The sequence below is a fragment of the Coturnix japonica genome, chromosome 1, assembly GCF_054131305.1.
Source record: "Coturnix japonica strain WE chromosome 1, WE-NBRP24, whole genome shotgun sequence".
Taxonomy (NCBI): Eukaryota; Metazoa; Chordata; class Aves; order Galliformes; family Phasianidae; genus Coturnix; species Coturnix japonica.
Window position 1 is genome coordinate 44,763,575 of NC_140663.1, and position 505,156 is coordinate 45,268,730.

The following is a 505,156-nucleotide window of genomic DNA, read 5'->3' on the forward strand; positions in this document are numbered from 1 at the left end:
AGTTGGAGCCTTTACAGGAACCAGAGCTGCAACGATTCACTGAAACCAAGCTGGAAGGAATCTAAAATAATGTTTAATGCCTTCTTGGGAGGACTTGGATATGATCCAGAGCAGTCATAAAATCCACTTGGAAATAAAAATCTCCTGGGTCAGAAGCTATAAAGTGCCTAAGTGGATTCTGAAAGCTGTGTACAAAATGTTTACGAGCTCTATCCTGCAAAAGCCATGAGAGCCCGATGCCATGGATGTGTTAGAGCTGAAGGAAGGGGAGAAAGATTTGGAAATCTTGGCTAATTTAGAATTTGTGAAGCAGGAATGACCTGCAGCAGGACTGTAAAGCGTGGAGATTGTATCAAGAAGGAAATCAGCAGCCTACAAACAGCTTGGGCATTGGATGAGGAAATGAACTAATGGGAGTTTGGGTAAAGCAGCTCATTTTCCAAATGTTCCTATGGGTGATCTCTAAAAGAAGAGAAACTAACACCGGCTTACTAGGAAACATAGGTGATGGTTCAGCAGCGTTTCCAGAGTGAGTAGTAGTTGTTTAAAAATGAACATTTTGATGACTAACTGGAGTAAACCAGCACTGCTGAATGTGGTCAAAGAAAAGGATGTGGGATTTTTTGTGGTGTTTTTGGTTTGTTTTTTGTTGGTTTTTTGGTTTTTTTTGGTTTTTTTTGTTGTTGTTGTTTGTTGGTTTTTTTTTGTGTGTGTGTGGGGGGGGGGGGGGGGGGGTTCCTAAAAGGATGTGCAACAGATGAAATATGCAAAGGATGTCTATAAATATAAGCTGATGAGGGTTCAGCTGGAGGCCAGAAGGATTAAATTCCTGCAGGGATTGACGGTCGATCTGGGATACATACAGCACGCATATTGTGATACCAGGATCTGCTGATTGATTTATTCATCATGGACTCTTAAAGTACAACATCTACAACTGGAAATCCAAGGCTAATGTGGAGTTTACAATGAGACGGTGCACCACAGGAGGAAGGCTGCAGTAGGTGATGGTCATCTCTGCTCAGAGGAGTACAGTGACATAATACAATGACTGGGGATTATATCTGGGTTTGTGATGCTCTTGAACCTTCAAATAGGAACACACTGGTGATGTGTAATGGCACCGAGATAAAAAAAATACTCAAGGGCCAAAGAATATATGTAGTTCATGGTGTTCAGCTAACACCAAGCTCAAGAACTGCACTTTCAGTGGGACATGAGAGAGGGTGGGAAAAGGGCTGCCAAGGTAATGGGTAACTAAATGACAGCTCCAGTATTATGACTTATTAATGCACTGTACAAATTGTAATCATAGAATCATTAAGTCAGGAAAAGACCACAAAGATCATTTAGTCCAATCATTGATCCGTTGTTACCGTGCCCACTAGATGTACATAATGAAACATACATAACTAATGTGCATAACTGTAGAGGCAGCATATATGAAGAAAGATCATGTGTGTAAACTGGTGCTGGTAGGGGGTTTAGTTATAGGTCTAGAAAGGACCAGGGTATGGCTAATTCTTTGTGGTTCTGCTGACTTTCCTGCGAGAAGCTGAAAGTTACGATCTGAGGGTTGGGGTAGAATCCTCTACATTGTGAAACATGGTGAAATTCTTGTGAGGCTGCAATAATCTTGTAACAAATATCTTGGTTTGGTTTTGTTTTAGAGCTACTACAGTGTATTGTGAATAATTCAGTCAGTTAAGCAGAAGGCAGAAGTAACTCCTGGAATGTTGCAGGAGACCAGCAGCTCATAGGCACTTTCTGTGCCAGTTTGATGCACATCACTGAAGAATTGCTTCCATACTGTCAAGGTTCTACTTACAGCCTAAAGATCAGTGAAACAATTGTAGACAGTGCAGTTGTACACAAATGTTTATTTCTCTGCCTGTAGATTTGGTCAGATGTAAAAGTTTCACTTCGCTGTCCTACTGACCAGGTGGCTAGTTACAGTCTTGTTGTGGGATTTCATTTCTTAAGTGGGACCCACATGCCAGTTTGCACTTCCACTGGAAAAGGCCTGAATTGGAGGGAAGCATTGCTTGTCTTCTCACTTTTTTCACAAGGCCATGTTCGGAGCTGAGATTGCTTCCCTAGTCTTTCTTGATCTTAGAGGTTTCTTGTAGTTCACTGCTTAACTCAGTTTCACTTGGTGTGATTTCAAGATTTTGGCCTTGTCTAGCTTCAGAAATGCTAATGCTGCTGCACAGCCACAGAGAAGATTAGTAAGAAGAAAAACGTACTCTTTAGCCCATAGCAAACCTCCTGTGGCAGAAATCTTCCATTCTAGCTGGGGGATCAGGACTCAAACTGGAGACAGACTCATCTGCTTGACAAAACCCATGTACACTTACTACTGAACTGTACGTGAATATATCCAGTTTATCTGGCAGTGCTGCATGCAGTCCATCACTGGTTTTTGGCTTCTAACTATATCTGCTAAAAACCAAACCTGGAGATTGAGATCAGGGGATCTGTGCTCTCTGGCTGTGAGGCGAATCGTTGATGGTGGTTCCCTGAATTTTATTGAAATGACTTCAATCTCACATCTTTCAGTGGGGAGCAGCAAAAATGGCCAGGACATCTGAGAGGGAGTTGGGAGCATTATGCTAGAGAGAAGCACAGTGTTGTACAGATATGTCTGCACTGCATAGCAACTAGATTCCCCTGGGTCGACCCTAATTTATCAAAGAAGTGTCACCACATTGAGAGGTTTTATTAAAAAAGGGTAAGTCCTTATGTACACTTCATAGCATTCATAGTAGGAAAACATGACTGGACTTCCATCTAAACCCCTGCACCAGGAATATATTTCTGTCTCTAGAGCAGTCACATCATTGGATTCTTACAGATGATAGCATATTTTGAGGACATTTTGGGGGACCCGTTGGCATTACCATGAATAGCTATATTAAGCTGGCTCTGGGTCATATGACTGTCCTCCCATTCGTAGTCAGGAAGAAGAAACAGGAGAAAGCAGACTGTTATCTGTTTCTCAGTGTTGTATGAGGAAACTAGGAATGGCAAGTGGAAATGGATCTAAAAAAGAGTCGAGACTGTACAAGCAGAAAAGAAAGTGTAATTTAACATGAGCCTTCTTTGTGTAATGTCTTGGCTGCATTGGAGGTGGCTGTATGAAATGGGCATTAAGATCTGGCTGCTCAGCAGGTGTCCTGTTTTGGCTAAAACTGGGGAGAAACTGCCAGGTGTACAGGTGATAAATGGTGAAACCGTATCCAACAATTTGGAAAAGACACCAGAGGGCAGCACTCCGCAGGAAAATAAGCACGGCTGATGGAGGCATGTCCAGTAACAAGGAGCAGAGGGCAAACAGAATGAACCAATTTTGCATACTCTAACCTGTTTGCCAGGGCTGTATGTGGTTCTCTTCCAATTATGCAACATTCCTGGCTTCATTGGCTAGGAAGACACTGTGAGAGGAACCAGTTCCCACAGTTGTGAGACTGCAGCTGCAGTCTTGAAAAGGGCACTGATGGCTACTGCCACCACGGCCTACTGTTGCTACTATGGGACTCCTTTTTCTGAAGGCAGGAGCAGTGTGTTGCCACAGGAGCCAGGAGGACTTGAAAAATGTGCTGCTACAGCTGATAAATGAGCTTTCCTTATCACAAGTATGAAAGACTGGTTTAGAAAAATCAAGTTTGTGGTTTGGTGCTTTGGAGGAAGACGCATCTTCTGTGCAGAGTTGCTGCAGTCTAGATGAATGAATTATAAAGGGAAATGGCTAAAAAGAATCCCAATCCTGAGTGATCCGTAGCAGTGACTGTATCCTGCTGGTTAATGGAAAGGCTCCTGCTTCACAAGCATCCATCTGCAGTACAGTCTGTTTGCCTCAGGTGGGACTGAACACTGGGATGGATGCCACCTGCCTGAGGGCCACAGTCCTGCTCACAGTGACAGGGAGGTGAGGCCCCTGTTTCCACAGGGCCTGATGGTGGGGAAGAGCCATGGAGAAACATCAGGTCAGTAGAGGGAATACTGGGAGGTTTGTGTGTGGGACTGAGGAGGCCTGAGAGCACTGGAGGGGCATGTGGAGGCCTGGGCTCCCACTGGCTGCCTCTGGGGTCTGAAGGTCTGTCTGTTAGATTTGGGAGAAGCGCCCATGTAGGCACTGTGCCAACTTCATTCAGACAGGCCCCAAAATCAGTTCTTCAATGCAAGTTAGTCATTTCCCATCCAAATGGTAGTTCTGAACAGAGGGTGGATTTTGTTTTTCTTAGAAAGGCACTTCTGTCATCCACGTTTGTTTGCCCCTCTTCAAAGCACAGATGCGTTATCTTTCTTTTATGAAACCAGTTGATAGCAACCCACAGTCAGTGCGGATAAGGAAGGCTGCTCCCACATCTGCAGAGTTCAAGGTCTGTACTGAGCTCTGCAGTGGGGCACTGAGGTGGGCACAGGAAAACTGATGAAATGTGTGCCTCTGTGGGGCCACTGAATCCATGTGCTGTTCCAGTGAGAAGTGTTAGGCTTCCAGAGCTCTGTGTAAGCTTATTAACAGGGCTGATTGTGCTGGGGGGGACACACAAATTCTGTGCAGTCTCTGAATACCAATTCTGGAGAAAGAGAGATTAGCCCCTTAATTCTTTTCATCAGTTATTGGAGTTGCTTGGGATGTGAGAGTATCTGATCAAAATCAAGAGCAAACAAAAACTCTTCCTAAGCTGTAGTCAAGTGCTTAATGAAGTGCCTGGGAGAGTTCTCTTTTATAGTCCTTCAGGATGCAAAACAAAGGAGCAGTTGGGCTGTTTTGAACAGCATCTTCATCTAGCAATTTGCCACAGCCTTCTAACGTTCATCTTTCTTCACTGAGCACATCAAGGAAATACAGCTTCACTTTTTAAGAATACATGAATTCCTAATGTGTGAGTTTATACCTCCATCTGTAAGTATATCAGCATAGGTGCTCAATAGCTGGGGAAAAATGAGTCATGTTTGTGCTGACTGACCAGCCTGTGTGGATGCTAAGAGTCTATTTGAATGGGTTAAAATGCAGCTCAGACCTGTAGTGAGCACAGGGGACACATGGATGACTTGAATGCTGCCTTTCAAGGTTTCCCACGAGGCACCATGCCTCTGCACAACAAAACAGACAGAGACTGTGCATGAAAAAAACTCTTCCTTGCAATCAGAAGTCTCTATTTTCAACCCACAACATCCTGAGCACCAGGCCTTGAAATAAGCTTTGAGTAGCTGCACAGCACAAGGCACCTTAAAGAGGAGAGAAGCAATCATCCCTCATATTTCCCTTTGTTTTCCTTGCTGCACTGACAGTAACTGTCAGGATTTGTATCTCCGCCTTCAGGGCTCACGCTGCTGTAATTGTCAGAGGACACGGGGATTCCTGGGGATTTGGAAAATCCCAGGAGACTGCGACTCAAAAGGCATAGAAGAGTTCCCAAAAGGTGTAAGCAGACTGAGTCATTATTATCCTTTCCGCTGATAATGGAGTCCCCAGAGGACAGCATTGCTGCATTTCCCAACCTTCCATTACTTTCAGGTAATCTGTTCATTGCACACCCGTGTTGCTTGAGGCTGTCATATCCTATTGTTCAGAATTCATTTCTGAGGCACTCAAGTGATGTGTTCTGAAGCTGTAGCCCAAAGGATTTGGGATACAGGAGCTCATTTCCCAGCTCTCCCTCCCACCCTTAAATTCCCTGCACCTCCAGGTTTACCAGCACTTACCATTCCTGGTGACTGCTGGCTACGCAAGCATTGTAATGCTTCAGCAACTTCAGTAGTTGGGTTTTTGGCCTATCAGCTGTTTGTCTGTTCTCAATACTCAGTAGTATCAGTACTCCAAGTCTGGAGTTCTGGAGTTCTTTTGTTGTTGTTGTTGCTTTTTCCCCCATATTGAGGAAAATCTCCATTATCTCCATCCACGTATATCCAGCTCATCCAGAGTGGAATTCCAGCATGCAACTCGCTAAGCGGTTCCTATTAAGAAGTTCCATGTATTTTTGCCGTTTCTAATTTCCCTTTCACTCCACATGCTCCTACAGGAATTAATCCAACTGTGAGCATTGCTGAGCTAACATTTCAAACCCAAACAAGTATTTATGGTTTTCCTGTTGATAAATAAATGTACATTCTGATTTCCAGTGCATATTTGGATCTGTGAAGCATAAACATCATCACTGGAGGCATCAAACACAAGCAACCTGTTTTGCTATGGTTGTAAAAAACAATAATCTTCTGTGTTTCCAGTGCACTGATAAATGCTCCTAAATGCTTGCTTCTGTTGAAGCCATTGTTTTGCTGACATCATTTTTAAAAGTGCAGATAAAAACATGAAAAAATCACTAACGAGTTTGACACTGTTACTCATGAAAATAACATGCTAACAAACTCTGTACTCTAATGCTGAGCACTCGGTGCTTTTGGGAACGATTATCATGGGCTACAGACCACCAAAATTGTGTTAGTGTATTTTAATTTTCAGCGTTCATAATCATTTTGACAAAAAGAGCTGGGAAAAATGAAGGCTTCAGTTTCACTGTTGAAGTGCTACATTATTTATGGTGTGCTCTCAGAATCAATACCAGTTCTTCAGATCATCTTCTGCTTATTCAGTGGGTCCCCAACACCTGGGAACTGTGGCACTGCCTTGAAAGGTTCCCTGTACCAAAAAGAAGAAATCAGATCAGATGTCTCCTGCAATAATCAGCTCTTTGCGTGAACATTCATCTCTTCTAAACTCTGTTCTGGGTTGTTTGCCATCCTGCCTCTTTCCAGTGCAATCATGATGGTATCTTTTCTCGTGACTGTACTTTGCACCTAGATTTGCGGCTGCTTTATCACTGCAGGGCCAATGGCCCCACTGAATACATTTTATAAGAGGGAGAACTGAGATGCCAAAGTGCTGCTTGCTTGCCTCCAAGTCACGGCTCAAATCGATGCTGAATCTAAATCATGGTTCTTCCGTCTCTTCAACTCTCAAACCCATATTTAATCACCTCATTATTTTCAGAGGCTTCCCACTGATCTCACACTTTAGGAAAGCAGGATGAGTTTTCCCATATGGATACGAATGGTTTGCTTACAAGAAAATTAATAACAGGATTTCAGCCAGTAACTCTGTCCAAAATTCCCCTGGATGCTTCTGTATGGCTGAGAAAAACCACACAGCCCCAGCACTAACCCAAATATGAAAAGAAGTGCAATATATCCACTATCCATGGGAATCTTAAGGAGAAGAAGCCCAAACCAGCAGCTGGGACGGAGGCATGGCCGTTGGGCCTGAGATAAATCAGGGCGATTCTGCCTTTCCTTCCCTGAGGATGGGCAGCAGAAGCAGAGCACCACCAGGACTTCCTTATTTGTGGTTACAGATGAGCTGCTGGGATGGGTGCAGGGAATAGCCACAGGGAATTTAAAGAGCCTGAAGAACAGATTACTGTGCAATGTGGGAAGGCTGGCAGTAAGTCATAGTAACAGTAACTATGAAAGACTTGGCTCTGTCAGGCTTGCTGCCTGCTTTCTTACAAACAAGCTGTTTGTTCAACCCATCTTAAGGCTGTACAAATACTCCCAATGTACAAAGTACAACCTGAAGTCCAAGAATGTCACAATCAAGCAACTGAGACTAAAACTTCCCAAGCAGGGGCTGTGCTTTGGGCTACATTTGTTTGGGAACATACAGCCAAAATTTGTTCATCTGTTCCTAACGGCTGAAACCATCCTTAGGAACCCATTGTTTATCTGACCTTCCCCTGACCCATTAGAAAATCTTCTGGCAACATTTTCCTTTCTTGGTTTAACACTTTGAAGCGTTGCGCTTGAATCTTGGCAAGAGGCAGCTTTTTGTTAGGAGCACATTGCACCCGCTCCCTAAAACTGAGCTCAAGTTTGGCCACGTTACAAGCACTTGAAAACCCCAATCTACATGGGCTTGATGGAGATCTCAGCTTTTCAGTTCGTACTCCTTGGACCAGACTGCAGGGGGCTGGCAATGGCAGGGACAAGTGCAAAGTTGCCCTCCAGTGCACTCCTCTTGCCCCATCCAGCACATGTATGCTGCTTGTGTGAGGGAGCACACAGCAGGCAAGAGACACATTGGGCTGTGAAAAGAAGGTGGAAGGAGGACCCAAAGGAGTGATGGCCCTCTGGCAAGAAAGCAGAGGACGAGTTTGTTGGTTCTCCACAGTCCCAGATCTGTGGTACCTTGGGAGGTAGTCGGGCAAATGGTTGTTTTGGTTCCCTTCTCTCTTGGCTCTTACAAGAGGCTTAGTTGCTCCAGAACTGTACAGTGCTGAGGTTTAGATCCTCCTAATGGTGTTGGGGGTAGAGAAGCCCCTGGCATTTGAATGAACCATTTCTGAGAGCTGAAGGAAATATTCCTACTGTGTAAGCTGGCTTGCTCCAGTGCTGAAGCTCCTAACTGCTGGCAGCTGCTCAGGAGGTGGGACTTTCACCTGGGAAATAAGCTGTATAATTATGCAAGCTGCAGTTTTCATAACAGACCAATCACACCCTGTCAAATCTGTGCCAAATCTGTGATCCAGCCAGGAGCTGGGCACGGGGTGTGCAGCTGTTAAGGGCAGAGGGAGCCCTCTGACTCTGCTGCTAGACTTTTCTTGTTAGGCCCCAGCACTTAGATGGTCATCTTGAATTGCTTTCCTTTTTGTCCTTTGGTGGTGCCTCAGAGGGATGCTCAGAATACTAAAGATCGCCTGCTCCATACAGACACTGATGACATCTGTGAAAAAGCCCAGCAAAAGCAGAGTGTGAGCAGCAGGCAGCAAAACAGGTTTTGAATCCAGATACCATAAAACGGGATTACTATCTTATGAACAAAGAGGAGGTCTTTCAGGATGTAGAAGCAGTACAGGACTGTAGTTAGCAACCGTCTAGCAGTGTATACAGACAAAAAGGTGCAATTAACGTTGTGCAACCAATACTAATCTTTGCAATCCTTGCATTACATTACTTCTGGATGCTTCATTCTGCAAGATTATAAGCTTTTTATCTTCTTTTCTTCTCTTCTCTTCTCTTTTCTTCTCTTCTCTTTTCTTCTCTTCTCTTCTCTTTTCTTTTCTTTTCTTTTCTTTTCTTTTCTTTTCTTTTCTTTTCTTTTCTTTTCTTTCCTTTTCTTTCCTTTTCTTTCCTTTTCTTTTCTTTTCTTTTCTTTTCTTTTCTTTTCTTTTCTTTTCTTTTCTTCTCTTTTCTTCTCTTTTCTTCTCTTTTCTTCTCTTTTCTTTTCTTCTCTTTTCTTTTCTTCTCTTTTCTTCTCTTTTCTTCTCTTTTCTCTTCTCTTCTCTTTTCTCTTCTCTTCTCTTTTCTTCTCTTCTCTTCCCTTCTCTTCCCTTTCCTTTCCTTTCCTTTCCTTTCCTTTCCTTTCCTTTCCTTTCCTTTCCTTTCCTTTCCTTTCCTTTCCTTTCCTTTCCTTTCCTTTCCTTTCCTTTCCTTTCCTTTCCTTTCCTTTCCTTTCCTTTCCTTTCCTTTCCTTTCCTTTCCTTTCCTTTCCTTTCCCTTTCCTTTCCCTTTCCTTTCCCTTTCCTTTCCCTTTCCTTTCCCTTTCCTTTCCCTTTCCTTTTCCTTTCCTTTTCCTTTCCTTTTCTTTTCTCCTCTTTTCTTTTCCTTTTCTTTTCCTTTTCTTCTCTTTTCTCCTCTTTTCTCTTCTCTTCTTTTCTCTTCTCTTCTTTTCTCTTCTTTTCTCTTCTTTTCTCTTCTCTTCTCTTTTCTTTTCTCTTCTCTTTTCTCTTCTCTTTTCTTCTCTTTTCTCTTTTCTTTTCTTCTCTTTTCTTCTCTTTTCTTTTCTCTTTTCTTTTCTTCTTTTCTTTTCTTTTCTTTTCTTTTCTTTTCTTTTCTTTTCTTTTCTTTTCTTTTCTTTTCTTTTCTTTTCTTTTCTTTTCTTTTCTTTTCTTTTCTTTTCTTTTCTTTTCTTTTCCTTTCTTTTCCTTTCTTTTCTTTTCTTTTCTTTTCTTTTCTTTTCTTTTCTTTTCTTTTCTTTTCTTTTCTTTTCTTTTCTTTTTTCTTTTGTTTTCTTTTCTTTTTCTTCCCTTCCCTTCAAACACAACTTTGTTCCATCATTCAGGACATTAATAAATATGTTAAACTTTAACAGCAGCAGCATGGATATCTTAACAGATGTCACTCGTGATCAGCAAGCAGCAGAACTCTGTGCTACTGATACCAGCTCTTTGAAATCCACAGACCAAATGGTCTTTCACCCACCTTATCTACCTTGTCAGTCTTTATCACACTGATAGCTACGAGGGTACTGCAGGAGATGGTATCAAAGGTTTTGCCCAAGTCAAACACGTCCAACTCACAGCCAGTGGGCTACATGCAGCCCAGCAGGATTCACAAGGCAGCCCTCTCCCTCCCTGACATGTAAAGGTGGTGGCTCTTCCATGTGCACTGCCCTGGGCACACACCCACAGCTCAGCAACACTAAAGCCATCAGTGTGCTATAAATGCCGTGTCAACTGGAAGCAGGGCACAGGGAGAGGCGGTGCTGTGCAGTGATGACTCAAGTGCCAAATAATTTTGTGCACCTTGACCCACTTAGCTTTGTTGACCCTCATGAGATTCTGAGCAAAGTTTCATCAAAACTCGGCCATGAATACCTCGAGTGACAGTGGGTCATCTTTGCTGGGAAACGTTGTTATGAGCACAACGTGCAGTCTCTTGTTCATTGCTGGTGAAAGTACACAGCTAACGGTTGTCACTATGTTGAAAAATGGTGTTTTGTACCTGGGAATTTCTCTATCAAATAGTGTAATTGTGCTCTCTTTCTACCTGTTGTTGTTTCCACAGAAATAATAGGAGGCATTACTTTCAGAGCTTTTCCAGACCATACAGTCCTTTGTGTTGAAGCACACCTGGAAGCCTTCAGCCGTAGACTGATATGAAATGGCACCACTGACTTTTTCTCCTTGACCAGGTCATGTCCCAGTGTAAAGCTCTCTGAATCCTCTGCATGAAGCACTTCCTCTGCTCACCCCATCCAGCCTCTTCTTCCTGAAGGGCCTCTCTGTCCATCTATGGCAGCTCTCATTCACATGAATTACTCCACCAATACTCTAATCCAAAAGAAATTATAAATGTGCAGTTGTGTGATTCCTCTTGTTTGGTGCCCCATCTGTCTATTGTTCCCAGGTGCCTGAGGTAATGTTGAGTCACAGTGCTGTCACAAGGGACATGCTGGAGTTCCCCTGCTCATGCAGTGCAGACTGTATAGGATACTCTTTGAGGAACAGGCTCTTTGTGGCCTTGACTGCATACAAGTGACCACTGCAGAGTCTTTGCAGGTGTATCATTTTGTGAGCTCTCCTATGCTTTTTCTGGAACTGCTCCATGAGGTGCCTTTCTTTGAACATGTGGAGATCACAAATCAAACAGTGATGGGCTGATTGCTTCTTTTTAGCCAGAGCTAATTGTCATAATGGAGAGCTTCATTGATCTCCAATAGCAGTGATGCCAGGAGAGAAGAGCTGTGCTGTTTCAGGAAATAGGTTGACTATCTCCATATTTGTGCTTGGATTACTGCTGGCCCAGTGGAACAAATCCTCAGCCCTGCAAGCAGAAATCTGAACAGCCTGCATTTAGGAGCTGCGCCTCCCCTGACTTGTCTGTACGAACAATAATGCAACAGGCTTCAACTCTTTCCAAACCTCCCATGTGTATGCAACAGGACTGGACTGCTTTGTGCATTTCAGCTCCACCTCAGCTGTGGAACAGGGCAAGCCAGCACCTGGACATCAGGACATCGCCCAGCCCTACCCCACAGACAGCACAGCTGCCTGTGCTGCCGCAGTGACAGGGACAAGGAGGCATCTGACCTCTAAGTCTGGCAAAAAGGTGGAGGAGGAAAGGGAGGGCCCTCAACAGCACTCCCCCAACACTGAGCTGAGTGGAGGAGGAGCTCTGGGTCCAAGCCAAATTCCATGCTTAAAAGTCAGCAACCAGTCGAGCGAAGCAGGAGGCAGAAAAAGAGAGTGTGAGGAAGAATAGAAAAGAGGAGGGCAGCTGCCTGGGGAGGAGAGCAGGAGAAAGGAGGCAGAAGTGAAGGACAGAAACAGCGCTGGGTCAAAACAGCAAGACCGAGTAGACAGGCTACAAAATGACCCTGCTCCTGTGGCTGTCATCTTGGAACAACATTTCTGTGCTGGGGATTTTTCTTACCGTCTTTACCATACTTGTTGATTTCATGAAGCGCAGAAAGAATTGGAGCCGTTACCCCCCAGGCCCAGTGTCACTGCCATTTGTTGGGACCATGCCATTCGTTAACTACAACAACCCGCATCTCTCCTTTGAGAAGGTGAGTAGTGCACCCTGCCAACACGCAGGCCCCTCCTCTAAGACAAAACTGGTTAACTGTCCAAAACCTGCCAAATGGAAAAACTAAATACAGCATTAGTAATGTTTGCCTGCATCGTGTTCAGAAGATTACCATTTTCAAATCATATCAAATCAGGGTCATTCTCTCTGCACTGATTACTGGTTACTTGACCACTAATTGCTTTTATGATATATTTCTAGTGTCACTGAAGTACTAATACCCTTTCAAATTCCACTGGAAAAAATAAATAAATAAATAAATAAAGGATGAAAAGAAGGGGAAAAGGGGGGGGGGGAAGGAGCAGGGGGAGGAGGGAAACATGGGAGGAAACAGGGGAAGGGGAAGAGAGAGGAGAAAAGGGGAGAAGAGGGAAAGGAGAGGGAAAAGGGGAGGGGAGGAGAGGGGAGGGGAGGGGAAGAAGAAAAAAGACAGTGAAAGAAAAAGACATAAAGAGAGAAAGAGAGGGAAAGAACAAAATGGAGAGAGGGAGGGAGGGAGGGAGGGAGGGAGGGAGAGAGGGAGAGAGGGAGAGAGGGAGAGAGGGAGAGAGGGAGGAAGGGAAGGTGGAAGGGAGACAGTAAGGAAGGCAGGAAGGAAGGAAGGAGGGGGGAAGAGGAGGAGGGGGGAAGATGAGGAAGAGGAGGGAGGAAGACAAAGAACATACAGCTGATAAACTCATCTCTGCAATCACCCTTTGTCAGCAACATGTTTTTTACAGATCACCAGAGATGTAGGATACATGCCAGTTACTTTCTAGGAGAGTACAGTCCCCCTGGGCAGAAGGCTGACCTGGAACTCACTCCAGCGTGGAGCTACTTTTTCCAAGCATGCTTCTGGGAACTGGGCTTTGGGCAGAAAAAGAAATGACATACCACTTTATAATCAATATTTCTATATTGCAGAAATTAAAACTACCTCAAAAATTAATTAAGTTTTCAAATGAAATTACAAGTATTGGGAAATAATGGGTTCCTGAGTAAAAAACTCCAAAATGGTTCTTGAGCTGGTGTTGGCAGACAAAATGCAAAGTACCCACAGAATGCTCTGGACAAGTTTCATCAGAATAGTTGTATATTAAATCTTGCCAGTTGCAGTGCATTGCTCCCTGCTCCGTGTAGTGGCTGACACTGCTCTGAGCTGTTGCACAGCAGAGAAAATGAACGGTCCAAGGTCAGCTGGAAGGTCTCCTAATAAAATAGTACTAACCACTGAACAGTCTGCCCTAAGAAAAGATAGAGGGATATGCTGTTGTCATTACATTCCTACACTATTGCATGTCAGTTTATTTTCAGGGCCACATTTATTTATTTATTTGTTTGTTTGTTTTATCTGGGCAGTTTCGCAAGAAGTTTGGAAACATCTTCAGCCTCCAGAACTGCTGGACCAACGTGGTAGTGCTGAATGGGTACAAAACTGTGAAGGAAGCCCTGGTCAACAAATCGGAGGACTTTGCTGACCGGCCATACTTACCAATATATGAACATCTGGGCTACGGACATAAGTCTGAAGGCAAGTCCTTTGCAAAGGCACATTTCTTGCAGGAACCAGCACAAGGAGGACTGTGTAGATAATGACAGAAGATTTTCCCCGTGTAAAGCCAGCTTCTCATGTGCCTCCAGCCAATATCCTTGTACATCTGCCACTCTTCTGTGGTCACAGAATCAGATGATCTACCAGCTCTAATAAGTGGCTGTAGTACAGCTCCAGGCACTAGCACACATCTCTCCAGCAGTGTGAGAATACGATCAGTGGTACAACTTGTTTGCCAGGGTGAGAGATGATAGCTCCCTCTGCCCAGTACCCATTGCTACCCTAAGAGCACATCCTTGCCATCACAAGAAATAGCAGCTTTCTTCCAAGAAGTCAGAAGAATGCATCCCTCCCCATCATATCCTCTGCAAAAGCTGCTCCTCAGTTCATACAAGCTGAGGACATAATGCTGAATAATTTGGAGGAATGTTTCCTTCCTATGTTCTCCGTCACTTCCCCTTTTCCACCTCTGCTCAGTACTTACCTGCATTAGAAGGCGCAGTAGTAAGTTTTTAGAATGGTTGTATGAACAAGCCATACACAGTCTTACCCTTTTTTTTTTTTTTTTTTTTTTTTCTGGTACCTCACTATGAATGTGAACCTCCAAACTCACATTTGCTCTTTTCTAGCAAACCCTACATGGTGTATAGCTCAGAGCTCCTGACATTTCTTGATCACTCTTATTTTCAGGGGTTATTATAGCAAGATATGGACGTGCCTGGAAGGAGCTAAGGAAATTCTCGCTCACTACCCTGAGGAACTTTGGGATGGGAAAGAAGTCATTGGAAGAGCGAGTGTCTGAGGAAGCAGGATTTCTGTGCTCTGCAATCAGTTCTGAAGGAGGTTTGTCAAATACAGCACGATGGAGAAAATGTTCTGATTTAAAAAACCCCAAACAACCAAACAGAAAAGGGCAATAGAGTGATACAGCCTCTCCTGTTTGCATGCTGTGTTTCAGGTCCATCAGAATAATGGTTACTGAACCTGTTGTGCTGTAAAACACTTCTACCTTACACACTGGGGCTACTGTAAGGCTAAACAATTTGAAGCAGGAAATAAATACAAATAAGCACAGTGCTAGAACAATTTCCAGGGCTGAGTAACTATTAGCTGCATGAAGTTAGTTGTAACAGCAGAACATGGTAAACCCATTGGTAGAGGTAGTTGTCTCCCTCTACGCTGCCCTCCTGTGGCCCCATCTGGAGTACTGCATCCAGGGCTGGGGCTCCCAGCACAAGACAGAGATGTTGGAGTGGGTCCAAAGGAAGCCTACTATGAAGTATTCCTGCTTTCAGCACTTAGGGGACTTTTTCTCTTGAAAGCAACACAGAAGTATGTGCACATTCTTGTTGCTGGAAGCTGCAGTACCACAATGTGATGTTGCTTAGCCTCTTTGCTTGATACCCATTTCCATTTGTAGATCGTCCTTTCAATCCACGTATTCTTGTAAATAATGCCGTCTGCAATGTGATCTGCAACATCACCTATGGAGAGCGTTTTGACTATGGTGATGAGACATTCAAGAAGCTGTTAACTTTGTTTGAAAACTCTCTACATGAAGAAGTTGGATTCCTGCCTCAGGTAACACAGAAGCATATTATGTTCTAAAAGGCTGTCACTTGAGAGCACTGTGTTTCCATTATTTTAATTTTTACGTAAAGTATCAGATAACATCTTGTTTCTTTCTGTATGGTTCTGGCCCTCCAGCTTCTTAATGTGGTGCCCATTTTGTTGCGCATCCCTGGACTGCCACAGAAGATCTTTCGATGCCAAAAGGAATACATAAATTTCGTAGAAAAGCTCGTATATATGCACAAGAAGACCTGGAACCCTGCTTACACCCGAGACTTCACCGATGCATTTTTAAAGGAAATGGCAAAGGTAGGGAGAGACCAGCAGAACCTCAGAGTCCTGAGGCAATTCCTCTACTTCTTGTTGATAGAAGCCGGCTTCACTTATAAAGTTCTATAAAGACTGTTACAAATTTCCAACCTCTTCATTCTATGTCATGCTTGACAAGTGAGGTGTTCAGTTCATGCTGTGCTCTCCTTGATTATCCTCAGAGATTATATAATCTGCCGTTCCTGTCCCCATCTTCCACCCTTTTTCCTCTCGGTGTCTGGCAGCTCTCTTTTCAGCCTACATCACTTTGCAGGCATTTAAGGGGTGGATCTCAGCCCAACCACATTCCCTCTTGTTACATCTCTGCTGCTTACCTGAAGTCCCCTAAAAAGCCAGGCTGAAAAATCCCTCAGCTGGTGCTAATTTTGGTCAGGCCAGTCCCACTGCTCCCTTGCCAGAGATCTTTTGTTTGAATCAAAGTTGAGTCAGAAGTGCCTCATTAATTGCTATCCAGAGTAAGGCAGCATCAAAATATGCAGAATAAGATAGCAGACGTTAGTCCCTAGGAAAGAAAAGTATAAAAGGGATTAGAAAAGACAAGCAGATGAACTCATGCAGAGAGCTTGTCAGATCTCATATGCTAGCAAATCTGAGCTCAATTAGTATTTGGATGAGAGAACAGTTTTGCAGAAAATGGTGTCGCAGATGTAATAGGTGGCAATTATACTGATACTTTTTTTTTTTTTTCCCCACAATTGCAACAAAATACCAGGCAAAACAGTGAGAATCTGTAATGCATAGATTGATAGATTCTGTGATTCTGTGATAGCCCCCTCAAAATACTGCTGGTTTGAATTTGCCACATCAGCGCAGCCTCCTCTCTGCTGTGTGGGTTTTCTGATCTGTTCAGCCTGTGTAGTAGAGTTCCACCTTTGGCGGAGGATGTTACAGAGGAGAGCATAAGACATTCACTATGAAGGCAGGTGTAACTTTCCCCTCTCAAGATATAGGAGTACAGTGGTAATGGTGTGATTTAAGCGCATCAGTCATACACAGATTACTGCTTGTGTTGTGTTCTATTCTGCCAATGAACTTCCAGGTCAGCAAAAATATATCTACTGCTTCTCAGTACTCCTTTGAAAGAAAGTCTTCTCACTCAAGAAAGCGTCTTTGCTCCTGTCACACGCTTGTTTGTTCTCTGCAGGGTAAGGAGGCTGAAGAGAATGGTTTCAATAAAAGCAACCTTACTCTGGTGACCTCAGATTTGCTTGTAGCTGGTTCTGAGACCACATCCACCACCCTCCGATGGGCGTTACTGTTCATGCTTTTGTACCCAGAAATACAGAGTAAGTGAGCAAACAAGTAGAGGTGTGGTATGTTCCTCTGGACACTCATTTCACAGCAGGGACACTGCACATCTCTCCATACTTTGGGCTTTCTGCAAAAAGAAACAGCTTTGAGAATTGTTGGTCTGGGAGAATCCAGGTAAAACGCTTCCCCATACATAGCTATTCTGGCACAGCTTAGTGGGAGCAGTGGGGAATCTGATGAAAAGACTGAAGTTGGAAGGCCATGTTCAGGTTCCCTCTCACTGAAGGCTGCTGGGGGACTTTCAGTTGTCACGGTGCCCTCCAGATTCCTGTATTTGGAACAGACACTAAACTGTTTTAATTCTCAAATGCTGCATGCACAAGTACACTTTCAGTCCCATTGAGGAGGGGTAAGGTAGCACATCAAATGAATTTTATTAAAGGCACTGTACAAAGCTAATAATTACTGAGATCTTTCTGAGCAACTGAAAAAGTGTATTCCCATTAGTTTCTGCCCCTTTCTATAATTGCTTGTCTTGCTCTCGCCCAGTGCCTGCTGAGCTCACGCTGCCAGCTTTCCTATACCTTGTACCAGCCCCTGTGCTTATCTAAGGAAGCTCTAATTCCTAAGCTGTGTTGCTTTCAGGTAAAGTCCACAAAGAGATTGATAAAGTGATTGGAAGAAACCGACCGCCCACCATGGCAGACCAAGTGAACATGCCCTACACCAATGCCGTCATCCATGAAGTACAACGCTGTGGAGACATTGTTCCTATGGGGGTGCCCCACATGACACACCGGGACACTGAGCTTCAAGGTTTCTTCATTCCCAAGGTGAGTGTGCTCAGACAGCCAATGCAGCGTCATTGCTCTGGGAAGAGGCCAAGCCTGGAGTGAACCCACACAACTCTGCAGCTTTGTCCCTCCTGCCCCCAAAGCACAGTGGTGGTGAACACCGACATAGGAAATTTGAAATCCTAAGATCACACAAGTGGTTGCACTTGTGCTCTGGTTTACACTGCTTATACGTGAACCAACTGCAGTGGCATCTCAGGAGCACTCTCCCCTGGCAGTGCTGGCTGCAATGTAAGCCTGAGATGTTTTTTAAGCCATGCAATGACTCCCCAGAGTTTAAAACATAAGCTTTGAGGTTTTCCATGTCCCATGCAAGGATTGGGCTTTGAAATCTGCTAGCTTTTTCTTTCCAGCTATAAAAGAAGTCCAGGGAGATCTGAGAAGCAGAGGGTGTTTGCACTGTCTAACCATAATATTGGCATTTGCAAGGAGTGGCCTTTGTAAGAATACAACATTTCCAGTGCTGTGTGAGCACAGGGCAGGCAGTATGTGCTACTGGGAAAGTGTGCCTGCTTTACCACTGTTTTCAGTTAAGAAGAGCTTGTTGCCTTATTCTGAAGCACCCAACATGACTCCATTAAGTGGGAAAGACTGACTAAAGAGGGACCAGCACTGATCTGTCCTGCTAAGATAATTCTGTAGTTCTCATTTAAGTTGCTTTCTCTTGTGAACGAGTGCAGGGGACGACAATCATCACCAACTTGACTTCAGTGCTGAAGGATGAGACAGTCTGGAAGAAGCCAAAGGAATTTTACCCTGAACATTTCCTGAATGAGAATGGGCAATTTGTGAGACCAGAGGCCTTCCTGCCCTTCTCTGCAGGTAAATCTAAGGGGAGGATCTAGCTGCAAGTCCGGTACACAGCAGGTGTGGTGATCTGCCTTCTGGGAAGTCCAAGGGTTGTCCTTTTCCTTATCTCTGCAGTCGAGCAGGTGATAAGACTTGCAAGGGGACCCTTTCAACCTTAACTGTTCTGTGACTTTGTGCCTGACAGACAAGATGCACCATCTAACTAAATAGCTGTGAGCGTCTCAGCCTTTTTGACACTGTTAACAAAGCAGTCTCACTTTCTTCCTTCTCTCCATCCAGAGCAAGGAGGCTTTTGAATTGTCTTGCTCCATCCTTTGTCTGCATACAAAGGGTGCTCATCCCACAGTGATTTCAGTGGGATTCAATGTCTTCTCATGGACATTCCTTCTTGCAGGTCGACGTGCTTGCCTGGGGGAACAGCTGGCCAAGATGGAGCTCTTCATCTTCTTCACCACTCTCATGCAGAAGTTCACCTTTGTGATCCCTGAAGGTCAGCCCAGGCCACGGGAGGACAGTTACTTTGCTTTTACAAACAGCCCACACCCATATCAGTTGCGAGCTGTCCCAAGATAAGTGTGCACTGCTTCACTCAGAAACCACCACAAACACTGTCAGAAATGTTGCAGGGCTATGCAGACCATGCCAGGTTCTAGGCATCCTAAATCCATCCAGATGTCCCCAGCTGTTTAAAGTAAGAATGTGGCCCAGCGTCCTTAACGTAGCTTAATTTCAATGTTACTCCTCAATTCCTGTGTATTGAAACACAAGGGTATCCAGGGTATGAGATAACGTGCTGATTCTAAGAGCAAAAAACCTTGGAAAAAATGGTAAAGTGCTGCTGGACACCTCCCTTCCCTGCTGGCTGCTCTCTGCCTCCGGTGCTCCTCCTCTGCCTGCCCTCCAGGTGCCCAGGAGGGCTCTGGCTTGACTCCTGCATAAACAAGGCTCACAGTGTCAAGTGATCTAGCACGTGCTGGTGGTGGGCAGGGTGAGAGCTTAAGCACATACAAAGTCACATTTCCTGGCAAGACTACACATATCTTCAGATCAGTGCCCCTGATCGTGCAATAAACGCAGACTCCATACATTACTTCATGTCTACTGCGTACTGCCATTTATTGCATACATCAGGCATTACCTTCATTTACAACCCTAAAGAAAGCACAATGCCGGCCAACTAGGACTCCAGCAGGAGGAGCTACCAAGGAGCACCTAAATAATCAATACAACTTTTCAGCTCCAGAAGCAGGTATTTTCTGAAATGCATACATTCCTACAAATGTATTTGAAGAGGAATTCCGATGCTTCCATTACTATCTCTATCCACCTAGCTCTCCAAAACTGGTTTTTACCCAAGGTCAGGAAAGGTTTGAAACTCATACGGCTACACCACTTGAATGAGCGAGCTGCAGGTGTCACAGGAGGCTTTCTTTTTCTTCCTGCAACATTGCTGACCAGTTGCTTTGCAAGGTGTTAATGTTGTTGCTCATGCTGGTAGGAAATATAGCACAAATGCATAACCGCAACAAGAAAGCCTCTGACACAGTGCACACATGCTTACGTTTCTCTTTCTCAAACTAATTTTGGGACCTTTGGAAGCTCCTGCATTATGTATATGACTACCCTTACTACTGTTAAGGTTTCAGCTTCAGCGGAACCGCACACTGATGGTTTTCATCTGCAAACTAACCTGACAAAATAAAAGTGATGTGGAAGGGCTGTCCTGCCATCCCCACTCTGTGCTTTTCTGACCGTCCTGCTGCATTACCTGCTGCAGGACCTTGTGTACTCATGTGCCATTGCACTCCTCATAGCCACCTCCCACAGAGCATTAGTCCATCGGCCTGTGGAAACAGCAGCTGGTGGCGTTTCTGAAGCAAAGGGAGCAGACAGGTCACTCGAATGACAGAACGGCTGTAGAGCCCAGGTTGCGGCGCCACAGAATCACAGAATCACAGAATGACCCGGGTTGAAAGGGACCTCAAGGATCATGTAGTTCCAACCCCTCTGCCTGGCAGGGCCACCAAACATACACCTTTACTAGATCAGGTTGCCCAAGGCCCTGTCCAACCTGATCTTGAACACCTCCAAGGATGGTGCTTCACAACCTCCCTGGGCAGCCTGTTCCAGGGCCTAACCACTCTCCTAGTGAAGAACTTCCCCCGAACATCCAACCTAAATCTAACATCTTTTAACTTAAGAACATTTCCCCGTGTCCTGCTGTTGTCAGCCCTTTTGAAGAGTTTACTCCCCTCCAGGGAGTAAGTTCCCTTCAGGTATTGAAAGGCTGCAATGAGGTCACCCCGCAACCTTCTCTTCTCTAGGCTGAACAAACCCAACTCCCTCAGCCTGTCCTCATAGGGGAGGTGCTCCAGCCCCCTGATCATTTTTGTGGCCCTCCTCTGGACCCTTTCCAAAATCTCCATGTCTTTTTGTACTGAGGGCTCCACACCTGGACACAGTACTCCAGATGGGGCCTCACAAGAGCAGAGTAGAGAGGGACAATCACCTCCCTATCCCTGCTGACCACCCCTCTCCTGATGGAGCCCAGGATCCCATTTGCTTTCCGGGCTGCCAGAGCGCACTGCTGGCTCATGTTGAGTGTTTCGTCCATCAGGACCCCCAGGTCCTTCTCTGCCGAGCTGCTCTCAAGGACCACTCCTCCCAGCCTGTACAGGTGCCTGGGGTTCTTCCGGCCCAAGTGCAAAACCTTGCACTTTGCCGTGTTGAACCTCATTAGGTTCACCCGAGCCCAGCTTTCCAGCCTGTCAAGGTCCCTCTGAATGGCATCTGTTCCCTCCACCGTATCAACCGCACCACTCAGCTTGGTGTCATCAGCAAACCTGCTGAGGGTGCACTCCATTCCCTCATCGATGTCATTAATAAAGATGTTAAAGAGCACCGGTCCCAAGACAGACCCTTGAGGGACGCCGCTCGTTACCGGCCTCCACCTGGACATAGAGCCATTGACCACCACCCAGCGTCCCCGCTCATTGGGGCACCGAGTCCAAACCCTGCCTCCATCTGGCACGAAAGCCAAACAGACGGTGCTGCTGAGCACTGCCCAGCACCGGGCAGGAGGAACGGGCCGTGACACCGCCCTCCTCTGGAGGCCTCACGTAGGCCTACAAGGGCCGCCCCGCTCTGCGCCCCCTCCTGCCCCGGGACGGGCCCAACCGCCAGGAGCAGCTGACGGCTGACTAGGCCCCGCCCACCCTCTATTCCTCCTCCCGCACTGCCGGCGCTGATTGGTCATCTCCCCACCAGTCAGGACGTGCAAGATGGAGTGGCAGCGCAGCAGGCCAATAGGAAGGCGAGCCAGTTGCCAGGACGGCGGAGGCGGGCCGGCCGCGGTGCCGGACGGGCGGCCGCGGCAAGATGGCGGTGGCGGGCAGAGGGTCTGCGGCCGTGAAACCCATCTTCAGCCGGGACCTGAGCGAGGCCAAGCGGCGCGTGAGGGAGCTGTACCGCGCCTGGTACCGTGAGGTGCCCAACGCGGGTGAGGACCCGGCGCCGGCCGCGTGTGCACAGGGGGGGCCGCGAGCTCAAGGTCGTAACTGCCGACCCGCAGCCCTTGGGGCTGAGCAGCGCTCCGGGGCCGCCGCCGCTCTCCGCTGTGGCGCTGCGCCGCCGGGATGACCCGTCTGCAGGGGTCGGGTCCTCTCCTGAGCGCCAAGCAGCGCTGCTGGGGCTGCGGCTGTCAGTGGCGAGGCGGTCTCAGGCGCTGTACTCTGTTTCCCCAGTGCACCTGTACCAGCTGGACATCACAGCCAAGCAGGGCCGGAACAAGGTGCGGGAGATGTTCATGAAGAACGCCCATGTGACGGATCCGCGGGTGATCGACATGCTGGTGATTAAGGTACAGTCGAGCCATTCCTGCCCGGGAACGAGGCGGGCTCTGGGCTTTGTTTGGCAGTTCCCCTGGCTCACTAACACATACACTGTGTGTCCTAGGCTGCAACCTGTCTGCTTCAGAAGGTTGATTGTGCACCAGGTGTAAGGTTCTGAAAGAGGCCTCCATGGCAATAACGGATCTTTGCTGTTGTAGTGCACGGGAAACCTTTCAACTAGGAATTGCTGTGCCCATCTGTTGGATTTCCTGCATTCTGAGACAACTACCATATCTTGAAATGATTAACTAAAATAGTCTGCAAACACAGTCCTGAATGATACAGTGGGTGAAGCTTAAAGGCACTCAAAATATCACATGATTTCCAGGGCAGGTTCCCATAGTAGGTCACACAGGAAAGCACAGAGGCAGATCTTGAATATCTCTGGAGAATCTCCACAACCTCCTTGGGCAGCTTGTTCTAATGCTCTGTCACTGTCACAGTAAAGATGTTCTTCATCATGTCCATATGGAACTTCCCACGTTCCAGTTTGTGCCTGTGGCTCTTGTCCTGTCATTTCATACCGCTGACAATAACTGGGCATCGTCCTCATTAGGAGAACATAATTGTGGATACAGCCATTTAAAGGGTTTTCCTGTGTGCATTTCACTACACTCTGCAGTGCTGTATAATTAGAATTGAGCTACACCTGAGAATCAGCCTAAAGTTCTTTTGTCTCTGCACAGGGGAAAATGGAGCTCCAAGAAACCATAAACGTCTGGAAGCAGAGGACTCACGTCATGAGGTATTTTCATGAGACAGAAACCCCACGACCTAAAGACTTTCTGTCCAAATTCTATGAAGGCCACGATCCATGAAACAGATCCTGTGTTTTCCTGTCTTGTATTACAAATAAAGTTCTACATAGTACAATAAAAATATCTGTACAGAGAGATGGCATAGCAGCCTAGGAGCCTATTGAATCAATCTGAATGTGGTATTGCATGCAAGCAGTTAGGACATCTATGGGAAGTTGATTCCTGGTTTCTAGGAGCAGCGTGTATTTCCAGTGAGTGGAATTTGTCCTGGAATACTTGAATAACCACAGCAGCCAAGTTGTGGAGCTCAGCAGCTCCTTAGAAGAGAACAGACAAGAGCAGGCCTTCGGAGAGCTGCTGTAGCTATTGAAGTGTTGTATCTGAGACCTGCTCATATTCATGTCATGCGTTTGGTTGCCTTGTGTTTGATGCTGTTCTCTGTTTACTTCCTAGCAGAGAAAGTCTCGAAATCCATTAGGCCAGTAAAGCCCTCTGTACCCTAACAAGATCAGTAGATTCCATTTCCCTACTGTAAACTTTAGTTACATGGGGCTGAAGAAATAGAGCCAGGAAAGACAGCAGGGAAATGCAGCAGTGAGGTGGCTGGCAGTACAGAAAACAGTCACAATTGGCTCCCAAGACCAAGTGAACTGAGTATGGGAGAGCACAGCTCAGATACTGAATGACTCAAGACCTGCCAGCTGCCTTCAGCCGCAGCTGTTGGGGTTACTCAGATAACGGGCCCCTCCCTCCTGTCACTGAGCTGGAGAGTTAAGCAGCAAATACACACTGCCAAATTACAAGTGCTGAGGTTAAGAAACAAAATTGCTTCACTTTGAACTTTCAAGGTATTTGAACAAACAGGTGGTATGCAACTTGCCTGAAGTGACTGAAGGTACCAGCAACAGAGAAGCACTTAAGTGTTGTGTAATGGTTTAATTGCAGTAGTAAATGCTTAAGAAAAGAAGGGGGCTTGAACTTTACAGACACCGGGACTAAGACGGAAGTAATGAATTAACTTGGCATTACAAGGTACCTGGAGCCAGAGCATTCACTTTCACCTTCCATATGTTAAATGCTATAAAACACATGATTCCTAACCTTTTATGTTACCAAACCTACTCAAAGCTGTGCTGATAATGCTGTACTGAATTCAATAATGCAGTTTATCAGACATATCTGCATAGTGCTATGTTGTATGTTGTTTCAACAGCTCTTCTAACAAGGCCGTGCTTTGGGGCTGCTGCTTTCCTTAGGATTTCTGTTATAAACTAATGCTGAATTACAGAAAGGAACACCAGAGAGGAAATAAATATGAAGAGAGGCTGCTCACTTGTGGAGGTAGAAAGGTTGAGATAAAACTTGTAGGTCATAGCCAATAATCTATAAAAACACACCAAAAAAACCCTCGGATGTCTCGTTCTTTAATTAAATGTTTCCCATATTGCGAATATAAGGAATCTCACTCAGTTCTTTATGAGGTTGGAGTGTGTACGCATACGTGCAAGGATGCAGAGCTTACGAAGTGCTTATTTCAACCCTGATTCTTCTTATACATACAAGTGCAGGACAATCACTGGCAAAGGGGATGTCACACCTCCCCGTCCCCTTGAGGAAGGACAAGACATAGATGGCAGATGCTGGCACTATGGCTGTCAATGGCTTCCTCCTATTCTTCCAATTGCAGTTCTGCAAACAGAGTAAAAAGACATTACTCTTCAGACACATGGCAAAGCAACCTGCACTAATGCTCCTTCCCACAAGCAAGGTGGCAGCTGCCAAGTATAGAAGAACCAAAAAGCTCATAGCCAGAGGCAGCACAGCTGCTCATGTCCTCATCTTTAACCACAGCTGGTGGTTCATTGGAGCGGCTGCTCCTATAGGGCTGTGTCCCAGCAAACAGAAGCACTAGGAGCGGCACTGCCGGAGATGGTCACGCCATTCCCGTACCCTTTAGTCATCGTCGTCGTCATCCTCCGGGACAAAGATGTCGTGTTCTTCCAGCAGAGCCGCGAAGTTCTTGCTGATCTGCGTCCCGACGTACAGGAACGGGATCACGACGCTGAACACCCTCAGGAGGCCGAAGGGCGTCTGCAAGGATCGGACCGAGACACGATGCGTTCCTTCCCCCGCTGTCACGCCGCTCCCGGCCGCACCCCGCCCACCCCGCGCCGTCATTGGCCCAACGCCTGACACTCAAACCCCTTTCCCCGCCCACACCGGGAGCTCCCGCCCTGATTGGCCACCGCCGGCTCTACGACGCCCCCGCCGCTCTCGCCCCCTCGCTCACCTTAACCGGCTTAGGCAAAATGGCGCCGCTGCGGGTGACCGTGGCGCTCCGGGTCGGCACCGGAGGCGCGGCCGTAGCCCGGCGCAACCCTCCGCACAGCGCCCGCCCCGCGCCCGCCACCAGGAGCCGCCCGCCCAGCGCCGCCATCGTCCCTCGCTGCCGGGGCCGGGCCGGGTATCGCGGCTCTCGCGAGATTCGAGCTGAGGGTGGGAGGCGGTGCCACGCAGCCGTGGGCGCGGCTTTCCCGCTCAGCCCTCAGCTCTGTGGTAACGCCCGGCCGCGGGTGTGGGAGTTGTGGTGACAAGGCATTACGAATAGTAAATTGTTTATTCAGCCAGATAGCATAAAATACAAACGGTAACTGAAATGTATCATAACACACACGAGTTCTGCAGGTAAAATAAGGCTTGCGCAAACCTGCCCCTTGGAAAGAACGCGGACTATAGTTAAAATAGAAGCACCTCAAGAGAGGGGCGTTCAGGTGAACTGCCTGTAGTGTTACCTGGAGCCTGTGAAGTGACGCTGGGCCTACACAGGGACCCCGGCGCCCACCAGCACAGGGCTCCTCTCAGCTCCCTGGGCTGAGGCAGCCCCTTCTATTACACAGTGTGGTACCAAGAGGGGGTTGGCCAGCCCAAAACAGCGCCTGGGAGGTGGGTCAGCCTCACCTCTGGGGCCTGACTTCAGAGCAAAGAGAAAGCATCACAGTGGCTGCTGTATGAAGCATAAATGTGCACACAGTGATAGGATGTGGGCCCGAGCTGAAATCCTGAACCCAGAAAGCTGCAAGGATTGCATCCCTGTTTGGTTTGACAGGTTGGGCTCCATTACTGGCAAAGCACAGTGTCAGAACCACAACCTCGCTCCTGCTTCTGGTCTTTAAATTGCTTTAAATTAAAGCACTCCAATTCAAGCATTTGTTTTCTTCCCCATCACTTTAAAGAAAACCCTCCAAAATCCCTTCAGGACTAGAAAAAGAGCAGCCTTGCAGCTTTAAAACACTCCATCTCCTTTTGCTAAGGATCCTTCTGGCCACACATTTTCTATTAAAAATAATAATAATAAGAGAAGGTAGGAAGCTCTTTCTAGCCCCAAAAGAGCAGTCCTTGCCTTGCTATGGGGCTGAGAGGTAGCCCTAAGTGCACCCAGAGCCCCACAGCACTTTTGGATGAGCCCTGCTGGGCTGCACACAGATATTTGGCATGATTCTGCTGTTTTCCTCTCAGTGCTGCAGAATAAAAAGCAGCATGACTCCAAATGCAGTCAGACAGGAAGGAGAGCCCATCTCCTCATTTGCAGGATTTAGGATTTAGCTGGAATATTTGCTAAAGCAAAGCCAGGTGATGTGGATATTGTCTGGTTTGAACGGGGCAGATTGGGCATTAAATATAAGCTCCTTAGGAGTGTTACTGGCACAATCCTGGCTCATTAAAACCAACTATGCTTCTTTAAAAAGTGAAACCGCCTGTATATGAATAATGCTGTTTCAGGTCCGGTTCAGACTGAACTGGCTCTGTTCATCTATTTTCTCCTTCAAGTCTCTCCTGATTCTTGAGTCTCACGTAGGGAGTCCCGGTACATTTTGATTTATTTTGGAAGGTAGATCTTTGCCATCAAACTGTCTTATGCGAGTCTGAAACATCAGGAAGATTCTCTCTGTATTGCATTAAAAAAGAAGAAAGAGGCAATCCACATCTGACCCAGCCCTAAGAACCCACAGTGGGGAGGTAGCACCATTCCTAATGCTGCTGTTAGGAATCCTGACAGCTCCTGATGGGACACAGACCCACAATTGGCCCTCCTGATCCTATTCTCTCATTACTGTTTTCTCTTAGGCAACAACAACAAAACCCTCCCAACCTTTAAGTTCTCTGCTACAGAAAAATGCAAACATGATGTAGAGATTATTGGATTGCACCACTTGTTTGTCGAGGTTACATTCCTACTGCCCAAAGTCAGACCTGACTTGAGGTCTGATTTATGCTAACACACCATGGCTAGGCAGGAAGATTGTCATCTAGAACTACTAGAGAGATCTTCAAAGGCACCAGAAGATAATGGAAGCCATTTGATTTTTGCCCCTGACAACCTCTAGCAGTTATAGCAGAATGTAAGGCTGAGTACATTCAGCTCCAGAAAGGTAAATGGGTACCCATGTCATGCTATGGCACAGCCTGCTGCTTCCCTAGCATCACTCCTTAACAGAACAGGGCAATAAAAACAGGCTTAATGCTGTTAGAGAGGAAACACAAGGCTGTTTTGTGCGTTTTTCTGCTTTGAAAAGCAGCCCTGGCCAAGATGAGGAAAGATATTTATAAACATTCACTAGAGAGGATTCTAGTCCTCGGGCTACTGCACTCAGCACTGCGTAATGTACCATTGGCCTTTGGTTAAGGGCTCTGACTAGCAGGTAACTATATGGGATGTGCTCCTGCAGTCAGCCCCATGATGCTGACAGAGAGCTGGAGGGAAGCCCAGCAGGACAAGATCTGGCTTTGGTAGGAGATTATATGGCTTTTAGAGCAAGGCAAGTACAAACACTGCTGGCACACAGGGCTGGGAAGCCACAGTAACTCACTCCTTTGCCTCTGATGTTCCTAGGGCCAGCTGCTCCACGGGAGCATACTTGATGTCCCTCCTCTCCTCCAACTGCGTGGCTCTACCCAGCTCCCCCACAGTGCCTCAAACACATCATCGTGATCACATCAAAAAGGGCCTCACAGCTCTGCACTCCATCTCCTGCATCTGACCAGCAGCCAGAGCCCTATATGGCACTGTCTGTGCTATGTGCAGAGGCTGATAAATTCACTCTATGAAGGCAGGCAGCCTTTACCGTTCCTCTTTTAACAGGGAAGACTTGAGCCAGAGGAATGCACAGGCTTGGCTGCAGCTAGGTACTCAATGCCTCAAGGAGCCTGTGATCCTTGCCGTTATTCAGATCAAAGCCCAGCTTTCCTCCTGCCCTCCCCATAAGCCTTACTTACAGACACTCCAAGGGACACAGCAGGGACGAGGCATGAGGGCAGCTGAAAGTTAAAAAAAGATGATGTTTGCAAACACAGCTGTGCTGTGGCTCTGTACACTGCCCTGTTCCCCACCCTGCTGCTCAGGGAGCTTTGCAGAGCTCTGGCACTCAACCAGAAGCCCCAGGAAGAGCAGCCTGTGCCGGCAGCACAGTCAGATCAAATGGGAACTCATCATGATGAGCCACGGCTCCTGGGCCAGCCAAAGCCATGGCATCTTTGTCCTCCCAAAGCTCACAAGCAGCTAACCAGGCATCAGGCTGTAGGAGTGCTGTGGCCAGCAGCCCATTGGAGGCATTTCACAAGAGTCAATCTTTTCTGCAGCCAAAGAACAAAGGCAGAAGGGCTTCAGCGCAACGTCACAGACTATAATAAATGCTGACCTGTGCAAACTTCCACACTGAGAAACAAAACCAAAGTGAATGATGAAACACCCAGAGCATCCACCACGTAAGGACAGCAGGGCACTGAGCCCAGCCATACCCACGGAAAGAGGATGATGCCTGTTGGTACACTGAGTCCTAGGGAGCACAAAGGCCCCCCTGCATGGAGGCAGCTGGTGAGGGAAGGGGAAAGCAGCGTGCCTCGCTCAGCTCCGGCTCTGTGTCCCCACCTCATGGATGTACCCTCTTCTGCCTCTCCTGCCACTCCTGCCTCAGCACCGCGATCTCCTGACCGTACCAGTAGTGCAGCTTAGCAAAGCAGGTTGTCTCTGGAGACACCGGGCTCTCCTGCAAGGCAGGGACCGAGGACCCCACGGCTGAGCGTCGGCGTGGAGGCAGGGGTGGGGGTTTTGCGTGCCCTCCGTCGCGGTCAGGGCTGCTGCCCCACGTGGAGTACCCGTTCTCCAGGACGTGCTGTTTCTCCTGGACAGGCGGCAGGGCAGGGTTGGAGAGGTGACGCCTCCTGCCTGAAGAGGACTTCCGCGGTGACTTGCGGCACGCAGCCAAGCTGCTGCAGGCCTCCTCCAGCTGTTTCTCCAGCTCCCGCACCACCAGCCGCATGTAGTCGAAGCTGGCCCGTGACAGCGCCTTCACCCAGGCCTCCATGGCGGCCTGCCCGTCGGCCACCAGCACGTAGGCCTTGGCGCCGGCATCGTCAAAGCGGATGGCAAAGGCAAACTCCTCGGCGGCCTCGCAGAGCTCCACAGTGCAGCCCTCCAGCACCACCAGCCCCACGGGCTCCCGGCTGTCGCGCTCCTCGAAGTAGAAGAGGAGGTTGCCCTTGAGGACAAACCATCGGCGCTGGTAGGAGGTGCCGTGGTGGCCGTGGTGGTGGTGCCGCTCCACACGCTTGCGCAGGAAGCCGGCGTGGTCAGTGGGCGAGTCACAGGTGGCGTAATGGGCCACGCTGCGCTCATTCAGCTTCATGGCCACGGAGCAGCGGTCAGCTCAGTGCTGTGTGCTGTCCATCCAACTGGTACAGCACCTGCGGGGACAACCTCCAGGACACCACTACAACACTGCCTCCTGCAGAGACGCTGCTTTGCTTCTTCCTCTGCCAGTGACCTACTTTGCAGGTTTTTTATGGAGCACATTGAAGAAACAGCAAGCACTCATCTTGCTTTCTCTTCTGTCGTAAAACATGGAGAAGAGGGCATTTGCAGATGCCCTGAGACCTCATTTTGAGCATCCTCTCCACATCCATGCTCAGGACCGTGCAGCCCCACGGGCCATTCCCCAGCACTGCAGCCAGCACTGCCCTAAGCCATGCTGGCTTGGTGGGTCAGACCGCGGCCCCTCCACATCTTCCTTGGGCCGGCTGCTTTCTTGCTTAGTAGCTCCACGGCTCCACTGCACAGAGCTCCATACCTGTTATAAGGGAAGGCAGGGGAGAGTCAGAACGAGAGCAAGGAGCTGCACAAGGACTGTAAGAGCAAAGCACCGCGTGGTTCCCACTACTACGTATTAGCGAGGAGCACAGCACAGGACACTTGCACGGGCTCCAACGCGGAGCCCAGTCCCAGCTCCGGACCTCGCTCAGCCCCTTTCCCGGACCCCTCCCTCCCTCCGCGCCCGCCGCAGGGCTGAGAACACGCGGACACAGCCCCGGCCCCTCCCGTCTCACCTCCGGCCGCTCCTCGCGGCAGCCCTCCCGGCGCCGTGCAGCGCGGCAGCTCCCGGTCCGCCCCGCCGCGCTCGGGGGCCGGGCGGGGGGCGGAGCGGGCGGTCAGGTGATGCGGTGTCACGTGAGCGGCCCGGGGCGGGGAGGGCCGTGTCCGTGGCCCGGAGGCAGCGCGGGGATGGCGGTGCCGGTGGTGCTGGAGGTGCTGGCCGCGCTGTTGGTGCTGCCCGCCCGCGGGCTGGAGAACGGGCTGGCGCGCACCCCGCCCATGGGCTGGCTGTCCTGGGAGCGGTTCCGCTGCAACGTCAACTGCCGGGAGGAGCCCCGACAGTGCATCAGGTAACGGGGAGCGCCGTGTCTGGGTCACTGCGCCGTGACTGCCAGCGCCCCAGCCGGCCCCTGAGGCACTGCGGTGGCTGGGGTTCCACCGGGCACGTCTCCTGTCCCGCAGTGAGATGCTCTTCATGGAGATGGCGGACCGCATAGCAGAGGACGGCTGGCGGGAGCTGGGCTACCAGTACATTAACATCGATGACTGCTGGGCTGCCAAGCAGCGTGATGCTGAGGGCCGGCTGCTGCCTGACCCCGAGAGGTTCCCCCGGGGCATTAAGGCCTTGGCTGACTACGTGAGTGCCCTCCACATCCCTGCCTTGTTGCAATGGACAGAGCTCGGTCCCTGGGATCCCCTCATCCCCATCTCTCCTCACAGGTCCATGCCCGAGGCTTGAAGCTGGGCATTTATGGTGACCTGGGCACGCTCACCTGCGGGGGATACCCGGGCACTACACTGGACCATGTGGTGCAGGATGCACAGACCTTCGCTGAGTGGGGTGTGGACATGCTGAAGCTGGATGGGTGCTACTCATCAGGGAAGGCGCAGGCACAGGGTAACAGCTTTGCGGTTGGCTGACAGTTGTGCACTCACTGCTTGACTCACGAGTAGCCACCCATCTACTGGAAACTTGACTTCTCTTACTCCCTCACACGCCTACTTGTGTGACCTGGTATAGGGAACCTGCTCTGGCAGGGGGGTTGGACTTGATGATCTCTAGAGGTCCCTTCCAACCCCTACAATTCTGTGATCCTGTGATCTCTTCTGTCATCCATCTCCTTCACCAGTTTCCTTCTCTCCCAAAGGCTACCCAGAAATGGCAAGGGCCTTGAATGCTACTGGCCGCCCCATCGTCTACTCCTGCAGCTGGCCGGCCTACCAAGGGGGGCTGCCTCCCAAGGTGAGCACTGTCCCACTTTCTGTTGTCCAGCCTGTGTCCTGCGTCCCTCTTACTGCCCCACTTCTAGTGGGACATGGCCTTCTGCCAGGCATCCTTGACCATACAGGGTTCCCGATACAGCTGGCTGATGGAAGTTTGGAGAAGGCCATGGGACAATGCTCAGTTTGAGTGGCATTGATCCTGACAGCCTGTTCTGCTAAGACTGGTCCTTTCCGGCTTGAATGCTTGAAATTACACTTCTGGTCCTCCCCAGTGGGTGTTTCTCTTTGTGATGCTTTTTGAGAGCTGAGTGCACTGGCTTTTTATCCCCTTGCACTTTCTGAATCTATCCCAAGTTGCTCATGTTCCCTTCTTGCAGCTGATCCTATAGACTCATAGCCTCTGTGGTTGTTTTGCCAGATGTTCTGTCATACTGGGATGAGTCCAGTTGTACTGGGATATGACTCTGTCCTCCTTAATCACAAGACGTTGCCCTCCTCCAGATCCTTCTGGCTTGCAAACACCCTCTAGGTGCTGCACATCCCAACAAGTCCTCATGCCCCTTCTCCCTGCCTCCACCCATGGTGTCCAGTGCCCCCACACGCAGCCTCCATCCCCTCTGACTCTGTGCTCCCCTCTAGGTGAACTACACTCTCCTGGGTGAGATCTGCAACCTGTGGCGGAACTACGATGACATCGAGGACTCATGGGTCAGCGTGCTTTCCATCGTGGACTGGTTCTTCACAAACCAGGATGTGCTGCAGCCGGCAGCTGGCCCTGGCCACTGGAATGACCCAGACATGGTATGGCAGTGCACCTGTAACCCCCAGACTATGCCTGTCCTATAGCACAGGTGTCATTGCCTGAGTGGAAGGGAGTGCTGAATCGAAGGGGCATCAGCAAGTGTTTTTGTGTGTGGGCCAATTTCTTAGTGCCTAGCAGAGGTGGATGTCCTGGCTGTGGGGAAGCAGGACACACAGAAATGCTTTTCACTTTTTTTACAACCTTTGCCTCCTCCCCCCTGCAGCTCATCATTGGAAACTTTGGTCTCAGCTATGAGCAGTCACGCTCCCAAATGGCCTTGTGGACCATCATGGCAGCTCCACTCCTCATGTCCACTGACCTGCGCACTATTTCGCCAAGTGCCAAGGAGATCCTGCAGAACCGCCTGATGATCCAGATAAACCAGGACCCCCTAGGAATCCAGGGGCGCAGGATCATCAAGGTTAGGGGGAGAGCGTATGTGTGTGGGAGGATGTATGCAGAACATGAAGAGTGCTGTGGGCATTAGGCTGTCTCACCTGTCTGTCCTCACCATAGGAGAAATCCCACATTGAGGTGTTCCTGCGCCCGCTGTCACAGGGCGCCAGCGCCCTGGTCTTCTTCAGCCGGAGGACAGACATGCCCTTCCGCTACACCACCAGTCTGGTCAAGCTTGACTTCCCCAAGGGAGCTGCATATGAGGTGAGCCCTGAGGGCATCCTGTGCCTGCACCCCTCCTTCCAGCTCCCCACTGCTGCCACCACTGCATTTTGGGAAGGTTGTGCCAGGGAAGTTCAGGTTGGATACAATCAACAATTTCTAATCCAGAAGAGTGGTGCTGTGCTGGAACAGGCTGCTCAGGAAGGTGATGGAGTCACCATCCCTGAAGGCATTCAGAGTTGTGTATGTGGCACTGAGAGACATGGTTAGTGGGCATGGCGTGATGGGTTGGTGGTTGGATCTCAGCAGTCTATTCCAACCTCAATGATTCTATGACCTGACCGTGGCAAAACCTCAAGGTGTATGTCTGTGCCATTCTAACAGCTTCCTGTTGTCTCTTCCAGGTGCAAGATGTGTACAGTGGGGAGATCATCAGTGACCTGAAGACACAAGACAACTTCACAGTGATCATCAACCCCTCAGGGGTGGTGATGTGGTACCTGCATCCCAAAGCACTGCTCATCCAGCAGCAAGCCCCTGGGGGGGCGTCCCGCCTGCCCCTTCTGTGAGGCCCACGGCCATCGGGAGCCCCAGGATACATCTCACCACCGCTCAAGTGCCTTCTTCTGGCGTGGATGGAGGAGGACATGCAGCTTGCACACCTGGCACCCCCTGATGATTTCTACTCATTCCATGTGAAGCAGGACTTCTTGTTACTCCCTCCCGCGGGCATTCAAAGCACTCTGAGGTCCTCCTACAGAAGAGGAGTATCCCCAGAGACCGTCCTTCAGGACCACACATGGTTGCCTTTTTTCCTTTGCTTGGCTTAGGACAAAGGGCTGCCCACAGGGCTGCACTCCTCTGCCCAGGCACCATCCCCACACACAATCCCAGTAGCTTCACTATGGTGTTAGCATGAAAAGTTGCAGAGCTGTAGTGCATTGTGCACAGGTGGTGTCTGGAAGGTGCTGATGCTTATTTTTGGTGGTCTTAAGCTGGGAGATGCTCATGGGTGCTGGCCAAGTTGCATCTCAGTCTTGTGAGGCTGAACCCTCCAGCATTTCTCAGGGAAAGGCTCCTCCTTTAAAGGCAGCCTGCACAAATAGAATGGGCTCAGGTGGGCTGTGGCCTCCCCTGACCACCTGAGGAGGGGTGCAACCCTCACCAAAATCACCCCTTGCAAGGACAGGGCAGCCCAGGGAGACCCACACAAGGTGAAACCTCAAAGCAGGAACTCACCTTACTTTAAATTACTGAGAAAATGAACTTCCTCTTTCTATTCAGATAAAGACTAGAAGCCCACTCCCCTTCTTAAAGGGCCACATGGCTAATTCCTGCCCCTTGCAGAGACTTTATGGTGCAGTAGCAAGATGCTGAATGCGATGCTTTGTAGTGCTAGAAAGAAATGAATAAATGATGTGTCTGTTTCACATCTGTGCAGGAGCTGACTTTGTTTTTGTGATTTTGGCAATGTAACTGAAATAAAAGGGAAGCAGGGTGCTGGCTGTTTCAGATTTACGCATTTAATCAAAAGGGGATTTTAGGGCGAATTCCTCAGAACTAAACAAACTACACTGAAATACAAGTATTGGCTTCCTGTTGGACCGGGTTTGCAGTGAGTAGGAAGGAGCTTCCTAGTAGTTACATTGTGCTCAGGTACTGGCTTTCCTCCGCACAAGGAGAAACTCATGTGTCACAGTCCACCACCAGCTACCATTTTCCTATGTATTTATCCTGTATTAGAGGAAACTGCAGCAGCGCGGTGCCTGCCCTAGGACACCATTATGTACCAGTTCTGGACAAGAACAATGCCATGTGTCAGCCTTGTCCCATCCAAAGATGAGCTGAAACCAATGTTTCTGTCCCACTGAATTACTTGGCTCCAGCTTCAGTGTAGCTGTAAACATTGGAGCAACCTGAGAACAGCCACAGCAATCCCTATTTGTTACAGCTTCCTGGGCACTAGGCGGAATCAATGACAGTCAACACAATGCACACACACAACAGGAAACAGGCAGTTACAGGTATCAACTCTTCTGTATTAAAGTGCAATTCGGAAGTTACAAACTTGTTAAAATACAGAGTCATCTGAACACCTCTAACTCAAGTTTCAGAGGTGTTTTTAAAGGAAATTCACCTTCCTCCCCATACAGGACTGCTTTAAAAATTGAAAGATTTAAGTCACACGAGCCTGACTTACAGGAAGGTCCTGACACACGCACAGGTTAAAAGGAAAAAGAGCCCTTCCCCTTCACTGTGAAAGTAGAAAGGCTGTGAAAAGAAGTACAATTAACCCATATATAAAGGATCACACAGGTCTCCACCAGACTAGAGGGGCTCTTGGCAGAGCAGGTTTAATGGCACTATGTCCTAGAGAGGAAGAAAAGGCTGCAGCTGAGCAGCCACAGCCCTTGCAAGGGACCCACACGTTAGTAACACCACACCTGAGCACTGCAGCCGTGAGCAACCAAACTCCACTTCTGCAGCACCTACCCTTGCTGCTCAGGTGTAGGCACATGCACCCTGGCTGCAGTGGCCCAAGGAAGAGACTTCTTCCTCATTGTGCACAATGAGTGGCACAAGCTTCCTCAGCAGAGGGAGCCAGTGTTGTGAGATCTGTCTCCTGACAAGGCCAGTGCCAAGTTATCTTCGTAATGTAACACATTTTGCTCTGAGGCAGCAGGTTCCTGCTCAGTTAGACTCCATTGTGCAAGAACAGCTACATGACACAGGATTATTGCACAGATAACGGACTTGCTTCCAGGAGTGAAAGGAATACCAGTTTGCACACCTGTAGAGCTCAACTTGCAGCTCTGCAGCACATCACTGCTGTTCTATTCAAGGTCTACACAGGCAGACTGATTTTATGGGGTCACTCCTCTGGCTATCAAGAGTGCAGTAGGATTGTCCCTTCCAGACCTAGTGCTGAGCTGGGGTCCATCTCCAGTTCACACCTCCAAATGCTTCAGCGTCTCTCAGGATGCATTTCCCAAGTGTCTCACCCCAGGACTGTTAGCCCACGACAGGACAAGAAACAACACAGGATTTCCAGAGTCCCATCTTATGCTGAGCTGTGCTGCAGTTTAAGGAAACTTTTTTTTTTTTTTTAATACCTTTTCAGTTTTTGCAAAGAAACTTCATAGCTTTCTCTATTTTCTTCTTTGATGGTGCTTCAGAAGAGGTTACAAGTTTGGCATTCCAAGTAGTTTTACTCGAAGATGCCACAGCTTTCGTGTTTTACTCAAGGATTAGTGATGTGATCTACTGGTTTAAGAAGTCCATCTCTCTCCTCAAGCCAAAGGCAGAGCAAAAGGTTAGTGCTTCGACCCCATGAGATAAAGCAAAGGAGCAGGAAAGTGCTATTGTTCTGCCTTGTATTGCCAGTGACTTAACGTTAAGGAGGGCAGGTGCCCGGTGCTATGCACATTGTATCTACACAGAGAAACACAGAGATATGTTAACCCAACGGGTAGTGACAGCCAAGTCGTCTTCCAGGGGAGAGAGAGAGTGTGGGAGGCTGGCTGCAATTTCCGTCTGTTAGTTGTTCTTCTTGTCTTCAGGAGGTGCATAAGGAGGTGGCTGATCCTGGAAGGAGATAAGACTAGTCAGCAGCCCTGCCTGCTTAGTGAAGAGCTCTTCCCAGAAATTCTCAGGCTTGGCTTACAAGCAGTTACTGCCAGAGCTGAATGCTGTTTTTTAAGCTGTTATTGTACCGCATCATCCCTCTCCAGCATCAGTTCATGCTCCAGGATATATGCTACCTGCCATATAATTGCCATTGAACATCTCCTCGAAAATAGATAACAAAAGCTCTGTTTTAAATCCGTATCTTCACTACCAGAGCTTCATGCATGTAAGAATAAGACGAGTACTGAGCTGCCGCTGCTGGATGAATCTCCTCCTTTCTAGATCAAGGATTTAACAAACTTTCTTCATGGCACTGTCATCCACACCTCCCCCCAGGAAAGTGTGTATTTTCTGTGCTTTTTCAAAACTAAGGTGCTCTAAAATTTACTAGGAAAGCAAACTTCTGTCTCTCTAAGCAAAGGAAAAGCAGACACACATGGAGCACAGCACTTACCATGGGCATGTACACATTGTGTGGGTTAGCAGGGTTATAATACGCACTGGAAGTGGCTTCCATGGCTTTACTGTTCCCTAGAAAGGAAAGAGAAGGAGCAAGCATAAGGCATGCCCATTACTTACACAGCCACCCCACCCCTGAACCTCCGGCCCAGCCACAGCACTTCTGAAGAGTCAACAAATGTCCCAAGAGACAGAAGCTACCACAGCAAGTTTGTCTTGAATTCATAGCACTTCAGGAAGCCTGCAAACCAGCTAAAGATGACTACAAGCTGTATAACACAGAGCTGACTGCCTACCAAGACCCATAATCTCAAATAACAGATCAAGGTAACAGCTCCTGCAACAGCAGCAGCTGTGTGTGCCTAGTGTCACCCACTGCCCCAACCCCTGAGCAGCCTTTTGTATCAGACCTATTTACCTGGCATACCCGAATCCACCCAAGGTGTGGAAGTTGATGGGGCTGAGGGTCCCGCAGGAGATGGCCCAGAGTAGGGGGGAGGAGGTGGTATCCCATTAGTGGAGTTCATGTTGGGCAGCGGTGGGTAAATACCTAAAAAAAAAGATGACACCAGACCGATACTTTGGACTATGGTGACCAATGAGCTCCAAAGAGACAGCAAGCTCCCAGGCCCAGAGGGAAGATCAGTGAGAGAAGCTCAGTGGAGATGCAGGCAGCTGCAGTTTTACATCTTGCTAATGCCTGCCAGGCCAGCAGGCAACAACTCTCTGTCAAGAAGCAGCACAATTTACATACTGCATTTCTACCTCCCACCCGCTATTCAGCCACAACTACAGAGATATACAGGTGTAACCAAGACCATGACAGACTTTGCAAGGAGAAGGACCCTCGATAGACATAAAACTACAATAACCCACATCACAGCATCAACATTTTTACAACTAATACTTAACAAACCAACTGCACATCATCACACCACTTCCATACCTGGATTTGGGGCGTATGGATACCCCATGGGCTGGGGAGCAGGTCCATAGGCATTCATTGGAGGTGGTGCATAAGGGTAAGGACCATTTGGAGGTGGTGGAGGAGGAGCATAGCCCCCTGGAGCAGGTGCATAGCCCCCAGGAACAGGTGCATAGCCGCCTGGAGCAGGTGGGACAGGTGCATAGCCTCCAGGTATAGGTGTGTATCCATAGACAGGGGGCTGGAGAGGAACTCCGCTGGAAGCTGAACAGCACATATTTATTAAGTCAGACATCTTTTTGCTGTAACTGAACATATGGAACTAAAGCAAAATAGTGCCATTTATATGGACCGATTTTCCATCCCCTAAATTCTAGAGATGCCCACTCTATGCAGTCGCAACAAAGGACTGCGCTTAAAAAGGATTCACCTGTACTTTCCTTGCTGTAAATTCACATGGTACTAAAGGAAGCCAGCTGCAAAAAAGCTATCAAGTGACAGCTCAAACACATGGCTCTCACAGCTAGAATAAAGGACTGTTTTAACTAAGTACCAATAGTGTTTTTTAATGTTCTTATCAGAATAGATTGTAGATCTATTTCCTTTCAGAAGTCTTACACATGAATGTTTCTTTCTTTTTCCTTCCTGCAAAAGTGGACATGTTAAATCCCCCCCATCTCACTCCGCTATTAGAGAACTGGGTTGAGGGAAAGTACAGGGAACAGTTTTTCCACCATCACATGTTTCAATTTGTTTTCCCCGCCAAGGAGAAATCAGGCTCCATAGAAAAAGGAAAGCCACCTCAGCAGCCAAACTCCAGGATGTTCTGATTGCATAAAGCATTCAGTCAAAAGGAAGAAAAAAGATTGGAAAGAAAAACAAAAGTCCCCTGTAAAACAAACAAACCATTGATGTGTAAACACTCCCCTCCTCCCCCTCATACACACCCTCCAGGAACTTGAAGAGCACTTCTCCCTAACAAGCTCAATCAATCATAGGGGAACTGCAGGCCCTGAAGATCTCTTACCACTAGAGGCAGCTTTGAACATCAGCTGTCCAAACTCAATGGCTCCTCCACTGTTGAAAGTCAGTTTAAACGTTCCCTGCCCTTCCCAGCCACCTAGGGGTGAGAATTAGAATTGAAACAGATTATTGACGACCTCAGTAGCAGTCAAGACAGCAAAACAGATAATGTTCAACTTATTTTTATTCTTCCTCATTTTAGAATTATTTTAAAACCACTGTCTTAAAGATTTCAGCCTGAGAAAGCGGGCTTATGGCAATCCAGACAACCCAGTCACAAAGCATTGTTCAGAACAGGAATCCATAGCATGGGCCAGACGCCATCACAATACATATAAACTAATTCCAAGGCTGAAGACAGAACAAATTTGAACCAGAAGCCTTGGTCTGAATATCTGCCTTGCCTTCTGCAGCTCCCCATGTCTAATCATGACTGTGACTTTAAGTCTCAACACGGTTACATCATCAAATAGGGAAGAAAGCAACATTGGTGACACACAGCAGCATTCCAGATGCATGTAAACGCATCCAGGCTGCTAAGTTACATTAGCATAGACGTGAACTGTGCTGCTGTAGCTGCACCATCCACCTGCCCTGTGTACGGAGCACATTCATCAGAAAAGGACTGATGACACCTGGGAAGAGTTCAGCCTATGAAGCACAAGCACATACCTCCCGCCTCAGCCTGAATCTGCCCTTTGATGTAATTAGCAGAGAAAACAGGCTGCTCAATCGAGCATCCTTTCACCAAATAAAATGGCATCATAAAAGACTGCATAGGATCCTTGCCCTTTGACACGAAGATCATCTGCAAGACAGGAAGGAACACTCTGGAATTAGTCAACAAAGTGTGGCTATGGAGTTCTAGTAGCAGCAGCATCCAAAAAAAAAGATAGTTTAACCCCTAAGACCAGAATGTATTGTGTTGTGTCACAGCATTCATGCAATGGGATGCAAACAGATCCAATGGCACGACTTACTCACACGAACAATGCAGGTTCCAAACCAGCTTACTGCAAGGGCACACACAGACATTTAGTTCTATTATTCTCATTTTTAAGAATAAGTTACAACAGTTTTCCAATAAACTAATTACCTATGGATACAATACATTAAATCACAACATGGTGACTGGGACAGACTGTCCTATTTCCACCAGGCTTTCTCCTACCTAGGACTTGCAGTGGTTCCAATCGTAACAAAAAATCACTTCTCCTCCCTCCAGCTGTGTTTGCTGTCTAAAGCCTATGAGACCCCCTGGAGAAAGGGGTAGTATTGTTGGCATCAGACTTACCCTGTATGGGGTGAGATACAGCATTCCCTTCTTGGTGCCTTTGAAGGCTTCAGGCTTGCCTGTCACGTCACTGAAGGAGAGCTCCACATCTTTACACTGCTTGAGAACGCTACAGGAGGAAATGAGACCAATTGGAGACAACCTCAGCTCTAATGCACACACAGCTGTCACATGAATCCTAAACATTACCCCAACATACTCAATTCTGACACAGGGTCTACAGCTTTTCTTTTGGATACACAAGGTTAACTCATGCAGAGTGGAAGAATTCATCCTCTCACCTTTGACAAGGGAAACTTTACAAAGGGAAAGTTTAAATAACAGGAAGAAAAGCTGCCTCCAGAACAGGCTAAAGGAATTGCTCTCTTTGCATGTCAGTAGCCCAAGTCTAAGCCTGGCAGGGCACAGAACAGGATGAGATTTCTGATACCCTCTTCTGAAGTCAAGGTATGACCTCAGAGAAAACCCTTCTCCATGTCCACATCCGGGACCGGACACCAAAGGGGAAAACAAAACTACTTGAATGCCACACCCACTGTGTAAGCTGAGGAAGTTGCTTCACAGTGTCCTCGCTGCTGACCCTCCTTCATGTGATTTAAGCAACTATTTGTGACATGGAGTGCTGTGCTAGGTAAAAAAACTAGCTTTAATAGGAGGGGAAAAAGTGCTGTCCAAAAGACTGCAGGAACTTTAGCTAGATGCATATCTTCACATTGCCTGGGAGTGACAGACACAGCAGAGATCTTCCTACTTCCAAGTTACAAAGGAGGAATATTCTCCCAAAATAAGCAAATGTATCTCCTCATCACTCAGAACCTTATCCTGAACCATTTAATGAAGCAGAATTTCAGGTTTGTTTGCTTCAGTGGAAAGAATTCATGTGGTCACTTAATGCTTACTTCTGCCCAAGCACTCACGTAAACAAATAGCAAGGCTGCCACCGGGGCGTGATGATGCTGCCGAGCTGGTCTGCACCCACTTGTGGCTGTCACAAGGCTGGACAGTGCCTTGGAGAACAGCTCGGGCTCAGAGACTCGAGCTCCACACGGTCACTTGCTGGACCACCCAAGAATCAGACCACATGTCTGAGAGCACTGACCAGAAGCCCCTTGTACTCTGGCAGCTCGGGGCTGGGCCCACCGCCCTGTGGTGCAGCCCCTGCCCCTCACCCCCTGGCACAGCTCCATGCCGTTCCCTCGGGCCCTGTCGCTGTCACACAGAGCAGAGCTCGGCGCTGCCCCTCCGCTCCCTGTGAGGAGCTGCAGCCGCCATCAGGCCTCCATCAGCTCCTCTGCTCTGTGCTGCGCCATCCAGGGCTGCTCAGCCACTCTCCACACGCCTCGCAGTGCAGGCCCTTCGCCACCTTCACAGCCCCCACCTACGCCAAGGCGAGGCCCCAGCGTCCCCAGAGCAGCCCAGCAACAACCCGAGCCCTTCCCCGCCCTCAGTCCCGGCGCGGGGCTCCCCGCGGGGCCGCCGGTACCTCTCGGCGTTGGGGACGACGACACCGCCTTCATTCGAGTGGTGCCTATTGAGCGCCATGGCTTCCGCCGCCCGACCCCCGTGTGACGCCACATCCGGGTGTCGCTTCCTCCGCGTTGCTGTGTGCCGTCACGCCCGGCCGCCGTGGGCGGTGCGGTTCGGTTTTGGGGGCACGGTTCCAGCAATCAGCTCCTTGTGGGGTTTTTCGTGTGTTTTTATGCTTTTTTCGTGTTTTTTTCTCCTTCTGCAGAGCGGGCCCCTCGTCACGGAGCACACGGGCCACTGTAGGCTCTGAATAGGCCAGACTTGTAGGCCTTCGTGCAGCCATCTCCCCACACCCTGTGCTGCCCCACGCAGGGAGGTTGTGTGTGTGCAGGGTTTGCGGTGGCACTGAAGGACACCAGGCTTGCTTTTCTCAATGGGCCTTTATGCATCCTTTAGAAACAGTCCACTGTAGGAAATCACAGAGCAGAGCATCAAAACCACTTTGTTACAACTAATCCCCCTCTTCCCCCCCCTCCCCCCCCCCCCCCGAATCTTACACATACAGAGCAAAAAGTGCAGTCTTCACCCCACAGCCCGAGGTTCGGTCCAAGAAGCCCTTCCAGCTTTGCTGCCGGCGGTGCCAGCTCTCTGCCATGCCCTGGCTGGGCCGGGCGTCATGGCGTGGTCACACAGGAACATCCCTTGTCTGGTGACTGTCACGCTCCAGTGATACATTGAGCAGAGCTGAAGAGACCAGCTTGTGGATGCGAGCTGGGAGGAGGCTCCTACCAATGTGTCTGTAGCAGTTTGACCTCTGCAAGGTACTCTGTGTGGTGGCTGCAGACAGCAGTGAGGAGCAAAGTTCTTGTCGAGGCTGAAGAAGCCTGGTGCTGAGGTGGGGTGGTAGTAGGAGGCTGCGTGAAGCACTGGAATCTATGAACACGGTGAGGATGAGAAAGGCTGGGAGGACCTTCATGTACTGGCAGTGCTGAGAAGAGTTGATGTGTGTGGATAGATGGCAATAGGATGGTAGAGACATTTGCTTTACGAAGACATCACCACAGAAAGCCACAATATGAACACAAGCTTATAGATGGTTCTGCAAAGCTTGGATCATCCCGTACTGGCCCTGAACATCTCTGTCCACAAACCTCAGGCTTTACTTCAGTCATTCCAGCCTTTCTAGCCCCATCCCAACCCAGCATACTTCCCTGTTCTTGCAGCACTATGGTCCCACACCATGACCTTCTGCATGTGCACTGCTAATGCAACCAGATGTTCTTCTGGGGTTCAGCCCCTGGCAGCTGGGTGACTTGCTTCTTCCATGTGATGGGCAGACTGGAACACCCAGGGCAGTTGTGAGCCCTCTCAGAGTCATCGTCCCTGGAGTTGTTCCAGAATCACGTGGATGAGACACATATGGACATGGTTAGTGGGCATGGTGGTGGCGGGTTGATGGCTGGACTAAGTGATCTTAGAAGTCTTTGCCAACTGTAATGATTCTATGAATCTATTCTTTAGCCTCCAGTTAAACTGTGCATATTTCTCCTCGTGGGTTTTTACCTTCTCTCCCCGCTTCCTCCAAGTGAAGGTGAAACAGCAGCTTTTCAATATGACACAACAAAAGCACACTGATAAGGAAGAGGTGAATGTGGAGAAGGAGGAAAGGACTCACAGAAAGGGAAGATTTTGAAGGAAACGAGGGAGAGACAGAAAGAGCTGGGAGAAGAGAAAGTGAGATAAGGAGAGAAAGGAAGGAAGCTACAGAGGGTTAAAAGGGAGTGAAGACAAAAGTAAAGGAGAGGATGTGGAAGGCAGGAGAGCTGTATGAGGGGCAGGGGATTAGCACAGGCTGGGGCTGCTGGAGTGGCAAACACAGATATTTTGGTGAGGAGAAGGTATTTCTTGTGTTCCCATCACCAGTGGACGGCAAGGAAGGCATCTTGGTGTTCTTTTATTCTTTAATTCTGGAAAATATGGCTCTTTCCCCAAATACTTTGATGTTTCTAAGATTGATTGCAATCTGTCTTATTCTACCACTCACTTTTCCTGAACCACAAACTCTGTCAATCTGTCACTTCTCCCATCTATCCACTTCCAAGCTGCCATTTCACTTTGGGAAGCCACAGCAAAAAAAAAAAAATCGATATAAAATCCTGGGCCACCATCCTTGCTGAGCAGTCAGCTCTCTTCCTACCCACCAAGAGCTTCACCGTCTGCCCCGGAGCCTCTCTGTGCCACCTCCCCAAGGAATTAAAACAGGACCCCAACATACCCCACACCTCCCACTTCCAAAGCCCTCTTGCCCTCATAAGTTATTCCCCCACCCCGATCCCCCCAGACAATACACACAGCTGAGACACAGCAACAAGAGAAAGGAAGGTGACAGACAGTCCACTGTGCAAAATACAAACCGAGAATGAGGACAGTTTGGGAAGGGCAGAGAAGATGCCTTGGGTCCCTCTCTGGCACACAGGCAGGCACACATGTTCACACACACACACACACACACACACACACACACACACACACACACCCTCTCACACAGAGGATGCTCCACATGCTTCAGAAACAGGCTCATGGTAGAGCCAGGGATAGCAGGGGTGGGTTGTCATATCCAGAGACACCAGGTGATGTCAAGGGTGTCATTCACAGGTTACTTTCATGGTTTTCCTCTGTTTCAGAGGTCATGGGGGGCAGCCCTCCATTGTCATTCAGCCTCTTGGCCCTATAGGTCTCATAGTGGATGTTGTGGGTCACTTCTTTCAGGTCCTGAAGGTGAGTCCTGTGTGAGACAAAGTGAAAGGGGATATGATAACCAGCATCAGCGCTATCAGTGTTAGCTTTCTGTCTATCATTTTATTCCTCAAGATAAATGGAAGAATTCTCCAGTCAATCTGGTTAATAAAGTTACCCTCTTCCTATACAGGTGCCATAGTGCAACAGAGAGATGGAATATCTGCATGCAAGAGGACACGTAGGCAGGATGCAGAATATAGACTGCAGTCTCTCTCAGTGCTGTGCCCCCTACCCTGTCACTGGACAGCACCACCGAAAAGATGGTCTAGGATAGGGCAGTGGATTCTTTATCACTGACTTCAATCCAAACCTATGTCAGCAACAACTAGAAGTTGTTGGAATCTAACACAATAGGATTAAACAAGGGTGCTATTACCCTGTGTTTCTTGATGTGTCCGGATCATACATGAAAGCCAGCACCTACTTGACATAGCAGATAAGAGAGGCACTAGAGTGCGTACTCCTAAACTCAGTCCAACACTACCCCACATAAGCTTTTACTGCCTGAAGAAGTGCTTTGTATTTCCTCCCATAAGGGCTATTGCAATTGAAGAGGGTCTCAGGAAGATTCCCTTTTCATCAAAAGATGAGAATCATGGGAATGACTGCGGCCTTACCTAATGACAAAATCTCGAAGCAGGGCAAATTCACAGTGAGTGAGGTTTTCCACTGAAAAGAAAGCAAGGAAATGTTATGTGTGGTTTTTCAGCAACCTGCTGGTCGTTACAGAGCAGGGGATGGTCATTGCTATGGGGCATGCATGTTTCAGGTGGCATGCTTCAGAAAGAATGGACAGTTGTGTGAACAGCAGATAAGCTCTCAGGCATTGAGCAGATATGCTGAGTGGTCACAGGTGGATTTTCATTGGAAAACCAAGGAGCTCAGCTTCACACACCCCATGGTGTTGAGAATGGTTCTGCTAGTTAGCAATAGTAGTACCGCACTGACAATGGCAACTCTCTCCAAGCAGAGCTATTTGAGAGTTCTTGCTTGGCTTCAAACAAAACAAAACAAACTAATACAAAAACTCCAAAAAACCCACAAAGGCAAAGGCATGGGAAAGTAGCAATGGGACATGTTATCAGGACCCTGTCATCATCTCCCAAAAGCAAGAATTCCCTTACCTTCAATGATTCCCCAAGGTGTTTTCCTGCCCAGGACTCTTTTGCCATTCACTTGGTACTCCTTGTCACTGCCCACTACTGCGAAGGGCATGCTTTCCTGCTAGGGAAAGACAGGTGGAGAGACCTATCAAACCTGTTCCAGAGAGCAGCTCCATCACTGTTCCTTAGCCACCTCTCCTCCTTGCAACTCACCAAATGCAAAGCCTTCTGCAAGGGAGGAGATTCTGCAGAGCAAAACTTCACTCATCGTTGCTACCAATAGCATTTTGGGCTCTTGTTTCACCAGTGTCCTTGCACCCCCTGGACTTGGTGTGTACCTTACATCAATGCCAAAAACTCCAGAGAAAGGAGTAAAGCTTTTCTGCACACACCTCCAGCATTTCTGATGGGCAAGGTGACCAGAGAGGAAGCGCTTTGACATACCAGGTGAGTGTCATCCTGGGGCTCCTCACAGGAATAGTTTGCTGAGAGTATTTCTCATCAAATTTGCAGGTTTTTGCTAGAAAATTTCACAATAATCCCCTCAACAGAACATTCAAAGATCAGTTACTGAAATGGTTGCACTGAGGAAAGCCAGAAGACCCTGGGAAGTGGGACAGTAGGTGAGACTATTGTGGATCAAGGTAGCTTTACACACAGGGAGAAAATTCATGCTTCCAGAGAACAGGGTGCATGAGTTACTACTATCCATAAGGCTGTCTGGTTATTCGTAGATTTATCCTGGTTTGTAGACTTCCCTAGGAAGGGATTGCAATTACCACAGGAATGGGATATTTTGTTCTTTGTTATTATTTACTCTATTATTTTGTTTATTTCTTACATGTGAGACTGCCAAACCCAGGGCAATTAGGCTGAAGCGCAGAACAAATTGTGGTGCCTTCCTCACAAACAGTAGCAGTTTGGAGGAGAAGCAAAACCCATCTGGTCTCCCCCAGAGAGTGTGATGTGTTGCCAAATGGGAAATGATTAATGAATCCGGGGGAGGTGGGAATCTCTGCTGGGGCTATGACAGCTAGGGAGCTTGAAAGAGCAAGTGTCAGGCTGCCAGGCAGTTAGTTACTGCTAGAGTTTCCTGGCAACTACCACAGAAGACAATATTTCTGTGAATAGTTAAGCCCTAAAATTAAAGAGTGGGCTAACTAAAAGCAGAAGTGTCACAAAGCCAGGAGGAGTTGTCTGTACAGAGGCAGACTGGGTTATTATCCAGAAAGATCTATGTAAGTCTGAGGTACGGAGAGCAGCTTTTAGGGAACAACACCAAGAAGTTCTGCTATGACTTTTGAGTTTGTGCACAAGAAATGACTGAAGGAGGGGAAGGACCCCATGTGCCAGTCAGTCACAGGATGACCATGCGTCACCAGTGTGATGTGATTGCTCAGAGAGCACATGTGGTCCAAGGGCTTAGCAGTTCAGACCTCAGAAAAGACAGGAGTATTGGGTACCCACACCAGTGCCAGAAAATCAAATCAAACTAGAACAGGCACATAATAAAGTAATAATGGAATAGAGGAAAATGGGAAGCTCAGCCAAAGGAGCTTGTCTCATTTAGCTGACCAGAATAAGGCCAGCACAGGATAAGACTGATCTCTAGTTGATGGGACCAGTAGGTAGGAGAAATGTTCAGGTCAGCGTTGGCACAAGGACACATATAATCTTGGGTACAACCTGACCATGAACAAACACAAGTTGGAAATTGGATGGTTTATACCTCTCTGAGGTAGAAAGAATGAGACACCCCTTCTCAAAGGAATTGGCAGGACAATGCTCTGGACTGCTTTTCAGGTAGAGTTTGGCCTGAGCTCAGGAGATGATTGTTTGGGACAGGGGTGAACTTGGCCCTTTTGTCCTTAGCAGAGGCCAAACAACATTCAGCAAGAGGAGGTGAAGTACAGTCCTTCCTCACTCAGCCTTCCTAGCACCCTCTGGAGATGACAGGGACAAATTAAACTAGGAAGGATGAATGGCATTCTCTTGTGTCCACTGCACCTTTTGCTCAGGGAGCATGAAGCACTTAAAACCTAGTGACACATGTCTGTTTTACTCATTAAATCTGACCAACCCTCAATCACCCTTCCCCTCCCACAATAAAATGTTTCCTACCCTGATTTTGTCGTTTTCTGTTTTATCCTCCAAGTCCTCATCAAATTCTTTCTGAGGGTAAAACTCGATCCCATTCACTTCTAGTTCTTTGCGCACCTGGACAGAGATAAATTTTGGAGCACAAAGCAACATAAACCTGAAGGGAAGGCAGGCAGGATGGTTGGGCAGACATATCTGGGACATCCTTCCAGTGGGGAAAGGCTAGAAGGACTGTCCCCATTGAGGTGTGAAGCAAAGTGAGGACACACAGTAACAGTAACAAGTCTTTCTTCCCTATCCCAATCTACTTATTTGGCTCTGTAATTCCCATGACCGAACATATCATGGAATGTCACAGGGATGCCTGCTGTTCTTCCCCCTCTAATAGATGTGATCTCAGAGCCATGGACAGCTGCATCTTCAGGGCAGTGCCAGGACTTACCCACCAATCCAATGCTGGACTCTAACTGCCCTGTGGACTGAATTGCATTCCCAGCAGAAAGGATATGGCTCATTTCTCCAATCTCCCAGCCAGGGAAGGGAGGGATCCCATGCAGAAGGAGAGATACTCACTCTTTGTTTGAATTCAGTCTTCTCCTCCAAGGTCATGGTGTCAGCCTTGGCAATAACCGGGATGATGTTCACTACCTTGCTGAGATGTTTCATGAACTCCAGGTCCAAGGGCCGCAGGCTGCAGCCCAAGAAGGAACAACATGGAAGGGGTCACTTTACCCTCCTTGCCCTTCTAGTGACTGTCCCAGCATCAGGGCATCAGCGAGACCTCCATGTTCCCATCCATCCTGCCCACTCCCAAAGAAAACACAATTGTGTTTCTCCTGCCTTTGTCATCCAGACCCTTTCAAGCCCTGCAATGCCTGAAGTTAAGCTAATAGCATCCAGCCCTGCTGGAAGGAATCCTGGTCCCGTGGCTGAGACTGAGCAGTACAGGGTGTATATCTGCCATATGAAGTGGCATGAAGGAGATCAGGAAGAACAGGGAACTGCATACGTACGAGTGGCCCGTGGGGGAGATGAAGTAGAGGCAGCAGTGCACTCGCGTGTCTGGAATTCGTTTCTTCCTTGCAATATTCACCTCCTCTTTCAAAAATTTTTCGTATTGCTCGTTGATGTATTTCTCAATAGGCTCCCAGCTGTTAAGGTGGGAGAGAGAGATGAATCGACAGGTACAAATCTCCTCATATTCCTGCCCACAGTGTTCCCAGCTCTGACAGCAGTTAGGCAGATTCTGGCATTAAATAAATAAATAAATGAAAAACCAACCCACCACCAGCAGAGATGTTTAGGAGTTTTCCAACTGAGCAAACTGCTATGGAAGTCAGCAGTTAAATCGGTGGAAGAGGGAAGAAAAGACCCGATGGTGCCATGGCAAGGGGCTGCTGGGGAGCGGACTCTGTGGGAAATCTTGGGAAAAAACTGAATTGCCTGATTCTGGGCAGAACAGCTCAATTTTCAGCTAAAGGAGCATGTGTAGAATTCAGTGGAACTGAGTCTGAGAAGGGAATTACAGCTTTTTTGCCTGGTTTCCTGGCAGCGAGTTGGACTGGCTGCATGGCTGCATTTTATCTGTATTGGGGGTGAAGGGTTGAGAACAAACTGAGGGCAGGTGTTTCCTAGTGTTTGAGTGGGGCAAGGTTTTTAAGGCAGAGAAATAGGCACTCACTATTGAATGTGTACATACCTCTGAACACACACATATACCCATGGTGCTCAAAATTCTGCATCCCAATTTCTGACCCCTGAGTGCAACAGGCTCCCAGTCACTTTCCAAGATAAGTAAGTGAGCAATACTCCATGTATCAACGTAACTGCAGCCCTTTATGGGACATAAAGGTCTCTATGAGGTAAAACTTACCAGTTCTCGTTGTTGATCTGGTCTCCAAATCCCGGGGTGTCAATCACTGTCAGCTTCATTTTGACCCCACCTTCTTCAATAACTGAGAAAGAAATTGCAAATTGGCATATGGCTCCCTGGGAACCTTCTCCATCATGAGTCCCCATGTCTTACAAGAGAACAAGTGTATCCTGCCCTCATCTCTGTCCACCAAGCACAACCATGTCAGGCTTCGTCATGTCTCAACTCTTGTGACCCCTCTTGAGTTCCTGACTCTGAATATCGGTAACCTCTGCATTAAAGCTACCTGATATCACTCTTCAGTAGGAAAATGGATTTGTGCTTATTATGTTGCCCACCTAACTTACACAGCTTGTCCTCTCCTCCACATATCATATTGAAATTGAGATGATGATCATTGCTCCTCACTGTTTAAAAGCTAAGCTGATGTTTTGCCATGAGAAGATGTGCTCTGCCAGGTTTCAAATAGGACCCAACAGTTGGTATAGAGCACTGAATGTCTGCAGATAGGAATCACAATGGTTAATCCACACACACAGACCAATGTCTTGGCAGGGGAAATACCTCTAACATTTTTTCTGCCTCTTGCTTTTGTCTATGACATCAGTGGAATGGACCACTGCTTAAGAAAAGCACTGGCTACATCTTAGGTCACCTAAACCTGGCACTCCTCCTTTAGCTTCCCATGGAGAAAGGGCTGCCTTACAGCAAAGTACGGGGTTCTTCTGCAGAACCAGGCAGAAGCATCAGCCTTGCCTGCATCCCAGCAGCCTGGCTCTTACCATGTCCAATGGCTTTGATCTCCACTGTCTTGGGGATCTTCTCCTCCCGGTTCCAGCCTGAAGATTTGCGGCTCACTTGGGATTTGAAGAGGGTGTTCACCAGCGTCGATTTTCCCAGCCCACTCTGACCTGAGAATTGCAAAGAGGAAGCTTATGACATCTGCCACAGCCCAGCAATGGCAGCAGACTCAGAGAACAGAGCCAGAATGAAGTGTTGTAGGTATCTCCCTGTCTTGTACAAGGTGACATTTCAGATTGGATAACAGGATTTTTTTTTCTCTGAAAGAGTGGTGATGCATTGAAACAGGCTGCCCAAGGAGGTGGTGGAGTCACCATCCCTGGAAGTGTTCAAGAGCTGTATTGGATGTGGCACTCAGGGACGTGGTTAGTGGGCATGGTGGGGATGGGCTGGTGGTTGGACGGGGTGATCTTAGTGGTCTTTTCCAACCTTAGAGTGAGCGAGCGCTCTCTGATCCTTCATGCCCTCCCTTCAGGGCTTGCTCTCCCACCTGGCCTCATGGGAGAGCATCCAGCCACGGTTCCCATTTCCTCCACCGATCCCTGCCTACCTACAACCATAATGTTGAAGTCGAAGCCTGTCTTCATGGTCTTCTTGCGCATCTGCTCAATGATGGTATCGATACCAATGTAGCCCAGTAAGTTGGCATTGATGCCCATGGGTTTCATTGGCACAACTGGTTTTTGTCGCGACTCTGGCACTAGCTCAGACATGGCTGCTTCGTTTTTGTTCTCCACTGGTCCTGCACAGGGAGAAAGATTGAGAAATCATCACTCTGGTGTGATATAGACCTCCCTGCTGCCCTGTAGAAGGCAGTTTTAAGTGTCCATTTCAAGGGCTGCTGAGCATGACAAGACAGCAAGATTTTAGCAGTAAGGCTCTTCATGGAGAAACATCCACTTGAGTTTCCAGCATACTCTTCTATATATTACTGTGGATGAGGAGTTGGACAAGCATTTCTCCTTGAGCACAGAACGTGTTGATCGCTATCTCCAAACAGCAGCAGCACACCTAGTAAAGTTGGCTGGGCTCCTAATCAGGGACCAGAACACCAGTGTGTGTCTCCTGCTTGATTTGCCTCCCAGTTCTCATCAGGATCCACAACCTCCACGCTTGCCTCCTGACCGCAGATCAGCGCAGTTTGTCATGCCTTCCCATGTGTTTTGTCCTCCCTCCCCTCCCTGCTTCTTCCATGCAAAACAAACCAGTAGAGAGAAAGGACCTGAGGGCTTCCTAGTCTCCCTGACTCTTTTTCGGGTGATGGCACACACAGCCTGGGGCAGGCCTTGGACATTCATCTCCATCTCTTGCCTCATTAGTGAGCAGCTCCCACTCACCACAGAAGGAAGCTGGAGGCTGGGAGAGGACAAGGCACAAAGGGAAGCTGTTATTGGTGGAAAAGGGAGGCACGAGGGCTGGATCTGGACAAAAAGATGAAAGGGGGATGGGAATCAAGTACCCTTCATATACAACCAGCTGCAAACTGGAGCCTCTCCCACTCTAATTACTATGCTTTGTCTCATTAAATGGCTATTTTTCCAGGACAAAGACGGCATGCTCTTTTGCTTGGTAAGCACTCCTCTTATTTTGAACGCTACTTCCATACAAGTATCTCACACTAAATGATCCCTTTCCAGCATTTCTGCATGGTTTGTTTTTGCTCCTCTCAGCAGATCCCCCTGGCTGCAGAAGAGCAAGTGAATTTCCAGGCAGGTGACTGGGGGGGACACAGGGGCTGGGGTCGCTGACAGCACTAGGGAGAGCTCAGATAGAACAGGCCACAGGCTGGGGAGATTAGGGAGATTTTGTTCATGGATCAGTGGTCCTGAAGGTCTCAGCTCTGAGCCAACTCTGATGGAGGATGCCCCTGCCTCTCCTCCCCATGGAGCAGTGCCTGGGGGGACCAGGGCACAAAAGAGAGTGCTGGTCAAGCCAGGCTGGAGGTTGGGAACACTCCGCGCTGCTGGCAGAGGTGGTCTGCCTATCTGAGCACTTCTCACCATCCTCTCCTCCAGCCATCACAGCTCACCTGTGCTCTCCTGCTGACAGAGCCTCCCCTCAGGCTCCCCGTGTCTTTTTCCAGCTCTCTCAAAGCTGCTGCCAGCCGGAAAAGCCTACTGCATGGAGAGACGAGTCAGCCAGCTCTTCTCTACCCTGCCCTTCGCTTGTCCTCTCCTTCCTGTCCTGTGCCACCTGTACTATCATCACATGGCTGAGCCATGTCCCAAATCTTGCAGTACCCCCACACAGCCCTGCTCAGTATCTTTCCAATGCTGGGATAACTATGGAGAGGACTGAAGGCAGAGGGTAAGCAGAACCATCACTTTTTGTACCTGGCCACAAGCTGCCAATATCTGCCAGAGCAGCCTGCGCTGGGGTCCCACCTACCCGACTGTGGGAGAAGGCAGAGCAGGACGAGATGGAAGGAGGGAGCTGGCATCCACCCTCAGGGCTCATTATAAGGCTGATAACGCATCCCTTGGTCCTGCTGCACTGAGGGACACTTAGCTCACAGCTGCTGCTGACTGCTGTGGATGCTGCAATACTCGGCCATCCCCAGGCAGCCTTCACTATGGCTGAAGCACATATTTCCAAGTCAGGTCTCAACAGTCTGAGCACCTATAAAAAGCCCCGAGAGCAGGGGAAAGAAAAGAAGCTCAAGAAGTCTTCTTAAATAATTCCTGGACTGTTTGGGTCTGGGAGTTCTGATTTCAGGGTCAGAAGGTCTCAGGGTAGAGAACACCTCTTTTTTCTCAGTCACTTGCCTTCCCCTCCATGTAGGATGCTTCCCACACAGGCTCTAAATAGGAACCCGCATTTTACAACTGGATATCTGAGGGCTCTGTGCTATGATTTTCCATCTCTTGGCTCCTACAGAGGAAACCAAGGAGACTGAGGGCCAGCCAACAGGAGGTGAGGGTGTGCAGGACTAGAGCCAGAGCTATGGGGCACCTTGAGCCACAAAACACGCCTGCCTTGTCCTTTGGGGATGACTCTACTTTAGGGGCTGTGATGCTAATGCTGCTGGTAAGCCTCATTACAGCTCTGACTGAATGGTCAAGGGTAGCATTTTGCATCCCAGGCACATCCCATAGTCCCACTGACCATTCCCTCCAATGTATCCATTGATAGAGAGCTATGGTCAGTGCAGCTGTGATGAAAAGAGGGTTAGCCAAGGTTAACCACTCGCATCCGCTTTTGGCGTTACCACCCATTTCCCTGCTGCTTTGTTCTGTGTGCTAAGCAGAGCTGATTTAAGAGGCTGACTGTGGTGATGGGCTCCCTGACTGCAGGCAGAACTGTGCACCTGGGGCCAGGGCTTGCACAGAAAATAGCTGCTGCGGGTGCCCAGGGAGGCCCCAGTTGGCTCTGCCGACCCAGCCCAAAACATCTCCCTGAAGGCCTTAGCCAACAATGGGCACCACTGCTGCACCGCATCCATGACAGAGATGGCCCTGCAGACCAGCTGTGGGCTCAGACACAGGGACCTCTATCAATGCCGTCCTGGGGTAGGGCAGCCCCGATAACCTACATACAGCCTTATCCCCTCCCCCTGCCTTCCCTTCCTTTGTCTGAGTGGCATGTGGGGGGGGTGCTGCAAACAGGCGGCCACCACCACAAGCCAGCACCCAGCTCCGGAAAGCTGCTTCACTCCCACACAACACGGCCTCGCTGCAGCTCTCCTGCCCTAACTGGAGGCACTGACCCTTGAGTGTCACACTCCTTTTCTACCCATATGGCTCCATAGCTGCATCCCTGCTCCCCAGACTGAGCACCGCAGGGTATTTCAAGCTGGGCACGGAACCCTATCCCAGCCTTTTGGGCTGCCGCAGCCTTGCTGGCAGCAGCCTTCCTCCATGTGCCCTCACCACTCTGCAGAGAGCTTTGGCTGCAGCCAAATCTAGGGCAGTATGTGCTGAAGCCTCTCCGGAGGTGCAGGAGCTGGCACGAGCTGGCACATCCTCAGCTGTACCCCAAGGCGAGGGAATGCTGAGCATCCCAGGACCGGGGCATCCACCCCAACAGAGCTGCCTGTCCCCAGCCTACCCGCCAGCTCCCACGCAGGCAACTGGGGAGCAGCACAGAGCATCCCCACTGCCCCGGCGACAAGGGACAAGGCAGTGGCAGAGCAGCTCGTGGGCTTTCCCGATCCTGGACCAGCTGGGATTATCTCCGTCCTTCAGAGCAGCCCCTGGCGACAGCTACTCTGCATCAGCACCACAACCGCCAACCCCGCTCCTGCTCCTTCGCTGCTACCATTGAAAGATGAGAAGGAAAAACACGAAGCCGATTCCCCCCTCTGCCCTCAGGAGATACCGACTCCCAGCAGCGTGGGGTCACAAGAAGCCCGGGAGTCCCTCCGGCATCGCCCATCCCCGCCAGCCCGCAGCTCCCTACCTTTGAACATGAAGCTTCCTTTGTCTGTGCTCACTCCCGAGGGGGCGGCTTTGCCCCCGCTGGTCCTAAGCTCTCTGGCGCAGCGCGGTGGGCTACAACCCTCCGCTTTTACCTCTCTCTTTCTTTCCTGTCCTCTTCTACCCCCTGTCCTTCCCCTCCTTCTCCAGCGGCTATTTCAGCCGAGCTGAGATGCTGGTGCTGCTCCTGCTGCCACTGTCATGTGACCTGAATATTAAACATCACTGCAAAATCCCCCCCCGCCCGCGCTCCCTCCCCAGCTCCATCCCCGCTCCCCACGGGTGGGCACGGAGGCGGGGATGGAGGAGCACCACGGATGGGCTCCACGCACCGTGAGGGGGCCTTTGCACAGCCACCCACCCTCCAACCCCCACACATCACCTTCTCCCTTCTGAGCATCCCTGGTTTAGCTGCCTGTTTGCAGAGGGGGTATTTAACCATTTGTGGCTGAGAAACCATATCCCCCCTCCTGGAGATTGCTTTATTTTAGGGGGTGACGAGGCCTCACAGAGAGGGGAAGCTGGGAATTTGTGAGCAGCTCTTTAAGACCCATTTGCCCTTCAGCTCTGCTTGCGGAGGCGTGAGAAACCTCTCCTCCCTTGGCACTGCAACTGCTGGCTGCCTGCCCCCAGTGCAGAGACACAGCCGTCCCCTGTGCAAGTGTGTGTGTGCATGTACATATAGCACACACACAAGGTGCTGCTGGTTGTGTCTGGGAGCCCTGTGGGTCACCCATCTGGTTTAGAGCAGGATGCCTTTTCCCTCTGTGTTTCCTCCTCCAAGGTCCCCACTGCATGCTGCGGCCACCCCAGCTCTGAGGGGTTAGTGGCTTCCCCCACAAGCGTGCCCAGTACATCTGCCTTGGGATGGACGCACAGACAGACAGACAAGGTTCCCCTCCAGACATCCCCCTCACCTGCCCCTCAACTCTGTCAGAGTGAGGGGGAAACCCCCCAAGTCCCTGCACTACCCCACACAGCATCCCTGTTGCCCCCCAGCCCACCTCACGGCACACACCCACCTGTGTGTGGATCTCCAGTGCTGGACATCTTCTCCACCGGTGCAACCCCAGCCCCTCCATGTCCTGACATGAGCCGTGGGCACGGGGCCACAGAGGTGATGGGGGCCGGGGCTCGTGGCCGATGCCAGGGAGCCCCCCCAGCCCCCTGCCGCAGAGTGACCCAGAGGCAGCTCCGCTGGGTGGGAGCACCAGGAGGGCCGACCCGCCGTGGCACGGGGCCTGGGATGCGGCTGGGGCCAGACAGCCTGGAGGCAGGAGGGTAGAGGGCTGGGGTGATGTCCTCCTCCATGTTGGGCTGTAGGCAGAGGCGTGAAGGCGTGGGTCAGCTGGGCCCAGCAGGGTGAGGCAGCTGGGGGGCCCAGCCCTGACCCGCCACAGGGCTGAGGGCTGCCGAGCCCTCTCCAGGGAGTAGCTGCTGTCCTCCCGGGCGGCCTGAGCACCCGCCTCCAGCCACCACAATGGACCGCTTGTGGCCTGCCCGAGGTGCCCCCACACAGCTGCCCGGCTGCTCCCACCCCCACCATTCCCAGAGGCGCTGCAGTCAGGTTGTGCTATGGGGCAGCCCCACACACAGCCCCACGTCCTCCTTGGTGGTCCCTCTGTGCTTGTGAGCCCACTGGTGGCAGGTTGGCTCTCAAGCAAAGCGAGCAGAGTTTCCAAAAGATAGCAAAACACTTGGGATTTTTGAAATGTTTTCCCTTTGTATCTCTCTCTTTTTCTTTTTCTTTTTTAATTTTCAAATGGCAAATTCCTTGTTCACAATGTCTGCCCTCAGCAAGGAAGGAAATGGTGCTCAAATGCTCCACTGCCTTCACATGGCCTTGGCCAAAGACATGGATGGATGGATGGGGTTGGTGGTGTCCCCGTAGCAGGAATTGAAGGATGGGGCTGAGGCTAAGAGGCACCATCACCCCAGGGGAAGGCAGTGCAATCTGTGACTACATGAAAGCCTCTATACAACAGCCCGAAAGGAGGCTGTGGTGAGGTGGGGGTTGGCCTCTTCTCCCAGGTAACAGCAATAGGAAGAGAGATGATGGTCTCAAGTTGTGCCAGGAGAAACTTGGGTTGGGTATGAGGAAGAGCTTCCCAGAAGGAGCGGTGCTGCAGTGGCACAGGCTGCCCAGGGAGGTGGTGCAGTCACCGTCCCTGGAGGTGTTCCAGAACCGTGTGGATGTGGCATTGAGAGACACTGGTGGTGGGGATGGGCACTTAATAATCTTAGAAATCTTTTCCAACCTTAATGATTCTATGATTTCTATACATGGTGCAGGAAAAGGGAATGAAATGTGTGAGAAGTGCAACTTAATTCTGCCCAGTGTTTTCCAGCTCTGTCTTCTCCAGTGCTTTATGCATCTTAATTCAGTATCTGAGACTTCCCCTCTGCCTCAGATTCTCTGCACAGCTCTCACCAAGCAGACAGTCTCAGCTTTCAGCCAGCATTTGCCTTTGACTTAATTGTTCCCAGACACCCCTCCTGCATGCCCAGTGCAGAAACCTTGCCAATAGAGAGCTCTCAAAGACCCAAATTGAGTGCTCCTGGCTAGAGGCAGCTCCGGGGGGGAACAGCAGGGAAACAACACAGCGGGCACATGATTTGCACGCACCTTTATTCTGCTGTGGACTATAGACAGTAGTATTTAGTGAGCCTTGGAGAGATCATGGCACGGAGCAGGGCAGAGGGCTGGGGCAGCAATGTGGTCAATAAAGGTGAGGGTGGCATTTGCAGCACAGTTCTTTTCCCAGCCCCAAGCAACCAAGGCACAACAAACATGGAATGCTCCTGTGTGAGGCTGCACCTGTGTTTTAAGCCTTTGCTTGGCACAGTGAGCACAAATTTTGGCACAAATAAACCTGCTGGCTCCATTTCCCTGCTGAGAGAAGATACCCAGCCAGGGGACTCACATCAAGACCCCCAATGTTTGTCTAAATGGAATGGGTCTCAAGCTTCCCTGGCCTGGAACAGAGACTGACAGCTCCTGCCAGGGCACCCAGTGTTGGTGGGGAAGGTAATAGTGGTACTGCTGCAGTCTGGGAGGATGAAATGTGCCAGAATAACCTCAGATATTTACAGGATGCTGTGACCCATTCCTTCCTGAGCCAAAACCCTCAGAGCTAAACATTGCCTTTACCCTCAGAGAATTACCAAGGGCGTATTGCTCACTTACACCAGCCCAATGCTTGAGACCTGTGTTAGTTCAAGGAACCACATGGAAGGGCAGTGTGTTGTCCCTTCTCAGAGACTTGAGGGTAGAGGGATGGCGCAGAGCTTGTGCTGAAGTGACAGCCAAGCGACAGCAGCACAGAGCTGGAGCCTATCCACACTGAAGGATGCAGCTCACAGGGATGTGTCCTGTCTCATGCAGTGGCAGAGAGCAGAAGGGTGGACAACTGGGAGAAGTCTGCATGACAGATCTGGAGAGCTGCAGAGCAGCACTGCATGATGCAGGACTTGGACAGACTTCTTCAGTAATGATGTTCAGTGCAAAGGCAGAGATCCTGAAAACACCAGACTGTGAGCACCAGGCTCTGAAGTTCTCCATCTCCAAAACCCCAACAGAAAAGCAGAGCTTCTTCAGTAGGGTTGGTCTCAGGATCTTGCTGATCCTTTGTTTGGTGGAGCGTCACCTGTCCTGTTACCCATGCAGAGACCTTCTGGGGTGGTTCCAAGAAGCCAGGCTGCTCCAGCTCAGGTGACAAACACGGGACCATTTGTATGAATGGCTTCAAGAGGTGACATCATCCCTGGGGAGGAGCAAAGACTCTTGGCTGGAGGATGGCCTGCAAGCTCATGAATAGCTCTGAGCCTGCTGTGCTCTACAGACCTGAGGAGCATAGGGCCAGAGGGTGAGTGGCAAACAGGAGACCCACATCAGCAGAGTATAAATGCCGTCTCACCACCTCTGGCCTTTCATCCACCTGGTGGGCACATTAGACCTCAGGCACCCCAAAGGCCAGGTTGTCCCGAATCATCAGCGTCTTCCGAAGGTCTCGTTCCATGATGGGTCTCTGCGTTCGCCACTTGTGGGCTTCCTGGAGGCCAGGCTCAAAGTAGTAAATGCAGGCTCCAAAACCCACCAGGATGAGGATGGAGATCATCAGGTACACAGGCACAAACCAGTCCAAGAAGTGCGGCATGGCTGCTGGAGAAAAGGGAAGACAGCTTGTGCAGCACCCAGAAAGCAGCTCCGCAACAAGCGACGGGTCCCACCACACCTCCTACCTCCCACCTCCTTCTACCTTCATGCTCCATGAGATGCTGCAACAGATTGCCCAGGGAAGCTGTGAATGAAAGGGCTTGGGACAGGATGGGCTTCGAGCTCCCTTCCAGCCCAAACCTTTCTATGGTTCTATGATTCTATGATTCCATCCTGGGCCTGAGCTCCATTTTGGTTCCCTCAGGACCTTCTGTTTGTGGGATTTATTTTTTTATTTTTAATACCATAGCAATCAATGGATTGAACTGCACCCAGAAGCATTCATATGCTGAGTGGCATTGGCAGCAAAATCCCCATCCCTGCTCCCAAGCTCCCAACAGGAAGCATGCGAATGTGACTTCTATTCCTGCCCTTGGATGAACATTTCTGTGGCACGGGGTTAGAGCTGAAATGAGCTGCAATTCTTGCTAACATAAGCAAGAAATTGCTAGCATCAGAGAGGAAGAAAAAATCTATTCCCTCCCACCTACTGGCATAGATTCTGGATATGTATTTGTTCTGCTATGATAGGAGAGGAGAGCTTAGCAGGTTTTGGTTCCTCATATCATGCTCTTTTGCTTTCAGAGCCTTTTGCTTTGCCCCCCATTTTGCTGCCAGTGTCATCTCTGAGACCTTGAGCGTTTATCCCAATTTCCTTCCACGGTCTCCTGCTTTCAAGTGCTGAAAAGAGGGACTTTCATTTGAGATGTCACCTTTCTGGAGCAGCTCTGCGGATTTTAAGTGTGTTTTAACCCTCGCAGGACCGGTGCATCTTAGCATCCCTGTGGGGCACCCGCAGCCTCTCAAAGACACAGCGCCGCAGCTGCCATAGCCCTGGGGGGCTCGCTGCACGCAGTGGCATGGAAATGGATCTGCAAGAGATGGGACACGCAGCGGCGCCGAAGCGATGCCCAGGGAGACGCGATGTGACTGCCTGCACGCAGGCAATGGGGGCACAAATGGGCAGCAGCGGGCTCACCCCTTTGCTTCACCTCCCCAGTCCAGAGGTGGGCACCCCGTCCCCATGCATCGCCCCTTACCTCCTTCCTCGCCGCGGGCGGCGGGATGGGGCCGCTGCCACCGGGATGAACGGGGCCGCTCCGCGCTGCCTCTGCCGGTGCCGGTGCTAAGCGGAGCGCGGGGCGGCAGCGAGCGGCGGAGGGAGGCGGGGACACAAGCAGCCTCCTCCCGCGGGGCAACCGGGGCTCCACCAGAGCCCCCCAAATCCGGAGGAGGGACCAATTGCATCCAGCACCGGGCTGGGTGCAGCCCCGCTGCAGGCGGTGCTGGGATACTGGCAGAAGCGGTTCTGAGAGTGCATGAATCCATTCCCAGCCTGGCAGTAGCTCGGATGGAGATGGGAACAACACATGTGCTTGCCTTCTCTTCGTTTTTGTTGTTATTATTGTTTTCCCAGCCCTGCTGCGCTCTGCAGCGGGGTCTGCAGGGTGTTGCATGGCTTCCTTCCCATCCCTCTCCCGCTGCAGCCCCACGCAGCCAGTGTCGGCCATGCCTCAGGTGCCCTGGCAACAGCTCTGCGTGTGACCGTCTCCCAGGTGCTGTCATATCAGTGGCTTATCAGCAAGCGAGCACTGACGTGCCACGTGCAGCTCAGCCGCATGGAAACGCTGCAGCTGCAGCTCAGCTCTCGCTGTGAGTCCAGCTGCTACACGCCACTCGGCATCTCCCAGCCGTATCTACACACAGACTGTCCTGCTCCGGGCCCGCAGCAGCAGCTCCAGGCAGGAATCCCTGCGCATGGATCTGCTCGAGCAGCCCAGCAGTACACGAGTGGCTGTGCAGCCTGGAACTATGCCCTCTAGGGGAACTGAGCAGGTTATAACACCACTGAATCTTTAAGGTTGGAAAAGACCTCTGAGATCATCTAGTCCTACTGTCAGCCCACCCCACCATGCCCACTAACCGTGTCCCTCAGTGCCACATCCACACAGTTATTGACATCCAGTGATGGTGACTCCACCACCTCCCTGGTTGCCATTGGAGCCCCTCCAGGCTCCTCAGCGGAGGATAAAACCCCAGCGAGAGGCACAGACCCCCAACTCTGGCTGCCACTGGGGCTTTGGGTCAAGAAACGGCTACGAGCCAGAAATATCCGCCGTCACTTCTGCTTCACCTGCCACGGCGCCGGCGACGAGCGGAGCCGCCTGCCCGTGTCAGGATCAAAGCGGGCGCCATGTCAGTCATCCCTTATCGCGCCCCCCGCTCCGCCCCCACCGTGACGTCATCGAGGCGGCCATTTTCAAACCCCAGCAGTGAGGATGGCGGTGCTGCGGCCCTTCGATAAGCTGCCGGACCTCAACAGCGCCACTATACTGGTAGGTCTGCGGTTCCCCGGGAGCCCCCGGCCCTATAGCCCCTCCCCGGCCCGGTTCGGATCCTTTCGGCCTGGATCCGCTGATCCAGCGCTCAGGCTGCAACGGCTGTGGCGGCCTCTCCCCTCCGTACCCCACCCCCCCCACCACCACTGTATGCAGATGTGGCCCCGCTGCCCCCGTGTGACCGCTGCCTGTCGCCCCACAGCTGGTGGGCACGGAGAGCGGCGTGCAGCGGCAGCTCGCCGAGGCCTTACTGCGGGAGAAGAAGGACTTCTGCATCAACATGTGAGTGAATGAGGGGGGGGGGGTGTTTGGAGGCTCCTGACATTTCTTCTTCCCCAGATATCGCCGTCAGTGTGTAATGCTGTTTGTATTACAGCTAAGCCTTTTAGTCATGCTTGGCTCATATCTGGTGCTATTTTGGAATGCTTCTGTTGAGTGTTTCCTTCCTTGTTTATAGGAAACAAAACACCTTCGTTCAGAGGCTGGCAGACAAAGCTACAAACTGTGCGTGGATGAAAGAAAGCTGGGACAAACGATGCAGTCTCCAGGGCTAATTGCTACAAGTGGCATTCCACGAGACCAAAAGCAGTGTTGCTCTTTTGGCTTCTGGAGTGCACTGAGGAAGAGATAGAATTTGGGGAGTTTGGTGCTTCCAGTCTGTCTTTTTTTGATCTTCCAAACTAAAACGTGGTGCTGTTAGTACTCTTCCCTGATCCCTTCTGACCTCATCTGTTCTGTGATTCTCTGTGTGCTACAGATGCCTTTGGAAGGGATGCAGGCCCTTTGCTTCCTCCCATAGCTGTATCAGCAGCTGAACTATCCTTGTAATGTCTGAGGCAATGAAAGGAAGAGTAATGGTATCACAGGAGCACCAAGCTCTCCCCAAGTTGTACTTCCCCTTTCAAGCTATACAAGCAATAGATGTCTGATTTCTCACCAGAGAGAGCAGTGAGTGAAGCAAAAGATACTCATGCAGCATCAGAGCTGGCTTTATTGGAAAGGTCTATTAAGAGTTAAATGCTGTGACTGCCATGCACATCTATAAGGAGAATTTATTTTTTTCTTCCTAGGAGTCTTGTTATTCTCTGTTAAGCCTCCCATTATTAACATGTGAGATTAGTAAGTGTGTGACTGCCAGCAGCTCAGAATAGGCTTAAGAGAGAGATGAGAATCCAAAAGAATCTCCCTATCTCCTTGGTGCCTAATTATTTTACAGTTAGCTAGCTACCTGGTTATGTGGTGAGCTGCAATGGCTGTGTGGTTGTGATTAAGTGGATGCTGCCTCGCCAAGATATTTGTTAAATTGGTAAATTTATTTCCTTTCAGCCACCTTGCATCGTCCCTCCCCTTACCTTCAGAGAGGGATCACCTTCGGCCCAGGATAGATATGATTGCATTTGTTATTGACATCAAGAGCAAACGCAGGTAAAAGAAGGGCATAAATACAGGGGAGCAAACTGATATTCTTTCTTAATTCATGCCAAATCTGCATTTTTCTTGTGTTGGAATCACTGGATTTTAAACCCAAGACTTGCTGTGGTAGAACGCCTCTACCTAATCAGTGCCCATGTTCCCATTTCACTGGTACTGCTGGCCACGTGGCAGCAGCACTGTGTAAGTCTCCAGTCAGAAAGGAAAGGTCTGCAGGGGCTTTGTCTTATCTTTGTAGAAATCACATTAGTGTCCCCAGGCCATGAGCAAAGATTTGCTAGATCACAAAAGTCAGCATCTTTGTACTTGTGGCTGATGATCCTGGGCTCTCATTTACCAAAATGACAGGCCCAGCTGCATGCTTACAGCGCAGATGGTGCTGCAGAAATGTGTGGGTTTGCTTTTCTGAAAGAGCCTAAGGAGTGCTGAAGTCTCATTGGATGTTAATGAGTTTGGACGCTTAGCGTTTGCAAACCTTTTAGGATGCCGTTCAAACTATGCCTAACTGTTGAGTCTTGAGGAGAAAGGACATTTTATGGATTATTAAACAGCTGTGGGTAGTCCAGAGGTCCCTGATGCCACGCTCTTAGCATAATTCTGCTGGCTCACAAATCAGCAGATGTTAACATCAGGGGTTTTCCAACTGTGCTTCTGAAAGTTATTCCCTTTGTCCTCATGATGTGCTGGTTTTACCTCCCTGTCTGACTGGGTTGTCTGTGCTTTTCTGACAGCTTGAAGACTGTTCAAGCTTCACTCGCTTATGTGGATGTCAGATTCTTCCTGGGAAAAGTGTGCTTCCTTGTCACTGGGGGTACGTATGGCATCTTCCCCCTCCCTCCCCTGGAGCAGAACAGCTCACTATCGCTTTCTTTAAAGCAGAGCAATGGCTTAATTTGAAACAGAACAAAAGTGGACAGTGGATTTATCAAAGCTTTGTTTAAATATTTGTGCTCATTTGTGTATTCATTTCCCCTGGATAGAACATGGTTCTCTTCTCTCATGCTCACTCACCCTTTCCCTTTTGCTTTTGCCACTCAGATCTCCTTTCCCTCGTTCTGGAATACAAATGGTGTTATTAATTTATAACTATTTTTCTGTGCCATTCCAGAATGCTGTTGTATCTGTTCTGGCAGATCAGTCTTAACAATAGTCTCAATTAGTAGTGAGTAGCATATGATACTGTGGTAATAAAATGAATTTAAGTGGATGAGCTACTAAACTATTAAGTATAGTTTTAGTACAAGACTGTGATCCCTGTTGTGTGCTGTCTGGCCCCATTGTGTCTCATATAATTCTCTTTGTCTCTCTGTCTCTCCCCCTCTCTCTCTCCTAAGTGAAGAGGGCACTTCCCACATCACTTCTCTGAGAGGGCCAGCGCATCTTACTGGGTGCTGTAAAAGAAGTGCTGTGTTCATGGAATTTGGCGTTCAGAAGGCTTAACTGAGGGGTGAGAAAGAGCCTTAGAGCTATGGCTAGAGAAAGAGACCTATGCTATGGCTCTCCTGATGGAGCGAGACCCTTGGAGATGTTGAATACTCTTATCAGGGCTTCTGATTAACAAGTGGAAGATTCTGTCCTGCTGATAGAGTGCTGTCTGATCCTTTATCTCAAATGTTAATGTTGCAGCACTCAGTAATGTGGCAATACTATTCCTGCTGTCAGTATTATGGAATACTTCAGTGCTAATTCCACTGTGCATCTTGTACCGTTCTGTTTGTACTGCTCACTGATGCTTTACCTTCCATGATGCTGTCAGTCATTGGAATCATTGCTGTGGATCATTTTTGCACGTGCAGAATTCTTTGGTACTTTTCCTTACTGGATGTTAACAACAGGGCTTGTAAAACAGAAAACTTCTGTAGTTGGCAGGGTGAAGAGCTGCAGCATAGATATGAACGCCATCTCGAAACTGGGAGATGTCTACTGCAGTCCTGTGATATACTGTGAGCTGGAGGTGAGGTGCTTCTTTGGTGTCTGAAGGGATTTGGGAATTCCACTGCTCTCTGATCTTCAGTAACATCATTACATTAGCAATAAATATACATACATATGCCATAGCCACACGAAAGTGGTGTCAGAGACCAGACTTTTTGCATGAATAGCTACAAGAGTATAACTGTCCTTGAAATGAGTCTTGCTGATTCCCTGCACCTCCTGGTGCTACTTCAAAGCCTCAGAAAACCAAGCCAAAGTTATGAAAAGCTTCTCTGATGTGCAAAGCCTCGATACATTTGTTCCTCAAAGCATTTTCTCTTTCTGGGAGCCCTGGAGCTGCTTGCTGTGTGTCCTTGCCCACACAATGCTCCTGTTAGCCAGGCTTTGTTGTTTCACATGCTGTTTTATAGTATGAGTTGCCACTCTTTCTAGTTATCCACTTGGTCTGAAAAGCTGACAGGAGTTGGCATGCAGCAGTGGCACCCTTTCCTTTTCCATTTAATAATCATTCCTTCATCAGGGATTGCTTCCTTATCAGCAGATAATATTTGTGCCTTTGGCAGTCCTTCTGTTTGCCACTGCTTCTCTCAGCAAATCAGAATCAGTGAGTTTGGGCACTTGAAGCTTTCTTAGGGTTTTCAGCTGGCATAACTGCCCCTCCTCTAGCATTCAGAGAGTAAATGAATCTCATGGGTGTTTTCTGTAACTAGCAGCTCTGAATCATACTTAGAGCTGGTTCCAGTTCTTTTATCACAGTTAATCACTGCATTTCTTTTTTTTTTCCCTATTGATTAAGTAACTTCTCCGTTCTGGTTCCAGCTGGAGAGGATACGAGTTGCCACCGCTCAGCGACTTCTCCGGATATTACAGATCTGTTCTGGTCGTGTAGCAGGAGTTACTCCCTTGTACTTCAGCTTGCTGATGAGGAGCAATGCTGGTGATTAGCCTCTTGATGTGAGAATTTATCCAGATTCATCATTATTTTTTTTACTTCTAAGCATTTAAGCTGCTGCAGTTGGAATCACATTGGGAAGCTTTCTTGCCAGATTTGCCACTCATCCAGAGCTGTTTGTAGTTGCTAGTCTATAAAAAAAAATATAAATCTTGGTTCCCTTTGAGTGAATAAGGTATAGGTGAGGAGAGGGTAGTTTGAAATAGTGATCCCTATCTGTTGTTACATTTGAATGCTATTGTGTGATGGATTTTTGGGTTTCAGCCACTTTGCTGGTGGCCAGGAGCTACATATTCTGATACTCTCTCAGTAAAACAGGCCACTATCCCAGATGCTGCTTATTGTGGTTGAGTGTCTTAATTTCTGTAGGCAGCAGGGGAGGCAGGAGGCTTGTACTTCCTTAACAGAAATATAGCACCTTAGACTAATGCAGAACCTCACTGCAAATTTTGCTTCCCCTCCAAGAGAGTGACAAGGAGAAAGGCAGTCCTTTGGCTTCAAGATATCCTGCAATTGGCAGTTAATGATCCAGCTGTGTGAGCATCTGCCCACTGAAGGGCTCAGCATTTCCATGCCCGGCACATAACTAGAGAGGAAGGGACTGAAGAAGATAATCTAACACTTTAGCTTTCTTTGAAATCTTGAGAGGAAAAAGAGGCTTTATCTCTTAAGCCCAGAATAATGTGATTTCAGCATCTGTCGAGTGTGCTACTGCAAGTTGGCTACTGGGAACCAAGGACAGATTTTTCTGAAGATGTCAAACTTTCAATGAGTTAAGAAATGAGGAGGGCTGTAATAGAGTGTGGCAGTCCTTGGGTTACAGCCCTTACAGGCAGGCCACAGTGGGAGAAACGTGCAGCTGCTAGTGAAAATCAGCCCTGCCCCCAGATAGAAAAGGCACAGGATTGTTTTGTTTTTTTCCCTCTCTCATGCTTCCAGAGAATCAAATCTGAGAATAATGGAAGTTGCTGGCTTCCAGCAAACCTCTACAAATTGGGCAGTTCAGCTTCAGAAAGCTGCAGGACTGCACTCGTCCTTCCAGCATCTGTATGGCTGAGCCACTGCACTCTGTGGCTGACCAGAGATGAAAGCCAACTGGATTATAGCAGTGTACTGAAAACACACGGTGACTCCTGCAAGTTGGGCATGTGATATGTACAATTACTTAACTAATAGCTTCCTAGCAGCAGTAATTTGTGTTTATTCTGCCAGTTAATAGTGTGTTTTGGAGTTTTAAATTAATAAAATATATAATGTTGATCTGTATGCTTTCTTGGTTTGGTTTGTGGACTGTAAAACCTTTGAATGCTTTTCCCAATTAGACCTGGCAGTGGAACTGGTCCTTGCTGGCATTTTGAACGTATTGTAAATTCAGTGACTTGGTGGGTTGCAGTTGCTGCTTCCACCACGTGGTGGTGGCAAAACCTTTCCAAATACGATGCTTCCGTAAGCTGAATTGAGCCACCTTACAGAATAGATTGTTTCTTGAAATATGGGGCTGTTTCTTATCCAGAATTGCATGCCAGGTAGAAATTAAGTCCTGACAGAATCTGTTAAGCTCTTCTCCTGTTTAACTTAATCCCTCATAGTCTGCTTTAACATTCCGAGGTGCGGAGCTGTAGCTGCATGCGCTGTTTTGCTTAGCTTGTTTCTGACATCTGTCTGTGAGAAGGAGAAAGCAGCACTGCAGGCTTAATCAACTGTGAGTGTTGGCAGTCCTTGCAAAGACAGCTCAGCAAGACACAAAGCCTGTATCCTTGCTCAGAGGACACACAAATCCCAGCTCCAGTTGTATTGTTGCTGGCAGGGGAGAGATAGGTTGTTTGTCAGCTGGAACAAAGGAGCTAAACCGCTCAGCTGTGTTATGGTGTCCAAAAGGGCTGGACTATGGCTAAAACCCAGAGGAGAAAGATGTGCAAAGTCTCATGGCCATGTAAGAAGGATGGGGAGCTTAATGGGCTTGCCCTACTTTCTGCTTGCTTTGCGATCCTGCCAGTGCCTGCAAGGACTTTACCACCAGAGACTGAAACACCAGTTTCTCTGTTGGTTATGCTGGCTGAACTTCACTCTGATTTTGGGTTCCTCTGAATAAATGAGACCGTGGTTCAGAATAGACTGGTTTCGATTCACTCTCAGTGTGCAGGTGCAGTCTAGGGGAGGGGAGGAAGGCCTGTGGCACCAAATGAAAAGAGTGATTCTTGTGTGTCCCCTGCAACTGCTGTAAGGTGAGGGGACTTTCATTGACTTTGCTGCTCTTTCACCTGGAAACTTCTGGGTTTGGGTAAAATCCATATTTTAACTGGTGAAAATGAAAATGTCTTTGATTCACCCCTGGAACAATCCCCATGTATTGCTGTCCAGTACCTTCAAACATAGCGGATCACACACGGTATTTCTTTCCTTCTACCGCTTCCAAAGGAGAAAGGTACTGCTGGTACTGCCCACAGGTGGCTGAGTCCTAGCTGGTACAAAATAAAATCTAGTTCCTTAAGAGCCACATCTTCACCTAGGGGCAAATATTTTTCTTACTCTTAGGAAAAAGTCTTTAATAGAGCTGGCAGGGGAAGTGGAGCGTATCTAAGAATATGACACTGTGTCTCAGGTCCATCATGTTTTACAACTGGAAGTAGTTGGGACACATCTAAAGCTACAGCTACAACTGTGTAAATACCTCTAGGAACTGTCAGCTATTAGTTCAGGCAGGACATAACAATGCTGAGCAGATGAGGCAGCTGAGGGTACCCTTCATCTAGATGGAGTAGCCAGTGTTAATATCTGATAATGACCTTGTAAAAGTAGCACTTGGATTCAGAACAGAGATTTGGAGGGCCTAGAGTTGAGTTAAGGCTACTCACTCAGCTTCTGCCATCTTTTAATATCACAGGAGAGCTTGTCAGGCCAGCTGAGAATTTAAACTAATAGAAATATTACGGATTATTTATATGTTTCTGTGCCTCAATTCCCTATTTCTTTGGGGGTCTACAGTGAGAAATCCTCCTCTCTCTAGCAAAAGCACCTGTGAGCTTTGCCACTTTGGCTACTTTACTTCTTGGACATGTTTTTGTCAGCTGTATGCCGGCAAAATTAGTGTAAAAGCAGTTTGGTTAGCATAGAAGAGCTTACACCAGTTGCACCAAAGTGAGCTTTGGTCACGCAGCACTGAGTGAGGCTGTAATGAGGACTTGCCTGCTGCTGCAGTATGACCCACGGGAGGAAGATTTTGTGTCCTCACCCGGCAGGCTGAGCTGCTTGTGGAGGTGCTCTGTAAGAGATTTTAGCACAAATGGGCACAGTTAGCATTAGCTGCTTGGATTATAGCTCTCTGTTGGCCCAGGTTTTCCAAGAGAAGCTTTTTTTTCTGCTAGCTTTGCAACAGCATTAGTTAAATCGGACCAATTTTTAGGCATAATAAGACACATGGTATGCTAAGTCTGTGCTGCCAGGGGAAAAAGACTGTGTACTGTTATGGGGCCTGGAGTAAATGATCTCTGTCCTGCAACAGCAATCAGAGATAAACCCAGCACAGGCAATTTGCCTGCCCTCCAAACCTTGAAACTGATGGTAGAGATTTAGATTCAGGGCCAGCTCTAGTATTAGCTTTGGGCATCATTGGTTAAGCCCAGATGTCTCTACTTGACAAGATCTGCAGTTGGCAGGGGTTTGGCTGGGATAGGGGGGCAAGGAAAGATTCTGCTGTGCTGCCCTGAGTTGCAGAGCCATGGTAGAGGTGTCTGGTCTGCTGCATGCCTTGTGAAGAACCTGAAAGCAGAGGAGGTGTTCCCTTCTGTGGGGTTTCTTACCTTTCTTGGCTCTATAGAAGCTGTGTAGGGCTCTGCTCAGGTCAGACCCCAGCTGCTCTGTCTCTCACCTGGCAGCTCCCCCTGCTCACTGAGCCTTCTCTGCTTCCCACCCTGAGCTGATGTGCTGTGTCGCTGCTGGCTGTTGAACAACTGCCACTTTCTACTTGCTGACCAGCTGTCCTTCACTGGTGGGGAAAAAGGATTTATATGCAAGAGAGCTGGCGCAGCCCAGAGCTGGAGCCAGAATTGCTGGGCTCGCTTGGTCTCCATCGCTGATCTCTTGCATGACTCTGGACACGTGTGTTAAAATTCACTGTGCCTTGCTGTCACTGCATGTGAAACAGGAGCTGTCTGCGGTGGGAGTGAGCTGACATTGGCGCTGTGTTTTGGTGTCCTTGGGGCTGCAAATCTGGGCGGGCATTGTCCTCATGAGTGGAGCCTGATGTTTGCCATTGTTCTAGGGGAAGGTAAAGGAGTGTGTCTGTGCTGCTCAGTGTCTGTCCCTGTGGCAAGGGGGCTAAAACCAGGCTCCTGCCCTTCTCATGCAGTGCTGAGTTAGTCCTTCTCCTGGGGCATTGTGACACGGTTGAGTTCTGTTGTGAACTGGGCCGAACCCACCTTCTGAATCACTGAAATTCCCTGTACCGCAGTTGTCCTTGAGCTGGCTGGTGGGAGAAATCAAAGTCTCTGGCTCTCTCTCCCTCACCGTTAAATATTAATACAGCGCGGAGATGCAAGGCAGGATGGATCCCCTCAGGCTGGCTTGGATGTGACAAGCTGGAGCACAGGAGCAGTGGCATGCGGGAGGCTTGGGGGGTGACATGCCTTGCTCAGAGCCCCCTCAAATCAGCAGCTCCTGGCCCACGGGCTCCGGAAGGGGCTGACGTGTGCTGCGGTGCCAAGGTCCCCTTTGGGCTCATTGTGTCACGAGGGGGGCCGTATGGCACGTCTGACTCTGCAGGCAGCCATGGAAGCTGTGGCCGTCCTCCTCACTGTGTCCTTGGCAAGAGGAAGTCAGCGGTGTGTGAAAGAGCCTGTGCTTTACATACATGTCCCCGCTGGGCCAGGTGCAGCTGCGGGCTGGGTGCGAGAGCCCTGGGGGCTCTGCACGTCACAGGAAGGAGCGCTGAGGTGGGGTGAGGATGAAAACAAAGAGAGAAGGCACCTCCCCCTGGGAAAGCTGGCCCCCGTGCGTGGGCTGCTGTGTCCTCTGTCCCCCCGCATCCTGTGCTGTGGTGAGCTGTGCACCCGGCAGCTGAAGCATCGCTCTCAAGGGCAGGTGATCTGTGTGCAGGAACCAGTCAGGGACATCACAGTGAGTGAAGGCAATACATAAAACAGCCCAGATAAATGCTAAAGAGACATACTCTGCCACGTTGGGTTCTGTGCTCTGGGGCTCATGGTGTGCCCCCCAAGCTGTTCTGGAGGCTGAGGGGCCTGTGAGATGCTGCTGTTATTGGCAATGGTCAGCTCAGAGCTCTCCCTCGCCTCTGTGCTGGCTGCTTGCCTCCATTTGACAGCAGTGTTGGCATCACCCCAGCGTGAGCACACATGGCTTTTTTCCCCTACTCTGCTCCCTCTTTAGCTCAGCAGAGCTGACAGATGTGGAGCCCGAGCCATGTTCAGCTGGGTGCTGTCTGTAGCTACCTGTGGCTCTCTGTGCAGCCATGGGCCAGCACAGCTTGATTAAACCTCATCACCCTGTGACTCAGGGGCTCTGTGCTCATCAGAGGTGGTGGAGCTGGGAAAGCCCTGAGCAGTGCTGAGGTGAAGGGCAGGGGAGGGAGTCTTGGGCACTGCGGACACAAAAGTGCTGCATCTCTGCCTGTCTCTCCTCCCTCCCAGGCTTCAGAAGCCCCAGTGAACAGCACACACAGCCATGCAAGCAGAGAATCCTAAAATCACAGTGTCATTTGAGTTGGAAGGACCTTTAAAGGCCATCTGGTCCCACTCCCCTGCAATGAACAGGGACACCCACAGCTCAGTCAGGGTGCTCAGAGCTCCTTCAGCCTGACTTTGAATTTCTTGGAGATCCACCACCTTTCTGGGCAACCTGCCCCAGTGCCTCACCACCCTGAGTAAAAAAACCTTTTTTCCCTACATCCAGCCTAAATCTCCCCTCTTTTAGCTTGAAACCATCTCCTCTTGTCCTATCCTGACAGACCCTGTTAAATAGTCTGTTCCCTTCTTTCTCATAGCCCCCCTTTAGATACTGAAAGGAGCGAAGCACAGCAAAGCCTGGTGCCTTGCCTCACAGCACCCCAGCATCCATCCTGCTGCTGCGTGCGAGCTGCTCCTGGGGAAACGCTGAGGAGCTGCTTGTGTGCAGATGTTGCATAATGCTGACCTACTTTGTATACAAGTTGGTGGGCTGAGTGGCATTTGCCCCAATCCTGGTAACCCCCCTCCAGGGTGGGGGCTGTAGCATTCTGTCCTCTTCCCCATGTCATGGAGGTAAGCAGGTGGGAGACTTCCCCCTGCCCACATACCCAGTGCACATGGGCTCTCACCTGCACCAGGCTGCTGCTAGCACGCTGAGCTTTGGCATGGCTTTGCTCAGCCACTGTATGGGACTAATATATAGTGATGGTGTCCTATAAATTATATAGGCGGTACATTCACCATCTGCTCTGCATTGAAAGCCAAGTGTGATTGAGACATTCTCCTTCCCCAAAGCTCAACTTGATTACGGGTGTGTGGATCTCCTGTAAGTGGTTCTGATTTAATCAGGTAAGGAGGGAAGTTTGTAACCAGGTTGTGATGTTCCTGCACCTGATGTAAGAGCTGAAGCACCATCCAGCAATCTTTCGCCAAGAGGATGTGAGTAAAAAGTGAATCTGATTTCATGCTAATGAGGCTCTAAATTGAGCGAGTATTGATTGCGGTGGTCATATCAAAAAATCAAAATAGCAGTGCAAAGAGCAAAGGAAACCCCAGAGTGATTCATATGAGAAGGGGAAATAAAGAGAGCCATGGGGGAAGAAGGAGTGTGAGGGGGACTAAATTGGTCTGCCTACCCAAAAGCAGAGGGGATTTGAATCAGATTATCCTCATTAGATGTCTCTTTAAAGCATCATCAAGCAAAATGAATGGTCCGGGGGAGAGCTCGCAGGCATGGTGTCTGTGATTATCACCAGGGATTTGCAGTCCTAGTTAGCTAGCTCAGAGACAAGATGGTTTAGGGACTTAAAAACTGCACTGCCCTCATCCTCTGCATTTTTCAGTGGGGTGATGGGGGACGCTGCATGGCTGCGCAGCTCCTCAACGCTGCAACCTGTGGCGGCCCATCCCTCTGTGTTCTGCGGGTACTTGGAGGGAATGTTGCCAGCAGAGCCTGGGGCCAGCTGCATGGTGGTGCTGAGCTCATTGCTGCAGGGTCCTTCGAGCTCAGCAACCACTTGCTCCCCCACCCCATCCCAGCCTGGGGTCATGCTCATGCCCAGCCATGTGCAGCTCGCTCCTCTTGCTACTGCCCACATTGGTGCTGCAGGGCTGCAACCAGCTTTAGGTTGGCATCCAACCATCCCTGCAGCCAAACCTGCCACACAGCATTGGCTCAAGCAGCCCAAGGTGCAACCAAAATCTAAAAATCAAAGTACTGGCAAGGGTTGGAAGGTCATCTTCTCACCTACCCCATATGCAGGTGGCTGCGGCCAATGGGACAAACGTGAGCTGCACATGTTAGAAGTTTGTCCCAAGGTCAGTGGGTCTGCCAGATAAACACCTCTGTAACTAACACGCTGTTGGGTTTCCGGTGCACGCGAGCACAAGGTGTACTTTTGGTGGATATTTTCTGACACAGACAGCCCCGAGAGCATATGTGAGTCACTGCACCCGCTGTGGGGCCGCAGGAACCGCTCACGCAGGAATGGGGCTGAGGGCCGGCCCTGCTCCTGGGCTGGGGCACACGGTGTGGAAATGGAGCCCTCTCCAGCTCCAGGACTGAGCCATGATTTTTAAATAGCTCTTTTTATTTATTTATTTATTTATTTGCTGGTTTATTTGTTTAATAAAACCACTTGGTTAGCAAGGCTTCCCAGCTCCCGGGGCACTCATTTCTCTGTGAAGATAAGAAAAGCGCATTTCCTTATCCAGTGAGTCATTTTTTCTGCTCTTTAATTATGCATTTATGCTATTATCAAGCGCCCCTAGATGCGAGCAGCCCGTCACCACTAACCAGCCACCAGGTCCTCACTGTCCCCACTCCTAAAGCTGCCACGAGGGCCGGAGAGGCAGAGGCTGGAGCCCTGGGCGCACGGCTCACACGTGAGCGCTGCCAGGGAAGTCAGCGGTGATTTTCTCCATGAGTAAGCCCTGCAATGTGCGAGTCAAAACATCGTTTTCCTGGCCCGGGCATGAGCAGACGTGCATGGAAGGGAATTGGAATGAGTGGTGGGTGACAGGAGAGGGGCAGAAGATGGGGGATAGGGAGATTTAGATTGGTGATATAAGGAAAACACTTTTTACTACATAAGGAGAGTGAGGCACTGGCACAGGTTGCACAGAGAGGTGGTGGATTCCTAACCCTTACAGACATCCAAGGTCAGCTGGAGAGGCTCTGAGCACCCTGATCGAGCTGTAAGTGTCCCTGTTCATTGCAGGGGGGGCCTTTAAGAGACCCTCCCAACTCAAACGACTCTGTGACTCTATAGGAGAAAACAGCTGGCAGCAGGCACAAAGCTGTTGGCTGGGTGGAGAAGCAGCACCTACGGGTACCTGAGGCAATGCAGAGGGTGCTGAGTTCACCACTGGGCCCTGAAGCAAGAGAGAGAGAAGTGCAGGGTGTGCTCGGGGAGTTTGTGTTTGAGTCAGGCAGAAGTGGAAGAACTGAGTCACCAGGCCGGGGCTGGTGCTGCTATGGGGGAGAGCGGAGCCATGAGGGCACTGGGCATGGGCAGCAAGCGGCCGCTGGGCTCTGAGGTGGAAGGGGAAGTGAAAAATCACCTTGGGTGTGGAGCTGGTGGGCAGCAAACAGTTTTGGTCACAACTTTCACTCGCCCAGCCAACCTGGCCGGGGAGGAAGAGGCTGTGCTGGGAGGAGCCCGTGGGCTGCGGTAGGCAACAGGCAGGCCTGCTTCAGCAGGGAGACCAGCAGTGGCTGGGTCCTTCCTGTGGGATGAAGGAGAAAGAGACACCATGCTTGTTCAGTTTAGGCGTTGAGGGAAGAATTTTCACTGAGTGGGCACTGCTACTGCCTCAGTAGCACAGGCTGCCCAAGTTGCCGTGGGTGCCCCATCCCTGTAGGTACAAGGCCAGGTTGGTTGGCGCCCTGGGCAGCCTGAGCTGGGGGGTGGCAGCCCTGCCCACAGCATGGGATAAGACTGGGTGGGCTCTGAAGTCACTGAAGTCTGACCTAAAATATTCTGTGATGGAGAAGAGCCACCTGTAAAGCAGAAATCCAACCCTTACATACTTCAGGTTTCAAACACCAGGATTTGACATATGGGTGTCAGTGGCAGGGATTCTCTTGCTCACGACGAGGCCTTGAGGCCTTTCATGGTGCATTTAGTCCCCTCTGAGGGTAGTGGGGCCAGACTTGTTCCCAGTTACTATGAGCAGAGACAGCTCCAAACCCCTGAAGAATAGGAGACATGGCACTAAGGGGCTTCAACACTCCTTGCCAAGGGCCTAAGCTGCAAAATGAAGGGTGTAGCAGGCAGGTTCAGCCCTTTTGTGTCGGTCTTGGAGTGAAGCAGAGCACCCGGCCCTGTGATTTCTGTCCCACAGCCTATGTGGATATACGGCCCGCCATGGGGCTTCTGCAAGGGGATGCCAGCAAATATCCTGATGGTGAAGGCTGGGGTAGATCTTGGACACTCAGGGGCTGGGGGTGACGTCAGCTGGGGAGGTGAGCCAGGCGGGCCTGGGTGGGACACATTTTAGCATCACGTTTTTGAGCAGAGGGGCTGTCAGTGGGTGCGTTGTTGGCTTCCTCCTCCTGGGCGAAGATCCGCCCCGGGGGAAGTGCAGCACCCGGAGCCCCAGGGGAGCTGAGGCAGCTCGACAGACTGCATCTCCCTCTGCCACCCGCCCCAGGGCTCTGCGATTTCACACTCGGGCGGCCGCTCTGCGCCGAGCCATGCAGGAGCGCTCGGCCATGGCCTCTCTGGGAAAAGCAGACGGTGGTGCCTCCTGCCTCTCCTCCCAGTGCTTCGACCCCCTCACTAGGTCCTGCGTGATGTGCTCTGAGCTGTTTGGGGACAACACAAGTAAGTGCGGACAGGGCTGGGTGGTGAAGGGGGCCAGAGGATGCTGTGGGGTGGGCTTGGAGGAGAACTTCTGTGGGTTGTGGTGGGAGTGGCGATGGAGATGGGATGGAGCTCCATCACTGCAGCCCCAGTGCTGGGAGACCTTGGTAATGCCGTTTTGCCCCTTCTGACCCTGCTGGCATTTTGCACCACAGCAGAACCCGCCCCTGGAGTGCCCAGCTCAGACACACTGCCCACTGTCCCCTCCACGGACCTGCCCAGCAGCCTCCTGATCTTCGGGGTCCCTGCGCTGGTGGGGCTCCTCCTGGCCCTGGCAGCTCTCTGGGGCTTCCTTGCCTGCAAGTTGGGGAAGCAGAGGAGGAAGAGGAGGAAGACAGAGCGGGAGGTTGAAGGTAGGAGACTTTGTGCTCACCTTGTTGGCTTCTTGGTGAAGCTCAGATTTTCTACATCTTCCTTGGGGTGCCCCAGAGATCACCTCTCTCTCCATTAGGCACAGGGCAATGTGAAAAGAACTTGATATGCGGTGGGAGTCATATGAATTGGGATACCATGCTGAGCACCCCACACAGTGTTCCCAGCACCCTCTGACACTTGCGTGCCACTGCCACCCCGAAGAGGTGACAGTGTCAGAGCCAGCCCTTATCAGCAGGACACAGAGCACCAAGCATCTTATGGGGTCATCCCCAAAGACACCATTGTTGGGGCAAGAGGTAGAGTTGTGCCTCTCCCCCCAGGGCATTTCCAGGAGGTGAAGTCACTGTGCCCACCGGGGACCCCCAGGAACAGTACTGAAAACAAAAGAGGGAGAAATCCCATGACAGCAAGTGTGGGGAGGCACGTGGCCATTGCTGCTTGTAAACAAGTCTATTTTTAAGTGGGAAGCGATCATGCCGGGTGCTTGCTGCTAGCACGGGCTCACGGGAGGCTCGAGGCACAAGTGCACGGCTGATCTTCCCCGATTACACTTTCGGGGGAAAAATGTGCTACAAAGCATTGTGGTGGGGAGATCCGTGTCTCAGGATTTGCTTCACAGCCCCTGACCCCATTTCTCACCCTCTCTCAGAAAACCTGGGTGATGCCGGCCTCCTGCCCAGCTCCAGCTGCTTGGATGTCAGTACTACAGAGGGTAGTGCTGACCCAGCACAAATCCCCTGCCCACACCGCAACGGAGGTCTGAGGACACCCAGAAGGGATGGAGCGAAGCGGCGGCCATGCTGCCAGGGTGATACCAAGGGTGACGTGGTGCTGCTGGCCACAACCTGGCCCCACCATAAGGAGCACGGCCACAGCTTCCCGCTGCCAGCCACCGAGCTAGGAGCCACTGCCTTGGTCACCACCAAAACCACCCAGGAGTGTGTGGGTGAAGAAAGACTGTGATGGCCAGGAAACGGGGCTGGGGCTCTCCCTACAAGCAGCCAGAGCCCTTCCCTAGCGGGTAAAGCATTGCATGGACATGAGCTGCATCAGAAACGGATTTTACATTTTATGTTTCCCCATTTTGTGGAGTCCCAGCCACACCTGCAGTTACTGGAGGAAACCCTAGGATTCATGCTGCGTTACCGATAGCTGCTGAGCTATGGAACTGGGGATTCCAGATGGGTCTGCTGCTGAATAGGGCACTTTTAGGGACATGGGGCTGGAAGACCAGCAAGAGGAGAAGCAGGGAGTTCCTTTAGGATCAAACCCCATCACCATTAGTTCAATTATTGCTACTGACCAACGGCTTGGGGCCTCATGGAGAAAAGCTCATCCAGCATCTGCTCTGCGCACAGTCCTGCTTCTCCTGTCCCCTGCATGCTGTGACATCCACTTCCCTGCTCCCTTTGGGCATTGTTGTTTGGTTGCAGGCACCCATGGACAGCCATGGGAACTCCCTCTGTATCTTGAATGCCCAGGGAATGGAAAACAATTTGCCTTTTTGAGCAGGAAGCAAGAGAAAGAATCGGGGAAATCTGTCTTTGCTCTGAGCTACGGTAACTGAAGTCAGTGAGAACCAGAGGCAGGCAATGGAGTCTGCTGGTCGGGAGGAGCACTGGCTGCAGGAGCTTGTCATGATGGCCCCAGACAACCATCGCTTCAGCTCACGGTGGCTGCAAAAATACTGCATGTCACTTGTGGTGACAGGACTCACAGTGATGGATGTACCCGTGCTGCACACAACCAGGCAGGGAGTGATGCCGAGCGTGGGAGGGATGACTTAATTTATGTGTGTGGCTTCAGGGAGTTGCTGTGCGTGAGAATTGACCAGCAGCGCCAGTCCAAGGCAGCTTGATGGCCATGCTCACCCACAAGCTGATAGCTCACCTGTACAGGAAGCTTTGGGAATGAAGCCATTAGTGAAGATTGTGCTCCCTCCTGATATCCCAGCTCTGCTCCTCATCTACCACTTATTCTGGCTTCCTATGTCACCACCACCAATGTCAGCGCCACCCCCCAGCTAGTATTCTCATCCCTATCGTGGCCTTCAGAAGATGGAGGACCCTGCAATGTTTACTCAATAGCCATGGAGGTCCAAGGATTGTCGTAAGATTGACCAGTGACATTGCGTCTGGTGGCGTTGCCTCTGCAGGACCATGCAGTCCTGTTAGAGGGTGATGCCTCCTTCCTCCCCTTGCCATGGATGCCGAGCTGGCTTTGCTGCCTTCTCTTCAACAGTGAACCATTTGGGCATAGGAGCCTATGTTCATCACCACACTTCCTCTTTCGCCTTGCTCCAGATAGCGCCTAACTCAGCTCAAGACACAATGTGTCCCCATTGCTGGAGATGTAGTCTCTGCACATCTTATCAGGTGGAAGTGCTTTGACATCAAGACCAGCCCTGGGGACATTCAGAACACCTCTGGGGACGATGACTCCACCACTTCCCCGGTTGTAATAGAAGAACCTCTGGGAGGCAGGACAACCTGCTTCATGGACAGCGGGACTGGGAGGTGAAGCTACCAATGCTGCTGCATCTCACCTTCTATGGCTGTGACATGTGGGTGTGGTGCAGACCCCACACCAGAAAATAAACTCCTTTAATAACCCTGCTGGAAGAAAAAAAAACACTTTCTGCTCAGGTGAGGGCTATGGCTCTTATTTCTTCAGGTGTTTCTGCTTTGCAGGATGCCATGGTGAAGGGCTGGCATGGGCTGCCAAGGGAAGTGGTGAAGTCACTGTCCCTGGAGGTGTTCCAGAACTGTGTGGATGTGGCACTGAGGGACGTGGTTTGTGGGCATGATGGGGATGGGCTGACAATAAGATTAGGTGATGTTAGAGGTCTTTTCCAGTCTTGATTCTTAAATTCTATGGGCAAAAAGGGGGAAAACACAGTCAGGCTGTGAGGGGGACTTGTCTGCTGCTTGTTCACCTATGGGTGCAGCTGCACCTATTGGAGACACCACAGTGTCCCCACCCAACCCAAGAGCTCTGCACCTCTGTTGGAGAAGGATTGCCCCCCCTACCCACCAAACTGGAAAAGGCCCCCATCCAATTTTGTCTCTTCTCCAAAGTGGCTGAGGAAGGAACGCTGCCCAGCTCCGTGCACAGTCTGTCTGGGGACACAGCCTTCCTTGTGCTGCTCATCAGCTTCCGTAGTCCATAGTCACTACTACTGTGTAATGACAGTCATTAGGGAGAGCGAAGCTGCCTGGGGACTGGAAGCGCTGACGGAGTTTGGGAGCCAGATGGTGTTCGCACTTAAGGAAAAAAATGCCAACACAAAAACACACATCAAAAACCACTCCACTCCAGTCAGCCTCCATTTCCTTTTCTTAGTGTCAGGATCATTCTGGTCCCACACATCTTCTGAAGGGGCACACTGGAAGATGCTGAATGCGGTACCTGTGCTGGTTTCAGGGGCTCCCCTTGGGGTGCCACCTGCCCCAGTGACACCTGGGGAGACACGGATGGGCTGTGGGCATCTAAACTGAAGCAGCACATTCAGGAGGAAATCCTCCCTCTGGCCCCGAGAAAAGCCACCTCGGGTTGGATGAAAGCAATGCACACAGAGCTGGGCTCCTTGGGGCAGGTGGAGGGGCTGCCATGGGGCCACATGGCATGGGGGTGGGAAGCAGGGGGTGGAAAAGGGATGCTGCAGCCCCAGGGGGTCTGTGAGAGTGAATGGGGAAATGGGGGTGGCAATGAGGATGGGTTGGGATGGGATGAGATAAGAATGGGGATGGGATGGGGATGGGGAACTGAAAAGAAATGGGAAAGAAAATGGGAAGGAGATGTCAATGGGATGGAAACGGGAATGGGAATTTAGATGAAATAGGAATGCAATGGAAACAGGAATGGGGAATAGAGAGGAAATAGGAATGGAGGAGGAATGGGAAATTGGAAGAAAATAGAAATGGAAAACTGAGTGAAAATGGAGAGGAAATGGAAATGGAGTCGAAGGGGAAGTGGAAAGGAAGTGGAATGGAAATGGAAGTTGAAATGGAAGTGGAGCAGAAGTGGAGTGGATTGGAAGTGGATTTGGTTCCACCAGCCCCCCCGAAGGCACCAGCTCCAAGGCAGCACACTCAGTGCCAGCAACACCTCCTGTTCTGAGGCTGTTCCTCCCTCTCCCACCCTCCTTACTCCATTTCCCCTTTCTCCTCCATCTCCACTGGGGCCGCAGGGCAAGGAGGGGGCACCGGCCGTGTCCTTCCAGCAGCACTGCGGCGTCGGCCGGCTGCTGGCAGCAGCTATTCTGGGCCCAGATCGATGGTGGCGGCGGCACTGGGAGGGGGAGAGTGGGGCTGGGGGACCCCGGGGAAAAACCCCGGGGCTGTGGCTGAGCCCAGTGCTCTCAGCCCTATTTACAAGCAGGGGCCACCTGCGGTCAGGGATGAGTGCATGGGATTTTTTCTGGAGTTTCCTCCGTCCCTTCCTGCTCCCCAGAGGGTTTCAGTGCAGCCACCGCCACCATCAGTGCCAACAGATGTGATGCTGAAGGCCACAGCAATGGCATATCCCAGCTGCGGGCAATGTGGGCACAGAGGGGCAGGAGTGGCATGTGGGGTGGGCAGGGTGAGGTGTGCCCCACGGCATCTCCCCAGGAGCACTCCTTATTTGCACTCCAGCTCCTCAATTATTCATCTCGGCTGAAACAAACTCAACCAAGCAAACTTCATGCCCCGTAGTGACACTGCCAGTTATTAAAAATAAAATAATAAAAATTCCCCAATGAGTCACTTAAGATGTACATAATCAGCTCCAGCTACAGCGGTAGTGATGCTCATGAGTTGCTGCTGATTGCGGGGAGGGGTGGTGGGGAGGAAGGGCCGGGGCTGCATCCCCCCACTACATTTCCCTTAAATGAGTACACGAGGAAGGGCAAACCCTGAGCTCTCCCATTGACAGGTGGGGGTGATTGTAACATGCACTTGGGGAGCAGCAGAAATCAGCAGGAGAACATGATGAGATGTGGGGGGATACAGGGGATGCTGAGATGCAAGGGGTATAGAGAGGATGCAATGGGATGCTGGGGGTGACAGCATGCAGGGAGATTTTTGAGGATGCAGGGGGATGCAGTGGGCTCCAGGGGCTGTGTGCAGGTGGGGGGCTGCAGGAAGCCCACCCGTGGGCTCGGCCCTCACCCCGCTAACATGTGGCCCCATGCAGCCATTCTCCGCTCGCTGCCAGCACGGCAGGCTGTGCTTCTTCTCAAGTGCTGGGAAAGCAAAGGGCATAATTTTAGGAGAAGCGTGTGAAATCTGTTCTGGCAGATCATCCAGAGAGCTTTCCAGTGAAAAGAAAGCATTAACATTTTCTAAAGGTCCTTGCAACAAAGAGAGCGGCTCCCGGCAGGCAAACCCCGCAGTGGCCTGGGGTTTGAGTGCTGTTGACCAGGAGCACTCAGGGTGGAGAGGTGCAAAACCCCTCGGGGTGTGAACGGGGACAGGTGGCTGCGGACCAGCAGTGCTCTGGGGATGCTCCGGGAGTGCCCTGGGGTTTGGATGGCGCTTTGGCATATCACAGCAGTGCAGGGGAGGGGAGCAGGAGGGCTCACAACCAGGAGGTGGCACTGACATGGGGCTGTGTCCCCACCGTGTCCCAGCCCCCACCATCCCACTCCCCCAGGATGGATTTAGGGGGAAGGAGGGGCAAAACCCGCAGCTCATGATTCATCCCTACTATATTCGCGCTTATTATTAGAATGATGAAAATACAGCCAGAGCTGGAATCGCAGATGTAGGAAGCAGGGCTGCCGCTCTGGGCAGCGCAGTCGATAGTTCGGATGCTGTGGGATTCCACCTGGAGAGCAGCAGGACCGCGCAGGTGGTTGCATGGGGTCCTGCAGGGACAGCAGCATTGGGTGTTTGCTCTGCAGGACGTGGGGCTCAAACCCCACACCTGTGGTCTTGGTGCTGCGGGAAGCCCGGAGTGATATGCAGCACACATAGCATCAGTCCTTTGGGACTGTGAAACAGTGGGTGACCCCCCCAGTCCCAGGAGAGGTGACGGCACCCCTATTTCCGTCACTGGCCTCGCAGGGAACATGTGGGAGGTATTTTTATCCCACTGCCAGCTCCCTTAGTCACCGATACTTGCTTTAAATGGGTCAAGAGGGAATAAAGCTGCTGCAGCCCCGGCCTGTCTGGGAGCACAGGCACCCGCAGCAGCCCCACGGAGCCAGGAGAGCTCTGCCCCGCTTGTGCAGCGTCAGCCCCAATTAACATCTCATTAAAGTCCAGCAGGGGAAGAGGGGTGACACATGTTGAGGGTGCGGGACTGCCACATACACACTGGACCAGAGGGACACTGTGGGATCAAGCCAGGTGGGCAGGAAGAGCCCACGGGTTCACATCTGTTGCCAGCATGAGCGCAACAAGGCACGACAGCATTTGACATCAGTGACCCCAAAATGGCAGTAATACTTCAGGGATGTGGGAAGACGTCACCATGAACTGGTGACACTGACACGGTGACAGCCTGGTGGGGATGTTCATCCCACTGGGAGGGCAGGAAGCGGGCAGGGAGCAGGGCCATGGCATCGTGCCCTGAGGGGAAGCAGCAGGAAATATCTCCTGATGTGGAAGATGGTGGAAGGGCTGTTCAGGTGTTGCTAATTCTCCAGACCTCGTGGAGCAAAGCAGTGCTTCAGGGCAGAGCTGACTTGCCACATGGGGTTACCAAAGGCCAGCAAGTAGCTGGCTAAGGGTTGGAGGTAGAAAAGGTAGGAAAAAACCTCTAAGATCACCCAGTCCAACCGCCAGCCCATCCCCACCATGCCCACTGACCACATCCCTCAGTGCCACATCCACGCGGTTCTGGAACACCTCCAGGGACGGTGACTGCACCACCTCCCTGGGCAGCCTGTGCCACCACAGCACCGCTCCTTCTAAGAAGGTTTTCCTAATATCCAACCTGAAATTCCCTGGCACAACTTGAGGCTCTTGTCCCATTGCTGTAACCTGGGAGCAGAGGCCAACCCCCACCTCACCGCAGCCTCCCTTCAGGTCATTGTAGAGAACAATAAGGTCTCCCCTGAATTCTCCCCCAGCCTGACCAACCCCATTTCCCTCAGCCGCTCCCCATCACACTTGTGCTCCAGACCCCTCACAGCTCCGCTGCCCTTCTCTGGACACGCTCCAGGGCCTCCATGTCTTTCTGGCAGTGAGGGGCCCAGAACTGAACACAGCACTGGAGGAGATCAGACAGGGCTGCACACAGGCATCTCCCCACACTGCCCTGGCACGGCTGCGGTGCCTGCGGAGCTCTGCCGGTCTGCCACGGAGCCGGCACACCACACGCTGTTCATGGCCATATGGCTCCAACCTGAGCCCATTGAGCGCAGGCGGATGGGATTGCTCTGCTGCCCTCCTGCATCCCCAGTGCAGGAACGTCGCTCTGTGTGAGGATGCTGGGGTGGCCCCTGGAGGATCTGTGGGGTCAACACCAGGGGGGCATATGGGGTCTGTGCCCCCCCATGATGCAGACAGGCTTAGTCCTAAATGCTGAGTCCCTAATGTAGCCCACGCTGTATGCATGTCTTTTCTGGGCTTTTTTTGTGTGTTTTTTCTTTCCTTTTTTTTTTTTTTTTTAAAAAAAAGCTCTCTCTTTGAACCAATTCCCTCCCGATCCCTCAAGAAACTGGTTGAGTTTGAACCCGACACCGTTGGGAAGCGGGGAGTTTGCACATCTCAACTTCAGAATGTTTGCAATTATCATTTTAATGGCAAACGCACATATGCTCCCGCAGCGTATATAGGGCACTGCGCGGCGCGGTTCCCCGCAGCCCATTCCCAGCCACGGCACCGAGCGCAGGCGGGGGAATAGTACCCATCTGCGTGCGTAGGGCTGGGAACGGGGCTGCCATCCCAATCATTTGCCCAAGTCCAAGAGGTGACATCGAGGACGCCGTGCCATGGCTCTGCGTATTGACGCCCCTCGGACGAGGAGCCCGATGGAGCCCCAACCACCGTGATTTCGGGCCGCAGTCCCCATGGGGATGCTCGCAGGGGCCGGCACCGCGGCTCCGCCCTTCCCCGGCGGTGCGGCTCTCCCCGCGGCCCCGCTCCCCTCGTCCCCCCGGGGGGTTCAGGCGCTGCGCGGAGCGGGAGGGGCGCGGGGCGGTCCCCACTCGACGGGGCGGGCCGGCTCGGTGCCGCCCGGCGGGGCGGGCGAGCGGGCTACGAAGCGCTGCTGCAGGAGCTTCTCCGGTTTCCCCGCCGAGCCGTGCCTCGCTGCCTCCCTCCTCCCTCCCTCCCTTCCCGGCGCCGAGGGGTTTTCGCTCCTTCGCTCTTATTTTTTCTTTTCTTCTCCCTTTCTTCCCTCCCTCTCTCGGTGCCGACAGCGCGGCGGGGATGGGGCGACCGAGGGTCACCGCTGTTCCGGACTGCTGCCCGCATCCCCGCCCCGGCCGGGGGCTCTGCCTCAGCCCTGAGCCCCGAACCCCGAACCCCTGAACCCCCGAACTCCCGAACCTCTGCATCCCGCACCTCAAAACCCCATCGGCTGCTTCTGGGGGAGCAGAGACGGAGGTGCACTTTTTTTTTCCCTCACTTTTTAATTTATTTCCCTTTTTTTCTCCCCTTTTGCATCCCCTCCTCAGGGCTCCCCCCCTCCCCGGCCATGGGGCTGCTCCGGGGGGGCCCTCTCCGGGCAGGCAAGCGGCTGTAACCCTCCCCACTGTGCACGGACGAAGAGGGGGGAGTCCTCCAGTGGAGCAGTGCTCGGTTCTTTGGGGGAGGCCATGGCCCCCCGGAGCCGCGGGCGGATGGAGCGGAGCTACGTGGTAGGCATCTGCTGCCTGGTGCTGCTAGAGCGGAGCTGGGGTGCCGAGCCCGGCACCGGGGACGGCGGTAACAGCAGCCGGGCACCGGCGGTGGAGGACACAGCCCCCGCACCTACTGAGCCCACCCCAGGAGGGGACCGTTGCCGCGGGTATTACGACGTGATGGGGCAGTGGGACCCTCCGTTCAACTGCAACGCCGGCATCTACCAGTACTGCTGTGGGACCTGTGGGTATCGCTTCTGCTGCCAGTTCAAGGCCAGGCGCCTGGACCAGAGCGGCTGCTCCAACTACGACACCCCCAACTGGGTGAACACGGGGCAGCCGCCCGCCCGCGTGGATGAGAGCCCTGAGGGCCCCACCCGTGACAAGACCAACATGATCGTCTACATCATCTGCGGCGTGGTGGCCATCATGGTGCTGGTGGGCATCTTCACCAAGCTGGGCCTGGAGAAGGCGCAGGGCCCCCAAACCGATATGACTGTCTCCAGGTAAATGGGTCCCTCCCACCTCCCCTGGTCCCATGCACAGGGTGAGCCCCAGTGTCACCCCACCCCCAAGGGGAAGAGAGAGTCCCCAGACCCTGGCATGCAGAGGGGTGGTGGTGGCAGCTATGTGACACTCATCTTCCCCATCCCTCATTCCCTCTGTCCTCACCTTCCCCATCTCTCCACCCCTCTGTCCCTCATCTCCTCTGTCTCTCATCCCCTTTATCAATCATCCCCTCCCCGTCCTTCATCCGTTCCCATCCTCATCCTCCCTGTCTCTCGTCCCTTCCATCCCTCATCCCCTCTGTCTCTCATCCCTTCTGCTTCTGTCCCTCATTCCCTCTATCCCTTATCCCCTCTATCCTTCATCCCCTCCTTTCCTTGTCCCCTGCATCTGACATCCCCTCCATCCCTCATCCCCTCCATCCCTTGTCCCCTTCATCCCTGGCTCAAGACTGTCTCTCTATCCCCAGCAGCTGATGATGTGTGCAGAGCGCTTGTTGTTGGAAGTACCTTTTTGCCTGTGTGTGTGCCTTGTACCTTGGTGGGATGTCACTGCCAGGGAGGGGACCCAAGCTGCACACCACTGGGACACCACAGGGATGTGGGGCAGCCTCCCCTGGCTGCCAGCCCCTCGCTTCTGTGAGCATCTGCTCTAGACAAACGATTCTTGTCCTGTGTCTTCCCCAGATCATGGTTTTGGGCAGCTGTTGGGGAGAGATGGGGGCAGGGAGAAGGATAGGGACAGGGAGGGTTGGTGGCTGCAGTCCCCTTGCTCCTTCCTTGCCTTACATTCCTCCACTCAGGTTGGTGTTTCTTTTCCTCTTTTTCCTTTCTTTTTTTCCCCCTTTCTCTCTTCTCCCCCGATGATCACATTCAATGAGTTTAACACTTCTCAGCAGCTGACGGCAGCCACTGCCCCCCCGGGTCCAGCCCTACCCCTGCGGCTCTGACTCAGAGCTGCCCTCTTTGTCCCCCCCCCCCCCCCGGCACACGTGCACACACATAAACATCTTCCTGGGCTTTTATGCTGTTTTATTCTGTAAATTTATCATGGCAAGGAAATCATTTCACTGTAACGATGCTCTGGTTGCATTCACCACCTCAGAGACCTGCATGGGGACCTACCTGGGGGCATCAAGCCCTGGCTCTATTCCCATCCCTTCTCACTCCATCAGGTGCTGTGGAATTTTCTTTCATCTCCCCCAGCTCTGTGCCCCCCCTCCCAGTGATGTGCCTTGGTTCCTGTCAGCATGCTTCAGCACGGGGAACATGCGGCTCATTGCCCAGCAGATCCTTTTTTCCCCGAGGCTACTGATTTTTTTGGACACCGCCATATGGAGTGGGAGCAGGCGAGCTTCCCTTGGGTGCCTCTTAGGGACAAATCCAGGAGCCTGCCACTGTCCTGGCACGCACTGGGGTCTTGTGCATCTGTGGCTGAAGGTCCCAGCCAGGTGCCACCATCTCCTCTGTCCCAGTATGAGATATCTCATTTGGGCACCAGCTCTCCATCTGCCTCTCCCCGCGCATGGGCACTGCGACCTCGCGTCCCGCCTGATGCCGCAGGTTGCAGCTTCTCATTTGCTCCTCAGGAGCTGCAGCGTGGCCTCGGGCCAGCTCCCTGTTGCATGACCTCGCTGGTTCCCGTTCCCATCCACCCATCCTTCCACCCGTCCATCCATCCTTCCGCTCATACACCCATCCATCCGTTTTGCCACTGTTTCTCTACTCCTGGTGCTGTTCACATTCTTTGTGGTCCACCCTGAACACAGCTACATCAGGTTCAGGCACCTAAAGCACTGCATCCCCCCATGTCCCCATGCCTCTGCAGGTCCGTATGGCGGCTCCACCAGGCTCGCTCCTTCCTACTCAACTAGCACTTGGCACCGTCCCTGTGCTCGCTCGGCGTGCCCAAGGCTCTGTGAGTCAGGAACACCTGCCCATGTTTTTCTTGAGGCTGCCGATGTTGGGGTCCTTTCAGGGCAGGGGGATCTGCTTGTGTCTACCGTATGGGGACATCCTCATACAGACCTACAGAAGGCCCACGGAAAGGGGCCTGGGGGCTCTGCAGAAAAGCCAAAGAACAGGCTGGGTCTCTCTGTGCTTTCTAGGGTCCCAACCCTGCCAGTATTCCTGGTATGACCCCAGCCCCCATCTCCAGGGATACCCAAACAAGCCCCCATGGTGCAGTCCCCTGATCTCACCTCTATTTTTTGTGGCTCAGGGACACCAGTGGCATTCCAGCTCAAGGGATGGAGATGTTGCCATGTTCTCACCTTCCTCCCTGCTCCAGAACTTTCCTCCCTGCTCACTCCTGGAGCTCACACTGGGATGGTTTTGGAGCTGCCGGTTGTGTCCATTGGTCAGGTCTTCCAGGTTACCCAGGGGCCACCCTGCACCATGGCCAGCACTCATGGCCATGGTGTTGGATGGAGACCTCACTGGACTCACCGGTACTTTTCTGCAGATAGGAAGATGAGCTGATGTGCCCCACATTCCCCACCTTGAGCTGCAGTTGAAGGCTATCTCAGACCTTTGGGTGAGCTAAGTCAGTGTGACTTGAGCTTCCCCAAGCCCCCAGAATAGGGTCAGTGTGCCCCAAAATGACAATAAGGAAAGGAGTCCTCCAGGGCCACCTCTTGTGCTTGAGGCTTGTGGATGGTGATGGAGCTGCTCTTACTGTTATTGTCCGGACAGTTGGGGCCAGGGACAGGTTTGTGGAAATGAACACTGATGGATTTATCTGGAGAGGAAAAGTCTCAGCTAAAGCACTGCTTGAGCTTGGTAAATAGACCCAAGGGAAAAAAGCGGGGGAAAAAAATAATAAGAAAAAAAGAAATAGGTCAAATCGCATCGGACCTCCCAGTGAAACAAGCCTGGGTGAGTGCTGGGCCCTGGGGACATGCAGGGGAGGCAGCAGCTGACAGCGCGGCAGCTCCCGCAGTGACAGCCACAGCCCCGCGAGCTGCTGGCCCTGGAAGCTGCCTGGCATCAGCCCCAGGCTGCTGGGCCACGCTGGTACAGCCCCACGGGCTGGGAGTGCTGGTGGGGAGAGGGCTGGGCTGCAGGAGGCTGATGGATCTTTAGGAGGAGATGGTTTATGGGGTAGAGACACCTCTGTGCAAAGTCCAGCGCTGATGGAGGCTCAGGTGATGGGCTGAGGTGGGCAGGGAGCTCCGGGTCTGTCTGCTCCCAGCAGTGTGCCCAGGTGGCTGTTGGAGATCTGCAGGAGACAGCTCTCCAAGTGCTGAGAGTGGAAGGACCACCTCCCTCCACCCGATGGCATCTCTCAGCCTAATGCAGCCCATCAACATTCACTGTGACGAAGGCAGGAGCCCAGCGTCCCACCCCAGGACCAGGCCTAAAGGCCACACTGCTGTGTGTGCCCTGCTGTGGGATAGCCACTGTGTCACGGCAGTGCTGCAGCATCCCCAGGCATGAATAGTAAATGGCAGGGTGCTGTGTCTTACGTAATGGTGTTTAATGTTTAATGCTATCGCTTACCGGGAGGACGCAGTGAATGGCAACACCAGAGGCCACTGGCGCAGCCTCCTTGCTACAGAGGGGTGCCCCTCTTCCCTCATCGCTTCCCTGGGGCCTTCTCTGCTCCCAAATGGCTCCAGTGAGGGGGCTGCCCCTTCTCCCCAGAGCTTGTGGTGTGGGGAAATAGGGACACCTGGGATGGGATGGGAAGGGGGATGTAGGCACTGCCTGATGGCCCTGTGTTCCTGTGCCCCTCCCCAGGACGCTCACAGATCTGCTGAAGCAGCCGGGCCACGGCCCCTCCGAGCACATTGATGGCCTGATGGGTAGCATGCAGGTGCAACTGAGTGAAGGGCTGCCCCGAGGGCCCCCAAGGAACAGCACAGGTAAGGCACAGGTTCCCCAGTCCCTTCTTAGAGCCTCTCCAAGGTGCCAGTGTGCTGCTGGGCATGCTGCTGCCCATGGGGGACAAAGGCAGAGCCAGGTAAGAGGGTTCTGCACTGCCCTGAGCCCTCACCTCTGCCCCCAGACAAGTTGCCCCTGAACAACGCGGTGGACAACACCAGTGTCACCCCGCTGGGGCGGCCTCACGGCCACAGCAAGCATCCACCTCTGGGCAGCAGCCTGAGCCCACCAGCCCCCAGCTACACTGCCTACACTGCGCTCACGGCTGGAGGTGAGCGGGGAGTGGGAGGGCACAGGGGCATGGCGGGGAGGGGGCAGTAAACGGAATCCTCCCATGGACCCCCAGCACTGCCCAGACAATTAGTGTCCAGGTTCTCCCCTGTGGACCCACTGCCAGCCAATCAGTGCCCATAATTCCCCTCATCGACCCACTGCCCAGTCAATTGGTGCCCAAGATCCACCCTCCGTAGACCAACTGTCTGGCCAAACAGTGCCCAGCATCCCCCATGGACCCACTGCCCAGCCAATCAGTGTCCAGAACCCCTCTCCATGCATGCACTGTGTTCCCCAGCCAATCACCATGCAGACTCCTGCCCAGACCTGCAGCATCACCCAACCTGACAGCAGGACCCCCTATGGACATTCTGCACTGCTCAGCCAATCGATGCCCAGAATCCCTCTCTACACTTCTCACCAATCGGCAGATAGGATCCACGCCCTTCCCAGCCAATCAGCACCCAGAAGGCCCCCTATGCCCCCCAGCCCCCCAACTCCATCTCCCAGCCAATCTCCCCCTGCCAGAGGACGGGGTGCCCCATGGGGGTGACACCTGTGTCCCTGTCCCTGCAGAGAGCATTCCTGAGGACCTCTACATGCGTTTTGGGGGGCCAGAAGTGGCCCCCACCAGCACTCTGCCCTTCCCAACCACTGAGGGGCCCGAGGGCTGCCCCCCACCAGGGGTCACCAAGGCCAAGGGCCTCCCCAAAGCACCAGGGGGCTCTGCCTTCCCAGGGGGCTGGGAGGGAGGCCTCCCCCGGGCCCTACGCCGGCCTGGGCCCACGGCACCGCTGTATGGCCAGTCCCACCGGCACCTGGCCACCAATAGCAAGACTGAGGTCACCGTCTGACACCAGGACCAGCGAGGTGCCATCACCATGGGACAGGCAACGAGTTGTGGCTGTTCTCAGCTCACTCCATGGATGGGCAATGGACTTAAGCAGCAGCCTGGCTGCACAGCGTGTGCCCCCTTCCCCACCACCCAGCTTCCTCCTTGTTAATAAACACATGGAAGTGTATGGCCTCGTGTAGCTGCACAATGAGGACGGAGAAGAGGAGGAGGGCACATGGGACACGGCGGTGACACCACCTTTATTGGGTGAGGGAAGCAGGCTGTCGACAACAGCTCCCTTCCACCTAAACCAACAAAAAAGTTACAGTATATACACACACATATAAAAACCTGTAGGGATAGATGGGCACAGAGGGTGGGAAGAGTAGAAAAAGGGAGCAAAGAGCCCCCAGAGGAGGAAAAGCACTGGGCAGCCTCAGCCCCTCATATAAGGGATGAGAGGAAGGCTGAGGGCCCCAAGATCTTCCTTCCCATTTACTGAAGTACAAAACTGATCCCTGGGGCAATAGGAAATAACTGGGAGGTTGCAACAGGTCAGAGCTGCTGTATTTTAGTAAAGGAAGCAGATAGGATGTGGAGGACAATGTGACTCCTGACAGGAGCACAGGTAAGCCAGGAGCCCTGTGCTTTGTGGGGGATAGGGGTGCCCCTGTGAAGGGGGAGGGAGGGCATCACGGGGTGTTATGGAGGTGATAGCACTTCTCCCATGTTAGGACCCCAAAGCCACATCCTGTGCGAAAGGACAAGGGCTATGAACTGCTTGCCAGGCCCCAGGGGTGCAGGGACTGGGGGGCAGGCTTAGTTCTGGGATCGGGAACCGAATCAAATAAACCATTCCTAACAGCTGCACCTGCACCAACATGAAGGCACCAGAGCCAGCAGCCTCTACCCCCACCACCCGTGGGGACTGGCCACAACCCCACCTCGCTGAAATGAGGAGGAAGATGAAGAAGAGGGGGGCTGCTGTGTCAGTCCCTACATTTGGTAAAGCCACAAACACTCCTATTAAAAAACAGCGGTATAAAAATGGTACAGAAAACCAACACTGGCCCCAGGTGATGATCCCAGTAGGGTCAGTCCAAAGGGCATCAGCACCAGGTCCCTATGGGCAACTCCAGCACAGCCACTGGGTGTCCCTACTATAGTGCCCCCCAAAACTGCAGGGGCAATAAAGCCACACCTGGGGCAAGATAAAAACAAAACACCCTCCCACCCCCACCCCAGCATGATCCCACTGGCATGGCCCTAACCTACAGCACTGAGGGTTTCTTTATTATTTCTTTCCCCTCCCTCTCCTTTTTCCTTGCATTTTTCCCCCCACCTCCCCCCCCCCGCCCATCCTTCCTTTTTCAACACGAAGGAAGTCCAGGCTGGGGGCTGGCAAGGTGTTAGGAGGCAGCGATGGCTGTGCCCCCACTCAGCTTGACGATCATCTGTTGGCAGTCGTTGCATGATCGCTTGTCCCCCACCTTCTCCAGCGTGCGTGCAGCCTCAGCCAGCAGGACGGCACGCTGGCTGGGAGAGGACAGGAAGGAGAGTGGGAGGTGGCGGCAGGCCAACAGGATGGCGGTGGCTCGCTCCCTCTGCCCTGGCAGTGTGTCCAGCTCCCCTGCAACCAGAAGAGAAAAGAGCTATGGGAGCTGCTCACCCCAGGGAACTCCTTTTGCAGTGTATCAGCTATGGGTGTGATCACAGAATCATTAACATTGCAAAAGGGTGATAATATCATATAGGCCAGCCATCCAGTTACCACCAATGCTGCCCACTAAACCATGTCCTCAGCGCCACATCTACCCTTTCCTTGATCACCTCCAGGGATGGTGACTCCACTAACTCCCTGGGCAGCCTATGCCACTGCAGCACTATTCTTTGGAAGAAAATACTGTTCCCAATATCCAACCTGAACCTCACTTGGCATCACTTGAAGCCATTCCCTCTTGTCTTATTGCTGTTACCTGAGAGTAGAGGCTGACCCCCATCTCACCACAACCTCCTATATCAATAAAGATACTAAACAGGATGGGCCCCAGTACCAACCCCTAGTCCTGGCTCTACACAGCACCCAATAGCCATGGCCAAATGCAGCTCCCCATGCTGACCTTGCTTGCTGCTCTGGGTTGTGCGGCGTCTGAGGCTGTGCTCCAGCAGCTGGTGGGTGCGGGTAGGGCTGGCCCCCGCCATCAGGCGCACGGTGGCCTCGTGAAGGAAAACCTGGAGGGACAGCGGGGTGGGTGGTGAGGGGTGGGCTGGAGGCAGCCCTCAGCTGTGTCAGCAGCACAGTGCTGACACCCTGACAACAAGCAGAGCCCACATCCACCTGCCTGCAGTTTGCAGGTCAGGGCAAGGGGGAGGAAAGAGAGAAAAAGTTTATAAAAAAAAAAGCAAAAAAAAAAAAGCACAAATTGCTTTTGACGTGTAACAGAACAACCTGGAAAGGGAGAAGGCTGAACCGCCTGAAAGAGGGCAGAAAATAGAAGAGCAGATGCAGGTGGTGCTCCGCTCTTCCCTTCCCCACTCCTCTGCCAGGAGCAAGGGACAAAGCTCACCTTGCGGTATGCAGGTCTGAAGCCATGGGCCAGCTTGCGTAGGCTGCCGAGGTCACGCTGGAAGCCGGTGAGCTCAGGGGGTGAGGCATGGTAGGTCTCACCCAGCGCCTGGCTGCTGCTCGCCTGCTTCTGCCACAGGCTGGTGCGGAGGGACAGCAGCAGGTCACAGGCCAACAGCTGGATCACCTGCGGGAGCCACAGAGCAGACACGGCTCAGCACCAGGCGAGGAGCGTGGCAGCGCTGCACAGCTCGCCAAATCCCTTTTCCCCATCTGCTGCTGCCCCCTAGCAATGCTTGCTGTTCCAGCTGCCCTTCGGAGAGTACCTGCTCTGTCGAACGGAAAGCGCCTCTGTACTGCACTGCAGGAACATTGCACAGTTACTGCCAGCACATGCAATGCAACTACAATGCACTACAGCTGCCACCCAGGAGCGACAGGGACGTGAGCTGTCCCCGTACGCTGTGCAGGGAAGCTCCAGCTTGAGGTGATCCTGGAGAGAAGAGAAACAAGCAACACACGTCCTCAGGAATAGCACAGCAGAGTCCCACTTTTGCAGGAGAGGGTTCTGATGCTGCCTGAAATGGAGTGGCCCTGACATAATGAGGTCCCTTCTCACCAGTGGCAGCAGCTGCCCCTGGTTGGACAGAGATGGAGGTTTTTCTGCAGGCCAAAGCGGTCAAAAAATGAAACGCAGCAGAGAAGAGGTGGCAGGTACTGGAAGGAAAATGACACAGCACCTGCAGCACTGCTTCTCCATACAGCAGGGACAGAAAAATACATCACTGCCCTTTAGAAAGAAAGGGTGAAAGCATCCCATATATTCCTATCAGACCTGGGATGAATGGAGAAAACAGACACAACCAGGCCACAGACGGAGCACACACTGCCTGCGGTGCACAGCCCTTACGTTGCTGAGGGGAGTGCTGGAGGCTCCACTGCTCATGTTGAGGCTGTTCCACAGGTGGTTGCTGGCCCTCTCACAGTGACCCAGCGAGCTCTGCTGCCCATCCGCCTTCGACGACAGTGAGGCCTGCATGGCTTTGCACAGGTGGAAGGTGGCTTTCACCAGGGCGTTCCTGGAAGAGAAAGAGCCCTGCCTTCAAGTACTATGTTGGTGTCACCCACTCCACTCTATAATGAGGAATCTCCTCCTTATATCTCACCTAACTCCACCCTCCTTCAGTTTGAAGCCATTATCCCGTGTCCTATCACTACATATCCCTATAAAAAAATCTCCCTCTGTCTTTCTTAGAAGCCTGCCCTCAGCACACAGGGAGCCCACAGCTGCGCAGCACAGGCTGCAGCCTAGAGAAGGAAGGGGGGGGGGAGTTTAGGAGCAGTACTACGCACTCAGACATCTCCAGGGACTTCGGCAGGCGCTCCACTTCGCTGTAACGTGACCTCACAGCTGTGTCATCCCCTCTAAGCCAACCGATGGCCATAGCGACTGCTGCTGACCACCACCTGCACACCACATCTGGGCCTACAAGAACAGAGTCACAGGTTAGAAACACAGAACCATTAAGGAGCTCCTCCCCTCACTGCACATCAGGGACTGCTGCTCCACAGACAAGCCTCCCTCCACCACCAAGGACTGCGTTTTGGTCAGGCCTGGAGCTTCAAAGCTGGGGAGACACGTGGCAGCAGCACTTCCTGCAGGTAGAGGAGCTTTTGCTCAGCCAGACTTACCCAGGGCTGATTTCAGCATAGAACTGCTGGCAAAGGGCGGTGCTCCGCTTCCCATTGAGTCCAGGAAAGAGTTGAGCAATTTCAGGTACTCCATCGCACTGGAGAACTCGCTGAAACAAGAAGCGAGGCAGAGCTTCACTATGCCATCAAGCAGGAAGCACCAAGACCTGGAGGCATTTCTGATCAGTCGTGACATGTCTTTTAACAAGGCTGACCCACTAAGGCTGCAGGTGGAGGCAAAAACTTCAGGCTCTACCGGTATCACAACACTGCCAGACCTGAAGAGACCTCCTGAGAGTGGGAGTGTATGGACCAGTTTGAGGAGTACCACCACATCTGCCTGCGTGCATGTTCCAGGACCTGCACTGCAGCTACAATGAATCTCTGACAGAGTCTTTGCTCCCTAGTTAAGGGTCAGGGGAGCTGTGCCCAAGTCCTTCACAAAAGCTGGCACCACTCTCCAGGGTGGGACCAGTCTGCAGACACCACGAAGCAGATTTAACTCATGTAATACCCGTCTCAAGTGAAAGATGATTCACGTTAGCACTTAAGTCAGCACCCTGCATTCTACAGACACTGAACAGAAGCCGCCAGCATCCCCTTCAGTGCCTTGAATCTGCTGATGGACATGACATATGTTATGAGTTGATTACAGGCTCCTTTTCAATCACTGCCTCCAGAAGAAGCAGAAGAATGTTTTTGCAAGTGACTATTTGCATATATGCAAATATATATGAATGCAAGTGACAATGTGGCAATGATCTAATTTCCTCGGACATGCTACCAAGGAGGATCTCGAGCTACTACCCCTAGAGGGAGAAAAAACAGCTCCCTGCACTAGGAAAGCTGGTCCTTCCAGCTAGGAGATACCACTAAGGAACCTTCCCACCTCAGGCATTTACCTGCACTATTTTGGACACACGGTGCAATACGTGGATTTTCACTGACAGTGCCTGCAATGCTTTGCTTGGTAACAAGAATGCATAACACAGGGAGGCAGCTGGGTCACTCTGCAACATGCCAAGGCCTTCTGACCCTGCACACGCTTTGGCCAACTGAAGCAATTGTGGCACACTAATTTTAGTGTTCCTGAACATTGCATTGTCAGCAAAGAACGTGCCAACCTGTTTAAGAAACGATGGGTACTACACCAGCTGGCACCAGAAATGCCCACTACATCTGACAACAGCCAGAACTGCACCTGAGACTTCAGAGGTCATCATATGAAAAGGCAAAGCTCATGCTGCCAACATGCTGTGGTGGTCAGCCCTGTGTGGCTGTTCCAAGTCCTAGTTAAAGACTAACCCATGCATTTGCTCAGAGCACTCAGTGACTATCAGCTCAGCTTCAGAATCTACAGCTACCCCCAGCACTGGAACTTACCACGGTTCATCCTCCTCTTGTCCCACCACCTCTTTTCTAGTCTGAGGCTTCACAAGGGAATCCACTGCTTTCTCCAGCAGGTTCTCACAAAATGCCTGATGAACCTGTGCTATGGGATCCGCTACAGAGAAAAGAACAAATCCAATTTATACATTTTCTTATCTACAGTGTTAGCCCCCTCCTGATACAGACAAGAAAATCTGAATTTTAAGAGTGAGAGGAAAAGCAGCAGAGGGAAACTTGTGAGGAATTACTGCTAAATCTTCTGAAGACAAAGTTTTCAGAGCCTTTTCAATCACCGTTCTTACTAATAATCAGCTGTATACAGCTGCAGTCCAAGGCTTAAAAACCCTGAGACACTTCAACCAACCAGTAGAACATAAAGGATGCTGCTCTGAGGAGTCTATGCTCCATTAGCCCCCCAGCTCACCCCACATGAGAACAGACGAAATATGCAGGGCAGAGCCAGCTCCTGCCTGGAGGCACCATCCAACCACCCAATGAGACCACATGCAGGGTGAAGATGCAGGAGGACGCTCTCCAAGACATCAGTTTTGGTGCAAGAAAGCAGGGAGGTGGAGGCTCTCAGGGCAAAGTGCAGGCAGCCCCACACTCAGAGCACAAGCAGCGCTCACCAGGGTTCCTCTGGGTGCAGTACAGGCTCTCCTTGGCAGCAGATTTCACTGTCCAGCTTCGCTCCACAAAGAACTTCTGTCCCAGAGGGTGGCACAGCCAACGCAGCGAGTCAGGGATGGCACTGCGCTCCGAGCTGCACAGGCTCTGCGCCTGGCTTAGGAAGTAGCTCTGGGGAAAGGAGAAGCACCCAGGGGAAGTCAGACCACCACACACCATAACTACAGACCCCAGAACTGCCAAGCTTGCAGCCTTTCCCAGAGCTCTGCATGGAGCCGCAGTGGCAGAGAACACTGTGACTCACCGCCAGGAAGCCCAGCTTGCCCCCACAGCGGGTCTTTAAGCCAACCGCGGCCGTCAGGTGGATTTCAGCCATTGTGCTGGGCGGGATCTTTTCTTCAGCACACTCTGCCAGATTGACAGCACACAGGGCCATGTGCAAACCAGAGTAAGCAGAGCTGGAAGGGAGTTTACCTGCACCAACAGGAGAGAAGGGTTAACCTGAGACAAGGCAGCACCTGCTACTCTGTAATAACATGACTTGCTGGGGAACTGTCCTAGGCAGGCACCCTGAGCTAAGATGGCGTAACTACAATTCACACAGTAAAATTAGGCAGAAGGAAGTTGAGCTTGGATTTCTGATATACTTGTAGCCTATTAAAATTGCAAATTAGTTTGCCAAGGAGGCAGCAAAAACAACCGTTCACAAGGAACATTCAAGCACTTCCTCAGTACACGTGCACATGCCGAGGTTCTCAAAGCACATCAACACCAACTGGCCATCTGTGCTTCACATGGCTTCAGAAATTTGATTTTTCTCCAACAATTAACCCTGGCCTCTGCTTCCACATTGCATTCCCAAGCAACAGAAAAGAAACAAGAAACAGCAGTGAAAAATGACTGGATTCTATCAAAGGCTGATTGGAACAGCCTCTAAGCCACCTCTGCAGACTCATGAACATGTAAGGGGACAATGCAGGAGAATGGTTGGGTTGGAAGGGACCTCAGAGCCCACCCCATGCTGTGGGCAGGGCTGCCACCCACCAGCTCAGGCTGCCCAGTGCCCCATCCAACTTGGCCTCAAACCTTCAGGGATGGGACACCCACAGCTCTCCTTGGGCAGCTGTGCCAGCACCTTATCTCTCTCTGAGTAAATTATTTCTCTCTAACATCTAACATAAATCACCCCTCTTTTAGTTTAAAACCATTCCCCCTTATCCTATTACAACTTATGTAAAAAGTCAGTCTCCTGCTTATGAACTCCTCTCAAGTACAGGAAGGCTGCAATGAGGTCTCCTCACAGCTGAACAAGCCCAGCTCCCTCAGCTGGTCTTTGTAGGAGAGGTGCCTGAGCCCTATGAGCATCTGCATGGCCTCATCTGGATATGCTCCAGCAGCTCTGTATCTTCCCCAGGCTGAGGCCCCAGGCCTCAGTGAGGCCTCACAAAGGCAGAGCAGAGGGGGACAATCCCCTCCCTCACCCCACAGACCACCCCTCTTTTGATGCAGCCCGGGATACTGGTGAACTTCTGGGCTGCAAGCACACACTGCTGGCTCACACTGAGCTTTTCATTCACCAGAGCCCCCCAAAACCTTCTCTGCAGGGCTGCTCTCAATGAATTCTTCTCCCAGTCTGCACTCGTGTCTGGAGCTGCCTTACCTGTGATGTGGAGCTGATGGAGCTTGTGGTAGGCCAGAGCTGCATCCCGAGCGCTGGTCTTGGCCTCATCCTCAGATCCTGCAGTGGCTTCTCTGGCCCTCCACTGGTGCGAGGTCCTCTTCAGCAGCCACCGCACCAGCGCCAGCTTCTGCAGGCTGTAGCGGATGACGTTCCAGGAGAGGCTGCAGGCCAGGTCCAGGCGGGAGGCTGGCAGTGCTCGGCCCAAGACCGACAGGCAGGTCTGCAGGTTTGATGCCGCTGCAGCAAAATCCCCCTGCAAACATTGTGGCAAAAGGTTACACAACAAAACGCAAAGCCAGAGAGACAGTTGGGGAGCTCCTCACCACTGGGAGCAAGACAAAGCAATACGTGACCTATGGTAAGAGCTTCAGCTGAGGAGAGTCAGTAATTTAGGGCACTCAGTCCGAATCTGGCCCAGCACATCTCATTTGACACAGCCTGGTCCTGCAATGGCTGCAACAGCTGGGGGACACACTGGCACCACCTGAAAGCAGCTCCCTACACCTTCTCAGACAAAGCAGAAGCTTTAGGGTGCCCAGGTCAGAAATGAATGCTGCCTCAATAATGGAAAAGAGCTGGAGGACAAGGGGATGCAGTGAACACCCATTCCGGTTAGACTTGTTTAGCTTGGAGAAGAGAAAGCTCCAGGGAGACCTCACTGCAGCCTTCTGGTGCTTGAGATTATAAACACGAGGGAGAGCTACGCAGCCTAAGAGTGACAGAGTAGGTGGGAGTGGCCTTAGACCAAAAGAGGGGACGTTCAGGTTAGGCGCTAGGGAGAAATTATTTACTCAGAGGGTGATGAGGCACTAGCACAGGCTGTCCAGAGAGCTATGGGTGCCCCATCCCTGGAGGCTCAAGGGCACGTTGGATGGGACCCTGGGTACCCTGAGCTGGTAGGCAGCAGCTGTGCCCGTGGCAAGGGGTAGGACTTGAGGGTCACCCCACAAGGGGTGGGCTATGAGGTGCCTTTCAACCCAATTATTCTGTGGCTCTAAGATTCTACCAGGCAGTCACCAGGATGACTGTAGTGAAACCTGTAACAGCAAGCAGCTGGTCGCTTCCGCTGAGCTACCTTCAGGACAAGCTCATGTTACAAAAAGACACCCTTGAGCACTGTTTGCCAGCAGCAGAGGCCAGGACTGGGACACAAAACAAGCCCCCACTTCCAAGGACTGCTGCAAGATGCAACAGCGAGGAACAAGGACAGAGCTAGGAGGCTGTGCCTCACTAATTCAGGCTGAGGGAGGACAGCAATCTGCTCAAGACAAACCAGAACCACCAACTTCTCAGCAAATCAGACTGGATACAATCCAGAAACACCACACTCTTGCCAAGGCACCATCTCATTAGGCCACTTTTCCTCCACCTCCTCCTCCAAGACGCATGTGATGCACAGCAAGGAGGCAGCCCTACCCGTGCCAGATCCAGGTCTGCCTGCTTGCGGTGCCTCCAGAACGCGACCGACGACCTTGAGTGCAGCCGGGTCACTGGCTCTCCATGCACCAGGAGCTTCACAAACACGCTGAGGACGATCACACCATTCACGAGCCACAGGATCAGCGTGGGCATCATCCAACCAAACCATCCACCTGTGTCTGCAACAGACACCCCAAAGGGAAAGGGAGAAGTTGATCCTGACACTAAGAACGCTGCAATAGGATGAGCCCAGACCGACAAGGATGTGCGGCTCTGACACTTGTAGTATCAAGTTTTGCAAGGGCTGCATTTTACTGGGAAATAGCTCTTGCTTCAACTGCTCTTCCTCAAGGCCAAGCCACAACATTCCCAACCTGACTGAAATAGTTGTTTTCACAAGGCTGATTTACAAAACCTGAGTCAGTGCTTCTAAAATAATCTTAATGCAAGATGTTCTAGGAAAGCTATCGGATACACCCATTGGTATTCAATACCTCAGGGTCATTTTCCAGTCTTAATCAGGTGTACAAAGCAACAGTGAGGAAGTACGTTGACCAGCTGGCTAAGTGACACCACACCTACAGAATCCCCTGAGCTCATCTTCAGCTGAGCTGTCCTCTAAACTACTGTCAGTACAGAATAAGTACATTAAGTGAGATAGTTTAAACCTATAGCAGCAATGTTTCTGAAGCAATTCTTCATCTGCAGCTTAATAAGCTACAAAAATCAGTTAAGCTGCCATAAAACAAACTAAAGGTGAAGATTATAGAATCCTTTAAGTTGGGAGGGACTTCTGAAGGCCATCTAGTTCAATTCTCCTGCAATGATGCCTCAAAGAGGTCTCAACTCACAGCACCCCAGCTCTTTACCTGATTCAATGGTCAGCATGTTCCTGCCAGAGCCGTGACGTGTGAGGCTGTCAGACTCTGGGCTGCCCCGGGCATCCAGAAGGGATGTCAAAGGGTTGAAGGAGAGGCACAGGAATGTCAGGGCACACAGGAGGATTCGGGAGCGGTCCACCATGCCAAGAGCCACAGGAGGAGAGTCAGGTTCATCCTTAACCTTCAAAGGATTTGGAGTGGAGAGAAGAAAAACACAAAGGCTGCTTAACATTCCTTAAAGCAAAAAATGCTTGTACAGGAGAAGAGAAGGAAAGAGACAGAGCAAGTTATAAAATTTAAGATCAAGATCAGTAAGAACTCCAGTGGAGCTTTCCCTCACTTAGTAAGGTCAGGCTGAAGTACTCGAGTGCCTTCACCTTCATCCTGCTCCCAGTCACGTTCAGTTACCACTGACTGGAACCCTGCTTTATTCCAGGACTAACTTCTTCCCTGAGGGCCTCCAAGAGAGCTCGTTTCTTCCAAACCCACCAGCTAAAGGCAACTAGCAGATTGCTGCAACTGCAGCTGCTTACAGTCTCGCTACCCACAGCTGAGATTGTCATCCTTTTCCAAGCTCTCCTGCTTTATTCATAGGACATATCTATCCCTTGAAAGCTGTGGAATCTTTGAGTTGTGAACATGCACCACGAGAATCATAAAATCGTTTGAGTTGGAAGGGACCCTTAAAGGCCATCTGGTCCAACTCCCCTGCAATGAACAGGGACACCTACAGCTCAATCAGGGTGCTCAGAGCCCCTCCAGCTTGACCTTGAGTGTCTCCAGGGACAGGGCATCCACCACCTCTCTGGGCAATAAGACGATAGAGAATCTACTGGTGTTGAAGTTTAAGCACAGTTCCAGCAGCTAAGGCATGGCTCAGATAATACAGCTCAGGAAGTAGTCTTAATCATTAAAAATAAGTAAACAAAGCACTCCCATGCACCTTCCTCATCCTTACAACATATGACTGATCCCTATAGCTTTGCTTGCCAGATGTCTGCTAGCCCCACTCTCGAGAATTACCAGAACATAAACCCGAAACCTGACAAGTCAAGTCAGAAATACCTTTGCATCATCAAGGAGTGGGCTTCCTGGCTCTGAATCAATGGAATAGGGGGAGAAGCCAGCCTGTGATCCCGAATCAGAGGCAGGAGGAGACATCAGAAGAACATTCTGGTTGAAGTCATCTATCTTCAGGTCTGCATCATTGTCAACCAGACTGCTCAGGTCAATGCCCTTCAACAGTTCTGCAAGAATCAGTACACATCATGTACACATCTCTCAATCCTACACCCATCCTGCTCAGAACACAGGCCACCACTGATGCAGCGTGCACCTGTCTACCTCTGCCAATGACAAAGACCTTCATCCATGCAGACTACCTCCTTCCTGCACAGACTCCACAACTTACTGTTTTTCTGGTTAGCTAGCTTCAGAACCATGTTCTCCTGTCTCAGCTTATGGTTGGCCTGCTGCAGGTATTTGATGTAATCAATGGCTTTTCTCAGCACTCCAGACTTGTGCATCTGCAAGGAATTAAAATGCAAAGAAAGCGGTTTGTACTACATGCTTCCAGGGTTGCTTTTGCTCAAAGGGGTACCATAACTCTATGTATCACAGGGGGGGATACAGACAGAAGGGTATAGAGGGGCCACCGGGCAGCAGCAAAAGGAAATGAATAGTAGGACATGATCTGGGCCAAGGTATCCCACTTTGGAAGGTACGTAAGGACTGGTCAACAGGGCTTGAGTCCTTGTATCTGAGATCTCTCAGTGCTTTTATACAAATCATACAATGAAAAGAGTTTAACGTCCCAATTACAAGAGTTTATGTCTTGGCTTCAGTCAGAAATAGTCTTTGCAAAGTATCATAGTTTTGAAATTAAGTGAATGGCTCTTTTCTAGGAGGATGGAGCTGCTGTCAGTTATCCAGGGTTCACCATTCAATTGATATAAGTGGTTCTCTTCCCATTCTCAGTCCCTCCTCCACCCCCACGAAAATACACGCTCCCAGCAAAGGCTGCCAGCATGACATAAAGCAAACTGCACAGGTCAAACATGGTCCAAGGTGGTTTCAATACATCTCAGTATCTACTGGAATCGAACTGGAAAGCTCTGTGCAAGAAGACAGTGTTTTAAATTTCATCTGACCACAACACGCACGTGCATACTTCTAACAGCAGTCTGTACCCATCTGCTCCATTGAATACAGCAATGAGCACCTGAGGACACAATGAGCACCTGACACCACGCTTGCTCTCATTGCACATCTTTTACCTTGGCATCTGTCCCCATGATGAGGTCCTTCAGCTCAATGATCTTGTCATTTATAGAGGACCGGTAACGCTTCTCAATGATGTTGTGAGTTGTTCTCCTTTCTCCTTCCTTAGGTGGGTCTGGTTGCTTGACACCTCCGGGAACTTGTTTGATAGGCACCTTTTCTTGTCCCATCATCACTGGCATTGTGGTCAGAATGGTTCCATTGCTCCCAACAAGGGTCTACAGAGACCACACACAGCAAGTGTCACCAGCAGTCAGCCAATATAGACAAGATTATGGTGCCCAGAGCAAACAGAGTAAACAAAAGCAGAATCAAGAGAAGCCCACAGAGCTCAAAAAGGAAGAGTTATCCCATGTCTTCCCATGTTCCTTAGCTGGCACAAGCATGGGAACAGCAGCATAAGAAAAAACATCCACACTGCTTCCCATAGTAAAAAGATCTCTTTTCTCCACGAGTATCATCACCCCAACACCCTTTCACTAATACCACGCTCTGATCATCCACAATTTAAAGAGAGACATGGACCAAAGCTCCTTCCTGCCTTTAGAGTCCTTCTACCCCACATCTCCAAATGCACAAAGAAAGTCACTGGACCAACAACAGGTAATGCAGCTTGTGAACCTGTAATATTAGAGATGTTCTGACTGCGTAAAGACAAACTCTGGCTTGGATTTGAATTAGATTGCACAGGGGAAGAAACAGATCCCTAACTACTTTAAGCTATAAAATATCTTCATATGAGGTATTAAGGCAGACTGATGCACACTGATGTGAAGAGCTTGGGCTTCTATTACTCTCTGCGATGGCCTGAAAGGAGGTTGTAGCATGGTGGGTTGGCATATTCTCCCAGGAAACAGTAATAAGATGGGACGGACTGGAGCTGGTGGAGTCACCAGCCCTGAAGGGATTCCAGAACCGTGTGGATGTGGCACTGAGGACATGGTCAGTGGGCATGGTGGGGATGGGCTGTCAGATGGACAAGGTGATTCTAGAGGTCTCTTCAACCTTAATGATTCTATGGTTTAAATTTAAATAAACCATCTCCCCCTGGCCAAAGCAGCACGTGCTATAGGAGAAAAGATGGTGAATCCCACCAGGACGGTTGCACAGAGGGGCTTCTAGGACAGTCAGACCAAAGGAAACCATTTAGATCACTCCAACCAGTAAGGTAAGATTGGGAAAGGTACAACTGGTCTCTGAAGCACACTCAGAATCAGAGAAGTTGTTATGGAAAAGCAGTTATTTATACCAGAAATCAAACCGATGTAGGCGAGATTAATTTAGCCCCAAGCAAATTAAGAATCAACTTTTATTCTGAAATAGTTATTGAACTGGGATAGGAATGAACACAGGTTCGCTTAAAGCTTTTGGCAAAAAAGTGAGTTAAAGTATTCTGTCTTTCCTCAGTTAATTTCCAGCATATTTCAATGCATTCAGAGTGCTTTGTGGGTTGTGTATTTGCCAGGCACAATCACATGAGCCTCACCTCCATGACAAAGTGAGACCTAACAGCAAGTAAACTGAAAACTTTGGTCTGGCTGCTACCTAGGGCACAGGAACCCCATTGTGCTATGCAGACAGAAGTTAAGTCCAGGCTTGCAAGCTTATCTCCAGCAGCAAGTATGAGAACAGAAGGACCTTTGCAGAATGCAGAAGGCTGTGATAAAAGCCTCTTTAGCGCACAAGCATCTCCAAGCTGATAAGTCATGGCCCAGAAGCACTGCTGCCATCTTGAATGATGATCCCAACCCCTTGCAGCACATGCCCTCTGAGGAGCAGTTTAATTAGTTTTTACATCTAATGTTTTGCCATTGGATTCTATGGAGGGAGAAAGGAAAATCCAAAGCCACCCCGAGTCAGTTGGCTTTAAGCATCTCTCACAGAGGTTAAAAACCACATGGAATTCTTTGGTCATACTCCTCTCCTACTAATGCCAGGAAAAGGTAAACAGGAACGTGCCCTTGCTCTGTGTTTACCGGCCAGAGGAGGCTGCCAAAAACACACAGTCTGTGCTCTCAGCCTCAGCAGAAGTGGCACATTACTCACGTTGGACACATTCAGAACAGCATTTGGAACCCCTCCCATCCACACCACTGGAGAACTCCGAACACCAAACCTCCTTGTATTAGGAAATAACGTGACCGAGGGGAGGAAGAAGAGTATTAACAGTGTTACCTGCAGAGCTGTGGTCTGGATAGGAGTGGTGAGCGCAGTGAGCGCTGGGTTCTGCACCGCAGCCATAACAGGATTGCCGTCTGCCTTCAGCGTGGTCAGCACGAGGGAGTCCGTCTTGATGATCTGAGGCTGGACCAGAACCTGCATGGGGAACAGCCAGAGGTGAGGGGATAAGTGGGCACACACTGCTCTGTTCCTCTCAGTGGTCAGAGGCAGTGACAACCCATGGTGCTGACATCAGAGACCAGTAGTAACCCAGTACTCAAAACCACCAAGGAGCTGATGAAAGGGTTCCTCTGCCCTCGCCTGTAACAAGTTCCCTGTGTTAGCTGGGGGAACCCTGAGGGTACAACACATGGGTGAGGTACAGGACGGGAGGGAATGGCCTCAAGTTGTGCCAGGGGAGGTTCAAGTTGGATGTTAGGAAAAATTTCTTCTCCAAAGGAGCAGTGCTGCAGTGGCACAGGCTGCACAGGGGGGTGGAGGAGTCACCAGCCCCAGAGGTGCTCCAGAACCATGTGGATGTGGCACTGAGGACACGGTCAGTGGGCATGGTGGGGGTGGGCTGGCGATTGGATCCTAGTGATCTTTTCCACCCTTGAGCTATGTGGATGGACCAGGCTCTTTCACATCCACTTACCGGCACCTGCTGGACCTGCGGTGCTGCCACCGTCTGGACTGTGGCAGGTGCCAGTGCCTGGATGGTGCCGCCGGCAGCCTGCGTCAGTACACGTGGGGCCGGCACCGCCTGCACCTGCTGCTGGATGGTGACTGGCTGCACCTGGGGGGACGTCACCAGGCTCTGCACCTGAGGCTGGAGAACTGCAAAGAGGGAGAGACGTCAGGGATGGCACCACGCTGAGGCCTTCTACGCTTTCTGCCATGGATACGACCGACCCCAACGCTACCTTGGAAGCTCGTGGCCGCGTTCTGGTATAGGACGGGCTGCTGGATGATCCTGGTCTGGGGCGCAGAGCTGAACGTGGGGGTGATCATCACCGTCTGCTGCTGGAGCTGGGGCTGGAGCCGAGGCTGGAGCAGCGGGGCAGAGCGCTGCGGGGTCGGGGGCACCTTCACTGGGACGCTCTGCAGCTGTGGGGAGGCAGCGGGCGGAGGGAAGGGCTGCGGGGCCTGGCCATAAGGCCGCGTGGCATCCAGGGCCCCACTGCCTGTGCCACCACCACCGCCACCACTCTGGAAGGTGCCACACAGAGGGTCCGAAAACAGGTCTGGGAAGTCCCCTGCCTGGTTGCTGACGAACTGCAACATCTCTGCAAGGAGGAAAAGGAACGTTTGGGGCGGGTTGGTTCCATGGACACGGGGTCAGGACTCAGAGGCCAGCAGTGAGCACAGGAGGAAGCGGCAGCTTCAGAAGCCCCAGAGGTAGCCAGTAATTCAGTGTCAAAACACTCCCAGAGCTCGAGATCCAACATTTTCAGCTGGTTGCCATTTGTCCAATCCCCATCCCAGCTTCACGCTCGGAGGAGGAGGATGAGCAGCCCCATGACTTCAGTAGGAGCCGTCCTCCCACCCGGGGCTGCCACACACAACGCCCATCCTCTGCCCACGGAGCCCCACAGGGACACGCGGGTGGTGACTCACCCCGACTTGGGGTAATTTCAGGTATACAGGGAAACAGGGGAAACAGGCTAAAGGAAACGGCGCTGTGCAGAACTGGAGCTGAGAAATGCACGGGTACGTCTAAGGAGATCCCACGGCCAAAGCTTCCCTCCAGCCACCTCCACTGACCACCTGAGCTCCCCCTGAGCCCATCCCAACACCAGGCGCACAGGACCCCACGCGGCACAGATACCCCAGGGGCTGTACATGGGTACGGAAGCAGCAGTGTGGTTTATGGCAGCACACCGGCAGTAGGGCTGTCCCTACACCGCCCCACGCCGCACCCACGCCGCACGACACGGCACTTTCCCACTCGATACACTGCCATTTTGCGAGCAGGTGGCCCCACGCAGGTAAGGGACGGACACAACGCGTTGGATGCGCTCCAGCGCACTCCGTGCTTGGACACAGGGCCCCCCCGGGGCACTCGTTAGGATCGGCGCTAATTACCGCTTCGTCCCCCGCTGCCCTCTGACGTCACGCTGCTCGCCGTGACGTCACGCGTATGACTCAAACCCGCCGACCCACGCCGCGGGGGCTCCCCCGCACCCCCACGCAGCCCACCCGCGGCACAGCGCCGAGCCCCGCGCCCCCGCCCGGCCCCGCGCTCACCGTCAATGTCGCCCAGCGTCAGCTCGTCGCCCAGCTCGGTCAGGGTCTCCATGCCCTCGGCGCCCAGCTCGCCGCTCTCCATGTCGCTCAGCCCCGCTCCGCTCCCCGCCCGCTCTAAGCGGAGGAAGCAGCCCGGCGCCGCCGGCCCCGCGCCATCTTGCGCCGCCCCGGCCCCGCCCCCACCTGCCCGGCCCCGCCCCCACCGCGCTCCGTCACTGGGACCAGGCCGGCGGTAGCCAATAGGAGCGCGCAGCGCCGCGTGGCGTGATGGCGCGTCGGCGATCAGCAGCTGCGATTTGCATGCGAGACCACGCCCCCTGCCTTCCGCGCTGCATATTCATGAGGGGGCGTGGCCGAGCCCACGAGCGTGAGCCCCGCGCCCCGCCCCGCGCCCTCTCCATGGCAGCGAGCAAGAAGCCTCGGCGTAGAAAAAATAAGAACCGTTCTGCTTTATTCCAGAAAAACAACGCACGCCCCGTCCCCAACGCACGGCCCTGCTCCCAGCTGACGGCTGCTGCCCCAGCGCCCGCCGCTCGGGGACGGCCCCACTTTGGGGCCGTGGGACCACTGGGCCGCACCGGCTGGAAAACAAAAATCCACCCCAAAACTCACAGGAGAGGCTGACGGGGCATCCCCGGCCCCGCCGTGGGGGGGAGCGGCCGCATCGGTGCAGGTCCCGGCCCACCCGGGCCTTTACAGCTCAGACTGCGAGCGGGAGATGCGCGGCCCCTTGCGGATCTCCTTGCGCTTCTCCTCCTTCCGGCGCCGCTTCTCCTCCTCGCGAAGCGCCTTCTGGAAGGTGTCGGCGCTGGGGAAGAACTGGGGTGGGAGTTAGAAGTACAAAGGAAATGATAAATTTAGTGTTTTGAGGGAGAGTGGAAGTGGAGCACGGCATCTCCTGTGGAGCACCAACCAAAAACCCACCAGAACCCAACAAAACCCCTTCAAAACCCAACAGAAACCCAGTAAAAATCCAACCAGAACACAGCAAAACGCCCAACAAAACAACTGAAACCCAATCAGAACACAACCAAAACCCTCCAAAGCCCAACAAAAAAGCTGTACAACCCAACCAGAGCCCGACAAAAACCCAGTAAAAACACAAGCAGAACACAATAAAAACCCTTCGAAGCCCATCCAAAACCCAGTGGAATCACAGAAGAGGACTATGTGGCTCAGCCACCCTACCTCAGAGTGATCAGCTTTGAAGGGGTTGCGGTAATTGGGGGACTTCTCACTGATGCCCAGCTCCTGAGCCATCTGTGAAGCAAAGCAAATCCCCCGTGGGAGACCATCACCACCGCCTCCTCCCACCCCTCATCCCTCAGACACTTCAGTCCCCACCAGCCCCAAATCCTCTGCCTGCCCACAACCCCCTGCAGACCCCCATTAGTGGCCTCAAGGCCGTACCAGCCCCAGGAGCTGGGAGTGGGGGCCCTGATCAAAGACGCCCGTCAGGTTGCAGAAGCTGATGCCCCAACGGATCAGGTTGTTCCAGTTGGAGTTGCGGTCGAAGTAGTGGTGCACAATCTTGGGGAAGCGCAGCACGACGTCCCCAAAGAAGGCCGTATTCTCCACCACATGGGAGTAGGCTGAGGACGAGAGGAACCAGCCCCATCAGCAGCACATCCCACACGCCCCAAATGCCAGCTTCGGGGCATCACCAGCCATGGGACACCAAGGGTGGACGTGGGACAATCCCCAGGGGCAGGAGTGGGAGAGAAGACAGGCTGTGACATCTTAGCTAAGGGGGTTAAGCAATATGGAGCACTCACCATCCTTCAGCTTCTCATCCTGGGGGAAAGGCCCATCCGGAGGCACGTCTGCAGCTATGAGTACAGCCCGGGAGTCTTCCAGCACCTACAAGAGTCCTTGGGGTCACTGCCCTCTCAACCTATGGGGTGCCCCGCTGTGTTCCTCCCTTCCCCTTCCTGCTCATCTATGTGCCCTACTTCTTCTGCCCACTCTCCCCAAACCCATCCCCTGCACCACAGCACCCTGAGCCCATCCCACACTCACTTTGAAGAGTCCCTTGAGCATGATGTCAATGATTTTATACTGTTGGTTGATGTCATTGAGCTCAATGAGGTTCTTCAAGGCATTCATCTGGTCCTTGCGCTTCACCTCGAACAGCTTCTTATCTGCAGTGTTGTCAAGGGCACTGTGGGGCTCTGAGCGAGTTCACAGGCTGCTCCCAGAAAGACAGCCCAGTTCTGAGAGTGGGGTATCGGGGCCAAGAGGTGGGTTTCCAGATACCCCACCAGGGTGCTTGCTAACACCCAGCACACTGGGGCAGAAAGAAGAGCTCTGCATGAGGACAACATCAGACACCACCTGAAAAACTCACTTCACTACAGGCCCTGACATCTCATTAGCAACTCCCTCCTACAGAAGGGTGATGAGGAAAGTGCTCAGCAGTGCTGGTTGATGCTGGGGCAACATTTGAACACAGATGTTGCTTTGTATTGCCCAAGAACTAACAGGTGGCAATATGGGGCAATATGGCATGCAGTGCCAGCCCTGCTCCAGGCAGGACCAAAGCCACATCAGGTTGCTCAAGGTCATGCCCAGCAGCCATGTGACACTTAGCTCAGCTTGTTCCCGTGTTGCTAGCAATAAGCATAGCCTTAGGGCCCTCCCCTCCTCTCTCTTCCATCCCCTTTGTGCCATCTCCTCACATTCAAGTGTTCCACAGCCTCCTCAGGTGTGAGTGTGACAGAGGCTTGGCACTATGGGAAAGGATACAGATCTCCAATCCAGAGCCCATCTTCTGCTTCTCCAGGTCTGCCAGGCTGCCTTTGGGCAGCACCACTGCCAACAGGATGAGGCAGATCCAGAAGAAATCCATCTTGGAGGCCACAGCCTGGAACAAAACAGACAAAACCAGTGACAATGAAGAGACGTTCCCCACAGGAGACCTGTCAGCCCACCAGGTCCAAAACTGGTGACAAAGCAGCCACTGCCAGTTCAGAGCCAAGGTTCCCATGTCGTCACTGCACACCCATCGCCATCCCCTGCTCACACAAAGCACCAAGGCAATGTGCTGGGATCACCAAGTTGAATCATCAACCTGACCAAGTCCTATCAATAAACCACATCCATCAGTGCCACATCCACACATCCCCAGGGATGGGGACTCCACCACTGCTGAGCAGCCCCCTCCAGTGTTTCTCATGCCAAAAGCAGCCTGGTGTGTTCCTGAACCACCCGACCCCATCAGCTCACACACCATATGCACACTCCAGCCCAGACTACACCACAGAACTGAGGAATACCTGCCTGACTCTTCCCTAATGTAAGCAATCTGAACACAGGCTGTGGCTCAACCATGAGGTCACGACCCAAATGACGACCCTCCCTTTCCCTAAGCCAGGCTGCCTAAGCACAGGGATGCAAAACCCTCTATGCAGATGTTCCTCCACACTCTCCAAGAGCCCTTCCTTCTGTCTTCACACCCAGAAACTCTGCAGAGCTGCTCCCCTCTTTGTAAAAGCAAGAACCTGTCTGCCCTGTGCAGCAGCAGATGGGGAGCAGTTCCCCTGTGATCCCCAGCAGCCCCAGCTGCTTGCTGCACAAAAGAGCCCACCTGTCAGCCTCGCTGTCTCCCATAATTTAGGTGTGCTTTTCCAAAGGCACAACAGACACTGTGTTATAGATATAGATATCTATACAGTCAGTGATTCCCATTAACGTGTTTTTAATGACTTTATAGGTTCTCCCGAGGGAGCTGTATCCAAACCGAGCATCTCAGTTACCGGCACAGCCCCCCTTCCCCTCCTCGATGCAGAATCACACGGCGGGGTAACGACGGGCCATTGCACCGCCGGGACTCCATCTCGGCACCGCCAAACAGACGTGTCTCAATCTCATATCACAGCCCGAACCGAAAGCGTCACAAGTTTAAGGGGGTGTTACAACAGCGGGGTATGGGGCTGCTCCCGCGCCATTCCTCCGCGCGGCTCGGCAAAGATGCTCGAGCAGAACAGCGGCAGCACGGCCACATCTGCTCGCCAACGAAACCCTCACGCCGAACTCAGACACGTATAGCGGGGACACCACCGGCACAGCGACAGAGCTGCCCGCGGAGCGCTCGGCGGCACCCCGTGGCTCCGCACGGCTGCGTGCTCATGGAGATGGGGATTCTCTTCCAAGCACCGCTTGGACAGGGCTGAGCGCTCCGGGAAGCGCCCAACGCGTGGCCGTGCTGGACAGCTCACGGCAGCAGCTTAGGGCAGCACCCGCGGCTCAACGCCGGCACCCGGCCCCGCGGAGCAGCCGCCCCACGTTGTCCCGCCCCACGTTGACCCGCCCGGCCCGCGCCGCCCCGACCCGCCCGGCGCCGAGCCCCGAGCCCCGAGCCCCGAGCCCCTACCTGCGGGCCGGGAGCGGGGCCGGGAGCGGCGCTCAGCAGCACCGCGCTGCCATGCCGCCACCGCCTCCCGCCCCGCCCCCAAGAGTCACTTCCTGAGCTCCCGCCCCGCCCCGACGGACCGCGGCCGGTGCGTGTGTGTTGTGCGCTGCGGAGCTGTGGCCTGACGGGCGGTGCTGAGCGCAGCACGGACGGGAAGCCGCAGCACGGACATGGCTCGTTCCTCAGCCCCCTGCTGGCCCGTGGGAAGGGCAGAACAAGGATGGCAGAAGTGACAGCTGAGCGACGTCCCACACAGGACACAACAAGAGGAACTGTTTAAGAAGCTGTGCTTTATGAATGATATTCAACAAGAATCCAACAACAAACTCACTCCCTTTGTCTGCTTCGTCTCTACAACTTGGAGGAAATCAATGGCTGGATGCCATCTCCCGTTCTGTTCTCTCATCACTCTGTTGTGTTCACCTTCTCGTTTCAGTCTTCACAGTGACAGGGCTATCGCCACACTGCCCACACATCTGTCATTGATGGCATGAGTGGAAACCAAAGGGAAGGCACAGCTGAAACGCCAGCATGACACTGCAACCCCCACATCTGACACGGTGCTGACAGGAGGTGGAATCATAGGATATCCCAAGTTGGAAGGGACACATAAGTATCATTGTGTCAGTATTAAAATACCCGTCTCCCAAACCCATGGGGAATGTTCACGTGGGTGAGCCTGAATAAAGCTACAACAGAGGTGTCCAAACTACTCCAGCAATGGAACAAGACTTCCGCCCACCCTCCCACACCCCTATACAGACCAGCAAAGAGGAACTTGATGGGGCTTACGTGGTCTTGACCATGAGAACTTCCACCCCAAGCTTCCCACTGCAGAGAAGCAGAGTCACACAAGGACTAGGCACGAGAACAAGCCAGGGCTCACAGATAATACACACCTCACCTGCCACACACGCTGCCCATGGCTGAGGACAACGTCACCCCACAGACACAGGGCAGGGAGTCCCCCACCCAATAGGAAATCATCGCTGGGGCCCATTCTGTATCTGCTACCTATTTGATGTAACATGACACGATGATAACAGGAAGGCAGTTTCAGAACTAAACAGCACTGAATTTAGCATGGGCATCAGGTTCCCTCTTTCCCCCTACGAAATCTGGGAGCTGCTCCTCCCTCCCATCCATGCAGAAGGAGAGGATTTAGTTCTCAGCAGGGGACTCTGCTGCTCAGATGGAGCAAATAGAAATTCAGTAACTCCGCTCAGCAGTTTCTGAACACTTGCTGTACTTGAAAAGTGTTGGAGTTACCTTTGGGTCGCCACAACTTCACATGCCTAATGGTGCTAGTTAGCTCACAGACAGAGGTTAAGCGGCTGCTCAGCCCCCAGGGAAATCAATTTGGGAATCGCTTCTGCTTTGAAGTCAGCGGGCGCCCCAGCCTGCCCCTCTTTCATTACACCATCTCTGCCTTACAGATGAATGCAATCCCAGCACAGACAGCCATCTTTCATCCCAAATATCTCTTCATTTCCCAGACACCTTCTTGAGTTTGAGAACATTGAGGTATTTCATCTCAAAGTTAGCCAACTTTTTGCACTGTTTGCCTTTGGCTCAAATGGTCAGGAGCAGCAGATTAAGTACTTCTGTTACAGCTCCTGCCCTCACTTCTCTTATCAAAGGCATTTGTCCAGCAAAAGGATACACAATGTCCTGATGTTTTGCATAAGTGCTCGTCTGTTGTGGAAGGTGCTCCAGCAAGGTCTGAATGGTCCGTGCCTGCACTGGCTCCACGTGGCAATGGCTGCTCTGAATCTGAGCAGTCAGGAGAAGGAATGGTTTCCACATGAACAGCAAACTGTTGTTCTTTCACACTTCCCTCCTGCATCTCCAGCCACAGCAATGAGACCTCTAAACTTTGACTAAGGGGCCCATGACGATACTGACAACACAGTTTAGGCAGCTGCTGGCATCAGTCACGTTCTCCTTTCACCACTCAAGGCCAAGCAAGCAGCTGCAGGATTCCTCATCATCTCACTATAGCCTCAAAGGAAGTTTACAGCTCCCCATCAAAGGCTGAAGCAACCCCTTAGGGAAATCCCTTCTCATTTTCCTAGGCAGTCACTGCTTTCTTACCTGGCAGAGGAAGAGGTGAAGAGCCTGAGATGTGGCCTCTGGTAGCTCTAATAAATTGGCTTCTGCCACTTCCTGGAGAATCTGGCCAATTTCTTTTTGAGAAATGATATTGCTGCTCTGATATTTCAGAAACTTGAACAAAGAAAATGAGAGGCATTAATTAGTGAATGACCCACAGACTCCCATAGCGATTCATCACCTGAAAAGACCTCTTCTATGTTAAAGGATGTTGCAGCATGTTAAATAATTGCAGTGCAAATACCCATGTTGGTGGTGCTCTGACTTGTAACTTGTTTTGGTTTACGTCAGGCAAGAATCAAAATGAACCAAGTATCCCTTTAAAGCACATCAAGAATAGCAAAGATTGACAGACACACCATCTCTTTGGAGAAAGTAGGTTCACATAAATAACCTCTTCCTCTCATCTACTGCTATGAAAGCCTTATCACCTGCTGGGTAGGAGCACGCTCCCTCTCCTGCTCATAGGCCCCAGATACACTGGGGTCATACACCACAGCAGTTCCCTGTCCTGAAAAGTCAGATCTGTAAGGGCAAAGACAGGGAGAGAAGCTGTGATGCCATGCAAAGCCCTGCCCTCCAAAAAGCCACAGCACACTCTCACGCTGACAACAGCAGCTGCACATTCTCTGTAGCCTTCCCCTCTCCTCCCCAGGGGTCCAAGGTGATGCAAATCAATGCTACAAACACCAGAAGAACAGGATGTGCTCAATAAGAGCACTCAGTTTCTGCACAGTGTGGAAAGGAAGTTCACTTCAAAGTATAATTATTATAGGATACAAACGTAGTGACAGACAAAACCACAGCAGTGTCCAAGATTGTGTATGTGCAGGAAGTAAGTTCCAGAAACCAACTCAGATGCACTGTACCAACATACAAGAAAAAACAGAACAGCCTATGCTTCCCTCACTCACCAAAGTCATGAGCCTGAGAATTTCTGGCTGCAGAATGGACTTCTGGCTCCCACTGAGCAACGTCAGGAGCAGGAATCGGTGCCAGGGCTGCGAAGCAACATGTAGTGCTGGGCAAGAAGGAGAAGCCACTGAAAGACAGCTTTAAAATCTGACAAGTGACAGGCTGGACCTGGAAAAGGAGTCTTTAACTCTGACCTTGTATTTTCACTTCTAGACCCCAAGCTGTGAAACACTAAGAGGGTTTTTTGCTCTGTACTTACTTGCTTTAAAACCTGTCACTCGTTGGGCAGGAGTTTAGTTATGAGGACAAAAGCTTAATAGCTTTTGAAAACACAAAATACATTTTGTCCACCTTTGTGCTTGTACAGGAAGAGAAACTTCTCCTGGGGTTCATGTCATAAAATAGCGAGGGGATATCTTTAGCCCAAGGTTTTAAAAATATTACCCTCTGGTTTCAATATGAGGACAAGGTTCCTGACCAAGGGTTTTATTTAGCTGCATAATACTCCTTGGGTAATGAAAGAAGACCTATAACATAAGCTGCAAAAGCTGAGCCTGGATCTGCATCAGAGAGCATACTACAGGGACCAGCCAGGCTGATGGCAGCAATGCGAGCAATCAGTAGGGAAAATGTTTCTAATCAGAAATGTATATGATAAACAGAGGTTAGACTCAAGGTCATGATATGTGACAGTATGAAATCTCTCATTGAACTCTAGCATTAAGTTGTATCACCTTGTATTTATTGCTGGTTGAAATCACTCCATTCCCCTCATTCTCTGTGTTTACATGACTGATTTGAACAGATCAGAGTACAGAGAACTAACTTGCTGTTTAATGGACACAGCCAGCATCTCTACTTGGTGACAGGAGGCTGACAATGAGCAGAAGGGTCTTCTCTTCCCCCAGCATTACAACGCTGTCTCATGTCATACTGCTGATATGTTATACATTTGGTCTGACATGGACTCCTGGAACCAAGGTCTGTATTTGCCCCTGGAAATATAGAATTTCCAGCTTCCATTCTCTGAGGCTGTTTACTACTCTCTTCTCCCAGTCACATCCCTTAGGGACAAACTGTGGCCAACATCTCTGTGTGGAAGATGCATCATATTCAGATCCTCCCTCCCATACATTTATGGTCTAAATGTTTGCTAAATTTGCTTGGAAGTGAAAGACTAATGACTCATATTGCTTCATTTCCTAAATCTTTCAATTCTATCATATTAGGGCATTGGGTGGTAGTGACTACTTTCTTCTGGAGAACATCTTGGTATTCACAGCCCAAGTGAGGGCTGACTCCTACAGGGGAACCAGGCACTGTGATTTCATCCCACAAAGCACGTGATTAACTTTGATCACATACATAATTTTTCTTACTGGACATAAACTCATCGGGCATATGCTCCAAGGCATTACAGGATGGAGATCAAAGAGCCCAAAATCACTGCGAGAGGGAAACCCAGTAGAAGGAAAGTTGGGAAGACTTTACCAACATCCTGGTTCCTCACATATAGGTATTCCAGTAACGTTTCCAGGCAGGCAACCACAGCTTGAGAAAGCAGCAAGTCTTTCTGGAATTCCAAGAGGGGAGAAAATAGAAGAAAAATCAAGCAGTCAACAGCTACCGCAAGAGGAAAATTCATAAAGTGGCAGGCTCTGAAGAGCATGCATAGCAGGAAAATAACAGCCTTCACCTCCTTCACAGGATGTAACGTACTGCAAATTATCTGTCATGTCAAGGAGCCAGACAAAGGCACGAGTGCTTATTCTGAGATGAAAAAATTAAGTAGCTGTCTCCAAAGAATAAAGAGTGGAGCTCAATGTTGCTTAAGAGAGTTAAATGTAAACTGATGTACTATCCCCTGGAGCCCAACATCACTTGAGTGACTAAATGTTAGCTGATGTACTTTTCCCCCAAAGTACCTTGCCAGGGCTGTAGAGGAGGGACTGAGATTTGATATATTTTTCCCACCTCTGTGAGCCCCCACAGAGTAGGAGATGGGTAACAGATTGCCATCAGTACGCAAAATTTAAGCTCTCCAGTTCAGCAGCAGGGAGTTCTACATAGCTTGATTTACGTTCTTTCACACTACACCATGCCCTGCATACTGCAGCAAGAGCATTTTCCCTCCTCCTCATCACATATCTATAAGGGGTGGAAAATGCAGGCAGAAGGAAAGAAAAGGCAGACCCTTTTCATTCTGCAATCGGGTGATTTCTCCTCGCGTTAGTTTAAGTGAGTTGTTCCAAAATTGGTGTTTTATATACCTGCAAGTAGACATGCACCAAAAGGTTCTGCAGGCTGACGACAAGGGAGAAGACCTGCTGCGTGGTGAGGGGGTGCAAGGCAGCATCCTCCAGTGATGATGGCTGTGGTTGCGTAGCACCTTGGGCTGTGTTTTGTACTACAGTCACCAGTGGGGAGGAGAAGTTCTGTTGCATGATGGCTCTCAGGAACTGCACGATGCTCACTAGACAGGGAGCCACAATGATGTGTCAGTGCTTTCCTCTCCCCTGCCCTGTGTGTTGGTGACCGTGCAATAGCATGGGAGAGGTGAGGAGAGAAAATTTGGACTTAAGGGCCCAGTGGAATTGCCCAGCACCTGCTCACAACAGCAGGCAGGAATGGCAGCAAGTTCCCTTGTTCACCTCCACCACACATGACACTGTCCCAGTTCACACTCAGTTCCAGATGTCACTGTCTGGACAGTTGTCCAAACAGACGGCAGAACTCCAGACTCCCTTTGCACCTTCTCACAATCTGTTATCTAGTCTCAAAGCTTCCAGATTACCAACAGCTGCACCTTCCCATCTCACAGTCACCAGATCTCCCTTCTTGCCTGTAACACTGAATAAGCAGCTGCTCCCAGTTAAGTCCCTGCAACAGAGATAAAATACCTAGCAGCAGGACTGGCTTCTTGTTCCTGAAGATGACTGTATTCAGGACTTGTCTTAGGTCTAACGAGAGTGTCTGGTGAACCTGCAAGAGAATGAAATGAAGAAAAATGGCAACAGCCATCATCAAACTTGGCTGTCCCTTAGTCACTAAGCCGGGCAGCCAAAAGCCAGCAGTGACAACAAGGCTCTGGTCCTGCCTGCTCAGCATGGGAAGCCTGCAGAGGCTAAGAACCTCCTTACAGATGAATACATGAAGGCATACATAAAGAAAGCAGAGGAGGAACTTGGGAACAAGGAAATACAGGAAAGGTGCGCTTGAGAGGGAAGTCTGCAAATACCCTGTAACCCTCACAGAGCAGCCATCCAAGCAGTGATGGTATGAAGGATCACAGAGCCCCAGAGGGGTTCAAACTTGCTCTCTTCAGCAAGAAGAGAGGTGGCATAGGACCATGGGCATCAGAACCACAGAGCTGATTCTTTCCAGCTGTCTTTGTGAAAAGAGGAATGTACAAAACAAGAGCTAGGATTACCTGCTATAGCAAAGTGGCTCTTGCTACTTGTTCAAGCACTGACAAGAGAAAGTCTTTAGTAGCCTACCACCTATGACCCACGTTTACCCACAGGCTTCTGCTAAAGTCACTAGCAGTAACGCAGCTAAGACACAAACTTGCTACGGCCAGGCAAGTCCTCGTTATTAATGCACACCTGAGGTAAATGTGGGCAACTCACATTTTTGGAGCCATGAATTTCATGCTGAGAAATACAGCCTGGCCACGTTCGCAACCACAAGGGCTCTCTACAGAGGCCCCCAGGTAGCTCTGCTGTAGCTTTAGCAACACTGAGCAGTAGAAAGCAGCAAAGTGACTCCTCCTATCCTCTTTTCTTCCTGTCAGCAGATTACAAACACTGAAGCTCAGAAGTGCTGAAGATTAGAAACACTCAAACGTCCTTGAACCACTTCAATTTGTCATCTGTATCTGTAATCTGTTCAAGGAGGATTCTGGATTGCAGATCATAGCATATCGAGCCAGTAAGGCACTGATGAAATCAAACAAGTTTATAAGCCACTAAATGATTGCACTTCAAGGATCAATATGAGCTGAGAGTCAATCCCAGAAGATGAAACTCAGCACTAGTCTCCTGAACAAAGTCTCCTTTGGGACTGGCACAACACTGACTATTCAGACACAACCCTGACTGAGAACGTAAATTGTGTTTGGTAGTTAATAAAGCAGAGACAGGAAGATCTTCCCATACATTCACACAGCTGATGGTCCCTACAAGTCCAATGAGACACTTAACCAGAGGCAGCACAGCCATCAAATAACAGGTACAGACTTGGCCTAGTTTGGTCTCTTCATAAGTCTTCCCTCAACATTAAAACCCAATCTTTGCCTACCTGTGCTTATGTACACATGCCCTTAATGTGACTTTATCATCCATCAGCAGATGCACCAAAGAATATACCCTATACTAGGCATAACCACAGAAGTGGAGTTCAAAACTCATGACATGCTATTTAACTCCAGCTCAAGAGAGGGAAGACAGGCCTGGGTAGATACTTCAGAAGGAAGTGTTATTGCCTTGTGTGGGCATTAAAAAACATTCTATTGCCTCTAACCTGTAGTTCCAACAGCAGCTGACAACTCCAGCCTAGCTCTCTTGTTGGACTGCAAAGCATCAAATACAATGACAGCTGCCTAAATTCACATGATCTTGCTAACACTAAGTACTTATTTGACAATAAGAGGTTTGGACTGTGATTACTGATCATTTTACCACCAAAAAAAAAGAATAACAAGCATGGGAGCTGCTCCTCCTACACCTAGTTTTCCCTTGACAAAGACTTTAAAATGTATTTTAAATGTATTGTGAAGAAGAAAGTGGTTTGGACCTGGAGGGCTGGGTATGGTGTTTCCCCACCCACCTCCCCAAACCCCAGCATTTCTGCCCATCTCTAACTGCAATGATTTGTGTCTCACTCTTCAGCAATATACTAGCTTCCAGTCCAGCCAGAGAAACACGGTATGGAATAACTTGCAGACAATAATAGAAAAGCAACAAGGACAAGCAGATTCCAGGCCAAAACAAACCACTTTCCCCTGCTAAGGAACAGTTATTTTTTAAAGTTTCCACAAGTCCATGGATCTGAATGCTAGAATGGCTCTAACCTCAGTGTTGTAACGATGCTGATAAATTAAAAGGGAAGCAGCCAGCAGCCATCCTGAGCTCTGCAGAGCATTCCCAGATGACAAGTAAGTAGGTTCAGAGGGAAAAGACCACATCCAGGTGCACTCCAAAACCTTCTGGAGGAGCTCAAGCAAGGACACATTGGAGAGCAGCACTGCCACTGCTGTATGGGAGAAACAGAATGATAATCATAGAATCATAGAATGGCTTGGGTTGTAAGGGACTTCAATGATCATTAAACTCCAACCTCCCTGCCATGGGCAGGGCTGCCAGCCAATAGATCACATACTAAGTCAGGCTGCCTATGGCCCCATCCAAGCTGACCTTGGACACCTACAGGGACAGGGAATCTACAACTCTCTGTGGGATACCTGTTCAAGCACCTCACCACACTCTTGCTGAAAAACTTCCCCCTGATTTTTAACCTAAATCTTCCCTCCTGCACAGGAAATTGAGCCAATTTGCAGAAGTGAAGGCCATCCAGCTGGTTTAAGATATTGCTGAACAAGAGAAGTGGCCAGTGCTCTACTTCTACACTGACTCCTGGATGGTGGCACGTGGCCAGTCAGAATGGTTACAGCAGTGGAAGCAACACAAAGGCATACCTATCTGGGCTGCTGCACTATGAATCAAAGAGGTTGACGGGATGCAGAGTATACCCCTTTGCTGGGTGTCCAGGCTGTCCAGCTATACCACTATTTATCTCCCACAGCACAAGTGACTTCTCAGCTGCTAATAAAATGAGCGGCCTTCAGGCAACACAGCTAGGAGGTTGGTTATTGCTGCCTCTATTATTGTTTAATTTTTTGAACCATGGCAATTACCAGAACAATTCAACAAGGCACCAAAGCCCCACTGCTGTGTTTTATGAAGAAAAAAAATACAGTGGTTCTGCCTTTCAGCAGCCAACCCCTGAATCATTAGAAGGCAGCAAAAACAAATCCAAAGCCTCAATGTAAAAAGAAAAAATCATCCCAAACACAAATTGTTGTTTGTTAACCACAACGCTGCATCAGAAAGGGGAAAAATCCACCTTTCCTGCTGAGACAGTTAGAATATGGCCAAGCCACAACCCTGCAGAGATTAGTTCACTGATCAATACCATCTTGCCTCACCTCTCTGTTGACTACAAGGTGTTGTCTGATGAAGGCAACAGTACAGAAAATTCAAGGCTGGCTGCAGGAGGTCTGTGTCTTTCGGCCTGCATTTCCCACAGAGGTTACTGACTGGAAACAAAAGAACACATTTAACACAGACACCAACATCATGCAGCACCTCAGCACAAGAAAGAAGTCAGTCAGTGGGGAGTGAATTCAGACAAGAACAACACAACCCAAAACAAAATTAAACAGAGCATGGTACAGACAAAGCAACAGGCCCTATAGAGTCTGCTTTAGACCAGGCAGTGCATTGGAGGATGATAATAGGTGTGTGTGTGGGGAGGGCGAACAAAAACAAAACAAAACAAACAAAAAAACAACAAAAACAGCAGAGAAGTGAATATTAAAGGCACACACCACAATGGGCAGTAATGAATCCAAGAACTACAGACTATTAGATTAGTTACCCATTTCCATTGAGCAAATTTGATCCTAATACTGGGTAGACCGTAAAAAGCCAAGTGCCCATTTCACATGGAATGAAGGGGTGGCTGGGGCAGAGTGAGAGTTGTGTTGCAAAAAAACACAAACAACAGAAAGAAAAAGCAGAAGGAGCCTGTGACTTCTGTGAGCAGCTCTGAAATTACAGAGGATAAGAAGAGCTGGTATAAAAAAGGCATGATTCTTCCACATTCCCAGTTCCCTTGGCTAATGAATGTCTGAGAAACACCACTTCCTTACAAGGACAACACAAGGCAGCCTTGAGACATGGAACATTTCTAATTCAAAGCGATAGCCCTTCAAAGTCTTCTGTAGAAATCAATTTGACAGAGCAGAAAGAGGTGAGAGAATAGATCGGCTGAACACTCTTCTAGTATCCTTCATTGATGGCCTATACAAATCTCCAATTGCCAGGTAAGAGGGGAGAAGTCATCTGGATTCAGACCCCAGGGGAAGTCTGGGTACATTAGACTGCTGGTCCCTGCTGGCTGGTTCACAGGACACCTCTGGGGCCAGGATCTCAGTGCCGTGCTAGCAAGTGTCCTGGTTTCATCCAGAACAGCGGAGCCAAGACAGCTTGCCTGAATTAGGCACAGGGCTGGTTCATACCACGTAACATCATGTGGAAAGCTGTAAAGCTGTGGGGAGTTGGCTGGGGGCAGCTTCTGATCAGGGGTTGTTGCACATCAGTCAGGTGGGCGGTGAGACTGTGCTGGTAACGGGGTGTCAGTTGACAGGTGATGAGTAATTGCACTGAGGGTAATATATACATTGTTATCATTGCATATTTATTTCCACTTTCCTCTTCTGTCTCAGTAAATAGTTTTTATCTCAAGCCATGGGTTCTATTTTGCTTCCAGTATCTCCCTCATCCCACTTGGAGGGGGGTGTGAGCATAGATAGGGAAGGATGATACGCAGAGCACATCAGCACGTCATGCATCACATCGACAACAGTCACAGGCTCTGAAATCAAGTCATGGCCATAAGAATACTTCAGCCTCCTTCTGAGGTTTTCAAACAAAAAGTGTATTGTGAAAGCAAGATGTAGAAAAGATGTATTTTGTTGCCTCAACTGGTAACAAGAGTTCTTTGCAACACTTCAGCTATGAAAGTATCTTAAAACAAAAGTAAATGTAATGTAAAGCACACCTCTCAAAAGATGAAGAGCCAGCCCCTAATCATCTTACGTACTAACTACTGAAACAGATCAAAGTCCCCTGGGAGAAGACAGATGCACACAAACTCACCCTGGTGAAGCAGCTTGAAGTCTGTGCTGTCCAGCTCCCTCATGCCTTTGCTCCGCAGCTGCACCAGGAATAGGAGGCTCAGCAAAATGGGCAGGTTCCTGTTAGCTATGAAGGATACTGACAGTTCAATTTGTCAGTGAACTTTAACATTCTGCCTCTAAGTGTGCCAAGAATTGTTAACTTTGTGGCTCAGGAAGGAGAATGAGTTAAGGAGCAAATATGCTCCCTCCACACCAACACACACCCATATCATCCCAACCTCATTCTCATCTCTGCAGTCCCTTTGGACCAGGCTCCCTTTCTAGAATTGTGGGTTGGTCTGAATTACATGCTGGATCCTGCCAGTACCACTCTAGGAATAACTGGAAAAGAGGTTGAAAGAAGGCTATGGTCATTATTTACACCCTTAATGAACCATGTAAGGGGCATGGTCACTACACATTCAAATTCACATATTTCATAATCTAGAATCACCAGCCAATTCCAGACAACCCTCTTCCCATCTACTTGATCATCATTGGCAGCCTATGCTTTGATAGTAGCCCAGAAGCCCAGAATACTTGGCTGTGCAACATTTGTTCTGCATCTTGCAAGGCTGGAAAATTGCCATCCCACTAGACAGAACCGAGACGTGAGAGGTTAGAGGCCAACATGGGAGGTCTGTATGCAAGAATGGGGCTGTTCAGACCACCAGCTTCCCAGGGCAAACACATCCCTCCCTCGTATATTCACTCCTCTTCAGCAGGTAAGGATTCTGTACTGAACAGAGCCATACCTACAGCAAATAATACTCATTTCCAGAAAATGGCTCCACAAAGGCTCAGGAGTTTTCAGTTTTGACAACTGAATATTTGCAGGTACCTTAAACATTACTGTGTACTTGATGGAATTTGCCTTTCTGGATGAGGCTGCCAGTAACCTTGCTAATTAATTCGTGATGTGCTCAATTCCAAAAAAGACAGATCTAGCAAATGCCAACATTGCCTTCTTTATGCACATCTCACAGCATTAGACTCTATCATGCTCCTACTTTTAACATCCCCTTTTCTCCAGCCTACCAGCCTTTCCTCAAGCTAGGGCAAAACAACTGCCCCTTTCAAGCTTCCATACCGACTTTGGGCAATGGAAATGCCCAAACAGAGCACTCAGTAGTGCTAGTGCTCCCCTCAAGGACAATCAAAAGCTGCTCTGGACTCCTATCCTAGAAGAGCCAAGGACATCCTAGCTCTGCTCCCTCTTTCAGTTCAGGCTCACAGACAACTTTGCTGAGCACCTTAGTGATTGGATAACAGGCCCCACTCCACTGCCAGGGCTAGTGAGAAAAACAGAGACTTCTTCCAATCACAGCCCTGCTAAAAGTTTGAAAGAATTAACATAACTGTGAAATCTGATAATATCACAGATCCTGTTTGGGGATCAATATCATGAATGATTCAAACGATGTCTGTGCCCAACCTCTGCACCCTGGAAACCATCTGAATTCAGGCACACCCAACTGTTTTGCACAGAGAGGAAGCAGAAAGGATTATGTACCAAAGCTACACCAGCAGCTCAAAAACACTTTATGATACTATGACACTTTATGACTGTATGATTCCAGCCACCTTCCTGGTTAGTTGATCACACAGCAAGACCCGAGTCAAAGAGGGGAGTCACCTTGTAATGAGGCTGAGCTACTCTCTACCAGTAGCTGCTGCAGAATCTGTAGGAACTGATTCCGGAGGAGGTCACAGACAAATACATCATCATTTATTTCCAGAAAGGTCCTTAGAGCCATCAACACCTTCTGAGCCACCTCCACAGAACTTGAGCAGACCAGGTCCTGGAAGGGAAGAAACACACACATTATCCTTCTGCCCCGATAAGGGAAAAATCACCTCTATTCAATACCATTATGCTAATATGGTGTCTTGGGAAACATTCTAATAAAGCACTGTTCAGATTGACTATGTCCTGATTAAATGAAGTACTGGATAAAAGAGGAGGCCTCTCTTCCGATAGGCATCGCTGACTAATATCCTGTTTAAAGAATGTACTTGGCTATGGAACTCCCCCCATCCAGCACAGAAGGGTAGAGGAAACATTTTTTAAGGTCAAGGCTTTAGAAAAATGATTTTACAAAGCCAGGGCCCTGTTTCCAAGAACGCAGAGCCTCTGGCACTTCTGCTCTCCTAGTTGTTTTGAAAAATCAGGCTGCATATTAAGATTCTTGCCTAAAATCAAGCTTGTGAGTCAGTTCATAATTAGTCATTTTCAGAAGACTGAGGCTGGCAGCCTACTATCTACAATAGCAACACAACAGCTAAACTGTGTGAAATGTACATAAACCAGACAAGCAATCACTCAGTCACTGAAAATGGAAGAGTCGTGTATACAGCATTCAGCCCACAAGCCTTCCGGAATACAGAGCTCTGTCTGGAGTCTCTGAGCTAAATCCCAGAGCCAGAAGCCTTAATTTGGGCATTTGCTTGTTGTTAAGGTGTTTAATATTAAATTTACCTGCACAGCCTGTATAGATGCAGTTCCATAAAGACAAGGCAGGAAATGTCCCATAGTGCTGACATAATGAGATAGTCAACATAAATTACATCAGCACAGCCATTTCTCTCCCGGTAGTCTTGGCTACTGCATTGCAAATGGTACAGCAGAATGAGGTAAGCAGGAACTAAAACTGGTCTGAGCAATGTTACCAACCCTAGAGCCTGCCCTAAGCCTTTTCCTGCTACCTTCCCCTATCACACAGTCATACAATCAGATCAGGATGATGGATAGAAAAGGACTTTGGGAACTTCTACTCAAGAAAAGAAGTTAAGGTAAGAATAGGCTGCTTCTGCCAGAAACAACATCAGAAAAGCCTTTAGCTTGCCTAATTCTTGCCCAAATCTGAGATATTCAGGAATAAAGGCCCGAGAGTTGTCTGCACAACCTGTTCCACTTGCATGTATCTACTCCATATGATGTTCAACAATGTAATCTGCTATCAGTGTCCTGTAACCACTCCAGAGAGATCAGCTCAGATCTGGAATATGGAGAAGACAAGTGGACCAGTGTGTGATCACCACCATATTCATCCCCAGGTGAACACACAGAGCACAAAATAGTGCTAACCGAGGGCCACAGCCTTCCTGGTGCTGGTAAATGCATCACTGTGTTAACATTTTCCTCCCTACTCAGGAGCTCAAGGTCTCAGATGAAGCCACCAACCATCTGTTCTATATAATCCAGACTTTCATTAAAAGCAGAAAGCAAATAAATCATCCTTGGAAGGGCATTCATTTTTGTTTCACCCCACCATGCAGAGGCCTTTCCATTTTACTAGTGGATTCTCAAGCTGAGGTTACTCACCTCATAAGTTTTGTTTATATCTGACAGTATATTTATTTCAGGACATTGCACTGTTTTATTAGGCCATCTAAATTCAGATTGATTATGCTCTTCCCTAGCTTAGAGGTAGACTGTCAAAGCCTGTGATTTATTACAACTCACTTTAAAGACTGGGACAGAGCTAAATTAATTTATTTCTGCACAAGTACATGGCAGGACAGGAAAGGGGAAAGCAGGAATGCTGCATGATTCAGGGAAAGAGCCATCATTTCCCTTTTGTGTAGTGATAGATCTGTGGTGCATAGTTTTAGTTTGTGGAGTGATAGGTTCCAGAACAACTGCCAAAGGTAATAGGGTAGACAAGTATCTTGGGACACTTTGTGTTAATTTGCACTGATTTGCCAACTCATTGATCACTTTTACTATGGCTTTGGCAATGCTATAAAATGCTATAAAACGATACTGTTACCTACTCTGTAATATCTCCCTAACTGTTAAAGAACTGCCTGAGGGAAAAGCCCTTCTGTCAGTCATTTCCATAATATGGGATATAAAAATTTACTTTGTAGTATCTAAGGTTAGAACAAACACATGCCAGCTTGTAACACCACAAGGGTGCCCACTCAGAATCAAACCTGGCTTCAAACATGGATTGTCAGCAAATGCCTGTTTGCTGACACTGGTTTCCATTCTTGATGATAGATCAAACATATGTAGAATCTAAAAAATTCCTACTGCAACAGGCTGGAGAAAAAACATCACAACTGTTAGCTTCTGGCATAGATGTAAATCTTGCATTCTTGTGTGGAAATATCAACAAAGAATTACCTATGCAACTGGCTAGGCAGTCATGGGACAAGTGGCCACCAATGCAGGGGTGACGGGGCAGGTGGGAGAGGTGGAAGTGAGTGAAGACCTCTGAGTTTTGTATTTTAACTTTTAAGAGCAATGCAATGTGCCTCTTGCAGTCCTGAACACTCCAAGCAGTGCAAAAATCTCTGACAAGGCTCTCCAGTTAAAAACAAACAAAAGAACAAACCCAAGCAATCAGAAATCCGTGCCCTCAAGACCTGCTCACTGCATGACGCTTTTGAAAGTTCTTTGTTCCTCATATCCTTCTCATCTATTAGTAGAATATCATCGCTTCTAAATTAGCAAAGCAACTTCTTAAAAGGCTGCCCCAAAAGAATTTAGACTATCCAGCTGTGTGTCTGGATAGAAAAAGGGAAAAGCCCGTGATTTCTTTGCATGGTAGACATCAGCAGCACCATTCAGATCCCTTCCTAGCCCATCTCAAAATTCCCTTTCTGTCACAGTGAATGGATGACAGAGAAAGAGGTAGTACATACTCACAATCCTATTTGCTATTATCAGGCTTGATGCAAGGTGGAAGCCTGTGTATGGGCCCTTCTAGCAGAATCTTTGGCCTCAGAACATCAGCACTAAGTGCTTTAATAACCAAAAAGCCCTAAGTGGTGCCCCTAAGTTACAGTCAGGATAGCAGTCTGTCCTTGTGAATCACATACCAGTAAAATAAGTAAAATGCTGGAATTGCTCTTCAGAATGGGAAGTAAAGGGCTAGCACTGTTCAGTTGATCAGATGTGCCAAAAGCAGTTTCTTCAGTCTCCATACGATTGCAGTCTTCCCAGGAAAACCAGAGCTGCAGGATCTGGTGTCCAAATCTGCCCATAAGTTCAGGGTAGTGCAGGAAGAATTTCAGCAGCAATGGACAATGAATGTAGACCAAGCTCAGATCTGGGAGATTATCCAGGATCCTCTTTATGGTACACAATAACCTCTGCTAAGTGTGTGGGAGGGAAACGGGGAGGTGGGGAGACAACAAAATAACCGCCAGATAGTGAATATACAAAAGCCAAAGCAGTGAGACTTTACTGTGAAAAACAATCACGTTGCCTTTTAACTAGACAATCAAACATATCAGTTAAACATCATTTTTTGAAGCCCATTTGCATCACAAAGGCTAAGAAACTTGTAGGCTTTATGCAGTGCTCAAAGCTGTGCAGCAGCAAAGGCCCATATGGGAACATTAGAAAGGCTGCTGCAGAGGCTGTGAATGTGTTCAGGAGACCGAAGCTATGAAATTTATAATATTCTGTATGCGAATTCACAGCCCATCCAACGCATTTATGCTTCCCACGCAGACACAAGTTTATTCAATCAAATGTATATCCCCTAGTGGCTTTTCACAGCTAAATTTCCAGAGTGTATATGCATCACACACTCCTCACTCATTCATCACTGACTGCATGTATCAAATTACTTTCTGCAAGAGGGTTGATGAGAGCATAGAGAAACTTTAACAAAAAAGGTTCAAGTGTTAAGAAAGAAATCTTTCACCGAGTCCAGGGCTTTGCCTTTGTCCTGACAGACAGCAAGAAGGTAAAGCACAGCTCTGAGTACGTATGGAGGGGAGCAGTCTCGATGGTCCTGTGCTAGCAGGAGAAAATTTCTTATGGCTAAAAACAGTTCGGCTTCTGGGACAAACCTGCATTCAAGGAGATTGGAGCAGAAACAAATCAGACATGCCTTACCTACTGATATATGTGTGTAATGGCCACATAACCACTTGCCTTGTATGCTTTTGGCTCACCTGTCTCCAAGGGTATAGGCAAAGTATAAGAGGAGTATGAAGCAGTGTTGGTGGTTGCAAAGAGACTGATCCAAGGAGAGAGGTTCAGGATCTTCAGCCAGGAGGAGAAGGCTTTCTGCAACTGTGTAGTTTAATTGAGGCAGACTCTTCTGCAGGAGCTCAGACATCTCTTGCTCTAGAAATAAAACTAACATGAGCAGACGGGAAGACGAACAGGGGAGTCTCAGGCACCTGTCTGCCTATAACTCAAGCATAACAAATCAGCGAAGCTCCTGATATAAGAAATACCAAAGCCAACTTACTACCTCACAGTCTGCAAACAGTACACAAAACAGCAAGTGATTTGGTGTGAATACAGGTATAAGATCTGATATAATAGAACTAGCCTTGAGGATGAAAAGAAACTTCTGTTTGAGGTTCTCAGTTCTTTGTTGATGCAGACTATACAATGACCAACTGCTGCCAGTAGAAAAGTGGATTTTGTGATGTGAAAATTTCCATTTTACTTGTCTGGGACTTACCTATAGTGCAAAGCCACAGAATAGACAGGAAAAATAGACTATGCCAGAGGGAAAAAAGGACTTAAATTCCCAGATAAGGGTGATTCTATGCCAACTAATATTATTGCAATCAATCCATGCACAGTTATGTGTAATAAATGTCACCATGTAAACAAAACCATAGGCACACATTCATTCAAGTAAAGTTGAACTATTTTGAAGGCATTCTCTGACCTTTATATCGATTGAGCCATTTTTAAAAGCTAGAAAGAGATCTCTAAATAGAACTCATAGGTGTCCCTGTGTCACATCCCTTCCCTCATCTTCTCTTTCTCTTTTTTCTATTTTTCTTTTTCGTTGTTTTTTTTTTTTTTAATTTCCTTAAATAGGGGCTGGCAACTAAACCCCAAACTTGCCTTCCTGAGAAGATGTTCTCTCCTTTTCTGTGGCAGAATAAAGGCTCAGGCACAAGTTGCAGAGGAAGCTGGAACAGGCCTGATTCAAGGCAGGATTACTGTAAAGAAGAGCAGAAGGATACAGTGAAGAAGGCTAGGAACACCCTGTTTACACTTCTAGTGTCACAAACTGTCGCCAGAGCTTTAGTTTACTCGCTGATCATATTCAAGCACCTGCCCTGTCACAACAGGACTTCAGGAGCCAAGCTGGGCTTCCAGAATAATCAAGAGTTCCAGAGAACAGTCAGCTCTCAGATGTGGCAGATACAAATAGTGATGACATCAGTGATTACAGATGCCTTGGGATGACATGAATACAGAGGGACACTCTCACAAACCTCAAATCCTGTATTAACAGGAATTCTTGAAAGTGGAAGGCCCTGAACTGTGCAGAGAAGGCTGTATGAGGGTGGCTCCCAACAACTGATTCCAAGGGCAAACACCACTGAAGAGTTTGCCACTGCAAATCTTTTTGACACAATGGTATTTACAGGGAAGAACAAGGAAGAATACCAAGACTAAAGGGGTGAGAACAGCTCTATTTCTAGGTATTTCTCTTTGTCCAGTTATTCCAACAGCGCATAATTAAACAACTTTGTAATGTACCATAGCATCCTTATATTGTACACTGTGTTTAGAAACCTAGATCACCCCCACACACGCACAAGTATCCCCAAACTGGTAACCTGGATGAGGGTGCTGCGTACTTTGTTAACTCTTTAATTAGATGCAGTCTAAGTAAAGAGGAGGAAAAACATCTCTGCAGACAAAAGGGAGTATCCACCAGTCCTCCTCAACCTAGAAATCATAACCTCTGCTAAACAACATTCTTTGCAATGCGTCCTGCTGAAGTCTTCCTTCTCCATTCCCTTTCTTACATATTACAATAGAAAAGGGAACAAAAGTAGTGGTAATACACATCTTGGAAGCCAGGGTTCAGATGGAACTCATGATACTGTTACTTCATTACAAAACACCCACCAACTTCACTGTTTAAAAGTCAGGCTGCTTTATCTCTGTATGCACAGCTCACAGTGGAGCACAGGATTGTCACAAAGCTGTGAAAATTTACCCTCGCCCTTCCTGACTGCTTCTCCCTTCTCACACATCCAGCTTTTCCACAGTCTGTTACTGTTTACATTTTGTTGTGAGACAGAGAAGCTCTTGAGTCTTATAGCCTCCGTTGTTTAATTCCTATGAATTAAATAAGTTATGATCTGGTTTTCTATCTGGAAATCTTTTGCTTGCTCACAATACACATACCACAGTACCTTTGTACAGAGCAAAATCTGGCTTTCAGCTCCAGTGTCAGTCGGATGAAGAAGGAAGATGCTATAGAGAAAGCAAGATACAAATGTCAAAGGAGCACATAATTGTTGTATTAGGCGAAATCGGACCCTCGGGATGTAACGTGATAGGCCCTCCCCTGCTGGGTCATGCATATGTAGAAAAGTGTAGATGAAACAGGATACCTATACAAGAGACCCTCACATTCCAATAAACGCCATTTTACCGCTCACCATATTGGTGTAATGAACAGCTGTAATTTGGTCAGGGCTGTCGAGACACATTCACAGAGGGACTTAACTTCCCAGGTTACCAGATCGAGGTAACACACAATATGTATCATAAGTGAAAACAGTAGACTGGCCCTCTAATCAACTCTACACAAATCTGCCCTATGGCAGGCCATCTCAGTAGGAATACGTTTTAGGCCTCCTCCCCCAGAGTAAACTATTTCAGGTTTGGTTTGGAGGGGACTCTGAGCTTTGTTTGTCTTCTCAGAAAGAGAAAGGAAGATCTACAAGTTTAGAATGGAGGAATTCTGCATCATCTCTCTGATGCACGAAAAGCAAAAAATACACAGAGTGAATAGGAATTCTACATGATGAAAGCCCACCAGCAATTCCAGCGTAATCTCCATCCACAGGAACAACCAGTTCTGAATGTTCCAGGGGAAAAGATGAAGGTGATATGGTTTAATTATCAAAAATAAAATTTATCCAGTCACCATTGCTAGACCAAATAACCCTTTCATCTTACTGAACATGACTGTGCACTCATTTCTTACTCATACAAACATGTCATATAATCCTCCACAAACACTCTGGTTAAGCTCACTGCCTCTGCAGTATGCTGCTGCAGGAAGTTCCAACAGTTAACAGCACAGAGAGCATAATTCCACACCATCCCCATACCCAGCTTTTTGGAGAACTTATCTCGCATGTTTGGCACCACTGTAAAGAGGGTATTAAGTGCTGAGATGAAAACCTCCATCACTGAGGGGTTGACAGCTCTTTCCAGGTAGTTCTGCAGAAAGAAGAAAGGAACAGATGAGCAAAACACAGTACATGCTGAAAGCAGCAGCTTGCATCCTTCCTCCTGCCTCCTGCCCTCCCAGAAAGTTAGAGTCCCTCCTAAGTCCAAACAAATGGAGGAACAGTTCTTCTACCAAAATATCTGGCAGCAACTAACATTACTGCCCTTATAACCCTGGACATAACTGCCCTTGCAGATCCAAGGGCTAACTCTGACACAGCATACAACACAGGACATACACTGAAGTGCAGTTGATTTCAGTAGCACTCAATACTTGTGCTTCACAGTTTTATTGGGCAGTGGCGAACACAAGCATTTAAGTCCAGCACAAAAATGCTTAGAGCAGAACGACTCAGCTCACCCTTGCTGAAGGTTGCTGGGCAATTTTGCCACAGTTCATTAATTTTTACCCAAATTCAAAGAGCAAGAAACAGCACTATGAATTTCTACACCCTCTGAGACAATATATTCTCATTTGCATGAACTACAAAATAAATACCAAAGTTAGCTCTGGAGAGATGGCAAATGCCCCTGCCATTCTAGGTTCACTCTACAAGCTCTCTTCCCAAAAAGACTCATGCCACCTACTGCTGGAGCTTGAAAGCACCTTCCAGGTACTCAAGGAACAGACCAAGTCCAGAAGAAATCCTACCATGACCATGGGGATGCAGAGACTGTCACAGATCCTTAACAGGAACTCAGAAAAGTTGTTCAGTGTCTCCTTGCTCTCTGAGCAGGGAGCAGTGAAAGCGTTCTCCTGGGCCATGGGGTCACTCTGTAATTCCACTGCTAACCTACAAACACACAGAAGGTACCAGAGAAGGGAGAAACACTCATACCTTACCAACAGTTTTGTCTTATTTTCAAGCAGTTCTTCAGTGATCAAAGACATGAGAGAATCTGATAGGTCTGAATCACATTTCTAAGGGGACACAAACGGGTGTGACAAAATTTTCACTATCACTGCATATTTATCCTTCTACTGTTTAGCTGACAAGTGCCATGCATTGAACCCACCTGTGATATTTCAGTGGTGTGGTTTGACAAAGGCATTCAGTCACAAGGACAGATGGACACACACACACACAGTATCCATCCATACCCCTTCCTTGTCCTCACCTGCAAGCATTTCTGAAACTTTCCAGAGTGTTGAGTAATAGCTGTCCATGTTTCCAAGAAACTCTACTCTGTGACATCGATAACAGAAGATCACCCTGTTAAAGGACAGAAGTCTTCAAAATGTTGTATTCACTGTCAGAAAAAAGAAAGACTGATTTCCTCTTTGATACCAGCAGTAGGAGGAACAACATACTTCAATCACTTCTTTTGCACCAATGTTTTTTATTATTATGCTCTCCCTAGGGAAAACAGAGTTAAAAGATTTACACTGCTCTTTGTATGGAAGAGAGAATTACGAATCCATCAGTTCTGCCCCGCTCTGTCCCTTGGGCAGTATAGTCTGTAATGCCATGGTTCAGTCTAATCTGGGTTTTAAGCAGCTCAGTTTCAAACCCTTCTGGGAAAACTTGGGTGTTTGTTTTTTTAATTTTGTTCCTTCCATTCACTCTTCACACAACACTGAACAGTTCTTCTCCCTGCTCAGAAGTCACTACTTAGGCTCAGATTTGTGAGAAATTATCTACATACTGACCCTTGTTCTAACACAGCATCGTACTGAGTTCAGCCAGAAGCCAACTTCCAGGACAGAGTTTGTCACCTGCACAAACTGTGAACAAACCACCTGGAACTCAAAGTCTGCCCTTAAACCTTAAAAAGCTGTGGTGGTCTTCTCTGAATACTACCAGAGGAGGACACGGCAATGCATTGGTGCCTGACAGTTCAGAACTCCTTATATTTGCCCACTTGATACTGTGACACTTTATCACAGCTACAATCATTTCCCCTTTACTCTCACTAAACACAAACTGGACGTCATTACCATTTTGCCTAATTTTCTTTCTGTAAAGCTTTTTATCCTGAAAGGGACACAAAGCTCTGTGTGCACAGACTGACCAACATACACCTATGGGGCAGAAAGTTCTCCTGTTTTCTCCAGGCAGAGAAGACAGGCAGTAGATAAGAAACAATGCAGACCTAAGGACAGTTCAGCAAGCATTTGGAGTTCTGGTACCCCCACAAGATGTTCTTGCCACTTCAGACATGCAATCTAAACTTACGTGGCCCTAAGCACAAAGCAAGAAGATTCAGCCCTTGTCATGTCACCGGCCATCAGTTATAAGAGCTCTCCTGACAGGTGCCCAGGTCCCAGCAGCACAAAGCATTAACTGCGTATTCCAGGAACAGTAAAGAATTTGCAGTTCAAGTAGCAGCTACCAATTCCCCTTGTGAGGAATCACTGTGCATACAACATGACTGACTTGGTTTGAAGGCACAGTAAGAGATGTTCATTGCCAAAAAATAGATTGACTAACACAGCCTACAAGGCGGGGGCCTAAAGAAGGGTAGGTTCAAATTACCTTGCAGCACTGAACATATAAAGAGAGCAGCATACTAAAATGGTGTCCCACATATTTTCACTGATTTAGAAAAAGCATTCACCAGCATCCATCTTCATAGACAAAGACTGTTACCATCTCAAGCCACAAGGTTCAGAAGAAACACCAGAGACTACAACAGTCACAGGCAAGGAGATGGAAAAAACCATGCAACTTCCACATGCTGTGCTAGGAGGATCATCCCTGTCCTGCTTGGTACTACCAAAGAGCACACTATCTCTTGACTTACTTCATGCTTGTTGCTACTGTGTGGTGGGGAAAGGTCGACACATCGCTTCAGCACTGCCTCCAGCAGTTCCTGCAGCTTCTCGTATGGGACTGGAGGGGAGCTCAGATGATCCTTCCTGAACAAGCAGAATGACAGTGAACATGTTCTCTGCTGGGGACATTCTGCATGTGATGAATAACTCCATAACTCCACTTTGGAATGCAGTATGCCACTGCCATCTCTCTCCAGCATAGCACACAAAAGTCAGGACGTCTGAATAGTGCCTTCTCCAGATGTGAACCCAAACACACCCTCACTGCATTCAGCTTCACAAATTCCCACTATAATCAAGAACTATACAGGTGTGCACAGTCTTATTCTTGCTCTTATCTGTTTGGATGGGTCACAATGTATCAAAGTCACAGCAGCTACAGAACGAGCTAACAGAGATGCTCGGTCCTTGCTGCAGCAGCCAGCTGCCTACCACAGCTTCATCACCCTGGCAGCCCTGGCAGGTGGGTGGGAAGCTAGCTCTGCTGTACCCATGCCTATCTCAGCCAGAATTCCCACTGCAGAGCACACTCACCCACACAGACACAGGGGAGCTGCAGAGACCAACATTTCTTCAGATCTATCTGAAGAAAAGCCTGTAAATACTTTCCTGCCTACCTCAGAAAAGCTGCCACAGCTTTTACAGCCTCCACTACCACCTCCAGCACTGGGCAGTCCACTGCCTTCATCAAAACATCAATGGCATTTACACATACACCTCGGTTTGTGAATAATTTAATTTCCACAGGTTGCCTGCAAAGAGGAAACTGAGTAAGCAAGGAGAATATTGTCAGGTTAAGTAACCATATTGCCCTCTCATTATTTGACCAAATGGATTGCAGAGCCATGTGGTTCCAGCCATGATTTTTAGTATTCAGAGCCAGCTGCTCACAAGGATGCAGACTCAAATTTGAGTAGATGGAGGGTTTTCTGCAAAGAGTGAACTTCAGGAGGTCTGGAGTCCTACTATGATGAAAAGAACCCACAGCCTTGATGACTTTGTACTGCGCTTGCACATACTGACATGAAAAACATGAATAAAGAGGCTCTGCAAAACACAGTCCCTGTATAGGACTTTATGCTGAGGCCATCTGCTCTGGCATTTGTAGGTTCATCCAAGCAATTCATATTTCTAAGTAAACAAGAGAACACTACCATCCTAGAAGAGGAGGGACAATGCCAAGAGAATAGCTTCTCTAAGAGTCCTGCAGTGATTCTACTGCCAGATGCTGCCAGAAGGACAGGGACTTCCAAGAACTTGAAAAGTAAACAGGTAAAAAAAACCAAAACCAACCATAATTCAATTGTTTTGACATTTTTTCTTGATAGTGACCACTTTGGTCATCTGATCACTTTGTGACTCAACGCCTTTGAGCATACAGCATGAGAGCATGGAGGGACGATAAGCTGTTAATCCTATTACTGGGCAAAGATGTACAAATGGCAGACTGTGCTCATCTGACTCCTGGAAAGTCAGGTACAGTCACAATGGAGAGAAGGTAAGCAGCTACATGTGGAAAAGAGGCATTAACGGTCTGCCAAAAAGAATATCCAAAAGCAAAGCATGAAAAGAAGAAGAGCATGACAGAGGACAGACTTGGAAGCCAGCGTATTCCCCATTACTCCATTTTCATAGGCATGACAGACTAAGGCAAGCCAGGAGCACGTGCGCCCATGCACAAATGGGAGAGAAGAATCAACTGCAGTAGAAATTAAATTAGTAGCTCAGCTGCAGGGCAAAAAGTGAACAGAGGCAGAGTCACTCTTTAGCCACTCAGTGGGATCAAATCCAGCTTGGCAGTCACTTCACGTTCCACTGTGAGAAAAAGCGGAGAGGTGGGCAAGGCAGGGACAAGGCCAGGGAACACAGGCACCAGGACCAGCCTCTGGCCCAAGCCATATGTGCTGAACTTCAAGTTATTTCTACTAACACTCTAATTTTATTAATCCCTTCTATTTCCTTCCTTTAATCACTGACCCTCTGAAGTAAAACACATCAGGAAAAAACTCTTCACTGACTCATGCAGGGAAGAAAGGATGGAGGAGTACTGCTGACTCACCCAAGAGGCACAAACCCACTTGCAATATGGTGTACTATGATGTCTGCAGGGATAAGGAAACAAATGCATTAAATACAGCAATCCTGCACCTTCCTGCAGCCCCTTGTCCTTGGATTCTAAACTCCATGTGCTTGCTCTGGTTGTGCTGGAAGAGAAAAGGAGCACTCCACGGAGAGCTACCCACCATTCCTGGCACTTCTGACAGTGCCAACAGTGGCAGTACATCTTGTCTGGGTAACATCAGAGCGTGGGGGTCAATTACAGAGTAAGAGAACCCAGCTGCAAGGAAAACCAAGAAGAGATGTTCCAGCATGAGACCATTTTCTCCATATGATGCAGTTTAAAATAAAATGACATTTAAAATGTAAGCCTCTGAGAAACATGATGTGTGTGCTAGAAAATGAGAGCAATTGAACAGAGCATTCGCTTTGTTTTACAAGTGTAAATGCTGTAATTAGTGTTTCCCACAGTTTGGTTTCTCTATTTGACAGATCCCACACTGGTCTCATCACACTGTTCTTTCTCCTTTTTACCCTACCACTTGGTACTAAAATTGACTGACATTTCCAAAATTCAGCTCCAGGGCTCTCTTGGGGGACCTAAAGTGGCAAAAACAAGATTCTGTCACTAGCACGACACGACAAGAACAAGATCATACAGGCAGGAACAGGAAGCACAGAAGAAAAACAAGCCAGAGTATGTTATTCCTTAGCAGAAAACAAGGGGAGAAAATGACAGAATGCATTAATAGTTCGGCCTGGAATTTGTTTTTGCTGTTTGAATTTAGCACAGATGAAGACAGAGGACTAGAAGCCATGGAATTTATATGCTCTGCTTTGTCACTTAGCAGGAGCCAGCTGGCTCACATACACCTGGACTTTCCTAGGCTTTGCCTCCTTTTATGCCTACGGCTGAAAGGAGAATTCACTCCCCAGACTGCCAAGGAAGCAGGGAGAGGCAGATGTACTGAAGGAAGTGTGCACAAAGAAGGCAAGCTGGGAGATTTGGAAACGGCCATCAGGCCCTTCTTCACAGGACTAAACACAAAGGCTCAAGAGGTGAAGATATTTGGCCTTGGAAAAAGAGCTCAAAAGCACAACAGTTTCCATTTTAGGGTGCCAAACTCTGTGTCTGGGAGCCTGACAGGGACAACCCCTTACCGTTTCACTATTTCAGTGAAGAGCAGGAGCCCTTGCTTGTGTAATTCCACATTGTTCAACTGCAGGACATCTTGGAGACTCCTCACCAAAGATTCTATGCCTGCAATGTTCAAGAGAAGTTACAGAGAAGGATTTTAACACTTCCACCCCCCACCCCCCAAATACCATGATGGGAGAAAATAAAATATTTGAAAGGAAGGAGGAGTTGAACAATCATTTTTCTGAGCCACTGGCAGAAACAACTACCCAAACCATCACATTTACTTAGCTCCCTGATAACAGGCATGAGCTCCCACTGCTGAAGGGAAGTCCAGAAGAACGGAAGTAATTTGGCCTTTCTTCCTAAATCCACCTTTGACATCTCCACAGAAACACCTACTAGTAACTCCTGATAACTGGCTATTCCTAGCAGTCACGTTATAATAACAGTCACAACAACTGGTTATTACAGTGGATACATGCTCATCAGAAACTCATTAGGACAGTGACACTGTAAATTCGAGCTGCAGCAGACAGCACAAATGCATCTGATAGGTACTCATTTTCAGTCCTTTATCCATCTTGACTAGGAACTGTGATTGTGTGTAAAGCACTGAAATTCAGCTAGAGGCACAACAAATGCCAGCAATATTACTCGCGGTTACTGTCAGAAAGGCTGATGACTCACCATATACTGTGTGACACTTGGAGAAGAAAAGGCGCTCTTCAGCTAGGAGAAGCAGCGAGCAATACACTGACCAGATGAGAATTTCACTGTTGCACATGAGGCACTCAAACAGGAATTCTGTGAGAACACGCATACAAATAAGGTCACCCTGGCTCACAGAGTGGCACAGTTGCTTCTAGAATAGAGCAGACGAAGGAGGAAGAAATCAGGAATCATGGTGACAGCCAGAGGGAGAATGGATGTATTATGAAATGGAAGGAGTGGAGGATGGAGCGGATACTCAGAGGCATGCTAGCCTTCAAAACACGGTGACTAGAGAGCAGAGTCCCCCAGGCAGGCTTCTTCCCAGCACAAACTTAACAGGCAGGAGCTGAATTGTGGCTCTAGCCTCTGGCATAAATGAAGTCACAAAGCAAGCTTTAACACGGATGCAGTGATTTTTTTTTTCCCCTAAGAACTTTCATATTTCACAAAGATTTTGCAAAATCAAAGCACTTCTGTCTTCTGGGAGTAGAGTGAACAACAAACCATCTCCTAAAGCTATATTCCAAAGCCAGATCTACTAGATCAAATTCTATGAAAATTCACAATATTTAGTAAGATAAGATGGAAACCCAGCCAGTTTAGACTTTGCACCTGTACTTCAAGAGGTTCCTTGACCAAATTCTTGCTGAGGAAGTCCCATTTTGCCCGTTGGCAGCTACTTCTATACCTTCAATTGAAAACTCATTCTTCACTACTGTTTCTAAAATCACATTAGACATTTCTACTGATACTAAAAGGTCATTGCATAGATTATGTCATCCATGGATTGCTTGGAGCCAGACTGCTTCCTAGAACAAAAAGCCAGGGAGATGGACAATACAATGTTATTGCACTTCTTCACCTGGGACATCAGCATGGATAAAGGCAGGAGCGTATCTGCTGGGAGAGTGAACCAGCACTGCAGCCATACAGTGAGAGCTTGCTGCCTGTAACATCTCATCTCTAGTCAACAACAACTGTTGTGAAACAAAAACAAAAAGGAGGGAGAAAGTCAACAGTGCAGGTATGAGTAGTAACAGTTTTCTCTAACCCTAAAAATTTTAAACATAAATGAAGGTCTCTCTTTTAAACTGCATTTCACTGGTTAAACTTGGCAAGACGAGATTAAATGCACTCAAAAATACAGTGTGAGAACCAAAATAAATAAGACTATGAATAGGAATAGCTCCACCTCAATATTTAGTCATGTTGGCACTACCAGAGCTGCATCAGAACTTAAATGTCAGTGAGTTAAACCAGCTGAGGACACAAGGAAAACTCCAGGACACAGGAATGAACATTAAGGAGATCTGTGGTGGTGTCCACATTTTTCACTGAAGTCTCTATTGCTGGTGAGTGTTGGCAACGGCACCCAAATGCCTCTAATAAAAATTCAATACAGGCTATCAAACTCTTACATCTACTAACAATTCAACTCAGAACAAGGGATAATGTGTTAAAAAGTCATAGGTTGCATGCTGTAAGACTATTTAATCAATCACCTTTTTAAGAATGAGTGGAAGTGGATTTTCCCCTTCTAACAAATCAGAGTTTTCAGATTCTTCTTCTGGTTTTGAATTATTCATAAGAATGGCAACAAAACGGTCAGATTTCAGCAGCTCCTTCAACAAACCTGCAAAAAGGGGAGCAAAAGTGAGCATCATAATGGACATGGGATTCATTCAGAAGTACTTACAGTCAAAGACTTGTCTGCTTCCTTCTCTTTCCAGCATTCCGAGCAAAGACCCTAACTTCGAGTTGAGCAAGCTTATTCTGACTTACATAAACAGAAAGTGTCATGAGCCATGCATCTTGCAACCCCTTGTTACTGGTTCCTTTTGACAGGTCTGATTGCTCCCCATTCCTGAGAGATCTGTATGTGGAGTAGTAAATGACCCCTCAAGCTTTCCTCTTTCATTATCTTCTGTGCTCCAGTACTTTCCCCTTAAATTGTTTCTTTAGAGAGCTCTTGATTTGCATTTTTCTCCACACTACAGCCAAACAGTTAACTAGATATTTTTCCCTGGAATACTTCCTAGAGCCGTGGCATTTATCTTCCCTTTCTATTTTCACAGGCTCTTGCTGAAAAGGCTGCATTTCGTTAAAGGACATCCACACACATAGAAAAAAAATACTCTTCAGTATGAAAGTATAGAGCACTGCTACAGGTATTGATGCAAATCATCTGTACACATTGGCACAGATTCACAAGGGATAAAGTGTGAGATCAACTTTCAAAGAAATCATCATTCCCTTCCGTATGTTATTTTGTCCTGATGCTACAGAACCCACCTGTCTGTGCCCTGTGTTTGCATTCAGGTAGTTTGAGTCTGGTAGCATCATATTCAGACAAGTCAAATCACAGTGCAAACCCTGAGGAAACTCTGAAGATTAATCAGTGCTAGGCAACCATGGGACTTTAGGGACAACAGAAGCTGGGGAAGCGCAACAGCATTTCTGGGTTATTTCACTGTTGTCTAGTAACAGAAAGGATCGATTGCTTCAAACAAGCAGAAAAGCAGCTCCTCTAGAGCCCGACCCACATCAGGGTATCTAAATCATCCAAGGATTTCTTCTTTGCTCTAAACCTTCCCTTGCACCTTGCAGTTTCTCTCAGCAGTGTCTTACCCAAACAATTAATCTGCAGCTCCTTTGTCTGTGCGTGGCCAAAAGTATTCAAGAAGAGGCCACACAGCCTTTCTTCAAAGTGTGCTGAGAGCTTTTCTGTGCCAACAGGAGAGGAGTACAGCTTGCCATACAAGTAGCAGACAGCAGCCTTTACACCTTCATTTGGGTACACCAAGCCCACCAGCAGATGATCCACTAAATTACCTAGTGTGAGGAACAGAAATGGCAAACATTCATACCGATGAACTGACTTGTGAACTGACTTTTTTAAAGCATCAGCCTAATTCCCTCTTGTGCTGTGTTTTAAATCCAGCAGGCAGCCAAGCACCACACAGCCACTCACTATATGGTCTCCCAGTCAAAACCAGCACAACTTGCACGAGCCCACTGCACAGACTGGTGTACATAGATTAACAAATACTGGTGGATGTTGTACTACCTCACCGCTGTTTCTACCTCTGATCCAGACAAACATTTATGGACACTGGGAATGCTTCTAAGAGTCTCTGAGCAGAGGTACAGTAAAGAATGGCCTAAGGAGAAAACTGTTCACCATATGGATTTCCACCACGACCGCCTCAACAAAGAGCTAAGTATGCTCACCAGACCCAAAGGCTGAACCAAGGAGAGGAAAACAATGCATATTGCCCACAAGGCATACCTACAAACACAACTCTCAGAGGCTGTTTTTGTCAGGATGACTAAGAGCACAATGCCAACAACTACTACTGAGGTACTGACCAGCAACCCAAGAGGTCTGTGTGCCTCTTCATCTTCAGGGACAGGATTCTTGTGCAACCTTTGTAAATGCACATAGCAGGGGAAGGACAGTGCATGCATGCTTGTGTGTGCTAGGGCTGTGACTACAACCCTTCAGTGGAGCGTGACAGGATACTCACTGTGCTCGACCACCAGTATGTCAGCAAAGACTGGGACAGCATCTGCCAGCTTGCCCAAGAGGGTGAACGTAGGCAGGCTGCCTCTCCTGGTAGTTGCTTTGCACAGCTGTAGAGGAGACAGAGGAAGGGAATGTTTTACAGCTGAGAACACAGTACACAGTTAGAGAGACACAAAAACAAGTAAGCTCTCTGTAATGCACAACACTCCAAAGCAGGATCTTCACCTAAATCGGGTCCTTTTCACCATTTAGGGTAAATCAGAAGAAAACTCTGAACACACCTATTAAGTCCCCAAAATGCAGCAGTGTTTCTTTAATTTATCCAATAAATCTCTTTTTTGTTGCCCCTTTCCTCTCCAGCTCCTACAAGAGCAGATGAACCTGCTGTTGCTGTTCCTCAGTTTTTTGTACCTCACAGGACCACCACAGACTTAGGAATAAAGACAGCAGAAGGCTGTGAAAGCTCCTCATTTCACTGACACAGGAAAGGAAGAAGAATCTGAAGAAGGCATTTTCATGAAAGCATTCTGAAGCCATAAAGCTACAGCATGCCATGGGAGCAATAGGAAAACTCCAGAAGAGACACTAATGCCAAAATCACAGCAGGGGAACTGGCATTAGGACATCCCACTACAGTAGAAGCTGCATTCCAATGCAGTAGCTGCAGTCTCACAGGGCCTCTCATTCTCATCAATTCAACCTCTGGAGAACTGAAGGGAAGGGTAAGGAATTCATCTTCACTGACCTCTTTTTGGCTTTCATCCAGAATGCAGCGCAAGTACTGCTCTGACTTCAGCTCCACTATAAGCTGCACAAGAACTAGGCAGAAGAAATGGGATCAGTAATTCACTTCCAAGAGCACTCACAATCCATCCTCCATGGGGCTTTAGCAGGCCAGTGAGCAAAGAGCTTAGCCATTAAATGAGCGTGGGGCTGCTGAGAGAGCCGGGTAACAGCAGAGCCCCAATGCTATTACTTCTGATAGCCCAGCTGAGGCTCTCTGCAGCAACATTATAGCAGCAATCCTGTTCTAGCAGCATCACAACCCATGCACGGAAATGACAAAGGGTGTATCAGGACATCAAATAAACATAAAGAAGGGAAGGAAACAAAGCCCAAGCTTGAAACCATGAATAAATATGATAATTGAATAGAGTAGAGCGGGCATCCTACAGTATGAAAACAGGCCTTTAAAAACAGCCTTGCAGTGAAGGTAACATTACAGTCTACCAGACATATATACACAGGTATCCCCTATACTTTTCCATAAAATGAGGTCCTGCTTATCCTTGTGACTCTCAACTGAGACGCAGTAAAGAATATAACTCCATACAGTTTGATAAAGCTGGTTTGGATATATCTTCTTGTCATGGCATGACTCATTTCAAACAGGGCACGCTGTACTCTAACACATTCTTTTTATTCGTATTCTAAAAAAGCATTAAAAAAAATAATACCAGAGACTTGTAGGTGCACCATCTCTTGATATATCCAGGGCAATACCATGAGTTTATCTAGGAGACCTACTTTAGATGAAGAGCCAAGTTTCTGAGCAGAGGCGTATCTTGAGGCAGATGATATATAGGTGATGTAATGGCCCTTTCCTGCCTGGAACTCTCAGAATTTCCAAGAACATTCTATTTCTAAGAACATTCAATAATTGGGTACCATTAAGTTAAAATTCCTCTGTTTGAAATCATCCATCTCTCAGCAGAACCGCAGCATGACAGAAAGATTGCTCACCTTTGCAACACATTTCAAGCACGTGTCTGAAAACCGATACCTCTCTGAAAGGAGCTGGTCACATCTCCTTTCATCTCTCATGGCTGGACAGGAGGAAATCACTGCTCTGTGAATATCACAAGACTCAGCAGAGACGCCCAAGGTTAATAGGACTGCAGACATCCCTTCTCAGCCCTGCAGGCGCTTCCTCCAGATTACAAATGAAGGACTGCTCAGAGAGAGGAATCTAGAAGCTGTGTGTCGCAAATATTGTTTGTACTGAGGAGAAAGCACTAGATTCCAAAGCTCAGTGAAACCAATATGAAGATTTCCATTTGGTCAGGTCCAAAGATGGGGCTTTATTTACCGGTGCTACCCACCTGATAGCACACACAAAACCTGAGGGAGAAATGCTAACATTTATATGCACACACACTTCACGCACATGCACCCCAAAATATTGGAATGGTCTGCTTATCATTTTTGCAACTGATAGAAAATAGAAGCTCTTCCCAATTCAAGCTATGCAGAAGCTGAGCACCTCACTACCACTATCAGACAAACGGATGCTTCTCACAAACTGCCACCGACTGGCACACAGCATCTGCACCTCACCTTCGCCAAACTGGTCCTGAGTATCACTGTCTTCCACAGCATGACACAACCCTGAAAGATAAAGCACAATCAATTGCAGAACTCATTTTTGCTTGTGATCATGGGTCTTCTTGTAAAAATAGCTTCACATTATTTCGGTACCAGTTTGTTACCCCTGCTTCACATGAAGCCAATCCAACTCTGTCAGAAGAGGGGGGATTCTGCAAAAGGTGCCCTCATAACCAGCAAAAAGGGGCACAAGGTGTTCTGTTCTCTCACAGTTTTTTGTGTGTTTTGTAGTTGAAGTCAGTGGCTCCACCTATGTAGGTAAACATGAAACTGTGAAGATCACTGCATGGCCCAGCATCATACATCTGAATTACAACACTACAGAATGACACGAGTCAGAGCCCAGTTGTGAGATGTCCTTCCTATCTTACCTGTATTCGTACTCATCACCACATCTTCTCCTTCTACAGTACTGAAAATGTCAATCAATTACAGCAAAGTCACAAAGCTGTCCTAAAAAATGAACTGTGTATCTTTTCAGAGAGGCACACAGACTGATTGCTTAAAAGCAGAGCACTGAAATACAAGTACAGCTCTGTCTACTGGGGTATGTGGTTTAGGATCCTACAGTGAAGCAGTGAACTGGCCGTAAGCACTATTCCCTCCACATCTGTATAGGGTTGCATGCAGACAGTGCTCAATAAAAATCTGTGTGACCAAGAGAAAGCAACCTGCACAACATTCTAACAAAGCTGTTTTCAATGTGCAAAGCACAGTTTGTGCTGGGAAACCAGCTGGGAAACACAGCTTGAATTATTCAGTGTTGTGGCAAGGGAAGGGGCTTGTAAGTCACCTCGCGCAAAGCACGTATCTGTGATGTGCAAATGAGGCTGTGGACTTCAAGAAACCCAGTATAATTGCTCTTTGAAAGCATTTGCATTCATAACCTCCACCTTTTTCTTCCTGCCTGACTGTTCCCTCATTTACACCATTATTTCTCTTCTGACAGGATTTTAGAGATTTCAAAGACCTTGTCCACAGTGCTGCTGTGCAGAGACAGTGAGAGATGACCGAGATCGGAAGGACCACTATTGGAAAGGCACTTTCTAACATCTCTTTGCTCTGCTAGGAGGCTGACCCACCAGGAAGAAACAGGTGTCATAGTCCTATGGCTAGAAGGATTTCAGCTAATATAAAGTGACAGTGGGAGAAAGAAATACCATACTATTTGATAGTAAATCCTGTAGCGCACTTTTTAAGTTCACACTTCCATTTCTGTGTGGATCTTAGTATAGATGAGAAAGCACTGAGGCATGAGACCAGAACAGAGGGTGTTCTGGGAAGAGCCATAAGCCAGAGCGCTCAGTTCTCCATGAAGGTTAAAGATCTGTGAAGATGCTCAGGAAAGCTGTGGGAGCTTTATTAACATGCCAGTTCTGCTCCTTGGGGGAGAGGGAAATTAATTACCCTATTCTAGTTGGAATGAGAGGCCCTTTTCTGTGGGGAATAGCAAGATGTAATGGAGAACATTGGCAGGAGCATGGAATCGGGTATTCCAGTGGTCTACTGCCATTTTGTTGGGGGAGCTGAATGTGGAGAAGCCTGGGTCAGGGAAATCCCAGATTCTTCGAGGTCCCTTCCAACCCAACCCTACAAAAAGGGAATTCCTTGGTGCTGTTAGGCCGTGTGGGAGCTCTTACCGAAGAGCGTTCCTATCAGACAGAGGCAGCCCCTCTCGTCTGGAGCCAGCAGCTGGACGACCGGCAGCGCCTGCCAGGCCAGGGCATCGCGCAGCCGGGACAGCGCGTGTTTCTTCCGCACCAGCTGCGGGTGGGAGACAACCGTCAGCATCCAGGCCTGCCCGAACGGCACTAAAAGCGTCACCCCGCGTTCCGTGCCCCTGCCTCAAGGCAGCAGCGGGCTGCGGGGTACCGAGGCCTACAAGGAAGGGGAAGCCGCACCGAGGCGCCGCCATCGCCCAGCGTCTCCACAGCGCAGGCGAGGCACAGCGGCGGTCGGAGCGGCAGGTTCCACCTCGCACCGTGCCGATCACGCACGCTCTCACAGCCCGCCGCCATCGCCTCACGGCCGCTAGGGCGCGCCATGGGCAGGCTCCCGGCGAGGCACGGCCCGCCTCTTCCCTCCGCCGTTCCCTCAGTTCCGGCGGCGTGCGGCCCGCTGCGCGCACGAGCCTTGGGCCCCGAGTGTCCGAGAGCTGCACCGCGCCGCCGCCATGGTGAGCGGGGTCGGGGGGGAGGCGGGATGCGCCGGGCAGGGTCCGCTTCCCTGCACATCGAGGCGGCGGGCGGGCAGCGGGGAGCACGTGGGGGCCGCGCTGCGTGGGGCTGTGCCGAAGGGCGTCCGTGGGTGGGTTGTGGGCTGGTACACGTGATACACGCATTCATAGGTGCATGAGGGGAGGTTGTGGCGAGGTGGGGGCAGCCTCTTCTCCCCGGTAGGAGCTGTAGGATGAGAGGTGATGGCCTCAAGTTGCGCCAAGGGACGTTCAGGTTGGATATCAGGAAGCGTTTCTCAGTAGGAGCGGTGCTGCGGTGGCACGGGCTGCACAAGGAGGTGGTGCAGTCACCATCCCTGGAGGTGTTCCAGAGCCGTGTGGATGTGGCACTGAGGGATGTGGGCAGTGGGCATGGTGGGGGTGGGCTAAAGGTTGGACTGAGTGATGCTGGTGCTCTTTTTCAACCTTAGTGATTCGGTAATGGACTACACGTGGTAGACATGCTGCCTCTCTAATGCCCCTCGGAACAAACTCTTTTGCCCCTGCTGTACCACTCTCCCATCTTTCCCTTTCTCCTGTTTCTAGAGTGAGGCAGAGGTGAACCCCAAAGCTTACCCACTGGCTGACGCGCAGCTCACCAAGACGCTGCTGGACCTTGTGCAGCAGTCCTGCAACTACAAGCAGCTACGCAAAGGAGCCAATGAAGGTGGGAATACTGTGTGAAGCTGTGGCTGGAGATTGTATTTTCTTCTCCAGCTGTGGGCCGTGAATATTATATAGCTCTGTCTGGCACGAGTGACCCTTTCCTTCCTCCTCTTAGATGCTCAAAGTGTGTTCCTGGTGCATATACTGTGATCATATATGATGCGGCACTGAGATGACCAGGTGTCTTGCCAGCTTAAAATCATAAGATAACTGGGAGTTGAGGGGAGCTCTGTAGTTCAGACAGCTCAGAGAATGTCCCTTCACAGCTTGACTGAGCTGCTCAAGGCCATATCTGGTTAAGCTTCATCTGAACAAAATAAAAGTCCTTAAGCGTGGAAACTCCACAGTCTCCTATGGCTTAAACTGCTCTTCTGCCAGGATTTTTTTTCTCCTCATATCTCCAGAGTTTCCCCAAGGCAGCAGTCAGAGTCTGCAGTCACAGTCCTTTAAGCTGTGCATTCATGGGGATAACCTAGCTCCATCCTCGCTGCAGTCTCCTTGGAGTGGCAGAAGGCAGCAGTCACTCTCCTCCATCCCACCTTGGCTGGTTCTTCTCCAGTCTGCACAGATCCAGCTCCCTTGGTCTCTCATCTGCAGAGTGCCCCAGCTGCTCTCCCTGTGCTGGCCTCACTCCTTTGTGAAGGATGCAGTAGCTCAGATGTGACCCTATGAATAATCCCTCCCTGGGACCTGCTATGGGTTTTCCAAGGGTCAATCTCCTTCTTCTCATGGGTGCACTGCTGACCACAAACTGTTCATTCTGGACTTGGAGCTGTGCTATTACATGGCCCTGTAGCTGATGGTTTTCTTTGGCCTGCCCTCTTGCTGCCCCTTCTTGCTCGTGCTGACATCAGCATCTCCTAGTGTTGTTCACAAGATGTGCTTCACAGAACCTAGACTTACTTTCAGTTTCTTTTTACAGCCACCAAAACACTGAACCGAGGAATAGCAGAGTTCATAGTGATGGCTGCCGATGCTGAACCCTTGGAGATCATCCTGCACCTACCTCTTCTCTGCGAGGACAAGAATGTTCCTTATGTGTTCGTGCGCTCCAAGCAGGCCCTAGGCCGGGCGTGTGGGGTTTCCCGGCCTGTCATCGCCTGCTCCATCACTATCAAGGAGGGATCGCAGCTAAAACCTCAGATCCAGTCTGTACAGCAAGCTATAGAGAGACTGTTGGTCTGAGCGCCCTTGAGCTTGAGTGTGTGTGGAATGGGTAAAGGTGAAGTCAGGGGGAATTAATGTCTAGCTTTAGTTAATGACGTTATAGTTTTGATATCAGTGTTCCATTTCAAAAATCACATCTTTGTTTAATAGTGGCTTAATTCTTCAAGTGTCTCTGCCTCTTCTCCCCTCCCTTTCTCTATTATTCCACTCCAACTCTCATTCTCGTTGTATTACTTCTTGAAAAGCGATTGTACAACTGTATTTACTGTTTGACGTTCAAAGGAAAAAAAAATCCCCTCCAATCTCCATATCTGCCTGCTCAGGGCTTTTGTAATCTACCCATTAGCTTCCTAATGCTTCAGCCTCTTACAGGTGTATCTTTGTTTCAGAATGGTTTATTCTATGGGGGAGTAAGGCGTGTTGGTTCCGCAGCACAGTGCGTGTATTTGGGCTGCCAGAGTTGTTGCTTTGAAGCGAAGCAGCATAGACTAAAGTGTAGGACTGTGGCTACTGTGTAGCAAGCAGCTGGTGGAGCCAGGATCAGTACACATAGCACAACCCTGCCTTCAGATCAGGCAAGAGGCTTCTCTAAGAGGGTGTATGGGGAGCTGACATCGTACGGCAGTGCACAAGGGGAAATCTCTAATTTCACTTATTTTTAAATGCTGTTTTTTTAAAAAGAAAATAAAATTACTGACAAATCTAAATACAGGAACGGCCAGAATTGTTATTCTCAGTTTTCTTTGCATGGATTGCAACAGTGATCTGCAAAGCTTGGGCTTCCTAAGACATTTCAATACAAAAGTTATTCTTGGGTAGAGAGCAGCTTGCTGTGTCTGTACATGTACATCTGGCCAATAACTATAAAAACGATCTCATGCTTTTAGAGAAGCTACAGCACTATAGTAACATGACAGATGATTTTAAGTCATGGCCAGGACAACAGTGGACAAAGAGACTTCTCAGATAAAACAACCTGTGACTCAAGAAGATGACACACAATTTCATCATCTCGAAAAGCGTGAATGTATCACCAGCATTCTGGATCTGGGGTGGTTTAATGGAGCTAGCTGTGGTTCAGTGCATGTTGTGTTATAAATCCCATTTCTGTTTTGAACAGAAATGTAATCCTCTGCATTGGAGTGGATCACACCAAAACAGCTGGAAGCATTTTGTCTCCTTGTGTGGCTGCCCAGCTCAGCCGTGCTTCTCACCTTTCCAAAGCAGAAAGGAAAAATCAGAGTGGAAAGACCAATAGGTACAACAGCAGAAGGGAAAATAAGTTGTGTAACGTTCTCACAGTGGTACCAGCTGCATACCTTTAATAAGTATAACCCAAGCAGATGAAAGCGGCTCACACAAGACTTAAGACAAATGGTATCTTCTTGTAAAGGGCTGATAAATTCATCTTAGCAAGAATATTACTGTCGTGTATACGAAGATCTCAGAGCCCTGTTGTTAGACAGCTAATGTTTTCAAAGCACATATGAAATAGAAATAAAGGATTCGCGAGCAAATAAAGCTAATTTTCTGCTCTGAAGCCTTCCATTGCCATCCCTGGTAAACTTATGCCTGCCTTAAAATAGAAGAAAAGGAGATGTAATGACCTAGGAGAAACGTGCCATAATTATCTAAAGCCTGGAACATACCATGCCTGGGGGTTTGCAAGCCAAGACAGAAGTTAGCAAGGGCATCCAGGACAGGAAAATTCACAAAATTGAGGTAGTCTCATTATTATATTGCACTCAATTCGGGCCTTGCCAAGACAGACGTTTGCAGAAACTTCAACTAAGGGCAAATGTAGACATTCTTTATTAATACCTACCATAATGCAAGCAGATTGAAATTAAGACACGAGTTTCAATCTGCAGGGCTCAGTATGTTAGCTGCACTTTTGAGGCACTGTGCAGGTGGAAGTGGGCAGTGTGGTGGAACAGATAGGGTGCTCAAGGTTCCCAGGCTGTTTTCAGCCGGCTCCCAATACATATCCTGCACTCACAGCACAGCCATGGCCTTAATATACAATTTAACTCTTCAGTAAGTTGCCTAATGGAGTGTGTCAAACAGGAGTCTGCTGAAGTAGTTGTGGAGAGCAGCAAAGTAAACTGTGTTTACATCCTCTGTTGGCAGGCAGACTTGATCTGCTGCATGTATTCACGTGGTGTCACACAAATCATTTGCTTTCTTATTTCTGTTTAAGTGAGTTCTGCTACCTCCAAGGTGAAAAGATGGTACAGCTGGTGTTGCAAAGTAAAAAGTCCAAAATAACTTTATTAAGAAACCAGGAAGGCACAACCATGTTCTGTGAGCAACCCGAGTTAGCAGGACATTTAATTCTGCTACTGTGAACAGTACCTGAGTTTGCAGAAATGCTTAGAAACTACAAGTCAAACGTTTCTCCAGTGGTAGATTCAGCAACCATTGGTCTTCTCCTCCATGGCAACATTAAGCAAGCTCAGAATTCAAGTATGACAACTGTAACTTGAAGCAAGTGGAAGTCAACCACAGCCTCCATCCCTGCTTAGCGCCCACTGAAGTGTTCAGTCAGTGCATCTATGAGCTCCTGCTTCTTCCCCCCACTCCTCAGCCTGTATTGCCTGCACACATCCTTCAGAGCAGAGACCGTGAGCTTGCCCAGAGTGCCACTCTGCACATAACTCCTCAGTGAATCTTCCGAGATTTCTATCTTGGGCTTCTTTTCTGCTTGACCATCACCAGCTGGAAAGAGAAATTTTATATCCTCAAGATTCTTAAAATATTCACAATTGAAAGACATCAGCATTCCTAATACATAGAGTGGCGCAGTGGTAGGAATGCTGCCTTGCAACACTGGGGCCCGGGGTTCGAATCCCCCCTGTGGCACAAGTGGTAGAAGTGCCGCTCTGCTACACAGAGGCTCGAATCCCGTGGGTTGGACTCGATGATCTCTAAGGTCCCTTCCAACCCGCAGGAGACTATGATACTATGATATGATACCAAGTTAACAGCCATTAGAACAGTATCTTAAAGGCCATCTACATACCCAGTGAAGGAGGTGTCAGTACATAAACTATATGGAATTTCACTGACAGCAGTGACCTCAAACTCAAGTACAGAACTCTGTGTTCACATAGGGAATTCAGCTGACACTCCTGTTTTATGCACACTTTTGCATGTTCCCAAGCCACAGTGGGACCTGAGCCTTACTTTGACACTTATTCCCCTAAATGCTCATCTTGGACTTGCAAAATTGTCCATGCATAAAAGCATGCTTCCTCACCCAGCATACAGACAGAAGGCATGAATTCCTTTTATACCACTCTGGGTTTTCACTAGGCAGTTTCCCATTCTAGCAGTTCTCCAGCTGGATACCACAATATCCTCTGCTCCCTGTGAATCACCGAAAACTGAAAATGCAGAAGCCTCAACTGAAAAGAACACAGACACCATGTTGTGCCTCTGCACTGCCATTACTTGCCTTGTTTTCTTTTTGCAGCCTTCCCTTCGGGATTGTAGTCAGGAGGATAAACCAGCTGCTTGAACTCCTCTACCAGGTTGCCCAGCCTGCGGCTCATCTCTTCAGTCTTTGGCACTGAGCAAAAGAGAAAGATTTGTCCCCTCCAGAAAAGCAAATTGCCCGATACAAGTTTGCTTCTATTAAAGCTACCACACCAGCATCTTGCAAGCATGCTAAATGCAAAGAGCTATGTTATGATAATCACAAATGAGAAATTCACAGCTCTTGATAATGTCAAGGATTTGTGTTGTACATATGCACATGTCCCTAAACTGTAAATATATACATGGAACAAAACTTAGATGGTATAAGTGATAGAGAAGATCTCCTAGTTGGTGGCACTGATACCCAGGTCTAATCTTGAACATTTAAAATGCAACAGTTTATGACCTAAGGTCACAAGTATTTTAAGGCAGAACTTGTTTCTGTCATGTATTTGTAAAGTATCTAGTGGAGGGTCCCAGACTATTGGTTCGATATCACTTCCTATGAAACAAATAGCTTCTCTATCACTATTCCTAGAGCAGAACAAAATTTAACACCAAACCAAATAACACGTTTCATTCAGAAGGTTTGTAGCCTTTGATAGGTGCTCTCAGAAACTGTCACAGCCACCAGGTGGCAACACTGCCTCCTGGCTGAATAATTCTGTAAGGAGCTCCATCACTTCATCAGACTTTCTCCTTTTTGCTGACAGTGTAAGAAACTAAGGTTTCTCTATTTCAGAATGGAAACATCCTTAACTCTGCATCATGGAACAGTACACCACTAAAACATCCTTTTAAAAGACATTTGGTTTTGTAGCACCAAAACTCTGACTTAGAAGAGCCAAAGTCAGGAGCCCTCAAACCCACCTCCCCTCACATCCACCAGTAATTCTCACTTGTAAGGTCCTCAGCTTGTTCTGGTTCCAGCATATCCAGCGCTAAAGCCTCCAGATTCCTGAAGTGCTGCTGCAAAACTGGGTTCTCAAAGCTGTCAGTCCTGTCAAGAATCCCCCAGATTTTCAGTGCATGCTGGCAGGAAGCCAGCTAAGACATAAGATCTGCCAACAGTCTATTTCAAAGTCAAACTTTCCTCTTTCCCACAAATCAATCCATCTCACCAGAAGAATCCCTTGTCCTCTTTTCAGTGTACCTGCTGAGTCACCATCCCGTCATGTACAAAATGTGTTAGGTAGCTGTAGGAGACTTAGAAGGCTGTGTGAGATAGAGAGACTGGCATTCTGCACTAATACCAACTGTGCTACTTTCTATACACCATTTTTTTAATGTCCCACTTATTTTAAAGTCCCATAAAAGTCCCTTTCTTGAAATTTATCCTGGTTATGATAAAAAGGCCCAACTATTCTCTCTAGCACACGCTCATTTGAAAGCTCCAGGCCTGATCTGCAGTAGATTGGCACAATAAAATGTGATATCTGCAACAAATTACAACAACCCAGAGAGAACAAGAGCAATACTATTAAGAACTCCAGAACAAAATGTGTGTAGTAAAGAAAGCAATAATGTTGAACATTCTTCCCCATGTGCACCCCACACACTGTTTATCTCCACCTACCTGTATCTGAAGCGGAGTTTTTGAATGATCTCCTTCATTTTGTCCACCTGTTCTCGATTGGCTGGTACCTTTTCTGTAAAATCAACGTTCCGTTTATCATCTGCATATGGTAGGAAAACGATGTGGAAACCTACACAGAAGAGAGAGAGCAAGAGAACAATTACACAGAACCACAGCCTCAAAATCAGAATTTAGGAGAAAATGATGACTCTCCCAAACCAGCTTCCTATTTTGCCCTAGGCATCAGCAATCAGTAACACCTGCCAGCACCTACAGTGTGACAGTATTTGCACACAGCAAATGTGATGCTGACTGCACCCAACAGAGCAGAGAAAGGCAACACCTCTTCCCATACCTGGAGGAGCTATCTGCACTTTCTGTTCATCCACCTCTTCCTCCTGAGGAACCAGGGCCACAAAGCGAGGGGGAGTGTTCCGGCGGGCAATGTATCTGCACAGTGCCATCACCTCTTTCTCCAAGCACTTCATCAATAAGGCATTAAACAGAGTTGTACTGCCTGCAAAGTAAAGACTGCACCAGTCAATACTTTATGAATCAGATGGTTAACCTAACGCAAGGTGTGAATCTTCCCTTGCTACCTTTCCTTACCAGTTACGAGGGACTCTTCAGGATACATGAACTGGGAGGGCCTGATATGGTGGTGCTGTTTTAGCATTGCAAGTGGTTTGAAACCAATCAGATACAAGCCTGGAGAATCAAACCGTTTCACTTCTTCGGTTTCCTCTTTCTCCATCACGATCTGGCGGTTTCCATATGTCTAAATTAGAGAAGAACAGACAGTACTGATGCTTGCAGAAGAAAAGCTGGATGAGACAGGTAAAGAAGAAGGTGCAATTGCTGTCTTCCACTACTGTAAAGGGGGTTATAGACAAGACAAGGCAAATTCTCCTCATCAGGGCACACTTAAAATTGTTGGTCATAGTTTGCAACCACCGTCTGAAGGGAAATTTGGGCTGAATATTAAAAAAATGCAATTTCCCAAGCCAGTGGATAAGCCCTGGCACAGAGAGATGGTCACATCTCATCCTTGCAGTTACTCAGAGCTGGCCCAAACAAGCCCTGAATGACCTGATGCAGTTTTGTGAGTCTTGCTCTGCACTGTGTTGGAGCAGATACTTCCAGATACCCCTCTGTGATTTACACTGGCACATTTAATAAAGTGGTCAAAATTTGCTCCTAATGACTCAAGAGATAGTACCCGCAGTGTAGTACAAGGCCATACAAGGTTAAGCTCTGACAACCCAGTTCTGCCTTACAGCAAGAAATGACTTGTGCTCCTGAACACACTGCCACCAGCAGCTCTGCTTTCCCTTGAGCTTCACACCAGAGAAACAACCCACTCTCTCTGCACAGCTTACAAAATGACTGCACTAGCCCAAAGAGCATACAGATGTAAATACTTCCCTATCTCACCCTGAAAGTGAAACGCAACCAGGAGCATAAAAGGCTGAGCATCCCCCCACCACCACCACCCCAAAATCAGAGTGAGAAGGTGCACAACCAGCACATTACCTGAGCCCTTTTTGTATCACTGGGCAGCAGCAAACTGCCTGTTTTTCCATTGAACACCCTTGTTTTTGTTTTAACAGGCTCATTAGTTTCCCGATAAAGTTTCACTGGATATGGCTTGTAAGCTTTTTGAACAAGGTTGTAAACACCAACAGAGAAAGACAGATCTTTGTTCAAATACAAATTTATCCTGTGTAAAAAGAAGCAGAATGCAGACTTGAGACCACATCAATCTGTTAAGAATTCAGCTGGTGAAAAGCAACTGTTATCAAGTAGGTGGTTCCAAAAATACTTTCTATCTGCTTAGTCAAGATCCCTTTAATCTCTCTGTGAGCATTTCTAATCTTTCAGTAGGAGATCAGAAGTATCGAGGCTGTGTGAATCCATACCAAGTGCACAGACATACTGGCCACACACATCTATTAAGTAATAGGACAAAATATCTACCAGTCACACCAAGATTTAGCTTTTTCTAAGTTAACATTAGTAAGCAAAGCCTCTTTTCAAGCAGGTTGCACTATGAACTGCACATTTTACACTGTAGGTCGCAGACATTTTTGCAGGTATTTTAACTTTGGCAATGGTGTCAGATGTCACACAGTGCAAAAAAAGAGGTCTATCTTCACTCTCAATTTGTCATTCACCAAGGCCAAACATCCTTGGAAGCTAAGGAAGAAACATCAACTCAAACTGAGGAATTAACACTGAAAAGTTGAAGCACTGGTGCCAATCATTCCAGAAGAAGAAGGTGAGATGCAGTCTAAAGATAACATCCAGTTGCCTCCATTGAATGGCGTACAATAAAAATTCACACACCTTACTAAAACTCTTTTCCTTGTCTCCTTTGCTCGTACTTTCTTCATGAGATGCTCCAGTTTTCCTGACTCATCAGGCTGGATCCCAAGGTCCTCATCCTCTGCTGTGTTGATGATGTCCCTGTAGAACAAAGAGATATCGAACCCTCCCGGCTTCTTCAAGTGCATCAAGTCCAGGATAATACCTAGAATGAAGCAAAAGGCAGGAGGGAGATCACTTAAGCTGCTTTTTTCTTACCTTGGCACATTCCTCACACTTCTCTGCCTGACTAAAAGTAAGCTCCAAACTGCCACATCTGCACCAGATGGGGAAGTTCAAGGGAAAGAAGCAAAAGACTTTCTTCAGCTTCAGTCAAAGCAATGTGGCATGGAAAATGTTCCCTCCCTAATTAAGAATCAGGGCAATTTTATGCAGGAAACAGCTCTGACAAGCTCCTATAAAACACACCCCTGCTTCAGGCAGAGAGAGAAGAAATGACTTCAGCAATTCCCTTTTCCCAATTTTAAGGTCTTACAAATCAAGGATGCCTCACAGCTTCCATTTCTAGCACATATGCTGAACTCCAAAAACACTGGTTCTCTCAGCTGCATAGTTGAACCAATGAAGCGTTTGCTCTCCAGTCTCTGAGCTCGGGTTGCTGCTCTTCAGCTAATTCAAAGTGCAGTCATTAAAGTGATCTTCCTCTTGCACTGACTTGATGCTGTGTTTCCTATCCCAAAAGTCTCCCATCCCAAAAGACTGCACAACACTTCACCTGTTTGAGGCTGTGTCTCAAACTTTTCCTTCCATGCTGAATTCACATGCTGCCACTCCACAGACTGCCTTTTTGACTCCAGCTTGTAGTGATGACACCACATCTTGACATCAATAGTGATGCAGCACTGGAAACTGTTACCTTCAGCCTCTACTGGTTCAATTGGTACTGATACATTCTTTTACATTCTTTTCCCACCACAATCTTGCAATGCAGTTAATAACCACTGCAAGGACGCATCACTTTTAAGCTGCCTGACATTAGAAGTTTAAATTAAAGAATACTGACCTGTGTCTCTCAGATCACCAGCTCTGGTCCTGGCCAGCTTGGCCTTAGCACTATCATTGGCGTGAGGGTTATCCTCGTTGGTGAAAAGCATGATCCTTTTGTGGCTCAGTCTGACTCGGACATCGCTGAAGAGATTAGAGCAGGCCCAGAGTGCTTCACCCAGTGAATAGTCAGCGTTGTGGCCAAAGGTCTCACGGAAAAGTACTTGTCCTTCATCTCCCTTGTATTGGTCCAGCTCCAGAATACGCTTTGCGCCTATGGGAAACAACAGCATTTGCAAACATCAGAAATTCTGAAAGAAGTATTGCAAGTGCTTCTAAAGAAGCACTGAAGGTTTCCTGCAGCTGATATCTGATAAATATACTTTAGCAGCTCTGTTGTTGTGCCTTTCCACTGCTTGTCTGAGAAAACTGTTTTGAGACATCCTTACACTTTCAACATTGTAAGCTGGTTACAAAGCACCTGCAAGGGCCAAGAGAATGCAAAGTGCCCCAGCATAAATGTGGGGCATCTTCTGTTGCATGACACAGGCAGGGATGAAAGTATCATGCACCCTCTGCATTGAAAGAATAACGTCTTATTAGGAAATGCAGTAATTGCACCCACTGCAGAGGAATGTGGAGAAGGGAAAAGGATGAGTGGGAAGCCTAAGGCACTACTAAAGAAGAAAGAAGACCCTAGGGCAGTCACTACACAGATTTCCTCATACAAACCCCCACACCCCTTTACTGCTCTACCTGGGTTGTCCAGCTCCTGAAGGACATAGACATGCTTGAAGTCAGCAGAGTTCTTGTTGTTCTCCGTGCCGTAGAACACAACACTTAACAGATCCTTGTCACTGCTAATGATTTTGCTGGTGTACACGTTGCGGATGCACTGAAAACAAACGCAAGGATGTCAAAACATGAAGAAAATGAGTTTCAGCAACAGCAGTTCTAACTAACGCTGAGGGCAGGCGGCCCTCGGAGGTCCATAATTGCCCTGCGTTGCTCACCTGCATGGTCATGTCAAAGGGTGTGGCCGCCTCCTCGTTGCCGTAGGGCTCGAACATGGCCTTGGAGCCGTCGACCAAGAAAATCAAGCTGTCCCGGCCCGAGAACCTGTGGTCCGCTACGCAGAGGAAGAAAGGCAGATGTATCGACAGCCGGGTAAAGAGCCCACTGAGGGACTGCAGCACCAAGCCGCCCTAGGCCGAGGGGAAGGTACCTTACCGACAGTCTCCGGCCCCTCCTCCTCCTGTTGCTCTCCGTCCTCCTCCTCGTCCGGCCCGTCGCCACGATAATAGGACACCCAGTCCGCCATGGCTGCTGCCGACAGAACTCAGCGCTCCCTCAGCCACCTCCTTAACCACGCGCCGCTGGCCGCCAACCGTCACTCATCTGAAATCCCCGCCTCCCTGCGCCACTCTGACCAATGACAAGGCAGGAAGGGCTCCTCTCCCCGCCCCCCACGCGTAGCCACGCCCTATCTCGACGCTGATTGGTCGCGGGAAGGAAAACAGAGCGGGAGCGCTCCGCCCGCCTCCATGCCGACTCCGGAAGAAGCGTCGACTCTCAGCCAATGAGCGAGGGCCGTTCCGAAAGTCCCGCCCACTCCGCTCTGTCCCCGCCCCGCCGGAAGCGCGGTGCCGCATAACGGCGCAGTGAGGGGGCGGTTTGTGGTGCGCATGCGTGGAGGTGTCGCTCCGCCCTCCGCCCGTACCGCCGGTTCAGTACCGGTGTTCGGTGCCGTTCCTCTGCCCCTTCCCCTCCGCCCCCATGGAGGAGCCGCCGGCGCTGCACCCTGTGAAGCTGTACGTGTACGACCTGTCCAAGGGCATGGCCCGCCGCCTCAGCCCTCTCATGCTGGGTAAGCACCCGACGGGGCGGGGCCGGGCTGCGGGGCCTGGGTCGGTGGAGCGGCTGCACCTGCGGCCAGGCCCGTGTCTGGGCGGGGGTAGGCCCGGGGTGGACTGTGGGCTCCAGGAAGCACCAACTGAAAAGCAGCCCTTGTGGGTGGCTGGGTGCTTCTCTCAGTCTGCTGGTTCACGATAGCTGTGCTTCATCCTCGGCTAAGAGTGTTACAAGAGTGTTACGGACTCAATGTGTCTGCCTGCTTTAATGGTTTGAACTAAGATTGAGCAGACTTGTTTCAGAGTGTTGGCCCAGGCATAGACTTGTACAGAAATCAGTTGTCAATGTCATTGCGCAAATCTTCCTATAAATTGGGTTGTGATGGCTTTGTGGCTTTCCTAGGGGTCTGGTAGCTTTCTGATTTCATGAAAGCCAGCAGCACATGACTTCATTGCTGGTGTGTTTTATGCTGTCTAAACAACTTTAAGTTTGTAACTTTGTGCTTGAGACAACTCGATGCTGAATATGTAGGAGTCAAGTCATGAAAAGGAAAGCCTTAAAGTCTTTATGCATCTCTTATCAGTGTGGGAAGTGTTGTGTGCTGGTCCTGCCCAGGAACTCGAGGCCTGTCAGTGGAACAGGGCCAGCACGGCCTGCCTGCTCACAGTGACAAGGCAGAGTGCACAGTGCTTGGGGTTACGTGGATCCCGTGACTGGGTTGTCCACGACACAAACAGGAGTTGGGTTTTGTTTCTTTGTTTGCTTCCCTCCCTTTCAAGTGAACTGTCTTCACTCAGGCTTAGCAGACTTCCAGATTATTTTTAGAAGCCTTCCAAAGAGAGAATGATGGGTTTGTCTCATGCACCCAACTACTGATTTTATTTTCCTTTACTTAAACGATAACAGAAACTGCTGCTACTTTAACTTTCAAATGGTCAATAGCTACTTTCTTTTTTTTCCACTTGTCAGTGATGTTCATACGCTGTACATCACAGAAGCATTGAATGGCCTGGGTTGAAAAGGGCCACAATGATCATCCAATTTCAACCCCCATGCTATGTGCAGTGTTGCCAGCCACCAGACCAGGCTGCCCAGAGCCACATTCAGCCTGGCCTTGAAGCCTCCAGGAATCCACAGCCTCCTTGGGCAACCTGTTCACTCCATGTTTAAAATGCACAGGACTATGTTACATCACATGGGCCACATTAACAGATCAACTCTGCCAGTAAAATAGGTTGGCAAGCATCTAATCTTCCTCTTGCTTGGCCTTACAGATAAACCCAAGCATGGAAGTAATCTGACTTGATTGTATTCTAAAATTATTCGGGCTTGTGTTCTTCTTTCATAATGCCCTCTTATCCTCACGAGTGCCATCTCCTAAATCAGTAGCACAAAAAGGTGGTGGGTGCAACCAGAGCAAAGTAATGTGACTTGCATTAGCTTGTAATAGCAGCAGCTGAAATCAAATTGAGTTTCGTCACACTTACTGCTGGCTGAGCTTACACACAGACAACTGCTGCCAGACAGCTGATTCCTGGTAACTTGATTTAACGCACTGATTGTTGCGTGATTAAGGGCCTACATCTAAATTTGCAATACTTTTTCCTGCTCCACAGGTAGAGGTCCCCTGAAATATGTGGCTCTCTCTAAGCAGCTTGCAGTTATCTTGTTTTACCTGGCTGGGCATAGATGTGTGTCACACCTTCAGAAGCTGTGGGTGATATATTTTGTGTATCATGGACAATGTCTAGTAGCATGCAAGGCATAACTCATTGTATCGGGCTGTCCTGATTGCTTTGCTTCCATTTCTTACGAGTGGGAGTGATTGTGAGCTGTTACCTGGTCTGTGCAAGGGCTGGGCTTGAGAGAAGAGTGCACAGCAAGATCAGCAGCCGAGGCAAAGCTTCAGGAGGAGGGTGATGTTCTTCATTGAGGTCTGTGTAGAATCTCTTGTATGATACGACAGATAAATGCCATTGGGATTCCTCTTGAATGACAAGAGAGGGTGTTGCTCAAGTTGCTTAGGTTCCTCAGAAGCTGGTGGCCTTTGGTTCCACTGTCTCTTGGTTTGGAGTTGAGGTGACCACAGCCAGCAATGCAGCATGGAAAGCTGCAGCAGCACACTGACAGTCCTTGGTCTCTGGGAGGAATGGTTAGTAATGGCAGGTTTCTCAGGTGTGGGGCTGACCAGCTGTGTTGGCACTGGAGAGATTTGTGTGGTGTTCAGGTGTGATCTGTCTGGCCAAGCACAGTCCACTGGTGGCAGAAAGGGATTATGTGTTGTCTGCAACAGATTGCACAGCTGCCATGGATGCAGCACTGCACATCCGGCACGTGTTCTCCACTGTGCCAGCTTGGCTAGTGTCTTACAGGAGCTGCATGCAAGCAGGAAGACAGCAGGTCCATTCAGAGCAACAACCAGTCCTTGGCACGGCCTGACCTCACAGAACAGCCTTGGGCAGAGCTGCCAAGAGCTGTTCTGCTGTTGTCCTGGCAGCTGCTGCCTGTTGTTGACCACAAATGTGGTGTATAACTGCCAGAGAGGAGCCCTTAGCACTGCAGTACAGCCTGTTGCAAAGTTCCTTCTCTGAATCCTGTTTCTCTTTGCACGGTCAAAAAGCTGTGCTGATGGAGAGGGATCTCTAGAGGTCCTGTCCAGGGCAGATGTGGTGAGAGCAGCTTTCTCAGGGCACACAGAACCCCAGCACAAAGTGCTGGCTCTGTAGAAAGCCTTTTGTTATTGCTTGCTGAAAGCGTGTGCATTCGTGCGTGAAAGTAAATATTAAGTCTTTTCCATTTAGCAAACAAAAGCACGGATGCAGTACTGGTTTGCGCTGCCTTTGAAACAGCTTGCTTCTCTGCCCTGGAGGGTGTACCCTACCCAGATGATATTAGTGATGAGCCAGTGGTGGCATCACTTCTTTCTGGCAGCTCCAGAACACGAGATGAAGGTGGTCATGGAGATGGTGTGGAAGGCTGGAGAATCTCGCTTAGTTGGGTGGGATGCTAAAGAAGCAGTAAATCCTCCTGAGGTATCGCAACACACTGCCCCACTTGTCTCATTGCTGCTACTGTCTTTTGGCCTTCAGCCAGCTCTGTGCCCACATTTCTCTGCAACAGGTTAATGGTGAAACCTGCTTGCTGCTCGGCTGTGATCCATAGCACTGGCAGCTTCAGCCCACCTCCTTCAGAACTGGGTGTGCTCACTTTGATTGATGTCTCTATTGTTCCAGCAGCCTTTTCCCTGCCTCCTCTCTCATGCGACCCTCATCTAAAACAGGTACCTATTTCTGTCCCTGTTTTGCTTCAAGGATAAGCAAGGAGATTACAGCAGTGACTTTTTCTTACTTGGATGCACAAGCTTCCCTTTCTTGAAGCTCCTGGAAGACTACCTTCTGTTTCCTTTGCTTCACCCAGTTGTGATGGTAATAAAGATTTTCTTGATCATTACCCGAGAGGAAGAACTTGTGAAGAACCACAGCTGTTAGATGTGCTCGGATTTGCAGACCACAGCAGCTGTGACAGAGGAGCAGGAGAGGGAGTGCCTCTGCTTCCTGTGGCCACTGATCTGAGTAGGGACAGGCAGGGAATGGATTCCTGCAAGACAAGGAACAAGGACGACACATCCTGTTGCTGCTACAATGCCTGACAGTGGAATAGTTGATTGTTATTCTAAGCATCTGATTCCAGCCTTTTGAAAGTGGCCACAATGTGCTTCTCAGCAACATAAGCTGTGGGAATGCAATTGCAGTAAGTGATGGTGTTGTTTTAGGGATGAGCAAAGTTGACAGTGCTCTGTGAAACTGTGGGATCAGAGCAGAACTCTGAACTCCTCTGGAAAGGTTTGTTTTCTCTGTAGGCAGAAGCAGAAGGAAGCTGAGCATTGGCAGGATAAAGCAGCACTGACAGATCTGCTTGCAGGAGGGAAAAAGTCAGGCACTGGTGTTGACAAAGGAGTTTATTTGAAAGAAAGACATCCTGTTGCTTTAGAAGCAGCTCTGGGGTGAAAGTCCTGTCTTTGGGCTTGCTGACAAGGTGGAATAATAGGTGAAGGTCTTTTGTGACTGACAGGAAATAGGTTGAAAGATGGAAAATATGTTACTAATAGCTTCTTTTTTTTCTGCACACAGGGAAACAGCTGGATGGCATCTGGTAAGTGACTAGATTTGAATTGCATAATGCGTGGTGTAGGAAGCATTATCAATATGAGATCATGTGTGCTTCGGATCTTAAGAGCGCTTTTGTGATGAAGAGGGACCAGTGCACTTTCTGTTCCTGAATACGGACTGCCAGTAAGATGCAGTATTGTCATGTGCTGGTTAAACCTCTAGAATAAAAGTGAGGGACAGAGCTGCTTTCTCTGCAACTTCACCCTTGACCCTTTGGCAGACAGGCTGCTGGAGGTCTTGTACTGGTGTGGAAGTCCCTGTCTTCATGTTGTGCTTGGGCACCTAGCTATGCCTCTCATTTCCCAACCACCTGTGTGTTACAGTAGCCTTGATAATTATTGCTTTCATTTCTATTCACGTCCCAGCAGCTACAGTTCCTAGTCACAGAAGCACACTGACTTTTTAGGTTATTTACTTCACCATGTCCTTGACCACATGAATTTACTGTTGATTTTATGTGTTAGGTTAATTATCTTCTTTACCTTACCTATTGTTTCTATTCTTCATGGCAGGCATACCTCCATAATAGTCCATAAGGATGAGTTCTACTACGGTGCTGGGGGAATCTCCAGCTGTGCACCTGTAAGTTAAAACTTACTTTTCTGTTAACTTTGTGGTAGAATTCCATCATCAGATTTGCTCGTGTCCTTTAGAAAAGCAGCTGTGTTCTGAGTTCAGCCAGATATGGCTGCTTCCTGTGGTTACCCTGTCCATCTGAGGAAAAGAATGTGGGCAGTGGGTTCAAGCTCAGACAAATACAGGCTATAGGGTTTCTTCCACTGGTGGTGACCTGGGTAGACAGACTCTTTCTGCAGCTGCTTTGTCAGTGATGCTTTATGTGCGTGGTCTTTGCATGAAGGCTTAGCAACTCAAAGCATCCTTTTCAAGTTTAAAGAAAAAATCCATGATGCTTCAACAGACCTTTCTGTTCTTGGGGAGGTGAAAGTGATGGGTTGTTCTTCTGAAGCAGAATTTTGTCAGAGCTTAGAGCTTTCAGCACGTTGCCTCTCAGTCTCCGTGTGGAGAGTGGAAGGCCAGTAAGGCCCTTTCCTTGATAAACGTACTTGAAGTTCTTCCTTCTGTGCCTGTATAAGTCATGAGGGCTCAATTCCTTAGAGCCAAAATGAATTCAGCGTGATGATTTGAACAGTCTCTTGGATGTTAATTCCTACAGGGAGGGACCCTTCTTGGCCCCCCAGACTCAGTTATTGACTTGGGGAACACTGAAGTTACAGAAGAAATCTTTCTGGAATATCTTTCTTCCCTGGGGGAGTCTATGTTCCGGTAAGTAGCACCTATTACTGCCTAATCTGAGTACCGAGAAAAGGCTTTTAAGGAGAGGGATGCAGAAAGGAGAAAAGTATTATGAACCCAGTCCCTTTCTCAGAGCTTTGTCTGCCTGTTGTATTACTTAGCAGTCTCCAGAGATGAGGCTGGAACTGATCCACAGCTAGACAACACTGTGGTGTGCCAGGCATGAGCCAGGCTGGGAAAGCATTCTGCCAGGAAGTCTTTCTCACTTCTTTTTTTTTGTAAAATGGAATAATGGCTGAAATCTCTTAGAGGGGATCAGCAGGGAGAATGAAGGCACTGTATGAAAGATCTCAGAAGATAATGCCCCGTGAGCCGGAGGTGAGATGTAGTAAAGCTGCCAACTTTCAGCTGAGTAAAAGCAAAGTCTTGACTGCTAAAACATCACGTCTATTTCTCACAACACAAAATGGTGGCATTTACTATTCTGGCTGGATTTAAGTGCCAACAATTCCTATGATTTCTTTTTATTCCTTCTGTGGTTTTACATGAAGAAACTTGACCTCACTTAACCTTCAAAAACAAAAACACTGTATAGAATCAGTAATACAGAGAGATGTCATTTTTCCACTCTGAAACATCAGTTCACCTGCTAATTGAAATGAATGTGTTTTACCTATTTGCCTTAGAATCCTTGTTGGGGAGGGGAGAAAAGTGCTAATGTCAAAAGATGCTTCTCAGTAGCGATTTAAGTTTTACTGCTTGTTAGATTTATTGCTGAGTCTCTTATTTCAATCCCTTTCCTGTGGCACAGAAGTGAGTCTTACCACTTCTTTGAACGTAACTGCAACACCTTCAGTAATGAAGTGGCACAGTTCCTGACAGGAAGAAAAATCCCTTCCTACATCACTGACCTTCCATCCGAAGTTCTTGCCACGTGAGTATGCGTTCTGCTCCTCTCTGTACTGTATTGCTTCAGGCTTAAATATTGGATGGAGACAGCAGTACCAGTTTGTGCTGCCTTTCTGTGAGAAGCAGAGTGAGATTAGGGAAAGGATGCTGTTTACTTTAACACAATACTATACAACAGGTACTAACTGGCACTGGTATTACTGAGAAGGGGGAAGGAAAGCTGAAGAAGAGTGGGAAGAGAGGAAATAAAGGCAGGTCAGCTCGACCATTTTGTGTGCCCTGGTGGCGCAGTGGTAGGAATGCTGCCTTGCAACACCAGGGCCTGAGGTTCGAATCCCCCCTGTGGCGCAAGTGGTAGAAGTGCCGCTCTGCTACACAGGAGACTCGAATCCCAGGGGTTGGACTCGATGATCTCTAAGGTCCCTTCCAACCCGCACGAAACTATGAGACTATGAGACCATTTTTGCTGTGCTCTGAGCTAGCAAGGATCCTGGTGGGATGATTTGGGCTTCATTTGGGTCTTATAAGTGATGTACTGCATCATTTGGGAGATGCATCTTCTACTCTGGGCTCTCATTTCCTAAGATCTTCCATATAGTCTGTAGCAGTGAGTCATACCTAAAGGCAAACTAGCAGCTACGGATTGCAACAGAAATTACTCTGTGTGTTGAACCACTGTCTTATAAAGGGACTAGATCTGTTCTTCTAGCCGAGCCTTTAATATTGATGTGATACTTAATGGAGAACTGCAGTTGCATAACATGGATTTCAGACTCTTGCTTAAGTAGTGTGAGTTACTGAAGCCAGTTTCAGACACACTATTACCACATTATCTGTGGGCATGTTAGGACTCAGAATTACGTGTAAGAAACTTAAATCTGTTTTTTATTTAGTATTGGAACAGTAAATTCTCTTTAATAGGTTAAATGTGCTTTGCTTGTAGTGAAAGAGTGTAGAATCAAACCAGTGTTGTAGAGGAAAGTTGATGAACAGGCTAAGAAAGCTGTAAATGAGGGAAAAATATTGAAGAAAACTATTTAAAGCATTAATTTCATTGTCTTTTCAGACCTTTTGGACAAGCTTTACGGCCCTTCCTGAGCACTACCCAGTTCCAGCCACCTGGAGGAAATACCTTCAACAGGGATAACGGACAGAGCTAACAGGAGTGCCCTGCTGTGCCCAGCCTCACCAGGCCTCTTCCTTTTTAAGCACGAATCTTCCAGATTTCTATTTTATAATTTCCCATCTGAATTAACTCTATGGAAATTACGAGACCACTTTTAAAATTTCTTAGGGAGAGGATTTATCAGGGTGCGTGCAAGGCAAGGCTACCAAAAAGGTTGCCATAATTTCTAATAGTATTATACTAATTTATAAAGGCTGTCTTGCCTGAAGTTAGGCTGATACTTTCTAAGTAATTCCTCTGCTGGGAAGTGGGAATTCATTCCATGAGCGTTCGAGCCCATTATGTATTTTGAAGTAAAGGGCGTGTCATAGCCATCCCTTGCATACTCTTTCTCTTGTCGCTGTCAATACTATGGGGCTAATCTCTAGCAAGGGAGGTACCTGTAGCTGAGGAAGTAGAGGTGTCCCAGTACTCGTCTTGTGCATATTTCATTAATGTTGTGTTGTTTGCTCAGGGGAAAAGCTGAACTCGTTTGGTAGGAGTATTTACAATGGCACAGCAGTGGGAAAGGTGGCCCAGCTGAACCTGGCGGTGTCACTTTGAAGGCTGAAGCTCTCAGCATGTGTGTGGGAGGGAGGCTGTGTCTGAAAAGTACCATGAGCTTGGGGAGATCCAAGTGTTATGGGAGAGAACAGCTCAAAGAACAAAATCGTGCGATGGAAGCAACGGATAGAATCTTGTTAACTTGTTTGCCTTTGCATAGGAACTGGTTTTTCCTCACTAAGCAAGATTTACAACGTGGCAGATGACATGATGTAGACCAGTTCTGCCTTCATTCTATTGTTGCAGATACAGTAGAGCTCCCAGCTGTTTCTGATACTGCTGTTCTTTCTAAAGCAGCCAAGTACATCACAGAGGGCTGCATGAGGAAAAGCAGGTGGTAGGGCTCCCTAAATTTAAAGAAAACAAGGAAGAGTGAAATTAAGCTTTCCCGTGGAACAATTGAGTTGATTGGGATACATGGAGAGGCAGCCCTATCCTTAGATTGGCATTAGCTTGTGCCAATGCTGCATCTTCTAATGTAAGATCCTTACAGCTTTGCAGTTATTCACAGCAGAAAAAGATCACAGGAAGAGAAGAGCAGGCGCACTGATTTCTTATTGTGCATGTGTATACACTACTTTCCTGAACAATTATGTAGCAAATATGCTTAGGATGGAACACAACAACATCAGAAAACCCCCAAAACGTTGCCCTGCAAGTGGGCATTGCACATCTCAGATACTGCAGAAAAAAAGCGTCTATGCAAATATACAGTCCTGTGTGCAGTGCTTTGTTGTGACATCTGCTTCTCCTGGGGTCTCTGCTTGTGCCATCAGCTTCTCCTGGAGTGTTTCATTTGGGCTGGACTAGGAGGTGGCTGGAGCAGTTGGTGTAGATGCAACAGCTTCCAGCAAAAGCTTTTGGTCTTTCCCCAGCAAAACGTGCTGTTTGCAGAAGGCATTCTGTAGTAAATCATTTACCATACAGCACCTTCTGGTGTTCTGGGGAACAACTGTTAGGTTTGCTTTCTGCTGAGCCATAGAAACCATAGCTTAGTTTTTCTGCTGTCTATGTATATCAACTCTGAACTCTCTTGATGCCTGTTTTGTGAAGAGGAATTGGTCTCTCATCTCCCTGCAGACATGACTATACCACAAAATGCAGAAGCACATCAGGCATCTTGGAGCTTCCCCAGACCATTGGGTAGGAAACCCATTTTCTCCAAAGATGGTTAGCTGTAACTGCACAAGCCATTCCTCACAGCCATATAAACTACAGTGAGACATGTATGTACATATATTGGGGTGGCGAACCTCAGCCAGCTCATTGACAAAGGGGCAGGGCAGCTGCACTGCTGAACGGGGGCAGAATCCTTTGCTTGTGCTTCCTGATCTGTTGTGTATTTCTGGGGTTCCCCCCATGCCATTAAAATGAAGTTAATTAATAACATCTTTAGACAGAAAGCGATGGTTTGCATTTTTTTTTCCTGTGACAATTAAAACAATCCTGTTTGTACATATCTTTCCACGTGCCAACCCATGTCTTTCTAGCAGTGAGGGGCCCAGAACTGAGCACAGCACTGGAGGTGCGGCCTCACCAGAGCTGAGTAGAGAGCCTCATCAGCGTAAGGAGCTGCAGGAGGCAGGTCCTTAAAAGTGGGGGGGTACTTAAATGCGGTTGGTCCTTGAATGGGGGGGAGGCTTTAAATGGTGGGGTCCTTTAAATGGGTGTTCCATGGCCATAAAACACTTGGAGAGGGACATAATGGGGGCGGGGTGGGGGGGGTTCCTAAAATGGGGGTGTTGCCTAAAATAGGGGGGGGGGGGGGGTCCTTAATGGAGGGTGGTTCCTAAAATGGGGGTGAGGGTCTCCTTTCTTCAGAGGAAAAAGCTTATCCCCGCAGCCCAGAAAGCAGCGATTGGATAAGTATTGAGATTCATTCTTCGAATAATTGTCAGAAATTGCTGTATCTGTTGGATATGTCTTTAATTGGTAGAGGAAGATAGGTAATCTGGAAACAATGAGTCATATTTTGATAGAAAGCATTATTTTGTAGTGAAAATGCCTTCTTTTTGGACAATATCTACTTTTTGTGTAGAAAATGCTATTTGTAAGGATGAAATGTTTTGTCTCTAAAAATTCGAGGGGGGGGGGTATTTAAATGGGGGGTCTTTAAATGGGGGGGTCCTTAAAATGGGGAAACTTAAATGGGGTTCATTGGCCATAAATGACCTGGAGGTGCATCAGCGTCAGGAGCTGCAGGAGGCAGGTCCTAAAAAGGGGGAGGGGGGTACTTAAATGCAGTGAGTCCTTAAATTGGGGGGGAGCTTTAAATGTGGGGGGTCATTTAAATGGGTGTTCCATGACCATAAAGGTCTTCAATGGGGGTGAGGGTATGGGGGGGGGGGGGTTAAAAAGGGGGGACCCTATAATGGAGATGATTGTTAAAATGAGGAGTGTCCATGAAATGTGGGGTGTCCTTAAATTGGGGAGGGCCTGTGAAAAGGGAGTCAATGGCCATAAAGGACCTGGAGGAGGCAGGTTGGGGAGGGCGGTTATTAAATCGGGGGGGTCCTTAAATGGGGGGGCGGTCCATAAGATGGGGGGTATTTCTTAAATATAGGGGGAACAAATAATGGGTGGGGGGGGGTTAAAATGGGGAGTCCTTTAAATTGGGGGGATCCATATAAATGGGTAGTGGTCCACCCATGTGGGGGGGACCATAAAATGGGGGGGTTTAAAATGGGAGGAGTCCTTTAAATGGGGGGGGTCTCGTTAAATGGGGGGACCCTATAAGTTGTGGGGGGGGTTAAAATGTGATGGTCCTTTAAATAGGGAAGGGGTCAGAAATTTGTGGGGGGTCCTTAAATGAGAGGGACCCTATAATGAGAGGGGGTGTTAAAATTGGGGTTCTTTAAATTGAGGGGGTCCTTAAAATGGGGGGACTTAAATGGGGTTCATTGTCCATAAATGACCTGGAGGTGCGTCAGCGTCAGGAGCTGCAGGAGGCAGGTCCTTAAAAGGCGGGGGTAGTTAAATGCGGTGGGGCGTTAAATGCTGTAGAAGCTTTAAATGGTGGGGGGGTCCTTTAAATTGTGGGGAGACTTTAAATGGGTGGGGTCTTAATTGGGGTTTCCAGGTCCATAAAGGCCTTGGAGAGGGACATAATTGGGGTGAGGTGGGGGTGTTGCCTTAAATGGGGGGTGGTTCCTAAAATGGGGGTGAGGGACGTTAAAATGGGGAGGGGTCTATAATGGGGGTGAGGGTCCTTAAATAAGGACGGGGAGTTAAAATATCGGACCCTATAATGGTGGGGATTGTTAAAATGGGGGGGGGGGGTACATAAAATGTGGGGGGTCATTAAATTGGGGGAGCCTGTAAATGGGGAGTCAATGGCCATAAAGGACCTGGAGGAGTCAGGTTGGGGAGGGTGCTCCTTAAATAAGGGGGGGTCCTTAAATGGGGGGGCGGTCCATAAAATGGGGGGTAGTCCTGAAAATGAGGGGGAACCAATAATAGAGGGGGGGGTGGTTAGAATAGGCGGGTCATTTAAAAAGGGGGGTCATTTAAATGTGGGGGTTCTTAAATGGAGGTCACCTCCCTGCTCCTGCTGGCTGCACTATTGCTATACAAGCCAGGATGCCATTGGCCTTATTGGCCACCTGGGCACACTGCTAGCTCATAGTCAGCTAAGAACCGGCCAACAGCCCCAGATCTCTCTGCTGAGGGCTGGTGCAGTTTGGGATGAGCTGAATGAAGGTCAGACAGTGGGGTTTGTAGAAGGGGCTGCTCACACCTCTGTTGGTGGGCTGATAATCACAGAGCCATAGAATCGTACAAACTGAAAAAGGCGCCTGGGATCTTCGAGTCCAATGGCAGCCCATCCCCACCATGCCCACTGACCACGGCCCTCAGTTCCACATCCACACGGTTGTGAAACACCTCCGGGCACGGTGACTGCACCACCTCCCTGGGCATCCTGTGCCACTGCAGCACCGCTCTTACTGAATAGAATAGAAGCCCCTCCCGACGCCCAGGCTGACTTAGTGCCCCGACACGGCAGAGCTGCTCCCACACGCAGCTGTGCCGGTCCCGGTGCTGCGCCCCCAGCTCCGACCTGCCCGCGGATGCCGGGCGCCTCCCGGAGCGGCGGCCGCACGATGGCGCCGCAGCGCAGTCCCGCCCCCGGGCCGCCCCCGCGCTCCGGCAGAGGCTGCGGGATGGCGGCGGCGCGGGGTCGGGTGCTGTGCCTCTTCGACGTGGACGGGACGCTGACGCCGGCCCGGCAGGTAGCGGAGCCGGGCGGAGCGGGAGGAGGAGAGGCGGGGGGCCGCGTGCCGGGCTCGGCCCCGCTCATCCGTCCTTCCGCTCCCGCAGAAAATCGAGCCGGAGGTGGACCGCTTCCTGCAGGAGCTGCGCGGCAGGGTGCAGATCGGCGTGGTGGGGGGCTCCGACTACTCCAAGATCGCCGAGCAGCTGGGAGAGGGCGACGAAGGTGCGCGGCGCGGACGGGCGGGGGGCGAGCGGGGAGACGCGGCGCCGTCAGGGCAGCCCCCCGCCGTGCGCCTCGATTTCCTTCCCGAGATCCGTGTCCGGCGCACGGCGAGTCCCGAGGTCTCCCTTCCGCCTCGTTAGCTCGGAGGGCTGAGTCAGCGGCGCCGTGTTTGCACGGGGGCTGCGTTAGGTAACGCGTCGCCGCGCCGCGGGGCTCGGCGGCGGGGATGGAGCGATGGGTGCACGTGGCCGAGCGCATGACGTGCCGTGCGCTTATCTGGTCCGGGGCCGTGACTCCGTCGGGTCGCTGCCGGTCTGCGTCAGCCGCCCACCTGCCCGCCGCAGATAGCGGCTCGCCCACAGCGAGACGTGCGGCCTGCGGGGTGTCCCCAATGCACCTCTTGTCCTGGCTGATGGCCCGAGCGGTACGTGTGGTTTCTCTTCTGCCTCCTCCCTTTCAGTGGTCGATAAGTTTGACTACGTCTTCGCAGAGAATGGCACCGTGCAGTACAAGAATGGGCGGCTGGTGGCCAAGCAGGTGGGTCAGCACCGAGTGCGGGCGGCCCCAGCATGCCCCATCCCTGGCCGGGTGGACGGGGCCCTGGGCAGCCTGATCTGGTGGGTGACAACCACAGCACAGGGTAGGACTGGGTGGGCTTTGAGTTCCCCTCCAACCCAACCATACTGTGACTGTATGAGGACTGCTGCTCTATGGTCCCCTCACTGCTTCCTCCTCAACCCTTCTCCTCCCGTAGGCCATTCAGGACCACCTGGGAGAGGAGCTGCTGCAGGACCTCATCAACTTCTGCCTCAACTACATGGCGCTGCTGAAGCTGCCCAAGAAACGGTAAAGGACATAAAGCTATTAGATGTGTCCAGAGGAGGGCTACAAATGGAGAGGGGTCTGAAGGGCGAGGTGTGTGAGGAGCAGCTGAGCTCCCCTGGTTGGCTCAGCACAGAGCAGAGGAGCTGAGGGGGGGCCTGATGGCAGCTGCAGCTCCTCACAGGAGCAGCACAGCCCCTGTGACAGCACAGGTTGTCCAGAGAAGCTCTGAGAAATCTCCTAGGCCTGAATCCACACAGGCACTCAGGAGCTGGAACCTCACTGAGTTGAGCAACCAAGCAGCAGCGAGGCAGTCAAACAGCCCTGACAGCTCTGGGCCCAGCCCTTGGTTTTGGGGACGCCTTTGGCCAGTGCTGCTGTCCGACATCAGCCGTGGTTGCACTGACCTCAGAAGGGCTGTTTTTCTCTCCCTGCCCTTGGAAAGGCCCCAGTAACCTTGTGCCCTTGCCCACACAGAGGAACCTTCATTGAGTTTCGCAATGGGATGTTGAACATCTCCCCCATTGGGAGGAGCTGCACGCTGGAGGAACGGATCGAATTCTCTGAGCTGGACAAGGTGTGTGGGTCGGGTTTAAGCTCGCTGTGCCCTTTGCAGCTCTCACATGGTCTCAGATCTTGAGTCTTGTCCACTTTCCCCACTCCCCAAGGACATGGGAGCCTGGCTCCAAGCTGTGTGCCTTGGCTTGGAGATTCCTGGGGGTGATGAGTTGATGGTTAGACCTGATTACCTTAGATGTCCTTTCCAACCTTATTGAGCCCGTGATTCAGACCCTTTTCCCTTCTCCTCCATAGAAAGAGCGGATCCGGGAGAAGTTTGTGGCAGCCTTACAGAGGGAGTTTGCTGGCAAAGGGCTGCGTTTCTCTCGAGGTGAGCACAGAGGGGGCTTTGCCACGGCCTCTTCATTGCATTCCCCCTAAAATCCTGGGGTGGGGAGTGGAAACGCGGCCGATGCCTGTGGGGATCCAGCTGGATGAAGGCTGTGCTCTCTGGGAAGACCTCAGGGACTGCTCAGCGAGGGGGGATCATGCTTGCATTTGCGGCAGGTCAATGGCAGGGTGGTGATGGCTCGATTGTTGATGATCTGAGGTGATCTTAGAGGTCTTTTCCAACCTTAATGAGTCTATGATTCTATGAATAAACTGTGCCGTAGGTTTTTCCTCTGAGTGTCAGCCAAGCCAGCTGCTTTCTGTCCCATGATGCTATCAGTGCCTGTTAGCTCTGCTGAGCCCACCCCTGTGTAGCAGCTCTGCTCTGGCTCAAGCATAGCAGCAGGGCTGCCAGCAGAGCTCTGGGCACATTCAGTCCTCTGCAGGGCTCCTCCAGGAATGCGGTGGTGTGAGAGGATGGGGCCTCGTGTTCTCAGCTCAGGGTTTTGTTTGGAGGGCTGGCTGCTAGGGAAACATCCTTCTCCTTGGAAGAAGAGCTGGCACTGCATGTTGTGGGCTTTTGGAGGGCTGTTTCTGGGGGTGGAGGTGCTTTGCAGCCAAGGCAGGGAGCTAAGGAGGGGCTACAGCAATCTTGGGAACCTGGGCAGTATTGGGCAAGAAATGAGGTTATCTAAGGGACAGGGCTGAAGCCAGAAAGAGACCTTGTGCCAAACTTTGTGTAACATAAGAAGGTGGAAATCTGGACAAAGGGCAGAGGGGCAGGGACACGTGGAAATGCGGCTGGTGGGACAAGCTGGCTCTGAGAGCCTCATCCCAGGCCGCATAAGTTGGGAAGTGATGGGAAGCCTCACTGCAGCTTCGTGCTGTGCCCAGGCGAGGGGCAGTGCTTGGTGTCCTCAGCATCTTGCTTCCCCCTACTCCGACTGGCTCCCTGCCCCTTCCAGCTGGCACCAGGAGCCCCTCTTGCTGCCCAGCTCCCGTGAAAGGGCAGAACACAATACAGTGCAGCACTTTATTTCAGTTATTTCCAAAGCAGGAGAGTGTGATGTCTGTGCAGGAGCCTGGGAGAGTTCTCAGTGCCAGTAGCTGACAACATGTGCTTTGTCTCCTGCTGCCCTGCTTTGGGACACAGCACACACTGATGCTACCCGCAAGGTGTAGCCCCAAACCTTTTCCAGCACACAGATGTCTGGTGCCTCCCTGCCAGCTCCCTCTGCCGCCCGCTTCTGCCTGCTTGCATGTGTGGCATGGAGCCCTACTGATGTCACCCGGCCCTGCTGATGTCACTCAGCCTGTTGTCATAGGAACAGCATCTGCCACCTCCTAATATCACATGCTGGAGAGCCACGGGGCACAGCTGTGTGGGGAGGACTGCAGGGTTGGGGGCAGGTGGACACCCCACCACCTCGAGGCCACTCTGCAAACACTCTCCCTTCTGCCGACAGGTGGCATGATCAGCTTCGACGTCTTCCCCGAGGGCTGGGACAAGCGCTACTGCCTCAACGTGCTGGATGATGAGAGGTTTGACACCATCCACTTCTTCGGGAACGAGACCACCCCGGTGAGTACACCCTGCTGGCCCTCACGTGGCTGATTTCTCCATGCTCAGTGCTGCTCCAGCGGCCACCATGGACCTCTAGTGGTGTGCAAGTCAGGGATGCTCTCCCTGCGTTTGCAGCAGCAAATGGAGGCTCCTTGCAGGATGTGGATCCTCCAAGGAGACTCTGCTCATGCTTTCCCTGTTCTCTGCTCCCCTGGCAGGGAGGGAATGATTATGAAATCTACGATGATCCCCGGACAGTGGGGCACAGCGTCCAGTCCCCACAGGACACAGTGCAGCGGTGCCGTGAAATCTTCTTTCCAGAGAGAGCGAATGAGTGCTAACCGTGAGGGCCCCACAGCCCTCCTCCCTTCTCTCCCCCACGAAGAAAAGCACCTTCGTTTGAGGAATCTGCTCAGGGTAGACTGAAAAACACTTGCTGGTGCTGGTCAGGAGCTGTTGTGTGAGTGCAGGGGGTGTGCAGAAGGGGGCTGCTGTTGGTCAGCCCTTTGGTACTCCCAGTTTGTGGCTGAGGTCTGTGGGATCAGGCAGTCCTTCCTCCAGCAGAGCTCTTCTGCCAGCTGGGGCCTCAGCGGGCAGTGATACATTCCTGCCTTCTGGACCCAAATGCCAGGACCAGATTTAACCACGTCTGTCTATGTGTGTGTGTGTCTGTCCATCCTTCCCTTGCGCCCTTCTCTGTTGCTGTGTTGCTCTCCAACACCTCTGCATAAGGGAATATTTGCACATATTTGCAGCATGGCTGAGGCACCTTTGGGTCCATCTGGCCCAACCCCTGCACACAGAGCAGGGTGCCCAGGCGGCTTCTAAAGATCTCCAAGGAGACTCCACAGCTTCTCTGGGCAGACTTTGCCAGTGCTCAGTCTTCCCGTCCACATGTCCATCAAGTGTCACAGTTGCATTGCTATAAAGCCTTACCCAAGGCATTCATGGCAGGCTGAGTCCCCTTCCTTCCTGGTGCACAGCTCTCCTGCTTCCTCCTGCTGTTCTTGCACTGTGGTTGCCCATCCCTGTGGCCCCACCTTAGAGCTGGGCTCGGAGAGGTTTCCCAGTGGCTGCCACCCTTTAACCATGGGACCAAAGCAAAAGCTGGTGCTTCTGGGCCTGGGGCAGCTTTTCACAGTCCCTGGTAGGACTCTGGTCCCACTGCCTGGCCCTGCTTGCACTACAGTGGTGTGTGACCAGCACTGGTGTGTGCTTTCTTCTCCATGTGACGGTACCTCTTCAACACATCAGTCTGTAACTTGTCCAGTTTGCATGAGTGCAGTGGCCTGGCATCCAGAAATCTCCAACAGATGCACAAATACCTCTCTGTACCCAGACGAAATCTCTGTGGGAGGGGAGGACGTGTTGGAGAAGCCTGAATGCGGAGTGCCCTCTTCACAGTCTGCCATTTTGACCCTCCACTTCAACCCTCATGGAGGAACCTTGTGTTTTGTGGTTGCTTCTGTTTCACTGAGGATCAGGCTGTGGTTTATTTTTCCTGTGAATCTGTTCCAAGTCAGCAGGATTCCTGTGTTGTTTGGCAATGAGGCTTGCAAGGCACTGTGGTGGCTCTAGGTGCTGAGGTGATGTTTGCTCCCTGTGCTGTCTGTAGGGCCACCTGTGCTGTGAGTGAGGGGACGACCTGTCCTGCCATAGCTCTGGCTGCAGCCTGGCTGGGTTCTTCATAGTTTCTCAGAGGTAGGGAGGCTTCCCTTTGCCTGCCTGCAATGGGCTTCTCCCAATGGGTGTGTGAGTGAGTGGATGTGGTGGGCCCTGTGGCGAGGACCGTATGGTTCTGTATCTGTGTGAGATGGGTAGCTCCTGTCTGACTGGTACCAACTGTTAGACTAGAAATAAATTTAAAGAAATAAATATATATATGTGTATACAAATCCTATTAAAGCCAGTGTGCAGTTGTCAGCGTGCTTGCCGTCTGCAGGCTCTGCTCTGCCCTCAAGTGTTGGGTGCAGGCAATGCAGGACCAGGGAATCAATCACAGAATGGTTGGGTTGGAAGGGAGCTCAAAGCCCACCCAGTCCCACCCCGCTCTGTGGGCAGAGCTGCCACACAGCAGCTCAGCTGCCCAGGGCCCCATCCAACCTGGCCTTGAACCTCCAGGGATGGGGCACCCACAGCTCTCTGGGCAGCTGTGCCAGCGCCTCACTGCCCTCTGAAAAATGTATTTCTCTCTAACGTCTGACCTCAATCTGCCAGCTTTTACTCTAAAGCCATTCCCACATCCTATCACCATTAGCCTGTGTACAAAGTTTATCCTTTGTATAAGCTCTCTTTACATACTGGAAGACTGCAGTGAGGTCTCCTCGCAGCCTTCTCCATGCTGAACAACACACAAAAAGGCAGGATGGGCTCATGGGAAAGTCACTTTTAATGGTTTATTGCCAATGTTACAAAGGTCGACACAAGGTCAGACAGGCAGGAACCACACCAGAGTTGTAAAAACACCAACAATTCTAGGATTTTAGTTTATTTCCCCCCCAAAAAAAATTAATAAAAAATAAAAAGAAAATAAAAAATCCAACAGTTTGTCTTGGCCAGCTGACTGCCTGGGGCATGGCATGGGGCCATCCCTACATCCACATCCCACAACCCCCACATGCCCCTTCCTCGTCCCCAAGGCCGCAGGAGCCCACCTGGCCAGGATATGGCGGAGAGGACTGAGAACAAATTTGTGCTTTATATACGAGACCCTGTCTACACCGAAGGGGCGGGAGGTGTCGGTGTGGATCATGAGCAGAGGGAGATCACCAAACCCTTCAGCCCCACGGTGACCTACGGATATACACGCACACATACAGGCACACAGGGGATGGGGCTCCAGGGGGGCTGGGGTGATGGGGGCGGAAGGGGCTGAGCTGTCCCCTCCCAGCACAGTGATTTGCCCATCTGGCCTCAGCAGGGCTGGGGAGGCCGGGACAAGCCCCCCCATAGTCCCCAGGCTGCAGTGGGATGGGGGCAGGATCAGTCCTCCTGCTCCCCTTGGGCTCAAAGACATGGGACTCAGTGCTACCCCAGGAGCTGGGGGGTCAGTGGGGAGGACTCTGCTTTCCCCATCCCCCTCGAAAGACAGGTACAAACACACACAGAAAAAGGAAACTGTAACCTTAGAAAAGACACCGAACGGGAACATCTGCGTGCTGGGGGGTGGCCCCAGCCTCTTCGCCAGCCCGGCCTTCCCCAAGCTTTCTGCGAGCGGCCATCAGGCCCCCCAGGCACCTAGGAGCCGATGATCTGCCCAGACCACGTCTCATGCTTCGTATGGGGTGCCAGGTTGGTGAGCACCACCTCCACTGCCTGGAACTTCTGGTTCTTGGGAGGGATGGGGCAGACCTTGTACGTCACCTCATCTCCCTCTACCGGGACATACTCCCCCTCGATGCTGTGGATGAGGAGAGGGGAGGCGATGGGACCATGGTGCCAAGCGATGGAGCCCCCCAGAACCAAGGAAGGCACCCAGCACCATGGGGGAAAACCCACCTGCAGTGGGATTATAGATATATGGAGATGGACCATCACCTATGGATGCACCATCACCCATGGACACAGCATCACCCCAGCCCACAGGTCACCCCACAAACCCAGTGCTGTGCGGACTTACTCAGACACATGGACAAAAATGTCTTCTGTGCCGTTCTCTGGAGTGATGAACCCATGGCCCTGTGAGCGGGAGAACTGCTTGCAGACACCCTTGTAGATGGGCCCAGCAGAAGCACGTGCCGTCCTGCAGGAGGGAATGGATGGAGAAGTCTGTATGTGCAGCCAGAAGGGCATTTCCAGCCATCCCCTGTGGACCAGCGGGTACTTACGCAGAGTAGGTCCTGGTCCTCTTAGTGGGCAGTGGGCTGGGCAGGTCCCGCAGCAGGAGGTTGCCCCGCTCCCAGACACGGCTGCCCTCGCGCTGGAAGGGGAAGGTGGGCCAGACCGGGGACTTGGGAGAGTGCAGAGGTGGCACTGCCGGCGGGGCGCCAGGCTCCGATGACATGGTGGGGTCTGTGGGGTCCTCCGTCTCGGGGCCGGGCGTGGGGTGCAGCAGGCAGGAGGGGGGCTGTTTCACCAAGCTGCAGGGAGAGGGGGGAGTGGTTATGGGTCGGCTGTAGCCATAGACCTCAGGCTGTCCTAATTGATGACATTTGTAGGGTTTTGTGTGTTTTTAAGCCTCCTGGCTCCAGAGCTGCTCAGAAACCCCTCACCCTGTGGATTTCTTTCCCCCTCAGTGGCTTCATCCAACACAATGTGCCCCTCAGCCCCCTAGGCCCATGTGGTGTATTTGGGATTGCATGCCAGGAAACCCAAAGAGCCTTTAATTTGCTTTCTGACTCACACTGAGAGGTGAGAGCCTTGGGGGAACGTGCAGAAGGGGGTCACCTCTGCTCCGAAATTAGTAAGCACCAAGGACATGGGAAAAGATTTCTGGAGCAGAAGGCACGGATGGGAGGGAGCATGCCCATTCCCCTCGCCCACCACCCATGGCCATCTTGGCACCACGATCCCACACAGTGAGACAGGAGCACGCTTAGAGGCAAAACTGACAGCAGAGAAGGGGCTCACGGGGCCCACCTCCCTTGGGGCACTGATTCCCACCTCAGCTGAGTCCCCGCAGCAAACAAAGGGATGGGGGAAAACACAGAGGGGAGCTGTGGGCACGTCCTCCCTGTGCCCACCCCGTGCTCAGCCACATGGAGGGGATGAAATCCAGGGCAGCTGGGGCTGCTGCAGGCTGGAGACCAGCAAACCTCGGCACAGCCATGGTTTCTCCTCCCTATTTCTGTGAGAGAAAGTCTCCACGCAGAGCTGCCAGCAGGCGGGCGCACCAACCCCGTGCCAATTAGGACAGACAGGCAGGAGACATGTCGGCTTTTATCTGCAGATCCAAGAGCCTCGCTCATCACGATGCAGCTCATCAAACAAAGTCGCTGTCTGCCCCACTCCTCGTAAACACATACCCTCGGGTGGGGGCCGGCGTGACCCCGTTTAACTCCACAGCCCCACAGAGAGGCAATGGCCCAGAAGCTCCGGCCGCTGTCACTCCCTGGTCATTAGCAGCAGCAACACGAAGCCCTCACACGTCACACGCAATCCATAATTAATTGGTGTCATCGCCCACAGCCCCACAGCCCTCCCATGCAGCTCCTCTTTGTGCTCCTTCCCCAGGCTAGGATGCCTTTGCCTTCACCCAGCCCTGGGGTCCTGGGCCTCCCACCGCCCCAGGGGGCTGTAACCCTGAGCCATCCCTTTGGGTATCAGAGCATGGCCCAGGAGCAGGGTGTGAAACTGTGGGTTTTAGCTTTTGGACCCAGAAAGGGGCTGTTGTAACAGGAGGGGGCAGCCGGGAAGCAAACGTTCAGCCATCCTCTGTCCGTGCAGCCCCGGAATCTCTCAGGTTTTCTAAATGCCGTCTCTGTCCAATGCTAATGAAAGCCCCTTAGCCCCCTCCCTCTTTTTTTTTGGTTACTAGATCGTGCCATTAAGAGCTAAAGAAGAGTGGAACAATTTCCTCCACGTATCCTGCATGCTAAAAACCCCTCAGCTGAAATGAATCGCCATACAAAAGATAAGCCAGCTTTCATTGGGAACACACACTTCAAGCTTCCCCTCCCCATCTAAGCCAATCACACTCACAACTCCAAGCATCTTGGCTGAGATCGTCTCGCCTACGATACAGCCTAGTTAGCGCTAAAATATGAATGTCACCTTTATGGATTGATTATAAAAAGCTCCCTCCGTCGGTGCCGCTGGATTCTTGGGGAGGCTGTGGGGAGAGCAGCCACAAGCCAAGGGAAGCCAGAGGAGAAGCCATCATGGAGGCTTGGTTTACCTTTGGAGTATGCATAAAGCATTGCTCCCCAACGACCAGGTCTGGGGCATCTGCCTGGTTGAGGTTGGTTGTGATTTTAAATCAAGAGTAATTGTCGGCTCAGAGACGTCGCACAAATGTCCTCATCCACATCCTTTCAACCTTTCTCTCTCCTTTGTGATCTAACTTACTGTCTGCAGGAATGAATAGCACAGCCAACCCCAAAGAAACATTCATTCAAGCTCCCACCTCTCCCAGGACAGGTTTTCACGCGCCGCTTTCTCCTGCTGTCGGTGAATGGAGAGCTGGTGCCAGCTGAGCCCCCAGCAACAGTGGCCATGCAGCACCGCCTGCCCGGAGGAGGCATTGTCTGGGAGCTGCTGGGGAATCAGCGATAAGCACAACAGAGGAAGGATGCCACGCTTCACCCTCACACCTCTCTCAAAACAAAAAGCAGCCCCGTAAGCAAACGCCGTGCATGAAGCTGAGCCTTTGGCTACAATAGCCGATGGCCGTCGTGCCTGCCCTTACCTCCTTAGCAATGAGGGGCTCCCTGGAGCTGCGGCTCGCAGAGCATCAGCGCACGGTGGGGACGGAGGAGCGCTCCTCTGCTGCCCGGCGAGGAGCAGAGCTCTCGCATGTAGCCCGGCTCCGGGGGCTTCTCCACTGCAGGCTGCCGGCTGCCTCCCGATGTCTCTGCGGTGCCTGATGTGTGTATGATGTGCAGCCTGCACACACGCATCCGCACGCCTTCCCTGACGTCAGGGCCAGGCCAGGGGGAGCAGGCAGGTGGGAGGGATCAGGCTGGTCATCGCCGTTCCGGGCTTAAAGGAGTGTTTGGAGGGGGAGGGGGACGGAGGGGCTGCATCGTTCTGCTCGAGCACCGTGACGCGTGCTCACGTCGGTGGCACGGCCCGACACGGCACGAGGCAGGGGACAAAGTGGTGGAGGACACGTGTACCCAGCCAGGGGTTCCAGCCTCGCCCTGCATCTCCTCACGCCCTGCTGGAGTTCCCGCAGCTCTCCCCAGCTCCTGCAGCCCCTACAGCGCACGGCCACTCCATGGCACGGTCAGGGGCTTGGGCAGCAAAGAGAGGGGCAGAGGACATGGGGACACCAGCCCAACATGACTCCTCACATGGTGCTGCTGCATCCCGTGCTGGTGCAGGTCTGGCTTCTCCCTGTGAAGCATGTACAGTCAGGAGGGGAATTCTGCTTTTTGAGCATCACATCCTGAGAGCTGCCATCCCGTCCTGGTGACGGCTCACCCCCAGCAGCCCAGCAGGGCACAGGGCTGGATTTATGCTGGGAATGTGCAGCATGGGCACGGCCTCCTCTTCCCCCGGTGTTCATTTAATTGCTGTACATTGAACATCATCAATACCTGTTCTTCCTCTGTGCAGTCAGTGGACTGAAGGGAACTTGAGGTGCGTTAGACTGGTGGGCGGCTCTGGGCATGCGTTGCAGTGAAGGAGGCAGAGAGTCCAAAGCGTGTAGCAATGATAAAAGGAGAAGAGGGGAAGCTTTGATCAGAGTTGGGAGTGGGGGTGCTAGAGATGCCTGTGGAGACAGAAGCAAAGACAGGAGCGTGGAGGACTTTGTACAGAGAAGATACGCAAATCCTTTGGAGTCAATCAAAGCAGGGCTCAGCAACCTAGATGCAAATCATCACTCACCTACAACATCCCCGAGCCAGTTTTCCTCCAAAGCCCAAGGAATGTGGAGGCAGAGGAGATCACAAGAAAAACAATTTGGGGGGGTTCTTTCATTTTCCTCTATTTCTGAGCCTTCACGTAACTTCAGATTGTGTTTTCAAGTTTTCTGCAGTCATGAGGATGAGACATGCCTGGGGTTTTCTCTGAGCAGCAGAAGAACAGCAGCAGAGAACCATGCCCCCATATGCTGGCAAAGCCTCCCTGCTCTCAGCACTACTGAGAGACTCTGGAGACGTTACAGTTACGAAGATGCGTGCTTAGCCTCTGTGAATTTGTGGCTATGTCATGTGTCAGTACCATAGGGGCACAAGGAAAGCACTCAGTGAGATGGGGTTGTTCCCACAGTTTCCAGCATCAGAATGCTTGAGCTGCAGTGTGAAATACAGTGTGCTGCTGGGTGCTAACTACAGCAGAGTTGAGGCAGCTACAGCGACCTGCAAAACCTGCAGCTAAAGGTCAGCCCCAGCATCGTCTGACCTGCATGGAGCAAGGACAGAACAGCAAGGGATGCAGCGAGCAGAACTGTGCTATACTCAGATTAGCACAGCCACCACCATGGAGAAGGGAAAGGTTCTTTGTACAGCTCCTGAAATAGGCTGGGGTGGATTTGGGGTGAGGTGTCCCAACAGTGGTGTGTGCAGAGCTCATCACTGAGACTAATGCTACTCTTCCGAGGGACCTGGGAAGGAAAACTGGATCCTCCAACTCCTTCTTAATGCCAACACACCAAACATGTGCAGAGCAGCCATTTAATAATCACAAAAACACCCTGGTGTAGCAGGAATAATTTCAAACAGATCAGGAACTCCTTAGCCACGACAGATCTCTGGTTAATGAGGCCGAGGTGCGGTATCTGTGGCCTTGTTTTCCCCTTCCTGCTCCAAGACAGCTCAACATCTAATGATTTCTTATCCCAAGCACTCATTACCGCCCGCTACACACTGCCACAGGGTGCGGGGGGTGACACCCGTCGTGCTGGCATCAAAGCCGCGGTGCTGACAGCACAGTTTTGCCTGTCAGCCTCAGACACGTTGGTTTTCCTCAGTCTTTTTTTCAGCACACTGCAGGCAGCTCTTCCATATCTCGGGGAACGTCTCAGGCACGGAACAGCCACTTGTTTTCCATAATTCCTATAACGAGGAGAGCAGCTGCGGAGAACTGTGCGCGGATTTACGTTTTACTTAACGAAAGTAGGCCCTGAAAGGAGCACCTCAGTGACAGCCACTACCTACCTCACAGGAAGACAAAATGGCCGCCCCCGCGTGAGGCGGGCCTGGCGCCGGCGCTAGGGGCGGGGCCTCCGCACGGCACATACCGTGCGGTAGGTCCGGCTACACGTCAATCAGAATCCATCTCCCCGCCCCCCGAAGGCGATTGGCTCCGACACCGGAAGTCGCCGTGAGGACGTGCAGCGCGGGGCGGCGTGCGGTGTGTGTGTCAGGTGGGTTTGAGGCTCCCGGGGGTCGGTGCTGCCTCTTCGCTCCTGGTGCTGTGAGCTCCGGGCTCACCCGGTCACGGGCCCGCTCTGGTCTCACTGTGGGCTCGTGGGGAGGCCGAGCGCTGCACAGCTGGTCTCTAACCCCACTCGTTCCCCTTGCTCCTCACAGTCCCCAGAGGACGCAGAGTGCTGCCCCGCCGCGCCCCCGGCAAGGCCTGGGCTGAATGCTCGTTACTGAGGCGGCCCCTGTACGGTAATGCTCTCGCCCTGTCTCCCCAGAGGCCGCCATGTTTGTCCTGGTGGAGATGACTGACACGGTGAGGATTCCTCCCTGGCAGTTTGAGAGGAAACTGAATGAGTCCATTGCAGAGGAGCTAAACAAGAAATTGGCCAATAAGGTAATGTATAGGGTGGTGTAAGTGTTGTAGCGTCACCATATAGCGGAGTGTTTCTGCGTTTGTGCCTAATGGCATACATCAGAACAGCTTAGATATGAAGGCTGACTCCAAACAAAATGGAAAAAAAAGAGAGAGCTGTGTACCATCCCATAGGGGTCTTCTATTCTTCGTGCTGTAGGGAATGTGCTGAGGGGCATGGAAAAAGAGTTGCTGCCACCTTATGTGTAGGGCAGCAGTACAAAGTGCCGTATGAAGAAATGCAAACCAGGTCAGTGTAAATACAACAAAAATACTGAAAGAGAAATGGAAGTGGTGCTATCTGACTTGCTTTGTGCTGAGTACAGTATGCTGGCATAGTCTTCCCCTTTAGTGTGGGGCATATGAAAGTGTTGTGTCACAGCGTCCATGTGCAGCCCATGAGGCTGATGGGCACACAACTTTCAGGGGATACAGAGCTTAGAGTGCAGCTTGGCAATGTGAAGGGGGCTCTGGAGAGCAGCCTGAAGTGACTGAGGAAGCAGAATATATGGGCAGCTGAGGAAAAAAAACCACAACAATCTTATCCACTGACTATATGGGTAGGTGCCACAGATTCTGTGAAGTGGCAGAGAAACTGGGAGTTCTGATCTCTGCCCACAGCTATTAGAGTTTCAGACAAAGACAAGCTTAGAAACTTGTGAGGATGGTGGCAGGATCTTGGCCTTTGGACAAGATATGGGTCTGCTGAATTGGTACGTGTTCTTTCACAACTTTACTATTGTGACAGGATTTCTGTTTACAGCAGTGCTCCTTCTAGTCCCAGTAAGAACACACACTCACATAACACTTGAGTTATGAGGTTAGGGGTACCTCTGAAATGCAGTGTGCTTAGTGCTGGGGCCATTGGAGGAGTGCACATAAACAACCTCCCTCCCATCTTGCCACCTTCTGTTGCCTTCTTTCTAAAAGCTGTGCACGTTGTATAAACTTGAAGGGAGTCAACCTGCTAATTGATTTACTGCCTTTTCTATTACTTTTTCATTTGAACAGGTTGTATACAACGTTGGTCTCTGCATCTGCCTGTATGATATTACCAAACTGGAAGATTCATACATATTCCCTGGGGATGGTGCATCACATACCAAAGGTATGTTCAGAGCTATGGCTGTTGCAGGTTAGAGGTCTGCAAGTGTTGACTGAGATCCCATGGTTAGGTAAATTAAGTTTAAAGGGACTTGCTGAAGTTAGCAGCCTTCACTGTTCCCTTCAGGAGAGAGAGAGGATCGTGGCGGAAGTCTCTTTCCATTGCACTGCTGTGGTTAGAAATACATATTTAAGTATGTGGTCCTATCTTCCTTCTCTAGCAGTTTATCTCTGCCCTATAGTTATAGCCATAGATCTTGGGTAAAGAAGGGGTTAATTTAACTTAGAAAGCTCAGAAATCTCCAAATAGAAAGTAATTTATACTAATGGTTCTGTGTTTGTCCATTATCATCATTGTTATTTTCTTTTTGAAGCTTATTTTGCCTGCCTGGAATGTTGAAACATTTCTAAATATAACATTCACACAACAGTTGATGCTGTTTTCTTAGCTGGAAGCTTTGCGGCATCTGTCTTTGAGACTCAGACAGATCTGGTTCAGCATATATTGTTGGGATTTAGATGTCTTTTATGGGGGAGGGAATAAGAAATTATTCATTACTTTTGAGCTTTGGCAGATCTGAACAAAAGCTGTAAATAAATGCAGAAACACTCGAGCAAAGGAAGTAACCCTGTTAGAAGGAGACTGGACTGACTGCACGTGGCACCCCAGACATCATTTTTAATGCCAATAGCGCTAATTCCCTACAAATAAAAGCTTCTTTAATACTGAAGAGGATGGCAGGCTTTCCTGCTCCTTTTAGTCTCCATTTGCTTCCTTAACTTCGAACTTCCTTGAACTGAAACAAGTTCATATATTCCCTGAGTTTGCAGAGAAACCTCCTGTTTTCAGAAGCTGGGATAGCGCTTGCTCCCAGGCAGCAGGATTTATTGCTCCTCCTCCAATCTAGTGCTTGGTTTTATATAGAAGAACAGCACTGGGTATGTACAGTTAAAATGATGTTAAGCAGCTTTTAAACCTTATTTTGCTGGGGTTGTCTTAGTATGGCTTCCTTATGAATGCAAAATTCTTAGTTAGCAACGTAAGTAGAGTTTTCATTTGGGTTAAATAAGATTATGGCAGAGAATCTTACTTTGATACTATTGTTTACCATGTAATTTCATTTGAAGAAAATACATCTTTGCCATCAAAGATAAAAGGAGCAGAAGTATGGCAGGAAAACAACATTTCAGCTGACATTCTTGGTGTCCAAGGATGCTTTCTAACAGAATCAGAGGCCCTGCTTGTTTTATGGTTTCATCCCATGAACTTCAATTCTTGCAGCGTTGAAGAGCAGAGAACGGGAAAGTGCTGCCATAATTCATACAAAACAGGAATCAGAACTCTGATTTCTGTTTTCCTGACATCACCAGTACCTGTAAGGAAGCTGTAAAGCATGCAGGATTCAGCGTTTTAGAGGGCAATATAGGATGTGGGATTTTGCTTTAGTGGCTGCCACCCTGTGGAAGGAGTGTGGTTCACTCACACAAACGTAACATTAACGATGTGCTTTCTTTCAAGTGCATTTCCGCTACGTGGTCTTCCATCCCTTCCTGGACGAGATTCTGGTTGGAGAGATTAAAAGCTGCAGTCAGGATGGCGTTCATGGTAAACTGCATCTCCTAACATTAGAGACGCAAGAGCTGCAGTGCCCTTGGTGATACTGTGGTTTCAGGCACTGTCATGCTGTGTGTGAGCTGCTGGAAGGCTGGTACTGCCTCCAGCCCTGCTCCAGCCTCAGGCTGATTGGTGGCTTGGGCCTGGCAGCTTCCCCTGCACTCCATGGTTTTGTCTGTGCTCCCCTCTCTGTCACTCATGTGCATGCCCAAGAAGAATAGGCTAAGCCCATCTGGAGCTGGACTGACTTTATTTTCTCACTTCAGTTGACAGAACTTTTGGTGGTTTTCTTTTAAGGTGGCAGTATCAGATTCTGTTGGTCTGATATATATCGCTGTAGTTTCTTGAAGATTTGCGATTAATTCCTGTATCCGAAGACATGGCAGGGAAACATCTTTCATAAGAAAGATGATGAACTACTTATTTAATGAAGTACATAGCTCATAGGTTGCTTTTTGTTACTGTAGGAGTATTCCATGCAGACGATCTCCTGGGGATCCCAGGGATATATTTGTTGCTGAATTTAGGCTCATGAAATTCAGCATCATGAAATCTAAAGGAGGACGTGGGGGTTGGTCTATGATTTCTAAGCTCTTTCTTGTCACAGACCCCTCTATAGCATCTGACTCATTTACTGGAACGCCAGCACTTCCAGTCCTGCTCCAAGCAGCCTTTTCCTTGCCCTGTGGACATGAAGGGTGCCCTCTGTTGCTGTTTGTACTCCAGCTGGGTGGTTGCTTTGCTGCCAGCTGAAACGGAGCATTGTGGCTCAAAGAATAATTCCTGCTTAATCTCGGACATCCTTCCTGAAAGAGGAAGGAAAATGAATCTGGGATTGCACTGTAGGAATTGCTGTGGTACATCATTTGTGAAGAGTGGTTCCAGTCTCAATCAGATTCTTTTCTCCACAGTTTCCATTGGATTCTTTGATGATATTGTCATCCCACCAGAATCCCTGCAGCAGCCAGCAAAGTTGTATCCTTTGATCACCTTTGATAACTTTAATGCTTCATTTCAAAAGATTGTGCAGTGCTGGCCCAGCAGGCATTTAGTGCTGCAACAACGGAGGTGCTCAGTGGCAGAAGCGAAGCTGTTGTGTCGGGCAAGTCCCACAGACTGTTATCACAGTTGGGCAGGCCTCACGCTTATTAGGTTTTGCAGGATCATTGTGACGGCTGATGGAAATGAATAGCAGCGTCCCTCAAACAGCCGCACTGTTAATCCCTGCCTCTAGACTTGGGTGCTGCTAGAGATAGAATGTGGGGTTTGCTGTATGTGTAGCTATGTAAATGGTGTGTCTGATACTTGTGGGAGCTTGAGGGGTTGCTTTGTTTTGGATGGGGGGGGGGGGGGGGGCGGCAGGTAACAACATATACCTGTAAGTGGGAAAGTCAGAAACAACGCCATGGAATTTGCAGACAGTGATGTAGGGCAGTATGTTGGAGTCTGATGATGGTGAAAAGGCTTTGAACCAAGAGCATTCTCAGAAGTGTCAGAAAGTGATGTGCCTGGTGAAATGCCATTTCCTTCCTTAGCCCTTGGCGTGACCAGCGATGAAGCAGAGCAGGTCTGGGTATGGGAATATGAGACAGAAGAAGGGGCCCATGACCTCTACATGGACATCGGGGAGGAGATCCGCTTCCGAGTTGTGGACGAAACTTTTGTTGACACATCACCGACAGGTCCAAGTTCTGCAGAGGCCTCCACTTCAAATGCCACAGAAGAAGCCCAGAAGAAAGAAGCACCCTACACTCTTGTGGTAACTGTGTGCATAATTCCTATAGTCTTGCAAAGCCTGTGGTTAATTTTATTCTTAAGATAGCATCCCTTTCCCAAGGAGTTGGTTGCTTTAAGCTGACCATGAAACACAGTCACAAAATCAAAGGAGAGCAAACGGGGAAGAAAGATATGGTTCTTGTGGTTGCTCTGTGTTTGCTGTAGTTCTGCTAGAACACATTGTGGCTGGTGGAGTTCCCATCTGGCAGGCTGAATGAGAACAGACTGGAGATGCAAGACCTGCAGATAGGAATGAGCATACAAGGAATACAGAGCTGGGAAGCCCACACTAAGGTTTAGGCAGCAGCACGGCGGTCTTTCCCATGCCGTATTTTGGCAGAAGACCTCCCTGAGTACAATGCCATAGAAAGATGGATCCAAACCAATACAAGCCGTTTCCTCACAGCAGGAGAAGGTTGGGGCGGTCAGCACAGTTGGGATGGTGTGGGCAACAGGCTGATTTTTCAAGAGTTGGGGGTTTGATTTAGTGCAGACAAGATATTAAGTAGTTTGGGCTGGGATCAGGCAGGAAAAAGAGGGGATGCCTCTCATCTGTAACACAAGGAGGAGAGACTTGATTTTTTTTTTTGCTTTAATTCCTGCGTTCTCTATGCAGTTTACAATTGCACGCTCTCTTTTTCTGCGTGAGCAGGGATCAATCAGTGAACCAGGCCTGGGACTCCTGTCGTGGTGGACGAACAGCTAGCTGCAATCAGTGCCAGCTCCGCACAAAGTCTTTCCAGTGGATGTTTGGGGGATTACGGGATCCTGCTGGTACTCATTGCTCCCTTGAAGCTGAATGAGAAATTAGACCTGCCATTCTCTGTTTCCCCTTCAGCTTCCAACCTGCCAGATCAAGACAGTTGATGTCTTTGCTGATCTGTAGAAGTGAATTTACAGAGACAAAAAGCCTTGAACCCAGCAGCAACAAATCCAGCTGGAGCTTTTGTCTCCTGCCCTGGAGGGAAAACTGGGGAGGTCTTCACTCGCCTGAATTAAGAAGGGAGTTGATTTCAAGTGAGTGAAAGTGGGAGAGAATGCCTGTCTAGATGTATTGTTTCCTTGGGCTGACAGCTTGATTTTAGAGGGGCGGAAACCTGCGGTTCTGACGAGACCTGGAGAAGAAACAGCAAAAGACTGGAGCTGAGAGGTGGAAAATCCTTCTGCTGGATAGGGCAAGTGGTAACGTTCTGCTGAGAATGGGAACTTAATGTGTGGATGGAAACAGACCAAGAGAACTGGAACGAAAGTTGTTTACTCACAAGTAACGGGCTCTGTGCAGATGATGGCCGTGGAAAATGAAGGGCTGCTTATTGCAGTGAGCAGAAATACTGCGCTAGGTGGGCTGTATTTATTGAGAATGGGCTAAACTTTGCTGGAGCTTGACTGGAAATACATAATTAAGAACTGAAACGGACCTGTGTTTGAGCAAGTTAATTATGTCTGTGGGAGCGTGTTAATACTAGAATTGGAATAAACAGCAAAAGCCACACAGCCTGCCTTCCTGCACCATTTCTACAGAAACGAAGAGCTTCCTGCCTCACAGGAAGACAAAAAGCTGCCTCCTGCAGTCTGGCTACTTGTATTTCAAGGCAGACACTGTTGAGTGTCGAGACTTAACGCTTTGCTCTGCTCTAACAGCCAATAGCAAACAATTGCCATCACCCTCTCTGACAGCAATGAAAGGAAAGAGGGGAACAAAACAGCAAGTAAAATCTATGCAGGGCCCAATGCCAAGAGGGTGATGTTGCACATAATTACAAAGCCAGCCACGTTTGGCAGGAAGGGACTGTAATTCCCTGGGATAGTGGAGCTGCTAAACTCCAACTGTGAAAACAAAGCCTGAGTCACCAGCACCCTCCCTGCGGTGCAGTTATAGCCCCTTAATTCTGAACTGTTATTCCTGGTGCATTGCTCTAATTAAAAGGGAGCCCAGAATTGTGTAGGTTCACATAGTAACTGAGGTCCATCTGCTCAGTCAGTCAGCTTCCCGGATGCTGGCCGGGCAGCAGTGGTGCTCAGACGTGCAGTCTGCTGGATATGAGGGAAAATCCCTGTCAGTTTCTAAGAGGTCGGAATTTGGGTGATACAGGTTAGAATCTCAACAGCAAAAGAGGTTTCCACACTGGTTAAAGAGAAAAGCAGCCCAGGTAGCTGTTGTGCTCAGCTCACGTTTCAGCAGCTCAGAGCTCCCAGCAGTGCACCAAGGAGTAGCTTCATTGCTTCACAGAGTGTTCTCCTGAAATCATCCCCAGCATCACTCGCTGTGGAGGGGGTGAGCTGTGTGAGAGGATGCATAAGCAAGTTAGTTCTTAGTGTAAAAACCAAACCAAACCATGGTCTTTGCATAACGCCACCAAGCAGGCAGGTAGCGTGTTTATCCAAGTTATTTCCCACCCCTCCCAGAAACAGTGAGGGGAAAAGGGTTGAAAAGCAGGGTTATGAATACAAGTAACATGAGGCAGAAGAGATGGTCACAGTCTTTATTTCCACTTTAAGTCTTTAGCCATCAGTAAAGTGAATGGGCAAAAAAAAACAACAACCAAAACAACCAACCGAGCAGACAAACCCACTTTAGCTGGTTATTTCCAAATATAAATAACTGTGGGACAACTGAAATCGAGCCAAAATAGAAAAAGGGAGCTGGGGGAATTTAAAAGACAAAAGTAAGCCTAGCTGCACTGCCTTTTCATAGTGTCAGTGAAGAGGAAGTGCCATAACAAAAAGGAAGCTATGGTTACATTTGATCAGACGTTTATTCTGACATAGGCATGGAATTGCACTTTCATGAAGATGCCAGAGCTGAATGGAGTCCAGTGCACTGGGGGCATTGTGCGCACTTAGCTTAGCTTGATTTCTGCTGCAGTTCCTTCATTCTGTTCAGGGCGCTGCCAGCCTGGAACCACTCGATCTGCGACTCGTTGAAGGTGTGGTTCAACATGATTGTTTCTTGGCTCCCGTTGGGATGCTTGATGATGCATTTCAGAGGCTAAGGGAAAAAAAAAGACGGTTCTTATTTTCCCCCTTCTTTGTCAAAGGAACAAGTTCACTCAAGCTTCTCACAGGAAAATCCCTGTACGTTTCTAAGGAGCTGAAAACAAGGGTGGTCTTAACATAGAAGTGTGGCGGGAGTTACTTCCAGGGAGCGCTCCCGCCTAAGGCAGCAAGTCTGAACTGAAAATATCCTCAAGGGGTTTCTCATAACAGCTCAGGGTAATGTGATCTGGCTCCCCCCAGCTCTCTGGCCCCCATTGCTGGTGTCCAGCATTCCCTCTGGCTGAAGGTTGCGGGGCCATCACTGCCTGTTCTGCCTCAGGCCCTCGCACACAGCTCCACGCTGTTACCCACCAGGGTTCATCCCTGACCCCGAGTGCAATGCCAAGACCAGCAGGTACCTTTCCAGGAGCAAAGTCCGCCAGCCCCACAATGCTCAGCTTGTCCACAGGATGAATCTTGTTGTAGTCTGCTGGATCCGCAAAAGTAAGAGGCAGCAGACCTTGCTTCTTCAGGTTGGTTTCTGCAGAGAACAATCCACTGAATCAGCTCAGTGCAGGGGATCAGGATTACTTCATGGCTGCTCAGTGCTTCTCCGAGGAGTTCATCAGTAATTACCACCCCAGGAGCAAATTGAGCATATCCACTGCTTGTGCCATATCTAACTACATACGTAACATCATTCCTGACGTGAGACCATGCAATCTGTCAGCAGATAGAGTTCCTTTCCATAGGCATTGAGCCCTGAGGCAAGGTAAACATCTCTTCCACCCAAACCAAACATCCTGTTTATATACACTACAGGGGAAGCGCAGCTTACCGTGGATCCTGGCAAAGCTCTTGGTGATGATGACCCTGCCCCCTAAGTGACGTGGCTCCAAGGCTGCGTGCTCTCGGCTTGATCCCTCACCATAGTTTTCATCTCCAATAACCGCCCATTTGACACCCATTTTCTGTGATAAAAGAAAAAGATTTAGAATTCTGCAGCCACTCCAATGAGGAATTTACAGTAAGTACAACCCCAATATATCTAATTTCAGTGCAACACTACCAACACTGCTGTGCTATAATACATTCTACCAAAAGGCTCCCTTTGGTTCTAAGGATAGAAATAGAGAAACTAAAAGCTTCAGAGCAGTTAGGCACTGCTGTCCTTGGCTAACAAGGACTGAAGAAAATTGCTTCTAGGATCGAAAGCAAATCCTTGTTGCCACGTTTCTTTACACAGTTTTGTGCTGGGGCAGCACTCACACTGGTTGTGACCCCTACTCTACTTTTTGGAAGACATACTTCCAAACTTGAACTTCAGTCTACCAGAGGATCCCACTTGAGATCACTGCCAAGCTGATCAGAGAGTGAAAGGCCATTTCTAGAAGTTCCAACCCAAGTTTTAAAGAACAAAGGGGTCAATATATTTATTTCAACGTTAACTAGTCAGTCAGGGATTAATTCTTTAGATTCACACAGTAACTGTGCTCCATCTGCTTAGATAAGAAGGTGGGATTTAGTTGCAGTCTGCTGACACAAACACCTGCAAATTGTGAGTGCCTGTAAGTGTTCTTCCCCTTTCACCTCCCCTTTCATATAGAGTTTCTGGTCCCATCTGTGTCACAAGACCCTCCTCCCTCAGGCTCATGGCAGGCAGGGAAAGAATCTCCTACAAGAACTGCCACAATCAGAGTAAGTCCCAAGAAAAATCCTGAACACTGAGTGAATTCACAACTGCTGCTACTTGAGCGGCAGGGAGAGGTCCTTGGTCTTGGCACAGACCACACTGAGCGCAAACATCCTCTTAAAACATATGCATCAGGAGAGAGTCCCACCTTATAATAACGGGCTGTGTCAGGGACAGGCCCGAACTCCTGAGTTAGTGCATTCCTCACAGAGTTGGCTTTGCCATTTTCAATGTTGATAGCGCCAATGAGCAGGTTGTTGGAGATGTTGTCCAGATGGCCACGGAATTTAAGCCATGGTCCAGCAGCAGAAATATGATCAGTGGTGCATTTCCCTTTTACCTAAGGGGTAGTAGAAGGGATGAATGTATTAGGATGGGTCAGGACTTGATGCTTCCTCGCGCTTTTTACTCTGAAGAATCTTCACATCTTGTTTTAAAAGCACAAACTCAAGACAGCTGCATCTGTTACACAATCAAGGCACACTGAGGCAGAATGCAGTGGTCATTCTGCATGCTTTGATTAGAAACAAGATCCTTGTTGCTAAGGGCAGAAGTACAGAAATGAGGTTAGCCACGACATCTTGTGCCATGTCCTCACTTCCCTCAGCAGCCTGTTCAAATGGCAAAAACAATTAAGTTCTTCCCGTTACAGCTCAGCCTCTCTGCTGGAAAAGCTCAGCAAGACACCGAGTGTTCCCTCTGAGTTTCCAGTGTGGATACAGGCCACCTCAGCCTGCTGGAGCAGAATTCCCAACAGAGAGGACAGCTTTCCTACTGGTAGTCCCACAGTGTTTCTAAAGGAATTGTGTGGGTCAAACAAGCACAGCTCAGCATGGAAGCACGGCTCTTGAGAATACCTGAAGCTCTGCCACTGAGAACCAACAATGTACCTGAAGGACAAATCCCACAGCACTGTATTTCTGCACCTATCACTGTGTTAACTGAAACTACTGAACTGAACTCACCACAGAGAGGGAGGAGAAACTCATGTCTTCCCTAAGAGACTGAAATGTAATGTTTAATTATTATGAAATAAGAGTTTCTCTTCCTGTAAGACAACACAACTACTGATGGATGAGAAGATTCTAACAACCTGATTTCAGACAAAATGGCTTTTAGAACTGTCAGATATTAGAGATGCTAGTGTATGGTTCTAACTGGGAAAAATTCTCCAGACTTCATGGCATGGGTGGGATCACATTCCACAGCATAACGAACTTTGTTTTTCATGATATTAGCTAACAACTAGCATCGAGCAGAAAAGTCTCTTAGTTACATTGCAGTATTGCAAAGAAACATGAGCACAAGAGAAGGAAGACCCTTGTTTCACTTCCCGTAATAATGCAGCTGTAGGGGAAGAATCTCAAGACAGCTCAAGGCACACTCCAAAGCTTCTTGTAACTGATGTGCAAATCCCTGTTCAGCAGCCCTGCCACAGCTGGTGTTCCCCTCTTTGCTCCTGACCTTGATGAGGATCAGCATGTCTTCTAGATCCTTGCCATCCCACTTATCAAAGGGCTCAAGAAGCTGGAGGCGCTGGCTGGTGGGGCTCACATCCACATGCTGCCCGCTGCCATCCTTGGGAGGGTACTGATATGTGTCCTGGCCTGGGTCAAAATCCTTCCAAAAACAAAAGGAAAAACATCAGTCTCAGCCAACCCTAACATCTCTTGAGGAGAACAAGACAATAAGGGCAACTGCACCAATTACAGCCTTAACATTAAGGAAGAGGTCACTGCGTGAAAGCTCCCCTACTACACATAAAGAACAAACAGTGACAGGCCTTCCCTTCCCCAGACCAAGCAGTTACCAGCCTAGGCAGCTCATCTGCATCAGGTGCTTCTAGTTTAAACTTCTTCCCATCTGCTCCTGTCAGGAAATCCGTCTCAGGGTTAAATTTTAGAGTGCCAGCAATGGACAGAGCTGTGACAATCTGAAAGAAAAATGACAATTTAAAAGAATAGTCTTCCTCTCATCATTTCACTTGAAAATCCTATGCCTAAATTAGACAGCGGTCAGAAAGCTCTCACAACTACACACCAAACTACACTGTGTCTCCTTCCTAAGGGAGTAGAATGAGCTCCTAAGACAACAAACTATCCCACAGGCTCCCTGTGGCTGTCCCTTACCTCTGGCGAGGTCACAAACGCGTGAGTCTCTGGGTTGGCATCATTGCGACCTGTGAAATTCCTGTTGTAAGACGTAACTATTGTGTTTTTCTCTCCTTTCTTTATGTCCTTCCTGTAAAAGAAAGAAACACGCTCCTCAGATCCAAAGGGAAGATTACTTCTAGATGTCCTGCTGTTAAAACCCCCAGTCTTGACTTTGGTATCGGTCATTGTCTTTGGGAAATGTTTAGTGAGCGCCCAGGCATGTTTTCCTCCCTTAAGTACAGACTCAAAACCAAGGGCAGTGAAAAGTCAAGTAGGACACTGATTCCTAGAGTAGTTTTCATAGACCATGTTGCGCACTGTTGAACTGTCTGAACAATTATCTACTAGAGTATGTACCTTTGGACACATCATCACTAGCAAGGACAAGGAGTGTGTCTCCCATCCCTCTTATCAGGAATTTTCCTCCCTGCCACTCCATTGATTGAAGACCAGTAGCTTATCCTATTTTAAAAGAACCAAGCAAACTCCAGCCCATCTTCTCAAGGATGACTAATCTCTCTCTCCATTTTTGTCTGCTATCAAAAAACCTACAGATGTGGCCACATGTGTGGACTTTTTGCAGCTTCATTTGTCTAAATGCTCAGCTTAAATCTGCAGTTTTCTGCATCATTTCTCCCCCTCCAATGCACATCACACAGCTGTGTCCAATGGCTAGGGTGTGTTTAATTCCTAGTGTGTGGAATTTACAATCAAAAACAAAGCTAGAAAGAAGCCCATCTTTCCCCTCACCTGTCCCACTGGCCAATGCATGGCCCACAAGCGTTGGCAAGAATCAGCCCTCCAACATCTCGCAGGATTTGTGCCTGGGGACAGACAACAATTTCGTTACTAGGAAGAAGTCCAGAATACATTTCTGGTGTTGCTCTTTCAGAAAAAGAGGACACTCACAAAGCACCAAACCAAGAACGTTTCTCTCCTTGTTTCACTCCCAAGTTTTGAGTCTCTTATGAATACACGGGGTCTGATCCCAGTAAACTCTGAGTTAACACTCGGAAAAGCACAGGAAGACTTTACCACTGAGTTTCCAATCTCTACCTATTTTAAATGGAATGATCCAGCTTCTCAGATATTTGACTGAGAGCAGCGGCTGGTCTGATTAATTTTCTGCATAATTCCTGTCAGCGTAAGGATTGGTTTGGTAAAAGTGCAGGCAAGAATGAGCCTACTCAGTGCACTCAGAACAGGAATCAATTAAAAGGGCAGCTTTTGAAGAAGTCCACGTAAGGACTCGCATAGTTGGTCTCCAAGCTGTGACAGCATCCAGCATTTACTAAATATAAGAACCAATTAACACACTGTTATATTTTTCTCCCCATGCCAAACTGTTCTTAAATGAGAAAATAGATCAACATATCCAGTCAAAACACTGTCTAGGTAATGGCAGGACCTGGGGGCATAGCAGCACAAGGCTACTGTACCTCTAGTGATAAGTGATGACAAAGTTTAAAAGGTTTCCATAAACCACTCTAGACTCCTGAGCATTGTCTGGAAAAGTTGAACGTGTATTGTCTGGAAGTATAAAGAGTGGTCATACTCACGTAACCGTCCCTTTCAATGGTGGCACGGATCTGCTCTGAGCCTGGAGTGATTGTGAACTTTGATTTGCACTTCAACCCATGTGCCAGTGCCTGCTTTGCCACTGCTGCAGAGCGCCCCATGTCCTCATAGCTGGAGTTGGTGCAGCTGCCAATCAGGCCTATGGGGTTTGAAAGAGAGACAGGAAGGTGGTTACTGCAGCCATGGTTATGGGATGCTCCTCCCTGACCACCTCTCAGCAGAAAACAAGGGACAACCTATTCCACCAACGAGGAATCCAAAACAGTTTCACGTGCTAACACTGCCAAACCTCCCAAGCAAGATCCTGTTGTCACAAGCAATCCTTTGCCAGGTTGTGGAGCTGCTAAGTCAGAACACACTGCCTGGCCACTAGTCTACTTATTGTTTCACAAGGTCAGAGTGGCACCTACTTGCGCTTTGGTTAGGCAGAGAGGTATTCATTCAGAGATACAGAAAGGGCTACAAATCAAGATGAAAAGAAACTGAAGAAATGATAAAAAGAGGTGGGTGCCTCACTATTCAAATTGAATTTGAAGTTTTCTAGCCCTCTCAGCATGCACATTTGACATTCTTTTTTTTTTTCCTTCCGAGAAACTTACACACCCAACTAGCTCACCTCAGTTTTCTTGGCTAGACCCCATTGTACCATTCAGTTTTGGTACAGACATTCTGTAGTCCTTGGATAAAGCATCCTTTGTTACGGTACAAACACCACATGAGGACACACTGTGCTGCACTGACAGTACTCTAGTGCTAACCAGTAGAGAGTAACTCTTCAAGTTACTTCAGGTTATTTGTAACAGCAACGAATAACAAGTTTCCCACCTGCAGTGTGGCCTTTACAATGAATTTGCATTCTTTTCATTCCCACCTGGAACAACAAGAGAAGCCAGCCAATGGCTTCCGTCCTACAAACATGCAGGTATCCAAGCCTGCTCTTTAGAACAACAATCATGTTCCTGACAGATCTTCATTCAAAGCCTGTTGCACGGATTTGACCAAAAGTGCTATTCTACAAGTAACACTACTGCCTACCCAAGTGTTTCAAAGTTCCCAGCAAGGGGAAAAACTTGCCTGCTTCTTGAGATTCTCTCTAGCCATCCCAGATCCAGGCCACACATATAAGATGAGAAGAGACTACACTTCTCAGAAAGTTCATATACCTATGAAGAAATGACACTAACCCAAAATTCAAAGGAGCAGTAACTAGTGAGCATTAAAGGACTGGATCTCAAGCTACACAACCAACCACTTATCCCACAACAGCAACATTCATGCCACAAAGATGTAGACGAAAGAACAAATACTACCCACCAACTCTGATATCAACAGGCCAGCCCTCCTTTTCTGCCACAGCACCAACATCTGACACAGGGTGCGCCAGGTCTGGTGTGAAAGGTCCATTGATATGTGGCTTCAGCTTTAAGAAACAGCAACAAAGTCAGAAATTACAGTAGCCAAGAAAAAAACCTCAGTCAGCAGCAAATAAATTCCTTTCGTAGCCCTGTACAGAAGCTGTTTAGGATTCACCTACACAAACACCTGAGCAGAAGCTGCCAGTAGAGCAGGACTGAGTGTTGATCTAGAATAGCCAGGGGTGCTGCATCCAACTCCCAGTATAGTCCTCATTCACACAAATAGTCACATCACAACATCCACAATGGCTAGCAGAAAGCAAGCCTTACCTCACTGAGGTTGATTTCTATCACCTGGTCATACTGACAACCAGGATCTGGCACCAAGTATTGCTGGAACTCATCTGCTAGTGCAGCTATGTCTGGAATGAGAAAGAAGGGAGATCTGAAAAACTGCAGCAAATGCAAGGTAAAAGAAGACTGGAACAACTGAACACAGGGTCTGCAAAATATCTACCCAGGCACTTAATCTACAGACCCTATTCCTGTATATGCAAGGTCAGAAGTAACAGCAGATGAAACTGCAGGAAGATGCTGCTCCCGGAATACACCTCTCAAATCCATGCTTCTACCCACTTCAACCCTCAAGCTCTCTTACCAGCTCGCCCTGTCTTGCCCAGGTATTTCTTCATCCGTGAGTTGTAAGGGAAGACTGAGGTGGTAGCTCCAATTTCAGCCCCCATGTTACAGATAGTTGCCATTCCTAGAAAAAGAATGGGAGAAAAGATCATGAGGTCAATGACCCAAGTCCAAGACTATCCCATTCTTCAAAGGTCAAACCACAGAAAAGACAGCAAAGCCAAGAGAGATCAGGTTCATCAGGCCTAAAAAACCTAACTCCACCGCAGACAGGATGCATTGACTACATAATGGCTGCTTCAGTCCCTAATGTTTCTGATCAATACTATGTCTGCAGCCAGACTTTGGTACAAGGAAGGAGTTGAAAGCCACAGTAATTCTTGATTATGGAAGGTCTAATAGGGACTCCTCCCCATCTGCACTGAGCACTGAATATACTTACAGCAGTGACAAGTGTCTATGCTACCCACAATGAGTGTCTGGTCTCTTCCTAGTATCTTATTTATCTTTATAGGAAGAGCCAGAATGCATTTATCTACATGAGAAATCTGAAGAGCTGAGTAAAAGTTTCTGGTGATTGAGTACAATAAAAAAAACATTTACTCGTGGCATTGGGACCACCCAGTGCCTTTCAAGGACACAGCAATGAAGCAGTAGCAGATGCTGTTTTATATTTAGCAGGCTAAATACCACAGTTCAGCTACCCATGATTCAAGAGAACAAAAATCTTAAATTGCTCTCAAGCTATCCAAATTGTAGCCAAGCCATATGAACACAGAGAAGACCAGCACCTCCAACAACACCCAGCTCCAGATAAGAGATTCTTGCTGTCTTACCAGTGCAAGAGATTGAATCCACACCAGGCCCGTGGTACTCGATGATGGCCCCTGTTCCACCCTTTACAGTGAGGATGCCAGCCACTTTCAGGATCACATCTTTAGGAGAACTCCAGCCAGAAAGCTTGCCAGTTAGTTTTACACCAATAACCTGAGTAACATTAAAAAGTATATATATATATTATACTGTCATCATTTCCCTTCAGCAGCCAAAATAATTCCTCATACTTCTCAGAATGTGGGTAGTCACAACACCACAAGGGGGAAAAATCCTGAAATACCACAACATGTGCACAGGGGCTGAACTCAATGACAGGGCCAACTGAAGAGATATCACTACTTGCCTGCTTCTATCCACCTCTGAATAAAAAGGCTGGAAATGGAAACTCAGAGCTGCCTATGAATCACAGACAGGCTGTTCGAACCAGTGTGTGATTACAAGTAAAAATGTTGATTGTATATAGTGCCTAATGTAGGTTTCTTATGTATCTTAAATCTCACCTGCAACACAGAGGATTAGTATTCCTTTTGCTCTTACCTTTGGGCATTTGAGCTCCCAAGGGATTCCTGCCATGACATCTACAGCATCAGCTCCACCCACACCGATGCAGATTCCCCCCAGGCCACCTCCGTTGGGGGTGTGTGAGTCTGTGCCAATCAACATAACCCCGGGGTAGGAATAGTTCTCCAGAATGATCTGAAAATAAAAATGGATCGTTTGCTTGCTTGTTTGTTGGGAAAGGAGGGGGGGGGGCACCAAGGAAAACAACAAGAACAAGAATCTAGATTAGTTTTTATTTGCAGATTTCAGTAGCAAGAAAGTAATTTAATTTGCTTTGGATTGTAAGTTCAGCTGTATTTCAAATTCCTTTCAGAGGAATGACAGAACAAGGTACCAAGTCTTGGCCTGAGGGTCCTTGCTCATCCCAAGATAATATAAAAACTGAAATTGTGATTTTCCATTTTCCACTGGAAGATGAATTCTTTCCAGTAACCTTTGTTGGAGCTCAGGGATCTGTTCCTCAGCCTCCAACCCCCTTTGACTCAACTGCTGAACGAGCCAATTCACCTGTCCAGAGCTAGCGAGATCTTTTGCAGACCTCATGGTCCCACAGCAGCAGAATACCAACAGGCCCCTCCAATCCGTGCTGCAGGCCAAAGCCTAATCACATGGAGGAATAACTCACAAATATACCAGGAGGCTGCCTTTTCCTCACTGCTGATTCCAGAACAGCCTCAGCAGAACTCATTTAGCCCTTTATCAAGAAAGCTAAAACTTTGCCTCTAATACTTCTAGACTTATATACATGTACAAGAAAGGTCATTTCCAAGGCCTCACTTTGGCACTGGATTCTGAAGCTATAAAGCACGTCCAGTTTTCTCCAACCAGGGAAACTAAATCATAAATAAGCTGGCAGCAACAGTAGGTAGCTATGTTGCCACATGACAAACATTATGAGTGGTTTCAGAGCAGAAGTGACCTGAAGTGCTCCCATGAGCTTTTGGAGAGTTCACCTGTTCTATTGCCTTCCCATGCTGTGTCACACTGAGTTAAAATAAGCCATTCCATAGCTAAGAACAGAGAGGACTTGATGGCACCTGGTCACAAGCTCCTTCCTGAGAGGATGTTTAACAGTAGTCATCCACACCCCTCTCCATTCCTTCTGCCTGTGTTGCACTTCAGTTTGTCCTACCTGCATCTCAGGAATAATGCAAAATGTCTAGTAAACATACACAGGGAATCAACCAAGACCAAGACAGGGAAATCTGGCTAGAGGCATTGATTTTAAAAATCAAAAAGCCTCATTAAGTGATAAGTTATCTTGGGATGGTCACCTTCTTTTGAGGTGCAAGTGCTACAACTAGATCATCTCAGACCTGAAAACTACTGAAAACTGTTCTGTATTTTATCCAGTTCAGATAGCAATTAGTTATGTGGTATTGTTGAGTACTTAAACTTAAAAGTCAGCTGCTCTAACTGGTGTCCTCATAGACTTTCTTGGTTCACTATGGAACAAAATGTACATAAAACAGCCCCCCAAAAGGCATGTTCCTAAAGCCTCTTTTCTTAACACTAAAAGGAATGCATATTAGCCTTATGTAGCTACTTCATGGCACCACTTTACCATCCAACCATATCAAAATGAGCCAGCACCAAAGGAGTAAAGGTTCTCTGATTCACGTGGCCTGCTGCTGGCACTCACTAATCACGCATCAGGTTACAGTTTGACAAAAATAGCCTCTGAGTAAAAACACTATCGTTGAGATAACTGAAAGGGAGAAAGCAAGAAAGATCTCTTGCCTCAAAGAGAGTTGCTCCTTTGAACTGGTGAAATTTCTAAGGGTTTGTGCTCTCCCTTCACCATGAGGTAAAAGAGCCACTGGATGTTCAAAAGAATTCAAATACATACGTTACCTGGTGAATGATTCCTGATCCAGGTTTCCAGAATCCCACTCCATACTTGGCACCAGCCGTCGACAGAAAGTTGTACACCTCCTGGTTTATGTCCTAGTCACACAGGAAAACACACAATATTAATAACGTTCTTCTGTAGACCATGAGCTTGAACACATTCCTATCTACTCAAGCCTGTCCGTAGGTTGTTCCATGGCTTTGGAACAGCTGGGTGGTGCACATCACTCCCAAAACCAAAAGGGATCAGTGCTAGTCTGTCATCACAGGCCACTTAATTTCACTCAGTTTCATCCTACTTGAAGCTCTACTAATGCATCTTCTTTTGTTTCAATTCCAAATAGCACAATTAAAGGAAAACCCTGCCATTAAGGTATTTGAGAATGCTCTGGTTATTTCTTGTATTCTCACAAGGTACTTTAACCTGTTTTTCACTTCCTCTGACCCCCCCTTCCTTCTCTGCCAGCTGTCTCCTTTGTTTTACACATGCTTTGCAGACATTTCTAATCTCTCATATTAGCATTCTGGCTTTACTTTCACAGATGAAGAAATACAATTGGAAGTCGGTGGGTGCCATTTCTCATTCTGTTGAGTCGCCTGCTAAGGACTCGCACAATGCTGCCTTTCTTGCTGCACTACCACCATTACTTGCAGAGGTCATACTGTGAAAATTGCTTGTGAGAATAACCATGGTTGCCAAGGAAGTACAACGATACGTATGTTCTGATAACTCTTGGCAGAAGAGTGGCAGAGTAAATAAGATAAGCGCTAGCAGAAGAGAGTTTCTTAAAGACTGTTCTCAGGCAGCTATGCTTCAAAATAAAGAGGAAACTAGGATAATGGAAGAACTGTCTCAGCACACACTTGCTGAGGTTTCCCATGAGGCAGCAACAGTTCCTTAAGCGCTGTTTTCCACAGGGAGTCAGGTCACTTTACTCTGTTTGTGCATCTCTCCCCAGTAAAGTATGATGATGAGCCAGGAGCAAATTCAAACCACCCTCCGGTCTGCCAGCATTCATTGTATGCCAGCTGGCAGCTTCAGAAGCAGAACACAGTCAGAAGAAGGCAAGACCTTTACTTGGTCTGCTCAGAGCAGCTGGCAGAGGAGGGACTCTGCCCTGCTCAGCAGCAGAATACCACGGGCATTACAAAGAACAAATACAGGAATAAGGGAGAGAAGAAGACAGCTTCAGGAGTTTCTGAGAACAATCTTAAAATCCACCTGAACACCCACAAAAGGTTTGACAGATTCTTCTGTTTTGGTACCAGGATCCAAGTCACAGAGTCTTCTGGCTATGACAATGGACTCATGCTATGCCCACATGGGGGCTTCCTCCATCTCCCTGCTATACTAACAGGATGTCCTTCCGTGGCAGATTTGCTGCGGTATGTAGAACAGAGGAGCATGGATCTCATGCATCTCTATTTGACAGAAATCTCTGAGGAGGAATAAGCAGTAACAAAGCGATGGGGAAAATTAAAAAGAAAAACAACCCTTAGTGAAGAAGTTGGACAAACAATATTGGAATTCTCACATAAAGCACAATATCCTTCATGTCTACTTAAACATCTATACCTGTCCTTGCTGGTCCTGAATGCTGCACATGCTTCAGTGAGCATTCAGCTAATCACATGCAAGTGGTCTGGGAATCAGAAGTAGTTATTTGCTCCCCATTCACAGTGTAAGTCAGTGTGATACAAACACATGTTCAGGATGCTTTTCATAGTGTATGATCTATTCTTTCATTGATAGCAGATTAGGTCTAACTCTTCCCATACTTAGGGTTAAGCCATATAATGGAAGAACTTCAGGTGAAAAACTCCCAAAGTCCTGCCTGCTCAGTTTCTTCACTGCATCGGACATACCTACAGAGTTGACCACACAGGCAATCTGGTGCCATGTCTGATTTCATGGCTCTTCTGGAAAAAAAAAATAAAAGAAACTCTTCCCAGGGTGGAAAGAGGCTTTCAAACAGTCTGAATTTAAGTCTCTGCATTAGTCACCTTGGCTCTTCGAAGATCCTTGTCACCACCTGACTGCGCTTCTATGAGGTGATCACAATGGATGGTGGAAGGCACGGCCACTTTTGGCAGCCCGCTGCTGATGAACTGCAACATTGCCATCTGAGCAGTGGCATCCTGCATGGCCACGCGGTCAGGCCGTAGGCGCAAATAGGTCTTGCCTCTCTCAATCTCCTGTTTTGCTGGGTCATCCAGGTGTCCATATACAATCTTCTCGGATAAGGTCAGGGGACGGTCAAGCCTGGGGAGACAAAGGAATTTTGTATCTGCATGTTGTCTAGTTTAACATTAGCCTGTTTTAAGGATGTAACTGAATAAAGATACTCTCTGCTTCCTTTTACCACTCAAGCTGCTGAGACATGAACACAGACACCTGCATGCTCATCTTACAGAACTAACATATCAACTGGTAGCTCACTGAAACAGATGCTTGGCCCAGAAAGTCCGAAAGGATACAGACTGATGTCACTTTTGCTTTCTCATGTAATCTCTCTATACAGTAAAGCAATGAGTACTCATTTCCCAAGGTTAGACTTGGGAAAAGCCAGAGAATGATGAAGTGAGACAGAGGTCAGACTCAATTCACAAGTACCAGATCAAGGACAAGTAAGGAGAGTTTCACGACCACAGACCTTCTAGGTGCTGTAGAGTTCTACTGGCTGTCTCAGTTGAGGAGCCTATTTATGTCAGTGGTGAGATCTTGTTAGAAGGAGCTAAGCAGATGCTATGACATGAAATGAGAGTTACCACAACTAACAAAGGATGCAAAGACCAAAGGACACATCTTACAAACCACTGACAAGGTAAGTAGAGCAGGAATGACAACTCAACAGGCAGACAAGCCTCTATCAGCAGATTAAGGTCACCGTGTTTACATACATTACAAACTCCTAGCCCATCTTTTTGTGCCTAACGCCTACAGCGGAATACAGGAGAACACTCACTGTCAAAACAAAGTGTAAAGGAGCATTAGCCTACAATGACCACTACCCACGCACTGCTTCCCCAGAAAGGTGTGAGGGCCAATACAAATGCTCCAGAAGGAAGGTGTTAATAAAAGAGGACAGAGCCCTTTCTAGCACCTCCTCTGCACTGACCTACATGTCAGTGTTCATCATAACCTTCAACCCCTCCCACAATGCCCCACTGCCACATGGAGACATTACAACCCATTTTTCACTATATCTGCAACTGCCACAGCCCAAAGCACCTAACAAACACACTCTTTGCCAGAGCCCTGGGATGGTTTTCCTTCCTTTCCCATCACTGCAGAGCTAAATTCTGCACAATGGCCTTACCCTTTCCCTCTTCAGTCCTCCACTCTTACCTCTTACGGACGATGTTGATGTTCTTCTCCAGCTTTTCATAGTTGATGTATTCATTAGGCTCAAAGTGGCTCATGGCCACCTTGGCCCGCTGGCACAGAACAGATGCAACATGGTAGCGCCGTATCCCACCATTCAGTGCATGCTGGAAGAAGGAGAGTGTTAGTGCTGGAACCCAGAACTGGTATCACTTGGAATCACTTGTTGGTATTGAGTTGACACTGTTGGATGAGCAAACAACACTGAATGGGACCAAGCAGATACCTTTCTGCTCCACCACCACATATCAAGATCTCAGTGCAAGGTACTGGATTTAAAATATTGCTTAAAATTATCAAGACCAAAAAATGTCACCAATATTTTTATCCAAATCTCTTGTTTTATTGTATTTTTAATAATGCTTGTTAATATTTTCCATAATGAAAAGTCCAGGAAATCTAGGAGAGAGCATAGCAGACAGCACACTAGCAATAAGGGTGTTGGTTGTTTTCCTACCAAACAATCCTATGCTATTAGATACACATCTCTCAGTAGGAGCAAAACACATCTGCAGCGTTTTAGCGGCCACGCACCATTCCAGTCCAAGTAAATCTGAAATAAAGTTGGTGGTACAGGGGAGAGCATTGCTGTAACAGAAGGACAAATGAAAGGCAGTCATCAGATTTCAGCCTGCTGCACTTTAAGCTCACAACTTCCAGAATATACCACAAATGTCAGAGGTTAGATGATGACTTCTCCCACTGGAGAACCAACCACCACCAACCAACCACCACTTCAAAATCTGAAGCAGGGCTCTCCAAAGATCTGAAGAGAGGTGTACCCCTATCAGATAAAAGTCAGATAGTATCTTCTCAACTCCTGCATACACATCTGTAAACCTTTTTACTTCATGAAATAGCTCAGTGAAATGTGGTAGTCATTAGAATACCACACATTCAAATGGTAATCACAGTAATAGCAATACAAAGTAGTTGACTTCTGTTTGATCCTCACCACAGCTCCACATGCCAGATATGGAAGAGAAACGAGCCTGAACCTGGAGTTTCAGAAACAGGAGGGATATGAGGACTGCTCTGAAAATAATGCCTCCTATTTTATTACATTGGCTTGTGATGGCACAGGCAGATGTTAGTGGTATGGTAGTAGTGGTAGAACCTTCCCACCAACATTCGGTTACATTCTGTTGCTGTGTGACAGAAGGCAGCAGAGTGGCAGCCTGAAAGAATGGTGTCTGCCACGGAAGCATGTATGAACCAAAGGTGTATCACTGAATTCCTCCATGAAAAAAAAAAAAAAATGGCACCTGCTGACATTCATTAATGATTGGTGAACATTAACAGAGACCAAACTGTGCATGTGAGCACAGTGAGCTGGTAGTGGGTGGTGCATTTCAGCAGTGGTGACAGTGACATGAAAGACAGGCCATGTTCTGGTCAGCCATGCAGACTTTCACGGGCACAGCATGCAGGTTCTTGTTCATCACTGTTTAAAACACATAGCTAATGGTGGTGCCTATGCTGAAAAACTGTTTTGTAGCTGAGAACTTGCTCCATCAGACAGTGCTATTGTGCTCTTTATATCCACTGGAGTTTCCATGGAGGCATTACTTTTGGAGCAACCCCCATAAAACTACAAGATTAAGTCACAAAACTGAGTTTCCTGTTTCATTTTCTCCCACTTTTTCCTAAAACAAAACGTGCTCCAGTGGGTTTCTTTGGTATCTTTTGCTTGTTTTTGCTGAGTAGTGACAACAGCCACGGGAAGTACGTAGTCAGCATCATTAGGTTCTGGGCTGAGCACCCAGCAAACAGCTGCCCAGCGGGCTCTTCTCATCTGCCACTGAATTTGTTTACCCTGCACCTGAGTGTTCTTTACTCAGAAAGAAAAAGAAACCACTGCAGGGCACCTGAGTCTGTCAGTATTTTGGTAGGTGAAAAGCTTCCCCTACCAAATTAATTGATAAAAGACACCTTACTAAATGTGTCGTTATCTTTGAATCCTCCTTAAGGAAGCCTACTCTTATCTATGTGGACTTTGAAAGCTCATCTGAAACAGCCAGCTGTCTCGTAGTCAGCTCACAGCAGTAAATGCCCAGATATAAATCTGAATTCTTGAAACTCACATTTTGGCATCAGACATGGTAGGTACATCCAGTAAGCATAAAGCCTGTAGTCAAAAGACTAGAAGCTTTGCCACATGCCCTCCTATCCCAGAAAGCACTCCTAGAAATTCTAACTGAAACCCAAAATATCATTTTTCCTCCTCCTCCCTGATCTAAGAACACTGGCCAAGTTTCCAATGCTGACCATAATTCAGCCTAAAAAAAGCAATAAGGTATAATCAACATGTAAATGCAAGCTGTTTTCCCAGACCCACTTCCAAGGAGCAACCAAAATTAGCCTTCTGAAGGTGGGTTTAACTCTAGCCAATATGGTTTTCTTGCCAACATACACAAAGCTCACAAAATGCAACTGCTTTGTATGTACTCACAAGACCTTCAGCAAACCCCTGACACTTCAGTTGGTTTCACAGTGCTGTTCTTTCTGTCATTCCTTAGCCAACGTGGCCTGAGAAACAAAATGGCTCCCAAAAGCATCTTTCAGAATGGCATGAAAAAGACCTCTGTCCTATAAGGCTTTTATAGGAACCATACTATAAATAGGACTGTCAGCCTTAACTGGGCTAATTCCAATTTATTTCTCTTTAAGATAAGCTTAATACCAGCTTCCAACTCCAAAAGCCTGTTCTAGGAGAGGAGATGAGCAGAACCAGCATTAATAGCACATGCCACATTCAGTGCTGGCACTACTGCAGCAACTAGCAAGATGAGTCACGTTATCATTACATCTCTAGACTGCTACATATGAGAAAAGCTATTATTTGCTTCCTATAGCAACCAGCCAGAATGATTGGTAAAAGTCCCTTAAACTGAAAAAAAAGCCTACTTTGAATCTAATAATATAATACTCCCAAAGGTCTAAACTTCATGCATTTGCTGTGCTGACACATATCCACTTAAGTACACACCCACTTGACCTGACGTGACTGCACATACCATAAAAGGAGAAACAACCCATTATCCTAATAAAATATTTGCTTATGTTTTATCAGTAGTTGTTTCTCTTCAAAGTGCAAAGTAGCAATTATTTAACAGTCAATGATGAATACACCGAGATAACTGCAATGATGCCACGCTGTAAGTTTTACTTTAAAAAACAGTCCTTTTCTAAGACATCTGCACCGAGAGCAACAAAGTAATAACATAAAATGTGAGTAAGAACCATAGAATCACTGAATATCTTGAGTAGAAAGGGATCCATAATGATCATCAAACCCAACTCCTGGCTCCACGTGGTACCACCCAAAAAGCCGGCCCTATGTGTGACAGCATTGTCCAAACACTTCTTGAACTCTGGCAAGTTTGGTATTACGCCCACTGCCTTCTTCACAAAGTGCTTTCAAGGCACCTCACTCAACGATTCTTCACGTGTCCCTTCCAAGCTGAGCTATTCTGTGACTCTCTGATAAGGTTATTGCTGCAGCTCCCTGGGTAGAGGGAACACCCTCCCCAAGGTCACAGCTGGCAAATGGAGCAGTCCGAGCTCTCAGCTTCACCATGTGGCACGTACTGAGGGCAGCACAGCAAGCAGCACTACATGAGAAAATGGCATTCTATCTGCCTTCTAGGCTTTAAAAAACAATCAAGTGTTTATTAGTGAGTAGATACTAAACAGGATAATGCCCTTAGTACTGTAGTGCCTGTGATGGGCACAAGCAGACGTGGGTTTTAGAGGTCACAATGGAGAAGACTGGGAGAGTCACTATGAAGGCAGATTCAAGCCATTTGGAAAATAAAATAATAATAATAAAAAGATAATTGATGTGGCCGCCTGGCCTTGCACGGCCCCTTTAACAAACAGATCTAGGAACTCCCATCCACATGAAAGGCCGCAGTCCTGGAGCCGGGCAGCCAAGGGCACAGGCTGCTAACGGCACGAGATGAGGAGGAGCCCGCGGAAGGAGGAAGCACGGCCCCAGGCGCGATATCTCGGCCTACCCGGGCGCGGTCACCTTGCGCTCACCTTGAGGCTCAGCAGTGCCCGGAGGCGGCGGGACCCGCCCGACACCGAGGCCCATCAGGCGGCCGAGCCGCCTCCGCCGGTGCGGCCCCGCCATCGCCATGGAAACGGGCGTCGGGCCGCGCCGGGGACGCGCTGACCTACACGCGCAGACAGCGGAGACCCGGCCCCACGCCTCCGCCCGCCGCCCCGCGCTCCCTCTGCCCTCCGTCCAGGATTGCAGCGGCCCTCACCCCACCGCCCAGCCCGGCCTCGCCCGGCCCCGCCCGTCCCGCGGCGCTCACCCGCAGCCGAGCCGCCAGGACGCAGTACGGCGCCATTTTGTGCACTGACAAAGATGAAGTCGCGCCCCGATGGCGTCAGTCCGCCCTTTTGATACCTCCGGCGCGGGAGGAGGCGGAGGGGGGCGGGGTCCAGCGGGTCCTGGCAGGGAGGTACCGGAGGAGAGAGCGGCGTTCCCATGGCGGGGGTACGGGCGTTCCCCGCGTTGAAGGGAGCAGCGAGGCGGATTGGGTTTGAAGCACCATGCGGAGCTCGGTTACGGGTCGGTGTCCCCTCCCGGAGCGCCGCTTTGTCGGACGCTCTCCACACCCCTGACAGGACCGGGACACGGCGGCAGAGCACCGAGAAGTGTCGCCGGCGCCATGGCCAAGCACCATCCGGATCTCATCTTCTGCCGCAAGCAGGCGGGCGTCGGTGAGTACCGGCGCGGTCGTGGCCCTCCGCACCTTGACGGTGGGCTCGGGCGGTAGTTCGAGCCCGTTAGGTGCCCGTTAGGTGCCCGTTAGGTGCCCATCAGGCCCCTCGCGCAGCTCCTCGTTCTTCCCTCGGCCCTCTGAGCTCGGGGTTCGTGGCCGCAGGGATGTGGTTGGGGATCGCGATGCGGCGCTGAGTGCGGGTTTCCTTATGGCCGGTGGGAGCCGATGGCCGGACGCCGTGCGGAGGGACTGTGGGCCGGGTGGGTGTGCCCTGAGGACAGGCGTCGCTTGTATTCGTGTTCTAAATGTAGCCTCAAGTAATATGTGTTTTTTCACATTCTTTTTCCCCTTACAGCAATTGGAAGGCTTTGTGAGAAATGTAAGTACATCTTCTGCGTGTAGTTGTTTGAGAACCCAACTCTGTGGTAAGTGCCTGCAGCTCGGTTTCTCTTTTTGCTCTGCTGCTGACTTGGGGTCACAACCAAATAGAAATAGCAGGTAACTGCAGCTTGGGGTGGGAGGAGTGACCTGTGTGTTGGCCTGAGTGTATGGAGCAAGTGCGAGAAAAAGACTGCACAGCTTCCCTTCAGCATCTGTTAGAATGGGAAATGGATGGAAAAAAGTGCTACAGCAGATGAATATGCCAAAACAAATGTCTATGCAACCTACTGCAGGGAACCTGCTTTGGCTAAAGTGTTGGACTTGATTCCCGGAGATCCCTACCAACCCCTATAATTCTGTGCTCGTGCTCACCTATAGCAGAAAAGAATGAGCACAATTGGTCATTAGATCCTTGCAGGAGCTCAGTACAAGTAAGCCAGCTATTTCTAGGCTCCAAAAAATGTTAAAAACAAGCGAAGTGAGGAGAAGCACAGTCTGAAGCAACTGAACTGTTTTCAGAAGTACACAGAAGTTAAACAGATTCCCAGTGGTAGTAGCTGAGGGCAGTTGGGACTGAGATTGAAGAGCAGGTTAAATGAGCTGTTTGTGAGAGTCAGGATTAAATACCTTGGGAACTGGTAATAAGATCTGAAGCCTTTCATCTGGAGGTCAGAGTTTTGGATCGGGGCCCGCGGAGCAGAGACTGTCCATGGCATCTGATGGCTGTTTGCCTGTATGATAAGAGCACTTGTATTTCTCTCAGTCCCTTGCGAGAAAGCAAGAGCAACTCTGTGAAGTGGCAATTTATGCCGGTTTGCCCTTTTTTTGGCCTTGGATATGGCAGGCTGTTGGCCCTCGTTCCTCTGAAGTCTGTGTAAATATAAAGTTGCACCTTGTGCCTGTAAGCTAAAGTTCTGCAGTCTAACTGCGTTGTCTTTGAGCATACAGGCAAGTTCTTTGTCCAGCAGGCTTTTCCTCTTTTATGTGGGGTGGAGAAAAGGACGTTCTGTAACCAAAGACTGCTGTACTTGCAGGTGATGGCAAATGTGTGATCTGTGACTCGTACGTGCGGCCCTGCACCCTGGTGCGCATATGTGATGAGTGTAACTACGGCTCGTACCAAGGGCGCTGCGTCATCTGCGGGGGCCCAGGGGTGTCTGATGCCTACTACTGCAAGGAGTGCACCATCCAGGAAAAAGATGTACGTTGTCATCCAGTCTCCTGTAGAATTGCTTATGTCTTTGTTTAATAGCTATGCTTATCTTTAAAGGGACTTAGAGCAAGTGATATTAATGTTAGGACATTGGATGCTTGGGTTCCTCTCCCAGAACTGGCACTGGTTTTCATTTCCTTGCATGTTTCTTTTTCTGTTGGTGGTTCCCAGTGTTTGTGGAGCACTTTGAGGTAGCGAGCAGTGCCTCGATTCTGTATCCCACAGTATCCTTGTGTGCTTTACGATGCATACTCACAGTTCACTTCCTCCACGCTCTGCTTGTTACCACTTTCAGCTGTTATCTTACTAAATCTCTCAGCCAAAGTTTTATCAGCCGCTGAGACACTTTAGACGTTGCAAAGGCAGTGGCAGGATCAGCTTCTTACTGTGTCCGTGATCATACCATACATGGTATGATCATGCCACTGGCATATATGGTACCATAAGGCCTACAGAATCACCACCCATGTTTACTTTTGTGTTACAGTAAAATTAGCCCTTAGTGTCCTTTGTCCTTTGACAAGGCAGATGCTCGCTCTCTAGGTATTCAATAATATCCATCATAGTGAGGGCAAGTCATGAAGAACTGCCAATGAAGTAGTAGAAAGACTGTAGGGAAATGCAAGAACGTGATGCTTGCGGTTGCAGTGTGTCAGAGTATGGACCCAATGGAGAGTATCGGCTGTGTGGTTTTTGGGCTGGATCCTTTGCAAACACCATCTCCAGCACACCCTGATGTCAGCAGAGTGTGCTGACAAACAGCTCTGGTTTAGAGGAATGTACTTAGCTGACTGAGCTGCTGCTTTAATTTTCTGCAGCACCCATATTTTCTCTAGAGGTCTTGCAGGGCAAGCCCGTGTCTGAATTTAGTCAGTAGATCTGGCGGGAGCACCATCTTTCTTAGTATCTAAGTATTATATGTGGATAGAAATGCTGTTGGTGGTACTGCCTTCTACATCTAGAAGTGCTGTGACAAGCAGTAGTTTTGTTGTCTTATCTGTGGGACCAAAGAACTTGTTTGGCAGTTTATCAGTTAAATAGACCAATTCATATTGATTCCTAATAGGTATTTTTCGTGCTCTAGTCTCATCTGTAGGTTCAGATGTAGAGCAGCTCGCTGCTCTGGAAGGGAGGGTTATAGAGAATATAGAGCTGGAGGAGCAGATAGCAAGTCAGAATTGAGGTATTTTGATAGCTGGATGAAACCTGCTATAGAAGACCATTGATGTGTACCAGCAAACTTGCATATTAGGAACTATTGCAAATGTGAATTTGCAGATCTAAAAGAGCAAGAACGCTCAGAGTAAGAACAGCCAAAGGTGGTACACATCACAATTACGATAGCTGGTGCTGACCTAAATAGAACAGGAAAAGCAGACAGACACAGCTCTGCGCCTGAACCTCTACCAACCTGAGGCTCCAGTCATAGCACTCATCTTCCTTCATCCTCAGAGGAAGACTGAAAAGAATCAGGAAGGAAGAAATCAGATCCTTAAATGATGGAGGTGGATGCTTTTAGGCACAATGTAGAGGGCCTGGTTAGCATTAGCCTTGGTTTGTGCCTCCCTGGAGAGAGGGACTGAGGTATCATTTCACCTCAGTTCTGTCTGTGGGTAAGATCCAAGATCTGCCTTGTCATCCAGGACAGATCTGAGTTACAAGATATCATCCTTTCTTGGGCGACAGGAGCATGCTTATGTTCTACCTCCTTGTGAGAGGGTGGAAGAATAAGCAGAGCCCTGCAATAATGCTGTCAAGATTGTCACAGGCGCCCTGGTTTGTGGAAGGCAAAGCTTGGAAGAGTCCTGCTGCTGAGGTTCCAAGTTGACTAACAAGACAGTAGCTAGAGATGGGTTGTGGCAGGTGATTTACCCCCTTTCCTCTTTTCTTGTTACTTTTACTATGCAGACGCTCCCCAGCAGGTCACTTCTCCCATGCAGGAGCCAGTACTAGTGGCACAGCTTGAGTGCAGTTTCTGCAGTGGCTGACATCTGCCCAGAGGCTTTCTAAATCTAATCCGCTCAGTCTTATGCAACAGTCAAGGACACGTGTTCCTCTGCCTGTTGGGCACCTCAGCTGCTGTTGCTAGCCACATCATTTTGCCCTCAAGAGTTATGCAGATGCTGAGCTCAGGTGGCTCATTGACAAATGTTCTGTGGTTTGCAGAGAGGTGCATGTCTCCCATTTGTGTTTGCAGCTATGCCTCTGAAATGGGGCTCTCCTGCTCCCCTTCTTGCATTTGTTTTGTTGGTTTTTGTTGCTGCTGTTGGTTATTTTGCATGCTTTCTACTGAAATTCAGGCACAAGGTCTTAATCCACATATCTGCTCTGAATAGCTGTCCTCTCCCAAGAAGACCATGTAGTCTCTGAAGTAATCAATCCAACCTACAGGAAATCTGAGATTCGCTTTTGCTGTCACAGCTGAGAGAGATCTCTAAACACAAGAATGGCTTAGTGAGATCTAAAGCAACAAGATTCTTTGGGGCTAAGGAGGGGAAAGGTTATTCCTTCGAGCCTCGTAAATCCTCTGTATCCTAATTTAGAAAGAATCCAGTCTTGAGGCACTGAGCATCCTTTTCATTAAACTGTTATACGAGCTGTTTTCCATGTTCACCCCAGCGAGGAGAGTGTCCTAGAGTAATGTTAAAAAGGAATCCACCCTTTTTCTTGCTGATAGTAACCAGAATATGAGGGTAGTTTGCCTACACGGGTGTTTGAAATGTGTGTTGAGGACAGGGTGGGGAGAGAGGGACCTGGGATGAGCCTCTTGGAGCTGTGTATGTGATGATAGTGTTCTGTTTGCTCAACTCTCACTTCACATTCTCTTTTCTTTTTGCAGAGAGATGGTTGCCCTAAGATTGTCAACCTGGGCAGTTCCAAGACAGATCTCTTCTATGAAAGGAAAAAGTATGGATTCAAGAAGAGGTGATCCTATGTGTTCACAGCTATACCTCCTGTCAGGTTGGCAAGAGGGTCTTGGAGCATCTCTGGACTTTACTATTATTGAAAGCCAGCTATGTTTTCTAAAGCAGTACAAATTCAGTAGTATACTTGGGGCTGAGAGGGGACTGAAACCTGATTGGAACTGACCATCGGAAAGAATAAATGTGGACTGGCTCTTGTTTTTTCAGTAGCTTTGCTAGTAGCTGTCAACTAGTAACTACCACAGCTAAAAAATATCCTGGTGGGCAATCATTTGCATTAGGAGGAGACTGGCTCAGTAAAAACCAAGTGCTGTTGCTGGTGTGGAGAAATGCTCTGCTTCCCTTCTTGCCAGGTATCTTAGCTGTTAGAAATCACCCCACACATTGGTACAGAAGCATAGAGAGCCAGTCCTGTGTGTCTGCTCCCCATCCCTTCCTCCAGTATATTTCCACGCTGCCCTGTTTTGTGAAAAAGCAATCACCATTCGTGGCTGGTGCTTTCCTAGGGAGAGCACAGCTGTTCCATGTTTTCTTTGACAGATTAATCCAAGGCCCTTTCTGTAACCACTCCTGTAGGATGCATACCAATAAAGCTTCTCTGGTTTTTTATGTTTTGTGTAACAGAAGGATTTTTCTCTGGTTCATTCTGTGCCTGGCCTCTTTGGAGCTTTCTGGGGACACAGAGGATTAGCCCAGCTAGAACTGTACAATGGGTTATCAGGTTTCCGACAGTGTCTGCTTATGGCCATGTGACCTTGCTGCAAGGAGCTTCAGGGAATGGCTATTGCTTTTGTGCATGTGTGATCCCAGCCGCTGATCATTTTGTCCTGTAGCATGAAGATCGCTGAGCTTGTAACCCTTATCCTAGCTAAAACGACTGTGGATGTTGTTTCACCATGCAAACATCCAATCCCTTTCTAAAACCTACTAAGCTATTTGACTCGCTGTCCTGTTCTTGTGAATAAGTTAAAGCCTTCCCTGCTGTAACTGGAAACCAACTATTGTGTGATAGGCTATTAGCTGTATGCATGCTGAAAACCAGGGGCTGCTTGTTTGTCAAATACCAGTGCAGGCTAAAAGCGGTCTGTTTGCTCAGCAGAGATCTGGAAACGGGTGCCTTTACGCAGAGGGATAACTGCGTGTGTACCCCAGAGGGTTAAATTAGGGCTGTACCTCATGGTCCTTAAGGTCTTCATAGAGCACAGTGTGTGCTGCAGTTAGGGTAGTCACTCTCTGTATACAGCAGCTTCTGGGATTTCAGTTATTCCTCTGAAGCTAGTACTGGTTCCTCTAGCTCCTCTCTGACTTAAACGTCTCTTCTGCCCGTTGTAGCCATTTAGGTATTTCAGCTAAGAGAAAACAAGCAGACAAATTGTGATCTCCTTTCCCATAAAAGTCATTTCCTCCTGCTGTAGCTGGCTCTAGCTATGAGTGGTCCTACAGCTATCCCAGCTGTTCCTCCCTCCCCCCTATTTTTCTCTTTTTTCTCTTATATTTTCCTCTTCCAAGCCTTTTGCAATCTCAAGAACATCCACGTCTTCTTCCCTGCACCTTCGTTCCCTTGCACAGCTTCTGGTTAGCTTGTACTAATGTGGATGCCATTTGCTAATATACTCAGAGCAAACTAGTTCTCTGATTCCAGCAAACCCACTCTTTGAGTGTTTCTGCCTCAGTAAGTGGCTGGGAAGCTCATGTCCAAGCTGTTATCAGCTGCGTTAAATTCTGTATTTCTTTAAAATCAGAACATGACATGCAGATTTTTTTTTTGTACCTGGAACTTTATCACTTCAACCAGAATTTATCAGTTACTCTCAGTCAGGCTGCCTGGGTTATCATATAAGGAGTGCAGAAGGTTGGTACTTATCTTTTCTGCTTTCTTTTCTTTCCCTGAAGTTTTTTAGATGAGAAATGTCATTCAGTGAAGCCAGTGGGAAATGAAGTTTGAATTTCTTTTTTTCTCAGAGTTACTGCCTCTGGTGCAGGGTACCTTAGAAGATCTAATTTTGGAGCTGCCCTTGTTCCTGACCATTTAACCAGGGGTTGCTGTAGAGACCTGAGAGCCCTCATCCCTTCCCCCACCCCAAAAAGGGCTGAGCACACTTACTTCCTTGGCATTCCTGCTGCCCTCGCTCTGCCGGGTGTATAGGTCTGCATTTGGCAGCAGCAAGAGTAAAGCTGCCATTTCTAGTTGTTCTGAGTCACTGGGCAGGTGGAGAGAGGGAGGGACGGGTGCTTTTCCCTTTGCCTTGTTTGCTCAGAGAGCTCTGGGGAGCATGCCAAATGCCTGTGCTGCTCACATCGGTTCAGTGCCGCTGCCTTTCTGGTACTTTCAGAGCACGGATGGGACATTGGCCCAGAGCTGCTTATTCAGACAAGGGTAACGGATACAGTTGGGTAGCCCAGAAAAACTCAGCCTTTGCTTGCGTGGTGATGATTTCTGTTTGCCAGTGAGTGATACCCGTGTGGGGGCCACCAAGAAAATGAAGTGTTTGTTACATAAAGTGATCAAGAAAACAAAATTCATTGAAATCACTCTTCTCCAGTAGATTTCCTGTCAGTACTGCATCCCAGAGCGCATAGTAAAAAGGGGTGGTAAAGGAGGGAATGAGACAAGGAGCGTTCTGCTGTGTGCTGTTAGGCCCTGGAGAGGCGTCACCTCCTGGTGCAGGTGATTCAGGGGCTCCCTGGTTGCAGGCGGAGGAGCAAGGACAGCTGGAAGGGATGCTGCCTTTCCCATGGGGCTGAACCCCCATGGTACTGGCTGCAAATCCTGAGTGCATGGAGCTAAGCTATTACTTTTCTAGGCGAAGCTAGTGCTTTCCCCCCCAGCCCCCCCCCCAATCAAAAGGATGTTATGTAATAAGTAAAAAATCCTTTTATTTTAAATGTTTACACAGAGGGGGAGGAGAAACATGGGAACTCTTGGCCTATTAGGTAATTGCTCTCTGTTGCCAGTACTAACAAGGCATCGCTGCCTTGTGAAACAGGGATGTTCCCTACACACCCCTTCTGACCAAAGGCCAGCCACCGTGTCACAGCTCAGCTCTGAGCTCAGCAGTAGCTCTCCAACGCACCTCCCATCATTGAATCGTCATTGAATTGTCTCATTGAGGGCATCAGCAAAGCCCTTGAGCCTGAAACATGACCTTTAAGAAATGCTGAGGGCTGGCAGATGCCTTGAACCTACCTCTGAGCTTTCCCAGTACATAGGTGAAATCCTGCTTTCAGAAACCTTGCCTGCAGAGGAGATGTTGCTTTCTCGTTATGGAGATCAGCAGGAGATGTTCTGCCTGTTTCAACAGCAGGAAAAAGAAATCCATTTCCTTGAGGTTGTCTTGTGACTTGGATGTGAAGAGGATTCAGGGTACGGCGGTGTTAATTATGCTGATTACAACCTTCCTGCCCTTCCTCAGCATCCATGAGCCTGGCAGGCCTTACCCTGCGGCTGGGCCATTCCTGTCCTGTGTGTGTGTGTCTTGGTGGCTGTGCTTTGTGGTAACACCACACCGGGAATGCAGGAGCGGATACAGGGACAGGATTCCTCCACACGCACATGGAATTACGGCTGGGTAATTACAGCAGTGTGGTCAAGATGCAAATATCTTAAGGAGTCCTAATGTGTAAACAGCCTCTTAGTAACACCTTATTAAAACGACAATAGGATTTTAGCGATGTAATTGCCATTTTTTCTTCACGATGCTAAAAATAGTGACATCGTTTGAATTTCCTGATCACTGGTTGACAGTGTGACTTTGTTTGCAGCCAAGCAAGGGATTGTCAGGGAGTTCTTTAGTAGCTGAGTTCCTGTTGAACTCCACGGGCTGAGTTCAGGTTGGATGTGAGGAAGAATTACAAGAGAAACGCCACTAATCTATGGAACGTTCCCCGGGCGTTCTTTAGAACGAAGGCCCGGCGCTGGAACTACAACCCCCAGCAGAACCCGCGCCCAGCCTGGCCCCGCCCCGTGCACACACCCCCTTATGCTCATTGGCTGAGACGACGCACCAATCCGGACGCGCCGCCGGGCCCGGCCGGCCAATGGGGAGGCTGTTGCTAACACGCCTCGGTTATTTTTAGCACTCTGCCGTCGGCGCACCTTGCGGCTCGCCTCCGCCGTGGCCGGGCCGGCTCTACTCGCGGCGGCGGAAGCGCACAGGCGCACCGTGAACAAATAGTCCGCGAGCGGCGGGGCGGGGGCTGCTCCCCGCGCGGGGTCCTGCCAGGAGATCGGCGGCCACGGGCCGGGGGGAGATCCCTGGGGCCGCGGGACTCATTCATAGGGGTGAATTCATTCAGTAGGTGCGTGAGACAGCGCCAGGCCGCGCGTGCCCCTCCGTGAAGCAGCGGGGCGGGGGGTCCCCTCCTCAGGTCAGCCACTTGATCCCCGCTAAGCCCCCCGCCCGTCTTCCCTAGTGCTGCTGGACCCCCCGCGCGGGGTGGAAAAGAGCAAAAAGAAAAAACAAAAGCAAAAAGTACAAAAAGCCAAAAGGAATCGAGCTCGTTCCCCTCCCCCGCGGGCCCAGCGCGCCGGGCGGCGCTGAGGGGAGGGGAAGTAGTCCCGGCCCGCCCCTCCGCGGCCGCATCACGCGGGGCGGGAGCGCGGATCCGTGCGCGGGGTTGCTAAGGGTGAAAGTTTGCCGTGAGTTGGCTCACTCGGGGCCAGGGCGCGGGCGGCTCCAGGCCGGCGGGGCTGAGGCGGCGGCTGTGCTCGAACGGACTGCTCCGGGCGTCCTTCCACACCTTCGGCCCTACAGCCGCGACGCCACCCACGGGCCCGCCCCGCGGAGGGAGCGCAGCTCTTGACGGAGAGAGAGAAGCGAGGGACGGGGCGGAGAGCGGCACGCAGCGCCCGGGCTCTCCCGGCCCCCTCAGAGCCTGGAACTGAGAGAACGGTGAGCGGGGCGGAGGGCTCGGGCGGGCCGCGGGCGGCGTCCCTGGGCTTTACGGGGCTGAGAGGCTGCGCCCGGCCGCGCTCAACAAAGCCTTCGCCGGCTCTGTGAGGGGGAGGGGACCGGCAGGGCCTCCTCAGGCGGCCAGGGGTGCCCTTCGCTGCCGGGGGTGGAGGTCAGACCCGGCTCTGTTCTTGTGGAGCCGCATCGGGTCTGTCGGCCTGAGGGGGGCCGCCTCATACTGCTCCCCCCCACACACGCCCCCCCCGCCTCCCCGCTTCGCTGACAGGGAGAGGGAGGAGGAGGAGGCGAAGGAGGGAGGGGGGCGGCTGCCCGGCGGTCGCCGGCTTCGGGGCGTTGCTCCGGGGCGGGCGATGGCTCACGGCGCATGTGCCGTGGAAAATTTTTCGGCCTGCCCGGCCGAGGCAGCGCTGGGGCGGCGGGCGGGGCGGCGCGCGGGGCATGACGGGCCGCGGAGTTCGGAGGGGAAGCGGGGCACGGGGAGCGGGGCGGCGCGGGGGGGAGCGCGGACTGCAGCTCCCAGAGTGCCGCGCGGCGGGAGGCGGCCCGGAGCCGGGAGGTAATGGCGGCCGTGGCGCCGGGACAGCCGGGCCTGGGGGAGCCGCACGGGGGGTGGGGCGGCGCGGCACCGTGCGGCTGGACCGCGGGCTTTGCTTTGCCTTTCGCTATGTGAATGTGTTTTGGAGGGAGCTCGAGGGGTCCTCGGGAACGGGTCCCCCCCCCTCGTTAGCAGGCTGAGACGGGAACGGTGGCTCTCGGCCTTGTGAAGTGTCCCTGTGAGCCTTGGGGGTTTAACACCCCGTCTCTTTCATGGGAGGGTTCGGAGTGCGCCCCTCCATAAAGAGGGGACTCGGTGAAAGAAAAAAGGGTCCTGCAGGCGGCTGGTGGGGGGGGACCCTCCATTCCCTGCACATAACCTCGTGTCTCTTACTGTTGTTGGGTCTGGGTTACTGTTTAGCACATGGGGTGTGAAGATTTACCAAGTAGCCGCTTTTTTTTTCCTACTGAATTTGTGGGGGTCTCAAATTTCCTACTCCTCTGGGGCCTCATAGCAGGCAGGCTTTCATAGAACCACCCCTTGGGGTAGCACAGGGCTTTGTGAGCCCTCTCTGGGAGGTCAGTGTATTCCTCTGGGGCTCTGCCCAGTGCCCATCTCTCTGTACAGGGCTCTGTCTCAGCCCTGAGGCTTCTGCCTTCTGGAAATGGTTCCTCCTTTCTTCCTGCTGGAAGCTCTGCTTTCTCATTTCTTCTTTGGTGTTCCTCCATTCTTGGTCAGTCCCTGGTCTCATTCCTGTGGTTTCTCATGTTACCGAGTTAAACCTGAAGGGGATTCCTCCAGCACTGGCCTTGCTGTTGGCAGGCTTGGGCTGTGGGATTTGTTGGTTCTTCAAACTGAGCCTTCTTTAACTCTGTCTCGCTCCAATTTAGGAATGAGGCAAGGTTCTTTTGATATGTTATGCCTGGCGTGAAATTAAGAAGAAAAACATTCAAATGTTGATCCGACCAGTTTATTAGAAATGATAGACAACTGAAGGGATGAGGAAGGGAGAGCAGCGAATATCAAAATTGGGGTGATGGGGACAGGAAAGTGGGCGATAGAAAAGGTAGATAAGAGCAAGAATTACGTTAAAGCGGGGATAGTCACCTCCTGGATGCAGCAGCGATGCAGCACGTTGTTGTGTTGGTCCGGGGCAAAATAAAGAGTAGAGGAGAGCAGCAGCAGAGTGGCAGGCTGCAAGCAGCAGATCGGTGCAGCGCAGAGCAGGTGGTCAGAGTAGCGAGGTCTCACGGAGCAGAGTCTCGAGCAGCAAGCCCAGGAGAAACAGTTGGCAGCAGTCGGACGACGGTGGAGGAATCTGAGGTCAGAAAACCTAAAAGGTTCTTCAGCATGCAGGCATCTTCTTCAGCATGCAGGCATTCACGTAGAGAGGCATCTGATGACAGAAAACCTCCTTGTTTCTGTAGTGAGGCATCTGGTGTCAAAAAACCTAAATTCGGGGTTTGTCCGTGCCCTTTTTATCCTTCTTCTTCCCAGCCTTCGAGACATTTTTGGAAGGCTCGGGTCAGAGTCATGTGAATTCCTCAGAGATGGCCATCTTCCTTGAGATAGGCCAACACAAAAAGACCACTTTAGGGCCATTAATCTGCATCTTATCTCCCTTTCAGTAGCTCCCGGACTTGTCCATCTCTTAAACAAAGGGATTTCTCGAACCTTGGTTCCTGTGAGTCTCAGACAAAGGGAGTTCTGGAACCTTGGCCAGGACTTGCCTGAACTTGTCCATTTCAGCAAACTTTTGAGACAATAGTGTAAAAAGCATGGCCTCTTACAAACTAACTCCAATTCATGCAGTAAGAAAATGTAAAATCTACCTGTTTGTTTTCTTAGTAATAAAGCTTAAAAATAGTTGAGGGTTTTCTTAAAATGTGCTTATTTAATTCCACTTGTCCACTCAGCCAGCTCAAGCCTACAAGTCCGGGCAGTTCCTCCTAACCTGGGTGTGGGGCTTTGCTGCTGGCCTCCTGCTTTTTTGGGGGAATGCTGACAGCTGAGCTTTGTGCTCCATCCCCGCCCCCAGATAATTGGCACAGGTCGTAAACACCGCTGGGCACTGCATGAGAGCATCCCCGCAGCCCATGTTAGGAAGGCAGCGTAGCATGGTGTGGCTTCTTGAGCAAGGTGAAGGTAGCTGAAGGCTGAGCAGCCTCTGATGAAGCTGCCAATTAAAAACTGGATCTTCTGCTTGCCTGCAGAGAGGCGTGTAGGCTTCTGGAAGTGCGCTTCCTCATCAGATATCTGTGGGATGTGTTTGCTCTGGGTGGGTGACAACGCACGGTGCAGACCTACCGGGGGGTTGTACACAGGTAAACACTAAATCTGAGTGTCATGGGTGAGCTGAGTGGTGTGGTTTCACACGGAGCTTTTGTGGGTTCTCTCAATTTCCAAGACTTCCTTGGGCAGGTGAGAGGGGAGAAAGGATTACTTCAGTCTCTGGCAAACAGTTCCAGTTTATATTCAGTACCTGGCCCTGGCAGTGCTCACCTCTCCACACAGGGAGAGGGATGTGAGCAGTGCTGGACAGGCTGGTGGCACGTGTGTGTCTTGTGACCCTGCACACATTTCCTGCCCCCATCTGAATTAAGCTGGGATTTCAGGCTTGTGGCTAGACTGAGCCTCAACTGGGTACTCTTAATAAGATATCTACGTGCCTACTCCTGTCAAGGGAGTGTAAACATGATCTGGCATCTGGTGCTCCCACACCCTCCCTTGTTCTTTATCCCCCTGCCTGTGCCGGTAGGACATGGTGCTCCTGGTCTCCCAAGGAGAGCCATCTCCAGACAGGTCCCTGCAGAGCTGCCGAGAGAGTCACGAGGCTTCCAGGTGGTGCTCGTGTGCTTGGAGAGGCGGCTGCAGGGAGCTGTGCTGGGAGCAACCGGATGCCAGGGCGTAGTGAGGCGTGTTGGCTGAAATAGCTCTGCCACAGCAGGCAGTTGGCCTGCCTGCTTTTGGCAGCGAGATGGGTACACGACACGTAGCTGTGTGCGGGGAGCAGCTATGCTCCTGCTTCTTCTGCGCAGGACCAGGGAGGCTGTTCCCCAGCAGCACCAGGAAATCTGGGCTGACGCCTAGTGAGCATCATTGCTTGTTCTGCTTCTGTTAATGAAACAGTGTTGCCGTTTATCTCAGTAGGTGGAGAGCTGCTGTATTTTTCTCATTTTCATCCATCCTTTTCTCTCTTTTTTTTCTAGGTCTGCTTGGAGCCGAATCTTGTCTATGTGTGTGTCATTTTGTCTCTTTTAATACACTGCCCTGACTTGCTTGCTGTGAAGGGAGTATGCATCTGGAGATTAAAGTTGCTCTTAACTTCATCATCTCATACCTGTACAACAAGCTTCCTCGGAGGCGGGCGGACCTGTTTGGTGAGGAGCTAGAGCGCCTGCTGAAGAAGAAATATGAGGGTCACTGGTACCCGGAGAAGCCTCTGAAGGGCTCAGGCTACCGCTGTGTTCATATTGGGGAGACGGTGGACCCAGTAGTGGAGCTGGCGGCCAAGCGGAGCGGGCTGACTGTGGAGGATGTACGTGCCAATGTGCCGGAAGAACTGAGTGTCTGGATTGATCCCTTTGAGGTCTCCTACCAGATCGGTGAGAAGGGCTCTGTTAAGGTCCTCTATCTGGATGACAGCGAGGGCTGCAGCGCTGCTGAGCTGGACAAAGAAATCAAGAGCAGCTTCAACCCTGATGCCCAGGTATTCGTCCCCATTGGCAGCCAGGACAACTCGCTGTCCAACTCTCCATCCCCCTCTTTTGGCCAGTCACCGAGTCCCACCTTCATCCCTCGCTCTGCCCAGCCCATCACTTTCACCACTGCCACGTTTGCTGCCACTAAATTCGGCTCCACCAAGATGAAGAAGGGTGGGGGGGCCGGAGCAGGGGGTGGTGGTGCAGGGGCTGTGCAACAGCCACGGATGGTCAGGTCGCCCACTACCAACCTGCTGAAGCACAAGGGCCTCTCCCTGTCCATGCACTCTCTGAACTTCATCGGGGGTGCTGGGAGCCAAGCCCCGCAGTCGCAGCTCTCCCCCAATGCCAAGGAGTTCGTTTACAGTGGTGGCTCACCAGGGGCCAGCAGCCTGTTCTTTGATGGTGTTGCCAGTGAGAGCCAGGCCAGCAGCATCCCTCCGGCATCACAGTTCAACGCTGGCACGGGCAGCACCTTTGACATGGCTCAGGTCTTTGGCGGCAGCACCAACAGCCTCTTCTTGGAGAAGTCTCCCTTTGTGGAAGGACTCAGCTACAACCTGAACGCCATGCAGTATCCCAGCCAGTCCTTCCAGCCCGTCGTCCTGGCCAACTGAACGCAGGGAAGGAGAGTATTGGGGGCACGGGAGGGAGGGGGGGAACAACAACAACAAAACACACGGGGAGAAAAAACAGAAATATACAGAAAATATTCAAATCTTATAAATATAACTTCTTGGAAAAAGAAAGAGCCCAGTGTTGTTGCGCTGTGCTGGCAACGCTCCTGAAGCACTGACTTGTTTTTTTTAACTCAGTCCCTGTGCTTTTTCTCCTACTCACTTTTTTACTCTTTAAACGAGTCTCTGGTCTTTTGGGTTGTGTTCCCCCTTCCCCATCCCCAAGTGGGCACAGATGTGGGTCACAGTGCTCCCTCTCCCCTCCCACCTGGCTGTAGGAGGGGCAGGCAGAATGAGGTGGGCTTGCTTTGCTGTTACTGCTGTGTATGTGGGAGGAGAGCATCTCATGTGCCTGGAGGTTCACGCTACTGCTGTTGTTGCTCCAGGCTGGTGAGGCCAGTCTAGCATCCAGTTGTGTCTTTGGTGAGAAGCACCTGCTGCCACCTCTCATCTCCAGCTGTAGAAGGGCAGCACTGCTTTCAGTCCCTCTTGTGCACCAGCCAAGGGGCTGTTCTGTGCCCTTTTGGGGTTGGCTCGGAGGGCAGCCCTGCAGCGTAGGAACGCTGTGGGTCTGTCCCTGTGTGAGGAGGTGGTGCTGAGCTGTTGGATCCTGTCCCCTCCTGGTGGACACCCTACCTGCAGGGCTGAGCATTCACTTGTGATCCTTTGGTCCTAGGTTTGAGCTCTTGTTGCTGGCTGTGGATTTATCTTCATCTTAGAGAGGGAATTTTTTCTGTAGTTAGAGGCAGAATTATTTTGAGGAGAAGGAAGGGCTATGTTGTTGAAGCTTCTGTCTTGAGCAATGGTAAGTAGTCCCCGGGTGGAGCTGGAGGACCCCTGGGTGTGAAGGAGCCTCCTTGGAGGCTATGGTGGGAGCATGGAAGATTGCAGAGAGAAACAGTGATGAGACTCTAATTTTTGAAGTTTAAAAGAAAAATGAGCTTTTTGTTGCCTGGCTCAGGGTTTAGTTCTCTTGAAACAATGTCTCTGGAGCACCCTCCGAAACCCGCTTCTGTGGTTGTTGTACCAATGTGCTCCTTCAGGACATCTCTGTACAGTGAGGTGGTCCGCAGCTTGTGCTTTTTCCCTCTCCTTGATCTGAGATGAAGGCATCAGCCCTCCTGTTGTTGCCGGTGAGCCTTGGCAGAGGCAACGGGATGGGAGTGGAGGGTCATTGCTGCCACAGTGTTGAGGAGCATTTCCATCCTGGCGGGGCAGGCCCCCAGCAGGCTGCTTGCTGCCCTCGGGCTATGACCGGCACGGCGGGCTGGCTCACTTGGCTTCTCCCAAAATGGCGTCCGTAGCCTCAGCCCTGTGGGTTTCCAGGCTGGAGCAAGCTGCTCAGGAACAGCTGAGCCATCTGCATCTTTCTTTTCCTATTCTGTTTGGTTTTTAACCTACTTACGGATGTTACCACTGCCACCCTCTCCCTGGGAGCACACTACTGACTGCCAGGGCCCCGCTCCTGGGACCCGGCTGTCCCTGGTGCTGGCAGTGCCACCTGCCAGTCGCTGCTGTGGGACAGCAGACCCCTTTGGCACCTTTGGGGAGAGGCAGGGAGCCCCAACCCTGTGCATGTGAAGCTTCGATGCCACTTTGCCCCCAGAGCCACGTTGGGAACTGTGGTGCAAGGGGAGGGAGGGACCAAGCTCTGCTCTATCAAACAAGTGTGCTTCAGAAGCGTTCAGGAGCTTCAGGCGGCCATGGAAATTTAGCAGCCTTTTCAGGGCTTTTCTAGTCTTGGATGTAGGCGTTCAGCTTCAGTTTTATTTTTTAAAACCTGCACTAATTTACCTGGTTTCTTAGGGAGAGAAGAGAGACTTTTTGCTTTGGTTTTTGGTTTTGTTTTGTTTTTCTTTTTTTAACTTTTTATTTTTTATGGGTTTGTGTTCTTTTCGTTGACGTCTGTTTGTATTGAATAATTTGCTACATTTGTAAGATGCAAGAGGTCTATATAATATATGTATATTTCTAACGTAAAAGAAAAAAAAAAAAAGAAAAAACTGTAATTTTTTTCTTTTCGAGATTTTTTCTTAAAAAGAGGAGAGAGAAAAAATATTTTTTCAGGAAAAAAAAAACCTTAAAAAACAAACAAACAACACAAAAAAATACAAAAAAAAAAAAAAAAGGCAGTGAAGATTCCTTTCTCCCCTTCTCAGCCTCCTCCTGCCCTGCAGCCTTGTGGAGAAGGAATGGATGCAAGAGATCCGTGCTGCTCCGGGTGGAGGATCTGTGTGTGCTTTGGTGGCTGCATTCTGATTCAGGAGGGCTCTGAGGGGGGAGATCCGGGGGACTGATGGCTTTTTTTTTTCCTTTTATTTTATTTTTTTTCATTTTATTTCTTTTAATTTCTTTTTTTTTTCCCTTGTTGTGTAGCGAAGGAGGAATACAATCAGAGTTTTGTATTCAGAATGTTGTGCAATATTTTGGGACGGGATATTGGTGTGTCTTAGAAATTTAGTTAAAAAACATGCAAACAACAACAACAACAAAAAAAAAAAGGTTGATTAAATCTGTACAGTTTCTATTGTTCCAGATTTTTTTAAGTTTGTATTAAAAGCATGGTATAATAATTGCTGGTTGTGTCTTGCTGTACCCTGGGATGTGCTCATGGAGCTGCTCATGGTGGTGGGCAGCCACAGCCCTCAGGTCTGAATTTCTTCCTGGAGAAGCTGGTGTTGCTTTGCCCTTGGGTTTGTGAGCCCTGGGAGCCAGGCACACTGCACTCCATGTGACTGTCACGCTGTGCTAAGCAACAACGCTATTTTTTTTTCCCTTTTGTATCTCAACCCCCTTGTAATCATTTATCTGAAGTGTGCACCAGCTCTTGCCCTTCTGGAAACACGAAAGGGCAGCTGTGCCTGCCTGCTCCTTACCTTGCTTTTGCCTGGCTCTGATGCAGGCCCTTTTGTGCAGAGGGACTGTGCCTGCAGTTAGTTCAGAGCTGATAGCTAAGCCGGGTATTAAGGTGACAGCTTGGCATCACCTTGTTTTTGCTGTTGCCCCTCTCCACGAGCAGGGAGTGTGAGGGTTGGCTGTGAGCATCATACCAGGCTGGGGTGCTGAGCAGGTCAGTTCCCAAATGGGCTGCAATATGTGGCAGCGAGATGGGGCTCATCTGCTGCAGCCAGGGGGTGGTTTCAGCAAGGTGAGGGTGTGGGGATGTCGTTCAGATGCTCATTGTGGGAAGCTCTGTTGCTATGGAGGAAAACTTGCTACTTGAGTCACCAGGCAGTCAACTCTAAGGAGGAGACAGTTTGGGCAGGGAGTGCCATGCTTACCCCTGCGTGTTCAGCCTGTGACAGCAGCAGACACAGCACTGCTGCCTTATGCAAGCATGGAAAGCCCACTGTAAGACAGCTGTATACTGGCCTGTGTTCTAAATACAGGCCCAGCAAGAGCAATCCAAGTCTGCTCTGGCAGGTGAGCACTTCCCACTGCCCCAGAGCCTTCGGGCCCATGGCGTAGCTGGGGACAAACACTGCTTTGCACAGGAGCCTCGCTGTGCCCTGGCTCTTGTGCTAGGCCAGAAGCAGGACATGGAAAAACACTGCAAGCCCCTGCTAGTGTGAATGCTGCTTCCTATCTGTACTGCTTGGGGACAGCCAATTTGTGTGACAGCCAATCCATGTGTCCACAGCCAACAGCGAGAGTGATTCCAGCCTGGCAAGCGCGTGCTGAGAGGGACATGGGAGGTTTTCCCATCGCCATGCAGGGAGTGTGGGCAATGAGACCTCTGCAAGGAAATCCATGTCCACATTTTGCCTGTAGGAGGGCCTGGGAGAACCTCACCTTCCTCATCAAACACTGAGGAAGCCACTGTGGACGCTCAGTGTTTTTCTTCCCACTTGATTTTGTTGACTTAGCACACTCACTGCATCTCATTGTCGTCTTATTCATAGACTGTCCTGTCCCATGGCCAAGTGGAAGATGGGAAAACCCCAGTGGCAGCATGCTGACCTTGGTCTGGGTGTTCAGTGCCCTGCAGTGCTTGGGAACAAAGTGCTGCCTGCCCTGGGGACACAGCACAGGTGCCACGTGTCCCCAGCGGCTGAACACCACTCAACTTTCCTGGAAAGCAGGAGTAACTCGTTATGCTGGGTCGCTTAGGGACCACAGCGGTCACCTGTAAAGCTTCCTGGTGCAGTGTGGACTGGACCCTTCCCTTGCCTGTCCAGTACAGCTGCATAGCCAAGAACCAGTCAGAGCTGGACACCATCATCTAGAACACAGCAGTGGCCCCTGAAGTTACACAACTGCCTTCCCCCAGGCTAGCGTCTCACACGTAGGACTGGTGGCAGTTGCCCATCATTACTGCAGAGCCACAAAGGCAGGAATAAGGTGTCTTGATGGAGGAGTTCCTGAATGCTGGCTTGATCAATCCAGTCTTTACCTCCCTCTGGAAATTGTCTTGGATGAGGATACGTCACTGATTTTGTCTCCTGAAGTACAAGGAATCATAGAATCATAAAATCACAGGATGGTTGAGTCAGAAGGGACCTCAGAGCCCACCCAGTCCACCCTGTGCTGTGGGCAGGGCTGCCATCCCGTAGCTCAGGCTCCCCGGGGCCCCATCCGACATCTCCACATCCCTCTTGTACCCAGGCCTGGATGCAAGGAGCCTTGTCCAGCTGGAGAGCCAGGCTTCCTGCTTTTGGGGGATAATGCTGTCACTTGGTGGATCTCACTCAGCAAGGCAGGCTGCAGGGCCTCCCAGAGCTTCCTGCCCTTGGGCACAGCCTGCTCTGCTCCTGCCTGGAGCATCTCCTGCTGCTGATGCTCTTAACCAGGCAGGCCATAAAAAGGGAAGTGAAGGGATGCATCTGCATCTCCATCTGTTTGCCACTGCATGTACTTGCTGCCAGGGCCCATGAGAAGACCCCAGGAGTGCAGCAAGGTTTCTTGGCTCTCTGGCTATGAGAGCAGGTAAAGCTACCACAGGTACCAGCATTCACCAGATGGGAACATGTCCACCAGGACACTTAGGAAGTTGGCCACAGTCACCTGCATGCAGCAATGCGGTGTTTCTATCAATGCCAGCATGGCACACAGCTGCGGGAGCTCAGGCTGTGCTGCAGCACATGGCTGGCACAAGCTCCCTGGTGCTGCTGCAATAGCCCCATTAGTTGCTCAGGTGTTGCCACAGCCACTGGCAGTAGCCCAGGAGCTAATGACAGAGCAGGTGGCAGAGGATTGCACGGCTGGGGATGAGGGGAGCTGGATGGACGGCTTGTTCAGACCGGCCTCCTCTCACCGCCGGGACAATGGGTTTTGCAAGGTGGATTCTTGCTTTGTTGGAAGTCTCCAAAACACCCTTCTGCCTTTGAAGGGTGCTGCATTTGGCTCTGCCACCCCTCCCAGGATGTCCAAAATTACCCTGGGATTACGGGGGTGACTGTACCTGTGACCACTGGGTTAGAGGAGGAGGAAATTTCATTGAAGTCCAGAGGGGGTTAATCAGAAGCCAATTGACAATGGGGCATTGACACATCATGGATGCTGATGCAATGTGATGACAGAGGGGCATCGAGGGCACTCAATGGTGGAAGAGGCCTTGCCAAATTCCTTCCCTGTACCTGTGCCACAGATGTCCTCCTCCTGGGCCTGTGCCTCTTTTGTGCTCAATATCAAACTGAGCTGTGAAAAAAAGGGGCAAAAGGGTTATTTCATTGATTAGTGGAATCACTGAGGTTGGAAAAAACCACTAAGATCATCTAGTCCAACTGCCCATCATCTTCACCAGTATTGCCCACTAAGCCACGTCCCTAAGTACCACATCTACCCTTTCCTTATACACCTGCAGGGACAGTGACTCCACCACCTCCCTGGGCAGCCTGTTCGAACCAGCATCACTCTTTCTGAGAAGATATGCTTCCTAATCTCCAATGTGAAACTCCCCTGGCTCAACTTGAGGCCATTCCCTGTCCCATTGCTGGTAGCTGGGAGCAGAGGCCAACCCCCACCTCACCACAGCCTCCTTTCAGGTCATTGTAGAGAGCAATAAGGTCTCCCTTGTGCCTCCTCTTCTCCAGCCTGACCAACCCCATTTCCCTCAGCCGCTCCCCATCACACTTGTACTCCAGACCCCTCACAGCTCCGCTGCCCTTCTCTGGACACGCTCCAGGGCCTCCATGTCTTTCTGGCAGTGAGGGGCCCAGATCTGAACACAGCACTGGAAGTGTGGCCTCACCAGAGCTGAGTACAGAGGGATGATTTCTAGCTCTGTTTCTACTGCGTTGGTGTTTTTTCTTCCAATGGCTTCAAAAATGCCTTGGAGATTATTACCCCGTGCCTCAGAAACACAGCCCCATCTTGAAAAGAGCCATGTGGGTGTGGGCGCGAGGGCAGCCATTTTGTGCTAATAACAATAATTTAGTACTTATAGCGTGTCGCGGGAGGGAAGACAGAAATGACTAATTAAAACGTTGGGGAGATAGTCAAGTCATGAGAGCATTACTCAAGCGCAATTTAGCCGGGAAGCTGCGATTCACAGCTCTGCTATTACAAAAATACCACAGGGCTTAATCCTCCCGACACCACCACCAAGGTGTCAGGTTGTCACTGTACCTGAGCACAGCACAAGGCTGCCCGCCACCCACTTCTGGGCTTTGTTGCAGAGCATTCCCTCTCTTCAGGCTGCCCAGGGCCACATCCAATGCAGCCTTGAGCAGCTCTATAATGGATGGGGCACTGGGTGACAGCAGGGGGTTGGAAATGGATGGGTTTTAAGGTCCCTTCCAGCTCCAACCCATTCTATGATTCTTCGTGCCCTAAATCATTCTCCAACTGTTGCTCGCTGTCCAGAGCTCTCTCTGGATGATGGAGTGAAGGTGATGAGTGAGCATCTCAGTGTCTGTTTGCTGAGACCAGGCTCAGCATGGACTGCACCGCCCCGAGCATGTCCATCACTGCAGCAAAGGTCCCGAGGCTCACATGGACTTCTGGCAGCAGACAGCAGATCCAATAAACAGCAGCTGCCGAGGGCCTGGAGCAGATTAAGCTGGAGCACAAAGCCTGTGTTTGGAGCAGCGCCGATCCCTCCCCAGCTCTGTCAGCCCCTGCTCCTACAGCTGTAGCAACAAGGAGCAGAGGTCTCGTGCATCAGAACGGCATAGGAGGGCTGAGAGGAGGGAGGTTGGAGCTGCAGATGGGCTCAGAGCCCAAGGCCTGGGGTGGAAGTGGTGTTTGGGGCTGTAATGTGGTTGGTGGGAGTGGGAGGGATGGCTTTTTCTGGAGATGCTTAATGAGCAATTAGCACCAATATCTTCCCTGACACCTTTGTGATGCTTTCAATGGTACATGTGACACTGAGGGACTTGGTCTAGAGCAATCACCAGCACGGGCTGATTGTTGGACTGGATGACCTTTATAGTCTTTTCCAACCTTAACAATTCTGCGATTCTATGGAATGCTGTATGATAACAATGAGAAAAGCCATGCTATGTAGGCTCAAGGGGTGAGGACATCCCCATGGAGGTGCAGGGCCACATCTATACAACAGCACCATGAGCAGTCCCAGAGACTGAAGGTCCCACCACCTCTCAGCAGGGCAAGGTCCAGCCTTAACCCCAGCATCTGCTGAACCCCACGTCCCTGTGGTGCCAGCAGGGAGAGCTTCCTCCACAGGCCAGGCTACACTGCGGGCCAAGCGGAGTGATGCTGCTCCAAGAAGGGCATTGGCTGTGGCTTACTCATCACTCTGGGATGTCAGCCCTAATGGAAAACATCAGGGAGTAGTTAGAATATGCCATAAATATTTACGAGCGAGAACATCCATTTCCTAACTGCTTGTTGGAAGCCCACAGCTGCCTCAGGCTTCGGGCTGAGGTTCTGGCTCCCATTCCAGCACTGGGAGAAGCACAGCCCCGCTCGGTGCCAGCGGCCAGTGGACCGTGTACAGTGGGCAGTGGTGGGCAGTAACACGGCCACCTCCTGCGCTGAGTTTGAGGGTTTGGACACAGTTATTGCGGCCATCCCTGGGGCTTTCTGCTCCTCCTGCGCAACGCAGGCACGTGGCTGGCACTCGGAGGACAGCCTTTAAATAACCGCACCGCAATGAGTCACTCGTCACCCCAGGCAGTCTGGCTGCCGGCTTACATAGCGTGAAAGCCGGTGATCTCTGGAAGAGGAGAGGATCCTACAGCGAGCAGACATATGGCTCAGTTCCTGGCCAGAAGGTGGGAGGAAGGGACGTGTTCGGGGATGAGATAGGCTGGGAGGCTCCGTCCTCCCGACCTGCCTGCACATGCCACGTTGGCTCAGGAATTGCCCCGAGTCAGCACTATCTGTGGCTCTGTGCTGCTCGGAGGCAGAGATGGGGCACACGGCGCCGTGCCCGGGCACAGCGTGGCAAGCAACGGGGCTCCGGAGCGCCGCTTTGCCCTCTGAAGCCCCCAGCCCCTCCCGCAGCCCTTCCCCGCAGCAGCACGGCCGGCTCGGCGACTCCTGGCTGCGGCAGCGCTGGGGGCGGGCCGTGCCGGGTAAATGTCACGGCTGTCCCGCCTGGTCCGGCCCATCTCCCATGTAACCTCACTAAGGTCACTCCCTCCTCCTCCAGCCGGATGGTTACCGCCGCTCCTCCAGGCACAGCGTGACCTCCAGGGGGCGCTCAGGGCTCCCTGGCCACGCACAGGGGAAGCGCCCCTGCTCAGCACTGCGCGCTGCCGCAGCGCCACCTGGCGGCAGGACGCCGCCATGACATCGCCGCGCCGCCATTTGGCAGCACTGCCGGGCCCGGCCCAGGCCCTGCGCCCACAGCCCGGCGCTGAGGGAGCCGACCTCCGGCCCTCTGCTGCATTCCAGTTGCTGCTTCAGAGCAGCAGAAACCAGGAGGCAGATCCTTTCCCTGCCGTTCTGCAGACCAGAGGAGAAAAGAGGAAAATGGAATGCAGTTCGAGGCCTGAAGTCAGCAGATCCCCGCAGTGTGTAACAGGAAGGAGGCTGATTAAGAGGCTGCCTTTTGTTCCATTGCCAGCTTTCAGATCACCAATGGCTACAAGTAGGAGAAAGCACTCCCATTTCCTGAAAGGAACTGAGCGTATAAATGGCATCTCTTACCACTCGAAGAATGGTAAAGCCATCAGCTCTTCAGCATCTACCCACTTCAGTGCATGTTGCAGGTGTGGTGCTGGTGGTTGATGCGTACCAGCACACGGGTGGCTACTTGGAGAACAAAACTACCAAATCTCTGCGTAGTGGAATATGCTTTTTATTTATTTCTGAAAAAGGAAGGCTACTAACAGGATTGAATACAGTCAAAATGTTACATTTTAAACAAAAGCTTTTATTCTTCTTAAAAACCAGCTCTGAGCAGAGAGGTGAGAGGATTGAAACCGCTCACGACATCCAAGCTGAAGACTTTGAGAATTCAAATCCGTGGTTTATACAATTTAAAAAGTGTCACAAATGGAAATATAAAATAACACCAACTCGAAATGCCCTTTCTTCATTTGATTGCTGTTTAAAGCACCTTTATTTTCCCCTATCAGCTGCCAAGAATGTGTAGGTTTATGTACAACATAAGTAGTTTGGGACAAAAGATTGGTATATAAATTAAAACCACTGATGGCCACCCAGCTTAACGCAGCCACTGTACAACCTTTATTATTTCTTTCATTCCTATAGAATCCCTCAGACAGAATGATCTCAAATGCACTTTGTGGGCAGCTCTGAAAAGCAGCCACGTTGACAGGGATTATTTAGACAACGTCTAGGAGCGGGCATCCAAGACATTCGACTACTCAACACGTGGTAAAACTAAGGTTCATCTGTCTGTCATATAAATACTGCGCAGATTTATCACCCATCCCAAGGAACGGCTGGGATAGATCAGTGCCACGTCTGAAGCCAAATAAAATATTCTTATCCAAGAGGAAACAGAACTTGAGGCCAAATATAGCGGATAGGAGATCCCTCTGACTATTCAGTTCAGACTGCACGTCTTTGAAGAAGCCTTACAGGAACAGAATTTACCCTGCACATATGCTTAGCTATTTTATAGCCTAGAGACACGGGTTGGCGGGGAGGAAGAGATCATCCGTGCTCACTGCAAATGATGCTGTAGCTTTGTTGTTTATGGAACACCACAGAAGCAGCTGATAAAGATTTTTTCCCAGTACAGCATCGAAGACGAAGAAGTGATGTTATGGCTGGAGAGGCTGTTGTCACAGGCTCATCTCCTGGCTGAAGACCGACAGACCGGTCTCCACACCTCCTCACAGCGTTGGTGTTTCCTAACGGGCTGCCTGTGGTTTGAATAGTTAAGGTTGAAAGGGAGCTGTCAAATCACCTAGTCTAACCATCAACCCAGCTTGCTCCACTGTTCCTCTTTTAACACAAGATAGAACAAGCTGTGAAAGCTGATGAGAGTTCCAGCCGTGCAGCATCCAGCAAAACCTCAACTCATTAATTACTTTCCCTCTCCAAAACCAGGACAAGGGACCTGTGTCATCTATATACATAACGTATCTAATAGAGATGTAGGCTATCTAGGTTACAAATGAGCTTCGGTAACAACAGCTCACTGTGCAGCCTGGCTGAAGAGTGGAGGCAGACCTGTTCCAAGCCAAAAGAGAGAACAGTTAAAACAAAAAGCCCCAAACCCAAACCCTTTCGGTTTTCTCCATCGCTAATCATTTAACACGGCCACCTTCCCAACGCTACTCACACACAAGATTAATTGCTCGGCTAATGGGGTAGGAGGAACGCAGTTATCGGTGCCATGGGTGACTACCCTTAAAGAAAGACTGGAAGAGAATCAGTTCCCTCAAATTCTCAGTTTCTCTGCTTATGTATCTCATTGGTTTAGTTTTTAACACATTTTGTCTTGATAGAAATCATCACAACTAGACTAGAACTCCACGACATCAATCTTGCTTTTGATTTCGGTAGTTCTTTAGGAAAAAAATAACAAAATAGTCCCAAATCAAGCTACATGAAGCATTAACAATACCCAGGAATTACAATGGAAGCACTTATTTATTACTTCATAGAACAGATCAGTTTTAAAAGTGTATTTACACGTTCTAAGTCATACAAAATACAGTATTTCAATAGTCATGTTAATCACCATATTTGAGACAACTTCACATCAAAGTGCAGAGGATGCATCCTTCCACAGTCCTGGCCAGCAGCAAGCGGTCACCTGCAGCGTGACAGATAAGAGCTGCTGTTGTGCTCCCCAGGGAAAACAAATGCTGCCGTACCTTCTCACCGAGACACAGCTGCAGATCTAAGGAAACATTCAGACAGGTACACGAGCAAAGTTTGTTGAGACCCACAGACCAAAAATCACATGCCTTAATTTACTAGATGGATGTGAAGTACATTTTGTTTTCGTTTACAGGTGTTGTACAGCAAAGGGCTTCTGCTCATGCCTTGGGTGGGAAAATGATGTAACAAGGGTTTTGGCTATGTAACAGGCACCCAAATGACACTGAATATGAACAGCCTCATAGCTACAGCTGACGGTGTTAAGGACACAATTCTGCAGCTGACTGCCTGGGCAGAGCTTCACATTCCAAAATAGATCCTGTGAAGTCCACGTGGCTCTCTACAGATACAGGGCTCATCCCATGCAGAACTGAGGTCTTACAACATTGGGGCCTCAGATAGTAACTTCTTCACAGCGCTATCAGTTCACGTGGGCAGGTCAAGTCCTGGCACAACAGCACACCCCGTTCAAGCGATGGCTATTTGTTTGTGCCTTTCTGCAGTAGCTCTCCACCCCCATCTCTATATTCCTTTCACTTTGTTCTGAACTGCGGACGTGAGATCAAGAAAAGGAGATTCCCAAACCTAAACAAGTTTCTTAAAGCCTAAACAATATTCTATAGGACGGGGATCCAAACTGCTGTCGAATTTAAACAGTGAGGCTTTGGTTTCAGCAGCCTAATTTGGGTCAGTACTGTGTGGTACTCCGTTTTCCCCACTTTCTGCTTTACTTGACAAGTATTTTTATGTTTACCTACATATATATCTTCCTCAAAGCATTCCCTTTTCCCCGTAGTTGCTTGAGTTTGAAGTCTGCATTCCAGAAGGGCCTTCCTAGGGGACAGCACACTCTCAAGCTAAAAATGAACCTTCTGCATGACAAATCTGCCTTATTGACAATTAAATCATTGCAGTCTCTCAATTAGCGCTATGTGAGCATTCCCACAGAAGTCAGGCTTACTGTTTCTACCTTCTTCCCATTCTTGTGTTGTGAATTAATCCATCTCCACCCCGTTACAGTGGCAGCTATACAGATCAGAGTAATCAGCTGAAAATCTAGAAAGCTGGCCAGTATCTTCCAGTACTGCAAAGGCAAAACAACAGCACCGACAGATTTATTGTGCTGCTTTTGGATTTAGATGTAGATTACTTATATTAAAAAAAAAGATTTATGCATTAAGGTAAGTTTGCATTTCTCATCTCCTGCTTATCAGCTAAAACAGTAAGGGCAAATGAAAGTCTGTCTGGGTTTTAAAGGGCATGAGATAGCTTCACTCTCACTAAAAATGAAGGCATCTGATCACAAGAAGCAGAGCCACGTTATCCTGAAGAGGTTTACAAGGCTGAGGCAGCGATATTCTCTTCTGATTCTGAAATATCTCATGGTACTAAACCAGCAAAACAGCAAAAATTATATTTTTGCAGGGGGGGTGTGAAAAATTCCCCACACAAGAATGGTTTATTGAGCTGCTATTGCTGGCCTTCCACTACGCCCCTCAACCTGAAATACAGTTGTTAAAATCAGTAGCAATCCTGCAGCTAACACTGAAAGTGATTCTGACAGCTGTAATACTTTGGGCTTTCAAAAAGCACAGCAGGGAAAAGGAACATTGTCAGAAATGACATAAAATGTTACCAAAAGAGCTGTAAAAAGCCACATCACGTTCTTTTTAAGAAAAGAAACAACCAAACAAGAAAAAGCCACAACAAAAATCATTCCCTCTCCCAGCACAAGTTTATAGCACGTTTTTATACCCTGTCCGGGCAGAGGTGGGGAGGAAGGGAAAGGATTTCAGACTGTCTGAGCATCAAAATAGTGTGAACAAATCAGTGAAGGATCAGTTTATGAACATGACATTTGCAATCAGGGATACATCCACCTGATCCCAGCACAGAGCGCTCCGGAGTAACACCAATACACCCAACCCAGGGCTTGCTTAAAGCTTGATGCTCAACTCACCAAAACAAAGACTTTTTCCTATGGAAGTTAATGAGATCTTTGTTAGTGGCTTCACCGGGAACAGATCTTGGCATCAGGTGAAAGGATAAAGTTCTAGGGACTTTTTAAGTACCAAGGTGCATTACTGCATGGAAACAAAACTGTGTGGATTAGAAGGCCATGTACAAAAGAAGTACTGCAGTAAGTTTTGTGCATCACTTATTCACTGTCCATTTTTTCTGTAGAATAAGACAACAGTCAATTGCCAATATCAACAGTTTATGCACTTTGAAAGCAAGTGCTGTTTGATTTCAATCAATTTCTTAATGAATGTAGGGCTGTCAAAAACAGCTCCCTTTAACGGCAATCCCTGCAGCGATGCTCCAAGATACATTCCCCTTATTCCCTTCCCTTGGAGATGGTCCCTTTGTGGATGCAATTGGGGTATATTGGCATTAGACACACTTACGGCCTCTATGTAGCATGTTCCAAGGACAGAGAACTTCAGACACCAACAGTGTCAGTTCAGCATCGTTTAACACATAGACTGAGCTAAAACAATACTGGTCTTACGATCCCTATGGAAAATGTATTCAAGCTATCGCTTACAACAAATAGGATGGTCATCCTCGTCAAAGAAGCAAGACTAAGTGGATCTTTCTGAAGGGAGCAGAGCGCTCTGAAGCAGTAAGCTCAACTTCCCAAGACTGCAAAAGCTGAGAAAGGAAATCAGCACTACACATCACTTAGCCATGTGGCAATGCTCATGCTCCTTTCGTAGTCATCACCTTCCCATCTACCCTTGAAGATGTTGATTCTTAACCAAAAAAGATAATCTCCAGCTACAGAAGATCAGTCATATTTATCCTGAAGTGTGATTTTCCAGTTTCACAACCTGTAGATACATGAAATGGGATGTGTGGATACGCACCGTTCTACAGGGAAGTGCGAGAATTTACTAACAGTCTTCTCTGAAAGGAAAATATATATGTATCATTCACTGTTAGTTTCCGCTGTGTAAACCTTTGATACGACAGGAAAAAATAGAACTGCACATACTATTCCGTCTAGTTTGCTGTTAAAATAGCGTGGCACACTGAAAAACCAGGCCCTGTATACAGCGTATTGGCATTTCAATCATGCTCCTAAAGCAGTAAGACAGCAAGACCCAATGAAGGATTAGCAACTCCTTGCCCAGTTACAATATGCTTTGATTTAAGCAGGAAGCGCCACTTTCAAGAATAGCCAAAGCCAACTGGAAATGTAGAAATGATGAATGGAAAGAGTTGCTATATTTACACGCCGCCAGTATCACCAACATAAAGGGAAAAGAAAAACAGCACATACCAAAAATATCCATTTGAACCTGCAATATTTGCTACAGGTAGTGAGATACGCCGACGTTCTGGCATCGCAGAGCTAAACTGTTCATCCATCTGAGCATACTCAGAGATCACCTCCAAACCACTAAGGACCACTGTGCGCCCAGTATAATTTTGTAACCAACGAAAGTTAGAAGTACTTTCTCCACTCCAGCACGTGGTCCATGACAAATAACAGGTCAATAGGTGCATTTAATATAGATGTCCTTTACAAAGGTTACGTTTTCAAAACAAAATAGTTACAAATTCTGGATTGTGAAGGTACAACATTATCTGCTGCCTTGCACCTTTCTCTCTTTGCTTTTCTGCTCTGAAGAATGGTATCTCTTGGGTAAACACTAACTCAGAATACTTGCTTGATTATGTGTTAGGTTTAGCTGGTAACTAGCTGTGCCTTGTAACCCAGGCACCTGTGCTTCTGAAAGCTTTTGGGATTATTTCTCTTGAGGTGTATGCCGTTCATCCATCTCCAAGCACAAATACACCAAACATTCACTCCTGTCTTACAGGCTTCAGCACAGTTCTGTGCTACTTTCCCAGAAAGTAAGTACTTGTTCTTCCCACTTAAATGCAGCTCTTAACCTTCCTCACCATAAAGGTAGATTTTTGTTTGGCTGATGAAGCTGTTACAAAGGAACTTCCACCTACTTTTCCCATCTTCTACACACAATAATCATCTCCACAATCTGCCTAAGCTTTCATCTACTCTCCCACACCAGCACAAGGAAGGGTCTTGGTACTTAAGGTGCCCACGGTACCTTTGCAAAGTCATCAGCTGCTTCAGATTTGTCAAACAGATGAAGTACTCTTTCTCCTCTGCAGTTCTCATGTAGTCAATAGAGAGCAAACTGCAGTATGGCAGCTCACAGCCATTGCTTTGCTGGCACTAATACTCACTTGGTAGTCTTACACTGCCAAAAGACATGGAGATCAGACTAGCACCTTGTCCACGACTGCTAACTCGTAACAGAAGAATAGACTTTGTTTCAGCAAGACACCATTAAAGAAAGTGAGCCTTGAAAAAAAAAAAGAGCAGGCAGGTTACAGCAGTGTTTTTCTCTTACACAGGCCGCTTGATAGAGATTTATTACAAGCCTTGGTATGGCACACTGGGGCGCTTTCTGGATTGTTTCAGTACATCTGCTGTATTACTCTGCACTGGAAGCCTTACACATCACAAACTGCTGTCTTTGATTCTGCACTCACAATACTCCACAAGATGCTATGCTGTACCAGAAGCAAGCTGCAGCATTAGGTATAACTTATTCTACTGCAGGGGAAAGAAGTTTTAAAGTATAGCAGTTCTTAATATATACAGACACTTCCATTTAAATCTCTCTATTTTCTTCCACTTGAGTGCCAAAACAGTCACTACTCACACAGGCTGTCAACAGACTTTGAAACATGAACTTTGAGCGTCTTGACAAAACCCCAGCAAGTAAGCTTATTGTAGTTCATAGTTACAGTGAGAAAGACAGATAAGAAAGCCATATACAGAATTAAGGAGACTTTGCACTTTTCATCATGCCCAGCCCTGGGTAGTTCAGATGGGGTACTTGCAGGCAAGCAGGCAGGCAGGGTCATCGTCAGTTGTGTTGGGACACCTCAAAGATTTCACTGCTCACTCTGAAGACTGGCGATTCATGTGTGCTTTTTAGTTTCTTTGTTTTTAAAAGTCTTTAAAGTTGCATCACTCGGAATCAGATAAGTCACTTTAAACAAAGCAAAGTGTTAAGTGTGACAATTTATTTATAATATACTTCCCACCATCACCACCACCACACACCACCCTGTGAAAGCAAATCCCCTGCTGAAAGGGTGACAATTTTTAGTAGGTTTGAAAGAAATCAGACCAACGTGGTATGAACAGACATTCTGGTCTAATTAGAACGTAAAAGAGGGGGAGAGAGATCAAAGCATACATTTACTTTAACTGCACTGGATTAGCCTGCTTCTCCACTATCTTAAGAAGTCAACTCACAATTGGTTTAAATTCATACCAATTTTTCCATTATGTTTAAATGACAAGCTGGGCACAAAGTCTTTAGTACAGAAAAGAACCTCCTTTTTAGATTTCAAGATTTAGATTTTAGATTCAATGTCCTTTTTAGATTTCAAGAGGGGAACTGGAAAGTGTCCTCAGCATCTTCTACCTCTTGTTCACTCCCTAACAGAAGCATTAGTCCAGGAAGCATAGCTTAGAAGTTCTGACATAACCGCTATCTTAAGATAGCTTCTCTTGTCTAGAAGGGAACTTCTGCACAAATACTTCTGTTAAAGCTTCTGGTTCTTGCAGCTGGAGGTCATGGAGAAGGTTCCAACATCACACACAACATAGTTCTCTTTTAGCAGCATGTACTGTTGAAGCAGCACTTGGTGCTGAGAATGGATTATTTTCAAGAGGGCAAGTCTTGTATATTAATTTTCTATCAAGAGGTATGGTACAGAGAGAACCAGAGGGCACAGAAAGTCCACAGTCACTGCTACACAAGAGATATGGAGGTGTACTGTTGGTAGCTTGTTCCATAGCATATTTGGGAGGCAAAGGACCAAAACAAAACAAAAAACAAAACCAAAAAGAAACAAACAAAAGCTTTGTACAGGTAAGGTGCAACAAAGTAACAGTGGCTGGTTTATCTGTTTCTCATGCTATGGAAGAAGTTTTCTTTGTAAAAAAAATTTAAAAGCATTTCCTTAACAGATGGGCCTCAAATTCAGCATAAGGAGGCAGACTTCTTTTGTCTAAGCTACACCATCTCCTTTACCCCTCAGTTCTGATGAATACGCTGCTTCATCAGCAATCCAAGGAAGAAGTCTCTCCTTGGGGGACAAAAAAAGGGGTGGTGGTAGATTTATAGCCTAAAATCCAAATCCATTCTGCAGTCATCTGTAAAGTGAGAGACCCCCTGTGTTCTCTATTCCAGGCTCCTGGAAGTTACCCAGAATTAGAGCCTATCAAGAGGTTTGTGCAGTATTTTATCAACACTGTACTGCCTGTCGTTTTCATAACGCTTAAGGTAGAGATCTCAGTTTCCACAAGAGATGGAATTATTTCCCTGTCCTAAAGATTCTCTGTTCCTCTTCAACAGGAAGAGAGTGCTTTCGAGTGCCTCTAAATGGGAGAGGAAAATCTCACGATGCTGCACAGCAACATCAAATTACGTTTCCCAATTTGACTGGGGCAGGGAGGCGGCACACAGGTACAAAAGAGGAGGAGTTTCTTTAAAAAAAAATAAAAAGAAAAAAGAGCCTACGGGAACTCTGGTCTCTGCTTCCTCCCTCCCCCCCCCATTTAAAAAACGGGAGATTAGAACAGAAAGCAAAAGCTCCATCCAGTCACAAGGAATCCATATAGATTCCCTCAGACGGGATAATCTGTTCTTTCGTGTGATATCAGAAAGTGCTCTATTAGTGCTAACGTTGTAAATACAGACACTAAGGTTTTGGGCAATGGGATCATCAGGAAAAGTGTCTGAATGTTGTGTCAACAGATTTTTTTTGGTTGTTTTTTAATAGATGCAAAATGGCAAAGCCTCCACAAACTTTATTTCTGAGAGTCTCTACAGAAGGCAGAGAAGTCTAAGAGGCTAAAACAAGGAGCCCTAACAAGGAAAAGGGGTGTGCTTACAAGGGTCCGTATCTGGTCTCGTATTTAGAAACAATGTTCTTGCATCGCCCCACTTCCTTGCGCAGCTCTGCAACCTCCGTCCTCAGGGCCGTATTCTCTTTCTCAAGGAAGGCTGCCCGAATTGTGATCTGATTCTCCTTTAATCGTCGAGCATCGCGGGAACGCTTTGCTGCCACATTGTTCTTCTTTCGCCTTGTCCAGTACTTTTCATCCTGTAGCAAAAAGAAGTAAGAAAAAAAGATGCCAAACCGACATTCTGTATCAAATAAACACCTCTGTCCTGTAAGGGCACTACACACCACACGTGAGAACTTCTTTCATTGGGTCATAAGACTCAGACACTAAAATACAGCCAATAATCACACACAAGTCTTGTTTTAGCAGAAACAAGATGCTCTAATAGAACTAGGGAGAATAAAAGACTTGGCTACTAAATTGCCCAACTGAAATCTGCCCTTTTCTTAATTTCAATCCCAGAATGAAGTTCCAAGGAAAACAGCCTGCCTTCTTGTCTGCTCAAAGCTACAACAGACATAATGCTGGGCAAATACAAACACTGGCCTTCAAAGCGCAGCTGATGCAGATGTGACCTGATAGTCCTTCTCATTTCTGTGCACATCATCTTAAGTTGCTCCTGCCTGGTAAATATCTCATGGTACTAAACCAGCAAAACAGCAAGAACAGCAGTTCACTTGCCAACTCTATTTCTGGCAGTGCTTTTCCCCGGTCATGTATGTATAGCATGTTACCTTTATATGTGAATGTTTGGTCAAAGAGTGAAAAGTTTCGATCAGAGTCTGCAGTATTAAATCTGTTACCTTTTGCTCATCTGGGACAAAAACCTTCTTTGCTTTTTTAATCATTGGTTGTGGTTTCAGGTCCTCTTCAGTAAACTTGTGCTTGCGAGGATTGAAAAGCTCACCGCCAGGCACACTGGACAGCACTAAATCAGCAGGGTCAGGGTTAAAATTCACCTCAACTTCTACACAGTCAGGATCAATGGGGCTGGGTGTATTTCTCTCATTTTGCGGTGGGGATTCTGGCAAAAACAGAAGTTGCAACACATTCAGCAGGATGAAGAGAATTAACTCAGAAGCCGCGCAACCTCTATTGTTGCAGCTAGTATTTACTAGCACTACCTGATATTTCTCTAATGCAATGCTTGGTACTGTATGTCCATTGTAACACAAGCTCCAGGAACATCTGCCAGACTAACAGACATGAGTAGACAGGTGTGGGACAAAAGCTAAGACTTCCCCAAAGCGCTTTGTGCAGTCCAGCACATTCGGCATTGCTAGGGCAAGTGTTTCTAAGTATGGACACTGTATCAGCCTGAGATTTGTGACTTGAAAACTTCACAGAAAAAAACAAAGCTTGACCAAACACTGAGGTCCTTCCGAGTTCAAACCATGGCATTACCAAGAGACTAAAGAGGTGTAGATTTGCTACACATTTAATTACTTGCTACTACCTTGCCACATGGGAACAGAAGTGCCCCAACAAGTTGCCTGACTGTGCTCACATGAACTTTGCCATATTTATCTATCACTTAGCAATTCAAGTTCATGAAGTTTGTAATGTCAGTGCACTCTGAAGCAGAGACCAATGAATAAATCTTTCCAAATGCCACCTGAAAAAAGACAAAACAAACAACACACCTTATGACTTACAGAAAGAGTTTCATGTTTTGCTTTTCGCGTCGCTTCCCAGGAGGAGGTCCTCAGCAAAATACTTGCTGTAAACTCTGCTCCTGAAATAGCACTGTGCAAGCTGAGTGGCTAAGAAGTTTAAGCTCCAAATCTAGCTCAAGCGCTACTCATCAAAAGCAGAAATCTCTCAGTACCACTTAAGTACGTAGTTTTGCTCCTTTGTTCTACCATTCCCTCTCCAAAGCAACCCAGAATATTGAACTGTACCACTAGCAGACCTTTTCCAGAGGTCAATTTGCCAGTTTCATAAGCCAACAAGGAAAGGCTGCTTTGTTATTTATTATTTTTTCCAATTAAGCATTGTTATTTGAGGGACAAACCAAGCCACCAAGGCATTACCAGTGACTTGGCACAACCTATCACACCTGTTAGAAGACAATCTGAGCAGCTAAATTCACAACATGCCCTGCTTCTCACCAAATAAACAAAATTAAGAAAGCAAATGCCTTATGCTGGCATTCCAGCTCCACTGATTTCAAAGGAGAAAGGCTGCACACTCATTTTTCCAATAAGGAGACTGAGGAAGACAAGAGGCAGCATCTTCATGAATGGGCAATGCTGAGCACTTTTTTATTACTTAACCTGCCACAACTGACATCGGTGGGCCAGCACATCTCCTCTTGGGTCTGAAGAGGCACCTGTTGATAGCAGAAGAATCAAAACAATTCCATCTACCTGTGCTGGACGCTGCTTCAGATTGCTGGTAGACGGCAGTAGATGATGAAGACACAGGAGAACCAGTGGAAGCACTGGCTGGCTCCTTTTCTTCCAGCTTAGCCACAGGCATGAGTGGATTCTGGTTCAAATCCAGGTGAGTAGGGCTGGAAGGAATTCCATTCTCTAGGAGAAATTCATCCAGATCCATGTACTCCAGGTGGAAAGACTCTCCATCGTAAGGAATAGTTTTGTCCCAAATAGGTGGCATGAGGGAAGCTGAGACTGCCATAGTGCTGGCAGCTGCTGCCTCATCTTCCTCAAGCTTTATCTTCTTCTCTTTATCTGAAAGATACAAGTAGGTCACTGCACAAGTTGCAGCTTAAAAAAATAAAAAATCCCATGGAAGAAAATTCAGTAAACCATATTTCTGCCTCAAGACATCACCTGAAAACACAGACGCTGAAAGGCAGCATTTGTACGTAGCTCAGCATGGAGTACTTTACCTCCCCATGAGGGCTGGACCACAGCTGAGTAGCCTTGAAGATCAGCAACTCTGCTGTGCACTGTAATACAGCATCTAACTTACTATTCACTAGTCACTGCAAAATAGACTGGTTTTGTTGTTGTGTGTTCATTTCTTTTCCTGACTTGTCCTGGAAGATGGGGAAGTGAATGTCCTGACACAGAATTACAGCAGAAGCAAAGCCAGAACTTTGAGGAAACAGAGTAGGTTATTCTATGCACGAGGGAAAGAAGGTGCCAAGAATAATTTAGATAGACATTCAGAAGTAAATAAGGGTTTTCAGACTGCATCTGAAAATCAGCTAGAAGGGTCCACAGCACATCAGAGACCCGGACCACTACTGTTGAGTATTTTAGATGCATTCCTTTCTAAAATGACTCAGCATGTCCGTGCAAAGTAAGAGCTCCAAATGCTGTTGACTATAGATAGCTCAGTGTACCTACACACAATTGTTACTCTGTGGGGAGATGTCTGATAAGGCAGACTCCCACACCTCCACCCCCAGGCCAGAAAAGACCGATGAGCTCTCCATTTACTAGGCTACAAAGCATGTAATACTGAAAAATGGATGTTTCTAGGTTCCTCATAGCTACTGAATCTTCACAATTGTCTGGGACAGGATCCAAGCAGAAAACTCAAGCTATGGAATAATTACATAATTGAAGAGATAAAAATAAATTGGCCAAAAAAGTCCAAGTTCTGTTCCTGATCCAGTTCTCCACATAGCCATGCAGCTCTACCTGCACTGCATGGAAGCATTGCAGAAGCAATGCTAGGGCAGCGACTACTGAAGCCAGCGCTGCCATCAAAAGGAACAGTCACCCGGTGCAGCTGTATCAACTGGGAATTGCACCTTGTCAAGGAAACAAACACCCACTCTGAGGCAACAAGGGCTGCAGGAACATACACTGGAACAGCAGATCTCCAGCATCCACACACATCAGCCTGACAAAATGCACAGGCCCTCGGCAATAGGATATTCCAGACCAGCTAAAATACACTAAAGGAGTATTCTACTTCATCGAGGTGGGAGTGTGGTTGAAGCTGTGCTCTAAATCAGAAAAGCCTATTTATATAAAGCCTATTTGATAAAACTGGCATTCCTTCCACTGCTGCCTTAGCTAAGACGGAACTGAGACTGAAAGAGCTTTTTATGGCTCAAAGAGCAGCACTGCCATACAAAATAAATTATCGTTTCCATCCACCATAACCTGAACATTTTATACAAGAGATAGTTACTAATCTAAACATGTGAGAAAATACTTATTGGCTGCAGACTTGGGACTAACAATGAGTACCTAAAGGGCACATAAAATCTGAGCTTTGTTAACATTACCTCCTTGCAGCTATGGGGCTCTCCCCTCACAACCTCACACCACTGCCTCTGAATTTCCACCTCCCAACACCTACCCTCGCTATAAACTCCTTTACTAACTTTCCTACCTTTTCCAGGGCAAAGCAAACGTTCAGATTATGAGCCATGATCCAAACAGCTTGCGCTTGAAGCAAGTAAAGAGATGCTGTCTGCTCTGTTTCACATATAAAGATGACGTCACTAGTGAAGCACACTCCACCAAATCAGAACAGCCATTTTATATCAACCTTTTGAATCTAGGATAGTACATTCCCATAAGGTTTGCATATTGCCCAACACAACCACCCAGATTTGTACCAGGGCTTGTGTACGGTATTGCAATAATACAAAACAAGTGACAATGATGATTTCTTTATAAATTGCTTTATTTTTTTTATCAACTCGATAAACAACTCGTGAATCTTGAATCAAAAAGTCATCACCCCTTGGTCTTAAAAACATCAGTATTCCATTATAAACTATGCAAGCCTTAACACAAGCCAGTAGCGCATGGGCATTGCAACATCTAACGCAACACCTCAAAATACAAAGCTTAGTTGTTGTGTGTAGCCAACCCTTCCCCCCACAGAAGACATGCCATACTGCAGGCATGTGTGGCTCTCTTAAGAATTTCAGAGCCCCTTAGATGCGCACCATCATCCTGCTGTACTTCAGTACCCCAAAAAGACCGCAGTCCTTCCAACTTCCTCTTGCTGCTGTCCCTGGCTCACATCAAATTAGATCCTTTCTTCGCATGAGAGGACCACCTCATTCCTTTTGCTACACGTTGAGAACTGGACAAGCACTGAGTCCCCAGTGTCGCCTTTGTTTAGCTACGCTCCTCTTTCTCCACCCTCACTTCTAGCAGCAATATCTGAAACACAGCTGAAATAGCAGCTGTTAGCAGGCACACTGAGTCCCCATGTATTTCAAACATTATGCATAAGAAGATAGAACTGTGTTGTGTGATCGTTGTTACACTGACATTTTCCCACTGGCTTTCTTTCAATTCATTTAATCTTTATTTCCTACTGCACGACGTCCTGCTGCGTACACAATATCTAATGAAACGCTAATTAACTTCTTGCATCTTGAGGTGAAAGTTTCCACCTGCCCCAGCACAGGGACCTGAACCATTAATTCTCCAAAGATATTTATAGTGTAAACAGGTATTACCTGACAGCAGAGCTGCAGTATCCTAAGAGGCTCCATTTGCAGTGATTCAAGGTCACCCTGGTAAATCTGGACTGTAGTTCTGCAGCTGAAAGCTCACGTCTGATTTAGTCCCTCATTTTCTGCTACTATGACCTATTAACTGGCCTGTACATCTGCTGTTAAGAGAGGTCACTAGTTTACCTTAAGTAATTTTGGCAATGAAAAGCAAGAACTCCAGATCACTAACAGCTGGAAATGCTGTTATTTTAGCAAGCTGGAAAGAGCTTTATTGGACATGCTTGTTTTTACCTCAAGGCAATACAGACGTTTAGGCCACTACTAGTAGCCACGCTTTTGAGGAAGCCCCCCTTCATCACAAATATTTTGCAAAATTATACTGAAAATGCTGCATAGTCCAAGGCTGATTTTTCCACAGACCTTCAGCCCCCATTTGTGACAGCACAACGAGGCAGGTTATAGAGCAATGTACTCCTGATGCCCATTACTGCGATGTTTGTTGAGGCATTCCTGCCACGGCAGCATGCAACTGGTTATTAAAGCATCCTTTGGACTGGAGAGTACGCAGCAGTTCATTATTAATAGGCAGGACCTACGCTCCTGCTCCAGAATATTAATCCCCCTTCCTTCACTACACAGACTTTTATTATTCTGAATTACTATCTTTTATTTATTTAACGCTTATGCCCTGCTCAAGTACAACAAGTGCTGTTGCACATACTCAGTCCGTGGCAGAGCATTCAAGATGATGGCATTCAGTTGCAACTGGATGTCCTCTGCTGTTGCTCAGAAGGATTAGAAAGCCTGCTCAAGTACTGGGTAGTCATATTACCCAGGGCAGTTGGAAAACCCATAGGAAGCTCGTGCAGACTATAAATGGACACAACTGCAGCTACTTGATACCATTTATCTCAGAATAATACAGCAAATAGTATTTTGTCAACAGGCAAAAGACATAGGAGCTCTTCTTAGAAAGCCTGCTGACACTTTGGCTCCATCCACGTATTGTATAGGAACAGAAAATAAATGAAGGATCCTCTGAAGTCGGTAGTTGCAATTGTACTGACAAGGCTTCGGTAAAATTAAGAAGTTACCTGCTAATAGGGATGCCTTTTTTCTGTCTTACAAACATGCAGAGAATTGAAGCATCGAGGGATCAAAAACAAACAAAGCAACACACTTCAAGGAGCGTGAAATGAAATGAAATAGTGCCAGGTGAACTAAAAGAAGCCCAGGGAGAAATTCAAGAATGGGAACAGCGTGAGCTTCATCCCAGCGTGAATGGAGGGGGTCATCAGAATTCAGCCGGCCCATCAGCAAGCTGAACAGGGTCATGCTGTGTGCCTTCCCAAGCTGGAACGGGGTCATCTGGTAAGGGGAAAAGAATTAAATGCTGCTCATTTTAGAGCAGTGCAAGGCATGAAATCCTTATTTGTTTGCGAATTTCACAGCTCCAAATGCTGGCCATAGAAAACAAAGTGGCCATATCCTGTTTGGTCAGCACACACCGCCGGAGGTTGTTTCTGATAGCACTATCACCTCTAAAGGGTATTGGGTGAGGATAATAACCTCGGCACTGCCATAATGTTGGACATTCCAGATGCACTGCAGCACCCTGTGCCATAGCAACACGGCCAACCTCTATCCGATGCTGACCTTTTTATTTATTTATTTTAAGCAAAAAGGAGAAAAAAGGTATTTGCCAGAATCACGAGACAAATAGGCTTATGCAGTACAGAGCAAGGAAATAATGCGCCAACGGCTGGGAAGGATCCCGCACTGTGCAGGGCAGCGCTGTAAGGCTGCAGCCAGCCCCGTTTGCACAACGCTGCCCGCAGGAGCCCCGGCCGGGCAGGACGGTGCAGGTAGCGGGCACACCCTTCGGGATTAGGCTCTGCCCACAGCACTGCCAGCAGACAGACACACCTGAAGGCTCCTTCCAGCCCAACTTTGCGGCAGCGGAGGCAGCCGGCTCCCGCAGCGCGGCCCGCACCGACCCCCCAACACCCGAAGCCTCGTTTGGCCGCCTCGACGCACCCGGAGCGCCCGTAACCCGCCTCGCACCCCTCGCCACGCTGCGGGGCTCAGGGCGGACGGAGCGGGCGCAGGGGGTGCCCCCCCGGATCCCCACCCCTCCACCCGCACCGGGCCCGCCCCTAAGGCGGGAGGACGGCGGTGACGGGGGAGGGGGGGCGGCGGTGGAAGGAGGGGAATGGGAACGGAGAGAGGGGAGGGGGGGGGGGGGGATGAAGGTGCCGCGCGTTCCCGCCGCCCCCGCGCGCTCACCCAGGCGCGCGTCCCGCGGGGGGTTCTCCATCAGCTTCTTCAGCACCAGCGGGAAGGCCCCCGCCAGGCCCTGCTGCTCCGGCTGCTGCGCGACGGCCCCCGCGCTCCCCCCGGCTGCCGCGGGCTCCGCTGCCGCTCCTCCCGCCGCCGCCGCCTCCTGGTGCGCGGCGCGGCCGGGCATACTCCCCGCGAGCCGCCGGGCGCCTGACGGGCTCTCAACGGTCGCCGACGGCCGCGGCGCGCGGCGCCAGGCTGCTGCGGCGGCACCCCGGGACCCAGCAACACCGAGCAGCTGGAGCGGGACGGCGCATGCGCGCCCGCCTAGCGCTTCAATATTCACGAGCGCCGCGGCGCCGCCCACCCCGACCCTCGCCGCTCGACCCGCCCTCCCGGCGCCGCCGATTGGTTCGCGCCGCTCTGGGGACGGGCCCTCGCCGCCGGGCTCCGCCCACCGCGCCCCGCCGCGGCCTGCGCGGGCACGCGTCCCCCGCCCTCCGGGGCACGTGCAGGGGCAGGCTGCGGCGGCTCATTAGCATGGCAGGCCCCGCCCCCCGCCCCTCCCGCGGGGCGCTGCGTCACCCCCAGCCGCTCACGGAGGCGGCGGGACGGGCGGGGGGAGCGCGCGGGGGCGGCGGGGGAGCGGCGCCTGCGCAGAACCGAGAGCCTCCCCCCCACACGCACCGCGCCTCAGGCGATCGGTAGCGGCTGCGGAGACGGTGTAGCCGCGGGGTGCTCCCGGTGACCCTGTGGGCCCCGCTAAGGGAGCTGCGTCACGGCGGTTAGACGGATCTCTAAATATCTCTCGTCTGGAGCCCCGGGATCGCCGTGTCCGCACGACCCGGATTTAATCTCCCTCTGCCCTACATTGCAGTGCAGCCGCTGTGTGCCCCAAATAGCGTGAGCAGCCAGGAGGAACCTCAGCAGCCCTTAAGCCTGCCTCCTATTCCAGGAGCAGGGATTCGTGCTGGGATTTAAGCTTCTGAACACTCAGGGAGACGTACGTTTGGCCAAGTTCATCCCTGAGAGCACAGGCAGAGCGTGAGGAGCTTCTAAGGAACGAGGGAGCTCAGAAGTGACAGCGCTACAGCCACAGGCCTCTCCTGTCAGCAGCCACCACCTCCTGCCGCAGCAAACCTGCCCACAGCAGCCAAAAGAATGGGCACGCAGCCCCTCTGTGTGAGCCCCCTCTGCACCCTGCAGCACCACGGCTGAAAGGGCAGAGAGCTTCACCCCCTAAAAGGGCTTTCTCCCTCCTGGCAGGCAATAGTTCAGCCTTGGTTCAGCTGCACCTCTGCAGACCTCCAAGGCAAAGGCTGTCCAACCCAGAGGGACATGGAGCACACGCTACCCTAAATGCCAGCTGCTTTTCTTGCATAGGCCGGAGACAGAATCTCCTTGACAGTGCAGCACAATGGCAGTGCATGTGGAAGGCCACCTGGTGAATGTAGGATGCTGGAGCAGTGTGGGTTAACGTATCACTGCAGCTGATAAACCCAGCTGCAAAAGCATGCAGAACAGGTCATGCTCCATTGCCTGGTGTGCTCCAGGGCTGCCACGTGCCTTTCACAGACTCCTTCTGCCTTGCCAAGCTCAGTTGGCAGAAGAAATAATCATATGAGTGGAAGAGGGATGGCACTTCACGCGGGGCAATGAAAGACAGATGTCAGACCACACAGGACAGAGGCAATACATGCAGCTCTGCAAGGGGCAACTAGCTTACAGTAAAGCCCTTACCCAGTAAACAGCTAAATGGTAGGTGGTAACGAGAACACAACCTAGCAAGGCTGGGAAGCAGCAGCTTTTTATGAATAGGGTGAGGGGACTTGGCTAAAGTGGGGCAGGCTGTAGGCTCCCCATTCAGCTCCAGCTCTCTGGGTTGCTTTGTTCCATTGTTGTTGCGGCTGGAAGCCCCCGGGGATGATACTATGTCTCAGTACAGTACATAGCTCCTTCAAGGAATGCGCTCTGTGTGCATCCCCCCCTGCAGATCTAAATGGCAGATACTTTGCTGGGTGGCATCCATGTGAATGGAGGTTGCTACATCCACTCAGCAGCCTTTCCTCCAGGGATTTTCCCTTTAGATTGACCATGCTCTTTCTCCAGCCCATTTTCACCCCAGCTCAGCAGTTGCTGAAGCTAAAGTTCACTCTACACTGCCACTGCCTCGTGACTCTGCTTGGGGAGGGTTTGGCCTGCACAATGTTAGCTGTTCTGCCCGAGGGCAGGAGGTCCTACGGAGTGATCCTGTGGGTTCCTTCTCACAGCACCCTGTCCAGGCATTGGCTCTGCCCCACCAGCAAGGAGGGAGGTTGCTCTGACAGCTTCTCCTTTCTGCCCCAGGGGAGTAGGGATTCAAGTCACTGCCAGCACAAAGTGGACACTGCTCCATCAGCTGTACCTTCCCGGTTGAGTTGGGATCTGCCTGGATCCTTACACTTGGTATTTTGCTCTGCAGCCAGGGAGGAAGAGAGGGGGACAATGAGATGCGAGGAGAGGAATGAAGTGGCCTTGGCTGTCACTGTAGGGGACAGATGATGCAGAACAGCCCGGCTTTGATGCAGCAGGGAGGCAAACAGAAAGCAGCCCAGTGCTAGGCACAGGGCGGAACACATCGAGCAAGCTCTGCTGGGAGGTCTGAAGCCTCATTTCAGACACAGGGCCAAGACCCAGCAAAAACAGAACAGGGGTGTGTAGGTATGGAGACCCAGGAGGGAGAACTGAGCTTTGTGGGAAGTGGGACGTGATGGGAACACTGGGCTCAGGAGAGAAGTGGCATAATAATCACAATTCTGAGGGTTACATGAGATGATGCTGAGAGGCAGGGTGGTCCCAGGACTGAGGATGAAAGCTGCTGTAAGACAGCAACCTCAGCTGCCAAATAAACCACGTTCAGTTAAAATGAAATTATTCCCTCTGCAAATCATTGATTTCCAACGGCTCCTCCTTCTTGCCAGACAGACCAATCTTGCCAGCACTCCTCCCTTGGATTAGTTCAATCCACCTGGCTGTGGAGACCAGAGGTCCCAAAGGGCCAGCCAAACTTCAGCTGAGCCCCTGCAAGGCTCTGTGCCATGTGAGGCACCTCTGTCAATTACTGCTGCCTTCCAGCCAGGTCTGCTTTCCACCTGGGCAGCAGTCAGCCCTGAAAACATGACCTGTTTCCAACATGTGTGGTATGTAAGCACACCAGGTAACAAAGTCTCAGCAAAGGAGTGAGCCAAGCAAGCTTGCAGATGGGAGCAGAGAAGTAATGTGATAAAACAAGCCTCCAGAAGGTATGGGCATGTCCCCTTGCCTTTTCCCACAGTTTTCTGTATTCCAGCGGGTGTTGGCAGCTGCTTTTCCACCATAGCATTCTTCTTTCCTGTTGACAATCAGGGCGAAAGGAAAGCTCCCCTCAGCACTGTAGGCCTGGCTTTTCTGCTCCCACCTTGGCTCACACACCCCCTAAAGACTACCAAGCTGACTGCCTTGTCCTCTGGCAGCTCCCTGCCCAACACTCAACTCAGCAGTTCTTTGCAGTGAGTTCAGCTTGCTTATGCCTGGACACGAGTGTGTGGTGCCCAGGTGTTCCCACACACCTTGCTAGGACTGGGCAGCAATCATTACAACACAGCGACCAAAAAACTGCTTGCCAAGGGCATGTGGCATCCCATTCAAAGCCATCCAGTCTGTGAGTTATGTGATGGGCGCTTGGAGTGTGCCCAGCAGGAGAGAATCGTTCAGCCCAGCAGAAGCACAGACTAAACAACTTCTTGGATCATTTCCATCTGTTTTCTCAGAGGCTGCACAGAGAGTGGGAAAGCCTAGGAGTATCAAAGTGCTCTTTGCAAAGAAAACACAGCATTTGTTTTGTTCTGTACCCCAGCTTACAACCAGTAAACAACTGCAGCATCACACACGAAGTTTGCACAGAATCAGCCAGCTGGGCACCCCACCCCAGGCAGTGCACATCTGGGGAGCAGCGGTGTCCAGAAACAGAGCAGTCATTAACCACTAAGCAGCATGGATAGAAATCCTGGAAGTTGCTCCTATATGAGCACAAAGGTTTGTACCCAGTTCTTGTCTGTCCAGAAAGCTTTGAGGGCTTCCAAGATGTAGCTCAGAAGAGAGATTAAAAGGATCAGGAGCTCAGCACTCCTGATGGATTTTGTAATCAACCCATCACTGCTATTTTCCTCCGAGCTACACGCCACGCTCAGTCCCAGCACTCCCAGCTCACTTGGGATCAGAGGAAGCACACCCTTGAAAAGCTCGCAGTGAACAAACTTCTGCCCCCTTCTCACACTGCAGTTTAAGGAGAAACAAAACCAGACCCACTAGCATTCCCTCCGTCCTACCTGTCATTTTGTTGGTCCAGGGTAAGGAGTACTCCAGCAGGGACTTCAAGACTTCGGGAAAGTCCAGGGCAGCGGGGCCCCCAGAGCTGTTGCAGACTGACATGTCCTGTGCCGGGACTGCTCTAGAGAGGCCAAGGGAGGGCGAGCAGCCTGGCTGCCAGCGCAGTAACCCACTCTCCTGGACCTCACGAGAGGGGTTCGGAGGCGCCCGGAGCGGGCTTTGCCAAATAACTCCGGCTGAGAAAACCTGAGGAGGAAGGGAAGCAGCCTGGTGGAGATGCAGTTTGCCCAGCTGTCTTCACCTCCCCCACTCCCACTCTGAAGTGGCCAATTGTGGAAATAGCTCGCAGCCTAGCAGGGCTGGGCCGGGCTGCTGGCCAGCACGGTTTTACAGGGCCTCTCGCAGCCAATCCGACTGCAAAGAACTGGGCCAGTTATCTAACTTTGAAAAGGCAGCACCCTTTTCTTTCCCAAGGTGTTATAATAAATACAAACATTGTGGAAGAAAAAAAGTGCGCGCACAGCCAGGGGTGCACACGTTGGCTGTGAGCACAACAGCAAACGGATCTGTGGAGCTACGAGCTGCACAGCCTGCCCCAGAGAGACATATGCACCGTGCCTGTGTCTGCCTGCTAACTTTCCAGCTCTCAGAGAGGCAGATAGCGCCTGCTTTTCTATGATGTAACACTTATTATGTGTCTGTGCTAAGTCTGTACTGATTAACGGCGCTAGGCATCTTCCTTATCAAGTTTGTATCAGGCACAAGTACAGAATTTCTCTTCAGAAGAGACACAGAGCTTTATTGGATATCCAACAACCTCCTCTCAAAGCGGTGATGTGAGGCAAGTTCATGTGTCCTGAGGTAACAGCTGGTTAGGTAAGATCTTCAGCAGGCAAGGCCCTTCTATTAATGAAGGGTTTTTTTAGTGTGGATGGATGGACAGGAGACAGGAGGAAAAAAGTCTGATCTTCTTTATAGGGTTCTGGCTTGGCAAGGTGCGGCTTGCACATGCTGGGGTCTTCTCTTGCTGAGTGTGATAATGAGAACAGAAGTGCCTTTGGTTCTTTTTACTCCTGTCTTGCTCAGCCTTACAGTGGTTTGAGTCATAGAATCACCAGGGTTGAAAAAGACCTCCAAGATAATCTAGGCCAACTATCCTGCTACCACCAGTACTTCCTCACTAAACCATGTCCCTTAGTACAACATCTAAGTGTTTCTTAAACACCTCTGGGGATGGTGACTCCACCACCTCCCTGGGCAGCCTGTGCCAGCACCTCACTACTCTTTTGGAGAAGAAATTTTTCCTAATATCCAACCTGAAGCTCCTCTGGTGTGACTTGAGGTTATTCTCTAGTCCTATTGCTGCTATTTATTGCTTTGGCAAATTAGGTTTATTGGGAGGAAACTGTCACTTAAGACCTTGAATTATTAAATTTCAGTGGGCACTGGCAAGTTACCGTCTATAGAGCTGAGAAGGCACATCTCATCTTGTGTTTGCAGTATCCACAATGTCTCCTGCCAACACCATGTGTCCTTCTTGACTCATAACCCCCTGAAAATCAAGCTCACAACTAGGAAAAGGTTTTATATGGGCAGCGATAGGTTTTAAACCAAAAGAGAGGAGATTTAAATTAGATATTAAGAGGAAATTCTTTATTAAGAGGGCAGTGAGGCGCTGGCAGAGGCTGCCCAGGGAGTTGTGTGTGCCCCATCCCTGGAGGTTCAAGGCCAGGTTGGATGGGGCCCTGAGAAGCCTGAGCTGGGGGTGGCAGCCCTGCCTATGGAAGGGGGGTGGAACTGAGTGGGCCTTAAGGTCTCTCCAACCCAACCATTCTGTGTAGAACTTGGTAACATCACTGATAGGATGTGTCAACACTGCCCTGACATCCAGCCCCAAAGAAGCAGAAATCATGCTATGGACTAACGTCACAGCAGTGCAGAGCATCCACCTGCTCTCATGGCCCTGACATGGAGAGAGCTTGAGTTGCTTTAGTGAATGGAGTTAAAATGTTGGCACTGTGTCATCACAGAGACCTGCAGGCATGGCCATAGATTGCATAATTTGTTCTGGCTGCAGTGTTATCAGATCAGTTCATTATTTATTTTCACCATAATCCCATATCAGTGGAGGTCTCAGCAGCCTTCTCCATCACTCAGAAGCCCAGTCAGCCACTCATAGCAGATTTTCTTGCATGCTTGACCAGCCACAGTCTACTTGCACTGGCTCTAAATGGGTGGCACAGAGAAGGGTAAGCTGAATGTGACATAGAGAGTCAGACTCCAAGAATAGCTATTTAAATTGCAGAAGCCAGGGATGCATTCATTTTAAAACCCTAATTCTCCTGCTGTCTTTGCAGGGATCTTACTATCTTACTACAGGTCCAAAGTGTACCAGAAATTGCAGAGCCTCTGCTGCAGGGGTCATCTGCCTTCATGACATCTCAGGGCCCCAACGAATTGTTTTGGGCACTTGGACTTATCTGATACAGCCCTGTTTATTGCAAGGAGCTGGGTGAGAAAGCTCCTTGTACAGATCTAAATGTTATCAACTTTCCCTCAGCCCCAGGAGTACTCTCTCAGTCTTTTCAAAGGGTCACATCAGTAGTGATTCTGGAGCTGCCTTTCTGCTGCCTTTCCTCTTGCCAGTCTTTCACAGCCATCCTTAGCCCCAAAGTGTGAGTCAGTGACATGCCTGAGTGCCTTCTTGGGGAGAAACTACTGAAAATTGTCTCTATGGGTCTTGTACTGTGTGGTGGCATCTGGCTGCACACTGTGAAACTGTGGTATCATAAGGGAGCTTAGCTGTGTGTTCTGGGTATCTGAGAGCACAGCTTATGGGGAGCCCACCAGCAGCAAGGACATCTGACCAAAGAGAGCAGCATTAATGGTTATTATTGCTGATTGCTATCTCGGCTTCCTCAGATGAAATGAAAGCTTGGCTAAATAATCCAATGGGATGTTTCCTCTTAGAAAACAAAAAACATTTTTGTCTGATTTAATAAGGACACAAAGCTTACACAACACTGTTATCTATCCATCCGTCTATTCAGCCCTCCCTTACCCAGAACACACTACCCACTTAGAGAAGGGGATACATACATTTCAATATACTTTTTCTACTGGACAGATAAGCTAGGGAGAGTCAAATTCATGATTCCTCAGCAAGAAAACCTGCTGGTTTTTGTTCTGTTTGATCTGGGGAATGTGTATTGGTAGCTGAGATCCCAAAGCACATATTGCCCCTGGCAGGCAAGTGTGGGTATGGGTACAGGCAGAAGCCAGCAGTACTGAGAGTACTTTGAGGTGACAGATGAGGTTGGCTGCTCCTCTGAGGTATACCTGGAAATAAGGATAAAAGTCTGTAGATACCTTTAGAAGCTTTACAAGCTCTGCTGCTCTTGAAACAGCTTTCTTTTTTCAGTCCCTTGAGAGCATTCTCAAAGCACAGCCATTATTTGGAAATTTCCATATCATCTCGCATGGTCTTCTCTTGCAGATCTTGCAGATCAAACCTACTCCCCATGGTCTGGGTGGAGGCTCCAGCCCCAATTCTTTCATCAAACCCTGCCTGGTAAATGGCTTCCTCTTTCTTCTCTTGCCCAAGCAGACCCTTTGCCAGAGGTCAATCACTGCCTCTTTCCAGACATCCGTAATTTTTCTTTTTCCTGTGCTAACTCCTGGACAAATAAATACTGTGCTCCAATGAGAGTCTCCACGGGGAACTTAACTATTTATTTGCATAGTGCGTTGGGTTTAGGAGATGTTCTTTTTTCACCTTGGCAGGGGCTGGCAAAATAAATCTTACCATGACCTTTTTGAAAGATGCCTACCCACGTCCTGGAGTCTCTTATAGTCTATAAAATCTCTATAGTCTCATCTTTATAGTCTCAAGATGCTGCTGCTAGTGGACGGGTGCATGAAATACATGCACCAAACCCTTTTTGATGGTAGCAATGTGGGATATGGACAAGCCGGTTTGATGAGATATTATGCTGAGTCCCCTTCCCACATTCTAATGGGCCACTTCTTCCCCAGGCAGATCATGGCATACATTCACATGTACCGCATACCTGCATCCCTATGTGGAAGAGGGCTGGTGAGTGAGTCACGTACCAGAGGAAGGACAGACAGAAGGGGCTGCTGCAAGCCCCTCTATTTGTATCCCTTGCTGCTGGCCTGGCCCTGGCACAGCCTTCAGTACCCATAGCTCTCCAGTGCAAGGATACAGCCCACAGCTGGAGGTAGTCAGTGGCTTTGCCTTCTCTGCAAGCCAGGGCTGGCACTGGGAAGGGCACCTCCTGCAGCCCTGTGAACCCCTGAGCAAAAAGCACAGCTGAGCAGAAGGAATCGCCTGCACCTCCTGCATGAGGCAATAAGTATTTCTAAAAACTAATTTCCCAAAACACGTGCCAGAAGCTAACGAGCTTTTCCTTCCCACCCTGCTGCCAAGACATGCCCACCTCTTGGGGTGCTCACGTGGCAGCGCCTTTGTTGTTCTGCATGTGGCCTTCCCTGTGTGGTGCCATTTGCCAGAAAACTAGGTGCTAGGCAGAAGGATAACGTGAGAAGGACTTGGGGTCGCCAAAGGTTGTGCTGCCCTACGCAGGAAGGATGCCTAAAGCTGCTTTTATGCATTTCCCTGTTCCAGAAATACTCAGGAAGCCTGGGCAGAGCTGGCTTTGGGAGCTCTCCAAGCATTTGCTTTATCAGACCTTTGGCAGGAGGCAGAGCCCAGGAGATGCCAAGAACAACAAAAAAACAAAGGTGTTTAAAGAAGGATGGGGAAATCCAAGGACAGCAATTGCTGGGCCTCTGCCAGGGTCCATGGAAGGTGGTTGGGTGGGACGGCAAGGAAGATGCACGTTCCTGCAGCCACTTCTCAAAAGAAATAGGCTGGTCATAAGTGATCTCAGCCATCACTTGGCCAACCCATCCCAGACTCACTCACCTCTCCCAGGAACTACGTGTCCCTTGGTAGGAGAAGGGACACTGCGGTGCTGTGGCCCAAGAGGTCAGAGCACAATAAGTGGATAGAAGAGTTAGCTTGAGTCTGGGGGAAGAACATGAGTGGAAAGAAAATAGCCAGTCCCACAAGAAGCCTGGGCAGCTTGGCTCCAGTTGATCCCCAAAAGGCAAGATACGAACACCTGCTTTTCCAACTAGACACAAGCTCATCTGCTGAAAGTCTCTCTTGAAACACCACTTCTGCACTGGATCCCCACATCCAGCAACTTGGAGGGTATCCTCAAGCCATTTGGCTGAGGAAAACAGAGGCCATCTCACCCCTGTGGAACCAGGACTCTCTGTCTGCTGCTGAGCTTCGCTGGGGTACAAACAGGGGAGCGTGCCTTAGTATTCAATTACAGAAAGTATGCAGCTTTTCATCCTCCCTGACCATCTGCCTGGAGGGCCCCAGCACTGCTGAAGGTCCACAACTAAGTCACGTAGAGGAAATCCACAGAGAAATGCAAGGAAAAGCACCTCCAGCATTGAATGTTTTTCCGGTTCCAAGCAAGCCAAATCTACTCTGGCATCTGAGTATAGAGATTTCCATCTCAGTCCTTGGTAAATGTCATTTTTGGGAGGATTATCCCAGATGATAACACAAGAAACCCTATTTCCTGGAACACTGCTGTCTGTACCTCACAGGGCTCTCAGGAAACAGAAAATAGAAAAACAGAAAAGAAAGTCTTCTGGGGAACAGCTAGCCATCAGCTAAACCACAGCGAGGTGGCCATGAAGGGCAACCTCCCAAGCTGTTGCAGAGGGCATTGAGTAAATCAGAGCTGTCAGCCTGTCTGTTCCCTGTTCTTATCCCAGCTGCAGCTGGATCTGCTTTTGGGAAACAACACCTCTGCCCTGGGGGCACTGGGACCTGCTGCTCCTGCCAGGAGAGGGAACTGCAGAGGAGCAGAAAGCAAGAATCCAGCCAGTGTGAGGGTGAGAAGCTGATGGGAACAGATGGGCTGTGGCCATTCCCCTTCATACTTGGGATAAAGGGGTGAGGCTGGGCAAGACATAGGACAGAGCTCCTGAGCAGCACCCACAGCTTTCCAGGAGGAAGGAAGTCCTCTGACCAGCCTTACCCTGTAGGTGTCTATGTGTTCTGCACCTTCCCCTGCCTTGCACCAAATGTCTGTCCACTCCTGCAGCCTTTCATCCTCCATTTCCCTCCGTACCAGTCACTTCCATCCAGCCTTGTCTCTCTCCTTTACTATTTAGCACATCACTTTTTGCCCAGTGTTTTCCTCACCATGTGCCCTACAGCATTTCCTATCTCTGTGCCCCTCCTCCCAGGCCGGTGACCCACACACCTCAACAAGTTCCAGCTCCTGCAGGGCACAAACCGTCTGCTGCTTTCCATGCACAGGCATGATGCAACATGCTCCCATTCTTGGTTGCAATGGCGGCTACAAGCAATCAACAGTGATGACCATGTTTACATCACATGCTGTCACTGCCCAGAAATGTTTCTCCCACACTCTGTAGTGTGGGAAGACAGACTCAGTCACAAAATGGCTTAATTATTCCACCTGCAGCTTAGGGGCTTAGGAAGGCAAACCGCCTCTGCCGTACTGCTGCACTGTGGTATTAAAGGCCTTTAGTTGGCAGCCTTTCTCTCACCTCTCAAGGAGAAGGTCCCTTCCCTTGCTCCTTTCATTCCGCCATCAGACCCAAATCCTTTCTGGCTGACCTTGTGCCTTCTTCCCCTTTGCTTTCATGCCTGCTGAAATTCCTGGGAGGGTGAAGCCACCACTCCTTTTCCTGCCTCCTCAAAACGTAAGTTGCTATTCTGCAGTGAAGAAACACTGGTGAGGAGTTTACAGCTGAGGCTCAGGTCTGCCAGGAAAACACTGCAGTTAGTGCTTTTGTTTTTCTCCCTATGCTTTGTCTGCCTCACAGTCTGACAGTTTTGGTATTGGAGAAGCTACACTCACTTTTGCCAGCAGGGTCTCAGTCATCTGTGTTGGCTAAAACCAATGCCTCTCACACTGTACACGCTCAGTCAGGTACTCTCTTTGCTTCCCTCTGTACAGCAGGGAAACCTGGAACCTAGATAAGAAGCCTTTGTGGGCTATTGGAAAAATGCAAACGCACACTGTATCAGAAGAGGGTTTAAAGTGCACACTTTTATTTTCTATTACAAAGGCTAAAAGAAGCAAGTTTGTTGTTGTTGTTGTTTTAAGAACAAAAACAAAAATGTTGTTAAAACATCTACATTATTATCCTGATACTAGACCTTATGAAAGATACTAAGTTCTTTTTTAATAGTAAAGCGTGGTATTCTTAAATTATATTAATACAAAGACATATTAAAGGACTCGAAGTCATTACTACCCAGCTCAGAACTGCAGCATCCCCTCGCTGTCTTTTCCTTTCACTTGCTAAAACCCATTTGGTTTTGACATACAGTTTCATACAGGCGAAGTAGGGTATTTAGTTTGTTTTTCCTTCCCCCTGTAAAGGCTGGGTTCGCACCAGCAGCACTTAAACCTTGACCTTTACCAAAGGATTTGGGAAGAGATTTTCACCAAGTCCTTCAGCATTTAACAAGCGGATCTACCTTAACTACCACAGCAGTTAACTACCTTAACTGCTGGGTTAACTGCTGAGGTGCTGAGAGCACCAAGCATTTCTACTGAAAGTACATCATGTGCTGAAGAAAAACCTCTTGACTCGATGAAGTGAGGCCGGGAAGCCAAGTGTGAGGCTTCCTGCCTTTTACAATGTCCCTTGAGATAATATAAGCTAAGCCTTATTGTGAAAGCTTCACTCCCCAGTTAGCAGTATAATACCCTTTCACTGAGATGGGACTGTAAGGACCATCCTAGGGGGTTTTAAAAGCACAAACAGGTAAACCTGCCCCATCTCAGAATTTATACCTATCTACACAAAACCCTTCGCTCTGTTATTTCCCTTTCCCTAACCCAAATAAAAGTCTTCATATTTTAAATGGAGATGCTGCGTTTCCTGGCCCGAGTCCTTTTTTTCCTTTACCCTCATTAGAAAGATTCCTTTGATACCACACACATATAATATTATATAGAGCGATATATTTAATACCTGTGTATATATGCTTTATGGGAGGGGTCACATATATACACACTAAAACAAGTCTGGTGACAAAGTACTGCAACACCACAGACCAGGTTATCATATCAGGGGAAACAAAAAGAGATACTCAATGCAACAGCCGTGACTGTAGGCCTCCCACCCCTCACGCATGCTTGCCCTCTCCCCATCTCGGCCCCACTGAGCAGCTCAGTTCTTCATGCAGAGATGGGGAGAGGGCACCATGACCCACTCTGGAACCTAAAACAAGTTACTGTATGAGAAATCACAGCGCAGCGAACGCTTGAGTCACACTAGAGATGCAGATTTGTATTAAAAATAAAAACACGTTCCAACATTTCCCAGTCCAGATTAGTTCCTTGGCATCCCTGCCCAACAGGACAAGGTAACCCAGGAGCTGGTGCCTGTCGCTTTCCCTCTCCTTCTCTGTTCCTAAAATCAACCAGCACAAGGAGCACCAGCATAAGATATGATCCGGACAGCTACAACGAAGAGCAGAGCAAACACAGTACCTAAGCTCTCAAAAAATGCCATATCTGATATTGCATTGGTCATTCTTTTTCTCCATCCGCACAGATTCTCCTGGCTCTCATCCTTCACCTCTCACATGGGCAGAGCTGGAAACAACCATTTCCCTCCCCTCATCTCCCTGATCTACCATAAGCCACTCATGTTTCCTCAGATGCTACAGCCCAGGCCCTTTTGGGGGAGATCTCAAGGTGCTGCGCAGCCAAGAAGGGAAGCTCCCATGGAAACAATAACCCCCTCTGCATTTTTACAGGTGAGGAAGCAAGCTTAGAGGCACATGTGGCTTATTTGGACCCAAGACCATTCTGCTCCTCTCCCATAACTACCTCAGTGCTGCTGATGCAGCTACTTGGAGGCTGGTTTAGAGAGGCGCCAGCTGTTCCCACAGCATCTCCTGCATATTATTACCATGTCCCATCTCTCTCAAAGCTGGGAACCCGATGGATATGGGTGCAGGCAGGGTAAAGTAGGACTCAACAATGCCAAAGCACTGTGTGGAACACAGCCAATTTGTATTTACCATGGATACAGTGCTGTCTGCCAGCCCCAAGGGCTCTCAGCTTGCTGTTCTGGGAGCCTGCATACAAAAAAAAAAAAAGAAAGCAGGGAAGAAGATGCTTTTGTGTTGGAGAGGATGATGCCATCCATGCAAACAAAACTGCAGAGCACAGCTGGACTGCAGGAGAGACGAGAGGGAAGCTCAGGATAAGACATGTTTGCTGCTTACAGGATGGGAACACCAGAAAGAACAAGTCTGGCATACAGAATGAGGCCTCTCACTGCTGCCACTATGAAAACCAAAAATCTTGGCCAGGGGTTCAGCCCTGATGGAGAAGCATCAGTGGGCTGAGGTCCAGTGAGTCTGGACTGGACCTTTAGCGCATCTAAATGTGCTTCCAGCTGAATTCCCATCAGCAAAGCATGACCAGTGCCAGGCCCTCCATGTTACACCCACACTGCCTGATGGTGTCCTTCTAATTCAATCCCCACCCAGTTCATAAAGTCATTAAGGTGGGCAAAGACCACTAAGATCATCTAGTCCAATCATCAGCTCATCACCTGACGGTGCAGAATAAAGCTCAGCTCTAAGTAACCACCAACACACGCCACTTAAAGAGCAAGAAGGGAACCTCACTGCCTCCTTCCTGGACACAAGCAGACAGAGAAATACAGCCTCCTTTTGGTTACAGCTCCCAGTTACCGAGCTCCCAGGAAAGCAGGCCCAGTTGTGAGGCTTGCTCTGCAGCACTGAGAAAAGGAGCACATGAACTTCATGGTCCCCTTTTCAGCAGATGTCCAGCCCTTTCAGCTCTGTCTTCCTGACCTCTGCAGCCACAGTCCCAATTGAAGGGCAGGGGAATGATAAGGAGAAATTCTCATTCACATCCCAGTACAGACTGGATCCATTCCTTTAAACGAAGGACAGCGAGAACAAAAAAAGATGGAGAGAAAGGAGAATTTAGGGGAAAAAAAAACAGAGAGAAGATGGACCACAAACTTGGTGAACATGGCATTCGCTGGCCAAGGAGGAATCAAATTCACGTTTTCATTCACCACTAATAAATCATCATCTCAAAAATCTTAAAACGAAAGAAAAGGAAAAGTTCTCTTTGCGAGACACGGATTTTGCTCGCCCTGCTACTGCCTCACTCGGAAAACCCGCCCAGCATTTCTCCAGCCAACAGGCCCTCCCCCCCCCGGCCCTTACTATACACCATCCCGCAATAGGAAGTTGTATTTCCCGAAGTCGTCGTCCCGGGGGCAGAGCAGCATGTCCTTGCGCGCTTTGGCCAATTTCTGTTTCAGCACCTCCCTCCGGTCTAGCCACTCCGTCAGCTCATCCTGGCCGTGGGCATAGCGGCATTCTTCTCCTTCGGGGCAGGCCTTGTTCTTCTGGAACCTGCCAGCACAAGCAGCACAGTCAGCAGGGATCCCCCACCAGGACAGGGGTTAGAGCTCTCCCGTTTGTGAGACTCCACTGGGGCCCACCAAAACCGGCTGCAGACTCTCCCTGCTAAGGGGCAGGTGACTCTCCTACAACTTGTGTGCAGCCAAAGGAAGGTAAGTAGAGAGGCTGGACACAGAAACAGAAGAACCTATGAGGAGACTCAGTCAAAAGAATGAAATGGTGTAAGCTAGAGCTGGACCAGCAGGGACAAGAAGAAGCCACCACCCAAGAGAGGAAATACCAGAAAATTCTAAAGCAGCCACAAGAGACGCAGCTTTCTCTCTGACCAAAATGGCATTTCTAACCATCACAAGCCTTCTGAAGGCACCTCAAGACGCTGATTTAGAGGGCGTGAGACATTCAAGCAATTTAATAAAGCATCTGGGATTCCCCCAAGAATTGAGCCAAACAGACTCTGTTTAGCAGACAGAGAGCTGAGCATGTTATGGCTACAAAGGGCAGACTTGAAGCTTGCTTTCCTTTTCTGAAGTTGTGTCTGGAAATGTATTTTTACCACTGAGTAGTCGTCACTTCTGGGATCAAACAGAGCCGTGTGCACGGTACCTTTCACAGAGCTGGAACTCGCCCATGGGGAAGCGGTAGCTCCAGCAGCTGGAGTCACTGTCTGAGGTGAAGACCTTCTCCTTGTGCTTCTCTGACTGGATGTGCTGCTGCCATTGCTTCTTGCTGTTGCTGTTTTTCCCGCAGAGCCAGCAGTGGTAGCCCATCTAATTGGTGCAGAAAGGGCAAAAGGCCAGTCAGTGCATCAATATTCACACTCACCTGCCTTTCTCACGCTGGCATCACTTCTCCCCATCTCCCTCCAGAGCATCCTGGTTCCTTGCCTCCCTCTAAGACCTCACACACTTCCCTGACACACCATTTCCTGGGTATCAAGCTGCTGCTGAAGGTGAGCAGAAGAGATGCTCTGAGTCTACCCACAACTCAAGCTGACTGTGAGGCACTCAGGCAGCACAAGAACCCTCAAGAGCACAAACTCTTCCCCCAGCCACCATTCCTGGGCTAAGGAGGCACAACCACCCCTGATTTTCTCAGGTCTCCATGCTCTGGACACAGCTCATCTCCAAGCTTCCACTTCTTTTCCCACAGGCCAGCCATGGTTTTCCCAGCTTCCCCAGGAGGAATCCTGGGGAGAGGCTGAGCCTGTGCAAGAGAGTGCAAGGCAGACACCTACTCACTTGAGGATTAACAGAAAAGCTGTTGCAAAGCCTTGTTGTCCCAGGTAAATACCCTCCCACCTCATCTGTGCTGCTCTAAGCTGTCCATCTAACCTACATCAGCATGGGCTCTTTCCCAGAAGAGCAGTTCAGCCCCTGCTGGCTTATACCTGGAGCACTGAAGGAGAAGGATGAAGGACAAGAGATTAGCTTGTTTACCATGATGTCAGCATAGTCAGTGGGCATCTGGATCTGTTTCTCCCCTTCTCGCGAAGTGAGTGGTGTTCCCTCTCCAGGCTTCCCAGGATTGTGTTTCTTTAGCCACATGTCATAGGTCTGCTGCATATCTAGTACTGCACAAAGGCGACCCGTGAAGTCACTCAGATAACCTCCCGCACAGCGCACAAACTACAAGAAAAGGATGAACGGTGGGGCAGCCCTTCCCTCCCCTCGCCAGTGCAGCAGCTCCTGCTATCAGAACCCAAAGCAGTGCTTGGCAGGCCCAGTGTCACCTCCCCAGATAAGAACTATGGGCAGAGGAGCTAAATTTACAGCTCCCCAGGCTGGCATGAGGAGCTGTCTTCTACGAGTCAAAGAGCACATGGCAGCAGGTACACAGAGTATTCAGGAAGGACAGAAGGTGCCTCATGACCCCCATAGACTTCACCCCATGAGGTGATTCCCCATCAGGCTTGATTCTGCTTGACCCCAGCAGACATCTCACTGCAGCCACAGCAAAGGCAGGGGCTGGGCTTGGATCCATCGCTTTCCTCTAAGCCTACACTTCATCCTCAGTGCTCAAGGAGGAAGAGAGCCTATAAGTAAACTCGCCACAGGAAGCACTAGGGAGGGGAGGAAGACCTAATGATAGCCTGCCCCAGAGCTCAAGCCCTTCCCAGAGGAATGCAATCAATGTGTCCTGATGCTTTTAGTTTAAAACCCATTTGGGACGCTGCTGAGAAATTTTGGCTGGAAGATTTGACTGCACATCTGCCTTTTTGATCAATTTGTGAGACAGGCCATGGAAAAATCAGAGTAGCAGTGTGATGTCCTAAATGCAACGCGTTACTGATTTACTCCTCGTTAAATGGGTAATTGAAGAACCCAAGGTAATGGGGAATAATTAATGCAAATTCCTCCAAACTGAAACAGTGCTGTTGTTTGAAGATTCACCTTCATGCTCGAACAAACACAACCACACTGGTCTGATGTGCTTTAAAAAGGCCCAGTAACAAAAGCACTTGAACTTGCATCAAACAACAGCATTTGGCACAGCAGAGAAAGACCCTCCATCCAAGCACAAAGACTGAACAACCTGAAATCCTTCAAGCTTTCCAGCAGCTCCCACCACAGCAAGGTAAGCACCTGAAAAACTGGGCATTGCAAAGTATCTTTGTTCCCCAGCTTGCTGTTGGTCTGAATAAACAACGGATGACAGAGAACTGATGGTCCCTCTGTGAGCCCTACTCTGCTCCCATGGGCACAGAGCTGCGTGGGGTCCAACTGATATAATGCCACTGAAGCTCTCTTGGGGAATCAGGAATGAGTCTGAACAGACCCTGCATCCACAGCCCACATTTCCCACACTCACTTTTATTTTCCTTCATGAAGGTCCACATGTCTCTCTCCTCAGGACTATGGGCGAAGGAGCAGTTGCCCACATACTGGCATTTCCTGCCATTTTGTGCATGGATACATAACTGTTAAAAGACAGAGAGTAAAATTTAGCATCTGCACAAACATTCCTTGCTGGAGGGGAAAATGGGCTTAAAAAAAAGCCAATAAGGGTGTTAAACTGCACACAGGAGAGGTCACAAAACAGGACACATCATGTAGCATTAACTCATGCGTCTTTTCCTCAAGCTCCCTATGACATGAAAGGTAAGATTTCCCTATAAACACAGAGGCAGCTCAGTTCAGCGCCTGGCCTCTCTCTAAGTGCCCTTCCCACATGGAACTGGTCCTGGAGAAACAGCAGGGAGCAACCTGGACTGACCCAACAGTGTCTCCTGCTGGTCACACTGCTGGCCCCAAAGGTGACACATTCCCCAACCATCTCCAAGCAGGCGAAGATAGGCCTATGGCAACCTGCCTTTACTCAACCCATGAGTCAAGGGTCATCTCCTACTGCAGCAACCGTAATAATCTCTTGCTGCCCCCTCCCAGCCTCCAGCAACAGGCCTTCCACTGCAGAGTGCCAAAGGCCTCGCACCTGGACATGGATACAGGGGATCCCACAGGGCAGCGGAGAGAGGAGCTTTTTCTTTTTAGGGAGAAAGGAAAAGAGAGGGTGAGAGTAATAACTGCTCGTCATATTTGGACTTGGAGGTAGAGGTTGGATATCTACTGTCTTCCTCATAGCATAAGGCTTTTTAGCTGAGTTCTTGGTTTTGCTTTCAAAACACTATTTGGGTGAATTTCACAACAGACAGCAGCCTGGACACGGCAAAGGCAGGGGTAGGCTTCTCCCCCTGACCACTCCATCTCCCCTCTCACCCACATTAAGAAACCTTGACCTAAGGGAATCCTCAAACCTCATCTCCAAACCCTGTGCCAACCAGTTCTAGAGACGGTGACTGCATTAACAACAGCAACATAAACTTGCATACGTGTGTAACTGAGTGTTTCAAATGAGTGCTGCTCCTTTTTCTGCTCCACCATTTTTCTGGATGCATCTGAGATCTCGCTGCCTTCAGTCTGTCCTGCTCTCACACCTCAGCCAACATCACGTGCCTGCTTCCTGGACAGGTCTACAATGGAGCACGCCTCAAAGCACTGCACAATGCTGGGAGGAAAAGGGGCACCCGGCCAAGCCATTGATGGGGCTTACATCATATTGCTGTGGGAAGTTGCGGATGGAAGGCAGTGGTCGGACAGACACCCACTTCTTCTTCGCTTTGGACATCACCAACAGAACTCGACGTTCCTTTGTCCAACTAAGGAAGAGAGAATAAATCAGTCGAGGTAAAAAGAAGAGCAAAACAAAGCATTGTTTTCCTCAGAGATCTCCTGAATATGGACAGATGACCTGACCCTCCAGTTCAGCGTGTCCCTGCTGCTATCTGCCTGCTCCTAGATATCCACATCATTGGCAGAGGACTCAGAAGAAGGGTGTTTAGGAGGATTCCTCCCTCCACATCTTCCATGTTTTCTGGGATAGATATTTTTGTAAAGCCACAAAAGCTCCCCCCACATCTTGCATGGCATTACCAGGGATTACTAAACAGCTGTGTTCTACCCTTTGACACAGCCAATTCTTGTGCAACAAGATCCATGGAAAACATTTGGGAATATTTTCTGCTTGAAAGGTACAGCAGAATCACAAGTCATTACAAGTACTGCCTTACAAACATGAAGTACTAATTCTTGGGCAGCATCAGCAAGCGATCACGAGGAGATCATAGTATCATAGTATCATAGTCCCGTGCGGGTTGGAAGGGACCTTAGAGATCATTGAGTCCAACCCCCAGGATTCGAGCCTCTGTGTAGCTGAGCGGCACTTCTACCACTTGCACCACAGGGGGGATTTGAACCCTGGGCCCCGGTGTTGCAAGGCGGCATTCCTACCACTGCGCCACCGGGGCACACTACCCCGGGCAAAAGCCCCAGCTCTGTTCAGCAGCTGCACAGAGGTTTTATCTTCCCATTTCAGGAAGTAATCCTCTCCTCCTCACTTCCTCCAGCAATTCCTGCCTCTGTGTCTTTTCCATCAAAGGCCATAACATTTGCAATAGGATGCTGAACTGTACCTATGTGGCCTGTGTTTTGGGAACCGATGTCCTATAAACCTTTCCATCCTATGCTGCCAAGTTGCCTGGGTGAGAGGGTCACCATTTCCATGGACCAATGGCCTATATCCAGCCAACACTCCCTTTCTATCAAACCCAACGGGTCCCATGTAACTAGGAGGTACAAACAGACTTATGTCAGAGAAGAGCAACAAAAGCAATGAAAGGGCAAAGGAAACTAATTACAGAAGTACAACACCTGGGATAATTGCTAATAGTGACATGACAGACATCTTTAAACAGCACAGAGTATAAACAAGCGCAGAGCAGAACTATTTTAGTGACCTTGCTAAAGAGGAATGATAGCAGCTGGAGGAAAGGGAATTGCAGGAGCTGGACTGCAAGCACTAAGATTAAGAGTCTGGCTGTGATGCACCACGCACGATGCTGGCAGCAGGTACAAGCAGTAATGAAGAGAGCTGGAAACTGGAAAACATCTGCCTGTAACACTCATTATAAAACACCCTGAGGACAAAGAGGCTGCTAGGAAGCCTTACAACCTCTCCTGACAATGCCAAATGAAGCCTTGGAGAATGTAAGAGAGAAATTCCTGCCCTTCAGGGGGGGTGGGGGAAAAAGGAGGTTGCATTGCTCACCAGTGGCGGGCTTTGGCACTGCAGTACTTGAGGTCTTTATCTGGCTCCACCAGTTGTCCGTTCCTCCAGCACTGGCCACAGACAAATTTCATCTGGAGGTCAAAGGTGCTCGATGTGGGAGCCCGGGGAGAAGCCTGGGGAAGAGAAGCAGAACCTCAGGCAACCAGAGCCAAAACACACCACCCCTAAATGCCACAGTGGCAGCCCTCGGAGCACCTGTGTGCCACTGACTAGTTGATTAAAACAGAGACAGCTCACCAGAGTTAGCTGGTGGCCCATTGAGATACCAGACAAGAGCAAAACTAGTGCTTGCTTCAGCATGATTTCCTGCATTTTGACTTCTGGCCAAGAGCACATCCAGCCTGGCAACTTCCAGCACTGACCAGGCCTGGCTGCCAAACCCCTGCAGCATATCCATGTACAGACAAGCTCTGCAAGACCTGCCCCAGTGCTTAATCCCTGCTTCCCTACAGGGAGGGCAACCCACATCCTCCTTGCTGTGCACAGCAAGAGCTCTGTCACACAGCTTGATGAGCCCCTGGGGAGGAAGCCAGGCTGTGACACCAGGCAGGAGCTGCTTTTGGACCAAGAGGCTCGTGTTACACCGAGCATTTGAAACACCAAAATCAGAGCAGGGTCCTCTTGTTAATACTTTTCAAAGCCGCTTCTGGGCAGGTTTCCATCCCTCACAGTTCCTTTGCTATGGGTTTCACAGGCAATTAATTACAATCTCTGGACAGAGGTACAACCGTAAACACCCACATTCAGCCACTCAGCTTAATTGGCCTTCTACCTGTCATCATCACAAATGGATGCTTTGGGATTATGACCAACAGACTGAGCAGGAAAAAAACCCAACAAGCAAAGCAAGTCCCATATCACCACTGCCTTGCATTATCTCAGCAGATCTCCACAAAGTCATTTCAATTTATTCCATCACTGTCAGACACAGTGCTAGTGTCTCCTGTTCATTCCCAAACCAAAGACCAAACCTGACTGCAAGGTTTGGTCATGGAACATCCTGGTCATGGAACATCCTGGTGATCGAACCAACTGTGAAGCACAAAGGTGACACATCAGTAAGCAGCTCATTAGCTGCTAACCACACAAGCAGCCCCTGCAGCTGCCATGCCTTCACTTCTAACCTTGGGCATCTCATACAAAACAGACAGGCAAGCAGTGTCCCAGAGGAACTGGCTTCTGCCAGCAACAGCAGTAGTGTGGATCCTGCACACGTCACTGGGCACAAGGAAAACAGCAAATGCAGATTCAAAGCATCTCCCAGGAAACACTACATAAGCTACTGAGTGCCACTCTGCATCCTCCAGACCCAGTCTTTCAAAGCAGATGTGGCAGACCGTGGCCCTCTGGCTCTGAGAAGCTACCCAGAAAGCTGACCTTTGCATGTGCTGACTGCAAAAGGCTCTCGCTGCAAAAGGACTTCTGGAGAGCCACCATCTCTCTCACAAAGCAGCATTGATTCTGGCCTGCCTGCCTGCCTGCAAGGTGGCCTTTCTGGTAGCATCTGCCACGTGACTTGCTCATCTCTTGGCCTTCACCGATGCTGGTGACCACAAAGAACACATTAAAGTGGCCAGCCAGTCATCCCAGTGGGGATTAGGAGTAAAACAAAAATCAAAGCTGCTGCTGTTGCCTCTACATGACTGTATTTGTAAAACACATACCTGGCAGGCTGCTGATAACCAACAGCATGGAAATGAGTATCACATGAGGCTGGAGCAGACCAAGCCAGGCAAAAGTGCCTCCGGCTGTGGCACCAAGCCTTGTTCTAGAGCCAGACAATATAGTGTTAGTTATGCACCATGGCAACCACATAAATAAAAGTCTTTGGCACAACAGCTCTCCACTTGAGGATCTGCTAAATACAAAGACCCAGCAGTACCATGCGTGTCTCCCAGCTACAGGAAGTCCTTTCAGTCATACTAAAATGTTCTCTGGAGGATCTGTGTGCCCTTGGGGGATAACAGAGCAGCCTGGGTTGCTCAGTCACCTGAGCGAGCTGTATTTAGGCACGAGTATCCCTTATGACAGGCAGGGATGATCCTTTCCTCTCCCTGCTGAAGCTGCTAATGCTGGGGCTGGTTTGCGTGGCGGATCTGCAGCTGGCCAGTGGGGTGAAACAAAACAGCCCTCAAGAAACAGAATGAGGGCTTAAACCCCTGAGGTGTGCTGGGAGTTGAGGACGCCCAACTACCAACTGCCTCTCCTGATGAATGACTGCCTCTTCCATCAGCAGCCACAGGGCTTATTCCCATTGCAGCCTATGTATGAGCTCTTGGCAAGTGTTTAGCAAGAAGTATATAATCATCTGCCATTTCTTACTCAGTCTTCTGTGTCATCACGGCTGCCAGGTGCCTGTATGCTGCCTTGCCCCTTCCACAACTGGAACACCCTCAGCTGCTGTGTCAAAACTGCTGCAAAATCCCTGGGAAGAACTTTGCTTCTGCTGACCAGAGGGCACCAGGGCAAGCATGGATCACATTGGATGATGGGAAGATGATGTTTGCTTTTACAGCAGTCCTGGGAAGTTGTCTTTGCCAGGAGGCCAACTTCAAAAGCTGGAAGGTCGCTGGGAAAACTCTGAGTCACATTAGTCTGCTTGAACTGGGGAACATAATAGCAAAAGTAAACCTCTCTCAACAGATACATTATTCCTGCCACCAGGGTCTTCAGCAGCAAGCCTGTGTCTCATCCCAGAGCAGAGTCCTCTGCCTGAATATGTGCTGATGCCCAAGCCATGGTCTGCAACTGCAAACAGAGATGTCTGACTGGCTTGACTTGTCTCCCTGTCCAGTGATAGGCTGCCAAGCCCTGCAGATAACTGTTGGTGCGTATAGTAGTAAGCACATTCTGACTGTACCAACAAGGCTGCTGCTTCACCTCTGAACAAACTGAAATCCTGGAAGGGCTCAGGGTAAATCCAGCTCTGCACCAGGCATGTGTGGGGTGCAACCAGACTTTGTATTAACCATCAGCAGTAACACTGCCAGGACCCAGAAAACATATCTCTCTGCCCATCCCCTGATGGCTGTTGTAACAGGTGCTGGCATTTATTTTTCTCAGCCTCTGCCCCTGCAAGTCCTAGCAGCCAGAAATGAAACCCTTACTCAGCATCTAGAGCTCACATGCTTCAGTGGACATGCTCTGACTGTGCCATGCATACAACTTATTTTTCTAACAGCAATACTTCCAGTGAAAGGTGAACATGATGCTGCAAGGCTTCAAAAATACAGCTTTCCATCGATATTGTTTTACCCCAACATTACACAGAGAATGATGAGACAGAGCTTTCTGGAAAAACACTGGCAGCTCCATTGCAGACAGAACAGAACCAGTCACTAGACTTCATTCTCTATGGGGCAGGGTCTGCTGAGATAAACCCAACAACTGTCACAATCTGCTGCAGATTCATACCTAGTTTCCTCCCCTGTGGAAATGCAGGTATCTGTCTGCCTTCGTGCCAGGCTAGAAAGAGAACATAGGCAGCTCTGTCTGATGGAACCATGTAGAAGCTGTACTCAGTGGTACAAGGAGACTCTTGGTGGGAGTTCCCAAATAGAGGTGAATCACCCTTGCTCTGGCAGCAAGGCACAGGCCAAGCAGTGGTGGGTTTAGGCCTCCACAAGGGGAAGGAAGCTGCCAGGTGGGAATGAAATGGATTCACAACGAATTCTCCAGCATTTTGTAGGGGAGAAGACTGCTCCTGCCCCTCCTGTGAGCTTGCTAGGAGGCACGACATTTCTCATCTCATCACACTTATCTTTTGAAAGTAACTAAGGAAAAGAAAATCACTGTTTTAACAACAGAAAACTGCTTTAGTTCAATCTTGGGGCTAGGAATCAACCTCACTAGGTGGGCTCTGTTCCTGTGCTACAGAACACCTCCTTGGAGGAATGAAAGGATGAGGTGGCACCACCCATAGCCAGTGAGCTGGAATAAAGTGAACGAGGAGGTGCTCTTTGCTTGAAACATGCCTCTCCAGAGAAATCTCTTGGCAGGGCTTCAAGTGCAGCCAAACACACCTTTTCTCATATTCAGAGACTGGTGAAACAAAGCAGAGACAAAGCTCACACTGTCCCCCTGTCAAGGTGCCACCAAGGTCTCTGAGCAGCCTCAGCGGCACCTCAGCCACAAGTTCCACAAACTCCTATGTTATGAGCAGCCCCATGGATCAAGAGTCATTTCTTACAGTCATTTCCAATTGCCATATCATCCCTTGTCCACTAAAGGGCAGCAGGACCTCTTTGATCCCCACTCTGCATGGACAGGAGACCCAGAGTCTCTCAGTTTCAATAGCACGACGTCCCAAGAAACACCATTCTCTTTGTGTTGCTCTCTGTGCTCTGAAGGCTTTTTTTCCACCACTGAACTGAGCAGATAGAATGCTGATAAACAAGCTGCAAAGACCATCACAAGCACTGCAAAACAGAAAGCTCACAGCTGTCCTCCTCCTGTGGCCAGCCTGGTTTCCTGGGACCTGCTAGGCACAAGGCATAACAGTAGGAGGGAAAGAGAGAAAAAGTGCTGGAACAGTTAGGAGCAAAACCAGGCTGCATGCCTGAGATGCACCTTACCATGCTGTTGCTTGGTTTGCTGGCATGTGCCTCCATCTGTTGCCAGTACTTCTTAGATTCCTGAACAATTTCTTCGTGGGTCATTCCTGGGAATGAAGGAGGAGACAGGACTGAGTTACTCCATTTTGGCCAACAGAAGAGAGAGAGAGATAAAGGGAGGACTGGCAGGACTTCCAGCACTGGGGCTTAGGAATCCCCTGTGCGGCTAACAGCTCCCAACAGGCCCACCAGGAATGCCAGCAGGGGATCCAACACCACCACAGAACCTGTTCAAAAATGAAGGTAGGGAAGGATCTCTCTCCAGCATTCTCACTCCAACCAGAAAAATGGGAAGAGTTTGGACTTCTGAGCACATTCAGATTGGGTGTTCTTCTCAGACTGGGTACAAAGAACCCTGATGCTGCCTCCAAGATGTTGATTCTTGACTAGGGATCAAGGCCTTGATCAGCAACACCAAATCAGCAGATCTACTCAAGGCTCTAAAAATGACATTTTGTTACTGTTCTATCGTATTCCGGAGTTTTTTGCCATTAGCATTATCCCACTGTTTGAGACATCTAGAATCTTCAAGCCCCCAGAAGTCTCAACTAATCCCTGTTAGGATTAATTAGCCTGCTACAGACTTCAAGTTGAGTGTTCATCAATCAGTAAGTGAAGAAAAAAGCTGAATTTCAATAGTCCAGCCAAAGTAGAAAGACCAAAACCTACAAAGAAACAGCTGCTTCTCTGTAACCAGTAAGAAAAGAACTGCAAGGTTTAAGGAATCAGAAATGAATCAGCCAACAAGAAGGGCTAGTCAGACTTTATCTAAGGAATTAGCTCCTGGCCAACTCAAGGGGTGAAGTAACAGCCTCTGTCAGCACCAACCAGATTAGATGGGTGCTGCAATGTCTCAGAGAGCCAAATATCAAAAGAAAAGTATGGAAGAATAGGAACTGGCTGGTCAGTGTGAGAACTGGCTCCATTAGAGATAAGCTGTGTTATTTTAGTGCTGTGAAGACCTGAGATACCTGCCAAAACAAACTGAAGAAGTATCTTACAGCTGCCAGTTGACTGCAACAATTGGGATGCTGAGGGTGGCCTTGGTGTAGTGCTCCAGTCCAGGCTTATAAACCTGCTTGCTTTGCTTTTACTAAAAGTTTCTATTATCAAAGTTTGGTGTTGCTGAGACATGCTACATGGACATGATCTCTGATTTGGGAGTCAGTATGTTCCATAACATAAGGGCCAGCAAACTGAAGTTTTCATCTCAGCTTAGGCTGTGTGCAACTTGGGTAAGCCACAGTACACCTGACCTCAGTTTCTCCATCTGTGATTTCAGCTGTCCAAATCCCTGCTAGACAATAATACTGCCATTTGTACAGGGTTTAAGCAGGATTAAAGGACTTTCTCCAGGAAGTTTTGCTGAGGCCTCCAAAATGGCAGCTGCTGCTTAGCTGCTATTCCCAGATCCTGATTTTTAATGACAGAAAAAGATAGCAAGGTATGTCCGTGAATAGCCTCACTGAAGAAGCAGTCCTGCCCACCCACATTTTCAAATCATGGGAACCTTCTCTCTGCAAATGCAATCCATTATCCCCATGAGCAAAGTCACATGTTCTGTAAACGCTCAAATGGCTGTGAAATGCAACAGCCTACTGGTTTCAAATGCAAGCTGCTGTGAATGATGGATGCTCCCTTCTTATTTTTGCAGAGCTCGTGGTGTCTAAATCAAGCTCTCTGCTCCAAGGCAAAGGCCTTCTTAAAGACTGGTGACAACTACCCTTCATCTGCTGCCTTAACAAGGACTGTACTTAAGGGAGGTAATAATCTACCATTCTAGAAAGGAAAACAAAGAAGGAGAACAGGCCCGTATCCAGTGCTTTGCAGAAAAATAAAAAAGATTATGGCTGTCCCACTGTTGGAGAAGATAAGAATAAACATAAGACTTACTGACCAGCTCTACAGCTAAAACTCTTAGATTGCTTTATTTCCTCAGCTTCTCTTTTGAAAGTGACTCCTTCAAGAAAAGGAGGCAAGAGGCAAAAATCAACCTATTTCTTTTATGGGTAGAAGAGGAAGGAAGAAGGAAAGAGGGAGCAAAGAAACACCTAGAAATAACAAATAAATATGGGGTGAGGTAAAGAGCAAGGTGCTTGAATACTAGAGTGCCCAGAGGACTCCATGCAGTATCATGAGCATTTAGTGCAGTAATCATCTTAGAAATTCTACTGTTGTAACTTTTTTATTTCCTATGGCCATGAGTAAGTGAAGCCAACTGGATAAAATACAGATGGCATTTGCCACAGTACACTACTTGTTCTTCACTGTCCTTCGCGAGCCAAGGCTAAAGACTGCATGAGCAACAGTGACAGGGAGCTGAACAGTAAACTGAGTTAGTTGCCTCCAATTACATAAAAGAATGGAAGGAAAATTTAAAACATGTTTCCTTTCTAAGGCATTTCCATTACCAGGCTGGACTCTGCACTAAACAAGACCCTGTGGTGAAAAAAATATTCAGGCATCTTTATGTGTGGACCATCATCAACTCAGTCAACAGGAGAGCAGCATTGTCACAGAGAGAGAGAAGTGAAAACACCAGATGTGGCAGTGTAGTGGTGAATCTGTTCAGAGAAATTAGAGATGCACAGTCTGCCTCTTGCAACTGCTTTGTCACCTGTGCATACTGCTATTCTTACTGCAACAGATGTTTATTCCAACTCCCAACTGCTATTTAGGATCTTCTGCAAGATTTGTGCGTCAAAACACCTTTGAAGATTCAATTCTACCTAACAATCATTTCAACTTATACAGCTGGTCCCAAAGGAAAAGCCTCCTGGTCTGCAGTTTACAGTAGCTCCTGTAAAGGGACAAGGACCAAATAATCTCACAGAACACCTTGGCACAATTTTCTGTGTCACCTGAGGAGAGAGATTAAGCATAGGCACAAGTGAGCAACAACTTCTCAGCACTCCTTCCCCTTTTAACTGGCTCCAGGCACATGCTAGAAGAAACCAAGGCATCACCAGTCCTGCACCAAGCCACACTCACCTGAATACTGCTGCAGAAGCCAGACCTTGAGCTCAATGAAACTATGAGCAAAGTGGCAGCTGTCCTCACGCAGGCAGCCATAGCGCACCTCGTGCCGGCACACATCAAACTGAAAGTGTTCCTGGAACTGCCGGATCTTGGAGTATTTCAGGGATGTGGAACGCACAATGTGGACTAGACACCTACAGCCAGGCCAGAGAAATGTGAGTCATCAGAGCACTAATTCTCCTCCCACTCCTCCTTACATCTGGTTTTCATACATTGGACTGAACAGGCAAAGGACACACATGATCAGCTCTAGGAGATGAGAACTCTAGGAAAACACCTGGGAAACCAAGTTGCTGCCCTCTCTGACTCTCTCAACTCTAGGTAGATATCTGTAACCTCCTAAGCCCATGAGTGATGACTTCAAAGCCAGAAAATGGATCCACTTCAAAAACATGCAGCAAATATACAAACTCCTCTGGCTCAGCAAAGTTTCTAAGCCTCAGGTTGCCAGGAGCCAGAAGGGGTTGTATTACTGTGTACTTGACATGCTTCTTATACTTGTTTTCCTAAACATTCGTTATCAGCCAGTCAGAGGCAGGATCCTAAGCTAGAGGACCTTTGGTTTGACCTTTATGTAAAGGCCAAACTCAAAGGCAAAATAAGTCAATGGAAAACTCAGGTTGACTTCAAAAGGGCTTTGCTCGTGCCTCAAATCTCCTAGCATCAGCAGCAAACATGGAGGGAGAAGCATATAGCATTACTGACCATACTTTAAGCTGGCCTACAATTGGAACCCACTGGGAGTAAAGAAAGAAAGAGATGAGGGGGTTGGCGTTAAACTGGTTGGACGTGTGAGAGATTGCTCCCATCAGTGCAACAAACATTCACTCACTTGTTGTCATGGAAACTGTGTTTGGCAGAGAGGTTGGAGCAGACAGATGGCGTGTCCTTGGTCCCTTTGCTGATAATCCGGGGTTTGCTGTCAAAGCAAATCTGAGAAGAGAAGAATTAGCACACTAGGAAAACCTTATAGAGAAGTAAACCAGAGCCATTCCACTTGGAAGGGGAAGAAGAACCAGAGCCAGCCTATTCTAATGTCCTAACTTTGAACAAGCCTGGTGAAAACCTCGTGGTAGGGCATTAGAATAAAGTAAGCAAACTTTTGGAAAAGCTTCAGGACAACATTTTTGGCTTATTTTCCACAGTATTTTCCACTGTGGTTGGAAACATTTTGGTCACAGCCACATATTCTTTTCCAGTTGGACAACAGAGCAAGAACAAGGAGGAAACGATGAGGAAAAACAGAAGGGGGGAAAAAACACACAACAGTTACAGCTAAGAACGTGTTTTTTCACATATTACACTGCCAACCCAGGGAACTCACGTCAAAAAGAGCTAATCTCTAACTGACCAAGGCAGCCGCTCAATACAGACACTGCTGCTGCATCGTAGGATTCTGATTTTTAAAACAGATTGATCCAAATTACACTTCAAAACAACACCTCAAGACAGAGGAAGAGGAAAGTGGTCCCATGTGGCTGTGTACACCTCAGGGAGCTGTATGGGTGAGGAAAACAACCTCACCCTCCTCTTACATGGCTGCACCCATTGCTCACTTCTGGGTACAGAGTACTGTCTGGGACATATCAATGCTCCAGATCTACACTGAGGAGAAGCTGAAGGGGCCCACCCTCCCCCCCCCCCAGCTCTGTACCTCACAGAGGAAAGTGAAGATGCCTTGATGTTCCTTCAGGAGCTTGGCAATGGTGAGGTTGCTCTGCTTGATCCCACCTAGTGGGTCAAAGAGGAGGTCACGGTTGAGAGTCCCCTTCCTCTCCTCCGTCCACACGTCGATCTCTTCCTGGTGGTACGCGAAGGTGCAGTTATCCCCGTACTTACAGTCCTGCTTGTTAAGCATATCTACAAAGCAACAAACAGCACACACCACCACACAGGGAGGGCGGCCCAGTCAGAAACTAAGCTCTCTTTTGTCTCCTCCCACTGCCCACACCTCACAAGGAGCTGAAAGCAAGAAAACACAGAGTTAAGGAAAAGAAAAGACATCTCCCTCCAAGTTTGCTTACACCAAGGCATTTAGAACAGTTAATGTAAACTTCTAAGTGGTGACACTCCCAAGATGTACAGTCTGTTGTGGAAACTGGAGATCTGCTTTAATGCTACACTTGATCAAGACCAGGCTGAAATTTATCCAACCCCTTTTAAAGCCAATACAGATGAAGTTCTCCTAGCAGCCTAGCACTAAGGAGCTCCACTATCTTGGATCTCTCTCCCCAACTCATTGGGTGCTTTCCAATGACACTGCCACAGGGACCAGTCCAGTCACATTAAATGTGACCCAAGGGATGGGTTGGAGCAAAGAAACTTTTCCCTAGGCCAAACCATCGACCTGCCATATGGCTGCTAGGTAGATTCTCAGGAAAGCCTGCAATAAAAGGGCAGCTCCAAGCCCTTGGCTGTGCACAGCACCACACTATGCCTTTGCAACTCTCTTCCTGCTCCTCCACTTTCTACACTGCCCATTCTCCACAGCATGAGAGTTCACCTTCTTTGACTGTACTGGGCCTTACAGTCTGTGGGCTACTGACAAAACAGGAAGACCCCAGGGACAGCAGGCAAGACCAACAGGAAGTCTTCTTCCAGACCCCTCACCCACACCTTACAACCCCTTCCCAGCCAGCAACATCTCTATCCCCCCCAGATCACCTTTGCACAGGTAATATGATCCCACAAAGTTGGTTTTGGTTGGGCGAGGACGGATCCTCTTCCAAGTCTTGTCTTCTGAGTTCTTCAGCCTGCCCAGCAGGATGTCTCGCTTGCATTTGTGCTCCAAGCCTTCTCGATAGGTGTAATCACCAGCCTTGGGCCCTGCAGCAGAGAACAACTTCATCAACCTCTCCCCATCAGCCAGGAGAAAGGCAAAGCTTTATTATGGCCAATAAATAAATTATTATTTATTTATTATCACCAATGCTTTGGGTGACAGAGGAAACACATCACCTGTTTTAGGGTAGCAGATGTGACAGGCTTGTTTGAAGACATGGGTGGATGCTAGAGGGTTCTTCACCAGCAAGGCTGTGTTGGATATTACTGGTTCTGGCTGGGGCAGCAGGTGCTCGGTGACTTTGGGCACAGCTGGGTGACTCACTCCACCAAGGCTGACCTGTACAAAAACACACATACTCCTCTTCTAAGCTCTGCAGCCATATGGCTAAGAAAGCTCTGTAACCTCACACCTGACTTCAGTCTCTCAGAAAACTTCTTCCTCGTCAAAACATTCAACTCTGAAATGACATTTCCTGAAAAGCTGCATGTAACTTCATCAAAACTAACAAAGCGCAATATGATCACCTCAAGGACAGTTCTCTTTCTTGGTAAGGGGCACCAATTTTCTATCATGGACAGAACAGAATGTTCACTCACTCATTCTCATTCCATCCATTACAACCAACTCTCAAATCAACCCCACCACTATCCAGAAAAAAAAAAAAAAAAAAAAAAAGGAACAACTCATCAGTGAGTCTTTGGGGATTGATCTGAGGACAAAGACTTTGTGCTACAGCTGTGTAACAGGCATAGCAGATGAATAGGAATCTAAGAACAGCCTGCATTCCAGAAGAACTACACTCGTCTTAAGAAAACCTGGTTTACTCTGATCCACTCTTAAGAGGCTGCCAGATACATCAGCACACTGGCCTCCTTGATCCCCTGTTGATCCTACAACCTAAGTCACACTATGTTTACTTTGGCAACATGCAGAATTGGGGATAAAAATGAAGGCAAAACAAATGTCTTCCTCCTGACTGTGGGAAAATCATTACCTGCCTTGTCACAAGGTGGGAGGAAATGCTCATTGGGGCAGGCGAAGAAGAGGGGCCAAATTACCTACTTCACCCAAGTCACTACTACCTTGGCTCCAGAGCACCTTGGGACATCAGCATGCGGGAGCGGCTCACTCACCACGGGGGACGGTTTTTGGCTGCCAGGTGGATGTCGCAGTTCCTGAGGGCTGGTTTCTTCTGGGCCAAAGAAGGGAGAAAACAGAAACATTTCACTTCTAGAGGTAGTTCTGCTCACAGAAAGACAAACATATGCCAGCAAAATCACTTTGCTTTATTTATTTCATAACATTTTATACCCAAATCCCCCATATAAGTCTTGGAAAAACTCTAGGGAAGGCCTTCTTGTCCCAAAACCATACTGAATTCAACTCTGTGCCACTGAGCTCTGACATTTCTAAAGTGGCAGCACTGAGGCAGTCCAATCCTTAGGTAAATCCGTGTGTTGAAGTGCTGACTGGCCAATCTCTGCTCTTCAGGACATATTTTTGCTAACCAAACCATACTGCAATACAGCAGACAACCTAGCCAAGAAGAAGCCTGTCATCCCTTATGGGACAGGTGGAAACTTGCTTTTTGCCCACTGATCTCGACAATTTGGCTCCTTGTGACATGAAGTCCAGTACTCAAGGCAATTAGATGCTTACTGTTCTGAATCCAGAGATGGGAAGGACCCACCATGACCTTTACCATTTTGTCCAGTGCAAAAAGGTCCTATCTCATTTAAAACAGTCACCAGGGTTTTGTTGGTTTGGTCCCAAATGTCCAACAGTCATCAGGGAAGGTGGAGGAAACACTTTATAGTCAACTAAATTGTGCCAAGGGAGGTATCCTGGATACCACGACACAATTAGACCTCCCTCCTCTTCATTAAACATCCTGTGTTCCTTTCTCCTCTGAGATTTCACAGCATGCACATACTAGTTATCTGGGTTTACACACCTACAGCCGTCCTTATGACTCCTAGACATACCCAGCTGTTCTGCTCAAAACAATCCCCTGCCCTCTTCAACATCTGTATTCCTGTTCTGCAGCGCTGGCAAAGACAGCTAAAGGACAGACCTCAGCACTGAAGGAAACAGTCATGACATGAACAGGTAAAGAAGCACAGAACTCTGTCAGGCCCACACCTACCGATGGCAAAGGAGTCCAAGGCATCCAGTGACCCCCTGCTCGTCCCAAAGGAATCCAGGGCATCGAGACGTGAGTCTGTGTAGGGGAGCAGGTCCAGGGAATCCAGCGAATCTAAGGTGGAGCCACCACTTCCTCCAGGCGGGGGCTCAAAGTTATCCAAGACAGAGGAGGAGGAGAGCTGTTTGGTGGGGTCCATCACCAGGCCAAAGGAGGCAGGCGGCAGCGGGGTGGAGACAGGGATGCTGGCTGTCACAACTGGGGGCAGCAGCGGAGTTCCCCCTGGAAACACGGGGATCAGCTGGGGCATCTCTGTTGGCAGGCTGGTGGGAATGGTGCCCTGGACCAAAGACTTTGGAGATTGGGAAGGGAGAGGATAAGCAGCGTATTAGAAATAAGAAGAAGGGAGTGACTGAACACAGAGAGAGCCAGCAGACTCCCACTCAAGCATGTGCAGCATTATCTGAAGCAGAAGGACACCCAGCGGCTCCATTCGCCTGCAGACCTCCCACAGATCTGCCCACCTGTCTGCACCGCACACAGTCTAGGCTGAGGTCCCTGAGGAGGTCCTGGGGCACCAGAGCTCATCACCCCACCAGGCAGAGCCCTGCACTGGGCACCTGCACCAGTTCAGGTCGAGACACAGCACAGCTGAGTACACACAGCACCAAGGCTGGGGTAGCAACCATTACTATTGGCACCTCTCAGCAAAGCTTTTTGCCTCAAGTTCCTTCCTGCCTGAATGTGGTTATATTGCTTCCAGATCAAAGCTGACTCACATAACATCTGCACTACTGGTAACTAAAATCCAACATAAGCATCAATAGAGACTGTTTCTACAACATGGAGACCTGTGCAAAAAGCTCAGGCTGAATGCAGCCTGCACAAAACAAACTAGGGTATGTCCACTGTGTAAAATACATTACAACTACTTCAACTCACTCATTTCTACCCTCAGGCCTGCTTCTAATCCATGCACACCAGAGGCCAGGGAGAAGGTGACTGCTGGAGGCCACCTTGGTTAGCTCTGAGGGTCAGCTTCATGAAGCTGCACACAGCAAAGCAGGCTTAGAGATGGGCTCTTTAGATACTCACAAGCCAGTTGCAGAAATAAGCAAAAGAATGAATGAGTTTTGCTAGAGGAAGAGCTAGGAGGAAGGAGTGACAGAAACAGAGGCAGTACACATATCTGTAGGTTCTAAGGATCTACTTGTATCAAGCAGCAAGGGAATTATACAATGTCCACTCTTACTAAAGGGTACGGTGAGCCCTCAGCGAGGGAGTCCAGGAGGGAATCCAGTTCTTCCCCAATTATGTCCCCATCTGTGAAGTCCTCCACACTGTCAGGCACTGGCAGAGACACGGACTCTGGAGATGGGAGCAGGCTGGCAGCAGGGAGCGAGCTAGGCAGGCCCTTTGCATCTGAATCTGAGTGCAAAGGGGACAGCCCCTCACTCACGGGGATGGAAGTGGCCACAGGAGCTGGCAGGCACTGCAGGTCCATAGAGCAGTCTGTGATAGAGAAGAAACAGAGACAGTCAGTCACCCAGGAGGGTGCAAGCAGAGCACAGCTTGGCAAAACCAATACATCAAATCACAAACACCAAGTACGTTCTGTTTTTAGAGAGGAAGGGCTCTGGTCTGCTCTTAATCTTTGATATTTATTCTCAGTCTCCAATGGCTCACTGATTGCTGAAACATGCCCTAAAGGCCAGTGCACAGACAGACTGTCAGGATGTGTCAAGCAGTAACCAGAACACCACAAAGCCACTGGCTGACCAGCTGCTGTGTCCAGGACAGAAGGCCAAGGGCACATAATCCGATTCCTATAGAACCCACCACCTGGTGTTTTCTTTAATGCTCCTCACTAAGGCACTTGGCAGAGGCCACTGCCTTCTCTGCTCCTTAGAGCTCTGACACCCCAGCTGAAGGCTTGCTTATTCACACACACTCTCTAAACCCTCAGGCATCCTAGATGGCAAAAGACAAAACCACAGGGTCCTGCCAGGATGAGCCAGACATCAGAAGCTCACATCAGGTTGTTTTAAAATTGGTCCTTTAAAGTCCCATCAGACTCACTCAGATGTCTTTGCCCAAGAAAATTCCCTGCTCTCCTTTGCTTCCTGATGTCTGCAGGTAGGAGGATGCACCCCATGCTCCCCCAACACCTCAGCACCAAACAACCCCTCAGAAACTTGTGTGAATAAGGGTTGGAGCAGGAGAGAGGCAGGGATTTTTCCTAAGGTTTCCTTACTGCTCTGGTACACTACTGAAAAAGCAATGTGTTTCCATCATGCAAAATAAACCTCTGTTAAGTGAAGTTAAGGTTATAAGCACATATTCTTTACAAAAGAGCATTATATTCTCCAGATTAAAAAAATATATAAATAAAATTAAAGGTTAAAAATACAAGTTAGAAATTAAGGAAATGAAGTATTACATTTGCAGCTCTCAAACCAAGCACCCAAACTACCTTAATTCTGCCCCTGTGAAGATGTCCTGGAATAAAAGAAATTAAATCAGAAAAAGATGCTGCCACCTCCATCCATACAGCAGTGGCTGCACTGTACCTATGGTAGTTTAAGCTATAAGCAGGGGAAAGTTTGGAGGGAGTGACAACAGCTTTCATTAGAAGGACTGATAAGAAAGGAAAGAAACCTGACAAGTTTCTGAGATGCAAATTGATCCAACAAGAGATATTGCACCTTGTCTGCACAAGCTCTGTGTAGGCAGCCTTTGCAAGACCGCTGCTGCCCCTTTCTAAAAGGCACCAAGTGAGCCATGATACCATCCCCTACACTGCATTCTCAGCGTCTGAGGATTATGGCAATACCCTTCTTAGAGCAAGATCAGTAATTCCTACAAAACCTCAAATCCTGAATAAAACCACAGCAGAGCTGATACAGGCTCATGGGCCCCCTTACCTCCAAGCCATGAGGACAGCAGCTGAGGCTGCTGTACAAAGCACTAGAGGCCAAGCACTGACAAAGGAATGGTGTGGGGAAACAGTAAGATACTGATCCCTCTCCATAAAACTCATTCATGCGATTAAAGGAGAGCACATGTACTTGATGGGCTCCAACACACTTTTTCAGCATTGCAGCAGGACTCAGTCACCACAGGCAGTGGAGTGGTTCAAAGGAAGGCTGTAAATGCCCTTGGTAACACAGGAAAAGCTGTTCCTCAGATCAGGCCCGGCTCCAACCCCGCGCTTCCTTTGCAAAGGATTCTCTCAGCTCAGTTCCTTTGGTGCGGACCCTGCAGCCACACTCGGGAGCCAGCCATTCAGCTTCCCTTTGGTGCTGGCCTCATCGCTGGTAGTGCAGCCAGATTTCCCACAGCACAAAGGGACAGCTTGTCCCTTCCAATTTTTCAGATGTTTTAATCTGGAGTACTGTCAAGATCCCTGTGAAGGCCTACAAGAAGTTCAGGACATGCCAGAGGGGCCAGGGACACGTGCAGGGGGGAGCAAAAGGATTCACAATGATACAGCCTCAAGGGATTTACAAGTTCAGACCTTCTCCAAGGAATGAGTGAGGCCCTCTGGTTCTCTGTCAGACTGGGAAGCAGAGAGAAATGCCCTCATAGGCCCTAACAGGCCCCAAACTCTGAAAAACTTAATGTATGACTAAAGGCAGAGAAAGGTAAGGGATGTCTCACAGATTGGTATAGGTTAATGGGAAGAAGAGCAAGGAACCAAGAGATCCCATTACCTTCAAGCAGAAAAAATGTCAGTTCCTCTCTCCCTGACTACTGAACTATTAGTCAGACTCCCTGACTATTAAAAAAAAAAAAATATATATATATATATATATATATATATATATATGTACATCAGTTGACTTCAAGGAGGAAGGGCTGTCAGGAGTTTGCATCTAAAAAACAAAGAACAACAACAAACACCCCAAAATGACATCAACAAAACCCCCTAATAGCCTTGTGGGTTTCACTCAAGGCACCTGGCACCCACAGCTCTCCTAATGGCATGCCAGTCTCAGGGCAGCAGTCATCTCAGTGGATTTGAAAAGATCTAGCAGAAAATGTTCTCTCTGCCTGAGCTGCAGCAAAGCTGGCATGCTGCTCCTGCACCAAGCCCCAATGAGACAAAGAGCCTCCTGGATGCAGCCACTTCTTCGCTGTGCAGTAAGAGCCCAGCTCATCTCAGCACAGCAAATAACTGAACAACTCTCCTTGTTTTGAGGAACTGGGTCTCATGCCTGCACGCAGCATTCTGTCACTGAACCAGAATTCAACAGGGAACCAACATGTTTTCCAAAATAGACACCAGAGCACCCAGATTATGAAATTAGTGCCTTTCTATAAAAAGAGCGGTAGCTATCTGCAGTGTTAAGCCTGCACACTTAGCACTGCAGCTACCTTTCAAAGGAACAGAGGCTGACGTGCTCAGATGCAAGATTAAAATGCTCCATCACACAACAAAGGTCAGTCAGCCCACCTACAGGGGAAGAGTTAAGGTCACTTTGTTCTTGGCATGAGAAAAGCAACCCTGTGGCCCTCACTACGCTCCTTCTCTGTGCCTAAGGCAGCACAAGGCTCTCCTTGGGTCCTTCCCAACCCCGTTATTTTGAGCTCCATCTCAGCATCCTGGAGGACCACACACGCTCAGAGCACAGACAGTTGCCTACAACCTTAACTTCACTTTATCTAGACTGTTTTGTCTGGGAGTAACAGAAGAATCTCAGAAGCTGTGCCAAGCTCAACGTTAAGAAAGCAGAACTGGAGGAAGTTATGTACATCAGCATACCCTTCTAATTTCTGGAGATGTCCTTTGCTGCGCCTGACAAGAAGCTTTTCTGTAGGAGGTACTAATAGGCAAATAACTGCTCAGCCTCCTTTTCCCCTCCAGACAGTGCCTCAGTAATTGACTGCAAGTATGGAAGATATGAGGGGAAACTAGTTAAGGTAACAGTCCCATATGCTCCTGCTTCCCATCATCTTTTCTTCCTCCAGGTATCAAAGTCAGGAGCACACAGAGAGACACAAACACAGACCACAAACCTCTCAGGCCTGCCAGCCTGGTCAGGTACCACACTGATAGCACAAAAATCAGAGAAGAGAAATGTCTTTACCTGTTTCAATGTCATCGATCGACCCCAAACCATTGGAAGTGGTCTGCAGAAGGCAAAGGAAAGAACAGAGGAATTATCACCAGAAATTAATCTTTGAAAAAGATATTCTCAATTCACAGAGGAGACCTTTTACTACTCCTAAATACATCAGGTTCTTTCTTTTCCTTTATTGCCTCCTTCAGTGCAATAACAGTAAAACCACAGATCTTAAGGCTCCATTCATCCAAAGCCTGTGCACTTTCACCTCCAGCAGTGGACAAGCCTTGTTGTTGCAAAGGAATACCAACTCTGCATAATTCCCAAGCATGTGAGCAAATCTGTATGTAGAATTGGGTTTTTTCCTGTGTGGGTGAGAAAGAATACTGTGTCCCAAGCCCCAGGACAAACCAGTCAGTCAGCCCTGTGCAGTGAGATCTGATTAGCCTGGTCTGACACAATGTTCCTTTTCTTAGTTCACGCACTTCGCAATCTAATAACCACAAACTTTAACAGCATACTTAAAACAGGAAAAGGTTTCCACCAAGACAACTGCTAATATGGAGCTCCAGGCAAGGAATAAAATAAGCCCATATTTTACAGAAACATAAACAGATGCAAGCATGCGTGCTTTCAGTTTAAATTTACCGAGGCACAAGTAAAGCACTGCTTTCTAGATATTGCATCTACTGCAATAGTTTTAAAACCTGAAAGCTGAATAAGTATTTACTTAAAATACAAAAGAAGACAACCATTCACAATAAGTAAGAAAAATAACCATTGCCACTGATCTGTTGACAGTAAAAATGCTTTCACTAGAAATATTTTCAAAGAAATAAATTTCCTTCACAATATTCTTTAAGAGGTTGTCCTGGTGTTGGCTGGGACGGTGTTAGTTTCCTTCTTAATAGCTTGCTATAGTGTTGTGTTTTAGATTTAGGATGAGAACAATGCTGATAAAACACCGATGTTTCAATGGTTGCCAAGCAGTGCTTGCACTAATGAAAGACTTTTCAGCTTCCTGTACCAGTAAGAAGCAGCTGGCATGGACAGAACCAGGATAGGATGCAAACTGGCCAAGGGGGATATCTCATACCATGTGGTATCATGCTGACCAGTGAAACTGGGAGGAAGTGACATGAGGAACTGCAGCTGCTTTGGGATGGGTTGAGCATCACTTGGTGAGTAATTCCATCATGCATAACTTGCTTTTTATATTCTTTTATCATTATTATTATTATTTTCCCTTCCTTTTCTGTTATATTGTCTGTCTCAGTCCATGAGTTTTACCCTTTTTCCAGTTCTCCCTCTGATCCAATTGGTAGAAGGAGTGAGCGAAGAGCTGTGGGTGCTTAGCTGCCAGTGGGGTTAAACCACCACAAAGAGAAATACACTATTAAGTACATTTAAATTAAGACAGCCACCAATGTGTACGTAAATAAAGCTCAGAAGCATTCCAGCAGCAATCCATCAACATTAATAACTAGAGGATGTCAACTGTACCTGATTTGACAAATTGATGGACGTGCCATTATTGAGTAGAGAGAACGTTTCCAATTCCTGCTGCAAGAAGAGAGATGTCTTAGAACAGAGACAGCCCACAAACACTTGTAAATGAAGTAACGCTCAGGTATGATACAGTTTTTCTTTCAGGCACAGTCTAGAAATAAAAGCCAGCCCAAAAGCACAACTGTGTGACACAAAGTTTTATGAACGCTGGCAGGGCCACATATTTACTATGGACACTTCAGTGCAGAACATCTACCATACAATGCACAATCAGGAAGATAACACAATTCCTAAAAGAACAAATTTCTTTGCCTTTTCATTAAAACATTACTGCTTTGGGAAGGCATTACAGCACTGGAATGAAAGTTGTAAGTCAATACAAAAGATAGCAAGGTGTTATCAAAAGACCAATCCCTACACATCAAGCAACAATAAGCATTTTGTCTTTTTTAGTCTTTGTTTTTCCAACATATCAGAGTGGTTTAAGTCCGTCAGAATTCAGCAGTGTGACTACAGCACAAATGTGGCTGGGTCAGTGAACACAATGAGCAGCTTCAAAAAGTATTTTCCAAGTAAAACTCCCTTTTCTTTGAGACAGAATCACTTCAGAGTGCTGAGAGTTGCTACAGCATCGAGGAGTTTGGAGTGGATCAATCACAAGAGTTTTGTCATTGAGTGAAACATGACATCAGAGCCACACTTATCCTAAAAGTTCTCTGTAGATTGGATGCCCTGGAACCACGTCACCAAACACTGTAAAGGTTCCCTGGAAGAGTCCAACACACCACTCTGAAGGGGGCTGAGGATGCTGGGCAGAGCTGGCTCAGGGAAGCACACTGACAGTCATCCCACGAACATTCAGTGAACACAAGTTAGTGCTGCTTACCCCTGAAAATGCACCCCATGATTTCACACGACCAAAATAGATTTATCCAAGAGGGCCAGCAGCAGCCTAACGCCCTCTAGCTCCATCCCAGAGTATACATTTCTATACCTACACAGTACACTGTACTACAGCACTTTCTTTTAAAGCCAGGTAACAGATCCAGCCACTGGGGACCATTAACAGGACCAACAGCTTAATTTTTGCTGCCTTCTTTCCTAGCATCTGACCAGATGCATATCTGCCATGTTCCTGTTATAGGAAAAGAACAATGATGCAAAACCTCCTTTGGTATCAGGCCACCTGTCCCTCTCTTCACTCCTACTAAGTTAGAGCCTTCTCCTGCAGCCCAAGTCTGACTTTGCTGGAGACACAGGGAACATCCTGGACAATGACTCACCTTTGCCTTTGTCCATTTCTGACCCCAGGGCAGCAGGGGGATCAGAAGTAGACAAAGGCAAAGGTGAGTCAGAGGGCCAGGGTAAGGAGGGGAGCCAGTGGCCCGCTGGGGGGACTGCAGGTATACCTGTTATACAGGTATAACACATACCTGTGTTTATATACCTACCACTTTTACAGAAGTAAATCTGAAAGAACCAAAGGATAGTCTCTAGGAAAGAAAGAAAAGAAAGAAATGAAAAAAGAAAAGTGTCATACCTGAGGCCTTTTATATGCTTTTCGAACCCTTAGTCCCAGCTTCTGGGCAAGCTCCTGTCCCAGCTGCGTGACACTCTCATCCTGGGGACAAAAGCATTGGAAGGACACTTTCAGCTTTGTGTCTTTGTGGCAGACAAAACAAACAGGAATGCAGCTGTCTGCATGGCTGTGCCAAAAAGCCTCACTTGTAGATAACAGCAGAGCAACCCGAGCAGAGGCCATGCAGACCAGAATGTTCCTGTCATTCCTGCTGAGTTACTGAGGTTTTCCATCCTCTCCAGTTTTGCCTGGACTAACCTGCCACAAACCTCTTCACTTATTTATCATCAGCAACTCCTTCCTTGTGCTTTCCTTCCTTTCCCCACTGGGAAAAGTACTCGCATACTTTAACAGTTTCTTCAAAGAAAAACAACACGCCTGCCCAATCTATTGCAATATCCCTCCCTAATGCTACAATATCTCCCTCATCTATAACCCTGAAGCTTGCTCTTTTCTCTCTACCTACCACGTAACTCTGATCTTTCCAATTTCCTTCTCTCTGCAGGTTCTTTTTTTTTTTCCCCCTTTCAGCCCTCACTAGCCTGTGAGTCTTCTACCCTACTGTATGCAGGCCTGAGGTTTGGGAGTGGGAGTTTACTCATTTATCATTCTGAGTATTTTTCTTTACCCCCCCACCTTTTCCTCAGCCAAATACCACCCCTCAGGTGCTTAATGCCTCCCACCTAAACAAGGAGATGCTCAATAAGGGCATGCAAAATGCTCTTCCAACATCCTAAAAAACCTCCCCTCGTGCCATCCTAAAAACAGACCACAGAGAAGCACCTGCCTCACCATGCTGGGAATCTCTGCAAACTATTAGCACTGAATATCTACACATGGTTAAGCTAACTCTGCTAGACATTGAGACGACTGAGAGGCATTTCTTCACCACTGTAAGTTTTAATATATGATCTGTTTCTCAGATGTTACAAGCAACACAAGTTGGAGCACCTCATTGCTCCAGAGGCCCAGCAACTGGTGTAGTTGAAACAGAACTGAGACGATGGATAGCTTGATTTGCCTTTGATGCAGAGAAGGCTTATGATTTCTGTTAATCAGATAATAAGGCAATGGCATACTTTAATCTACAAGACTGAATTGTTCAGAGCCAGGAGTGCAGATGTCTTAGTAATGAATGTGTAAGGTTGAGCTATCCTGACCCAGAAAAGTTAGATTAAATGTCTGTAGACCACCATGACCTTTAATATTTCAGCCACATATTAAAGAGGCAGAACTACATTGTGAGATACAGCCGCACACACGAACAGATGAATTAAGCTGTTTTGTTTATAAAAGGATTTAAGAAACAGGTCTTTAAAACTCCCCTAACATAATACCTTCAGTGTGTTTTGGTCACCTTGTTCTGTCAAGTCAAGGAAACTGAATACAAAAGAGGCAACTAACCGCTAACATGGCTTTGCTTTACAAGATTGCTGCTGTAATTCTAATAACTAACATAACTAATCAATCATCAAGGACCTCTCCACATATCCCTCAGAAATAAAAACAGTTTATCAGCTTGCTTTACCAATTATTAACTAAAACATCAGACATTTTTATCTAGAACAGGAAAAACATGTATGTTTTCTCACAGGGCTCCAGTTTGCATTTGTGCCATGCTCACAGTCACCTTCATTAGGCATATAATAAGGGCTAATTAAAACACTTTTGTGGCCTTAGTTCACCTTCCGTTAGGGCAACTTTTTGCTTTGTGTGAAAAGGCGAGCTAACCTTCTGCCATTAACCAGTGTCTCTGACTGGGACTGTCTGCAGATGGTGACTTGGACTGAAGAAACACAAGTGTTCAAAGACCCTCTATGGGTTGAGAGAGAGAGAAGATTCCTGGACGTAAACATGTCACCAAGTATAGCCGACTTTCCTCTTCTGCTATCCTCAGGCCTCATGCTAAATGTTAAGTGATGGAACAGCAAGGTGCTGAGCCCCAGAAATCAAGATAAGCTGAATGTCAAAAACTTACATGGGGGAGGGACAGCAGACATCGGCTATTGCACTCATATGCTTCTTTGTGTCTTCCAAGTTCATTTAAAGAGCGAGCTTTGCGGAAGAGAGCTCGGATGTTCTCCTTGTCAAGACCTAAAGCCTTTTCACTGTCTTCCAGAGCCTTCTCGTACAACCCCTGCATGGAAGAAACCACCAAGAGTCAGCACAGCAGACAAGCCCTTCTCTGTGAGAATTCAGCAGAAATATAAAAGCATAGAAAAGACAGTTGGAAATGCATACATTGCATTTTGTTAATTCTGGCAAAATACAGAACACCTTAAAGTTAATGAACAGCACAATTTGGGTTACTTGGACAACCTCATATTGCTTCCTCTTCTACTGCGGACATGTTACATTTGACAGTCTTTAATTATGTGATTGCCTGTTAACTTTTTTCATAGGACTCAGTCTCATTATGAACAGGATGGACCTGCTTTGGGTTGTGCTATAAAGGAAGGCTGTTGAATTCCTGAAGAAAATGGAAAAGCACAACTTTTAAGAGCCCAATTATTTCAGAATCATTTTCCATATGCGTTCTGAATGCTCTGCCATGATCTAAAGCCTTCCAGTCTCACAGACATGAAGAGGTAGGCAAACTTCCAGATCAATATTCAGAGTCAGTATAAGAAGGCACTGGCTCTTTACAACTGAATTTCCAGAGTGCATTAACTCCTCAACAACATGGACCTGAACTGCCTTCTTAGTACCTTAGGCGTGGCCAACACAAGCAGAAATCCACTGTTTTACATCATTCCTCTGGCTCTGCAAGACACAGTGTGACAGTGAGGAGGTATCAAAGTTCCCTGTCTGTCACCATCTCCATCAGTGCTGGGGGCTGAATCCCCCTCCTGACACATTTTCCAACTTCATGACACCCAAAGCAATCCAGCTGTCCTCCCTGACTCCTGGGGATGCCTTGGGAAGGCACTCACCATGGCAAAGTAGCAGGCAGCTCGGTTGACATGCAGCTTGCACAGGAGTTCCTTTGGGATGGTCACCTCATCAGAGGCTGCATAATCTGCCACATTCAGCCCTTCTACATACTGTACCAGCGACAGCTTGAAATCCTTCTCTCGAAACAAATCATTGCCCTCTGCAAACAAGTTTCTCACCAGCTTCTGCAAGACGGCCTGGACAGCAGGGACAGAGCAAACAGACTAAAATGGATGCACAGAGACAGAAGCACTTTCCCAGTTTCCCATTCCTTCCTATGTTTCAGCAACCTGTCTGCCCACCATGAATCCCGTACATCCCCACTCTCCTACAAAGCATGAGTCTTATGATGGAGAATAATCCAGTCGGATCTCCTCCCTTCTTGATCCCTTAAGTGTCTTCTCCCTCCACTGAAAGTTTTCCTTGCCAGAATTCTTACAGCTTTACATTTTAGACAAACCATGACAGACCATCCCTACGCTCTACTCCTGCTCTCTACTTCTTGTTTGTAAACTAATGGCTGTGCAACAGAACAAATCTTGTTAACCTAAGGGTTCCCAACTTCAGAGACAAAAACACCTTGTAATTACCTCATAATCTTCTTGGCTTAGGGGTAATGTAGACCTGAAAGAAAAAAAAACAAGAAGAGAAAGTGTTCATGATTCAGGCATCCACACAGAAACTTGGTTTCTCCATCAGACAGAAGCATCTCTTTTGGTCCTGTTTTGATTATCTCAGTGATTTACCGAATACTTTACCACTTACAAGACAGCTGGGGTGAAGAAAACACAATTACAGAACGTTATGTTCAGTGATGGACACAGTGATGTCAAGAGATGGTCAGGTCCCACAGGTATCTGAGACAAGAGGAATCTTATTCTCAGCTATTTTCTGTGCATATGTGATATTTTGTCATGTGCCTTCAGACAGCCACCCATAGAAAAACATTGCTGAGAAAATCTCATGAGAGGCTGTCATGGAAAATGGGAGCATAACTAGGCCTGATGAGAAGCAACAGATTGGTCATTTCAAGACCTCCTCAACTCCTCTGTGCAGTCACAGAAAAGACAGTGATAACGCAATCACTTTTCTCCCCATTACCTCAGCCTCATGCCTTTAGGACTACACCACAAACACAATGAAAGGAGAAAACAATGGAGGCGCAAGAAGCCATTCAATTCTTGGCTGCCTTGGCCAAGACTGCCAGGCTGTGCCCTAGAACTGGCAGTGCTTGTGTGGGCCACACCTGCCTCACAACAGCCCCAAGACACAGGTAAAAACGCTCTGTTCCTCAAAGCAGAGCACCTGTTTGGTCCACACATATTATTTTTCCTTGAAACAACATATAGTTTTCAAGAAATCCTTAGCTACCTTCATGCCCCTCCTCACCTTTGAAATACAGCACCATATACATGGCCTTACTGGTCAGAGAATAAACTTTCAAATTTCATCAGTACCAATCCTTAAAATTACCTACATAAAATGTAATAGTTTTGTAAGAAACATTCACACTGCTTATAAAATTGGAGTACCCCAAAACAAGCCAACAAATAACACTCTCCCTGGTTCAGAGGTCAAGACACATTCCAGAAACACAAACAACATCCTGTATTTCCAAATTATTTCATTTATGGGAACCTTATGTGTTTTTATAAATGTTACTGAAATAAACTTCACAACTGTCTGTCTGAGACTGGTTACCAGCCACACATAATTTCAAACTGGGGTAAAAATATGATGGCCATGCCAAGGGATGGCAGTATATAACTTTCTCTACTGTGGATGCACAGATTTCACAGTAACTGCAGGATTCAAAGCACACCTTAAGAAAAAATAAGAAAATAAATCTGATTCTAATCTTGTTTCTTCCCTACTCATCATGGAACTCGGACCTTGAGGCTTTTGCCAACTCAGTCACTGGTGGGAAAAGCATGACTACTTCCTTATGACTACACTTCATAAGGAAGTGCCTGAACTTGTAACTACCACACAGGAAATCACCACAAGCTCTAGGTGGCCACAAAATAGTTGCAGAAGAGTGACTGGAGGCAACAACCAGGTTGGCAACTGTGGGAGAGCCCAGGTCATCTCTTTCTGATACAAGCAGTGTACAAGGCACCTGGCTTTACCCTGGTTTCCTCACCTACGTAAGAGGAATACTGTTTTCCTAAGAAAGGTGAATAGGAAGAACTTGCTTCTTACATTCCTTGATACAAAGATAACCACCTCCCAAGCCAGAGGAAACAACGAGGTTGTCCACTTACTGAATTAACTGAAGTCCTTTCTCTATGTCTTGTTTTCTCTTCTGTCTCTCCATTACAAGTGCTGCAGAGGAATAAAGGAAAAAGAAAAAAGAAATGAGTTATGACAGCTCTTGCTGGCAGTTAAGCAACAGTATTTTGTGTGCGCTTCAACTTACTACTAACAAAATGTACCAGCCTAAATGCACTGAACACCGAAGCCCATGATTTATCCACACTGCAGATGAAGGACAGCAAGCAGCTCGCTACCCGGTATCTGCTTTTTCTCACATGCCACTGCCAGGATACACAGGCAAAGAGGAACTGCTTCAATTTGAGCTCGCTGCTTAGGCTGCCAATAAACAAAGCAATGGGAACCAACTGCAATCACGACCGCCTTCTAGGAAAGGGGGAAAATAAACACTTCCCCTGCACTGGCAGAGATGTCAGGAATTTGTACCTGGACCCTCCCATGATAAGAAATTTTGACCACCGGGACAGACTCAAACTGGTTTACAACATCCTTGCATACCAAACAAGTAATTTATGTGGGGCGTCTGGAATCATATCACAGAGAGGCACTTGGAAGGAGATGGAATTTCTCACTGTGCTACACATAAAAAGACAGTACGGGACCTCAGCAGTGGATATTTTGTGCTGAAAATCAGTTGACAAGTGCACAAGTGCAGCAGAGACTTGGGAATGCTCACTGGGAGTACGAACAGGGCTCCAGAATGCTTCAGGGAGTGGGGACCCCCATTCTGCAGTGCTTTGAATCGTGGCCTCAGGGCAACTCAGAGGAATGTTTTCCCACAGGCACACACACAGATGGACAAAAACAGCAAGCTCAAAAACACTGAAATGAGATAGAACTGAAGACAACATGCATCCACAGCTGGGGATTGCCTCTGAAAAGATTAGGATAAAAACAAAAGTAATTTCTCTTAGAGAGCATTACCACCTGACTTCCTTTCATATTACAGACATCCCTACCAATCTAATGTATCTTACAGTATCTGCAGCATGATCAGCCCAGAATAATGTGAAGGAACCTTTAAGGTAACACAAAAATCAATCCTGGCAGCTAAACAAGCCCCATTGATTAAGCTCTGCACTATGCAAAATGCAGAATGGCTGATACTTGCCCTTTACCAGGAAGGACAGTTAGGCAAAAAAAAAAGAGGGATGAGATAAAGACCAAGAAGCAAAGGTAGCAGGAGTAAGCAAGGGCTTGAAACTGATATAGTGTTGTTTGTAAGTCATCAGACATTAAATATGAGAGCAATCTGGTCCGAACAGCAGGCAGAAGATTTTAAGCAGCTGTATGTGAAATGGGATGGGCAGCACAGCAAGCAGGGGAATGCCAGAATGCCAGAAGACAAGGTGAGTGATGATCAGTGTCTCTCTAAAGGTTTTCAACAGAAGCAATGGAGAAAAGCTGGTAGACCTCAGCACACCACCACCAGAAGGCCTGGAATGGTTTATAAATAACCTGGATAATGAGCAATCAGGAAAAGAGTAATTTAACAAGGAGACTGTGAGGTTAATACGAACACAGAAGCTACAAGCTGACAGGCTTGAATGGTAGAAAATAAGACAGTCATCTCATTCAGTATTTCTCCTCACACAAAACTGAAAAGACAGAAGTAAGAGAACAGACAAGATGAGGAGAAGTAGGAGCTACGTGCACACAGACAGCAGTGAAAGCTGGGGAAAAAAGTCAAGCTTGTCCTCCTGCTCTTCAACATAAGCCACACTGGAGAGAACAAAGAGAACGGAAGGAAAGTTCTGGCCCACAGACCTGATGGAAAGGGAGATTATTGGTGACTGTGGGAAGTGGAACGCTGGCTGTTCATCACTAAGCCAATGGCTGCACTCCAAAAACTGTGGCACATCTTCACAGTCGTGTATATCCATACAACTGACATATCACCTTAAAAAGCTTCTGATATACACAGCATGCTTCAACTCTGCTACTGAGCTCAGCCCTTTTCTCAAACTACTACTGCAAGGAGTGAGGAAGAGAAGATCAGTACCAGTTCTATCCTGATCCATTGCTGAACATCTTCTACAGCACGATATGGGCATGTGTTACAACCAGAACTGGTCACTGCTGCTTGCCCACAGAGAGTGACATTCAAACACTGCTGACCAAAAGGTGGAGTGGGGCCAAAAGCCTGCAGGAAAAGGCTCTAAAACATCTCCTTCCCACAGTTACCCAACTCCTCTTGCATCCTGGAGTTCCCCTTGTTTTTAATCTCCCCATCAGGGCCATCAGATCCAGCACACCCATTTCCATCTTCGCTTCACTTAGATGGCTTGACCATCTTCACATCCCACAATACCCTGTAAAAGATTTGATCCTTGCTACAAAACTCTCATAAAAAAAACCAAAAACACTTATGTTCCCTGCACGCTGTTTCCTCTCTGCAGTCTGAGCCTCATCTTGCACAGTGAGTGCTTCCCAACACAAGACTCCTCATTGTGTTCTTTAGACACAGGCCACAGGCTCAGTTGCCCCTCTACAGTACTGCATCCTGGTGCTGCCCCACATTCCTCTTTCCTTATAGGTTGATAGCCAGCCTCCCCTGCTAGCACTCCTTCACACCTTCACATTTATGTCATAACTTCTCACATAGGACTCATCTGCTCACGGCAACACCCTCAAAATGCACACCACATGCCTCTGCCCTAGCAACCTATTTTATCTCTCTCAGCAATAACCTTCTTTCCCATTTGATCTGACCCCATAGCAGCACTTTTCTCCACGTGTTCTTCCCTTTGCATGCTCCAAGGCCATTGCAGATTCCTCTTGCCCTCTCATACACCCCGGCTGCATTCCTGGCAAACTCAGTCTCTTTTTGGTCACTCCAGCATCTTCACCACCATGTCCCACTTGAACACGAGGCCAAACCACACACTCATTATGCCTGTAACCCCAGAGTACAGTCAGCCACTGACACACGCAGTGCTTTGGTTCTGCTGCACACCACACCACAGTTAATGCATAATTAATTTTAAGCACAGAGCCTGTTTAGTTTTTGTTTTCTCGGTCACGTAAATATTTTTAGAAACACAGTAGAAAATACTTCATCAAGCAGTGTGCCTCAACGTCCTTTTCTCCCCCAAATCTGTCTGTCCAGACCTGTCTGCTCAAACCATCACCAGAATTAGAATCCAGGATATAAATATCACTACCAAAAAGCTCTTATCATTTCAGTTGAGATGTTTATCCTCTCTAGTCCAGCATCTGGAGAGGACTTTATTCATGGTTTGTCAATGAGTTACAAACTATTTGTCAGACAGAAAGAAAATACTGCAGATTGGCACAAGTTTTCTTGCTTTCAGAAGGAAGTACAACCCAGTAAACAGTGACTCAGTCACAAATCAGGTAGATTCAGTCAGTGACAGTATATGAGATGCACAGAAACACTTTAATTTACCTTATCAAGGACCCTGACAAAGCTGAATTCACACAGTTTTTCACAGTATATTTCTGTAATAGCAATAAGTTCATACTTGTCTGACTTCTAGGCTTTGATTGAACATTTCAGCCAGAAATGAGCACACGGAAATGCAAGTGGCAGGTTGTAGAGCTCGGTCAGGATCTCAGCCACTGGCTGTGTGCTCTCCTCCATGCAAGTGGCTCCAGGATTTGCTAACCTGCTAACATGAAGCCTTTGGCTGTAATTTGGCCACCATGGTGGTAAAGCAGAACAGGTCATGCTCTACAGCCCACCACAAATAAGGGCTCCTACTTGTTTCCTGAGGCTGCTCCCTGAGTCTGAGCACTTCTCACAAACAACAGTTTTCAGGGTAGAATCATAGAACCACTGAGGTTGGAACAGATCTCTAAGATCATTTAGTCCAACCATATACTTGCAACCAATACTGCCTATTAAGCTGCAATCCTAATTACCACATCCATATGTTTCTTGAACACCTCCAGGGATGGTGATTCCACCTCCTACCTGGGCAGCCTGTTCCAGGGCGGCATCACTCTGAGAACACACCCTAACATCCAACTTGAGCCCCCCAGGTAAAACTTAAGGCCATTCCCTCTCATCCTATTGCTGCTACCTGGGAGAAGAGGCTGTCCTCAACTCACTACAGGTTGTTGTAGAGAGCAATAATGTCTCCCTTGAACCTCCTCTTCTCCAGTCTGAACAATGCCAGTTCCCTCAGCTACTGCTCACAGAACTTCCCCCCAGCCAGCCAGGTATGATGACCATATCTAGTCTCCAGTGAGTGTGAGACTAGCCCCAGCTGAAAATAAAAGCAGCCTTCAGATATTTCCCCAGGACAAAGACTCAAGAGAGCACCCTGGCCCTCAGCACCCCCCTTTTAGCTCTTTTGGGCCTCCCACCTGATGTTTACTGCAGGCTACCTTCCTCTTGCCCCAGCAGCACAGCCTGAGCAATGGGATTACGCTGCCAGCCAGCCAGCCAGCCAGCCCCTCGGCCACTCACTCAGGGTCTCCTGCCCGCCCAGCTCGTCCTCCCCTGCCTCATTTTAAAACGTAAACATCGAGTCCGATTTCACGGCTCCCGCTCTCCTCCCCCACCCGCAGTACTAGGCCGCCGATCCCCGGCCTCGCGTGGCGGCCACCGCGGGCGGAAGCGCCACCTCCGCCGGCAAGAGCTGCGTAGGGCCGGCGGTGCCTTCCGAGCCCCGCGGAGCTCCACCGGGTGCCCGCACCCCGACATCACCCCACTCCCGGTACTGGCGGGGGAAGACAGCCAGGTTTCTCGGAAAACGGAAAAGAAACCCAAACATACTCTTCCTCCTTCCCCACCCCACCCCCCCCTCCGCTTCAATAGAAACCACACATCTCCAGGAGTCGCGGGGGAGGGGGAAGCGACTATACGAAAAAGGGGAAAATATAAATAAAATAAAAAATAACCTCCCGCGCTACCCGGAAGCTGCTGAAAACATTAAGAATTAAAATAAAAATAAATAAATAAATAGAAAAAGCAGAACCATCTCATTTGATAAACTTTACAAGCCCTAAGGAAGGTGCATTTGGGAAGCTATTCCAGCTGAGATCCTCCGCTGCTCCGCGGGGTTTATACCATACAAGAGGGAGAGCTGCAACCCAAATACAGCCCCAAACACAGCCCTGAAAGCTACGAGCCACAAGCACAATGAACCCCAAGTTCTTCATACAAACCCAAGGGCTTTTCCCCTCGCTATTCACTTTCAGACTACCACATTTTTTCCGGGGGGTGGGATTAGGATCTCTGACAATTATTTTTTTGCAAGCCCCACATTTTTTGGAAGAAGGGGGGGGGGGTTAACTTCCGAATGTCGCCACTATCATTTCCCCCCACTTTTTCTCTTCTTCTTCTTCTTCTTTTTTTTTTGCAATTACACAACATTCCATCTATGCAGTCAGCGTTGGAAACCTTTACTTTTTAGTGAAGCAATGTCCAGATTTTCTCGTTTCACAAGTCCACCCCCTCTCCACATACATACACACACACATACACACACAGACATTCGGTTTAATAATAACAAGAAAATAATCATAAAGGACTCACCTCTCCTCGGGTTCTCTCCCCCACGCTACGTATAACTTTCCTCGATAAATGGTATTATATTACTAGAGGTATTATTAACGTATTATTACTATAAGTAATAATAACAGTAAGTGCTATTTAATTATAGGAGGGAGCATTCTGGTTGTGGATCGGCTGCCCCTGCAGCTCCCTCCATGTGCCTCCTGAGCTCTTTACTTTCATTTCCAGGTCTCTCGCTCTGCTCGCTCGCAGCCGCACCAGCAGAGAAAATGCCTCCCGCATATCCTCTGGGCCCTAGAGGCTACCGCTTCCCACAGCCTACACGCATGCAGCTTTCCCTCTTTTCTGAGATTCTTTAAGTCAAATTCGGCTTAAAATAATAACAGAGCACTGAAATATTTGAAGCTCTGTTCTTGATTTTAATGCAACATTTTTAATGATTTATTCAGTCCAGAATAATGCATTTACTGCATCCTACACTGCTGAGGGCTTCCCTGAAAATAACATCTATACACATGAACCTTCCTGTGGAAATGAAAATGCTGTGTGCGTGTATAAAATATTAATACTATTGCATTACATATTGTTGCATATTATACAAAAGACATATATATAACTTATATACACATAAAAATTTAGGCATCTTTTTGGCATTAAATGCTTGGCTTGTTCTCATCTCAAACCCTTCAGTGTTTCTGGAAAATGAACTACACTGCCACAACGCCCCACATAATAGCACCATGATAAAAGGTCGTTAACATGGAGGTACACAGATCACCTCAGATAAAGGTTTCATCCCTCCCCGCCAGCTGCAATGCTATTAACTTCAAATATCCCTCTGCAATGAGCATTATGCTTGGCTCCCAACCTATACCTCCTGGTAGGATGGGTTCTCCACACCCTGAAGACTTCTGGCTCCCATCAGGTCATCATTTCCAGACTGACACCAGTTTAAATTATCCCCCTTTTTCCACATGCAGTCTGGGACATGTTTACTCCTCAGTGCTTCACTCTTCTATTTACCATGACCCAAAACAGTCTCACTTAGTGATCTGCAGGAAAGCATCTCAGGTAATACTCAGGTGCAGGTAGAAGGTATCATCCAAAACGTATTAAAACCTCTTAGTATTCAGTACTTTAATCAGAGGAGGAAATACATGATGATAGAGATACTGACTTTGACCTGTAAGGCTACACTTGTAAGGAGAATTAATTTATGGACGTATGCTGCAATAGCACAGCACACCTTCACTGCAATACGCCTGCAGCCACTATTAAAGGTTTTATCCCCAACCCTTTGGCTCAGCCAGTATTTGGGAGACAGAGGAAAGAATTAGATACACTGGATACCATCCTGTTTATTGCTCTAGGCTGTGATTGTGGGAATCAAATGTTGTTTCTGCATTTAGAACAAAATATGAATATATAAGTGAAGAAATTGGTAGTTATTAGGTAAAAATCATAGTTATAAAGACCGCAGCTCCTGTCTGTCCAGCGATCTGAAATAAAACTACTTTTTGGTGCTGGACAAATAGGACCTGAGTGATAAAAGATCCAAAGAGGATAAGTTAAAATAACAATATAACCGTATAAACTAGCAATAATATATGATTTAACGTTTTTGTTGTATACACTGTAAAACCTACAAGTCATGCCATACCTAAGGATGTGCCTGGAGAGATATGGGAAGGACTGGAATCACCCCCCCCCCCCCCAGGCTTTTTGTTTAACGACGGTCTCTGGGACAGAATGAAAGAAGCTTTGAAGGAAATCAACATATCAATGCGATAAGAGTACCGAGACATCTTGGAAACAAAACCAGCGGGATGGCGACTGACTATCACAAGATAACACGGGAATCAACAAATGTCGGAATGTAATTAACTAATGCAAATCTCGGGTAACATTGTAACCTGTAATACCCAACCAAAGGGGAGGGGGAAGGGGAAAACATACGGGAGAAAAGGTATAAAACCTGTAACATCATGTCCATAGGTGCGCTTCTGCCATTGGGGCGCCCGCCATTGCAATCGCGAATAAAAACTGCTTTTATCAGAGATACCGTCCTGACCAAAAATTATTGAGGATATTTCCAACATGATGAGCTGACAAGTGCCACATTCCTTACTCATGCAATGGCAGCTATGAAAGTAATGCCTCTTATTTTATGATGCTGGCCCATGACACCAGAGGTGCATGATGGCGGTATGGCAGTAGAGGTTGAACCTTCCCACCAATACCCTGTTACATTTTGCTGCTGTGTGGCACTTGGCAGCAGAGGGCCAGGCTGACAAAATGGAGTCTGACGTGTAAGTATGTATGGAGCACATACCCCCCCATCGGTAGGACTACATATCCCAGCGTGCCCCGCGGCCCTGCCCACGAGCGCCGCGTGCGTCACGCCGTCGAGCGGCCGTCACGCGCGGGGCGGCACTTTGTGACGCGGAGCCGCGCAGCCAATGGGAGCGCGGAGAGCAAAACTGCCGGCTTTCAAATCCTCCGCCTCCGCCCGCCCCTCCCCCACCCGCGACGGCGACGGCGACGGCGACGGCGGCGGCGGCGTGAGGCGGCCCCGCGCCGGCCGCAGCTCGGCTCCTCGGCGACCTGCACCCGGTGGAGGCTGCCAGGTGAGGTCGGGCGGCGGTCGGGGACGGCCGGGAGAGGGTCGTGAGAGGGTCGTGAGGGAGCGGTGCCTCTCGGGGCGCTTGTCGCGACGCGGGGCCTCGTGGGGGACGGCTCCGCGCGTGGCCCGTGGGCCTCAGGAAACCCCACCCCCAACCGCTCCCTCTGCGGGCCGGCAGCGTGTGGGGACGGCGCTCGTCAGGGGACAGAGGGCAGGGAGGGGGACGAGGAGGATAACCTTGGGCTGTCAGCAGGCGTGTTTCCTTTCCCTGTTTTGCCACGAGTACTTAGTAACTTTGACATTTCAATGTTTTTCCAAAGGTTTTCTCGTGGAAGATCTGGCAGCATAAGAGCCCTCGGGTAGGTAAGAGGTTGGGTGCGGCCAACGTTTGCAATAAAACGTGCTGCAGGATGCGCTGGGGAGTTGGCGTGCTGGAATTAGGGAGCTGTCCCTGCTTAGGAAATAAAAAGGAGGAAATCTCAGGAAGGGAAAAGGAAAGGTGTGAGTCCGTTGGGTATAGAAGAACCTCGTGGTAAACAGAACTCTGCTTTCGTCTTGCCAACCGTATCCCAGGCTGCATCAAAAAGATCATGGCCAGCAGGGCAAGGGAGGTGATCCTGCACTTCTGCCCTGCGCTGTGAGACCTCACCTGGAGTGCTGCGGCCACATGGGGAGTCCTCAGTGCAGGAGAGACATGGACCTGTTGGAGCATGTCCTGAGGAGGGCCACAATAATGATCTAAGGGATGGAATACCTCCCTGTGAGAGAGAAGATTGAGAGCCAGGGCTGTTCAGCCCTGAGGAGGCTCTGGGGAGACCTGAGAGTAGCCTTTCAGTGTCTAAAGGGGGGATATAAGAAATCAGGGAACAAACTCTTTAGCAGGATCTGTTGTGAAAGGATAAGTGGAAATAGTTTCAAACTGAAAGAGAGAAGGTTTAGACTAGATATAAGAATAAAGCTGTTTTTGATAAGGGTACTTGAAGTGCTGGATCGGGTTGTCGTGAGAGGTGATGGATACCCTGTACTTTGAGACATGCAAGGTCAGGCTGGAGGGGCTCTGAGCACCCTGATGAAGCTGTGGGTATCTCTGTCCTTTGCAGGGGGGTTGGACCAGATGGCTTTTAGGGTCTCTTCTAATGCAAGCGATTCTATGATTTAAACTGTAGGGTGATGAGGTATTATAAAACTGAAGAGTGAAGTAGGTTATCAGACTGACTGCTGGAAACTATCTAATTTCTGTTCTTTGTGACCAATATGGCTGGGGGACATCTTCTCTTTCTCCTTTTTCATTGGATTGACAGAGGTTGGGAGCATCCATTGCCCGTTGCACAATGTCTTTGACCTAGAGTCAGTGCAGTGAATTATTTGAGCCTCTTTTCATCAGCAGCATCTACCTGGGAGGACAGTCATCCTCAAAAGGTGGTGCTGATAAACCTTGGAGATGTTTTATCTTCTGTGTACCAAATGCTGAAGTTAATGAAAGCTGAAGAGAAGCTCTGCCCTGGGAACACTGAAAACAAATACTTTAAAATGGCAATCCTTGGAATGGCAGAATGTGAATTTGCTGTGGAAGCAGTAGTTCAGGACACAGACCTCAGTGGTTAAAGTGGTGTGTGCTGCCTTTTGGGATAGGAAGGGGGTGATTCTTCTGGATTTCCTGGAACCCAGACAGACCATCAACTCTGATGCTGCATTATGATGCTAACTAAGCTACAGGCATGAGCTTCCTGAGTCAAGCCAGAGAAGAAGGCAACTTTTCTCTTGCAGTATGATAGCACCAGGATCCATACCACTTTGAAGACCATAAAACACATTGCCAGTCCTGGCTGGGCTGTGCTACCACACCCACTCTATAGTCTGCTTCTGACTTCCGTCTGTTTTGACTGATGGACAATGGACTCCGTGGCAACGTTTTCTCTTTCATTTCATTTTCATTGTGGCGATGCTGTCATAGCAGTTGACAGCCAGCACAGCTTCACCAGGGGAAGGTCATGCTTAACTAATCTTGTGGCCTTCTGTGATGGAGAGACGGCATTGGTGGACGAAGGGAAGGCGACCGATGTCATTTACCTGGACCTGAGCAAGGCCTTTGACATGGTCCCCCATCACATCCTCATCTCCAAATTGGAGGGAGGTGGATTTGATGGGTGGACAACTAGATGGATAAGCAATTGGTTGAAAGGCCGCAGACAGAGGGTGGTGGTCAATGGCTCTATGTCCAGGTGGAGGCCAGTAACGAGCGGTGTCCCTCAAGGGTCTGTCTTGGGACCGGTGCTCTTTAACATCTTTATTAATGACATCGATGAGGGAATGGAGTGCACCCTCAGCAGGTTTGCTGATGACACCAAGCTGAGTGGTGCAGTTGATACGGTGGAGGGAACGGATGCCATTCAGAGGGACCTTGACAGGCTGGAAAGCTGGGCTCGGGTGAACCTAATGAGGTTCAACACGGCAAAGTGCAAGGTTTTGCACTTGGGCCGGAAGAACCCCAGGCACCTGTACAGGCTGGGAGGAGTTGTCCTTGAGAGCAGCTCAGCAGAGAAGGACCTGGGGCTCCTGATGGACAAAAGACTCAACATGAGCCAGCAGTGCGCTCTGGCAGCCTGGAAAGCAAATGGGATCCTGGGCTCCATCAGGAGAGGGGTGGTCAGCAGGGATAGGGAGGTGATTGTCCCTCTCTACTCTGCTCTTGTGAGGCCCCATCTGGAGTACTGTGTCCAGGTGAGGAACCCTCAGTACAAAAAAGACATGGAGATTTTGGAAAGGGTCCAGAGGAGGGCCACGAAGATGATCAGGGGGCTGGAGCACCTCCCCTATGAGGACAGGCTGAGGGAGTTGGGTTTGTTCAGCCTGGAGAAGAGAAGGTTGCGGGGTGACCTCATTGCAGCCTTTCAATACCTGAAGGGAACTTACTCCCAGGAGGAGAGTAAACTCTTCGAAAGAGCTGACAACAGCAGGACTAGGGGAAATGGTTTTAAGTTGAAAGAGGGAAGATTTAGGTTGGATGTTAGGGGGAAGTTCTTTACTAGGAGAGTGGTTAGGCCCTGGAACAGGCTGCCCAGGGAGGTTGTGGATGCCCCGTCCTTGGAGGTGTTCAAGACCAGGTTGGATGGGGCCCTGGGCAACCTGATCTAGTAAAGGTGTATGTTTGGTGGCCCTGCCAGGCAGGGGGGTTGGAACTACATGATCCTTGAGGTCCCTTCCAACCCGGGTCATTCTGTGATTCTGTGATCTCCACTGGTGCTTATTTTCTGGGTGTGGCATGTAGGCTCTAGTTCATCACTGGTGAAAATGTGTAGCTAATGATGATGCTTTTGTTGAAAAACAGTGTTTTGTAGCTGAGAATTTCCTCTGTCAAATGGAGTTATTGTGTTCTTTGTATCTGTTGTAGTGTCCATAGAAATAAAAAGGAGGCCTTACTTTCAGAGCAAGCTACATACAACACACATGATTTCTCAGCAACTCTGTGGTTCTGGAACTCCGCTGACTTAGGCACTATTGGGGATATCGCTGAAAAGGAAAAACAGTTATGTTTGTTCTGGCTGGGTTTGGAGAACAGGAGAAAAACAGTGCAGCATGTATTACTAAGGGGTGGGGGTAGGGGACACTTCTACATCTTAATTGTAGAAGTGTTGTGCCCAAGACTAACATCTTAATGTGGCCTTTTCCAGTAGCTTTAGCTATTGGTTATTTGGGAAGTGTAACAACTTCATCAAAACCCAAGTCACTTCAGTACTGGAAGAACCAACACTGTCTGGCTTTGAAATGCTAATCTAGCTTGGTTGTGGTAAGTGAGCTATGGGGAGAACAGTAATGACACTGAATACTCAATTAGGTACCTCAAGAAATAATACCTGCACACAGTGATTATAAAGATGATTACTAATGCAGATTAAGTATTATAGTTTGTCTTTTTGATGGTGACCATTTGTTTTAATTGACAGCTCTTAGCACTGGGAAAACAGCAAAATGGCATCAGAGGATATTGCTAAGCTTGCAGAGTCGCTTGCCAAAACCAAAGTGGGTGGAGGACAGTTGAGCTTCAAAGGCCAGGGCCTTAAACTCAACACGGCTGAAGATGGTAAGAGAAAATATACATTTAGATCAACATTTCTGCTATGTGAAAAAACAGCATGTTTTTCAGGGATATAATGTGGTATACTGTCTACCTCTTTTACTGACTGTAGTGATGCTTTTTATATGCCTTATTAATAGTGCAAAACCACTGAAATTTTAGGAAAGAGTCTGGGTGTGTCAGTGACAGGAGAGAGCCTGCAGCCTGCACCTTTGCCTTGAATAAGAGTATTCCAGAGTACATTGTTCCACTCTGCCACGTTTAGTAAATGGGCATCTATTTATGCCAGTCAGTGGGAACTTATTCCTCTTGATGTGGTGCCCGTTGCCATCATATTTTAGGCCTTTTTGTCTTTGTTGATGCCTGCATTCCTAAACTATGTGAATCAAACTTATATAGTCATCCTCATATTTGTCAAGGTAATAATAGAAGTAAGTCATGAAAGAAGAGAGAGGATGATGAATGGAGAGCATTCTCTCCAGTGATCTGACACTGTAGCTGTGTTCTCCATTGCTGTTTCAGGATTGTCTCAGATAGTGTTACTCAGATGTTTTGGCTAAGTGTAGAGTGTAGCAAATACTTCTTTCTCAGTGTGTTACTGTGATATCTAAGATGGTAGTAACAAGTCCCAACAAGACTGTATTTTTTTCCAGCTGAAGAAGTGATCAAACAAATTGAGGAATTTGATGGCCTGGAAGCATTGCGTCTGGAAGGCAACACCGTGGGTGTGGAGGCAGCAAAGGTTATTGCCAAAGCCTTGGAGAAGAAGCCAGAGCTCAAGGTGAGACCTTCAAGCAGATGGTGGGGGCAGAAAAAGTTTTGCAGAAACACTGAAGGCCTGTCTGTGCTCTTCTTTCTGGAACCTGCCTTGAGTTAGCCCCAAAGCTTACTTTGTTCTTCCAGTGGTAAGAATAACGATATGAAAATATAGCAGAACTTGGAGGCTTTTTGACAGTGGGAGGAGCACTTCCTGTATACTTAACCGTTCCTGTTCAAAAGGCTTCCAGTCTTAAAGCTGGGAGACTGTGCAAGAAAGAGCATCTCTGTGTAAGCAACATCTATAGACAAAGACTTGTGGCCACAAAACAAGTTTTAATGGCAAACCGGAAGAATGATCAGATCTTCTGCAAGTGATGTTTCATACAGTACCTGAATAATAAAGGAAATGATGGAGGATATGTGCCAGAAGGTTTTTCTGTGTCCAAGCCATGTTTCCCTAGTTCTCTTCTAGCCTAATGTTAGAAGGATGCTGTGCTTCTAGAAGCACTGCTCTTTGCAAGAGAGGAATATGAAACATTGATCCACCCACTTGAGGCTTTTCAAGTCAATTCAGATCGTTGAGCTCCATACCTTAGTAAAATATATGTTCCTGTCCTTCAGTTTCCTACTGTTTTTTCTGTTGGTAGTTTTCTCAGCAGAAAAGAATTCCAGCTCAAGCAACAATTCTTATATACTGCTATTTACAATATGCATTTCAGTGGCTTAGCGTCCTTCCAAGAGAGCAGCTGTAGTATTAGTTGTCACAGTTCCTTAGCACAATCAAATGGAGAGGCCACAGCAGACTATATTAAGCTGTCCATACTAATGTAATGCATCTTGTATGTGTAAATTTCTGTACAACTGTGTCCTAAATATTTTTCATGGCTCGTATCTGCATGTTTCTTATTTTAGAGGTGTCATTGGAGTGACATGTTTACTGGGAGGCTAAGATCTGAGATCCCTCCTGCTTTGGTAAGTAAAAATTTGATCTGAGACTTCCAACTAATATAACTTATTTTCTCACCTGTCATACTTTTTGTGGGAGTGTATTTCTGAGACTCAGTGAGTTTTTCTCTATACTGTTAACACTAAGTGTCTCAGAATAAGTAATGTGTTTTTAGCTCCTTCTGTATGAGCTGGAGAAGTGTTGATAAAAGGCCAAATGCAGTTCTGTATTAGTGAAGAAGCTTGTCCCTTGGGAAGACATCTCCATGATCCAAAAGGTAGTATGGGAATTGAGCTTTCAAACAAAAGCATATGGCTTTTTCTTCCAATAGCGCTGCAGGGCTCCCCCTTGAGCAAGAACATGTTAAACTTGAAGAAATTCACAAAATATTTCTTTGAACAGTGTAGAGAGGAAACACAAGTTGAAAAGATGTATGTTTAACCAAATAAGATGGGATAGTTCTTGGTGACTTCCTTGCAGTTATCTTTAGCTTGATTTGCATAACTCCTGCTCTGGCTTTAGCTATGAAGTTATATGTCTCCATGCAACTTTGCATCCTCAAAATGGAATTTTTCTGCAGCATCACTGTCAGTAACAGTCAGACCACTCCTTGCCCTCACCCCTGTCACCTGTTTCCCTGCAGATCTCTTTGGGGGATGCACTCATCACTGCTGGAGCCCAGCTGGTGGAGCTGGACCTGAGTGACAATGCCTTTGGGCCAGATGGCGTGCGTGGCTTTGAGGCGTTGCTGAAGAGCCCTGCCTGTTACACCCTGCAGGAACTCAAGCTCAATAACTGTGGCATGGGCATTGGTGGTGGCAAGGTAAAGGTGATCTCCTTATTGGGGATGAGATCAGAGCCAGTACTTGATTTCAGACTTCCCTACACAGAATCACAGAATGATTGGGGTTGGAAGGGGTCTTTGGTGGTCATCTAGCCCAGCTTTCCTGCTCAAAGCAACCAGACCAGGTTGCTCAGAGCTGTATCTAGTCAGGTTTTGAGTATCTCAAAAGATGAAGACTTCACATGCTCTATGGATAATCTACCCCAGTGTTTGACAACCTGCACAGTAAAAAGTGTATGGGTTTTTTTGTATGTGTGTTTTTAAATGGAATTTTCTCTGCATCATTGTGTGCACATTTGTCTGACACTGCCGTCTTTACAACCACTTTCTCCCATGGCAACCCAGTAGGCTTTCTTGTCTGCAAGTGTATGTTGCTACTTTATGGTCTAATTCTCAGCCATCAGGATTCCCTGTTGTTTTGGGTTGTTTTTTTCCTACTAAGTTGTTTTGCTATTGTTTGGTGCCCAGCATGTGCTTCTACACAGGGCTGTTTCTCCCCAGGAGCAGGAATTGGTGTCTTCCTTTGATCTTCATGAAAATCTTCCTGCCCCACTTCTCCAGTCTGTCATAATCCCTTCCCTTTGTGTTTGTACTGACAAATTCCTGAAGTATAATAAGCTCACCTGTTTTTCCATGGCAGGAAAACAGGTCTGCGTTAAACTTCAGATTCCATGTCAAAAGAACTAACATCCTTGGATGTGAGAAAGCCAAGCCAGGCACTGAAGGATGCCTGTTCAGTGAAGCAAAAAAGCAGGACTGACTGTCGTTATTGCTAAGACCCATTCATTTACATGCTTACTAACCAAATGTAACTGGGATCAATGTGTTCTACTGCAAAATTACCACTTCTGTCCTGGGGACTATACGTGCAAGTGTTACAGTAGCAGATTTCTTGTATTACATATTGTAGAAGCAAGTGTATTTTGGCAGAGGCTGAAGTATTATTGCTTGAGAGTTGGATACGCAAAACTTTTGGGCCCCTTCATAGTTAAGTGGTGAGGTAGTATAAACTAAACTACCTTTCTGCTTCCTTTAGATATTGGCTGCTGCCCTGAAAGAGTGTCACAGGAAATCAAGTGCGCAGGGCAAGCCTCTTGCTTTGAAGATATTTGTGGCTGGTAGAAATCGTCTGGAGAATGATGGTGCCACTGCGCTGGCTGAAGCCTTTGGGGTAAGTATCAAACCAGATCTTGACAAGAAATGGGAGAAAGGTATAATTAAGTGCTGATGTTAGAGGTAGCACACACAGGGCTCGTCATGGCTTGGAAACAATGGCTGGCTGTCATGTCGCTTGAAGAAACAATGCTCTTTGCTGCTGAGACTGGAGTCTTCAACAGGTGTGATTAGAATGGATGACTGAATGTTTGTGTGACCTAAGTTTCCAAGCACGTAACTAGTTGCTGTGTCAAGTAGTTACCTGAAGGAGAAATAGGTATCTCCTTAGTAAATTGTTGGTCCTATTCCTTCTTCATTTGTACTAATGGACATTGTCTGGTACTGGGATAGATGGAGCAAGTGATTCAGTACTGGTTATTTCCTTGCTTAGCTGCTTAGTCAACTGTCAGGAGCAAGCTGCTATTTTTGCCAGCATCATCCTGTGAGAGCTCAGCTTTCTGTAGCTGTTGCTGATCAACTTTCACTTTTGTTGAAGGAAGAGAAGTCCCTTGTGTTTGGTGCCACCTACATCTCTTTGCTTTCCTCCATTGCTGCTAAAAATGTCTTTTGAGTTATAGTGCACATTGTAAAGTGTGTTAATGATGATTTTGCAGCTTAGAAGTTGCTCTTTTTTTGTAGGGGTCTTTCTGGATGTGATTGTTGACTAACTGGTAATCATAGCAAAAATAAGACTTCTTAGGTACTTAAGAGACGTGTAACAAGGTGATTCAAGAGGAACTGAGACTGAATGATCTTCTAAAAATTGGATTAATTACTGTGTTTTGTGGTATGCACGTGGGACCTTGTGTTGTTGGGGGGCTGTCTTGGTTTTAGGTGGGTAGCGAGTGACTGCATTGCAACTAACATATTTTTCTTCTCTTCTGATGTAGTAAATATCTTTTATCTCAGCCCATGATTTCTGTTTTGTTTTCAGTTCTTCCCCCACATTCCATTTGGAGGGAGAGTGAGCAAATGGCTGCTTGGTGCTGAGTTGCCTTTTAAGTTAGACTAGAATAGGTATTCATACTACTTTTCTTATGCATCTGCTTTTGTATCCAAAGGAATTTGTAGATCTTAATGACAAAAATATCATAACTAGTGATTTTATTTTTTTTTTCTTGGTTTGTTTGAGGGTTTTCTAACCTCAAAGTGAGAACTTTTGTTTTGAGGTATCTAGAACAGGCATACTAGCAGGAAGCTATCCATAACTTAATTAGATGCTTGCCACGAACCTTATATTTCACTTAAATTTGTGGTATAATTGCTGCTATGTAATTATGTGTAGAAGAGCTAATGGACTTCTGACTTGCAAGAAATCGATTTTGAGCAAATCCTAAAGAATGGTGCCCTATATTCTGAAGTTGAAATATCTTCTAACAGCCTTTTTTGTATCTGCATCCTTTTGCAGATCATTGGGACTCTAGAAGAGGTCCATATGCCACAGAATGGAATCAACCATCCTGGCATCACAGCACTGGCCCAGGCCTTTGCTATCAATTCGTTGCTTAAGGTTATAAATTTGAATGACAACACCTTCACAGAGAAAGGAGCTGTGGCCATGGCAGAGGTGAGTTGTTCCAAGACAAGACAACCAGTTGATTTGTTTTACACCTTCCAGTCTCTTTAAATGTAGTTAGTTAGCAGCAGCCTGTGGGTTGGTGCAGCCACGTGCCACAGTGAGGTGGGAAGGATGACCTTCCAGAAGTGATATTCACATTTGACTTGTATGTCTGTACGTACTGTCAACTTTGTGTTATCTTGCAGACTCTGAAGGCACTTCGGCAGGTTGAAGTGATCAACTTTGGAGACTGCCTGGTGCGTTCCAAGGGTGCCCTTGCTATTGCTGATGCTCTTAAAGAAGGACTTCATAAATTAAAGGTACTGCCTTCTGCTGTTCAGCTTTGAGTTTCTTTTGAAAATGACTTGTTTTCTGTCTTCATGTCCTTTCTCCTATTAATACTGATTACTTTAAGGCGGTTTTCACCTCAATGCAGCTATATGCCTGTAACTGAAAGTGAGTTGTAGATTAGTGACGTCGCCACATCCACAGGGGGCTATTCTGAGTGAAGGTGTACCAGTAATGTGATTAGGCTCCGCTTCATGTTTTTCAAGCAGCTGGTTCAGCTTAGCAATTGCTCTTCAGAAAGTCTGATAATGAAAGTATCTGCTTTTAGAAACTCTGAGAGTCATGAGAGCAGACTGAGATATCCCTCTTCCCAAGTATCTTGTCACCTCTGCATCATTTCAGCATTCATACAGTTGTTGTCTTTTCTTGTTTTGAGGATGTATCAAGGGATCAAGTAGTTTTTTTTTCTTGGCAGTCCCATCACTTCCTGTATCAATATTTAAACTTCACTGGCATTGGACTTAGACCTGTCTGAAATATTGTCAAATCAGTAAAATAAGTAAACTAGAATCTCTAGAAACACCTGTCCAGGGTCACAGCTGCACTGGGATAGATGCTGAACACCATTTCTATTCTTGGAAGCTTATAGACAAAGCCAAAAATCCAGCAGAGTGCTAATGTTTATCTGTGTGTATGAATCTGGTACAGAATTAGTCTCACTTGTTGTGAGATCCAGTGTTCAAACTTCTCCTGCTTCCACCAGAATTTATTCCTGAGTTTCCCAGATAAACTGAAGTAAGAATTCTAATGGGACTATCTGTGCTAGCAGTTGGAAATTAAACCCTTTTCTCTTCCGGAGCAGAAATGGTTAAGGGAGAGTAGTATGAAGCAATAGTAGCTGATTCATTGTGTTCAAGAATGACTTCCCTTCTGTTGTTAATATTAAATCTCAGTGACAGGATTGGCAGAACGTGATGTGAAATGGTGGGGGATGGTATAGTTTGCCTTTAGAAGGCTTTAACTTGAAGTGTAAATATTAAAAGGCAAATGTGCATTCCACTCACTATAGCAGCTACCCTTCCTCAGTAAGATTTGGTGTGCGAGTTCTGACCTGGTCATGTGACTGGCAGCTGGGCTCTGCTGGTGTACAGTCTGCTTAGAAACTAAAATCTTCAGTTTTTGGAAGAAGGTGACACAAAAGGACTGTCCCTGCTACCCCAGCAGGCTGGACGTGCTGCTGAATCCCAGGGCAATGTGACAGGATGAGAGGAAATTAAGGGGCTAATGCTCCTTTCTGCCTTGAAGTGGTTCCAGAATTCCTCCTGTTGATTCTTTAAGGGATGCCTCTTGAGTAGGTGAAGCTGATTGTTAAGGGCTGAAACAGATGCTACCTTTTAAGTGAGCAGTCAATAATGAGGTCTTTGTGGCTGTTTCACTTAAGTGGTTGCTTTTAATGATGGTATGTTTCAAAATACTTTTAAGTGAGATAGAGAGATGTCACTTTACCAATTAAAAATCTGTTTTTGTGAAGAACCTTTTCAAATGAGAATCTTTCCAGAAAGTTAGTGAGCGTGTGAAGTTTGTGGGGATGATGGATATTATGGGAATTATGTAAACAAAGGGTTTTTTGCTTCTTAGGAACTGAATTTGTCCTTCTGTGAGATCAAACGAGATGCTGCCCTGTCTGTAGCTGAAGCTATTGAAGATAAGGTAGAGCTGGAGAAACTGGATCTCAATGGTAAGTAAACTTGGTAGGTAAAAGTCTGATCCCAGCTAGAAACTGCTAGGAAGAGTGGTTACAGTATCACCTGTGCTAGGATTACAATTTCTAGCATTTAGGAAATGGTTATGGGGGAGTAGCTGAATTTGGGTGATGCTGGGACAGGAAGTGGTTAGATTCTGAAAGCAGTCTTAAACCGTGGACTCAGCCAGTTGTTAGAGTCAGTAGCTTCAGCTTAAACAGCTGTTTGATTCTGCATCGCTGCCTCCAAGGCTTGATGTAGAAATTACTGATGTTATTTTTTAATTTGTACAGATATAGATAAAAATCTATAACAGTGTTCCCAAGAACAAGCTTGTGTGCATCTTCTAAATGTGTTCCCTTCTCCCCTGAATCCAGGTAACTGCCTGGGAGAAGAGGGATGTGAGCAACTGCAGGAGATTCTTGAAGGCTTCAATATGGCAACTGTGCTGGGATCGTTGAGGTAGGCAGGGCGCCACAATTTAAATGAGAAGTTTTCTACCAATTTTTATCAACGCTTACTTTGTTTAATGTAAGAACTGTAACGCTGCAGCTGGATGTTGGTCTGAGTGCGCTGTGGAGTGCTGTGAAGGGATTCTGTAAGCAGAATAAGCCTTGTACCTCATTTTTGTTGATGGAATTAACTTGGCTTCAGTTACTGACTATGTTCCAGGCTCTTTGCTTACCACTGTCAACTGGATGACTGAAGTCTCAAGGGGTCTCATAGTGTTCTGTAGATGAAGGTGTATTTCTAACACTAAGTCTTGAGAGGCTGCTTTTTTGTTCTTGGAAAAATTGAATAACAGTATATTGGAGTGGCAAGTATGTAATTAATGTAATATGTGAACTGTCCAACTTCAGTGATGATGAAGGGGAAGAGGAAGAAGAAGAGGAGGAGGAGGAGGAGGAGGAAGAAGAAGAGGAAGAAGAAGAGGAGGAGGAAGAGGAACAGCTGAAGGAAAGAGGACAGGGAGAACAGGACTCAATGACTGCTAAGATAATTGGTGCACAGGTAAGTTTACTTCTGGATGCATTTGTTTCCTTACTGGAGAAGAGCTAAGGAGGAAACAAGATTTAGAGTGAGTTTGCAGTGCTGGCAGGAGTTCACATTCCTGCGTGGATTGGCTCTTTGGTAATGGGCAGGGAGACAGCGTGCAGAAGATAAAGAAAATGGGTGACTTGGCAACCTGCTTTGTTAAAGGGTACGTGTGCACACATGTATAGTGGTAAAAGCTGAACAGCCATTGTGATAGACATGGGTAGAAAAAGTCTTCCCATCTTTGGAGTATGGTAAGAACCTTGCATGTGCACTGCCATGCAGTCACGCTAGCTATTGTGTCTGTTTTAACTCCAGCCTCATTCCAGCCTTAAACAGTTTTCAAGTAGAAAAAATTCTCACCTGATGTGCCTTTGCAAGTCAGACCTGTATGCCTTTGCTGTACCAATTTATTTGTTTTTAAGAGTAAACTTGAGGTGGATTCTGCCTGTTTCAGGATTCAACTCCAGCGCCATCTCCTCCTGTGGATGTTGCCACATTCCTTGCTTTCCCATCACCAGAGAAGCTGCTGCGGCTAGGGCCAAAGTGTTCTGTGCTGATAGCGCAGCAGGTAGGTGAACCAGTGGTTTGCTGCACTTGAATCTCTCTCAGGATCATTAATCCCCAGAAGTGGTAGCTTTCTCTCCAGTCCTAGACTTGCTTCTTCTCCCTGGTGACTCTGAGTAACCTCATAGAAGCAGATGGTGCATTTAATACTTAAACTGGCACCCTAGATGTTTTACACAGAATAACGTTGTTTCTTATGTCTTGTAATGTGACCAAGGCAAAACTGATGTCAGTCAGCTGGAGGCTGTATTTCTTGCCTTGGCAGAGATCCATCTTCTTTATTTGGCTACCACTTAACTTTTTTTTTCCTTGCCTTTCAGACAGATACATCTGATGTAGAGAAAGTAGTTACAGCTCTCTTAAGGATATCTTCAGTCTTCAAAGATGAAGCCCCAGTAAAAACAGCAGTGCATGAAACAACAGGTGACTGGACCTTTCTTCACCTAAGGGTGCAATGCAATGCAAAGCAAAGGAAGGCCTCTGTAGGCTGGGTATTTGATTGGTTGACTCTGGTAGCAAGAAACCCCAGATTACAAAGTACCAGGCTGTGCCATGCTGTAGTGTGGAGTTGAAGTAAAGGCTTGTTCTAAATCATAGAATCACTCAGGTCGGGAAAGACCTTAATAATCATCGAGTCCATCCATGACCTAACCATACTACCCTATCTAACAGCCCTCCACTAAATCATGTCCCTGAGCACTACACCCAAACAGTCTTTAAACACATCCAAGGATGGTGACAACCACCTCCCATTCCAGTGCTTAACAACCCTTTCTATAAAGAAGTTTTTCCTGATATTCAGTCTAAACTTACCCTGGTGCAACCTGAGGCCATTTCCCCTCATCCTGTCACCAATAAGAAGAGATTTGCCCTGCTCTCACTTTAAGTACCTTTCAGATCTTGGAAGAGAGCAATAAGGTCTCCCCTCAGCGTCTTTTTCCCCAGACTAAACAGCCCCAGTTCCCTCAGCCTCTCCTCATTTAGCACATTCTCCGAACCTTTCACAAGCCTTGTTGCCCTTCTTTGGACCTGCTCCAGCATCTCAATGTCCTTTTTTGTACTGAGGTGCCCAAAACTGAACACAGTACCTCAAGGTAAGGCCTCATTAATGCTGAGTTCAGGCACCAGATGACTTCCCTAGTCCTACTCACCACAAAAAATGGAGAGCAGGATGTATGTGTTTTCTTAAGCATGCTTGTGCATGTATTGCTTTGTTAGCTCTTCCTTACTACCCTTGCTCTGTAGGGAAAAGTAGTACCTAGTAATTGCTTTCCTTCTAGAAGAGTAACTACGAGTTGATAGTCCCTAGTTAAGGATCCACACTGCTCTACAGCCATTATAGTGGGTTGTGTTCACTCCAAGAAACTAGAACAGTCAGAAGTCAAGATGGTGCCTTCTCTACCTTGTAGACAAGAGGGGATAAAGCACTGGTTTGCCCACAGCTAGCTGCAAGATATTGGTCCCAAGGAAGCATGGGGAACAACTGAACAAAGGAATGAGAAAAGAGTGAGGACTTGGCTTCAAAAGAAAGGTGAAATCTTGCTGGCCTTTACATTTCAAGCCTTTAAGTCTTGCTGCTCTACTTCAACTAATGATGTTTTTATGTGTATACGCACAAGTGCTTGCAAGCTCAAATGCATTGAGTAGAACATCTCATGGTGCATAGAATGGAGATGAAGCCGCATTTGAAACTTGACCGTGGGATTTTGTGTTATTTTCTGTTCCACTTAAACCCTGGTATCAGGCCTTATACTTAAGGACAGGATCATCTCTGGTGTGGTTTCAGAGATTCTACCTAATTCCTGGGGAAACAGACCAGCAGATTACATCAAAATTCCTTCAGCAGATGGTGGATATGATCAGTTGTGATCTTAATTTTTTTTGCAGAGCCCCTTTCTTTATTGTTTAATGTGATGTGTTTCTTTTTTAGATGCCTTGATGAAAAAAGCCTTCTCTTCCGCCACGTTTAATTCAGATGCATTCATCACAAGACTCTTGATCCACATGGGGCTACTTAAGGTGAGGAAGCAGGAAAGAGTTAAGTTGCGGCCTGCTTAGGCTGTTGAAAACCAGTCTGGTTGGGTTTGGGGGGGAGGGGGGGTGGGTGGTAATTATGTTACCATGGAAACAGCTGGGTGCCTGTGCATGCCTAATGCCCAGGGACAATAGGAGTCTGCAGGACCGGCAAAAATTGCAAGATTGCATTGGGATGAAGGTGGTGTCAGCAATTTGTGCCTCTTCTGTTCAATGTGCTCTGCATTCTCAGTCATCCCTTAAAGGTGGGGGGGGAGGGGGTCATGCTGCTGGACTATAGACTCCTACATATGTCTGTTTCAACACAACACACCAACGCTATGTGCAAGTGTCTGATGTGTAATGTCATTAACTGAGGTTCTTTAGGGAACTTTCTAGTAGCATATCTCAAACAAATATCCAACTTCTCATGTTTGGTCAGTAGCATTTAACTGCACTCTGGTTTCTCCTTGCATCAATCTAGTGTCAAATACATCTTTATGTGGAATAAACTGATGGAAGCCTGTGAACCACATCAGAATATGTGTAGTGTTACCTTCAGTGAGATACCTTGGGGAGAGGTTCTGTCTGCAGACTTAAACGTTTTTGCCTACTCGGGCAACAAGGATCAGTTTATCTCAAGACCTAGAAACTGAAAACGGTAGCTTGGATGAAGATGATTCTAAGCTGCAGAATGTCTTTATTCTAGCAGCCTGCTCTTAATTAAGTTTATAAATCCCCTGTAATATTCAGTTCAGGGAACAGAAGGCTGTTAACGTGCGAGTCACATCTGAATGTCCTTAAAAATCCTTTTAGCCTGTCCCTCTGTAGATTCAAATTGGACCAAAACTGAGCATCCCTCTTCACAAGTTTACAGAACCCAGAATGTCTTTCTGCTCTGCATGATGCTTGTTTTGGGCACTGCCACGTAGCTCATAACCCATACAGAAAATAATGGATGTATGAAGCACGAAGCACAGACCTGTGCTCTGGAAGAGCTATGGCAGGGAAGTCGTATGGATAATAAAGGCCTCAAGGATGAGCCAGCCACTTGTTGTCACCTGTGGGGGGACTGCTGATGAGTTAGGCATGTGGGGAGAGGGAGCGACTTCATAACTTTGTGTCCCACATAGGTAGAAGCACAAGAGCAACAGATATCCTTAGCACCGTGAAACATAAGGTCACATACCCAGAAATGCCTGCCTAGCTCCTGTCTACAGAATGAAGAGATTTGTAGGATGGCAGTGGAAAAATTAATGAAAGCAATATAAAAGATGGGCATGTAGGTCAGCGTCGTGTTAGGAGCAAGAAGAATTTCTGCACTGCGTAAGCAGGAAGAGGAATGGTGATAACTTTGCCTTATTCATGAGTGTGAGACCAGTGCTGGGAACAGTGCATCAGGTTCTGGACGTATCCCCACAGAGAGCTGGAGGCGGTATAAAAATGAGCTACAGAATAATGCAAGAGAAGATGGTGTAATTAAGGCAACTCGGTTCTTGATAAAATCAAGTAGAATTCCACAAGAGAACACTTTGACACAGAGCCTCGGAGGTTTGGCTGTTCTGTTTGCACGTTCATTACTTCCTTTTCTCCACTGCTGATGCAATCAGTGAGTAATATTTAATTGATATATACTCGAATATCCTCAATGTGATGACATTTCAGATGTTGGTGCAGGGAGGATATAGGGGTGGCCACCTTGGTCTTGAGGAACATCATGCTTAACACAGTGAACAGTATTTACTACAGTGTACGAGGGCGTTTCATTCTATAGGGAGTTCATTGCCTTGGTCAGCTACAATGAATCAGATAAAGCAGTGACTGATGCTTGATTTCCATCTTCTTGTCTTTTTCTCAGAGCGAAGAGAAGATCAAAGCTGTCCCGAGCCTCTATGGTATCCTTATGACTTTGAACCATATGGTCCAGCAGGATTATTTCCCTAAATCCCTGGCTCCAGTTCTCTCTGCTTTTGTCACAAAGTGAGTATGGTTCTCTTTGTGCCATCTTCTTTCTCTGTGAGGGGAGGTGTAATGGAAGGTTAATAACTTACATGTGAACTACTCTGTTAAAGCCTGCTGATTATCTATTCTAAAATCAAGGATTAATAATTTGGCCCTCTATCTTTCTTATTTCAGTATGCAATGTTTAGGTAAGCAAGTCTTAAACCTCAGGAAGGAGCAGAGGAAAGCTAAGTGGCTGTGAACAGAGGGGAGAAATAGTCCGGCACTGTCCCAGTGGTGAAAACCACCTGAAATCCATTTGGCGTTTGGTTGCTGCCTGTGCAGCACAGACTGTGCTGTGTGGGGTCAGAACAGCTTAGTGGGCTTCAAGGATAAGGCTTAAGCCTTCCTGATTTTTTTTATGGTGTGAGGAATATGCAGAAGCTTGAAATCTTGTGGTGATGAAGGGCAGAGACCCCAGAGAGCTGGGATTGGTACAAACCGTAGGTAAGAGGGATTTAGTCAAATACTCCTAGTCAGCCTTCCCTTAGCTCTGCTGGGACTAGAAGCAGGCTGTTATGAGATGAGGATTTTTGCAGGTGATGTGGCTGGAGCTGTGAAAGCTGATGCATGGCAGTGGTACATCCAGCAACCAGCCATGCTGACAGCGGTTCTGGAAAGTGAACCAGTGTAACTATGTCACTGCAGGAGCAGTCCTCCTCTGTTTTGTAGCAGTGATGTTGTGGGCAGTGCTCTCTGTCCAAAAAAAGAATGAAACTGGGGTATGGGCTGTGAGCGGCATCCATCTTATCTGGTGCTCGCTGTCCTTATTTTCCCTTCTGGACACAAGAGGGAGCAACAGGCAACTTAATTCCACAGCAAGGGGGAAACTCCTTAGTGTTAGAGCAGGTTTGGTGCTAGGGGTGGCTGTGATTGGCACCAGCTTTTTAGTGTTTCCGCTCCCAGAAATGGGACGCTGCCTCAGGTGCCCTAAACCCAATCTGTATGGAAAATTCCATTGCAGAGAGGGAAGGAGAATTCTCTTCCCACCTACTTCCTGCTGCCAGAAATGAGGCACTTGGCTGCAGGGAGGAGCAGCCTGCTGCCCATCTTTGTACCTCTGGATATAAATGTTCTGATTGGTGGCAGCTCTCACCCTGTCTCAAGCTCTGCAACAGGAGAGAAAATTGTTTGCAGCATGCTCTGAATGGGGAGCAGTGATCAGGGGGAGAACTGATGGGAAAAGATGTGTAGGGTGTTGGGCACGTGAGCCCCTTGTGTTTGAGGTAGCGTTTATTTGGGCACTTACAGTCTATCACAGTGCGATTTTGATGCTTTACTCATGTAACTATCTTCTTTCTACAGACCAAACCGTGCTCTGGACTCCTGTTCCTTCGCCCGCCACATGCTTTTACAAACCCTCCACCAGCTGTGAGAGGCTCAGCTGTGCCCTTCCCTCCCCACAGGACCATCCTCAAGCAGAGATGGCAGCAGATCTCGGAGCCCACACAGACGTGCTGTCTTTCATTTGCTTTTTGGCCCTGCTGGAGGTCTATCCTTCCTTCCGCTTCCATAAACTTGGACAAATCCTGCTGCTTATTTTTACTTTTTAACGTTGTTATGAAATGACTCCCTGATCTGTGGGGCTGATGCTCATGCTCTGAGCTCAGCACGAGCTGAAGAGTCACCCTCCATTTCCGTATGTAGCATTGGCAATGCTGTGCTGAGGTGAACGCAGAGCTTGGAAGCACTCATCAGGATCAACCCCTGTGCATTTTATGTATTAGACTGTGCAGGAGGACAGCTGTGCTGCCGCTGCTTCTCCAGCTGCTGCCTCAGTGGGTCAGGGTCTGCTCCCCATCCCTTTTTCTTTCAGACCCATTTATTGAAGGCGCCGTGTAGCCAATCTGTACTTTAGGGTACTATTCCCCTGCTACTGTGGCTTGGAGTGTCTGTGTAGTGTGGCTGACCCGGCTGTCCATTGCTTAAGGGAGCAACCATATTTTCTTTGTAACTTTCTTTTTTGTCACTGCCTGTGTAGTTTTCCTTTTCCCTTCCCTATCTAAATAGACTCAGTCTGTAAATGAATACAATCCGTGAAATCCATGTGAAATATGTGTTCCCTTTCTCCTTCTGTCCTACCTTTGGAACGGTGGGACTGTTCACGTGTTTGAAAGCTGAGCGCAGGTAAGAGCACAGCATTAGGGCAGCAGTGATGTTCCTCGGGTAGGAACCCCCCTTGTTCTTGTGCAGAAGGAGTGGCAGGAGGTGCCCCATATGTTACACTGAGGTTAGTTTGAATGGAATGGAGCAAGCAAGAAGTAAAACTGCAGCCCCATCCTTCCTTTCCTGTGTCCTGTGTGGGATCCTTGAGCTCTTGCCTGTCTTGCGCACCAAACTCTGCCTGAAGGCACCGCTGCATTTAATTCGAACTTCCCAAGTGCAGCAAAGCAGCAGTGGCAGAGGGGAGGATAAGCTCTGTCTGCATGCAGCGACCCTGGGGGTGTCTGTGAGCAGAGGTAATGGGAGAGAGTAGGACTGGACTTCCCGTCGTGCTGCCTTCAGCCCCGTAAGGTGAAGAGGAGGTGACGGCTGAGCCGCTGCCCCATCCCCAGGGGACTCTGCTCTTCCTCCTCCCCCCTTCCTGGCTCCTTCCAGCCAGCGCTGCTGGACACAACGCGTCCCATTCAGCGCTTGCTCCTCCAAATACCGGCTCAGGCACGGAGAGCCCGGGGCGGGGGGTACAGTTGCCGCAGGAGCCGGGCAGCCGCAGGACGCAGCAGCTTCCTCCCTCGTTCCCTGCCGTCTCTCGAGGACCTGAGACCAGCTGCGTGAAGCCCGAAAGGTGTGTGGGAAAGAAGGGGAGGGCAGCGCTGTGTGTTGCACCAGGCCTGGGGCCGCTGGGATGTGACCGCGGTGCGAAGGGTGAGGAGTGTAGAGCCGGGATCGGGGTGGGAGGCTGAACAGCGGCTCCCACGTGTCTGAACCCTGTCGGCCCCATCGCACAAAGGTGGCGGGAGACCTCAGTGCTTCCCCCAGCACTGGCCCTTCTCCAGTCCCCCCCCGACGGGGCTCGCTGTCTCCTGGCCAAAACCAACCCCGGCTCGTTGCTGCCGCTGAACAGAGCGGAGCATTATTCGGCAGCGCGGCAGGAGGAGCTCTGGGAGCAGCGTGGCAGCCCAGGACGGCTGCTCAAATCCGCTGCCTCGTGTGTGCTGGAACAAGCGGCTGCCCCATCCGTTCCCACCCGCTACCCGGCCCCAGCAGATGCTGTTTGGGGTGAGAAAAGCGTTGCTGCTGTCCCTCATCACTGCCTCTTCCCGGCCGCAGGTGCCCCCGCCATGGGGCTGCTCCTGCTGCTGCTGGCGCTGGCTCTGGCACCGGGACGGATGGCTGCAGCCCGCTGCCCTGCAGTCTGCATCTGTGACAACCTCCGTGCGCACGTCCTGTGCCTCAGGCGGAACCTGACAGCCGTACCTGACACCATCCCCGAGGTGGGTGAGGAGCTCAGAGGGGATGGGAGGGGGTGGGCCACGGCCCCGTGGTGACACAGTGCTTTCCATGACCCGCAGCTCACCAAGCAGCTGGACCTGCGGGGCAACAGCTTCAAGGTGCTGACAGCCAGAGCCTTCCTCAGCACGCCGTACCTCACACACCTGGATCTGCGCAACTGCCAGCTGGACAGGGTGGAGGAAGGGGTCTTCCGAGGGCTGGGGCGGCTGCTTCACCTCAACCTGGCCTCCAACAGCATCGCTGTCCTCTACCAGGAGGCGCTGGACGGGCTGTCCTCCCTGCAGCAGCTCATCCTGCGGCAGAACAACCTGGAGGAGATGCAGCCGGGCGCTTTTAGCCGCCTGGCGTCCCTCACCCTCCTCGATCTGAGGGAGAACGCCTTGGTCTACCTCCCAGACATGGTCTTTCAGGGCCTGCAGAGCCTCAGGTGGCTGCGGCTGTCCCACAATGCGCTCCATGTGTTGGGCAGCGAGGCCTTCACAGCCCTGCCCGCCCTGCGCAGGCTCAGCCTGGACCACAATGAGCTGCAGACGCTGCCCAGCGATGCTCTGTCACGGCTGAGCGAGGTCACGCAGCTGGAGCTGGGCCACAATCCCATCACCTACCTGGCCGAGGAGGCTGTGGCCATGGCGTCCCTCCAGCACCTCTCCATGGAGCATGCGGCCCTGCAGGACGTGGCACCAGATGCCTTCTCCCGCAGCCCCCTGCTGAGGACACTAAATCTGGCACACAACCAGCTGCGGGGGCTGCCTGCCTTGGTGGGGGCCGGGAGGTTGGTGAGGGTCAGCCTGGATGGGAACCCCCTGCTCTGCTCCTGCCTCCTGCTCCCCTTCCACCGCTGGACAGGGCGGGCAAGAGTGCAGGCAGAGGGGACTTGCGTGGCACCCCCAGCCCTCCAGGGCCGACCCCTCGACTCCCTGCAGCCCTCTGAGATGAAGTGTGGGCAGCCCCAGCTGCCTGCCCTTAACCCCACCATGCCCTCGGTGCAGAGCGGGGGAACCACGAGTGGGCCATGTCCTGCGGGCTGCACCTGCTCCCCTGAATTCCACCACTCTAACTGCGAGAACAGAGGCCTGCGCAAGATCCCTTGTAGCTTCCCCACAGACACCCAGCTCCTCGACCTGCGCCGCAATGCCCTGGGGACGGTGCCTATGGGTGCGTTCCTGGGCCTGAAGGCACTGGTGTCCCTGCACCTGCAGAGCTGCGGCATAACAGAGCTGCATCCTGGGGCGCTGCGGGGGCTGCCCAGCTTGGTTTACCTCTACCTCTCTAACAACCACCTCAGCACATTGGTGCCCGCTGCCTTTGAGGGGGTCCCACAGCTCTCCTACCTGCACCTGGATCACAATGCCTTTACGCAGGTGCCCTCGGGTGCCTTCCAGCTTCTGCCCAACCTCTTCTCCCTCCACCTTCAGCACAACGCCATTGGGGAGCTGGCCAAAGGTGACCTAGCAGGGTTGGCGGGGCTGCGCTGGCTGAGCCTGGCTGGGAACTCCATCAGGAGCATTGAGCCCGCTGCCCTGGCTGCCACCAAGGTGCTGGAGAAGCTACACCTGGAGAGGAACTCCCTGCAGGAGGTGCCCACAGCCTCCCTGCAGCACCTGCCAAGCCTGAGTGAACTGAAGCTGTCTGGAAACCCCATCAAGCACATCAGGGGTGGTGCCTTCCTGCCCGTGGCCAGGAGCCTGCAGCACCTCTACCTGGACAATATGGGGCTGGAGCAGGTGCATGTGAGCAGGGGACAGGCCGCTGCACGTACCTCTGCCCCCTGGAAGCTCCACAGCAAGAGGGAGAAGCTCAACAATGCGCCCCTTGACACACTCTTGTTTCATTGCAGATTTCCCCCAGTGCCTTTGCTGGCCTTGGACCCAAGATCAAAAGCCTGCACCTGGAGAGCAACAAAATGAGCAACATTCCTGACATGAGCAACTTCACAGGGCTGGAAATCCTCAATCTGAGAGATGTGCCTTTCCACTGCGACTGCCGGCTGCTGCCCCTGCACAGGTGAGTGCTGTGAGGGGACACAGCCCCAGGGATGCTCAGAGCTGCCCCAACTGGTGACGTAGGTCCATCTTTTGCTACATCTTTTGCTCCTCCTCTGATCTTCTGCCTCATTTCCAGGTGGATCGAGAAACTCAACTTGCGCATAGGGGCCACCTGTGCATCACCTGCAGAAGCCCAGGGGCAGAAGGTGAAGTTTTCCACCACATTCCAAAACTGCCCCAGCTGGAGAGCCAGAGGAGCCAGTGCTGACAAGGCTAAGGCTGCAAGAAAGCCCAGCAAGAAGAAATCAGAAAAACCACCATCCAGAGGCTCCAGGAAAAACAAAGCTTAGGAAACCCATGCAAAGTGCTACAGGGCTGTTCCTACAACATGACAAGAGCGGTTTCTGGGCTTGTCCTCACTGCAGCAACACAGAGCTTGTACAGGATATGAAGGAGAGAGATTGGCCACAGCAGAGCAATGCTGACTTGCCAAGGCCAAGGGTGGTGGACGCAAGGCTTGTCCTTGCAGAACACAGAGGCACGTTATTCCTGTAAAGGACTCGTGTGAAAGCTTCTGTAGTGTTTGCAATGTGCTTTACCCGATGACTCCAACAGCAAGGCCATATGCTTGCTTTACCTTCACAAGCCTTCAAAAGCCACGTGGAAAAGCTGAAATCCACAAGCGTTCAGAAATGCTGAAGCAGCGTGGAGAAAGACTGGAAGAAGCTGAAGCACAACATCCTGCGCTGGCTCAAATATTAAGAGAAAACTTAACAATCTTAATCAAAGAATACACTGCCTGAAATCCCAGCTGCTCCTTAGAATTAAAACAAAAGCAGATTGAAATCTTTCTCCTTTTTGCACAATTTGATCCATGGTTCACCCATCCCATTCCTAAGCAGCACACCTGACCTATTCCCTGCAACAGTCCATTGGCTGGCACCGCTGGGAGGGGATGAGAGGAAACATTCTGCTTTTGCCTTGGAATGGGATCCCCCTGCATCTAATGCAAGCTGGATAGACTCAGGGCTGGGGAGCAGAAACTGGAGAGGGGAGCAGGGCCAGGGCAGCCATTTTGTGACTAAGACACTGCCCTGCACAGCCTGCAGCATTTAACAAGGCAGATGTGCTGCAGCCAGGCAGGGCCCACAGCACCACAGGCAGGGCAGGCACTTCCCCACCTGTACAAAGCTCACAGGAACTCTTAGAAAGCTTCTTCACCTCTGTTACCACACTGACCTTTCTGATTAGTTTTTCTCCCCAGTCTGGGTAGGCCTGGTATTCTGGAGAACATGACACAAACCTCTGACTTCTTCCTTCATTTAATCCATAGAGCCTCAGGATACAGATTGTTGATCAAGATTTACAGTAGGACTACTAAAAAATAAAAACCTCAAACTGTGCACCACGCACGCTGCAGTTCTGGGTTCCAAAGCAAGAAGTGATGATACACAACAAGGTCTCTTGCTCACTCAAGAGGCATTGTCCTTTCTCTTCCATTTTTCACCCCTTCCACTCTTCCTCTCCTGCCCTTCCCGAAGGCAGCAGCTGCACCCAGGGAGCACAGCATGGCAGCCCATTCCCTGACACATGTGACCCGCACACATCATCTCACATCACAAGTTTGACACCTCCAGCCACAGCTGAGAGCCCAGACTGCCCTTTGGCAGCCTTTCCCCATCAGGGGTTTCAGCTCAGAAAGACGCCTCTGGGGCTGGGAACAAACTGCTGCACGCAGCACCCACCCTATTCGCGCTCCTCTGCAAGCCTGGGGCTTTTCCGGAGTCTGTTTGCTACGGCTTAAAGTTGCAGGCCTAGGGGCAACCTTCCTGCTCACCAAGAAAGCAGAGATGTGATGATGCAGGGTGACCTGCCACAAGAGAAGGCCCCTCTAAGTCTTCTACTTCCCACTGACAGGACCTTTCCCAGAGGGCCACAATTGAGGCGAGGCAACCGCAGGACGCTCCAAGGTCAGTCTGTGTCTTCCTGCTTTATGCTGCTGATAGGAACGGGAAGCTCTGTAGTATCAAACACTGCCTCTGAGGGGTCGATGGTTTCTTCTTTCACCTGCACGGCAATGACTAGCAATGGACAGAAAGAGAGAAGGGGAAATAAATACAGGGAAAGCCAGCGCGGTCCACCTTCTATCTCTCTGGGTCCACGCAAAGGGGAAATTAAGCCTTTATGAGCAACTGGAACCCTTCTGAGGCTTCACCCCAACACACATCAAGCACCTCACCCAACCCCCTTCCCCAGCACCAGAGCTGCACATGGCTACAGGGTAAAGTAACTCATTCCCTTACTCTCATCAGGTGCCAGATCTGGCAAAGCTTTGCTGGAAGCTTTTGCTTCTCTTTTTATCCGTGATGTGGGAGGCTTCTTGACCGTCTGCTTGATGGTGTGGGTTTTGGCAGGTAACTTTTTTCCTTAAGAAAGAGATAACAAAACATAGGAAAATGTGCACTTCTTTCCCCCAGTACATCATCACCCCAGCTCCACTGAGAAGCCACAGGCCAAGGACCAGCTCAACCAACCAGCAAATTACACCATCACTGGCTGCCAACTGGTTACTCAAAAGAAAAGGAGCTACTGAAGAAGAACTCTACATTCATCACCTCAGCATATGCTCCTCCACATTGTCCTTCAATAGAAATAAAGGACTTTAGCATGTGCTTACATTCCCAGGAGGTGGTCCTGCTGGAGTCCATTAAAGCTTTGCTTACCTGTCTGGGTCTAGCCCTAGGAAATGGGCATGGTGGCTCCAGGGCATGGACTGCGTAGCATTGATAGTTTAATTTTTAGCTCATGTTTTTATTTAAGTTCAGTGTCTTTATACTCTTTAGATGTCCATTGCTCTCCACCCCCCAGAAAGGAACTCCTTGCCTGTCTATGCATTACTTGCCACACCTACTGCAACAGTGATAGCAACAAGGACAAGGTAGAACAGTGACATGGTCCAGCCCCACTACTGGCCTCTTCAGCCATCTTAAGGCTTTCTTTCCTTCAGCACAAAGCAGCCAGGGCTGCTCTCTGGCTGCCCTCCAGCTGCGGCCAAGAATCTCCCTCTTACCACAGACATGGTAGGAAAGCAGCGCACCTCACGCCTGGAAACAAGCACCACTTGTACCTCAGCCAACAGAAAAGACTGTGAGAGCCTTCTCACACACACACAGCGCTCTGCTCTTGGATAATGGGGGCGAGTAAGAAGGATGAAGCTGAGCTGTCACACCCAGAGCTGACTGAGAGCAAACACAGCAAGATGAGGCCTCTCTCTCCTGCTCTGACAGATCATAGACAGGGTTCCTCTAACTGGGCCCAGCCTGCGAGCGAGCGGGAGGGCACTAGTCAAACATCACTCACTCTTCTTTCCATAGGGTTTCTTCCTCTTCTTGGGCACCTCCTTGGCCTTCGCTGGAGTTGTGAGCTCTGCCATAGAGATGAGAGGGAAACGAAAGCCAAGTCCCATAACCAGTAGGTAACTGGGATCAAGTGATATAAGCGAGAAACAAGATATACCCATCCCCCCGAGTCAGCGCCCTCTTCCCGAGACAACTGGCTGAGGGGAAAGCAAGGCCATAGTGCAGCCGTTGTCTGTGCTTCCACGTGAGGGCACAGGGTGGCAGGCTGAGGCAGCACAGGGGAGAGAGGCCTAGTGCAGGTTGGGCAGGGACAGGCAAAAAAAATGAGATCTGTAGCTTGGATGCAGAAGGAAATAATCTGCAGAGGTGAGGCAATGGCCTCCCTGTGACAAGGAAAGGAATAAACTCTTCAGAGGGATACTCTTACCTTTCACAGTCAGAGAAATGATAAAGGAGCAATAGCTGAGGTGCCCCTGCTACCTGGCTGAGGCTGTAGTGTGCTTACTAAGAGGGAGATGTGCAGGGACAGGACCACCTGAACTCTACCCAACTTCAGCACGAGCAGCTCTCTGTTGGTGTGCAGGTGGGGATGCTGAGGGGAACCTGAGCCAACCTCAAACCTCAGGTTGTTTTCTCCTCATCACAGACTCCTTCCTCTGCCAGCTGCAAGGTTGTGCAGCTGCAGAGAAGGACTTGTGGGAGCCAGCAGAGCCCAGGCTGTCAAATCTCTCCTCTATACAAGGCCCAAAATGAGGAGAAACTCACAGAGAAGGAGGGAGGGCACCTTCGCCTCCAGCCTCAGAAACCACAGTTAAGCCTTCACTTACCTGGAACAACAGGCGGCTGAAGCTGGTAACCTGTCAGCTCGCACCACCCCACAGGATAGATGTCTGGAGATTCACAGTCCACCCACTGGTCATACTCATTGTCCCAGCCATCAAAATGGATGCTGAGGAGACGGTGCACTACACGCTTCACTGTGGCCACGCATATTAGCCGGGGTTCCATCAGGTCCACTGCTTCCACCTTCATGCCTGCCTTGAAGCCGTGGTTTGGGCAGTCCTGAGTGCATAGAAAAGATAAAGGAAAACCCAAGGCAATTGCACCCAGTCCAAAGCCACATGATGGCATCTCCCTATAACAACTACAGGCTTGCCTACAGCAAGCAGAAAGAAAGAGCCCACTCTCAAGCCTGAACGCAGGCATCAATTGCTGACAGACACTGTAGGATCTCCCTTCCCTCCATGGAGACCTTCAGAAGCCATCTGGAAGTGGGCCCCGGCACCCTGCTCAAGCAGGTTGGACCAGATGGACACAGAAGTCCCTTCCAGCCTCAATCACTCCATAACCGACAGAACTCTTGTGCTCTTTCTTGCTGACTACAAACAAGTTTCTTCTCCTGGACAGCACTCACAGTGTTGAAGAGCCGTGCTGGAACAGATCTTGATTTTGTCATTTCCAGGTAACTTTCCCAGTTGAAGGTCTTTGCATCATGCCCTGAAGGAGGAAGAAGAGGTCAGAAGAGCAACACAGCCACTACACAGATCAGCTGAGAGAAAAGGCAGAATGGGCAAGAAGGAAGCACAGTAACTACCCCCAAAGCACATACAGCCTAATTTTGGACATACACTTTGAGTACAGATTCCATGGCAATCCAGCACCTCTGTCCAGTGGGCAGAAAGAAAAGATGCAACACTGGACACCCATGTCAGTCATGTCTCGGACCACAGAAATAGGGGAGAAGAAACAATCAAGTGGTTTGATTGCACATTGAAAACAAACCACTAAAAGCAATTCTTTATCTCACCTACAACAACATCAAAGGAAGACAGAACAGCACTACACAAAAGTGCTGCAACACAAATTCAGAGTAGGCCTTTTTGGGCATGGCCAGGTGAGGCAGTAAAATCCACTCTTAGAGGGATGGCATATCAGATTTGATTTGTTTGTGCAAGGAGAGGTGACTCCTGCCAATTGTAGCAGTCCAAGTCACAGAGCAATAGCTCTACTTATCACTTCCCAGCGTTGTTATCCTTTATACCTCTGATTGTTCACTTGGAATTGTACACCTGTCCCCCTGATCCTCCAGGAACTAAACTAACATTAATGCCCTCTGGAGATGTTATTTCATTTCACAAAATACAGAGACTCCATACTGGATCAGAGCAAAAACGCACTGGCTTTTCCCCCAGCCAGCTCCATCTCCTCAAAAAACAGGAAAGTTGGAACCCAGAGGTTTTGATTCATCTCAATCTGCCACTTCTCAGAAAAGCTCAGTCCAGCAGATTCTGTGCACAGGTTTGTGCCGCAGGCCAGAGTCCAAATGTATGGACTATACCTTTCGGAGGGGTCAGATCAATGTTGTTCTTTTGACAGAAGTTGACAGGAAAGATGGCATGTGAGGAAGCATGATAGCAGAACCAGTCAGAGCCACCGTCAGACGTGGCTCCATCAATGCTGATCATGAGGTATCCATCCAGGAGCACCTAAGATCAGAGTGAAAGGCAAAAGCGCTCTAAGATCCTTCGGAAGGAGAGACTTAACAGCACCCACAGCTGAATCACTGTTGCCACTAGACAGTAAAAGGTAACATTATATGCTCCAGGATGTACAGTAGCTTCTCCTGATACATCAGCCAGCATAACATAAGCTAATCCTCAGAGCAGCAACTGCTGCAGGATTGCAACTGACACAACAGTTTTATAATAAGGGCTCAGCCATAAAGAGTCAGGAGCTCTGCTGTCCCCCAAAACCACAGCTTTCTGCTTGGGGTTCTATGACAGCAGTTACCTTCTTGAAGGAGCAGGGAAAGCCCAAGAAAACCGAATGCTTCAGGAGATGCAGAGCACCCCCCTGAGGAAACCTGTTGGAACAATTCACTTTCCAACACCAACACAGGAGGAAAGCCCGCTATCACCTCATCAGGAGAGATGGTCAGAGATGCATTTATCCTCAGTTTCCCAAACCTATGAACGCTGCCCACTGAAAGATACCTTTTATCAGTTCTCTCTTTCCTCAAGGCAGCCCTACAGACGGCTCTCTACTGCAGATAGGATCTTCCCTACTTTGTGCCCAAGTGTGAAGGTTGTTGCCAGTCACACACCCTGGACAGTTAGCTCACAGATCACACATGCTCATCTTCTCGCTGTCCACATAGGTGTGAATGGCCAGCTACTGATCTCATCAGCCTGTCAGACCTCTGAGCTAATGCCCCAATTTACACCCTCCACATACCAGCTGCCTACCTTTCTCTTGACAGCTCCACTTTATAGCTCCCTCCTCTCCCACAGGCAGAATTCTGCCCAGTCCTATTCATTTGCAAAGACCTGAGGAAAGGCTGGGAAGCCTCAGATCAAGCCAGAAGACCTCCTCTTCCCCACCCAAAACTTACCTTGCAAACAGTGGCCACACAAATGTTGCCCAGATTCAGAGGGTCAATGGCCTCCAGTTTCATGCCTTCCTCAAACCATCCACCTTCAGCATATACAGCACGAACCTACGAGAGACCCCAGAATACCACGTACTATCAGGGGTGTGAGACAGCCCCATCCTGACACCAACTGCCCCAGGTGCATACTGGATTAGAGCTTTTCTACTCAGCTCAGCCCAAGAAGGGTGAAGAAATAAAGAACTTAAATACAATATAAAGAGGCAGACAGCACAATACTGTCCTTGTGCCAGCAAGTTCCTGACAAGGCTCTGGCCAGACCGAACTCTTGGCTAATGCTCTGCAGCAAAGTCTCCTTCTGATCTCAGGCCCCACCAGTACAATCCAGCTGCCTACTCCTACTCAACACTCTGAGCATCTCCTCACTACTCAGTTGAGCTCCTCAATCTGATGCCATCTTCTAGTTTTTCTGTCATTTTATTCAGACTTTTCCCAGTCTTGACATCCCCTAACACTTCACTGTCCTATAGCTGTAAGGGGGACAGATGAATCATCCTTAACTGCCCACACAGAACTGGTATCACTACTTCCTGTGTTGTAGCCATGGCAGAAAGCGAGACCTGTCCTACCTTCTTGAACAGACTGGGAACAGCATCGCAGTAAATCTTTCGGAAGGTGGGGTGGTTTGCCAAGTCAATGCGCTTCTCTTCTGTAAGGAATGGGAAAAAAAGAAACAAAAGAAGTGAGAAACCTGCAGCAAACACAGCAAGAAAACATCCCGGCTGGCTATCAGTTAGCTGTTGTCTGCTGAGAACTCAGTAACTAAATAAAATCCAGATCAGATGGATAAGAAACAGGTCAATCCCTCTACATCTTCCTATAACAGGCTGTGATACAGAGCTAACACAAAAACAAATGCCTGATCTTCCACCACGATGGGACAGGTGTTAACAGTAGGGCTGGGCAGCACATAGCAAACCAAAGGATGTACGTGGGGGCCTGATCCCTACCTGTCTTCTTCATGCTGTGGCCCACTCTCCGTGACCAGCCCACAGGATGGATGAGGGGACTCCACATGTGGCACCAGAAGTCATAATCGTTGTCACCATCTTCATAGAGGAGTCTCAGCCGACCCCCGATGACAGTGTCCACCACTGCCATGCGTGTCTGAGACACACGGTTCTTATCTACCACCTCCACCCGCATGCCCTGCCGGAATGGGTACTTCATGCTCTCTGCCATCTGGCAAAAAGAAGAAGAGGTGAAGTGACCACACAGTGCCTTCCTTCCCCAAAGACCTCAAAGAAACAGCTTTCCCCTCCACACACACTCTGCTCAGATGCTCTCACTGCCCAAAGCTGACAGGGAGACACCTCTGGGAAGTACTGAATGGGAGTGAATTCATCAGAGGCACAGGGAGCTGCCAGCCCCACAACATGACAGCGTGGCTGGGCGCATACACCTTAAATCTCCCTTAGTCCCATGCACTTTTTGGAGACCTGCAGTTTGTTGATAACAAACCTAACAGCTTAGGATAGGATAACAGCCTATCCGTACTTACCTGCAAATACTCAAAGGCACGTATAGAACACGTGACATTTTTTCACTGGAGACCCCAGAATGCTATAGAACTACTATGGATACTCTAAACAGACTCTGACACCTCAACCAGCCTACAACTGAATGCAGATCTTCGAAGGGAAGGTGCTCCTCACTTCTGCACATCAGATGGGAGTGGAATACTGGGAGAGAAACACACAGACAACATCTGCCTTCCTCCAGCACCTTCCACAGTGTGAGCTCTTAACCATGGCCCAGGAACAAGCAGCAAAAAAACCAAAAATCTCAGCTTCCTGAGAAGCAACAAAGGAAACACCACCTTAATCATGGTCTCACCTTGATGTGGAAGTCCACTGGGATGGTCCTGGCTCCCACCAATTTTTTCATGAGGTAGCTTCTCCAGTCAGTGTACTTGGCATGGATAGCTAGACACGCACAGGGAAAAAAAGCAGATCTTTATGACCAAAGAACTGTACTACACCTTTCTTCTTCAGTAACGCAATTCATCTGTACTAGAAGACCTCCACACTCCACCACTCTCCCTGCGCTCAGACAGACTACTCTGCAGCTCACCCTCACTACGGGCTATGAGGAATCACCACCACAGAAGGGACCGCACGGAGCTGACATCCAACTGCGCTCATCCAGATGTAGAAGTGGTACTACAAGAAACACGTAGGTCATGCCAAACAAATCCACGGGCCAGAATCCTGTTCAAGTAGCATCCTTCTCCTAAGTGCTAGCTGAGCAAGAACTGGAGCCAGCGTGTTGCTCAGAAACAAGATGAATCCCCAAAAGCTAAACCTAGCTACTGTCACGGTCAGAAGGAAGAATATATACATTTGTTAGACTCTGTCCACAGATATAACACAGCAGCTTGGCACCCAGCACCCCTCTGGGTCAGCCACAGGGAGATGCAGAGCAAACAGCCCCAACAGCACAAGCAGAGCAGTGGGTAGGAGTGTCCATCCCACTGTACCATGCATGAGCTGAGGCAGCCAAGCCAGCGTGTTGGCCTCCCTTTCCCACACTCACTTTGTGGTGGCACCAGGATTTTGCTGTTGACGGCACACCAGCCGATGGGATGAATATCCACTGCACCTAAATTGCACCAGAAGTCATGGCCATCATCATTCTCAAAGCCCTCATATCGCAAAAGGGCCCTGTACCCTGTCAGGACAGAACAAACAACCAAAGAAAGGCATCAGAGACAGAATTTCTCTTTTTCCTCTTGTGTACTAGAGGTTTATTCCCTACAGCAAGGAATTCAGAACTCCACACAGGTTATCCGAGCTTCCCCAACCATTACAGAGGCGGAACAGTCCTTGCAAAGAGCCCAGCAACCAGGAAAGGAATCAGATGCTGATTTCCCCCCACCTTTATACCGTGGTATTTCCTGTTCCAAAATCCCTCAGCAATATTTCTACGAACACAGGTTGAGGGAACTGGGATTGTTTAGCTTGGTTAAGGCTACAGGGAGACCTCATTATGGCCTTTCAGTATTTGAAAGGAGCACATAAATAGGAGGGAGAACAACTGTTTATGAGTCTGGACAGTGATAAGACAAGGGGGAATGGTTTTAAACTAAGACAGACAGGGGAGGTTTAGATTAGATATTAGGATGAAATTTTTCACGCAGAGGGTGGTGACGCACTGGAACAGGTTGCCCAAGGAGGCTGTGGATACCCCATCCCTGGAGGCTTTCAGGGCCAGGATGAATGAGGCTCTGAGCAGCCTGGTCTGGTGGCTGGCGGCCCTGCACATAGCAGGGGGGTTGAAACTGGGTGATTGTTATGGTTTTGCAATTTGGTTGGTGTTGGTATTCCACATCAGAACACCATGCCTCATAATGGGAGTAAAGGGGACAAGTTTTTTTTTTGTGAACTGCCTCAAATGGGCATGTGGGGTGGGGCACCGGAAGGGAAGTGAGGAAGGGGACGGGGTTGCTGGCCCGGCTCCCTGCGAGGAGACAACGTGGTCAGAGCTTCCTGCCTTCCACAGCTCCATCGGTGAGATTGGGGACTTGGTATTCTCTTTGTTGAAACTCTCTTGTTGTTGTTATAGCGTTATTAGGTTATTAAACTGCCGTTCGTTCTCAGATCACCTTTTTTTCTCCCTCATTTTTTTGTTAGACCTAATCGCAATCTCCCTTCCCTTCCTCTCTCCCTAAACACATGTGGCCGGGCCACGCCGCAGTGCCGCTAGAGAAAAGGAGGGGGGGGGCTTTTGTTCCTGCTGCCCCGGGTTTGTGCCCACTGTCCCAGAGTGAGCTCTAGAGAGAACTCCGTGACAGTGATCCTTGTTGTCCTTTTCAACCCAGGCCATTCTATGATCCTATGAATTGCTGATCTCCAAAGAGCTGATGCTTTACATGACCAGCTATGGTCTTCTCACTCAAGTTTCCCCCAGCAGTCAACTGTGCCTGGCTGTTGGGGGCTGCATTGGAGGCTTACCTACAGTCTGGATGACTGATGCAATCCAGTACACTCGGCTGGGAAGCACGGCATCATTGTTCAGCACCTCCACTTTCATACCTTTCACCACGTCATCCCACTGATCGAAGAGCGGCACCTAAAGAATTGAGGCAGCCGGAGTGGGTGGGTACTGCATTTCAGCAATGGAGACAGCAACGTGAAAGACAAGCCACATTCCAGAGAGCCATGCATTGCTGCCACACCACAAAATGAAGCATGTCTCGATCAGCTCATCTATATGAATCAGCTAATGGTGGTGACCATGTTGAAAATTAGTGTTTTATAGCTGAGAGTTTGCACTATCAAATAGTGTTCTTGAGCTCATTGTATCTTTTGTAGTTTCCATGGAACTAAGAGGCATTCTTAGCTGTAAGAAACCCCAGCTCCCTCCCTCACAAGCAGTGCTCAAGAACCCTCTCCCCAGGCCTCTCTCCACTCAGCACTGGAGAGTCCAGTGCATGCAAAGTGTACCACACACGTTGTGAGGCACAGCAAAGAACTCACGTGTTTGAAGCAGCTGACTGGAGCCGCCTTGAAGCCATGTTCCTGCAGGTACTTTCCCCAGTCAAAGCCCAGGACTAGTGCTAGGAGCAGACAAGAGAAGAAAGTAAGGCAAAGAGGTTTATCTAAAAGGCACACAGTACTCAGTTACCTCCAGGCTACAACAAGGGCAAAGCACTCTGTCCCAGAGAGCATGGACTCTGTATTTGAGTGCCTTTTCCCTGAAGAGGAACTAGATCCCACAAATGGTGTCAACTTGCTCTTGAGAAATGGAGCTGGGGGGGTATCTCTGGGGCCACAGCATCTCAGAGAAATCAGAGTGAAGCATGGGGCTATTAGTCTTACAGTTACCCCTTCTAAAGATATACCTCCTCATGACTAGCCTACACTCACCGTCCTGGCCTGTCAGAGTCCCATCTGCGAGCTGCCCCGTGCCCTGTGAATGGAGGAAGGCCCCGATCTTGGCAGACCAGGCTGCCTTGTGCAGGACTTTAGCTTTCTTTGTTGGTGGCTTCCCCTACAAAAGAAGGAATATTAGTGGAATAGGAAGGGAGAGAAGCTTGCAACTGGACAGGAGGAGGCACACATCTCTCCAGGGATGATTTACAGATTACTATTAGTGCTCTCAGGAACCAGAAGATACAACAAATAAAATATAACTATGCCCTTCCCCAGCTTCTAGAAAACAGCACTGCACAGTTGGTATGCTTTTCTCTGGGGGCTTCAAGCAGAAATAAACCACTGGTAATAGCAGTCTGAGACCTCACAAGACAGCAAAAATCCATCCCTCTACATGGGCTTTCTACTCCACCCCTGGGGAAGGAGGGATTTTGACTCACCTGCAGTCTGGCCAGGATGCTGGCCTTCTTGGAGTTCGAGGAGTAACTTCTGGAGCAGGAGACGCTGCAGAAACGTTTGGTCTTGGAGAAAAAAGCCTCCCTGGTTCCCACAATCCCACACATCTCGCACACAGCTGAGTGGAAAAGCACAAAGATACAAGCAGTCAGCAGGACCAGTGCTTTATAAGTGACAGATCTAAGCCCAGGAAATCCCCACTACACATAGCAGCTCCTCCATGTATTACAGAACATGCATTATCAGTTCAGTTCTGCTCCCAGAGCATGCTTTGGTTTCCTCCAGCTCTCATTCTTACCATCATACACAGGAGAACGGGCACTACCTGGCTCAGAGCCGCTGTCTTCTGTGATCCGGCTTGTGGGTGGCTGGTGCACAGGGGAGAGTGGAAGACCTCTGACTTCCCGATCTGCCACCTCATCATCACTAGACTCTTCCAGGCAGGAGCTGCTGTCACTGCCCATGCTGCTGTTGTAGCTCCGGAAGCTGTCGTAGCCTCCAAACATGTCCAAGTCATCATCCTCCTCTTCTTCCTCCTCCTCCTCCTCACCTTCCACCTCCGCCTTCTCCAAAGATGAAGTTTTGTTGCAAATGGAAGACACTGCCTGACAAAACAACCAGTCTGCTTTAAAACAAACACCTTATGCCAAATGTTTACTAGCTTGTCTTCACTGCTGAGAGGATGTCTAGACCCAAGAGAAGCCTTGGACTGTGCAAGAAATCCATGCAACAATCCCAGATTCAGAAATCTAAAGAATCACAGAAGCATAGAATGGCCTGGGTTGAAAAGGACCTCAAAGATCATCCAGTTTCAATCCCCCTGCTATGTGCAGGGCCGCCAGTCACCAGACCAGGCTGCCCAGAGCCACATCCAGCCTGGCCTTGAATGCCTCCAGGGATGGGGCATCCACAGCCTCCTTGGGCAACCTGTTCCAGTGTGTCGCCACCCTCTGTGTGAAAACCTACCTCCTCATCTCTAACCTAAACCTCCCCTGTTTCAGTTTAAAACCATTCCTCTTTGTCCTATCACTGTCCAGACTCAAACAGTTGTTCTCCCTCCTATTTATGTGCTCCTTTCAAATACTGGAAGGCTGCAATGAGGTCTTCCTGGAGCCTTCTCTTCTCCAAGCTAAACAAGCCCAGTTCCCTCAACCTTTCCTCACAGGAGAGGTGCCCAACCCTCGGATCATCTTAGTGGCTCTCCTCAAGCCGTCAAAGCCACAGCGAGCTTTCCACAGCGTACCGAGCTACAGGCTCCGGCCACCAAAGCTCACAAAACTAATACAGACTAAACATCAGCTGGACCAGCTTTCTCCAGAGTTGAATTTATAACGAATTGTGATGACGGACCAGCAGCAAATCCACCTCCTTCGCAGCCCTTTCTGCGGACGCTCCTTCCTTCAGCTCGCAGGAAGCGAATAACTCGGGATCGCTGCTCCGGAACCAAAAGAGCCCGAAAGCTGCGATGCATCCCCCCCCGGCGGCGCCCCCTCCGTCACTCCCTCCCCCAACACCCCACTGACGCCACATCGGGCTCCACACAGGGAGGCGAACCGCCCCCCCGCAGCCGTTAAACGGCCGCCACAGCCCGGGCCGCGCGTCTCCCGTGGAGCACAGGACGGCCCAGCCCCCCCCAGCCCACGCTGCGGGGCTTTGCAGAGCACTGCGCGGCTGTGGCAGCAGGAGGCCTCTCGCAGTGCGGTACCGCCCCGGCCCCGCCGCCGCTCACCTCCCCTTGCTGCTGTTGCTGCTGTTGCTCCTGCTCCATGGCTCCCAGGACGCTTGCCCGCCTCACGCGCGTGGAGCACTACCTCCCCCGCAGCCGCGCACCCGATTGGCCGCAGACGGAAGAAAATGAGCCAATCGGAGAAGAGGTTGTTCCCGCCTCGCTCCCCGCGGGGCACGACGGGAGGCGTAGTTCTATTTCCGCTAGAAGGGGGCGGGGCGTGGCCCAGAGCATGATGGCGGCCTTACAGGGACCTTACGGTGTCCCGGGCTCCATCAGAGAGGGGTGGCCAGCAGGGACAGGGAGGTGGTTGTCCCTCTCTGCTCTGCTCTTGTGAGGCCCCATCTAAGTACTGCATCATGGTATGGAGCCCCCAGTACAAGAAAGACAGGGAGCTGCTGGAGGGGGTCCAGAGGAGGGCACAAAGATGGTCAGAAGGCTGGAGCACCTCCCTTATGAAGACAGGCTGACATCTTGCCATCAAATACACCTTTCTATTCACAGCTTATGCTCCTGTGTTAGACCAATCATCGTACTTGTATCTAAATATCAAGCTTTTTATTCCAAGTTTCATACAGCCACGAACATCTGTCCACTTTGCAATAGACCATGGCTTTTGTTTGGCACTTGACTGAGATTCCCGTGCAGTCAGGCTCCTCACTCCATCATCTTCCATCCATCTTTTCCTGAAGGCAGCTTGCTTGTGTCGTTACCTGGGCTTGGTGGACACAGGGACAATCCCAACGCCTGTGCTGTGCTCTGGCCACAGCCAGATCTTCAGGTGCACAAAACACAAGTACAAGTTACTCCCCACACACCCATGGGGTAAAGCTGTGCTCTGGGAAGCCCTCCCTGCCTACTCTGCACATATGGCTCGCAGGCAGTGAACGACACACCAGGTTCAACAGCACGTGCATGCAGTTACAGCTGGCACACACAACTGGCTTTGCTACACACACGCTCCCTAGTTGAAGCATTTCTGTACAGGACATCCCCCAAATAGGGGAATGTGCTTGAATTAAGAGGCAGCTGCCTGCACGCACTGCTGTCAGGTGAGATCAAGAGCACTTCAGCCTTTCCATGCTAATTGACCGCAAGCAGCCCATAAGTGGGTGCAACAGCATTAATGGGGCACCCATCAGCTACTGCAGCACAGCATCTACAGAATATCCACACCAGGTTCTCTCTCAGGCTCACACTTTGGTGCCAAAAGCTGAACAATGTATTCCAAGTGAAACAGGATCTTTTAATATCACATATCCAAACAATAGTTCTCATTTCAAAATGCAAAATAGGTCTTCTGAACATCAGCTGCTCCCAGACTGGCCGGGTGCGGGTCAGCTGATGAGGTCAGACCTCGTTTCTTTGGTAAAATACATTGCCATGAACAAACACAAATGCAGGGCCGTACCAAAAAAGCATCCATTTATAAGACTAACGGGTCACTCCGCATCCCCTTAGCGTAGATTTGCATTTTAAAAGCAGTCATATACATTAAATAAACTCTCCAACTCCTACAAGGCGACCATCGGACGTGGCACATCTCCTGCCACCCCACTGGCTTCTCAGCAAGCAACATGTGTGGGAGCGCAGGGAGAATCATTAAGAACAGGCCGTCTGTCTCACACAGTTTATTTAACAATAGGTAATAAGAAATCAATTTTTTTAACAGTCTATACAGTGATCGAAAGTTCGTATTTATAAGTAATCAACTTTAAATTGCATGATTTACAACATTTGAGGGTTGGGTGTTTTTTTTTTCTTTTTTTTTTCCTTTTGTTTTTTTTGCTTTCTATTTTCAAGTTTTACAGAAAGTGGAAGAGGGTGGGAGAAGGGCAGGGCAGAGAGAAAGCAAGCAGAAAGAAGAAAGCCCAGGGACTTCTTTTTCCCCCCCCCCTTATCAGGTTAAAAAATCACCCTGTCGGAATTGTTGCTTAACCCTCTTCTTTTTTGTTTAATTATTATTTCCTTTTTTAATTATTATTTTTTTATTTTTTTCCTTTGTTAGATGTAAAAATAACGACGACCGGAAAAAAAACAACAAAAAAAAAAACCAAAAAAAGAATCCTCTCAAGAAAACAGAAACCACAATATATATACTACATCCATTTGGCAGCTGCCCCCCACGGCTATTTGCAAAAATGGCGCCTTTCTCTCTACATGTACAAATTTAATACTCGAAGCTTTTATTAGTTTTTAAGCTCAGACTCTCGCATAGAAAATTCTTGGAGGACAAAAGTAGACTTCGGGAGGGGGCTGACTTATTTACTATTTGTACATTTTTTCTCTCTTTCTTTCTCTCTCTTTCTCTCAAAGAATTGACATATTTTCCCAACCAAAGAGGAAAAGATCGGTATTTACTTTTATATATATATATTTATATATGTAATGTATTCTTAAAGCAACATTAACCCCTTTTGTCCTCCGGCTTTAGGAAAAGTTTCTCCTCTGGTGGTTTTATTTTGATGTTGTTTTGTGTTTCGTTTTTATTCCTCATTGTTGTATCTTTTCTTTTTTGTGGTGACACGAAGAAAAAAAAACCAGAACAGGGAAAATGTTTACCATCTGCCTCAGTAAATAATAACTATCAATATTACATATTTTCATTAATTTAAAAAAGAAAAAAAATAAAAATAAAAATAAAAATAAAACCTATTGGAGGCAATGAGTAGGGCGGCCTTTGGCCAACAGGCAGCAGCTCACCCTCTACCCCCCCCGACCTCCCCAACGCACACGAGGGGAAAAAATAAACAACAACAACAACCAAGAACAAAAAAAAAAGGACTGGTTCTGATTCCAGCCATAACAAAAATATATTCTTTGTACTCTACTGTCCCTCAGGTTCGTTGTTGGTTTGCTTTGAAAACCACAAACTACTGCTGCAGAGTTCAGGTGTGTCCAGGGAAAAATGTTGTTTTTTTAGCTAAGAAAGATTCAAAAAAATTTATCTTCAGTACAAAAAGTCTTGAGAAAATAAGTTTTTTTTCTTTTTTTCTTTTTTTTCTTCTTTTTCTTTTTTTTTTTTTGCTCCCAAAATGCTACAACGTGTCTAGTGTATGTCTAGTGTACTCTGTGAAAGATTTGAATTCAAGTCTGAGTTCTCAGAGCTGAGCCCCAGTTCCGTGGCGCTTGTACCATGGAGGCCTGCCATACCAGGATTGCTAGCAAGCTGGGAAAGCATTGCACTCTGGTCTGGGCTGGCAAAGTGCCCTTGATCCATGGGGTTAGCCTGGGCAGCTACCAGTCCTGGATGAGGGGAGCTGGTCTGCGGGGAGACGTGGTGCGGAGAAGGCTGAGGCTGCATCCGGGGAGATGGGCTGGAATGGGGGGGCTGGGACTGGGGCCGTGGCGAGGGTACAGGCTGCGGAGAGCGCACTTGATTGGTGAGTGATGAAGGGAGCTGCTGACCCTGTAGGTGTGGGGACTGGGCCTGGTTGGGCAGCATGTGCTGCTGGGGGCTCATAGGATTGGGCTGAGCTGGGGACCCCATCTGCTGCTGGAGCAGCCTCTGCTGGAAAGCCTGCTGCAGACTGGCTCCCGTCTCTGCGCTCATGGCCTGGGGAAGCTGGCTTATCTGTCCCATGTTTCCTTGCTGCATCTGCTGCATGTGATGCTGCATCCGTTGCTGCTGCTGCTGCTGCTGTTGCTGCTGCGGATACCCAACACCCTGGGGCTGCTGGAACTGGTTGTGGTTGGCCATTCCTGGCCCCAGCGCTGGTCCCACTCCTTGCTGCTGCTGCTGGCGCTGCTGCTCCATTATCTGGTGCCGTCGCATCAAGAGGTCTCGGAACTGAGGAGCCATCCCCGAGTGATTCATATTCATCTGCTGTGCCTGAGGATTCATCCCAGCCATGGCTTGCTGCGGCTGCTGCGGCGGCTGCTGCTGCTGTGGCATGCTGGGCCTCTGCACCCCGCCCTGCATGGGATTCATGTTCTGCATGGCTGCATTGGGGTGCACCCCTCCCTGCTGCCCCTGCATGGCCTGCTGCGGTTGGAGACCTGGCTGGCCCTGGGGCATGCCAGGCTGACCAGGCATCCCCTGGGGATTCTGGGACCCCGCGTACTTGGCGGCTCGCTGCTTGATGAAAGCAGCCAGCAGCTGAGGATTGGAGTGAAGGATGTTAAGCACCTGCTGCTGCTGCATGGGTGAGCTGGGAGACCTGAGTGTCCGCAGTAGGTTCTGTAAGGCCGCCTGGGGCAGGGGTGGCTGTTTTGGCTGAGCAGCGCCTGGTACCTGGCCCATTCCTGGCTGAGGCGCCATATTCATCGGCTGACCTGGCTGGGCTACTGACATCATGGATGGCCTCTGCATCCCCGGCTGCAATTGAGCTTGAGGCAAGCCACCCTGCACCCAAGGCGGCTGCTGCTGGATCCCTGCCGGCCCCATTCCTTGGTCTATGTGACCACCAGGACCTCTGGCTATTTGTGGAGGATTCATTCCCATGGGTGGCATCTGGGGCATCTGGTGCTGAATCGGCCTTTGGAAAATCTGAACCTGCGCCATCTGTCGTTGGGTCTCTGCCGCCCTCTGGATCTGCATGGCCATTTCCACCGCTGCTGGAGGAGGACCCTGAACTGGTGGCTGGGGTGGCTGGGGCGGAGTTGGAGGGGTCACCTGGCCGCCCGCCTTGCCTTGGGACACAACGCTGGGGGGCTGAGTTCTCTGCATGCTGTATGGTGGCATGCTGTTGGGAGGCGCAGGCTGAGGCTGTGAGGCAGGCTGGGGTGGAGGCTGGGGCTGGGGAGTTTGTGGCGTTGTGGGTTGCTGGCCAGTTGGAGTTGTTGGGGTGGCTGGTGTTGGTGAGGGCAACCCCTGCTGCTGGCCCACCACACCGGTCCGCTGCATACTTGCCATCCTCCTTCGGAGCATCTGAGCCTGTTGCAGGCGGTGCTGAAGCTGCTGTTGACGAAGCTTGTGTTTGATGTTGAGGCAGAAGGGCACTGGGCACTTGTTCTCCTGGCAGTGCTTTGCATGGTAGCAGCAAAGGGCAATGAGTTGCTTGCAGATGGGGCACCCTCCGTTGGTTTTGCGTTTGCAGCCTTTGGTGTGTTGGACAACCCGTTTCATCTTCTGGCAGGATGGCAGCGAGCAGTTGGCGTTACGGCACTGGCAGGCGTGGACCAGGGACTGGATGCAGCGCTGGATGCTCAGGCGGCGAGAGTCACCTGGGCTCTGGGTGGTTGCAGTCTGCTGGTTGTTGCTCTCATCATCTAGACCAAGGCCTAATTTCTCCATCTTATGGTCATGATTTTTAGTGTTATAGCAGGTGATGCACAAGTCGTAATCCTGGAAAGACAACAAAGGTAAAATTATCAGTGCTTCTGTAACTCTATGCAATAGCAATAAGCGAATGATGTCGTGCCATCTCAGCACATTACTCCCAGACTGTTTCAGGCAAATTGATGCTTGGGGGAAAAATTCAGTCTTTCAGGCTATGCTGAGGTAGCTGAGAGGAATAAATTGAAACTATAGCTAGGGAAAGCATGTGGGTGTGTAAAGGTGTCTGAAATTTACACAAATATGTGCATCTTGAATAAGTAGTTTGCTCTGAGTAAGTAAGTCACATGTGATTCAGACAGGCTGAAAAAATCCCTTTCTTTCCTGATTTAAAAAAGGAGGAGAGAGGCGAAGATCAAACAGCTGCTATATGCCGTTTTTTCAAAAGAAGGGGGTACCTTTCCTGCCACTCTTACCCAGTTTTCAAAGAAGGAAGAATGAAAGCTGGGTTGTCAGGTGAGTTGAACCCAAAAGTGTGCTGAGAAAAGAACAGAATAGCACCTACAGTCTGTGAAAGCAACAGCAAGAATTTGAGCTCAATTTATTTAAGATGATCCGAGTTATTCAAGGGATTCATTAATCCATATGAAACGTAGAATTTGTTTCCCAATACCTACTTCAAAATGAGAATATAAAAACTTAAATCAGAACTTTTCAGAACCAAATCCCAGGCAATCATTTACTTCCAGCAGGCTAAAAAATTAAGTTACAAGCCAGATTCAAGGTTCTTCCAGCTTCTGGGAACAGGTCACTGGGCTCAGCCTTCAAACAGTGATGTTGCAAACAGTTCTGAGAACAAGTATGCTGTTTTCTACTATAGAGTGACAACAGAACAATCACCCAAGTACAGAAATCTGTTCTGTGGCACAGCAAAACCTCTATATCAGAAAACTGATGGAGAGCCCTGTTCACAGAAACACTGCAGCGCCACAGTTTGGAAGAAGAATGAACATATTGCTCTTCAGAACAATCAACAATTACAGCCCATCACTACCGTTTCCTTCTGCTTAAGTAGCAACACCTTAAATGATTTACAGGAAATGCAATTCTGCTACTTTGATCCTCAACAGCTTGAAAGTAGGAGACAAAAATTTCACTGAATAGCCAGCCAGTGTCTGATTAAGAAAAAAACATCCTACTTTCCTCAGAAGAAGGTTCCACATAAGGTGAGCTGCACAGATCTTTTTTCTAAGTAAACATTGAGAAATTAGTTGAAAAGCACTCTGGGCACAGAAACACAGGGACACAAGTAGGGAAAACTTCACCAAACGTACCTCACACACAGTGCAGTGCCATCTGGTCTCCACATGATGCTTGCACTCGTTGCAGGTGTAAACAAAGCGGTCTTGGCTCTGCGTATGCAGCTCCACGAGCATGCACATGGTTGACCACTGAGCCCTTCGTAGTGAGGAGAACTCCAGGTGCTTGTCTCTAGCAAGGGTAAGGAAAGCATCGCGCCCATCCATCAGGTCGCACGGAATGAGTGGGTCAGGCTCAACGATGGGGGGAAGGGAGTTGGCTGCAGGGCCAGCAATGAGACGGATGACAAAGAAAACCTGAGAATTGAAGTAAAAACAATTAATGCTGGCACTTAACAAGACTTTTAGTTCAAAGTAGGGTGTACAATTCCAGGCCCAGCTCACACTTGTATGATGTGCTGCTACAGTAGAGTGAAGTTTCCCAGTCCTTAAAAACTTCTCATTGCACTGCATGTTGGTTTACCTTCTTTATAGCAAAGAATGCCCTTACTTCCTGGTGCTTTAGTGTACCACCCAACTCCCCAATCAAACCTGTATGATCTACACCACACAGTTCTGTTGGAAGGACCAAGGTTTTGGACACCTGTCTACTTCAGTACAGTACTTCTCATTCTATCAATTCTCACCTCTTTGTGTTTCTCCATAGTGGCATACAGCTTTTGGGAAAGGTCATTGGACACATTCGGCATGCCAGGCTTCTTCTTATTGCCACGACTCAAACTGCTCTTGTTCTTGCTTGTCTTCTTATTGTTTTTCTTTTTGGCATTTTTGCTGTCTCCTTTACTCACCTGACAATTTAAAAAGCATTTTATGTCAGGTATCTACATCACATCACATCAGCATTTTATTACTTTCACACCTTCTCTAGTAGCAGGACTAAACATACTTCACAGGAATTTACTCCGAAAACACTTATTGGGGTCCCCTGAAAGATTAAATTAATTCAATTGGAATTACTCTAGAAGATAACAAGATCAGCAATGCACGGTTCCGGGAACACTAAAAGCATAAATGTTTAGGAATTATAAGGGATAAAGTATGCTAAATGATATTAACTGAAACCCATTTGCCTGTGATAGTTGAACACCAAAGAATCTCCTGGATAATTACCAGTGTGTTCAGCAAATGGCTCTTAATGCAATTCAAAATTAAAAATAACTGAAAACCACAACTGATACTGCACTAACCAGAGGTAAGACAGACTTACTAAACCTAGATTTAGTTTGTTACAGCCCTCTGTCCAACAGTTGTTTTTTGAACTAGATTATATCAAACTGATTTTAACATATAGATGTTCTTCCCAGTCCAAAAAGCCCTAGTAATGTAATTTCTACTATGAGGATATGATAGGAAGGTGCAGCAGTTAAACAAAACAAACCTTTAACTAACTTAGTTAACGTTAGTTAATGCAAGTTTGGTTTTAAGTTGCCTATCTCCCAGATGGCTCATAAACTTAAGCTAATTCAAAAGCCTTTCAGGAAGATGCTACAAGGACAGCAAAGGAGAACTACAAATTCTAATTGTAACATTAACTTTTTTTGATGCAGAAATCTCCTAGATGACAACTCTAAACCAGAACAAAATTCTAATATGATGAGGAAGCAGCAGTGTTCAGAGATAACTAGAAAGTACTACTGTGTGGGCAAGACTACTAACTTCACCCTCAATTCACCACCTATTCCATGAAAGCTCCGAAGATCAAGGACATAAATTCCACGTCTATTCATTTTCAAATTTGTTTGTGAAGAGGCAAAACTCTTTTTGTTCTCAGTTCAATGTGAAAGCACATCTGTTGTATGCTCTCCAGAAATAAAATGGCACAAACAAGACATTGACAAGAAATTGCTGTAGTTTGAGTAGCCCTACAACAACTCAATCTTATTTCGAGTTTTAGACCTTTGATACTTGAAAGCCTTCTACCGGAAAAAAACAAAACAAAACAAAACACCCCAAACCCTGTGAGTAAATTACTAAATCAGAGCTGTCTTTCTCTGGTATTCTGCTACGATCATTACTGTAACATCCAGGCTAGTAGGAAAAGGGTCACTTTTCAAAAGTGAAAGGAAAAGGTTTCCTCTCCAGGCCAAGTTTGCAGCACAAACGCTGATAACAGCTGAACTTCAGCAACAAAACACTCAACTAGTAGCTGTTTCATTTTAAAAAGTTTTGGTGATTGGTTAGGTTTACAGCCATGTGAACATCCACCGTTAATACAAACGCAGTTGGTATTTTAACAGCTTTAACTTACAAAACACAAATTTGAGCTTTATATTAGAGCAAAACATAAAAAAGCCAGCTAAACAAAGAGCCTCGGCCCTTTTTCTGCTTCAATTAGTAACAGGAAATCACAACTTTTGCATTAGGTCACAAAATAACAGAAGCATTCTTACATCTGTGCTTTCATTACTAGTGTTCTCTTCTCTCTTCCGTTCTTCCTCCTCTTGCTCAAGTTCCTTAATACTCTCCTCCAGAACATTTGGCCAGAAGTCCCCTTCAAAGTATGGTAGCTCTTTTGCACTCGTCAGACGGTCTTCTGTTGCCTGCTTAAAAATATCCTGAAAAAGTAACACACCAGGTTATCACTATAACAATTGAACTGAGTAAAGGTAAGCTTTTCAGTAAATGATTAAAAAAGGCACCAATAAACCTGAATTAAGTTTGTAAGAATACAGTCTAAGTGCAGATTTAACACTGCATCATTTACAGAAAATTCCTCAAACGTTCCAAATATGTACAAATACTCATGTAACCACCTGATAGACTTCAATGTGCACACTTACCAGATGGGACAATATAATCCCTATATTGTCTACAATAGCTGAAGCTCCAATCATTTGGAAGACTTCACCTATTTCCAAACTTTGTTAGCAGCCCAACGCTGCAACTATATTTAATGCAGGAATACTAGAGATCCCATAAGTTCTTTCTATTAACAAAAGAGACTTGCTCTCTCATACAGCATTCCTGAAGAATTTAGTTCGTTCTAACTCATCACTTTAAATCTCCTGCTAGCATTGATTTCAGAAGCTACATGCTTTGAATAGAATTGTTTTTTAACTCCAAGATTTTAGAGATCAAATCCAATAAACCAATATAGCACAAACCCCAGAAACAGACAATAAGTAGGCAAGGAAGAAACCAAGACAAGGCTGCTCAAAACCAGCCTCCAACACAGTCACCCAACAAACCTTGTAGTCGTGAACAATGCGCTCTGACACAGATTTGTCCAGCATCTTTTTGTACCACTCTTGCAGTCGTTTGGGTTTGGGTATCTTTTGGTCAGGAGGATGGCAATGGAAAATGTAGTCATCTCCTTCACTAGGTGGGCATGCCCAGATATGTCCAGTAGTATACCTAGCATCATTAGATAAAAAACAGTACATGTTGGCTCTGATAGTTATTAATAGAGCTTGCCTTCCGCTCTGCCACGAGATGGAGCCACCACAAAGTTGGCTGACATTAACAGATGGATAATAATAGCTCTCAAAGATTTAATTCGAGTGTTCATTCAAGCTTAATTCACATAGACAACACTTGCATCTTTTCACTGACCTCTGGAAATTCAGCACTATATGCAGAATAAATCACAAAGCACTCATGCTTTCTAGTGAAGGTAAAAATCTAAGTCTGAAGTAGACCTGCAAGTGCCACCTGATAACTAATGAGAAAGATGGAGACAGCACAATCATTTGTTTCTTAGGAACATTTTAAAAAATGCATTTACTTGTACAATTTGTTATTCTACTGTAGATTTTTTTTTTTTTTTTTGTTAAACTTGGAGACCTGTTTTAAAAGGTTTCACAATTATATCTAGGAATATAAAAAACAAATAGTCAATGTCAACCCAAGCTACTGGATATATAAACACCAGTACTACGAAGACAAATGACATCCAGATAGTAGCAGCTGCAGAAAATAAAATACCATGAAGATCACTTCTTCACTCACAGTCCTTCTCTATTAGTTTTTAAGAAATAACTCCCATGGGAAGAATGATCAGATCTCAAGTTAGAGAAAAATAACCATCCTTGGTGTGTTGAGAAACAGCTCTGCAGAACCCTACCCAAACCCCAGCAACTGCAGCCAGTTGTCATTCCTTCTGCCTGAGAAGGGAGAGATGATATTGTGTGACCAATATTGTTTTCCCAAAATGAGAACCTGATGTTACCCATTCCACAGAGAACAGCAATAAATAAAACCAAGGCTTGAGCTCCAAGCAGCAGTTTTACAGATTCCTAAGTCAGAAATATAGAAGAAAAGGCAGCAAAGAAAAGCGTAAAGTATGCCTTAAAAATTCACATATTCATCGTTTCTCCGCACTGTACTGAAAACAGTACAGTATCACTCTCCTCCATTCTGACTCTCCCAATTTTTCTCATGCAACTCATCCTCCAAAATTTCTTCATGAATGACTCTGCCAAATGATACCAGATACCTCTGACAATAGATTGATGTTTATCTTACTGCATTTTCTACTTGAGTAGTTATGATCATTTTCACCTTTCTTATTTCACTTGTTCTGTATTCTCTTTTGTGCTGCCTCATGTATTTTCTATTCTTTTGCACTGTCCTGTGTATAATTTCCTCCCCCTCTTCAAACTTTTCAGCTTTTCATAATTTGAACTACTCTTTCTGCAAGAGATTTCTTAGCAGCCTTGCACAACTGTAGGAATTAATCAGTGCAGACTGAAGAAATGTACCTCTCTCCACACAGACAATCATGGGTAAGAACTTGCTGGCCCAAAGGAATTGACCCAATTGAAGCAGTGGCATTTCACAAGTACTGTACACAATCAACAAGGCCAGCAGAACTTTATAACCCAGACAGGAAGGTAAATTTTCCTACTTAGATTTAAGGAAGTTTAACATCAATCCAGAAACTCTTTATATACCTAAAGTATGTGAGAATCAAGCCTCTCCTGAAACACCTATTAATCTCCTTTTTGTCTTCTCCCTTTCTCACCTGTACACAGGTATTACCATTTTACTCTGTCACATGGTATGACATTATGCAGAGTATGGTGCCAAATAAGTGGTAGTAACTTGCAGTGAGAGCTATGGAACACAAATTTTCACAGAAGGAAACATTTAAAAAAAAACAAACAACAACTACTTACCCTAATTTCTTGACATATTCTAGATATCCAATTAGGATTTCATGATAGACAGCAGTCCTCAAGCATTTTGGGCGGAAGAAATGAACACTGTCAAGGTAAGATATATACACTCGCCTAGAAAAATACAAGGGGGCATGATCAGAAACAGATTTTAAGTTAGTTCTACTTTTTTTTCCATGTTTTATTTATTTGAAGGATCTCCAGTACAACAGCCTTCAAAGGGTCTAATCCTAATCTACTTCTAGAAACCAGCTGTTGATATACTAGCCTCCTCTGTCTAGAACCATCCAATCCCTCCTCTCAGAATACTGACAAGAGATCCTGAAGTCAGCACTGTCTGCCAGCCAGCATTTCCAGTAAAAAATGATTCTGAAATATTTCCTCCAGAAGCTGTTTTGTTTTAAGATGCTAATGGAAATAACAGTAACGTCAAAGATTTTAGAGCAAGTTTCACACAACTGAAACGCTACCAAAATAAAATCAGTTACCAGACAGCTACTCACCTTTGATTGGGTGGGGGACAGTCTGAGCCATACTCCTGCACATGCATCCCAAAGAAGCACAAGTCTACACCATCAATCTCCTCAAAGGCAAAAAGCGCTTTTGTTCGATAGGGGAAAGACTCAGCCATCTCTCCACTGTCTACAAATCTGCAGAGTGGAAAGTCAAAACAGGGCGTCAAATACATTCACATATTAGAAAACATATATCAGTTTGTAAAAGCAACAATGAGGACTACTCCAAGTGTCATTTTTGTGTAATTTTACACATAAACGCTTACAGACCACTGAAATATAAATGCATCTACTTTTTGCTATGAAAAACAATGGAAGTTCCTGTAACACCTGTTTGGCAAGAACTGATCAGTAGTGGGTTTTGAACTCACTAGTCTTTATCCTTTCTAAGTGATAGCATCAAATAGCTTCCCACCTTCCCGCACCTCCTCCTCAAAAGGAACCAAAACTGGAAATGGACAGAACATACCTTGCTTTCATTCCTGGCTTTACTTCGACAGTTTTGTCAGATGCATGTACCACCCTAACTGTAACCTCTCCTGCCTCTGGGTGATTCTGTCGCTTTAGGAAATCATTGACTCTGTTCTCTAAGAAGGTACCAAGTCTTGTAGCCGGTAACCCTGCAGAAAAAAAAAACCTCAATTCTAAATACATACATAACGGAACTGTTCAAACGTGATGGTTTGATTTCTCTATTAAGGTGTTATATGAAAAGCAAATCAATTGTTGCACTACATTACTATAAATTAAACCATCATCTTCAAACATTACTTCTTTTAGATAGAGAAGAGCTGTCTTTAACCTACAGACATGCTTGTGGTTTAGACATCATTCAAACAAAGAAAGATTGTGTTTCAACCCAGTTCCTGTTTTCTCTTAAAAGTCAATTGCAATTAAGGCTCTTCCTGAAAAAAAGCTTTTAATTACTGTAACTCGTCTACAAAACATTGCACTTGGATGTAGATCCAAGAGAAGACATAGAAGTAAAATCTGCCACACTAGCCAGCTTAGTCTCTCCAGTTACCAAAATCTGCTTTGACAAATAAGTACTAAATATGACTGTCTGCAAATAATGTAGTTTGTTCAGAGGTTGTTGTGTTGTTTTTTTTTTCCCCGACCAAAATTGGGACAGAAGAGCATAGAGGTAACTGACAAAACCTGAAGTTAAAAGGGAGCCTAAGACTTGTGGTATAACAGGGTTTGTCTCAGTGCTGTTCACTACTTCTTTTAGGGTTACGTGCCTGTTAATCAAGCTCTCACATTTTACAGTTTAACACCTTCCAGCAAAAGCATCACTATGCTAAGCATGTAACACATGCAGACTGCTAGAAACAGAACTTAACAGGTAAACATCCATAAAATAATCCCTGCATAATTCCAATGTCCTCAATAAAAACAGCAAGTTTTGATTTTGGAAAAAAGACACTGAATTGAAACCTTGAAGTTCTCCACTTTCTATTTTATGAGCACAATCAAAGAGAACAGGGTGTTTGACAGAACTGTACACGTCTCAGCCTACCCTCATGCTTCAAGACAATTTACAGGGTTGGAAAGAACCCCACCCTCTATTCCAAAGCATCTCCTTTAAAAGTAACTGTGTAACACTAGTAATACTTATGGCTGAATCTCTATTCAAACATTCTGATTTTGGGGGGGGGGGGGGGGGGGAGGAGGCGGGGGGTGTGGGAAGAGAGGGATGGAAGGGAGGAATATAGTAAATGCTCAACTGATGCAGCCTTCAAAGCTTTCAAGAGCAGCAGCACAGTAATAAACATGTATTCACAGAATTAAGTTAGAGAGTAGTCACACAATAACTAATTCTCAATGCTATTAATCACGTAATAAAAAGACCATGTACCTTACACTAGCAGGACCTTAGAACAGTACATAAATCCTGAACAAAGGCAGCACTAGAGAATGCAAACATTCTCATCACAGAACTCTTGGTCAGAGCTGGCCAAATGTATACACCAAACTCAAGAGATTGAAATAAATGCAAAACGAGCACACAATACATATCTTCCCAATTTTTAAATGGAAGATTCGTGGTGTGAGTATGAAACTTACTTTTAGCAGAGAATTTGTTCTCTTTCCTGGTTCGTCCTGTTTTCTTTAGGCAGCCATCGCAGACAAAACTGAAGCAGAAATAAGAGAATGTGAAGAACACCCCAAATCAGACCATAAATCCCTTAGTATCTTATGACTGTAAGCAGAATCTTTCACCAGATAAGGTCTGGAAAATACCTTAACTGACATTTGAGCTAAAAGACTGCAGAGAGAATAGCGCCAGCAGAAATAGCCCGTTAAAATAGCTGCAGTAGAGTTGCTAAACTTTAGGGGGAGCAGCTGCTGTCAGCTACCCCACCACCACCTGCAGACTTCAGCTCAGGAAAGAGGCTTTTTCTCTGGCAGATCTGACAATATTGACTTAAAGTATTCCCAGAAAAAAGAGTCTCAAACAGTTGTCTCTGATGAAGACGAGTTACCAAATTATGTAAAGCAAAAGCCTGGTTCAAATACATCTAGATTGTTTTTTCAGATTTAATCTGATTACTGAGGCCAAAAAAAGCAAATTCATCTTAAATTCTTTAGTGGTTACAGAATTTGAAAATGACAAAGCAATCTGAGTTGTACAGAAAATAGATTGGTAGGAAATTATTACAGGAACTAAAACTATCTTCAAACGTAAACAAGGTTGAGACTCTCCCCTATACATGGGAACATTTGAAACAACTTCACAAGTAACAGTAAAACATGATTTCTGAATTCCAGGTTACCTTATGTGCTCTGTAAGTTTTTCAGGTGAGTGTGCAAATTTTGGTTGGATAGCGTTTTTAATCAGACGCTTTTAAACATTAACTAACACTAGCAAATCTGTCTTACAGTCAAGGAAGAGAAATTCCTCACCCAGAAGGCCAGATTATCTCATTGTGAAGAACACAGATCTGGTGCATTTTTCTTCCACACTCTATACATTCAACAAATCTGTAGAAAGAAAGGAATTGAGGTTAGCAGTACCATTAATTGCTTTTGTATTTTCCATTGTTTTAATAGAACACTGTTCTATTTCTAGTGTTTCTAGAACACTGTTCTAGTTCTAGCATTTAGGCTCCTGAGACTCCATATCAGAAATCATGTCCATGCTGAGAACAGTCTCCAAAATAAACTAAGAAACTGTCAGCTCAAGTCTATGCAGGGACACGTTATTACCATTTGCTTCCTTTACCTCCATCCACCTCACTCGTTTCTTAAAAAGAAAGCCTTCTAAGGATTAGACCTGTGAACTGCTTGTTGCTATAATAAAGATGACAAGTCATTCCCTGTGTCAGAAGCAAGAAACCAGGAGAAACAGTTGTGTATTAGTGACCCCACTACGTCTGAAGCCTGAGGAGCACTGCAGATCTACTACAGAAAAGTGGGAAAGAGGGAAATAGTAGCAATGTCTAGATATTTCCAGAATTCTAGAAGATTTTCAGGGACAGCTCTGAGCTAAGAGTTATACAGTTCACTTCACAGAAGTCAGTTAACGTAGTTTTCCTAAATACCTAAAGTTGTTTCACATATCAGGACAATCTGACTCTTTCTGAACACATTTATTTGTAAGTCAGACTTAGAATGAATAGTTGTTGTTTATGCAGAGCACACAGCATTTAGGCTTGTATTTTAGTGTTGGGCTCCATCTCCACTATAACAAAGGGAAAGATGAGTTATGAATCAAGTTACTATTCTCTTCTTCCCACAGCCCTTGCAAAATAGAAGAACTGGCTGACCCTTACACCCTCATAGAAAGATAGTGTGGGAAGAATACGCTTCCTTTTTGCTCATTCATTTGAGAAAGAAGCCAGCATTTTTCAGAATTGCAGCATAGGTGTATAATGAAGGAGCATAAAGTGACTTTAAAAAAAAATAATCAGGAAAACAAAGAAAAGCAGCTGAGTCACCACCACCTTTATCAAATGCCTACACTTCTGCTTCCAGAGCAGTGCAGAAGAACCATATTAAACAGATCTTTTCCTTGTACTACAGCAGAGTCCCAAAAGCAGCTATTGCCAAATGACCTAAATCAGTTCTGAGACTTAAGCGCTTGCTGCAACCAGGTTTTCATCCTTTGTTGGATCTACATATAGGACAACAAAATGCACTAATTTCAGGCCATACATGTGATTTTACATTTTTTTGTAAGGACAGCTGTTGCAATTTGGGTTCTCAGGACAGAATGCCAGATACACTGCTGTTAGTTAGCAGCCCCTACGGGCTAACAAAAAGAGTTTCATGAAAATTGGAAGATGATGAAAAACAAAGCTGGTAAGTAAATGAGTATTATGTCTTTCACAAAGGAATTGTGATGCAATGAGGATCATTCAGAATGAGATAGCATTACTTACAGCTCAGGATCCAGTGTATCGTTTTTCCTTTTTGAAAACTGTTCTTTGTTTATCGTGCTGTGGAAAAACATGGAAAAACAGGCAATAAAGCTCAGTTTTAACAAAAGACATATATTCATGTCATACCACACACAGTGACAGAAGCAGATTTGTTTTTAATATAAACATTCACTAGCACTACAAGGAAGGGTATTTTATGAAGTGATGGACAAAGTGTGTGCCATCCTTGTCTCTGTTCACAAAAAAAAATTCTTCTTTATGAGATAACAGATTGTGACCTCTCTTGTTCAGTTTACGAAAGTAAATGGTAACTTGCTGATTCAATTTTCGGACCAGCTGTATCAATGCTTAACAGCTAAAGAACCATTTGATATGCCTAGAAACACCATTTTTTTTGACAGGGAGGTCCCAGGTAACGTTTGATACCAGCCTGCTTCAAAGTAGTCCAGAGAAATCATATATGAATGCTCAGACCTCTGAAAAAGGGTGCTGCGTAATAGCAAGAGGTGATCAGTACCTCTGTCCCTGGGAAGTAGTGACAGAGATCCAATGCAACTAGCATGAACCTTCCCATCCTTTTTTCAGTGTTTATTCTGAATACTGCCACCTGTAGAATTTCTCAAGCTTATTAACTTATAAACCATGCGATGTCCTCCCCCAAAAAAGATCATTACTCTTTTTTTTTTGAGTACAGCTCAAAACCTTCAGAGTAATTGTTTGGTGCTCATCTTTCCCTCAAGGGCTTCCTTAGACTTGCAAATGCCTGTTTCAAGATCTCTGGAGGAGGTATAAAAAGAGGGTACAAAGAAATGGAAGACTGTCCCAGCAATTTGCTACTACCATTGAAAAGGGAAGTAAACCCATCCACAGCCTTTTACCATTATCTGCTCAACAACAGCACAGCATTCCTCATAAGCAGATGGCACTCCAACACTGAAATACTTGAATGGCAAAAAGACATTTTCTGCTTCTGATTTAGATGAAAAGCAATCTGAATAGCAGGACACGGGGAAACGGTTTTAAGTTAAAAGAGGGAAGATTTAGGTTGGATGTTAGGGGGAAGTTCTTTACTAGGAGAGTGGTTAGGCCCTGGAACAGGCTGCCCAGGGAGGTTGTGGATGCCCCGTCCTTGGAGATGTTCAAGACCAGGTTGGACAGGGCCCTGGGCAACCTGATCTAGAAAAGGCGTATGTTTGGTGGCCCTGCTAGGCAGGGGGGTTGGAACTACATGATCCTTGAGGTCCCTTCCAACCCGGGTCATTCTGTGATTCTGTGATTCTGAAGCTGAATACACGTTTAATAGCACACCCAGTCTATAAGCAGAACGGTACATTCAACTATTTCAGACTATGCCTGTCACCTACCTACCTGCCTGTAGGCATGGTTATTTTCCTCCAATCAAGTACTTTCATATTTTATTCAGAAAAAAAGCGATTCTACTTTTTCCCCTCTAGTGGGATAGCTATGATTTCTTTTTGCTACAGTTTAATCAGACCAAACATTAAAGAAGAAATTTAGAGGACAAGCCCAGGCTTTTCCAAAGAATATCTCACCTTCTCTGCCCTGACCTAAGAAATGAGAGGGTTATCTAAAACTGAACTCCTTCCCTTTGAGAAGGCACTTTAGACCATGTTGCAGCTTATGAATGCAAAGCCCAAGCAAACATAAGGGACTCACGTTTGAGGTTGTGAAGGGTCATCTCCCAGAGAAACGCTCTCCCCTTGGATTTCGTTGAAGCACTTCTCACAGAAATGATACCTGTCAGCAAAAAGGCCATATTTGGATGAACTGCTCCAACCACACAACACAGCCCAAGCCAAGCAATGGAGCCACCAATCACAGCAGGCCAAGGAAAGGACAGGGGCAGAGAGCAGGTCATCAGCGGCGACAAGGACATTCAAGGATGCAGACTTATAGGCCCTGCATCAGTTGGTTTTTGTTTGTTTTGTTTGTGTGGGATTTTTTTTGTGCAATCAAAACCAAATGCAGACAATGACAAGATGAAGGAGAAAAACATGCACATGAACAAAGAAATGTGGGGTTGCAGGACAAAAACAAAAAGAGAAGCAGGACAAGACAACACAAAACAGAAAGTCAAGGCAAAGCACAGACTAGCATTATATCTCTCAAACAGGTACTCAAGCAGCAAATGATTAAAGCAAATTAAATGAATTTTTCTTTTTAGCATATCCATACCCTCTTCATTTTAATAATCCATGCCAAGTACAGCAAAGAATTAAAATGAGAAAGTGGAAAGAACAGAAACAAGGAAGAACTGCCACTCTGTGTATCAGCATAGCAGTTCTGTTGGCAGGAAGATCTGCAGGGTATCAATGGAAGAAGGGCAATCTTCCATCTTAATGTAAGAATTCTGAAAGGCTGCAGGATTTTCTCTCATTGGGAAGGGGAAGTTAAATATCAGACATTTCTAATAAAATCAGTCCTCAAAATCTTTCAGACACTCGTTATCAAACTGTCAAACTCCACATTGACAAAATACCTAATTTTAGCTGCATACAAAGTGCTCTGCACTGACACAATTCATCCACAGCCCAGAGCAGTCCAGGTACCAGTACAATAAGCATCACAGAAAAAGATTTCATTTACATTAAAAAATGCAAAATTTGCTTGATTCAAGATTCTACCCCAGCCCTCAAATGTTTTGAAACTGTGGCCTCTCTACTACAGTATGTTAATTGAATGCACAAGGCATCTAAAAATAAAAGGAAAAAAGTTGCAACAGTTTACTGTAAAGCCACAAAGCAACATAACAACAGCTGCTAAGCTAAGTCAGGGAGTCTTTTCCCCCAGTCTTCCCCTGCAATAATGCACAAAAGAATACTTCTGGGATGGTGCACTTGAGTCCACAGATGTACACGCATGTACGTATGTAACAATCTGAAAATCACATGCATGTCTTATAGTGCAAAGATTCCATTCTGAAGTTTTAAAACATTTAAGGATGTCAGATTTTGTGATATTGGTTTTTTGGTCCATCAAGCGCTATAATGTTTTTGAATCTTAAATCTAGAATTACAATTACTATGCAATTCTGTAACTATGGATTCTGGAAACTAATTTTCTACTTCCTTGCTCCTAGAAACCTCCATTCACTGCTACAAACCTTTACTATGCCTAAGAAAGTTAAGATGTAACTGTTACAACTGTTCTTTGGTTGCTTTTGCTTAATCAGGTGCTTAAAAAAAATTACAGTTCGTGTCAAATCTTCCTGGCATTCAAGTCTTTGTGGTTATTTTTGGTTTGTTTGTTTTGGAAGGTGAAAGAACAGAGCAGGAATTAAACTGATGCAGGTGACATAATTTTGAGGTAATCAGCCCTCAGCTCTAACTGGTACATTCTGGCAATAGGCACAGGGACACAAGAACTTTCAAATGTATTTTTCTGCTTCTTTCTGCCTCACTCTTCCAGTCAGAAAAGAGATGCCCTCAGAAATCAAAGATGACTTAAATTCTTGAATAAAGCCTCTGAAGACTGTTCCTTTAAGGAGACTAAGGGGTGAAAAGAAATCAAACTATTCAACATATCAATATATAAACATTCAATGAAGACTTGCACCACAAAAAATTTTGTTCTTGTATGGGAAATTGGTAATCACAGCCTGAACCTTCGATTAATCTGCTGAGGTAAGTGTTGGGTCAGCTGTGGGAGCACAGGTGAGAGTAATTTAGCTGTGCTCCTGGAAGGGATGGAGCCTGACTCCACCTCCTCTAGACCTCATTTAAGGGCTGACCACCACTAAGGCAGCATCTCTTGGAGATCGCTCCCTGGTGTAGATTGCCTCAGCATTTCTCAGCGAAGGCATCCATATCAGTGAGTTTTTCCTCATAAATAACCTTTGTTACCATCTTTGTATCATTCCACCTTATAGTTCTTCAATTAGTATCTTTAGAAAAAGAAAAGCTTGGTAAGTGTAACGTATATATGAGCATAACATACTTGCTCTATTTTTTTTTTCCATGAAAAATACTGCTACATGGTAGCAAGCAAGTTAACAGACGTGTTTGATATCTAAACAACTAAAGATTTGCTTAACAATAGCATAAAAATTTAGTAGAACATCACACACATCACACACAAAAGAAGAGCAGAGACTGCAGTGAATTTTTGCACAGAAATTGTTCGCACACAAGGCAAACTATTCAAGGGGGTTTCAGCAATTTTTTTCTTATAACACAAAGGTGTACACATATGAAGAGGGTGTATATGTGTATACATGTGTGCCTTTCACAGATTGATTGCATCATGCACAAAACTGCACCAAGTGAGCTTCCCTTACCTGTTCTGGTAACTGTAGTAAGTGGCATCTCGAGGGATTGTGCATAGCTGTTTGCCATAGCAACACAAAGTCTGTGGCGAGAACTCCAACTGCAAAGAGGAATGGGTCATCTCAGTACTAATATGTTTTCACTTGCTCTCCGTGGGAAGCAAACATAGCCCAGACACCAACCATTACCACCTTATTCTGTGCATGGATCTCACAGCACAGCAAGACTATGAAGTACAAGAGTCCAAAAAGTGCTTAGTGGGCTGTTATTTTCAAGTTATGCTCTCCATTTCTAGAGAAAAGCTACCAAGACAATGGAAATACAACGCAGTCTCAACATACACTGAAATTGAGAACACTTCTGCAATAACATCTTTTTCACTGACCATCAATGTAATTCTTCAGATGCCAAGTTTCTCCCCCTGCAAGGGCTTATATATGAATACATAATTTAAGCAATAGATAGTATTAGAATATACATGAATTCTGAATCTAGAATTACTCAGGACTGGTAAATCCTGTTAAGCATTCAGAATTTTTGACATAATGTAGCTGCTAACAACTGCAATTGTTCTATTTCTCCTCAGTAGCAGGGAGCGAGAACCAGACTAGGAAAAAAAAAATCATTTTCCCTACCTTTCTTCCACAGCAGTAACCGAGGCTCTGCATAACTGGGTCAATTTCTTGCTCAAACACCTCGGCCAGTTTTGAGCAATATTTATATACCCGGGATGTCTTGCGGTTGTAGAGCCAAGCATTATTGAACATGAGCCAGATGTCATCTACATATTGCCATGGTTCTTGATATTGTCCTGTGTCAAGCTTCCTCTTGATAGTAGAAAGGTCCATGGGATTCTTCACTATGTCAAAATAATCCTGAAAGAGTAGCACATCAAAATATTGCTATAGAACTACGTTGTGAAATGACAGCATATGCATTCCCAGCACATACATCCTTCTGCAATACATCAAGAAAAACAGGTTCCTCCTTGACTTGACTGTCAAGCTCCCCGTGACGTGCACTGAAGTCTCTAATTCTGTATAACTCCCCTGTGCTTCCTTTTCATTATTCCTGTATTTCTCAGGTTCTATCAGTCACCTACTATCAATGAAGTAAAACACTAATTTTAGTCTGCAAAACAAGTACTACAGAAAGAAGGAAATGGCAGTACTTTTGCAGCTGCTGTGATCCAAGGACACATACAAGAACATTAGTAGGAAGAACTACTCTTAGTAGACCAGCCAAATAAGAAAACCCTATCTACATACTAGATGATAAAAGATTCCATGTTTGTATAGGAATACATCTTCCATCTAAAAGTCTTTTTCCAATCTCCCTCATCAATTATATGATCATTTCTGTTAAGTCCTCCAAATGCAACAACCAGTTGAGAGCTTGTTTAAGAACATGAGAAACACCTATGCCTGCTTCTAATACAGAAGGCCTTGCATCTTTGCAGTTTAAACAAAAGCAGTAAAAACCAATGAAGCCAACCAAATGCAAATTTCAGACAAAAAAAAGTCACTCAAGGCATTTAAACAGAACTATGTACATGTATAGGTGAATAAAAAAATGCACGTGTGGTCAATCGAGAAGGTTTAAAACACAGACCCCTTGCAGGATAGTAGTGTCCCCCAAAGACAACTCTAAAGCAAGTGCAAAATTCAATGCAAACAAGTTCAGAAGCCTCCTCTTTGCTAATGAAAGCTTAATCAGTGAGTATGGTTTTTTTTTTTTTTGAAGTGGTCTTGATCTGCTAAAGTTTTTACATAATCTGTTTTTTACATATTTGCATACGTTGCATTTCATAGGTGTTTCTCACCTATAGAAGTATTTTAATACGAATGAAGATCTACAAAAGGACCCCAAAACTTTGGGATCTGTTAGTAGTCACCTTGATGAGTGGTATGTGTGCTTATTTATCAAAAGGTAGACGGAACTGAAATAACCTTTGAAAAAACACTTTTTCTTAACTCAAACACCATGTGTTCCACTGTCTAAGTCAAACCTCTTCAAGTGCATCAACACCGAGATGGAAGCAAGACAGACTTCAGTTGGTCTCAAGTAGATGTTCTGAGAACAGTTCTGAGTTAAAGCCAGGAAAGCATCCTGCTAAGACACTCACAGGAATTCCTAGTAGCTGGGGATCCACAGGCTGTCGAAATGGAAGAGACTCTGGGTCCTGACGGTAAAGTGCCTCCAGTGTTGGCATAAGTGCCTGCCGCAACTCTTCTGGCTTGAAAACTTTTGAAAAACAATCAACATCAGAAAGATAGAAACAACTGTAAGGAGGAAGAAATCTGCTGGAAAGACATGGCGTATAAAAAGACTACAGGCAACAAGTATCAGATGCTTAGTAGGGCTTGTTTATCCTCGTAACACTGCATTCTGAGGAGGATATTAAAACAATTGTCTAGACATAAGAAAATGGTGAAAATACTTAGAAAAGATTTAACCATAGGAAGACACCATCAAATTTAAAAGCCAATTTACATTCCCTCCTGATGTCACAGGAATAAGCATGTCTAAAAAAATCTGCCACAGTCACTTCTATTTCAGTTGTACTGACAGTTTTTCTAACACTGAACAAATAATATTAGAGCTGTAAAGAACTTGACAAAAGATATTTACGTGTATTAAGTATTTGTTGCCCAAGAGTCACAAAAACAGTTCATGTAAGCCTACTTAGTACCAATGAAAAGAAAGCTCCTCTCTCTCTCAATACCTTTAAGGGAGATAGGAGAAATTCAACCAGCCTACTTACTTTTTTTCTTAGACTGTCCAGCTGCTGGAGAGGACTGAGTAGCTGGAGTTGTAGGTCTTTCTTCTCCCTCTGTCATTTCAGTCTTCACTTCTGTTTTCTTCTCTTCTTGTTCCATGGGGTCTGGTTTACATTCTTCCACTGCTGGTTCTACTTTAACCTGGAAAGCAGATTAGACCCTGTCACAGCTGCCTGTAGAGTCATTCAACCAAGTTTCTGTCCTATCAACCTACATAGCACTCGTCCACTGCTCTTTTCTAGGATAAGGCTGTCTATATTGCAATTGTAACTTGCCTAAAACCTGATCAGATATGACAGAAAATATCTTCAACACCACAGCAGCGGCAGTGATGGGTTGCTAACCAGTTCTGAGCTGCAAGCAGGCAAAGAGGTATAGATCTTGCTGCTCAGGCAGTTCTGACTGTCTCTCCTGCAGTTCAGCTGCCAGGAGTCATGGTCCCAGCTGCCCTCACAACAAACTGTCACAACCCACTAAAACAGCCTGTCACATACACAGCCACTACTCCAGTGAGTAAAACTGTCAATAACATTCAAATGAGCATCTTGAGCATTTTCTTACATTAGCATTTACCAAAAAACTTCACAGTTCCAACCATGTTATCACAGTCCTTATTGTGGTCACTGGTTTCTACCATAATTTTACCACAAAACAGAGACCCTTCTTTAGGAAGAGGTAAGGGAGGTGACAAAACCACAGCAGTAGGTAGCATACAAACTGAAGTCTAAAAGGACAAGCTTGCATGGAGACCAAGGAGCTAACAACAGCAGTTATTCTCTCCAACAACAAACCGACAAGCTCACCTCAGATTTCTCCTCCATCTGCAGCTCTGTTTGTTCTGGTTCCCCTTCATCTGTTTTTATCTCCATTTTCACTTCCTGCAAAGGTGGCTGCTGCTGCTCTGCTGCAGTCTGCTGTGAGCTCACTTCTGTGCTGCTGGTGGATGGGGGGTTGGACACCTGCCCATCAATGCTTACAGCTGGTTGTGACAGCTAAGGAGTAAAAAGACAAAACAAAAAAAACCAAAACACATTACAGACAGACTTCTAATTAACCTATTATTTTTCTATGCTCTGATCTACCTTTTACCTATAACCTTATTTCCATCAAGTTCAAATTCACTTTGGTACTTCCACTTGCTTAACCTGAAGTACATACTGCTAACACAAGTCTAGTTATAGAAGAAAGCACAGCAGACATTCACTGGAAGGTCTAGTATATAATTTCATATTGTTTCCCTATTCTATGCCATCACTATGCATATGCAGACATAACTAATGACCTCCCATGCATATTTCACTGTGCATTTCTCAACATGCATGAAAAGAATTACTTCCTCTGTGGAAATACCAGATCCTAAACCTTACATTTGCCCATTTGTTCAATTAAAATATTTACTTACAGGTGTTGTGGGGTGCTGAGGTTGCAGTGGTGCTGTTGGTGTGGGAACTGATGCTGTTGTACTCTGCTGTGACAAGGGTTGCTGCTGCTGCTCTGCAGAGGGGGCAACTGGAACTGGAGGCTGGACTTGTGGAGGCAGCTGTGCCTGCGGAGGTGTTGGAGTCTGCCTCTGAGGGGGATGCATAGTTTGTGACTGTGGTCCAGGTGGTATTGCCTGAGGAGTAGGGGTGGGGACAGTGGTGGCAGCTGCTGCCGCCTGCTGTTGCTGTGATCCCAAGCCTGGGGGTGTATGGTGAGGTGTTGGGGTTCGACTTGGTACTGGAGAAGGAGAATTTCGGTGCATGGGAGGCTGTGGAAGAGGTGGGCAGTGAATATGGCTCCCTTGAGAGCCTGGAGCCATGGCAGGAGAATTCACAGGACAGGAAGAGCTGTTCATTTGTGCCTGTGGGAAAACAAGTACACATCTGCAATGACTTCAAATAGAAAGATGTTAAAACGGCTGCTTTCCCACAGTTACTAGCATACTCTTTCAAAAAGTGACAAACTTAAAAATATATATATATTTCAAAAGGAGAAACAGGCTTTTCATTTTGTATCACTTGAACATATAGCTGTTTTGTAGTATACTCAGCTCTAAAACAGAAGTTTCAGAGTAAATAATACTCATCGATACATTCAAAGAATGACACATTACACCTGCAGTTTGCAAAACATTTCTTTCAAAAAATGCAGATATGTACACCCTGAATATGCGGCGATACATGACAGTGGAAAGAATGGATTCAAATACAGTGTGCCCATGCCCCCACCCACAAGACTAGAAACTGAATTTATCATCAGAAATACATATAGCTGCAACTGCGCTATGAGATTACAAAAAGATGTACTGGTCAAGAAAAAAAAGCTGTCACTTCACAATAATCTTGCCTGCAAACTAGGAAGAAGCATCAACGAGAAGCAAACTGACGTTCCCTACTTCTTCCTGGCCTGAAAGGTTCTCACTGAAAAGGGAGAGGGAAAGGACAGAAAAGAAACTGCTAGACTGGAAGTTCCAATCTTTAGTAGTGACAACCCTCCTATTCCCCAAAGGGCAGCAAAATACATTTGATGGTTGTGGTTGGACATGCCTTTTTAAGCCTTGTTCTTCCAGCATCTTTTAATTTCTCAGTCTCTACTGCTTTGCTGCTCTTTACTATATGAGCAAGATATACGAGCAACAAGCTCTTTCCTTCACAGATACAAACTTAAATAATTCTCTGTCACTTAAACTTAAGCCTGAGAACAAGCCAACATTTTACCCTTACCACTACCAGCACAATAGCCAGGAAAATGCTGAGCCTCAATAAATAAATTCAGTTGGTTACAGCTCCAATAGCATCTTGAGAAAACAAATTATTCTCCATTATTACAAACTTGAACATAAAAAAACATCATATGACAGAGCCCACTAACACAACCTCCAAAAATCGGAAACTTACTTGAGAAACTGGTGTCTGATTGCTAGTTTGTGTCATAGGCATGCTCGCTGCATTCATTCCTGGGGAAGAAGCAGGGAATGGGTTCTGCTGCAGAAACTGATTTTGACCAGAAGGTTGGCCAACTCCTGGTTGTTGCATACGTGAAGGAAATCCCATCTGTTGGAAAAGAAAGGAACTTATTTCATATACTTTTGTCGTATGTTATAAAAACAGTTATCTCAGCTCAGAAATTGTGTGATTGATTGATACTTATGCATAGGATACAGTATGGAAGGTCTACTATAACTCTCAAAAGTTAGAAATTATGACATCTGCCAACCAAAGGGATACTGATTTCAGACTGTGACTTCAATTTGTTCCTTGCTTCAGGAGAGCAATAGCTCAAAACTCCACTTTAACATAGTTTTCAGTGAAGGAAATTATATGTATTTTTAATTAAATCACCAAGGCTGACCACATACCAGACACATCTTCTGTGGCACTGCAGAAATAAGAAGCCAAAGTGCCTACAGAACACAGGAATAATGTTTAAATTGTATTTGTTTTTGTTTGCTTATTTTAAGGAAGGCACAACAGCAGAAACCCATGAGCTGAATACCCAAGATGAAGGGAAGCACACTGACCTGGTTCATGGCCCCGGCCTGGCTTAGCTGTCCAGGGTGCTGAAGAGGAGGAGTTTGCCGGGGTCCCATTGGTGACAGCTGCATGTTCATATGGCCAAACTGATTCATTCCTGCACATTTGTGACAAAAACAAACAAACAAACAACAAAAAAAAACCACTTATGATCAGAGACCTGAATTCTCCTTTGGGCGCCATTCAACATTTGAAGAATGCTGTCAGTTTCTTTTTTTTTTTTTTTTTAAAGAAAAAATTTCCAGTCATGCCATGGAAAGCACGTAATGGAAATACCTTCTTCTCCTATTGGTCAGTTAACAGAACAATTTTAAGTACTAAGCACTGAAGCTATTTCAGAATACATATTGGCTTTTTTTCCCCTGAAGGACTTAATCCCACATACAATTTGTGATAGCTTGCATTATCTTAATGACTAGAAGTTAATTTATTGCAAATCCTGACTGTGAATCTTCATTTAAGTGCTCCTTATATTGGCTGCAATACTTCTTGAAAATACAACCAAGGTTCTACCCCAGAGCAGCAATTTTCATCATCCTCCCTCTGCTTTGGACATGCCCTCACCCTAAGCTGATCGGGTCTACCATCTCATGTTCACACAGAAACTTAAAAATAATTTAAAAAAAATTAAGTTCCTCATTTAACTACGCAAGCAGTAATAAGCAGCTCACATCTCCAAGAAAATGAAACAACACTGTGCACAGAAACGCACACAAATATTTATATACACACACGCATATATGTATATAAAGCACAGATCTATTTTCTTGGTCTCACAGAACAAAGAATTATAGGGGTTGGAAGGGACCTCAAGTGATCATCAAGACCAACCCCCCTGCAAAGAAGGTTCCCTACAGCAGGCTGTACAGGACAAGTGGGAATACAGCAGGTGAAACGAAGGCTACAACACTTCAGCAAGAGCTACCTAACTCCACAATTCTTTCACAATCACAGTAGCAAATTTTCATATAAAATTTACCTGGCTGTGCCTGCATGCGATTCATCATCTGATTTGGCACATTAGCACGTATCAGTGTGGGGTCAGCTATAGGACCATCTGTAAAAAAAGATTCTGGAATAAGATTATGGCATTTAGAAACCACCAGTTTTTTAATCATTCTAGTGAAAATCTTCCTGTAAAAAAGAGTTAAAAAAAACAAGCATGGACACTGTCCAGTAATTTTAAACTAAGCATACTTAAGAGTCCCTCAAGTATGAGGTAAAACCCAATTGATATCCAGTTAACTAAAGATATTCTGACTTACAGACAGATTTTAGAAATGTGGACAAATATGAAATATGTTATTGAGGTACAATGAAAAACTCAGCAGCTTGTGAACATTCCAGACCACAGGAATTTACGCAAACTACTCTACGCTATTACTGCACCTCCTGATTGAAAACACTATAAAAATGGGCTGGTTTGATGTACTTTATCAAATCTCCAAAGTTTGGTTCTTCTAGCATATGGGATAAACAACCAAAATATCACATCTACTCCTCATCTAGAGGAAGTTACAACAAATAAATTCATAGTACCAATCTTAAAGGCCTTTCCTGCTTTTTGGTAATGCATCTTGGTAAACCCAGTTCTAAGTTCAAGCATGAAAAGATCCAGACTGGAATTACCAATATACATTCATATTCAAAAAGGAGAAAAACCCCTCAGATTAAGCTTCTTATAGCATATCACTGGAACTACTGGATCATCGTGCAGCATAAGAAAAAAAACCCCTGATTCTTACCTGTTCAACTGACTAATTCTGACTTTGACTCCTTGTTCTTAGGACAATTTATTATATTGTCACTGACTGCTATACATCTACTCTGATTAGACATCTTCACAGTTAAAAACTGAGCTCTGAAGTATCTAAAAACCATGCAGGAATGAATGAATGGAAGAGAAATATCAAGTGCAAGAACTAGTGTTACTTGTTTTCACCTGTTACCTGGCAAAGCCTACTGTGTCCTATAGCCTCCTAATGCTGTGAAAAGATAACAGTCCTCAGTAGCATTACAACTTTGATCATTAGCTCCTTTCCAAAGTCATTTCAACATGCAAATGCCTAGTTATAAGGAAATATAATAGTAATAACCTGTTTAGCATTATAAGTGTCCATTAACAAAACTACTGTGAAACACAAGACAACTACATAGGGAAAAATAATGAAACCTGGTTGTCACAGCACACTATAAGAATTATTTGTTCAAAAAACCAAACCAAACCATCAAACACGACAAACAAACATGGCACAGGGCAAGCACTACCTGAACTTTCAAAGGTATAAGTAATACATTTTGTAGAAAACAATTTGATTATCAGACTTCCTGCTTAGCAGCAATAATAATCATTTCAAACACCAGACAGTTAAATACTATTAAAACGTGTTTTAACTTCAGACACTACCAGTCAATTCTAGAAGTGAGATTAATGAGACTGAATTTCTACAATGCCCTCTATCTCCTCTCATCTAGCACACAGGGTTAGGATACTTCAGTATACTCACAAGACCAAATAATTTTAGATAATCTATGGTCATTAATTAACAAATAAGCAAAACAAAGATGTTGCAAGTACTCCTAAACAGAGATGAATTACTTCAGTTTAACGATGGGTAAACAAGGTATCAATGAAACAATACTGCCAAATTGCTCACCGGCACACCAGAAAAACACTATATATTTGACCCGTACCAAGCAACAACTAACCCAACTGTTCTTACTTGCAGACATCCCTGGCTGAGGCTGTCCCATGTTAGGTCCTTGATTCACAGGAGCTTGTGGCATGCCTGGAGCACTTGGTATCATGTTTTGCTTCTGCAACCTTGTTCTTCGCTTTTCTTCCAGCTCCTTCTGAATCTTATAGATCTTCTCAGCTAGCAAGTGATAATACTCTGCCTGTTGGGAGAGGAATACAATCCAGGAAAGGGAAGGAGACATGTTAAAATAAGGCAACAGGTCACACTCAGCAAAGCTTGGAAGACATCCTTCAACATGCACATTCGAATTCAGGAGGGAGGAAGCTTCCCCTCTTCAGGGCTGGCAGGGAGGTTTGTGGGCAAACACAGGAACTGCTCAGGGTATTCCTGACAATCATCAGGGCACCACACAAAATTTTTCTTTTCATCCAGCACATTTCAGGCATAGAACAGCAAAACAGGCACCATCCCAAATCCCAGCACATCTGCAGCTGGCTGGTTCCTAGACTCAAGCCAGCAGCTCTGGGACCCTCTGTTTTCTACCCCTCTTCCTCTCCAACCACTACCAGATGGGATTAGAGATACACAACAAGGTGACAGAAGACAGCATCTTACCCTGCTGTTTGCTGATTCATACATATCGCCTTCCACTTTCCGAGCATATGCCACCAGATTCTCCATACGCCGATCCTTCAATGCTGCAGGGTCAGGTGTAGGAAATATGGCTTGGACTCTGAAGAAAAAGCATGCAAGCTATTACGATGTCTCCAAACCTGGACCTCAGCACTAACCCCAACTGATAGGAACAGAAAGCAATAAGCAATTTTTTGAGGACTGAGGCACTGCTGCTGTCCCTGAGTGATGCTCCTGGTGTGTTGATGGGCTCAGTATGGAATGGAACATTTCCCAGACAACAGCCCCAAAGCAGCATGTGCATCTCCATGAAGGACAAGAAATGCAAGAACACCTCCCATCACACTTCTTGCCTTTCCTTCTCATTGACCATTACAAGCTCTGCATCCCAGCCCATTGTTTTGTTACTAGCTACTCACAATTTATGAACAAGATGATTTCGGAGATCCTGAGTAATATCTTCATGCCACTGCTTTCGAATTCCTGTATTGGATGGCTGAGCTGTTGGCATAGCCCCCAGACTAGCAACATTGGCGCTTTCACTCATCATGGAGCTTCAAAAACAGAGTAAGAATTTGAGGATGGAAGTCCAGCCCAAGTTTAGTCATCTTACAGTCAGAGCCTCTTTTAGAATAATGTTAGTACAAAGTGCTAGTTCAGCCATTCCCTAATCAATGGACAAACTGTGCAGAAATAGCAGCACAGACACCAAAACAATGCATCCCTCCCAGGATTAAAGAGGGCAGTTAAAAAGTACAAGCTGTGCTATCCAAGGATTTTGAAAACTGGAACAAAAGCCACAAAATCCAGAGGGAGAGATAACAATCAATGGAATTTATCCCACTGTTTATGCAAAAAGTGCCATGAGACTATTAAGCATAAGGATTACTCTTACACCTCAGTGAATATGTTGCCCCTTAGTCCCACTAAAGACCAATAGCAGACTTGTGGTATGCCATCCCCATCAGTAAATGCACTGGTGGGTGCTTCAGATCTGCCCAGTTACTAATTCAGAGATAACATCTGTAACCTCTGTGGCCTAACAAAACCAGTCTGCAAGCACTTAGTGCAAAAGTTAAAATGAACACACAGATAGGATAAAAACCAAGATATAGCAACCACGAGGCTTCTTTTCCAACTGTCCTTAGCAGCTATGATCAGCTCTGACCCTCCCAAGTATAAGCACACAAGATCCTTATATACACCTTTTTCATCTTCATCTCATTTGTTACAAGCAATCATCAGCATCTGTAGCTGAATCAAAACACTGGGTTGCAAAGAGGTTGTCAACTTACTTTTGAGAATTCATGGTTGAATGTAACATTGAGTCAGACAGCAGACTGGGGGTTTGAACTCCTACTCCTCCATTCACTCCCATTGGATTTGCACCTAGAAAAAATAAGTAGTATGAAGTAAACTGTGCAGCTACTGTGCATGATAAGCAATTGTTCAGAAACAGAGGTCTAGACTTTTAAGTACTTGTATTTCAAAAAAGGAGTTTAATTACTCTTTAACGTTTACCCTCTTCCTTTTACCACATTGAAGTCTGAGGCACAGCACTGATGTCCTCCAAGTGAAACATCAGCAGTATTATTATTCTGCTCATCTTCCTGAACTTCTCAGCAAACAAGCAATTTCCATTTTCTGTCAATAGTACGTATCAGAATACTTTCCTGCAGAAGGCTCTGCATTACAAATTCTATTATTTCCTTAGAAGCTTCTGTGATTCACAGGTTTAGAGGACATGTACTCAAAGGATTCAAAACAAAAGATTCAGCTACAACCTGTATCTGACAAGTTTCACTGCCACCTGTTCCATACTGAAGGATTCTACAACAAATTCAGTGCAGGTATTAAAAAAAATAAAAGGAAAACTGACAACCCTTAATAGGAAAAGTCTCTTGTAATTTATGTACCAACATCTCTGAATCACAGCAGACCTCCATCACCATAAAAAGTGCCCATACGCTACAGTTATAACCCAAGAGAAATGCAGCATATTTCTGACTGGAACTTCTGAATACATCACATAGTAAAGCTGAGTAGTATGAAAACTATTACTAGCCTTTATAAATATTCAGGACAGCTGAATCCTATAGAACCTGTACTTCAGGAGCATTTCTTACACATATCTTCAAGATCACAACCAGCAGTTTAACAGCCTTTTCAATATAGCTGTCTCTAGTTCCTTCCCCAAACTGTTCACCTTTCTTTTTTAAATCCTTCCCAGATCCACTTTGCTACCTGAGAACAAGGTGGTGTAGAAGACAACTGCAAACCTCTGCTTTACCTCTATCTTTCAACTGCCAGAAATGGTGTGTTTGATCTACTTAGGACAGCATCTCTTCAGATCAGAGCCCTCACCAAATGCTGACCTTTGTCCAAAACTTGCCCTGCTGTCACACAGTCCATGAGCTGATGCCCACAGAGGTTATGGATGACCCCTCCCCCGGAGTCATTCAAGGCCAGGCTGGATGGGGCTTTCAGCAACCTGGTCTAGTGGGAGGTAAACCTGCCTATAGCATGGGGGTTGGAACTGGATGATCTTAAAGGTCACTTCCAACCCAACCATTCTATGATTCTATGATTCCTACCTCAGCTGTTTTAATTCCCCACTCCTAATAATGAAACAAGTGAAAAGTTAGCACTCTTGAAGCTTATACTTTCTACGTTAAGCTTCACTCCTTCACTCTCTAAGAACTCTTCTACCCATCTCTTTGGCTTTTCTTTTTACTAGTGCTAAAAGGATTGCCCAGTAAAAACAAATACGCATCTAGTAATAGTCTGTAAATGGAGGAAAAGAAAAACACCAAAACCCATAGAAAGACTTCACTTGGAAAAAAGAAACCTACAACCAACTTCTACTTTTCTTGGTAACCTCTCAGTTCTCCCCCATTGGTACTCCTGTGCATACATGACACTCACCGTATACATGAGCTTGTCATGAGGCATATAGGTCAGACTACAACTCCACACGAGACTGTGATAAATGTCTACCAGTCCATCTATCCACTTTCCAATTAAAACAACTCAAGCTAAGAACTGAGAGTGAGAAAAGTTCCTATGATGTCATCTCAAGCTACCAATCTTAGATTTGATGGTTAAAGGTTACTTTGACACCAATGATAGTCAGGGCACAATTAAACACACTTCAAGTTTAAATTCCTGTGCAGTCTTGTGTGATTTTACAATAAGCCACACAGACAGTTTAAAGTTACATGAGTCTATATGACAGAATTCAGAGACAGGAATATACAGCTTTTCATTTTTTAAAACCAGCACTGCAGATCTGAGAAACAAATATGAAATGCTACTGTCCAAGTGACAAGGAAGCACATTTGAATGCAGGCATTCTAATGCATGCATCTCCAATTAAAAACTCAAAAAAGTTCCTGACACTGACATAACAGTATCACTATAAAGCTACAGGACAACATTAAATAACATGCTTTAGAAAAATTAGTTCCTTCTCCCCACAAGTATTTTTTACAGAAAACATGCTTTTCACAGAAAGTTTGTTTTCCAAGAGAAGACATTTGTGCCCTCTAAAGTCCCCTGTTCCACTGTGCAGATTGGTATTCTATGTCTAAAATACTGCAAATTCATACCTTTCACATGTTAACTATCTGTAACAAGGTAGCAGGTAAGAAAATTTCCACCAGGTATAGTGCAGGAAAATTGCCTGTAGTTTGTTTTAACTTACTCATAGGATTCATTGGGCGCAGACCCTGGGGTGACTGTCCTTGTTGCTGATTCTTCACTTGAGCCTGAGACTGTGTCTGCATCTGGTTCCCTTGATAGGTTAGCCCAAGGGCTGCATAGGCTCTCTCAATGGAGCTGGGGTCTATCTGACTGGTAGTGCTTATGCTGGGCGTATTCTGCTGCCCCACGCCCACAGAGCCGGTGTTTGCAAGTCCTACTGCAGCTCCACCCAGTAGCGCTGGAAGAGATGCACCAAAGTTAGTAAGGACAGTGGGAAGTAGTCAAAGAGGACTACAAAAAGAGGGATGAGACTACTAGTTGTTCAGAACAAAAATAACTCCTTCTAGCACTATGCAAGATGCCAGGTCTGGAAAGGCCACTGTGAAAAGACAGAACAAATTTTGACCCAAGCAGTCATTTCAATAACACTGTTTTCCTTCTACGCTGCTGAGAAGAAATCCCTAAGTATTGAGGACACTGTTTGCTCAAAACTGAGAACAGAGGCACGCATCACAGAGTTTAAAGGCAGAAGGGTTCAGCTCTTCAACAGCCATGCTTTGTTATTTTCTTAGAACAAGAAATATCCCAGTTCATTTCATGCAAAGAGCCCAAAATAACATTAAGAACCATGAGGATACAGTTAACACAAGCACAGAAATCTTGCAAATTTTGGCAGGAAGACCAAGGAGACAGAAAGGGGAAGAGGGAAAAGAAAAACAAAGGAAGACAGAACATCAAAGCTCAATGCTGAAATGGCACAAGCCCCTCTTTGCACATGTCTGTCTCCAGAAGATCATCATCTCCAACAGGTGGTAGAGAAAAGCACATCACCTGGTTGAGAGCACTACAGTTCTTGTTCACCCTTAGCACTCTCCTGCTAGAAAAGTTAGAAAGCTTCCACAAAAACTAGCCACAAGCAGCAGAAAAATATTCTGCCACTCCAAAGCAAGATGACAATTGTACTATGTATTCTCAGATCAAAGAGGAGCACCACCAGGGTACAAGCAACTCCCAACATGCATTTTACAGTTGAACTAACACACAGCACTTTCTAGCAGACTTACATTGTTGGTTTCTTTTGTCCCCAGCATTTTTGAGTGGCAAACAAACAGGACAGTCATGTCTTGTACAGTTCTTCCAGTGCGAGATGATTTGTCGAGAAGACGCGCAATGTGCCACTGAGAAAAAGAAGGGAATGAGAAGCCTTTACAAATAAATGCCAGAACATCCACGCAGCCAATACAAACTAGGTAGGGGGTAACTGTTTCTCTCAGGGCACACACTGATGTCATGGTTCAGTAAAGGATTACTTGAGATAGTTCAGTATTATATAGCCCTGAATACGTAGCTAGATTGGCTCAATTAAATTTTCTTGGAAGCCCTATCTTATATTTCCAAGCCTAGTTCTGAGAACACCACTAAGGGATTATGCACATGGAATAAAGCAATTAAGATTCTAGCAACTGGCACAACCCATGTACACATAGACTACTAAAAAGACTGTACATTTCCCTTGGTTTCTAGGATAGATCAGGAGCTCATTGGAGCCAGAACCACCTTAATTCTGGGCTAGCTACTGCTTAAGATTTGTCCCTTCCACTTAGGAAAAATAGAGTCCTGCTTGCAGATTCCTCCTTTGTGCCTGCTGTTATCAGACACCATCCAAAACATCTTGCAGTGAGTTAAGTGAGTACTAAGTTAAGCAAAACACTTTCATTTGTTCCTGTCTGTAATCTTGCCTAACTTAACCGAACTTTTCAAGACTGAGAAGGAGGTTGTAACTTGAATCCCTAAGGGGAGAGACAGGTTAAAAAAAAAAGTTCAGTTTCCCAAGCCACCCACTTGTTCTCTATCTTTTACCATAAGCCCTTCTGGTCTTGCAGAGGTTGACCACATCTATATAACCACTCCTCCTCCACTTACCCTGGCAAGATTTGCCAGCCTGACAATGCGTCATGTGGTTCAGGACATTCTTCATGGTTCGGCAATGAGGGAGGTTGCACTGCCGCACCTCACCATTGGCTTGTTCTCGCCGTTGACACTTGTGAGCATGTAAGAGGAGAACTAGTTGTTGCTGAATGAGTTTGCGTTTCTCTGGATCTGCTGTTGGAGCTCCAGACCCCATTCCTTGTGAAGCTGCTGGCCCCATCCCAGCTTGCTGAACTTGGGGAGCTTGCTGCTGACCCTGGAGGAAGGAGAAAGGAAATATCCAGAAATAAATCTATTTAAGAATCACCTATTTAGCACGGAAACACCAAAAATAAACAAATACATCAGGAACTACTACATTGTGTGATCAAGGGAATATCCCACCTACCTGTAGTTCTGGATACCATATTAAACCACTTCCCAACAACAATGCTGGCAATACTTCACTTGCCAACCACACTGTCTTCCTGATATCATGCCCTCCCTACTTCCAGCTCTTGCCTTATCAAAGGCCAGCAGAACTTCACATATACTCACAGGTTAATGCCTGCTGCTAGCCCAACTATGATGTACTAAGAGCAGCTGGGCCTCAAGTATTTTGGAAGCAACAAAGTTGCATCCATAATTCTTGGGTTAGTGGAGGAAGGCACTTTTTTGAAGGAAAAATTATTCACCCTGCCTCTACTGAGCACTTCAACTGATCACTTCTATAAAAGAATGAAAGGGAACTTAAGGGAACCTTTAACCATTAGGAAGCTTGTACACATACTTTCAGAAAAAGCACCTACGAGTCTCTGCTAAAGATGAAGCACAAATTCAGCATAACACATGTCAGAGAACTAATGTAAAGTATGGCAACACCTACTGCTTCTTCAGTACTGACATTCATTTCTTCAGACTTCTCCCTTTCTCCCAGACTAAGTGTGACAAGCACTCAACAAAGAAAAGAGCTCGGGAACTCTGTGTTGCTTGTACCACTTCAAAAGCTTTTGGTTTGTAATGGACTCTTCACTTACAGAATGTTCTAAGGAACAGTCATGAAGATCTCCAGTTACTTTAGAGCTCAACTACCTGCATTCCTAAACTGCAGTTCTTCCTTTCATTTTACAAGGAGACTTTACCAGCTACTCAGTTCCTTTAGGGCTTTTCTAAGCTCCAGTACAACTGTAGCTGCCTTTTTGCAGTCTGTCATTCTAAATGACAAGAGAGATAGCAGCAACTCTTCATTCCTAGGTCCAGCTGGGTAGCAATTCAACTTCAAAAGAGTTATATGCTCTGAATTGAACAAAAGCTTGACAGTAAGTTTTGGCCATTTCTTTATAGGTTAATTTAACCATCTAGCAGTACTAGGATTCTAGTGTTTCGTTCTCTGTCTCAATAAATAAAACTCAAGGAATCAACTTTTCTTTAATTCAGGGAAAGGAATTTACCTGGGAGTGTTCTTCAGCAAATTACTTAGGTCAAGTGACTGAGTCCTGAGGAGGCAAACAATCTAAGATCCGAAGCAGTGACAAACACAAGCTATATTCAGAAGCACCATTTTGTTTCACAAACAATATATGCATAAAAAAACACCAAAAAAAAACCAATAGTGGGGCACTTTGCATTTTTTCCCCCTAAATAATATGGGCTCTTAGTATGATGAAACAAACACATTCAGCCCTTGCTCTCCTAGAGCACTTGGCACTACTGTTAAACTCAAGCCAGGGAACCTAATGCTTATAATTTATAACCTTAGGCCATCCACTTTTTCCACCATTCACTTCCCTTTTCTTCAAGCCTTGCTGCAGCCACAGTGTTGAGAGGAATGAGGGAACAACAGCGCTAATGCAGCAACACTAAGACCATTGCATATGTCCATGTAAGAGCACAACAGGAATGAACACCCAACTGGGGCATTTAGGCACTATCATATGTAATACATTTGAGAAGAACTACTTCTCCCAAAAGCATCGCAAGTACAAGCAGAAAACAGTCTTCAAGACTAAACTACACTGAGAAGGAACCCAGTGAACCAACCACAAGAGAAGGGATGGGAGAGCAGAGGTGCCCAAACAAGTAGCAAAAGGTAACTTTAGATAAGGAGCTCCTTTTCATTTTCTCCGCTAATAGGGCTTAAAGGATGAAAATTAGAAAAATTTAAGAGAGCACAGCTCAGCTCTCTCCTCCATATCAGCCATTTTAGGAGTTTAAGCAAATAAGTGATGTGTAGATTTAGAACACGCATTCACAGCTGCAAAACTTCTAACGTGGCAGCATCTGAGCACCGCACATTGTTCTGCTTTAGTTTGCCACAGCACTTGCTGGAGATATCTTTCACTCTACTTACCATGTTAGGCATTCCTGTTCCAGGAACTGGCTTCTTGTCCATTTGAAACTGCGGTAGGCTATTTTGCAGTCCAGTCTTATTCTGCATCTGAGGTCCGAGACCAGTGGCTCCAATCTGCTGCCCAGTATTCTGACTATATGGCTGACCATAAGGACTGGGATTGCTCATCATTCCCATCTAGGAATTAAAATGGCAAGAAATTTAAGTAAAAATGTAGTTATAATTCAAAAGGTAAATATTTCAGATAAGCAAAGGTTGTCAAAGCCATGAAACAGCTGCAACGCAATCCTGATCCATGTGCTTCCCTTGCTCCCTCATGTGCATGTATTTACACCTATCACACAACATTAACTTCTCAATCTGATTGCTCCTATGAACAGCAAAGCCAATCTATCAGCCCTGAAGTCCTTGGATGGAACTGCCCTGATTCTTCAAAAGAAATAAAAACATGTAGTTCAACAGAATTCTCATATAGATTTGTGATTGAGAAACAGATATGTTAGAGTAGAGAAGGAATTTTCAGCTCCCACTACAAGCAGACAAAATACCACCTCCATTCATATCAGCAAGGTTTACCCCAGATACCTCCCAACCAACCGTCAGCACCCCCACAGCTCCTCTCCACAGGGCTATAACAATTTTCATCTGCATTTTCAGTATACAACAGCTTCCAATTTAAGAACACGCCAAAGACACAGGTAATACCACAAGCACACAGGCACCGTAACTTGCTTGCAACGAGCACTACCTGAGGTCAAACGAGATGGCAGGAATAATACTGCAAATAAAACAAAGCTATCGAACCATACCATGGAAGTAGACTGATACACAGTGTTTGTTCCTTTCTGCACTATGCATCAACTATTTGCATACTCAACAGTTTTAGCATAACAGAATATATGGTTTGTTGCCTTGGAGTGCTCCAGAATCTAAGGATAGGATTTATCCTGCTCCAAGAAGTAGTTTGCCCTCTGATTTTTTCCATTCTATTCCCTTCTAGTTTTCATACAAAATTTGGCCTTCACAGACCAAACAACTAGCAAGAGAAGAGTAGGAAAACTGGAGTTTTTTGTCAAGGCTACCAAGCCCTCATCATTACTCTGGCAGGATCCTCAAGCAGCCTTAGCTCACGGTAAGAAAGGCACACAAGTACTTGAGAGAGCTGTGACATTTCAATTCACATTAGTGTGTGACTCAGCGTTCAGACTACTGGATGCTTTTTTAGATCTGTGAAAATGCCCAGACTTAATCAAGAAGTGCGTACAAGCTCCAATGGCACGCATCTGTCCGAGGGCTCCTGCATTTGCTCTCAGATCCTCTTCCCCTAATAGAAACACCTTGTTCCTGCTCCTGACAAAGTCTCTCCAACCCATACAGGAAAGTAACTCATGTGCCCACAGATTACCTGTTATCTGTGATTACTCAAAGCTTTCTTTTTTCAGGTTTTAATTTCTGCTAACCTATTACAGCAGCCTTCAACTAGCATTTGCAAAATAAAACTGAATCAAGACAACACTTACAGGAAAAGTGGCACAAACCTTACTGAAAAACCTGACATTTTGAGGAAATTCACTGGTCAGGTACCTGATGACAACCCCTTCCCCCCACTCCAAGCAGTAACTATAATCACACTGCGGTAATTCATTAGAGAGAAATGAAAAGAACCTTTACACATGACAGATAAGTTGTGCAATGATAAAGAAAAACTATAAGTGCTTCCTTTGTCTCCTTCAGCACTGCCACAGCCATGCCTCAACTGTGATGAATACATACATGGTGACAGGCAGCTGCTGCCCAAGGTGAGACCCAAGCCTTTAGTGCTACAGGGAGCCAAGTACACTGGTATCTCTGAGGATGTTTCCCTATTGTCACTGCTGCCTAAAACTAAGCCACAGATTCAAAGCTCAGTATAGGACTGAGGGAAACACACACTATGTGTTAGAGCATATATTATGTTAGCCATCGCTAATACTGCCCCACAGACCTTGTACACCTCATACTGCAACCAGCCACCAAGAAAACTAACCAAACAATTCAGACTTGAAGGTTGACAGCATATTTTCAAACTATGATGTCATTGGGAGAAAGCAAGATGCTCAACTTAAGAAAATTGAGGGACTTCTTCCATTGATATCTAAAGGATCAGATCTACCGATCCAGTTGACAAAACACAAAGATTCTCAAGCACGAGGCATTGGCACTGCTTGGGGTGCAACATCAGCCCCTCCAACAATGGAGCTGAATGGCAGAAATGTAGGGCATGGCCAGGTCAAAGAGCAGGCATTGCAAAGTGATCCAAAAATCCACACACAAGCATCACATGAGAAAGCTATTAAAGCCCCAACCGCCTCAGTCTCCTGGAGGAAATAAGCAACCATCCCCTGGTCTGGGTGAGACTGACAGTTGCCAGATCCACAGCTGAGCTTTGCAGCAGTGCCCCCAGTCCTGCTGTCACTGACCTACTAATGTGAGATGGACAACGCACACAGAGCTCCAGGCTGAGTCAAGGGAAGGAGCTCGTGGCAGCTTCCTCGCAGTGACAGCATAGGGTCTCATCAGTGACCCTGGCACTGGAAGCAGGAGTATGCCAGTGTCACTTGATGTGACACACTGGGAAACAAGGGGAAGCGTGTGTCGAGGGGAGGGAGGAAGGGGAGAATATCAAGCAGGAAGAACCAGGTGACCTAATAACTAATCACAGAAGGAAGTAAAAAAAATAAAAATCCAGCAGGCTCAAAGTTCATCAGTTGGAAAAAACAAACATGGAAAGACCAACATACAGATCACCATCAAATTAGTGAGTTACTGAAGGTGAAGGGTAGGTACACCATCAAGCACTGAAGTGCCAACCAAGGCAAGGCAGTTCCAGTGGCACTGCATGAGGTAGGCACAAGGCTTCCTTTACAACACCATGTAAAAACATATGTGGCTGCACTGTGGCCCAAAGTCAGGCCTACCTCCTTCCACTGCTCTTCCCATTGCCCTTCTTCATCCACTCCACCTGCCATCCACCTCTACTTCTCACAGCCTCAGGTTCCTTCCATCACATACACGAGGCCTTTAGGCACAGCAGAGTGGAGGCACATCACGATAAAGAAGAAGAGGGATAAAAGGCTATGAAGCAAAAGATGACGACGCACAGCTGCTAGGTGGCAAAGGTAATCTCAAATGTTTATTCCTTCTACACACAGCAGAAAACAACTGTGCTTGATTTTCCTGCCTCCAGTTGAGTTTTTACAGTGTTGATTGAAATAACCCAACATCTGCACTATCAGCTATGCATCTCTATTGGGGTAACTGTAGTACATGCACTAGTTTAAGAGCACACTGATGTAATCTTTCCATATTTGCAAGTAGAAGTTAATTAACTTTCCTAACCCGGGAAGTTATTTTTTATTAAATTCCAGTTGGCTCATTAAAGAGAAGATCTTGTAACTGATTTATTGTACACTGCTTTCTGGTGCCATTCAACTCTCTGCTAGAGCTTTATTGGACCCACATACCACCTAACAAAATTGTGCCAGAGATATCTGCTACAATCTTTCCAAGGACTGCTAATGATGATTATTCTCTGCAGATGACCTCATTATGTTTTAAGGTATCTCTGGCAAGATGAGCATTATTTCACTGCCATTTGTGTGAGAAACTCCCCCATCCACTCAAGCTTAGATCCTCAAAGACAAAGCCTTCCTGCTCCCTTTCTTCCTCAAATACATTCCCCCCACATACTGGGACAAAGTGAGCAATTATCCCTCTTTTGCACCTAAGAAGAAAAAGTAAAGGACCATGACATGCAGGTATGCTTTCCATTAATTAGTACTTGACCACAGGGCACATTAGGGCAGGGAACCTAAATGCTATGGGTACACTTTCACGTTGAGTCAAATGCAAATAAAGCAACCAAGAATACTGATCTGCTGCTGCCCAAAGCTGTGACATGAATACGCTAACATTAACGTACATGCGTTGGTTTTTGTTTTCTTTACCTAAATTTGCTATTAGAGGGTGACATTAGGTTCAGCCCCTGCAACTTTCAACACATTTCTGTTTTATTTAAAGGAAGGTCTAAATAATTATCAATTGGCAATTGATTCTTAATACAAATGCTAAGCACTGATTACACAGAACAGTGCCTCCAGTTATAGAGGAGGGAGCACTGTATATACTGAGACAATAAGCCACATTACAAAGAATTAACACCAGTTCTAAACGTTTAGAGTAATGCCACACACAAGTAAAATGATCCAACAGGAAAGGCAGCAGCTCCCCTATACACCTGGATTGCCTTGGGGTCTCTGTTCTTGATGAAAGAGCATTGTGAGGATCAGCGGGAGACCCAGTGTAAGTGGCCTAAAAGTCAGGTGGACCTGTGCACTTTGTGAAGGGCACAGACCTCTAACAAAAGGCTGGACTGTAAGACCTCATCAATAACTGGGAACTGCAGAAGGAGTCAGGAGGAAGAGCCACACTAAGGTTTTAACTATATATGTTTCCAAATGAAGAATGGTTCAAAACAGGAAAAGTGAACTTGTTCTTAACTTACTACAAAGCTTAAGTTTGCTGTTTACTCTTGAATCAGAACTGGAAGACTACCCAGTGAAATAAAATGCCTGAAAAAAAATATATGCCTGAATGGTGAAAGAATCAAAGCATTACAAACAGTTTCCAAAACTCTATTTTAAGAGTAATAGGAATGTCTGTCCTCTGCACACAATCAAGTTACCCATCAAACAAAAAGCTATTCAAGAAAGCAAAACTTGTCCTAATTCCTTTCCTCTCATAACACTCCCTCCAGGCTGAACCTTCCCAGGTGTTTGGAAGCCACCCCAATGGAACTGCAGGGCCCATGCCCTGATCACAGCACCCTCTCCTTGAGCCCATCCCCTCCCCTAACATCAGGTGTATGGGACCACACTAGAAGTGGCTGACTAGGACAATTCAAGTTTGTGTGTATCTGCTGTTCTCAAACCAATTGGTTTTGGGCATCTGGGATTTCAAGTGCAAAAACCAAACCAAAACAAAACCAATCATGTGAAGAACAACAAAAGTTACACAACTAGGAAAGTGAGGAACATGCCCCCCATGAGAAGCGAGCATCCCACTGCTGCCAGTTGTTAAGGAGAGGAAGAAAACACTTGAGCAGCTCCATGACACAGCAGAACAAAGCAGAAGTGTGCCCACCCTGCTGCTCAAATCCACCAGCAGTTGATGCTTATCTTTAAGCATCATTGGAAGAGCACAAACTCCTCCCTCCCAGTCAGTCAGCATCCCACCAAACATACTGTATTTGTCTGTAAAAACCATGGTGGATGACACACCTCTGTTTTAATGAAGGACAACTCCCAGAAGCAACCTCCCACCACATAAAGGGCCAACTCTGGGAGGCTAACACAACACTGCAGAATGCAGCCCAAACGTCTTTTCTATTTTTTTTCCACTCCTACTAAAGGACAGCTCTGAAATAATGCCCATTTTCACAGCGATGAAGGAAACGTATGAAAGTTACTCCACAAACTCCCACATGAGCAGCAACACAGGGCTAAATTTATCAGTTAAAAAAAAAACCAAAAACCCTTTGAAAACAACTGCTTAGGGTCCTATGTTTTCATCTACTTTGTGAAGATTTGTAGGTGGGGGAAAAACAAAAGCAGATGGGTGGGGAGCTGAAGCGGTCCGACATGCCTGTTGTCAGACTGCACTAACTCCACTGCACGAAGTGAAACACAGGCTCCCTGCCAGCAGCCAAACCAATTGAAGGCATTCTGGAATTTCAGCCTCCATTTCAGACTGTGCTTTCTCATCCGGCAGTCGGAGCTGCTTTACGCGGGCTGTGCCCGCTCAGCTCACCCTATGAGTCTCCAAGGGTTTTCTCAACAATTAAAGGACCTTACCTTAAGCTTTTTTCCCCCCCCTTATTTTTTCTGTTTTCTTTTTCTTAAATCAGGCTGAGACTATAAGCAAAAAAAAAAAAAAAAAAAAGCAGAAGTTCTGCATTGCTGTAGAGACTCCCCAGAGCACAACGTGCAGCTTACTTTAGATGTAAAGCACAAGGCAGGATTTGAAGAAGCCACAAAGATGGCTTCATTTTGAACCATCTCAGCCAATAACTCAATTTTGAGACCTTCCTTGATTTCTCCTAGATAAAGGAGATAGTGTTCCATTGTTAACAGTTTAAAGCTCCACTTTAGGTACAATAAATACGGATTAAGAAGTTGCATTTCATCCTGGAACTCAATACATTAATTTTGAACTCCTGAATACAGCTTAACATCGAAGTACAACAAAGTAAACAATCACCTAATTCCAATACAAAAACACTTCCACATATTTTTTCCCACCATGAACTACAGCTACTCTAGCAATGGGACTTTACAGCAATGCATTTATCAAGCAAAGCTACACCAAATGAACAGACCACAAAATTAACTCGTTACCAGTCACAGCTATCAGAACCACAGGTAGCAGCACACTGAGCTCAAGCAAGCAGCTAAGATGAAAAAAGATTTTAATAATGCTCGTAAGATATCAACGTTTTACTTAGTACATTAAAACACAGCAAAATCATTAACAGGGCAGAATTCAATCCTTCCAAAAACAAAGTTTCCACTCATTAACCAATAAACACAAAATAACTCCATGAAATAAGATGTTTACATATTTTCTAGGCTTTTTAATCGAAACCCAAAAACTTATGCAACATTCATCTGTTTTCCCTATGCTAGTGAAGCTTTTTGTGCAAGGTAAGACAAACTTTAAACAGCTTGTAACTTAGATTGTCTGGTCTTCTCTCACTCTTCCAGAGTAACTCCACAAGAGCTTCGGTTCAGATCTCTTACATTATAAAAGCACACCCACCTTCCCCACAGTATATTTCCTCAGATTTCTGATTTAGAAGAAAAAGGTAAACAAAACCTTTCCAAACTAAGAACTAGAGCTGGGTGCAACTGGACAGCCGCTAGGAACCCAACTCTTGTTTATAGGTATTCACACAAACATTCTTTCTCCAATAACACGAATATGTTTTTCTCTATAAATCCAACATATAACCTAACACACACTGCACCATCAGCCCATTCTAACTTGCATTTGCCTCTTCTCACCTGCTACAGCACAAACCAATGCTCATCTGCTCTCAGCCAGCAAACACTCTCACATTAAGTGTCACACAGAAAAGCACCACAACTTCTAAAAGATCCCGTTTTGTTCCCATCACACTCATTGCACTAGATGGGAAAACACAGTTCTGGTCAAAAGCATGAAACAGATTAAATACTATTAAAGTTAAGTTTACATGAACATTGATAATGTTAACGAATTAAAAAAAAGAACACCACTTAACCTAGCAACAACCATACTTGCTGAGTAACTTCTTGCTTCCCCTGATTGCCATAAATACCACTTTGGCAGTATATTAATTATTCAGCACAAGATCCAGGACTGTTAAAATACAAAAGTCCTATTCTATAGAATCTCTACTGCAGATAAAATGATGTGAAGAAAGGTACTGAAGCCAAGCTTAGCATGCCTTACCTTGTTCATGGCTCCAGGCTGCGGCCCCCTCAGTCCAGCCTGTCCCCCCATCTGTGGAGAGCCTTGCTGCAGTGTCTCAGCCAACAAGTTACCAGCAGTTCCCATTCCTGGATTTGGGTATGGCATATTTGGTCGCCCTCTGCCTGCTCCAATCGAACCGTTCATGACTTGCCCCTGCATCACCCCCTGTCCATTGCCTGCTGCCAACATTCCAGGATTCATGCCAGCATTCATCCCCGTGTTCATTCCCATGCCAGGCTGGTTAACTGGACTGTTTACTGTTGGCATCATTCCTGCTGTAGACTGGGCTGAAGGACCCTGGTTTGGTCCACTTGTACCCATCGCCATACTGGGAGAAGTCAACCCAGCCTGTGCCATGGGGCTTTTCACCATGCTGTTCAACATTCCCATTCCAGGACTATTTTGTGGAGTTTGGCCAGCCATGCCCTGGCCAGGCCCACCAACCCCCATATTGAGATTTGGGGAGCTACCAGCTCGTAAAAGTTCTGACAGCTGCTTGTGTTTAGAGGCAGCATCTTGTGCCAGGCCAAGGCTGGTCTGCAGCTGATTAATGTCACCACCATTGGTGAGTCCCAGTTCTGTGGAGCTGATCAGTTCATCTGGCAAGTCATGTTCCAGATCAAACAGCGATCCAAAATCTGAAAAACAAGAAATTTTATAAGGTCAGTGCAAACAGCAGTAGGTTTCTTCTTGAGTAAAAACCTTGTTTATCAATTCCTTTTTTCTTCTGTCCATTTAACTATCAAAAATGCACTCACTATGTTCCAGTGGAATTTCTCTATCATTTATTATTGAAAACTATCCCAATTAGCTGTCATAAAATTAATTTCTAAACCTTATCAAGCCTACATTGGAGATGACCATTCTACTTGACTTTCCTTCAACAGCTTATTTTGAAAGACCACGATCTCCCAACTCCGGAAATCTGAAGGGAAAGGAGAGGAAAACTCTTAACATCCCATAATCTGCCAATGGAATTGGACAACTGTTATTAACAAGAATGAGAACACCGATGAGAAAACATCACCTTCATTTTTGAGCTTTCACTGAAGCATCACTTTCAGGAAAAGACAACTAATATTGTTATGTGCTTTTCAGAAAATGTTTCTAAAACTGTAAAAGAAAACAGTTTTGTTCCTGTTTGGTTGTTCCATTCAATTTTCTACACCCAGTCCTTCCCAGCACAGACCTGCACAATTAAACCGAGCTTCATGGAACATCCAGTATTTTTCCCACAATAAGCATAGCCAGAAAGCAATCAAAACAAAACTTCCTGGCCATGAAGCTGTGAAAACACATTAGGATAAAAAATAAAACCCACTTAAATAAAATTCATATCACAAGATCCCTTGCAAAGTAATCTGCAAGTAATGAAGCAGAAAAAGATTACTATGTAGGATGCATAGATAGGGGAATATTATACAGTGTCTTTTGGAATTCATCAAGAAAAAGTTCCAATGTGTGCAGAGATAGTGTGCACCTTGACCCATGTATTTAAGGCAGCTAAAACAAAAGTGATATGGAAAGCTGATGGCTAACAATAGAACTATTGTACAGCACAGCTACCCAGCAACCAGGCTGTAAAGCATTTGAAATTTGGGAATATACAGCAAAGGGGTTTTCTGTTTTTTAAGTTAATCTTAACTACAGAAATAGTTCAACATCACTCTGAAGAAAGGTCATTTCATGGATGCTCAGTAAGAGGCCTTCCACTGCATCTTCAAAAACTTCAGATCTAGACAAGGATCTAAAATACCACTCATTATAATTGCCAAGAAGGAAGTGTCAATTACAGTGAATTTTACAGAGGCTGGACGGTGGCTTGTTCCAAATATTAATGGAAAAAAGACTACTGTTAAACAGTACGCAAGTCAGAAAAGCTGATCAGCATTAGAAGCATATTCAAAATGTTTCATACAACAATGAAACCAAACCGCTAAACTCCAGTACTAACTAAGGGGTTTTGATGGTAATTTATTTTCTTATTCTTTTCTAAAAACAATCTCTCAACTGTCATCACAGATAAGACCATGACTTCATAGAATTCTAAAGGTCTGATAAGAGGTTCAGGTATACCAAAACACAGGAGATTTCAAGAGGAGATTGCATAGCTCCACTGATGTATTCTTTGTCACTACAAAGCACCAGAGACAGAATGAGAATTTCCACTAAAGAGCTGTATCTTAAACTGCTAAAAACAGCTGGACCATTCTTGTTAAAGAAAATGTTGTGCTTTAAGTTCTGCTTTCTGGTACATATTAAGGATTTATCCTCAATGACACAATATTTTTCAATACAATCAATATTTTCTCAAGTCTCAAAATGAGAGAGGCAGGAAGAATACAGTTCTGTCCAAGTTCTTCGGCATTTAAAACCTGGCAGCAGATGAACAAGAACTTCTACTCCAACAGATGCAGCCTTCAGCACAGAGTGAGTCCCAAAACAAAATCCCACTTCATGTCCCCTGAGAACAGCCTGCTCCATACTCAGCCATTCTCAGCACCACCTGGAAAGCAGTCAGTAGCCATCTGAATATGAAAAGCAGGTCGTTTTTCAAACCATGGCTGGGTATTTACTCAGAAAGACTTACTTACATGATTTCAGACATAACACTGCAAAAGGGCAGTGCAATTTCAGTTTTGAGACAGAAAGGCTTGCTCATCCTTCTGCACAAGACAATATTAACCTGCCCCTCTGAAGACCTCATTCTTTCAAAACTCCCCCTCATCAAGCAAGTGGATATTTCCAGCTGCTAAGCTGACTTACTCCCACCTGGTGCAGGCTAACAGAGCTCTTTGGTGAGGTGATTTGGTGCAGCCCCACAAGCAGGAAGCAGAAAGCCATAAAAATGTGGTGTTTTTAATTCTCTTTTTATTAACTTCTCACATCGCAACGTATCAACAGTTACATATCAAAACAGAATGACTAAATGGCTGTGAGATTATCCCATTCTTCACACCCAAAGATTTAAATAAGAAAGCATCCTGTTCTTTCCACATGAAACTAACCTGCAAGGATTGGCAGCCACAGAGAACGTGCAATGGAAGAGTTTGATATAAGAATGCAGAACCTACAAGCCACAATCATAAAACCAGTGAAGTACCATTTTGGTGTTGCCCCTCTTCCCCCCCTTTTTTTCCCCCAAGTCTTTTCCAGAACACAAACTTCAAAGTCTTTTGACAAAATCCAGACAGATTAAAAGAACACAGAGAAAAACGCTCAGCTGTCTGCTAAGCTAAGGAATCACACTTCTAGTCAACTGGCAGGAGGCAGAAGATTTCAGGTACAAGACTGAAACACGAACGGTCTCAAAGGACCATACAGAACAATAGGACTTTGTGTGCATATAGCACACATTACAATCCATTCCAGTCCCTTGCATGTACTGCTCCCCTAAAGCCTGTCATACAGACTTATCTATGGCCACAACAAATGCTGACAAGGTGAGGGCAGACAGCTCTGAGTACATGAAAACCATGGTAAATACATCCACACAAGAGCCAACAGAATAGCTTAAGACACAGGTGACAGAAACCCAGAGAACTTACTGGCTCTCCACTGCCACTGCTAGCCCTGCAATCTTTTATCATTAAAAGACACATACAAGGGGTTTTTTTTAATAAGAAAATAAAGCTGGTAATGAGAAGGGGAAGGAGGTAGAACAGTCCTTCAAAGGTCTGCCTACCTGATTCATAAACCTTAAGGGACTATGGTGTGTAATCACAGACAAAGAGAAGCTGGATCAGAACAGAACAGCCACAGACTGACCTTAAAACTCATCAGGATCACCAAGCAGTACGTGTTGGAACTGAATCTTGATCTCAGTATAGTGGTACAAAGTGATTTCACATGCTGCTGTTAATGGCATTATTAGTGCATCCCACTAATAAATGAAGGTGAAATAAATTGCTCCTGCCATCTAAGATAATGAAAGATGGAAGGCACCTCTGAAACACAGCATCCAAGTAGGTACTAATCGTCAAACTGAAATAGACTCTGCATGCAAAGGCATATAATAATTTCCACTAGGAACTGTAATGCCACTGAATGTCAAAATGAGTCTCTGTAGTGTGAAGAAACTGGCCCAACTTGCCATGGCTGTGTTAAATCTGCAGTAAGAAAGTGGGTGAGGAAAGCCAGTAAATGGAATGGGTCCATTTTTTGTAACAGCTTCCCAGCTCACCTGGACTGAGTCATGTGAACTGCATCCTCTGCTTTGAGAGCAACTGCAAAAATCACCGTGTTCACTTTTGTTTGTATGTGGTGCAGTTTGCTCAGTTTCGGACCGTACGGACACTTCTGCTAAGTTTGCCTTTGACAGCATCTAATCTGCATGACACAAGGAGACTGCCAGACTGGAATGGAAATGCACCTAACACCAAGAAGGCCCTTAAACCACTACAGATTCGTGGTAAGCAGTCAAAACCCATAAGTCATTAAGGAATCAGTGCCCTTTCAACCAAGTCCCAAAGTAGGTAATTCAAGCCAGTGTTACTGCAAGAGTGCAGGGCAGCCCCGGTGATAACAGCTGTCAAAGCACACAAGGAAAGGCAGAGATTTCTGACAAAAGCACTCACAACACAAGGACAACACATTCATCCTAACTGGTCAGCAAAGAAACTCATATGTGGATTTAAGTGGCACATGTTACTTTCTTTAGCATGCTTTCTAGCCTACAGTCAGTAGCCTTCTCATTTCTGGCTTAAGACAACAGACTTCCCATCACCCTCCAGAACAAAACAGGAGTTTCTATCAATACGGAGATTAGCCGGTTCTAGCAAAAGGGCTCCAATGAATCCTGTCAGCCTTCTGAGAACTTGCTTACATGCTACAAAACAGCCCAGACCACTTCAGTTTCACATGTTCTGTACCACAGCCTCAACATATTAAAGCACTCAGTCTTGAAGGAGGTGGTGTATCTGAAGAAACAGCACCACGTGCTGACAGTGATGCCAGAAGAACCCTTCACATAAGACAACTCACTCCAGTGATTGTTGCTGACCATAAGGAAGGAATGAGCCATTCAGTTTCTGTCCCTGCATCCCATGGACTACATCACATTCTTAACTCAGACATCAAGCCGCTTAGCAGTCCCCTTTTTGCACAAACGTTCCTGGGGTCCAGAAGCGTATCAGTGATCAAGTAATACCACAGTCCTTCGGTTCACAATGAGTCACATGGGCAAGGCTCACTACAGGACACTGAACACAAAGTACACACACGACAGGGTTGACAGGAGCTGTGGATGATCAGAGACTACACAGAAAACATGAAACCTACGCTATGCTTTCAGACAAATAGCAGCAATAAGGTGCTGAGCACAGCATCTTCCGCACATGGCGACATCAAAGCTATCCAGGAACTGAAAAGAGCCAAAGTATAACAGCAAGAAAGCCCAGCATCTACAACCAATACCCAACAGTAAGCAGCACCAGCAGTACAGGCCCTAAAAGGCATTGCCTGAAATACCCTTAAAATAAAAAAAGGGAGAGAGGGGAGCAGAACACAAGAAGTAAAAATGGCAGAAGGGGACACTGAGCCGCATTCTCACAACTCCATGAAAATGCAGAAGCAAAGGTGAAGCACGGATTGGTAACAAAGCACTAATAAATGAAAATCATCAATTCCCACGGCACCTGCAATGGCAGAACATGAAGCCAGACATGTTCAGGCAATTTTAGCTGGGGAAAAGCATTCTAAGAAAGAGGCAAAAACTCTCAAGATTGCTACTAAGTGGGTGTGAGAGAGTTTTGCTATATTTTGGAGAAGAGATTTACGCTTATGATTAAAAGCCTTGAAGGAGAAAGCTTTTCACATAAGATGGTCTGTGAAGCCACAATTACCCGATGGTAACAAGAACTCTGCCAAACCATTTTTCCTACCTTAAATTGTAGAATTTAAAATAATCTACTAATTTGATGCAAGACAGAAGGGGAAAAAACCATTCAGCATCAGCCTACACAACGAAGGTTTAGATTCATCATTGCTACTACTGCTGCTTCCAAAATCCTATGGCATCAGCCTCTACATAACTGTAGTCATCGCACATGGCCAAAGCGGAAGCGTGATGCGGAGGTCTTTACCATTGCTTGTGCAAGAACAGCTGAGAATTCTTATGCTGTATGACAGTATTTCAATAACTTAAGTCTTCGCAATAGACTTTTAAATTCTGTTCCCTGCAAGAAACTGGGGAAGCACTGCCTCCTCCTTCCTTCCTGCTAATCCAACGAAGGCCTAAATTTGCTCACCACATCAAGGAACTTGATAACTTGAAGACAAACCACAAACAACACAAGCAAAAAATACATCTGAAAGGGATGCGTGCTACTCATTCTGAGAGTGGGCTCAGCGCCCCTAGAAGATACCACGTGCAAAGGCACAAAACATGTCAGCAAGTCATGCTAGCATGCAGCTCCAGGCATTGGTTTGTACAAGCAACTTGGTCAAAAAGTGCAATTCATTATCTAGAACACACAACTTCATACTAGTTCTAACAAGCAGATAGAAACATCAGAATTTTGCAAGCATAAAAAAAAGTCATTTTAAAGTAGCGACCTATTGCTCAACATCTATCAAAGGCTACTTTAGGACTGTGCTCTTTCTTCATTTTCCAAGTTATTCCCATCCCCTTTCAACTTGCATTTTGGAGAAAAGTCTGAATTCCACTCAGAAAATTAATCTACAAGTTTAATTTCTCCTCTACTCCAACTAATTTACAGACCAGTTTTAGTAGACTCTGGATAACATGAAGTTTTTGGCAACGTCAGATGAATATTGTGTTCTCGTTTTCATTCAAAGCTCTTTACAGAGCAGCATTTAGAGATACCGATGAGTGCAGTTCACTGCTGAAAGAGTGAAAACTTCACGATTCTGGAACACAGATTTTGCTCTAGGGAAAATGAAATGTTATAATCATATGGAGAAGACATTTCTTAAGGTGGAAGTTCAGAAACACTGTTCTTTGTGTAGCAACGTACTCACGCTTTTATGTAATACAGCAAAAACGTAGCAGCCTTGCTGTCCTTGATGATCCAAATAAGATGAAGCGCTGATATTTCAATTCCAAGGTGCTGAAGTCACACAGTTAATGGTTAACTTGTGAACATGTTGGTGTTCGCATGAATTTCATCGTGCTACCTTTCCAGTCTCAAATTAAATAATCTTGCTCCCAAGAGTATCTTGCACATGGATGCCACTGAAATTCCCACAGGGCCACATTAGGTTGCATACTGCTCATCTGTGGTATTGCCAGAGAGCAAGAAAGGCATTTTAGCCAGGAGTCTGATAAATGATGGAGCACCACACACACAAGTCTGGAAAGCTGGTGGTCTCTGCAGTCTGAGAGCTGCTGGTCTGCTACACTCGTAGGCAAAAAAAAACGGGTACAGACAGATAGGAAGGAAACATGTTTGTCGGCAAACAGACATCACCAGCTTCATTTCAAAAATGGTTACAAATCAGGTTCAGGGAAAGAATGAAGCTGACTTTGTTGTCATCTCCAACTCTGCAATGAGGCAATCTGCACGCACAATCAGCAGAGTGAAGTCAGTCTGCTGACTGACTTGAGTTCGTTCAACATTACTCCCGAGTAAAACCAGAAAGGTAGTAGTATAGTATCAAGTTCATAGATACTTAAACCAACATCACAGTTCTGCAAGCAAATAAATGCAGTTCAAAATTCCACTTCTTGTGGAGATGCAGAATAGATGCAGTATTGAAGAGTTTCGCACTGTCAAAAACGGAAAAGAGCTAAAGACTTATCCAGCCCATTTTACAGTCATCAGTAATAGAAAGAGATCTGAGAATCTTGTAGTAAACTTTCACTTTTTCAGTGAGAATCCTAGCTTAGACCACAGTTCCGTATCCACGTTGTTCCTGTAAGCACAGCCAACTAAACCATGAGTTACTTATGGAGTAGAGAATTTAACATTCCTCTTCCAGACTTTCATCAGAAAGTTCTGTCAGAGAAGGGCGCTTGAAAAAATAAAACGCATTTTGCACAACTCTAAACACTCTCACATGCCAAAGCGCTTTAAGCAAACTTGTTGCTACTTAGAAAGCAAACAAAATCACACTGGCCAGTATATCAGTCACCGCTCAGGGAGAGGATTCCTGTGATTCGCCCTGCATCCATTTCTACTTGAAGTCCTCTAAACTCAACCTAGCTCTGGATGCACTGTCACTGCATACAGCCATATGCAAGGACAGATGTATTTTACTTCAGCCTGCTGCTACAGTGTAAGGAAAGACAGTAAACCCAAGTCCTTGGAGACAGGTGCGTGTTATCTGATGATGAGAACGACACAGCAAAAATACTCTGCCAGATAATAACTCTGAGTGACTTCTGGCCAAACCCTCTCCAAGGGGACCCTACTTATGGTGATGAGAAAGGTTAAAGTAACGGCACTGCGTTGTTAGAACATGCACTGAAAGGCTGCTCCTCTGAAGAGCAGCCTATGAAGAGAAGGAAAAAACAAACAAGAAACGATACCAAATTAAAATCTAGTAATGAAATCACTTTGAACTTTTCCTGTAAAACTATTTTTGCTGTACCTTTGTAACTTGGAAGCACATTCTCATAAAAGCTCTAGATTCTACTACACTCTCCCAGCTAAAGCATTCTGAAGGGTTTTTCTTGCGAATACAGAACTGACCAATGACCTAGAGGCTGCCTGGACTAAATCTCAGCCCTGCTCTGACACTGCAAAGAAAGGATGCTGAAGTTAGCAGGGTATTTTTCATAACCTGTATAAGACACACCCAACTCAGCGGAGTAGTAAAAGCAGCAGCACAGCAATTTGGAAGTGCAGGAACATCCAAAGCCTGTAGCAACCTTTCAGAGGAAATCCTAAGTGCCATCAGAATGATCGCTTTGCAAAACATTTAATATACCTCTTCCTCATGCAGATACTTCGACAGTCCAGACAACTGTAAGGCACAGATACCCCATCACTCTCCATGGTGTGTCCCTGTGTCTGCCTCTGGCTTGAATGTAATCTACTGCAATGCCAGGTTTACAGACTATATCATCCAACAGACTCTATTTTTAATGCATTTCTCATCTCACTACAAGTAACGCTTGGGGGGAAAAAAAGAAAAGAAAGAGGTTCAACAAGAAGGAATAGAAACTTTGAACTGATGGCTCCAAGCAGCAAACAGCTTGGTCTTCAACACTGGTCAGAAAACAGATTTGTTATTTAAAAGATGTGTATACAAACTCTAAGAAAAAAATACACAAAAACCAGCTCTGTTTTCACTCTGCTATGAAAACCTTACAAGTGCCTCTGGAAAAGGCAGTAAGACAAGATCAGTAAGATTCATTTCAAGCAAGGAAACGGTCTGATAATATTTGGAACACATGAAAGATGAGGATCAGTCAAAACCGTGACAGCCCAGGTCAGAAGTTTGGGCTTTGTTGGTTTGTTTTTTGGCGGTTGTCTTCATGCAAGATTTAAACCTTTGCTGTAAGGGAAAGTTTTAAAGGTCAAAAGCAGCTCCTGAAGGAAACTAACAAAACAAGAAGACTTGTCTTACACACAGTTTAAGTCAGGTACTGAAATGGAGAGACTGAAGATGTGTTACCGCTCAGAAAAATGAGACTTTTGGATTTGGTAAACTGAAGGAAGTTAAGGCACACACGAAGCCAGCAGCAATGTCTGACAGAACACGTGCCAGCTAATTAATTGTAGAAAACTGACTTAGAGCAAGTCAGAAACACTAAGCACTTCCAATCCTATTTTCAGATCTAACAACCAAAGAAGCAATACCGTACCAGCACACTGCAGTGCTGCCTATATTCCATTTCTATTGCTTGATGGAAGACAGCAGTTTGGAATCCGCAGCACCAAAAGCTTTCCCAGCACACAGAACCCAGGTTATTTCTAAGGGCAGCAAGAGATGTAAAAGATGATTACCCTCATCTTTACTGAATACACCACATAGAAATTTGTACGTGGCAATCTCAGCACATCCCCATCACCATGGGGAAAAAAACTGAAGAGATCACAGATAGAAAGGACGACATCAAATCGCTACTGTAAAGCATCCCTTTAAAAATGAATTGTTATGAGAGATTTCTACTCATTTGCTCAAGGAGACAATTGTTCAGGATGCACTGAAATTATGCCGCTATAGTGGTGGAAAAAAATAGACTGAGTCATACAATTAATTTCCTAATATAATGTTAAAAAAATCTTCCCAGATGAGATGCAACATATGAAACAGTGTTTCTTCCAGAGAGGAAGAGCTAAGCAAATGAAGCTACACTGGCAAATGACTTTTCTCAATGTAACTGCTCAGTACAGAAAAGTTGCTAGCACGGTGTCACAAATTTATATGCCACTCTGAGGACACTGTGCCAACAAAAGGTGAGCCCACAGCGAAGCTTGAAGTATGAATACCTGAAGATATACATGTGTGATTACCATTCTTCTATCCAACTAATTGATTGAGTTTAGTACATTCCCATTCCACAATATCAGCATCATCCCAAAATGAAAATGTCGGTGAATCAGAGGCTCGGTGTACACATATTGGTGACTGAACTACCAGACTGGGATTAAGTTAACTACAACCAGCCATCACTTCAAGGTACCTAACAGGCTGAAACTGTATTTCCCATTAAGAAATCAAGGCAACAAGTCAGCAGAGGAAACAGGCTCACAGCCCCACTGTGTAGGTGAGCTGGAAAGTTTGATGGACCCTTGAATTTTCTAAACCTCTCTCCCTCCAGGTTGAATATAGAAACTGAACCCTGAGTTTAACAAGAGTGCTGGAACAAGGAGATGAGCACCGTGCTTCTGATTTTCTGTAATGAACTCAGGAGTGGGGACAATTTAATAGATTCTCTGTGTGGAATTTATGACAGGAGAGCTGCCTGCACTATTTCAGAACAAATTTAAAGAGCAGATATGTTAAAAATGACAACTTGAGAGCTGCTTCCCACAACAACAAAAGCGAGATCCAAAAAAGAGCCACACAAGCAGCAATTGAAAAATATATGTATAGGTTTGGCACACTTGATTTTATTTCCATCAGAGAAACAGGTGTAGTAAATTAAAGAACAAAGTGGAAGTGTCCCAAATGCGGGTTAAAAATTGTCAGATAAGAAACTAGAAGGGTTAAAAACCCTCTGTGTAGCATCTGTGAAGCATCTGCAGCACTACAAACCTCTGCACTGCTACCAGACGATGACCACCTCACCGACTCTATAAGACTTTTATTCCATTTTGTGCTGCCACTTCTGAGTTCCTGCTCAATACTCCTCAGTATTTCACTGTAACTAGAGAAAGTCCATTTATTAAGCTGCTTGATAAGCTCACAATTAAAAACCAACACGTTAATTCACATCCACAAACAAAATGAGATCACCACTGCCAAGACAAAGTCAAAATGGTTACAGCTGAATTAGGTACTGGTTTCCAAGCCCAGCAGCGAGCACTGGCTAAAGATTTTCTGTCCCTCTTCTGCTCTCTCACTGAAGACCTGTTGATAGTGGGGGGAACAGTCATTTCCTTCAGTCACACACTATCCTCCCTGGATCTAACACGCTCTAAAAGTTGCACACAAACTTTTCAGAGCTAATACGTCATTCACCAAGAACAGGGAAGACAAAAGTCACAACTCTGAACGTGATTCCAAGCAGCACCACAGCTACTGCTCAATCCAACCGAATCCTGTAACCTTCTGCTTACTGTCAAGAGTCAGATCAATCAGCTCTCTTAGTCTTTTAAAACTGTTCCTTCTTTTCAGCTCTGATTGCTGTCCACATCTCCAGGAGACCTAAAGTGACTGCAGTGAGACTCCAGAGGACAGGTAACCAAGTGCTCTCTCAGCAGAATGATACCAAAAGCTCATCTGCTTCTCAAGAGGCATCTAAAAGCAGAGCATCCCATTGGTACACCCTCTGCTCTCCCAGCACAACCAGATCTATCTGCAAGGGGTTGGGACACCCATCGTTTCTCACCTCCACAGCATCACCAAGGAGCTCTAAAGGGACTGCAGAGAAGCCCCTCCATCTTCATAACCTGTATGTCTACAGGGTAGTTTCAGACATTTTGGTCTCACAGCAAAGAAACGGGAGATGCAAGAAGTGCACTCCATATTGATTCTTGATGCAAATAAGGTGAAGTAACATTTTGTTTCTCTAAGAGTCCTGATGAACCCCGTGCCCTAAAGTGGCAATCTGGATTCAGGTTTTAGGCCACTGGCTTTGGCAAAAGAGCTATCAGAAGCAAATGGAAAAGCAAATTTGGGACATTCCTCAGCAAAGAAGAACAAGGAAAACAAATAATACAATATGATCAAATAAACAGTATGCATGGGGGGGGGGGGGAGAGAAAAGGAACAGAGAAATAAAGCCAATTACTAAACAAACTCTAGAGGCAAAAATATACACGTGAATCTATGTAAAACAAGAAATAAGCCACGCATTTGTGTATGTAGACAGGCACACCCATAAATTCAACAATAAAGAGTGCTAAAGATGATGCTCCTGTGCAATTTCAATCTTCTGCAACGGGAACTCAAGGCACCCAGCCTCGCCGAGGAGCTCTGCCATAGCGACAGCATAAAAGACGAGAAATGGACTAAATCTGGTCAGCGATTGCCCAAATGCACAATGCAGAGAGTAGCTTTGCTTCCAAAAGAAACAGAAGGGCAGAAACACGCGAACACCATCCTGCACCGTGAAGCAAATAGGTTCGGAGCTGGAAAGGCCGAGGGCAGGCCCGAGGCAGAGGGAAGGAACGGGGAATTCGGGCAGGAGAGGGAAGAAATAGGGGAGAAAAGGGAGAGGAAGGAGGCCGAGGCCCGAGCCCCCGAGACTGACCTGTGCCGTCGCTGGCGGACACGGAGAGCGCCGGCGAGGAGAGTTTAGGCCGCTTGGCTGAAGGCGGGCCCGGCTCCACCACATTCTCGGCCATTTTTAATTCTTTTTTAGACAATCACTCCGAGCAGAGAAACGGCGGGGGGAGCCCCCAACTCCTGGGGCCGGGCCTTCGGGGGGCTGCGGTGCGGCGATGCGGAGGGGCGAGGAGCGGCCGAGTTCCCCTTTTTCCGCCCCTGGGAGGAGCGGGGCGAGGTGGGAGCGGAGGGGCTGAGAGAGGCCTCTGCCCGCGGGCGCGGGGCCGCGCGGGGATGGCAAAAGCCCCCGCCAAGAAGAATAATTAAAAAAAATATTAAAATAATTAATAATAATTAAAAAAAAAGAGGCTGGTGGTGTTGGTTATTTTGTTGTTGTTGTTGTTGTTTGGGTTTTTTGTTGGTTTTTTTCTTTCCTTCCAGTGAGATTAATCCCGGCTGTTGTGCTGCTGGTGCTTCCTCGCCGCCGCCACCATCATCACCTTCATCCTCCGGGGGCTCTTCTCCTCCTCCTGCTGCTGCCTCCTCACCGCCGCCATCAGCCTCTTCCTCCTCGGCGCCGTCCTCCTCCTCCTCATCGCCACCAGGAGGCGGGCGAAGGAGGAGGGGAGAGAAGAAGGAGGAGGAAAAAAGAAAAAACGACCGCCGTCCTCCTCCTCCCGCAGCAGCGCCTTCCCCCTCCGACACCACCCTGCGAAAAAGAACCCACCGGCAGCGAGCGGGCCGGGGGCAGGCGGCCGGCCGGGCGGCCCCAGCTCCAACGCGCGTTTTCCTCTCGGTCGCTCCGCTTAATGGCTGCAGCAAGGGGAGCTGGAAGGAGGATGAGGATAAGTCCCAGGAGTCTCCGCTTCACATCTTGTTGTGCAGAAGGAGGAGGGGTTGTTGTTCTGATGGAGGCAGCGCCGATCGCGGGATGGGGAGCCGGGGGGCCGGGTTTCGACACCCTTCTCTGCCTACCCCCCCCCTTCTCCGCCCTTCTCTCCTCTTCTTTTTCCCCTTCCTCTTTCTCTCGCTCTCAGTAGTGCGCTGCCCCCCCCTCGGGCGCAGGCAGAGGGGCCGAGCCCACGGCAGCAGCAAGAGGAGGAGGAAGGAGCCGGCCCCTCCCCCGCTCTCTGCCTACCTTCCCCCTCCTCCCGGGCGGCTGAGGATGGCTGCGGGCGCCGGGGCCGGGCGGGGAGGGGGCTGCCCGGCTCCGCTCCGCCACGGGGACTCCCTCTTCGCGAGGGTGGGGAAAGGAAGCGACGAGGTTGGTAGCGGGGAGGGGGGGGGAGGAAAGGAGAAGGAGGAGGGGGTGCGGCTCAGCGACCCCTTCGAGCTGAACTGAAGCGGGGGATGGGGGGAAAGGAGGGGGTTAAAATTAAAGTAATAAAATCAAATAAAGATTCCGCCGGGAGTGGGTTAAATGGCCGAAGGAGGGAGGGAGAGGGGGAAGGGGAGGGGGGGGGTCCCGGCGCTGCCCGCGGGGGGGCGGATGGGCGGGGGGGGCGGGACGCGCAGCGGCGCGGGGGCCGGGCGCAGGCTCCCTACTGCCCCTGCCTGGCGCTCAGCGGCCGCCGCTCCCGGAGCGTGTGCGACGGCGCGGGCGAAGCGAGAGCGGGGGGGAGGAAGGAGGAGAGGGGAGAAATTAAATAGAAAGAAATTAAGAAATAAAAAAAAGGGAAGGGGAAAGAGAAGGGAGATAGCGGGGGGCGGGCGGCTCGGGTCCTCGCTGCTCTCCCCGTCCCCTGGTCGGGCCCCTGGGTCTCTCTGCGCTGCCCTCCCCCCGGCTCGCCCCGTCCGCTCGGCCTCTGGCTCTGTCTCTCCCTCCCTCGGTCGCTCACACACAAACAAAATGGCGGCTGTTGTTTCTTCACTCTGCCGAGTCCTCGGAGGGAAGCGAGCGGCGGCGGCGGCGGCCGGAAATGAGCCAAGAGGGGGGGGGGGGAAAAAAGGGGGGGGCGTGGTCAGCGTTGGGGGGCGGGGCCAGGGGGCGCTGGCGCACACAATGGAACGCGGGGGGCCGGCGTGCGGCGGCCGGCGGGAAGGGCGGGGCCGCCGCGAGGTCACGAGACCGCGTCGACGAATCAGCGGGCGCCGCTCGCCGGCTTCTTCCGCAAACTGCGTTGGCCCCGCCCCTTAAAGGGGAAGTGCACCCCCCCCAAAAAAAGCTACGTTTCCTCCTTCCGCTCGTCACGCACTTTTCCGTCGGCCAAGAAGCGGCTGGTGGCGGTGGCTCAGAGCGGCCTGCGGCACCGCTAGGCCCCGCCCCGGCCCTACACCGTCAGTCGCGTCCTGCCGGGCCCGGCACCCGACGTCACTCGCCACAGCCATAACCCCTCGCAGCCCCTGAGCCATTTGAGGGCTTAACGGGGATTAGCGGCTGGCCAGGGGTTGCTCAAACCTTTAAACGCTCGTCATGTGTCATTAGCGAGGAAATGCCCCAGCCCAGCTCCTCTGTGAAGCGATAAGAGAGGGAAGGAAGTGCGGGGCTGCGTGTGTTCTTCGTGGAAAGACGCAGTTCCTTTCGATGTGCACTGTCCCGTTTGGAAGGAATTCGAGCTCTGCGTGTTGGTTCGTCAATAAAAGAGTCCAGGAAAATGATACGTTTTTAATCTTCTGAAGGTCTAAGTGCTTAGTTGAGATTTCTACCTTAAACTTGGGTTGGGGGGGGGGGGGGTAGAGACTCACATCTCATCATACACGATCTGTGAGGCCTTCATAGCATCGGCACCCCACCTCCCCTGTCCTGAGCCCTCTGCAATCCTGTATGGATGAACTGAAGCAGGTATTGAGGAAGAGCCTATCACAAAAAGCAGTGAGTGTGACAAAAACAGCTGGTAGAGCTTCCTAGTCCTATCGCCATTATCCTCCAGCTCCCTCATACTCCCAGCCCTGAGCTTCCCGTATTTGGGCTTTATTTCAAGGAGAGCTGCTGTCATTTCCCTCAGCACCAGCAGGAAAATGGGAGCAGGGCTCTGCTCAAACAGTCCCAGAAGCGATCAAAAGAGCCTTATCTGTCCCAAAGAGTTCTGGAGCAACAGTATCCAAATCCATACACTTAGAGATAAAGCTGAAGACATCTGGAAAACAACAACAACAAGCAATAGGAAGAAGCCAGGAGATCAGAAGGCTTGTTGCTCCCAGAACTGAAGTTGCTGGGGTTAACAATGACCGAGCAGCATCACCTTACAGACTGTTACGATTCTCACTGCTTTTTGCCTCCAATTGCTGCTAAACTCCCAGAAATATCCCAGTCACAGAAGTCTCGTGTTACCTCAGTTTATTTAGTCAGATTGCCTATTTCCCTTCCTTGTGAAGTGCTTTATTTTTTTTTAACCACAGCTGAGACTAATTTTAACTATTTTTTTAACTTTTTAAAGTCCCCTTAGAATTAAAAGCCGACTGAAATAAGTCTATATACAGTTTTCAGACTCTCTAGAGGCCCTTAATCCATACTTTGAGAAGGAATTAATGCCAGCTTTATAAAGATACCAAGGTGCACATAAACACCTGTGTGCTTTTAAATATCTGGCCCTTACTAAACAAGTTGAGAGGAAAGCAGATGTTTCAAATAAGAGTTTTGTGACACCAGCCCCTATCTAGAGGCTTGCTCCTACCAACAGTTGCATGTAGCACATAGTTCCACTGCAATCTTGCTGTACTGCTTGCCATAGTAAAACTGAGCTTGCATGCTCACTAGATCACAGACTAAAAGTGAAGAATCTGGGTAGTTATTTGCTATTCCAGAGTGTATCACAAGCATTAGTTGGTTTAGTTAAGCACTAGAGGAAGCTGACAGAAAAATAAAGAAAAACCCAAAGCACCAAAGTCCTTTATTTGCATAGCTTCCTCTCTGTTCAGCCTTAGAACAACTTTAGGGAATTATCTTATCCAAACTGTGGGAAACATATATTTCTGGTGAATGCCAGAAGTCCTGCATCCGTATTCTTCACATTACAGAGAATCACAGAATGGCCCGGGTTGGAAGGGACTTCAAGGATCACTAATCTCCAACCCCCCTGCCACAGTCAGGGCCACCAACCTCCCCATTTACTAGACCAGGCTGCCCAGGGCCCCATCCAACCTGGCCTTGAATACTTCCAAGGACAGGGCATCCACAGCCTCTCTAGGTAGCCTGTACCAGCACCTCACCACTCTCATAGTAAAGAGCTTCCCCCTGACATCCAACCTAAATCTTCCCTCCTTCAACTTAAAACTATTTCCCCTTGTCCTGCTGTTATCTACCCTGTCAAAGAGTTGACTCCCCTCCTGTTTGTAGGCTCCCTTTGGGTACTGAAAGGCTGCAATGAGGTCACCCCACAGCCTTCTTTGCTCCAGGCTTAACAAGCCCAGCTCCTTCAGCCTGTCTTCATATGGGAGGTACTCCAGCCCCGAGTCATCTTTGTGGCCCTCCTCTGGTCCCCCTCCAACAGCTCTTTGTCTTTGTTGTACTTGGGGCTCCATACCTGGATGCAATACTCCAGATGGGGCCTCACAATAGCAGAGTAGAGAGAGACAATCACCTCCCTGTCCCTTCTGGCCACCCCTCTCCTGATGGAGCCCAGGATGCTATTTGATACATTAATGTATTAACTGATAGGTTAGTAAAACCATGCATTTTGCAGTAGAGGTTTCACAGCCAGAAGAATATGTTAGTTCTTTACATATTAGTTTTCCACATTAAAGAAATTAATATAAGCTGAAGTAGAGGGAAAATAAATTGAAATAAATAAATAAATGCCATTTGTCACTTTTTTTTTCTGGGGGAAAACAAACAAACAAACAAACGCACACAGCTCCCTAAAACAAGAAAAGGAGAAAAGAAATAAGACACATAAATAGAATAGAAATCAATAAATAAAAATGTTAGAGGGAGAGCCTTCAGCATCTGTTCATTTTCCTGAAAACATTGCAGTTTTCTTCAATGAACCTCAATACAGAAGCACAAAACCAACTGTTGTTAAGTGTCATCTGCCAAATTCAAAACACTTTAAATGACTGGAAAACAACAATAAAACATAAAGCATTCTAAAAACCAAATACATAGGCCTATGTGAATAAAACTAAGAAAAGATTCAACTAGAAAAAAGAAAACAGAGCTATTTTCCAAAGAACAAGCACCTCTCCTTCTTACCTCAGTTTTCACATCCCCACACTGAGAACAGTAGAACTTATTCCCTGAGAACTAATACCCAGAAGAATTAATTAGCTCATTATTGCCAGTAATTACAGTGGTTGTTATGTGCTTTGAGATAGCTGGGTGAAAGTACCTTAAGACTGATTAAAATGAGAACCTGCTCAGGAAAGCAATAAGAAGAGGAATGCGAGGCCTTGAACTTTTATCATGGGATCTCGTTTGGCCTTAGCTGGTAGTAGTTGAAAACTGTAAGCGTGCCCAGCTGCTCTGAGGGCTACAGGGAATGAGATAACATCCTGTCGTGCAGCGGGAGTCATTGAAGTGCCCAGAACGTTGTGTCCTAGCATTGACAGCACAAGCATTTCTCCCTCCCATTGGTGTGTGGGATGCTCCTCTCTTCTCGTCCCTGTCCCTTGCTGTAGTTTCCAGCTGTTTTCACTTTCTTGTATGCTTCCAATGGCTGATGTCTGTGGCTAGCAGGTAATTTCTCCTCTGTGCCTCAACTGCTTCCTGCTGCTTCTCCTTGCTGGGAGAAGGAGGGATGACCCCCTTCCAAGAGGGGGATCTGTATGCAGAGGGGTGTCTCTTGGAGTGGGTCAGAAGGATGAGAAAATGATTTAAGGCTTCAGTCCTTGCAAGCAATGCCGGGGCACAGAGATATTTCTGGAAAGCAGGAACCAGCTGTGCCTGAGCAAAGAGCACTGCTCAGCCCAGTGTCAGTGTTGAAACCCAGCAGCATTTTGATACAAGACACATTTTATTAAAACCATAAGAAGCAACCAGTCAATAGCTGGTTCTTGCAGCTAGCGTATACATAAAAGAAATGTCTGGCTGGCTGACAACAAGCAAAATGCTTGCAGTCCTCAGCCCCAGAAATGCAGGCTTCCTTAGTCACACAGCTTTCAATAGCTGCAAACACAGAGTTATGTTGCTAAATGTTAAGGGCTCAGCTGTTTACCAGAAGAATGTTTCCTCCCTGGAACACATGTTTTTGCTTAAAAGAACTTCTCCAAAACACTTAATTTCATTAGAAAACGCAGCATTATAGTCCTAACAAACAGCCATGCAGTGTCCCTTTGAAGGAGCAAAAAGAGCAGATTGGACTGCTGGGTTTAGCAGAGGTGGGCTCTGTGTAGGAAACACCACTGCTTGAGATCTGGTGATTTAAAGCTCATCTCAAGCTCTGAAATGCATTTATGGTATGCATTGTTTTCATATTCTGTTCCACGTCAAAAGCACAAATGTGGAATAGCACCAGGAGATGCGCGTGCTGTCCCAGCGTTGGCAAATCACCATCTTTCACTCCCGATGCTCAGCTCTTCCCTTCAGCAGGGAGGTGATGCTTCCCCTCCTACATAAAGCACACGGGGATTGTTACACGGGAAGGTCGGTGCCACCATTTCTTTGTGACCGCTCTTCTGTCTTCTAAATGAAATTTCATTTAAATGAATACATTTACACCAGCAGCTGATTTATCCTGGAGTACAATGGAGATGAAAGCACGAGGTTGTAGAGTGAAAACATCTTATTTTTAGTTAAGTTGCTTTGAGCTTGTGGATGGTGAAGTGATGGCAAATGTCTAAGCAGGTTGGTCAGCTCAGCTCTGTACCCACAATGATCTCCTAAAAATGATCTTTATGTGATGGAGCACAATCTAACAAGGGAAATCTGTGCACAGAGAATTACAGTGATAGGAAAGACCCTGAGGAAACCTGCTGTTCACATTCCTCTTACTTCTTTTGACTCCGGTATCCAATGGGAAAGTTCTCGATAAACTTTATTGTCCTGCAGAAAGTATAAACAGTGTGTTTTGAAATCTGCTGAGCTCCAGCCTTAAGCTTATTTTTTTATTTGCTTCTGAGTTGTCCCACAGATATAAATCCTCTGTGCACCCATGTGCTTATAAAGAGCAAAATATGTCTGTTAGATCTTTTAACATTGTGTTCCTGAATGAATTTAGATTTATTTTTTTTTTAATCACACACTGTGATAACCAACTCAATCTGAGCTGTGTTTACAATTGCTGCAGAAAAAAAAAAAAATCCACAGGAAATATAGGTGTGTTCTGTTCTTTTCCTCTTCTCCTCTCCTCTTTTCTTTCTTTTTCTGCTTCTCCCTAAATCGATCCTGTACTTTCTTGGCTTCTTGGCTTAACAGAAAAGGCAATGCCTTCATGAGTGCTTTCCTTCTACACATAGGGAGAAGTCAATAATTAACCACAAACACCAAAATACAAGTGATACTAATGCAACACCTTGGTGTAAAACAATAGGGTTTATCATCAGTTACTTACCTTCCTAATGCATTTGGCTTTATCACTTCTCTTCCCAGAAGGACCATCGTGCAACTTCAAGTTGCAAAATCCATGAGGTTTTTGTTCTCTCATTCTCTTCTATCAAGCGATGAAGACATCAGGTGGCCTTGGACTTTATTCTGTCATGAAGCCAAGTTGTTAGCATCCTCTGACTGCCTCGCACGAGGGGCCATGGAGATCAGACTCTGCTGGTGTTATAGCCCTAAGTAGTGTCTCACTGCAAAATTTCAGCAAACTTTTTAATGCTGTTTTCATCATACAGACATTGTTTGACTTCCATTATAGCTGAAGAAACATATAGGTGATGCTGGGGGAATGAAGCAGGCTTTCCCCGATGATCAGAAAAGTGATTTGAAGTTTGATGTTAAATCACAGAATCATAGAATGGCTTGAGTTTGAAGTGACCTCAAAGATCATCTGGTTTCAATCCCCTGCCATAGGCAGATCAAGCACCGGATCAGGTTGTCCATGGCCCCATCCAACCTGGCCTTGAATGCCTCCAGGTGTTATTACTTGATTCTCATTACTTACACAATTGCAAATTCTTTGCTGTTTAAGAACCAGCTGCAAGGAAGAAAAACTGCAAAGTGGGAGATACACAGACATCATACAACTCTGAGAAGTTCAGATTAGCCTTTCACCAGCTCACATGTTGGAAGCAAGGAGTAAACACTTGACACAAGGGTGTGAGCCCCATAAAAGAGGCTGGGGCTTGGTGGCTGTGCCTGAGCCATTACTGCACATTTACTTCCTTGCAAGAAAAATCTTCATGAATTATTTTGGCTGAGGTGGATGCCAGGTCTGTCAGAACATGGCCTGCGCTGGGCTCATCCCCATTTGCATGGCCAAGGCAAAGGCCATGGGATGAAGGGTGCATAGCTGGTGTGTTTAAATTAAACAATGAAGAGGAAGTCCAAGAAAATGCCTCAAATGGCTTGAGCCCTTCCTCCCTATCTGAAAATGGAGGCAGGCAGTTGGCCCAGCCACCAAACTCCCACCTCTCAGGGCTGCATTTCTCCCTTCTCTCCAATGCGGTGCAAACAACCCATGAGTTGACCACTGTTCACATGCTTGCTCTGATGGTAATCCATCATCTCCCATCCCAGAACCTGGCCTAGGACAGAGCAGCTGAAATCTGACAGGGCCCAGTCCTGCTTACGAGCAGAGGGCTGATTTTAAAAGAGGCTGCTGCAAGCCTGGAAACAAACCCAATTAAAGCCTGCCATTGACTAAAACCAGCCACAAACCAGGCCTCTAACAGCTTTCCCAGTAATAATAAAAATTTTAAAAATGGCTTGTTTATCATTTTTTAAGCCAGCACATAGTTCAAGCCATACATTCTGGCCTTGTCACAAAGCTAACAGACATCAGTGACTGTAACACAGTTAACTAACTGGATGGTCGGGAAGGCCACGTCTTTTACTCATACGTGGTGTGATGTACTCTGCTGTAGGTGTATAGGTCCAAGGCAGCTGACCTGGATCCTGCATTTCTCTTACAAAATCCCCATGCATCACTACAAGCTTGGGGCAGGGTGGCTGGAAAGATGCATGGAGGAAAAGGATCTGGGGATGTTGCAGAACTGTGAGGATGTGACGCTGAGGGACATGGTCAGTGGGCATGGTGAGGGTGGGTTGATGGTTGGACTGGGTGATTTTCAAAGTCTTTTCCAAACTGAATGGTTTTATGATTCTATGATTCATACCAGTCGTACAAAGACTCGTACTCGTCTTTGAGTGACCAACACTGCTGGGAGATGGCTTCATTTGCAGTGTGCATAGGTTATTGACTAGGGAGATGCAGAGCTGATCTGCCTGTGTGGGTCCTACCCAAAGTTACTGCTATAGTCTGGTTGGTGACCTCTGTTCAGGTAAACCTGCTTTGCGTATTCCTTGCAGATTTAACTAGTAAGAGTCAGCGAATGGAGGCACACCTGAGCAAGGGTATTGCTAAACTAATACATTAGTTTTACTAAGCTAAATGACAGCAGACCAATGAGGTGATCTCACCAATATCATGATTAAGATACACATAAATCAAAAGTTTCAAACAATCTGGTCATCAAATTATATATCAGTCCATCCAAGTGATTTCCAAAGGTGCCACTGAAGATACCACTTAAGATTTAATCTCATCTAAGGACACTTTGAGGGTGAGAGTGACTCCTTCTAGGCTGAGCTTTCCAGCAGATGCAGTGACTCCACCAATGAAGAATGTATGTTGTGGAAGGTGTAGGTCTTAGGGAAACGTGGCCTCCACTCCTGCTTGGATTCTTTGCCAAGCTGCAGTAACCTCGTTCTACCTCTGCTTTGGGATGTAAAGATGATACTTATCTCCACAGTAATTTTCCTTTAACACTTCTTCTTTAAAGCTAAAAGTTATTTTTGAACTCTGTTGTGTTGAATGCAGCACTGGAGTCTTCTTCATTGTGTCTGACATGGTCCCTGAGCAGTCTTTTGCACCATGGTGAGAACCTTTGCTCAAGTCCAATTTGTCTTCCTGCATGAGTTACCCAGTGCAAGACAGAAACATGGTTCTGGTGGTGTTATTTTGGAGAATATGTGATACCAAGAGCCGTGCTTTCCATGTTGTTATCATTTGAATAGGTATAATTTCTATGAAGGTCAGCCTGAGGGGTTAGTGGATCAGTTGTGAACACTTGTGTTTGAGCAATAAGTTTTTCTTGGGAACAGCCCTAGTCTGCTCTGTGCCTGTTTTCTTACCACAGCAGCCAGCACAAAGTTCAGAATGTCTTAGAATTCCCAGCTGATGGAAGCTCCAGGCTTGTGGGTAATGCAGTGAAGGCTTTTCACATTTCTTTGTCACTAATGCGAGTTATAGTGCACCTGAGGCAAAACGGAGCCCTTCAAAATAAGAAATGAAAATGTAAAATAAAAGACGTTTTGGTTCCCCTTTTGCAGAGACAGCACAAATCAGGAGGCGAGCTCTCCACAGTGCTCCAGTAGGAAGCAATTTCCTGATTTAGGGAGATATGTAACTATAAGGATTTAGACCGATCTCATCTATATGTATATTCAGTCTTCCCAAGATGTTATTAGTAAGCACACATGAAATTTGAATGTCTTATTTTATTGCATAAAACCTCTTTTATATTATTTTCCCAACAGTTATCTGTGTTACTTGCAACCTGACACAGCTTTGGGTCATCTGCAGCTTTAACAAACCTCATCTTTCTTCCAGAAAGCATCTGATTTATATGAAACCAGTGCATGGTTGTGCACCTGAGCTGGTCCTGACTGATCCTCACTCAGTTCAACCTTTCATGTTGAATGTGAGCCACTGTTACAGACTGAAACAATGCAGAGTTTTGCCACCTGGTTTCATCCAACAAGTTTTTCTGCCTTGTGTAGGGGCTCATCACTTGAGCATCTGGGCTGTACCACATCTGGAGCTTCTTCTTCATCCACAGTGCCTGCTCTTCTCTCTTGGAAGGCAGTTTGGTTGGGTTGGCAGGGTTTGCTGTTGACAAACCCAAGCTGCCTGCTTCTCTTGTTGCTGTCTCCTAGAAATTTACAAATGAGCACATTATTTGTTCCAGATTTTTTTTTTTTTTTTTTTTAAACCTGAAAGTTGAGGTTGAGTTGACTGGCCTGCAGATTCCCTTGTCTCCTCTTCTCCTTGTCCTTTTAATGTGGAGAGGAATTCCTTTGCTCCCTTTTAACCCCCCAAATTAACCACCAGAAGATAACTTGAGATAATAGCCATCATTTCTTCTCATTTTTAAATGAAGAAATGAGCTTCTGCTCATTTTTAAATATATTTTTTAAAGTTCTTCTGGGCTCACTCAGGTTGAAATTCAAGATGGCGAAGATCCATTTTGGTGATGAGGTCTCTTCCCCAGCCTGGATGACCAGCAGCTCTGCTGCAGATACATCTCTAGAGGGTTCACCATGGGGATCTGCGGTCTCCAGGTTCCCCCAGTTCATCTTTTGGTGAGGTGGGCAGCAAAGAGGCCACAGAATCTCAGAATTGCAGGTTTTGGAAGGGTTCTCTAGAGATAACATTGAGACCGATCCTTATGCTAAAGCAGGTGTCCAGATGGGTCCTGGATATCTCCAAAGAAGGAGACTCCACAACCTTTCTGGGCAGCCTGTTCCAGTGACTGAAAATGTTCTTCCTTGTGTTAGAGTGGAACTTCTTGCGTTGCAGTTTCTCCCCTTGTTCTTCTGCTACACACCACTGAAATGAGTCTGGGCCCATCAGCTTGGCTCCCAAGCTTTAGATGTTTATAAACAATGATGAAATCCTCCCTCAGCCTTCTCTTCTCCAGACTGAACAGTCCCAGGTCTCTCAGCCTTTCCTCATATGGGAGATGCTCCAAGTCTGTAATCATCAAATCCTTGCCTGCCCCAGCCCCCATTTCGGCCGTTTGTGCTCTTCCATACGCTGTGGATGCTGGCGATGCTCTCTGCATCCTTTCAGAAGCCCCGTCGCTATGGTGACTGCATGCAGTTTTACCATCAGGCCGTTGTCCACCTATTTCCATTGGAAATGATTTGGGAGCTTTGATGTTTTTAATGATTTTAAGTTGAATTGCTACTGGATGTTTTTAGGTGAAGTGATACACTGCAAAAAGAACTTTCAGGACTTTTTTGAGGTCCACAGTGATGTTCATTTATTTTTTAATGATTCCAGCAGAGTTTTCATCAATGTGGTATCAAGTCTGTGTCATTGTCACCGTGTTCCTTGGAGCACATAATGGAGAGATAGAGAAAAATCTTCACTTTGTCCCCTGGGATTGATGCAGGTAGTACCAAATTGCATCGCCATTGCACAGCCAGTGGCACAGAATCACAGAACTGAAGGGAGCTCTGGGGATCATCTGTTCCAACTCCCCCTCTAAAGCAGGTTGCGTAGAGTAGGTCGCACAAGAAAGCATTCAGGTGGGTCTTGAATGTCTGCAGAGGAGACTCCACAAGGTCTTCAGTGGCAGAGCAGGGCACAGTGCTCTGAGATTTGGTCTTCTGAGATGGAAAGAAATTCTTAAATAAAGCTGCTTAAGAGGCAAATGGCTTCCTAGGTGCTTCACTAACGGGTTTTGAGAAACCTTCCAATTTTATGGACAAAATCCAAGTGCTGGGAACCTGGTGTCTGCAGTCCCTATGGAAAAGATCTCACCCCACACATTAGGGGCTCATCTGAGTGGAGGGATGTCAGCAGGTGCTTTGAAGATGTGCAAACAGCCCCTGGCCCGAGGTCTGCAGGAAGCTGTGCTGGGTGCTTGGTCTCTGTACACAAGATTGCTTGGCAGAGACGAGGAGCCTCCTCCTGTCCCAGTGGCTTTGGATTTCAGGATGCTGTTGCTGCAAGCACTGAGCATGCTCACATTGGTTCAGACGCTATTTAAAATCTTTTCTGAGCATCTGGCTGGCTGTACACATCGGTGACAAGGCTGCTGGCATCAGAGGAAATCCCAACTTTTGTTAGGAAGAATGTAAACAATAGCTGTTCACAAAAGGGCTTCATTCAGCATCCAGGAGAAAAACAATAAAACCTCCCAGGCCATTGCTTTGCCACTGGGTTCTGCTCACCATCCCTACCATGCCCCCTGCCCACGTCCCTCAGTGCCACATCCACACGGTTCTGGAACACCTCCAGGGACGGTGACTGCACCACCTCCCTGGGCAGCCTGTGCCACTGCAGCACCGCTCTTTCCAAGAAGAAATCTTTCCTAATATCCAACCTGAACCTCCTGGTGCAACATAAGGCCAACAATTTTGTCCTACTGCTGTTACTTAGGATAAGTGGCTGACCTCCTTCTCACCACAACCTCCCTTCAGGTTCAGGATCCCATACTGGGAGTACCACCCCACCCAATGATCTAGGGGCAGAGCTCAGCACTTTGTCTCAGTATTGCAGATAGAAGCTGTCAATTTCAAAATCCCAATTTACACTTCATTTTCATGTGAGGGAATTGGAAGAACCACAGTTGAATTCAGGACAAAGCAATCAATTATCACAGTGTTGTTTTTTTTCATTTTGTTTTGTTTAGTTTCTTCTTCCAAATAACCCTTCTCCAACCATAAAAACAACCATCTTTTACTCGCCCTTCTTTGCTTCAGGTCTGTCTCAAGCTGCTAACATCTCTTTTGTTGGACCACTCCAAAGCACTGTGTAATTGGACAGAGACATAACTAGCAGGACTCCCAGGAGTGGACAGCGATAGCTGTGGTTGGGGTTGACCCCACTGTGGGTATGGGTACCCATGGGTGTGACACTAATCCATTCTAGGCCTAGTGGGCACTGTGCAGGAGGAGGACACATTTCCCATCCACACATATGAAGCAGGGATATAATCTGGCTTGCAGACAGCTGCTGGTGAGAGATCTCAATGAGCGTTTGCTCCCTTGTACCCTTGTCTGGGTTCACTTTTGGGATCAGGACAAAGCAGGGATGCTGCAGTCCAGTCCTTGAGTAAATATCGTGGCCCCATGGCTGTTTTAAACACAGTGTGGAGAGCATGTGAACAGCTTGCTGAACTCGCTGGAGTTTTCAGCTGCCCCTCAAGTTCACGTCACAGCAACCCAGTGGTCCCTGTCTTGGTGCTGTTCCAAGTGGGGCTGTCTCCATGGCCCATGTTACTTTAGTTTATTGCTTTCGGAGTCTTTGAATATCTTTGTGTCTCAAGAACAGCAGTTTTCAACAGCAGCAGATGCTGTTGTCACAAAATGGCATGGATCTGAGGGTGACCTGAAACTCCCCTAAAAAGCCTGGAGACCCTCCATAAGCCCTCCAGTGATAGGTTGATGGTTGGACTAGATGATCTTAGTGATCTCTTCCAACCTTAATGATTCTATGATTCTATTCAGAGACTGTCCGTCCTACCAGGCTGCTGTCATTTGATAAACCCTTGGCTCTGTTCCACGGCCCCAAACAGGCTCAGAACATTGTGCCATGGGAAGAGCAGAGCCCTTGTGACTCTACATTGTCTCTGCTGATGATGCCATCATGGGACAATAAGAGAGGATGTAGCAATGGTGGCAGGAGGGCATCCAGACCAGGAGTAATTGGTGCTGGCTGCTGAAATGCCAAAATCTGAACAGTTTTGTCACCTCAGTATTTTGTACTGTAGGGCACACAGCTGTGCAAAGGGCTTTGTGTTTGCACTGGTAGTAAAACCCTTTGTTGCCTCCTGGTCCTAACACTGCCTGTCTGTCCCGGGGAAAGAGTAGGCATAGCTGATCTTGCAAGAGCAGGCAAAGTACTTTCACTTGCGCAAGGAAGAATTAAAAAAAAAAAAAAGAAGAAGAAGAAGATAATAAGAGGAAGTGAGTAATTTAAAGCAGCAGGATCCAGAGAGTTCCTCTATTACAGAGATGCTTATATACCAGCAGGGTACAGGGGTTGTGAATGCCCTAGGGACAGTAGGGAAACCCTTCCATGCAAGAAGGCATGTGTACTGATGGCAAAATGAGCGATCTGCTAACTGCTTGCTGTGTTTTTATCCTTCCTGGGAGCTGAAAATTGTCTGCCACCATGATGGCTTTCCCTGGGGTTCTTATCACAAGGCCCCAAGAACTGATCTGCTTTAAGTTGAAGTTATTCCCATGGAGAAGATCTTAGAATCACAGAATCATTAGGTTGGAAAGGACCTTTGAGATTACCAAGTCCAACTACTTTCTATTGAGAACATTCAGCATCATGTTTTAAGACGTTTCGTTGCCTAAAATGTTGATACATTCATTAATTTTCCAGGGCATGATGCACCTGGAAGCCTTTAGCAGAGCATTCTGATTGCCTCTATAGCTCTAAACCATGCCTCTATGGGACCACCTCAGTCACCTACTCTGAATACCCCAGGGATGTGCATGTCAAAGTAGCAGTGATGTTGGTGTATCCATGCCCGCTGTGATGGCCTTGGTGTGGCACCAGGAAGGAAACAGGGCTCCAGGAGCAGGGGGTTTGTCACAGATGGATGTGTTCACCCAGCACAAGAGGGCACAAGGGAAGGAAAAGCCAAAGACAGAAATCGTTACAGGTTGAAAGCACAGAACAGTGGGGCAGGATCACCTCCCTCTGCCTGCTGACCTCACTGCTTTGGATACAGCCCAGGACACAGTTGGCTCTCTGGGCTGTGAGGGCACATTGCTGGCTCATGTTCATCTGCCATCCACCAGTGCCCACAAGTCCTTTTTGTCAGTGCTGGGCTCCTTCCTTACATTGTACTCATAATGAGGGTTGCCACAACCCAGGTGCAGACCTTACACTTGGCTTTGTTGAACCTCATGGGGTTCTCTTAGGCTACTGCTTGAGCCTGTCTAGGTCACTCTGGGTGCATTCCACCTCCAGTGTGTCTACACATGGTGTAATCTGCAAACTTGTTGAGGGTGCACTCAATCCCACTGCTGATGTAACTGATGAAGGTATTGAAGAGCATCAGTCCCCGTACTGACCTCTGAGGGACGCCACTTATCACTGACCTCCATCCAGACACTGAGGCACTGAGGCTGCTCTTTGGGTATAGTCTCACAGCCTGCTCCTCATTCACCAGATAGTTCACCCACTAAACCCGTACCTTCCTGATTTGGAGAGGAGGATGTTCCAGAGTGCCCTGTCAAAGGCCTTACTGATGTCCAGAGGGATGACATCAATGGCTCATCCCTTGTCCACTGCCACAGTTATGCCATCAAGAGAAGAGGCTGTCTAGGATGCAGCTCTGGATGGGAAGTCACGGATTAATTGCTTTTGGTTTCACTGTGACTCTGTGTAGAAACTTCCCTGCCTTATCTCCTCTTTCTAATATGCAGTCACCAAAGACTAATTTATTTTTAATCACCAACATTAGAAAGCAACCCAAACACACACAAACACCAACTGATTACCACATCTGTTTACCACAATTAATAGAAATGTTTGCACTGCAGTTCTTCTCCCCAGAGCACAGTGGGCTCTGAGTAACCATCTCTAATCCTGTGCTGCCGAGGTTGTTCTTTCCATGGGAAAGCCGACCAAAAGGAGAGACTAGAGAGTCAGAAGAAGAAAGCATGGGTGTTCTGAGATTCCAGCTCACCTTGCCATGCACAGTATTTTCAAGAATGCAGAGCAAGGCCTTGTTGCCTATTTCCATTCCTGCTGCTCCTTTGACCACCATTCAATGTGAAGACATGCTTTGCATTAAATATCTCGAGGTACATCCATTCTGGTATGTGCCCATTGCATTGCCTTCTTCAGTCAGCCTCTGCCTGGGTCATACTACAGTTGGACCCAAAGCAGAGGTGTGGAGAGAAACAAATTATGGAAATAATCTATGGGATTGGGGGGCTCCTCACTTTAGGGGCTGTGAGAAGAGCTGCTCTGTAAGATTTTCCTACTAGACTGAGGAACAAGAAGAGCTTTTAGATGTTGGAGGTACCGTAAATGCTGCTTTCAGGTCTGCTTATGGGGGATTTAGGGACAGATGGCTGCGCTAGATGGGTGGATGGTTGGAGTAGATGATCTTAGTGGACATTTGCAATCTTCTGTGGTGCCATACTGAAGATGCAAAGATAGCCCAAGAGAGATGGAAAATCTGGAACAAAATTGAAGGATATCACTTTGTTATGAGCAGATATGCACACTGCTCTTCATTCAGAGATAGGCAGATTTTATAGCAGATCTTTCTGTTTTCTGTCCTTGTATTTGTACTTCCTTGTGAAATCTCTCTAGAGAAGGTGATGCCTGCACAACCACCTTGGAGGAGCTGCTCCACATCCAGACAGGGAATGCCATCCTTGACAGAAGTTATGAATAACTGTCGAATCATGGAATCATTAAGGTTGGAAGACCACTAAGATCATCAAGTCCAACCATTAGCCCATGACTACCACCACTCTAGGCCACATCCTTCAGTGTGACATCTACTCTTTTCTTGAACATCTGCAGCCACTGTGACCCCATCACCTCCCTGGGCAGCCTGTCACAGTGCAGCACTACTTTCTGAGAAGAAATTGTTCCTAATACCAACCTGAACCTCTCCTGGTGCAAACTGAGGCCATTCCCCTTAATCCTATTGCTGTTATTTGGGAGAAGAGGCTGACCCCACCTTGCCATAGCCTCCTTTCAGGTTGATATAGAAAGCACTGAGGCCTCCCCTGAGCTCCTCTCCTCCAGCCTGACCAACCCCATTTCCCTCAGCCGCTCCCCATCGATGACACTTGTGCTCCAGACCCCTCACAGCTCCGCTGTCCTTCTCTGGACACGCTCCAGGGCCTCCATGTCTTTCTGGCAGTGAGGGGCCCAGAACTGAGCACAGCACTTGAGTTGCAGCCTCACCAGAGCTGAGTACAGAGGGACAGTGGAAAGGCTTTAGAAACTGTATTGAGAGCCTGTGCAGATCCAATAGCCAACCGAGTTATGATAGCACTGTGATAAGGAATTCAGCCTACTCTTACCTTACTCCACCCGCAGCTGCTCAGCTCAGCTTTTACAGTGGTCAGGAATGAAAATACAAGCTCAGGAACAGTCCTAGTCCCAGATTTGTGGCCTGCTCACAGTGCAAACCGACCTTAGTTGGTAGTTTCAGCCCCATCCTTGCTCAGCCTCCAGCTTTTAAGCACTCACATGTCAGGGAAATATCAGCATTAAGTGCTGCCTGGCTCTGCCCGGTGGCATCTCCTGGGACGTGGGAGGCAGCAGCCCAGCGCCTTGCAGTCAGATGCTGCCTAATGCTGCCCCTCTCAAGGAGCCTCTCGCAAACTGTTGTAGCTTTCTGAGACTGTTTTGTTCAAGAAAAGAAATATTTTAGGACTCTGTCAAGGAATTTATTCCAGTTCTTCTATTTTGGATGTGATATTTTAGTTCTGGCTCTGCCCTTGCCAACATTATGGGCTGTTATTTTGTTGTCATTCCTGCTAATGAAGAACATAGCTTTGCGTTCCAGCTCATGATAATAACAGAGCTGTATCCCTAGTTTGTCTCGGCCAAGGCAGGCTATTAGGATGAGTTTGCTTTTGTCATCTTTCATTTCCTGAATCACCTTTAAGGGGAAGAGGAGCTGTTGGAAATGCACGGAGCAGACGGAGAGGGAAGGAAGGAAAAACACAAGACCAACCCACAGCTCCACGCCCCGCAGGGAGAATAGCAATGACACCACTTGCTTCCTATTGGAGTGCGGAGCTGTGTGCAAGGAAAAGCTCATTCCTGAGGCCCCAAGAAGCTGTGTGTGCCCCATCCCTGGAGGTTCGAGGCCAGGTTGGATGGGGCCCTGGGCAGCCTGAGCTGGGGGGTGGCAGCCCTGCCCACAGCACGGGGTGGGACTGGGTGGGCTTTGAGCTCCCTTCCGACCCAACTGTTCTGTAATCCTGGTAAGGGGAACACAGACCCTCTTTTTCACTCACCACCTGTAAGCTGAGGTGCCATGCCCATAGACTGCAATGGAGGGCCTTCTCTTCTGCAAAACAAACCTCTGAGAGGCAGTCAGTTTGCTGCTCACAGTGTCAGGTGGTGTTTGGAACTCGGAGATTTATTACCCAGTGTCTATAGTCTGTGGCAAATTAAATCTGTGATGGAAAGAAAATAGAAGGGAAAAAAAAAAAAAAAAAGCCTGTAATAAAAAGATTCAACACAGGAAGTCTGATAAACTGTTCATTTTACTTAGGATAATTGCAGTATTTACATCTAGGTAGTGCTGACAGCTCAGGGCTTTGATATACTCTAATGTGATTTATAGGCAGCAGAAAGGAGATGGGCAGAGGTCACTCTCTTTGCTCAGGAGTATCAGCTCTATATGGCAAACATGGAGGAGCATCATAGATCCAACGGGCTGCATCCTGCACATCATCCCTGGGGCATGAGCCCAAAATGTTGGGGGTTGGCAGGGAGGTGGCTGCCATTTGCCTGCCATGCAGCAGAGGGGTTCCAGGGCTCATCCCCAAACCCAAACACAAGGGAAGGCTGGTTTTTTGTGTGCATGTGAGAAATGCAGTGACTGACATGCTAGAACTACACAAAACTGAACTCACGCTTTGCAGAGAGGGCTGCAGCTGCGAGCTGGGTTGTGGTGAACAGACACCCATCAAAAAAGCCACAATACTGAAATACAGGCAGGGGAGGTATCCAAAACATGAAAAATAACCCCATGTTTTGCATTAAAATATCATAACGTTTCATGTATAAAATGTCAACATGATTCACTCTGATGTATCTAATATGACTGGGATGAAAAGAACACTCCAAGGAAATGCCACCCCCCTCAACACACTGAGACAAATGCGTGTTTCACTTTGCGCTGTAGCTGATGTCTTTTAGGACACGGAAGAGGAAGAGGGGACGAAAATGATATTGAACAGGCTGTGCTCTGGAGAAATCCTCCCTTAATGTCCATCAGCACCCACTCAAGATGCAGCAGCAGAAGACAGAGACAAGAACAACCAAGGAAGGCACACAGCCAGAATGTAACACGTTCTCTGAGGCACCACCAATGCGCTGAAATGATCTAGAGTCACCCACCTGTGGCAGATCAGCTGAAAACACACGTTCCTATGAACAGAAAGTCTAGACAGGCCATGGCCATGCAGCTCTGCAGTCCCACTTCAGTTGTGATACCTGCACTGCTAACACGTTCGTAGTTGTGACTGGGCAAACCCTGTGCTGCTGCAGGTCTGGGAGGGGGTAAATCCAGCAGGAGAGCAGGCAGTCTCCATGCCTGGATAGATCCTTCCCAGAATCAGCTGCTGTTAATTGCATTAGAATGTTCAAATGCATTTGATGTTTCTTCTCCAAGCCATATTATTGTACGTGTGGTTGGAGTTCCACATCACAGTGCAGCTGGAGCAGCCCTCAAGGCTCCCCCACGTGAGCTACGTGCACAGTGCCACCCAGAGCAGTCACAAACCTATCCTTTCCCCAGACTTCTGCAGGAGGTAGTGGAAATGCCAGAATTGCCAACTGCTCTATTTGGATATAACAAATCCCTCTTACCTTCACTTTATGCCACTGCTGAAAACTGTGCAGCCACATGCTGTACCTTGGGTAGCCACAGAGACCAAGCCTTTGCTGTAGGAGAACCAGCAGCGGAGATGCTTTGACTGGTAACAGCTGAAAACCCACAAAGCAGAGGGAAATGCCTGCGCTCATGGTGTCTGTCCAGCCAAGAAAATACACTCAGGGCAGTGCTAAAGGTGGACAAAGCAGGATGATGTGATTGGACCCAAAATAAAGATCTTGAGGAAGTGAATTCTCTGATCAGTGAGCATCTGGGTTTCAGGTCCTGAGAAACCCAACACTAAACAAAATGGCCTGTCATAATGAGAGACATCTGAAATTCAGACACACGCTCAGGGCATTCAATGGGGAGTTCACACTCCAGGGAATGGTGTTTAACATGGCTATGACCATTTTTATTCCTTATCACTTTGCTACATTAACATTAAACATCAGCTATCAAATCTCCTGTCCTCAACAAGTAGGAAAAGCATGTTGATCAAAAGGTAGTATCATGAACAACCAACAGAAGAATTTTATTGGATCTACCATTGCTGCCATGAAGTGCCACAGCCTTCAGTAACAGGAAGAATTGCTCCGACCTTGTTCAGGCTCCCGGCAACTGCTGAGGCTGTCAACACAGGGACCAAATTTTGATGCAACGAGGATACCATCGAGCACAGCAAGTACCAAATGATGATGTAGTGATGTAGTTTTCAGAGTAACAACATCTGGCCAGTAAGTACTATGAGTAGGGCTTGAACCGAGATAATACCAGCAGAAAGTCAGCACAGAGTGAATTTGTTCATACACTGCTCATTTTTAGCTCCACAGTCAGTCTTGCAGGTGAATTTCCCAAGTGCACTTTCACCTGACACACCAAAGTGTTTTATGACCACTGATAAAATCTAACATTTAGTTAATGTCTGCAAAGCTAAATGCATGGAACTGTGAACAGGTAATGAAATTTTCCTCCATAGGGGATCTGGTTTAGTCAAACTAAAGAGCAGAAGCAATAGAGAGTAGTTTCTAATAATGATGCGAACCACTAACCGTACAAATCATTATTTCAATCCAGCACGTCCACACGAATGCTACCTGCATGAACTACACTTAGCTGGGGCCATGTCCTGTGTCCACGGCACTCCATGATGAGTCTTTTCATTCACTGACTTATGAAAGAAAGACAAAAACTTAGATGGGGAGCTCCTGCAAGATTTTATTCAATGGTACACAATAGGGCAAAATTAAGATTAAAGAAGAATGTATACATTAGTGATTTGTTGAGTTACCAAGACAAATCCATAGTGACACAAACAACAGAGGCTGACAACATACGGAGTATGGTGATCATCTCTAGTGTCCGTACCTGCAAACACAGAAATACATTAATTCTTCAAAAATATGTTCAATAATAGCACTCGTTTGGACAGACTTGTTCTACCACAAACCGATCTGCACGTAAATCAGATGAAGGTGAAATGCTATGCTATGAAAGCCTTACAAAGTTCTCCACACTTCAATTCCCTGAAAAGTCTACTTGGATATTAGTTAGATGGGAGACCATTTGTGATTCCCCAGGTTTTCATAAGCAAAAGACCTTTGGTATCCTCATCTTTTGCCCTGAATCCCACTTCATATATAACCTGAGTGCAAATGAGGCCAAAGACTGTGACATCCCTGGACTTATCACTGAGCACTCATCAGAAGATATTCATTCATGCCCCCACTGCTCATAATACTGTCCATGCAACATCAGTCACCAGCCAGGCAACAAGGGTTCAGTTTTCATGAAGTATTCACTAAAACATCCTAACATCAAACCACTGGTTAGAATTAATATGCTTTAAAAAAGGAGGAAAAAAAAAAGGTGAATTCACAGTTAAGACTAAAGGATAAATTACCCAGCACAAAGCAAGTAACAAACCTCCTAACTGCTGTCAAAGTACAATTACCCCTCAAAACCACATCCCTTTACCTCCCATTCTTATTCCAATAACAGAACTTTGAAGAATGCAAAGCAAAACAAAAAAGAATGTTTAAACAAAGAATAAATGGGGCAAGGCTGTGACAAAGGCTATGTGGACATCTACTTTCAGTATACTAGGAAATCAGCTGTATTCATCTCTGATCCTATTAGAATTACAAAACAAATCACTGCAATACAGAGGGATCTAATAAGACTTCTGTATAAATTCTCTGGAACACAAGCAGCATAATTCAGGTCATTTTCTAAACCCAAACAGCTCACAGGGCAGTACAGAACTCATCCAAGGCTCCACTTTCTGTTAATTCCATTTTTCTGCTTACTGTTCTTTAGAGAGAACGTCAATAGAAACCAGTACCTTTTAACAACATCCACATCCACCACAACTACCTGGGCTTCCTTCAGAGCTCACTTCACACAGGTCATTAAGGGAAGTGAGATCAAACAGCCAGGTGGAAACAAACCTTTCCCAACATGCAAGACCACAAATGTGAGAGTATCCACATATCTGATACTCATTTCTATCAGCAGAAAGACAAGTGGATTTTTTATCTTGAAATCTGTGCAGGATACCTACTTTTGGAACTCCCATTCCCTGTTGTCCAGTGGGCATACTTGGCGAGTCTTGAGCCAGCGAGAGATGCAGTGGAAGTGGAAAGCGTGCTGGAAGAGAAAGTCCAAAGCACATCATACTTCAGAACACACAGACATATCTCAATGTAAAAATTACACCTTACCACAGAAAGCACCATGGTAAGAAAAGAGCAATAATTTGCAGACAAAGGTGGGGAGGACTGATGGGGCAGCTCACTGGCAAACCCCAAGGAACTGATCTACATTTTCAGAGAGGAATGGTGCATGAGGGAAACAGCAGCAGGGTGCCTGTTCCACAGTACACGCAATGGCAAGCAACTGACTTCTGATGAAGGAGAGAATGCAGAGTTTAGCAGCTGCTAAAATTGGCAGAGCAGATGTTGATAAGAAGCATAATCAGAAAGACAACAAAGAAGATTTCACAGCGAGTAGCAAGAACTGCACGTATGTATGTACGTATGCTGAAGCTTTCCGCCAATCTTCTGGACAAACTAATGCTTGAATATAAATGAACTTGCAAAACTAGAAAAATCTCTATGATGTGTTTAGTACAGGCACCCTCTTCCATGCCCTAAACAGCTCCTTAAGAACAAGCTTCCATTTGTGCACACAGAAATCTTCATTTTGACACTAGACTATTTTCACGTGGTAAAAAAATCACTCTCATCCTCCACAGACAGAACTGCCACATTTACAATCTTACTCCAGTATTATCTCACTGTAACTTGGTCCCACAGCACTGTGGTGATGGGGGAAGGAACAGGTAGTTACCGTTCCAGTATGGAAAATTAGGTCTTCCAGCTCAGGTCCAGGCTAGCTCAGATGTGTGCAAGTTTGAGTTGACATGCCAGTGGGACCATGTGTGAAGGAGTGCATATGGCAAGACGTGGAGAACAAGTGGAGATTATACACTAGAGCTGATTTCATCTTCCTTTAGAAGGGAAATCAAACCACCCAGTCACTCCACGTGGACTCCTTGAATCAGCCTGCATAAGGACAAATCAAGCGTGCTGCCATCCAAGTAATCCTATTATCTGGGGACAGATAAAAAAAAAGTGTAGCTTCAAGGCAGCACCTTGATCAGGGAAATCCTGCTCAAAATTAAACATCTATTATGCTTCCAATCTTCCTCCCTTGTTTTTCACATATCCCTCTTCACCTTCCACTCCTCAGTTATTTTTCCTTTATCCATGCTACTAAACAGATCACTACAAATTGCATTGTTTTGCTTTTTTTTTCCCAGTAGACAGCTGAAATATTTTATGGAACAATCTTTGTCCCCTGTCATGAAAAAGAGGGTAACATCACCACACATATACTCAGCAATCAGAGTTTCCCTTACATTGCAGACACCCCATGCAACCGTGCACTCTTCAGATGTAGCCGATGCTTGGTTTGCTTGACATTCTATGCCTGTAAAAACAAAGATTAAACATACATATGCAGGAGTAGAAGATGTACATACAATAACAGCTGGTAGATTTCTTCATTATAACAAGCTGAGGTGGGGGAAGCTCTCTGTTCTGTTGCATTTATTACAACAGAAAGTGTCAAGAGCCACTGTTTTCATGAGTACTGCTTTCCTAAAAGTACCAGATTAAAATGTATTTCATCCTACTGCCCTTCTTCTTCTACATGTTTAGTATTCCAAAGCTCCAGACTGAAAAGCAGTTTAGCTCATCTATCAGTGACAACTGTCTGCTTTCCATACTTTAAGGATAAATATTTCTCACTTGTTCTCTTATGCTTTAATGGATCCATCCTGACAATCAGTTGCAATGGCACAGCCCTGAAGAAAAGTTCACCTAGATTTCTTATCCTTCTTTCTTTAAACAGAAATTAATAGTCTCGTCAGACATTTGTCAGTTATATTTACAAATGAATTAGCTCACATAACGATGAGGTTTTCCTCTCTCCTTTCTATAGCCCCGTGACAGGTAAGTACAGCCTAGCAACACATAGCAGAAAAAAATAAGTTTTAAACTGATATTTTGAACTTCTTACACCTAAGAGCTCAGTGCCTAGGATGATCCCAAAGATTATTTATGGTTCTGTGTTGGGCTTTAAGTTTTGTGCCAGCTGGAGCACAAGGAGCACGAGGAGGAAGGAAGAACACCTCCAGGAAAACAAAACCAACAATGACTGGATTCTCCATTCTAGAGACCAACCAATTCACTTCTGGTCCAGTTAAGGTGACACTTCAGAAGCATAAAAAGGCATTTCCAACTTCTTCACAAGCAGTAGCACAAACCTACGTGACCGATATTTTAATTTAGCTTCCTGTTAAAGGATGCTGCTTCTAAAGGTCATGCTCAAAAGGTTTAAGAAGACATGTTGATAGATGATTGGCTCAGAACTTGATACATGGGTCTGTTGCTTTTTTTTTTTTTCAGATCTGTTTTCCTGGCAAAGAAAAGGCCTGAATGAGTTCCAGTTCTCTGTTTGATTCACAAGCAAAGATTAGTAAAATAACTTTCAAGCCCATGCTTTTAGTTGAGGTATGTGATCTTTACTTTTTCCTTTCCTATTCATCCTTTCCCCTCCACTTTCCATACTCTTTCAGGTGTGGAGGTGAACAAAATAAGAGAAAAGCCAATTTTTCATGAGATGTGAAGGAGACTGAGTAACCTCAATCACAAGAAATCATTCAAAATAAGATGGAGGTATAAAGAAACTGAGTAGCAACAACTGTTCTGCATTGTTTGAATGAACCCGTATTATATGTTTTACATCAAGATATGATGTACAAAAGCAAGACATCCAAAGCTCAGACCTTGGCCTGCCCAAAGGAGAGAAAAAAATCCAACACAGCTCAAGAGTCTGATGTCTTAATTACTTAAATCTTCATTGCATTTAGCAATAGAAATAAATCTGACTCAGAAAAAGGAAGATGCTCAAGGGCCTTGAAGAGCTTCAGTCATTTTGGTGAATGGTGCACTTGTTAAAATTTGCTGCTCAGTATTGCTACAACAGTCTTACTGTTATGGCAGTATAGACTCGTGGTATCATAAAGTCATCCTGAGGTATATAATTTTAGTTTGAAATACTTGCCATGAGTCTATATGTTAATGGGAAAATGGTGAGAAGATGAGTAGTGAAAGGAAGAGCAAGAAAAGTCATCTGTTACGCAAACTTTAACTGAGGAAATCTGTGAAAGCCAGGAAAATAATGCATTATACAATGTATTCATTTTGGTTTTTTCACCTCTTTCCACGCTGGTCAGCAAATAGTGCTGACCAGCAAGGATAATCTAAAAGACAACAGACCCCAAAGCCTAAAAGAACAGATGATCTTAAACACACATAGCTGAGGAAGAGTTCTCTTGTGGTGATGTAAGGCCCTCCCAACTCAACGTTCAGATTTAACTCCCTCATCGAACAGGCCAGATACTACTGCTCACACTACTATCTTCAGCTGTCCAAAGCAGGCATTCCCAAAGCAGAAACACCTTCTGGTCTCCCAGTTGCCTAATTTCAAGGGGCAGCATATGACTTATGCAACAAAAATGAACAAACCCTCAGAAAATCAAAGCTGATGATTCTGGCTATGGAAGAAAGATGAGACACTTATTGGCTGCTGCCCCAAAAGAAGTGGTAACTGGAGGAATGCTGAACTAATCTTCTGCTTTGCTTTTGATAGAGCGAGAGCAGGCAGATACAGCTGAAACCCAAATTACCTGTAAATAAATGTGAACGAGGCAATGGAAGCATTTCAACATGGGGAGATACAGCTGAAGTCACAGCCCACTGCACCAGTGAATTTTATGACACAGCTCTTCAAAATGGCTTCTGCTTAAGTAAAGGTAACCACTGAGGGATTCCCCCTTCTCTCTAAACAGTGCTTTCTGCAGCTACACCCTGAAGATACTGAGTTATTGGGGAGAACAGAACAAGATGTACATACCGTGGCTAACAACATATACTGTATTATGCCAGAGACAGAAAAAACAAATAACCAGGCTAGGAAACCTAAAGTGCATTTGTTACCTCCACAATGCAGAATGAGCTCTTGGTTTGTCAAACTTCAGAGGGCTTTCAGAACTTTTTCCATGCAATTTTCTCAGTTGAAGAAGTATCTGAATATTCCCCCCAGGTTCCTCCATCTCACTGTCACATGACTCCTTCTACTTATAACCCCTTCATATGATGCTGAGTATCTGAGTATCACTCTCAAAATATTTGTGCACAGCTATCATTGTCCACTCCTAGTTATGACTTAGCAAACTATATATACATGACTTAGCAAACCTCATATATTTAGTTCTGCTCTTCCCAAAAAGCCAAAATAAACCAACCTGCAAATCACTCTGAGATTTTTTTCTTTGGATTCTAATCAATTTGTCCATCTCTGTGACACCAGAATATCACACTGATACTTTCCATCTTCTATCAGAGAGAGTCCACTATTTTGATGCCACATTTCACACAGTTCAAAGCACACCAGTCACCTTGCAGTACTACATTCCACTTAGAGGACAACCCACTATATGATCATGGTGTTTCTCAACATTCCCCAAACTCGCCCCATTGCAACCATTGCAGCAGGGAATAAACCTTGAAAGAAATCAAGGATGTTGCACAAAGAAAATCTAAATACATTCTGGGCCCTTTCAGAAATGAACAAAAACCACTGAAAATCTACTCATCCCTTCTATGTGCCGAACATGAGCCATAGTGAGGGCCAGGGGAATCCTTTGTCCTTAGTATTAGCAGCCAAGTCGTAATGTATGTGCATTAGCAAGACTGCACGAAACCTTAACATTGTTATATCCTAACTTTTGGATGCTCGACTTCATAATGTTAACAATCTTCCATTAGCGTGGCTGGTGTTACTTATCACCATTGTAATGTTTTCCCTTTTAAGGTTTCTCCTCATCAGTGGGAGAGGGAGACATTCCTGCCCTGCACTTTATCAAACTGAATCTTGTGTTGTTCTTCCCTGCACAATCTAGTAATTTTTTCTCTATTTCCCATCACTTCACATCTTCGGTTTGAAAATCTAATTAAGATGTTGCTTAACATCATTAATGATCGTTAACAAGGAAGTAAGTAAATCCAGAGCCAAGGCTGAACTCAGAACACCAATTTAGATACCGCTTCTACTCTGTATACTGTCAATTTTGGTCCGTCATTTGCAGTTTGGGCTTTTGATAGCATTGATTATGCCCTAACTAATAAGGTGTTATGCTTGAGCAACTCAAAAAGCAAAACAAAACAAAAACTAAGTTACCTGTGCTCTCTTCCTTTGATGTTCTTCCTAACACGTCTATATTCTTTCAATTCCACCCAGCCTCAATTCTTAACTGTAAAGCACTATGTCAGAGGTCCTCAGCACATGTCACAACCACTCCTCTCACCTGCTTGCCTTTAGTGCTACCATTCCTCTTCTAATGATCAAGAATAAAGTGAGCGATGGACAGGCAGCAGCTGGCTCAAAATAGAACACATCTGACTCAAAGCAAAGAAGTCAGCTTGCTTAATCCCCTTTCAGCCCTGCATGGTACACTGCACAGCCTCTTTTTCTTTTCCCCTGCTCTTTTATATTATCACATTGGCTCACTAACAGTAAGTTACCATCAGCTGTACTTGCAAGGGCTACTAAGAAGAAAGTGAAACAAAGCGACCACAAAGAAATCATGACTAGCCCTTGTCAGGTACTGAAGGTCTTGCTTTTTGAGGTACCACAATCCTCCCATTTTAGTAGTACAGGTGACTTCCTATCTGGGGGATGTTAAAAGGTGTTCTGTATCTTATCATTGAAAGAACATGGACAGTTACGGTGCCAACCATATATTGCCAAAGATTTGAGGGGGAAAAAAAATGGCTCTGTTCTTATTGCCAATCCTCAATTAGACCAAAGCCGGTGACTTTATATATGGATACCTATTTCACAGTAGAATTTTTTATACTTACTCCTACTATCACTTTGTTTTCCTAAATAGTAAGTGTATTTGTTAACAGGACTGTTGGGACCATACAGGGGGGAAAAAAAAGGTGAATTAGTACTAGCAATGCTTGGTGTTGGTTTAGGCATTAGATTATTCTCTTCATAGATAACAAACGGATTCTCTAGCTGGCCACAGAATTCCCCACACTATAACCCTAATTTAGGCAAAGTAGCTTTGGCAGAATGAGGAGTCAAAAATTCAGTGGCCTGAATCTTTTCTGGTCAGTCAGACACAGAAAGCAGAACTTGAGCATTACATAGAACAGAGTTTATAGTGTTACCGAAATACTTCATTCTGAACTGAAAACCAGATTTGCTGAAATGCACCCTGAGCAGTGGAAATTTCAACTGTGAATCTTGTACATGTCAAAACTGTAAGCACGCTTCCCCATCATTTACTTACATAGATCCATAATATGGTTTCTGCAGATGGCACAGTTATCAACCACAATGTCCCACGCCCACAGAGCTACTGCGTTCCACTAGAGTGAGGGGGGAAAAAAGAGAAACATAAATTTTATTCAACATATAACACATGGAAATCCTCGTTATTCCTCAAGATCCTCTTTCTTTCTGAAATGATAAGGTTAGGATATTAAAAGACACACACCTTACAGCACCAGAGTAATTCTTTCTCAGATACCTCTCACACTCAGTGTCTCCTTCCAGTCTCAGAAACAATTGATACTAGTCCCACTCTCTTTTTTTTTGCCATACAAATGCAAACATCTGCATTTCAATTCATAATCTGGAGGCAAGAATGCATCTCACGCCACATCCTCAGTTTGGAACTTCTCTTGTTTGTAGCTGTTTTCCCAGTAATCATCCCTCAGAGCAGCTGGGGCCAACAACCAGAATCACCTCTAACTTTGCCCCTCAGCGACTCCTGAATCATTTTCATTGCAAAAAATATACAATATCAAAAGTGCTCCCACAAAGTGCTCCTAACCACCTCCGGGCCCCGTTGAAGTGAACTTGGGATCTTTCACCACCATTCAGCTCGCAGCCACACTGGAGAGGGTAGGTCAAAGAGGGATATTATGGTTGTTAGGCCAAAGAGGGATATTATGGTTGTTTGGGGGAAGCAAAGCAAACCGGGATGACAAGACAGCATTTGTTGGTCACCTACGAGTTGATTTGTGAAGAATACAAAAAGAAGCAGCCACACAAATGCGTGTAAAGCTCCCTTCACATCACGTAGGGCCACTAAGACAACTGAGCCAAAGCAGCCGGGACTGAGGAGGCAACAGCAGCGCACCGACTCGCTCCTAAGCCCGGAATTACCCTGGGCTCTGGGCGGCGGGGCCCAGCCAGAACTAGCCCCGCCTCACCTCTCCCCCTCCTCCTCCCCGCGTGGTCGCGCCCTCTGATTGGCCAACCTCCGTTCCACGCGCGGAGACCCGCCTCACCCATTGGCCCCGACACACGCCAATAGACTCCGCAAGCACCGCCCCCCCCTCCCCTCATACGGCGGTGCCGGTGCGGAAGCAACGCCCGGCTCCGTGAGGGGGCGCGGAAAGCGGCTCAGCGCCCCGACCCGCTCGCGGCCACCTGGCCGCTCCCGACCTCCCTCCTCCCGCTGGGACCGGCCGGGTAGAGCGCGCCACGCCAGCAGGTCTCACTTTCTTCACTTCGAAGCGCTTCTTGCCGGCGCCGCTGTTGGTGCCGCTGGGGGTGTCCACATCCATCGCAGCCGCCATTTTGGATGCGTGAATAGGCCGTTCCGCTCTGTGCGCATGCGCGGCGGAAGGGGCCGCAGGGAGGTGTGAGCGGAAGGTGTAGGCGGGGCTTCCGCCAGGGCCTGCCCTTAGCCCCACACACACACACCCCTCCGTCCCCGGCAGAGCCTTCTTAAGGGAGGAGGTTGCTTTGCTCTTCAGCCCTTGCTCCCTTCCCAGCCCCTCAGGTGGGCTGAGCTGAGCTGCGTATCCTTTGTACCATATCAGCCTCAGTGCTACCCTAGTGCTGTGGGATGTCTCTGGGGCGCTCAGGATGCACTCAGGAATGAAAATGTTCTGAAAGAAAGCATGAATTCACATGCTTTGAAACACTTTTTAGAGCAATACTTTATTGTACAGAGGTTGTAAAAATGAAGTGCATTTTATAACTCCTTAAAGAACTGTAGGGCTGGCTGGCTGCCCTCCATTGCTGATGCCACTAAAAGTAATTGATTTGGCTAAGTTTGCCTTTGCTGTTGTGAGTGTCCAGACAGACAGCATCACAAATGGTACCTCATTTACCGTCTTTCCACATTGCCACAAAACTTCTCAGAGTTCATGAATATCATGGAACTTCTCTCCAATACTCTGTAGCATCCCCAGCTGATCTGGAGTGCTCAGAGAAAATTTGAATTCTAAGAACAGAGCCAGAGGGGTAGATTAAGCAATATATCCCATAGTTTTTTGGCCCAGATCATGGTTGGTTTCTGCATGAACCCAATCCCTCTGCCTCTGTGTGTTTTCTAGATGATGGTCACATTATATTCCCATGTAGTGCCATTGTTTTTTCAATCTGTTACTAAAACCTCAGGTGAGAAATGAAGCCTCCCGCTCCCCATAATCTGACTAAGATGAACAGATGAGATTCAGAGAGAGGAACGAGTTGCAGCATTTCATGGGATGGTGACTAATTGCTGCTCTTTCTTTCTCATGGTATTGCACCTCAAGCTGCTTGATAACTTGAAGATAAAATAACAACCAACCGTCATGACTCAAAACCAACATGCAGGTTACCAGGTGCTTGCAAAAACCATGGTACTTAATGACTGTGCCCAACCTACTGCAAACAGCCTTTCCTCATGCATGAAAAAGAGCAACGGGAAGCATGGTTCTAGGCTCAACAAATAACTCTGTCTCTGCAGAGGACATCTCAGCCCCTCATTGTGCCCAGCCATCAGCTGTGACAGGGAAATATGACTGGGACAGAAGAGTCCCAGTGTATGACAGTGAGGATGTTGGGCTGATTTAAAAAATGGGGATGGGGAGCCCCTCAGTGCTCCAAGGAAAAGACATGGGAAAGAGGGAGAGCTTGAAGGCTTTAACCTGAGCTAAGAGCATGGAGAGATGGCAGAGACAGGCTGCCCAGGGAGGTGGTGGAGTCTCCTTCTCTGGAGATATTTAAGACCCGCCTGGGTGCCTACCTGTGTGACATGGTGTAGGGAGCCTGCTTTGGCAGGGGGGTTGGACTCGTTGATCTCTAGAGGTCCCTTCCAACCCCTACAATTCTGTGATTCTGTGATTCTGCTGTGCTTGTCACCTGGGGAGAGGACAAGTCCTTCAGTGAGGGAAGTGATTTAACCTGAATGCAGACAGCTGGCCAGAAGGCACGCACAAGGTGACTAGAGGTGATGGGACAGACCCAGTGCTGGAGACAGCACCATCAACCACAGCAGCAGCAGCTTTTTCTCAGGTGAAAAGCAATAGGATCATAGAATCATAGAATCATAGAATTACCCAGGTTGGAAAAGACCTTGAAGATCATCAGGTCCAACCACAGCCTAACCAGAACCCTAACTCTAAAAACCCTACACTAAATAGGGTGTGCGGAAATGGCCTCACATAGCATCAGTGAAGGCTTAGGCTACACGTCAGGAGGAATTTCTTCATGGAAAGTGTGGTTACACATTGGTACTGGCTACCCAGGGAAGTAGTGGAGTTTTCATCCCCGGAGGTATTTAAGAGATGCTGGGATGTGGTGCTTAGGGACATGGTTTAGCAGTGGACACAGCAGTGTTAGGTGGTGGTTGGACTTGGTGATCCTATGTGTCTTTTCCAACTGAAGTGATCTTGTGTCAGTCTGGACATCCCACATTGCTTAGGCAGAGTCTTCAAAGTGCCTTTTATCCTTTTAGAGAGGGTTAAAAACAAACAAGCAAACAAACAAAAGTGAATGTTATGATAGCTCAATACAAATAGTTATATGCATCTACTGCTACATGTAAGCAACAATGGAAAATGTGGCAGGCTAATTAACAGCAGTCAGGTAAAACCACGGGGAGTAACCAAAGCAGTAACACAAGTTTGTCTGCTTATAAATCAATGAACTCCTACTGAATAGGGAAATCCGTGAACACTCAGTAACAGGAGGCAGTTCCAGACTGGCGCGTGGGAGACACTAAAATACTGTTTACGGATATTCTTATCTGTAGCTCCTCCCTGATAGCCTTGAATGTGGCACAGCCTCAGGAGAGGGAAAAAGTACTAAAATCAGAAAAAAATACTATCAACAAGGGAGGTCTGGAAGCTGCCTCTGCTGAGTCAGGGTGGAGTGATGCTGTTTGAATGGAGGTGAGAAGCACTGAATTACAACTTTGCTTTTGCTTTCCCCCATTCATTCTTTGTCCTTCCCCACCAAAATAAGAGCAAGCCAAAGTTCCACTAAAAATTACTTCTGACCAATTCATGTTCCTGTTCAGCATGACAGAATTCCTTAGTCTCCACCATCCTTTGTCACAATGAGAGCGATGCTGCTATGGGCAAAAGCATTTTGTCAGAGCCCTTGGCCAGCAAATTGGTCATCATGGATGGATATTACAAGAGAAGCCCAGAGAGAGGGAGCCAGCAGTCTCCTGCCTCTCACACCAGCATAAGCAGGATCAAAGAATGGTGGTACCTAGCTCAGATAGTTTCAGAAACTATTCTGAATAGCAGAATTTCAAGTATTTCTGATGCCTGTTCGCTCTTCCTCATGATTGCCTAAAGGGAATACATTGAATTTAGCCATACTTTGGACTCCACTGTGAAGTTCATTACGGTATTTAGGGCAGTGAATCTCACAAGAGAGGTGTTCTGCCTGACCGTCCTATTTTTAACAATAAAGTAAGTTAATACATTAGCGTATTCCTTTGCTGAATGGGTTCCTCTACCTTCAACACATCTGCATCAAACATTATCTGGATGAGAGGATTATCTGGATGAGGGGATTGTGTGCACCCTCAGTGAGTTTGCAGACGATGCTTAGTTGGGAGGGAGTGTTGATCTGCCTGAGGGGAGAAGGGCACTACAGAGGGACCTGGATAGACTTGATTGATGGGCCAATGTTGCACCAAGGTAAGTTCAGGTTGGACGTTAGGAAACACTTCTTTACAGAAAGGGTAGTAAAGTACTGGAATAGGTTCCCCAGGGAGGTGGTTGATTCGCCGACAAGCTGAAGGTTGGACTGGGTGATCTTAGGTGTTTTTCCTATCTTAATGGTTTTTTGATTCTACAAGGCAGTGAGTATTAAGCAATGAGAAGGCAGGAACTCTGTTTTCATTCCTGGAGTCAAAAACTACGCCCCATTCTCTCACCTTCCTTTGGTCACAAAGTGGGATACAGTACCCTCATTTACCTACATTTCTCCTGCTGGGGTTGGACTGGCAAAGACAGCTTCTTCAGAAGCCCATCAGTCAGCTGCCTTTGGTTAGAAAGGAGCCTGAAGCTGAGAAAGATTCCTTCTAACCCTTCTTTCATACAGAAAAACTGCTAATTAAAACCGCGTGGAGGGTATAAGGAAGACTGTTCAGTTTCTCTTTCTTGTCCCGGGGGAACAAGATGACAGGGAAATGGGGAAGATGACAGTTTATCTGAATAAGAGTGTAGTGGGGAGGCAGGGGAACCAATAGCCCCCAGAAGCTCACAAGTGAAATGTTCACTCCCATGTTGGCTGATTGAAGAGTTACTTATGATAAACTGCTTCTCCCTCAGTTTGCCTTGCTGTTTCTTTCTATTTTCTCCTTGCACTCTTGTTGTCTCTTTATTGTATGTTTGTATTTTTAAATGTTGTAATTGAAACCCAGGTTGCAGGTTTGTTGATACACAGAAGTTATCAGGTAAGCTGTCCCTTCTACAAACACATTCCACTGGGTGGGCTTTGAGATCCCTTCCAACCCAACCATTCTGTGATTCCATGATTCTGTGGTATGCAACTCTTCTCTGAACAATGGGCATTTGCTTGGAAGCTTTTTACAGCCACGTTCTGTCATCCCTTCGTGACTGGGATGGATGGATTTCACTCAGCTAACCACATCTCCCTCAGGTACACTTTCAAGTGAAAGACAAACTTCTCAAAGAACTTTGAGGGCAGATTTGGGACTCGCACACAACACAACAGTGGTTTGTTTGCAGCAGCTTAATTTAAATTGGATTTCACTTCATTTTGTCGAACAGCTGAGGAACTCCGTGTGGACGCACTTATTTGCCTTAAGTGTTGGCTTAAAATCAGTTCCTAATCGATTTAAGCTCCACTGATCAGATTTAAATATATATGTAAAAGGTCAACACAACCTTTTACATTGATTTAATGAAATGATATTGAAAGCAATGCTTGAGTAAACCGGTGCAGCCTTGTGTAAATGCTGTTTGAATTAGTATAATATGGATTGTCAAAAGATGGAAAAACATCTCTCCCATTCGAACTCTGCACATTCAATCTCTTGATTGAATGCTAGACAGACGGATTTTGGTGGACCCGCGTATTGATTTTATCATTAGCTACACAAAACAAATAGCTAATTCTATAATAGGCACATTTTATGGCTTCCCTCAATGGTGTTGATCCACCTGCATGTATATATTTGGTTGAGAAATCACAAGCATTCCCTCTTGAGTGTGAAAGTTCAAAATTCAAGCCCAGGAATGCTTTTAAAATTATGATCATTATAAGGTGAATATCTAGAAGGAGAGGGCTTTCCTTAAAATTTAGATAAGTTACAGTACAAATGTATCACGTGTCTCAGAAGCCAATTTCACTGTTCAACAGGTGCAGATATTCATCATACATTAAATTTCACTTGTGCTGAGAGGCTGGATCACTGAGGAATCACCTCATTGGTATGTGGAATATTTACTACGTATAGCTGGATGGCTTCCCAGGAATTCTGATGAAATACATTGATGCACCAGAAAGCACATCCTTTCTTCACAAGTCTTGTGAAGGAAGATGCAAGCTTTGCTCTTCTCAGTATCTGTAACTGTCTGAATTGCCTACAGCAATTCATCAAGAATAAGTGTCAAGAAAGAGCTTTTCATATAGAAAGTTCCTTCTGTTGAGTAAAGCTATTGTTAAAAACAAGAATATGCTATTTAAAATAAAGCACACTTTTACTTAAAGGACGTTTTTCTGCACCTTGTTCAGAAATTGCCTTTTTTTCTTATGGAAGGGTGAAAAACCACATGTTGCTTTAAGCAATTTCAGATGCTTGAAAGAGATGAGTGATATTGGGAGCACTTCAAAAAGCACAAGAACTTAGAAGCCAATAAGTAACATTTGGCTGGGAATTGTTTGCATGTGTCCTTTGAATAAGAAGCATTATTTGCTAAAAATGATTTATTTAGACAATTCAACTATCAATTTCTGTATCTGAGATACAAACAATGTAGGGTACAAAGGTAGGAGAGACTTCCAGTCACTATCTAAAAACATCCCTCAGTTCCCTTCCATAACAGGTGATCTGATTTGCTGCATAGAATTGATCTGCATGACAAATATGGGCAAGTTTAGCTCTTGGAGTGTTAAAATATGTAAGAGAAAAGGATGACGGTAGCGGGTTTTGTGCATCTGGATAAGTCTTGGAAAGTTTTAAATGAGTGTAGGCCACATTCCGTACAGCTGAGAAGCCATGTTAAAAAAACAAACAGACTAAATTAAACAGCAATAAAAATCAGTATGAACTGCTTTATATTTAAAAGTGAATACTGAGAGCCACGAAAGCTCTGGAGTTTGCATGAGCAGCCTATCAAATGTTAATGTCACTAACACCGGGGAACCTTGTAGAAACCATCCCTCTACAAATGCAAAGTGATACTATTAAAAAAAAAAAAAAAAAGAAAGAAAGAAAAAGAAGTGTGATTTTTAAAAAAAAAAAAAATTGAAATTCTCTGTTCCTGGTTCACAGCCAAACTACACACATGCAGGTTTGAGGATGTGGATCTCTGATATGAAGGCAAGTCCTCCATCCCATGTGTTACGAACTGCCTTGTAGCTTAAGTCGTGTAACTGGAAGATGAACACTACAATTGCATTTCCATTCTCAAATGTAAATTCATAAAGATTTCCATGGCAGATCCTACTTTCATTCGACAGATGTGAGTTTCTTTTTGGTCCCATACGCAAACTCATGTACCTGGTAGTCTTGCTGTATGCAATTAATAGAGAAGCAACCACATGGAGAAGTGTCCTATGAGTAAAGGAGTGGCCAGATCAGCTGTGAGGTTTTTTTCCCATAATCCAAATGCATCATTAATATTTTAAACACTCATCGGAGTACAACAGAAAACATCAGTCACTTCCATGTAGACTGCAATTCATAGACACTAAAGCCCTATTCCAACAGCTAAAGCATTGGTGGAATCGCACTGGAAACTCTTGTTCCTGTTTCCATATGCTCAGCAATACTTCAGCTGGCATTTCTGTGACCATCAGCTGAGGGCACGACACACAATAGTGTACAACACAGGAGTTGTGCTTCGAGTCAGAGACTGGAGCATGCCAGTTTACTTCAAGAGCAGCCTAATCTCATTTATTTACTTAGAAGCGTACACACTTGTGAGCACTGAAATTCATATGGATAAATCAGTTCATTTCCTACTTAAAAATTGACTTTTGAATAAAGAAGTTCCTTGCAGAAAAAAGACAGAAGTAGGAATTCTCTTCAGTCTCAGCCAGGTCTTTATCATCCAAAAAAGTTTTTAACCTTCTAATTTTAGCAATGATTGAAGGAAGAGGACATAAGATCTGCACCAAGTATAAACTGCAAGAATGCTCCTATTTTCTATTTGCATATTAATTAATGTCATTTTGAAGCAGTAATAGATACTATAAAGAAGATAACACAAATTGTTCTTTCTTGACACTGCGGATGTCTAAAAACTTCCTGAAATGGCCTAACTGTATTGTCAGTCCAGCTGCCTCCAGATGAAATGAAATAATGCTTTGTGGCACAAGCAGGTTATGACAGTCTGAATGGAAAAGCCTGAGCAGAACAAAACTCAAAATGGAGCAAGGCTCCCCGACAGCGGAATAATAATGCGACTGACTTGAAAAGACAGAGGGAATAATGAAATCAAAACAAGGGGTAGAGACTTACTATTATGGTGTTCTCAGTTTGCTGCTCCGGATGGTTACTTCTCTTGGATTAATTACTGAAAAAAAGAAGATAGGTGTGTTTGTAGGTCACTCTATTTGAGCTGGAAGAGCAAAAGAGGGCATGGCGCTGTGCAGGGCTGGTCATATTGGAGTTCTCACCCTCCTCCTCCAGGTGAGGAATGAAACTTCAGTGAGGCATCTCTTGGTCAGTGCTTGGTGCTGGGAGTGGCCGCTGGGTCAGCCTCCTCCAAGCCCTCTCCAAACTTCTTTGAGAGCAAATCCCAGTAACGAACACTGTAAGAGGTCATCTCTCCTTTTACTACATTGAGTGGGATTCATACCTTCCAGTATTCAATCTGGTGCAAGTTTCCAAAGGAAGCCAATCCATTGTGCTGAAAAAAATCACATAACAGAATGAATATACTTCCTGGTACAGCGTGTTTGGTCTCTGTTAGATGTTTTAGCTGGATTGATACCAGTTTACTAAGCTGGGTGGAAAAAGGTTGGAGCTACATGAAATTTGTTTCATACCTGTTTGATTTCAAATGTGAAGCAAGAACAATAAGTGGATATTAAGGATTTCAAAGAGAACCTTTGCTGTTGGGGAAGTTAGAGCGATCAAATGTGAAAGAATCCAGACAATGACGAGAAATATTTCCTGAGACACTAAATCCTGAGCTTGGAATGATGCAATGGCAGCATCAACACGCGGGAAAACTCAGTTCTCTCCCTTGTGCTTACACTTCAAGACTGGGGCTTTTCCCTCTGCATTGACGTGAGCAGTGTGAGATCTGCACAGCCAGGTCATTCAGGGAACAAACAGAGACTTGAATGAGGTCTGGACTGTGCTCATGTCCCACACAATTCCTCATTTTACAAGAGCTAACAAAGGATGGCAAAAAGACGGGAAGGCCCTGATAAAGAATGGATTCAGGCCCAGAGAAGCTACTGTGCAGTCCTTCCTGCAACTTTACATTTAATTTTTAAACACGTAAAGATTATGTCAAGTACTGGAGAAAAGAATTGAGGAGATTGTGATACTTACTGGAAGACTTTATTTTCTTTTGTCTATGCGTGCAGCATCTTTTCTACCAGAGAAGAGTCATGCAACATGTATGTCTCCCCACTGCTAGTTTGCTACCTTTCCTCTCTGATTCTTCATCCTTCTAGATAATCTAGATAATCTAGACAATCAATAAAGCAAGTAAAGTGCAATGGTTTTAATAGGGGAGCATTCAAACCATATGATCAAAGGGTGCCTCCTACTCTTCCATTCTGTGACTCTGTTGGCTGAATACAGGCTGTATTATAGAAGACGTTCATATCAGTTCTGTCAACAAAAATCAGTACATTAAGAACAGTGGTGTTTGGTGATTAAGTCTTTTTGTCTTAAACAAGCCTAGAGAAGCAGATTATCATTTTTGTGTACATTACTAACATCACTGCAATTTCAGAGAGAGCTGCACACTGAAGGAAAATAGCAGCTCATGGCTAATTGCTGAGATTAATACGCAATTATCAGTATATGAAGAATTTGGGTTTGCACTGCAATCCTCTTTTTTCATTAATTGTACACTTGTCCTGTTTTGTTTCTCTAGGAAAGTAAGATAAAATGATGCATTTCCGTTCTGGTGTTTGAGATTAATGATGACATCTTTCAAGGCAAGCACATCCTTACCTTTGTTTGGAAAGGCACTCACCTGGTGACAATCGCTGAATGCTGTCTCTTCAAAAACCTCACAGAGCAGGGAAACTACTTTATACAACAGGAAGAGAAATGAAGATGGAGGCAATGTTAAGGCTACACAGCAGTGATCTGCAGTAAAATATACTGCAGAGATAATATAATAATTAAAAGCCCAGAAACTATAACCCTTGGACATTCTAAGTTAAAATCAAATTTAACGAGAAAACCAAAGGAAGCATAAAGAAATGCAAAGCCAGAACATTCAAAAAACTCTCAATTATGCTTGGTTAAAAGCTCTTCAAAATCTCTAACCAGCTAAAAGGCACGACATTTGTGTGCATAATACGCGTGTGTTTATATATAAACTAAAATACGCATGCTTTTGAAGATGAATCATACATTTCTGCTTCATACTTTCTAACTGGAAATTCATTAGAAATCTCTTTCTGTTTCACAGGAAAAGGGGAAAAAATACTACACACCTTTAGAAATCTCTTAATCGTATCCAAGTCCACAATTGTAGAACCATCTCAATAGGAACGGTGTGTTTTTGCCTGGTTACAGTCACCACAGTAACACCCATGTAGCTGCTAAAAAGCTCATCTCCTGGAAAAAAATAAAAGAGCAGGGGAAAGCATAAATGAGAGAGCAACATGTGAACCAGATATCTGCAGTGCACCAGAGGGACCTCAGCAAGGCCTTACAGAATCTGAGTACAAGGAGCACACTGGAGGCTACATACGACTCTTGTGGCTGCATGCGGGTATCTCTATGTGACCAGAGGGAACTGGAGCTACAGATGGAAGGCCTCTGTGATGGAGGCAGCTGCCTGGGGATGTGAGTACTGGAGATTCCTAAGCCATCCATAGGGAATCTGCTCCTCTGGGAAGAAGAAGGTGTGAGAGCTGGGCTGAAGGAATGCGTGCAGTGTGTGAGGAGTCAGCTGGTCCAAGCTCCACAATTCGGCCCTGTGATGGGGACCATCCTAGTCCCAGGTGCTATATCAAACCTCGTCTATCCAAGAGGCAGCACTGGAAATGTTAAGCAGTTATTGGATCAAAATTGGATCCTGATGGCATGGCAGGACAACAGCACAGGCATACTGAGGTGGGCTGCTGTATAGAAATGATCAGGCTGTCAAGAGGCGCTAAGGAAGGGTCTTCATAGGCAGCACCAGAAACACTAGTTTTTATCATGGAAAGAGATATGTACTGACAAAGCTTAAAAACCCATCCCTGCTGCACTAGCAACAGCTGGACTTTCTCTGACTGACTATAGTGCCTGTTCTATGTCCACAACCCAGACATAATGCTGTAAATTATGAAGTTATTGGTTGTAGCTCCCATTGGCGAAACCTTTGTTATGCTTTGCACTCTGTGTGCATATTAGTCTATAAAAACACAGTATACTTTCCCTGAACTAAAAGCAATAAATACCTCTATCATGTAAAGGATTAACATGATAAGAAGCTACCTGACGTCTGCTAAGTATTTCCTGGTAGGAGTCAGGCTGCTTAGCTTGGATCAGTGGCCAATGCCATCGTGCATTCATCTCTTAGAAGCTTTGTTCTGCCACAGAATGAAAAGTCTCACTCTCCTGCAGACATTATTGTTCATATTGGTCAAATGTACTGATCAAAAAAAGAAACAGCAAAAACCAACAGTACTTCAGTGAGCCTATTTTCCTGAAAATAACTGCATTTTAGCTAGTTTGCTGTACTCCCAACTTCTAGTACCTCATCAATGAGCAACAGGCTCAGCATTTCAGTTCTCTGCTGCCATGATATTCCTGCTTGGATCATGACAAGTTCCTTGAAGAAAACCAATTTGGGTTCTTCATGATCTACAGAGGAGAAAACCAATGCAGAGTTTCAGACACAGTCTGTTCTGGCCTATAACAGCTTGTTGGAGGCCAACATTCACAAGAAGCTCCCAAACCAAGACTGCACATCAACCACTCATTACTACTTGGATCCCCAGCATCCAGGGAACGGAATATTTTAAACCCTACACATTCCACCTTGTCTACAACTGACTTTTGTTTTACTTTTTCTTTGCTCAAAGCTCTGGTCGTCAGACTTACCCAGGCAAGAATTAATTTTCCTTTGCCATTGTTAATGGATAACTCAATCATGGTAGTTAAAAAAGCATAATGTGGAATGAGTCAGCAAGGGATGGTTGACACATGGAGGACCTGGAAATTTTTCCTCGTTCCTTTCTGCTCATCTTCAGTAGAGCCTGGGCATGGTGAGCTATATATTGAGTGGTGCTTTGGAGAAGCAAGCAGATGGGCTGAGGCATGGCTTGTCCCAGGAAGATAAGGCTTGTTTGCTGTTTGCTGCTAGAGGGGAAGACTCAAAGCTGGCAGCCAGGTAAGACAGACGGCATAAAAACTGAGAAGGCAAAAGGAGCTGAAGGGAGTGTATTGTTGAACTACCCTGCTTCACTATCCATTTGTTATAAATTCTGATTTAAAATGCAACTTACTGTTTTTATCTCTGAAATACAATTGATTTTATAAGTCAGGCGTGATCCCAGAGCCAGTGCTGCCCAATCAGTGATTTTTAGAACAGAGAGGCTAAGCATGTGTGAAAGGAGTCCACACAGCAGAGATGCTGCAATGATCTCAGAAGTATTAGAAACTGAAACAAAGCTAACTCTGCATACTAATGAAAAATGCCTGTACAGGTTTCTGGATGAACCAGTTCGGAAGAAATAATAAATAAAAAAAGTCAATTTATTGCAATGCAGACTCTTGTTCTCCAGTTAGATGAAGTGCTCATCATAATTGCAGCATTTTGGTCATTTATATCATATGGGTTTTTTCTAAGTTTAACCCTAACTCTTTTTAGCTTTACAGTAATTTTCCTAGGAGGAATTACTACATTTCCATAGTTTAGAAGCATATAACCTCAGCCTCGCTCCCTCCATCATAGCAAAGGTTTTTGCCTCGAAACTTACTTTTCCTGGTTCACATTTTTAAAACATGACACATGATCAATAACATGAAAGTGCAGAAAACTTCCTCATCTGATAATTCTATTGATTTTTAGATAGAATAATTAAACTAACTGTTAAGAACAAGTTCATCAATACAATCTGGCTGCTTTGTTCCCCCCTCTTGAGTAAGAGGGATCAGTCAGGGTCTCCTGGTTTGCATAACCAGACACGATACCAAACAGCCATTTTACACCTGATTGTTCTCACCTTGCTCTTATAACCACCTGCGCACACTCTCCTGGCTCCAAATTATGCCCTCCTCCTGAATCTTCTACATTGCACTGTACATTCCCAGAAGCCTCCATCTCCATTCTGTTCTATGCTCTCCTTTCTACACTATCAGGTTGATTTGTGAAACGTCAAATACAGCTTTAGAAGACATACTGTATTTTTCACAGATAATGGAGATTGAGTGGCAAATTGTGCTGAATGCCAAATTTATTTCCATTTTGATGACAGAAGCATATCCACACATTAACACCTCTGCTCAGGCTGTTAACAGTGGGACTTTATTACCAACCAGTTCTCTGCAAAGCAGAGCAGGTCACTGGTGCAGTATGAAATGGGAAAATGGAGAAGAGTCTCCAAGGACTTTCTCTATAAGCCAAGAAGCTTCTTCATAGGGATGGCTGACTGAAATGAAATTTCCATCTCATTCTCTGATTCCTTTAAGACCTGTGGCTTAGTTCCAAAAAAATCCCTCCCTAACATGTCTTGATTATACCCGAGTTTCTGGTGAATCAAGAAGTCCAACAAAATGTGCCTTAGGGTTACGCATATCCAAGCTCCTACGAGCCAGTGAAAGAAGTGGATCCTGCAGTGAGGATCTGGAAATGGATTCACTCTCATCCAGCAGATGACGAGTGGTGCTGCCACTGAGCTGCTCCTGCACCCAAGTGGTTGGAGTGAAGAATCTCTTCAAGGCAATAAATCAGGCAGGATACGACTGGAGATTAGGGAGTACGTCATTGTTACGTGCAGTCGGAGAAGGCATTCTTTGTACTGGATTCCTATGAGTGATGTGTAAAACGTTCACAGATTTGGTTGTATTCAGGAGATGCAGTGGCACATGTATACGTACCAGCTGAGACTCTGATTATCTACCTCTGCAGCAACTGAGAGAAAGCCCTCAAAAATTTAGGCTGGCAACACTCAAACGTAATACATTCTATGGAACATGCTCTCATGAGCAACAGATTCAAAACATTTGCAGTAGTTTATGCTGAAGAAATGGCTAGAAACTCTGGAAGATTTATAGAATATGGAGCAACTCACAGCCTGAATTGGACACTTTGCGTGGCAGCGCACAGCAGTCAGTCCTGGCTGATCCAGTACTGCCCACCCAGCTGAGCCACAAACACTTCTTTACTGACAAACATTCTTCAACAGTCTTAAGTTCAATTGGTGTTTGCAAGTTGCGGGATTTTCCTGAAAGACGGAAATCAGTGTTTGTCTATATTTGACAGCGTTACTTGAAGTACAAGACAGATTACAGATAATTTATAAATCTTTCTGAAGAATAATGCTTTCTGAAGCTTTCAAATCAGTTTAATAGCCATGCAAATTGATGGCTCAATAAATGACCTTCTAGAAAATGCATTATTTTAAAAATAACTTTTTAATATGTATTCCAAGGACTTATTTACAGTATGTCTGTTGACTCTGCAACTAAGCACACGTGCAGATGTGGTCATCAGCAGGCACACTTCTTTTCAGCTACTTACAATTCCAAAATCCAAGACATCTCCCAGCTGGTATGGCTCTAGCAGGTGCAATTGGAAAAATAAATGCGTTAGACTGGAAGGACATCAAAAGTAACCATCAGTTCTGCGTGTCCACACTTGACAACCCCCCCATACAACAGTTTACACTGTGATGCACGAATATCTAACAATAACTACCATCAGAGATTAGTAGGTTTTCTCTTCTAGGTGAAACTTGATACATTAAACCTTGTGAAAGCATTCATTTTTTTATCTCATTTAAAAAACAAACTTACAGCATGTCTTGGCTGCCTTTCAAGTGCCAAGTTCACACCTTGGTAGTTACACTCCGCTTCCATTAAAAGCAATGGGAAATGCATGACACTGCCTGGCCTTCACTAAGTCAAATGTAACACAGAAAAATAAAGAAAGGGGGATTAAAACCAAATTGCTGTAGGTTACACAGCAACAGAACCAGAAGTCAAACTCAGGAACCCTGACTACCACTGCCTACATCTACTGTGGGGAGCTGAGGCATATGGGGAAGAGGGAACGACATACATTAAGGAGAAAAGCAGGTTTAAGGAAACTGTGATATTATGGAGCATGAAGACAAGAGGATAGAGTAAGAGAATTTTTAAAAGTGGAGAGGAAAAATACTTAAAGCTGCAATTAGAAAGGAAAAAAAAGATGATACAAAGAACAAGCCAATGTATGTAACAGGAGATATATTATTAGAGACATTTTGCAGATGTTAAAAAGTTGACTGTCAAAATATCTTTAGGAAACACACAGCATGTTTGCCTCAAATAGGTATGTTTACGACGGCATCACAATGGTTCAGGTGGTACGCTGTTGCTGACAGAAAGTTTTCTCTTTACTCCTCATAAATCACATTTGCAGCTGCCTAAAAAATATCACAAAGCATTCATTGGCATTTGGCAAAACCTAAAACCCAGCAGAGCTCTTGCCCTCAGTGTTCTTAAAAGGAAAATTATTTCAAAGGAGTGGTATAAAACTGCTGCTTTCTTCAAAAATGCACTGCTGAAGTTGCTGACAGCATAAACCAGAAAGATGCTGTGACTGTCCCAGAACTGACCATGTCACATCCAGCTGACAACCAGCATCTTGCCAGTGGAGCCCAGCACAGCCAACATAGTACTGGCTTCACAGGGCAGTGGCAGGCTCAGAACAAGAGCCTTGAATGGAGATTTGTGATAAAAAGAAGAAATGTGGAAGACAAGAATGAACAACCTCCGGAGTCCCATTAGTACTCTCTACTCAAACATTTCAATAAGCTGAAAGACTAGATGAGGTGTTTTCCTCTGCTGATGGCTTATTTTGCATCTGCTTGAACCAAACCCAAATATATTCTTAAAATAATAAAAGCACTCTGCACAGGCTTCAGGCTACCTCCCAACCAAACCCATCTTCTGACTACCAAAACCTCTCCTCCCAGGGCTCTAAAGTCAAAGATGTTTGAAACAACTTTATTGTCCAAAAGCAGCATTTTTCAGAATTTCACTTTAAAATTCTGACTATTATGATACTACTGCAAAAGGGTAAACAACAGGACTGTGGTCTCAGCAGTTGCACTACTGCATCTGTAGAGGAACCAGACAGGAGCTCTGCTACTGGCAGCATTCACACACAAAGTCCATCTTTCCAAGGGCATCAGAACAGATGGACCCACACAACGCAGGGATGAACCCACCTCCATGTTCTGCAACAGCTCAACATCAGCACTAATCAAATCAGAAGGAAAATACACATAGAAAAGTTTGCTTTGCTTTTCAGTACTCAGTGCCAGAGTCTTTTGCATTCCACTTCCCAACTTTGGTTTTGGAAACAGCCATCAACTGATCATACTCTCCATCACTTGACAACCGCTGTCAGTTACAGGGATCTGCATCCCTGGAGGCATGCGTCTCCTTGGGAGGATGCAAGAGGCAGAGGAGGGGCATCATGAGCTGCGACCACAGATCTGCTCGATATCGTAGATCTCCTTAGGACAGTCAACAGACAAGATGAGAGGCGAATCGTCTCCTATCACAACATCATCCTCGATGCGCACACCAATGCCACGAAATCTCTCTGGGGCATTCGCATCATCTTCAGGAATATAAAGTCCTGAAAGAAGGGAGGGAATTAAAACATGCCACACCCTCCAAAACACCTTTCCCTCACTGCATCACCATAAGAACAGGGTTAGATTTTCAGCAGTATAAGAAGAATTTGACCTTGAACAAGTTTAGTAAGGGTAACTGTTCTCTTTCCCCTCAGTTGCAGCAGCTGGTAAAAAAAAGAAGGGGAAGTATCTGACAGTGCCTACAGACACCAGCATGTCAATAAAAACTTCCACAATTACAGCTGGTCCTTTGGCACTTCTTGCTCTCAATACGATGTTCACAGTGATGATTTTAACAGTGTTCTGAATAAAAAGAGAGAAGAGCCAAGCATTAAATATAAGTTTTCATCTGACAGCTCCAAATCAAGTGACGAGCGGAAATACTCATTGTGAAATGCCTCATTTGCAAAGATAAGTTGTGAACGCTTGTAATTGTGGGCTGCAAGGCTCAAGAGGGACTTACACTACAAGTGACTGGTAGCAGTTTAGTTACAGTAACACAGACCACAGCACAAATGAATGTACCCTACTTCTCTGCACTGCAACTGACCTGTGATGCTGAGGATCAAATGCCAGCGGTCTTAAGTTCTAAATTATTCTGTCTCTTGCAGCACAGACACTTTCTGAGAATTCATGCCCACACGTTGGCTGTATTTGAGATGGAAATGCAATTTTCAAATATTCTAATATTTTTGGGAGGGGTGTAAGATAAGGTTTTCTAACATTTCAATTATTTTCAAGTTCAACAGGAAAGGACCTGAATGCTTTGGTCAGAAGAACCAACTAACTACTCAAAGCAATACATCCTTGGTGTCACATGATTTTGTCCACCACTGACTGTATCTTTTTACCTGGTTCAATGGTTATCACCATGCCTGGCTGGAGCGGGACAGACCGGGATATATCTGGGGTATCATGAACATCCATGCCCAAGTAATGGCCCACGTGATGTGGACAGTACCTTCGAACAGCCTGATGGAAAACAAAGCAAGTATTACGGAGGTATTTAAACACAGCCAATCTGTTGTTCAAATGCAGGAGATGGAAAGAAGACAGACAGCAGTTCTGTGCTGTGCTTAGTTACCTGCTTGTCTCTCGGCCCTCAATTTACCAGAACTGAAGGGCCCTTAAAACCTAACAGAACCAGCTGCCTGTTCTGAGTATTTCCACTCAAGCATGAGCTTAAGCACATCCACACCTTAGCATGACAGGCAAGACTTCAGTTTTTATCTCACTGACCTTTGCTGCCCCAACCCTCCCCATCTCTTAAACACCCCCACCCCATGTTGCTCCTATCAGCAGACCCCAACAAGTGGCAGCAGCCAGCACAGCTACTTTGTGATGTGGTGAAGCAGTCACCTATGCATAAAAGAAAAGAAGCCAATTTCACTCAGCAGCTACAGCAGGATTCTAACCCAGCTCTACTGGGCACTGTTACCACCTCCCCCTGCACCATCCTAATCTCCTCCCTCCAGGGAGGAGCTCCCATCAGCAGGAATCAGAGCTAATACCTCCTCAGTCCCCCAGCTCCTCACATTCCCCGAGGACTGAGCTGCAGATGTTATTCTCATCTGCCTGTGCTGCCACCTGCCGAGAGAAATTGGCATGACCGCCTCCATTCGGAGGCGAGAACTTGAGCTGTTACCGTTCTGATGCTGTAGGACAATTACATCTGGCAGAAGTTTGCACTGCTGCCAAAGGGGTAGTTCTGCCGCCTGGTCCCAGTCACCTTTTTGGTACTGGCATCGGCAATCATGCAGATGTGTAGTGAGTGGGACTAGAAAACTTTTCTAGTGGCAAAACAATCCTATTTTACCTGCAGGTTTAGCTCCAAGGCAGCACAGTTCCCCACTGTTTCCCCTGGATAATTCTTTGAATCCCAGCAGTGACACAAAGAGGTACAGAAGAGGCAGCGAGTGGGAACACTGAGAAATTGGGCTGCACTTTTTGGTGGCAGTGCAGATTAATGTTATTTTAAACAAATCTCAAAACTCTGACTAAATACCTGCAGTTGACCATGCACACAGCCTTCTGTATCAGTGCCAATGCTTCCCTAGGTCTCTTCGGATTATTTGTATTTGAATGCTACACTGACATTAGTAAGTAGTGTGGACCAGTGGGAATGGATTTGCAGAGGGAAACAGCAAGTGTCAGGGGGACAGTATCCTCACTACACATGTGTAAGCCCTGGATGTTATTTTAGACCAAATTGTGCACTGAACACCCATTAGGGGTTGAAACAGATCTTCAAGTTCAGCCTCACCTGAAAGAAATCCAGTCCAGCACTGAGACCAGCCCACAACACGGGTTAAAGCACATTAAGTAGGGATAGTTAAAAGATTCACTTCAAAAGCATATTCCTGTTCTAAACTAAAGCCACTAACATAGAAGTGAAGCTGGATTAAGAAAGAACTGTAGGTACCTTGAAGAAGTGGCTATCAGTAATGCTGCTCTTTAGGATCCCCAAGTCTTTCAGCTTCTGTCCAACAAGGCTCAGCATGAGGCTGTAGATATTTTCTAGACTCACACCTGGGGAGCAGAGGCTCAGGCAGGATTTCTGGATATCCAGGACAGCCTGGTACAGTTCTGCTTGAGGTTTGGTAAACCTGAAAATCATCGCAAAAAGGAACAAAGCACATTTCTCACAATTAAGTCCTCACCCCAGAAGCTGTTTTAGAGACAGATTTGGTTCAGTGCTGGAGAAAGGAAAGTCAGAAAGGAAAGCAACTGTCTCCTTATGGGAAATGCCAGACAAGGTATCTCTGAAACATGCCCTTCAACGCACTGGGTAGAACCAGGGTTTCTACTTGACTTCCCAACCCCAAGGCAACACTATTGCTGGAGAAAGAACACACTCAAGCCCAACATGCAGGAGTCAAACACACAAGCACAGGGACACCGCACCAGCCATGTATTGGTCAGATAAACTCCTATTCCATTACTCTGAATAAGGAACAGCTGAATGCCCAAAAGCCATCTCTTCACTTTTAACATATAATAATACCTGAAAACAGCAATAAATAATGAAGCAGTGGGAAATACAGCTTTTCACACTGAAACATTTGTTTATATAATTTCATTATCCTGAAGAACTACAGAAAGGGACATATTTGAGCTATTGTCACAGATTGCACACATAGACTCAAACTGTGCATTATTTAAGAGCTTCTCACACTCCTTCAAAACAGCCTTGACATAACATACCTTCCATTGATGGGCCAGGTTCGTGTGATGTCGCTTACATAGCAGGAGGACTCACATCCGCCATCTAGCAAGACCAGTTCACCATCCTGAGAACAACAGGAAAACAAACCCTGTGGATCAGTGGCTATTAAGTGAACTGATTTCTCAGAGAGGAGGAAAGGAGATGATGCAGTGATTTCTGCAAAGCAGCTACAGAGATCTGAACTCCTTTTGCAGAACAACACCCAGCTGCTATTACTTATAAGTAGGCTACTACAGTTGGATTGCTTCTCTGCAAGTCTCTCACCATTAGGCTTATCTATAGTCTGAACTCTAACGCACTGATGTCAAACACTTTGGAGTAAAAGAGACATTCTCATGAACTATACCATGCTCTCAGATGTAAGCCCCATTGACACTGCAAATCCTATTCCAGCCAATTATACAGCTGACTCCTTTCACCAGTAGTTCTCTGCTTGTGACTGAGTCAGAAAGGTTTTGCAAGGGGAAAAAAGGTTTTTGAGCTACCCACAAGATCATTAACGAGTAAAAATATTAGCCTTGTCATAAGACTCAGCAAAATAGCTTCTGTGATAGTGCATCACTGCTGTAAAATTGTTGTTTAATAATTTGTACCATCTTTCTTCTTCTCTTGACTGCTCTGAGATAGACTTCTGAATTTATCTGCTGATGAAAAACAGACTTCTGAAGATACAAACCTCCAAATCAATTCGGCAAAACTGTCCTATGTCAATCAAATTGCTGACTGCACATCTTCCAAAAAGCAATGCAAAAAAGACTAAGGTCCAAGAACAAACCCACTGCCTTGCTTTTCCTCCTTTTTAAAGGGATGAGAAACAAATAAGAGTGATCAGATCTATGAAAACTTTGGATTTAATTATCTGTGGATTTACCTTCCTTCCACGGTTACTTTGTATAGAGACTTTTATAGAGATTCATTCTACAGGTCAGTGACTGTGCTAGCAGCCTTGATGTGGCATGACAAAGAATAACTCTAGCATATTAATGAAAAAAAGAATAATGCTAGCAGTACTTCCATTGGTGGCTACTATCGATATGTGTCACACACACACCATACGTGAACTAGAAGTGAGATGGTCTCACTACCACTTTCCATTTAAACCCTATTTAAAACTTTTTCAAAATAGCTGGTTCAATTATTTAAGTGAAATATGAAATTACAGTACCTGTCCTCTTCTAAGCAATTAAACAGACTAAGTAATAATCAAGTGGCTGAAGAAATTCAGCCTGTGGTTTGACTATTCAGTGCCTTGTTATGTCAAGGATCTTGTGCTCTTCCTCTAAAGCTGAGTCCACTGAGTGATAGAAAGTCCATGCCTGCCCATATGCAGCCTTCAGACACCTTCTAACTTAGATACCTCGTTAGCCTATTTGGCAACAAGATGTATAAGAGGCAGCTCATGAAGGAAAAGTCAAGTTTGTGAGTTTAACCTCCTACTTACTAGTTTAGAAAAAAAAAACAAGTGACAGTTGCTTAACAGATCAACTTTAACAGAAGCAACTGAAGTTACGCATGCATGCCTGACCTTGGATGACAGAACAACAAAAGAGGTTTATTTCTGCCAAAAACAGTCTGTCATATCTTTTGTACATGTGTCTCTACAGATCATTTCAAGGTCTGCTTGTATGCCAGCTTCAAGAAAAAAAAAACAATGCTGGCATGAAAAGTTTCATCCTGCATTAATGTGGAACATAAATATGCTCCACTGAAAATACTGAATACAGCAGAGGGGTAATAGTGCTCCTCAGAATACTTACCTGAATCTAAAGACATTTTATCAGGAAAACTGTGGAGGGTTCAACTCAATAGTATGAATAATCAAAATATATTAATTAATACACTAATTTACCTACAACTATCTAATTAGTCTCTCTCAGTGTTTAACGCTTGCCCTTTCCCTTTTTGTTCTCCTTCCCTGCTTTACTGACCTACATGGTGTCTGAAATGCATTTCAGCTTAGCCAGAGAAGGGATGCATTACTGAACCTTTGGTTGCAAAGCAGGGTCAAGCAGTGCAAGTGACAGCAGAAGGATTCTTCTGCTTTTACTCTGTCTGCCACAGCTGTCCCTCTCATTTGTGAGGGCAGCAATTCACTCAGTACTGTACCACTGAAACGTGGTGTGGAGCAGGCATCCTCGCTAAATTAAATATTTACAAGCTTGTTTCCAAGCCTTTCCACCTTACAGAAAATACAGCAGCAAGTGCAAAGAGGAGAGAAAGAGACCAGAGGGAATAAAATTAATCTATCAATCATTGACAGTAAAGTTTACCAGGAGAGAATCCCTTTCCCCTGCTAACTTGAAAACATTGAAGTGTTTTGATCTCTTCAGCCAACACAGATCAGCAAGGAGACGCACATGGGGACAGCGTGTCACATAAATACATTTCAAGTAACTGGACAGCATATGGTTTACCTTAATGAGCTGATTGTTCTTCACATAGTGCAAAGTGTTTGATCTATTGCCACCAGCAACAACAGGGGGGTAGGCCAAGATGTCAGCACCACGAGCTCGGCACTCAAATTCAAACTGGAATACCAATTCAAAGAGGAGGAGACTGTTAGTGCTGATCCCGGTGATTAACTGCCCTGGAGCTATTATGAATCATGTCCTTCAGGTCTTTTTTTAATTTGTACAACACAAAGTGAAACTGTGAAGTGACTTCATCACACGGAAGCAGCCTGGCAGGTTTTCCAGAGCACTGGAGGAAATAAAATGGAGCTATCCATTTTTCAAGAGAGCATTTTAAGCCTACACACAATCTCAGGGAAACTTTCCCTGGTGCAAGCATAGAGTACCAGAAATTCATTATGCTGTCATAAATCCAGGTGAGGATTTGTTCTTACTTAATGTTTCACTGTTAATTGCTGTACAAATTTGCAAATTATCTATGATGACAACAGCTGTGTTTTGATGCTTAGTGTATTCAGAGCAGTATTGAATGAAAACGATATAAAGCATGCACTACCTCAATGTCAGAGCAAAAAAAATCCCACAAAATTAATTCAAGAGCTTTATCATCCTTCAGTGGTGTAGCAGATGAAAAGAATAAACTTGTTTACAAAGCTCCTCTATATTCTCAGTATACTACTAGCTTGTCTTTTCTGTAACTAGCAAAACCATATGGGACAGAATATTCTAGAATGCCTACGTATAGTGAAGAAGGTTTAAGATCCTGAAGTGGAAAATTGAGCTGTAAAATACACTGAAATTAAAATGATTTTCTTTACAAGTTAGATGTGTGTCTCAGTGCCATGTCAGCACAGGCCCATCTATGTCAGAATGAAGGGTCAAATCCTCCTGATAAAACTCAAACACGCATCTCACTGTATTTCCTCACAAAATTCCTCTCCAAATGTGCAGGCAGGCGTCTACATTGCTTCAAGACAGCTATGGTAAGCTGATGCAGTGAGAGGCTAGAGTAAAGAGAAGCAGGCTTTACAAAATGGTCTTATATATACTTTCATTTTGTACAATAAAATTGTTTTATAGAATACAATGATAACTATGTCTCCAGTTTTGTTTAACTGATTTTGTAGGAAAATATGGTAAAAAAAGACATCAGTGGTAGATAAATTTAGACCTTCAGTAAAGGTGGGGAAAACACTGTTAAAGAATTCCTCACACTTTATTGCAAAAGCTGCAGAAGTTCCACAAAAGCAAACACTACAGCTGCTAACAAGTTATACATGAATTAGATATCCCCTTCTTCAAAAATGGAGGTGAAATTCTTTTGTATACAAGTCAGAGCCTTCACTAAAATGCTCTCCCAGAGTCATCCCAAACAACCACCTGGTTAGGAAGAGCTCCTTCAATAAATGAAAACTTGCTTCTTTCTAATTCTCCCACAAAGCGCCAAGACTTGTTTTGTGGTTTTGTTTTTTTTAACTCCCTCATTGCCTTGGTGATAGTTTGTAAAATGGATAGCAGAAAACAAACTGCATTTGATTTACATGGGTAACAAAATTACACGCCTTAAAGGAAGTAATTTCTTGAGACCTACAGCCCTGTACTAAGCAACAAGCAGATAACTAAAACATAAAAGTAACTTATTTCTTTTCTCAGTTATCATATTTGTTGTATGATTTATCATCTACAGTGAATTATGTTTACTGAAGATATAATCTCTCTGCACGTTTAGTAAGAAGAGGAAAATCCAAACGTCCCAGAATTCATACTTATTGTGGGTGGAAATGGTAAAGATTCCTTGACTGAAAGCTTATGTTCAAACTCAGGACTTTTTATTTACTGGGCCAGTGTGTCTCCAGAGCTATCAGTCTGCTTAGATAAGGCACACTTTGGACTCTTGTCCATGAGACACATTTACTCAAACACAGATGTAGCCAACCCTCTCTTTTATAGCTTTTCTGGACTTAACTGTTATATTTTGTCTCCCCCTTTATCTCTTATTTTCTTTAGACCTCCTAATTCTTTCTCCTCATGGCTTTCCTTTGCTTCTTCTCCCACACTGAAACTTCCCTCACACAGTGTATTTCTTTAACTGAACCTTCATGTAGTAGCTTCTGACCATCACTGATGGGATTAGTTTGTATCCTGCCACAACACTCAAGGTGCTTTGAAGAATCAGATCAGCATCTTCAAAGCCGGACTAGAGAAGAAGCTTATTTTCTGTTAATTTTATCCATCTCCTACCTTTTTTTCAATGCCTTTAAATCCACAACAACCATTTGTGGAGCTTTGACTCCATCTTTATTGACTCTTGGAAATAACAACAATGAACAAAAGACCTCCAGGAAGAATATTTTATCCTCAGTGTAGGAGCACTGAACTTTGGAGCCCGTCCATGCATGAGAGCAACAGCACTAGTATGGCTACCAGGTACAAGATAGATATCCGTAGGGGCAGAAAAATATGTATTTCTCTTTCATTATTTGGAGATCTGACATTCCTAGTTTCCTGGAAGGGTAAGAAGCATTTAACCCTTCCATCCCACCTCCAACAATAACACACTCACCTTTGCATACAGAAAGGCTTCATCCACTGGAGTTTTTCTGGCAAACATTGTCTCTATGAAAGCCTATAAAAGAAGAAGAAGGACCTTTCAGTTAGTAAACTAAGCAGCTGTTACCTGCTGTCTGTTGGGGAATGCCTAAAATTCGCTGTTTCCTTGAAAACAATGGAATAAATGGAGAAGAAAATAGCTCAGGGAAGGAGAGTAGATGTTGGGGAGACAGTACAAGGGGCACTGTTGTTCCTGAATAAACACAGCTTTAAAACAAAGTCTAACACCTTCTGGATCATCTTGGCTGAAGTTCCCTTGAGAGAAGCTCGTGGTACATGCTGTTTTCCTGTGTTTCTTTGTGAAATGGGGGGAGCTGAGCCCAGCCAATAGCTGAGAAACAGCAGTTCAGTAACTAAGATTAGATCTTATCCTTCCAGCCTAACTCATGCTGTAACACCCTCTCTGCTTTCTTGTTTAAAGGAATGCACTGGTTCTTTCTGAGAGTACACAACTGCGTACCTCCGATGTCACTCGTCCAGCTATCTTCATCCTTTCAATCTCTGCAGGAGATTTGATCAGCCGAAGGTTTTGCACTAGATGCCGGATGCCTTGGATGTGATTTTTGCTCCGAGCTTTTATCTCAACCAGGGGCTGCATATAGTCAGAGTGCAGTTCTTTATGCACTGGTTTAGTCATATCATACCACACCTTGTTTGACTCACCTGGAATACAAAACAAATGTTGATGCAGATGAAGATAAGTTCAGATATTCCCTCCTCATACTGTACAAAATCACCCCTCCTAAGCTAGACATGTTGCTGCACTGGTAATTTTCTCTGAATCTGTATTTACAGGTCATAAATTTCTATCAGATAACACTAGAGATCCCTTAAAAATCCAGAAAATTAGCAGTGCATAACATGTAGATTTGACAAATCCCCATTTGCATGCAAATATTGGATTTTCTGATCATCACTGATCTTGCACAGATAAATGTAGCTCGTGTATCAGGGTTGCGGTTGCGTAGGCAAGCAAGTCACTGCAGTGGGACATGTTTTGAATCATTCTCTCATTTATCCATTACATATTGACCATGCTTTGGAATATCTTTGGTGAGCAACTGCTTATTTCAGCGATTTAGAGGAGATTAACTTACTGAGGACAAACATATTTACCTATGTGAAAATCTATTTAGAACATCAGAACTAGCGCCTGTTTCCCCATAGGAATGTTTTAAACGGGAACAAAGGTGAGGGAACTAACAGACTCCCTTGATGGATCATTTTTCAAGTTATGAAATATTCACATTTATTATGAATAAATTCCTTCAAGTTTCCAGTGCTTCAGAGTGGTTCTGGCCTTATAAACAAAAAGATGTGCCTAAAACAGTAATACGTGCTCTCTTGTTTATATTGTTCCTTACTTCTCAGAGATGTGCCCATCAGTGTTCATATACGTACCCAAAAAACTCAGGTCACAGAGGAGAGGCAGAACCCCCATGAGAGAAGCACTTCTACATCATCTCACTGGACTTCCAAAGAAAATATATGGATATTAAAGTTGTCAGCCTAACTAAAATTTTCTGTGAATACACTGAACACAGAATAGGCAGGAGCATCAGAACAAGCCTCTTACTTGCACTGACCGCCTCTCGGTTTACAAACATCGTTACTGAGACCATGTGGGACAGAAGGTGGGAATTCATGTTAGTTAGCCTTAGATGCCTAAACTAAGATCCTGCATCTTTTCTACAGTCATCCAACAAGGATAGATTACTTCTAATGAGAGTATTTTAAAGCTCTTACATGAGCAGCTGAAGGAGCTGGGATTGTTCAGTCTGAAGAAGAGGAGGCTCAGGGGAGACCTTATTGCTCTCTATAACTACCTGAAGGAAGGTTGTTGTGAGCTGGGGGTCGGCCTCTTCTCTTGTGTAACTGGCAATAGGACTAGAGAAAATGGCTTCAAGCTGCACCAGAGGAGGCTCAGGTTGGATGTTAGGAAATACTACTCTGCAAGAGTGGTCAGGCAGTGGAATGGGCTGTCAGGGAGGTGGTGGAGTCACCGATCCTGGAGGTGTTTAAGGAACATTTGGACATTGTGTTGAGGGACATGGTTTAGTGAGAGCTATAGGTGATGGGTGGATTGTTGGACTGGATGATCTTGCAGGTCTTTTCCAACCTTGGTGATTCTGTGACTTTGTGAGACCCTCTTTGCTTCTGTCACCAATACAGGCTCACAGATTAGGCATTTAAGGGAGAAGCCTATACCTACTTATTACAGTTTCTTCCCAGAACCGTAAAGACGTACCATTCAGACCCCACGACCCACTCTTCACCTCATCCCCCGTTTGTTTTTGTTACCTTTCAGCTTGGCCACCAAGTGCCTGAACTCCTCAATAGTGTACGCTTCATCTACTCCTGTAAGAGCAATGGCCCCATCTGTGCCTGACCTGGGCCCATCCCACAGCTCTCGGCTCGGATCTCTCCGGGGCACAAAAAGTATGGCCTTGTGAGAGGGAAGTGCTTTGCCAGGTAAGCTCTGCAGCACCAGGATGCTGTCAGGCTCCTGGAACCCACAGAGATACAGGAAGTTCGTGTCCTGGTGGAAAACATAGGGGATGTCATTGCTCATGTAGTACATGGGGTTGGATAGCAGAATCACTGTGTGGTCCAATCCTTCCCAGCCTTGGGCTTCCTTCTGGATCAATGTCATCAGTTTGTGCCGGCGAAGAGAATATTCCACCTGTGACAATCCTGGGGTTACCTCCCCTATGACCAAAAAACCAAATCAGATCAAAATAATTCAAGGCCCTCATGATATTTTACTAATCACATGCTGGATTCCTGCTTGCTTCCTGATGCCTTTCATATGCATGGCTTTGTTGCAGTCTCCCACTAGCCTTTCCATTGCTCTTTCAACATCTCAGCTCTCACCCCTGCAGCACATCCTTGCTTACTCTGCTCCTGCACTGTGCAAACAGGAGGAATTTGTTTTAAACACATTTTCTGATATATATTTCTATGCAAAGGCAGAAATTACAGAACCTGGTAGAACCAGACAATTGTCCAAAGCATTCAGTGAACAGAAGTTTGGTAGGAGTGACCTTCAGAAAGATAAGGAAAAAATGGGACAAGGCAAAGTAAACTTTGTTGAAAACATGACTTTTTTTATAGCATCTGGACATTGAACCAAAGATTACCTCCTTATGCTGAGCACTGATTTCATCAGGTAAAGCTAGAATGTCTGTTCAAATACACACTAAGTCAACTCATAAAGTAACTAGTCCTGAACCCTAAGAGGCAGACTGAGAGCTAGATACAGGGAAGGGAGTCAGAAACACAGAGGTTCTCCTCACAGGATTCCAAGCAGAAGGAAACCACGACCCACAGGCTGGTATCACTCTGATTAACAGAAGGAATCTTTCCTGAGGAAGATGTAGCTGATCTCAATAATTCAACACCTGGATTTTTCTGAAGCTAAATATTATATTCCACGCGGCTCTAAACAAATGTTTTCTTTGATGAAAGTCTGTTTCACAGCATACCAGTCATGAAGGACAAGAAATGAAACAATCAAGAAACTCACCAAAAGTGGACTGAAGTTGAAAGAACAACCAACAACTAAGTATATATTCTTAAGAGCATGAGATTCCTTAACTATGCTATAGACTAAGACTATAGTCTTAGTGCTTTGGCTAATATCCTATATTAACACAGGATTTAATATAGATTGCATTTTCATACCGCTAAATTATAACGTCATACTCTTTCTTTACTCTTTAAGGTATTGACAATTATAGGAAAGAAAATGCAAATTTGACTTTTACTGTAAATGGATTCTTGCATGAGTAGGGCCGGGGAGTGGGGGTGGGGAGTTCTATCCAGCATGTTTGTCTCTGACAAGAAAAGAATTTAAAGAAATAATGCTTTTCATTTACATTAAACTTTATAGCTTGGTATTTGCTGTAGAAATTTTCTTGCTTTATCTATAGGTGTAGAATGATATAGAATACAGAAACTCTTTCACTGCAATCTGATCCCACAATTCTGCAATATTATACTGCATGTTTCCTATGCTCCACTGTGTTCCTGTCAGCTAACTGCTGCAAACAGCCCAGTAAACTGCAATAGAGTGGAACATGGGAACCTCAGTTGCTTTCCAACTGTAAGGTGTGGAGTCCTTCAATCTTTAAAGTCATTTTCTTTTAAAATTAATCATTTCAGCTCAGCAATGTCATATTATTTCTGTAGAAAGGCTGAGAGCCCTGAGACTGTTCAGCCTTGAGAAGACTGAGAGGGGATCTTATCAATGCTTACAGATATCTAAAGGGTGGAAGTCAAATAGATGGGGTCAGGCTCTTTTCAGTGGTGTCCAGCAACAGGACAAGGGTCAGCAGTCACAAATTAGAATACCAGAAGTTCCATACAAACATGAGGAAGAAACTCTTTATTATGAGGGTGATGGAGCACTGGAACAGACAGCCCAGAGAAGATGTGAAGTCTCCCCTGGAGATGTTCAAAACCCACTTGTAGTCTGCAACTTACTCTAGGGAACCCACTTTAGCAGGGGGGTTGGAGTTTATGATCTCCAGGGGCCCCTTCCAGCTCCTAAGATTCTGTGGTTCCATGAAAGTAATTCCTCCTATTTTATTGTGTTGGCTCATGACACCAGAGGTGGATAGCAGTGGTATGGCAGGTTGAACCTTCACACCAGTATTCTGTTACATTTTGTTGCTGTGCTGCAGAGGGCAGCAAAGGGTCAGTCTGACAAAACAGTATCTGCTAAGGAAGAGTACATAAAGCAAAGTTGTGTTATTGAACTCCTCCATGTGGAAAAAATAGCACACATTGACATTCATTGATGCTTGCTGAATGCTGATGGAGAACCAATAGTGAACGTGAGCACAGTGAGGTGGAGGTGGATGGTGCATTTCAGCACTGGTAACAGTGATGTGGAAGACAGGCCACGTCTCAGTTTTACAAGCACAGCATGTGGGCTCTTGTTCATTGCTGGTGAAACTGTATCACTAATGGTGGCGATTATGTTGAGAAATAGTGTTTGAGAAAACTTGCTCTATCAAATAGTGTTATTGTGCTCTTTGTATCTGTTGTAGTTCGCAGGGAAATAGATAGGAGGAGTTTCTTTCAGAGTACTTTAGGAGTAGCCTACATGCCAAATTAAGCTAATCATAAACAGATGAAATCACAGACATGCGTACGATGCAACAGAACAATATTCTGTCCTCATAAAATAAGAGAAAAGAAAGATACACCAGTGACAGGATCATGTTGAGCATAAACCTAACCTGGTTTGAGTAGGTGCGGGTGTGTGAAGGGGCTGGGCTGGCCCAAATATCGGTTTGGAATCTTCTTCTGCTGGGCTGGCTGGATGGAGAATCTCCGGAGAACACATGACTTGCAAGCTAGAGGAAAAGAAATGGACCATGTCAAAGGAAAAGAGCTTTCGAGTTAGAAAACCTTAAAATCATAATCAGGTGACGTTATCCCTCGTAGCATTCACTTACCTTGTATCACAAGGTAATACCTGCCTCACTTTTCAATTTGTTATATAGTCAGACTGAAAACAGTTACTCAGAAGCATGGCTGCGTATCCCATTTCTAAACCCACAAACAGCACATACAGCCACATAGGCAATTCTTTAAAGGAATTACATGTATGTACTGCACTTGGAAGCTGTGGGAGCGCACAGTAAGACAAAAGCTAAAACTAAACACAGTTGTCACAACTTTACCAACTTTGGATTTCTGTCATTGCTGAAGGAGGTGGCAATGGGCCTAACGGCTGATACGGAGAGAATTGTTTGCCTTTTGTTTTGCCTGACACACCAGTTTGCGCTGCCATACTCTTGGGTTCTGAGAACAAACATAACCAACTTTTCACGAGTTGGTTCATTAGCAGGTCTGAAGCTGCCTCACACAAACAGCAGCACCACTCGGCTGAGAGCTGCTGAGGGAGCGGTGTGACACCATGGGCTGGGGGTTACTTACACAGCATGACCAACAGTCACAGCATACAGCACTCGCTGTGCACAGTCTGACAGAATAACAGCCCGGAGATCCAGGCCAGGAGACACAATTTTACTCTACCTACAGAGAGGACTACCAAGTACCTGACCACAGGATAACACAACAGGCGTTAATGAAAGCAATACCGTGAAGGCAATAGGAAGCTTTCCAAATCATTGCTTTATTTCCCAAACAACGGTACCCTTCGGATCCAACCGCACCTGAGACCCCACATCCCTCCCACCCACCGCAGCGCCCTGCAATGTGTCTGTCAAACCACTGTGGAGAGGAAATCTCTGACCTGTGAGGCCGCGCCAGCCCCTCACCGCCGCCGGCAGGCCCGACATGGCCGGGCGGGGCCTTCCCCCTGCGCGGCGCCGCCTTGTGACCGCATCAGCGAGCGCCGCTCCGCCATCTTAGGCGCCCGCCGAGGCCGCCTGTACGGGGCTTGAGCAACGCGGCTGGCGGCTGCGAGGCTGAGGCAACGTAAAGGGCGGAGGGGCGCACTAAAACGGCACGGGACCCCTCACAGCCCGCATAACCGACACCCCCGTTTCTAGAAGGTTCCGGCCTTCGCACGGCGGAGGGGCGTGGCTTGGCGGCGCTGGGCGTGGCGGTGCGGGCGGTGGGCGGTGCCACGAGCGGGCTGGCGGTTGGGTTGGGTAGGGGTAAGGTTGGCTATTGGGAGCCGTCGTTTCTCGCTCCGCCACCATGGACTCGCGTAAGCTGAGCGAGCTGCGGGCCTTCGTCAGGCTGTGTAAGCAGAACCCGGGCCTGCTGCACACCGAGGAGCTGGGCTTCCTGCGCGAGTGGGTGGAGAGGTCGGTCACGAGCGGTCATGGGGAGCGGGACTGAGTGGGGGGGCGTGCCCGGCCATTAGCGGGACGGGGGGGGGCGGCACGTGGCAGAGCGAGGCCCCGCCGCGTGGCTGAGGAGGGGGGCGGAGGGGGCGCGATGGAGTCCTCGCGGGTTCGAATCCCGTCGTGGGGCGCGTAGTGGCGCCGATCCCCGCGTGCCTGAGGCTGGGGGGCGGTCTGGGTTGTTTGTTAAATGGTGGCTGTGCACGCGGCCAGAGTCGTGCCCCTCGGCCATCTCGCGGCTTTGCGTGCAGAACATCGCGTCCTGACTGCCACAAAGCACGCTCTTCGTTCATAGGTGAAGCCACTGCGGTCCGATCTCCTCACGGCAATACCTCAGCGCGGGGCCGCCCTGGGGCTCCCTCAGCGCCGGGCGGGAACGGCCGAGCCCGGCTGTGTGTGTGTGTGTGTGTGTGTGTGTGTGAACCCAAACAGTGGTACTGCACGGCGTGCCGCGCTGATCCGATGAATTATTCATTTAGGTTTCTGTGCAGTGATGCTTGAACTTTTTCTTGCGTCTGGTGTAGTTGTGGGGATATTCCGGCTTAACACCGCTTGGTTTTGCAGTGCATAGGAAGGGAAAGGCACGGAATGCTTTAACATTCTGTGGGCCCTCAGTCCCATTGCTAACGTGTGGGACCTCGGTGCCTCGCCCTGAGTCACATCCATCCCTCTGTTGTGTAATTCTGGATGTGTGAGCAGAGGGTTTGGGGCGGGGGAAGAGAACAAGGCTGCCTTTGGCCAAAAGGAGCGTTAGGGAATGGAGAAACCATCTCTGATTTCTCATTTTTTCCATGTAATGCAGAGGGCTCTACTGTCCAAATTCGTTTTTATGGAGGCTCTTTCTGGTTTTGCTCATGTGTTTGAGCTAAATATTTGATGAAGTTATACACTTGGGAATGTGGAACGGTGGTCACGAAATTACATTTCACATCACACTCTGGAAGTTTGGAGGGCCGCCCTCCCTTCCACAAGGACAATGACGTGCTCTTATAGGGTCTCCCTGTTCTCTGTAAATGGCCTGGAGTTCATCATGGCCTGGCTTCAGGTGGGAGCATACCCGTTGAGTTTTCTGTCTGTCAGCTTATCTGTAGTAATCTATGATTATATAGGTTAGTCACCAAGATGATGTTGCAGGCGGTTACAGAATAACAATTAAATACAAATAAAATTCGGATTGACTTTGTTTTTCTTAGCCTTCGTAGTTCATGAAATAGCATAAATGAAATTGTGTGTGATCTGTGTATGTTAAGTGCATCTCAAAGAGTTCAAAGCTTGGCTGGGGCTTCTTTTGGAGTGTGAAGAAGGTAGAAGAGACTGACTGAGTGCTTTCAGTTTTGATCAAGTTGTCAGGCTTGAGCTTGTTCCAGAACCCAAGGATCTCAATGTTAGGTTGTAGTTTAGTTGAGCTGATTCCTCAAAGCCCTTCCTGTTTCTCCTGCATGTGCATCCAATTAATTCCCCACTGTGTCAAATCAGTTGTGTGGTTCCTCATTGAGCTGGTTGAGGCTGTTGAGTTGCTGGACACAAATGTAGTTGTTTTTCCCTTTTGGAGTATCCATAGCCAAAGCAATTGAGATTGTCCAAAGATAAGAATGTGGAGCAGAGGATGGGTGGAAAAGTAGTTCTTGTGGCAGCCTGCTATAGATGTGATTAGATATGACATGAAACAACTGGAGAATTCCACTTTGCTTAACAGCCAGAAATAAGCACAAGTCAGTGTAATACAGAAGTTTATTCTATATTGAGGGAAATGCAGTCTGTAGAGAGAATGCTATTTAATGGGTAGTGGGAGAAAGTCACGGATATTGTAATGCATAAAAGAAATGAAATGGTTTTCTTGGCAGCATTTCTTAAAAATTATATAAGCATTTTAGACAAGAAAATTATCATGGTAAGAGATATTTTTTAGTTCTCTTAAATGTTTTGATCCTTTTCAAAAATAATTATAGTTTTAATGGGAACCATAATAATAATAATACCTTGTTGTGAATTGAAAGAAAACTTGCATTTTCAGGGAAAGAAAAAGAGAGCTTCATCCAAAAGGCATCTTTCCCTTGTAAGAAAGGGCAGGTGGGTGGTATGTGATACACATGAGTACAAATTATGGTGGAAACCCAGTGTGCATTACACTGCATTAAGGAAAATATGGTTCAGTGTGTACTTTCTGATTGCTTTTACGTTGAATCGGATTGTTGTATTATTTGTCACAACAGAAAGCTGAGATTATCAGCAGGACTTGAGTCAATAAAGTACTTGGCATTGTTTTGATAATCTGTTTTTTCTCTTCCCTTATTTGCTGAAAAGCATGGGAGGCACAATACCACCTGCTCCAGCCAGTACTTCTGCAGATGAGACAAGTAAGGTGAGACATAAAGAGTTTGTAATTGCACAGTAACATTTGGACACTGCAAAGATGATTGGGCAGGAAGAGAGAAACAAAAATTGCTGCTAAGTTTTACACAGACAGTGTGGGTGAATACACTGGGGTGAATAACTTGGGGAGGTAAGACTGAAGTCTGCTCCACTGCATCCTGTGGGTGACTGTTAGGGATGGCTTTCTAGTTTGTTTCAGTCGTTATCATGCTCCATTTCCTTAATCATGAATGCCTGATGTTCTCAACAATGCAAATGGCATACAAAGTCTTGATTGCTCCTTTTTATGCAGGCATTGTCAGTTTATAAACCTCTTATGTAGCCCTTGCTGGCTCAAATTATAATTTGCATGTCAGGAAGTACTAGCAAGCGTGATAGGTGGTAAAGAGTTGAAATGTCAATTTTTTAACACAGTATTGTGGAAGAGGTTTTTGTTATTTTTTTCAGAGAATAAATTCAGCTTTTAGATGTTTATAGGAGAATTTTCTCAAGTTTGATTATTTTTGTAAAAAGCAGAATGCTTATTTTAGGTTTTTTAGGTTTAACAGGACAGTGGGCGCTTTAGTTAGTGGTTGATAAGAACTGAGCTCTTTTTGGGGGGTTGTTTATGCTTAGGTATAGTCTGTGGCCCTGAATGTATAGACACAGCTTCTGTCTGTGATAAAGGAGGATGTGCCGTGTGGTGGGATGCAGAGGAATGTACTCAAGTAGTTAGAAGCTGATAGGAAAACATTTGAAAGAATATTGTGTGTATAAATAGCAAATATATCTTGACAAATAAGGAAACACATTTTAGTCATTGATGCTAGCTTATTGTTCCCTGTAGAGGACCTTAGCTTAAAAGCATTTAGAGAATTTCTCATCCAGAGGATGTGTCGGTGGGCTGGAAGATTGCAAGGGCTAGTTAGTATTCATTGCAAGAGTGATTCTGAATTGGGTATTGTCTGGATCATGTTGTTTTGATTATCGAATTACACAGTTTGAAAGACTGTGTAATTATATATATAATATTATATAAAATAATAGAAGTTCATGAATCAAGATTTGGGCTTTGAATTATTTGCATGCATGATGGACTTAATCTCAGAGGAGGAAATAAGGAGATCTGTGTCTTGAAAATAACTGTTTAGCCTTAGACCAGTCATATTCTGGATCAGTTCTGGATTTTTCATTGCCCTGCTATTTATTAGAGTGGGAGTAGAATATCAGTCAGAAATATGCAGTTACGAATGTGTTTCTTTTTCAGGGCAAAGCAGAAGAACAGCCAGAGGAACCAGTTAAATCTCCTGAGCCAGAAAGTGAAGAGAGTGACTTAGGTGTGGAAGACAGATGACATGATCATGGTTAAAACATGATTTTGGGAATCTCTGTAAATGTAGTCTAAATTTGCTTTTTATTTTTTCCCACAGAAATTGACAATGAGGGAGTGATTGAACCTGATAATGATGAACCTCAAGAAATGGGAGATGAAAATGTGGAGGTAAGCACAAATCTTTCAGTGGCTGTGGCATCAGGAAAGAAGGGGAGAGGTTTGAGCTTAGTCAAGAATAACAGTCACAGAGGGGGAAATTAGTATTGCCTGTTAGCCCTAATATGTAGTCTGCTGCTACGTTGAATCTTTCAGCTAAAATCATGGTGACTAATATCTCCAAGATGGAAGCAAAAAAATAACATCTTTTTATACTATGATTTAAATGTAAATTAAACAAAAACTTCTGGAGTCAGGTGCAGCTTCCTTTGGTGCTGTCTCAGCTTGATGCTTCCAGCCTTTGGAACTTCATAACCTTTGAATTTTGTCTGGGTCTTTGATTTTGTTTACTTATTTTTTTTAGGTAACTGAAGAGATGATGGATCAAGCTAATGAGAAGAAGATGGAAGCTATCAATGCCCTAAGTGAAGGTGATATATTGCTCGGTTGCTTTCTAGTCCATATTGAAGGACATAATGTTTGGTGCTCCTTTTAAAAACAAAACAACAAAAAGAATAATAATATATATTATTATATATATATATATTAATATATATTAATAATAAAATATCTTGGTCCTTTTGTGAGCACCTCCTAGAGGCAGAAAGCTTATTTCATATTAGATATCCAAAACTAACTAGAACATGAAAGCTTTTTTAAGTACAGTCTTCCCCATGTGGCTCTAATTTGGGGGAAAGATTGCAGCACCTTAATTATACATCAACTGCTACAGTAGTTCCCTATATATATTATTAATGTCTCTGGTGGTTTGTCTTAATGCAGTGAAAAGCTGCATAATAAAAAGGTGACTTCCTGTGTGATTGCATGTGAAGTCAAATGTACAAACCCAACTCTGAAAGGACACTCTCTCCTCATGGTTCTAGAATTCATTTTGAAGTTTGTTCTTCAGTATTGTGGCAAGGATGAAAAATTGATTTTCCTTTGATAATGTTCCACTCAAGATGGAGCTGGGGGAATAGCACCATATAGGGCAGGTTTGGCAAGTTGGGTGTAGTCATTGCATAATGATGGAAACTTTTACTGGTGCTCTTTTTCAGGTGAACTTCAGAAGGCTGTCGATTTGTTCACAGATGCTATCAAGCTGAATCCTTGTTTGGCTATCTTGTATGCCAAGAGAGCAAGGTGAGTCCTGAGAAACTAGTGATTTATGTTTCTGTCCTAAACTTAAATTATCTTTGTTTGATTAATGTATAGTTCTTGCTTTTTTTTTTTTTTGTTGTTGTATACTCTGTGTAAGTAAAGTATTGTAGTAAATACAGCAAGTTAGTGATTTAATTATTCAGAATCCAAAGACTGTGATTATCCATGTACTGTGTTTTTTTTACTACTTACATTAACAACTGGTGTCCTGGCAGTACCTGTTTCTGATCTATCATTGAGCAGTCTTCTGAAGGATGGTCCAAGTCTTAACACTCAGAGCACTTACACTGGATCAGTTCAGCAACACACCTCATCCAGCCTTCTGTTATTGTTAGCAGCCGCAGGTGCCTGTAGAATAGAATATGAACAAGGCAAGTAGGGTGGTATTCCTGCAGTTCTTTCAGCCTTTGGTTCATCTCATCTCAGAGGATTATTTGAAGCTATGCCCTTATACTTAATAGCTCTTGATGGCTTTTTCTTGTCTTGCTGTGATGATGTCAGTCTCCTGTTGAAAAACAAATTACTGTTTGCAGTGTTCTCTGGCAAGGAGTTTGAAAGCTTAACTAAATTAATTATGTGATTCTTTGTTTCTTGCCTTGAAGTTGTTATTTCGTTTGCTTCCTACTGATGTGTAAAGGAACTAAGACTTTTTAAAGGTTCCTTGTTCTTGGTCTCCCTGCTACCTCTGATTTTTATAGACCGGAGTTGTGGTGTGCATTTTTGTTTACTTTTGGATATATTTTCTGTTTGGGCTATAAGGTCCTAATCTCTTTCCTTGTATGGGAGGGAGCTGTTCTTAAAATGCTGCCTTTGTTCTTGCAATTTTTTTTCCAGTTCTGTTACAGCTGCCTTTGAGATGGAAGAACCGGACCAAAGTTTAACAAAGTATTCAAGTTGAGGTCCATTGGTTGGTTTAGACAGCGATGTGATTATGTTATATTTTGATTACGTTCTTTGATGTTATGGTTTTTGACATCTCTGTATAGAGACACTTAAGAAACTGTCAATGAGATGTTGAAATCAGTTTATAGTACTGTATTAGTTGAAGGAATGCCTTTCTTAGGCACGAAAATGTTTGAACCAAAGCACTGTGTGTGCTGTCAGAAGAGTTCAGGGAGCAGCTCAGGATGAGATCTGCTTTTTGTAGTTGGTCAGTGTAGAACTAACGAGGGCGATGACAGAGCCTTTATTTGAGAAATAGGCACTATAGGAAAAGATATCAAACATAAATTAACTCACCCCTTCCGGTAACAGTCTAGAGAAAAGGGTGGGCTGAGGAATGTGGCCCTGTGGAATGGAACTGCACTTTGCATTTCCTTTTTTCACATGCATTAAAGTTGTTCTTGCTGGCAAGGCTTAACCTTGAATACTGAATGCTCACACTTTTTGCTAATGATTCACATAACACTGGTGGGGGAAACTAAATTTCAGTGGCTGTTGGCGCTACAAAATCTTTTTGAATGTAGCTTTTCAAATGTATCTCATTAGGCTGCCTGTTAGTCATCCGAAATTATTTCCAGCTTAAGTTAGTAACTTGGCATTTCAATACATACAATAAATGTTCTTGTTCCCACAGTGTTTTTGTGAAACTACAGAAGCCAAATGCTGCCATTAGAGATTGCGACAGAGCCATCAAGATTAATCCTGACTCAGCACAGACTTATAAATGGAGGGGGAAAGCGCATAGGTAATGAGCTGCAACTGTTCTCAATGTTGTCTTTACTTGGAGAGGAATGAATCTGTTTGTGTTTTTTCTTTCTCTGTTTCTCCATGAACTGTTAATTTTGCATGAGAGAAGTAGTTGTGAGCCAAGAATACAATATCATAAGAGCATATCTTGCAAGAAAGGGGATGGTGGTGATTTATTAATGGTCACTTAAGAATAATCTGTCTGGCACAGTCTTTTTTTCTTGCCTTTGATAAGCCATCTTCTTATGACTTATTGTCATTTGGAAGATCGTTTTCTAATCATTTGCTAAAGATTATGAGATCTGGCAGTGTGGGTATTATTTGTGACATGCAGACTAACTGAGTAGGCTGGGATTAATGGCTCTGTGAGATGAAGTACTGTGATCCCATAGGAATGGCAGCATTCACTTAACTCTTTGATTGTCACAAGTTTGTCTAAATGTGTAACAAGTGGTGCTGCACAGCAGTTCTTATAACTGTTTGGTTAAGACATGGTGCACCCAGTTAGGTACGATGTTTAAATGCTGAGTAAGTTTGCACTTAGGCTTGATTGGCAGTAGTGTAAGCTTGTACAGAACACTGAATGTGTAGCTTCACACTGAGCATGTGCCCGGTTTTGTTGAGTGTTTATTAGTATGCTTTACGTATTTAGGTAGAGTATGTTCTCCCTGACAAACCATTCTTGTTCATTGCAAAGAATGACATGAGCTGATTTAGTTTTTCTTCTTGATTTTTATGTCACACAAGAGTTACGGTAAAAATACGGAGTAAGCAAGCATGCTCTAATAGCATCATAGTGCACATATTACAGAAAACACCATGATTATTAAACTTGAAACTACATTGATAGCTTTGGAAAAAGTTACTGAGTGCCATGTGGTTGTAAATACACAAAACAACTACTAACAGTTTGCTTTCTGGCTTCTGAATGGTGTCCTCTGAATTCCAGACTTCTGGGTCACTGGGAGGAGGCTGCTCATGATCTCGCTCTAGCCTGTAAACTGGATTATGATGAAGATGCTAGTGCCATGCTGAAGGAGGTGCAGCCAAGGGTAAGTGGGAAGTTGATAATGGAGGTCCTTCTTTGTTTTAGTGACATTGCTGTCTTCAGATTCTTGGGATTTGCATTGTGCAAAATTGTTATCGCAGTGGTGGTGGTTGTTTTTATCCCCAAAATGTTTTCAAACCAACCAAGCTTCATCCTATGTGTTTTGCAAGGGAAGTGTTCTTGGCTGTGAAAAGTACTTTCATTTGTCTACCCCATGAGGGCAGCATAATTCCTTTGAGGCTGATGTTCAGTTTTTTTGTAAGTGATTGATCCCACTACTTTTCTAATAAAGGGCTTGTGTAACATCTATAAGACATCTACAATCATTGATTGTAGGCTTTCTTTCTCTTCTCTTTTACATGTTTTTTTTTTTAAAGTGATATTGTAGATCATAGGTTGCAATCGTTGTGTTGTACTGAGTTTACATTGCAAGGTCTGGAGGAAGGTGAGGATGGGAGTTTATACCTGTGGTTTGCAGAGCCAGTTCCAACCAACTCTGAAAAATGGACCCGCTCCTGGCCAAAGCTGTGTTCATTGCAACTCTTTGATGTGTGTAAGAAAGGGTAAAACATGCTGTGCAGCAGCTGTGAGGGAAAGAAGTGAGGGAGAAGTGAGCAGCTGCGTAGACACCATGGTCAGTGAAGGAGGAAGGTGCTGCAATTGCTGGTACAAGGATTTCTGTGCAGCCTGTGGTGAAGCATGCTGTCCTTGTGGAGCCTGTGGAGAACCCCATGTCACAGCAAGTGATTGTGCTGTGAAGGAAGCAGCAGTCTTTGAAGGGCCCCATGCTGGATCAGGCTCCTAGCAGGAGCTACAGCCTGTGGCAGACCCAAGCTGGAGTGGTCTGTTCCTGAAGGAATGTACTTGCGGGGAAGCCTGTGTGGAGCAGATCATGAAAGACTGTGTACCACTGGAACAGAAGGAATGTGTGAAGAGGAGGGAGCAGCAGAAATGAGCTGTTACAAGCAGGCCGCAAGCCCTCTTCCCAGTCCCAGCTGTGTGATTTGGAGAAGAGGTAGAAGAGGTGGCAATGGAAGGCTGAAGTTGTGACTGGTAGGGGGACGTGTCTTTTAGTTTTGTCATCGCTTCCCATCATTCTACTCTATTTGGCAGCAAGTTAAATTAATCTTTCTCCAGTTGATTCTGTCTTGCCAGTGACAGTCATTGGTAAGACATTGCCCTGTTGTTGTCTTGACTCATGAAATTTTTACATTGTTCTCCTATTGAGGAGAGGGAGCATGGCTCAATGAGCATCGGGCAGTCGGCCAAGGTTAACCTGCCAAATACATAAACATTCCCATAGCAAATAGCTCAAGTTTTTAGTCTTCCTGCCTTGCCTTTGCAGAAAACACTCTCGCCAGCAAAACAACAACTGAGACCATCTTACAATCAATTAGTCTTCTGTGTCAGTGACTATTGATCTGTAGCAGATCTTCTAGGTCTTATGTCTTGACTTTTTTTAACATAAGAGGTAAACTTAATGGTTGGCTGAGAGGGAACTTTGTTTTCCCCTCAGTTGATAGGCACGTGCATGGAATAAGCAGAGTTCGCCTATGATGTGCTGAGATGTACTTGCTAGAGGTGTGCCAGTTTGTGTAGTTAGCTTGAGGAAAAAATGTGTGATCTTTCCATCACATGAAGTGAAAGTAATGGTTTCTTTCAGCTGAACTGTTCTGTTTGCTGATTTGTTTGCTCCCATCTTTTGTAGTACTTGTTAAGTAGCACTTCTATTATATGAGTTGTACTCGGAGAATGTTTAACTTAACCTGAGAAATACTTAAAAGCCATGAAAGTTAAAACTTTAGAAGCTTTTCTTTTTTTTTTTTTTTTTTTTTTTAAAATTAAAAAAAAAAAGGTAATGGAGCTATTTCATAGCTATAACATCATATTCTGATGGCATATATTGCTTCTGGTGTCAGTCCTGCTGCCTGCAGCGTGGTTTCTCTGGCAGATATACTTTGAGAAATGTTTGGTAGGAAATCTATATCTGAGGGTTAAAATAAATTGCATCAAAAGTTAATGAATCATTTATTCTTTCAAAGTACCCTTTAAAACAGTAGAAGAGAATGCATTGAAGAGTATGCATATGTAAGAGGAGCTTCCAGCTGTAGTTGATTCTAGTTCAGTTCTTCTGTTCCTCAACTTTGACTAATTGATTTTACTTTTTAAAATTACTCTTCTTTTTTAATGTAAGAGAGAATGTTATAGAATATCAAGCATATCTGGTATTGCCCTTCAAAGCTCTGTAAATAGCGAAATGAACCATGTTTTGAAATGTGAAATGTCAAAGATGCATTCTGTTTTCAGGAATAGAGCTGCAGTTAGTATTCTGTTATTAAGATCAACCTGGAGTGGGGAGCCCTAGAGAGTTCACTGTTAATGAGTGTCCTCTGCTGGAGCTGGGGTGTTGTTACCTTTGAGAAGAAGATGGAAACAAACTTGTTCCCACCTGTCCTCTCTTGCTTTGATTCAGATATTCTTTGGCCTGCTCAAGTCTAGTTGTGTATGCTGCACCTGGAACAGCTGTAGCTGTGTTTCTGCAAGGGGAATTATACTTCCTGTAATTGTGCCAGTGAAAATTCCTTTCTCCAGGGATGATTGCTGGTTTTAGCCTTGTAGAAATTAATATTTCAGCACAAAAACAGGATGGAACGTGGAGCTATTAGATGTTAAAATGTTAATGATGGTGTATCTGGTGAATCCAGTGAGGACACAGTATATGCAAATAACTGGTTGTGGTAGAGAGGAAGTAGCACTTCTGGGATGTGAAGTCAAATCTTATTTTTAAGAACTGATGAAAATAGATTATTACAACACGTGTGTATTTTATAGTGAAATAAGTAGTGTAGTATATGAGAAAGTAGCTGATGTCTTGTAATTGTATTGTAACAGGCTCAGAAAATTGCAGAACATCGCCGAAAGTATGAACGCAAACGTGAAGAAAAGGAAATCAAAGAGAGAATGGAAAGAGTGAAGAAGGCACGAGAGGAGCATGAGAGAGCACAAAGGGTGAATACTTAGGCTTTAGTATTGCTTAAGGCTTTGGAGTGTGGTGCAGTTATTTTGTTTTAAATGAGATGTGTGGGAGAGTTGTTTCCACTTTAAATCTTAAATCTTAGCAAGTTTTTTTTTTTGGTTGCTTGACCAATTGTGGAATCTGGAGAAGAGCACCTTTTGATGCATCTGTTGCTTCTGACAAAGGCTCTGGAATCTCTAGGAATCTGTATTTCAAGAATTCATTTACTATATGACTTTACCTGAATAGCATTCACTTAATATTTGTCTCCAGAACTGGGATATTTTAACTTCAAAACAATCCTTTGTATCTCCTCTGCATTTTCTGACTACAGTTCACTTCCTTTTTCTTCCTGTTTTACCAAAGTATTTTTACAGCATATGTTAGGGGTGGGAATTGGTTCTAAAAATTAAGCTAATGGGCTAAAACTGTTCATGTGATTCATGTTCAGTAGAAGCATACTCCGTGTGACTTAACTGCAATAACATGAAAAGGAGATGTTGTTCCTTGTCTCTGGCTTTCTATATTGTGAATATATTTGATAATTCCTTTAGCTTGCAACTATTAAGCAGTCTCAGCTATTTTTTTCCCCCTAGAACCCTTTGAGCAGTAGAAAGCAGGCTGCAGCTCCATAGCTTTGTTTGGAATTAATGTGCTTTCTTCTACAGGAGGAAGAAGCAAGACGACAAGCAGGAGGAGCTCAATTTGGTGGTTTCCCAGGTGGTTTCCCAGGTATGTATTGTTAAGCACCAGTACTTGTTACCTGAGCTAGAAGTGACTGCTTGTTTTTTCCTATATACAGTATTAAAACCACAGTTTAGGTAGCATTTATTCTCAAAACGGGGAAAGGAAAAATATTTATAGACAAGTATTAAATTTGTATTAAACAGCTGAGCCTTAGTGGGGGGAGGGATGAGATTCTTTCTCTTAATTGTGTTGTATTTGGCTAACAAGTAGAGGGAAAACCAATCAGTAGTAATGATTAATAGAGTGAAAGAATTTAGGGCTGAGAGAGGAAAGATGCGATGTTTGCTTAATAGTATGTGCTGAAAACGTAGTATAAAATGTTTTCTCTAGTACTCAGGGTGGCTTGGACCCATCTTGCTCAAAAACAGTAGTTGTAAAGCTGAAAATTGATTTGAATGTTAGCTTCCAAGCATTTCAATTTTCCCTATTGTTTAACAGAATAGTTTCCCAAAGGAAATAGTGCAATTTCTGTATAGTTCTGTGAAGATCAGACTTTCTGTGTCATTTTTGGGTGCAGTCAGCTGCAGAGAAGCAATAGTGGGTGCTTGAAGATCACATTGTAGTTGCTGTGGGTTGAATGCATGCTCCAAATAAATCAGCTTGTCAAGGGAAGCAAATAGAGACCATACCTGCTTCAGGGATTTTTTTCAGTTGTGATTGTGACTTTTTTTTCCCCCCCCAATTCTGAAGTTTTTACTGCACATTGAACAAGCCCAGGACAAATTGCTACTGATTTAATTCTGCCCTCAATTGCTCATCCCTGGCTTTCTAAGGTCTGAATTTCTTGACTTGATATGTACTAAGTTTACTAGAAAACAATTGTATTTGTGTAAGAAGTGCTAGATTCGATTGGGTTTAAAAACATTGATGAAACAAACTGCAGGTTTTCACAGAGCCCCTGCTTTCCATTCTGTTAAAAAGTTCTTTGCTTTGTGGAAGGCATAAAATTGGGGTTGTATGAGTGGAAGAATGTTTTGTTTGTTTTGTTCTGTGTCAGCGGGCTTCTGTACAGATGTATTAAATGTTCTTCATCACGCATTCTTGTGTCTTGGGGTTTGCAGGTGGATTTCCTGGGGCTATGCCTGGAGGTATGCCGGGAATGGCAGGTATGCCAGGTCTCAACGAGATTCTCAGTGATCCAGAAGTCCTTGGAGCCATGCAAGTGAGTGTTTGATTAGAATCAAAGCTGAATGCTCAGAATGAGGGAGGAACATCTCGGGGAAGCCAAGAGAAGAGAAAAAGATGTGACCCACTGAATAGCCATGAGGGTGCTTGCTTATTTCTGTTGCAGAATTTTCTCCTTGTTTGTGTGTGTAGCTTGTCCAGACTGTCTGGAATCTGTTTTTTCAAACTGACAGGGACTTAATTAAAGGTGTCGTGTTGTGTCCTTTTTCTTTCCCTATACATTCTTCCCCCGGCCATATACTAGATAGAGTTTTAAGCTTTTTTGGAGTCTGTGGTTATTTTCTACACAATATGATTCATTTCCTCCTTTTTCATGAATGCACCCACACTGTGGTGAGGTAATTATGCACAAATGAAAAGTTATTGTTAATATTGTTGCGACACAATATATTGCAGTAATGTTGAGAATTGCCTTTCTCTTTCGGGAGTGAAGGGACAAAATAGTATTAGAATAGATCCACATCTGGTATTTTCTAAATTTATTTTTGGAAAGCCACCTTCCTTGGTAGAATTTATTAACTACTCACTTGCTTTGTTGCTTAGGTCATTGAACAGCTGTGACTGGCATGTAAATAACTAACAGCATTGTGTGGGGCTGTCATTTGATATGCTCTAAAATCAAGAAAAAGGCATGGCTTTCTGTGCAAAAATACATGAGTTCCCTTAGTAATTACTGGTTTATGGACACACACCTTTACCTACTCCACCACAAACAGCAATGTCATCTTTCATCAAACTGTCCAAAACAAACAACAACAGAATACCCATGACTTGCAGTTGCGTTCATTACCTGGCTCATCTATGCTGTAACACAGGACTTGGAAATTGGAGTTGCTGAAAACAGCTCTAAAGTGCAGTTAAATGTTGAGTGCTTAATGCGAGCCTTTAAAAGGGCTCCACTGCATGCTGATTATGTATACTCCAAAATGTTATGGTATTCTGATGCAAGAACATAGATTGGTGTTTTCTTTGGAGTCTTTTAGCAAAAATTTAAGATTCTCGTTGGTCTCTTTTGCAAAATATTTAAATCTAGGTAAGATTTAAATATCTGCTCTGCCTTCACCCTACTGAAATGTCTGCCTGCATTCTTATATCCTTTCTGAATCAGCAGCACAAGCTATAGTTTTAAGAGTAGGTTTTACTGCTTGATTTATGAGTTATTTTAACTGAGCGTGTGTAGAGTCTTTTCATTGCAAGGAGTTACTCCTGAAACTAGAGTTTTGAGGGAGTTTTTTCCCTACCCAATCTCTTCTTGGTTAGTGGCTACTGACAACTTTGTGACAGCTCTCCTTTTGCTTACATCAGTATATGCTTCTTGCAGTTCTTTTCAAGGCTTCTTAACCGTACCAGTTGTGATTTTTTTTTGAAGTGAGTTCTAATGCATGTAGCTTGTTCTGAAAGTAATGCCTTCTACTTAGTTCCATGGAAACTACAACAGACACAAAGAGCGCAATAACACTACTTGATAGTGCAAATTATGTTACGAAACATAATTTTGAAGTATGTTTTTTCTTCAGTGATGAGCAAGAGCCTGCATGCCACACATGTAAAAATCTGCATGGCAGTCTGGAATGTGGCTTGTCTTTCACATTACTGTCACAACTGCTGAAATGCACCACCCAAGACCTCACTGTGCTCACATCCACTGTTTGGTCTCCATAAATGTTCAGCAAGCATCGGTGACTTTTAGTGGGTGCCTTTTGTTCCACATGGAGAAATTCAGTGAGTCACCTTTGCTTCCTCTGTGCTTCCATGTCAGATACCATTTGGTCAGAATGCCCCTCTGTCACATGGCAGAAAAATGTAGTGGAATACTGGTGAGAAGGTTCAGCTTCTACTGCCATACCACCAACATCTGCCTCTGACATTGTGGTCCAGCATAATAAAATAGGAAGCATTGCTTTCAGAGCAGCCCTTGTGCATTATTTTCATTTCACTGCCTAAGCTTTATAGTCACCAGAAGTAACTGAAATGGGTAACCATCTGGGAAATGTTTTGTTTACTTTTATCTTCTTGGCTGTCTAGAGGGTGTTGTAGTATTTCAGGTCTCCTTTGCACAATTTCTAAACACAAATGTCATGTTGTATACAGAGAAACACAAGCAGTCGTGGTCAGATATAAATTATTCTTTAAAAAGAACGATGTGTAAAGTGCATCTAGTGATTGCTTACTTGCCTTATGTTGAACACAAGCTTCTGCCTGAATGCATAGCATAGAGGAGGAAAAAAAAGGAATACTGTTAAGTGTTTTCCCTTAATGGTGTTATTCGTTCTTCTACAGTTGAAGACAGGACCATTAGAAAACTGAATGTTTCACTAATGCCATTTATACTGTGGTTTACTTCTTCTGTTCTCAGCATGTGTAAAACATGGTTTTAACTATGTGGGTGTTGGAGTACACACCCGCCAAATGCAATTTTGGATCAGACTTGTGCAACAGCTGTTTTCTGTGTCTGGTGCTACAATAGATACATGATGAGTGTTACTGTGGCACAGACGTTCTGAGGACAGTGGTTGGTTTTTGATGGTTTCCAAGGAGTACATCTGTGGTAGCAATGGAATATAAGTCTAGGGAAGATTGTATCCCTCGATGAAGCTAGACAAATGCTAGAATGAAGGGAAGGTGAAATTACAGCTTTATACTGGATGTAATAAAGAGCCTCTGTTTTTTTCTGGATTAAAGAAAACTTGAATCTTTTTTGCAGAAGTTGCTTATAATGGGAGTGTTTTCCAGATTGAGAGGCAAGATTGACTTGTGCAGATCTGTTAATGAACATCATACAAAACATGCTTGTGTAAAATAAGTAAAAGCAATTCTACGTAGGTCACTCTGAAAGTAATGCCTCCTATTTATTTCAATGGAAACCACAATAGATGCAAAGCAGACAGTAACACTGCTTGAAAGGCACCACTTGCTGCTTCACAGTGCTTAACATCTGCTATTTAATCTCCATAAACCTTCAGCAAGTTTCAATGAATGTCTGGGTGCCATTTTTTCTGAATGGAGGAATTCAGTGACACACCTTTGCTTTGTGAGCATTTCCATTTTGTCAGCCTGCCCCTCTGCTGCCATCTGTCAAAAGGCAACAACACGTAATGGAATGTTGCTGAGTTCTGCTTCTGCTGCCATGCCACCACCATCTTCCTCTGATATCATGGGCCAACATAATAAAGTAGGAGGCATTACTTTTGGAGCAGTTGTTGTAGTTCAGTGAAGGCCCAAATTGTGTCTGCAATACAGGAAGTATTAGTGTTTTGCATACTAAGTAGGGAAGATAACCTGCCTTCTGTTCACCAGTGTCTTTAACATTTATGTGAATGCTTTTATTTACTGTGACACAACAGTGCCATGAGAGAAGATTCTTTTCCAGTTGTTATTTCCCAGAGGAAGTGGGGAATACCTGAAAATCAGATGTATGTTTAAAAACCAGGTGCTGCCACATCATTTGTTTGCAGTCCAGCAGATTAAAGTTTCTGCTGCCAGAAGGAAATTGGATGAAAGGGATGCTGTTGCGTGGAGGGGGTTATTCTGCCATGACTGATATGCATGCAGATCTCTATTGTAGACTACTTCTAAAAATGCTCTTGTTTTTGCTTTTTTATGTCCTGCAGGATCCAGAAGTTATGGCTGCATTCCAAGATGTTGCCCAGAACCCAGCAAATATGTCCAAGTACCAGAACAATCCCAAGGTCATGAGTCTCATCAGTAAATTGTCTGCTAAATTTGGCAGTAAACCGTAAAATCCCCGGTTCATACAAATAATTTTTGAGTGGGAAGGATTGATTTGGCTAACCAGTGTTGCAATAAAACAAACCATTGTACCTCTGATCTTCTTAAGAAGAGAAATTGTTTGTTCTAAGGAGAACTGCTCTCTAGCCCCAAATGTTGACTTTATTCAGTGATTGGTTTACAGCACTCAAATTATATTCAGATGACCTAGTTTAAGCCATGCCTCCTTGTCCAAGAATTGCAGCGTTTTATGGCAAGTATGAAATACAGTTTAACATTCCTATGAGTGTAATATTCCAGGAGTGTAAGATAAAAGCCTCTCTTTATTTTTTGGGTTTTCTATCTTTTTTTTTTTTTTTTTTTTTTTTCCCTTTAATTATTTTTCTTCGGAGAACAAAAAGTGAAGAACTTAGATGAAGTCTGTCTTAATCTAGTTAGGACAGAAAGATTGGCCTACTCATAAGTAGCAAAGGTGGGATAAATCTGAAGAGTTAACTGGATAAAGGAATTGCCTGCAAATACAAGTCCATATCGGGTTGTTTTTTTGCTTTGTTTTTTTTTAAACGAGTGACTGACTTTAGATAGATATTGAAATGATCAGAATAACCATGATAGTTTGTTACACACTGGAACTTCTGGCAGTACTGCAAATATTACATTATTTTGATCACCACAGTTGTACAGCAAAGGTGCTGTCCCGTCCTTTGCACAACCTGGCATGAAGTACGTATTGTGGAGGCCACAGAAGTTTTGTTACTAGTTCAGATATTGTCCAGTATGTTTGTGTAATGTTGAGTTTTTTGGTTGTGTTTTTTTAATCACTCTGGGTATGGGAGGGCAGCTTATTGTTTGTGCTTGTGCTCCTGTCCTTACCCAGTTGGCAGGTCCTCATCTGGTAGCACTCGCCCTTCCTTGGGGCGTGCTTGCCAGGTTTCATCTATTTGGAAACTCTAGGGAAGGAATCTGTTCCCATTGCTACCTCTGTCTCATTGAATGCAAGCCATCCAGAACATGTAAATACAGAGTTATAGATTGATGATGGGGAAAATACCCAACAAAGTTGCAGCTTGAGGTTCTGAATTGGTTTGAGTCCTTACGTGATTACAGATAAAATGTATTGGCCGAAGTCCTGTGTCTGTGCGGAGATGCTGACTCTTCCTCCAGTGCATACTGTAGTCTTCCATCTTTTCTTTGTTTCCTTTCTTTTTTTCTTTTCTTTATTTTAAAAGAAAAAGAGATGGGAAGAAGGGAGAGGAAGGAAGGGGTTTTTGTGATTTTGTACATCTATGTTTTTGAGACTTGGGATATGGAGGAAAAGATGAGGTAACTAAAGTAGACAGAACGTTCTTCTAATGCTTATGAATTCTGAGCATGTGTATTCTTGAAGCTGTTTCTGTGATGTTAATGATGTTCAGTTGTCTACTGTAAGGACCAGCGTTGCCTCTGTTTGTCGTAGCTAAAACATCTTTCTGTGGAAAAACAATCATAATTAACTGTACACTGCTTGAGTCTCAACATTCATTTGTTACTCTGGTAAATCTGTATCTTAAGCCATAACTGTTGTTACCATTTCTTATTAAATTTGGATCGGTGTAGGAATTTAAAAAAAACAAAAAGTAAATTCCCAAATGCTTTTTCTCATCCTAGTGACCCTGAAGAATAAAATGTGAATCTTTTTGCTGATAAAATCTAGTTCTGAATACTTCTAGTAGCCTTTCAAAATAAAGTATGGTTTTGGAAAATAATACTTCTTGGATTTGCGTAACTTTCTGATAAAACCTATTTTGCTGAAGTTGAATGTGGGAATGCTTCAGTTAAACTGGATGTATATATAATATGACCTGTGATTTAAACTAGATCTAAGTGCTTAATGCTTTGTCTTCACGAACAAGTAAATTCAAGCTGTGATGGGAGTGTTGCTTTGTGCCCGGCTTTTGATCATGCTCTGATCTCCTGTTCCCAAGAGGAGAGGCTTGAAGTAGGCCACCCCCCAGCATAGGCTGAAGCTCTGTTTCTGCTTCATTCATGCTGTTGCGTATATGTTCTGTGTGACTTAGTCTTCAATACAGATTAATTCCCTATGGTTTCCTCTTACTTCCTCTTGGCTGTTTGTATCTGTCTACCCATGGCTAGTCAAAAGTCAGAAGCTACCCCAGTAGAAATGGTCGTTTGTGTGTCCTGTCTGCTTGCTTACACATCACTTACCCTTATTCAGAGCTAATTGATGCTAACAAAATGTTCTCCCAATTCTTTTGGTTTTAGCTTTAGTAGCATAGCTGAATTCATCTGTCTGATTGGGAGTGCACATCCCATGACTCGTTTATGTGGTCTTTGTTCTCTTTTCAGTGCTATCTGGTAAGATAGTTGAAGAGATCTTTGGACCTCATCTCAGTTCCTCAGGATGCTGCATTGACACCTAAGCAGCTAAACTGCTTTGAACAGAAGTGCAAAAACATAACTGCACTGGAGAAGAGCAAAGATGAGGATAGTTCCTGTTCTGGGGTACAGGTAGCTATATGAGCAAGTTAACTTTTCTGTTCAGCGCTTGCTCCAGTGTTTACTGGCAGCTCCTTCAGGTTAATTGCTCCACTGAAGCTCAGAGTAGGGGTTGTGCTTATCAGTACAGTAGCAGTAATCAGCTTAGCTGACACCTTGACTTTGAGAACAGAGTGTTTTTTTAAAAATTGCTCCCGTTTCACTGTTGGACGGTGAATGAAGGGCACTTAAAAGTAGCTTGGTTTTCCTTAATTTTGAAGGTGATAATCAGATGAGTGGGAGCCAGACTGTCTCAGATTTGGACAAAACTGGGCTAAATATGTCAATAAATGAGTATTAAAAAGCCATGTGAAGGTAAAGTTCTGGATAACCTGCCTTGAAATGCCACTGCGATTTTCTTATTAGCTCATGGGACATGTGGAAGTGAGCAGTGTTGCTGTGGGAGCTTGTAGAAACTGCTGTCTGAACAGAATCCTTCATTCAAAGGGACAGGAGGTAAAGGCCTTAGCCAGGATGAGCTGGAGGCAGGTCAGCTTTGAGTACTTTCCTATGGGTTGTAGCATGCTCCTGATGGGAAGTGTTTGGAGCCCTCCTGAAATTCCACAGGACATCTATGATGAGTGCAGTGATTTTGTGATTGTACAGCAGGTGGATTTGTTGGATTAGTGGTAAGGCTGGAGAGCTGTTTGATCGGCTGCAGCCTGGTATGCAAGTGGCTGGTGCTAGTGCAGAAGTAGACTGGTGTCCTCAAGCAGGAGAGCAATAAGGTAGGAATATGGTAGCAGGTTGTCATTGTTCTCATTGTTCTGATACTTAGAGAAAGATATCTCATGAACCTCTTGTAGAGCTTTGCAGAGGTGAGCCTTGTACAGTGATTCTGAATTAGCAAGGAGTCTGGTCCTTACAAACAGGAGCTTTGTGAGGCAAAGCTTCCTTCATCCCCCCTGGCTGGAGGTCCTGGTGAATGTAAATACCAAGGACTGTCCTGTAAATCTGAGTCTTGATAACTAACCAAGATGTTAACTTATAATTTTGCTAATTAAATGTGTTATTACTGTACCTGTCTGATGTACAAATACACTTTGGAAATGTATATTCTAGATGGATGGTCTCAGACAAGCTTGAGATCTGCCTGTCAATAAATGAATGTATTTGCAGAACGTGTTATGTCTCTTCGGGTGGCAACATTTGGCACTTTTTGTGATTTATGCACTTAAGTACATTAAGTACTCCAGCTTGGGTCTGCCACTTAAGTACATTAGCTTGTTTAAAAAACACACCAGCTTTTTTTGTTATGCACCAGCACTTTGGTGGCCTTTGGGGATAGGAAGGGCTGTAGAGAGCAACGAGGTCTCCCCCGAGCTCCTGCGCACTCACCGAGCCCGTTTCCCACAGCCGCTCCTCCTCAGCCTTCCGCTGAGGCGCGGCCCACGCATGCGCGCAGCCCCCAGGAGGGCCGGGCTGGGGCGGTGCTACGTGACAGCGCGGAGGTGCGCGGGAGGGCGGGCGCAATGGCGCGCGTGGGGGCGGCGGTCGATAAGCTGGAGCTCCGCCGCGCCGCCGCCTCGCAGCCGGAGCCCACCAGAGCCGCGGCCATGTCCTCCGTCGTCTCCTACGAGAGCCTGGTGCACGCCGTGTCCGGCGCCGTGGTGAGTTACGCGAGCCGACGTGGTGGGTTTGGAGCGAGCTGCTGCAGCGCTGCGTTTGGGTTACCCCGGGGCAGCCGGAGGTGCGTGGAGCCATTGCTGGGCTGCAAGGCACGGCACGAGCTCTCGTTTGAGGCTGAGTTGTGGTTGGATGAAAGGCGTTAGGTGTTAACGAACAATAGAAGCTGGTTATATATCGGCCTGCCACGGAAAGCGAAATACAGCTGTTACTGTCTCTGCCTTCCTGGCCCTGCCTGTCAGCCTCGCACCTGTGTGTACAGACCGGCACAACCAGGCTGTGCCCCTCATCTGCGCTTCTGATGCAAACCAGGACCATAGATCCGTGTATAAGCTTAAAGTCTGATAGAATGGCACCTCAGCGTCCTGCTGCTGGTTGGCTGATGGAAATTCTCGCTTGTGTTTCACAGCGCTTACAACTGAGCTGCAGCAAAGACAGAACTTTGTGCTTCATTTATCCATTGCACTTCTGTACCTTTGTGGATTCCACACATACTAACATTCATATGCAAGTTAAGACCCCAGAGCAAGATCTCCTGTTCCTGGAGACAGCCAAGGTCAGGCTGGAGGGGTTCTGTGCACCCTGATGGAGCCATAGGTGTCCCTGTTCATTGCAGGGGTGTTGGATGACCTTTAGAAGGATCCTGTGATTCTATAAAAACGCAACCTATGAACTGTGCTGAAATGATGAATCAGAGCAACATGTCTGATCACAGCGTCATCACTTTTGTTTTCCTTCCAGTTCAATGGAAGTCCATTTATCCTCTGGACTACCAGGTCAAGTCTGAGACTGATTAAATTAACAGTGCTGTGAGCAGACTTTAACTGAATTATAGAATTGTTTTTTTTAGTCTCTGCACGTAGTTGTAAAGTAACCTTGTTCCAAAGGCTATGGGAATATCAGCTCTATAGAGGTAGTATGGCAGTAATTAAGCTGCTCTGAATATTGACCGTCAACACGTATTTTTTACATCTGAAAACCAGCAGAGCGTAGACTTTGGTCACACAGACCTCTCCTTGGCAATGAAGTCACCTTGGGCTGCTTGTTCTGACTGCTTACAACCACCCCTTGGGTCCTGCCAGCTGCTGGCAGCACTGCGATGATGCTGACCAGGGACCTGAAAGAGTGGCCTAGTGGGAAAAGTTCTGCTTTGGTCAGATAAGCTCCCTCACCTTCTGCATTGCCATAGAGCTGCCTGAATAGTTAGAATGGAGGTGGTAGGGGAGCATTGCTTACCACCATTTGGAATTGGTTAAGCCAGTTTGTACCTGCTCTGGAGATCATTCACTGATAGCTTGACTTGAATTGGTAAAGCACTGAGCTTCAGCACTGGCTGAAAGGTGGTGGGAAAACAGAGAGTGCAGTGTCCCCCTTTCAGCAGCACAGGGCTGTAGGTTGCATTGCATGCACCTGCATGCAGCAGGGACAGTTACTTTCTCCTGCTGGTGCCGTGATTCAGACCCTGAGAGCAGTTTTGTTGCTGGGGAAAGGCTGGTTCTGCTCATCTCTGCCCCTTGCTTCTTTCCTGGTGCCACTGTGTGATACGTCTGGCACTCTTCAGACTGCACTGTTGAGTTGTTCCATTTACAAGCCCAGCAAAAAAGTAATGCTGCTTCTTTCAGCTTCTTCTCATCGGTTTATCTGTAGGAGGGGGAGAGGGTACAAATTCTTTCGTTGGCTGTAATCTGTTAATCAGCTGAGCTAGCTCATGGCTTTCTCTTGAGCCATAGCTTCTTGTATGATTTAAGCTGGTTTTAAGAAGCCTGTACCTTGTGCCCACCTATTTGTCCTGTTGGCTTCTACCCAAACCTTTCACAAATGTTTCCCCTTTTCCATCTTCTTACTTGAGTTAATGTCCATGGGGAGGATAATTTTCTCTTTGGACAAAATGCTTTGAATGGTTTTAGCTTTAGTTTGATCTGTAAGTAAAAAAAAAAATCATCTGTAAGCATGGAAGCAAAACCCATTCCATCCCTAATATTCTTACATGTGCAATTTGTCCCTTCATCAAACTTAGTACACCGCTTTCTGGGTGAGAAGCAAAAGACTACCAGAGAGTTTGTCAGGTACCTGTACAAGCTACTGATACGCTAATATATTTCTCTCCTTATTTTCAGGGCAGTATGACTGCAATGACTGTATTTTTTCCTTTGGATACAGCTAGGCTTAGACTTCAGGGTAAGTGTCAAACTCAGTTTTCTTTGTACAGTGGCATTTGTGTTTTCTTGCTGTGTAAGTTTGTAAGGGTTGTTGCATGGGGACCTATCTTGCATGAATCTCATTTGTGCAGTGCCTTTCAATTGCTAACACCATGTTTCCAGCAGAAGGTAATTCTCCCTTGAGAAAGTATTGGGCAACCTTTTAATTAGCTGGAAAGACTGTGTGATCTGTGGCCAGATTTGGCTTCTAGGTGGGTGTCTAACAATGAAAAGAAAGAGATGTGACATGACACGGGATTAGATGTGTGTGGTGCTGGTGTTTTTGGCTGCTGAGGACATTTGGCACCACAGGGGCATGATGTGAAAAATGAGCCTGGAATAATTTCTGGAGAAGATATAAAGGGAAAAGTCAGGGGTAGAACTGGGAGCAGGAACGTCTGACACAAATCCCATCTGGGTATAAACTCTGTTCTGATGCTCTCTCCTTGCTGTTGTAGTGTGAGGCAGAGTCAGAAATGAGTGGTGGAGAGGTTAACACCGTGCTGCTCCTGAGCAGCTTTCCACAAAGAAAAAGGCCGTGCAGTTGGTAACGGCAGACACACTGGTGCCCAAAAGAAGCTGCTCGCTGGGAAAGGGTGGAAGTGCCAAGTAGCCTTACCCAACAGCTGAGAGTTGGGAGATGCTTTCTGGGATTTCTGCAGAAATAGGAAGAAGAAGGAATACGCTGTTTGGGGATGTGTTCAGAACATGAAGGATAAGAAGCTGAAAATGAGTCTTGACCATCAGCTTAACCTAAAAATGTGATTCTTCTGTTTCCCAGTTGATGAGAAGCGGAAGTCTAAGACAACACCAGCAGTCTTATTGGAAATCATCAAAGAAGAAGGCCTGTGAGTAGATCCTAATTTTCCCCTCATCCTTATGTAGGCAAGCTTTAAAACATGGTTTGAATTTGCTTATAAAGTGGAAGAGTTAGCCCAAATCTGTGTGAACGCTTTGAAGGGAAACACCCCCATGTCTAAGCGATATGAATGGCAGAAGCTGCGTTTTTTTCACCTTCAGTTAATTGGATTATCTTTCTTGGGTATGTTACACAATCGAGCTGTTTAGCCATGTAACTGTGTCTCCGTGAATGAGGGGGCTGTGTCCTTTCAGAAATGAAGGTACGGTTGCACACAAACCTGCATGTACCTGATAAACCAGCTTTGTCTGCCTGAATTCTTGGGTGTGGCCATTTCTCCTAGCACAGATGAAACTCTTGGACAGCTGAGCCTCTTTGTGCAAGAGAATTGAGACATATTTACCAGTTGGAAGTTTCTTCTGGTAAGCAGAGTGGAAGGAAACAAGTGATTCTGTGTGCTAGTGAGATTCGAGGCCTGTGGAAAAAAACGTAACTTCCAGCATTGCTGTACTTCAGTATGTGCCCGCAGTCTGTGCTGAGTGGCTTGAAAGCAGCTGTGCGCATGTTCTTGTCACAACTGATTTCCTAAGAGAATCCATGGAACTCGATAGTGGGCGAGAGTTTCCAGAACACCAGTTTAGCTTGGCCAATAACTCTGATAGCTTTGAGTGTGAGCAGTTGGCAGCTGTGTGCATTAGAACCTGTCAGCCGGTTAGCTCTCTCCTTTGTTCACATTTCTACACTGTGTTTGTCTCATGAGGGTGACAAGTCAGCTTCAGTTGAAAAAACACCAACAAGCCATTAACTGTAATGGAGCAACTGCAAAGAGCAGGCATCTGTCCTGTGATTCCTGTGAAAAAAACCACCAGTGATTGTGGCACAAGGGGAAGGGCATTTCCTCCAGAGAACCTGGCTGAGCAGTGCACGGACTGTAGAGGTTTTAACAAAGTCTGGAACCACACAGAAAGAGCTTTAAACCAAACCAGCCATCCAGAGAAAACCTAACAGTGTGATATGAGGTCATAAGCACTTTGCTGACCGTTGCTTTTATTCGTCTTGTCTCATAGTAGACTTCTTTGAGAATTCTTTCCTCCTCTGGATGTAATGCAATGTCAATTCAGCTCTTCATCTGCAATCAGTATAATTAAATTTAAGCAGATGATGTCTCTTTCTCACTTACCTGACTTACTGGCTCTATACTTTACTGCAAGGCATTTATTAGTACTTCCACCTAACTTGAACTTGAGAGCTCGGTCTGGTTCGTGACCAGTAATGATGAAGACATGCCTGGTTATTATTGTTTGTAATATGATGTTGAAGGCCTCAGGGATACAACATGTCAAATCAACCTGCCCAAATGAATGTTTTGCTGATCCTTACCTTAACTCTTTTTCTTTCCACTAGGCTGGCACCATATCGAGGGTGGTTCCCTGTTATCTCCAGCCTTTGCTGCTCCAATTTTGTTTACTTTTATACTTTTAATAGTCTCAAAACTCTCTGGGTCAAAGGTCAGCATTCAACCACTGGCAAAGACTTGGTTCTTGGGGTTGTTGCAGGTAAGGGAATGTACTGGAAATGCACCTCTGATGAAACTGAGATTTTTAACTGTGTAGCGTGTTCCTTTATCAAGTCCACCAGAGGTCTCACTCTTTGCCTATCTCTGTATACCAACTGGCTTTGTTGTAAAGCTCTGATGGTTCGTATTGGGAATGCAAGCACTGTGCTGTTGTGGTCTTGTATACTGTTTGTGCATGGTACATTGTTTAGTATGTGCATTTGATATCAAGGTGTCATCATTTAAGATATTGAAGAGAAGTAGCAGGGAGAGAGAATTGTTTTCTTCAAAGGAAGGGCAAATGACAATTCCAGGTGTTTTCAGTTAGGATGTTAGAGGAGTTGAAGTAAGGATTTGGGTACAGGTTCTTAGACTTCTTTCTGGGTCATCTGAAAGGGGCAGGAAGTCCCTCTGTATATGCAAGGACAGTGAGAACCATGTGTTCTTTTTCACCCCTTCCTCTCAAGCAGATGCTCAGCAGATGCTTGAAGGAGTGACAGTGCCAACTTCTTTGTGCAAATCCAGCATTGTAAAACTACTACTGCATGTCTGTGTCTGCTGGCACTATTCTACAGGATCAGTGGCTCATGTGACCACACTGAAAAAGCTGTGATTTTCAGGGGTGTGGAGGTTGCTTGTTCATGTATTTCAGATAGTTTCTTGTTTTATCTCCAGTGTAGGTGATGGGAAGTACTTGGGGGGAAGGTAAGGAAGTTGGTAGATCTGGCTGTATCAGTGGGGTAAGTTCTGATCTAATGGCATTCTAGATCAAAGGCTGCAGGAATCACGGTAATAGTTTGTTACTTAAATGACTAGGTTGTGCTCAACATCAGTAATGAGTAACTCTGTGGAATAACGTCTGGTGTCAACTGAAAAATTCCACTTCAGGTGTTCGCTAATTTGCCCCACCGGTCTCTCACTCCTCCTACTGGTAGCAAATACAGATTGGACAAACACCAAAAACAAACAGAAAAAACAACACCAGAACCCAAAGAAACAACAAAGAAATCGATGCCGTTGTCTTTCCTATTTGGACAATGACGTTTTGTGTCTCCTTTACAGAGTCAACCAAAAAATTGCAAGTAGATTATCCTGTAACGTTTTGGGCTCTAACCTGTTAACTCCAAAGCGTAATCACGCTGACTTTGATTAAAAGTGATGAATGTGACTTTTCTGCCTCTTGATATTGTGATCGGTGGCATGAAGTTGAGTTGGAGGGCAGGAACAAGCAGAGTATCCCAGGTGTCTGCGCTGAGTCATGTCCTGATTAATATAATCTTAATCAGTGGACTGGATGATGAGGCAGAAATGGGCTGACAAGAACCTTGTGCAGTGTAACAAGTGGTGCACAAAGTCCTAAACCAGAGAAGGAGCAACTCCAGGCTCCAGTTCAATCTGGCAATTGCCTGGGAGGAAAACAGCTTTGTGATAACGAGTACTTTGTGGTGGACAAAAAGTTGAATGCAAGCCAGCAATGTGCCCCTGCTGCTAAGAAGAGTTAATGTTATCCCCAGCTGCATTAGGCAATGGTTTGTTAGAACTGAGAAAATGTGATTGCCTTTCATCAGCGTTGGTGAACCATGACTGGCAGTGCTGGGCACAGTTCTGGACTCACTGGTACGAGTTACATGGACAGACTTGTGAGAGGCCAGGGAAGAATGAAGATGCTGATGAAGGGAGGAGAGCACCTCTCCTTTGAGCACCTCTCTTTTGAGGAGAGGCTGCGGGCTGGGCTGTTTGGGGAGGAGAAGGAAAGGGGCGAGCACACAAGCAACTGCTGGTTTTTGTGAGGCAGAGACATTTGTAAGAAAGCAAGAGCGGGAGCTCATGTCTACGTGGTTAGTTCAGAAGTAACTGCGTTGTGCATGGCTGAGCTGGGAAGAGCTGTACCAGGTGATTGAAGAATGAATGTTACTTCATCCTCCTTGTTATTGCAAGCTGCAGATCTAAACTGCCTCTCTGTTGCAACCCACTGCAGCTGTGTCTATTTCTCCACCCCCCCCATACTTAGTTCTGATTCTCAGCTTCCCTGCGGTACTGTTGTGTTTGGGTTTGTGTGCAATCCCTCTTAGCCCCGCCTTTAAGAATCCTGAATTTTGCACCTCGAGTTTGCTTCACTTGTCCAAAAGGCTGAGCGTTCTTGTTCTCACTGTTGTAGCAATGCAGGGGCTCTTTGCTTGGTAAGCAGAGAGGGATGCCGTTGGAATCTTCTGGTTGGCACTGATTTTCCTTGTCTTGTGTTTGCATCAGGTGTTGTGAACGTACTCCTGACCACTCCCCTTTGGGTGGTGAACACACGGCTGAAGCTGCAGGGAGCAAAGTTCAGAAATGAAGACATTGTGCCGACCAATTATAAAGGCATCATAGGTGAGCATCTGCTGTCCTCAAACAAGGAGGAGCTCCTACACTGGAATCTCACAGCAAGGACTCTGAAGGTGATAGACTGTTATTCATGTAACAGATCTCCTTGTGGAATCTCTGTACTCCCTTATCACTTTGCAGTCATGCAGTTTGACAGGAACCTGAACTGTGCCACCTCTGATGGTAACTGGAGAGTTTGTTGTCTGTGCACACATAACCTCAAGGCTTTTGCAAAGGCACACAACATCTTACCCAAATCCTGGAGGAGCAGTGAGCCCAGCAGTGTGCTAGCTGGGAGGTCTGCCTTTGGACAGACACCTGCGAATGTACATTTTACTCACTATAATCTAACCCACAATCTAATCACCTTCAGGTTGCCTTGCTCAGTAAGGAAAAAAGGTCATTTTGAAGAGGGTTCAGAAAAACTAATGTTGATTCTGAGCTTGAACTGAAGAGCTGAAGGCACTTGCATGGCTGGCAAGCTTTACTCACGCTAAGAGCGGTGTGAAGAACCTCCTCTGTCACCATTTTTCCATTAACTACCCGATTAGAATAGAGGGTAAAAAATGCCATAGAGATGAGTGTTGAGGACTTTAATAAAAGCAGAGCATCAGTCTTCAAGTATAACATCTTCTACAACCAGAATGTTGTGCTCGTAACTGTAACAGCTTGTTTTTCTACCTCATTTCTCAGATGCCTTCCATCAAATCATAAGGGATGAAGGAGCCTTAGCTTTATGGAACGGTACTTTCCCCTCCTTGCTGCTGGTCTTCAATCCTGCCATACAGTTCATGTTCTATGAGGGCTTTAAAAGAAAGCTTTTAAAAAAGCAGACACAGGTAGGTTTTAAGACCAGGTGATGGACATTCTCTGTTAAGAGAGAGATTCCTTGGGGAAATGTAGATTTGGTTCGATTCCTTGTTCTTATGGAGCTGTAGAGGTTTTTGCTGCCTTCTTTTGTTTTCTCTGTTGTTGGGTTTTAGTGTATATAATGGCATGAGGTTGTTGTGCCTAGTGGGCTCTGGATCTATGTTAGGCATTTTAATTCTGACATATCAGTTTGAGAAACAGGTAGTTTTACATACCCTGTAACCCTTCCTCAAGCAAATTAAATATGTTGGTTGCCCATATTTCTGATTGGAACCAACCTACTTTTGTAATTTGGAGAACGTTCTGATATGGACACCCACTAATTTTCAGTAATAAATTCACACAGACGTGAACTTTCACACTTTCTTCCACTGAAACAGGCTGTAATCACGTTGTTTCAGTAACCTGCCTGGAGGTGCAGGTGAGAAATGCAAAAGCTTCTGAGTAGATAGGAATTACAAATGAACTCCTGTTGTGGGGAAGCTGCTTGTTTGCACTGTGTTTTGGCTCTTAGGAGTGAGATAACCTCAAGCTTCATGATACTTCTTTTATTCCAGAGATGCTTAGAGAGCCAAGAAGCAGGTAATGCTACTGAACTGTGAAAGATATGCAGGTATCTGGCTGATGGGGTGTTTTGTGTTCTTTCTGTATTGAACAGCTGACATCTTTGGATGCTTTTGTCATGGGTGCAGTAGCCAAAGCCGTTGCCACCACCCTCACTTATCCTTTGCAGACAGTGCAGTCAATCCTGCGGGTGAGTACTATTTGTTTCTGGGTAACTGATCATTTCCAAGAACATGTCTTTCCTTTGAAGCCATACTGATGGGTTCCGGTGGAACTTGGCATTGCTTTGCCAAATTGCTTCTAGAGCTATCAAGATTGACAACGTTATGCATCTGTATTGTGTCCCACAGAAGCTGGTACTCCATGCAGCTTATCAGCACTGGAGAATTGTAGCTTTACTTCTTTGGCTATAAACAGAAAATGTGTCAAGTGGGAAACTAGGATTACATCCTCTAAACCCAGTTTGTTTCCAGATGACCTCAAGCTTTAAAATCTCTTTTATGTTTTTATTTAATTTTAGAGCTGTTATATATTTATTTATATTTTCACTGTGTGTTTATTGCTACTCTCATAAGATATTTGGTGAACGTTGTGTCTGCCCAGCTTTTCTCAGTTTCTGTTCCGTCCCTCCTCTCTTCACGTTCCTGTGCATACAATGTCATCTATGTAGAAATCAAGTTTTGATAATAGCCATTTCTTCTAGAACTTTCTCAAGTTGTGATTATCAGCAGAGCAATGCATTCATTTGCTCTTTCATCCTGTCTAAAGAGACTGTGCGCATCTCAGGAGTTTTTAATAATACAGGCTTTTATTATTTAGATGGTAGGTTAAAAAGAAAATGATATTTAAGCAAATGTACCTTTATTTGGGTTCATTGCAGGATGGCCTGTTTTTAATTTGTGGTGCCTTTTTTGCTGGCATGAGTGAGAACTGTCAGAAAATCAGAATGCCCTGTTTCAGCTTTAGCATTGCACAGTGCTATCGTGTTCCTGGATCTGTGTCAACAGAACAGCTTTACCCTTCATTCCTTTCCATGAATGCGGCAGAAATAGCTGCAGTTTTGTGACTCTCGTTTCCACGTTTCATTTGTTTCCTCCTGCCTTCTTGAACAAAGTCCTTCTGTCTCTTGGTGGCAGTGTCATTCTTTAAAATGAGGGCTGCTCTGGTTAAGTTGTGCTGATGGTTTGATGACAAACCAACTGCTGCCTCCTGCTTGCTCTAGCCTACGGCAGCTAGTTTCTTGCTGGCTTGCATGGGCAGTCACCTTTATGGTAAAGTGTGCACGGCATTCCAGGGTTCATAATTCTCTTTAAAACTCATGCTTCATTTTCTGAGTTAGAGAATGCTGTTTCCTTTGGGAGATCTTTAACTCTTTGTTCCTTGGTGAAGCTCTTTTGCCGTGCATCAGGGCAGTGTGATGATAGAGAAGAGACAAGAAGGAAGCTTCCAAACCTGGTGGTGTTCAGAAACTTTGAGTAACATGGGCTGTGACTGGCCCTGTAGCTTGAACCTAGTTAGTATTTGAAAACTGATAGACGCGTCTGATTCTCTGACAGCAGCACTTAACCTTGGTTTCTCAGGATCAAGTGTGTTAGTTGCTGATGACAAGTCATTGCTTGTGAGAACCTCTTCACCTGAATAGTTTCCAACAGTTCTGTTGCTGCTGTTTCTCAAGGTGTGTGGCAAAGAGACTTGTGTAAACCCCACGTATTCTTGCAAGCTCAGTTTTTGAGATGCTAAAAAGTTTTCTCCTGTAGGTCTAAAAGGCAGCAAGCATGGCTGTGTGTAATGCTTTCTTGGAATTTGTCTTAAAACCAAAATAGTTTATTGTATCACTGAGCATGAGAAGTTGAGTAACTTGAGCTTTAGCTTCATGCCTTTGCTGAGTGCTGTTAAAGCCTAGAAAAAGAGCTGTAGGATCGACTCTTCAGGCTTTCTAACCATGTATTGGGTTCTCAGGCAATTAATGTGGGTAACTACTGCACTACAATGCTGGTGCTTCCTTTTTGTTTCAGTTTGGACGCCACAGATTGAACCCAGAAAACCGAACACTGGGCAGTCTTAAAAATGTTCTCTACCTTCTTCGAGAGAGAGTGAGGTGAGACTTGTTTGTTTGCTTGTTTTTCTAATATGGTATAATAAGCATTACTAACATCGACAGCATTGCTGGAGGTGACTCTTGTTTCCTTTTGCCTGTCCATCACAGCCTGAACTTGCCATTTGAATCAGCCTGATTTTTGTTGTTGGTTTTGTTTTGTTTTTTAATAACTATACTATACTGTAGAAATACACAAAACTGAATTCTCCTTAAAGTCTCTGAAGCAGCCGTTATATGGGAAAACGATTGATTCACCTCTGGCTTTAAAAAGAAGCAAGTTTCTTGCCCAGAATACTTAACCTGTAGACTCTTAGTCATAACAGTCAGTTAAGAGATCAGGAATGAATTGAACATCCCTACAGTTGTCATTAACTTGTAATAATTCCTTTTCTTCTTCTTCTTAGGCGTTTTGGATTAGCAGGACTCTACAAAGGCCTTGAAGCAAAGCTCCTGCAAACAGTCCTTACTGCTGCTCTTATGTTTCTAGTATATGAGAAATTGACTGCGGCAACCTTCAGAGTCATGGGATTAAAGCATTCGCGCACGCATTGAGAAAGGAACCTATGCCAAAGGTTATGGGCTCTAGAAAAATGTATTCCGTTTTTGAGACTGCACTTGGGTAGTAATGGGTCCTCACTTGCTCTTCTTTAGCCATCTCCATTCCTTGGAGAAGTTTGGAATGCAGTCTGTAGGAAGTGTTGCCACAACTTTGGGAACAGCCCATTCCCTGCTCTTCTGTGGACTCACTGTGTTAAGAAACAAAGCAGAGACCTTATTCAAAAACTTGAAATGAAATTCCTACTGCTTTGTGAATTGGCAGACAGTCACGGTGAGAATGATTCCCTCACTGTGCTGAACTTCTGATTTTCCTTTGAATAACCCTCAACTATTCTCCCTGTCTTTACCTTCTGTTAATGGCTGGTGGGGCCAGTTTCATGTTATTCTCCTCACACTATGTTTATGTCACTCAATAATGTGGATCATTAAAACAATTCCGAAAGATCAAGATTTTGACAGTTTTCTTTTAACACTGCATACGTGTTTGCAGCACAGAATGACCAGGTGTTCTCCCAGAAACCTGCTACTGATGTTTCTGAACTGCTACTGTAAATGCTGGCAGTGAGTAGGTACAGTGCCTTCCTGAATCCACAGGCAGATATTCAGTGCAGACACTGAGTAGAAAAGAGGAGAGTATCTTCATGCTTTTACAAAGGGAGTGCCTCAAGAAAGTGACTCCCTACACTGAAACATATACAATTCTGTATTTTCAGGTTTCTTGTTGAGCATGTGAATTCCTGTTATCATGCAGACAGGGAGCAATAAGCCTGTGCTTCATCATTGGCATGCCTTACCAAAAATGGGGTTTAGTTGTTTTTCCACACATCTTCCCAGACACTTTATTGACCAGAAGGCCAAAGGGTTGTAACTGTTGTGCCACCTAATGCAAGCGTATATGTTCTTTTGCAGAGTTTTGTTTAGTCATCCTTGACCATAAAATGCATATAAGTACTGCTGTCTGTCATGAAGTCTGCAGCAGAATTCTTCTGAAGTGCAGTCTTACAGTTGGTATTGAGAGAGGCTACAATAGTTTAACTCCAGTGAAGTCTGGGAGGAGTAAGTGCTGCAGGAGGTTTGTTGAACTCTGAAACAGTGTCTTTCCCCCTCTCTTACAATTTGAATGAGTTCTGCATGTGAAATGAGAATGTCTTTCTGCAGACATATTGCCTTCTTTTGCACAAGGATAAATTGGACTTTAGGTTCAAAAAGCACTGGGAGTATCAGTGTACAATAAAACTGCACTTTGTGCTCTGCTTGGTTCTTTTTGGCCCAAGTGGCATTTGCGTGTGACATCAGGAGGAATGAGTAAGCACAATGAGCTGGGGTTATACTTTGCTAAATGACAGGACGTTTCCTGAGATGATGTAGACCTCACTGATGGTAAAGAAGCAGTCACACTTCGGGGAATTGCAGTGAAAATGTTCCGTTGACTGAAACGAGGGATCACATAGAAAGACGATTTGGTGTGTCTTGATGTTTTTAATAAGACATTTTCTGTCATCAGAATGGCTCTTGGTAAACCACTTTGGGTGTAGAAGGATCTGTGATGCTCTTGCTCTCAGAATAATTACAGGTGAGCTGGGAGGCTGCTGGCTTTTTGTAAATGCCAGATGTTTCTGATAGCACTTCAGCTGAAATCTGTGGTTGCTGGAAGCTCTAACTCAGTCTCTTGCAGACTTTTGGGTCTGTGTTGATGTTGTAGATGTTTGTGCTGAAAGCCTCAAGACTGAGATTGCTGCTAACAGTGCTCTGCTTTTCTCAGCCCAAAACTGTGTCCTTTCACTTCCAGAGAACAGAAAGTGTTTTCATCTCAGAATGAAAACCAGACTTCTGAAGAATACGCTTACAAAGGGAAGAGAATTGTTATGAAGGACAGCAGCAAAATCTGAGCCAAGTTCCCTCATGGGTAACTGTTCTTTCTTTGGCTCATTGTAGGGGATCTAAATTGAATCCCTGTCAAATCCTTTCTGTACCTCACCACACCCCTAGTCCAACGTGCAGAGACATCTGTGGCAGCTTAGAGTTTGCTAAGAGAGCAGTTACTCTGATGTCTTGATGTTAGGGGTGCTTTTTGCTTCTGTTTACACCTTTGAACCTGCCTCATTGTTGCATTGATTGCTTGCCTGAAAAAATAATAGCAGAACTGTATTCAATGCAGTAGTGCAGGAGGAGGAACAAGATATACTTCCCATCTGTCCAAGAGGAATAGAGCGTGCTGGGCTGCAGAGCCCCTGGTACAGATCAATCTTTCCATTGTGCATCTTACTGCTCATCTGCTGAGGAAGGACAAGAGGAGTGCTTGCCCTGCTCCTCCCATACCTGTTACAAAGGCAGGCAAACACAATCCTAGAAGTGGGAGCGAACTGTCACATTCCTGCCACAGGGGTCTGTTGCAAAATGCAGTGATCGCCATTGCCACAATCATTTTCCCATTGCTTGTGAAAAACATTTCCCACCTGATGAGTGTGTGGCAGCAGAGTACAAGGACACGGGGAGTGGTGGAGCTCTTGGTGGGGCTGGCATCACTTATGTGTTGGTGAGTTTTTAATCAATATGATTTAAAGCAGAGTCAGAGGGGGAGACAGTATATCTAAAACAGTCATTTGCTTAGAATTACTTAACCAAGTAACAAAGGCAACGCGATTTGTAAGAGGGAACCGCATTTGTCTGAGCTCTCCCAGTGATCCTCTTATGCCAGGGGAGCTGCAGTCGTCAGCGCTCCTTACCCGGCTGCCCTCACTGTGGGTGCTGCTTTAATTCTTAGCAGCAGCTAATCTCTTCAGTGCACTTAACATCCACATATGGAGCTCTTGATTTTTATTTTTGTTTTTAATTTTCCTTCCTATAAGGCTGATGTGGCATTAGATAAATTCTGAGCACTTTGGATGGCTTCCCTATGGCGTCCTTGCTGAGAATTGTCACTTGAAAATTCTTGGTGTGACCCTGAAGATCTTAATGTGGGATCCATAGGTGATCTCAGCTTATCTGGGTAGGTTACAGATACGGTGGGGTCCCATTACATGCTCCATTGTCTCAGCTCAATGGTGGGACATTGAGAGGAATGGAGTTATCCTTTTGTACAAGAAATCTTGTCTATGCCTTTGTCTTCGGGAGTCTGTCCTTTCAGAGTCCTTGAGGAGCAGTGGCAACTTACTGATGTGAAGCTGGTACCAAGTGCTGCCTATTATGAATGCTGATGGGAGAAAACTAATTGGATGGATTTTTCTCATCATCTTTTCCTGTGCACGTGCCCATGCAGTCCTAAGCCTCTGAGACATCCCTTGCATATAAAAGAAAACTCTTCTCATTGCAGTCGTTTATGCCAGGTTTCTCTAGATCAGTTACCCAGAAATTCTGCAAAGGATAAGTGAGGGTGGTGGCAACGGCTTTGGCTACTGCACCCATGACAAAAGCATCCAAAGATGTCAGCTGTTCAATACAGAGAGAACACAAAGCACCCCATCAGCCAGATGCCTGCATATCTTTCACAGTTCAGTAGCATTACCTGCTTCTTGGCTCTCTAAGCATCTCTGGAATAAAAGAAGTATCATGAAGCTTGAGGTTATCTCACTCCTAAGAGCCAAAACACAGTGCAAACAAGCAGCTTCCCTACAACAGGAGTTCATTTGTAATTCCCACCTACTCAGAAGCTTTTGCATTTCTCACCTGCACCTCCAGGCAGGTTACTGAAACAACGTGATTACAACCTGTTTCAGTGGAAGAAAGTGTTAAAGTTCACGTCTGTGTGAGTTTATTACTGAAAATTAGTGGGTGTCCATATCAGAACATTCTCTAAATTATAAAAGTAGGTTGGTTCCAATCAGAAATATGGGCAACCAACATATTTCATTTACTTGAGGAAGGGTTACAGGGTATGTAAAACTACCTGTGTCTGCTTTTTCAAAAGCTTTCTTTTAAAGCCCTCATAGAATATGAAATGTATGGCAGGACTGAAGACCAGCAGCAACGAGGGGAAAGTACAGTTACATAAAGCTAAGGCTCCTTCATCCCGTATGATCTGATGGAAGGCATCTGAGAAATGAGGTAGAAAAACAAGCCGTTACGGTTACGAGCACAACGTTCTGGTTGTAGAAGATGTTGTACTTGAAGACTGATGCTCCGCTTTTTTAAAGTCCTCAACACTCAACTCTATGTCAATTTTACCCTCTATTCTAATCGAGTAGTTAATGGAAAAGCCCTCTTCAAAATGACCTTCTTTCCTTACAGAGCAAGGCAGCCTGAAGGCAAGTGTGAGTTAGAGATTAGACTGAGCACAGAGATCCCACAATAACAGTCCTTCATCTTCAGAGTCCTTGCTGTGAGATTCCAGTGTAGGAGCTCCTCCTTGTTTGAGGACAGCAGATGCTCACCTATGATGCCTTTATAATTGGTCGGCACAATGTCTTCATTTCTGAACTTTGCTCCCTGCAGCTTCAGCCGTGTGTTCACCACCCAAAGGGGAGTGGTCAGGAGTACGTTCACAACACCTGATGCAAACACAAGACAAGGAAAATCAGTGCCAACCAGAAGATTCCAACGGCATCCCTCTCTGCTTACCAAGCAAAGAGCCCCTGCATTGCTACAACAATGAGAACAAGAATGCTCAGCCTTTTGGACAAGTGAAGCAAACTCGAGGTGCAAAATTCAGGATTCTTAAAGGCGGTGCTAAGAGGGATTGCACACAAACCCAAACACAACAGTACCGCAGGGAAGCTGAGAATCAGAACTAAGTATGGGGGGGGGGGTGGAGAAATAGGCACAGCTGCAGTGGGTTGCAACAGAGAGGCAGTTTAGATCTGCAGCTTGCAATAACAAGGAGGATGAAGTAACATTCATTCTGCAATCACCTGGTACAGCTCTTCCCAGCTCAGCCATGCACAACGCAGTTACTTTTGAACTAACCACGTAGAAATGAGCTCCCGCTCTTGCTTTCTTACAAATGTCTCTGCCTCACAAAAACCAGCAGTTGCTTGTGTGCTCGCCCCTTTCCTTCTCCTCCCCAAACAGCCCAGCCCGCAGCCTCTCCTCAAAAGAGAGGTGCTCAAAGGAGAGGTGCTCTCCTCCCTTCATCAGCATCTTCATTCTTCCCTGGCCTCTCACAAGTCTGTCCATGTAACTCGTACCAGTGAGTCCAGAACTGTGCCCAGCACTGCCAGTCATGGTTCACCAACGCTGATGAAAGGCAATCACATTTTCTCAGTGCTAACAAACCATTGCCTAATGCAGCTGGGGATAACATTAACTCTTCTTAGCAGCAGGGGCACATTGCTGGAACGTGCACCCTAAGACACCAAGGAATAACTTTTATCCTTGCTGGGAAGCTGAGTTGTCAGTCCAGTATAAACTTTAACGCCCTGGTAAAGAGATGCATTTGTCTCCAAGGCTAAAAGGAAATGCTGAATGTAACTGTGGTGATGATGGGCAGAGTAGTGCAAAGAAATACCCCAATTTATTAAAATGATAAAAAATGTTGCTCCTTTAGTACAAAAACAAACAAGTGGATTAAGGAATAATGAATGTATCTGGATTCCCATGTAAAATCTGAAGATAGAAAACTAGTTACTGCATTACATATATTCCACAGATACGATTTTTCCTAGCAACAGAACCTGAGGTGTGAGATAGGCATGTGGGAGGCAGCTCTGATAAATGCCTTTCAGTTAAGCACTTATTTAGGTCCCCTTGTTTGACTGACAGACAAAATTACTCCACTATATTGAGATAGACCCAATACATGAGTATCAAGGCTAGAGAAACTTCACTATCTGCATCATGCCTTTTTAATTTGGATTATTGGAGGAGGGGGGGGTTGTTTGTTGTTCTGTTGAATTGGGTAGACAGTGTTCTGAAATACAGAATATAAACATAACTATCACAGAGAACTGAGGTGGGCAGAGCCCTCTGTGTCCATCTGGTCCAATCCCTGCTCAAGCAGGGACATCAGAGCTGGGTGTTCATGGTCACCTCCAGGTGGGTTTTGATGTTCAAGGAGAGCACCTCACAGCCTCGGTCAACCTTTGGCAATGCTCTGTCATCCATAAGGTGAAAAATTGTTTCCTGGTGCTGTGTTCTTTGCAGCCTTCCTTCAGGTGTCCATACAAAGATCCCTCTATGCCTTCCCTTCAGTCAGTACCCTGAACTTCAGAAGAGTGAAACTTCAGCTGTTTAAAGAGTTATTGAGTGAGATCTCCTGGGAAGCTGTCACTGGGAACAAAGATAGGGAGCAGAGCTGGCACCTCCTTAAGGATGCCCTTTTGTGAGGGAAAGAGCTCACTGTCCCCCAGTATAGGGAAACAGACAGAGGACTTGACGGAAGGAAGGGATGCCATCCAAAAAGACCTGGACGGGCTTTATTCAGAGGGCAGTGAGGCGCTGGCACAGCTGCCCAGAGAGCTGCGGGTGCCCCATCCCTGGAGGTTCAAAGCCAGGTTGGATGGGGCCCTGGGCAGCCTGAGTCACTGGGTGGCAGCCCTGCCCATAGCAGGGGTTTGGGGCTGGGTGGGCTTTGTGGTCCATTCCAACCCAAGCCATTCTATGAATCTCTGATTCATAGACTCTATGACAACTGGTAGCCTTAAACCTCATCCCAAACACTCTGCTTACCTGAGCTGTGAGCAGCAGCTGAGTACTGGCTGTTAGTCCTGCCCCACACCTGCCCTTGCCCATGGAGTCAGGGATTTTCCTCTGCTCCATTTGTGCAGTGCAAGCAACTTTCACACAGCCCAGACGCCCACTCAAAGTATTACCAAGAGCCAGGGCATTCAGCCATCTGTGGCTCTGACAGCTTCTGCTTAAAGGGCCCCTGAGGTTCTATGGTGGCTTTATGTCATCTGTGGAAGTGAAGGGAAAGTCCTACTGGGCACAAGTGCACAGCCAGGATTTTTATGATGCTTGCTCTTGTCAGCTCCTTTGTTGCTTTTGTTCCCCAGTGCTGTCATGGGCTGGGTGGAACAGGATGCTGAGTTTGTGTTGTATGAAAGGAGAAGGTCACTGTGAACAGTTTTCTCTGGAAATCTCTCCCTGCCCTTTGTGGGCAAACCAGCTCATGGGTTTAAGTGTGCTGGGGCCACCACCACTGAGTGCTGCTGGGGATGCCAGCAGCCAGTGCTTCACAAAGCCACCCACATCACTGTGTGGATGAAACCACCCTCTAGCCCTCTTCTCTGGACTAGGCCAACTGGCTTCCTCCATCCCGTTCATCATGACTGTGTGGGACTTTGTGGTGCAACATTTCACAGTGTTGGCAATAGAACTGCAGCCCCCTGGAGCCATTCCCTCTCCGTTATATCTGTTACCACATGAGTAATCTCCAAAACTGCTCCAGGAACAACTTTGGCGGGTGCTGGGGAGCTGATCTGACCATCATCCCTCTTTCTCTGGTTGTCCATTGCCCCCTTTGAGCTACCCCAAGAATTCATGTGGCCCAACAGCTCAAGGCATTCTGCCCACCAGATGTCACCTGGTTTATTTTCCATCTACGAACTAAACTTTCCAGCTGTCTGATGAGCAGCAGCACAGTCAAGTGTTCACAGCTTCATTTTCTTCTATCTAACATGTTTCCCAGCCAACATCAAATGCAGTTTCCTGGGCAGCATAAGGGTAACAAGGCACATAAAACCTAAAACACAAGGTCTGTCTGGGAGAGAAACAGCAGGGACAGGATGGAGAGAACATGAGAGCATGAGGGTACTCTTTAGGCCATGAGTGAGTTGACACTCAAGGAGAACCTCCCCCTTCACAATCAAGCGTCTTGAACAACTTCATCCTTGGTTTTGCATGATGGTCTCTGGATAAACCATAAATGGTTGGGACCACGGGGACTGAATTTTGCTGTGGCCTCTTGGAGATGCTCCCACTCAAACAAGACAAGGCCCAGCTGCATCAGGGCTGTGAGAGAGGTTTGCGTGGCTCCTGTGTCTCACTTGCTGACCCAACAAGCTGAAAAGTGCTGGAACCCATTATGAGAGGCAGGAATAAAATGGAAACCATATCCTTCCTTGTTAAGATTCTCCAACACATTAACACACCAAGTGGGTACTGTAGGTTACAAGCTCCTGTGTAAAGTCTCAGGGTACTGCGCTTTTGGTTCCTGCATCTTGGCGTGTGGAGGTGATGTCCCCAGAGCTTGTGGCACCCTTGGACTATATGCAGCTTTTGGGAGCATTCTTCCCAGGTGGGGGATGCTGTAATGTTCGTGGTACTGCTTTGCCCGCTTAATATATAGTTAGAACAACTGGACTGGCAGGGAGCAGCTCCTGTAATCAAAACCCAGCTGCAGCTCTGAGCCCTGCTTCTGGCTATACATATGGCTGCCCCCAGCTGATCTTCTAACACGGCACATACATTTAAAGACTATTTCTGGTCATTTTTAGCATTTCCTCCACTCAGACTGAATATGTTCGGTCACATCCTTTAAACCCCAGGAACACTCCACTGAAGGGAGAGCACTCCAGATTTGCTGTTTTCTCAATCTCAGCCCCTTTGTCTGAGGCTCTCACCTGCATCAAACAACCACTTCTCTGCACTTAAAGCTCACCAGGGAAAGCAGGAAACAGAACAAGAGAAAAACAACATCGGTTCTGCAGTAAGGAGACAAATCACTGTTGTCAAATTTATTTGCCTCCATAAGTGGAAGAAGTACTTTTTATAGGCTTTTTATTTTAGTAACAGCAAATGATGATGTCTGCCCTCTACGTGCAATGCCCAACAGAAGGCTGTGCTGCTACATGCGTCATGTACTACACATGCCAGCTTTCTGTTCTCTTTATATTTATTGCTTTTGAGGGGATTCAGCCTCTCCCTTTTGGGAATTATTCTGGTCGAGCAGTGACTATTGTTGGCTCTTTCCCTGTGTCTCCCAGGGCATTCACCATCACCAGCATTTTGTGGGTGGTTCCCTTATTAAAAATATCCTCAACAAGTGTGAAGCTCATAGAGAACTGGAAAGAGGTGGTACTTTTCCTCTTTCAAAATAACTGCTTGGAGGAAAGGTTTTGTTTGGTTTCTTGGGCTTTATGCGGTTCCTTCTTTTAGGCTGCTTTGTTTAGCTCATATTTTTTGTTCCTTGTATTGACCCCAAATTTTCCTTTTCTCAGATTTACTTGAGCACTCCTGGCTATCACAGTAGCACCATCACAACCACTCCTCCTTTCTTGACATTTACACCATGCAAAGTTTTGTGTGTAATCACCACATTCTTTTCTGTGCTTGTCATTTGACCAAATTATACATTGGAGCAGCTCAGATGTATTAAAGCATGGATTTGGCAGGGAAAATTAAATACCTTTTAAAGTCTTTCTGGACTCGAGGCACCTGTACTGGATATACAATACTCCCTGTAGAGCAAATGCTTCTGACCTTTGCCTTGTTCCATGCCTCCTGGCTAAAGTGTGGTCAGTCCTTTCTTCAGGAGGAGACACACAAGTCAGCAAGAGGGAACTTCCCACACCTTCAGGACAAGATTGGTGAAGAGTGGCTAAATATCTGCCTATGGACACAGCAGAGAGAACTGGGGTGCTGGGAAGTGCAGACCTCCATGGCTTGGGGAACCAACATGGGGCTCTCCAATATGTCAGACACCACTGCCCATGTGCTGACAGATACAGAAGAGGAACCACTATAGAAAGACTGAAGAAGATGATGACTGGGACATGGTGGCACTGGAGGAAGTGGGATTTCTTCACTATAGCAGAAATGGCAGTAGAAAAGCAGACAACAACTAGGAGATGGATGATGCCCAAGACACGAGGTGGGACATTACTAACTGAAGAGATGCTCTGAAAACTGCACTGCTGTGAAAACAGAAACATAGTCACAAAAATACATATTTAATATTTATTTTCTTATATTTTGGATGCAGTCAAGCACTGGAAAAAACACCTCAGTCACTATACCCCTATGTGTGTCCGTCACACTGTTCTTCTGGGCAACCTGATCTAGTAAAGGTGTATGTTTGGTGGCCCTGCTAGGCAGGGGGGTTGGAACTACATGATCCTTGAGGTCCCTTCCAACCCGGGTAATTCTGTGATTCTGTGATTCTGCCAATGAATGTGACCTGAAAGCAGGCTGAAATTCCAGCTCGTACCTTTACCAGGGCGCCTCAGCAGAAGCAGAAACTCACAGAGATAAACATCCCTGCAGGCTGCCGTCCCAGCTATGATAGAAAGCAGCAGCAGCAGATCACACCCAGCAAAGGTCAAGAGAAGAATAGGATAATTTACTCACACAAGAAGCTACTTCTAGTCAGGGGCCTTCTGAGGTTGCTGCATGCCCCGAAGCTGGTGGAATTCTATTCCTCAAACGTGAGAGAGATAATATAAGCGAGAGCCTCTAATTAGCCTTTCCTTCCCCCCCATTCCCCCTCCCCCACTCTAATCCTGTTTAAGAGTTAAGCTCACTCTTGTTCTCAATGATAGCCTGCAAAACTCTGACGAATGACATGACTCTGACATAAAAACATTTCCTATACGCATATAACACCATTCTGCAATAAATACATCTCCTGTTACCCATTTTACAACTTGTCACCTTTCAGGTTAGCTGAGTCTTCATACAGGATAGGAGTTAGCAGCAGCCAGTACAGTCCCTTCAAAGTCTTTATTATTACTTACCTTTCCCTGTATGCTCCTTCCTGGATTTGTTATTCCATATAGGAAAAACAGGCCTAAGTGAGGCTGCCTTCTGCAGACAGCATTACTACTTGATCTTTTGCTCCTTTTAGTTGATTTTAGTACCAGAACTCCCTCCCCATCTCCCTCAGCTTCTTTTGACAAGCCCTTGATGCGTTCACATGCCCCTGAGAAATGGACAGACTATTGCATTGATCACTGACCATAAACTGTTACAGTGGCCATTGCAAATGCAACTGTAGGAATAAAACCATAGTGATACAAACTAGACACAGACCTCTTCTCCAGGCAGCCATGTATTCATGTGTTTGAATCACAGGGATGTTACCAACACATAAGCTCAGTGTTCCAGTTCTTTCGTGATCCAGTATTAACGGCAGGACAACAAGCCCAGTCCCTGAAATTTTTTGAGAAAATCATTTTGAGAAAACATCTCTTTTGTTCATCCATTACAAGTCTAGAAAAAGGGCACTCCATCCACAATCCTGCCTCAAGTCCAACAGAAGGAAACCTGTTGCCAGGTAAGTAAAACCAGTGTGGAAATATTTACTCTTGCCCATTACTAGGACACGGGATGCTTTGTGCTGTTCTGGGAACAGATGTGAGATATCCTCCTTGGCTCTTAAAGTAAGCAAAGAACTTTGATTTGCTGCCAAGGAGGTTAGCTCTGACTTATTACTTCCAGAGGCTCTTTACCCTGTAATGCCCTTACCCTTCTTTAGCTGATAGATGTGTCTGTCTTCCTACACAGTTTCTTTTTTTTTTTTTTTTTTTTTTTTAAATTAAATTGTTGCAATTCAGCTATCATTTCAGAGGTGAGAGAGACTGTAATAATTCTCCTCTCTCATCCCCTAGATCCTTGCTT

General features: G+C 46.9%; 33 protein-coding genes and 2 long non-coding RNA genes across 88 annotated transcripts; 16 read left to right on the forward strand and 19 right to left on the reverse strand.

Annotated features, from left to right (window-relative positions):
- The first annotated feature begins 11,951 nt into the window (after window positions 1–11,951).
- CYP2D6 (cytochrome P450 family 2 subfamily D member 6) lies at window positions 11,952–20,379 on the forward strand. The gene is made up of 9 exons (XM_015861431.3): window positions 11,952–12,292; window positions 13,651–13,822; window positions 14,534–14,686; window positions 15,264–15,424; window positions 15,551–15,724; window positions 16,890–17,031; window positions 17,642–17,829; window positions 18,531–18,672; window positions 19,055–20,379. The coding sequence occupies exons 1-9, from the start codon at window positions 12,095–12,097 to the stop codon at window positions 19,231–19,233; spliced, it is 1,509 nt and encodes a 502-aa protein (XP_015716917.2). The 5' UTR covers window positions 11,952–12,094; the 3' UTR covers window positions 19,234–20,379.
- Window positions 20,380–22,015: 1,636 nt separating this feature from the next.
- Window positions 22,016–23,450, forward strand: NDUFA6 (NADH:ubiquinone oxidoreductase subunit A6). Its single transcript, XM_015861414.3, has 3 exons — window positions 22,016–22,159; window positions 22,404–22,519; window positions 23,237–23,450. Exons 1-3 carry the CDS (start codon window positions 22,039–22,041, stop codon window positions 23,366–23,368), a joined length of 369 nt encoding a protein of 122 aa, XP_015716900.1. The 5' UTR covers window positions 22,016–22,038; the 3' UTR covers window positions 23,369–23,450.
- A 1,266-nt stretch (window positions 23,451–24,716) lies between these two features.
- SMDT1 (single-pass membrane protein with aspartate rich tail 1) lies at window positions 24,717–25,770 on the reverse strand. Its single transcript, XM_015861423.2, has 3 exons — window positions 25,599–25,770; window positions 25,259–25,399; window positions 24,717–24,997 (listed from the first exon to the last, which is right to left on the reverse strand). Exons 1-2 carry the CDS (start codon window positions 25,743–25,745, stop codon window positions 25,262–25,264), a joined length of 285 nt encoding a protein of 94 aa, XP_015716909.1. The 5' UTR covers window positions 25,746–25,770; the 3' UTR covers window positions 24,717–24,997; window positions 25,259–25,261.
- Window positions 25,771–25,906: 136 nt separating this feature from the next.
- On the reverse strand, window positions 25,907–30,768 carry PHETA2 (PH domain containing endocytic trafficking adaptor 2). The gene is made up of 2 exons (XM_015861343.3): window positions 30,689–30,768; window positions 25,907–30,432 (listed from the first exon to the last, which is right to left on the reverse strand). Exon 2 carries the CDS (start codon window positions 29,989–29,991, stop codon window positions 29,236–29,238), a length of 756 nt encoding a protein of 251 aa, XP_015716829.2. The 5' UTR covers window positions 29,992–30,432; window positions 30,689–30,768; the 3' UTR covers window positions 25,907–29,235.
- A 52-nt stretch (window positions 30,769–30,820) lies between these two features.
- Window positions 30,821–34,748, forward strand: NAGA (alpha-N-acetylgalactosaminidase). The gene is made up of 8 exons (XM_015861294.3): window positions 30,821–31,024; window positions 31,137–31,311; window positions 31,395–31,572; window positions 31,823–31,917; window positions 32,538–32,699; window positions 32,924–33,121; window positions 33,217–33,360; window positions 33,723–34,748. Exons 1-8 carry the CDS (start codon window positions 30,864–30,866, stop codon window positions 33,885–33,887), a joined length of 1,278 nt encoding a protein of 425 aa, XP_015716780.2. The 5' UTR covers window positions 30,821–30,863; the 3' UTR covers window positions 33,888–34,748.
- A 588-nt stretch (window positions 34,749–35,336) lies between these two features.
- Window positions 35,337–42,213, reverse strand: WBP2NL (WBP2 N-terminal like). Of its 2 annotated transcripts, none has more exons than XM_085516485.1 (8): window positions 42,130–42,213; window positions 40,647–40,755; window positions 40,025–40,160; window positions 39,357–39,449; window positions 38,351–38,593; window positions 37,832–37,954; window positions 37,400–37,476; window positions 35,337–36,903 (listed from the first exon to the last, which is right to left on the reverse strand). In XM_085516485.1, exons 1-8 carry the CDS (start codon window positions 42,186–42,188, stop codon window positions 36,856–36,858), a joined length of 888 nt encoding a protein of 295 aa, XP_085372611.1. In that variant the 5' UTR covers window positions 42,189–42,213; the 3' UTR covers window positions 35,337–36,855. The 2 variants fall into 2 exon arrangements, with proteins under 2 accessions (XP_085372611.1, XP_015716819.2); XM_015861333.2 differs by having other exon boundaries at window positions 37,823–37,954.
- Window positions 42,214–42,534: 321 nt separating this feature from the next.
- Window positions 42,535–55,409, reverse strand: SEPTIN3 (septin 3). Of its 2 annotated transcripts, none has more exons than XM_015861311.3 (10): window positions 55,188–55,409; window positions 51,340–51,531; window positions 50,771–50,899; window positions 49,989–50,070; window positions 49,129–49,266; window positions 48,689–48,806; window positions 48,137–48,232; window positions 46,037–46,133; window positions 45,530–45,581; window positions 42,535–44,898 (listed from the first exon to the last, which is right to left on the reverse strand). In XM_015861311.3, the coding sequence occupies exons 1-10, from the start codon at window positions 55,195–55,197 to the stop codon at window positions 44,763–44,765; spliced, it is 1,050 nt and encodes a 349-aa protein (XP_015716797.1). In that variant the 5' UTR covers window positions 55,198–55,409; the 3' UTR covers window positions 42,535–44,762. The 2 variants fall into 2 exon arrangements, with proteins under 2 accessions (XP_015716797.1, XP_015716790.1); XM_015861304.3 differs by having other exon boundaries at window positions 46,037–46,136.
- A 2,407-nt stretch (window positions 55,410–57,816) lies between these two features.
- Window positions 57,817–61,186, reverse strand: SMIM45 (small integral membrane protein 45). Of its 3 annotated transcripts, none has more exons than XM_015861381.3 (2): window positions 60,461–61,186; window positions 57,817–59,366 (listed from the first exon to the last, which is right to left on the reverse strand). In XM_015861381.3, exons 1-2 carry the CDS (start codon window positions 60,984–60,986, stop codon window positions 59,155–59,157), a joined length of 738 nt encoding a protein of 245 aa, XP_015716867.2. In that variant the 5' UTR covers window positions 60,987–61,186; the 3' UTR covers window positions 57,817–59,154. The 3 variants fall into 3 exon arrangements, with proteins under 3 accessions (XP_015716867.2, XP_015716877.2, XP_085372655.1); XM_015861391.3 differs by having other exon boundaries at window positions 57,817–59,363; window positions 60,461–61,130; XM_085516529.1 differs by lacking the exon at window positions 60,461–61,186 and adding an exon at window positions 59,447–59,467.
- A 475-nt stretch (window positions 61,187–61,661) lies between these two features.
- CENPM (centromere protein M) lies at window positions 61,662–67,343 on the forward strand. 2 transcript variants are annotated; one of them, XM_015861359.3, is made up of 7 exons: window positions 61,662–61,756; window positions 61,962–62,041; window positions 63,086–63,184; window positions 63,922–64,001; window positions 65,053–65,144; window positions 65,945–66,079; window positions 67,017–67,343. In XM_015861359.3, exons 1-6 carry the CDS (start codon window positions 61,700–61,702, stop codon window positions 66,068–66,070), a joined length of 534 nt encoding a protein of 177 aa, XP_015716845.1. In that variant the 5' UTR covers window positions 61,662–61,699; the 3' UTR covers window positions 66,071–66,079; window positions 67,017–67,343. The 2 variants fall into 2 exon arrangements, with proteins under 2 accessions (XP_015716845.1, XP_015716838.1); XM_015861352.3 differs by having other exon boundaries at window positions 65,945–67,343.
- Window positions 67,344–75,692: 8,349 nt separating this feature from the next.
- Window positions 75,693–79,144, forward strand: TNFRSF13C (TNF receptor superfamily member 13C). Of its 2 annotated transcripts, none has more exons than XM_015861280.3 (3): window positions 75,693–76,086; window positions 76,281–76,478; window positions 77,150–79,144. In XM_015861280.3, the coding sequence occupies exons 1-3, from the start codon at window positions 75,957–75,959 to the stop codon at window positions 77,461–77,463; spliced, it is 642 nt and encodes a 213-aa protein (XP_015716766.2). In that variant the 5' UTR covers window positions 75,693–75,956; the 3' UTR covers window positions 77,464–79,144. The 2 variants fall into 2 exon arrangements, with proteins under 2 accessions (XP_015716766.2, XP_032300423.2); XM_032444532.2 differs by having other exon boundaries at window positions 75,827–76,086; window positions 76,284–76,478.
- A 5,477-nt stretch (window positions 79,145–84,621) lies between these two features.
- On the forward strand, window positions 84,622–90,959 carry SHISA8 (shisa family member 8). Of its 2 annotated transcripts, none has more exons than XM_015861108.3 (4): window positions 84,622–85,779; window positions 89,521–89,645; window positions 89,789–89,935; window positions 90,514–90,959. In XM_015861108.3, exons 1-4 carry the CDS (start codon window positions 85,250–85,252, stop codon window positions 90,789–90,791), a joined length of 1,080 nt encoding a protein of 359 aa, XP_015716594.2. In that variant the 5' UTR covers window positions 84,622–85,249; the 3' UTR covers window positions 90,792–90,959. The 2 variants fall into 2 exon arrangements, with proteins under 2 accessions (XP_015716594.2, XP_085372933.1); XM_085516807.1 differs by having other exon boundaries at window positions 84,643–85,779; window positions 90,236–90,959.
- Window positions 90,960–90,999: 40 nt separating this feature from the next.
- On the reverse strand, window positions 91,000–107,889 carry SREBF2 (sterol regulatory element binding transcription factor 2). Its single transcript, XM_015861082.3, has 19 exons — window positions 107,715–107,889; window positions 106,391–106,753; window positions 106,123–106,304; window positions 105,483–105,623; window positions 103,304–103,525; window positions 102,439–102,553; window positions 102,093–102,274; window positions 101,016–101,208; window positions 100,144–100,325; window positions 98,707–98,980; window positions 97,351–97,520; window positions 97,049–97,217; window positions 96,414–96,534; window positions 95,031–95,140; window positions 94,692–94,824; window positions 94,249–94,417; window positions 93,340–93,525; window positions 92,893–93,004; window positions 91,000–92,402 (listed from the first exon to the last, which is right to left on the reverse strand). The coding sequence occupies exons 1-19, from the start codon at window positions 107,794–107,796 to the stop codon at window positions 92,182–92,184; spliced, it is 3,327 nt and encodes a 1,108-aa protein (XP_015716568.2). The 5' UTR covers window positions 107,797–107,889; the 3' UTR covers window positions 91,000–92,181.
- A 250-nt stretch (window positions 107,890–108,139) lies between these two features.
- On the reverse strand, window positions 108,140–146,959 carry LOC107313048 (coiled-coil domain-containing protein 134). 2 transcript variants are annotated; one of them, XM_085516853.1, is made up of 34 exons: window positions 146,801–146,959; window positions 146,540–146,663; window positions 144,852–144,902; window positions 143,260–143,333; window positions 142,516–142,621; window positions 141,617–141,820; window positions 140,491–140,621; window positions 139,851–139,965; window positions 138,965–139,081; window positions 138,298–138,397; window positions 135,696–135,830; window positions 135,048–135,162; window positions 133,422–133,516; window positions 132,955–133,096; window positions 132,182–132,293; window positions 131,255–131,315; window positions 129,945–130,042; window positions 129,029–129,203; window positions 128,776–128,923; window positions 127,943–128,215; window positions 124,749–124,914; window positions 123,093–123,197; window positions 121,358–121,468; window positions 120,224–120,405; window positions 118,053–118,134; window positions 117,423–117,625; window positions 116,644–116,725; window positions 115,152–115,258; window positions 110,460–110,577; window positions 109,734–109,855; window positions 109,490–109,574; window positions 109,125–109,306; window positions 108,903–108,974; window positions 108,140–108,533 (listed from the first exon to the last, which is right to left on the reverse strand). In XM_085516853.1, the coding sequence occupies exons 1-34, from the start codon at window positions 146,942–146,944 to the stop codon at window positions 108,408–108,410; spliced, it is 4,263 nt and encodes a 1,420-aa protein (XP_085372979.1). In that variant the 5' UTR covers window positions 146,945–146,959; the 3' UTR covers window positions 108,140–108,407. The 2 variants fall into 2 exon arrangements, with proteins under 2 accessions (XP_085372979.1, XP_015716629.2); XM_015861143.2 differs by lacking the exons at window positions 115,152–115,258; window positions 116,644–116,725; window positions 117,423–117,625; ... (23 more) ...; window positions 146,540–146,663; window positions 146,801–146,959 and adding an exon at window positions 112,087–112,158.
- A 36-nt stretch (window positions 146,960–146,995) lies between these two features.
- SNU13 (small nuclear ribonucleoprotein 13) lies at window positions 146,996–149,654 on the forward strand. The gene is made up of 3 exons (XM_015861234.3): window positions 146,996–147,075; window positions 147,661–147,781; window positions 148,703–149,654. The coding sequence occupies exons 1-3, from the start codon at window positions 147,073–147,075 to the stop codon at window positions 148,963–148,965; spliced, it is 387 nt and encodes a 128-aa protein (XP_015716720.1). The 5' UTR covers window positions 146,996–147,072; the 3' UTR covers window positions 148,966–149,654.
- Window positions 149,655–151,190: 1,536 nt separating this feature from the next.
- Window positions 151,191–158,772, reverse strand: XRCC6 (X-ray repair cross complementing 6). 4 transcript variants are annotated; one of them, XR_014934804.1, is made up of 12 exons: window positions 158,603–158,772; window positions 158,386–158,501; window positions 158,129–158,267; window positions 157,392–157,646; window positions 156,350–156,533; window positions 155,537–155,723; window positions 154,613–154,781; window positions 154,359–154,520; window positions 154,004–154,133; window positions 153,327–153,427; window positions 152,207–152,518; window positions 151,191–151,665 (listed from the first exon to the last, which is right to left on the reverse strand). XR_014934804.1 is itself a non-coding variant. In XM_015861095.3 (12 exons), exons 1-12 carry the CDS (start codon window positions 158,691–158,693, stop codon window positions 151,469–151,471), a joined length of 1,845 nt encoding a protein of 614 aa, XP_015716581.2. In that variant the 5' UTR covers window positions 158,694–158,772; the 3' UTR covers window positions 151,191–151,468. The 4 variants fall into 4 exon arrangements, 1 of the variants encoding a protein (XP_015716581.2); XR_014934805.1 differs by having other exon boundaries at window positions 152,405–152,518; window positions 153,298–153,427; XM_015861095.3 differs by having other exon boundaries at window positions 152,405–152,518.
- A 278-nt stretch (window positions 158,773–159,050) lies between these two features.
- DESI1 (desumoylating isopeptidase 1) lies at window positions 159,051–168,687 on the forward strand. Its single transcript, XM_015861206.3, has 6 exons — window positions 159,051–159,239; window positions 163,354–163,375; window positions 163,905–163,974; window positions 164,567–164,676; window positions 165,458–165,580; window positions 166,622–168,687. Exons 1-6 carry the CDS (start codon window positions 159,149–159,151, stop codon window positions 166,713–166,715), a joined length of 510 nt encoding a protein of 169 aa, XP_015716692.1. The 5' UTR covers window positions 159,051–159,148; the 3' UTR covers window positions 166,716–168,687.
- Window positions 168,688–171,246: 2,559 nt separating this feature from the next.
- Window positions 171,247–176,893, forward strand: PMM1 (phosphomannomutase 1). Of its 3 annotated transcripts, none has more exons than XR_014934832.1 (8): window positions 171,247–171,513; window positions 171,602–171,719; window positions 172,180–172,336; window positions 172,474–172,565; window positions 173,019–173,118; window positions 173,355–173,430; window positions 174,896–175,011; window positions 175,212–176,893. XR_014934832.1 is itself a non-coding variant. In XM_015861157.3 (8 exons), exons 1-8 carry the CDS (start codon window positions 171,352–171,354, stop codon window positions 175,332–175,334), a joined length of 864 nt encoding a protein of 287 aa, XP_015716643.1. In that variant the 5' UTR covers window positions 171,305–171,351; the 3' UTR covers window positions 175,335–176,893. The 3 variants fall into 3 exon arrangements, 1 of the variants encoding a protein (XP_015716643.1); XR_014934831.1 differs by having other exon boundaries at window positions 171,249–171,513; window positions 172,180–172,359; XM_015861157.3 differs by having other exon boundaries at window positions 171,305–171,513; window positions 172,180–172,256.
- A 471-nt stretch (window positions 176,894–177,364) lies between these two features.
- CSDC2 (cold shock domain containing C2) lies at window positions 177,365–181,554 on the reverse strand. Of its 2 annotated transcripts, none has more exons than XM_015861220.3 (4): window positions 181,340–181,554; window positions 178,821–179,072; window positions 178,613–178,735; window positions 177,365–178,393 (listed from the first exon to the last, which is right to left on the reverse strand). In XM_015861220.3, the coding sequence occupies exons 2-4, from the start codon at window positions 178,994–178,996 to the stop codon at window positions 178,231–178,233; spliced, it is 462 nt and encodes a 153-aa protein (XP_015716706.1). In that variant the 5' UTR covers window positions 178,997–179,072; window positions 181,340–181,554; the 3' UTR covers window positions 177,365–178,230. The 2 variants fall into 2 exon arrangements, with proteins under 2 accessions (XP_015716706.1, XP_085373019.1); XM_085516893.1 differs by lacking the exon at window positions 181,340–181,554 and adding an exon at window positions 181,058–181,128.
- Window positions 181,555–183,258: 1,704 nt separating this feature from the next.
- LOC146762386 (uncharacterized) lies at window positions 183,259–183,882 on the reverse strand. Its single transcript, XR_014934847.1, has 2 exons — window positions 183,756–183,882; window positions 183,259–183,653 (listed from the first exon to the last, which is right to left on the reverse strand). It is a non-coding gene; the product is annotated as an uncharacterized LOC146762386 (long non-coding RNA).
- A 41-nt stretch (window positions 183,883–183,923) lies between these two features.
- On the forward strand, window positions 183,924–190,366 carry POLR3H (RNA polymerase III subunit H). Of its 4 annotated transcripts, none has more exons than XM_015861194.3 (7): window positions 183,924–184,094; window positions 184,241–184,359; window positions 185,389–185,485; window positions 187,001–187,087; window positions 188,008–188,071; window positions 188,648–188,855; window positions 189,525–190,366. In XM_015861194.3, the coding sequence occupies exons 2-7, from the start codon at window positions 184,249–184,251 to the stop codon at window positions 189,576–189,578; spliced, it is 621 nt and encodes a 206-aa protein (XP_015716680.1). In that variant the 5' UTR covers window positions 183,924–184,094; window positions 184,241–184,248; the 3' UTR covers window positions 189,579–190,366. The 4 variants fall into 4 exon arrangements, with proteins under 4 accessions (XP_015716680.1, XP_015716663.2, XP_015716671.1 ...); XM_015861177.3 differs by having other exon boundaries at window positions 183,924–183,964; window positions 184,131–184,359; XM_015861185.2 differs by having other exon boundaries at window positions 183,924–183,964.
- A 975-nt stretch (window positions 190,367–191,341) lies between these two features.
- ACO2 (aconitase 2) lies at window positions 191,342–210,288 on the reverse strand. Its single transcript, XM_015861085.3, has 18 exons — window positions 210,226–210,288; window positions 205,865–206,007; window positions 204,520–204,778; window positions 202,519–202,611; window positions 200,641–200,799; window positions 200,103–200,253; window positions 199,286–199,390; window positions 198,958–199,049; window positions 198,587–198,692; window positions 197,254–197,411; window positions 196,445–196,518; window positions 195,671–195,782; window positions 195,352–195,474; window positions 195,006–195,161; window positions 193,690–193,881; window positions 192,687–192,819; window positions 192,268–192,389; window positions 191,342–191,861 (listed from the first exon to the last, which is right to left on the reverse strand). Exons 1-18 carry the CDS (start codon window positions 210,259–210,261, stop codon window positions 191,718–191,720), a joined length of 2,358 nt encoding a protein of 785 aa, XP_015716571.1. The 5' UTR covers window positions 210,262–210,288; the 3' UTR covers window positions 191,342–191,717.
- An 89-nt stretch (window positions 210,289–210,377) lies between these two features.
- PHF5A (PHD finger protein 5A) lies at window positions 210,378–215,766 on the forward strand. Of its 3 annotated transcripts, none has more exons than XM_015861256.3 (4): window positions 210,559–210,899; window positions 210,995–211,018; window positions 212,055–212,221; window positions 215,073–215,766. In XM_015861256.3, exons 1-4 carry the CDS (start codon window positions 210,848–210,850, stop codon window positions 215,160–215,162), a joined length of 333 nt encoding a protein of 110 aa, XP_015716742.2. In that variant the 5' UTR covers window positions 210,559–210,847; the 3' UTR covers window positions 215,163–215,766. The 3 variants fall into 3 exon arrangements, with proteins under 3 accessions (XP_085373055.1, XP_015716742.2, XP_015716733.1); XM_015861247.3 differs by having other exon boundaries at window positions 210,559–210,637; XM_085516929.1 differs by lacking the exon at window positions 212,055–212,221 and having other exon boundaries at window positions 210,378–210,637.
- LOC116653419 (uncharacterized) lies at window positions 213,456–217,377 on the reverse strand. The gene is made up of 3 exons (XR_004307215.2): window positions 217,262–217,377; window positions 216,331–216,506; window positions 213,456–213,692 (listed from the first exon to the last, which is right to left on the reverse strand). It is a non-coding gene; the product is annotated as an uncharacterized LOC116653419 (long non-coding RNA).
- Window positions 217,378–219,808: 2,431 nt separating this feature from the next.
- On the forward strand, window positions 219,809–227,556 carry TOB2 (transducer of ERBB2, 2). Of its 2 annotated transcripts, none has more exons than XM_015861126.3 (2): window positions 219,809–220,049; window positions 223,815–227,556. In XM_015861126.3, the coding sequence occupies exon 2, from the start codon at window positions 223,901–223,903 to the stop codon at window positions 224,921–224,923; it is 1,023 nt and encodes a 340-aa protein (XP_015716612.1). In that variant the 5' UTR covers window positions 219,809–220,049; window positions 223,815–223,900; the 3' UTR covers window positions 224,924–227,556. The 2 variants fall into 2 exon arrangements, with proteins under 2 accessions (XP_015716612.1, XP_015716619.1); XM_015861133.3 differs by lacking the exon at window positions 219,809–220,049 and adding an exon at window positions 220,546–220,626.
- Window positions 227,557–234,175: 6,619 nt separating this feature from the next.
- TEF (TEF transcription factor, PAR bZIP family member) lies at window positions 234,176–255,510 on the reverse strand. 2 transcript variants are annotated; one of them, XM_015860949.3, is made up of 5 exons: window positions 255,186–255,510; window positions 245,528–245,851; window positions 243,962–244,182; window positions 243,144–243,355; window positions 234,176–241,227 (listed from the first exon to the last, which is right to left on the reverse strand). In XM_015860949.3, the coding sequence occupies exons 1-5, from the start codon at window positions 255,286–255,288 to the stop codon at window positions 241,206–241,208; spliced, it is 882 nt and encodes a 293-aa protein (XP_015716435.1). In that variant the 5' UTR covers window positions 255,289–255,510; the 3' UTR covers window positions 234,176–241,205. The 2 variants fall into 2 exon arrangements, with proteins under 2 accessions (XP_015716435.1, XP_015716416.1); XM_015860930.3 differs by lacking the exon at window positions 255,186–255,510 and adding an exon at window positions 250,846–251,238.
- Window positions 255,511–262,296: 6,786 nt separating this feature from the next.
- ZC3H7B (zinc finger CCCH-type containing 7B) lies at window positions 262,297–302,985 on the reverse strand. Of its 21 annotated transcripts, none has more exons than XM_085516763.1 (23): window positions 302,767–302,985; window positions 297,251–297,311; window positions 295,577–295,610; window positions 294,986–295,183; window positions 294,031–294,189; window positions 292,014–292,094; window positions 290,468–290,524; window positions 288,989–289,031; window positions 285,151–285,410; window positions 283,902–284,250; window positions 282,889–282,944; window positions 281,929–282,091; window positions 281,635–281,796; window positions 280,625–280,830; window positions 279,803–279,903; window positions 278,923–279,104; window positions 275,893–275,978; window positions 271,298–271,431; window positions 269,744–269,849; window positions 268,505–268,613; window positions 267,133–267,266; window positions 266,300–266,463; window positions 262,297–265,687 (listed from the first exon to the last, which is right to left on the reverse strand). In XM_085516763.1, exons 2-23 carry the CDS (start codon window positions 297,301–297,303, stop codon window positions 265,495–265,497), a joined length of 3,030 nt encoding a protein of 1,009 aa, XP_085372889.1. In that variant the 5' UTR covers window positions 297,304–297,311; window positions 302,767–302,985; the 3' UTR covers window positions 262,297–265,494. The 21 variants fall into 21 exon arrangements, 19 of the variants coding, with proteins under 19 accessions (XP_085372889.1, XP_085372865.1, XP_015716404.2 ...); XM_085516739.1 differs by having other exon boundaries at window positions 282,838–282,944; XM_015860918.2 differs by having other exon boundaries at window positions 282,835–282,944.
- Window positions 302,986–305,267: 2,282 nt separating this feature from the next.
- On the forward strand, window positions 305,268–324,404 carry RANGAP1 (Ran GTPase activating protein 1). 3 transcript variants are annotated; one of them, XM_085517010.1, is made up of 17 exons: window positions 305,268–305,372; window positions 305,689–305,731; window positions 309,313–309,449; window positions 310,097–310,224; window positions 311,115–311,174; window positions 311,792–311,971; window positions 313,029–313,163; window positions 314,556–314,714; window positions 314,912–315,025; window positions 316,632–316,731; window positions 317,113–317,197; window positions 317,596–317,746; window positions 318,228–318,341; window positions 318,658–318,760; window positions 320,268–320,356; window positions 322,209–322,330; window positions 323,657–324,404. In XM_085517010.1, exons 3-17 carry the CDS (start codon window positions 309,338–309,340, stop codon window positions 323,724–323,726), a joined length of 1,722 nt encoding a protein of 573 aa, XP_085373136.1. In that variant the 5' UTR covers window positions 305,268–305,372; window positions 305,689–305,731; window positions 309,313–309,337; the 3' UTR covers window positions 323,727–324,404. The 3 variants fall into 3 exon arrangements, with proteins under 3 accessions (XP_085373136.1, XP_085373117.1, XP_085373126.1); XM_085516991.1 differs by having other exon boundaries at window positions 305,689–305,727; XM_085517000.1 differs by lacking the exon at window positions 305,689–305,731.
- A 386-nt stretch (window positions 324,405–324,790) lies between these two features.
- Window positions 324,791–328,639, forward strand: CHADL (chondroadherin like). 2 transcript variants are annotated; one of them, XM_015860838.2, is made up of 5 exons: window positions 324,791–325,136; window positions 325,622–325,785; window positions 325,864–327,528; window positions 327,642–327,808; window positions 327,926–328,639. In XM_015860838.2, exons 2-5 carry the CDS (start codon window positions 325,633–325,635, stop codon window positions 328,137–328,139), a joined length of 2,199 nt encoding a protein of 732 aa, XP_015716324.2. In that variant the 5' UTR covers window positions 324,791–325,136; window positions 325,622–325,632; the 3' UTR covers window positions 328,140–328,639. The 2 variants fall into 2 exon arrangements, with proteins under 2 accessions (XP_015716324.2, XP_085373103.1); XM_085516977.1 differs by lacking the exon at window positions 324,791–325,136 and having other exon boundaries at window positions 325,256–325,785.
- A 456-nt stretch (window positions 328,640–329,095) lies between these two features.
- Window positions 329,096–341,735, reverse strand: L3MBTL2 (L3MBTL histone methyl-lysine binding protein 2). Of its 4 annotated transcripts, none has more exons than XM_015860819.2 (17): window positions 341,656–341,735; window positions 340,252–340,531; window positions 339,911–340,044; window positions 339,465–339,588; window positions 339,075–339,154; window positions 338,550–338,667; window positions 337,132–337,266; window positions 336,433–336,521; window positions 335,547–335,778; window positions 335,166–335,245; window positions 334,540–334,644; window positions 333,487–333,634; window positions 332,563–332,645; window positions 331,976–332,210; window positions 331,150–331,215; window positions 330,093–330,215; window positions 329,096–329,870 (listed from the first exon to the last, which is right to left on the reverse strand). In XM_015860819.2, exons 1-17 carry the CDS (start codon window positions 341,692–341,694, stop codon window positions 329,761–329,763), a joined length of 2,181 nt encoding a protein of 726 aa, XP_015716305.2. In that variant the 5' UTR covers window positions 341,695–341,735; the 3' UTR covers window positions 329,096–329,760. The 4 variants fall into 4 exon arrangements, with proteins under 4 accessions (XP_015716305.2, XP_015716296.2, XP_085373090.1 ...); XM_015860810.2 differs by having other exon boundaries at window positions 340,225–340,531; XM_085516964.1 differs by lacking the exon at window positions 331,150–331,215.
- A 1,533-nt stretch (window positions 341,736–343,268) lies between these two features.
- EP300 (EP300 lysine acetyltransferase) lies at window positions 343,269–401,728 on the reverse strand. The gene is made up of 31 exons (XM_015860798.3): window positions 400,460–401,728; window positions 387,610–388,268; window positions 380,080–380,256; window positions 377,745–378,006; window positions 376,886–376,999; window positions 375,823–376,059; window positions 373,415–373,508; window positions 372,539–372,673; window positions 372,102–372,219; window positions 371,511–371,685; window positions 369,767–369,844; window positions 368,775–368,884; window positions 368,152–368,307; window positions 366,675–367,115; window positions 366,076–366,264; window positions 365,257–365,413; window positions 364,618–364,736; window positions 363,128–363,367; window positions 362,504–362,592; window positions 359,884–359,964; window positions 358,207–358,263; window positions 356,729–356,806; window positions 355,889–355,956; window positions 354,291–354,441; window positions 353,810–353,956; window positions 353,307–353,420; window positions 351,378–351,543; window positions 350,580–350,744; window positions 348,816–348,977; window positions 348,205–348,486; window positions 343,269–346,939 (listed from the first exon to the last, which is right to left on the reverse strand). Exons 1-31 carry the CDS (start codon window positions 400,551–400,553, stop codon window positions 344,702–344,704), a joined length of 7,353 nt encoding a protein of 2,450 aa, XP_015716284.1. The 5' UTR covers window positions 400,554–401,728; the 3' UTR covers window positions 343,269–344,701.
- A 20,313-nt stretch (window positions 401,729–422,041) lies between these two features.
- RBX1 (ring-box 1) lies at window positions 422,042–431,091 on the reverse strand. The gene is made up of 5 exons (XM_015860785.2): window positions 430,992–431,091; window positions 429,773–429,851; window positions 424,766–424,836; window positions 423,407–423,492; window positions 422,042–422,211 (listed from the first exon to the last, which is right to left on the reverse strand). The coding sequence occupies exons 1-5, from the start codon at window positions 431,067–431,069 to the stop codon at window positions 422,199–422,201; spliced, it is 327 nt and encodes a 108-aa protein (XP_015716271.1). The 5' UTR covers window positions 431,070–431,091; the 3' UTR covers window positions 422,042–422,198.
- Window positions 431,092–431,410: 319 nt separating this feature from the next.
- XPNPEP3 (X-prolyl aminopeptidase 3) lies at window positions 431,411–461,536 on the reverse strand. Of its 4 annotated transcripts, XR_014934931.1 has the most exons (16): window positions 461,465–461,536; window positions 460,443–460,559; window positions 457,498–457,905; window positions 455,657–455,859; window positions 455,150–455,212; window positions 452,590–452,703; window positions 450,154–450,239; window positions 449,372–449,555; window positions 447,801–447,921; window positions 446,536–446,951; window positions 444,843–444,880; window positions 444,394–444,546; window positions 440,602–440,725; window positions 438,592–440,185; window positions 438,434–438,488; window positions 431,411–433,212 (listed from the first exon to the last, which is right to left on the reverse strand). XR_014934931.1 is itself a non-coding variant. In XM_015860714.3 (10 exons), the coding sequence occupies exons 1-10, from the start codon at window positions 461,508–461,510 to the stop codon at window positions 446,785–446,787; spliced, it is 1,509 nt and encodes a 502-aa protein (XP_015716200.2). In that variant the 5' UTR covers window positions 461,511–461,536; the 3' UTR covers window positions 444,718–446,784. The 4 variants fall into 4 exon arrangements, 2 of the variants coding, with proteins under 2 accessions (XP_015716200.2, XP_085373490.1); XR_014934932.1 differs by lacking the exon at window positions 444,394–444,546; XM_015860714.3 differs by lacking the exons at window positions 431,411–433,212; window positions 438,434–438,488; window positions 438,592–440,185; window positions 440,602–440,725; window positions 444,394–444,546 and having other exon boundaries at window positions 444,718–446,951.
- A 282-nt stretch (window positions 461,537–461,818) lies between these two features.
- ST13 (ST13 Hsp70 interacting protein) lies at window positions 461,819–480,184 on the forward strand. 2 transcript variants are annotated; one of them, XM_015860726.2, is made up of 12 exons: window positions 461,819–461,984; window positions 464,328–464,385; window positions 465,643–465,712; window positions 465,806–465,876; window positions 466,229–466,295; window positions 466,923–467,007; window positions 468,602–468,712; window positions 469,664–469,766; window positions 472,655–472,771; window positions 473,447–473,510; window positions 474,587–474,687; window positions 478,322–480,184. In XM_015860726.2, the coding sequence occupies exons 1-12, from the start codon at window positions 461,875–461,877 to the stop codon at window positions 478,448–478,450; spliced, it is 1,086 nt and encodes a 361-aa protein (XP_015716212.2). In that variant the 5' UTR covers window positions 461,819–461,874; the 3' UTR covers window positions 478,451–480,184. The 2 variants fall into 2 exon arrangements, with proteins under 2 accessions (XP_015716212.2, XP_085373514.1); XM_085517388.1 differs by lacking the exon at window positions 465,643–465,712.
- A 2,227-nt stretch (window positions 480,185–482,411) lies between these two features.
- On the forward strand, window positions 482,412–494,111 carry SLC25A17 (solute carrier family 25 member 17). 3 transcript variants are annotated; one of them, XM_015860739.3, is made up of 9 exons: window positions 482,412–482,584; window positions 484,718–484,778; window positions 485,580–485,646; window positions 487,062–487,213; window positions 489,463–489,579; window positions 490,267–490,412; window positions 491,102–491,197; window positions 493,023–493,105; window positions 493,510–494,111. In XM_015860739.3, the coding sequence occupies exons 1-9, from the start codon at window positions 482,447–482,449 to the stop codon at window positions 493,655–493,657; spliced, it is 1,008 nt and encodes a 335-aa protein (XP_015716225.1). In that variant the 5' UTR covers window positions 482,412–482,446; the 3' UTR covers window positions 493,658–494,111. The 3 variants fall into 3 exon arrangements, with proteins under 3 accessions (XP_015716225.1, XP_085373528.1, XP_085373532.1); XM_085517402.1 differs by having other exon boundaries at window positions 482,440–482,664; XM_085517406.1 differs by lacking the exons at window positions 482,412–482,584; window positions 484,718–484,778; window positions 485,580–485,646 and adding an exon at window positions 486,557–486,676.
- Window positions 494,112–496,924: 2,813 nt separating this feature from the next.
- On the reverse strand, window positions 496,925–502,770 carry LOC107312927 (peroxisomal membrane protein PMP34-like). Its single transcript, XM_085510281.1, has 4 exons — window positions 498,511–502,770; window positions 498,034–498,150; window positions 497,550–497,695; window positions 496,925–497,092 (listed from the first exon to the last, which is right to left on the reverse strand). The coding sequence occupies exons 1-4, from the start codon at window positions 498,536–498,538 to the stop codon at window positions 496,925–496,927; spliced, it is 459 nt and encodes a 152-aa protein (XP_085366407.1). The 5' UTR covers window positions 498,539–502,770.
- Window positions 502,771–505,156: the final 2,386 nt, after the last annotated feature.

Coding starts and splice junctions, on each gene's coding strand:
- CYP2D6 (XM_015861431.3), top strand. CDS start 12,095: ATGACCCTGCTCCTGTGGCTGTCATCTTGGAACAACATTTCTGTGCTG. Junction 15,725..16,889: donor TTTTAAAGGAAATGGCAAAG/GTAGGGAGAGAC, acceptor TGTTCTCTGCAG/GGTAAGGAGGCTGAAGAGAA. Junction 18,673..19,054: donor CTTCCTGCCCTTCTCTGCAG/GTAAATCTAAGG, acceptor TCCTTCTTGCAG/GTCGACGTGCTTGCCTGGGG.
- NDUFA6 (XM_015861414.3), top strand. CDS start 22,039: ATGGCGGTGGCGGGCAGAGGGTCTGCGGCCGTGAAACCCATCTTCAGC. Junction 22,160..22,403: donor CCGTGAGGTGCCCAACGCGG/GTGAGGACCCGG, acceptor CTGTTTCCCCAG/TGCACCTGTACCAGCTGGAC. Junction 22,520..23,236: donor TCGACATGCTGGTGATTAAG/GTACAGTCGAGC, acceptor GTCTCTGCACAG/GGGAAAATGGAGCTCCAAGA.
- SMDT1 (XM_015861423.2), bottom strand. CDS start 25,745: ATGGCGGCGCTGGGCGGGCGGCTCCTGGTGGCGGGCGCGGGGCGGGCG. Junction 25,400..25,598: donor TTTTGCCTAAGCCGGTTAAG/GTGAGCGAGGGG, acceptor CGATCCTTGCAG/ACGCCCTTCGGCCTCCTGAG.
- PHETA2 (XM_015861343.3), bottom strand. CDS start 29,991: ATGAAGCTGAATGAGCGCAGCGTGGCCCATTACGCCACCTGTGACTCG.
- NAGA (XM_015861294.3), top strand. CDS start 30,864: ATGGCGGTGCCGGTGGTGCTGGAGGTGCTGGCCGCGCTGTTGGTGCTG. Junction 31,312..31,394: donor TTAAGGCCTTGGCTGACTAC/GTGAGTGCCCTC, acceptor CTCTCCTCACAG/GTCCATGCCCGAGGCTTGAA. Junction 32,700..32,923: donor ACTGGAATGACCCAGACATG/GTATGGCAGTGC, acceptor TCCCCCCTGCAG/CTCATCATTGGAAACTTTGG.
- WBP2NL (XM_015861333.2), bottom strand. CDS start 42,188: ATGGCGCTCAATAGGCACCACTCGAATGAAGGCGGTGTCGTCGTCCCC. Junction 40,161..40,646: donor TGTATCTCACCCCATACAGG/GTAAGTCTGATG, acceptor CCTGTCTTGCAG/ATGATCTTCGTGTCAAAGGG. Junction 38,594..39,356: donor GTTCAAAGCTGCCTCTAGTG/GTAAGAGATCTT, acceptor TGTGCTGTTCAG/CTTCCAGCGGAGTTCCTCTC.
- SEPTIN3 (XM_015861304.3), bottom strand. Junction 50,900..51,339: donor CTTCAACATTATGGTTGTAG/GTAGGCAGGGAT, acceptor TGCAATTCTCAG/GTCAGAGTGGGCTGGGAAAA. Junction 44,899..45,529: donor CTTCGAGATTTTGTCATTAG/GTAAGGCCGCAG, acceptor TGTCTCACACAG/GACTCACCTTCAGGACCTGA.
- SMIM45 (XM_015861381.3), bottom strand. CDS start 60,986: ATGACAGCACCTGGGAGACGGTCACACGCAGAGCTGTTGCCAGGGCAC. Junction 59,367..60,460: donor CGCCCGCGGCGAGGAAGGAG/GTAAGGGGCGAT, acceptor CCTTTTCTCCAG/CAGCCATGCCGCACTTCTTG.
- CENPM (XM_015861352.3), top strand. CDS start 61,700: ATGGCGGTGCTGCGGCCCTTCGATAAGCTGCCGGACCTCAACAGCGCC. Junction 61,757..61,961: donor TCAACAGCGCCACTATACTG/GTAGGTCTGCGG, acceptor GTCGCCCCACAG/CTGGTGGGCACGGAGAGCGG. Junction 62,042..63,085: donor AAGGACTTCTGCATCAACAT/GTGAGTGAATGA, acceptor ATTTCCTTTCAG/CCACCTTGCATCGTCCCTCC.
- TNFRSF13C (XM_015861280.3), top strand. CDS start 75,957: ATGCAGGAGCGCTCGGCCATGGCCTCTCTGGGAAAAGCAGACGGTGGT. Junction 76,087..76,280: donor GCTGTTTGGGGACAACACAA/GTAAGTGCGGAC, acceptor TTTGCACCACAG/CAGAACCCGCCCCTGGAGTG. Junction 76,479..77,149: donor GACAGAGCGGGAGGTTGAAG/GTAGGAGACTTT, acceptor ACCCTCTCTCAG/AAAACCTGGGTGATGCCGGC.
- SHISA8 (XM_015861108.3), top strand. CDS start 85,250: ATGGCCCCCCGGAGCCGCGGGCGGATGGAGCGGAGCTACGTGGTAGGC. Junction 85,780..89,520: donor ACCGATATGACTGTCTCCAG/GTAAATGGGTCC, acceptor GCCCCTCCCCAG/GACGCTCACAGATCTGCTGA. Junction 89,936..90,513: donor CACTGCGCTCACGGCTGGAG/GTGAGCGGGGAG, acceptor CTGTCCCTGCAG/AGAGCATTCCTGAGGACCTC.
- SREBF2 (XM_015861082.3), bottom strand. CDS start 107,796: ATGGAGAGCGGCGAGCTGGGCGCCGAGGGCATGGAGACCCTGACCGAG. Junction 102,275..102,438: donor GCTAGCTAACCAGAAAAACA/GTAAGTTGTGGA, acceptor TGATTCTTGCAG/AACTGTTGAAGGGCATTGAC. Junction 95,141..96,413: donor CAAGAGGAGGATGAACCGTG/GTAAGTTCCAGT, acceptor TTCTTGTTTCAG/CGAGTTCTCCAGTGCGATGG.
- LOC107313048 (XM_085516853.1), bottom strand. CDS start 146,944: ATGGCGCGCCCTAGCGGCCGTGAGGCGATGGCGGCGGGCTGTGAGAGC. Junction 115,259..116,643: donor TGTGAGGAACCAGGATGTTG/GTAAAGTCTTCC, acceptor CTTCTTGCCCAG/CACTACATGTTGCTTCGCAG. Junction 109,575..109,733: donor TGCTCAAGGGACTCTTCAAA/GTGAGTGTGGGA, acceptor GGACTCTTGTAG/GTGCTGGAAGACTCCCGGGC.
- SNU13 (XM_015861234.3), top strand. Junction 147,782..148,702: donor ACGCAAAGGAGCCAATGAAG/GTGGGAATACTG, acceptor TTCTTTTTACAG/CCACCAAAACACTGAACCGA.
- XRCC6 (XM_015861095.3), bottom strand. CDS start 158,693: ATGGCGGACTGGGTGTCCTATTATCGTGGCGACGGGCCGGACGAGGAG. Junction 154,782..155,536: donor GTGATACAAAAAGGGCTCAG/GTAATGTGCTGG, acceptor TCTCTAATTTAG/ACATATGGAAACCGCCAGAT. Junction 154,521..154,612: donor TGAAGAGTCCCTCGTAACTG/GTAAGGAAAGGT, acceptor TTTACTTTGCAG/GCAGTACAACTCTGTTTAAT.
- DESI1 (XM_015861206.3), top strand. CDS start 159,149: ATGGAGGAGCCGCCGGCGCTGCACCCTGTGAAGCTGTACGTGTACGAC. Junction 159,240..163,353: donor CCTCAGCCCTCTCATGCTGG/GTAAGCACCCGA, acceptor TTCTGCACACAG/GGAAACAGCTGGATGGCATC. Junction 163,975..164,566: donor GAATCTCCAGCTGTGCACCT/GTAAGTTAAAAC, acceptor TAATTCCTACAG/GGAGGGACCCTTCTTGGCCC.
- PMM1 (XM_015861157.3), top strand. CDS start 171,352: ATGCCGGGCGCCTCCCGGAGCGGCGGCCGCACGATGGCGCCGCAGCGC. Junction 172,566..173,018: donor CTGAAGCTGCCCAAGAAACG/GTAAAGGACATA, acceptor TTGCCCACACAG/AGGAACCTTCATTGAGTTTC. Junction 175,012..175,211: donor TCGGGAACGAGACCACCCCG/GTGAGTACACCC, acceptor CTCCCCTGGCAG/GGAGGGAATGATTATGAAAT.
- CSDC2 (XM_015861220.3), bottom strand. CDS start 178,996: ATGTCATCGGAGCCTGGCGCCCCGCCGGCAGTGCCACCTCTGCACTCT. Junction 178,736..178,820: donor AGGACCAGGACCTACTCTGC/GTAAGTACCCGC, acceptor TCCCTCCTGCAG/GACGGCACGTGCTTCTGCTG. Junction 178,394..178,612: donor ATTTTTGTCCATGTGTCTGA/GTAAGTCCGCAC, acceptor CCTCATCCACAG/CATCGAGGGGGAGTATGTCC.
- POLR3H (XM_015861194.3), top strand. CDS start 184,249: ATGTTTGTCCTGGTGGAGATGACTGACACGGTGAGGATTCCTCCCTGG. Junction 184,360..185,388: donor ACAAGAAATTGGCCAATAAG/GTAATGTATAGG, acceptor TCATTTGAACAG/GTTGTATACAACGTTGGTCT. Junction 188,072..188,647: donor CTGCAGCAGCCAGCAAAGTT/GTATCCTTTGAT, acceptor TGGCGTGACCAG/CGATGAAGCAGAGCAGGTCT.
- ACO2 (XM_015861085.3), bottom strand. CDS start 210,261: ATGGCGCCGTACTGCGTCCTGGCGGCTCGGCTGCGG. Junction 204,779..205,864: donor ATCAACATCGTCCGTAAGAG/GTAAGAGTGGAG, acceptor TTGTCTCCCCAG/GCTTGACCGTCCCCTGACCT. Junction 199,050..199,285: donor GGGCAAGACAGGGCGAGCTG/GTAAGAGAGCTT, acceptor TTCTCATTCCAG/ACATAGCTGCACTAGCAGAT.
- PHF5A (XM_015861256.3), top strand. CDS start 210,848: ATGGCCGGTGGGAGCCGATGGCCGGACGCCGTGCGGAGGGACTGTGGG. Junction 211,019..212,054: donor TGGAAGGCTTTGTGAGAAAT/GTAAGTACATCT, acceptor CTGTACTTGCAG/GTGATGGCAAATGTGTGATC. Junction 212,222..215,072: donor GCACCATCCAGGAAAAAGAT/GTACGTTGTCAT, acceptor TTCTTTTTGCAG/AGAGATGGTTGCCCTAAGAT.
- TOB2 (XM_015861126.3), top strand. CDS start 223,901: ATGCATCTGGAGATTAAAGTTGCTCTTAACTTCATCATCTCATACCTG.
- TEF (XM_015860930.3), bottom strand. CDS start 251,026: ATGCCCGGCCGCGCCGCGCACCAGGAGGCGGCGGCGGCGGGAGGAGCG. Junction 245,852..250,845: donor CCCGCGGGACGCGCGCCTGG/GTGAGCGCGCGG, acceptor TGTATCTTTCAG/ATAAAGAGAAGAAGATAAAG. Junction 243,356..243,961: donor TTGTCCCAGATGAGCAAAAG/GTAACAGATTTA, acceptor TTTTTGCTACAG/GATGAAAAGTACTGGACAAG.
- ZC3H7B (XM_015860883.3), bottom strand. CDS start 297,303: ATGGAGAGACAGAAGAGAAAACAAGACATAGAGAAAGGACTTCAGTTA. Junction 280,831..281,634: donor ATCATATTACCTGTGCAAAG/GTGATCTGGGGG, acceptor GTTGCTTTGTAG/ATATGCTTAACAAGCAGGAC. Junction 275,979..278,922: donor GCTTCTGCAGCAGTATTCAG/GTGAGTGTGGCT, acceptor CTTCATTCCCAG/GAATGACCCACGAAGAAATT.
- RANGAP1 (XM_085517010.1), top strand. CDS start 309,338: ATGGCATCAGAGGATATTGCTAAGCTTGCAGAGTCGCTTGCCAAAACC. Junction 318,761..320,267: donor AGCAGTGCATGAAACAACAG/GTGACTGGACCT, acceptor TTTCTTTTTTAG/ATGCCTTGATGAAAAAAGCC. Junction 322,331..323,656: donor CTCTCTGCTTTTGTCACAAA/GTGAGTATGGTT, acceptor TTCTTTCTACAG/ACCAAACCGTGCTCTGGACT.
- CHADL (XM_015860838.2), top strand. CDS start 325,633: ATGGGGCTGCTCCTGCTGCTGCTGGCGCTGGCTCTGGCACCGGGACGG. Junction 325,786..325,863: donor TACCTGACACCATCCCCGAG/GTGGGTGAGGAG, acceptor CATGACCCGCAG/CTCACCAAGCAGCTGGACCT. Junction 327,809..327,925: donor CGGCTGCTGCCCCTGCACAG/GTGAGTGCTGTG, acceptor CCTCATTTCCAG/GTGGATCGAGAAACTCAACT.
- L3MBTL2 (XM_015860810.2), bottom strand. CDS start 341,694: ATGGAGCAGGAGCAACAGCAGCAACAGCAGCAAGGGGAG. Junction 334,645..335,165: donor TTCCCAGTCTGTTCAAGAAG/GTAGGACAGGTC, acceptor GGTCTCTCGTAG/GTTCGTGCTGTATATGCTGA. Junction 330,216..331,149: donor GAAACCCTATGGAAAGAAGA/GTGAGTGATGTT, acceptor CTCTTTCTTAAG/GAAAAAAGTTACCTGCCAAA.
- EP300 (XM_015860798.3), bottom strand. CDS start 400,553: ATGGCCGAGAATGTGGTGGAGCCGGGCCCGCCTTCAGCCAAGCGGCCT. Junction 372,674..373,414: donor TCAACCATGAATTCTCAAAA/GTAAGTTGACAA, acceptor CTGTTTTTGAAG/CTCCATGATGAGTGAAAGCG. Junction 368,885..369,766: donor TCGCATGCAGGCACAGCCAG/GTAAATTTTATA, acceptor ACAAATGTGCAG/GAATGAATCAGTTTGGCCAT.
- RBX1 (XM_015860785.2), bottom strand. CDS start 431,069: ATGGCGGCTGCGATGGATGTGGACACCCCCAGCGGCACCAACAGCGGC. Junction 424,837..429,772: donor AAACCATATTATGGATCTAT/GTAAGTAAATGA, acceptor TTGTTTTTACAG/GCATAGAATGTCAAGCAAAC. Junction 423,493..424,765: donor TTGCATGGGGTGTCTGCAAT/GTAAGGGAAACT, acceptor TTTCTCTTCCAG/CACGCTTTCCACTTCCACTG.
- XPNPEP3 (XM_015860714.3), bottom strand. CDS start 461,510: ATGTCGGGCCTGCCGGCGGCGGTGAGGGGCTGGCGCGGCCTCACAG. Junction 457,906..460,442: donor CCCGCACCTACTCAAACCAG/GTTAGGTTTATG, acceptor TTTTGGTCATAG/GGGAGGTAACCCCAGGATTG. Junction 450,240..452,589: donor AGAACAATCAGCTCATTAAG/GTAAACCATATG, acceptor TGTTGTTCTCAG/GATGGTGAACTGGTCTTGCT.
- ST13 (XM_015860726.2), top strand. CDS start 461,875: ATGGACTCGCGTAAGCTGAGCGAGCTGCGGGCCTTCGTCAGGCTGTGT. Junction 465,713..465,805: donor AAGTGAAGAGAGTGACTTAG/GTGTGGAAGACA, acceptor TTTTTCCCACAG/AAATTGACAATGAGGGAGTG. Junction 468,713..469,663: donor TGGAGGGGGAAAGCGCATAG/GTAATGAGCTGC, acceptor TCTGAATTCCAG/ACTTCTGGGTCACTGGGAGG.
- SLC25A17 (XM_015860739.3), top strand. CDS start 482,447: ATGGCGCGCGTGGGGGCGGCGGTCGATAAGCTGGAGCTCCGCCGCGCC. Junction 487,214..489,462: donor GGTTCTTGGGGTTGTTGCAG/GTAAGGGAATGT, acceptor TGTTTGCATCAG/GTGTTGTGAACGTACTCCTG. Junction 491,198..493,022: donor CAGTGCAGTCAATCCTGCGG/GTGAGTACTATT, acceptor TTTTTGTTTCAG/TTTGGACGCCACAGATTGAA.
- LOC107312927 (XM_085510281.1), bottom strand. CDS start 498,538: ATGGCTGAGCTGGGAAGAGCTGTACCAG. Junction 497,696..498,033: donor CAATTATAAAGGCATCATAG/GTGAGCATCTGC, acceptor CTCATTTCTCAG/ATGCCTTCCATCAGATCATA. Junction 497,093..497,549: donor TTTTGAAAAAGCAGACACAG/GTAGTTTTACAT, acceptor TGTATTGAACAG/CTGACATCTTTGGATGCTTT.